The sequence below is a fragment of the Lissotriton vulgaris genome, chromosome 3_2 (assembly GCF_964263255.1).
Source record: "Lissotriton vulgaris chromosome 3_2, aLisVul1.2, whole genome shotgun sequence".
NCBI lineage: Eukaryota > Metazoa > Chordata > Amphibia > Caudata > Salamandridae > Lissotriton > Lissotriton vulgaris.
In genome coordinates, this window is record NC_141690.1 from 189,683,638 (window position 1) to 190,260,353 (window position 576,716).

Here is a 576,716-nt window from a genome sequence, read left to right on the forward strand (position 1 = left end):
TCCTCCCCGAAGATACATTCCAGCCTACTAGCTTCAGTAAACATCCTTCCTCAGCTACAGGGCTAAAGGGCCGACCTGTCTTTATGCAAGTAATTCATAGCCTCTGTTGCCATTTTTCCATGGAAGGCCCCGTGCCCCCACGCTTCTCATACAGACACTCAGGCGCTTATACACGCACTCACAGCAAGTATAGAATAGCTTCTGCTCTAGAGACCTTTCTGCCCAGATAGCTTAGTTCCTAAAACATCAGATATCAGATATGATAGAAGTACAAGTTGATCTGACATGCCAGACTTCTGTCTCTTCCCGTCAGTGTAAATGTCAAGTCCCCTGCACCCCGTCTATCACACGTCATGCAGCTGCGCGCGCATCCAAGCTTCCGATTTCCGCTGACATTGCAACATTCTGTTAGCACCACCCCTTGGTGCCACCCACTTGCGTCACCTATCAGTGACGTTTCTAGCACACACGCCTAGTTTACGCCTCTTGATGATGTACTAGCACCACGTGTATACTGTTATCTTGTCTTCTCTCAGCTGTTACGCCTCTTACATTGAACATTATGATGTAAATCAAGTATATAAGCTATGTATTGTCAATAAACGACGGCGCGCTCATCTATCCCTTCTGACATCCTGTGTGGTGGTCAGAACATGATATCCTGATTCCTTTATGAGGAATAAAACCCTTAGAAACTCTTACACCACGGACTCTGTTTTCCTTCTTTCCGATTGAGTTATTATTGATTAAGTACTTACCTGCATAGAAATTAAGAGAGTAAATTAATTATTTACATCAGGTTATCCATCTTGAATAGTAGTCCACCAGGACCAGTAAGTACCAATCCTGGGGCCCCTTGCCATGGATGGGCCCGGCTATGTCGAAACCTAACTTGTCCCATGGAACATTGGGAACTTCCACCGGTGACAATGGTGCTCGTTTGGTGATTTTAGACTTGTCACTCAGGCTGCATGCGTAGCAGTCCCGCACTTTGTCCTCCATTTCACTGTCCATTGCTGGAAACCAGTAGTCCATATGTAGTCTAGCTTTGCTCAAACTACGGCCCAGGTGTCCTTCGTGCGCTAGTTCCACGATCTGACTCCTTAAAGCTTCCGGAGGGACCAGCTTCCCGGACTTGAGTATAAAGTTCCCTTCAATTGATAGATCTTCCCGCACATTCCAGTACGGTTGAATCTCAGTCTCTAGATCCTTGCATTTCTTTGGCCATCCAGTAAGAATGTGTTTCTTCACTTTCTTCAGTACTCCATCTTGTTCCATCTGGGTTACCCATTCATTCTTCTCCACCGCAGCTAGGCTCACCTCCAGGATTGAGTCACCATTCAACTCTTCAACCTCCTCACCACCGGCTGGTGCTCGCGATAGGAAATCTGCAACTCTATTTTGTTGCCCTGGAATGTAGGTAACTCTGAAATTGTAGGCTTGCAGTCCCACAGCCCATTTAGCTATGCGGGGCGTCATGCTTTCCATGTCCTTCTTAGTAAAAAGTGAGACCCGAAGTTTTTGGTCAGTCTGCACTTCGAAGGGAATTCCCCAGATGAAGAACTTGTAATGTCGGATGGCCCAGTAGACTGCTAGTGCCTCTTTTTCAATGGTTGAATAGTTTGTTTCCGATGAAGTGAGGGTTCTTGATGCAAAAGCCACTACTTTGATTTTGTTCCCCTCTCTTTGCGCCAATGTTGCCCCGATTCCTCTGTTACTGGCATCAGTAGAGACAATGGTGTCTCCATTCGGGTCGAATTTGCCTATAAACGGGGCTTCAATGATCGCCTTCTTTATGCTTTTCATGGACATCTCTTGTTCCTTCCCCCATGCAAAGACACTGACTTTCTTGATCAATTCTCTAAGGGGCTGCCACACCATGGCAAAGTCCTTGATAAATTTAGCCATGTACTCCGCAAGGCCTAAGAACAATAATATGTCCGCTTTGTTATTTGGCGTGGGAGCGTCTTTCACTGCTCTGACCAAGTCGCACTTGGGCTTGATGCCTTCCTCCGATAAGGTGTGTCCAAGGTAGTCCACCAAGCTTATCCCCAGCTTGCACTTGCTTGGTTTGGTGGTGAACCCGACCTCTTTCAACCTCTCTAGCACCTTCCTTGCCATCTCATTGTGTTCTCCCTCACTTCCGCCATAGATCAGAATGTCATCTTGAAAACATATTGTGTTCTTGCAGTCTTTCAGCACATGTTGCATGACTTGTTGGAAGGCCGCGGCCGCAAAACCAAATGGCATACGCTGAAACTTGAAGTTGCCAAATGGGGTGGTGAATGCCGTTAGGATTTGCGAAACTGGATGTAGCTTAATTTGGTAGTATGCAGAGGACAGGTCCAATACACTGAAATACTTGGCCCCCCGGATTGTGCTTAACATTTCACTGATTCGGGGAAGGGGAAACCTGTCTACCAGGATATTGGCATTTAGATCTCTCAGGTCCACACAGAGTCTTATGCTTTGCTGTGATCACAATCGGGGCCAACCATGCTGAACTCTCAATTTCTATAATAACTCCCTGACTAACCAACCTGTGGAGTTCTTGCTGGAGAGGTTCTCTCATTCGCAATGGTATGGATCTAGTCTTGTGTACCACAGGTACTGCCCCCTCCTTAAGAATAATCCTGTGCATATTGTTCTTAAATACACCCAATTTTTCTCTAAATACCTCCTTAAACTCTTCAGTGAGGTCCCCCGCTATCCCTGCAGGGTTGATAAGTAACACCTGTTCCTTGTTGTTCGGGTCTAACTTCATTCCCAACTCCTTCTGATGCTTCCAGCCCAACAGAGTTGAGCCGCTAGTGGATACATACACTTTCCCCACTGTGTGCCTGTCCTTAAATGAAATTCTCATCGTCACCATGCCCTCTAATGAGATTCTTCCCTTGTTGTACCCCTTCGGGCTAATATCAGCTTGCATCATTTTGACAGGATGATTGGCACATTTTTGCTCAAACACACTTTTGTCTACCAATGTGTAGGGTGAACATGAATCAGCATACATACTGAACTTTACACCATCAAGTAAAACATCACATTTAGGATAGATATCATCATTATTTTCATCATTCTCACCCACTTGGAAAATGTAAGATTTCTCCCCTGCCTCTTCCTGGGGAGACTCCTCTATGGCATGTACGGCTTTGCCATGTGTCTTACACACCTTAGAGTAGTGCCCCCACCTGTTACACTTTCTGCATTGTACATTTCTCGCCGGGCACGTCCAATTGTTGGCCAAGTGATTGGGACTACCACATTTAAAACACACCATAGTGCTTGTCTTACTGCGAACTATCTCCTTACTCTTTTCCCCTACTTTGCAAACGGTTTCTCCCTCAGTGTGGGTCTTATTCTCCATCCTCTCTTTGTTTGTTCCCTCCTGTGGTTTCATTTCCCTCATACACCGCGCGGTGTGTTCCAGGCTCTTTGCTATGTTGATAGCTTCCTCTAAGTTTGGGTTCTTGTAGACCTTTTGTCCTCGCTGCAATTCTCTCTCCTTGACTCCCCACTTCTTGTCGTACCATTTTTAGGTTTCGACCTGGCGAGGGGCACGCAGTGCCCCTCCCTGATCGAAAACTTTTGTTTTCAGTAGGGATGTTTGGACCGCCTCTGTTTCCAATTGGCTAGCTCCATAAATGGAGGCTAGCCATTGGAAGAGATTGGCCGTCAATCACGCTTTCCAGAGAAAACGCGATTCGGGGGCGTGTCTGGGTCTTTTTTTAAGCCCCGCCCCTTGGTGCCGTGTGTCCCGGGCCGCGCTGTGATTGGCTGCCGGCCCGGGACACCCCAGTGACGTCATTTCCCGGGCCGTGCTGTGATTGGCTGCCGGCCCGGGACACCCCGTGACGTCAGCCAATCACAGCACGGCCCGGGACCTGACTTAGTGCATTCATTTTATGCATTTAAGTGGCTCTCTTAATTTTGTTTGTCGTTTGAATTCCCATGTCTTAACACAACCTTCCGCTTGACTCGAAACTTCATAACCTCCTCCCATCATTTAAAAAAAATGTGCAGCAAATGAGCACGAAGAAAGCAAACACCGCTGAAACCTCATACTGAGCGGTTAACTAGAGTCGAAAATACGCACAAATATAAGAGGTTGTGAGAGGAAGTACGCAATTAAAGGGGTTAAATAGAGGTTGACTCGGGGGCGAACAAGTAGTTCTTGATTCAATTTTCTCCAAACAGCCCCTACTCGTCTACACAGGTTTCTGCAACTTAAGTTACACCTCTATTGCAAACACTCGTCACAAGAAGACAATGAAACAAAAAAAACGTACTGAAACGTTTCCTCAGTTTCGACCATTCTGCAACAGACCCAATTGCAAGCCTTACTTCCTCGCCGCTAGCATTGTTTTCCCTTCCCCGGGGGAGATGCGTTCAGCAACGTGCTCTCTCCCCGTTAGGACAGCTCCCTAAAGCAGAGATCGCACAGTCAAAGGCAGCTCACCTGCAGCGGCCGAAAGACAGAGGTGTGTGAAGTCTGCGGGGCGGCGGTATTCCAGTATTCTATTAAACCCCCACCAGAAGCGATGGTCTCTGGGCGCGCACCGCTGCAGGCAGAAGGCGGGCAGGATCAGTTTTCAGTACATCATTACAGCCGCGTGTAACGCACCCGGGGGAGCCGCGCGCGCGCGTGCTGCAGCTAGTCTCTGTATACGCACGGTGGCATTTTAAGATGTTTACAGTTCATACACCGTTGGATATTAAGAAGCTTAAAAGGAAGCAGGAATGGAAAAAATGTGTAAGGCTTTCAGAGAGGCTTCCGCTAAGCAGAGCTGAAAGGGGCATGTTCTCCACATTGCTATAATGCAAAGGCAGCCATATTCTGGGAAGTAGAAATTTGAGACAGCAGCACCCGGAAACAAAGGACTGGTGGCTAACAAGAAGCATTTTAACCGCTATACGGTCCTTTTATGGAGATACCCTGGGTGTTTACAAGAAACGTATTCCTGCCAATTACAGCGCTTTGACGTTTCTCAGCTAGTTGCGTGTCTAGCTCATTATACAGTCTTAAGGGCCTGCTGATGCACAAAATCTTTTAACAGTTTCGAAGCTTCTGATTTGGTTTTTTCAGGGGCGCAACCAGACCCGAACTTCAGTGTGTGTGTGTGTGGGGTGAGAGGGTGTGTGTGGGGTGGGGGGGGGGGGGCGTTAAGACTCCCAGGCAGGACTGGCCCTTGTACTGGACTTTCTGAGTTGTTTGTTTGTGATCTTTTTTTTTTTTTTGTTGAGTAGAATCTTTTAGAGCTGTTCTCTGGCCAGTCGGGCCTTTCTACGAGTGTGGTCGGTGTTGTGACAAATGCTGTGAGTGGAATGTTTGCCTGGCAGCGTTTGTTGACATGGTGTTTGCAGCTCCCTCCCTGCTCTGGGGCTCGGTGGAACACAGCCTGTCCTCGCTCGCCTCGTCTCTCCACACTGTCCCTGCCAGCTGAGGAATTTGCATTTTACTGAGGGGATTTTATTTGGTAAAAGGAGGTGCTTTCTCAGGCCTTCCATTGAGAGGGGCTTGGGCTACAGTGGTCTCACGCCATTCACCCAGAGAGGAATGAAAGGGACCGACCTGCCTGCTCCAGTCCCCCTCAGCCCCCTCCTTCTTCAGGGCAGGGCAGTCCTTTTCCTGCTATTGACGGAGGATTTGCTTGCGCTCGGAAAGCACCAATGTTTTTCCAATGCAATGACATTTATTGAAGGGCTGTGGCCAGGCAGTGAAGGTGCATTGATAAAATGAATGGGCCTTATCGAACCATTAGATGCCCCTTAGACATGCACGTCTGGAGCTCTGTGAGGGAGGGAGCTCGGGAGTCCTCTGGGTCTTTGGGGCTTGGGCCACTTAGGGCCTCTGGCACATTAAGGGCCAGTGTGACCCTATATGCAGCAAATGTGGCCGGCCCACTGGACTCAGGCATCCTTTGAAATGACGTTTTGGTTGGGTTGGGGAAAAGCAAGCATTTGTTATCCGTCAGTGCCCTGGAGTGAATCCACACCCTTCAAATATACTTGTTACGTTATTGTCAGGAGAGGAGGCAGTGTAAAGTTACTTACGGCCTCATGCATCATTGCACCCGTTTGCGATTCCTAAATTGCGAAAATTAAGGAATCGCAATTTAGAAATCGCAAACTGCAATGCATTAACAATTCGCATTTATTTTTGCGATTCGGTATTTTTCCTTAATTGCGATTCACAATTTGCGAATCGCAATTAAGGAAAACCCTTCCCATTGATTCCTATGGGCCAAAAGGCCCATAGGAATGAATGGGAAGGCATTCACATTTTGTGAATTTCAAATGACGAATTCGCTAATAAAAAATGATCATGCATTGCATTTAAGAAATCTGAAATTGCGATTTCTTAAATGCAATCGCAATTTTAGAAATCGCAACATGGTTGCGATTCCTAAAATTGCGAAATGCATGATGCATTCCAAATTAGTCAATTGCATTCGCAAACGGCCGAAAATTGCGTTTCGCACCGTTTGCAAATGCAATTGACTTTGATGCATGTGGGCATTAGCCTTTAGCAGCCTACACCATTTCACCTTTCTGATGCCATGTATAGAAAAGTATATCTTCCAAATGGCCCCATGCGTGACATTTCTGCCAATCCTAGTTTTTTTTAGCCAAGAGCATACTGCAATGTCAGAGCTGTAATATAAACTTCAACAGTGGGTAAGTCTGGAATCAGCAAAACTTGCACATAAAGTAAGGTCACTTCTCCAAAGGCGAAACCGTTGCATTGTAAATGCTTGTTTGTATTTCCATTGATTGTTTTCGATCCTCCTCTTGATCTCTTCGGGATCAGTCTCTTCTATTTGCTTTCTTCCCATCCAATTAGGGGTCAGCTTCGTTCCAGCTTTCCTCCCTCTCAGTAGCTCGAATGGGGTGCGTCCAGTAGTGGTCTTTGGCGTAGTGTGATATGCCCATAGCATGTCTCTTATTGCTTCCTCTATGTTCTCTCCAGCTTGATTGGCCAATTGTATGCACTCTTTCAACATGCGGTTCACTCTTTCCACCTTGCCGTTTGCCTTGGGGCAATACAGTGGCGTGCGGACATGAGCTATGGAGCAGTCTTTCAGAAATTCCTTCATCTCTTCAGAGACCAGTTGTACCCCATTGTCCGTAACCAGCGTTAATGGGATGCCTTCTCTCGAGAAGATCTCTTTTAGAAACTCAATGATTGACTTAGTGTTCACATTATGGACGATCTTGCAGGTTATCCATCTTGAATAGTAGTCCACCAGGACCAGTAAGTACCAATCCTGGGGCCCCTTGCCATGGATGGGCCCGGCTATGTCAAAACCTAACTTGTCCCATGGAACATTGGGAACTTCCACTGGTGACAATGGTGCTCGTTTGGTGATTTTAGACTTGTCACTCAGGCTGCATGCGTAGCAGTCCCGCACTTTGTCCTCCATTTCACTGTCCATTGCTGGAAACCAGTAGTCCATATGTAGTCTAGCTTTGCTCAAACTACGGCCCAGGTGTCCTTCGTGCGCTAGTTCCACGATCTGACTCCTTAAAGCTTCCGGAGGGACCAGCTTCCCGGACTTGAGTATAAAGTTCCCTTCAATTGATAGATCTTCCCGCACATTCCAGTACGGTTGAATCTCAGTCTCTAGATCCTTGCATTTCTTTGGCCAGCCAGTAAGAATGTGTTTCTTCACTTTCTTCAGTACTCCATCTTGTTCCATCTGGGTTACCCATTCATTCTTCTCCACCGCAGCTAGGCTCACCTCCAGGATTGAGTCACCATTCAACTCTTCAACCTCCTCACCACCGGCTGGTGCTCTCGATAGGAAATCTGCAACTCTATTTTGTTGCCCTGGAATGTAGGTAACTCTGAAATTGTAGGCTTGCAGTCCAACAGCCCATTTAGCTATGCGGGGCGTCATGCTTTCCATGTCCTTCTTAGTAAAAAGTGAGACCAGAGGTTTATGGTCAGTCTGCACTGCGAAGGGAATTCCCCAGATGAAGAACTTGTAATGTCGGATGGCCCAGTAGACTGCTAGTGCCTCTTTTTCAATGGTTGAATAGTTTGTTTCCGATGAAGTGAGGGTTCTTGATGCAAAATCAGTGAGGCTAGTAACTCCACGAGGGAGCTTTTCTTGCTTTATAAATCTCTCTCGGGTGGGACACCAGCTACTGCCCCTGATGAGTGCTCGGCGGAGTCTTGTGATAAGATCGCGAATTTCTTCGCCGAGAAGGTAACCAAAATCTATTCGTCTTTTCCCAATCATCTTCCATCAGGGACTGAGTTTGTGGAAATCCCGAGGGACTGGGGGAATAGACATAGATTGAACAACTTCGTTACCCCGCCCCCAGAGGATCTCCTAAAGATATGTAAATCTATTAAGTCCGGTTCCCCTCGGGATCCCACTACGCCTAAAAGGCTAGTTGATAGCTTGCCAGTGCTGGAGCCTTACATCAGGCACCTGCTAGACCTGTCATTTAAGACTGGGATAGTGCCTAGAGACTGGAAGCAGGCGGTGGTTCTACCCCTGAGAAAGAAAACCAACATCAGTTTTGACAAATTAGAGAACCTCCGACCTATCTCCCTTCTACCCTACCTGGCCAAAATTGCAGAGAAAGCGATTAATGTACAACTGATGGATTTCGTGGAGAAGGCTGCCCTCCTGCATGACACCCAGTTTGGTTTTCGTCCTTGCCACTCCACGGAATCAGCGCTGCTGATGGCAGTAGAGACCCTTCGCCAGGGCGTGGATGAGGGACAGACCATGGCCCTCATCCTACTGGATCTAAGTGCGGCATTCGACACTGTAGCACATACCACCTTGCTACAGTGTCTGAATAATGGAGGTATATCGGGCACTGCACTCGGATGGTTCCAATCCTTTCTGACGGGGAGAGGCTTTCAGGTCCGCCAGGGCGAATGCTATTCTGGGGAGATCGGTTTGGGACAGGGCGTGCCCCAGGGCTCGTCCCTGAGTCCGACCCTGTTTAATTTATATGTCTCCCCGGTGGCCACTATTGTGGAGGGTCATGGTTTGAAAATAGTATCTTACGCCGACGATACACAGCTGGCGATCTCCCTCTCGCGCGCACCCGGTCTTGCGGCGGACCAATTTAGAACCTGTATGCAGGAGTTGGCAACCTGGATGTCCGCCAATTGCCTTAAATTAAATGGCAATAAAACCGAGGTGCTCGTGGTGGGGGGTGGTCCATCTGTGTGGTCGTCGGCATGGTGGCCCTCTTGTTTAGGCGAGGCTCCAACTCCCTGTCGGGAAGCCAAGAATCTTGGAGTTTGGCTTGATGCTGATTTGTCCTTTGGACCTCAGATAGGCCGTGTGACGGGGGTCTGTTTCAGCGTCCTAAGAGGTCTGCGGAAGATATTAGATCTTCTTCCCATGTCGGCCCGCAGGACGCTGGTGCATGCCCTCGTCACATCGCGCCTGGACTATGGCAACCTACTGTACCTCGGAGCTACCAGCAAGATGTTAAATCGTCTCCAGGTACTGCAAAATGCAGCAGCTCGCCTCATTCTAAAGCTTCCCAAAAGATCGGCCTCCAAAGCAGCCCTTCAGACTCTTCATTGGCTTCCAGTGAAGAGCAGGGTGGAGTTTAAAGCCCTCTGTACCTGCCACCGTATCCTTAATGGGAGGGCACCAGTACCACTCCAGAGTCTGGTCTCCAGATACGAACCTACGCGAGCACTGCGCTCCTCCCATGGGGGCCTATTATACGTACCCAGGACGAGAAAGGCTCGCATGGGAGGCAGATCCTTTCGCTATTTGGTGGCGAAGGGATGGAATGCTCTACCCTTGGACCTCCGTCTTGAAGTGTCTGAAGCCGTCTTCAGGAAGAAGCTAAAAACACACCTTTATGCACGACAAACTTAGCTGACTCGGCGGCCCGTTTATATGAGTTTCTATCTGTCTCAGCGCAGGGACACGCTAGCCAGCGTAACCGCGCGCTTTATAAGACTCCCCCTTATATTATTATAAAAGCCACTACTTTGATTTTGTTCCCCTCTCTTTGCGCCAATGTTGTCCCGATTCCTCTGTTGCTGGCATCAGTCGAGACGATGGTGTCTCCATTCGGGTCGAATTAGCCTATAAACGGGGCTTCAATGATCGCCTTCTTTATGCTTTTCATGGACATCTCTTGTTCCTTCCCCCATGCAAAGACACTATCTTTCTTGATCAATTCTCTAAGGGGTTGCGACACCATGGCAAAGTCCTTGATAAATTTAGCCATGTACTCAGCAAGGCCTAAGAACGATAATATGTCCGTCCTTGTTATTTGGCGTGGGAGCGTCTCTCACTGCTCTGACCAAGTCGCACTTAGGCTTGATGCCTTCCTCCGATAAGGTGTGTCCTAGGTAGTCCACCGAGCTTACCCCCAGCTTGCACTTGCTTGGTTTGGTGGTGAACCCGACCTCTTTCAACCTCTCTAGCACCTTCCTTGCCATCTCATTGTGTTCTCCCTCACTTCCGCCATAGATCAGAATGTCATCTTGAAAACATATTGTGTTCTTGCAGTCTTTCAGCACATGTTGCATGACTCGTTGGAAGGCCGCGGCCACCGACGCCAAACCAAATGGCATACGCTGAAACTTGAAGTTGCCAAATGGGGTGGTGAATGCCGTTAGGATTTGGATATTTGGATATTTGGAAGGGCATTTCTAAAGCGCAGACGGTCGCTCCGGAAGGAGCATCATGGCGCTATAAATCCTGTCACCAGTTCATAGAGTGAAGGGAGGGGGGCTAGATGGCAGCTTTAGACCAGTCGTCGGGAAGATTGAAAATCCATGTTTTGAGGAGCTTCCTAAAAGGCTTCTCGACTGTTTGAAGCCTGAGATGCCTTGGCATGCTGTTCCAGGCTTTAATAGCCAGGGTGCTGAGAGTTTTACCGCCTTTAGATTTGAGATTGAATTTAGTGGGGGTCATGAGGTTATCTTGTGAAGATCTGAGGGAGCGGCAAGGAGTATAATGAGGGAAGCGTCTGGTCAAGTAGGACGGACCGGATTTGTTGAAGGCTCGGAAGGCTACAATGAGAATTTTGAAGAGTATTCTCTTGTGCAAGGGGAGCCAATGTAAGGTTTTAAGGGCTGTGGAGATTGAAGATTTGCGTGGAAGTTTTAAGGCAAGCCGGGCGGCAGTGTGCAGGACACTTTGCAGTTTCAAGAGAGTGGACTTTTTGGTCCCTGCCAGAAGTCCATTGCAGTAGTCCACTCGAGAGAGTATGAGGGCCGCCACAGTTTTTCTGGAGTCAAGCGGGAGGAAATCGAAAAACTTTCTTAAGGACTTTATTATGCCGAAGCATTTACAAGCTATGGTCGAAGCATGGAGATCGAAAGAGAGCTCGGAGTCGAAGAGAACCCCGAGGTTTCTGGCTGATGAGACTGTCTGAGGTGGAGCTGCAGAATTGTCAGGCCACCACAGGGCAGGGCAAAAAGAGGCATTTTTTCCGATGGGAAGGATCTCGGTTTTATTCGAGTTGCAGCGTAGATGGTTAGTGTCCATCCATTGGAAGACTGCTGTGAGGCAGTGTTTCAGATTGAGCTCTGCCGTATTGGAATTGTCGTCAAGGGGGATGATAAGCTGAGTATCGTCGGCATAGGAGGTGACGGTTATGCCGAACGATTCTATAAGGGTAAGAAGAGGGATAAGATAGATATTGAAGAGGAGGGGACTCAGAATGGAACCCTGGGGAACTCCACAGGACACCTTTTTCTCATTAGAATGGAAGGGGCCAAGGGTGACAGTTTGGTACCTGTCACTGAGGAAAGAACTAATCCAAGATAGGGCAGAGTTGGAAACACCGATGTCCATGAGTCTATTAATCAGAATGGAGTGGGAAATGGTGTCGAAAGCTGCCGTGAGGTCAAGAAGGATCAAAATGGCCTTCTTCCTTTGATCTTGAAGGATTTTGATGGTATCGGTCAGTTCGATCAGGGCCGTCTCGGTAGAATGTTTAGACCGGAATCCGGATTGCTGGGGATGAAGAAGGTTATGAGAATCCAGGAAGGTCTTGGGCTCCTTGTGGACCAGCTGTTCAGTTATTTTACCCAGTGCGGGTAGCAGGGTAATAGGGCGGAGGTTGGTCAAGTCTGAAGGGGGTTTGTTAGACTTTTTCATGAGTGGCTTGACCACCCCTTTTTTCCACGAGCGGGGAACAGAACCGGATTTGAGGGATAGGTTGATTATTGCATTGATGGAGGGGTTGACTTCATCAATGATGAGGTGAAGAATCTTAGGTGGACAAGGGTCTGAGGGGGAGCCAGATTTGCAGGAGAGGATCGCTTCTCTGGTCTGAGACAAGGACACCGGAGTAAAGCTTTTAAGACTATTAGCAGTCGGGCAAGATTGGTCTAGGTCCGGGATTGAGTGAACAGGGGGGGGAGGGGGGAAGTTTTTATGGATGGAGGTGATTTTATCATCAAAGTAGTCGGAAATTTTATCACAAAGTTCTTGAGATGGGGGGATTTCCGGTTGAAGAGCTTTAGGTTTGGTAAAGGATTTAACTATTGCAAAGAGGGTTTTTTGCTTTTGGCTGGCATCCTTAATGGCGTTAACATAGTAAGTTTTTTTGGCTGATTTGATGGTTGAAAGATAGATTTTCCTCTGTAGGATGTAATTGCTACGGTCGCCATTATTGTAGGTTCTGCGCCATTTCCGTTCCGCTTTCCTGCAGAGGAGGTGTGCGGCTGTTAGATCAGGCGTATACCAGGGGGCTTTGATTTTAGTTGTCTTCAAAGCACTGTCCTGTTGATTGGGTGGGCAACGTCTTGAAATTTCTTGAGAGAGCCAGTTATTGAGACAAACTGCATCTCTGTCGATGTTACCAGAGGGAGAGGGGGCATTAGTTGAGGAAAAAGGATGAAGGATAAGGTTTTTCTGGACAGTTTTCCAGTTAATAGGATGAACGTGATGGCGCGTGCGTTTTTTGCAGGTAGGAGGGTGGCAGCTGGAGATATGAAAGGGGATCAGACAATGATCCGTCCAAATTTGGGGAATGGGGGACAGGGTGGAGAGGGATGGGAAATTGGAACAAATACCGTCCAAGGTATGGCCAAGGGAGTGGGTAGACAGTTTGACGCTTTGTTGTAAATTAAAGATGTCCAATGACTGCAGGAAGTTTCTGGTGTGAGAGTCGGCTAGGGATTCGAGATGTAAGTTGAAATCTCCCAGGAGGGTAAAATGTGGGTAGCGGAGTAGGAAGTATCCAAGAGCGTCGTTTAGGGAGTCCAGAAATTTCGCCGCATTACCAGGTGGACGATAGATCAGGCCACTGGAGAAGGAAAGAGCTTGGCTAAGTTTGATGCAAAAACCTAGTCCTTCTGCGTCAGTGAGAGGATCAAGGCAGAAGGTGTGGCAACTAAAGGTGTTCCTAAGGATAAATGCAACACCTCCTCCTCTACCTTTCTGTCTATCCTGTCTGTGGAAGGAGTAACCCGGGGGGAGGGCAATGGCTATGTCTGGGTTGCTGTCTTCAGTGAGCCAGGTCTCCGTAATCATAAGACAATCCAGATTTGCGAATCTGGATGTAGCTTAATTTGGTAGTATGCAGAGGACAGGTCCAATACACTGAAATACTTGGCCCCCCGGATTGTGCTTAACATTTCACTGATTCGGGGAAGGGGAAACATGTCTACCAGGATATTGGCATTTAGATCTCTCAGGTCCACACAGAGTCTTATGCTGTTTCCCCCATCCTTTGCCGTGATCACAATCGGGGCCAACCATGCTGAACTCTCAATTTCTATAATAACTCCCTGACTAACCAACCTGTGGAGTTCTTGCCGGAGAGGTTCTCTCATTCGCAATGGTATGGATCTAGTCTTGTGTACCACAGGTACTGCCCCCTCCTTAAGAATAATCCTGTACATATAGTTCTTAAATACATCCAATTTTTCGCTAAATACCTCCTTAAACTCCTCAGTGAGGTCCCCCGCTATCCCTGCAGGATTGATAAGTAACACCTGTTCCTTGTTGTTCGGGTCTAACTTCATTCCCAACTCCTTCTGATGCTTCCAGCCCAACAGAGTCGAGCCGCTAGTGGATACATACACTTTCCCCACTGTGTGCCTGTCCTTAAATGAAATTCTCATCGTCACCATGCCCTCTAATGAGATTCTTCCCTTGTTGTACCCCTTCGGGCTAATATCAGCTTGCATCATTTTGACAGGATGATTGGCAAATTGTTCCTCAAACACACTTTTGTCTACCAATGTGTAGGGTGAACATGAATCAGCATACATACTGAACTTTACACCATCAAGTAAAACATCACATTTAGGATAGATATCATCATTATTTTCATCATTCTCACCCACTTGGAAAATGTAAGGTTTCTCCCCTGCCTCTTCCTGGGGAGACTCCTCTATGGCATGTACAGCTTTGCCAGGTGTCTTACTAAGCATGGGCGAATTTTGCGAATCTCGCGTTCGCGAATTTTGCGGATTTGCGAACTCGCAATCCGCAAAATCCGCGAATTCCCGCGAATTTGCGGATTTTTTTTTTTTTTGTGTTCGCGCGTGTTTCTGCCAGTTCGCGAGGGTTTTTACAATTTTGCAATTTGCGGACTTACCTGTCGGGTCGCAAGTTTTGCGAACTTGTTGTTTCTACGTGTCCAGCCTGTTTGGGACACTCTTCTTCATCACTGCCACTCTCTGTCACCACTGCCACTCTCTGACTACTCATGCCACCCTCTGGCCCACCCATGCCACCCTCTGTTTCATCACCACACCCTCTGGTTGTCCAGTGTACATTATTTTCGGCAAAGCAAAGCACACCTTCCCTGCCTCAAGTGACCTGAATTAATTTGGGGCTGATTAATGTGTCACAGAATATTTTTTTAGCTGGCACCTGCTTCCTTAGTGCTTCCTGATTAGTGATCTTTTGCACTTGCTAAGTGCTTTCATTGTTGCAAAATTAGTTACAACACCTGCCCTGCCCCAACTGACAATAATGAATTAGGGGCTGATTAATGGATTTTAACTTCCAGCCTGGCTCCTGCTTGTCTCCCTTAGCTGTAATTCAGGACCTTTGTGGCATATGTGTAACTATTCTGAGGTTCAGGGCAGGGTCACATAATAGTTGCAACTGGCAACTGAACTCTGGAGGGGCCCCTCAGGAAGCACTACAGGAAATGGCTACTAATGATGAGCCTGAACTTTTGAACCTGGTAAGTAGTTTCAGTTTTGCTGAGATCGTATTTCTGCAATTTAGCACTTACTCGCGGGGTGCGAAGTTGTACTGGCAAGCCGCGAACTCACGCGAACAGTGCGAGCAAGCCATAAAATCCGCTGCTCGCGGATTTGCGGATTTTGCGGGAGATTCGCGGATCTCGCGGATTGCGAATTTACCGAAAATCCGCAAAATCCGCGAGCGAAACGGATTTTCCGCCCATGCTTATGTCTTACACACCTTAGAGTAGTGCCCCCACCTGTTACACTTTCTGCATTGTACATTTCTCCCCGGGCACTTCCAATTGTTGGCCAAGTGATTGGGACTACCACATTTAAAACACACCATAGTGCTTGTCTTACTGCGAACTATCTCCTTACTCTTGTCCCCTACTTTGCAAACGGTTTTTCCCTCAGTGTGGGTCTTGTTCTCCACCCTCTCTTTGTTTGTCCCCTCCTGTGGTTTCATTTCCCTCATACACCGCGCGGTGTGTTCCAGGCTCTTTGCTATGTTGATAGCTTCCTCTAAGTTTGGGTTCTTGGTGATCAATTCCTCTTGAGTCTTTATATTGTTTGTGCATCTCACGAGTTGATCTCTAATCAACGAGTCTGTGAGTTGCCCAAATTCACAGGTGGCTGATAAGGCTCTCAACACTGCTATGTAAGAGCTCACCTTCTCCTCTCTCTTCTGCACCCTCTTAAAAAACGTATGTCTTTCCAGCACCACATTCGTTTTTTCCTTGAAGTGAGACTCCAACTCCCTCAACGTGCACTCATAGACATTGATTCCCTCTACTACTTCCTCTTGATCCTCCTCCACCAACCTCCCTGTAATATCTTCATATATCTTCCTTCCATGTGTGCCTAAATTGTGTAGTAGTATGTGTTGCTTCCGTATGTTTGAATAATTCCTTCCTTCTATGGCAATGAGATAAGATTTAAAAATGCCTTCCCACCTCTTCCAGGGAATAACCGGTTCTCCTAATTCATTCAGGAAGGGAGGAGGCTGACTCATGCCTGCTCCAGCCATTGCCATGTACTGCCCTTAAATTCCCAATTCACTAATGAAAAGATGGGTTCACAGCCCATAGCGCAACAACACTAAAGATGGGTACACAGCCCATAGCGCTAAAAACCAAAGATGGGTTCACTGCCCATAGCGCAACAACACCAAAGATGGGTACACAGCCCATAGCGCTAAAAACCAAAGAGAGATCCCATCCTCGTCGCCATCAAATGTAGTAAAGAGGAAACGATATGGGTTGATAATACTTCAATTTAATGAGTAGAAGTCATAACGATGCCGCCAGCTTGTCAACATGGGGTGCGACTGCTATCTCAACATTCAATAGCAGGCGCCTAGCTGTCAAAACGGTCTGTACCAAAGTGCTGGAGAGGTAGGGGGGGAAATGGGGAAAAGGCGAGAGGAGCATTCTAAGTTACAACACCCAGCCACCGCCAAAACCAACTTCCAGGAAGGGATGAAAGAAGTAGCAGACTGGATGAAGCACAGCCGTCTCAAGCTCAACTCAGACATGACGGAAGTCCTCATCCTCGGACAATCCCCATCTGCCTGGGATAACTCTTGGTAGCCCCCGTCGCTGGGAACCGCATCAACACCCACGGACCATGCACGTAACCTGGGCTTTATCCTGGACTCCTCCCTAACGATGACCAAACAAGTCAACGCCATCTCGTCATCATGCTTCAACACCCTGAGAATGCTTCAGAAGATCTTCCGGTGGATCCCCACAGAAACCAGAAGAACAGTCACCCAGGTCATCGTCATCAGCCGACTGGACTACGGGAATGCCCTATACGCAGGAACCACCGCCAAACTCCAGACTAGGCTCCAGCGCATACAAAACACCGCCGCACGATTCATCCTCGACATCCCTCGCCACAGCCACATAACCACCCACCTAAGAAACCTCCACTGGCTCCCTGTCAACAAAAGGATCAGTTCAGACTGCTCACCCACGCACACAAAGTACTCCACAACATAGGCCCAAACTACCTCAACAGCCGACTCTCGTTCTACACCCCCACCCGCCAGCTTCACTCCACCAGCCTCGCCCTCGCCATCGTCCCATGAATTCGCAGAACCACTTCCGAGGGAAGATCATTCTCCTACCTGGCTGCAAAGACCTGGAACTCCCTCCCCACTCACCTACGACTGACCCAGGGCCATCTCAGCTTCAGGAAGCACCTCAAGACCTGGCTCTTCGAGCAGTAGGAGCACCCCCCCTCCATCCCCCCCCCCCCCCCCCAGCACCTTGAGACCCTCACGGGTGAGTAGCGCGCTCTACAAATGCTTTGATTGATTGATTAATGAAAATCGAGGTCACTTACGCTGCTAGAACGACTGGCGAATGGCAAACTGGAAATATTGACAAAGGTGCTGGAGGCCAGTGCAGCGGATGTGGAGGGGCTCTCAAGGCATAATAACATCCATGGGCTGGAATCCTGGAGGGGGCACTGGCCCCTTATGCTGAGCACTTCTTGAATGACTGGATCCAACAGACGTTGAGACCACAGGATCTCTCTCTATGAAGTTCTCAGTGGAGTGTGTGCATCGGGCACTGGTGGCTGGCTCTCCCCTCCCCGGGTGCTCTACCTAGGGCAATCATTGCCTGCATCTTTTATTATAGAGACAGAAACTGTATCCTGGGATATATGTTGCTGTACCCGTCCTGATTACATGTGATTGCTAATGGAAAAACTAATTTCTTTAATCGGCAAGAGGAGATCTGAACATGGCTTGAACTTTGGGACTTGGTGACTTTGAGACACCTGGAGGGAGGGAGGGGTGCTGTGGACTCTCCGAGGTCAGGGAGGCATGGTGGATTACTGTGTGTCCAGTCGGTCTCGTCCGGAATCAGCACGTACAGGACCTACGCGTCCTGGTGCATAGGGATAACACTATGCCGCATGAGGAGGAGTCATCTTCAATGGAGAGCCTCTGACTCAACTGATGCGGGGGATCGACAGCTGTGACGACGGGCACGGCCTTGAGCATTGGAAAGCTTGGTGGAATGTAGCCCTGAAACTGGTTTGAATAACAACCCAATTTACTTACTGTTTGGACCTTGAAGGGAGCCTACCCTGACTGCTGGTATCGTAGCGCTGAATTGCTTTCACATTGCCTTGTATTTTTCAACTGTTACTTGCAGGCTTAGCGCTTTGCTGGTATCGTAGCGCTGAATTGCTTTCACATTGCCTTGTATTTTTCAACTGTTACTTGCAGGCTTAGCGCTTTGCTGTAGTAGCGCTTGGTGCATTTCTGTGCTGTTTAAATTGTTTAAACGCGTTTTGCCGCTAGCGCTCCGCTGTGCCCCCCCCCCTCCGCCTCCATTTTGTTTGTTGTGCTTGTCCTCGTGTGCCCGCCCCGCCTCCCAGCTGAGACGCCCTCGCCCCTCCCCCTCCACCATCCATATATGACAGGAGTTCCTGCGCGCAGCGTTCACGCGCAGCGACCGCGCCCCTTGCGCGCCGAAGGTGCGCCAAAGGTAAGCCCGTCTACGCCCGTCCGCGCCTGGACCGCGCCCAGCGCCAGACCCCCTGCCCCTCGCGCTGCCCAGCCCGCCCGCATTACCTACGATGCCGCCGCCCTCCTAGCCCTTAACCCCGGTCGCGCCCCCAACTGCGTTCAAGCCGCTCCTGGACGCACCCATGGACCTTTCTCATGCTACTCCTGCAAATTCAGCGGCACCGACAACATCTCCGCTACAACCACACATCAGACTCCCGACCCCAACCACTTACAATGCATCCTGCTCAACACCCGATCGGTCCACAGGCACGCCATTGACCTATGGAATCTACTAGACACCATTTCTCCGGACATCGCCTTCCTTACGGAAACATGGATGAACGCTTCCTCCGCACCAGACATCACCATTGCCATCCCTGAAGACTATAAGATCACTCGCAAAGACCGCACCTGCCACACAGGAGGAGGAATCGCTATCGTCCATAAGAAATCCATCCGCATCTCAACCAGCTCTGACGCCAACCTCGCCAACTCCGAACACCTTCACTTCCAGATCCACATCGACCCCAAGACCACACTCAGAGGCACCCTCCTCTACAGACCACCAGGACCCCGCGCAAAATTCAGTGAAGACATCACGGACTTCATCACTCCACACGCGCTCCCCTCCAAAGAATACATCCTTCTGGGAGACCTCAACTTTCACCTTGAAAATATCTACGACCGCAACACCGCCAACCTCGTGGACAACCTCGCCAACCTCGGACTTAAACAACTAGTCACTTCCCCCACCCACATCGCAGGTCACACACTCGACCCCATCTTCACATCCAGCAATCATGTCTCCTTCAGCCACACCACGGACCTCCTCTGGACTGACCACAGCTGCGTTCACTTCACCTACAACAAACCAAAACCCAACATCCACCTCCAACCTACCCTGCAAAGAAACTGGAACAAAATCACCACGGACCAAATCTCCGCATCGCTCCTTCAAAACTCCCCAGCCCCCTCTTCTAACGCCAACGAAGCCGCCGCTAACCTCACCCTATGGTTATCCAACACTGCCGACACCTTAGCACCACTGAAAAAACGGCAAAGCAAACCTGGCAGCAAGAAGGCCTCATGGTTCAACGATGATCTCAAGAAGTCCAAGAAACTCTGCCGCTCCCTTGAAAAAGCCTGGAAAAAAGACCCAACCACCAGCACCAAGGTCGCCTTCAAAAACGCCACCCGCACTCACCACCAACTGATCCGAAAAGCCAAGAAAACAGCATTCAAGGATCGACTTGACAACAACGCCCACAATAGCAAGGAACTTTTCAACATCGTCAAGGAATTTTCCAATCCCTCGGCCAACTCCAACGACATCACCCCCTCTCAAACCCTCTGCGACTCCCTAGCCTCATTCTTCCACAACAAGATTGCAGACATCCACAACAGCTTTGACAACCAACCCGGAAATCAACCCACCCTACCATTTGCTGATCATCTTCCCCCCGTGAACATTCTCAACGACTGGAACCCAATCTCCGCTGAGGACACCATCCGCCTGATGAATTCAATCCACTCAGGATCCCCCACAGACCCATGCCCTCACCACATGTTCAACAAAGCAGACTCCGTCATAGCTCCGCACCTCAGAGACGTCATCAACTGCTCCTTCAACTCCGCCACCTTCCCGGAAGACTGGAAACACGCTGAACTCACCGCCCTTCTGAAAAAACCAACAGCGGACCCCACCGAACTCAAAAATTACCGCCCCATCTCGCTTCTCCCATTCCCGGCCAAAGTCATCGAGAAAGCTGTCAACAACCAGCTCGCCACCTTCCTCGAAGCCAACAAATCCCTCGACCCCTCACAATCTGGCTTCCGAGCAAAACACAGCACTGAGACCGCCCTCATCGCAGCAACAGACGACATTCGAACGCTACTAGACAATGGAGACACAGTCGCCCTCATCCTCCTCGACCTCTCCGCAGCCTTTGACACAGTCTGCCACAGCACCCTCCTACAACGCCCCTATAACATCGGAATCCAAGGAAAAGCACTTGAATGGATCACCTCGTTCCTCACCGGAAGAACCCAGAGAGTCCGCCTCCCTCCATTCAAGTCCGAGGCCTCTGAAGTCATCTGCGGCGTACCACAAGGATCCTCACTCAGTCCCACCCTCTTCAACGTATATATGAGCCCCCTCGCGGCCATCGCACGCCAACACAACCTCAACATCATCTCTAACGCGGACGACACTCAACTGATCCTCTCCCTCACCAATGACCCCAGCACCGCCAAAACTAACCTACACGAAGGAATGAAAGAAGTTGCCGAATGGATGAAACAAAGCCGTCTGAAACTGAACTCAGACAAAACAGAAGTCCTCATCTTAGGTACATCCCCCTCTGCATGGGACGACTCCTGGTGGCCGGAAGCCCTCGGAAAAGCACCCATCCCGACAGACCACGCACGGAACCTAGGCGTCATCCTGGATTCTTCACTCTCAATGAACAGACAAGTCAGCGCCGTATCCTCTTCCTGCTTCAACATTCTTCGCATGCTCAGAAAAACATTTCGCTGGATCCCCTCCGATACAAGGAAAACAGTCACCCACGCTCTGGTCACGAGCCGACTGGACTACGGAAACACCCTCTACGCGGGCACTACCGCAAAACTCCAGAAGAAACTCCAACGAATCCAAAACGCCTCAGCCAGGCTCATACTAGACCTCCCACGCAACGAACACATCTCTGGTCACCTTAAAGACCTCCACTGGCTACCCGTCAATAAGAGGATCACTTTCCGACTGCTTACCCACGCACACAAATCACTCTACGACATCGGACCAGACTGCCTCAACTCACGACTGTCCTTCTACACCCCCTCCCGCCAACTACGTTCTTCCAACCAAGCCCTCGCCATTGTACCTCGCATCAACAAGACCACCATGGGAGGCAGATCCTTCTCATACCTGGCTGCCAAAACATGGAACTCACTCCCCGCTTACCTTCGCCTTACCCAGAACCACCTAGCATTCAGAAAGCAACTTAAAACGTGGATATTTGACAAGTAATCATCCTCCCCTTCCTAAGCGCCTTGAAACCCTCTGGGTATGTAGTGCGCTATACAAATCCTATGACTTGACTTGACTTGACTACCCTGTGGCCTTGAGGTTGTGAGGGAGAGGTGCAGGAGACCTGAGTAGTGTGCACTGCAAGTAACGCTCTGAAGATTGGGCTGGGAATCAGAGGTTTTGTCCTGGATGGTGAGATGAACAGGGCACCACCTAAACAACGTACCAAACTGGGCATGACTGAAGTTATGGCTAATGCTAGCTTTTAATATGTTTGGTGGGCCATGCACCTAACCTACGGGAACTATTCCTGCTTCTCCCCTACTCACGGCACTTATAGCCAGCTTGACCATATCCTCATTGCTGGGCAAGCATAAAATAGTGTCTATTAAATATCTGGGTAGATTTCTCTCTGACGATGTCCAGCTAATTGTGAGCTGTACCTGGATGGTGGGGAATTATCCTATGCAGACATGGAGACCGCCTACAGACATTTTGACGGATGAGGAGTGCTTGACGAATCTATCGGGGGCAATTGATAACTACATGACGTACATTTGGGGCACGATGGGCACAAGAGCAGATGAGTGGGGGATGCTGAATGCAGTAGTAAGAGGGGTGCATTTGAGCAAAGTATCTGGGGTAAGAAACAACGTCAGCAGGACTTGGCTCACTGAGAAGGAAGGTTAGGTGATGAACAGTGGAGGCAGGAGATTTCTTAGGATGCCCATCAAGAGTTGCTGGAAATACAGCGCCACGCTGGAGAAAATGGGACAGTTTTGATAAACACATGCTTAAATCTGATCCTCATGGAGTGCAACGGGAGGAGGACAAACCCAATCGCCTGCTTGCCTGGCTGCTGTGGAGGGAGGTGGAATGTCCAGACGATACGATTGCAATCACGCAGAAGGCCATAAGATACGTCTTTGCTGAACATCTGTGGGGGTGTACGGGAAGGCGCCTGTTGGCGCACCTGACACCATCCGGAGCTATGTGGTGAGCATGGAGGTCTCTCTCTCATGGAGGGCCGGGAGGCTGATCTCACCTTGGAAGAACTTAGGCAGGCCTTGGATCCGATGCCCAAACACTGGTGAGGTCACCTTCTTGGTGGAATTTATCAAGCCTTTGTGCATCAGCTTACATAGAAGCTCCTGGAGGTGCTTACTGAGGCATAATAGTGGGCTCCCTCCCCCAGCAATACTACAGGGTGTAATCTGTATGATCCAACCAGGGCAGAGAGGCAGTGAACAGGGCCTGCTATAACTATGATCAGTACAGACACAAAGGTCCCTGCTAACGTTTTGGCTTCTAGACTGCAATCGGTGATAGGACAACTGGTGCATGAAGACCAGTGCAGATATATTCCGGGCTGTAGTACTGCCATGAACCTAAAGAGACTCACTCATTTGGTCCTGGACTGTGATGATAAGTTTACCCTGGCCGCGATAGACCTAGAGATGGCATTTGGCACACAGAGTTGGGCTTAATTCATGGAAGTACTACAGATGGGATATGTATCAAACATTTGTGGTTGAGCGCAACTGCTCTATGTAGGACCCATGGTGCGATGCTAATAGGTGGTGGGGTGTCGGGAGTCTGGTCTCTTCGGACGGGCACGAGACAGGGATGTCCATTCTCCCCTCTTATGTTTGCTCTAGCACTTTAACCATTGGCATTTATAATTAGAAGGGACATGTATGACATGTATGACTGGGGGATCAGGGCTCGGGAGTCAACACATTTGGTGCAGATGACGCACTTTTCTATCTTATGGTGTCTCGAACCTCGCTGCTTTGTTTAATGCTCCTGCTGGAGGATTTTGGGGATATCTGGTCTCCAGGTCAATACCCACAACAGTCTTCTTTTTACCCTTGTTGGGGTATGGCTGGGCTGAAGAGAGGAAGACTCCCTGATCCAGGAATATGGTGGGAAGTGGATGCATTCCGATATCTGGGAGTTAAAGCTGCATCAACAGCCGACCGTCAATAGGGCTATAATATTGGAAAGGTCATAGAGGGCGGCATACCTCAGTGCACTTCTGGGGCACTCTTCCATTGTATCAGGGGACGGGTGGCGGTAGCCAAGATGATGCTGCTGCAGCATTGTTTATACCACCTTCAAAACACTCTTTGTCCACTGAAGCTGGAAGTATTTAAGCATCTAATTGCACTGGTGTGTGCTGGTGGGGGGGCTTGGGTGGCGCTGGAAACCCTTCAAATACACCAGAAGCCTAGGTGGCCTGGGGCTACCGAACCTTGAACTGTATTTTTAATGCAATCCACATCCAGCATGCTACTAGGTGGCTAGCGGAAGAGGATAGGGGAGAGGATGTAGTCTAATGGCTAGGACGGTCGATCTCAAATCTGGGGAACCAGGTTCGAGTCTCTGCATTGATGCTCAACATCCTGTGATTCTGGGCAAATCACTTAACCTCCCCGTGCCTAACAAAAATGAATGCGACCTTGTGTAACAGAACTGTCGCTCATGTAAAGCGCTCTGATACCTGATACCTGCGGGTCAAGTTCATGCTATATAAAACTAAGGCAAAAGAAAAAAAATATGAGAAATGATTACTAAGTCTTTGCCAGTGCTGCTGATAAGAGGGGGCAGCCTAGGGTCTGTGGTACCATACATTGGTTGTCCGATGATCCAAATATGTGAGCCGATTGTTAAGAGGGTTGTCAGGTGTCCGCTCTTTGCCAGGGACTTAAATGTCTGGGACTTACAGCCCTTTTGCCGTATTTGTAGTGACATTATGAATGCTGGATGGAGAGAAAGGGAGGCCAACTACTTGGCAACTTATACACCAGATACGCATTTGTCATCTTTCAGGAGGTACAGGACAACTTTGGGGTTGGCCCTGGGCAGTTTCTACATTATGCTAAACTAGCTGAAACAGCAAGGGAAGTGTGGTCGGACTTCCCCAATTCCCCTCCCAAGACACACATTCTGGAAAGTATTGTGCAGATTGGCATGGGCCCCACCAGAGAGCACTAACATGTAGGCACTGAAACCCGATTATCCTGAACATAGGGTGACCAACCGTCCATAAATTTAATGGACCGGCTGTAATTTGGACCTCACGTCCGTTGTCCGTGACAATCCCTCTTACAGAAGCCTTTGTCCATAATTTTGGGCCTTACAGGGAGAGGGCTCACCTCCTTGATGGGTCCGCCTCGCACTTATCCTCTGAGCACAAGAGCAGCTTCACCCCGCCCATTGTCATTCTTTTGCGGCTGATTGTCAAATACAGAATGACAATGGGCCAGTCTGGGCTACTACTGCATGTGGTGGGCCTCCTCCTGCCATGGTCTAGGGCAGGGCATTTTGTTAGATGGAAGTAATGTACAAAAACAACCATGCTGCTATGTGCCAGTTCATCACAAGAAGCCGGGGAAAGAAGTTAAAAAGAAGAGGTTATAGTTCTTTCACTCTCTCATCATTTTAGAGCTGAAGCATTTTAAATTTTATATACAACGTAGCCATAGTTGCTGCTTTTTTATTTATTTTATGCAACTAACACCCATTGACTAAGCCAATAGTCACGCCTTGTTATAGGTCTAATGTTACTGGATGCAATGATAGAAATAGCAAAATACTAATCAGTGGCACATCATGCTCAGAATATTTTTTTAGCTTAGGTGTTTTAAGCCATGCCCTTAATTACATCAGACACGCCCCTTGGAGCCCAGTTTTTTCATCCCACTTAAAGCCGGAAAGAATACCATGTCAGTCACCTCATGTCCTGGCACTGTGCATCGTGTATGACCCATGACTTCCAAGTTTTCAGATTGCCTATGTGCAGGGGCACAGTGAACCCTCTCCACCCCACCCCTTGGTTTAGGAACTACAGTGGGGGTGCAGTTCTTGATTGGCCTCTTCTGTCTGCAACTCAGTAGACAAAGGCTCAGATCATAATTAATGTGAAAAGGTGGGTGAGTGCATAAGTAAAGGAATGGGTAAATGGCTGGATGGATTAGTGAAAGGATGAATGGATGAGTGAAAGGGTGAATGGATGGATAATAAGAGAGGATGGGTGGATGAGTGAGTGGAAGGATGGATGAGGGTAAATAGATGGATACATGGATGGAAGGGTAGATGGATAGGTAAAAGGGTGGATGGATGAGTGAAAGCATGGATGGATGAGTGAAAAGATGGATGGATGAGTGAAAGGGTGGATGATGGGTGAGTGAATGGGTGGATGGATGAGAGAAACAATGGATTGATTGATGAAATGATAAGGCAAAGTGGATGGGTGGATGAGTGAAACAATGGATGTAAGGGTGGACGAGTGAGTGAAAGGGAGGGTAGATGGACAAAAGGGTGGATGGGTGAGAGAAAGGATGGATGGGTTATAGGGTCAATGGATGGATTATTGAGTGGATGGGTGGGTGGATGGGTGAAGGGTGGATAAGTGAAAGGGGAATTGAGAGAGAAAGGGAGGATGGATGGATGAGTGAAAGCAGGGGTTAATGATTGGCAGAATTGATGGGTGAATGGGTGCATGGATGAGCGAAAAGAAGAATGTAAAGATGGATTAGTGAAATAATGCATACACTAGTGAAAGGGAAGGTGGAGAGCTGGAATAAAGGATGGTTAGATGGATGAGTGGAAGGGTAGATGGGTAGACAGATGAGTGACTGGGTGGATGGATGAGTTTTGAAAGGATAGCTGGATGGGTGAAAAGGTAAATGGTTGGATGGATGAGTGGATGGATGGATGGGTGGAAGAGTGGATGGATGAGTGAAAGGATGGATTGGGTGAATGGGTAAAGGAATGGATGGATGGGTGGAAGAGTGGATGGATGAGTGAAAGGATGGATTGGGTGAAAGGGTGGATGGATGGATGATGGATGGATGAGTGAAAGGGTGGATTGAGGAATGGATGAGTGAAATGATGGATGGAAGGATAGATGATGGATAGGTTTGCATATGGTTGAAAAGGTTTGGATATGAATGGGCACACAGATGGAATGACAGAATGAATGGTGAAAGACTGAATGATGAATGGAAGAATTAATAGATGACAGAATGTAAATTTGAAATGGTGGATATCAGGAGTTTGATGGTAGGATGAATGGCTAGATCCTTGGACCAGAGAGCTTTTCTGGGGAGGGTTGTGATGACTTACTTTGCTTCCTTGGTACCATAAAAGCTTTAGTTCATAGTGGGAAGTATTTTAATTGTTTGGCTACTCTCTTGCCTATGTGCTAACATTCTGTATTTGCTGTGTGCTTATGTGTGGGATCTATACGGCATACATATGACATATTGAGTGACACCCAACTGCTACTTGAATGTTACACTAGTAATTGTAAATGTTTGCATGTTTTGTTTTAGGTGTAAGGTTTTAGGGAGAGCCTAATAGTGCCATGAACTGTGCTTGAGATGTATATTGTGTTTGTAGCAATAGGCAAGGCATCACAAATAAACAATGTATAGTGTATCGAAAGTTCCTTCTTTAAGAAAGCTGCAGGGAAAAGCACCTTTGTGACTTCCGTCAGCAAGTGCACCTCTCTGTAAAGCCCCCATTAGAAAAGTCAGATTCCATATTTTAAGTTCCACTTGCTGAATCTCCCATAATGCGTTCCCTATAGTGGGTTCATCACAGCACTCCTCCCTTAGTTCACCTATGCGTGCCACTTACATCTTACAATGGCACTCATATATGAAATACTAGTAACAAAGTCTATCCGATCATATTCCCAACCACTTCTCTCACCAACCATGCCTGCTCTGGACCATGAGTTGTAAACAAAATATTGGATTGGACAACACAGTGCAGTAACCACATAAATATAATATTATCATATGAAATGCCTCATAAAGACCTGCACAGTTGCTCAAAGCTGCTGGCATACCAAAAAACCATGAAGTGCACGATTTTCTCAACCTAATATAAACTTATTTTGTCTAGTACTTAAGTGGTTGCCTATTTACTTACTTATATACTTTCGAGCAAATTTCTCTGAGGTGTCTGTAAAACATACCTTTTGTCCTGAATTTTGACCTTCTGTCCTAAATTTTTGTCATGAATTTTGACAATTTGTCTAGAATTTTTACATTTACCGTCCTGAATTTGCACCCATGCCAGTTGGTCACCCTACCTAAACCTAACTATGATGCCAGATGCACCTGGGATGCCGATCTAGAAGTCCTGTTGACCGATCGGGAATGGGCGAGGACATGTGAGTTGGTGTAGAAAGTATCAGTGAATGTACAGTTAATAAACTTTAATTTTCTTCTTCGCACTTATCTGACCCCAAGTCCATTAGCAAAAATATACACCACTAGGTCTCAGGACTGCCTCTGATGAAGGGTGGAAGAAGCAGCGTTCCTACATATGGTCAGGTCCTGCCGAGATGTTTTAGAATATTGGTACATGGTTGGGGAGGTGGTTCAGGGGGTCTCAGGGATCCTGATGTCATTGCAATACAAATTTCTTGATATGGCCCTGCTACTGACGAAACAATGAATTGCCTTTGGGTGGCTGTGTCAGCAACATCCCAGTATTGAACTATGGTGTGAGACACCATGGAATGGTCTGTGGCAGAAGAAATACATCTCAAAATGACCAGGAATGATGAAAAAGTACAGGATGACTTAGTAGCTTGAAAAGCCACTATAAAGGATTTTGCTGAGAGTGGGGGCACTGAGGAGCAAGGGGATACTCAAGATACACACTGAATATGTAACAGGGGTGGAAAACCTGGGATGGGTTTATATAAAATCTGTACTAAACATTAGATAATGTGGCTACAATGACTGCAACTCCTATGGCTGATGAATTCTAATAGTTGTAGTTATCAATACACTATGGGCCATATGTAGGTAAATGGAGAATTCCGAATCCTTAATACCAAATTTTACCGAATCGGTATTAAGAATCCGGTAAACGCGATGTAGATAATAATTCGTTAAACTTTACCGATTCGTTACAATTCGGTATTAAATACCGAATCTGAACTAATCGGTAAAAAAACAAAAATACCGAAAGCCTAATACCGATTCGGTGTTACAGAATCCATTACCAAATCCGTAAATACCGAATCGGTAATTAAAAAAATCGTAATTTGGTGAATCAGCCAATCCTGATTCACCCAATTACCTCCCAAACAGGAAGTGGCCACACCCAGCCAGGTGCACAGGACCAGGAGCTCACTGTGAGGCAGGCAGGCAGGCAGGAGAGCTGACGAGCCAGCAGCAACACAGCCACAAGCAAGACAGAAAAACAACATAACAAGCATTGAAATGGCAAGCCAGGACAGGGAGAAGGAGGGAGGTGACAGAAAAAGAAAACTCAAGTTCAGTAACAAGGAGCTTGAGGTCCTGATCCAGGATGTCAGCCAAGAGCACCACAAGCTTTTTGGAGTCCAGTCCCACCAAGTGCCAGAGTCACAGAAGGGGCAAATCTGGAGTGGCATTCGGGACAAGATCAATGCCATAGGTGTGACCCTGCGCACCATAGAGGACATCAGGAAGAGGTGGTACGACCTCAGGAAGACTGCAAAACTGAGGATGGCAGAGAGACAGAGGCAGGCTGGCAAAACAGGTGGAGGTAAAAACCAAGCCCCAGCACCAACACCACTGGAACAGATGGTGGTGTCCACCATCCAGCCGGAGAGTGTGAGTGGCGTGGGAGACGCAGATAGCTCCGCCAGAGCAGAAAGAAAACAAGGTAAGAAGCATGCCCAGCATGCTGTGCTACCCCCTCCCAACCCCAATCCCCATAGTGGTAAAAGGGCTCCCACTCCACACCATGTCTTACTGGTTACCTGCAATGCATTATGGGTGATGTAGTCAGTGTGAACTCATGATCAGGACAGTCAGGCCAGCATACACAATAGCATGGTAAATTAGTTGGATAGGTCAGGACAACCACTGTGCTCTGTAGGCATGTAGTTTAATGTAATTCCATTGCTGACAGAGCATTGAGTATATCTACATTTGTGTCATTACAGGCGAGTCATCTCGCAGTGCAGCAGAGGGCAGCAGAGGCAGGTCAGCCAGGCCAGAGGGGAGGCAACATGATGATGACAGCATGCCTGCAGGGACCACCAGCTCTGCGTCATCACAGCCACCCAATCCTCCACCACAGCCATCACCACAGCGCCAAGGAGGGCCGCAATCCCCTCTCACTCAGTCCCCACTGTGGCGATCACCAACACCACCACCACCACCACCACAGTCAGGCAGGAGGCATGCCGTGGTCACCCTCCAGCAGATGGAGGAGTCGGAGGAGGAGGGCAGAGTGGGCGAGCAGAGTCCCATAGGAGATAGATCCAACAGGGAGCGGGCTGGTTCTGCATCTGAGGGAGCCCACATCTCATCAAGACGCCGCAGGGCAAGGCCGGACAGTCCAGAAGCATCCAAGCAGGGTGACAGTGTGTTTGCTGGACTGGAAGGCAACATGCTGAAGGTCCAGCGCCTGCAATGGAGGGAGATGAAGTCAATGCACAGGGAGGTGGCAAACATAAACAGGCATATGCACAGGCTGGAGAAGGGCATCGGTGCTATGGGGGAGAACTTGTGTGCGGGAATGGAGAGAGTAGCTACCTCGGTGGACAACCTCTACAGCCAGCTTGAGCAGGACCGTCTTGGCAGGCGTGGGGAGAGACAGAGGCTCCAGGCCTATACCAAATCGGTGAACCGACTGGCCACTACAACTGATGTGTCGCAGGTCCATTGCCATGCAGGAGGAGATGGCGCATTGCAGCAGGGATGTGGCCAGGGGGATGGTGTCCATGACCTCAGTGCTAGAGCTCATGCAGAATGCTAAGGCGTCCACAATGGAAGGGGGGGGGGGCAGTGAGGAGGCTACCAGCCGTGGTAGCATTACGCCCTCACTCACCGAGTGCAGGAGGCGTAGTGGACGAAACGTGCCAGCACAGGAACAGTCCAACACACCAGACAGTGTCGATGGGGAACGTGCAGGTGCAGCACGTGGACGCAGGAAGTAAAGGACTATGGCTGTGTACATGCATGTGATGGGTGATGTAACCCATGTCCAATTGGACAATGCTCACAATACTGTAGGTGTGCCCAATAAACACCTCAACATGTAACTGTTAATGGCTCAGTGTCATTACTCACTCAGAAATAGTTTGACGTAATCTCTGCCCGTCTCTGTCTCCCATCATGTTCAATTGCAACACCAGCTGCGCAGGGCTCAGGCTGAGGGTTGTCCTCGTCCTCGTCCTCTGACTCAGTTAGTTCCACTGCTGTTCCTTTTTTAGTGGCCAGATTGTGTAGCATTGCACACGTAGCAATTATCTTGCAACATGTGATGGGGCTGTACAGACGTGCACCTCCTGTTTTCTGGAGGCAACGGAATCTGCTTTTGAGCAATCCAAATGTGCGCTCCACCACGTTGCGTGTGCTCCTATGTGCCACATTGTATCTCCTCTCCCTTCGGGTGGTTGGGTTGAGATATGGTGTGAGTAGATCCGGCCGGAGGGCATATGCGCTGTCACCTATGAACAGAAGTAAGTGGCATTGATTTGTGTGATCAACAGCTTGAGCCAGGGTGTACATCAGGGTGTGTCACATTTACTTACCTAGTATGTATCCGTCTCCAAATTCACCAGCAAGCAGACGTGTATGTATGCCACTGTTCCTGAAGATGTACGTGTCGCGGCTACTCCCGCGGAATTTGGCCACAATGTCAGTTAAAATGTATTTGGCATTGCAGGTCACCTGCACATTGATTGAGTGGGTGGATTTGCGGTTTCTGTATATGTATTCACTTGCTGCAGGTGGGCAGATGGGAATATGGGTCCCATCGATGCAGCCAATTACGTGGGGGAAATGGGCAAGTTGGTAGAACTCCAGCTTGGTTCTCTGCAGCTCCGCCTGTGTACTGGGGAAGGAAATGTAATGTTCCATTCTGTCCATCATGGCGTCCAGGAAGGTATGGAAGAAACGGGATAGACAGCTCTGTGACACTCCACCCACTGCAGCTATCACACCCTGGAAACTTCCTGATGCTAGGAGGTGCAGGCAGCAGAGTACCTGGACATAGGTGGGGATAGCGTGGGCCCTTGGTGTCTGATGCTCCAGATAGGGTCTTAGGTCCCGTATTAGGTCCAGGATGGTGTCTGGGTGCAGTCTGTATCTTTCATGTATTTCAGGTTCTGTCAATTGGAACAATGTGATGCGTAATCTGTACACCCTCTCTTCACGTCTCCAGATCCTCACTCCTGCTGCTCTCAAGCGTAGCCGCCTTGCTATGAGGTAGAGGCCTGCCATTGTGTTCACACAGATGCATTTTGGGCCTGTTTTTATGCAATGCACCTGATTACCACATGCTCTTGAAACGTGGTAAATACCGATTTGTTATTACCGATTTTGGTCATATTCGGTAATAACGAGATTTGCTACATTGCATTTTTGGGGGTTTTACCGATTCGTTTATTCCGAATCGGTATTCATTGTTTCGGTATTTACAAATCGGTAAATAATGAATCGGTAATTTTTTACCGATTCGTTATTATCGATTCAATTCGGTATTACGTACATCTCACATGGCTAAATAAATGTCGGTAACACCGAAAACGGCCCATTTTCGGTGTTACCGACCGGTACTGAGTGACATTTAATAGATGAGAGGGAAGCTCGAGTTGGCTGTAATGTTCCTCAGAACCCCAAGGCTTTGAGGAACATTCACAGTTACTGTATCTGTCATTTTATGCTGATAAAGACCACACCCCTAAAATCATCTGCCCCTGCTTCCAACATATATGCAGGATTGTAGGAGAAGAAATGGTAAAAGAAAAACCGGGCTCTTAGGACACCACCATCTGCACATTCTTCCCTCTGCATAAAAGAAATACAAATATCTGGTCTCCTGCCACCCACTCACACCACCCTATGCATATATCCACCGATCACCCCTCTGGTAGCTAGGAACAATAGTAGTCAGACTTAACTTAGAGACACTGTGTTAAAGTATTTATGTAACACACAAACATTAATGAAGAGAAAACACAACTAAAGAAACCTCCCAAATCAATTTAGAAAATTGGGTAAATTTGATTAAATAATTTGATATCTAAATGAATTAAATCCAACCAGTAGAACCTGAGATATGATGTTTTAAGTTTGTAGTAAAAACTAGCACCTAAAAGATTAAACTGACAACAGTGAGTAGCTGGTCGCGCAGGCAGGCAGGTTCAAGGTGCAGGGTTCAAGATTTTGGGAGCTTGTTGCATCCTGTAGCTCAGGACAGAGGCCAGCCAACTAGCCCTTGGAGTCACTCTGGTAGTCCAGGGTTCAAGCAGCAAAACAAGCTTCAAGCAGTAGGTCAGTGCTCTGGTAGCAGCAGGGCAGTCCTCAAGAACATAAGGTAGTCCTTCTGAGTTTCCTAAGCAGGCTCATTCATCATACCCCACTCAGCAAGGATCAAATATTTTGCTATCAGCTATGTATGGGGGATCATTTTGCCCTCCTGCCTAAATGGACCCCAACAAGATCATCTTGGGACCCTCTGCAAAGTTTGAGCCCACTCCAGTATACAAAAAGGTGATGCAGAGAATGCTTGAATTAACCTCATCCACTTGTAATTACTTGAAGCTGCATCTCAATCGGACGTGCAGCGGACGAGCGCAGTGGGTGCGCCGGAGTCGCGCCGAAGTTGCGCCTAAGTTAAGCCCGTCTGCGCCCGTCCGCGACCGCATGGGACCCAGGGCCATATCCCCTGCATTTCAGCCTACAAAGGCAATGTATTACAGCTCGGAAGCCCTCCTTAGTATGAGGACTACAGGAAAAAAAGGCTGTTTGCACTCACTCCTGGCCATAGATCTGCCAGCGGTCTGCCCAGTGTGTAAACAGAGCCTTAAATCTAATCAGCTACACGATGTGAAACAGGACTACAGTATGCTTCTGTTAAATTGCAGATCCCTACCAAAACATAGGACGGAAGTCGCTCTCATGCTAGAAGAGCGCATGCCAGATGCAGCTTTTGTAACAGAAACCTGGCTTTACGCCAGACTCCGATCCTGACATAGTGACAGCCCTTCCCCCAGGCTTCCAAATTACTCGGCAAGACCGCCCTGGAGGGAGAGGAGGAGGCCTGGCAATCATATATAAAGAGCAGTATCGCTGCCGAGCAATCTCTGAATCAATTCCAGAGTGTGAGAGTTTAGCATTTAGCATTGAATTCTCCCCCAATGACTGTTTCTCAGGTACCATTGTATACCGCCCTCCGGGCCCCTCTACACAGTTCCATAAGTCTCTCCCAGCCATTGTAGCCGAACGGGTTACAACCGCCTCGAATTACACACTGTTAGGTGACCTCAATCTTCATTTTGATGCCACCCTCGATCATACCGCCACGGAATTGGCAGTACAGTTAGATCAACGGGTCGAGGCACCCACCCACATTAAAGGTCACCTCCTGGACCCAGTTTTAGTAATTGTACCGAGCTCATGGTCGGGCGACCAATTTGCCTCCCTTGGACTGACCACCTACTTGTTCCCCTCACCTGGACCACACATAAGTCACCCCCTCCTACCCCCACCGTAAGGAACTCCAGAAATTGGGCCAGACTACCAGTCGACTCCTGGTCCTATAGACTTGTGACCTCCTGTCCCTCCCATAACGGGGATCCGTGTGTGGCCAATCAAGAATATGAAGAGTGGATTGTAAAATCCCTCGAGGTCACCCTCCCCCTCTGTAAAGTCACATCGAAACGGCCACAAAAAACTGCCCCCTGGTTCTCGGAGGCCCTCAGGGAAAAGAAACGTCACTGTAGGAAACTAGAAAGACGGTGGCGCATGGACTATTCACTGGATGAGAAGACCCAATATAGAGAGGCAATTAAAGCCTACAAGGGCGAGGTAAAAACCGCCCAGTCAATCTACTTCTCTGGAAAAATCATGCGAGCCAAGTCTAAACCGAAGGAAATCTTCCAAATAGTGAAAAGCCTCACCAAACTTCCCCCTCCTGCTACGTATCCGGGTAAAACCATAGCCCACTGCAACGACCTGGCAGAATTTTTCCATCATAAAGTCAACCAAATCTACACCTCCTTTCCCACCGTAGCACCAGATCCCAGGGTTCAGGGCCAGGCAAACCCGGGGGATGTTCCATCGCAACCCCTGGCAATTTTGGAACTCTTCCCACCTCTAGATCTCGAGTCCCTAGATTCCCTAGCTCGCCAAGTAAAATCTGGGTCACCATGCGACGCAGCACCACCAGAGGTAATGATGTTGGCACCCCAGGCTGTTCTGCCCACCATCATGAACCTCCTGAACGCCTCCATCACCTCTGGCACCATCCCGCCTGCCTTGAAGCGGGCCATGGTCCGTGCTCTGCTTAAAAATCCAAACCTAGACCCCGGTGACTTTAGTAGCTATCGCCCGATCTCCCTGCTCCCCTGGATGAGCAAATTTCTCGAAGAGCACATCAACATCCATCTGATGGACTTTCTCAAGAATAATCAGCTGTTAGATGCCACCCAGACGGGCTTCCGAACTAGACACGGGATGGAGACCGCTTTGTTAGCGGTCACCGAGGAAACCAGAAGGATCTTGGACCAAGGGGGATCAGTGGCAGTGATCCTCCTCGATCTGAGCGCGGCATTCGACACGGTCAGCCATGACACCTTGCTGAGCCGTCTCTCGAATGTCGGAATATCAGGCAGGGCATGGCTGTGGCTCGAATCATTTCTGAGCAACAGGTCCTTCCAGATCTTCGACGGAGACTTGGTCTCCGCGAGCAGGCCACTGAGCTGCGGGGTCACGCAGGGCTCCTCCCTAAGCCCTGCGCTATTTAACATCTATATGAGACCACTGGCTGAGGTTGTCCGTCCGTTTGGTATTAAAATCATCTCTTACGCGAATGACACTCAGCTAGTGGTCTCCTTGGCGCAGGAGGATGGCCTATCAGCACCATCGGGGCTAATGAATTGCCTGGAGGAAGTAAAAGGATGGATGACGACATCCTCCCTTAAACTTAATGGGGATAAAACGGAGCTGATGCTTCTGGGCCCCACAACTCCCATACTTTTTAACTCCCTCTGGCCCCATGCCTAGGCACCCCTCCAGCCCCCAAGGACAACATAAAGAGCTTAGGGGTCTGGCTGGACAAAGCTCTATCTTTTAACACCCAGGCCACTAACCTCTCGGCAACCTGTTTCGGTCTCCTTAGGATGCTGAAAAAAGTTCTCCCACTCCTACCTATGGAGGCCAAACAAGCGGCCGTTCAGGGCCTGATCCAGTCCCGATTGGACTTTAGCAATGTCCTGTATCTCGGTGCCCCTGAATACACATTGCGCAAGCTGCAGATAGTCCAAAACTGCGCGGCCCGCACATTGCTCCAGCTGCCTCGTAGACTGTCAGCCAAACCTGGGCTGAGCAGTCTGCATTGGCTACCGGTACGGCAAAGAATTGCCTTTAAGGCAATGTGCATATCCCATCAGGCCTTTTGGCACACAGGACCGGCAATCAGCCGCGAACTAATAACACAGTACCATCCCAGTAGAAACCTCCGCTCAAACCAGGCCTTCTTGGCCACAGTCCCTAGAATAAAAAAAGCAAGAGCTGGCGGCAGGATGTTTTCTTACAATGCCGCCAAGCTGTGGAACTCACTTCCCCTTCAACTCAGGTCTAACCCTAATCTGTCCTCTTTCCGGAAGCAATTGAAGACTTTCCTTTTTAATGTCCACCACTAATTTCCCAGCGAAATACCTCTGTCAAGCAACCACACCTTCTAATCAGCGCTTGGACGCCTCAGGGCAGCAATTGCCCTTTACAAATATACGTTTCATTTCATTTCATTTCATTTCAATCCATCATTATTTTGCACACCATGACACCTTAGTTTGGAGCCCGCCATACGCACATTTGTTTTGGCCTTGCTCCATTGGGAACAGTCCAGCCTGAACTACCAGACAAGGTCTTCCGTGAATTGGAACACATGCATCTGAGAACTAGTTGTGTCCTTATTAGGGCTCATCAGTTGGGTATAGATTGATTTCAGTGGTACAGTGCACACAGGGCCAACGTTTGGGCATACCACTGCCACTCAGGGTGTCACACTTAAGTATACAAGAAAGGGATGAATGGAATACTAGAATTAATATCAGCCGCTGGTAATTATTCGGGCCACATTGCAATCCATTACTATGCATACCTTACCACCTCAGTTTGGACACAGCATATGTACATCAGTTTTGACCCCACTCTAGTGGGCACAGTCGAGCCCAAACTGCCAGGCAAGGTTATGTTATGTTATGTTGCAATTTATTTGTATAGCGCGCGGCTACTCCAGTGGAGTGTCCCGGCGCTTTAGATTGGCAGCTCATTGAACAGAAAACATAACAACTAAAAGCATCCTAAACAGCAGGGTGACATAAACGAAAGGGTAAAAAGCCAGGTTTTCAATCCCTTCCTAAACAACAGAAGATTAGCAGTACTCCGTAAAGCCAGAGGCAGAGTGTTCCACAGCTGTGGTGCCCTCAAACTAAAGGAGCGCCCCCCAATACGTGCCCTCTTCACTCAGGGAACCACTGCGAGAGCAAGAGATTCAGATCGTAAAGATCTGGCCGGTCGGTAAAAAGCAAGCCTGCGCTGAAGATATTTTGCTCCCAAGCCAAATAGCGCTTTATGAGCCAGGGTCAGCGCCTTAAAAACTATCCGCTTCCGGATAGGCAGCCAGTGGAGCGACTGCAAAAGGCCGGACACTCTGGCTCGCCCGCGAAGGCCAAAAATTGCGCGCGCAGCAGAATTCTGCACGACCTGCAGCCGCTGCACCAGATAGTCCGGAAGGCCCAGATAAAGGACGTTGGCGTAGTCCAACCTGGAGCCAATCAAGGCTTGAACCCTGATCCTCCTATGCTCTTCTGTGAGCAAAGGGAGAAATTTCCGGAGCATCTTGAGAATGCCGAAACATGTGCCCATAAGACCGAAGATCTGAGATCTCAATGTCAGACCGTTATCGATCTTGACTCCCAGATTTTTTGCCAACTGGGATGCCTGTGCTGGGGGGAACATGTCAATCGGCCACCATGCCTGCCAGTCAGGGTCTGAGGGACAGCCAAAGAACAGCACCTCTGACTTGTCAGAGTTGCATTTAAGGCTTTTCCGCTGAAACCAGTTGAAGACAGCCCCGAGACAATCCCGAATGCTCTCACCATCGAAATCCTCACCCCTCCTACACGTGAAGAGGAGCTGGGTGGCATCAGCGTAAGAAACTATCTGGGCCCCAAAAGACTCCACCAGTGCCGCCAAAGGGGTCATAAAGATGTTAAAAAGAGTCGGGCTCAACACAGAGGCCTGTGGAACACCGACTCCCAATGGTGGTATCTCAGCGGAGCTAGCAGGGGCCCAGACCGTATGTCGGCGGCCAGCTAAAAAAGATGTAAACCAGCTGAGCACCGTCCCCCTTAGACCGATGTGATAAAGTCTGGCGAGGAGCCCCTCATGGGGGACGGTGTCAAAGGCCGCCAACAGATCAAGCATGACCAGCATGGCTTTGCCTCCAGAGTCCAGAACCTCCTTGATGGCCTCAGACACCTCCAACAGCGCTGTCTCGGTACTCAAATTAGGGCGGAAGCCCGATTGAGTCGAGTGAAGCAAGTCTTTAGTTTCCAAAAAAACGGAGAGCACGCTATGCACGTGCTTCTCCGTAATCCGCAAGGTCATCCCTGAACCAGAACACAAGTAACCCAAGACTGGTTTCGACCTCATCGGGGCTCATCAGCTGGGTATAGCCTGGTTCTAGTGCACAGAGTGTACAGGACACACGTCTGGGCCTACCCATCCCACTTAGGACATCATACTGAAGTACACAAAAAGTGATGGATGGAATGCTTTAAGTAATCTCAGCCACTAGTAATTACTTGGGGCACATCCCAATCCATTATTTGGCTAGTTTGAGGCCATAGCTCAAATCGTTTGTAGTATCTCCATCCATAAATGAGTGATGTGGTCATAATTACAGAATGTGGGGGAGTGCACCCTCTCCCAGCCCTCCTCAATGTTGAACACTTGATCAAATGCATGATGAGGTGCAGGGCGCAGTACCATTTATAAAGGGTTTTCTTGTTTCCTGCGTGACATGAAGGTACTACCCTCTCAATTAATTGTCCCCATTGACCCTTATCTAAGTGTATTCCTAACTCTATCTTTCAAGCCTCTGCAATAGGAGTTTGATGTTCATCTTGTATTTATTAAGGAGCCTATATATACCCAAAATGATACGTTTTCCCTGAGATGGGATTGCTATTCTTTTTTTTAATGTGGTTAGCTGTCTTGTCCCTCCCTTTTTAACTTCTGCGTTCTGGTCTCAGGGTCTCAGCTGCATGTCCAGAAACACTCACTCTCCCCCAGCCGAGAATCCTGCTTTGCATGCTCAAATGTCCTAATCTGTCCCTTCATGTATAAATATTTCAGGATTATGCATCTGCTATCCAGGTTAAGAATGACCTGCTCTCTATTCTTGGCATACAATGAGGGATGTATGACGTTAAAACGCATACTTTTACATCGCATACCATTACAACGCGACTTTTACAACGCAGGATCCTTTACAACGCATGTCATTACATAGCAGATGCTATTACAACGCATGCCATTACAACATAAGTATAGGTAAGTATTTCTTTTTTTTTAAATTGTAATAAATATTTATTGAGTTTAATTTAATTAATTTAATTTAATTAATGTAATTTAGCCCTGAAACCTAAAAATACCCCTGTACCCCATAACCCAAACCTAGCCCTGAAACCTAAAAATACCCCTGTACCCCAAAACCCAAACCTAGCCCTGACACCTAAAAATACCCCTGTACCCCATAACCCAAACCTAGCACTGAAACCTAAAAATATCCATGTACCCCAAAACCCAAACCTAGCCCTGAAACCTAAAAATACCCCTGTACCCCAAAACCCAAACCCAGCCCTGAAACCTAAAAATACCCCTGTACCCCAAAACCCAAACCTAGCCCTGCAACCTAAAAATACCCCTGTACCCCAAAACCCAAACCTAGCCCTGCAACCTAAAAATACCCCTGTACCCCAAAACCCAAACCTAGCCCTGAAACCTAAAAATACCCCTGTACCCCAAAACCCAAACCTAGCCCTGAAACCTAAAAACACCCCTGTACCCCAAAACCCAAACCTAGCCCTGAAACCTAAAAATACCCTGTACCCCATAACCCAAACCTAGCCCTGAAAGCTAAAAATACCCCTGTACCCTATAACTCAAACCTAGCCCTGAAACCTAAAAATACCCCTGTACCCCATAACCCAAACCTAGCCCTGAAACCTAAAAATACCCCTGTTTCCCAAAACCCAAATTAAATTTACGTTTAAAAAAAGATAAACTTACCAATACTTACATTGTAATGGCATGCGTTGTAATAGCATCTGCTATGTAATGTCATGCGTTGTAAAGGCATGCGTTGTAAAGGATCCTGCGTTGTAGTAGTTGCATTGTAATAGTAGTCTGTTGTAACAGTTGCGTTGTAACTGCTGTTTCTTTACAATGAGTATTACCCCACAGTGGTGTAAATAGTGACAGGAATGTCATCAGACTTCAATGGGAAATCAAATGGTCTAGCACCCACAATGTTGCCTTCGTGATTTAGGAGATGTGTAGCTTAGGGTCCCGCCGAGGCTTAGCAGCCACACAACATACTACAATGACAGTCCGCTTATTGTGTGGCATATCAAGCACCACTCTTTGTCTGCTCCCCGCCAGGTCCAGACGAATAAATAACTATTGTTTGGTGGCATTTCACCCGGCCAGGGGCCCCCACGAGCCCTTCTTTAGGCCTAAGGGTGTATTGTCTGTGTCCTATTCCAGTCCCTTGCCAAATGACCTTCATGAACAGTCCTTGCAAGTTCTCAAGGTACTCTGTCCTGAAGCCCAATGGTATTGTCTGAACACATATAAGATTTTAGTAAGAATGGACATCTTCAGATCTGCTATCTTCCCCACCCAGGACAATGTCCTGTATCTTTAGTTTTCCAGCTTCATCTTAAGCTCTTTCCGTAATATTGTAACATTGGCTGCTAGTGTCTTCCAGTGTGAGTACTAGCAGAATTCTTAGGTACGTGTTGTCCTCTGTGGACCAATGCAAGCAGCGGTTGGCTTGTTGGTATCGATGAAGCCAAAACTCTATTTGCTGGGGCTCACTGCACTTCCAAAGAAGCAACAGTATTCTTTCTCCATCTAGCAGTACACTGCATTGCAATACATTGCCTCCAGCCAGAAAAGTATTTGGCAGAAGGACAGCAAATGACCAAAACAATGACCGGTGGGAGATTTCAAGATTGTGTGACTGGCACATATTGGGAGGGGCACTCCTTTAGCCTCCTGATAACTTGTCACCGTGAGGTAATTCTAAACTCTAGCCAGGAAAGATACACTGCAGCATGCTACTGAGATATCAGAATATACCAAGTAGAAATACATCTTAAGTCATCTCCCTTCCCCAACGTTAACAAGAAAAACATTTTAAATACGACATATGCTAAATGAGTAGTGTTACCTTGTTACCCCATCACACACACATCAGAATATTTAGATCTCCTCTCTGACTGGTCGCTCCTTCTCATTTGATTATTACGCACCGAATCCCCATCCATCTCATTTCTGTTTTCCTAAATTTTATGCAGACTCTGTTCACCTTGCAATACAGTTCTCACATTTCATACCGCTCCAGCATCCACCGTCACTGTGATGGTGTACAGAAAAAGCTGCTTCTCCTTTCCTTGTCGGTATCCTTCGTTTTATTCCTCCCATATTTTCCTGCTCTGAAATACTTTTCTCGTTAAAGCTGTTGATGTAGGAGTAAGGGTGACTGTTTCCTGTAGCCTCTGTGTTGCTTAGCACTTCTGAATATATCACATCTGTTCCTCTAAAAGTTAACTACTTGAGGAAAAAGATAAACTGCATAAAAACCTTCCTATAAGGCTGGAGAAACCCAATGGGAAAATAGCAGAGGCACATGGCATGCACAACCCAGAACAGGAGTGGGTGAAAACCAGATCCAGCAGGAGCAGAAATCCAGGAGCTAATGCTGAAGGATTCTCCTTAAGAGTAACAGAGATGTGGACTACAAGGTCTACTTAGGGAGACTTACTTAACATTTAAAAGGTAGGTTCTTGACTGTCAATAAGGGTTATTGCGACAGGTTTGGCTGCAGAATTCAGGCTACACATGTAGCTCTGAAGCCATGTGTCTTCCTGACAGCCTAAAGAAAGGCAGACTATGTTTTGCAGTCCACAAGTGACATTTAACTTTCCATGACATAGGTGTATTTTCCCGGAGGAATAGTAAAAGATCGTTGGCGTATAGTGTTCTGTTGAGTAAAACTTTATTCGGTCTATTACAACCATCAAAGAAACCAAATAAATAAAACACCTTCTAAACATCATCTAAAAACCGACCATCCTCACATCCTCTCGAAGAACAAAACATTAAAAACTAGCATTAAAAAAAAAAAAATCTAAAACACACAATGGCGTCTAATGACACCGCATGTGTTCTATCTGCAAAGGAGACGCCCCAGCATGCACTCTCCCTGCGAAGACAGTGACAAGGGGTTCCATAGCTACCACGAAGAGCAGGGGTAAGAGGACAACCCTGCTGAGTGCCGCATTCAATTGAGAAAGTTTCATCGATATATCGCCTATCCGGACTTGCAAAATTGCATTTGTGTCTAAAAGCCGGTATAAGCCAAAAGACGTTTGTCTATGCCCACCTACTCAAAGACCCTGAAAAGATAGCTCCAGTCCAACGAGTCAAATGCTTTTTCCAAATCCATGATCAGGCTCTCCGCAAAAGGGAACTGTCCCCGAACCAGGCTCTGAACGTGGAATAGTTGGTGAAGGTGAGGTAATATGAATTTTTATGGTCAATTGTGTCCCCTAACGTAGACCCCAACGGCTCCATGTACGTGCTTCAAGTACATGTATGTTCCCTCCACAACCAGCTATGAAGACGCAAATACATTTGCGTCCAACGTTAACATGTCCTCTTTCAGATCCACCATGAATGGGTCGAAAATTCAGTTCCTAAGTATGCCGTGCCACCGTCATTACATGGTGCACTTTCACGTTTTCCTGGCTCTGGCGAGCTAGGCCCTGATTTCTGCCATCGAGCCCTTTCTGCCTTCTGCCTCTGAAAGCTGCAGCCTGGATCTGCATCCATGACCTTTACCTTACTCCCTGCGCGGCGAGCGGTGCCCGGCTCGGCCTGGTTGCCTGCCAAGACTGTATTTTGCCTTCAAGTTATCTGCTCCGCTCCTCGAAAATACATTCCTGTCTAGTGTTTTAGGTAAACATCTCCCCAGCTGCAGAGCAAAGGGCCCGGCCTTTCTGTCTCCGTGCAAGTAATTCATTGCTCCCATTACCATGGTAGGCCCATGGCCCCTCGCATTACACGTAGACACGTAGTCACATATGCATGCACTATCAGTCAGTATAGAATAGCCTCTGCCCGAGAGACCTTTCCTTCTAGATAATACAGTTCCTCAAACGCAAGATATTAGATATGATTTGGGTTTAGGTTGTTCTGACACGCCAGACTTCTGTCTCCACGTATAGTGCTAAATGTCAAGTCCCCATCACCCTCCAGTTCCACGTCAATCACATGTCATGCTGCTGCGCGCGCATCTCTGCCATATATTTCTGCTGACACTGCAGGATTCCTCTATGGATCCACCCACCTGTGACACTCTCATGTGACGTTTCTAGCACACACCTCCGTGTACGCCCTCGTACACGCCTTTTGTTACGCACATGTGTTCTTATCTCTTTTCTCTCAGCTGTTACGCCTTCTGTATCCATCACCATTGTATGCATTTACTATATATATTGTACTCTGTTAATAAAGCATTGTCTATCCCTTCCTGAACCTTCGTGGTGATGGAACATGATACCTGGTTCGAACCAATTCCATTTTATGGAATAAAACCCTTATAAACTCAGATGCCACGGACTCTGCCTCTCATTTGATTGAGCTATTTTTATTGAACTTTACCGCATAGAAATTCCGCATAGGTAAATCTTTATTTACCACATAATTTGGCGCCCGAATAGGGACCCCTCCCCCACCTTACGCGCCGGCGGTGCGTTGCAGGCCTAGCCCCCTGCCACAGCCGTGACGGACAACTACGCGTACCCGCAGGATTTCCTGTATCTCCCTCAGGCCAACGGAGGTGACTGAGACTGCGATCGACACCCAGACGAGGCGGTGAGGAGTGCGGAGGATCCCGACCAGAGCCCAGCCGAGAGAGCAAGGTCCGAGGTGTTCAGAGGCCCACCAGTTCCGAAGTATCTACGTCACGAGTCGAGTCCAGTCCAGTCCGGTCCAGTCCAGTGTCGAGTTTCCGAGGCCTTCCGTTCCGTGCTTCCCGGTGAGTACCATTGCTGGGGACGCATCTAGATGGGTGCATTAATTTGTGTCCGGTCAAGACGGGTTTGGGTACACAGACCCGGTCTGCACTGTTTTAGCAGTGTATCTGTACTGTTTAGCAGTATATCCAGTATCCAGTTATCAAGTTATCTAGTAAATGTTTTAATGTATTTTAATGTCGTGGTATGAGTGATTGTTTGATCGTCATTCCTGTGTTTATTGTATTAGTTGTGTCCGAGTCCGAGTAAGTATCAAGTATCAAGTATCGAGTTACAGGATGCCTCTATTCTCTAAACTGAGACAGATAGGAACTAGAAAAGGGATACTCGAGGAAGCTGTTCCCATCCCACCCAGGGACACTCCCGGTTATTTTATGTACCACAAGCACGGCCTAGACGCCGTATTATATCTCGACTTGTGGGTGGATTACACTAAGGATTTAGCAGAGAATCAGAGATGGCCCGCTACAGGGACATGGGATGCCGAGTGCATCATGAGAGTAGAGGAAGCATTATGGAAAAAGAAAGCCAGACAGTCACAGAAAGATGCCATTGAACTATGGCGTAAAGAATCACATAGACGGACAGAGAAAGCACTCAGAAAAGCAGAGAAAAGTAGAGAGGATTCTGAAAAAGCCAAAGAAAAGGAACTACTAGAAGAAGGAGAACGAGTTAGAATGGAACAACATGATAGACGGAGTAATGCCATTATGACAGGATTGTATCCAGTCCTGGCCGAGGGCCTGCCCAAAGCGACCCCGGAAATACCGAAAGATCTGCCCCCTCCATTCGTTCCGACTAAATTACGTCACAAGACCGCAGCAGATATCTTCCTTTCTTCCTATTTAGACGACGTGGCTCCCGAATATACCAATGTCCCACCTGCACCTGTACCACCCGCTGATCGTCTGCCCCCAGGTCCGCAACAGCAGACCCCTCCTGCACCACTTCCTGCACCCCCTATTCATCCGCTTAATCCTTTTGGGACTGGCACAGTTCAGGTTCCAACCCAGTTACAGCAGGTACCGACCCTACAGACAGGTCATGCTCAAGCCTCCGCCTCAGGAGGTGCATCAGGGGGTTACCGTACCCCGCCACCAGTACAGCGATTAACTATTAGAGAACTAGCAATGCAACGTACTCCGAAACCAGCCACAATTGAAAAGCTTAAAGAGTATCTTACAGACTGTAGATATGATCCAGTACCAGGCAAAGACGGTTGCATGATATTAGCCTCAATACGTATAAGACGTGCTGCAAACTTTTTAGTTCTATTTCCAGGAATGCCAGATTATCTAGACAGGATATATCGTTTTGTTCAGACTGGGGAGGGTCAGGAATGTATTCACGAGGCCATGGCACATCAGAAAGTAGACACTCAAAGTATGATTTTAAGATTCCTCATAAACTGTTTCATAAGAGAACGAGACCGGCCTGGTGTAAATAAAGAAGAGATGGAGGTACTAACTACATGGGGTCAGAATATTGCAGACGGAAAACATGATAGACAGAAATGTATAGAGGCCATGTACAGAAAAATCCGTAAAGAAATAACAGTATTTCATGAAAGAGAGAAAGCTGAAAGTGAAGCAGATGCTGACAAGAATAAATCCTCAGAGGAGGATGAGCCAGAAGAAGATACAGGTATGGTAGCATATGTAGGAAAGGGTAGACCTTTTAATAAAACGTTACGTCCAGAAAGCAAGGGAATTTTTCACTCTGCTATGTCAAATCCGAAGACTCCTGAACATCTATTTCAGGCTACCGATAAAGTACTTCAAGAACGAATGGGGTACCATGTACTCAATTCCATGGATGAACAAGAATTAGCCAGGTCAGCAGTACAATGGGCTGACAATTCCGATAGATATAATGATGACGCATTAGCGCAAACATTTTTGAATCTTTCCCCAGACGAACAGCGACTAGCTGGTATGTACATGATACAGCACCTCCTTACGTTGTATAAGAACCAACATTCTGATCCAGGTCCCCTACCTGATGTACTAGTAGAGTTACTAATGAATAAATGGAGAGGCCTAGGTACCGATTTAATTAAAGTAATTTTAGAACATCGACACAGATATAGTGCCTTCCTGAATCCACAGTTTGTTTCAGCTCCACCCCCAGAAAGAAAAATGTTCTACATAGACAGACAGAATCCCTTGCGAGAAGTACACCCGATCAGGAAGCCAGATGATTCACTAGAACGTGTATTTGTATACACACCCTTAACTAAAATGGAATTGTTAGAAATGAAGAAAATAGTGCCTAGTCATGATAAAGACCCAGCAGGTTTCCATCGTGAACTAAAAGACATGTTACTCATGGGAGATTATACCTATCCCGACATTATGAAAATATTGAAAGTACTATTGCCTGCCGGTATTTACGAGAAACTCAAGGAAAAAGAATGGGAGGTGGGAGACAAAAAAATTAATTGGGCTTTACTAGAAACAGAAGAAACTGGCCGAACCCCAGGTTTAGGTCTTGGGGACCATACTAAAGCACTACCAGGATTATTAGTACAAGTATTGCCAAGGTTGTTGGCAACTAAAAAGGAGGATTGGGATGCAATCTCAGCCTGCAAACAGAAACCCGACGAAGACACTAGTGATTTTTATTCCCGATTTGAGAAATGTTTCATTATTAATAGTGGCCTGAAAGCGAGTAGCGAGTCATACCCACACCTTTTTGTATCCAAATTAGTCGAGAATTCTCTGCCCCAAGTCAAGAATCGTGTATTGAAAGTCGAGAGCACATGGCAAGCAAACACGCCTTCCCAAATGTTACAGATGTTACAGTACCACCAGAACAGAATAAGGGAAGAACATGATCACGAACAAAGACGTATGAAAGACACGAAAATGAAAATGCTCGTTGCTCAGTCAGTTCCAGCTGACGGTCAGAAAAAGGGCATGACACAGTCCAATAATTCGGCAGCTCCTGTTAAAGGGACATGCAACTATTGTAAACAGCCAGGTCACTATGTAAACGATTGTGCAGTTTTGAAACACAATATATCTACAGGTAAAACTAAAGAGAGACCGCGTCCTCCTAGACAGGACCAGGCCCAACAACACGTTACACAGAACGTACAGCCTATGCATGCTCCACAACAGACAGTACAGACGGTAGCGGTACCACAGCCACAACCGATTGCCGCAACACAACATGCAACGCAGCAGATGTACCAATATGCTCAAACTGATTATCCCGATTACCAGCGATACACATGAAACAGCCTAGAGAGGGAGGTTGGCTTGCCTCTTATTGAGGTTCCTGTAGATCAAGAGGGTCCTTATGTACATAGTCAGGTATTAGGAAAGGATAGAAAGTTTTTGATTAACACAGGGGCAAGCAGGACAACAATCAGTCACGACGAGGTTCCAGGGGCACCCCTCTCAGGCTCACAGAATGTTTCCCTTGGATTTTCAGGAAAGCCTATTGTAAATGAAGTATCGAAACCAGTTCCCCTTTCAGTTGGTCCGTTGTCTCGCACTACAGATTTATTGCTCACGAAATCATGTCCAGAAAACTTATTAGGTATCAAGACACTGAAAGCTCTAGGAGCTGTAATTTGTTGTTCTCCGGAAGGAGTGAGATTGTTTCTGCGTGACTTTAAGGGTCACTATGTGTTGAGAGATATTGATTCCAGATTACAGAATGTTCCTGCACATTTATGGGCACAAGGCCCCACTGATGTAGGTTGTATGCACATTACACCATACCGAGTTACACTGAAACAAGGTGTTGTTTTACCACGAATCCGACAATACAAGTTACCACCAGATGCTGTAGTGGCTTTACTGAAAATCATTGACGAGCTCATTGCACAAGGAGTGGTTGTAGAAACGGACTCCAATGTTTGTAATTCCCCTATCATTCCAATTCTTAAACGCACTGATCCGAATGCCCCTCCAGTTTATCGATTAGTGATCGATTTACGAGAATTGAATAAATGCATTGAACCACAGTACCCTGTGGTTCCGGACATCTCTTCATTATTGACAGCTATTGATTCAGAGGCAACGTTCTTTACTGTAATTGATCTGAAGAACGCCTTCTTTAATGTCCCAATTGATCCGGAAAGCCAATATCTTTTCGGATTCTGTTTAAATGGCCGAAGCTTCAAATATGCACGCGCACCTCAAGGATTCACAGAAAGCCCCAGCATCTATAGCCAAGCATTGAAAAGACAACTTGACAGTATTCACATGCCTGACAACACTGCCCTACTCCAGTACGTCGATGATCTATTGATCACCGCCCGTAGTGAACCAGAATGTGAACAAGCATCACTGACAGTTTTGTATTTCCTGGCTGACAAGGGACACAAGGTGTCTCCTTCGAAGCTGCAATTCTGTGTTCAGCAAGTGGTATACCTTGGGCACTTGCTGTCCAAAGGGGGGAGACAGCTAACACCTGACCGCATCCAGTTAATTGTAAACATGTCACAACCCAAGACACAAAAGGAGGTACGGGCCTTTATAGGCCTCACTTCTTACTGTAGACAATGGATCCCTCAGTATGCATTTCTAGCCAAGCCACTCATACAGTTGACAACTCAGGAGGCAGCGACATCGACTGTCCTCCCTTGGACTCAGGAACATACACAAGCTTTCGACGACTTAAAGAAAGCCTTATGTCAAGCACCTGTTTTAGCGACACCATGTTACAGTAAACCTTTTACACTTTTTGTCACAGAACGCGAAGGTACTGCATTGTCAGTACTCACCCAGGATCAAGCAGGTTCACACAAACCATGTGCTTATTTTTCTAGTACATTAGATCCAGTAGCCCAGGCTCTGCCTGCGTGCTTGAAATCTGTGGCAGCAACAGCTCTAGCAATCAGACAAAGTGATTCCATAGTGTTAGGACACCAATTGACAGTACAAGTTCCACATTCCGTGGAAGTTCTTTTAAACAGGACACAGACTCAGCACTTGACTATAGCACGACTAACAGGTTATGAATTGACATTGTTTCAGCCACACATAGAGATCAGACGCTGCAATACATTGAATCCTGCTACACTTTTGCCATTAAGTGAGACAGACCCTTTGGCACATGATTGTGTTGAAGTCATTACCATTACGACGAAACCCAGACAAGACTTGACAGACATTGCATTACCAGATCCGGACCTGACACTTTATGTGGATGGTTCATGTATGAGAACAAGTACAGGAGAGTTAGTGGCCGCATATGCAGTAACGACAGAAACTGAAGTCATAGAAACGAATCGTATTGACACCCTGTCAGCCCAAGCAGCAGAGCTCATCGCTCTGACTCAAGCCTGTATTCGAGCCAAGAATAAGAAAGTTAACATATACACAGATTCCCGTTATGCCTTCGGAGTTGTACACGACTTCGGTGTACTCTGGCGAGAGAGAGGTTTCTTGACCTCTCACGGTGCCAAGATCCAGCACGGTCCCCTCATCCAAGCTCTGTTAGAAGCAATACATTTGCCTACAGCCATATCCATCATGAAGTGCAAAGCACATACGAAAGTTACAGATACCATTTCCCAGGGTAATGACCTGGCAGACCGAACAGCCAAGCATACAGCTCAGACTCATACTCACACAATTGATATGACAAAGACAATAGTTCCGACACATTGCATGACAGTTAGGGATCCCGCCCTAGAAGTAATTGATATACAGACACATGCTACACCAGACGAAATCAAGAAATGGACTGAACTAGGAGGGATCCAGACAGAACAGGGATGGATGACAAAGGGGAAAGCCACATGGTTTCTCCCCGACTCTATGGTTCAAGTTATCATTAACACAGTACATAGTCCTGCACATTTAGGAGAAAAAGCCATGTTAGACAGTATTCAAAACCTTTGGTTCAATAAGCATTTACGAGCAGCAGCAAAACAGAAAGTGCGTACTTGCATGATCTGTTGTCAGTTCAATCCAGGTAAAGGCATTCCCGTAGAGCAAGGTGGATTTCATCCTCCCGATCACCCTTTTGAAGTCCTCCAGATGGATTATATCCAGATGGAACGTTGTCGAGGATTCAAGTATGTCCTCGTAGTTGTATGTGCTTTTTCCCGTTGGACAGAAGCATATCCAGTCCCAGATTACACTGCTCCGACCACTGCCAAGCAGCTGGTACGTGAATTCTTCCCACGGTATGGTTTGCCCCGTATCGTATACTCAGATAATGGTCAGCCATTCTCGTCCGAGCTCATGAAGCAGGTATCACTCCTGCTAGGTTATCAGTGGAAGTTCCACTGTGTCCGACATCCCGAGGCAGCAGGTCTCGTAGAGAGATATAATCAGACCCTGAAAACACGTCTCGCCAAAATATGTAAAGAGAAAGGCGTTGATTGGATAGTAGCTTTACCAGTTGCACTCTTTTACATGAGAATGGTAGCCCATTCAAGAATAGGGCTATCCCCGTACGAGGTGGTCTTTGGTAGGCCACCGAATATGTGGGGGACGCCTCTGCCTCGTAAAATCACAGATGTTGACTGTAATATGCTGACAGATTACCTTGCCTCCTTGATGTCTGCACTACAATCATGTCGTTCACAGGTAGCTGCAGCCTTTCCCGACAACACCGAGGTGAAGCCGCACGAGATCGTCCCTGGAGATCTGGTGCTTATCCGGAATTTCGACAGGAGGAGTCCGCTGGAGCCCCGTTGGCAGGAGCCGAAGCTTGTGTTATTAACAACAAGGACAGCAGTGAAGGTGGAGGGCCGCAAGGGCTGGCTCCACTCGAGTCATGTAAAAAGACACTATGGACTGCCGCCAAAACCAGACTCCCAGCCCTGCCCCCTTCCAGAGACTGATACTAAACTCCCCCTTCTAGAGAAAACTCCTTCTCAAGAATTTCGTATGAAGTTGAGGTCTAGCAAGTCAGACAGTTTAATTGTTTAAGTCCTCCCCTAGGTGAAGCGGTTAGACAGGTTCCTGACATGTACAAGTTAGACCCCAATAGAGAGAGAGATAGACAGAAACAGATCAAGAAACATGAATATTGTGAATCTCTCCGTAGTCACTGCATTGTGACATTATTGATTATGTTTTTTCTGAGTCTTATGATTATTGCTGCAAGCATTTTGCTACACATGTACTTTCCTATTTTCACACGTGCACATTCTTCTTCAAATGACACTGCCGAGCATACTTTCAGTGAATTGCCCCCGCACGAGTTATCTTACCGACTTGCGCTGCGCAACAATACATTCATTAGTATGTTACATCATTCCCATCAGACCAGCAATGCTACCAATTGTTGGATATGTGGCCGTCTCCCTCCCTATCAGAAGTACAAGGGAGTTCTGCCCCTCTTTCCGTACCCGTTCACACATAATGGTTCCTGTGGTGCATGGTTTAGTTTAATAAATTCTTTAGATTCTGACTCCGTAGTTTACCAGGGCAATTGGGTATGGGGAAATCTGAACACAGTTTTGCATAAAGTATGTTTCCCTGACAAGGAGGGTCTTCCCCAAAGGACAGGGACTGATCTAGAAAACGAAGTATATGGATTAGGTAATTTTACACTTAACCTCATGATTCTGAATGTCCAGTCCGAAGCCGAACCAGTCTTGCCCGCTATGTCAGTATTACCAGTCAAAGGTGAATTATGTGTCAGAAAGAATGGTTCAGTACACCTAGGTCATAGTAAATGTACTACTGTGATCGAATTCAGTGATAAAGGCAAGTCTACATTCAAAGCTTCCCGTCATTCCTATTTCATTTGTGGTCATACAGCATATATACGCTTACCTCTAGATTGGGATGGTACCTGTTACATTGCATTCCTTCTGCCACCTGTTTTCCAAGCCCCTCCTGATTATCATAGGGACTCCCATCTAGTACACAATAGACCCAAGAGAGATCTCCCGATTGTCGACTATACTGAAACAGCATGGGAGCAGTATACAGACTTCAATAAAGGTTTCTTTCCCTATTTAGGTGCTATCTTTAATAGTAAACTGACACGTAAATTAACCAGAACCCTTGAAGCAGTAGTGAATGAAACTACTTCCGCCCTAGGCAACTTAACAGAGGAGCAGTCTGCTATGCGGATTGTTGTTCTTCAGAATGGTCTTGTTCTTGACGTCATCCTGGCCGATAGGGGCGGAGCTTGTAGAGTCATCGGATCGAGTTGCTGTGTTTTCATTCCAGAAAACGCACCATCAGTATATAGAGCCATAACCCGTCTCCACAAGATTGCAAGTCAGATACACCAGAATCCAGGCACCTGGACGTGGTCCGGTTGGTTCTGGAGCGTGTTATCAGCCTGGGGATGGAAGGTCCTATCCTTCCTCGGAATAGCCCTTCTCATAGTATTCAGTTGTTGCCTATGTTTACAATGTGGGCCGGCGATTTGCGGTTTGTGCGCCACATCATGTATTCCCCATCCAAGTTCACGTTCTAAATGCCGCCAGAAAAAGGAAGAGCAAATGATGTTATATGAACAAATTGATGGACTAATGAAGATTGATATATCATGAAGGGTCCGTAGGGGACAAGGAGGGAATGAGGTAATATGAATTTTTATGGTCAATTGTGTCCCCTAACGTAGACCCCAACGGCTCCATGTACGTGCTTCAAGTACATGTATGTTCCCTCCACAACCAGCTATGAAGACGCAAATACATTTGCGTCCAACGTTATCATGTCCTCTTTCAGATCCACCATGAATGGGTCGAAAATTCAGTTCCTAAGTATGCCGTGCCACCGTCTTTACATGGTGCACTTTCACGTTTTCCTGGCTCTGGCGAGCTAGGCCCTGATTTCTGCCATCGAGCCCTTTCTGCCTTCTGCCTCTGAAAGCTGCAGCCTGGATCTGCATCCATGACCTTTACCTTACTCCCTGCGCGGCGAGCGGTGCCCGGCTCGGCCTGCTTGCCTGCCAAGACTGTATTTTGCCTTCAAGTTATCTGCTCCGCTCCTCGAAAATACATTCCTGTCTAGTGTTTTAGGTAAACATCTCCCCAGCTGCAGAGCAAAGGGCCCGGCCTTTCTGTCTCCGTGCAAGTAATTCATTGCTCCCGTTACCATGGTAGGCCCATGGCCCCTCGCATTACACGTAGACACGTAGTCACATATGCATGCACTAGCAGTCAGTATAGAATAGCCTCTGCCCGAGAGACCTTTCCTTCTAGATAATACAGTTCCTCAAACACAAGATATTAGATATGATTTGGGTTTAGGTTGTTCTGACACGCCAGACTTCTGTCTCCACGTATAGTGCTAAATGTCAAGTCCCCTTCACCCTCCAGTTCCACGTCAATCACACGTCATGCTGCTGCGCGTGCATCTCTGCCATATATTTCTGCTGACACTGCAGGATTCCTCTATGGATCCACCCACCTGTGACACTCTCATGTGACGTTTCTAGCACACACCTCCGTGTACGCCCTCGTACACGCCTTCTGTTACGCACATGTGTTCTTATCTCTTTTCTCTCAGCTGTTACGCCTTCTGTATCCATCACCATTGTATGCATTTACTATATATATTGTACTCTGTTAATAAAGCATTGTCTATCCCTTCCTGAACCTTCGTGGTGATGGAACATGATACCTGGTTCGAACCAATTCCATTTTATGGAATAAAACCCTTATAAACTCAGATGCCACGGACTCTGCCTCTCATTTGATTGAGCTATTTTTATTGAACTTTACCGCATAGAAATTCCGCATAGGTAAATCTTTATTTACCACAAAGGTTGTGGGACGTGCTGCGGCTGGGAACAAACCCATTCTGGATGTATGAGTTCAGGTGACAGCTGGGCATACCAGGCAGATAAGATTTTACCCAGGACTTTGTAGTCCATCCTTAATATAGCTATAGGGTGGTAAAAGGTGGCATCAGTAGGATCGCGATCAGGCTTGGGGATGGAGTCTAGAGAATCCATGAGGGAGGCTGGTCGCTCTCCCAGGCAAAGGACTTTATTATATACAGCGGCTAAGCGTGGTGCAAGGATATTAGCATGTGTGCCATAATATTCAATAGAAAGGCCATCAAGACCTTGCGTCGGGTTCCCGGCCAGTTCCACGATTGCCTGCTTAAAACTCGCTGGTGTTATAATGGCATCTAGGGTGTCTGGTTGAGCCGCAGTGATGTGTGACAGAGTAAGGAGTGTGAGGAAAGAGGCAGCGGGTCTCAGCAGGATCAACCGGGTGCCCTATAGATGTGGGACTGCGAGTAGAATCTATAGAACTCCGGGAGAATGTTGTGTTGTGTTCCAATGGAAAAACAACACTGGGCGTGGGCTTCCCACAGCAAGGCCTTTTTTGTGTTGTGTTCCAATGCATGTTCCTGAAGGGGGGTCAACTCGAGAATGGAGCTTCCATTTTGATCCATTGCTAACTAAATGCATTCATTAATCATTCAACACACAACTTTAGCGTTCTAATAAGGCATTGGGTATGGAGTAGTAAACTGTTAAATGGTGAGGTGCTGCACAGTGATTAAATACACTTCTCATATTGTAGACATAAACGCAGGCCATGTTCTGCCATTGGAAGATTTGTCTAACCCTCTCTCACGAACACCTTATTAGGAAAATATAACTCATCCACTGACTTAAGACCTACACTGTAGCATATTTTACAATTTTTAAAACCACAACCTCATCTCAAAATAACTTTACATAGGAATCCATATTCCAGAATAATCTTCAGGATTCATAATGTAATTCTACAATAACCGAATTTGTTTTAAAATCTGCATATCAATGGGGAATTGGGAGATACAGAAACCGCCAAGATGCCTACTCAATCCCTTGAAAATCAATCACAGAGCATGGCTCCACAGGTGGTCGTTGTTACTTCCCTTTACTAGATGACTTCTCTCCCATCCTCCTTTTCACACATACCCTCCAGCATTAGCTCATGCTTCTCACTTCTCTCCAAACACCATACGTGCACACTGTCCACTCGCAACATGTAATGTGCCACATTTTACACCCCTTGGCATAATGTTTAATTTTCCTGTAGCAATATTATTGCACCTGGATGACTGGACAGTTCCCAGGAACCAGAAGATGCTCCCTGCCATCTCTATAAAATTTCAAGCAACTATTTTATGCATTTCACGTTCTACTCGACTTTTCTGAACCCATTTGTTCTTGGCTACAATATTATTACTGTTCTTCGCTGTTCTTTTAATTTCATGTATTCTTGGCCAGGCAACGTTAGTTCATATAACATAAAAAGAATATATGAAAATATGCCCCAGTTGCCTTAAACGTGGCTATACTCCAGCAACACACCAAACTAAAATCATAAAAGTAGACATCACCAACTTCAAGACACCGCAAAGTCACGCTTGGATGTTTACTACTAACATAATAAAATCACAATCATGTTTCTGATTACATTTTAATATGTAAGTAACGAACATCCAAGCGAGCAGTGTATTGAAGTTGGTGATTGCTAGTTTAATTTGTTGTGTTGTTGGAGTATAACAACGTTTAAGAACAATTCTTATAAATCACTATTAGAACCACGGAGGATGCCACAATGTCTTTTCCAAGGTCATCTGTTAAGCTGTGGCATTCGTCTTCACAAACAGATCTACAGAATGCAATATTCTATCCAGCTGTATCAATATGTCAAAATGGGATTCCAAAATATGGATTCTAACACACACATGATTTCTTGAACTCATATCCTGATAGCTCTGCCTCAGTATGTGTTACTGTCGGTGTGGCCTTCGGATCTGAAGTACTAATCATTGTGCCAAGTACATTCACAGGCAAAACCCCTCTTTGATATCCTTTGCACATCACCGAGTCTCCATCAAGTGCAAGCACACTGTTACCCTCAGAAGCACCCCCTGAATGTGCTCTTCCCTTGTCCCCATGGTACCTTACACACTGACACAAAATCTATTGTGCACTCCATAGAGGCTATGACTCACTGTCACCCAAATGCTTAAAGTACCCTCACTGAAATGCACACTAACCAAGATTCATGTGCAGCTGCCCAATATGGATCAACTCACTGGGGCACCACACTGCTAGTTTCAACCCCCTCCACTCTGGACTCAGCGCTAGGATAGCGTGACTGAGCGGAGGAGGCAACAGGTAGGGTGAAATCCTATTGGTAGAGCAAACCCTCTCATCACCTGTGAAATGAACTATGGACTTTCACTTAATACTAAAGTGATGTATTGATAAGCGAACTATGCAGCAAGACCACAATGGTGCAACTGCTACTCCATTGGGCCAAACACAGCAAACGAACCCCAATTCTAAACTCTAACCTTTATTTTATTTTTTACTCATTTTGAAGCTTATAAAGTGCTCGGCTACCCCCGACGGGGGTGTCCCGGCGCTGCAGACAGCAGGCTAGAGAGAGAAGATGGCGGCTAGAGACTGGAAAACAGCCAGGTTTTCAATTTACTCCGGAACAGCGACTCTGATGGAGAAAGCCTAAGATCTAATGGGAGGCGGTTCCAGAGTTTCGCGGTCCCTACAGCAAACGCTCTGCCCCCCATTCTGGACCGGTGAATGAAAACGCGGAGTGACAAGGAGGCAAAGGTTGTTAGATCTGAGAGCTCTAGTCGAGCGGACAGGTTTAAGCCTATTTCTCAGATAAACAGGACCAAGGCCCTTGAGGGCCCTAAATGCAAGAACCAGTGCTTTAAATTGAATATGCCGAGTCACTGGCAGCCAGTGCAGCTTCCTCAGGTATGGAGTGATCGAATGGCGGTAATGGATGTTACCAATCAGCCTAGCAGCCGCATTTGCACGATCTGCAGCCGATTGATCAGGTAGACAGGGGCACCGACATAGAAACTATTTGAATAGTCGAGATGCGAGGTGATTAAGGCATGTATGACGGTCCTGCCTGAATCAAGAGGAAGATAAGGAAAGATTTTCCTGATCATGCGAAGTTTGCCAAAGCAAGCTGCAGTGACTTTGTTGATATGGGTTTTACACGATAAAGTATTGTCAAATTGAAAACCCAAATTGCGAGCAGCTTGAACTGGAACCGGAGGAGGATTTAACTCTGAGGGCCACCATAATGTGGTGGATAATGGGGACTTCTGATTGAAGAACAAGACTTCCGTCTTGTCCGTATTAAGTTTGAGTTTATTAGAAGTCATCAAAGAAGAGATGTTGAAAAGGCAGTGACGAAAATTGGTCAAACTGCCGTCAGAGTGATCTCTAAACGAAAAGACAAGCTTTAATGGTAAAGGGTAGAATGGCACTAAAAGGAACAGGTCATAACAAGGAGAATTAAATCACAAAACAGTAACCCTCTAAGATGATTTACTTCCAGAAAGGCGCTAATCTGCCAACTCAAATGTCCAGTCCTGGAGGTAAGTAGTATATGGGTTGGTGAAGGGTTATTATAGTAATGCTTGGGTTTCCTGGTGTGCCACCCAAAAAGTTAATTTGGAAGTACTTGATTAAGTCTAGAATATTTTTCCACAGTATTAAGGGGTAGAACAAGTTGGCTTGTGTGCATGTCCCAACAAGCTTCTTACGAATAAAACAGTGAGATACTGAGAGATTCTCAGATTTGATTGCGATGGTTCTGCAATCCTTCTGTGATGAATCTTATTCCAATGACCCTTCCTCTCATTTTAGTGCATTTCATGAGACCTTCATAAAGGTACTTTATGTCCTGGTGGCCTATCAGACAGAATGTGTACGTCCTTCCATTTTAAAAATAAGTCGCCCGTGGAGCTTCAAGCTTATAAAGCAAAATGTAAAATCTATGCATCCAGCATCAAAGAAGCCATTAGCACTCAGAACAGCGAGTCAATGTCACCAATGAACCTTTCAGAAGTTACTAAATGACAATGTCAGGTCACTGCACTCCTCTTGTCAACATCAACAATCCTAAGAGCCGCGCCATAATATGTTGGCATTCATTTGGCAGAAATTGGACAACATTCGGACTGCTACTGAGTTAGAAATCAGTCCCTGGCACATAAATTCTTCATCCCTTTCAGTCTCAATCCACCCACTATTACTCCCTTGGAAAGATTCATGCCTACATTAGCCAAATAACTCTGACACATTCAGTTAACATCTAGATGTTTTACATTTCTGAAGGACGCTTGTAAAGTCATGAATAAGAACCCATTGTTTTTAGTTATAATAGCAGGTGGGTGATGAAAAGGGCGCGATTCAAGAATTTTGACCTTGACTGTATTGAGGCATAACACTCAATTTTCCACATGCCACATTGCACTTTCCACAGTTCTTATTGCACTTTTAACAGACCCGGCAAGGAAGCTGGGTTAGAGGATAGGCATTGTAATGGCACATGCATGATAAGATAGCTCTAGTCAGCTCTGTGAACTTTATACTCCCTAAAATGAGGGGTTAATGGATAATTTTGCATACTGCTTTACGGCGTTAGCAATAGCATGAAATGATTTTAATCGGATTGTTTTATTTTATGTCTTATTTTAAGAACCCAGTTTGTAATATCTTACATTTTTATTTACTCTGTTTTTGCCTAATTGTTACAATTTTAAGTAAATATAACAATGTAAAATTCTTTACTTACTTACTTCTTACTTCTGACATTATGGCTATCTAGTAGGTCTTCTGGTTCCTCCATTGGTCTCTTCCAAGTCTATCTAATTAAAGCTGTGAGACAGGTCATTGTAGAGTCTTTGTCATCTAAATTTATCTTTATTTGCCTCTTGTGCTGTACTTTCAGCTTAGAAATCAGCCACTGTAGCATATCTCCTCAGAAAGCAAGACCTCTGACCTCCTGGTCAGGAAAACTCCTCTCCCCTCGTGCAGCTCCGTCCTTTCGCCGCTGCCCCCTGCACTTCCCTGCCTCCCGGTAAGGTGTTCAAGACCCTCCTCCACCGCAGGCTCCTGCCTGTGCCTCATCCCTGGTGGTCCAGTGGGAGAGCCTTGCTCTTCTGCTGGTTCGCCCGGCCAGCCTTTTGTCTGCTTGCCCTGCTTTTGTCTGTCTGTGCCCTGTTTGTCTTTCAGTTTTTGATTTGACTGTGTTGTGCCGTTTTGTGCCTTGTTGTTTTTTGTGCCTTTGTAGCCTGGTTACTTTTGTGCCTCTGTCTCTTGTTGCCTGGTTGCCTTTTTTGCCTTTTTGTCGATTTTTTTAGCTTTATTTGCCCGCCTTTTTTTATTGCTGCTGCTTCGCTCCCTTTGCCTGCCGCTGTTGCCCCTGCAGCCCCTCCCCCTGCCTGTTCCCACTCCCACTTCCCAGCTGCTATCCCTCCCCTGACCCCTACTTAATGGGGCCACACTGGTGGTGCACCAAAGGCAAGCCCATCTGCACCTGTCCACGACCAGCACCAGGGACCCTGGTCCTCCAACTCCCCCACCGCTATGACTCAGCAACCCTCCACGCACTCAACCCCAGAAGAAACAACAACTGCCAGTTCTCCTGCTGACACTGCTACCTCATCTTCAACCACCTCCGGACCCCCACAGCTACCACCAACCCACCGGACGCCAGCGAGCCCAAACCCCTGAGCTGCATCCTCCTTTATGTTCGCTCCCTACACAAACACGCAGTAGAAATCTGGTACCTCCTCAACACCCTCTGGCCCGACGTCGCCTTCCTCACAGAGACCTGGACCAATGTTAGCGCTGCCCCTGATATCGCAACTGCCATCCCCATTGGTTACAAGATCCAGAGGAAAGACCGCCCCAACCACTCTGGAGGTGGACTCCCCATCGCACACAAAAACTCCCTCCAACTCACAACGACAAGCTCAAACGAAGCCTTGCCCCCAGTGGAACACCTCCACTTCCAGATCCAGACCAACCCGAGAACTACTCTACGTGGAACTCTCAGCTACAGACCTCCCGGACCTCATGCACCGTTCGCCACTACCATCGCAGACCTCCTTGTGCCCCACCCCCTCACCTCCATGAACTACGCACTGCTCGGAGACCTGAATTTCCACCTCAACAACTTCAGCGACCCCAACTCCACCACCCTCCTAGACAATCTCGCCAACATCGGACTGCAGCAGCTCGTCACCGCCTCCACCCACAAGGCAGGACACACCCTCGACCCCATCTTTGCAGGAGGAAACAACATCCGCTTCAGCCACACCATGCAACTCCTCCGGACGGACCATCATTGCGTCCACTTCTCTTTCTCGAAACCCCTCATACGAATGTCCACACCACCAGGGCGTGGCTTGACTGCCAATGATGGCGGATGAGTAAGGTGGTGGCTCCGCACCGGCCCAACATTTATCTGGCCCTATCCAGCGTTATTCAAAGCTTGGAAACTTGGAACAGTGTGTGCCGACCTCGGAGGGGGACTGTTGTAGCGACTGTGTGGGCCCAGCAAAGAAAGAAGTCTGAATACCATCCGAGTCCACGGAGGTCGTAAGAGGCTTGGGCCCAGGTCTCAGATGTCCAGCCTGGCAGAGGCGTTGATGAAGATGGAGTTAAAGATATGTTCTGCCTAACCCACGCCTGTGACCATACTTGCCGAGGCATCTGAAGCTGCAGCAGAGCTCAACAGAGGGCTGTCCGAGGCGGGAGCCTGCCGTGCCTGTCACTGGCCTGTTGCGGCGGATGAGCGCTATGAGGCGGGGCTGTCATTGTGCGAGCCAGGCTAAGACCAACAGTGCAGGGGTGCCAGCAACGGATAGAAACGGCTGAGCCCTGAACATCGGACTAGTGCGACAGTGCAGTGGTAAGGACGAGTGGCAGGCCTCTGGGACTTGCTGACAGCGTGCAGCAAAGCATTTGGGCCCCAGCAACAGGAGGGCCTTGCTAAACATACTGGAGTGGGGGCAGTGGGTCCTTGGTGGAGCGGAGCACCCCCACCCCTCCAGACTCGCTAGCCTTGCCAATAAGTGGAGACCGGGGCCGTGAAACTCGGTCCTAAAAAGAGGACTGTCCCGGCTGAGAGAGGGAGGTGTGATCGTGGCTGAGGTGGAGTACTCGGTGGCTGGAGCGGGGCGGTCTTTGCTGTAGTGGGGCCTGGGTAGGACTGGAGGCATTTCTGGACTTGCGGGGAGGCGGCCCGGTGTGGGGATAGGTGTGGAGTGGGCAAGGAGAGGCTCAGACCCCACACCGGGAGGATCCTACTAGCCCTACCAATTGGATGACAAACAAAGGCCCCTTGCGATAGCCTGCCACCCCTGCTGTGGAGCATGAGCATCGACGTTGAGACTGGACTCCTTGTTGGGGGCTGTGGGGCTGACCAGGTGGGGGAATGTGATTGACTGCGGCCTGAATTCTGAAATCCTGGAGCCAACAGAGGGAAGGGGCAAAGTGCATAGGAGAGACCCTCTCCTGTCATGTTGTGAATTAAATGTGGGGGGAAGAAAGCAAACTCCAGCTTTCGATGACCGACCCCCTCCTCTAACAGAGTCCAACCTGCCAGGTTACCTGTCCCAAGGAAAACGTGCGTGCCCGGCTCCCTGCTGGGCCCTCCTCAAAAGCAAAAGGCTACATGAAGAATAGAGACCAGTGCGGTGCTTGAGTCCCGGAGGTGCGTACCCCAGCGGGGAGTGCTTCCCTGAAGCCCTACCCGTATTATAAGGGCTGTGCCCCATTTGGGACATGAGGATGGGTAAGACCCAACTGAAGCAAGCAGGGGCTGCCACAGACTGGAAGAGGAATTACGAGAGCATACCCAAGGCAACCTGCAGGCGCAACAACTGGATGACCCCATACAACAATAACTATCTAAGATCCTAGATGCAATCTAAGCTTGTTATCAGACATGAGCCAAGAGACAAAGTGTCTCTCTGTCTTTTCTACACTCTCTCCTAAGTTGGTCAAACAATACCTCCTGAAAACCTACGCAGACTCAACCTCTGAAGCCTGCCCCCGTTCAGTTCTCCATATGGTGGCCAGTAATATTGCTGGCCCACTCTGTAAGCTGTTAAATAATGTGATCCTATCTAGGTCCTACCCACAGAGTTGGAAGCAGGCTATTATTAGGCCCCTTTCTGGAAAAAACGAATCACAGACTGTAAAAACTATCACCCGATTTCTCTGATTCTGGCACCTGCAAAGGTTTTGGAAATGCATCTCAATATCCAGCTGAAGGAGCCTGCTGAACAACAACACTGGTTCAATGACTCCCAGTTTGGCTTTAGAAAACATCATGGGACAGAAACCGCTTTAATTTCAGCCACGGACAGTATCAGACACTGAGTGGATGAGGGACAGGGGCTGCTGCTAATACGCCCGGATCTATCTGCAGCATTGACACCATTTCTCCCACCCTGCTGCTAGACAGAGTCCAAGGTCTTGGCATCTCATATGAAACCTTAGCCCTCCTGTCCTCCTTCCTCGGGGACCGATCTCAAAAGGTGAAGCTTCAGGGCTTGTACTCTAAAGCCTTCTCCTTGCCCTGTGGAGTAACGCAGGGCTCCTCTTTAAGCCCCACACTTTTTAACCTCTATGTGTCACCCCTAGCGGCCATCACCCATTCCTGTGGAATGGAGGTAGAGTGTTGTATGGAGATGACACTCAGATCATGGTATCAATCCCTAAGAATTCATGCTCGTTCGCAGAGAACGTTCAATGTTGCATGACTAAAGTGGCAGAATGGATGTCAGGTAACATTTTAAAACTGAATGGGGACAAGACGGAAGTAATGATTTTTGGCCCAGGGGCACCAAGATGGAATAGCAGCTGTTGGCGTCATTCTTTCAGAATGTGTCCTACTCCAGGAAAAAATGCCAAGAACCTTGGAGTATTGATGGACCCTGAACTCAATTTCAATGCCCAAACTAATTGCACTATCACCACCTGCACTTGGATTATAAGGATGCTGAAGAAAATCTTTCCACTCATCCAGCAGCCCGCACACAAGCAGCTCGCTCTCACCCTGGTAATGTCCAGACTTGATTACTGCAACTCACTTTACCTAGACTGGAACAAGAGTATTCAGTACAAACTGTAGGTGGTACAGAATGCCCTTGCAAGATTGGTTCTGGACATTCCTAAAAGACATTTGGCTGCCAAGGATCTGGAAACCCTTTTTTTAAGTTCAAAAGAGATTTTATTGGAAAAAATATATCAACAATACAAATAAAATGAAAACATCATATGATAAATATGTGATATATAATATAACAATTGTGTAACCATTGAAACAAGTATGGTTCAAAGTAAGAAACATCATAAGGTATCGTACGGGAATAGAGAAATATCAACATACAAACAAAATTGCATCATGTGAGAAATATACAAGTACAATAAAAAGAATATAATACAAGATAAAATAGAGCATGCAATAATAACTTAGATCAATGTCATGAAGGTTTCGCTACTTCTTGTGATGAAGACAAACACAGAGAGCGACTTGCGCTTATGTCAATAAAGAGCATGACAGGTGACCATAAATGTATATGCTTGGATGCCATGTGTAATGGGTATACAAAAGATGTGTCTAGTCTATGATTATAACAAACTGCATTCCACCATGCCTGGAATGATAGTTTAGTAAAGTCCTTCCAGTTTTTGGTGATTTGCTGAAGAGCCACTGCCAACAGTAAATCTATGATTTTAACATTAGACTCACAATTTTCCCAAATGGGGGATAAACTACCTAAGAAAATATGTGAAGGAGTAAAAGGGTGATTAGTGTTGAAGATGGAGTTTATCTGACCCCATACTTTAGTCCAAAAATCCTGAACAGGATTACATGTGAAAAGCATATGAAAAAGGCCCGCCTGTGGTGTCCAACAGTACCAACATAGATCTGGGATATGAGCATGTCTAGCATGGAGTGTGAGTGGAGAAAGTAAGAGTCTGTTATAAATGTAAAAAAGTGCTTGTATGGTATTAGCCGCCCTCGAAGATTGGCGGATTTTAAGCCAAATTCTACCCCAAAAGTCTATCGGCCAGGAAGTTCCTAAATCAGTTTCCAATGCTAATTCTACTTTAATTTTATCTCTTGGACGACAAGAGGTATGTAAAAACGTGTAAAGAGAGGATGCTCTGGAAGCATTAAGAACAAGAATCCTAAGTTTATCTGTGTGCATGAGCTCATATGTATCAGTTGGTAGAACTAACACACATTTTGAACGGGCATTTTGAATAGCTTCCGACAAGAGGGAAAATTTGGATTTAAAGTAGAGAGGCAAGGTGAACAAAGACCTGGCCCTTTCAAAAGATATGATATGATCTTGATCATATAGTTGATGGACCTATATTATAATCCTCTGCCTCCAGGCTTTCCAGAAGACAGGGTTGTTGTTGATTAAAATGATCTTATTATGCCAAATAGGTGAGGCAGAAAATGAAGTTAAAGTAGTGGGTGGTATTATCTTGGAAGTACGTTTGATTATGGGAGTAGAAATGGATTGTGGTGTACGTGTAAAGGATAAGAATTCTTGAAATTAGAAAGGTGAAAGAAAAGATTTCTCAAGTAAGGCCCATTTATCGAGATATGTAGCAGGGTCAGAAAGCCACTTTGATGCTTGGTGTAAAAGAAATGATTTGTGATAAGTAGGAAGATCAGGAAAATTCACCCCTCCCTCTGATTTTGAGCGAATCAGTCTTGAAACAGACATACATGCTTTTTTGGTACTCCATAGAAAAGGTGACAAAATGGAAGTAAGCTTCTTGAAATATTTGGAAGGAATAGTTAGTGGACTGTTAGAAATCATACATAAGACTATGGGTGAGAGCATCATTTTAATGGTATCCAAACGGCCCCACCAAGATAAATAAAGAGGGTGCCATTTTGACGTAAAAGACGACAATTTTTTTATGCAGTTGTCCATACAACAGGAGATTGTTTCTGAAATGGTCGGGGAGAAGTGCAAACCTAAATATTTAATGTATTGGGGACTCCAAGTGAAACCCGAGGAGACAAAATCAGCACTAAGAGTAAACTTGGTTAGAGGTAAAATCTCACATTTATCTTTATTTAATTTATAACCAGAAACAAATGCAAAGGATTGGACTTCTACCAAAAAAGCAGGAAGAGAAACCTGTGGACGAGATAAAAACATAAGAACATTGTCAGCATATGCTGCCATCTTAACAGTAGTATCCTTGAAGCTGAATCCGTGAATATCGGCGTTTTGGCGAATTCGTAATAAAAAAGGTTCCAAAGCAAGGTTAAAAAGAAAAGAAGAAAGTGGACAACCTGGCCTGACCCCTCTGTGTAATGGAAAATATGAAGAAAGGTCACCATTTGCTGACACAGCTGCTCTAGGATTAGAATATAGAAGAGAGATTAAAGTGATGATCTTCGGGCCAAACCCAAACCAACGTAGGACACGAAAAAGATAGGGCCATTCAACTCTATCAAATGCTTTCTCAGCATCTAACGCTATGGCCGCTAGAGGGTGAGAGGAGTGCGAGGCCTTAGATAAAATATAAAAAAATAAACAGGTATTGTCCGTGATGAGACGTCCTTTGACAAATCCGGATTGTTCTGCCCCTAGCAAATCAGGTAAATGAGGTTCCAATCGCAATGCTAAAGCTTTTGAGAAGATCTTACAGTCAATATTGACTAGGGAAATAGGGCGATAATTTTTACAGTGTTGTGGATCCTTACCTCCTTTAGGGATAAGACAAATAAGGGCATCTGCAAACGAGCCAGAAGATTGACCCGACTGCATGAAATCAGAGAGAAGGATACATAATTTAGGGAGGAGTGAATTTGAAAAGCGAGTGAAGAACTCTACAGTGAACCTATCTGGGCCATGAGCCTTGTCTTTCTTAAGTGTCTGCAAGGCTTTCAAGAGTTCTCTCTGTGAGAGATCGTTTTTTAGTGGCAAGGAATCTAGATTAATAGGAGGGGTATATTGTATTGAAGAGAGAAACTGGGTAATGTCATGGTCGGAAGAAGAAGTTTCAGACGTATAAAAAAACGTATAAAAGTGAAGAAATTCAGTCAGGATCTCTCGATCCTTAAACTTCAATTGGACATCTCGACCAAAAACAGATTCAATGTTGAGTTTATTTTGTTTGACCTTTGAATAATTAGCTAGTAATTTACCTGCTTTATTCCGGCGTCCGTATTATTTGGCACTAGATCTAAGCAGAATATTGGAAGGGTTATTGGTTGTATCCTGATTAAACTGAAATTTGGCTTTAAGAAGGCCATATAAGCAGTCCTTAGATTTGGAGGAATAATAGTGTTCCAATGCTTGAATTTTGCTTAAAATAGCATTGGTGGGGTGTCGTGCTTTTCGACGTTTATTGGAAACATATCTGATAATGAAATCTCTAGCTGAGGCCGTAAATGTATCCCAAACCACAGGAAAAGATATAGTACCTGTGTGATTAAAGAAAAGAAATTGTGAAAAAAAGAGGTAAAAGATTATGTAAAAACTGGATCTAAAAGCAGAGAGTTATTGAAACGCCATTTACGAGTTAATTTAGGTTTGCTTAAGACATCAAGATGCATGGAAACTGGTGCATGGTCAGATATTAAAATGGAGCCTATATCGGCCCTCACAAGTGACTGAGCTACATTATGAGAAACAAAAAAATAATCTAATCTGGACTGGGTGTGGTGCAGTGGGGAGTAGAAGAAATATTCCCTTACTGTAGGATTACAAATTCGCCAATCGTCTATCAGTTTGTGTTGTTTTACTATTTGTGTGAATAGCTTGTGAGATCTATGAGGGATAAAAGAAGATAAGGAATGACGATCAATAAAAGGGTCATAGATTTCATTACAGTCACCTGCAAGAATAAAGTTATCATTGTAGCATTGTGTAATGTGTGAAGCTAGAGATTTCCAAAAGGAGGAATCGCCTGCTGTAGGCGCATATATGTTCAACAAGGAGAGTGGGACATTATCTATCAAAAATTAACAAATACCCATCTACCAATAGGGTCAGAACAATGAGAAAGTACCTTAATGGGAAGGGATTTGCGGAAAAGAATAAGAACACCATTAGGTTTGCCATCCCCTGGAGAAAAGAAGACTTTGTTTACCCAACTTCTCTTTAACTTTGCAGATTCTTAAGATGATAAATGAGACTCTTGTACACACGCAATATCTGCATCCAATTTGGCTAAATGAGTTAAAACCCTTTGTCTCTTAATGGGCGCATGCAAACCCCTGACATTCCATGAAACAATTTTTAAAGGCATATAGGAAAACTGTAACACAATGATGCATACAAGGAAATTCAACATTTTGAACATGTAGACCCATTTTTAGCAATGAACCAATAAAATCTAAAAAGAGATAATGAAAATAAAGGAGAAAAAGGAAGAAGAAAGAGGAAATAATGTAGAAAAATCATGTAATAAGCAATAGGAGAGTAAGAAAAGGTAGTAAAACATGCTGAAATAGATGAGGAAAGAAGCCAAGGAAAGAGAAGAAGTAAAAAAGAAAAGGAGAACAAAATATGCAGAAAGGGAGAAGATGAAAAGACAAGAGACTTACAACAAATCCAGGACATACGAGGGGTGGAGGGATGGAAGGTCACAACGAATGATGAAGCGCTCAGGACCCATGAGGGAGGACGGAGAAGAGAACACACAACCAGCGAGCTGTAAGAACACGAGGGAAAGGACGAAGGACGCTGGAGTGATCTGTGAATAGAAGAGAAAAAATATCAAACAGATACAAAAAACAATAAAAGGAAAAGAAGTTACTGAGCATCTTAAAACGTAATACTCTATGAATTGACTATAACCATAATGCCGATTTTAGGGAAAAAAGAATATGTGAGACAGAGATACAGAAGGAAACAATCATTTGGAATGTGATGACGAAGCCGTTTCCATCGGATGAGCCTAGAACGAGTATAGGCAGCTTTTGAGTTGCATTGGATCTTCATAAGTATTAGTTTTGTTGTTTATGGTCACTTTAAAAAGACAGGGATGGAAAAGACCATAGCGTGCCCCTATCGAACGTTACTGGGGCCGTAGTGACAGGAATTCTTTGCAACGATCAGCCGTTGATTTGGCATAGTCTTGCGTGAAAAATAAGGAGTTACCAGACCAAGTGATTCTGCTTAGTGCTCTAGCTGCAGATAAGACCCTCAACAAATCAGTGTACTCAAGAAAGTATATGATCACTCCTCTTGGTTTCCTGTTAGAAGGTAATGATGGAACAGACATCCTTGAACCTAAACAATGAGCCCTTTGAATATTGAGAGTAGTGCTTTCCAGGAGTTTGAGAAGTTGCGGAAAAAATGACTTAAAAAAAGTGATAGAGTCAGAACCCTCCGTCTTCTCAGGCAGACCGTAAATGCGAAGGTTATTCCTTCTATTTCTATTCTCCAAATTTTCCACTTGCTTATGTAGCATCAGTACTACATAAGCAGAGATAAGGACTCCACTTTGGATGTAGAAGAGAACAAAGAGTCAACGCTTTGTTCCAATGTAGTGACACGCTCTTCCATATAAGACCACTTATCCGTGAGGACCTGAAGCGCTGAGTTAGTCTCTTCAATAAACGGCCATAGAGCTCGGATTTCTTCCAACAGTAAGTCCATAGTGACCAAAGAATTTTGTTTCGTAGGAGACGGAGGATCTTTCTTTAATCTCTTTGAGGATGACTTCGTAATAATAGAAAAAGCAGCATTTGCCGATGTTATTGATGTTGTTGAGGTTTTGGAGGACGTGCTAGCAGAATCATCCATTGCTAGACACTGATAACGTGAACTAGTTTGAAGCAAAAACTTAAGTTGCACAGACTTGGACTGAGATAGAGTCTTTAGCTGCTTTCCCATAAAGAAGGCGAAGTGAGAACCTGAAAGGCAAAAAAAGTTAACAGTAGCAAACGGCTAATGACATGTAGTCCTTGAGTTGCAAAAAACGGAATCTAGGCTATCATTATTAGATTTATAAAGTAGAGAGCATGTACTAGTAAGATAAAGAGCAACCAGTAAATAAGGAAATATGTGTGCATTCAAGCAAGAGTACTAATTAACTGCATAGTTGAAGCAAAATGGAATTGAGACTGAAAGGCATGCAAGGCAAACTATCAAATTCACAAACAAAACACAACACCACAGAATACCACAAAGATATAAACGGTGTCCGTAAAATTTCAATAAAACTTGTGAAAGCTTGTGGCGCAAAAAAGGCTCCGTCCACAATAAAAGAAAGGAGAGGACAAAAATGACACAGTCTCAGCGAAGTTATGATATGTCCTGTTTATGAGAAGAGAAAGTCCTGCAGGCCTTGAAAGTGCTGTTAATATAGAACCGCTTAATGAACATGGAGAGCTCATATGTCAGTCGTGGAAAGGGCAGTATCCATAAGGTGCATCACAATGGAGAAATTATGGCAGCAGACAACAAAAAGAAAAAATTATTGTCGGACCCAATGGTGCAAAAACTTCATGAAAGGCACGTTGTTAAGAATGGTGAGCGTTCATTAATAAGACGTAGAAAAGAACAGATGTACCGCATTGGAGAGAGCCTCTGTCAGCGGTATGAAGAGGAAAAGTCACAGAAGCAAGCTAAAATTCAACAAAATTAAAATGCATTTGGCGCAAAGGTGCGAAATTTTCACATGCCAGAGCAAAACTTCAAGAAAAAGTCCCCTCAATAATCTTTGCAACCAAGAACAGCATTTTGAGGGCAAGCGTCGGATTTAGCCATTTAGATACTGCATTAGAGACAGCTCCGTCAGCGGGCACTGGGAAATGGCGGGCGCACGCTTCATGAAACCGCGACGCTGTTCACAAAGGGGATAAACGTATACTTGCATGTCTGAAAAAGGGCTCCGAAGAGAGGACGTAAAGAACTTGGCGAGTCGCGCACCTCGTTCCTGCTGTGCTCACCGCATAGGCACCAAGAAAAGATCTGCACTGGGGGCAGCATTCCTGTCAGCGGCAGACTCAAAATGGCGGGCACAATCACCGTGACGCCGCACCAGCACTCCTTCGGTGAACAAATGCAATATCAGACCTGGTCAAGGATGAAAAGAAGCTTCCGTTTGGTCCCGGCGAGCTCGCATTCCATATTCTTCAATCTAGAAGTGATGCGGGCATCTAAAACACCACATCAACCTGTCCTCGTCTCCGTCTGCCCCGGAGAGTCACAGAACAGCCGCCATCCTCATCGGGTGCAAGCCACGCCCCCCCCCAAAGATCTGGAAACCCTTCACTGGCTTACAATTAACAAGCGCATCAGCTCCAAATCTCTCTGTATGGTCCATAAGGCTCTCTATCTCCCCTATCCAGCAAGATTAAAATCCATGTTTAGCTGGTACTCCCAGGGCAGATCCCTTCGCTCATCATCTAATCTACAGCTTAACGTACCCATAACCACAAGAAAGAGATGGGGCAACAGAGCATTTTCCACTGCCGCCAGTAAACTCTGGAATACTCTTCCAAAAAACCTGTAGGCCATCTCCCAGCTCATGCCCTTTAGAAAGGCTCTCAAGACTTGGTTATTCTGTGTGTAGCTATGTCCTGAATTAGCTATGGACTCTCTTTTTGTATGGTGATCTACAGCGCCTTGATGCCTGCGGATAACTGTTGCGCTTAATAAACTCAAAATCAAATCAAATCTCAGACACTTAAGTGACATTGCACCAGGATATAAGTAAGGTACGGGTGGGACTGGGACTCATACAAGCAGACCACTAGAAGGTCAATGAAAGGGTAAAAGTGGTGGAATCGAGCCTTGAGTAGCTGTCCCCAGCACAACAAGCACTAACTAAGCAGGTGGCAGAACTCACGGGCAGGGTCCGGATGTTGGAACGTAGGGTAGAAGATGGAAAAGGGCGCAGTCAAAGAAATAATATACGGATCCTTGGCTTACCGGAGGGGGTCGAAAGTGGAGATATGGTAGCCTATCTGGAGCCTTGGCTCCGCACGGGCGTCAGGCCAGAGGGCCTAACGCAGTTCTACAACCTTGAAAGAGCACACCATGTCCCGGCGCGTCCTCAGGCCCTGGGCTGCCCCCTGTAGCCGGTGGTGGCCCAGCTCCTGCATTACAGGGACAGAGACATTCTGTTGCACAGAGCCTGGTCGGATGGTCCTTTTGAAGTGAACAACAGCAAAATTACCATATTCCCCGATTACACTCTGGATGTTCAACGGAAGGGTGCCTCGTTCCTGGAGGTTAAGACAGCCCAAAGACCCTCAAGTGGCGTGGGAATGGCTAGAGGCATACAGAACATAGACTCCCCGGGTGACACAGGGGCAGGCCCCTGCACTCCAGGGCAGATGATCCAGAAAACAGCCCAAAAGGTGTCCTACATGAGGTACGTCGAAGAAACCAAGCCCCTCCCAAACTGAGCAAGAGAGAATGGCGATGCTACAGGTGGCGGCCAAGATAGTACGCAAGGGAGGGGCCCCATTGGAGGCAGGATCGCGCTCTGTGAGGGGAACGGAAGGTTCGGAATCGGATTCTTCCAGAGGAGATAGCTTCAACATGCCCCAGGTGACCTTGAAGACTGCAGATGAGATAACTTAGACATGCTTACTGTTGGAAATAGCTGTGGTCCGGTCCTCTAATCCCTCTGGGAGACGAAACCACCATACTGAGCTAATGCATAACCTTGATTCGTTGGGACAAATACTGAGGCCAACGCATAGCATGTTACTTTGCACCCCAAACACGATTGTGTATCAGTAAGTGAGGCCACGACCCTCTGAAGGACCTCACCGTGGCTGGTTTGGACCTTGATTAGTCTATGATGATGTATGGAGGGTTTGGGCGGGCGGCCGTTCCCATTCTGCTCTTTGATTGGGGAGTTGTTGTATGTTTGAGATTACTTTCCTTTTTCTCTTCTTCTTATGTATAGTTTGGCTTGTTTAAAATGCAGGAGAGGGAATGTTTTTAATTTTACATGGAATAAGAGGTGGGGCGAGGGATGGGAGGGGAGGAGGGTGAATTGACTAGTCTAAGATGCCGACACACAGTAAGACACTGAAATTCCTCATATGGGATGGGGTCCATGTCTAAGCACCGCAATATACATAGCTACCTGAACAGACAGGGAGTACAAATAGCTCTTTTACAAGAGACACATTTGCTTCAAGGGAAGGTGGAAAAATTGCGTAGGCACTGGAGAGGACAGGTGTTTGCTACCTCTTTCTCGGCATATGCCAGAGGGGCACTGATTTGGATAAGACCAGGGGTACCCTTTGCACCAATACGGACTGTAACAGAAAGCAAAGACAGGTATGTGTTCCTCATGGGGAGATTACTGGGACAGGACATCACACTGGGCTCCATATATGGGCCCAACCACGACCAAATGGCCTTTAAGTCAGATTTTTTCCCCCGAATGGCGGGTATGATGGTGGGACAGGTGATACTGGGGGAGGTTTGAAAGGTGTACCGGATGTGATATTATATCACTCCCACCCTCCCCTGCTGGGTGCCCAAGCTCATCGTACGGCTGCTGGACTAAGGGAATTATGATTGACTCACTGGGGCCTGAAAGTCATCTGGAGAGTCCAACATGTGAAAGATCAAGAATACTAATTTTACTCCCCAGTACACCAGCTCCACACACGACTGGACGCTTTCTGGTGCTCGCCTTCCCTCAGTGGTTCCATTACACACATAGAATACCTGGAACGGACCTTCTGTGACCATAGCCCATTACTAATATCATTCTGGGCCCACAGGGACAGACCCCCGATTCCTATGTGGAGACTCAGCCCCCTGTACCAGGAGGACATGCCATTCAGTGAATCATTGCATTACCTGGTCGAAAGGTTTATTGTTGATAACGCACACTCTGCATCCTCTGCGTTGATTGAATGGGAGGTGTTTAAGGTGGTGGTGCTGGGTCACTGCATGGGGCAGACGACAGGTGCACGAACGGAACTCCATCGAAACTTGCTGCTTATAGAGGGGAAGTTGCAAGCATTAGATGGCATACAGGCAGCAGGTGTGCAGGCCAGCATATGCCCCCAAGATATGCATGCACAATACAATGAAGGCCTAGAGAGACTAAGATCTTATGACTACAGGGAGTACATGGACAGAGTACAGGGGGAGGAAGGGAAAGCTGGTTGCCTACTGGCATGGTTAAACTCATGGGTCTCCAATGATGCATATACAGACTGCAACAGGCTCAATTATATATGACCCAGGAGAGATTAATAGTATATTTCAGAGTTACTATGAGACTTTTTATGCCGCCCTCCCCCAGGGGTCCCCTGTGTGGAACTTACTGCCTTTCTAGCCCCATTAAGACTTCACACTCTGGACGACCATGCTAGGGAGGAACTGGGTGGACCTGTGACCCTGCAGGAAGTCCGAGGGGCCATTGCCTCCATGGCCAGTGGGAAAACCCCAGGCCCAGCGGAGGTTTATGTGAAAAATTTATCTGGCCTAGCCCTCAATTAGTGAGTATGTATGCAGAGTCCCTAAGACTGGGCCACCTAATGTAAACCATGCAAAATGCATTAGTGATTCCGCTCCCCAAGATGACAGCTCCAGACATTGGGGTAAAGGAATATAGGCCCCTCTCCATGCTCAATACCGACTTTAAAATACTCAGCAAAATACTGGCGCTTCAGTTACTTCTGTACATGAAGAGCCTAATCCATGTTGACCAAAACGGTTTTATCCCCTCCCATAATACTTCATACAACCTGCATAGGTTGTATTCAGTGCTCTACCACTATTCTGTCAATTGACCTGGAAAAGGCCTTTGACACGGTGAGCTGGGACTACCTGTTTGAGGTCATGGGGTACTTGGGACTGGTGCCCGGGTGGTTAAAATGGGTGTGACTACAATACACGTCCCCTACGGCGAGAGTCAAGACAGGCAAAAATATTTCCTCACTATACAAGATAGCGCGAGGAACCCGTCAAGGTTGCCCACTGTCGCCACTTTTATTTGCTCTAGCAATAGAGCCACTAGCAGTGCTATTTTGCCAGGAAGGGGACGGTGTGGGATTGATGATAGGAGGAAGAACACACACCATCTTTCTTTATGCGGATGATTTACTGGTTTATTTATCCGACACTGAAAGAGGCACCGATACTGCCTTACGGCTCCTAGATGCCTTTGGGAAGCTGTCAGGCCTACGGGTTAATAAACGTAAGACATATTTGTTTCCTGTGGCGGGGCCCTTGCTCAGGCCCCCGGGCCTACCTACAGATCTCAACTGAGCATCTGACGCGTTTAAATACCTCAGTATCCAGGTCTTCCATTCCCTCGACGATTGAGAGAGGGCAACCTAGGTAGGACACTTAGATCACGCCAGTCCAGCCTGACATTCTGGTGCACACTGCAGCTACCCATAATGGCTAAGGTCTCACTGACTAAAATGGTTATGCCCGCTTTCTACTTACCAGTATTAATGCCTGCGGAAGGTTTTGAAAACTAGACTCACTGATGCGAGACCTAATCCTTGATGATGGGAGGCGGAGAGTGTTGCTAAAAACCCTGCAATGCCCATTGGCAGAGAGGGGACTAGGGGTACCACATTTTGAACTTTACTAGCTGGCTGCCCAGCTACAAAGGCTGGCTCAATGGCTGGAAGGAGTGAATACTGAAGGGACCTTTTTGGAGGAACATAACCAATTTCCTTGACTCTTTATGGCTAAGCTCTTAGTTCATACGATGTGGGTTCCTTACGATTCAAAGCTGCAGACTACAGCACTACAGTGCTCAAAATGCTGCATGACAGGCAGGAATCGAGACAGTGGGGGACTGCTACTATGGAACAGTTCCTTACTTACGAGATACTGATGTGGGCGTTCGGGCAGTTGTGGGGCCTGGGTAAAGAAGAGCCAGACACACACGTGGTACGACACTCACTGATCACCCTGGGGACAGCTGGGCACCACGTTAAATGGTTTTACACATCATTACTTGAGGCCTCCCTGACCCTATTACAGATGCTGCGGGGGAAATGGGAGCGGATCCTGGGCAATGAACTTACTGACAGGGAATGGAACAAAGTGCTAGAGTCCCCTAATAAAATATCCCATAATACGCGGTTGAAGCATGTCCAATTTAATTATATACATAGTGCTTACCTGACACTACACCGTCTTTTTGCCACCTTCGGAGGGGAGCCAAGAAGTTGCCTGAGATGTAATCAGGTAGATGCAGATTTCATGCATATGACCTGGCACTGGGAGATATTGGCACCTTTAGGCATGGGGTATTAACTCTGCTCTGGGGCGTACATTAAGTCTCACTGTGGAAGTCTGCCTGCTAGGACTCTTCCCCCGCCCGCCCAAGCGCAAAATGGAAAATAGGTTTATAGATCTGGCTCTAGCACTCGCCAAAAAGCGAACAGCGATGACGTGGAAAATTGCCACTGGGCCCCAACTAGATGTTTGGAGCCAAGAGGTGATTAGGTGGGCTGGCGCTGAGGGAAGAGCGCTGCATAGAGAAGAGCTGAAAGGGATACGACAACACCCAATTGCAGAACAATGGAAAGATACATTACAAATCTGGGAACACCCGAGCCATCACAATAGTGCAAATGATGACAGTGGGGCTTCCACAGGTTAAGACATGGAGACCAGTGGGGACTAAAATCAACTAAACCCGACAGACCTGGTGGGCGGTGGTGGCCCCCTCCCTCCCTACCCCTGTGATGAGTAGAAGTTAGTGCCAGATGGACAGGCCGGGTTCACCTACAGACCATGTCTGTCATGGCGCCGGCTACAAGAGGAACAATCCTCCTGCTACAACAAGTCCCTCCAATACATACCTGCAGGGTACTCCTGCACTAGTTAAGCCACGTAGTTTAGATAAGATTTTTTTTTCTCCATTTTTAAAGCTTCTTATTCTATTTTCTCTATCACATAGTTCATAGATGGCGGTGCAAACATTCTCGTCTAAACGCAATTACCTCAGAGTGAAGGGACAGTGCAGCAAATTGATGGAGGAATTTATATAGAAAGTATAGTTTGTATTACCATTAAAAAAACTGGCTGGAGTGGAAAGTGTATAGTCGAATTGCAGCAGACGCAATATATTCTCTCCCCAACTGTTACCCAATTATTTCAATGCTTGGAACTATCCTTAACTTCCGTACTGCATGTCATAAAAGAGAAGTAATAACGAAATTCATAACAACCATTGCAAAGTATATTCTGCATTAACAAAATGCCAATAAAGATATTTGTTTTAAAAATGACAGAACACCACCAACTCATCAAGTCCACGAAGAGGAACTTCATCCAGGAGAATCCTCTCCAACTCCCGCAAATCCAAGGAGCTCTTCAGCAACATACAAGAATTCACCAAACAGCCCAGCGAAACCTCGGACCACCCTCCCTCCCAGGATCTCTGCAACAAACTCGGCTCCTTTTTCCATCACAAGATCAAGACTCTTTACCACAACTTCAACGAACAGAACCAAGACATAGACACCACAGCAGCCACAGCCCCCAGCTGTCCATCGCAACCTGGACCCCAGTCACCACAGAAGACACCGCAAAGACCATGAGGAGCATTCACTCAGAAGCCCCCACTGACCCCTACCCGCCGCGCATCCTCCACAGAGCCGCCTCCGCCTGAACTACTAGACCACATGGCAGCCTTCAACACTGTCTCCCACTGCACTCTAGCCACCGGACTCCATGACGCCAGCATTCAGGGAACTGACCTAGATTGGATCCACTCCTTCCTCACCGACAGAACTCAAATAGCAAGACTCCCGCCCTTCCTCTCCCAACCCACAGAGATCAGATGCGGAGTATGTGAGAAGGTGGCCTGATATGCAGTGGTCACTATTCTAGTGAACACTATATATCAGTCCAGCAACCCTTATTGATGATTGGTTGTAAGTCAACCTTATAGACCAGCTATCCTAGTAGCGTGGATACGAGCAGTCTAAGGCTAAAGACTCGAGAGGGCGTGTTAAGCCAGCTGTTATACCACACATATACCCCTTGAACACCAAGTGAAAGGACACCACACAAGTGTTATGAAAATAAACAGTTATTTATTAAGAATCACAACAGCCCTGTACTCTTTATGAGGACAGGGTACTAAGCACAAACCAAAACTCTTACAAAAATACTTAAGTTAGCACAGTATATACAAATGCCCGAGGGGCACGGAAAACCATATACTCTGAAAGTGGAATGCGAAATTACTAGCAGGTAAGTACAATACTAATAGGCTTTGGAATCGCTAGGACTTGACTATAGAATTGTTAGATTACTTCTAGGAGACCCAGGGGACTCGGGTGCAGTGTGTGCACTCTCACGCGAGATGCGGGACAAAGTCTATGGTAGCTAGGAATTGCAAAGTTAGTGTTCTCGGGCGAACCCGACCTGGTAGGAAGAAAACGAAAGTAGACTCTGACCCTTGGATACTGAGGCTATGCTAGGGCACCGAAATGCCGAAGTTACCTAGCCCAGGGGCTGCAGCTGCATAGGACTCAAAGGACGTCGGGAATCCTCGTTGACGGACCAGGAGCCTGGAAGAAAGAAGTTGCTGGCAGGCGACCAGTGAAGAAAGTTCGATGGATCCAAGCCTGGATCGATGGAAGATGACACCTGAAAGCGGAGGGGACCAAGTTCGAGACTACTAGCCAGTAGTCAGGGGGCACCAGGAGGGCACCGGATGGTAGCCACCTCGACAAGGCGAGTGGGTGACGCTGTGCTCGAAGATCTCACGGACCAGGAGGCGTTGTCGGCGACCAGGAAGGAGGATCGAGCTGTCCCACGAAGATAGAAGCTGTCGGCGTTGCTGGACCCAGGATTGGGCAACAAAGCCTTGGCAAATTCAAGCCCACGCGGTGGACCTAAAATGGCGTCTGGAGTGGACCAGGAGGGTCCGGGGTGCCTCTCTTAAAGAAGGAAGCAAGGGCCAGTCTGGAGCAACCAGACCAGCAGCAGTGATGTCGTCGGGCGTCGTTCTGAAGGCCACAAGCCAGCCGGCTAGTAGCCAAACAGCGCGGTGCACAGCAAACAGCAGAAGGGCCCCACGCAGATCGTGGAGATGCAGGGAGGCTGATCTTGGGTGCTGGAGCTGCGCAGGGTTGGGGCTTCTCGGACCCCAAAGCACTCACCAGTGGAAGACTCGGTGGGCTTGTTACAAAGAAGTCGTGCAGTCTTGGCGATCGTCGGTCCCTCGAGGTCTCGTCGCACTCACGGTTCTCAGCTTTGCTGTAGAGGTGAGTAGAGGTCAGAGGTGCCAGGGAAGCCGGGTCTCGTCGAGCTGGGTCGTCGGATTCGTGAAGAAGGACTCGCAGCAGACCGCAGTGTTCTTAGGATGGTGCCCGCTTGATGCAGGGTGACTACTCCTTAGCCACAAGGGAGAATCTTGAGGAAGAAATCTTGAAGTCCTTTCGAAGAAAGTCGTGTCTTGATTCCAAAGATGATCTAATTTGAACAGGGGGCCCGCTCCTATCTTTATACTAAAAAAGGGGGCTGACCCGGTGACTAGGTCCTGCCTATGGGTGGGACCAGGAGGGGGGTGGTTACACCCCTCTGCCATGCCGGACTTTCCCCAGGCCAGGGGCTGGTGTGCCCCTGGAACTGGTTCTGACCGGCCTATGCGTAGTGAGCACCGGGGTGCCACTCAGCAGTCACCTTCCTGAAAAGCCCTGCCTACCCAGGATACACAAAACCATGTCTGGGACGGTGCTAGCACCGCCCCTGACAGGAAACCCTTTGTCCAGGCTCCCCTCGCTGGAAGGACTCCCAGCTGCAGGGGGTCAGACTTGTGTCTGTGGTGGCAGCATCCATTTTGTGGAGCTGAGGCTTCAGTTAACTTTAACCGGGGTTCACAGTTACATACATGTGGTGTCCCTCTAGAAGGGTGGAATGCTAACCCCGTCACCAGAATTGGCGAGGGGTTAGTATTCCAATTCGTATGACACCTTACTCGACATGTTTTGATAAAGCAATACCAAAGTTAGCATTTAACCGCGAGGATTATAATGCACTTAAGAGTATATGGTATGCGATATCATGGAACAGCTATTAGGAATTGGTTCCGCAAGCTGCAGACAGGCTCAGCTCATGCCAGAGCACCATCTCACACGATTCCAAGCACTCTGCCTTCCGGATTGTCAAGGCCAGCCATAGGAGTGACTGATAGGAATCTGTGTGTCTATTTTAGGGTTAGGTATAGGTATACTACACCTACAGCAAAGGGTGATTACACGACTTTGCCCCAGCTGTCATGCAGCCAGTTGTGTCAAATTTAGGAGGCCAGCCAGGGGTGGCATAATACATGCTGCAGCCCCTGGCAGCCCTGGGTACACCTATGCCCTGAGTTACAGGGTCTGATAAGGTGGTCCAGTACCAATTCGGAATGTACCTAGGGTACATGGAATCCATTTTAAAGAGAGAGCAGTAGGCCTGGGGTCCTGATTGGCAGGATCCCAGGTCGACTATGTCAAAAACCAGCTAAAACACAGGGCAAAAAGTTGGGGGCAACCATAGTCAGGATGTACCTTCCTACACAACCCCCCCCCCCCCAAACGAAAGGAGATAAGGCTATCCTTGTCCAGGTAAGCCTCTATTACCTAAGTGGCCATATAAGGAAGGACCAGCTCTGGCTTGGTTTCCCCCTGTGTCATGGTCCACTAGGCAACCCCTCACCCTAAGGGTATCTGAGGGTCTCCACCATAGGGAATCTCTGCCTTTGGTGTGTCTTGGGAAAGAAGAAGGCTGATGCTGGGATGGAGTGCTGAAGTGAGGCTCCTCTACCTTTGGGCTCAACTTCCTCCAATCACCATTCATCATGTGTGCCTTTCTTTCTTTAGCTGAGATGCACTGAGCTCTCAGGGTCAGCCTCTGGCTACCTAAAGCTGGAGGCTGAGTCCCTCTGTTTGGCTTACTGGAGGGACAGGTCAGGTCTGGGGTTTTTAGGCCCCATGGTTGGCTGTGCCCAACAGTGTCCAGCTGTGGGAGTTCCCTAACTACTTTTAAGGGGGATCCCTCAGGAGTCTGTTCTATTTTCACTTGGCTAGGTTTACCAGCTTCAGTGATCCTAATCTGCTGATTAAGGGGTTCTTTCGGACAGGGGGCCCTTTTGGGTCCACCACTGGCCTCCCTGATCTCTTCAGCCCTGGGCTGACTGAGGCAGGGTAGAGAGGTGCAGGTTACCTGCTCCAGACTGGGTCCCACCTGGGAAGGGTCCACTGCCATCAGGGGCTCTGCCAGGCTAGGCCTGACTACCTCTGGGGCAGTTCCTTCAACAGGGGTAGAGTCAGTTCCCTGAGGAGGCTGGCTCTCACCTAGTGTCTGGGAGGGGGAAGACTCTTCTTCCTCCTCAATGCTCTCTGTTTGAGTGGAGTGATCCATTGTTTCAGGCTTCACAACCTCACTATCTGTCTGAGTAGAGGCTGAGACCATTTCAACCTTGCCAACCTTTTCAGGAGGGCACTCAGTTTGTGTTTGGGCTGTGACTGTCACAGCCCTCCTATCCTGTTCTGGAAAGTCTGTCTGAGCCTGGGCAGTGGCTACCACTGCCCTTCCAACCTTTTCAGGGAGGAATGGTGCTTGGACTGGGGCTGTAGCTATTACTGCCCCACTAACCTGTCTGGATAGGCCTATCATTCTGGAGTGAGTTTCTTGCTCCACCTCAGCCCATGCTGAGAGTTCCAGGTCATTCCCCAGTAAGCAATCTACAGGTAGGTTATCTGTCACTGCCACTCTCATGGGTCCTGTGACATTACCCCAACTGAGCTTGACTACTGCCATGGGATGCCTTCTCTTCACTCCATGAATGTCTGTCACCTGATAAGTAAAACCAGGGGTCAGTTGAGCAGAGGGGACCAGATAGTCACTCACCATGGTGAGGCTGGCCCCTGTGTCTCTGAATGCCTCAACTTTCTGACCATTCACTAAAACTTCTTGTCTATACTTTCCCAAAATGTGGGGTCCAGTAGTGAAGTTGGCAAACCCCATGCCAGTCTCACAGACAAGAGTGTGGTCAGGGAACCTGGCTAGGCCATAGTCCTCCTGCTGGCCCAAAGTAATGCCCACCACATTCTTGGGGGCACTCCCACCACCTGGGGGATTACCACTAGTGGTAACAGGAGGTTTAGGAGTATTACCTGGGGGTATATTTCCCTTATTACCATTTTTAGGGCAACTGGCATCACTTTTGTAATGGCCCACCTGTTTACAGGTATGGCAATAAGGTTTCTTCTGTTCTGAAGGAGTGTTCTGGGACCCACCACCCTTGTTGGAGTTTTGGGGCCCTTGGGAAGTCTTCTCTGTGGATTTATCCCCACCCTTCTCTTGAGGCTTGGTTGATTCCTTTTTCTGGTCACCACCCTGGTTTTTAGGCCTAACCCTGGTTCTGACCCAATTGTCTGCCCTCTTACCCAATTCCTGTGGAGAGGTCAGATCAGAGTCTACCAGGTGCTGATGTAATAACTGGTTCTGACAATTATTTAAGATTTGCTCCCTCATAATTAGATTATACAATCCTTTAAAATCAGTAACCTTACTACCCAGTAGCCAGCCTTCAAAAGCCTTAGTGGCACAATCAACAAAGTCAGTCCAATCTTGAGACTGAGTTTTCTGGGTGTCTCTGAACAGCATCCTGTATTGTTCAGTGGTTAAACCAAACCCATCAACCAGTGTATTCTTCAAGATTTTGTAATTGTTAGCATCCTCCACCCTTGTGGTGAGGAGCTTATCTCTACCTTTACCATCAAAGGAGAGCCACAAGATAGCTGCCCACTGACTTTGGGGAACACCCTGCACAGTGCAGGCTCTCTCCAAAGCAGTAATCCATTTGTGGATGTCATCCCCTTCTTTAAAGGGGGGCACTATCTTATTCAGGTGCTTTGTATCAAAACTCCTTTCCCTATTGCTAGGTTTATTGCTGCCACCAGTGGGCTGTAGCCCACATAATTCTTGCTCTCTAGCAAGGGCAAGTCTCTCTTTGGCCAGGGCAAGTTCTTCCCTTTCAATCCTCAGTTTGATTGCCCTTTCTTCAGCTTCATACACTCTCCTCTTAGGGGAAGACATCCCTCTGTGAGAAGAGTTGAGAGAGCCATTGGTTCGAAAGGATCTGTTAGAGCCTCTTGATAGAGACCTAACTCGTCCATTCCCAATGTTAAGCTGACCTGAGAGTGGGCCCAGGGGTCCCCTAGTACCAATCTCATGTCTGCTTAAGTTGGACCTGGTTAGTCTGCTGACTTCTACCTGTCCCTTATCTGCCTCATCCCCTGACAACTGGTCCTCATCCTCATCCTCAGCATCATCTGCTTCCTGGAGGGGATGGTCCTGGCTATCAAAGGGTCCCTGTAAGGAGGGCAAACTTCCTTCTGGATTAGAAGGGTCTGGGTTACCAGCCCTACTGGCATCATAAGCCTCTAAGAGACCAATCAGAAAGGAAGTGGTGGGGTTAGACCCCTGTTTTAGTTTCCTGAGAGTACACACTTGTCTCATCTCATGGAAGCTAAGAGCAGCATATTTTGAAGTAAGGACCTGTGGAGGGTCCACTGACACAAGGGGATACTCAGAGTTTCCTCCTTTGTCTGACATGCTGATTCTAGTGTGGTGTAAGTGATGCACCTACCTACACTATGTGTTTACCTACTGATCCCTTGCTAAGAGTTGCAGCCAAGGTGTGCTAAGCCTTGAGGAGCTACAACAGCTGGTTCAGTAGAACTCAGAGTATTCTAAGCTTAGTTATATGTACTAACAGTACTTATGTGATCTTTCAACAAGATATTCTTAGGATACGTGTGGTAAAACAACAGCAAGCTCAAATCCCAACCGCTGCTCACCAATGTGAGAAGGTGGCCTGATATGCAGTGGTCACTATTCTAGTGAACACTATGTATCAGTCCAGCAACCCTTATTGATGATTGGTTGTAAGTCAACCTTATAGACCAGCTATCCTAGTAGCGTGGATACGAGCAGTCTAAGGCTAAAGACTCGAGAGGGCGTGTTAAGCCAGCTGTTATACCACACATATACCCCTTGAACACCAAGTGAAAGGAAACCACACAAGTGTTATGAAAATAAACAGTTATTTATTAAGAATCACAACAGCCCTGTACTCTTTATGAGGACAGGGTACTAAGCACAAACCAAAACTCTTACAAAAATACTTAAGTTAGCACAGTATATACAAATGCCCGAGGGGCACGGAAAACCATATACTCTGAAAGTGGAATGCGAAATTACTAGCAGGAAAGTACAATACTAATAGGCTTTGGAATCGCTAGGACTTGACTATAGAATCGTTAGATTACTTCTAGGAGACCCAGGGGACTCGGGTGCAGTGTGTGCACTCTCACGCGAGATGCGGGACAAAGTCTATGGTAGCTAGGAATTGCAAAGTTAGTGTTCTCGGGCGAACCCGACCTGGTAGGAAGAAAACGAAAGTAGACTCTGACCCTTGGATACTGAGGCTATGCTGGGGCACCGAAATGCCGAAGTTACCTAGCCCAGGGGCTGCAGCTGCATAGGACTCAAAGGACGTCGGGAATCCTCGTTGACGGACCAGGAGCCTGGAAGAAAGAAGTTGCTGGCAGGCGACCAGTGAAGAAAGTTCGATGGATCCAAGCCTGGATCGATGGAAGATGACACCTGAAAGCAGAGGGGACCAAGTTCGAGACTACTAGCCAGTAGTCAGGGGGCACCAGGAGGGCACCGGATGGTAGCCACCTCGACAAGGCGAGTGGGTGACGCTGTGCTCGAAGATCTCACGGACCAGGAGGCGTTGTCGGCGACCAGGAAGGAGGATCGAGCTGTCCCACGAAGATAGAAGCTGTCGGCGTCGCTGGACCCAGGATTGGGCAACAAAGCCTTGGCAAATTCAAGCCCACGCGGTGGACCTAAAATGGCGTCTGGAGTGGACCAGGAGGGTCCGGGGTGCCTCTCTTAAAGAAGGAAGCAAGGGCCAGTCTGGAGCAACCAGACCAGCAGCAGTGATGTCGTCGTGCGTCGTTCTGAAGGCCACAAGCCAGCCGGCTAGTAGCCAAACAGCGCGGTGCACAGCAAACAGCAGAAGGGCCCCACGCAGATCGTGGAGATGCAGGGAGGCTGATCTTGGGTGCTGGAGCTGCGCAGGGTTGGGGCTTCTCGGACCCCAAAGCACTCACCAGTGGAAGACTCAGTGGGCTTGTTACAAAGAAGTCGTGCAGTCTTGGCGATCGTCGGTCCCTCGAGGTCTCGTCGCACTCACGGTTCTCAGCTTTGCTGTAGAGGTGAGTAGAGGTCAGAGGTGCCAGGGAAGCCGGGTCTCGTCGAGCTGGGTCGTCGGATTCGTGAAGAAGGACTCGCAGCAGACCGCAGTGTTCTTAGGATGGTGCCCGCTTGATGCAGGGTGACTACTCCTTAGCCACAAGGGAGAATCTTGAGGAAGAAATCTTGAAGTCCTTTCGAAGAAAGTCGTGTCTTGATTCCAAAGATGATCTAATTTGAACAGGGGGCCCGCTCCTATCTTTATACTAAAAAAGGGGGCTGACCCGGTGACTAGGTCCTGCCTATGGGTGGGACCAGGAGGGGGGTGGTTACACCCCTCTGCCATGCCGGACTTTCCCCAGGCCAGGGGCTGGTGTGCCCCTGGAACTGGTTCTGACCGGCCTATGCGTAGTGAGCACCGGGGTGCCACTCAGCAGTCACCTTCCTGAAAAGCCCTGCCTACCCAGGATACACAAAACCATGTCTGGGACGGTGCTAGCACCGCCCCTGACAGGAAACCCTTTGTCCAGGCTCCCCTCGCTGGAAGGACTCCCAGCTGCAGGGGGTCAGACTCGTGTCTGTGGTGGCAGCATCCATTTTGTGGAGCTGAGGCTTCAGTTAACTTTAACCGGGGTTCACAGTTACATACATGTCGTGTCCCTCTAGAAGGGTGGAATGCTAACCCCGTCGCCAGAATTGGCGAGGGGTTAGTATTCCAATTCGTATGACACCTTACTCGACATGTTTTGATAAAGCAATACCAAAGTTAGCATTTAACCGCGAGGATTATAATGCACTTAAGAGTATATGGTATGCGATATCATGGAACAGCTATTAGGACTTGGTTCCGCAAGCTGCAGACAGGCTCAGCTCATGCCAGAGCACCATCTCACACGATTCCAAGCACTCTGCCTTCCGGATTGTCAAGGCCTGCCATAGGAGTGACTGATAGGAATCTGTGTGTCCATTTTAGGGTTAGGTATAGGTATACTACACCTACAGCAAAGGGTGATTACACGACTTTGCCCCAGCTGTCATGCAGCCAGTTGTGTCAAATTTAGGAGGCCAGCCAGGGGTGGCATAATACATGCTGCAGCCTCTGGCAGCCCTGGGTACACCTATGCCCTGAGTTACAGGGTCTGATAAGGTGGTCCAGTACCAATTGGGAATGTACCTAGGGTACATGGAATCCATTTTAAAGAGAGAGCAGTAGGCCTGGGGTCCTGATTGGCAGGTTCCCAGGTCGACTATGTCAAAAACCAGCTAAAACACAGGGCAAAAAGTTGGGGGCAACCATAGTCAGGATGTACCTTCCTACAGAGTACCCCAAGGCTCCTCGCTCAGTCCCACACTCTTCAACATCTGCATGGCCCCTCCCACAGCCATTGGAAATACGGACTCAGCATAGTATCCTACGCCGACAACACCCAGATCATCCTCTCCTTCACCAAGGAACCCAAAATCCCCAGACACAGCTTCCAGAAAGGAATTAAGGACGTCACATCCTGGATGAGCAGAAAGCTGCCTGAAGCTCAACTCGGAGAAGACAGAATCCTCATCCTCTGAACCACCCTCTATGCGTGGGACAACACCTGGGGGCCACGTGCCCTCTGCAACCCTCCCACACCCACACCCATGGACAACGCCCGCAACCTCTGCATCATACTCGACTATTCCCTCACCATGAACCGACAGATCAACTACGTATCTTCCACATGCTTCAACACCCTCTGCATACTACGCAAGACCTTCAAGTGGTTCCCCCCCCGAAGCCAGGAAGACCGTCACCCTTGCACTCATAACAAGCAGACTGGACTACGGAAACGCCCTCTATGCCAGAATTAACAAATCTCTACTCCACAAACACCAGACCGCCCAGAACGCTGCAGCCAGACTCGCCCTCTGCATCCAACGACAAGACTACATCACCCAGCACCTACGAGACCTCCATTAGCTCCCCGTCAAAAAGAGAGTGACCTTCAAGCTGCTCACTCATGCCTACAAATCCCTCCACAACACCGGACCCCAATACCTCAATGAAAGATTCTCCTTCCACACCCCCAAGAGAAACCTCCGCTCTATCAACCTCACCCTGGTCTCTCGTCTCTGGAGAGCCTGAACAGGAGAAAGAGCCTTCTCCGACATCGCGGCCAAGACGTGGAACTAACTACCCCTCAGCAGCAGGCTAACCCCCACACTGCAAGCATTCAGGAAGAGCCTCAAGACCTGCCCGATATTTGTCCCCAACGCCTTGAGACCCTCACGGGTGAGTAGGGCTCTTCACAAATCCCTGATTGATACCACAAAGATCTGCTCAATTTTACAGGCTTGTCTTTCCAAAATCTTGGACAAGGCAGTGATGATAAGTCTTTACGGTTTTGGAGAGGAAAACATGTATTGGACACTGACCATGCTGGATTCAGAAAAGAAGAACTAATCATCTTTTCAGCTATGAGTAATGTGACATGGAGAGGAAACTCAATGCTGTTTCTCGATCCATCAGCATCTTTCAACATCAATTACCTCTTTTTAGGCAAAAGGCTCCCTGACGTTGACGTCCGTGGGACTGTGCACTGGCCAACATCCTTCATCACAGACCGAACTCAAACAGTTGCATTACCCCATTAGCTTCTTTCTACTATGAGTTATTCCTTTACTGTCTAACATCTACAGGCCTCCTCCTGCAATAACTGTGCCCCAATGGAAACCATTTTCATATGCATGAGGACATCCGGTTGATGTGCACTCTATTCCCTTGGGGATGTTTCATGCGCCTAACAAATAAACACATCAAAGGGAATCTTCCTCCAGCTGCAAACTAGACTGCTCCTTTCACGAGTTGCTTGAAGGTCATGAGCATCACGAAACTTCTGAAAATGTAAGCTGTCAAAAATGTAAGTTGTATTGCTCTGCCCCACTTCCTTCCTTTGATCGACCATCAATTAGTTGCTGTATGTGGAACTAACTCACACCTGCAAAACATGTTGAAATCTGGTCATTCTTCTTGATCAACAAATTTCCTGTGCCCCTGAGGTGGCGTTGGAAGCAAGTTCGTGCTTTTGCCATTCCAGACATCCTCACTGAATCTTGCCCTTCGTGGACTCCAACCTTTGCAGTGACACAAACAGTTTAGGACTCATTAAGGGAATAGCATTTACTATGGGGCACTTGAAGCCACCCTAGCTTGTTTCCAGACCAGGGAGGACCAGGCCTGGCAGTTTGGGCTAGAATATTCCCTTTGGGTGCAAGGTCAAGACTGATTTGCATATGGCTGGGTCCAAACTGGAATGGCATGATGAGCAAAAAAACGATGGATTTAGGCCCAGATCTCTGTACACGGGTGAATGTAAGACATTGTTCTGCATTCTGTCCATCAATTGTTCTTTTTGCATTTGTCACCCGAGTGGGACGGGTATGCCCAGATATGGGTCCTGTGCTCTCCATGCCACTGGAGTCAATCTATCCTGGCTGATGAGGGGTGAAGCCCCCAACCCGGTCCTAGGATGCCTGTTTCCAGTCCGGGGAGGACCAGGCCTGGTAGTTCGGGCTGGACTATTCTCATTGGGTGCAGGGTCAAGACTGATTTGCATATGGCTGGGTCCAAACTGGAATGGCATGGTGAGCTAAAAAAATGGATTTAGGCCCAGATCTCTGTACTGGGTTGAATGTATGACATTGTTCTGCATTCTGTCCATCAATTGTTATTTTTGGGTTTGGTCTTGGGGAACCTCTGAGACATCCTGCGGTGCGCCCGATCGGTGGTGCAAATTGTGGCTAAGTGCAGAAAAAAAGGTGAGGAGTTTGAAGCGGCCGGCATGGGCTGGAACGCATCAGTGTTTCACTGCGTTCGTTGAGAGCGGTTGCGGCCTATCACCTTTGTGCTAATTGCATGTGTCTTCATGCATGGCTGCCATCTTAGAGATTTGGGAGCCTCTACCTTTGCTAGTATTAATTTTGCGGTGTTAGTTACAACGTATCGAGCTAAGTGCCGAGTAGAGCTAGAGCTTCGGTGATTGGCATACTTGTCAGTTTTCATGGTCCTTTCTTCGAGAGGAGAGGCAAACTTTGATCTCCTGCTGTTCACACATTTTACTGATGACCCAACTGATTCTGTGTCACGGTGATTGGCACACCTTCCTTTGATTTTGGGTTTTGCTTCATTTTGTTCTCATTAGTTTTTTTTGTACTTCTCTTTCAAATCTTCAGGTTTACACAATTCTTCTGCGTCAAGGCAGCGAAGTGGTGAGCAATAAAAAAATGTATCTCTTCTTTTTCTCTGCTTATTAATTGACCTTGTATCCGTACGAAGAAAATACTCTCATTTTACCACTCCTAAAATTCAACGAAGGATCTTCAAGGACAGGAGTGCAGTGTTTGGAGCATTTTGTTTTCTCTTTTGGGTTAAAATGCAGAATGTAACTCAACGTCCATTTTTTTTTACCTAACCCAGGTGAACCAACTATTAAGTGGAAGAAGTGGAAAAAGATACTTGTAAATTACGCAAGGGTATTTGGGAAAAACTTAAGTGTTGTGCGTAAGCATTCATTATTGTTTCACTGTTCAGGAGGGGAAGGACAGGAAGTATTAGATAATTTACCAGAACTATGTGCTGCTGACCAGAGGGAATTAAATGAATATGAGATATGTATTTACAATTAGATCATCATTATTTGCCACGATTTAGTACCATCATGGAAAGATAACTATTTTGGGCTGAGAGAACAGATGAAAGATGAGTCTGTAGAAGAACTTGTAACTAGTCTTAGAAAGTTGGCGTCTAGTTGTAAGTTTGGTGGGGCGGTTTAGGAGAGAATAAGGGATCAATTTGTTCTAAAATGTGCTCATGACAAAAGAAAAGGAAGAGCTGTGGTTGAAGGACGAACCACCGTTGGAAGAGGTATTAGCAATTGCCAAAGTGGAGCACATGATGAAATGTGTAGATGAATTAGGTATTGCCAAGAACAAGTTGAAGGAAAGCAATACTATTGTTGAAGAAGTCTGCCAAGTCAAAAGTAAAATTCCCCCATATTTAGAAAATAAAAAAAATGTGCATGTTCTGGAAGGCAATGATGTTCAGGAAATTAGGAATGCATGTTTTCGGTGTGGGAGGCTAGGTCATAGAGTTAATGCAACGGTTTGTCCAGCCTTTCAAGTTATTTGTAATGCATGTGGAAAAAAGGACATGTTGCAAAATATTGTAGAAGTAATCATAGTAGTAGTCATGTTTGACCAGGCAAACAAATGGATAAAAAGACCAAAATTGAAGAGAGACAAACAATTTAAGCTTCCAGCGTTAAAAGGCAGTTATAGAAACACCCAACCACAGCAGACTCATCCACACACATTCTTTGTAATTTACTCACGTTGTCAAGGATCCTAGCCCCGCTCAGACACCGATTAGGGTCCGCATTTCCCAGCTTGTGGAGACTCGGAATTGGGAGTGGCGTGTGTCTTTTATGTGCCAGTGACCTACAGCGTGTACGCATCCGGCTATTGGTAAGACCAAGTCCATGTTGCCGTGTGTAACGTTAGATCATCGTGTAGGATGTTGAACTACAAATATCCCAAAGGTCATGGGAATTGTAGTCCAAATAAACATCTGGTTCTGGTTCTAGTGATTGCTGGGGTATAGGAAAGTATTGGTAGTGCGCTATTCTTTATTACTATCTAATGTCAGGAAGTGACCAATAGTCAAAAGTATATGTGAGCCCAAGTCGAACTACAAGTATCCCAAAAAATATTGGGAATTGTAGTTCAAGATCTCCTACTCGTGTGATTGTTGTTAAAAGTGCCCGCAAATGACGTAAAGTAAAGTTCTAGTGCTTGCTGGGGTATTAGGAAATATTGGTAGTGGACTATTTAGTATTACTATCAGATGTCAGGAAGTGACCAATAGTCAAATATATATGTGAGCCCAATTCATGAAACAGTGTTCCTCATTCTATATACCAAACAGCTCTATCTTGTGACATTGATGTTTGCCTGTTGATCAGACCAAATGATAATCGTGTTATCCCCATGTAAAGTGCTCTGATACCCTCGAGGGTCACGTTCGCGCTATACAAAACCTTCTAAATAAAAATAAATAAAATAAAATAAATGCTGTTAATATGCCCAAAGAGATGTGCGTCCTCAACCACAAGACTCAATCGGCATGCTGCGGGTATGGTGTGGCAGATGTGTTTTATGATAGAATGTTTAAACCGATTAAAAAACATTCTGGCCAAAACTGTCCCCATAGCATGTCGGTGGACCAGGAAAAATTGAATATGTCTCATTTATGTATTAATTGGCACCATGGAATGGAGTAATTGAGGCCTAGTTCATGGGTCTTGAGGCGATACACCCATCTCTGCTCTTTCTCCAAATGTCTCTTAGACAGTCCTGGACTTGAAAAGAAACAAGATGAAGATCCTCCTTCATGGAGCTATAATGACTGAATATTTACATAGAAATACAGCCCCAAAGGGGCTACTGGTGAATAATCTTCCTGGAAGATCTTTATTTTTAGAAAGAATGGTCATTGATTGCGTGGAGTTGCACATGAGACTGGTTAATTTTAATTATCAACACAGCGAACCGCCTTTCAGAAACATCGCTTATTAAGATCGAGACAAGTGCGCACGGCCCTACGTCACGTGAGGTGGGACCGGAAACTTACTCGGCAGATGCCCCTCTGGCATGGGTCCTGGATGCAAGAGGTCTCGTCTTTGCAGGGGTTCCGACGCTGGGACCTCATCTGGATTTCACTGCTCGGAGATATATGGGTGGGGAACCACATCCGATCCTTTGCGGACCTGCAGCAGCACCACGCTCTTCACCACTCCCAATTCTATAAGTACCTACTACTCAGACACGCCCTTCATACACATGTCTCACCCTCTGTCTCCCTTCGGAGTTCAGCCCGCTGGAGGCCCAGGTGATGATGGGGAATCTAGGGAGGGGGGAGTGTCCCGCATATACCAGTCACTGGTGAACAATGGTCCCGCCTCCCTGGACCGGCTCAGGGCTCGATGGGAGGGATAGCTGGGCCCCCTAGAAGAGGCGGATTGGAGGGATGCCCTTATGGCACCCAAAACCCTGACCACATCCTCCTAATTACGCCTGGTCCAACTTTATTACCTTCATGCTGCATACCTCACCCCGACACGTCTTTTCCGGGCCCAGATGAGATCCTCCCCAGTGTGCGCGCGGTGTGACTCCGCCCCAGCTGATTTCTATCACATTGTATGGTGTTGTCCGGCTTTGGAGCCGTTCTGGAGAGGGGTGGAGTGTGAACTCACACAGCCCCTGGGATGGGAGGTTACCCATGACCCGATACGCCTGCTGCTGGGGGTGTTTGGCGGCTTGGATGGCTCTAGGGCGGATAAGCGCTTTTTGGAGACAGCCGTGGCGGTGGCCAAAAGAGACATAGCGGCGCAATGGTCCCAGGCTAAGGCACCTACTGTATGGGGATGGAGGAGGGGAGTGGACTGGTGTGGGATCCAGGAGGAAGCCCTGTTTGAAGCCCGGGGATGCCCTGAATTATTTAGTAAAGAGTGGGGTAAATGCTACCACTATGATGATCTGCCTTCATTTTATTTGATATACAATTGTATTTACTGTATGGACTGCCACGGCCAACCATGATGGGCCGCCCCTTGTCTTGTCAACTGTATACAGTGTTGTGCCTATCTCAGTGATTAATGATCTGCTGCCAATGAATTTCCATGTTGTTACAAATCCAATAAAGTTGATTATCAAAAAAAAGATCAAGACAAGTAAGAATTTATTGAACACCCAGATAAAATATCAGTGTTCAAGAAAAAACTAGAATAGGTAAACAAAGAGATCAGTGAGCAAAAAGATTTCCTGATGCAAAGTAAAATCAATAAATTACAAAAAGATCTTAAAAAGTTCTTGCATGAGAAAGTATACCCATACATCAGAGAGGACTAGAAGAGATAACAAGACTCAGACATCGAATAATCATATAAGAGTAACTCAGGTTCCTCCCATTCAGACATAGATGAATGGGCAAGTGACAACTCATCTAGAAGCTGGAGAGGGAGACCAAGATGCCCAAGAGGCAGGGGATATCACCCCACCTTCCTCCCTCCGCAGATGTTTGGCTGGCCTGGACCATATGGCCCACAACAGTTGACAGACAGACAGACAAGATTACTTTATTCGGTATCCATGAATACCATAAAAAGTATACAGCAAACATGTTTAAAAAACACCGGAGATAAAAACACTCTACAAGGTACTACAATAAAAATAAGATACAGAACTACTAACACATACTACTTAAATAGACTGACAATTATAATTAATGCTATACCTAAAGGGCATTCTGATCAATAGAAAAGATGTCTATAGCAGAGGGCTTGGTGTCGGCTTGGCGGGACAGAGAATTACCCCCAAACAGGACACCTTAAAAACGTCTAGATTTAAAAAGTCCATTCAAGAACCTCATACGGGATAGCCCTGGGAAGAGAAAAGAACGGTCACATGATAAGAGTCAACATCCAGAGTCTATGGTTTTCCTCAGTCTTGCGGTCATCATTAAAAAAATTACTGTACAAAAAAGTGTAAAGGCCTCAGCAGACAGTTTCAGAAATAGTAGCGCCACCCTTGCTTGTTTGAACCTAGCAGACTTTAAAATAAATTCTTTTTAAAAACAACCTCCTGGGGTGGGCATAAAGAGGGCACAATAAAACAAAATGGAGCGTGTCCTGCGAGACTTATAGTCGCAGCCGCAGGGGCCCCTTAACTCAGTCGTTGGAAAAAAAACCCTCTTGGTACCCCAAAATGTGGTAAAGTTGGTTCAACCTAAATCTCGTCATCAGAAATCTGTCCTGGGCATTATAGAAGTAGGCCAAGTATGGTTCCATTCCAGGACTAGATTTAGCAAGTAGGTGGGCTCTTACAGATGGTTTGATCAACTCAGTGTCATGCCTGGGGGAGGCCCTCTGCTTTAAAAATGCCGTCTTGACAGTCTCCTTAGCCTGTGCCGCCAGCGAATTCGGGTTTTCATAATAGTCAGCATGGCTCAAACCAGCCTGAGTTTCCTTTACGTATTTCAGCCAGGGGATGTTATACCCTTGGTCCCTTTTGATGCAATCAGATATAATCTGTCTTCCTAGAGTCGCTTCGGGTTGGACCATGTTTTTATCCAGCAAAAGAGGGGTTTTAATTGGATCTCATCTCTGATATAAGAGAGACCTAGCTTTTCGTGAATGGAGTGAGATGGTGTACTGTGTGGGACTCTCAGTAACCTACGCAGGAATTTATTTTCTTCAACCTGTATCTTTGTAGGGTCGGTGAATCCCCATACCTCACTTCCATTTAGCATTTTTGCCTTGCAAATGGCCCTGTACAGGTTCGTGATTTGGTACAAAAGGGGGTGGTGATGGACGGAGCATCTGAACCAATCAAACACTCACACCCAGTCAAAAGATCTGGGTTTGATCCATCACCGTTCTTTAGTCCACTCTGCCACCCAAGTTCAGACATGGCTATATGCAAATCAGTCTGACCCTGTGCCTCATGGGAACAGTCCAGCCCGAACTGCCAAGCCATGCCTTCCCTGGACCGGAAATAAGCTTCCGAGGACCGGTTTCTGGCATTCCAGCCGTCTTCAGCCCGGCTTGCTTGAATCCAGTGGCAAAGTGAGCAAGGGACTCACGTCTGAGTATACCCTGCCACACTTATGGCGGCCAAAGCGGCACAAAAGGGGGTGGTGATGGATGGAGCATCTGAACCAATCAAACACTCACACCCAGTCAAAAGATCTGGGTTTGATCCATCACCGTTCTTCAGCCCACTCTGCCACCCCAGTTCAGACATGGCTATATGCAAATCAGTCTGACCCTGTGCCTCATGGGAACAGTCCAGCCCGAACTGCCAAGCCATGCCTTCCCTGGACCGGAAACATGCTTCCGAGGACCGGTTTCTGGCATTCCAGCCGTCTTCAGCCCGGCTTGATTGAATCCAGTGGCAAAGTGAGCAAGGGACTCATGTCTGAGCATACCCTGCCACACTTATGGCGGCCAAAGCGGTACAAAAGGTTTGTGATTTGTTCTGGGCCCCAACGTCCCAGCCTTTGTGCAAATTTCATGATTGCCCCCGTAGAACTAGAGAGGGAGCTGCATTTCTCCTCCATCAGTTTGTTAAACATAGTCCGGGGGTCAAACACGATACCTAAATAAGAAAATGCCTGTACTTTTTCTAGAGAGTGGGAGCCAATCTTGAAGTTGAAATTTCTACCTGGTCTTTTCCCCATCACCATGATATAGGATTTGGAAAGATTTGCGGACAATTCCAGATTCTCCATAAAGCTAACAAAACCATCAATCAGACGCTGGAGGCCCCGCGCGGTGCAAGACAACAGCACCGCGTCATCCGCGTACAACAGGACCGGTATTTCTCTATTGCCTATCCTCAGGCAATCTGCCCCTAATTCCCCCAGAGCCTTATCTAGACCATTAATATATAGTGTAAATAAAAAGGGAGCCAGGATACAGCCCTGTCTAACTCCCCTGGAACAGGGGAAGGGATCCGTGGTATCTCCCTCTTCGTTATATCGGACCCGGGCTGATGTATTCTGGTGTAAGGTGCGTAGAATATTCACCAGTCCTGGATCCGCACCCATGGTCCCCAGTAACTCCCACAGTTTTGAGCGATTGACCCGATCGAAGGCTGCTGTCAGGTCCACGAATGCCAAGTACACTGTCTCATTACTGGCAACGGTGTACTTGGCAAAAAGGAGGTAGAGGTTGAGACATTGGTCAGTTGTTGAGCGAATCGGCCTGAAGCCATACTGAATGTCCGAGATGATTTTGTGCTCTTCTGCCCATTCCTTGAGGCGTTTAAGTATTGCTCTCCCCATGACTTTTACTGAGACGTCAATAAGGGAAATAGGTCTGTAGCATTGTGGGTTATCTTTATCGCCCTTTTTGAAAATTGGGACAATTGTTGCAGTGGACCATGAAGGAGGCATGCCTGTCTCCACTGCTGTATTAATTACTCTTGCTAAGATTGGAGCCCACAGGTCTACCTGAGATAGAAGGAGGTCGGGGGGAATCCCATCCGGTCCCGGGGTCTTGTTACGGGTTAAACCCTCTATTCCCGCTTTTATCTCACCCAAGGCAAAGAGGATGTCCAGAGTTGTTCTGTTTTCAACCCCTTCAGATGGAGGTGCAATGCTTGGGCAAACATAGTTATAAAGACCTTTGAAATGCTCCACCCATGCCTCTGGTAGAACGTGGCAGGCAATTTTAGACTTATCCTTATCTTGAAAGAGAGGGATCATTTACAATTTTCCAGAAGGCAGACCTATCCCTCCCTTTAGCTGCCTCCCTCAGATTTTCCCATGCCTCATTTTGCAGTGAATATTTACAATATTTCAGGGCCTGATTATACCTTCCCCTACTCAATTACACACAGAGCTTGTCTCTGGGGACCGACTTTAGTGCTGCTTTAAGGTCTCTAAGGGCACTAGAACATTGCTGGTTGAACCATCTTGGGGTGTCTTCTACTTTTTTTCTCGTTGTGCATCTAAGAAGCTCATCAATACGGCGAGCATATGCAGTAATTAGGCCCGCCCCCTCAATGGCGGTATCCAAGCACAACCATATCTGTTGATTTTCCCCCATCAGTAGAGCCTTACAGAATTTATCACAGTCAATGTTTGCCCATCTTAATTTTCTCCCCTGATCCATTGCTTGAAGAGAGCGTCTGGTCTGTTTGCGCGGGGAATGCTTGACTAGGTCCGGCCCTGTCAGGACCAGCGGGTTGTGATCATTGAATGGGCTTAGTTCAACATTGAAACTCAGTATCCTACAAATTAGAGTGGTGGGTACAAAGATAAAATCTATAATGGAACCCCTTCCTTTGCCTTTAAAAGTCGATGGATGCCCACGGCCCGACTACTCTTATCAGGTCTAATGTGTGTTTTATGGCATGAGTGCCCAAGACCTTGCTAAGCTCCAATCCCTCCCTAGTGTGTTCCATATGTACTCCGGTTTCCCTTGGGCACGATGCCCAAACCCCCTGACTTTAAGTAGGCGGTCGCACAAATGGCAATTAAAATCTTCCATCACTATCAGCTGTGCTTTGCTCCCTCCTAGTGATTCCAGTCTTGTCAACCTATGGTCCAGCTCAACCAGGCTGGCCATGGTCTGTCCTCCTTTAACGGCATTATAGAAATTAATGAAAGTCAATTTCAAGCCCCTAGTCATAAACTGTAACCCTTGAATGCATGCAGAGTCACCATCTGGCTGCCTCCTTCTGGAATGCTCTCCCCCTTTCTATCAGACAGAGCAAGGATCTACTGACGTTCCGAAAATCTTTAAAAACTTGGCTATTCCAACAGGCTTACGCTTAAGAATGGTGTCGTTTGTCTTGACTCTATAGCGCCAAGAAACCCAAGGGTGTACGTGCGCTCAAGAAATGACTATTAAGATAAGATAAGATAAGCTAGGTTCTCCCATTTTCCCCTTAGCCTCAGGTCCACATACGTGATGAAACCTCGCCCAGCCAGAGATCTTTGGGTGGGGACGAAGTACATTTTATACCCTTCCATTACTAAATTGGTCGAATCCACCTCCCATGTTTCCTGCAGGCAAATTATTTTGAAGCTCCTTATATAATTCAGCCAGTTCTGATTTTTTAATTTGCTGGACAGGCCTGCTATATTACAGGAAATTATATTAATAATTCCCTGTCCTTCAGATGAGGAAGGGTTTGGACCCAGGCCAGTCAGCCCCTTGTGGAGTAACGATCCTCCAGGCGGACTAGACTCGGTGCCAAGTTGTCTATATACTGTCCGTGCTGTGGACTGTGTTTGAATGTCCGTCTGAATTCCACCTCCTCCTCCTGTGGCCATGGCTGACTGTACTTCCTCCAGGGCTCCCCCTTGAGCTATAATTGGCGCCTCAGGTAGTCAGTCCAGGTCGCTTAGGGCAGAGACACTTTGTAGGGGGGTGTATCGATTGAACAACGGCACTGATTGCCCCCTGTCCATTTTCCTTACCCTTGGAAACCTTGGACCTTCCCTCTTCTTGGTTTGCACATGATCTCTGTAGAAGAAGCCCAGTGAGAGTAATCTAGCCCTGGAGTTACTAGCGTCCTGATAAATCCCCTTCTTTTGATGGTACAATAGATCTCTTACCATCTCCGGGTGTCTAAAGTTTAATATTACACAGTCTCCCGGGAATCCCTTTATGCTCTTTCCAATCCATGATACTCTTCTGGCCATTAAAATGTGTCTGTGGTTACTTATACTAAAACCTACATTAATAGCCAGCCAGTGGGCTGCTTTATTAATCAAGGAGCGGGTGGTTTCTTCCCAGCTCCCTGTGGACATGGTTGGATCCCTGTCAGAACCACTGTGTAGGGACATACTGCTGGAGGTAGATCTAGTACTGGTAATTCCTGGATATTATTTGTCATGTCCGCCTGTGAGGATACTAGTTCAGTAAGTCTAGCACCTTCCCTCCCCTGATCGCACGATATATTATCCTTATTGGAACGGGCCAATGCCCTCTCCTCCCTTGAATGCCTGTTAACTTTGCTTGGGCTGGAGTCACCCTGAACCTCGCTGCAGGTGCCTCCTTCTTGTGGGTTCTTCCTTAACGCCTCTTGTCTGTCTTTAACCGGGTCCATTACAATGTTATTCACCCCGCTTGTGCCATCAACATTAGGTAGCCCTGACTCGGGGTGTGTACGAATCTCTACATTTCGCCTCCCCATCAGCCGTGGCCGTTTCTCAGTTACGCCCTCTATCATGTCTTTCGTTATTAGTTGCGAGAGTTGCCCTTCTATTACGTTTAGCCTCTTCTCTAGAGGTTCCAAATACGCTAAGAGTAGGGATTCAAATTTAATAATCAGCTCCCTATTGCATCCCTTCGCTGCCACAGCCTCAGAACAATTTGGGCGCCTCATGGGTGTTATCGATGCTTCTTCTTCCGTGGCCCCCCTCCCTCTTGCTACTCCTCTCTGTCCTGTCTTTTTCTGCATATACGGTCCCCCCTTCTTTGTGCTCCTGGCTTGGACTTTGGTCTCTCTTGAATTGTTATTATTAGTGGTAATGCCCTTATCCTGTAAACCCTTTTTTGAGCGTGTGATCACTTCCCCTCTGGGCTCTATGGAAGCTTTTTCCGCTATTTCCTGATTAGGCGTATTTGCTTCCTCATCCCTTCGCCCTAGAAGGTCAGGTGTCAAAGAGATATGATCCTGTGATTCCGCCCCCTCTTGATGGTAAGAATGTGACTGATCTTGGTCATTATCATGTGGGTCAATGATTTGTACAGGTATGGTCACCCCTTCTGTTACTGCGGGAGAATGTATTGTGGCCTTGGTGGTGACCCTGTTTCCCCTTGTGCTTTGCCCGGGACAAGCCCTGTGAGGGGGGATGGGCAACTAGCAACGAGGCCCATGGACGATCTCTTTTGTTCTATAAGCTTATCTAATGAGAGCCTCTTTTCAGTTAACTGTATTTCGTGATTCAGGAGAGACTCAGCCCTCACTATGAAGGCGTCCAGGGTCCCCCTCACACCTCCCCCCTGCACTCTGTTTGTCTCTTACCGGGTACACATGTCCTTAAGATTACGAGTGCCCCCAGAGAGTTTCGCCAGTGATTAATCGCAGTAAATCTTGTTAACAGTACCTTTGGTTAATTGGTGATGCTACGCGAATCTTCTTCACGTCCTCCAGATTACTGCCTCCAGAATGGTTCCAGGAATAAATCCGAGTGACCCTCTCTGGTGCCAGGCCTCCCTGCGATTTCTTCCTGATTCCAGTGAACAAGAGGGATGTTCCGCTACTCACAGATAGAAGAGGAAAAAAGGGGGGTGGCCCAGCCCAGCCTCTGCCGGCCCCTGACGGGCGCGGACAGGCCCGCCCTTGGCCCGGGCTTCGCCCGGGCACGCCCAGCGCGTCCCGCGCTGCGGGAGACCGCGGCCCTTCTTTAGCGCCTCCTGGCGTTTAGGTGATGACGCGCTTCAGGTGCGCTCCCAGTCACTCTGGGAAATGTAGTCCTCCTCCAACGGGCAGCCAGGTGATGCGGGTGAGATGTGGCGTGAAGCGTGGGCCGCGTGCGGTCAGCGGCGGTCCCCCTCCTGTGGTCCTGGTCGGCGGGAGGGTGTGCAGCACTTCAAGGAGTTAGCCAGCAGGTTTGTACTAGCGGAGCGTCCCGCACTGCGGGAGTCCGCTGCCCTTTTTTAGCACCTCCTTGCGCTTAGGTGATGACGCGCTTTAGGTGCGCCCCCAGTCACTCTGGGAGATGTAGTCCCCCTCCGACGGGCAGCCGGATGATGCGGGTGAGATGAGGGGTGATAGCGTGGGCCGCGTGCAGTCAGCGGCGGTCCCTCTCCTGTGGTCCTGGTCGGCCGGAGGGTGTGCAGCACTTCAAGGAGTTAGCCAGCAGGTTTGTACAAGTGGAGCGTCCCGCACTGCGGGAGTCCGCGGCCCTTTTTTAGCGCCTCCTGGCGCTTAGGTGATGACGAGCTTCAGGTGCGCCCCCAGGCACTCTGGGAAATGCAGTCCCCCTCCGACGGGCAGCCGGGTGATGCGGGTAAGATGCGGCGTGATAGCGTGGGCCGCATGCGGTCAGCGGCAGTCCCCCTCCTGTGGTCCTGGTCGGCAGGAGGGTGTGCAGCACTTCAAAGAATTAGCCAGCAGGTTTGTACAAGCGGAGCGTCCCGCGCTGCGGGAGTCCGCGGCCCTTTTTTAGTGCCTCCTGGAGCTTAGGTGATGACGCGCTTCAGGTGCGCCCCCAGTCACTGTGGGAAATGTAGTCCCCCTCTGACGGGCAGCCGGGTGACGTGGGTGAGATGCGGCGTGATAGCGTGGGCCGCATGCGGTCAGCGGCGGTCCCCCTCCTGTGGTCCTGGTCGGCGGGAGGGTGTGCAGCACTTCAAGGAGTTAGCCAGCAGGTTTGTACAAGCGGAGCCCACAACAGTTTCAAGGACACCCTCCTTTCCAGAACTTACCATTCTTCCACTCAAACCAAAATCAGCAGCATTTTTTAGAATGGGGCGAAAGACGAGGAAGGCGGGGCAGACGGAACAACAGACGAGTTCAAAGGGACGATGCCATGGGAGACAGGGTGAACACGAGGAGCCAGACAAAGGATCAACAAGCAGGCACAAGCTCCCTGTAGACCTGGTTGTTAATCTCACAAATGAGATCTTCACCCCAGACGAAATATCAGTCCTTAATAAATGCCTTGGGATTGGTCCCACCACCCAAATTGACAAATTCAAAACACGATGTGAACTAAGTGAGTTCTTCAGGAAAATCTGAATAAAAACATTCTTTGAGGGGAAGCCCCAATTTGAAGTTGACCATGGACACACAAACTTGCGAAGGAAATCCTCCTTCAATCCCTCTTGTTCTACAATGCCCCCAGAGATACTTACATTCGAGGAAGTAGTTATTAATGAGGTAGAACAACTGCAACCTTGGAGAGATGCTTTCAATAATCTCAGCAGAAAAGAATGAGAAGCTTTGAGATCAGCAAGCAACAAGCCCAACACTGTGATTAAACCAGCGGATAAAGGCGAAGCAACTGTTATTCAAGATCTAGACAGTTATAGAGAATCAAGCCTTATCCTACTTTCAGATCAAAGACATTACAAAAAACTTCAAACGGACCCCACCTCACACCTACAGAAAAAGATATCTGAGATCACAAGTAGAGCGCTGGAAAGGGAGTGGCTATCCAAGAATGAAATGGACTTCCTGAATACTACGGACCCAAGGACTCCTCTGTTCTACACTATCCCAAAGACCCACAAGGGTAGGGTCCCCCCGCCCGGAAGACAGATTGTCTCTATTATAGGTTCTGTCTTAGAACCCCTCTCCCAGTACACTGACTGGTTCCTACGACCACTAGTCACACAGATCAGGTTATATGTTAAGGACACTAAAGATCTTCTTAACCTCCTAACTGACTTGGAATATGACCCTACATAAGAAATGATGATGTGTCTTGATGTAGAAGCATTATGTACCAGCATCCCGCAGGAGGAGAGCCTACGTGTTGTTGAGACCGTACTACGTACACAAGAGTGGCCCTGGCAAGCACCTATTGAATGGATAATGACACTCATGCATATGGCTCTGACTTAGAACTTCTTCAGGTTTGAAGGCCAGCTCTACTTGCAGAAGCACGGGACCTCTGTGAGCAGTACTTTTGCCCCCACCATTGATTTATCATCTGTGGGTGTTCCTATCACTGGAACCTAGCTGGAGTTCAAGCATGAATGCACATTTATTGGTTACATAAATGTTTAAAAATACTAGTTTCAAATTCATTTATTTTTAAAACCCCAAATAAATATGGATAAATACAGATAACATTAGCAAAAAATAAATCTGGATAAATACAGACGGAAATGCCCAGAAAATAAATACCATAAAACCTGGAGCCCTATCTTTGATGTGTGAAGAGCTCTGTGTTATGAATGAGATGTTTACTCGTGCTACAATACGGGTACCACAGTTTGGTGTGCACAACAAGTTGCTTGATTTTGCTCATGTTGGTCATCTGGGCATTGTAAAGTCGAAAGAAAGTTTAAGGCAGCAGTTTTGGTGGCCCGGGATGGATAAGGAAGTAGAAAGAGTAGTGAGAGACTGCATGCAGTGTTGTATGAGACAGAATTTTGAAATGCAAACAAATGCCCATGATCTGTAGAGTCTTCCAAAGTATCCATGGGATTAAGTCACTATTGATATAGTTGGACCTTTGCATGGGGAAAGCATCATTCCTTATTTAATAGTAGTTTTGAATTTGTATTCTAAAGGGGTTAAAGTTCCCTGTGTTAGAGATATTTCTTCGACAAATGTGATTACATTTCTGGAAGACATTTTCAAGAGGGAAAGCTATCCAAATTCAATGTTATCTGATAATGGTCCTCAGTTTTGTTCCACAGAAATGCAGAATTTCTTTAAAAATTGTGGTATTACTCATAAAAGAAGCTCAGTTTATCACACAGAGATGAATGGAGCCGTAAATAGGGTGAACAAAACATCGAAAGAAAGCATTCAGTTAGCTAGGGCCAACAACTTAAATTTGAAGTCAATTCTGCAAGACAGAATAACAGCTTATCATATGTCTCCACATTCAACAATAGGAAAATCTCCTTTTGAATTGTTCAAAGGGAGAGCAGCTAATTCTAAGATGTGTCCAGGATGGATTGAATTGAACAAAGGGTTGAAGGGTCATGACATTGGTAAATGAGGAAACAGGGACATCAGATATCAAGAGAAAAGCACTATTTTGACAAAAGGAAATGTGTTGTGAACAATCAAGTGAGAGTGGGGGACTGTGTCAGAATAAGGGTGCCTGTAGGTTGCCAGTCATGGTCGAAATATACTAAAGCAAGGAAGGTTGTTAAATCAGTTAAGAATGCAGTGAAGATAGATGATGGACACATCTGGAACAAAAGTCGGGGTGGTGGTTAAATCTGTTTCTGATTCTGCTCCCATGCAACACACTTGTGCAGTTGATCAGCATCCTGGACAAGGCGGTGATACAAGTCAAACTGGGTCACATTCTTGTTCTGGTTATCTTAGGGATAGGAGCTGGAGAGTGCGGATGAAACCTTTGTATATGGATGATTATATGTGTAATGTTTAGTTTAGCCTATTTCCCTGTTTTCTACTTGCTATGTACTTTGCTACAGTGTCATTTGTAGTTTCCCTCCTTATGTTTTATATTATGCTCTTTTGGAGTTTTTGTTCTTTGCCTAGCTTATTTATTTATTCCTTCTGAGTTGACATGTCAATTTATTTCTGTTCTTAAAAGGAGGAGGAAGGAGTGTGATATGTCACAATTAGAGCCTTCTCGTAATTCTTAGAATGCTATGTGTAAAGATACTGAATATGGCAGTTGACGAGAGCTTGGAGGTGGAGGAGGCGAATAAAGAGCACGTACGGCTTCTATTCAGTGTTATGTTCATTTCTTATGCAGTGAACACCACACCTTATGCTCGCTGAACACTCCAGCTACTGTTCACTCCCAATAACCCAAAAATGGGGACGCCATTACACACCATCTACGAGCGTAGGGACGTCATCACGCTCATTCTTCACAAGGGAACCGTAAGAGATAGGGGTGAAATCTCCCCCCAGATTTTGGAAATCAGTCTCTTTTAAGCCTTGTTACACATCACCCAAGTCTCCCTTAAGCACTGTAACTTGAAGAGAAACTCTGCATGGTCTCTATGACCTCTTTGTTTTGTTAATTATTTAATTGCGCTCATTGAGATGTTGAGCATCTGCTAAAATTGGTTGTTTTGTTAAGCAAGAGGAGCCAGCAGAGGAAGGCAAGGCAGGATACACTATTTTATGGTAATGTTACTTCTGGCTCTGCTGAAATGAGAAAAATAACTGGATTTTAGAGAGCTCATCACCTCAATGGGCCCAATTAAATAATTAACAAAACAAAGAGGTCCTAGAGACCCCAAAGAGTTTGCTACTATAGTATGATCTCTAGTATCCGTGACAACATTCCAAACAGAAAAAAAATATTTTTACTGCGCACATGCATCTTTGTGCCTACAGTGTCAGTTTTAATTAAGGGGTGTGTAGTATCGTCAGGCCGGCTCTGGCGCGTGCTGCTAGGATCAGGCAAGACGGGAAGTAGTGGAAACCAGAAGGGAGGAGCGTGGGGACAGGAAGGGGTATAAACAGAAAGAATTAAAATAAAGTACGGTGTGCACTCAATACCTGGTCCTGGTCGGTCTCGACCTTTGCGCCGAGACATGAAAACTGGCGACGAGGGTGGGATGACAAGGACCCACCGACCTGCTTGCATCGGGCAAACACACTTAACCGCCTGCTGCCCCTGATTGCTGATGAGGTGAATGCCCGCTGTGCATCGGACCAGATTGGAGCTAGGCGTGTGCCGGTTTTCATTATCACGGCACAGCACCTGCAGTCACCATGAGCCTGCATTAACTCCTGGACTCCAGAGCCCAACTTAAATGCAGCATCCTTCCAGGGTAAGCCTCACTACCTAAGCTTGCCTGCAGCCTCGTGCTTGTCTGTCCTCCTCTGCGGCCATATGGAGTTCAGGCCCTACTGAGAAAGACTCTCTAGCACAAATAGGAGCTAAGAGGGAAAATACGGACCGGGCTGCCCTCCACTCAAAAACTAGTCATCAACAAAAACCCTGTCCAGAGGACGTTATTTGTGTCAGTTAGTTATGTAACAGAACAGTCTATAAGTACTGATAACTGTTATCCTCCCCTGTATGCTTTCTTTCTGGTAAGGGGGACGTTTCACTGCACTCTGTCCTAAATTCCTTAAAATTGAAGTAAAAACCAATAGGCCAACACTTCTTAGCAGTTACACAGAACAGACCAAAAACATGTCTGACACCTTTGGTCAGTACCAGATGTCCACCACATCAATGTTAGACTAAGTTATACTTAGAAAAAATGTGAGAGAAACGAATGACACCTCACGGAAACACCACCAACGGGGTAACTGGTATGAAATCTCCAGACAGGACCCCTGTCTCATCATCGGTTGTCATCCGGTTCACAAAGAAAAAGGAAAAGCGTGTCCAAAGCAACAAACCAAACAGTGCATGGAATAGTGGACTGTTCTGTTACATAACTAACTGACACAAATAACGTCCTCTGGACAGGGTTTTTGTTGATGCCTACTGAGAAAGACACTGTCACTACTCCGGCGGCCATCTTGAAACCAGGCAAAGAAAAATATATATATATAATACTTTGTCTACATACAGACATGAGTACAATACCACTTCTGGGCATCACCTTTGCACTTTACACCCTCATACTGCCAGACGCCTGCCCAGAATACCCTGCTGAGTTTTGGGAAGAATATACAAGTTCCATCTGCACGTCATCATGTCAGTGTCCCCAGACACCTCACAGAATGGGCAACCAGGCCTGCACAAAAAGCGCAGCCAGGTCCAGTACTGCTGGGGGTATCTTTTCTATGTCCTCCAAAACCTCTGATTGTGACATCTGGCAGTGGCATGGGCCCTAGATGGCAAAGTTGATTACAAGACTTCGAAGACTACTTACCGAAACTTGGTTAACCCCTCACTCCCTTCCCGATATTCTTGTAGCACTTCCCTCAGAATATTATATTCTGACAGCCTCATCGCACATCCGGGAAGGCGGGAGGCGGTGTAGCAGCTATTATCCTTAAATCCCTCCACTTCAGGGAATTACCCTCTCTGACCCTTCCGGACACAGAGAATCTGGTGATCAAGCTCGATACTGAAAGTGGGGCCCTTATCCTGGTCTTGATATACCGCCCTCCCCAATACATGGCCAACTATCCATCTCTTTTGGCAGAGCAGTTGGCTTCACACGTAGTCAGCTACTCTAAAACTATCTTAATTGGGGACCTAAACTACTGGTTCGACAGCATAGACACAGATACCCAAGCTGCTGAACTAAAAGACCTGCTCACAGACCTTAATCTTACCCAGCACATTCACTCACCTACCCACCATAAAGGTCATAGTCTCGACCAAATCTGGACGCACAACCTACCACTACCTAACCCTGTTATCAGTCCATGTATTTGGTCGGATCACTTCGTCATTCAGTTCACGTTGGAAATACGAGGGAATGTCAAGACCAGATCATGCATGGGCAAAGAATTCCGTAAATGGAAATCTATGGATCTTCCTGGATTCATTGACGTTTTAAGTAAATCTATACCTCTGCCGCATGATGACCTGGACTCTGGCGAGAGATCTCTGTCAAACTGGCTACGCCACGCAGCTGACCTTTCAGCCCCCTTTGTACTGGTCTCCAGTATTAGAGGGAACGACGCCCATAAATGGTTTACCCAAGAATTGAAAAATCTTAAATTAGGGGTACGACAAAAGGAACGGAAGTGGAGAGCAAACTACTCCCCACAAGATAGAGAAGTGTATTGCGCTGCTAGGAAGGAGTTCCAAAAAATTCTGCACCAACACAAAACCAATTACTTCTCCCAAAACATTTTAACCTCTTCCAACAAAACTAAAGATATATTTAACATAGTTAATGAGCTCTGCGACGATGATAGGACAGCCCCATTAATAGTTCCTACTCAGAAGTTGTGTGACTCTCTGAATGAATACTTCAGAGAGAAAATTGTAACAATAAAACGCAACATTGCAAGCTCTCCTACATCATCTCCCTTAGATGATATTTTTAATAATCCCGCCACGTTAGATGCCTTCCCTGCCATAGACTCTAAAACCTTTTCCGCTCTCCTGGCACGTGTCAAGTCTGGTTCACTCGACGACATCTGCCCACCCCACATTTTTACAGAAATAGGGCAATCTATCCCTCAGGGGATCCTTCCTCTGCTAAATGATTCACTTGATCAGGGAAAGGTACCTGTAGGGTTTAAACACGCTCTACTCATTCCCTTGATTAAAAAACCTGGCCTGGACCCCCACGATCCATCAAACTATCGTCCGATATCCTTGCTACCATTCCTTTAAAAAATTCTGGAGGCACATGCTGCTAGCTGTCTCTCTAGCTTTGTTGAATCCACTGGATATCTGGAACCTAATCAAGCTGGGTTTCGACCGGGGCACTCCACCGAGATGGTGACACTGGCCGTCCAGAATGTACTTAGATGCAATGCGGACAAGGATATTCATCAAGCACTAGTACTTCTTGACCTGTCGGCCGCGTTTGACACGGTCGACCACACCAGCTCGGCCTTGAGATGGCTGAAGTCATTTATCTCGGATCGTACCGAGGCAGTGAGACTAGGAACCTTTACAGCCCCATAAATTAAAAATGAATGCGGAGTCCCTCAGGGATCGTCCTTGTCCCCACTTTTATTTAATTTGTATTTACGACCCCTGTTGTTTTCACTAAGAAAGTTTAAAGCTTTAATTTTTAACTATGCTGACGACTTGCAATTGATCTTCCGTCTGGACTCCCCTGGCGCTGCCACCGAATTTCGGGAGGCCATGGTCCACATCCAGAGATGGATGAGTCTAAATCACCTGAAACTCAACCCAGGCAAAACTGAATTGATTTTGCCTGGGAAGAGTGAACTGTACTGGGGGCCACATTTCTGGCCTCCAGAAATGGGAAATCCTCCAGCCAAGTCCCAAACAGTAAAAAGCCTAGGGGTTACTTTTAATGAAGACCTCTCTCTTAAAAGTCAGGTGGGGACGGTGGTATCCTGAAGTTTTTTTCAACTCCGTAAGATCAGGAAGATTGCCCATCTGTTAACCTACTCTGCTCTGATCCAAGTCATCATCGCTCTCGTGCTGTCCCGCCTGGACTACTCCAACAGTTTGTATTTGGGTCTTCCAGCCGGCAGCTCAAGAGACTACAACTGGTTCAAAACCAAGCGGCCAGGTTGATTTGCAAGATACCCAAGTGGCAGCCCATCAGGCCGGGTCTGGCCGGTCTCCACTGGTTGCCAGTAGCACAGAGAGCAACCTTTAAAGCTGGATGCATTATCTTTAGGGCTCTACAAGGCAAGGGCCCTGCATTTATTAGCAGCCTGCTTGTCAGGTACACCCCCTCACGCGCTCTTCGCTCGGGTCACAAGAACTTGTTAGTTGTGCCTCGAATTAGGAAACAACGCCAGGGAGGTGGTTCTTTTCACTTTCTAGCCTCCTCCCTATGGAATTCTCTGCCACTGACACTGAGACTCCATGAAGACCTTTTGGTTTTCAGACAAGCTTTCAAAACTTGGATTTTTAGGCAAGCCTACCCATAGTTAACTTCTGCCTCTTTTTGTTGTTGTGTTATGTCTCTGCAAATCTTCTAATAGCGCCATGAAGCCTACGGGCGTACGTGCGCTCAATAAATTCTATTTAACATAACATAACAAAGGGATCGCGAGTTGCTGACCCTAACCAACAATTCATCGCCTTGCGCAATCTGATGGGCAAAGACGTCGGACAAGTTATCAAAGAACTGCCGCCGGCCCCATCCGACTCTTATCAAGACGTAAGAGAGGCGCTAAACAGAAAATTCCTCCACAACCGAAACCTGGATTATTAAAGATACACCTTCAACTTGGTGTCACAAGAAAAAGAAGAACCGATGGGTGATTTCATTACACGCCTTAAACGCCTAGCTCGCTACTGCGAATTTGACAAATTCACTGTCGAGGATGCACTTTGCCTGAATCTCTATGCCGTCGCCTGCTGAAAAAACACTACTCACTGGACGACATTGAAGAGCTGCCGCGGATATATGACCAAGCTGAAGAACATGCCAAAAAGATGGAAGCAGGCAGATCAGAGTAACATGAATAAGCTTTCTGACTGCACTCTCAAGCAGATCCACAACACCAGTCAGACTACAAAAAGTCTTCGAAACCCACAATCCAAACTTGCAGTGGCAGCAAGAACAGCAATATTCGAAAACAACAATTACAGTCATATCTCTGCGGTCAAGATGGATGTATGTCGTTACAACGCATGCTTTTTCCACGCATGCCTTTACAACGCAGGTTTTACAACGCAAGTCGTTACAACGACTTGCGTTGGTGGGCGCTGGATAGTGAATAGTTTAATTTACTATTCCAACTCCAGTCCCCGTGGATAGTAGGGAAGGTTTTGGATAGTAAATTAAACTATTCCCTATCCTATAGCGCCCTGCAGCGCAAGTCGTTGTAACGACTTGCGTTGTAATTCCTGCGTTGTAAAGGTACTGCGTGGAAAAAGTTTCGTTGTAAAGGATGTTTCCCGTCAATATTACCCTCACACAGGCTCATGTCCTGCCAAGGGACACCGGTGTCATCGCTGTGGGAAAGAAAATCACTTCGAACTGATGTTCCAAATCTCTTGCAAGGAGTCTGCGCTAACAAAATGAAACCCTGGACCTCGTCATCACGCTAGAACAGTACGGGAGAGGAGTGTCAGGCTTGGCGTCGGTTCTCTTCGGGGCTGTGTTGAATATCCAATACCCTCCCCCACACGACTCTCCTAGAGTCTGAAGTATATAACACAGACTACCAAGATAGTCCCGTGAGCGCGGGAAAGGAAGGTGACAGCGGGGAGGGAGATCTGAAATGACAATGACAGAGATTTAGAAAACACCCCCCTAAACCCCACAATGCATGTAATCAATCAGAACTTCACATTCCCACAGCATTGACCTAATTCCCTACCTGAAAGGGAAAATCAAGGGCTTTGTATTTAGGGGAGGAAAGATGGGAGCAGAGATCAGGGACTGTAACCAACTGAAATGACAAATGCATAGAAAACACAATGAGTATATGATTTCACAGGAGGATATGTAAGTCACCCATAACACTACTACATACCACACAAGTCTTGTGTTTCTCTTTAGGTTATACCACTCCCTTTGTCTCTCGTACCCCTGAATCGTCTCCCCTGTATTGTCAAACACAAAGCGTGGTGAAGAAACTATATGTGCAAAAGGATAACACAAAAAACGTCAGGCAAGGTTACAGCACCCTCTTAAATAGTTCCTGTGCAATGGGTGAAGTTCATACAATACGATATTAAGTGATTCCTGATGACACTTCTTGTGTCCGTACTCAAGAGAATTAGTTCCACAAACCACAGGAGTTCTTAATGCTCTTGCTCTCTTCACAGTCCCAAGTACACACACAAGTGCTCCATATGCACGATACACTCTTTTGACTGCTTGAAAAAAGAAGCTTTTCCCCGCAAATCCAAACGCGGGTTTTATCATGACATCCAACAGGGAAAAGCAATGGAGAAAGAGAACCCCTGTTAGTAGTCACAGGAGTTCTCCGTAACTGTACACAGCTTTGTGCACAACGAAAACAGCTACTGGTATCCACCCGACCAGAACGGGGGGAAAGATTCGTATGGAAAACCACGGTTCCTCAAACACAAGCGTACCGCTTACAGCACCTTACCGACCAGTCCATAGTCTGCGGCGAGAATTATCGGCACTGCTGAAGACGACAGGATGTGTTTTATTTCCGGGTGTTTGCGTGACAGGCGCCGCTACGTGACGTCGCCGTCTTGCATCCCTGGAAACGTAGTTCGTTTGTATGCTTGCCATTTATCCCGCATTACGCGGACAGCGTCTCCTCACGGCGATAATCCTGACAGTACATCCCCCTTCACAAGAGACGCTGACCAGCGGCAGGTTCCCCAGGAAACAACTTATGAAAACCTAGCCACCAAACGAGGAGCATGCACCTGACTCGCAGGCTCCCAGGAATTTTCCTCCTGACCATAGCCTTTCCAAGAAATCAGATATTGCAAACGCCCCCTCACCCACCTGGAGTCAAGCACTCTGTGGACTTCATATTCCTGTTCGTGCTGAACCCATAGGGGCAACGGGGCACGCCGAACCGGACAAAGAGAGGGCTTCAATAATGACACATGAAACACAGGGTGGATCTTGAGATGTGCCGGCAAACGCAACCGAACCGCTACAGGGTTCACATGTCCGACTACCCTATAAGGTCCTATGTACCTCGGATTAAACACGCTGTGTTTCGGAAACCTGAGATGCCTGGTAGACAACCACACCAGGTCCCCTTTCCGGTATACGGGGCAAGGCCTGCGGTGTTTGTCAGCCTGCTTCTTGTACCTGTACTTAGCCTGGTCGAGGTTTTTGCTCGTGTCCGTGAGTATCCGGCGTATGCGCAACAACCTGGCCTTGACATCTGGCAATTGTATATTGTCACTCGGAAGCAACATGGGACTGATTCTAGGATGGTGACCATATGAGCAAAAGAACGGGGAATGAAGAGTGGACGAATGCTGTGTGCTGTTGTACGCCACCTCTGCCACCCACAGCCAATCCACCCACGAGTCAGTGTTGGTCTGAACATAGCAACGTACATATTGTTTCAGGGATTGGTTCAGTCTTTCCGTCTGACCATCGGTTTGAGGGTGAAAGCTAGTAGACAAAGAAGAGGAGACCTGTAATGCAGAACACCATGTTTGCCAAAACCGGGCAGTGAATTGGGCCCCTCTGTCCGACACTATCACCCTCGGGAGACCATGTAATCTTACTACATTCACTAACAGGAGGTGTGCCAACTGACTAGCGGTAGGAACCTGGTTACATGCAATAAAATGCCCCATTTATGTCAGATAATCTACCACCACCAAAATAGCTGTCTTGTCTGGATCCTTGGGGAGACCTACAATAAAATCCACTGAAAACCTCTCCCAGGATGTTTCGGGTGTAGGCAAGGGATGTACGAATCCCTGAGGTCTTTGATGATCAGACTTCATCTGGGCGCATTGCATGCACATTTCCCCCATTGCTTCAAGTCCACTCTTATCAATGGCCACCCGAACTGTCTCAGGGCTTTCTCAAGTGTTTTTACCATGCCCATGTGTCCAGCACAAGGAGCTTCATGACACCATGCAAACACAGTTCTTCTTAGTGCCTTTGTGGGTATGAGAACTTGAGATCCCCTCATAGGTACACCGTGTCTTATCTTCCATTTGGGGTGATGTCGAAGCCAGGTTCTCCATACACAGGTTTGTACCCCCCTATGTACGCCCTGCAAAAAATCCCCTGTTTGAGTTACTCCCACTACCTTGGCGGGATCAATGATGGATCTGCTCGGCGTTGTGGCATGCATTGCAGGGTTTTCCTGTCTCGTCAGGGCATCAGCCTTTCTGTTCTCCACACCGGGTCTGAATGTGACAATGAATCGGTACTCCTCGAAGAACAGCATCCAGCGTAGCTGTCTGGGTGTAAGACGATGAGCCGCTCGTAAAAACTGGAGGTTCCTGTGGTCAGTATAGACCGTGACCTGATGTGTAGCACCCAACAACCAATGTCTCCATTCCACAAAGACATCACGTATGGCCATCAGTTCCTTTTCCGCTATCGTATAGTTTTGTTCAGCGGAACTGAGTTTTCTGGACATGAAGGCGATAGGGTGTAACATTCCTGTGGCTTCCTCCCTCTGTGATAACACGGCCCCTAGGGCAACTTCGGAGGCATCGGCTTCCACTACAAAAGGCAAATCCGGATTGGCGTGAGTCAGAACTGGCGCAGTGGAAAAGGCATCTTTCAACCCATCGAAAGCTTCTTGTGCTCTGGTATCCCATGTGAATGAGACATTTTTTCTTGTAAGACAAGTCAGGGGTGATACTAGAGCGGAGAACCCGCAAATAAACCGCCGGTACAAATTGGCAAATCCTAGTAGACACTGTATGTCCTTCACAGTTCGTGGACGAGGCCACTCCTTTACTGCTTTCACTTTCCTCTCTGCCATGACTTGACCAGAGGGCGTGAGCATCACTCCCAGAAATTCTACCGTGGTCACATGAAACTCACATTTCGTAATCTTACAATACAAACGATGATGCTTCAGGGCTTGAAGAACTTGGCTCACGTGTTCTGTATGTTCTTTGGAGGTGTCCGAATACACCAAAATGTTGTCAATGTATACGACAACGAATCGGTCGAGGTATTCTCTCAGAACCTCGTTCAGAAAGAACTGGAAGGCGGCCGGGGCGTTACATAGCCCGAAGGGCATCACCAGATATTCAAAGAGCCCGTACCGCGTCTTAAAGGCTGTCTTCCATTCGTCGCCCTGCCGTATGCGAACCAGATGATACGCTCTCCTCAAATCGAGCTTAGTGTATATAGTGGCGGATCTGACTTGTTCCAACAACACCGGGATCAAAGGCAAGGGATATTGGTTCTTTATTGTTATGCTGTTCAGGGCTCTATAGTCGATACAGCATCTTTTTTCCCCGTTGGCCTTGGGGATAAAGAACAGGGGCGAGGTGGCAGATGATCTAGACGGCCTTATATACCCTATGGCCAAGTATTTGTCCAAATAAGACCGCAAATAATCATTTTTGGGTATTGTGAGGGCATAGAGCCGTCCATTAGGAACCACTGATCCCAGGAGAAGGTCTATACGGAAGTCGTATGTTCTGTGTGGGGGGAGCTCCTCCGCCTGTACATCGCTGAATACTTCCTCGAATCTTCTATAACACGATGGCAATGACGTCTCTTTCCCAGCCGCTGTGGCTATTCCATGTATCAAAGCCAAAGCCCTGGAGGGTCCCACTGTAGCGCGTACACACTGGTTCAGACAGTAATCCGATGTAAATCGTACCGTCTTGGTGGACCAATGAATGAATGGTTCATGTTTTTTCAACCAGGGAAGCCCCAAAATGACTCCATATTGCGGTGCTTGTATTATATTGAAGGAGATCTTTTCGTGATGAATTCCATTATGGATGAGTTCATATTCAGGTGTATTGGATTTGATAGGTCCAGCAATCAATTCACTCCCATCCACAGCGTACACCATTTCGGGCTGTTCTTTTGTAATGAGACAAACCTCCAGTCTTTTTGCTTCAGTATAATCCATGAAACATCCCGTGGCACCCAAATCTACCATGGCCTTGATGTTTTTCTCCTCCATATCCACAATCAATGTCATAGCCAGAAACAAATGGTTGTTTTCTTGGTCACATCCAGGCGTTATTGAAGAGATAACTTTTCTGCTTGATAGGTCCCCCTAATTCGCCTTCAAGCACTGAAGTTTTCCGACTTCTTCTCACCGGTTCCTGCAATCGTTTGCCCTGTCCTGTATTTTCCTGATTTGGGTTTCACCGGACAGTCTCTCAAGTAATGTCCCTTTTTACCACAATATAGACAAAGACCATTTTTTCTGCGATATTCTTTCTCATTAACCGTTAATGCAGCACGTACCGCTCCGATTTCCATGGATTCTGTTGAAGTGCTTGGCTTCTCTCCCACTCCTCCTTTCTCATAGGACAAAACGGGCTGTTCTTGTTTCTTGAGCTCCCCTTTTCTCTCTCTCATTCTATGGTCCAATCTTAGTGTCAGCTCAATGAGAGCCGTGCAGGAGCGATGTTGAGGATCAATGTGGGCCAGCACGTCCTTCATTTCGTCGTTTAAACCTTGATGAAACAAGGCAGACTGTTTTATTTCAGGCCAATCAGTTTCAGCTACTAGACGACGAAAACTGTTCAGGTAAGTCACCAAGTCGTTGTTGCCTTGCTTCAGGACTAGTAGCTCCCTATCGGCAGTGAAGGTTTCCGCTCTACGGTCGAAGATTTTTTCAAACTCTGACCTGAACTCGTCCCAATCGTAGAGAAGGGGATCGTCTCGCCGTACAACAGGAACCGCCCATTGTGCAGCCTCCCCCCCCTAAGTAGGAAACAAGGAAAGCAACCCTAGCCTGGTTGGTGGCAAACATCTTGGGCTTACACATAAAATGTAACAACACCTGCGTCATAAACACCTGCACTTTCTTATTGTCCCCATAGAAACGCTCAGAAGGGGCATGGGGAACTTGTGTGGGCATTTCCACCACTACAGAGGTGGAAGGAGGAGGAGCGGACCCTACATCAAAGGGATTCCCCTGCATACAATCCATTCTGGCTTTTAACTGTGCGTTTTCGGATCTAGAGGCCGCCACCTCTCTGTTGGAGGCTGCCAGCTCCGTCTGCACCAAAACCAAAGCTGCCATTACGTCATCTATAGTAGCCATGATCTCTTCAACACAGCCAAGAAGAGTAAACAATCGTGGGCCGATAATTCTGTCAGGCTTGGCGTCGGTTCTCTTCGGTGCTGTGTTGAATATCCAATACCCTCCCCCACACGACTCTCCTAGAGTCTGAAGTATATAACACAGACTACCAAGATAGTGCCGTGAGCGCGGGAAAGGAAGGGGACAGCGGGGAGGGAGATCTGAAACGACAATGACAGAGATTTAGAAAACACCCCCCTAAACCCCACAATGCACGAAATCAATCAGAACTTCACATTCCTCACAGCATTGACCTAATTCCCTACCTGAAAGGGAAAATCAAAGGCTTTGTATTTAGGGGAGGAAAGATGGGAGCAGAGATCAGGGACTGTAACCAACTGAAATGACAAATGCATAGAAAACACAATGAGTATATGATTTCACGGGAGGATATGTAAGTCACCCATAACACTACTACATACCACACAAGTCTTGTGTTTCTCTTTAGGTTATACCACTCCCTTTGTCTCTCGTACCCCTGAATCGTCTCCCCTGTATTGTCAAACACAAAGCGTGGTGAAGAAACAATATGTGCAAAAGGATAACACAAAAAACGGCAGGCAAGGTTACAGCACCCTCCTAAATAGTTCCTGTGCAATGGGTGAAGTTCAAACAATACGATATTAAGTGATTCCTGATGACACTTCTCCTGTCCGTAATCAAGAGAATTAGTTCCACAAACCACAGGAGTTCTTAATGCTCTTGCTCTCTTCACAGTTCCAAGTACATACACAAGTGCTCCATATGCACGATACACTCTTTAGACTGCTTGAAGAAAGAAGCTTTTCCCCGCAAATCCACACGCGGGTTTTATCATGACATCCAACAGGGAAAAGCAATGGAGAAAGAGAACCCCTGTTAGTAGTCACAGGAGTTCTCCGTAACTGTACACAGCTTTGTGCACAACGGAAACAGCTACTGGTATCCACCCGACCAGAACGGGGTGAAAGATTCGTATGCAAAACCACGGTTCCTCAAACACAAGCGTACCGCTTACAGCACCTTACCGACCAGTCCGTAGTCTGCGGCGAGAATTATCGGCACCGCTGAAGACGACAGGATGTGTTTTATTTCCGGGTGTTTGCGTGACAGACGCCGCTATGTGACGTCGTCGTCTTGCATCCCTGGAAACGTAGTTCGTTTGTATGCTTGTCATTTATCCCGCATTACGCGGACAGCGTCTCCTCACGGGGGATAATCCTGACAAGGAGAGACCAGTCAACTAGCTCATCAAGATCCAGTACATGGTAGCACCTCACATACTGGTCTCGACGATCGTCATCAAGAGAACCCTCGGCGCTCACTCCCATATCGCAAGACCGCAATGAATATGTATGCATGGTTGCAGACCCTGATAGACTAAAGAAATACCCCAGGCGGCACATTCAAATTGGAAATCACCCTGCAAAATTTGTCTTAGACACTGGAGCGTCACTCAACTACATATGCACAACAGAAGTCAAGAAAATGAATCCGAAGCCCAAACTACAGAAGGCCGCTGTGCGTGTCTATACTTGGATGCCTAAAGAACCACTGCTGTGCCTGGGACAATTCAGCACGTCTCTGACATATGAAGACAGGACAGTTCAAGCACAAGTTCATGTCATAGAGGGACTCGAAGCAGTTGACTGTCTTCTCAGCCTGCCCACAGCTGAGAGTCTAAAAGTAGTGGAAATACTATACAAAATAGATGACACACCAGACATTATCAGCAAATTCCCAAAGTTATTCTCCGGACTGGGAAAACTAGCTCACTTCAAAGTCCGACTGCTCATAAAGAACAAGTAATACCTGTAGCTCAGCATCACTGGAAAGTGCCTTTCCATCTCCAGGAAGCAGTGGATGAAGAGATACAATATCTACTGAGAACCGACATTATTGTGAGATCGACTGGACCTACCCCGTGGGTATCCTCAGTAGTAGTAGTGCCCAAACGGGGATCAGAGAACAAAGTGTGCCTTTGCATGGACATGAGGGCCCCAAATACAGCCATAGAACATGAACGACATCCGGGCCCTCATATCAGCAACATATTCCCTCGCTTGAACGGAGCAAAAGTCTTTTCAAAGTTGGACCTAAACAAAGGCTACCACCTACTCGAGCTTAATGAGAAATCCCGCTATATCACCCCCTTCACAATGCACCAAGGCCTTTTCAGATATAAAAGCCTTAACTTCGGAATTTCTTCAGATGCGGAAATATTCCAAGAGGCGGTGAGGCAAGTCATTCATCACATTCCAAATTCGTTCCACTACAGCGATGACATCCTGGTATTTGGTGATACCCGCAAGGAACACGACAAAGCTCTAAATCTGTCAGGTTTCCTCGAGGCGCCTGCCTGAATGAGTAACATTAGACTACGTTTCCCTTGAGCCTACCGGAGTGGAACTACTGCTCCCATGATCCTTCACTGTACCGGATATAGCCCGGCTTGACCGGGGAACCAGCGTAGCTGATTTTGTGCTACGGAGCGAGAGCGGCTGCTCTCGCCTTATCTTCGGTTTCCATCTGTTCCAGTCCTCGGCGCGGGATTCTCCGTCTGGAGCGGGGCCTTTCTCCTTACGGGTACTGTTTGCAGATTTTCGCTCGGAGAGGTGCTCGAGTAGAGCGGCAGGTTCAAATTTGAGTGTGTTTCTCGGCACGCTGATTTTCATTTCGGAGCCGATTCAGGATTCGAATGGCTCTATGTTTCTTTTGTGTTTTGGTTTTGGCAATAGCAATAGCGGGCTACAGTGGCGGAGTGCAGGGGGAATAATCTCTGCATTGCCGTCAAGAAGACGGAGGCTATAAACATATATATACTGTTCATTGGATTACAAATACCAAAGCGTACAGCGGTGGCAAGCTACCACGTCCTACCGTGTTTGGGTTTCAGTAAAGAGACAAAAGTATCTAACGTACTTTAACCTAACAATTGTTGAAGAGGTTATTCTGCTTTGAGTTAGGAATATAAAGAACCTATACTTTGGGGCTAATATTTTTAGTTGCTTGAAACATCTTCTCATATTCTGATATACGACTGATGTTTAAGTTGTCACGAAGGCCCATTTTGGATATAGATACAGACTTTATCTCAGAGTTAGAGGGTATGTATCCAGCAGACGCAGTGCATATGTATTTACAGCTGGATGCTGGAGGTGTCTGATATTATCTATCATTATACTTTGTAGGACTAGAAGGTGTCTGTTGAGAGCTATCTGCAGGGAAGAAGAGATCACAACTAAGGCACAGGTGACCTCATTGTCTTTTAGTGAGAATGCATAGAGAGTAGTTTTACGTGCTGTCTTTAACCAACTGTGTATTTTGTTTTACAGCTTCCCTTTCCCTGTAGCTCCCTTCCTTTCCCTTCCCGGGTTTTTTCCCCTTTTGGGGTTTTTCCCTCGCCGTATCACTTGAACACCCTGTGATATCATTCGGGGTGTTCAAGAGGTCCGGAGGTGGAGCTTGTTCCTGCATACGAATCCTGAAGAGTGGAGTCCTGACAAAATCGAGTGTGCCACGCTCTTCAAGAGGATAATCTTACGCTTAAGAGGGACAAATCCGAGTTTCATAATCTACACTGAAATTCTACGGCCACATCTTCTCCAGCGATGGAATGCGACCTGACCCTGAAAAGGTGTTAGCACTAGCTGACACACCGTGCCCCCGAGATGTTAGTGATGTATTGTCCTTTCTAGGCATGGCCAGCAATTGCGCCCGATCAAGGATTATACCACCATCAGCTATCATCTGCGGGAACTAACAAAACAAGGTCCAATTTTCAGGTGGTGAGCCAAATGTGAGCAAGCGTTCAACCAAATCAAGACAGCAGTAAGTTCTGACATTAACTTGGCATACTTCAACCCTCGCAAGAAAACAGAAATCACGGTTGATGCAAGCGCAGTAGGACTTGGAGCCATCTTAGCCCATTATGACGACGAAGGAGACCAGCTACACATTGTAGCGTACGCCAGTCGAAGTCTTAGCGACACCAAGAAGGCCTACTCACAGCCCGAGAGAGAGCGTAGCGATTGTGTGTGCAAGCAAGCACTTCCATATCTTCATCTACAGGAAGCACTTCACACTGATCTCCGACCATCAAGCTCTCATAACCATATTCGGGAACCCCGAGCAAAGATGCCACCATGGATAGAACGCCATTGAACCATTGTTCACTAGCCGGGGAAGGCAGAGAACCCAGCAGACTACATGTCGTAACATCCCAGGGCCTTAACATAAATAAGACACTCGCTGGCAGAAGAATTAATCCACTTCGTCATCGATCAGGTAAGACCACCCGACGTCCCGTTAGAGGCAATCACAGAAGCCACAGCTAAGGACGCCATGCTCCAAAATATAATGCACTGCAACCACACAAACTCGTGGAGACACCTGGAGGAAACACCAATCGACAAAACTGTCAACACACAAGAACTTGTGTCCTTCCGACAGGTCAAAGAAGATCTCACAATCAGGGACAACAGACTACTACTAAGAGACAGACGAATTGTCATCCCACAACAGCAACGACAAGGGGTTGTCAACTTAGCACATGAGGGACACAGAGGCATAGTGGCATTGAAGAAAGCACTACGGGAGTGATCGGGTCTGTTGACCAGATGGTAGAAACCACACTTCAAGATTGATCTCAGTGCCAACTGGTATGGCGAGAATAACCACATCCCCTGCTTCAAATATCTGACCCCCCCAGACAGTGTATGGCAACAAGTGGCCATTGACTTTTTCTGTCCGTTGAAGTTCGGGAAGTATATTATCATCATTGCAGGACTTATCCTTTTTGGTTAAAGTTCCCTAAACTTTTTGCTTTCCCCCTAGACCGTTTTCCTGACCTAGAGATGCCAATTTAGATGCTTTGGGTACTTTGCCACTGCTGATCAGTGTCAAACTACAGGAGTACCCTATGTAAAATGTAATGGTGTTTGGTTGGCCATGATTGGTATGTTTGTTTTACTAGTAAAAGTCCCTAGTGATTTGCACTGTGTGTGCAAGGGCTAGTAATGTAAGGGCGTGCAGAGAAGGGAACTCAGGCCTTCAGTGTAGGGTCTGCGTGCAGAATGCTAAGTTAGCATGTAGTCCAGACAAGTGAAACCACTTGTCAGGCCTAAATTTCCCTTTTACATACACATGGGGAATATCTGTGGTAGGTACCAGGTAACCCCTGGGCAGGGTGCAGTGTAGGTAAAAGGCAGAACATAAACTGAGGTGTGTGTTATGTTCTGATAGTGAAAAACTCTCCATTTCGCTTTTAACTGCTGAAAGGCCATTCTGCCCATTGGACAGAATCGGGGAGGCTGGATGTTGTGTTTGTTAGCATAGTTTCCTGTCTGTTTATAATGAAGAGGTGAAGTTGGGTATGTGTGGACTCACAGTGGCATAATTCATCTTTCTGTGAAGATGGATTTGTCACTGTATGTTTATAACCACTCTTTTAGAAAGTGGCTGAGTTCTGTGCTCTGAGCATTTATGTGTGTCTCTGAAATGTGGATTGTCTGTCTGGAATTGAAAGGTGAGAAGAGCTTGGAGAGGTCTTGACCCAGGGAGGGGTTGAGATGGCACCAGGCTGCCCTGCATTTGGAGAGTAGGGGGAGGAGAAGTTCAAGAGCTGAAAAGGCCTAGGATGGTGCTATAAACCAATTGACCCATCTCCTGCTGAGTGATTAAGGATCTAGACCTCCAGTATCAAATGGAGAGAGGTGACACTGGGAGGGAGACACCCATAACTGATTTAGGGAGGGGTCGGGGACCCTTGAGCACATACAAACTTCAAAGACATTAAGGGGCATAACTATGAGAGCTAAAGCCCCTGAACGTTGGAATGAAACAGATATGGATTGAGACTGAAAAGGCTTGGACCCATCCTGTGGTCAAGAGGAACCTCTGCTAAAGAAGGAACAACTGAAGAGACCGATGTGGATAGACCAATCCTTGCTTCGTGACCTGGAGCTGGTCTAGTTTGCTGTTCTAACTAAGGAAGGGGCTGTTGGGATTGTGCTTGGAGGTGCTGGGTCCCCTTGCTTGAAGAAGACTGTGCTTTGTGCTGTGTCTTGTAACCCCAAGGGCCCGAGGTGAGCTGGCTCCCTGTTTGGAAATACAGAGTCATAAAAGTTTCAGTGTGCACGTGCTTTTTGCCGCTTGAGACCCTAAGAAGTTGTGCCTTGTGATCGTGGGGGCGCAGGAGTAAGCTAAGTCTCAGACACGCAGAGTGCATGTCGTGGTGGAGGCCAAGGCGTTGGTGAGGAGCATCTGGTCGTGATGTGCATGGGGAGACGAGGCAAGACTCAGACGCACAAGGGTGCGTGTCGTGGTGCAGCCTGGGTATTGGTGAAGAGCGTCTGGGCCTCGTGTGCACCAAAGGAAGAAGCAAGACTTGGACGTGCAGTGTGCGTGTCGTGGTGCAGGCAGGGTGTTGGTGAGGAGCGCCTGGACATCGTGTGCACTAATGGAAGAAGTTAGTCTCTGACACGCAATGGTCCGTGTCGTGGTACAGCTCGGGTGTTGGTGAAGAGCGCCTGGGCCTTGTGTGCACCAAAGGAAGAAGCGAGACTTGGATGTGCAGTGTGCGTGTCGTGGTGCAGCCAGGGCGTTGGTAAGGAGCGCCACGACATCATGTGCACCAATGGAAGAAGTGAGTCTCTGACATGTAATGGTGCGTGTCGTGGTACAGCCCGGGTGTTGGTGAGGAGCGCATGGACATCGTGTGCACCAACGGAAGAAGTGAGTCTCCAAACCGCTGGGTGAGTGTTGTGGTGCAGCCCGGGTGTTGGTGAAGAGCGCCGGGGTCTCGTAGGCACCAAAAGAGGAGGTGAGTCTCCGACGTGCAAGAGTGCGTGTCGTGGTGCAGCAAGGGCATTAGGGAAGAGCGCCTGGACATCGTGTGCACCGGGTGAAGAGGTGAGACTCGGACACGCAAGAGTGCGTGTCATGGTGCAGCCAGGGCATTGGTGAAGAGTGCCTGGACATCGTGTGCACCGGGAGAAGAGGAGAATCTTGTACACGCAGAGTGCGTGTTGGTGCAAGCAGAGCGTTGGTGAAGAGCGCCGGATCATCGTGAGCACCAGAGAAGAGGTGAGTCTCAGATGCGGTGTGTGTGTGTCAAAGTACAACCTGAGGTGCTGGTAAGGAGTGCTTGGTTAGGGTGTGCACCAAAGTGAAGAAAAGTCTCCACAGTGCTGAGGGCGGGTCTTGGTGTGGACTGAGACTGCTGGAGTGAGAGCCTAGTCATTTGGGCCCTCGGAGTCAATCAGCAGTGGCCCGGACTGGCAGCCATGGAAGAGCTGAGCTGCCGGCCCAAGTCCGCCGCAGCCAGGACAGAGTTCTGGATCAAGGCCCAAGTCTCTGACGTCGGGGAGGAGAGTGGGATCGCGCCCCCCCAGGTAACGTGGATCACCACCTGGGGTGAGGTGCGTGCCCGGAGGGACACTCTCTTGGCCTCCTGCTTCAGTCAGCTGCACGAGCCGTTGCTTTGGCTCGTTTCCCGGCCCGTGCTGACCCAAGATGGGGCCGGAGTTGGAAGCAGTACTTTTTGTATCATCATTTGATCCATAACGGGGGCACTGTTAAAGTAGCACGTAAAACTGTCATATTACACTTTACATTATTGCTGCTAACTAACTATTGAACTGTCGTATGACGCCTGACCTCATTTGTGCCTGACGAACTGTATACTGGGTGCGCTACGCACTGCATTATTTCTCCCTTGACTTTTACCTGACTGTAACGCGGTGCATTGCATTATTTCTTCAGTGCACAGTATCTGAGTATAATGTAGCACAGTGTATTATTTCTTCATTGCACCGTACAGGATTGTAGCGTAACACATTGCTTTGTTTCTTCCTGGAACAGGGCATGCTGGTGTGGATTCACATTGCATTATTCCTTCAATTGCAAAGTACATGACTGTGGCGCTACGTATGGCATTGTTTCTCTGTTGCCCAGTATTGGAGAATATTGTTACACATTGCAGTATTGTTTCCTTTTGCAACGTGTGTGATCTAGCAATAAGACTTGCCTAACCTTTTGGGAAGAGATTAGAGGTGAGCTGAACTGTTGGTTAGAAGCAGTGGTTGGGATGAGAACCTACCAACCCACTGGAAAGAATACTACCCATTTTTATATGTTGATTTTGTATTGTGTAGTCGTATCGTATAATTGCTTATATAAAGATTATACTAATTTTATCAATACTCATGTGGAGTCTATTTCTGATGACATCATGGGGTTACTGTGAGCGTGATTGCACATACTGAACCTTCGTGCCTTGGAGATAAGCCTGGCTGCTCATGCCAAGCTACTAAGGGGGTGAGCAGGGCTATCTCACACAGTGTCCTTACTTAGCCTAATGTTGAAGCGAGGGGTCGGGAGGAACGCCTCCAGCATTTGGTGGCGGCGGTAAGCGACAGGGACCTCCACTTCCAACAGTCATCATGGATCAATATTCCAGATTCCCTATCGCGCAACAAGTATCATCAAGAGCAGCCACCATCATACCAGTCCTAGATGACGCATTTGCCGCGTGGGGAATCCCCACAGTAGTGAAAACAGACAATAGCCCACCGTTCAATGGAAATGACTTCACAGAGTTTGCAAGACACCTGAACTTCAAGCACCGGAAAATCACTCCCATGTGGCCTCAAACCAATGGGATGGTCAAGAGGTTCATGGCTACAATAAAGAAAACCATACAACAAGCAGAACTGGCCCAACAAGACATCCAACTCGCACTTAACGTGGTATTACGAGCCTATCGAACCACGCCACACAGCACCACCAACAAATGCCAAGCTACCCTGATGCTGGGAAAAACCCCGCGCACCAGAATTACTGTTGCAGATACTGCTGTACATTCCCGCTCTGTAGTGACCATATTTTTGGCTCTATTTCTGAGTGATGGTGACTTTAAGCTTGCTACCATCCTGAATCTCTATTCTTGCCTTGTGTTGGTCCTTTTCAGGCCTTTTTCCAGACCTAGAAGCATAAACTAGAGGATAGCTGCTTTATATGATGATAGATCCCTTATTCTTGACTCTAATCCATCTATTGCCTATTGGCTTTGACATAATTATGTGTCCTTTCATCATCCTACCTATAGTAGAGGGTGGATCCTGTAGTCCTGACTTTATATTACATATTGGTATGGTTTGTGTATGTACTCCGACAGAGCTAAGTGTTATTTCATCATTCTCAGGCCTACAAGGCCCAGAACTAGAGAGACTCCATTTTGCTTTCTGTCCCTGCAGACTGAGATGCTTGCAGGGTAAAGGTGATGTTTTAGTTATGAGGTGTTGTTTGCCCTTTGCAAACTGGAGAGAACCGGCCAGAGCTGAATCTAATCAGGAAGTGTCTCTGGGCTCAGGTCTCTAGACGAAACAAGCAGCTGGTCACTGTGGGAGCGTCTAGAGCAAGGAGCCTGGTACATGGAATCGTTGGGAGGAGGCTGCTGGCTGGAACTTTCCATGAGGAGAGAGCATTCCATATTAGTGAAGTGCAGAGGCGGAGTGAGTTGAGTTGGAGCAGAGGAGAAAAGACAGACAGACAGTTTGGGTTGAGTTGGAGCCAAGGAGAGAAGAAGAGACAGTCGATGCTTGGAACAGAGAGAAGACAGACAGACAGTCAGTGAGTTGGAACCAGAGAGAGAAGTCAGAAGCAGTTGTGAGCAGATGGTGTTTTGAACAGAGAGAAGTGAGATGATGTTTGGAACTGAAGGAAGCAGTCAGAAGCAGTTACTTATCAGAAGGAGTTGTGATCAGCTGGAGTCTGAAGTGATGCCTTTTGGAAGAGACTGAGGTCATATCGTGGATTAGTCTGTGGGAGCAGCTGGAGTGAATTGGACATTGGAGCTGAGATAATCAGACAGAGTGAAGAAGCTAGTGGAGCGAACGGTTATCAGAGCGGCAGAAACTATTAGGCTGAAGCTGGAAGGTGGAGAGAGTTCGTGGGGGAAAGGAATCCAGTGCAGAGTGATCAGCGCAGATGCGCGTCCAAGAGTGCAGGGGAGGATCTGAGACGAGCTAAGGCACAGATGAGAGAGGAACCCAGATTACAGCTAGAGCAAGACTTCATACTAATAAGGTGATACCTTTCCTGTAATATAGTTTGCTTTACACTTACACCTTAATCTTGTCTTTTATTTCCTAGGCTAAATTCCCCTACTGTATTGCTAATCCTTTTTCTTTCAGCGGTGTGCAGTATAATCCATTCCCTCTTTAGCTATTTACAGTCAATTACATGTGGATGTATTATAGTAATAAAGCTTTACAGAGACCCCGCAGATCTGTGTATGTGTCTATTCTCCTTTTACTCTTCAGGCTATGTGTTATAGTGCAGTATTATATTGTTATTGTTAATAAAGATACCCCAGTTCTAAGTGAACCAGTGTATGCCTTATTCTTATACAGTAAAGGTAACCTTTTCTTCTAGTCAGGTGTCATTGCACGAACGGAAGCGACCCCCGATCAGGTAAGTGATAACTGAATAATTAGGGAGAGAGGAGCCCTTGAGCTAGAGAATAAGTTGTACACCATGTAATTCGGCCTTTATTCATAATATTGTAGTATTGTACCTCTAGTGGATAATGAGAGATTTCCCAATAAGAGCTAAAGGTATTCATAGGAAAGTGATCGTCGTTGTAAGGCGGCGTTAATGAGAGCACCAGGGGGGACACTGGTGTGTAATGAGATTGCCTCTAGGGAAAGTGGCGTTAATGAGAGCACCAGGGAGGGCATTGGTGTGTAATGAGATTGCTGCTAGAGAGAGTGGCATTAGTGAGAGCACTGATTGTGGTCAGTGTGTATACCCACAGGATTGTGGCTTGTGTTTGTATGAAATAGTGAGAGCACTGGGGGGATACAGTGCCTATCTTGAGCGAGCACTGGGTGTAGCCAGTGTGTAATGGTAAGTAATCAGAACTGCCCTAGGGTAGATTAGTCTGGGCCTATATGGTCGCAAGACTATATTGTATGAGTGTGGAATAGGGCATGGACGTCCTTAGTAATCAGTGAGTATTCCTAGTAATCCCTATAGATTTAGTGGTGTTTCTGATGATATGAGCTTGTATATTGCTAATTCCCCATCCTCAGGTAGGTACCCAGGTGCCTGGATAGATGGGTCCTGAGGAGGGAGGTGGTTGCGTTTCGGCTGGGTTGGTGGTGCTCTGGTGAGCTGATTCTATCTGGTCCGAAAATCCGGTCGTTACATTTGGCGTAGTCAGCAGCTTCGCACAAGTTGCATGGGAGGGAGTCCTTGGCATGTATTTGGACTTAAACCCCTTTAAATTTGACATCTGGGAGAAGTCTGTGAATTGCATGGTGAGGTGTAGTCCCTGACCTATGGGCTTGAACAGTTGGAGTGTAAGGAGATTGCAGTACATCATGGCATTTGACTTATGCAGGGTGGAAGAAATGCTTTTCATCTTGGTGTTTGAACTGACAGGCTTGAAGGGTAACAGTACGTGAGGGAGCCAATTACATCTTGGTGATGATGCAGTTGTACATATGTGTGTGAAAAATGCTTGTAAATTGCCCATTAAATGGCTTGCTGCATTTGCTTATGCTGTGCAATGTGAAATGTATTCAGTGTAATATGACTTGTTGAGCTTCTTGTAAATAGCTCCTTGTAAATATGGCTTGTGAAGAGCCTGTTCTCATTTTGACTTGTTGAGTTCCTTGTGAATTGCGCCTTGTAAATATGGCTTGTGAATAGCGCCATGTGAATATGGCTTGTACATAGCATGTTATCATTACGTTAGGCAGGAGAGAGCTGCATCTCTTTCAAGTGCTTGGAGAAAATGTTTTGAAGATGTGCGCACGTGTTATATGAAAACGTGGAGAGATGAGTTCATGACTTTCCCATGTATCTGTAGACATTGGGGAATGATTGTGTTTGAGCTGCCAAAGGGTTAATATCTTAGATTGAGACAGCAGTATTTATTTTAACATGCTGTTTAACATGCATTGTTACAAAAGTTGACGCTAAAAGTCAGTGACTGTTTAGATTAATGATGGTCTGATTTGACTTTTTAATTAGTTGCAGGGTTCGCCTATGTGCTTTGACAGCTAGCTGACAGGATGGTTAACATCTTGCACAGAGAGAAAAAAGCAGTGTTCATTTAACATTCTGTTTGAAATGCGTCCGTGAGTTTGTGTGGGTTTGCCTTTGAACACATGATTTAATGTGTCTGACTCGGAGGTCGGAATGTTATTATTCAACCAGTCGGACTGCGAGGAGGTGTTTTAAAATGAGCATTCAGAGAGGGTGCTTTATCGGTTGTGAAATAAAACAGACCCATCATAGAATGTGCTTTAATCAGTGAAATGCAACCGTGTGCTTTTAAAAGAAAATGTTCTGTAGTGTATTTTGCACATCTAGAAAATATAAGTGATTATTTTCCCTACAAAGCAAGCTGCCCTTTTGTTTAAAGTTCAAATGAAAATGTTTCTGTATTTTGAGCTGATATGCAGTAGACCAGCGTGAAAGTAAACCCACTCAGTTGAAAAAAAAAGAGGCTATCTGAAAAAATAAATCTGGCCCTTTTAATAAGTAGAACAGAAAGGCTTGCGCACCAAATTATGAATTCTTGGTTATGCAGTGCAAAATTCCCCTTGTTTAAATTGATGGTGTTTTCACATGTTATTTTAAGAAATGTGTCGTGATTTCCTATGTTGCTGCATGAAATGTTGTTTTAATATTTTCCTTTTCAGCTCGTAGCAGTACATTATGATATATAGTTTGTTTTAGATTATAAAGAATTATTTTGCTTCTTCCTTGAAAATACCAGCATGTGTCTAGGTTACAAAACAAAATGTCTTTATTAATTCCTGTTTTTAGGATGCTTTTTACCACGTCTAAATCTGCTTAAATTAGTTAGAATTAATGGCGCAGTGTTTCATGCCTGGGAACGAGTATGTTTTAAGTTAGAAGGAATGTGTTTTTTGACCTTGGTAAATATTCAGCAGTTCTCAGCACTCAGAGTTTTGAAAGGGTGGAGGCCCCGTGGGTGACTTATGAGAGCAGAGACACCCAGTTTGTTATTCTTGGCTATGATTCAGTTCTTTCCGCAGAGAAATGTTTATATAAGGGGGGGTCAAGTTGCTCTTCCTTACAGTCGGCCCAGAAAGCTTCATAACTTCAGATAAAGGATGTTTGCAAATGCAGAATAATTGGCAGACGCTTGGCCCTTGGAGTAAGATAAATACAGTAGGCACAGAAAGCTTCTCTGACTAGAGATATGGGATGCTTGAACAGAATAATTGGCAGGAGTTTTGCTCCTGCAATGAGATCAGCATTTGGCAGTGATTCAATATTACATCGCAAGGTAGCCCGGCTCCTGCTTGTTATGGTTGGAGCTGATTCAAAACTCTGAGCGCGGACATCTTTCTGGAGGGAGGGGCTGTTTCTCAAAGGAGTGAGGAGTAGCTAGGCACCAGCCCTTCTGGCTGTGCATGACAAAATTAGATTTTTCCCAAACAAAATTAAAGAATATGGTATAGGTAGAATGTTTAAATCATTCCTTGGATTTAGAAGAGTTCTTTTCATGAATTAGGAGGTTTCTTACGAAAATAAAAAGCACTTGGGGTGCTTTTTGAATGGAAAATGTGTTTTTGCAAGATTGATGATGCGTGTTTCTCGTTTCAGATGGCTGACGTGTGGGGGCTCTGTATGAGTGTGACTTTCTTATTTTGGAGTGATGTGCTTTTGTTATTTTCGGAGTGAGTGCCCCTACCCCCAAAAAACTCCTGAGCATGGACCCAGACCAGAAGCGGACGTACCAGGACCTGATGATTGCTAACCAGACTGGAGGGTGTGCTTCCTTGGAACAGGATACAGATGAAGATGGAGGATCATGGCCTATACAAATGAACTGTTTTCCTAAGGAGAAACCAACTACGGAAGAGAAATTTTTATAGTGACTGAACTTTTCAATTTACATTACAATCTGCAGTTGGCTGCCTCAGCAGTCAGGTTAAAATTCTGAATTCCCTAAAGAAAAATAAATTCTTGACAAAGCCAATAGTTCTATTTTTGAAAAAAAAATGTTTAATTGACCTGAAATGTAATTCCTTGGCCTGCATTCTTGAGTCTTGCATTTTTCCCATGTTTCTATTTCAGATGGACATTATGCCACTTTTTGCAGTTACCATACACAGGCCCCACTTGAAAAAATTCTCAGTCCTGTTCATGGTTTTGATTTTCCAGTTTAAAAGATGCAGTGCCACATTAATGCAATGATGCAAATGATATTATTTGAATGTCATAGGGTGATTAGTAAGCTGCTTTAATAATCTGATACCCTGTGATACATGATATTTTGATTTTAGTATGCTACGCTATTTCATTGTTGATACAGATTGACTTTACACTTGTTTATCTTTTACCTATTTCATAGTTTTACTGTTTTCTATAAAACAGTCTTGCCTATGAAAGAAAAGCAATGTTTTAAATGATGGTGCACACATGTGTTCCACAGATTGATACAGAGGGATTAGGTGCAAACTGTTTTCTGAGTTAGATGATTTCTGACCTTTGCCTATTGACTTTGGCATGGTCTACTATTACTCAATTTCCCAAGTTTATGTCTGAATTATCTTGTAGAAGAATATATACACCACACTTAGATATCTTTCTTTGATTTATTGCTTGATATGCATAGTGCTACACCAGCTATTTTGTAGGAATGGGGTTGTCCTTGTTTTCCTGTTATTACACTTTCACTTTGATCCATCAACTCTTATTTAGAACAGTGGGATTAGTTCCAAGGGTGGTCACCCTAGACTTTAAGTTGTCCTGGGAGGTGTGTCTTTTAGTCAGGTTATGTCCTACATCTATTAGTAATAGTTGCCCAGACCTTGAGGACCCTTTGTCATGTTTATTTGTCAGATTTTACCAAATCTTTTCTTAAGTTGACCGAAGTAGGTAGGCCTCATTTAGGCCCTTTGTGGTTTTCATTTCACAAACATGTCCCTACATCAATAGATTTCATGAGTTATCACTAGAAGTTGAGGCACATTTAGTTCTTATGTTGACCGAAGTAGGTAGGCCTCATTTAGGCCCTTTGTTGTTTTTATTCCACAAACATGTCCCTACATCAATAGATTTCATGAGTTATCACTAGAAGTTGAGGCACATTTAGTTCAAGGGTGCTTTGGTTAGTTTCTGTTGTTATCAGATCAATTTTAGTTACATTTCAACATTCAGGTCAAGGGTGCTTTGACTTGTTTGCAATTGGTTGTCAGATTTATATTCCCTACATTAAGTTTTAGGTGGTATTTCCTTAAGTTGTCATTCATTTTAGGGAGTCTTTTGGTTTTTGGTTTTGTTGATAGATTATGTTGATGTTTGTTTATTTGTTTGTTGTTGTTTACGGATGTTAGCAAGTTAAATTCAAGGGTGGAGTGTAGTGACCATATTTTTGGCTCTATTTCTGAGTGATGGTGACTTTAAGCTTGCTACCATCCTGAATCTCTATTCTTGCCTTGTGTTGGTCCTTTTCAGGCCTTTTTCCAGACCTAGAAGCATAAACTAGAGGATAGCTGCTTTATATGATGATAGATCCCTTATTCTTGACTCTAATCCATCTATTGCCTATTGGCTTTGACATAATTATGTGTCCTTTCATCATTCTACCTATAGTAGAGGGTGGATCCTGTAGTCCTGACTTTATATTACATATTGGTATGGTTTGTGTATGTACTCTGACAGAGCTAAGTGTTATTTCATCTTTCTCAGGCCTACAAGGCCCAGAACTAGAGAGACTCCATTTTGCTTTCTGTCCCTGCAGACTGAGATGCTTGCAGGGTAAAGGTGATGTTTTAGTTATGAGGTGTTGTTCGCCCTTTGCAAACTGTAGAGAACCGGCCAGAGCTGAATCTAATCAGGAAGTGTCTCTGGGCTCAGGTCTCTAGACGAAACAAGCAGCTGGTCACTGTGGGAGCGTCTAGAGCAAGGAGCCTGGTACATGGAATTGGTGGGAGGAGGCTGCTGGCTGGAACTTTCCATGAGGAGAGAGCATTCCATATTAGTGAAGTGCAGAGGCGGAGTGAGTTGAGTTGGAGCAGAGGAGAGAAGACAGACAGACAGTTTGGGTTGAGTTGGAGCCAGGGAGAGAAGAAGAGACAGTCGATGCTTGGAACAGAGTGAAGACAGACATACAGTCAGTGAGTTGGAACCAGAGAGAGAAGTCAGAAGCAGTTGTGAGCAGATGGTGTTTTGAACAGAGAGAAGTGAGATGATGTTTGGAACTGAAGGAAGCAGTCAGAAGCAGTTACTTATCAGAAGGAGTTGTGATCATCTGGAGTCTGAAGTGATGCCTTTTGGAAGAGACTGAGGTCATATCGTGGATTAGTCTGTGGGAGCAGCTGGAGTGAATCGGACATTGGAGCTGAGATAATCAGACAGAGTGAAGAAGCTAGTGGAGCGAACGGTTATCAGAGCGGCAGAAACTATTAGGCTGAAGCTGGAAGGTGGAGAGAGTTCGTGGTGGAGAGGAATCCAGTGCAGAGTGATCAGCGCAGATGCGTGTTCAAGAGTGCAGGGGAGGATCTGAGACGAGCTAAGGCACAGATGAGAGAGGAGCCCAGATTACAGCTAGAGCAAGACTTCATACTAATAAGGTGATACATTTCCTGTAATATAGTTTGCTTTACACTTACACCTTAATCTTGTCTTTTATTTCCTAGGCTAAATTCCCCTACTGTATTGCTAATCCTTTTTCTTTCAGCGGTGTGCAGTATAATCCATTCCCTCTTTAGCTATTTACAGTCAATTACATGTGGATGTATTATAGTAATAAAGCTTTACAGAGACCCCGCAGATCTGTGTATGTGTCTATTCTCCTTTTACTCTTCAGGCTATGTGTTATAGTGCAGTATTATATTGTTATTGTTAATAAAGATACCCCAGTTCTTAGTGAACCAGTGTATGCCTTATTCTTATACAGTAAATGTAACCTTTTCTTCTAGTCAGGTGTCATTGCACGAATGGAAGCGACCCCCGATCAGGTAAGTGATAACTGAATAATTAGGGAGAGAGGAGCCCTTGAGCTAGAGAATAAGTTGTACACCATGTAATTCGGCCTTTATTCATAATATTGTAGTATTGTACCTCTAGTGGATAATGAGAGATTTCCCAATAAGAGCTAAAGGTATTCATAGGAAAGTGATCGTCGTTGTAAGGCAGCGTTAATGAGAGCACCAGGGGGGACACTGGTGTGTAATGAGATCGCCTCTAGGGAAAGTGGCGTCAATGAGAGCACCAGGGAGGACACTGGTGTGTAATGAGATTGCTGCTAGAGAGAGTGGCATTAGTGAGAGCACTGATTGTGGTCAGTGTGTATACCAGGGGTTGCCAACCGGTCGATCGCGAGCTACCGGTAGCTCGCAGGTGCCCTGTCAGTAGCTCGCGGCCGGACTTGCACTTTAGTAGCCTATCATTGTCGTTTTGTTTGTTTTTGGGCCTTTTTCAGTAGCTTGTCTCGCGCCGTAGGAAGCCGCTTCTATTTGAGCCTAACTGGGGCTATGTGAAGTGGTTGATGTCGGCCCTGCCCTCGGAGAACTACTATGCACGCCTTTTGGTCTCCATTCTTTGATCCTGTGACCTGTGCATTTTTGCGGCCGGATCGCCATGCTGAAATAGAGGAGATGCAGTGTCAGCCACCTTAAGCTGAAGCATGTAGATTACAAAGCAGACAGACAGCAGGTATGTGAGCAAGAGGAACTATTTTTTTTTTTGAACAGATGCCTGTGCATGCCGTTATTCGAGTTATCTAAATAAAACATGAGCAGTAGTTTGAACACGTACATTTGGACCAAATTCCATCCAAATGGTTCTGGCTGTTGAAATGATATTGCTCTTGTTGAGCTAGTTTAGAAAGTGTCTTATACGTGTGAAGGGCCTTATTAATTCCCTCCCTCGTGTCGTTACTATGGCGCCCTCTGTGTCTCTACTGGCCATTATGGGTGACTGTTCTCTTTTTAGCAGAAAGGCTAAAAAGGCATCACATTGTATCCCTCTCTCGGTGCAGTGCCTGACGAAAAGAGCGTAACAGTTCTCTTTGCATCGTTTTTTCTACAATTTCTGCCTGAAGAGCCTCAAGTCTAATTTCAGCTTGAGCAGCTTTACCCCGTTGGTGGCCAAAGTTAAAATCAAAAGTGTTTGCCTGCTGTGAACTGCTTTCACTAACTACACCACGCTTTAAATTTGCTTTGTGTTGTAGTCAATAAAAGCAGCTCAGTGCATGCAAGGCCTTTTGATTTTAACATCGGCTGCCACTGTGCTTTATTATATCTTCTTTCAATTTTAAAGCTCAGTGTCTGCCGATGTTGAAATCAAAACGCTTTACCTGCACTGATCCGATCATCCCAAAACAGGCTCTTCACCTCTCTGTCCAGTCCTGTCACTCCAGCCTCTCGTCTCCCACACTCTTCCTTTGTGCAAAGACAGCTCTGCTTATGTGACACGGAGCTGTGTTTTGGTGCACCTCAGCTATGCAAAACAATTTAATTTGTTGAGTACTACGATACTAGTCTGCGTTTAATACAGCAAGCTTCTGCTTACAATTTTAGAGGCTGAGTCTGAGAAGATGCGATTTTTTCTTGCGTGGAATTTTTCTGAGCAACTCTCATTAGTCCTTACCTGATTTTACCCATGCACTTTGATCCCATTGATGTTTTGTCTTTATATGGCTTGGTTTTTGAGGTGTTACTTAGAAAAAAGTTCAACGAAGGACTTGATTGCCCTGATTTAGAAACTCATGGCGTATGTAGGAGGAAAGCAGGCTGGTGAGTGCAATAGGTATCTGCAATAGATATCTGGAGTGTGTAAAATTGTAAAAGTGTGTGTGCATGCATGAGGTGTGATCAGATATAACATTTGTTTTAAGGAACACATTTATGCTCACTTGTTTAGAGCGTTTTCAAAATTTCATGAAGTGTAAGTTTTATTATATTTGTTAATCATGGAACTTTCCGTTTATTGAGGTATGTGCTCAGGGACATTGCCATATGTTTAATGTATTATATTTGTGATCCTATGTGGGAAGTATTTCCTTGTCTTGCCTGATTAACACCAATATGCAGTTATCGTTATCATGTTATAGGACACAGTGCGTAGCAGTGTGGTGAATGAGGTGTGACACAGATATACAGTTATGGTATGCTTTTTCAGTCTGTTGACAGCTTTGAACAGCTCCATAGGTCTATCTATGCATCTTGTTCAAACCACAGTATGGGCGCAAACAAATTAGGCTTAAAGACTATGAATGAGGGTGTGAGAGGTGTCTCCGAAAAATGCGTGAGTTACTTGGCCTTTAGTAGCTCACGACAATTTTCACTCATCAGAAGTAGCTCTCACTACAGTAAAGGTTGGAGACCCCTGGTGTATACCCACAGGATTGTGGCTTGTGTTTGTATGAAATAGTGAGAGCACTGGGGGGATACAGTGCCTATCTTGAGCGAGCACTGGGTGTAGCCAGTGTGTAATGGTAAGTAATCAGAACTGCCCTAGGGTAGATTAGTCTGGGCCTATATGGTCGCAAGACTATATTGTATGAGTGTGGTGTAGGGCATGGACGTCCTTAATAATCAGTGAGTATTCCTAGTAATCCCTATAGATTTAGTGGTGTTTCTGATGATATGAGCTTGTATATTGCTAATTCCCCATCCTCAGGTAGGTACCCATGTGCCTGGATAGATGGGTCCTGAGGAGGGAGGTGGTTGCGTTTCGGCTGGGTTGGTGGTGCTCTGGTGAGCTGATTCTATCTGGTCCGAAAATCCGGTCGTTACACGCTCCCAAGTTCATGATCACGAGACACTAGAGGAACTTGAAAAAATCAAGAAGGCAAAAATGAAGGAGTACGCAGACAATCGCTGAAACGCCAGAAAGTCTAACATCCAGGTAGGAGACTGGGTGCTAGTCAGACAAGAACAGAAGACAAAAACTGACAGTCACTACTGTGATCAACCACCATGAGTGAAGAGTCGGAAAGGAACCATGATCATGGCTGCATCTGAAACCAAGAGAACCACGCAAAATGTGTCACACTTCAAGAAATGCAACCCTGTAGTATACATCAAAGCAGAAGAGTCAGAACACGATACGGATGAATCAGGCTGAGAAACCGAGAACTATGAACGACCTGAAGCTGCAGTGAGCCTAAAAGAGTCGAGAGAAGTGTGCCTCTCATGACGACCAGAGAGAACTATTTCATGTTCACGGACTCGATAATTCTCGCTTCGGTGCCTGACCTAATCATGGGTTCACACTCTGCAACTCTGGGCATTAAGCTTGCTTAATCTCCACAACGGCCCCCCTGCGGCGGGATGCCTGGCTTTCACCTTGGGGATGCCCTGTAGGGGCTATCTCACAGGGAAAAACCAGGATGGGTTCCCAAGGCAAGCGCGGAGATACCCCTTCGGGGGTCGATTCTGGCGCTATATAAGATATGCAATAATAATAACTATCTGGAGACCCACCCGCCTCATTGAAGAACTCTAAGCAAGTAAGCATTAAACACTTAAGAAGGGGGAGATGTAGTATCTTGACTTCACTGTGTGCTCCTCCACGCCCAGGGCTTTATTTACTTTACAATGTATAATTTGCCTAATCACACAGTTTGAGAGCAAATTGGAAGAATTCAGTGTAAAGATGTGCCTAATGCCAGGAACAAAGATTTAGGAGGCACGAGGTAACAGGTGTAAAACTGTATGTTTATTTAATATCGAGCTGGAGAGTGCCGAGAGTCCGCCGATCTCCACCACTTTCGCTTTTATGCGCGCATGTGCAGACGCTCCAATATGGCGTCCTTGCGTGCTACGTCGTGACGTAGTACGGGAGAACTAGAGCGCAACTCTACATATCTCCCTCTTTTTATTAACAACAGAAACATTGTCATTGAAACTCCCTCAGGATACTTAAGTTCCTCCCAGTTCAAAGTCTCGGAAGCGGGTGGGCCTTACCACCACTCTGCCTGCTCGTGTACGTCTTACTGGAGTGGAGATGGCTTCCCCAGCGCCCTTCTCTTCAGGGCTCACCACCTTGCCTCTCAGGATACCCGGCTCTTCTCTCCTCGGGGTCACACTCTCCCCTTCATGTTGTTTCCCCGTCTCAGGCATTCCCTGGTCTCCAAACTCCTCACGGTTTCTTTATGCTTCCGGATCCTCTTTTTCTGCAGGGGTACTTCCCTCATTCTCTCTTTGTCTTTGGTCTCGTTGTGCCCCCCCCCCATTCTCTCCCGGGGACCATTGTAGGATTTTGTTGCATTTGGACATGCGGTCTTGGGACCACACATTCCAATCACTGAGCAGTGCTGCCCTATCGTATACTTCTTTCACTTGCAGCGGTTGACTGTATTTGCTGTCTCCTTTTCTTCTTAGTACCGCTAATTTGACTCTGACCCATTCTCCTCTCTCAAGGGCTGTTTCCTTCACATTTCTCCTCTGGTTGTAGTGCTCGGTGTATATCCTCTGGGCTTTCTCTAGGTTGTGCTGCACCACCGCCGGAGACCACTTGCTAGTGATTGTCTTTTCCCTCCACGCTACATTGTCCTTGGTGAAGGGGTGTCTTCCTCTCAAGATTTGGAAAGGGCTGTACCCCGTGCTGGTGGGGGTGATGCGGTAGGCTCACATCATACTTTGTATTTCTTCCTCCCAGTATTTACCCATTGTGATGGCAGCTTGGATGGACCCCATTATGACTCTATTGAACCGCTCCACCTGTCCATTACTCGAGGGATGGTATATGGAGGTATGCTTGATTTTGATCCCATTCCTCTCTGCATACTTATACCACTTCTCTGAGGTGAATTGCGGTCCATTGTCGCTCAGAATAGATCTCGGAATACCTTCACTGAGGAAGACGGAGGTAAGAAACTTAAGCACTGTCTCAGCGTCCATCTCTTCCTGTATGTGCACTTCCGGCCATTTCGAGTACTTGTCGACGAGGACGCACAGATATACGGGCGTCCCCAAGGTGTCCAGCACGGGTCCCAGAATGTCTACAGCCACTTCTTCCCAGGGGTAACTCGGTTGGGTAAACTTTCCCAAGGCCGGCCTTAAGGGCTTTAGAGTTTTGTCCGCTCTTTGGCATTGATCACACTCTCTCACGTGTCTCTCTACTTGGATGTCCACTCCTGGCCACCAGTACATCTGTTTCGCCCTCATCTTGGTTTTTACGATTCCTAGATGTCCTTCATGCAGTAACGCCAACAAGCGAGGAACCAGCGTTGTCGGGGGGACTACTTTGTCACCTCGGTACAGGAATATTCCATTGTCACCTACTGACAGTTCGTCTCTGACTTCATAGAATTTCCTGAGCACTCCTTGCAATCGTTTCTTCTCTGGCCATCCATGTATTATGCACTATTTGACCTCGTCCATGTCCTTGTCTTCTTCATACGCTTGAGTCCACTCCTGGTTGCTTATCACCCGTTCTGGGTCTTCCATCACTGCTACCATCCCCTCGTTTTCCGCAGTTATGTTGGGAGCCCCTTCCATCGATGAAGCTCTACTGAGGTAGTCTGCCACTTTGTTACGTGTCCCCGGTATGTATTCCACATCATACCTGTACTCTAGCAATTTCAATGTCATCTTGGCAATGCGTGGTGTGGCGCTCGCATGCCCACTCGAGGTGAGCACTTTGACAAACGGCTTGTGGTCTGTCTTAAGTTGGAATCTCGTGCCCCATAGGAATTGGCGGAACTTCCCCATGGCCCACACCACTGCCAGCATCTCCTTTTCTATCACACAAAGTTTTTGTTCTGTGGGCGATGGGGATCTCGAGGCGAAACTGAGGGTCTCCATCGTTCCATCTTTCCTCTCCTGCATGAGGACTGCTCCTAGTCCTTTCTTGCTGGCGTCCGTCGTTAATATCGATTGCCCCATGGGGTCATATCCCTGTAGTGCAGAGGTCTTCAAACTTTTTGATGCCGAGGCCCCCTTGTAAAACCTTTTTAGGCGTAAGGACCCCCTTCCGACAAAAGTTTCTAGAAACTGGTACTCCTCATCATCAACTTTTAACAACCATAAATGCGCCTGTTAGACCTCATCACATCCATTCATCATTCATCCACCGACACTTTCACACATCCATCCATCCTTTTATCCTTCCATCCATCCATCCATCCATCCTTCATCCATCCACCCTTTCATCTTTCCATCCATACATCCATCCTTTACCCATCCACCCACCCACCTTTTCACACACCCATCCATCATTCATCCATGCAACCTTTTATCCATCCATACATCCATCCATCCACCCTTTCATCCATACATCCATCCACCCTTTCATCCATCCATCCACCCATCGTTCATCCACCCACCTTTTCACACATCCATTCATCCATGCATCATTCATCCATGCAACCTTTTATCCATCCATACATCCATCCATCCATCCTTCATCCGTCCACCCTTTCATCCTTACATCCATACATCTATCCTTTATCCATCTATCCTTCACCCATCCACCCTTTCATCCTTCCATCCATACATCCATCCTTCATCCATCCACCCTTCCATCCATCCATCATTCATCCACCCACCTTTTCACATATCCATCCATCATTCATCCATGCAACCTTTTATCCATCCACACATCCATCCACCCTTTCATCCTCCCATCCATTCATATATCCATCATCCATTCACCCTTTCATCCATCCACCCACCCACCCTTTCATCCATCCATCCACCCATCCCCCCACCTTTTCACACATCCATCCATGCATCATTCATCCATGCAACCTTTTATCCATCCATACATCAATCCACCCTTTCATCCTTCCATCCATCTTTTATCCATCCACCCTTTCATCCATCCATCCGTCATCCATCCACCCTTTCATCCGTCCATCCATCCACCCTTTCATCCATTCATCCACCCTTTCATCCATCCATCCATCCTTCATCCGTCCACACTTTCATCCTTACATCCATACATCTAGCCTTCATCCATCTATCCTTCACCCATCCACCCTTTCATCCTTCCATCCATACATCCATCCTTCATCCATCCACCCTTTCATCCATCCATTCACATGAATTGTTAAATTGCCCACTGAAAAGGCCCTTGCACGGCCTTCAGCCTAAACTACAGAGATCTCAAATGTGCCCATTACGAACAGCCACCCAAAGAGTGAATGCATCCAGACACAAGGAGGTGAGTGGCAACGCAGTGCAGAATTAAGACAGATGTTGCTCGAAAAGTAACTACGGAAACGAATACACGTGGGAAATATGCACAAGTGGCATGAAATTAAACAAATAGAATATCCACAGGGATGGCAGTGCCAATCTAGAATTCCTTAAGGGTTCTTGAGCACATTGTGCCGAAACAAATCTTCCCTTCAGTGAAAGTTTGACACGAATGTGAGTCCGCTATGGACATGTGTAATGCCACTTTAAATTTCTATTGGTGCTGAGCAGGAGCAAAGCCCACCACACTTAAGAGCTGCAAGAAATGTGCGTAGGGTGCATATCAGACGTTTGCAAACAGAGAAAGGTGTTAGGATCGTTAATAATAGTACTTGGCGCTATATCAAGAATGCATGATGCGTCAAAATATTTACAAAAGGCACGATATGTGATCCGGGTATATGATTTATTTTTGCTCGAGCACCTTCTTTAAGAATAATAAATATGTAAGTTGAAATTAGGTTCTTTTTATCATGGATTTCCTCACACGCAGGATTCAGTTAATGTCAGCTTTTCCTGTAGGCTTCAATGCGGATGGGGGGGGGGGTGGGGGGGGGGGGGTAGATCGACGCAGGATTTTTTCGTTCTGTTTAAATATTTGTTGACACGTAGTGAGGGGCTGGGAGATAAAGTCTGAGGCTCAGTGTGTAAGAGGCAGCAGTAACGAGTTTACAATGGCATGTTAAATATGCAAATGGTGTCTAAAGACCTGTGAAAAACTTGGAGGTGCCGGAGATGACTTCAGACACTCCCCAGCCGAACCCCCAGCAACTCGAGTTGCTCTGCAGCAGCAGCTGGGCCGAGACACACGATGAGGGAGGAGGGGGGCTAAAGCCCTTGGGCCTAGGCAGAAGTATGACTGTGAAGGCGCGACCCCCTTTGTGTCACTCCACGCCCCCCCTGGGGGTCGCGCCCCACAGTTTGAAGACCCATGCTGTAGTGGTACGGCTTGACTAATGTCAATCTTTAAGGCATCAAATTCATGTTGTGTCTCTTCTGTCCACTTGTACACTGTTTTGTCCCTTATTAGTTGCCTCAAGTGGTGCGTCTTCGTGGCAAAGTGTTGTACAAACTTACTATAATATTCGGCCATCCCTAGGAGGGATCTAACCTCTTCTTTGTTGGTTGGGGCCAAAGCGTCGCAGGTTGCTTTCACATTCGCTAGTTTGGGCTTGATGCCGTGTCCTCCTATCTCATGTCCCAAGTAGGTGACCGACATCATTCCGAGTCGGCACTTCTCCCATTCTGCTGTCAGGCCATTGCTCTCTAGCACTCGAAGCACCTTGTCTAGCTTCTTATCCTGATCCTTCCGGTCTGTCCCCATCACCAGTATATCGTCTTGGAAGTACTGGATGCCTTCGATGTCCTTGAAGAGATGGTGCATAAGTTTCCGAAAACACTGCGGCTGCCGAAGCAAGGCCAAAGGGCATTCTGCGGAATTGATAGCATCCGAAGGGTGTTAGGGCTTTATGAAAGATGTTAGTTTCCGGCCTGATGGATGTAGATCTTTCTGGTATTAGGCGGAGGTGAGGTCAATGGTGGAGAACCACTTTACTCCTTTCGTCTTGGCCAACATTTCTTCTAAGCGAGGTAATGGGAATTTTTCCACAATTAAGCACTTGTTCAGTTCTCGAAGGTCTACACATAGACGGACCTTGCCATTAGGTTTTATTGCCACCACCAGGGGTGCCAACCACTCTGAGCTGTCTATTGGCTCGATGATACCATTGTCTTCCAATCTGCGCAGTTCCTGCTGTAGTGCTTCTCTTACGGCTAGGGGCACATTCCTGACCTTATGGGATACCGGCTTGGAGTTCTCTTTGAGTACGATCCTATGTGTGAACTTCTCCAGCTTGCCGACCTTCCCGCCAAACACTTTCGGGAACTCGCTCTTCATCTACTCCAGGTCCGGCCAGCTCTCTGGGGCTGTCACCAGCACTTGTGTGTCCCCCCTGGGTCCAATTTTGTCCCCAGGTCACCTTGGTCCATCCATCCTAAGACTGATGGGCCCTTCTCAGCTACAAATAATTTGCACTCCGCACTCCTTCCTCTGAACTCGAAAGTTAGAGCTCTGTATCCGACCATTGGAATGGGTTCGCCTGTGTATGACACAGGTCGTATGTCCGGTGGTTCTAATCTTGGGCCCAAGCTGGGTCTGAACTCTTCATATATGCAAATGGTGTCTAAAGACCTGTGAAAAACTTGGAGGTGCCGGAGATGACTTCAGACACTCCCCAGCCGAACCCCCAGCAACTCGAGTTGCTCTGCAGCAGCAGCTGGGCCGAGACACACGATGAGGGAGGAGGGGGGCTAAAGCCCTTGGGCCTAGGCAGAAGTATGACTGTGAAGGCGCGACCCCCTTTGTGTCACTCCACGCCCCCCCTGGGGGTCGCGCCCCACAGTTTGAAGACCCATGCTGTAGTGGTACGGCTTGACTAATGTCAATCTTTAAGGCATCAAATTCATGTTGTGTCTCTTCTGTCCACTTGTACACTGTTTTGTCCCTTATTAGTTGCCTCAAGTGGTGCGTCTTCGTGGCAAAGTGTTGTACAAACTTACTATAATATTCGGCCATCCCTAGGAGGGATCTAACCTCTTCTTTGTTGGTTGGGGCCAAAGCGTCGCAGGTTGCTTTCACATTCGCTAGTTTGGGCTTGATGCCGTGTCCTCCTATCTCATGTCCCAAGTAGGTGACCGACATCATTCCGAGTCGGCACTTCTCCCATTCTGCTGTCAGGCCATTGCTCTCTAGCACTCGAAGCACCTTGTCTAGCTTCTTATCCTGATCCTTCCGGTCTGTCCCCATCACCAGTATATCGTCTTGGAAGTACTGGATGCCTTCGATGTCCTTGAAGAGATGGTGCATAAGTTTCCGAAAACACTGCGGCTGCCGAAGCAAGGCCAAAGGGCATTCTGCGGAATTGATAGCATCCGAAGGGTGTTAGGGCTTTATGAAAGATGTTAGTTTCCGGCCTGATGGATGTAGATCTTTCTGGTATTAGGCGGAGGTGAGGTCAATGGTGGAGAACCACTTTACTCCTTTCGTCTTGGCCAACATTTCTTCTAAGCGAGGTAATGGGAATTTTTCCACAATTAAGCACTTGTTCAGTTCTCGAAGGTCTACACATAGACGGACCTTGCCATTAGGTTTTATTGCCACCACCAGGGGTGCCAACCACTCTGAGCTGTCTATTGGCTCGATGATACCATTGTCTTCCAATCTGCGCAGTTCCTGCTGTAGTGCTTCTCTTACGGCTAGGGGCACATTCCTGACCTTATGGGATACCGGCTTGGAGTTCTCTTTGAGTACGATCCTATGTGTGAACTTCTCCAGCTTGCCGACCTTCCCGCCAAACACTTTCGGGAACTCGCTCTTCATCTACTCCAGGTCCGGCCAGCTCTCTGGGGCTGTCACCAGCACTTGTGTGTCCCCCCTGGGTCCAATTTTGTCCCCAGGTCACCTTGGTCCATCCATCCTAAGACTGATGGGCCCTTCTCAGCTACAAATAATTTGCACTCCGCACTCCTTCCTCTGAACTCGAAAGTTAGAGCTCTGTATCCGACCATTGGAATGGGTTCGCCTGTGTATGACACAGGTCGTATGTCCGGTGGTTCTAATCTTGGGCCCAAGCTGGGTCTGAACTCTTCATTCCACACTGCTCTTTGGACGATGGTGTACGGGGATCCCGAGTCAACTACAATCTTGATTTTCACTCCTCTTATCAGCATGTCGCATTGTGGTTTGCGGGAGCGCTTACAATCGATGCCCAGCATTTGTCCTTCCACACATAGCACATTGTCCTCCTCATTCAGTTCTTCTTCTTCCTCCTGTTGCTCCTGCGACACGTACTTCACTGTGGGTCTCCGCATTTTTCGGTGACATACCTTTTCGTTGTGGCCCACTACGCCGCAGTAAATGCATTTCGCTCTGAACGCCGGACAACGTTTGTCCTGGGCTGCGTGGGCTTGGCTTCCACACCTGTAGCACGTGGTCTTGCTTTCTTTGTTCTGCTTCCACTGTTGTCCTGATTTCCCCGACCACTTGTTTGGCCCTTTTCCGTCCGTTGTCGTGGCTTTACTCCTCCCCGTGATTCTGCGTCGTCCACCTTGTTCACCATGGTCTTCTGGACAGCTTCTCTTTTAGCCGCATCGGCACACCGTTTCGATAACTCTACCTTTTTTACCATGGCTATTACTTCCTTAAGCGATGCTTCTCCATTTACCAACAATTTGTCTTATACCGTCTTGTTGGTGGTGTGCATGACTATCTGGTCTTTTATGAACTCATCATGCAGAGCCCCATACTTGCACGTTACCGCCAGCTTCCTCAACGCCGCAACGTAGTCATCTATGGATTCGCCGGCTTCTTGTTTCCTCTGCTGGAAATTGTAGCGGTCGATAAAAACGCACACTGCGGGACGGTAATGGTTGTTGAGATCTTCTATAGCGTGCTTGAAGACATCATCGTCTGCATTTGATCTGAGCGTGGGCACCAGGTTCTGGAAGACCCTTATACCTTCTGGGCCTAGGTTGTGTAGGAGTATCCTTCTCTTCCTTGCACTGGGGAAGGCCTCCCCGTTTTCGTCTTCCAGGGCTTCAATATAGTTTGTGAAGTACTCTCTCCAATCCTCCCACTTCATCTGAGGTTCTCCAGACTTCGGCAAAAACGGGATCTGCGTCGTGAGTGAAGATGCCTGAGCGCTCATAGTGAACAGAACAGAATTGCTGGCCCTCCTACTTATTTAGTCTCTCCTTAAGTTTATGAGACAACAAACAAAAAACAACGTCTCTTTGTTTGTATGGGTAATTTTATTTAACCCTTTTGTTCATTATTTTTAGTAAGATTTATCTTTTTCATAGGCAAGAAGAACACTTTATATACACCTATATACAAATACAAAACATTTATACATATTTACAACTACTATACAAATATCACATAAACAATGGATCAAACAGTTATCAACAAACTTCTTGTATGAGAAATATATAGCAATTCCGTGTTCACAAATAGTTAATCTTTGCGAAGTAATCAAAAACCGCTACTAGACCCAAAAGGTTGAAAAGAAATGATGCGACAGAAATCAGAAATTAATTCACAGTTAATTCCAACAATAAAGACTGCACCCGTCAAGGGCAGATATTTTGAACTGTCTGTCTGTCGTTTGCCTTGCCAACGCGTTTCGAATCTGTCAAGAATTACAGATTCTCCTCAGGGCTCTCTCAGTGTTTTCAATCTAAACAAAAGAATAAAACGAAGCTTGTTTCAGTGTTTGTGACTTGTTTATAAAGGACCCCCTGAAATAGCTGGACTGTGCTGAACTAGTTACCTTTATACAGAATGCGGTGGGCTCTCGTGATTCAGTTGTACACGAAGGGCTGTGCGCCGCAGAAAATCAGTAAAATAGAAGAATAATTCTGAAAAAAATAATTCAAAGACTTACAACGCCATCTAGAGCAGTGCCAAGCGACTACTACAGACCTAAAACTACACGCTCATACCTTCGTCGAGTGTGGCATTGGATGCTATCTTAGGTCCTCTGTTTGCTCATTCTATCCTTTCCGTGTGACCTGTAAAGCATAAGGGTCACGCTCAGTATTGACATTAGCTGTGGTATAAAGACGCTTGTGAAGTGCTGCGGAACAATGTGAAGCCACCTACCTAGATTTCTGGTAGTGAGCACGGGGCGTCGATCGCCATGCCGTGTGTTCGTTGTCTTAATCTAACTCAGATTCAATAAGTGGCGGGGGCGCGTGTTCCTCACCGTTATTTACAGTTGCGTGGCTCACTCGCGCTGTAAGACATAAAAGGCCCCTTAGTCCCTGGCTTAATACAGTTTGAATGTACTGAAGTCTCACGCATTGGGAGCCTCACCAACACTCACCTTTCTTCCACAGGAGCGAACCAGGAAATGCAAACGCAGGAACAGCCTGGTGGCTGTACAGGGCTCCTACATCATAGTGAGCCTGGAGCTAAGCATTATGGATGTTGTAGTTTCCAAATTTTGGGTACATGAACTTATTACAATCTCGAGATTTCTGAAAGTGTGTTCAACCCCGTTTGGGTACTGTTGAACTTGAGTATCAAATAAGCCTCTTTTTTTAAAAGGATCTGTTCTATATTGATACCCGTTTTTGGTTGATTAATGCTAAATAACACGGTCCAAGTAAAATCATTTTCCCCGTGTTGTTTTTCGGAGAAATGTTGGACGAGGGGCGCAGTTAGCACTTTCTTTTTAATGCGCGACCTATGTTGTGTCATACGTGTGTTGACCTGCTGATTGGTCTTACCAATATAAATTTTGTGGCAGGCGCAAATTATGGCATAGACGACATTTTTTGTTTTACAGTTGGTGAAACTGGTATGAGACCAAGACGTGTTGGAATGTTGAAAGATGGTGCCCTCAATGGTTGTATCGCATGCGATACAATTCCCACACCTATGGTGTCCCTCGATGGGTTTGAGACCCCATTTTGACAACAAATCACTTTTAGGTTTGGCTAATCTGATGTCCGCACGGACTAGTTGTTGGCCAATATTCAGATTTCTTCTGAAAGCGAATATTGGGCGAGGAATAGGTGTCTCTAATTGTTCCAGCAAGTGCAAGTGATCGATTATTACTATTACGTACCATTGCTCTAGATCTTCAAGTATTGGTCCCATAATGTTGATACCGATCCTTTCCCATGGCATGGATGGACATGGTATAGGGAGCAAAGGTGTTCTAAATGTCACTTGTGTTTTGTCTGAGTCCATACACATTTTGCATTCTCTTACTGTTCTTTCTACTGCAAGACTGACACCAGGCCACCAATACATGTTCTAGACTCTGTTTTTTGTTTTGGCGATTCCTAAGTGTCCTTCATGGCATATCTCAAGTATCTTCTTCCTTATGTCTGTAGGTGGTACAATTCTTTCATTCCTTAACAGGAATCCATTTTCTATTGATAATTTGTCTTTTATTTCCCAGAAGTTTTTCAATGGTTCTGTTAGTTTATTCTTGTTTGACCAACCTTTAGTTATATTCTGTATAACCCTACAAAGTACTTTGTCCCTACTTTGCTCCAACAGCCACTCCCCTCTTGTGATTCCACTCGCTTTCTCAAATACATTTGCTATGCATGTTTCTTCTACTTCTTTACTGTCAATGTCGCTTTTGTTTTCTACGGGCATTCTGCTTAAAAAGTCAGCGACAACATTTTTCACTCCTGGAACGTAGTGGACTTTGTATATGTAATCAAATAAGTGTACAGATAATCTGGCGAATCTTGGTGAAGCTGTGAATAAATCCTTCGTGGTGAGGACTTTAGTTAAGGGTTTGTGGTCGGTACACAAGTTGACCATTCTACCCCAGACATATTGTCTGAAGTGTTCTAGGGCCCACACACATGCCATTGCTTCGCGCTCAATCACAGAAAATGTTTCTTCTTCTCGAGTAAGTGAGCGCGATGCAAAGGCTATGGTGTACTCCACACCTTTGGTGTCCTTCTGTGTGAGTACGGCTCCTAGTCCCTTGTTGCTTGCGTCTGTGGTTACATAGTTTTGTAAGGAGGGGTCATATCCTTGAAGTGGCAAAGCTGTACACATGTCGTCTTTTAGATTCTGAAATGCTTTCTCGCATTCTTGAGACCATTCAAATGTGTTCATTTGTTTTAATTGTTGTTGAAGAGTATAGATTTTAAGTGAGAAATTTTTGATAAACTTAGAATAAAATTCCACAAGTCACGAAAAGGATCTTAGTTCATCTTTGTTAGATGGTATAGGTGAGTCTTGTATTGCCTGCATTAGTTATTTTTTGGACTGATTCCTTCTCCTGTTATCTGATGCCCAAGATAATTGACAGAATTACTTGCAAACTTGCATTTAGAATATTCTGCTGTCAATCCTTTATTGTTCAGAATTCCCAGGACCTGTTTAACCCTGCCGTCATGCTCTTCCTTCGATTTTCCCATAATTAAGATGTCATCCTGGAAGAGTAATATTCCTGGGACCCCTTCGAAGATGTTATTCATGAGTCTCTGACAAAAAGAAAAAGTAGGGGGTGCACTGCTCAGTTATTTGACGTTTTTAGGAAAAGTTTTAGCGAGGTTCAGGGTGCTCTCGAGGGTGGTGTTGTCCGTCCAAACACCAAAGGATTATAGAGTAGGTCGTGTATGCTGAAACTGCCAGTACATCCCCTGATGAGGCACTCCGGGGGTGATCAATAATATGATTCACAACATGAGAAAAGGTTTAGTTCATTTATTCTTTGTAAGTTTATCCAATGTCTTTAGACTGATATTAGCAGCATATCAGAAACAGCATAAATCCATGGGGTTAATATATGAACTTTCTCCAATGCATTTCGGGCAGAAATGCCCTTGATCTGGAACTTGACAGCGACCTCACAGCCGCATGGATAGCGGACCTCGCTACGCGTTACTTTGAAGTAAGTTCCCCGCAGTTCCAGATAACTTAAAGCGCACGCTGTTTATTTGTTTACTTTTTTGACTCCACGCGGTAAAATCTCCAGCACTACCCATTTCCTCACGATTAATAACCGAGCACCATTCAATTCACTCGGGTAATTTAACATCCGCACTCCCCCACCGATAGCACGAGTAAGCCCTGACCCCTAACCCACGGCCTCGAACCTCTCCCTTACCTATTCCCTTTTGCCTTCCTCCACAGCACTCCGTGATCAAGGGCATTTCTGCCCGAAATGCATTGGAGAAAGTTCATATATTAACCCCATGGATTTATGCTGCTAATATCAGTCTAAAGACATTGGATAAACTTACAAAGAATAAATGAACTAAACCTTTTCTCATGTTGTGAATTATATTATTGATCACCCCCGGAGTGCCTCATCAGGGGATGTACTGGCAGTTTCTGCATACAGGACCTATTCATGAGTCTCTGAAACATTGCGGCTGCAGATGCTAAACCGAATGGTACTCGAGTAAATTTAAAACATCCAAAAGGAGTAACAAATGTCGTTAGTATCTTACTATCGCGATGCAGGGGTACCTGGTGATAGGCGGATTTTAAATCAATTGTGGAAAACCACTTTACGCCTTTGGTGGTAGTCAACATCTCATTTATTTTGGGCAATGGATATTGTTCCACTATAATGTTTTGGTTCAGATCGCGAAAGTCAACACAGAGCCTTAACTTGCCATTTGGTTGTTTTGCGATAACAAGGGGTGCAACCCATTCAGATGCTTCCACCTTTTCAATTATTCCATCTTTCATCAACTTGTCAAGCTGGGTCTTAACTTCATCTTTAATGGCAAACAGAATATTTCTTGCTTTGTGCACAATGCGAGTGGTAATTTCCTTAAGTCTGATTTTATGTTGGTAACCCTTCAAAACTCCCACATTGCCACTGAAAACCTTGGGATACTTCTTGAGTAAGGATGTTACATAGTCATTGTTATCTGCCAGACTTAATACTGGCTCACTTTTGCTTGGATCAAGGATGATTCCTAGGTTACCTTGGTCCATCCAACCTAGGACTGATGGTCCGACCTTTGATACATAGAGTTTACCAACTGCCTCTCTACCTTTATATATGAGGTCTAGTGTCCTTTAACCGCACACTTCAATTTGCTCTCCTGTAAATGATCTGATAATTATATCAGGTTTTATAAGTTTCTCGCTAACGTGTGGTTGGAATTTTTCTTTCCAGACGTCCTCATTGACAATCGTATAAGGCGAGCAGGAGTCTGCCACAATGTTTATCTCCACTCCTCCAACCGTCATGCAACATCTGGGTTTCTTTGTCTTGGTTTTCATTTCTGTACCACTACTATCATGTGTTTCGCCAACGAGTTCTTCGTCGATGTTTAATATGAACATGTTCATGTTCTCATCATCAGATGCATTCTGAACGTCATCTCCTGCGCATTCAACCATTCTCACACGTTGCGGCTTCCTTCTATTGCACGCTTTGATGAAGTGACCTTTAAGTCCACAATGAGTGCATTTTACTTCGCGTGCAGGACATTTAGGATCATTGGCCATATGAGATGTGCTCAAACACCTGTAACAATGTCCCCAGTTTTTGCTTTCACTTCCTTTATATGTTGTTTTTTAGGTTTTTTTGCATTTCTGCTTATTATTAGTCTTTTTGTCAGTAACTCTACTTATAGTATCACCTTTCTTTTCCTTGTTCTCAGATAGTACAGCCTTGGCACATCTTCCTGTGAGTTCAGCTTGGCGCGCAATGTCTATAATATTCTGCAGTGGGTATTCTCCCTTAGCCCACAAGTTGTCTTGTATGTTAGAATTTGAACGCTGCATCACACTCTGATCCCTAATAAACTCATCGTGAAGTGCGCCAAAATGACAATTAATAGCAAGATTCTTAAGTGCAGAAACGTAATCGTCAATTGATTCTTCCTCACCCTGCTTCCTATTGAAGAATTTGTAACGATCTACACCAACACATACTGTAGGTTTGTAATATGTGTTGAGATCGTCAATGGCATTTGTAAACACGTCTCCTTCATTTTCTGCCCTGATCTTTTTATTTATTGCGTTGTACACCTTAATTCCTCCTGCACCTAAACAATGCATGAGCATTTTGTACTTTTTTTCGGCCTTAACCTCTTCATCTTCCTCTAATGTTGCAATATAGTTGAGGAAATAATCCCTCCATTCTTCCCACTTAAGTGCTGGTTCTCCTCCTGCACATAGGAAAGTCTCTGGTGGTGACAGGTTCCATATGCAACCCGATGCCATCTTATCCTGAAATAACCTTGGTTGGTACAACTGTTATTAATAATGTAGACTATTATCCTGGCAGTAAATTGAGCAATTTTTTACTCAGAGCTTGAATGTGTGACAACTGATACAGTATTATTTGTAGACGTGCGCCGCTGTATAACCATACATTGTTGAAGTATGTGGTAGAACTCAAACTTGCTGCATCACCCCCTTGCCTTATTTAGAAATGCTAGGTACTCGCTTAGAACACGTTCAAATTATAATATTTTTAGTTTGTGGGTAATTGTATTGCTTACTGTATAGTCCGCCTGCTGTTCTCAGATTGCGCCGATAATATGAGTTATCTTCGAGACTATTAAAGCATTTCGCAATGTTATGGAAATCGCGCTGAGTTTTTGCATGTGTTATTTTTTTTCTACACAAGATGGTGCTCACGTCGTGCAGCGGTAACTGAATATCCGATCAGAAATCTGTATCTACTTCCTGGTTGCACAAAATGGTCCCTGCGTCAGTCAGCTGTGTGCGCGATGACGTGGCGCGGTCACTTTCACACAGCTGTTTGGCGGTTGACAGTTGGACTGACAGTTATGCCCTGAAGTGTTTCTCGGTAACTGAAACATAAACAACGTTTTGCCCTTTTTAGTTATAAATTGTACCTTTTCCTTAGTTTTTTTTCGTTAGAAACATGCGAAGGAAATTCTTTGCGCAATGTTGAATGGGTGCGTCTGCCGTTATGCTTTCCCTTGTGATGCACTATTCATTCACTGGTTCCCTGTTCAATAGCTTGTTTTATCGAATCCCTGCAGCACTCTTCTTTCAGTCTATTTCCAAATGATTTCCTACGCTCACCAAGGTCTCAACCGCACGTTATTTTCCTTTTTCTTTTTCTTTTCAGGATGCTCTTTTAAGTAGTTAGAAGTCTATTTGTTCGACCTTAGGCGATTGCTATTCTTGTTTGGAATTAGATGATTTCATTTAAATTCTCGTCTGGAACGACATCAGGGATGACTGACTGATGGTTTCTTCTTGTTTTATTTTTTTCTTAAATCCTGTGGGTTCTGTGTTGGCGCCTCGTCGCCACTTTGTAAAGAACCTCAGCACACTGAATTGGTGAGAATCCAAGCTCTTTATTAAAACGCCAACACTGGCTCCTACAACGAGCGGAGCCTTCGAGATTCCCGTCAGTTGGGTGATCAACTGTCAACTGTCACTTCTGACAGTTCACAGCTGGTGACCTCACCATGGTACGGTGTCCACGCAGGGACACAGCAAAGCAATCACGTGTACGGTGTCCCATAAGGGAACACCACATTAGGTCACAACAGTATGTTTATTTAACCCCTCCCATGCTTGTGACGGAACGGTTCTGTCACGTCCGGCTCGCCGCCCCTGCGCTGACGTTCTGAATAGCGGGCAGGGCCGTGACAGAACCATACCGTCACAAGCACAGCTCACCCGCGGGCCATGACGGAGTGGTTCCGTCACGAGCACGGGACCGCCACGCGGCCCCGCCTCCCCCTTAGCGCTGCGGCGGAATAGCGGCAGCAGCGAAGGGGTTAATATCGAGCGGGAGAGCGCCGAGCTTCCGATGATCTCCACAGCTTTCGCTTTTCAGCGCGCATGCGCAGACGCTCCAATAAGGCGTCTTTGCGCGCTACGTCGTGACAGAGCACGCGAGAACTAGAGCGCAACTCTACATTCAGTACAGGATCTGCACTCTACGAAAATCTCATTCAAAATATAAGTACTATAAAATAATATTGCATCACATGTAATCATGTATGCAATAGAATTAGAGAACATGATAAACTGACTGTGTTTTACTTGTGGCAATGTCTTCAGGGCATGGAGTATTCTTGAAAGTTTAATTTTTTACTTTCAACAATTATCAGTGATATAATCGTGCGTACTTAATTGAGACTGAGAAATATTGAACATATTTTTAAAGATGTCGGCATTATTTTTCGCGACATTTGTTACTTCATTTACATCTGCCGTCGCGCCAAACTGCTCAGCTCTATCCAAAGCTACCCGTGCCCGGTGTCCCCCACACAAAATGGATTATTTTCTCCTACGCCCTTGCGTCGCAGTCTCTGCAAGCCATGACGTCACTGTATTCTGTGTGGCACTGCGTGCCTCTTCGCACGCCACTTCCTGGGTGCTAGTTGCCGGGACACGCCCCTTCTCTAGTTTTGCTTTCTTTTTCTCGGCTCTGAGGAGCCTGCTGGTGCGACAACAAATTGTAGGTTCGATGAGCGTAGAACGTTAACGCAGGGGCCGCTACACTACAACAGGGAAAATAAGAAATTCGTATGACTAAATACGGAAACCCTGTGGTGACGCTAGGTCGGTCAGTGTCTATCTCTCCATTACGACGTAATTGTTCATCTGCGTATTTTGGAGGGTCGTATACCCAAGTATGACTATATGACTTTGTAGAAAGTCGCTAACTGGGAACGCGTATTTATGTAACAATTTAAACCACTTTTTTCGTTTCCTCTTAGTAAGTTCAAGTTCAACACGTCCACACCTCCTCATGCGATAGAGCAGCTCAGCTTCGCTCACGAGTACGGAGTTTCAGATAAAAAAAACACCAGCAATTATACAATCATTAAATCCACCAATTGGTAATCTCCGCCTGTTTAACATGCACAAATCCAGCCATTCAGAAAAAGGAGAGGTGGAGTCACGCGCTCTGTTGCTAAGCTTGGGCCTCTACATCGTTACCATCGCGAGCGACCAATGAGAGTGCGCCTCCCGATCTGTCAACATTCTCCCTCGGAGTCTCGAGTCACAGTGGGCGTAGGACGGACGCCCATATGCGCGTGTAGGCCCGCCTCCGGACAATGCGTGACCTGCGATTGGCCGACGGGTGCGCCTGTCTCTTGGATGCCCTGTCTGTTCCTGATGCTGCCGTTGATAGAGGGGACTTGGAAGTCCCCAGCAGCAGCCGTCGCTGATCCCGTGCAGAACGAAGCTGCCTCTCCAACCGCTCAGAGGGGCGCGGGCACGCTACTCTGTGTTCACGTTACAAATTGGTGCTTCGCGCGGCGGTTTCCCACGGCCTCCCTGGTGAAAGGCATGGAGTTGAACTCCCTGTTAGTTCTCCTGGAAGCAGCGGAGTACCTGGAACGGAGAGACCGAGGTATTCCTGTCCGCAGGGGGTCTGCGGGGACACCTTCCCAGTGAACCCAGCCAGTGCTTGTCCAGGGCTGCAGCTGGGCTCTGTAAACTTCCCACCTCCCGTGCCATCCTGCTGGCCTCTTCACTCTGCCACTGGCCCCCCCACCTAGCCTTATGCCACCTGCACCCCCACTCAACCCTGGCAGTCTGTTCCTTTGCTTTCTTGTTCGTACTGCTACGTACCTCCGAGCTCCCTTTAATGTGTTCCTTCCTCTGCTCTGATACAGAGTTGGAGTACCTACTACCCCTGCCCTCTGTCTCTTCATTCTACCCCTGCCCACCCTCCTGTCGTCTGACTCCAGGGGGCGCATCTCTGCCCCCCCTTCCCCCTCCTGGTATCGTCTCGATGTGTGCCAGGCTATGTTTCCTATGCACTACCTGCATCAGGAGGATGTGCTGCCTACTTGTTTACCTCTCCTGGGCTCGAGCACAGCCTCGCCAAGCGCTCCCCTTTGACCCCTTCTAGATGCACAGCATGCCGCAAGTCATCTCGTTAAGATAAGAGTTGGTGGGTGCATGTCACCCAGGAGACGAGCCCCCTTGATTAGTTTCGGTGCCACCTACAGCCTTGTTCAGCACCTTGGTATGCATCTTCGACAGCGCGATTACTTCGACTAGCAGGTTATTATCGCCCCCGAGCAGTCCAGGATTGCCAAGTTGTAGTGGGCACGATTTCCTGCGAGGCCCCACATTTGAGAACCCGTGTAGTATATCGGGTCTCCACTCTCCAACCTACCTGTCTCGTTTGCTTAAACTTATTCAAACGTGGCTATTATGTTGTCTACTGCTCTGCGTCGCCACAGGAAAAGACAAAATAAAGAATGCAGAATGTTACCTGCGCATGCAGTAGACCGTACGTCATTGTTGCAGATCAGCGTGTGCACGTGACCTTTATGGCAGGTTATGCTCGTGCCCGCTGACTCGCTAAACTGTACAGTACAGTACTCCACCCTGCGGGGAGGAGGGGTGGAGACTAGCCCTTGTGAAAAAAATGTTTTCATAGTATCCCGTTAGAAGTTTAATTGCTCTACCGACCAATATTAAGCGTGGCGTTGTTTGAATTAAAGACCAGGCATTATCGTGCATTTGTGCGAATGTGTAAGAAACGCTGCCACAGATTAGAAATAAACATCTACACAGTCTGCTTGCGTGGGAGGTAAACCAGGGAACATCTGCTGCCAGGCGTGATAAGCATGCTGTTTTTAATCTTGGTGTATTTACTGCTATGGTCTGCACGTAAGCACTAGCCTCGCCAATGGCGTCCACTCTAGACTTGTGCATCAGCACTTGGTGGCATCTCGGTCGGAAAAATGTAGAAGCAGATGCCCCCGTACTGTCCCAAAGGCCCCCGTAGTCTCTGCTTATTACAAGCCAGGAATGTTCCAGGGCAGTGAATGCCGAGGCGAGAAGAGTGCATCAGAGAGTAGGGTAAAACTTCAAAAGTCTGTGGTTGGTGATGGTTGTTCTCTGCTCCTTCCTCTAGAAGCAGAACATGGCTATGCTTCAGTTCTGCCCTTTGACAGCGATTACTCTGGAAAGAAAAACAAAGCGTCTGTGATGGGCAGAAGGTCCCCCAACAACAGGTAAAACAACTTCCTCGAATTTTTGCTTAGGGTGATAGAAGTAAATGTGACTGGTTTACTTGTTGCGTACCAATGTGAAATCCTAGTGGCATTTCAGAGCTCAGATCAGCAATCTTGTAAGGTGGACGTGAGGCTTTTCCTGATATTTCCATCGATATGTGTTCGAGGTGCTTATATAATGCACAAGGTCTGGCTACATCGCATCCAAGCATTTGCATGGCACGCGTGAGACTTTCAGCAGATCCTTGCAGGCAGCACTCTGGATGTTCCGATTTCTGGTTCTCTACCTAGGACCTTTAAACGCACAACAACGTGCCCCACAATGCAGCTATTTGACAGAACAGCCAGGGCTGACGGGTGGTTTCAATGGATTGTGCTGCTAAGTGGCTGTCAAGACATGGGAGTCAGATGGGTGTGAACGCGAGTGCGGGGTCATCAGTTCACAGTGTACTTTTGAGGAAGGTTAACGTAGACATATCAGTCAGCCCCCATCCTCTCCGAAGTTAGTCCCTCCCGGCGGCTGGGGACTTCGGGAAGTCACTGCCAGTGCGTCGGGAGGAAACCCTGCGCCAGCAGTCGCCATCTTCCTCGGCCGCCGATGGGCTTGGCTCTGTTTTGATCTCATATAAACACTGCCACGCGTACAGCGCCCCTCTCCCCGCCCTGCCTCCGTGCAGCCCTCCTTACTCCCGCCCCACTCCCTCCTGCTTGCCTCTCCCTGCAGCCTGTGTGCTGTCATCGGACAGAGCCTCGGTTTTGCCTCCCGAGTCCCCGGTTATTTTCTGTTACAAAGTTTCTGCAGCTCGCTCGGTGCACGGAGTTGCCATTCGCTGCCCCTGCCCTGTGAGTAACCTTGTGCGGTGAGATGCACCCTGCCAGCTACCTTTAAAAATAGCCCCAGCCAGACCACCGGGGACCTGATCTGTGGTTGGGCCAGGGTCACGGCCTCGGAAAGGGAGAGCTCCCAGTGCCTTCTTCGGCTGCGGGCTTGTCAGCTCTGTATCCATTTCATGTCGCACCGAGGATACAGAGCGTGAGACAGACAACTCAGACAATTTTGTTCTGCCAAAAACAAGGAAGCTGCTAACATTTAACACAGAAATGCATGTTTAGCACATCAACCCTCGTATTTAAGAAAAACCCTTCCAGTAAGCTTTTTTTTTAGTTGAAAATGGTCAGGTCGGGATTCCAACGCCCCCAAGCTGCCTGGTTTTATTGTATTTCAAATTTTTCATATATTTAAATAGCACAATTGTTAGCCACACACAGCAAAGTATATATAGCAGTGCCAGTCGTAAATAAGAGGTAGGGGTGCAAATGGAGAATGGGGGTGGTAGGAAGAAAATTGTTCAAATGTAAATAATGCCATGCACCATCGTTCCAGCGTGAACGTGGCCCGGTTGCTATCTTTGCTCTCATTGATTTCGGATGTACCGGGAAAGGTTGCAGGTTTAACGGTAGGTTAGTGCCTGGCACCAGAACTTCAGAAGTCCTGGAGCCCATGTGAACGTGAAGCAACGCCCGTCTCAGCGCAGTGAGCAAGCGGCCATGCCATTAAGTATGATAAACCTGCCCCTGCTTTCCCGCCTGCCTGCTTGCTTTCTGCAGGGTCATACAAGGACAGCGCATAGTTTGCGTAACTCTGTAATTTTTCCATGATTGCCCGTTGTTACTATTGTGCGGGCCACGGGGTTTTCATGTCTCCCGCTGTCTGCCCCTGTGCAGGACAGACAGGGCAGTGACAGTACATTCTCTGCCTCAACATGGTTCATAGCATCCTCCACGCCATTGCACTGAGGGCCACCTGCGCCCGCATCCATGTAATTGGACTGCGAGGGCTCATTGCATGCGAAGGTCTGGCAGCCTGTTGTAGTGTTCCACCTGGTTTCAACTCATAGCCACGGTATGGGGTATAATACAGAAACTGATTTGCAGTGTGTTAGTGCATAGGTCGGAGACCCGGGATTCCCTCCCGGATCTTACAGTCTGCGTTGCACAAACACGAAACGGGCATTATTCTCAGGTTATCTTGCAGTACTTTTATTAGTCTAGGCAGCGTATACAGATAACCTTTCTCGGCCGGCTTTAGTATTTGTATGCTAATTTCGCGGTGTGCGCACAAGAAGAACCAGTGAAGCTGTTTTATTATCGTCAAGCGCTATTGTGTGCGTATTGGACTATAACGTGACAGACAGATCCAAAAAAGAATAGCGCTGCTGCATTGCACAAGGACGTGTCCTGCAGTCTAGGGGAAGCGTTGTCTAAACAAATGCAAATGCAAATAGCTTTATGTTGATGTGTCCTTGTCTGCAGAGTTCAACAGTGTGTAAACTCGGGTTGGGCAGTAAAGTGTCAGTTTTGAAAAAACAGTTTAAACATTGCAAGAGGTAGATTTTAGGAGCCAGCTGTAATAAGAAAGGAAAACAAGCACTGGCAAAGCCAGTCTCACCTTTGGAATCTATTGGCATTGCCATTGGTTTCAGCGTTGCTGCGGAGCATCCCAAATGCCTTGCAACACGCCTTAATATAAAAAGAAAATGGACCTGGCCTCCCGCTTCATTTTGTAGCATGTGCCTACAAAATGATCCATGCATGTCTTTTCTCTTTTAAGTTAGCGATCTGAGCTGGATCAGTAACAAACAGAAAATGTGAGAAAGCATAAAAAAAAGTGGATGCGGAAACAATACATGGTTTGGAGACTCAAGCAAAATGGATGGCGTGTGAGAGGGAGGCTGGTGGAGAGAGGGAAGCAAACGGGCAAGAGAGAGCGCAAAGTTGAGCTGAGAGGGAGAAGCACACAGGCGAAAATGCAATGATGGAATCACATTAGGGCAAATGCATCATGGAGGAGAGTGTGGGTAGAAGAGGATGAACAGAGAAGGAGCAGCACAAGCATGGTTGAGAGGGGAAGTACACAAGGGAGACAACTGAAAAACACACTCTTGTGGAGCGCTTAAACAAAAAGAAGAAAGTAAGCCCTGAAAAAGCAAGCAGTGTAAGGACACAGTAATGCGTTCTTGCTCCATGCGAGGAACCAGGGGCGCAACTAGGTCTTAATTTCGGGGGGGGCTAACATGGCAGATGAAGGGGCGTGGCTAATGTAAATCAATGGGGCGGAGCTAAAATGGCAGATAATCAGGATCGGTTAATGCTCAGGTCAAGCTGAGAAAAAAATGTGGTGAATTCTGCATTTGAAACTGGACAACAATTAAAGCACATATTTTTGTTAGTTTGATGCATGGCCCCCCAAAACCCATACTCACCCTGAATCTTAAAATTACCCCTGCACACCAAAACACATACCCACGCTGAACCCTAAAATTAACCCCCTCACACCCTAAAACCCATACCCGCCCTGAAATCTATAATTACCCCTGGCACCCCAAAACCCATACCCATCCTATCCCTAAAATTATCCCTCCCCGGCACCCCAAAACCCATACCCACCCCACACCCTAAAATTACCCCCTGGCACCCCAAAACCCAGTACCACCCTGAACCCTAAAATCACCCCCCTGGAGCCCCAAAACCCATACCCGCCCTGAACCTTAAATTACCCCTGGCACCCCAGAAACCATACCCATGCTGAACCATAAATTCCCCCTTGCCCCCCAAAATCCAAACCCACCCTGAACCTTAAAATTACCCCAGGCACCCCAAAACCCATACCCATGCTGAACCATAAATTCCCATCTGGCACCCCATAACCCATACCCACGATGAACCCTAAAATAGCCCCCTGACATCCCAAACGCACACCTGCCCTAAACCCTAAAATTACCCCTGGCACTATAAAACACATACCCACGCTGAACCCTAAAATTAATCCCATGGTACCTCAAAGCCCACACCCACCCTGAACCTTAAAATTACCCCTGGCACCCCAAACCCCATACCCATGCTGAACCATAAATGCCCCCCGGCAACCCATAACCCACACCCTCCCTGAACCATAAATTCCCCACTGGCACCCCATAACCCATACCCACCCTGAACCCTAAAATTGCCCCCTGACACCCCAAACCCCACACCTGCCCTCAACCCTAAAATTACCCCTGGCACACCAAAACACATACCCATGCTGAACCCTAAAATGTCCCCTGGCACCCCATAACCCATACCCACCCTGAACCCTAAAGTAGCCCCCTGTCATCCCAAACCCACACCTGCCCTAAACCCTAAAATAAACCCTGGCACTATAAAACACATACCCACGCTGAACCCTAAAATTAATCCCATGGCACCTCAAAGCCCACACCCACCCTGAACCTTAAAATTACCCCTGGCACCCCAAACCCCATACCCATGCAGAACCATAAATGCCCCCCGGCAACCCATAACCCACACCCTCCCTGAACCATAAATTCCCCACTGGCACCCCATAACCCATACCCACCCTTAACCCTAAAATTGCCCCCTGACACCCCAAAACCCACACCTGCCCTGAACCCTAAAATTACCCCTGGCACACCAAAACACATACCCACGCTGAACCCTAAAATGTCCCCTGGCACCCCATAACCCATACCCACCCTGAACCCTAAAGTAGCCCCCTGACATCCCAAACCCACACCTGCCCTAAACCCTAAAATTACCCCTGGCACTATAAAACACATACCCACGCTGAAGCCTAAAATTAATCCCATGGCACCCCAAAACCCACACCCACCCCGTACCTTAAAATTACCCCTGGTACCCCAAACCCCATACCCATGCTGAACCATAATTCCACCCCCCCCCCCACCGGCACCCCAGATCAATGTGGGTCACATGCACAGACAGCAGGGGGAAAGGGATGGCCAGTGCAGGTGAAGCTTTTCCTTTGTAAATTAATTCCTACTGGCGTCATAGCCCAGGGTTTGCTGTCTGTGCACTTGTATGGAATACACATCTATACAAGTGCACAGACAGCACACCCTGGGCTAAGATGCCAGCAGAAATTCCTTTACAAAGGAAAAGCATCACCTTAACTGGCCATGCCTTCCCCCTGCTGTGCACATCTTCACACCCCATGCTCACAACCCATCAAGTGCTTAGGTGAAATCCCTGCCTTCAGGCAAGGATTTCACCTCTGCGCCACTCTAAAGGAAAACAAGAGGTCAGGGCAGGGGGGTTCACTCGCTGAAACTGTTCAGAGGCTGGCTGTCTGGCTCGGGCTGCTGGGCCTCTCAGAAAGCATTAAAAAAATCACATTCTCGGATAGATGCGCAGCCTTCTTGCACCATTTCAGTGGAAATGCCCGGGCAGAGGAGGCGACGGGGGGGGCTGAAGCCCGGTGAGCCCAATGGGTGTTGCGCGCCTGCGAGGAACAATCCTAAGAAGCGAAAAAAATGCCATCACATGCTATTGAGTAAGTAGCAAGCATATAAGAGTGACAATAAAGTCAATTAATGGTAAGCAATAGGACGCTAAAAGTTCACTGTAAGCTAACAATATGTCTTGCAACACATACCTCATGCACTGTCTATTAGGTAAGAACTAAAACAAGCATTTACAATACAATGGTCTCAGCATTATTAAAGGTAGAGCTATTGGCATTGCTCATGACTTTTTTTTTTTTAAATCATAAATAAATGGCATTGTCATTTACACTGCCAATAGCTTAATCGTTAAATAAATGGCATTGTCATTTACAATGCCAATAGCTTAATCGCTCGCATATGCATGACCTATTGCATTTACACCCACACAGAGCCACACACACACACATACAGAGCCACCCACACAGAGTCATTCACATAGAGCCACCCACACACACAGAGCCACCTACACAGAGCCACCCTCACACAGACAGAGCCACCCACACATAGAGCCACCTACAAAACAAGAACAAGCAAGGCTGAGTGGTGCAACGCGAGGGATGGGGCAGACAGAGGGACTTAGACGGGGGTGTATAGGTGCACACAGGAGGATACCGGAGTCCAGGAGGAGTGCATAGGGAGGCACTGAGGTCACACAGCCGGAGGCACATAAGAATGCACACAAGAGAGGCTGAGAGGTGTCACACAGGCCCGGGGAGAAGATTGGCACACACAGAGGGAAGGAGAGAGAGAGATTGAGCACATGGGGACAACTCAAGACAGGGGACGGCCTGCCGCGGGAGGGGAACCTGGGTGCCCCCAATCCAACCAACGAGGACCAGAGAGGCAAGGCGGCAGTGGAACTCCCCTGCTCCCAGGAGGAGTGACTGCTCCCGCTGGAACATATTTTGGGGGTAGTGACGCAGCACTGCGGAGGGCTAGGGGCCCACCTTGACTGGGCGGAGAAGAAACCGTCACGCTAGATTCCTATGGCAGCACTGCACCACCAGCCAAATAAGTGAGGTTGCCCCTGGTGAATACTCTTCCAGTCGGCGTTCCTTTAAGACCACTGGGAATCACTGCGGGCACGGATTGTGCCATATCGGCAGTTAGCACTTGTTTCCCCTGGGCGCCCCAGTGTGCAGTAGGCCATGCGGCAGGAGGGGAGTGGGCACCATCAATGCTGTGAGGTGGCCTGCAGCTACAACAGTCAGACGGTGGCCAGTAGCTGGTCTAGTGTGCCCCAGATCCACTCAGCAGAGCCCGGAGAAGCAAAGAAGCCTCAGAACCCCTGAGGTAACACAGTGATTGTTGCCGCTGGGATGTCTCGGGGGTGTAGCCGCACAGCATTGTGGAGGCCTGGGGTCATACCCTAATTCAATAGAGCAGAGCCAGAACACTCACTTGGGGCAGCTGCGGGACTCTTGCGACAGCGCTGCACCGTCAGCCAAGTAAGGACATCTGCCCCTACTACGTAGCTACCTTTTTAGCCAGCACTCCCCTTGTAGGAAACAGTGAATTGCTGAGGACACTGAGCGGACTGTAGCAGCATATCTGACTTTGTGTTCAACGTGATGCCCCATCGTACTTGGAGCCGCGCAGAAGGAGCAGAAAGAGTGTAAACACTGTAGCGGGCTGCCAGCGCTCTTTACAACCAATCTCTTAAGTGCTCTGACACTGATATCCCCAGCATAACGAGCCGAGACATGTGGAGAGGCCCGCTACTAACCCGCCTCCCTCCTCCGGGTACTCACGACGTGAGCGAAACTGAAACCTTCCGTGGGGCGGGACTTCCGGCTTTAGAAGCCCGTGCACGCGCCCACGGAGAGAAGCAGTGCTTGTGACGCGGGGCTCCCATGCCCGAGGGAGATCCCTGCGGTGGCGGCTGAAGTCCGGAGTGGCGGTAAGTGGGCCGGGGGGGGCGCTCGGTGCACGTGTGTGTGTGTGTGTGTGCGCGTGTGTGTGTATGTGACGGCGGGTTCTCTGTATGTGTGGGTGCGTGCGTGCATGGGCGCTCGTGTGTGTGTGTGTGTCTGTGTATGTGCATGCGTGTGAACACCTTACGATATGGAGCATTTTCGATCATGCCATGAAACACGCTGCTTAAAAGAAACTGAAAGTTACACGTTTAACCGCACTCTAAACGCACATTGCCGCACTCTAAACGCGCATTGCAAGAAACTTGCAACAAAGTCAATTGAGCACTCGTACTTGTGCGCGTGCCAGTTTCAAATCGCCTCCAAGGAGATGCGTGCGGCCAGGATTGTGTCCTGGAAAGCAGACACGCCGACAAAAGGTCTCCGGCGAGAACGGCTTCCGCGCGCTTAGCAGAGACCTAAAAAGCAGGGTCAGTCAGTGCCCTACACATTGCATTATCATGTAATGGTAGACTTCAGAAAAAGATCAAACCTAGAGTCAAGCAAGATTGAATTAATGAATACCCAATTAAGTAATGCTAGGCAATGGTATTAAAACCACAATCTTTGAGGGCTTTAGGATTGTCTAGAAAATCTGAAATATGCTGAAAAAACATATCTATTGCCTGTTGTGAGTCCAAAGGAAAAGCACGTTTTCAGGCTGATATATTCTTGTAAGTTCAGATCCTGGTCCAGTTTCATGTAAAAAATGTCAAATCAATCCATAGCCCATACAAAAAATCCTAGAGTAACCTAGAGCATCTCTCGAAATTTAGAATTCCTCTGAATCTATGTTTGGCTTCTTTGTCATTTGGTTGGCAAAATTGTTCCTGCCCACACTGCTCCTTGTGTTTGTTTAAGTTCTCTGCAAGAAAATTGCCTCTTGGTTATTTATCTGCAACTTAAGTTTGCAAGGGTCTTTCTGTTATAAATCAGTTCGTAATGCATACTCGTTAGTCAAATATGAATTTACCTTGAAAAACAAAAAGCCAAGAGGCATTTGGCAAAACAGGTACAGTTGGTTGAATTAAACACTAAGGCCGGGAGTACAAACATAGCTGAAGTCTGATTCAGAGTGCTGTCGATTTGCAGGGAGGACCTGGCCTGGCAGTTCGGGCTGTACTGTTTCCACTGCCTTTTTGTTCTAATAGGCTTCCCTGCTTTGTTCTGGCTTTTTAATCCTCAGACTGCTACTTTCCCGGCAGCGCCGAGATGCCCCAGGGGGAGTTGAGCGCTTTAGAACATTTTTAACATAACAACATAACATAACACGGGGAGCAGGACCAAGACTGATTTGCATATGGCTGAGTCTAAATTGGGGTCTTGTGGCGAGCAACAAAAAAAAGCCTTAATCCAGATCTGTGATTGGGGGTGAATGCTTGATTTGTTCAGCATTCCGCCCATCATCTTTTCTTTTGTATTTGTCATCCTAAGTTGGAAGGGTATGCCCGACGTGGGACCCGTGCTCTCTGTGCTGCTGGGTTCACGCTAGCCTGGCAGATGAGGGGTGATACCTCGAAACAGGTCCCCGGATGCTTGCTTCTGGTCCTGGGAGGACCTAGCCTGGTCCAGGGAGGACCTAGCCTGGCAATGGGGAGCAGGGTTTGTTAAGACTTATTTGCATATGGCTGAGTCCAATCTGGGATGGCGTGGCGAGGAAAAAAACTATGGATTCTACCCAGATCTGTGACTGGGGGTAAGTACTTGATTTGTTCAGCATTCCGTCCATCATCTGTTCTTTTTGCAATCATACCCAGGCTTATTTTTGAGTTTTGCACTCAAGTGCATTTTCTTTAAAAAAAAAAAAAGAGGTTTACGTCATAGAAGGTCTGCTCTGACTAGACAGCTTTGGAGTTATGTTGCTGTAAGAGAAAGGGGTTGTCCATGTGACTCCCTTTTACATGGGGGTAGTTGGGTAGTTGCTGGTCCCTTACAAGATGTCACCTGGCATTAGTTGGGGGATGTACAGACTTAACAGATGAAAAGATTAACGGAGGAGTTGTTATGGAGCCTAACAAATGTTCTCAGAAGAGCAAACAGGATCCTGTTTGGTGGTCTGAAAATGAGGAATTAATAATTTCCATTGGGGAATTTGAAGCTCTGATAAAGTATACCGTAAATTCAGCCTTGGCTGATCCACAAGATAAAAGGCAACCGCTTGATAATGCAGTGGACTCTAAGGAAGGTCCTATATTACATCATACCTAAAGGGGCCAGTTAGAAGAGGTGGCGGTCCGCATGAGATACATCCTTAAATTACAGGATAAACCTCAATGGGGTAAGGAAGAGTTTTTGTCTCAGCATGTCACGCCACAGTTAGTTACTTTGCCATTCCACGATGTTGTGAAATACGTTGTTTGAAGGATTTGGATAAGTCCTAGTTTCCAAGTTTTTTCCCCAAAAGATAACATTTGGGGCATTTTGATACATCTTTTCCTCAGGTTCTGAAAGTTAACACAGTTCTGGCGAGTATGGTGTCAAACTAATTTTTGACCCTTGAGGAATCTTTTTTTACCTAATGCTGTACAACATAAAATTGAGAGTGCTTTTAAAAGCAGCTATGGGGCTTCCCATTATGCATTGCGTGCTAACACGTTGCAATTTGTGCTTCTCAGGCCATGTTGAAGGTTTTTCAGTTGCTCCCGGACAACCTGAATGAAAATAAAGATCCCATGGATATTTTAGGCAAAATGGGGTATCTTGTTCTGTATTAGGACTGGGCCGAAGAGTGATGACGAAGTGATCCATTTTTTGTGTGCGTTCCCAAAATTACAGGGCATTCCAGCCCTGAAACATCCACTTCTCACCTACATGAGTAGATGGACTCTCCGTTAAATCTTTGCATGAGTAAGTCCATTTTATAACTGAAAAAGCAACTTTTGTGAATTCAAAAAGTGGCTTGTATTTGTCAAAAAAACTGCATGTGCAAATAACTGTGAATCTGGCCTCCAGTGTGCTATGACCTCCTCGTATGAATTTCACAACATCTCTTTGAACTCTTGAGCAGACATAACCAGGTAGCACACTGTAAAGAGAAGGTGATGCCTGCATGCTTTCTAGTACGAAGCTAACAGATGGCTGGATTTGTGTCTACCACCCTGTACATAGAAGGTTGTCTATCATATTTTCACTGTTATCCGTTATTACCAGTAGCACAGTCCCTGGGCAGATTAAAAAAAAAACATTATTTCATTAAGTTTTCAAGGTACATAATGGGCCATTACCCGCAGTAAACATGTTGAACATTGGATAGATCCCAGGTGAATGCCTTTGTGAAAAACTGGAACCCCTGCATAACCTGCAAGCAATACAACATAAACATGAGACAGAGCATTTTAAACTCCACAAAATAGATTAAATTGGGATATATACGACCACCAGTGACAGTATAATAGTGTCTGGACAGTTCAGGGACTGGACTTTTAGGAGGGAGCAATTCTATAAGGGGACTGTGTAAGGTAGAGGTGGTAACTCTATTCCTTGATAAATTGCCCATCTGGAACATATTTTCCTGTGTTTCTGGGGACATTCCGAGCCTGGAAGACTGACATCTCGGGCCCCATGCAACTATCTAGGGCCTTCTTCCATCCGCCAATTGTCAGGGGGGTACCTACCCTTCCACTGCTGTGCAATATCTCGCTTGGCCAGGGTGAGGGCCAGGAAGAGTAAGTGCTGTTTATATCTGTTCCCGCCAAACCCGTCGTTGCTGTGCAATAAAAATAATCTCGGGTCAAATGGGAGGTCCTATGATAGGACCTTATCTAAACAGGACGCCACTCTGCGCCAGAATGACTGTTATGCACTACAATACCATACGGTGTGTATGAAAGTCTGTTCCTCCTTCTCGTAGCAGAGACACACTGGCGACTGAATGGTCCCATCTGCCATATTTGGGATCGAGTGTAATATATACGATGTATATATTTAAATTGGATGAGGCGATAACGTTAGGACACCGCCACGCCCCAGGGGCTGGCCAGGGCCTCTGTCCAGTTATCTTTCATGTCCGGTAAATCTCATAACCATGCCGCCCATGTCTTATATAGAGTGGTGTGGGCGGGAGTGGTCAGCGTCTGATATATCTGACGTATTTTATGTACCCCGATGTCTCCCATGAGCAATCTACTTTTGATGGGGTGAAATTCAGGCAGAGTTTCGAGCAAGTGCAGGAGGCGGTTGAGTGCTTGTTGCAGTTGGAGATACTTATAAAACTGTGTCTTGTGCAAATGGAATTCTATCTGCAGCTGTTGAAAAGATTTGAGAGTGGTGCCCGCATGACATCTCCCAATGTCGATATACCCAACAGATCCCACTTCTGGAACCCCTCCAGCGCTGCAACAGGGCGCAAATCTGTACCAGGCCATAGCTGCGTCATACTCGTCATGCACTCTTGCCACCCTATATGTCGGAACATATATCTCCATATCTGAATTACTACTCTACCGGCAGGTGGCAGCAAATCTACGTTTGCATAGTTATATAGGAGCTGGAGGAGGGGTTTATGCTCCATTGCCATATGCTCAAGTTTATATGCCTGATCCGTTGGACTGGATAGATTTAAGGTAAAAGGCACAGTAGGAAAGACCAAATAAAGCCTCAAGTGGCACGAAAGCACTGTGCTATATGTCAAGGCTGGACATTGTGTACGCATTGTTATCAATTGCTGTTGCCAAACTTGAAAATCAAAAAGGAAAAAAAAAAATAACCTTTATGCACAGCTTACTAGGCCATCTTTGTCTTCCCCTCGACATATTCAGCTTCTGAAGAAACCTAACCGGAACATGGTCGTAAACTCATTTTATCGTCTGGACTGTTTCTCTCCTCCATATACCAATGCCCTTAGGGCCACCAATAAATCTGGAAAGTGACAAAACTGAGAGAGGCTGTTCAACATCTTCAGGCCCAATGGATACTATATAAACAATCTCAGTAACGGAACATCATGCACCTCTACCTCTTTGTGCACCAACAGAATAAACATCATCCAGGATGGAAGCTGATGCAGAGGAGCCCTGGTCAGTTTTCAATGATTTAGTTATGCCCTTAACCTCTGGATTTCTGCTGATAACAATTAGGGCCGGCTCTAATCAGTAGGGCTGAGCCAAATACTATATAACAAAAAGGAAAATGTCAATACTGATAGTTGGTTTACCAAATAAATTCCAGACGTAAAGACCACAGTTCAATACATATGTACGCTACTGAATAGCAATTTATTTGAAAAAGTTTTCTTTGAACACATTTTTAAATTAGTCATGAGGTTCAAAAAGACAACGCAATGTATAAAGGAACTATCAAAAGAAGGACACTAAAGTGGAATAAAACACCTCATACAAACCGTCATTCATAATTTTCAAACATCTCACAGTCATACCTCTCACATTCAAACAATCAAACAAAATATCAACACCCACTGAAGAAAAAATGTAAACCAGTGGGGTGAGAACTAAGTCTGCTTCGTTATAAGTGGCTATTCATATAATTCACAACAGTGCACTTCGATACAGAATTTTTTGTAGTACAGTTCACATTTCAATCAATAAAATTAGAGTGTACAAAAAAAGTCAAGATGCACTAATTCCATTTAACACCAAGACCTAGACAGCAGACCACAAAAAGGCCTACGCGTTTCGAATCCTCACTGTTGGCAGGATTCTCATTAGGGCCAGTAAGCTCAAAATGGTCCTTCAGCCAAAGGTGGAATTCAATAAGTCTAGTTTAGTCACCTAAAGAAGCGATGAATCAGTGATTGATTTGGATGTTGCCAATTTCAATGTTGAAAAGTATAAACCTCGTCCTGGGACTGTTTTCGTTTCCATGGTTCCCTCCTTCCATCTGTATTGTTGTCAAACGTGTTTCCATTTCCCTTTCGTTCGACGACTACTGAATGGACTAAGTGACTTTCGACTACAGGCCCATGTAGGCAATCGGCCTCCTAGGCCTGCTTCCACCCGTCATATATCTCCCACAGTATCCTCATGATGATGGAAAGGGCGCCTTTTTGATACTGTCCTTGCTGTCATGCAAAATATCCTCTGACCGATCTCCTTCCGGTCTGCAACTTGGGTCTCTCTCGGAGGCCCTGGACGTGCTGGCTCCAGCTAGGTCTTGCTATTCAGCCAGGAAAAGACCCTCAGCTCCCTGGTTCTCAGAACAACTTAGGCTTCGTAGACAGGAAGTAAGGAGACAGGAACGCCTATGGCACTCTAGCTGGGCCCCCAAGGATAGAGAAGCTCATAAGGTCTTGCTTAAAAACTACAAATTGGAAGTGATTAAGACCAAGCAAGAATACTTCACGGCCCTCACTTCCTCACTTTCGTCTCCTAGAGAGCTTTTCAGGATCGCTGACTCCCTTACCTCCCTTCAGATCCCAGACCCTGTAGTTGCCTCTCAGGAACTGTGCAACAATATAGCTTCCTTCTTTCAGTCCAAAATTGCGGACATTTACATTGCCCTGGAAGCTCAAAGATCCTCTACTGCTGTGCCTTCGGTGCCCGCTCCCTTGGAGCCTGATGCTGCTGAATCATCCCGACCTCAGGATCTGGAATCCTTTCCTCCTCTCTCTTGTCAGGATCTTGAGATCCTGCTTAACAAAACTAAATCTGGCTCTCCGCTAGATGTCTGTCCGCTAAAGATCCTTAAGCAGTGCAGAGAATCCCCAGCAGTGGAAAAACGCTGTGGTAAAACCTCTGCTCAAGAAGTCCTCTCTTGACCCTGGGGTATTAAAAAACTTTCGCCCCATCTCACTGCTCCCGGCTCCCGCGAAGATGTTAGAAGCCCATCTTAATAAACATCTGGCTGCATTCGTGGAGAGCTCGGGCTGTTTGGATCTTTCCCAGCATGGATTCAGGAGGGAACATAGCACCGAGTCTGCCCTCACCTTAGTGCTCGATAACATCCGCACTAGGGTCAATGGGGGACAGACCTCCCTCCTGATCCTTTTAGATCTCACAGCTGCCTTCGATACCCTATCTCCCTCGGTGTTAACATCTCGACTGAGGGAGATTGAGGTCCGGGGGGTCGGCCCTGGGACTCCTTTCCTCTTTTCTCGATCACAGAGAGCAAAGGGTAATGCTGGGCTCGTTCCTATCTCCATCCCTGTCTGTGCAATATGGGGTCCCTCAAGGGTCAGCACTTAGCCCTACCCTTTTTAACATTTATGTGACCCCCCTTGCCAGACTTATTAGATCTTTCGGGATGGAGGTAGTTTCCTATGCGGATGACACCCAGATCCTCGTCTCTCTCTCCCAGCCAGTTACGTCGACTGCCGCCAATTTTAGATCCTGTATGGAGGCAGTCGGCCAATGGATGATTCACAATTCATTGAAACTGAATGGGGAGAAGACAGAGGTGATGTTATTTGGAGGAAAGGAAGAGATCTGGTCTGCTGAGTGGCGGCCGAACTCACTTGGTGCCTGCCCCGATCCTACCTCCTCTGCAAAAAATCTGGGGGTTATGATTGATCCCACCCTCAGTATGTGCCAACAGGTCAACAGGACTGTTTCGACCTGTTGGGGGATCATCCACATACTAAGAAAAATCAGGCACTATCTGTCCCTCCAGGCAAGAAAGCAACTAGCTGTCGCACTTTTGGGCTCTCGTCTGGACTACTGCAATGCGCTGTATGCTGGACTGAATAAGAGTCAGCTGCAGCGCTTGCAGGTGGTCCAGAACGCGGCAGCGAGATTTGTTCTCGACTTGCCCAAACGTGCCTCTGCCACCGATGTTCGGAAGCAGCTCCACTGGCTTCCCGTCGGGGATCGCATCCTCTTTAAATCCATGTGTATGGTGTACAAAGCCTTAGCTAAAACTAGCCCTACGGGCATTGGATCTATCCTGTCTCAGTACAACCCCGGCAGGAATCTTCGTTCCTCACATAAACTTCTACTTTCTGTGCCTCGTGTCAGGAAGACAAGGTGGGGAGGTAAGGCCTTTTCCAATCTGGCCCCTAAATGGTGGAATGCTCTCCCTCTGGAAGTAAGGTCCCGCCCCACTCTACAAGCCTTTAGATCTGCTTTAAAGACCCACCTCTTCACACGCGCATACCTGTAGTGTTGCTCTGCAAACTTTTTGATCTGTTTTTGATAGGCGCCTTGACACCTTCGGGTTTAGTTTGCGCGATACAAATTGCATAATAAATAAATAAACTACTGCATGCAACGCTTGCCCCGCCTTCCATTTGAAGAAAACTCTACACAACCATCTGTCTTTACATCTCAAGATGTCACAGAGGAGCGGAGATGACACTCGGACCTTTTAGGCCAGAGGACATCAAGGGGGAAACCACCCACAAGCGTCTGCTGCGGACGAAGGGGCCGTCTCCCAAAAACAGCTTTGGCTCCGAGCTGGAAATGGAAGATCCTCCATCAGTGCACAGCTACAAGTACAGCACCCCTCCATCTCGACATCAATCCCATGCTGAACAACCTTTTCCAAAGGATTGTCCAGCTACTCTGGGGCAACATAGACAGACTGCCGGGCCACCACTATCTTTGGGTCATGATCAGCACCTACCAACACATCTTCAGATGTGAAGCCCAGCTCCAGATCAGTGCTGAAGAACCACAGAGACTGATTACTTCTGCACTGACCATATCTGCCTCAGAGCCATGCCGACCTCATAGACGCCAAAAGTGCTGTCAGAGGTGAGTACTTCAGCGCTGACTAGCAGGTCCTGTAACAAACCTGGGACTGTTGAACCGATTCTTCCAGCTGTAAGAAGAGATCGATGCCCACCAGAGGCATCTTGTAATACATCCCCATGCCGGCCGAATACTCACCCGCCCTCGGGATCTGCTGCTCAACTATCCAAACGACATCTGTTCTTCTAAGAAGCCGTAGACATGCCACCTCCACCAAAGCAGCAAAAAAAGTGGACAAGGTTATAAGCCCTTTGCCTTTTTCTACTCCTCCACCACCCTTGCCAACGGCACAATGCTCTCACTCTTCACCCACTTCTCCAGGCATCCCTATTCCATATACATCTCAAGGTCCACCTCATTCAAACTTGAGGGGGGAAGGGGAGGACCCCTGGGACACTTATGACACTGACCCTCCAAAGGACACAGATCCCTTCCCTCCCCTCCTGATGATGCCATCTCCTAACACAACCAAATTGATAGAGCTGCATCCTTCCACAAAGTAGATCAACATACTGAGCCGTTGAAGGAGGATTTCTGTTTTGAGGCCCTTTCCTCAAGATACCACTCCGCACAATATCTCCCCATGCTTAAAAGCATGCTCCGTCACACCCCAGACAGTTTTTCACAACCCAGTACGTGCCAGAGTAATAACACTAAGGGTGGACAAAAAATATAAGGCATCCCCAAATGACCCTCTTTGCATCAGGGACCAGCTTCCACCGTACTCCCTAGTAGTCACTACTTCCTGTAAAAGGGACAACTCTCAAACCACTGGTGATGCTCCTCCGCCAGATAAAGAGAATAAAAGAATAGATGCAGCAGCAAAGAGTGTAGATGTACAATCGGCCAACCATGGGTGGATTGCCAATTCCATTGGGGTGCTTTCCTGGTATGATCGTGCCCACTGGGATGAAATGGAGGAACTTCTTCAATATCTCCCAGAAGAGCACAATAAAAGGGATTTTGAGATCGTTTGAGGGGAAAGAAATCTCCAACACCACCATCCTCTGCGCCTTTGATGTGGCAGACACGACTGCTAGGTGGGTTAATTCTAGTGTCCTGGTACATAGGCATGCATTGCTCCACCTTCAAACCGGACATTCAGCAAAATTTGTTCAACCTCCCAGTCGATGGGCAACATCTCTTCGGACTGCAGTTTGACCAATTATTGGAGAAAACTAAGAAGGACACAGAGATAGCCAAGGCAAGGGGTGCCCTTCAAACTGTTACCCCTCGGAGGTCCTTTCGTTATGCATCCTATTCTGGGATTCCAAAACTAACCCCACCTCCTACCAATGCCCACATGCATAACACACCTCTTCCAGTGGATATTTTCAAGGCTCCTACAGAGTTAGCAACTCCAAATGAAGAAATAAAGGTGGCTCCCCCAAAGGAGCTGCCACCACATCTAAGCCCTGACTTGCCTCTCCTTCCCCATATCACGTAACAGCAGTCAGGGGTCGTCTACAAGGGTTCTTTTTCACCTGGCGAAACAGCACCTGCGACTAGGGGTATTGGATATTGTCCAACATGGTTACTGTCTGGAGATCACTTCCACACCTCCCAACATCCCACCTTGCAAACACAACCTCTTCCCACAACACAAATAGCTGCTTAGGGAAGAGGTACAAGTGCTCCTCAAAAAGGAGCCATAGCCCCCAAACCTCACCTTTAACAGGGCGAGGAAGCGTACTCACTACTTCATAATCTCCAAAAAGGACTGGTCTCTCAAACCAATTCTGGACCTCAGGCCCTTAAACAAATATATTCTCTCATAGCATTATCACATGGTCACTCTTCAGGAATCCATCCTTCTGTTACAGCACAGTGACTTCATGGCCATACTCTATCTCAAGGACAGCTATTTCCACATTCCAATGCATTAGGCTCATCACTGGTACCGCAGATTTGTAGTCAGCAGACAGCATTATCAATTGAAAATGCTCCCCTTCTGAGTCACTACTGCACCCAGAGTTTTTACCAAATGCCTTGCAGTGGTAACTCACCTACGCAGACAAGGCTTCCACGTCTTCCCCTATCTGGACGACTGGCTCGTCATGAGTGGCACTCTTCAAAAATGTCGCGAACACACTCAGGCCACCATCAATTTACTTCATGATCTAGAATTTTACTATCAATGCCTCAAAATCATACCTCCAACCACTCCAGATTCAGCCTGATCTGGGGAAATTCCAAACTCAGAGGTGGGTTGGGCCTACCCATATACCACCAGAAAACAGTCTTTTCAGACACTCATCCCTCTGTCCCAAACTGGCCAACAAGCCACAGTCAAGACATTCATGCATCTCCTCTGCATGATGGCTTCCTTTAACGTATAGTACTCGATGCTAGGTTACACACCTGTTCTTTGCACGACTGCTTAGTGCAGAAATGGTCTGAAGCGGAGGGTCATTGGGACGATCTGGTGATAGTGGGCCGTCAAAATTATCGCTCTCTGCAATGGTTGAACACAATCAACCTGTTAGAGGGACGGCCCTTTCTCGACCCAGTTCTGCAAAGACCCATCACAACTGACGCTCCATTATGGGGTGGGTAGCATTCACAGTACCTGACCAATCAAAGCTTGTGTAACCCATTCGCAATGATTTACACATAAATTAGCAGGATCTACTAGCTGTTCATTTTGCGTTGAAAGCCTTCCTTCCCCACCTCACTGGCAAGGTAGTCCTCATCAAAATAGACAACATGACTGCCATGTATGACCTTCAGAAGCAAGGGGGGCCCAGATCCCCTGAGCTCTTTTACCTAGCCCAGAGCATCTGGAGGTGGGCACTCAGACACAAGATCATCTGTTACAGAATACTTACCAGGAGTGGACAACAACTTTGCCGACCTCCTCAGCAGAATGCAGCAACAAGTTTGCGAGAGAAAACTCCACCCTCAAGTCTTTCTGAAGTAGTCCGGTGCTGTGGACACCCAGACAAAGACCTCTTTGCAACAGACGAAACCGCCAAATGCCCAAACTTAGCCTCAAAGTTTCCACACCTGCAATCCAAGGGAAATGCTCTATAGATGGGTTGGTTAGGGATGTTTGCCTACGCTTTTCCTCCTCCCACTACTTTCATTCGGAGGCAAAGGCAGCCATCTTTCAATCTCAAACTGGTAGCTCCCACATGGGCATGACAACCATGGTTACCCACCCTCATAGAACTCTCATTAGGCACACACAAGAAAAACCCCTCCGTACCATTCCATCTAGAAGCTGTAGATGCATCCTTCAAAACAGGCAACACATTTCTGTCTTCAGAATTCCAGTCGTTAAAGCTTTCATGGAAGGTCTCAAAGATTTATTCCTCCTCCGGTCCCACCAGTCCCAACATGGAATCTTAATATTGTCTTAACAAGACTAACGGGTCCTCAAGTTGAACCCTTCCATTCCTGCCCCCTCCAGATTCTCTCTTGGAAGGTATAATTTCGGCTCGCCATCACTTCGACATGTCCGTGAGCTCCACGCACTAACTTTAGAATAACCTTTCTTCCAAATTCACAAAGATAAGCTTGTACTTCACACCAACCTTAAGTTTCTCCCAAAGGTGATCTTGCAGTTCCACTTCAATCAATCCATTGAGCTTCCTATTTTTTCCATCAACCTGATGCGGTTGCAGAACTAGGTCTCCCTACATTAGATGTTAAATGAATCCTTGTGTAGTATTATGTTGACAAAACTAAAACTTTTAGGAAAACCTAACAACTTTTTGTTGCTTTCTCCAAACCACCAATAGGCAAAGCCCTTTATAAATCGGGCATTGCATGGTGGATTGTTCAATGCATACAAACAATGCTGTGCTAAAGCCAAAAGAACATTAACTATCCCTCTTAGAGCCCACTCCTCTCCGTAGAAAGGAAACATCTAGCTTTCCTTGGGAATATTCCTATAGCTGACATTTGTAAAGCACCTACTTGGTCCACCCATCATACTTTTACAAAACATTATTGTGTGAACAGGCTGGCCCCGACAACAAGCCAATGTTGGCCAGGCAGTTCTAATGACACTTTTTCGAACCACCGCAATTTTCACAGGCTAGCCACCACATTTGTGGGAAGACAGCGTTACAGTCTATGCATAGCTTGTGTAGCTACAGCCACACATGCCTCAAATGTAAAATGTTACTGACCCTGTAAGCATCTGTTTGTGTCATGTTGGCTGTAGCTTCGGATATGCCCTCCCTCCTCCCCGGACACCTTTGCCTATTGCTGTCACCTTTTATATATTTTAATTTCCTATTTCTTTGCATGTTTATCTCTCTATACAACCCTTTGCTTCACATTCCATCCTTGCAGTGCGGGAAAACAATCTTAACAATGGAGTCGATTTACATCACTTTACTAGCAAGAGAAGGAGTCACAATATCTTGTGAATTGAAAGATTTTCTTTGAAGAAAAACCTACGGGCCCATGGCAGGATTATGCACATCATGTGAATCTACAGCTACAGATGCTTACAGGGTAATTAACATTTTCCTTTTTTTGCCAGTCCCGCGCAATGTGTTCCAACAAACCTAGGCCGGTATAGAATACATTGATTAGTTGCCACTTACATGATTTTAAGGAGATTAATACTTTTTCAACAGTTAAAAGATAGAATTCAACAACACAGGTTGATGTATATCTCCCACCCTTGGACATTGATATTTGGGTAAAGAAGGTTGTAGATGTCTGCTGATCCATGAGATAGGTAGCCTTGTGAGAAGGATGTCTGCGACTACAATTCTTGGCACCACCATGCTTTCTGTTTGACCGTTTAAAAGCACCCATGAATACATGCTTGTTTTTTCTCTGCCATATATATACAGTTGAGTTACTGATGTATTTCTCAGTTTTGCAAAGCCTTCTTGAATGGGGTTCATTAGGTTTCTACACCCACTTTTTTGCCAGCTATTTTAGCTCTGGAGACCAGCCCCCCTCAGTCCCGCCAAGGATCTAACTCCTTTGGCTTTCTCAGCTATTTTAGCTCAGCAACAGAATCAATATCTGTCCACTTGCGCATTCTGTAATAGGTTAATCACTTGCAGGCAGCTTTTATTGGTCATTTGGCAGAATTACCACATTTAAAGCCTTATTAAAACTTCAGATTCCATCTAACGGACAATGTTAAATTAAGACCAGTCCTGAGGTGACCATTTTCCTGAATCCCATCCCTGCTTTCCAGTAGAGGTAAGACTTGCGAATTAAAGAGTGATCACATTAATTTAGTACTTTAACAAGCACCGTGGGTACTTTAATTTCACTGTAGCTTAAACCTTCCCAATGATTTGTCAATTCATCTAACTTTCAAGATACAACTCTGGAACTGGTATCACCTGCACTGTTTATACTGCATTGCTCGCCAGTAAAAGAGGAGAGTAGTCCTGTTTAAATCAAAGATGATTGTTTACAGAGCCCTCTACAACAAATCTAGCTTTTTGATATGCAACTGTTAGGGGTATCCCCTCAGGCATGATCTTAAATCTCGCACCAAAGTAGAGGGAGAAGGAGGTTACTACAGACCAGGTCGTCCTCCTAAGAATAATTGCAAGAAATGAAGCCAGTATCTGGGTTCAGGGACCTGTCTTGTGTGTGGGCTATCTACCAGCAGTGTGTGGGTATAGCCGTTCAGAAAGAAAATAATTTTTCTTTCTTGTTTTCCCCTCACTCACCGGAGTTTCCTCACGGTGACATGCTTCATCATCGGGGTCATCCCAGTTCTCTACGAAAAGGGGCGTGCTGCGACTCTCGAGCTACGAAGGAGCACTGTTATGTGAAGGACTATGTGTGGTGAGAGTAAGTGGAGTGGATGTGTGTGTGAGTGTTAAAAATACCGTGCTAGTGGGCCTCAATGTTTTATTCTGCTCCTAGACCGGTATGTTAAAAGTGGGGTTTGTACTGTAGACCAACCTGTGATGTGGGTTGGTTCAGTATCTGGTCAACATGTTTCACGCTACCCCTAGCGTTTCGTCAGGACCATACAGGGACCAGCCCTGTATAATGCCACTCCTAAAAAACCTAGATTTAGGATTCAAAGAATCAATTAGTGCAAAGGAATATTTACAGTGAAAGGCGCTGTTCCAACTTGGTACACGCGTTGGTTTCGTTCAGTGGTGAACCTGAAAAAGATATGAACAAAAAATGTTAACAACTACCTCGCCCCTTTCTCAGCCGATATCGGGGTCTTCTAGTCCTTCAAAACGTGCAATTGTCCATGCACGTTCACTCATGCACGTGGTTGATATGGTGTGAGTCTTGCCATACTGGTACGTGCATGCTTTTAAAGTCTGTTGCCTGCCGTCGATTGACACTGGAAGTGAAACTACCGTGAAAAATCGTGACAGACACATATAAGTGACTATACAGATAACAGTGAATACACAGATCAGACACACAAAAAGAAAATCTTGCCAATAATTACATTTGTTGGTGCAAAATGGCACATCATGGTCTCATAGGGGGGCGGTATCGCCTCGGTGGAAACAATGCTAAAAAATTATTAGGGTTGTAAAAGATAGAGTTAGTATTCTAAAGTTTCTACTCTTCAGAGTACATTTCTCATGTTCCCAAAGAAAAAGTTTTTGTTTTTAGGCCTGGATGGATGGAACTTACTTCCTAATCAGCAATGCCGCATAGTATTACCTAGCTGCTTCCCCTTGGACCGCATCTTGAGAAGTGGTCCGTGGGTCCGGGTTTTATAGGTATTGACTTCCGGTTTTAAGAGACTAGACTGTTATAGCGGCCATCTTTGAAGGATGTAAATAGGCTTTGTTTGGGTCTTTTTACTATTCCTATTCTGCAGTAGGCCTTGTCATTCTGAGTTCAAAAAAGTACATTGTTTACATGGGGATTTTGACGATTGCATCTGAGGTTTCAGAAAGAGTTCTGGTTTGGAGTGAATGGTTTTTGTAATGTCATCTATTCAAGACACCCCATGGTATGTCATCGTTCAGACCCCTGGTATCCGTCTGAAGTTTGATAACCCACCGCTGTTCACGTTCATGGAGGGCTTTCTCAAGGTTTTCCCTGTTTTTTACACATTTCAAGTCGTTTGGGGTGTGATTTCTCTCGATGAAATGGTTGGTCATGCGTGTTGTTGACTTTTTGCAGCGTATATTGCTTCTGTGCTCCACAATCCGGGTGCTTACTTTTCTTGTTGTCATGCCAACATAGTGTAGGTTACACGTGCATGTGATCAGATACACCACCCCACTCGTGTTGCAGTTGGAGAATTCTCTGAGTTGCCATGTGGTGTTGTTGTTAAAGGTGATTTTTTTGGTTACTGAGGTTAGGTGACATACGCTACAGTTGTTACAAAATGTCGTCGATATAACGTTTCCAAAGTTTAATGTGGTCCATGTGAGGGTTGGTGGCAGTTAGGAGGCTAGCTCTCACAGAAAATTTCTTCCGGTTTGAGGAAACCTTATATCGCCAACAACATGGGACAAGCATGGGCAGCACATTTGCGCCGAGCATAGCGGGACTATATGTCCATCAGCTAGAGAAAAAGAAGATCCTAACTGCCACCAACCAGATCCATTCTTAAGATTCACAAACACCATGAGCAGGAGCCATCTGGTATTTCTGGATCTGAATATTTGGGCAAGAGACGGACTTCTGGTAACCACAACACACCACAAACCAACCTCTAGAAATTGCCTCCTCACTTATAACAGCTTCCATCCAAGACACCTGAAACAAAACCTTCCTTTCGGACAATTCCTCCGACTAAGAAGAAATTGCTCCTACAAATCAGATTACCTATCACAAGCGGAGGAATTGAGCACTAAACTACAACAAAGGAACTATCCGAAAAAAATGGTACAAAAAGCTTGCAAAAGAGCAAGCAACAACAACAGAGAGGCTCTCCTGGAACCGAAAGTGGCACAAACTTCAAACGGTGACAGACCTATCTGCATCACAACCTTCGACAAAGTGTCTGATCAAGTGAGCAAGATCGTAAAAAAACACGGGACGATACTGAATAGTGGAGAACTAAACATCCCTAAACCGATGTTCAGTCACAGAAGAGGAAGAAATCTGAAGGACTACCTGGTACATACACGACCAATACCAACAGTCAGCACAAACAGACTACAACCGTTACCAAATGGCCACTACCCGTGTAACAACTGTAGCGTATGTCACCTAACCTCAGTAACCAAAAAAATCACCTTTAACAACAACACCACATGGCAACTCAGAGAATTCTCCAACTGCAACACGAGTGGGGTGGTGTATCTGATCACATGCACTTGAAACCTACACTATGTTGGCATGACAACAAGAAAAGTAAGCACCCGGATTGTGGAGCACAGAAGCAATATACGCTGCAAAAAGTCAACAACACGCATGACCAACCATTTCATCGAGAGAAATCACACCCCAAACGACTTGAAATGTGTAAAAAACAGGGAAAACCTTGAGAAAGCCCTCCATGAACGTGAACAGCGGTGGGTTTTCAAACTTCAGACGGATACCAGGGGTCTGAACGATGACATACCATGGGGTGTCTTGAATAGATGACATTACAAAAACCATTCACTCCAAACCAGAACTCTTTCTGAAACCTCAGATGCAATCGTCAAAATCCCCATGTAAACAATGTACTTTTTTGAACTCAGAATGACAAGGCCTACTGCAGAATAGGAATAGTAAAAAGACCCAAACAAAGCCTATTTACATCCTTCAAAGATGGCCGCTATAACAGTCTAGTCTCTTAAAACCGGAAGTCAATACCTATAAAACCCGGACCCACGGACCACTTCTCAAGATGCGGTCCAAGGGGAAGCAGCTAGGTAATACTATGCGGCATTGCTGATTAGGAAGTAAGTTCCATCCATCCAGGCCTAAAAACAAAAACTTTTTCTTTGGGAACATGAGAAATGTACTCTGAAGAGTAGAAACTTTAGAATACTAACTCTATCTTTTACAACCCTAATAATTTTTTAGCATTGTTTCCACCGAGGCGATACCGCCCCCCTATGAGACCATGATGTGCCATTTTGCACCAACAAATGTAATTATTGGCAAGATTTTCTTTTTGTGTGTCTGATCTGTGTATTCACTGTTATCTGTATAGTCACTTATGTGTGTCTGTCACGATTTTTCACGGTAGTTTCACTTCCAGTGTCAATCGACGGCAGGCAACAGACTTTAAAAGCATGCACGTACCAGTATGGCAAGACTCACACCATATCAACCACGTGCATGAGTGAACGTGCATGGACAATTGCACGTTTTGAAGGACTAGAAGACCCCGATCTCGGCTGAGAAAGGGGCGAGGTAGTTGTTAACATTTTTTGTTCATATCTTTTTCAGGTTCACCACTGAACGAAACCAACGCGTGTACCAAGTTGGAACAGCGCCTTTCACTGTAAATATTCCTTTGCACTAATTGATTCTTTGAATCCTAAATCTAGGTTTTTTAGGAGTGGCATTATACAGGGCTGGTCCCTGTATGGTCCTGACGAAACGCTAGGGGTAGCGTGAAACATGTTGACCAGATACTGAACCAACCCACATCACAGGTTGGTCTACAGTACAAACCCCACTTTTAACATACCGGTCTAGGAGCAGAATAAAACATTGAGGCCCACTAGCACGGTATTTTTAACACTCACACACACATCCACTCCACTTACTCTCACCACACATAGTCCTTCACATAACAGTGCTCCTTCGTAGCTCGAGAGTCGCAGCACGCCCCTTTTCGTAGAGAACTGGGATGACCCCGATGATGAAGCATGTCACCGTGAGGAAACTCCGGTGAGTGAGGGGAAAACAAGAAAGAAAAATTATTTTCTTTCTGAACGGCTATACCCACACACTGCTGGTAGATAGCCCACACACAAGACAGGTCCCTGAACCCAGATACTGGCTTCATTTCTTGCCATGATCTTAAATCTGCCATTGTTTGTATTCTTGCAATTTCGAAAGACATATTGGATAGAGCCTAAGACAGGGCTTCTTTGACTGCAGCAAGATTCTGTAACTCCCTACGACACTCCGGTAGTAAAGAATCTCAACTTCTAAAATGTAGAAAGTCTTCTTAAACTAGTGTGTTCCCTCGGTAGTACCTTGCTGTTTCTAGTTGTTAGTCTTACTTATCGCGTATTACTCAGTAGTACAGTGAAATAGCATTAGATGTTGCACCTAATAAGAAATTCTCAATTAACACTCTGAGAAATAAATGAGGAAACTCCACTGAGTCAGGCCTACCCAGACATATTTCCCCATTGTAGATCCAGTTTAAAACCAATCTCAAACCCACCAGTTCTCTTCCATTGTCCTCCTATTTGATAGTTTAGCCTCCTCTGAGTCCTGAAACGTATATCATTACTTCCTGATGAGTCATCAACTTTTATTATGTTCATCAGTTTTTGTCAGTCTTTCATTATTTTATTTCCTTCAAGATTGTCCTCATAATTTTCACATTTTGGAGCCCACCATTTTTTCCCAACGAGGTATACATGTTTTCATCCACTCTGTTGTCACTTGGTTCATAATCTTCACTCTTAGTTTTTTTTGTGTCCAGTTGATTAATTCATCCCCTAATTCCACACTGCCACCAGGCAGAACAATATTGTCCATATGTGAGAACGTATGACATGTGTGGGTCTCTATAACCCCCACAGATAAGTTTTGGAAAAGAACATATCCTCACAAAACACCTTTTTTATGGTTTTACTTGAATGGCCCTTGACCCTGTCATGGCAAACTTATTGTATTGTATACTTTATGGGCCTTTGGGTGAAAATCCTTCATACATTAGCGGCTTTTGCCCTGGAACACCCAGCCATCAGCTTGAGACATTGTTAATCGCACCTTTTGATGAGCCCACAGGAATATTTCAGTTTTAAAAATGTTCTATTGGCCGACTGGATGAGGGTGTGTTTTACAATGCATCAAGGACTGTTTTGCTTCTGAAATCAATTGCCAAGTGGCTAGGTGGCACTGGAGAGGAAGCATTGACAAAAGCCTCTGTAAAATGAATGCTACTGAAAATTAAGCTGTCATTTTTTTGTAGCATACATTATTCCAATACTTTTGCCTGCGATTTAGTACAATAGATTTGAAGTTTGTATGGCATGCGCATGCCAGATCCGCACACCATATTAACCTCAAACCAATGGGCTTTGGCAGTACTTGTTTAAATTGGCAACTTAGAAATATGCATGAGAATCTTTCATTTCAGATCATCGGTATGAATGCTCAGTAGCATATAGCCAGGTTCTGAACTGGGGTGATGCAGTGAACTAAATAACGGTGATGGATCAAGCCCTGATCTCTTGACTGGGTAAGAGTGGTCTGCTTAATTCAGACACTCTGTTCATCACCACCCCCTTTTTGAATCGTTTTTGGCCACCACAAGTGTGGCAGGGTATACTCAGACATGAGTCCCTTGCTCACTGCACCACCAGGATTCAAGCAAGCCGGGCCGACGACGGCTGAAATGCCAGAAACCGGTCCCCGGAAGCTTGTCTCCTTTCCGGTGAAGAATTGGCTTGGTAGTTTGGTCTGCCCTGTTCCCATGAGGCACTGGGTCAGACTAATTTGTATATAGCCAGGTTCTGAACTGGGGTGATGCAGTGAGCTAAATAACTGTGATGGATCAAGCCCTGATCTCTTGACTGGGTAAGAGTGGTCTGCTTAATTCAGACACTCTGTTCATCACCACCCCCTTTTTGAATTGAATGCTCAGTAGAGCATAGTTTTGTTGAATAGTGTATTGGAATCAAATGTATGCCATGTGAGAACTAAGACGACCTCTTTGTTCTAAATGCCACTGCTAAATATGAAGAAACTGTGGCCATGATCCTCACAGCATTCATAAACAAATACCCGCAATCAGTGGAATTTCTAGGATCACCTTTCCTAAAATAATACTACATGTCCCTATCTCACCCAAAAAAATACCACCCCATCGCATGGCTCCCTTCGATTTGTATTTTAATTATGTATTAGAGGTCCTCTCTCATCTATTGTAAATCTACTTAGAATCCAGCTTTTAGATTCCAATTAAATGGGCTTCTACACGAAACACGGGCATGAACTAACTGCTTCATCAACATCTACAATAATGTACCAGGACGGCTGACCATGAATTGCTCTATTTTCTTATCCTGCTCAATCTGTCCTCCATTTTTGACACAGTGCACTCTCTTGTGCTTCTACACAACTGCAATAAGTAGTTGTCATAATGGCAAATCACAAGGAATGGTTCAAATAATTTTTTCAGGCCCAATTACATGAAGCCGGAGAAGATAAGTTTCTTATTCCTGCATTGCTCAGTGACATGTGGGCCGGCTCGCCCCTGTTCCACACAGGACTTGATTTATCCCCCATACTGGTAAGGGTGCTAGGAGAAGAGTACATGATTGCCCACAGATGACGAAGGATGAAAAACTGGGATGTATAGCACATCTGGAAGGCTGTAGATTGTGTAGGAGTGACACCTGAGTCACTAAACTTGCTCCTCACGTGGACCCCGGTTGCTGCCCGCTTGAAGGGCATGTCCATTCATGCTTGGTTGGTGCGTTTATGACTTCAGTGAACAACACCTGTGCCTGTGGACCACCTGTTCTTCTCCTAGTCCCTGCCCAGGGGTGGATGGTTCTGGCCCTGTTTTGTTTTGTGAGCCACACCGGGCCCCTGGGTACTGTAGGCATTTTGCTGCCCATTTAGCATGGAAGATGGAGCAATTCTGAAACTTTGTTGCCTGCACCAAGCCTCTCTGGCCCTCCTCAGGAGTGACAGGTGCCTCTGAAGGGTCGTTAGGAGTGGGCAGTCCCCACTCTACTTGCCTGTGTCAAGGCAGATCCGCAAGTTTTTCCCTGGTCGCTCTTGCTCATCAGTGTATAAAGTAAACCACTCCCGGATCATCTAAGATTTAAAACTTCTTTTCCACTACTGTGTAAACAATGGACATATATGCATGCAAGCCATAGGTCAAGAAAGCCTTTTTCTAACTTCTAAATTGCCCATAAAGCTATTGAAACCTGAATTCTAAAAAGGATGCAAGACAGAAATTCTGGTTCTAGGTCACCCCACCTTTTACGAAATAGCAGCTCCATTTATATCTCACCAATTTTGTCGTAGTTGACACCTGCATTAATCAAAACCAAGATCAAAAACCTTGGTACCATTTGAGAAGCCAAGTTCAGTCTCAGTCTAGTATTTCATATAGGAATAGTAGGCACACCGATTTTCCAACTAAAATTGCCCAAATAATTCCTCGCATCTCTATGAAGACCACTTGTATGTAGTCCGAACCCTTGTCCTTTCCCACATAGACCATGGCAACTTCCTGTACTGTGGATGACCATTTTAGTAAATAAATCAGCATCATATCCAACATTCTGATTAAGCAGGATTAATTCAGACGAGTCACCAGCAGAAACTCTTCAGCTAACCCCCACAGCGGGCAGAACCTAAAGTATAAACTCCTATCCAATGCCAAATAATGTGAGCTTCAGTTAGCCCACATTAGATAGAGATATGCTAACCAGTGGTGCAAACAGGCCAAAGTAATTACATCTCCTAATCACTTGTGCCTCTGACAGAAGGGGGCCTAGCCCTAAGAATGCAAACCACACAATGTATTTGACTGATGGAGAAGAGCAGAAAGATACGGGAGAGTTAATAAGTGAACATAGATTTTATTGAATTTGGATATTTTGTGGAAAAGTTTATTAGGTCTGATTTAGTGGTGGGCAGTAAGGTAAAATACAATTTTTACTGATGGACATGGTAACTCCACTGGAATGTGGATGTGGAATCAACGCTTACTTGTTATAGTATGGTGGTGGTAATACTTGAGTTAATACACCAGATGGTGAGTTAAATGGATCGCTAGCAGTAAGATTTTACATTACTACACATTTCTGAATCGAGCCTCAGGTTCTAAACATGTATATGTATATTTTGCTGCTGGCAACAGCAATAAAGTGTGTTGCATGCATTATATTTTCCTCTGACTTTACTCAGAGTAAAAAAGTAGTGTGAAAACAAAACATGGTCACTTCCCAGCGAGCATGGTATCTCAGAAAGCCTCCTTTATGTTCCTAACACCCTACATAAAAAGTAGTCTCTGAATTTAAATATCTGATTGTTATTTCTCCATTTATTCTTTAAATAACCATCTCCTTATTTTGAATCCTCAGCATGCCTTTACTCTCTGAGAACAGGCCACTCTAAGTCACTGGTGTTTGACTAATTTTCTACTATGTATTTCTGCAAATTGCACCCACCTGATTTCAAACGTTACAATTGCTCCTTCTTTGAGAGTCATAATCTAAACGTTTACAGTACTTTATTTCCTCTAGCCTGTTTCTTTAATCCCACCGATCATTTGCATGAACTCACATAGCCAGTACTAATAACCTTATGTAACTTCTTTTAAATTAATCTACCACAAAGAAACTGGAGCAAATGCATGAAATTGTTTCATTAGAGAGCACCTGACTAATCCCATTAGTCAGTAAGCAATAACCAACACACCCGGCAAGAACCATTGGCATAGCCAAAAGTTAGGCTAACGCTGTTCTGAGAAAGGCAAGACCTATTGGCTTTGCTAATGCTTGTTTTCTTCAACCGAACACTAGAATGTTTTCTCCTCTGAATTTGGTGAAGAATCTAAACTACAGTTTTTCTGGAAAATCCTTAAGACTGGGCTATTTTTGGCCTACATTCTGTAAGCTCTTCACACCTTTTCTGCCCTCCTCTAGCACAATGCCGCTCTTCCTGGGCAGCAGAGTGCTGTATAAATGCAGTTTATGCTGTAAACTCAATTTAATTAACCCGTTCCGTGCTCCTGTCGGCCGTTGGCCGACGGGAGCACTACCTCGCGGGTGCTGCCGTCGGCCGACGGAGCCCCGCCCACTCAATAGAACGCCCGCACCGGAAAAACCGCCGCGGTTAAGGCGTTAACAAGGTCAGAAACCAACACTACTATGGCGTAGATGTTTCAGCATCTGTTAGACAGTATGTGCTGAAAAGTGTTGACCATTGAAAACAATGGGGTAGACCCAAGAAATCAATAGGACCTGGGTAACTGTATATATATATATATAAAGAAAGTGGTCCTAGATACAAATTTTAAACACAATTAATGATGTGAATATTATTTCTTCACAGTCAACACATAGTCAGACTAAATCTGAACATACAAACACATGGAGATGTATTGTTAGCTTAATTCAGTTCAAGAATACAGGAGACCCAACACAACAGTGTATACAACAATTTCTACTGCAGTTTATTTACAAATTCATAAAATTTCAGCAACAAGAGAAAGGAAAGGAAAAAGAGTTGGTGCTCAAGTGAAGGAAGGTGTAAGTATAGATTTTGAAGTAATTTAGTGCAACAGAGAAATTATTTGTACATTGCACATGTAAAGCCTACCCATTCACAATCTATATACAATATTATACAAGGGGACAGGAAGGGGCAGGTGTAGGCTTTAAGGAAGTAACGGGGGGATCGTCGACGTTTCGACCCTGGCGCAATAAGGGAAAGTCACGACCTCTGCTGCGGGTCTTCTTCAGGACGGTTGTAGGGACAGGGGGCGGGGAAGCACCAAATAAAATTGGAAAGGTGTCGCAATTCCAGATCAGTTGGGCGTTGCACCTCGAGATGAGAATTTCTGCTCAGAGTAGGGAATCAATCCAAAACTAGTTGGTACACAACGGGCAGTCGTAATCGATCGTGCCTAGTCCAGTAACACGATGGACATGGTACCGATGGTCAAAGGCGAGAATGGAACTAATTTAAGTTCAAATGAATCTTAAATTTACAGCGTTATCCCCAAACGTACAGGGACGGGGGGCGGCCAGACCGCAGTTCGCAAGGTAGTTCGAAGTGTATTCAGGCAGCTTTCGCGACCGGCTGGAAACACCTAAAGTAGTGTGTTATTTGGGAACGTGCTGCTACCCAGTACCCGGTTTAGACAGGAGCTTTATGTTAAGGAGAAATGTGGTTTAACACTTGCCATATTTTGTTACATTACATATCTTCATTGCTACAATTTTCATCTTTTAGTCAGAGATGTCCTCTATAGTTAAGCAGTTGAAATCCTGAGACTTCATAGTCAAAACATTTTACAGGCTGTTGATCTTTGTTTCTTCATAAAACTATAAGGCAGCTCTCTTCTTCGTTGTTTTGTAATTTGATATGGTAGCTATATTCTTAAATGTAATCCTTTGACGTTTTGGATGAAGCAAATATATATTTCCAAAAACGCTTTCAAGGGGCTGAGGACATCCACTTTGGTCGAGATTGAACTTTAGACCTTTTAAGCAATGTGGGCTTTGACTGCTTTTCGCCCCCCTCACATTAATAGATGCACCATGCCAACATGCAAACATGGCTTTGCATGACTTTAAAAGTAGTTTTGAAATTCGGCCTAGGTGGACTTCATTTTGCTATGAAATCCATGTGTATGTTCTCTGCCATTGCAAGTCACCGTTTAATCAAAGTTAAATACAATTCCACATACTAGTCCACCACCAAAATTTAGTTGCACGTATCCTTTTAACTAACGTTAAGCATGTGGCAACCTGGTCAATAACCTTTATAACAAGCTCGAGAAGCTTGTTAAAAACCTCATTTGAGAAAACTCTAATCGTCATATTGTGGCTGACAGCGTTGGGAACCCATGTGTTTGGAGCTCATTTAGAATATTCAACAGAGATGCAATTCCAGAGCAATCTTCATGGCTTAGTCTTTAGCACCAGTTAGCTTCCAGAGCTATCTCCATTGCTCTCTCCAAAACACTGTCTAGCTTCTCATAATCACTGTTATACAGGTAATTCACTAAAAATGTAAAATTCCTCCAGAAAGGAAAGATTTACACTATGGGATTATTAACATTTGTAAGCCATCTCTCTTTGTTCCCCTTGACTTTTTGGTTTAAATCTTTTAATTAAATTTTTTTTGACAAACAATTTTATTGGATTTTGAATTTGAATTCGACAACAAGTTCAAGTTCAAGTTCAGGCGCTTGGGGAAGGGGGGGTTCAATTTTTGTCGAATAGCCAGGTTTTAAGTTCTTTTCTGAAGGAGATGTTGTTTTGAGTAAGGCGGAGGTGAGTGGGGAGTGAGTTCCAGGTCTTGGCCGCCAGGAAGGAGAAGGATCTGCCACCCATGGTGGATTTTCGGATGCGCGGGACTGCGGCGAGGGCTTGATTGGACGATCTAAATTGGCGGGTGGGTGTGTAGAAGGACAGTCGAGTGTTGAGGCATTCGGGTCCTAGTTTGTAGAGGGCCTTGTGTGCCTGGGTGAGAAGACGGAATGTAATTCTCTTGTTGACGGGAAGCCAGTGGAGGTCTTTTAGGTGTCCGGTGATGTGATCTTGGCGAGGGATGTCCAATATGAGTCTCGCTGATGCGTTTTGGATGCGTTGGAGTTTTTTCTGTAGTTTTGCTGTGATTCCGGCGTATGGTGTGTTACCATAATCCAGTCGACTCGTGACCAGTGCGTGGGTGACAGTCTTTCTTGTTTCGAGGGGGATCCAGCGGAAGATCTTTTTGAGAATACGAAGTACGTTGAAGCAGGAGGATGAGACTGCGCTGACTTGTCTTGACATCGAGAGAGAGGAGTCTAGGATGAAGCCCAGGTTGCGTGCGTGGTTTGTGGGTGTGGGTGCTGTGCCCAGAGCGGAAGGCCACCAAGAGTCGTCCCAGGCAGAGGGGGAGGATCCTAGGATGAGCACATCCGTTTCGTCTGAGTTGAGTTTTAGGCGGCTATGTTTCATCCATTCGGCTACTTCTTTCATGCCTTCGTGAAGATAGGTTTTGGCGGTGTTAGGTCTTTGGTGAGGGAAAGGATTAACTGGGTGTCGTCGGCGTAGGAGATGATGTTAAGGTTGTGTTGACGCGCGATGGAGGCGAGTGGACTCATGTAAACGTTGAAGAGGGTGGGACTGAGTGATGATCCTTGTGGTACTCCACAGATGACTTCAGTGGCCTCTGAGTTGAATGGGGGAAGTCGGACTCTTGGAGTTCTCCCGGCGAGGAATGAGATGATCCAGTCCAAGGCTTTTCCTTGTATGCTGATGTTGTTGAGGCGTTATATAAGGGTGCTGTGGCAGACTGTGTCGAAGGCGGCGGAGAGGTCGAGTAGGATGAGGGCCACTGTTTCTCCGTTGTCCAGTAGCGTTCGGATGTCGTCTGTAGCTGCGATGAGGGCGGTTTCGGTGCTGTGTTTGGCTCGGAAGCCGGACTGTGAGGGGTCGAGGGAGTTGTTGGATTCAAGGAAGGCGGCGAGTTGGCTGTTGACGGCTTTCTCGATGACTTTGGCGGGGAAGGGGAGGAGGGATATGGGTCGGTAGTTTTTAAGTTCAGAGGGGTCTGCTGTGGGTTATTAAGTGGGCGCTGAGTTCGGCGTGTTTCCAGCTTTCTGGGAAGGGGGCAGAGTTGAACGAACAGTTGATGGCATCACGGAGATGGGGTGCGATGATGGAGTCAGCTTTGTTGAAGATGTGGTGGGGGCAGGGGTCGGTTGGCAAGCCAGAGAGGATTGAGTTCATTAGGCGGATGGTGTCTTCGGTGGTGATTGGGTTCCAGATGCTGAGGTTGTTAGTTGGCGGTGTAGGATCTGAGGGGGTGGGGAGGGTTGTTCGCCGGGAGTATAACGCATCGCAGAGGTCTTGGGAGGGAGTGATGTCGTTAGATGCTTCGGCGGGGTTGGTGAATTCTTTGACGATGTTGAAAAGTTCCTTGATGTTGTGGGCGTTGTTGTCGAGACGATCCTTGAAAGCTGATTTCTTGATGGATCGAATCAGTTGGTGGTGTTTGCGGGTGGCCGCCTTGAGGGTGGCCATGTTGTCGGTGGTTGGGTTTTTTCTCCATGTTTTCTCTAGGGTGCGGCATAGCTTCTTGGATTTTTTAAGGTCATCCTTGAACCAGGGGGCCTTTTTGCTGCCTGAATTGATCTGGTGCTTTTTCACGGGTGCTAATTCGTCAGCGCTGTGGGTGATCCATTGCTTGAGGTTGGTGGCCGCTTGGTTTGGGTCCAATGAGAGGGTGGGAGGGTTATGGTTGAGTGATGTGAGGAGTTGGTCGGAGGTGATTTTGTTCCAGTTTCTTCGAGGAATAGGTTGTGGGCGGTTGTGGGTCAAGGTGGTTTTGTAGCTGAAGTGAACACAGCTGTGGTCCGTCCAATGGAGGGCTGTGGTGCGGTCGAAGGAAATGTGCTTGCTGGAGGTGAAGATAGGGTCGAGCGTGTGTCCGGCTACATGGGTGGGGGTGTACACAAGTTGTTTGAGTCCGAGATTGGCCAGGTTGTCCAGAAGGGAGTTGGTGTTGCTGTCGTGTTTGTTTTCAAGGTGGAAGTTGAGGTTTCCTAATAGAATGTAGTTCTCGGAGGCGAGGGCATGTGGGCTGACGAAGTCAGTGATGTCATCGCTGAATTGAGTACGGGTTCCTGGAGGCCTGTAGATGAGGGTTCCTCTAAGTGTGGTCCTAGGGTCGGTGTGGATCTGGAAGTGGAGATGTTCGGCGTTGGCAAGATTATCGTCGATGCTGGTTGTGATTTTGATGGTGTTCCTATGGACAATGGCGATGCCTCCTCCTGTTTGGTTGGTGCGGTCTTTTCGGGTGATCTTGTAAGCGTCCGGGATGGCTATAGCGATGTCGGGTGCTGATGATGTGTTCATCCAAGTTTCTGTAAGGAAGGCGATGTCCGGTGACAACAAACTGCACCATTCAGAGCTACATAGTACATGAGCAGGATAGGGGACAAACACATCGCAATGACATCAAGATCACAGAAAGAAATCCAAAATAGCATATCCACGTGCACCTGGAGAGAGTACCCCAACCCATTTCCCCCACATGTGCCGGAATTTCTCGGGGCACCATCTGGTTACGTATAGAGGCCACTCCTGAGCAGCACATCAGTCCACCCCCCCGGCGCCAGGTAGTGGGAGGGGCGGTGTCCAGCCAGTGAGCAAACACCAACTCATATTGAGGAAGAGCTTCTCAGCCCTGGAACCGTCCAGACCGTTGGTGACGCCCTGTAGAACACGCATGGGATCAAGGGGCACCTCCCAGCCCAGGACCCCTGTCAGGTCTTGAGTTAACAATTCCCAATACCCCTGAATTGCATTGCAGAGCCTCACCATATGATAAAAGTCAACGCGGGGGTGGGAGCAGCGGGGGCAGTTAGCATCGGGCCAAAGCCCAGCGCCTTGGAGACGCAGAGGTGTAAGGTAGGCGGCGTGCAAAAAATAGACTTGGACCAGGCGCAGTCTTGCTGATACCGCAATCGTCCTAAGGGCAATCCGGGCGTCTCTCCAGTCCTCATCCTCTAGAACCCCAAGCCAGCCCTCCCACTTTTCTTGGAGCAGGGAAAGGGAGTTGGGGGTATTGTTGACGAGTGAGCGGTAGATCTGAGAGACTCTGCCCCTCCCGAGATCTCCGGTCAGGACTTGCGCCTCAGGCGGGCTTTATTCTGGCAGAGACGTGCCATCTGGAATGTGGGAGTGAAGGGCTTGGGCAGCTGTAAGTAGCAAAAGAATTGAGAGGTATGGAGGGAATGCCTAGCCTGTAAGTCTTGAGAGGATCTGATATGGGTACCACTCCAGATGCCACCCAACAAGGATATCCCGATGAGGTCCCATTGCCGGAACCCTGGCAGGGTGGCAACTTTGCGAAGTCTGGTGCCACACCACAAGGGAGTGTAACGAGTCAGCGTACCCACCCATTGAGTATGTCGTAATGATGCATGCCAAGCCAAGAATGCTCTGCGTGTGACCTCTGGAAGAGCATGAGGAGCCGTAGCCCCGTAAAGCATCAACTGGATAGAGGAGAAGCCCAGGATGTGGGGCTCCAAGCGATACGCCGGGTCGGTCCAGCCGCCATTGAACCAATCGTGGATTGTAAGTAGACGAGTCGCTAAGTAGTAGAGGTAGAGGTTCGTCATTCCGAGACCTCCATCAAAAGGTGGGATTCGGTATTGGGCCAGGGCCTGCCTGGACCTCCGACGCCCCCCAAAGGAATTTTGTGGCCATGCCATACATCTCCCGGAACCAAGATCTAGCAAAGGAGAGGTGGGTGTTCTGGAGCATGTACAAAAAACGGGGGAGGATCATCATTTTATATAGGGCGATCCTGCCCAAAGGGTTCAGTGGCAGTGTGCGCCACTTAAGGAGGTCGGCGCGGATCCACTTGACCAGTGGGATGACATTGAGCTCCCATGCGAGGTCAGGAAGAAGGGAGATCCAAATCTCAAAGTACTTGAAAGACAGCGGCCGAAGAGGAATCGACGACTGCCAATAAAAGCACTTGCGTGAAAGATGTAAGGGGACGAGGACGGACTTGGACGGGTTAAGCCGCAGGCCGGAGGCTTGTTCAAAAATGGCCAGTGCCCGAAGGCAGCGAGTTCCCGAGCGAGCAGGGTCAGCCAAAAACAGCAGCATGTCGTCCGCGTATAATGCGATCTTATCCTCTTCCCCTAGGCCGGGCCATCTCCAGCTAGTCAGGGAGTGGTCGCTGCGGACAAGGCAAGTGAACGGCTCCATAGCTAGAGCAAAAAGGATCAGGGAAAGAGGGCAGCCCTGCCGCGTATCCCGTCCAGTGGGGAAGGGGCAGGACAGCCCGCCATTAACGAGGACCTGCGCCCGGGGACGGCGATATAGTAACTGCACCAGATTGCGAAAAGTAGTGCCAAAGCCCATCTGGACCAACACCGCGTCCAAGTAGCTCCAGTCAACAGAGTCGAAAGCCTTCTCAAAGTCAATAAGGAGAAGGGACAAGTAGGGGGTCAGCAGGTGCCGATTCGCAAGGGCAAGGTGAAGGCGTCGGATACAGTGTCTAGTCCCTCAGAGAGGCATAAAGCTGCATTGGTCAGGGTGTACAAGGTTAGTTAAATGTGGGCGTGTGCGATTGGCCAGTAGGGAAGCAAAGATCTTGAGCTCCGTATTGATAAGTGAAATGGGACGGTAGTCCGAGCAGTACTGCAAGGGGGGGCTGGGACTTAGGGATCCTTGCCATGGTAGCGAGGTCCGTCTCCAGCCGAAATGAGCCGCACTCCCGCCTCCTTGTACATGGCTACTAGAGGTGAAAGCAGGGTGTCGCGATAGAACGAATAAAACTCCAGCGGGAGTCCGTCCGGCCCAGGAGTCTTACCAGCCGCAAAGCTCGAAATAGCGTCAGACACCTCCTCAGGGGTGAGTGGGAGATCCAACGCAGCCGCGTCAGAATCGCTAAGACGTGGAAGAGGGGGCTCCTCCCGTTGGAGGAGGTCAGAGAGTGAAGGGCCAGGTGGCCGCACCGAGTATAGAGTAGCGTAGTAAGAGGCAAAGCATTGGGCCACTGTCAACCGCGCACGGTGGAGCGTTCCGCCTATGTCCGCCATTTCAGGTATGATACGGTTGACCATGGGGTAAGTGGCGAGGCAATGGAGGAGCTTCCCATTTTTTTCTCCCCAGCCGTACACTCGAGCTACAGACGAACGCCAAAGAAGCTTTGCAGCTTCCAGGGAGGTCTGCCAAATCTCATCTCGCAGGAACGCCAGTCTCCGCTCCTGGACTTCAGATCTATCCCCGGGGTCCAGCGCCTCAATCGGGGTGGCTTGTGCTTCCAGTTGTGTTAGCTGGGAATCACGTGCCTCGCGGACGAGTATCAGCTGGCCTTTGGCGAACCCCCCCTTGCCTCCCAAAGGGTGCGAGAGGAGGACACAGAGCCCTGGGTTAGTGGCAAAGTAGGCACTGAGTTTAGCACCAATGCTGTCCTTGAACTCCTCATCTTGGAGGAACCAAGCATTGAGTAGCCAGAGCGGCCGGGAGGATGGGGGAAGGGCCCCTACATAAAGTAGCACTGGGGAATGGTCCGACAGGCCCCTCAGGAGGATGGAGATCGCCTGGAGCGCTCAGCAGTCCTGAACCGGCAGGAAAGCATATTCTAGGCTTGCATGAGTGTGGTGAGAGGCAGAAGTGTGGGTGTAGTGCCTAACAGTCGGGTGCCACAGTCTCCAGGCGTCCCCGAGACCCAAACTGTCCGCCCACTAACTTTTTATTACATTTTTATTAATTATGCATTCTGTTGACATCATATTTAGAGACAAGGCAAGAAATTCAGTCTCGTCTGTAGTACATACAAATTATATTGTAAAGTCAACAATTGTAGCCTTCCAACAAATAGCTAGTGTTGAGTGAACAGTCGTCCTATGTTCAACAAATTAGTCATGTGTTACCTAGGAGTCGGTAAAATATTCACCAGTGCTACACATCGTCATTTGTTCCCCTTAATGGTACTATTCGAAAGCTTATATAAGTCATTTGGGCCTCTCCCTCTGGAACATGAGGTACAGTAAAAACCTGTCACGTTATAGAAAATGTATTAGTGATCGGTTAGATTTGAACTTTGTAATTAGTTGTGTAATTTGCAAGTGGTTTTGAGTGTATTATGTCCTATTACCTGGCTGTGAGAAGTAGGAGGAATGTTCGTTAGTTTAGTGAATTAATGCAGAAGAAGATTACTTAAGGGGAACCTGAGCAGTCTGGGAACAGCTTTGTGCCCAAGGTAGGGATAGTGATCGAACTCGAGTTGTTTTCTGGCGTTTGCTGTACTAATTCTTATTTAACAGAACATCTTGATAATGAAGTGGCTGTGATTGCCTTTCAGTTACTGGCTAGAGAAAAAGTGAAAGTGGGGTACAGCTAAACATGACGGCAGAGCAATTTGCAGCACTGAAAGTCTTGGCGGCCAACCACCTGAGAAGCAATATGTCAGACCCAAATGGTGAGCTGTGCACACATACTGAGGGAGAATGTTATTAAAAATGCATCTCTCAATAGTCAGCAATAGGATAATGGACGAAACGTGTTACTATGTGAACATCGAAGAGTCCAGCAGTTCATAGGAAATAAACCTTAAAGTACATACAGCTAAGGCAGAATTAATAATCACAACTGCCCTTAAAAGGGTACATGAGGTTTTGAAACACTTGCAAATCAGAGAGCAACCAAAAAGGCTTTTGGTGCGAAAAGCCTATAGCTCCAATTTCTTGAACACTCGTTATTGCTGGGTGCCATCACTTTTTTAAAACCTTTTTTTGTTGTTAATACATGAACCCATTATTGTAAATAGTTTTAGGTATTTCTTGGATAGTGTCAAGACATGGGAAGAGTTGCAGAGATCATGGCACTATTTACCTACGACTGGTTTTTGATGTTTGTCTGAATGATTAATAGCAGGATATGACCCTGAGAGGAAACACTGCACCATTCTGTGTTAGCCATCACTCAGACCAGAAGAACAGCCCAACATTCAATCACATTTCAGAAGTCTAAGAAATGTCTTATGCGTTTGCTACAGTTACAATGTTAAAAACTGAGGAATAGACCTGTGATCTCTAACGGAGGTTTACTTTGGACTCTGCAAGTAACTCTTATTATACATATTATGTCCAGCGGTCATCCATTTCGATACCATCACAAATAACATCAAATCGAAGACACGTTCACCGAGGACTCAACTATTGACATAATTAACAAGCATTTGCAATGCAATAGGTCTCGCAGTTACATGAGCTATTGGCATTGTAAATGACAATGCCTTTTATTTATGTTCTTGTTTTTAGAGCCTAAGTCTAAGGCTTTGTCATTTACAATGCCAATAGGTTAAACTCTTGGTAATGTGAGACCTATTGCATTCCAAATGCTTTTTTTGTTTAAGAAGTTTTATATAGTACGAAATTGACCCGACGGTATCTGAGCGCTTTATATGAGCATCAGTTGCGTTTCAACCAGACAGATTCATTTGCAAAATGGTAGCTACGCATATAAAGTTGAAAAAAACGTGAAAGTACAAATGTATTGTACTGATGGAAAAAAGAAACGATAAATCGCTACTGGAGGCTTGTAGGTGCAGTTCTGCATGTCAGTCATATCTTTTGTGGTCAGTCTGTGTGCAGTCTGTGTGCTGAACTAAAGTACGCGTGGTGGGGAGAAATAAATCGATGCTGCTTTAGATGCACTCTAGGTGTTGGAAACGGATGATACTACAAACTCTTTTTCGGGCAGAGTCGACGTCTGGTGAAGCAGCGTCGCTGCAGGGCTTTTGATTACCTCTTGGCGCTCCTATGGAAGACTGGGAAGTACTACAACCTCCTGACCAGTGGCACAACTGTCTCTAAAAGTATCACGCAATGAGCGACTATGCTGGTTCTCACAGCCAATCGCAAACCCACACTTTGACTCCGCGTATACTGACCCAATAAACAAAAAACAATTCTGTCCCTAGTTGTAGTTACACAGCCTCTCTACAGTGACCTTGTTTGGCCACACCCAATACATTGTTTCCTTATACCTTACTGTGGCACCTCTACTTCTGGCTTCTGCTGCCGAGTAGTGGGGGCGGGTCAGGGGGTGTCATGTGAGTCCGGGGACGCAGCAGTGTTGGAAGGCACAGAGCGCGTCCGATACAAAGAAAGCGAAAGTACGGTATGCCGCGCTATTACAAAGTATGAAATCAATGTTTGTAAGTTCTTTTCGGTGATGTGCGCATAAGAAAACAAAAGTGCAGCCACCACTTTACATATTTAGCAGGGTGTGCCCGCTATTATTAAAGTGAAAGCAGGCCTGACCCGCTGTCAACGATTAAAAACAATAAACAAAAGAAAATCACGTCCGCCATTATCTCATCTGAGGCGGCTGCTTAAATAAAACCAGAACCTAACAAAAGAAAGTACTGGCACAGACGACAGAACACGGTTGGGACGGGTAGAGTAGAGAGGGTAGTGTATTGTTAGGGTGGGTGGGCTAGGAGCCAGGTGTCCAGAGGGAGGAAACTGGTTATGATTGGACGCAGCGGCTGAGTCTTGTGTGCAAGGAAGGTAAGAGGCTGGAACAGCAAAGCCGAGTGGGTGGAGGGAGTAAAGGGATTGAAACTATGGACGCAAAGAGGTGTGTGTGGGTGGGTGTGGGTGTGTGTGTGTGTGTGTTTGTTGTTGTTTTTTTTTTTTTTCAGGGTAACAGGCATCAGAGCCGGGTATGCACACACTTACTAAGCATCTGGGGCCATACCATGATCCCATTTTGTGTGCTGTGCAGTTCCATAAGGGATATGTGCGGTTCATTCTCCAGTTTACGGCGCATGCATTACCTGAAGCATCTCCAAGTTAATGCATGTGTTGCGAACAGCAGAGCTTCGAAACAGAAAGAGGCCATTACTGGCCTGTGTTTCCAAGCTTTGCTGTATACAGCGCATGTATTAACTGACATGTTTTGAGTTAATGCATTTGTGGTAGAGGGGAAAAAGAAACACAATCCCAGTCTGCACCGGTGCATTGCACAGAGCAGGATTAAAATACGGCTCCAAATGGAGAACCTAGGGTTTCCCTTGATACTCTCATAGAGCACTTGCCACGTTTTTGGGGAGGAAAGTAGTGTACTTGTCTCTTAACCCAGGAGATATTACTTGTGGACCCTTCTTTATTGTTGCAGCACTTGTTAGTCTTATTTTAAACCTATAAGGACTAACAATGAATAATAGTTTACATATGTTGAATGGTATATAAAAGATGGCTCAGATATATGGCACAAGCACAGTATTTTACACACTGAATCCTCACCATGAGACCTCACTGCCTTGTGAGTACTGTTAAGGTTATTAACCCAGTAAGCCTGTGAGTATGTCATCTTTGCTAATCTGGTATCAGGGCGCCTTGAGACCCTCTGGGTGAGTAGTGCGCTATATAAATGCTTTGATTGATTGATTGAGGTTACCAGTATCTACTGCGGTATATTGGCACCCTCGGGGTTGTTCAGTACCTGGAGACCTAATAGGGTTGCATATTTTGCCATATGAATGTCATAGGTAAGTGCATATGACAATCAGGGTAACCAATATTTCCATAATTTCTCTATTTTGTCCCTGATCAACAGCATGATCATCTTCATCACAACTTCTCCCACAGGGAGCTCCAAGCCTGTGTTCAAGCATGTGGCAACATGTGCCGTGGCATCAGTCAGGTGTTACAATGACACAATAAGATATATAGTTTACTGAGCCTACAGTGGCAGGGTGAACTTGTGGCCTTTTAGTTTGGCACAAAATAGCCATGAGACAAGAGTTTTGGTGTTAGAACCTGTTCAGGGGCCATCAGGCAAGGAAGGATTACTAGGCCTCAATCATTGTGGTGGGGGCCTTTTACCTCTGATGCCTCAGGACCTGGCCTTCTGTGGCCCTGCAAACTGGGAACAAAGCACTGTTTTTGCATTTGGCTTAAATGATGTCCCACTATGAAAAGGATTTCTCAGTGCTTCAATGTGTCGAAAAACATGGTTCCCACTTTAGTTTAGTGATAGTGGCACAGTCCGTGATCAAGTTCACTTAGTTTATAGGAAGTATTGGGTGTTTGAAAATCTTGAGCGCGAATCACCCAGGCAACAGCAGCATGAGTTGTCCAGCTTGCAATTTACAGCAGCAGGGTGGGCTATTGACTGTGCTTTCTTTTTCCTTGTGGTGAGCAAGGAATGCGTTCCAGCAAAACAGCAGCTCATACCCAGGTGGTTCCATTGCTTGAATATATCAAGGAACACCCATCTCCATCGGGGGTTACAGATCCTCAGACCACTGTGTCAGCTCCTTGCTGAGTCAGCAAAGTAATTTAGCTCATGCCAGTGGGCTGCAACGTCACAGTTGCACTGATGGTCACCTTCTCAGACTGTTGACAGCACAAATAAATTAAGTTTGTTCTGAAACATCACTGGGAGTCCCACTTATAAATTTGGAGTAACATTGGTTATACTTCCTTGATTTAGTCTCCTCTTCCGAGCTGACCCACGTTCTTGACACACCAGCTTGGGCTTTCCTCCACTGCAATCGACTCCTGCAAGGTCAGGCACTCCCTCCCATGTCTCCGCAAGTCAGGCAGACTCCCAAGCTTACGGCAGACCCACAGCTCTTTCAGCAAAATGGTGCACAGTTCAAGTGATGGTCCCCCACCTCTGGGAGACTGGCTGTGTGGGACACCAAGCCTGAATCTCAGTAGTACTCTGCATTCCCTCCCTCAGTCATGAAGAAACTGGAACCACTCTTGTAGTTTTTTTCCAGAAAAAAAGTGTTGATTCCCCCTGTCATTGTTCTGGAACCAGTTTGAAGTGGTTCTTTTCGATAAGTACCTTCTTCTGCAGATTAGACACAGACTTTTTTTTAAGGTGATGGCTCTCACAGCAGGTATTGACAAGGATGTCTTTAAGCTGGAGCACTGAAAACATAAGCACTTTGAAGGGTGAAGACTCTGCTCCTGGTCGTCATCACACTTTTGGAATAGCACTCTGGGGGCCGAGAAAGGGACAAGCCATGTTAGAAATAGATTTCAGTAGAATAAATAAGAGTCCTCTTCTCACCTACAGCACTCACCATCAGCCAAATGCAAGTTCTAAGGAATAGATTATGCAGATTTGCCAGTGCAGGGTCTGGACATTACATTCAAGAGTAAAAGTACTTGTGTGGGGATAAAGGCACCACACTTCTACTTTTTTTTTTAAACTTTATTTTTGATTATGCAAGGAAAAACATAAACATTCCCCCCAATTGTGGCATCATACAGAACTGTTGCATACAGGACGACAACCTCATCAAGGCACATTAGGGACCAAAACGCCGCTGATCATCGGTTAGGCTTTTGGGCTTGTAAAAGCAACCTTACAGTATGATCATTTCGAGGCAACTGTGAGTTTAAGGCAGCGGCGAGCGCACCAAGACGATCCGAATCTAATCATCCCCAATACCCTCCCCCTCCCCGTCAGTCCCCGATCCCTCAGAGGTAAATAGTTCTGAGCTATTCCCCTCAGAGTCACTCAAGGTCAAACCAGCAGTGCACATCACTCTCCATGCCAACAGGTCTTCCTGCAACTTCTCGTCTCTACGCGTACATTGCATATGAGTCTCTTCCGCCAACGACCACTCCCGGACATCCCGCAGCCATGCAGATATCTCAGGGGCCCTCCGCCCCATCCAGGTAATGGCTACCCTGCGCCGTGCCAGAACCAACATAAGCTGTAATAGTTTATAGGGGACCTTCCTCCTCCGAGGCCGGGGGACCAGAGCTAGCAAACAGTGGAGCGGTGTCAAGGTTATGCTAAGGCCGGTAGCAGTGGCTATCCGTCCTACCACCTCCGTCCAAAAGTCCCGCACCAAGGTGCACTCCCAGGCCAAGTGGAGAAACCCCGCTCCCTCAGCACCGCACCTAGGGCAAGTGTCCTCCCTGTCTGGCGCAATGCGCTGTAAAGAGACCGGTGTAAGTATGTGCGATGCATAAAATTGAAGTGTGTGAGCTTAAACCGTGCGTTACAAGAGACCTTACGTGTGAGACCCCCTACACGCCTGCGCTGCCCGGCATCCAGTGTCTCCCCCAGGTCCGTCTCGCAGGCGGCTCCGAGTCCTGACGGAGTGCGGAGTAAAGCAAGGTAATCAACCTGCGACCCCTACCACAGGTGAGGATGATGTTCAAAGTGTAAGAGGTCTTAGGCTCCTCTGGATACTGGGGCCACATCTCATTCACCACCTCCTGCAGACCGCGGTAATGTAAATATTGTCCTCCCCCTAGGCCAAAGGTCTCCACAGCCTCCTCGTACCTCCAATCTCGAAAGGACATATGTTCCTCCATAGCTACAATAGGCGCCAAAATCCAATCTGACAACTCTCTATGGAAGGGGGCCGCCGCAGAACCCGTTCCAAACATCGCTGCCAGAGTGCAGCCGCATGCCGCACCACGTAAGGAAGAGTCGCGTCCGCTCCCCTCCCCTTCATCAACGCCACCTGTAGCATCTGCCCGGTGGCTGTCCTGGCCAGCAGTTGCATATCCCACCCCTTCGCGTCCGCGAACCACCTCGCTGCCGGCAACAAGTGTGTTGCATAATAGTATAATTCCCCCACACTTTTACTTAAAACGAAAAAAGGCATGCTAAAGTAATATTGATCAGGAAATCGGTATGCTGCCACCACTGCTTAATGTATATGTTCCAGGACTTGAATGGTAGTCACATGTTGACTAGAGAGTGCTCTTGCTACGCACCTCCAGACATCAGAGCCTTTCCCTGGGTCTCATGATCCGTTGAAAGGTCTAGTCAGTGCCCACATCAGATGTTGATGTGTGCTGGGTAAAACAAATTACAGGATACCAGATAACCTACACCTGAGGGTTTCAGGTTTGTACCACTAAGCAGTGGACAAGCCTGTCCCAACAAGGGGTCTGCAGTTATTAATTCGCCTTTCTTGGTAAAATTATCAGGGGGTTTCTACATAAACTGTTACTTTGCTCTGCTTTATATAATGGGATGCACAGACTTTAATATGTTTGATTGACTCACTCTTGCATTAAATCAGCAATGTAATCTGGGAGGAACTCTTTCTTCTGTTATATGTATTTCTTTCCTGTGTTCACATTTCAACCAAAAAAAGCAGTATTCTAGTAGTAAGATGGTATGTAATGCTTGTTTGGCTGGTGATAACTTAACCCCTTCCATGCTGATGACGGAACCGCTCCGTCATCAGCTACAGTTGAGCTGTGCTGATGACGGAGCGGTTCCGTCATGGCCCGGCCGCCGCGCCTGCGCGGCGCTGATTTCGCGCCTGCGCGGGCGTTCTAAAGAGCGGGGCGGGTCATGACGGAACCGCTCCGTCACCAGCACAGCTCAACTGTAGCTGGTGACGGAGCGGTTCTGTCACCAGCATGCGGCGGCCGCGCGGCCGCCCCGCCCCTTTAGCGCTGCGGCGGAATAGCCGCCGCAGCGAAGGGGTTAATGAAAACGAGGCTAGGGGAATCCATGCATTTGGGATTAGTAAGAGGCTCGTACATAAATAACACCAGTAACTCAATTATGTGTTGCGGTGCTTGTCAAAAATTATCACAGGAGTATGTCTGTCACTTTCCATCCCACTACTAATGTAGAGTAGCTTTTATGTTCTTCTTTTGTATACCTAAAGTACTTTTCTAAGATACATACTTTCAATATATCTCACAATGACTGGTTTCTTGTTTCTTGTCACTTCTTGAGGTGGTGGTTTGCCATGACCTATCACTATGGCCATGTGGGCATGCTGTTTCATCTGACATTAGGTTTAAATAATGTATTTAAAGGTCTTTGTTTACACCACACAGCCTTGAAAAAGTCATTTGTAAAGGTTGAAATAAGCTGGCTGTTCTGCTGTATGAAATAGATTTTTAATGCTAAACACACAAACGTTTACAATAAATGATTTGACAATATTGCAACACATTCCTTGCTATACGTTATCCAGGTGTGAACTGTCTTAATTTTCAAGGGTATGTGAAACTGAGATGTGCTACCAATCTGTTTATAAATGTGTAATGAATTGTTCTTTTTGGCAGTACTGTTTACGCTGTAGGTAACATGGTGTATTTGGATGCAACATCACTTTTATATTACTTAGATGCAGTAAATTACTTGAAATAGATGTGCGATTTTTAAATTCCTTCTGCTACCTTTGTAATACTTGTCAGAATTGTTTCTGGCAGATACATTGATTGAGGCATCCTTAATGAAGTGGGGGGCTCTGCATTACTTTTTTAACACCTGAAGAGCATTTCAGTGCAATGGGGCTGAAAGGGTGAACACACAAAAGTGGAATAGTCTGCAGGGGAATAAAAAGGTGGCGAGGAGATGCTGGTCGTGGTGAACATATATTCATATATAGACTGACATTGTAAAGACACAGAGGTGGCAAGTAGTGAATTAACTTTTATACAACAGTGAGAATCTCGGAGCTAATTCTCCTTTGTGTTGACGACAATCCTGCATTTAAGCAGTTTAGTGAGGGGAACCCGGGTATGCATGTGGCAAAAGTAATTCGGTTTTCAAAAGGGGTGAAGGATGCCGCAGCAATTGGATGCGAAGGCTATTGTAATAGTCAAGTCTGTTCAAGATAAGGTAGCTGGTCGCAGGTTTTGCAGAGTAGACCTAGATAGGTGATTTGAGCTGCTGGCGTTAACGATTTTAAATCGAACTCCTAATGTTGGAGGAAGGCATCTAGTCTAATAAAGGTGCCACAGTGAAGGGCAAGGCTCTGAGCTGAGTAAGCCAAAGGGAGTGGCGTGGGTCAGATGGTGGAGAGGAGGGATGGCAAGAGATGGGGAGGAATGCTACTGCATCCACAGTGGATGAACAGAAAAAGATAATTAACGTTTTTGATGGAATAAGCATGAGAAGCTGGAAGGGAACCAGCCAGATCTCAAGATTGAAGTCTGGGGGGAGAGAGTTGATGGACGGGTAGGAGAAGATGAGGTCGGTGCCATTGGCACACAGCTGATATGGTAATCCTAACGTGAAAATCTAGCAAAATGAGCTGTGTAAAGTGACGAGCAGAATACTGGACTTTGTGGAACTCTCACAGGTAATGGAGAGTGATAAGATTTTGAGGAGCACCAGAATATGGAGCATTCTGCGAGATAGCATCTGAACACAGCTAGCGTTGTGCTGGATGTGGCATGGAAAGGAAGAGTTAAAGATGCGTGGGACTCCGTTAATGTTGCAGTAAGATCCAGGAATAGGACAAAGCAGGAAAGTAGCTCTGATGGTAACTTGAGTTACTTTAATGCGTATAGTTTCTTTAGTGTTAAGATAACAAAGTGGTGATTGGAGGGGGTGATGTAGGCTTCGGGTGGAGAGGTATTGTGTTAGGTGTTGAAAAATTAGCCACTCTAGGGTTTATGAGAAGGAGTTTAAGAGTGAAACTGCAAAGCAGTGGAGGATTGCTATTTTGATGTTGAAGATATGTGGTGGTAATGAGTGCCTAGTTAAAGATCAAAATTAGGTAGTTAAGCCTGCTGTGAGTATTGATTAGACAAATATGGTATGGTGATAAGAGAGATTGTAGGATTTTTAAGTATACGCATGGAGGGATCCTATGCGCTGTTGAAAGTTTGCAGATGTCTTTTGGTCTAAGACCATAGCGAATAATGTGAAAGATTTCCTGTAGTATGCCGGCATCCAGTTTTGTGCAATGTATGGCGGCGTAGATGTTATATGGTCATAACGATGCATATGTTTGAGGCAATACAACATTTTGGTCGGAGAATTCAAGTTGAAGGTGCAAAGGGGATAGCATATGTGCGGTGCTGATTGCAGAGCCATTTTGAAAAAGTCTAATGCTTCTGGCAAAGGGAGGAATGGCAGGCAGAGGTAACTTGTTGCTCAGATGACAACTGGAAGAAGGATGGTGATTGGGATGGATAGGGCAAATCATAGAAGGCCGCCTTTCAAGAAACTAGAAACGGTTTGATAAACAGAGAAGAAGAAATGCAACAAGGAAGGAGGCAGTGCTGGAATTAGAATAGCTTCACACCTTTAAAAATCTTAGTGTCTTCTTTATGTAAGTTTCAGCAACACTACGACCATAAAATGTGTGATTTAGAGTCACCGTTACAAATCACTGAGTCAAAGGTTGGAATTTCATGAATTCTGTTACTATCATGGATTATGTGCAGTTGTAAATTTAATTTTAAGAGTGGTCACAAGGGTGTTCTCAGGGACGTGTGGCCATCAGAAGAGTATATAGCATAGAAAAGTAGTTACTTTGTGGATATACACATATATTCCAGTATTTCTGTAGTCCATTGTTTCAGTGGTGAAAAAAACTGGTGCAAGTGTGAAATTTGAGTATGAAATACCAAAACATCCCCATATTTTGAGGTGTCGGGGAGCAATACGTTTTCCAAATAGCAAAATCCTATCAAGTACAGAAAAACAATTTTACATTACACCTCCACCATAACTCTAACTCTATAGAATAGATTGTTCAACGATGACGATCGATATATTGGAGTTAAATCACAGAACGGAAAAACTTCGATTTTTGTACATTTCTCACTGTGGCAAATGGCATTGTTGTGAATTCCAAATAACCTGTAACAGTATTTGAAATCCTGATTTCTTTTTGTCTTTTTTTTGTGTCTCTCAATGGATATAGTGACCAAACTGACGTTGCTATGGTCAAAACTGAAAGCTATCAAATTATAATAAGGCTTATATGTGACGATCTACAATAGCTCACCTCATATTAGCCTAAAAATACATTCATTTAATCTACAATACTTTTTTGTCAAAAACAAAAAAATAACAAGGCCCTGAGCAAAATGTATTTTTTCAAATTTAGTATACAAACAAAAACTATTTTCACAATTTGTATGAAAGTGGTGACTGTAAGCTCTTTTTTAAAAGCATGATTTCATCTTGTCGTTGGCAAACAGTGATGCTTAACCTTAAGTGCGTGTGAAAATAAACGGTCATCACCGTCACTGTTTAAAATTGCATATCCAAAGGGTAGCCTGTTTTCTATTGTATTAGTGTGTAATGTGCTGTGCAGACAAATGTAGCTTTATGGCATTGAATTTTATGATACATTCATACCACAGAACACAAGATTGAGTCTCGTGTTGCAAAAAGTGACAATGGAATTTGGCTGTTAGATGTTGTGGTAAAGTACTCCCCAGCGAGGCGCTTGCACATGGAGAACTCTGCCGCCAAATCTATTGTTTCTAGTTGGTTGCATGGTGATTAGGTAGGAAGTGGCTTACCTTGGACATATAGATGAAAGTAGCCCAGTAAATGGCCTTATAATTCTTCACAGACAAGGCAGAGAGCTTTGAAGTTGTTAATTTTTTTTACAGCCAGTGATAGGTTCATTGCATTTTAAACTAAACAGCAGGCAGGTGGCATGGTTCTGGGTTCATGGTTTTGTAAGGGATTTCTTTAGGTGGCCAGTGTAGATTCTATGGAATTAACGCAGAGACGCAATTACCACTGCCAGAATTAATTAGGACATTGTTTGATGTAGATGGAATAAAAGAAGACCCTTTCTGAGCATACATAAAGATGAAAAGCTGATTTTGCAATACTGAAGTTCCAGAAATGCTCTACTACAGGCAGTGCTTGATTTGAACCGGTGGTTGCATGTGGGGTCCACTGTTTTCATTTTTGGGGACCGGCATTTACTTTTCTTCATCAGACGTTAACCAACTGCAAAAGAGAAAAACACAACATAAGAAGGAAGAGAAAAATGGAAAACCATTGACAAAGCTGGGCTAAATAAGAACCTTCATGGGTGAAATAAAGGGGCAAAGAGTGTGTGGTGATGGAAGAAAGAGGCATAAGGTGGATTCAAGAGTACACAGCCTTGGTATTCCACAATCCTGGCATTTGTCAGCGTTGGCTTTTGGCGTCTTGGGAAAAACTTTAGCACTTGCATTTATTGTTTTACAAATCTAGTAAGGGTTGTAGGTGAAGGTTGTCCCAGTTACAGTCCAGTCTCTGTGTCGAGCAGATGACTGGTATACTGTGCAGGATATCGTTTTTGTCCCATTGAAGCACAGCCAGTTGTTACACATTCAATAGTTAGCCTGTGAATGATGGGCAAGTAATATTTGTAAGATACGCAGAGAGACTTTTTGTTGCTTAAGATGGATATAAGTATCATCTGTGAGCATTTGGTGGTAGTTTTTTAGGTGTCAAAGTGGCTGAGCGAGCCCGTGTAGGATTGAATTGAACCATATTGGTGATATGGGGTCTGATATTGGGAATTATTGAGGTGTAGTGTTCAGGTTGTTATAGGCTTATAAGTTTTCGGGGTTATTTTGTGTGAAAGCCCCATCACATGTTAAGTATTCTATTGCTTAGCGCTCTGAATGGCGAACTGGCACATTTATTCTAGTACTGTACTAGACCTTTGGGATAACTTAAGAGGTTGCAAGTGGACGTTAACAACGATTAGTTCATGTAATCTGACCATATAACATAAGTTCAAATACTCATTTTAGGGAGAACCATTCGGTGCGCCATTTGACTGAACATTTTTCCTTGGATAACTGAGGTTGAATAGTAAAGAAGGCATAAGTGGTAAAGCCAGGAATGGCGGCAGATCCTTTCATGCCTTGTCCCTGCTCTGTGGCATTCGCTCCTATTGTAGTTACGTATGGAAACCAATCACAGACAATTTCGTAAAACTCTAAAAACCTGGCTGTTCTAATCTTTCCTTCTTGCTGGCACTCTCTGTTCTTTTTCCTTCTCGTATTAGGATTTAGGCAAGTGCTTTGAGACCCCGGGTGATATGTGCTTTCAACAAAATCCTAGGACTATGACCATTTACAGGTCTTGAAAAAACCATAAACGGGGAAATCTAGAATTCATCCATTACTAATTTGATCTGAACAGTTATGCATATACAGTTGTGAGCCGTTTGAATGGTAGCATAAATCGTGGTCATTGTTGTGTTCGACCAAAAAGTGTATATAGACATCGAAAAAGACAAACTGAGGTTGTTACAGCTACAGACCACAGAAGCGACCCTGCTTCCATGCTTATACGAATCCGGACGACAGTTGTACCCGACTGCTCCCGCCATACTTTATCCTGCCGAAGCCCAGCACACGGATTATTATTTTTCCGTCGTACTCCACTACTCGATCTTCACAGTTGATGACCCCGTCACGCCAATCCAGCCCTGATGAGTCACAGGCTTCGTCCTGTTTGATGAAACACGTGTCGGCTGGCGTCCATACTTTATAAAGAGAACCTGATAAAGCTTTCTTCAAATCAACAGCTTCATCTTCTTTTGTCCTGCAAAATAAGTTTATATAATTGTTCATTTGACGTGTGCACAGTTCTTGTCTGTGAGGTTGTTACAATAGTGTGACAAAAAAGAAAGGTAATTGGGTAGCAAAAATGCACAAAATAGTGTTTCTTCTCCAACACTCCGGCAGGCGAAGTGGACGGGGATTGGGTGAAATATGCAAAAGGGATCTAAAAAGCAGCAAGTGTAAGAGCTCTAGGATGGTTATAATATTAAAGAAAACATTTGAGGAGCAGGTTAGGCCTGAATATGGTAGATCAGCACAGATTTAGAAATGCACTGTGGTAGTCTGCTTTAACACATATGGCAATAATATTGTGTCAGTACATTATTTTCAATATTGATACATCTACAGCAGTAACATCCTCCAGGTCAATCCCTCTCTAGCCATGCTTTTACCAAACTGGAGTCTATACTTCTAAGGATGAAAGAAACGGTAAACTGTAGCTGTTTTTTCCAAATTTGTGAAAGACTGTAGAAAGTTCTGCATTGAGCTGTGACAGACTGGGGTTTTCTAGATCAAGGACAAGTTTTATAAGACAGAAACTACTAATGATGACTAGAGACTGTCTGGAGCTAAGCTATTCATGAAGGATTAGTTTAAATAAAGCCTTGATGTAGTAGTATATTTTATTTGCGTACTTTAAGAAGTAATTACGTCATTAGGTGAGTCCGTAAGAGACTTCATTAAGGATTTTCCTGGTTATGTATTATGGCAAACTACGTTATCAGTCAACGGCGCTTTTAGTATGTACGACACATTTTTACAGTGAAATGTTCGTACTTAAATTGGCTTTCACTATGCATTAAGGAATTGTTTTTAATAAAATCTAGGATGGCTATATGTTGGAATATTGTGAACAAATATATTGCACTATTGGCCAGATGTCGGAAGCCTAATACCGGTCTGTAGCGGCCGAAATTACCAAATTGCGGCAGTTACCAACCGGTATTAGGCTTTTCAGATGTAGGGGCCTAATTTACCGAATCGGTAATTTAAGGAAACGGTAAATTACCAAATTCTTAAATACCGATTCGGTAAATTGAAGAATCCTTAATGTAGGAAGCACTCAAGTGAGTGCTTTTCACTTGTAAGGATTTGTTATTTCCCACCAACTACAAGTTGGTGGTAAATAACGAAAACCGTTAAAGAAATATTGTGCTTTTTTAACAGTGCTATGTGGCACATGTGCACCCATGCACTATTCAGGGGTGCAACAGGGTGTCAAAGTGACACCCTGCCACCCTTGAATGTGTTCCCCATTTTACCGAATCGGTATTTACCGATTCTGTAATTCCCATTTATTCCTATGGGACTGGAGGCCCATAGGGATGAATGGGAAATACCGATTCAATATTTACCGAATCTTACCGATTCAGTAAAGTTTACCGACTCATTAGCTACATATCATTTACTGATTCTAAAATATCGAATCAGTAAAATTGGAAAGGAAGCAGTAGGGATGATAATACAACAGTAGAAATCCACAACACCTAGTAAGGGAGCAAGTGGCACCCCAAAGGAGACTTTGAGTAAACTATCTTAAAGCTGGCAGTCTATTGGGACTAAAAAGAAGGACACCGCTGAAATAATCAAGTTTACTTACTAAAATCATTTCACTGTATATGAAACTGCTGGAAAATATTGATATGTAAATATAGATAAATGTGTTGCAGGCAAGAGAAAAGCTACTGAGTTGGTACAGGGCCTGCATCAGGAATGTTAGGGAGCAAGTGAAGACTCAATGCACACGAAGGGCTTGCACAGAACATTCTTTATTTAAGTTCTATTTTAAATTTTTCAAAACATACCATGCAGCCTTACATAGCTGTGACACTAGAGATGCATCTATGCACGCAAACATTGCAGTGCTGATACCTCGTTTACATACTATAGATCATTTCACACATGAGTATAATCAGTAAGTGCAAATACAGTTGTATTTGGTGGCCCATTACATTGGTGCGAATCACATATCTTCATGCCAAACTGAACAAAACCTATTTTTATACAACCACATTCTTAGCTCAGCAAGTAAGAACATAACGGTTCCCAGAAGTCTTTTGGAGGCCAGCAGGGTAAGTGATGTCAGCATATTTAGTCATCCATTCTTCGCAATACAATACATTGTATTTCTAATTTCCTGCTTAAAGCTCATCCAATGCATTGCCATCTTCCTCTTAGCTAATGAGAGTGACATGGAAACAATGTATGGTTTCTGTGTGTCCTAGGACTGCTAGAATAGGTATTGGGCTTATAGGGCTCTTATTCATTTCCCTTTTTGTTTCAGATACTGTATAGCCAGTATCCTAATACTTTCGGACATTATCGCTCTATCTTTCTTACATTGAACAAATTCCCCTGGGATAAACGTTGCCATACTTGCTGGCATATAATATAGTCAATTAATAAACTTAAACTGTATCAACTTATGTTTACAATTAAAGGACACTTATTTAGCCTGTGCACAAAAGCATTTCCAGCAGCTACCAGACAGCGACTGTCCCAGTTCGCTCTTCTAGACTTACCTAGTTAAATAATCTGGCATCACTCCACAAGTTGTCATTTCAGGGTACATGAAAGAGATGTTTAGGTTTCGCCTATTCTCTTTCGCTTGCGAATGTAATAGGCGAAAATTCAAGTGCTCGATCGACTGGTCAAACCACTGCGGTTTTTCCACAGTGCATGTGAGTCACGTGACCACAAAAGCGGGTCACGTGACCACACAAGCATGCGCATCTCCCTAATCCGCAAACAGCATTCATTCAAAAACACAGAACCCCCCGCCCCCATCCGGCTTCCCTCCTCGCATCTGCCTGCCACACTTCTCCTCCCCTCGCTCGCATTCCCGCCCCCCCCCACCAGGCTCTCCCGCCCCCATCCGGCTTCCCTTGTACCCGTGTAGTGAAAATGAGTGGTAATCGGTAATGGTCGCAGAGTCGTGCCGCCGAGCAAACTCGGTGACTTTATTTGTGATTAACTATTTAACCATTCATTGTTGTTCCTTAAGGAAGAAGATGCGTTGTGATTGCATTCTACCATTCTGTCCCCTTTCACTCTCCGTACCCTCCCCATCACCAGCTGAGCATTCTGAAATGTTGACAGACGCCAGCTGCTGACCTGCCATTTCAGACGCTCCTCCAGCCTTCTCCCCCTGACCTCATGCTGTGTTGGTTTTCCACTTAATAAACAAGTGAATACTGCAACCTCTTCTCCGTTAGTTCTTTACAATCCGCTCAGAGCGTCGCTGCGAGGCCTCCATGTCAAGTTCCCTGCAGCCCCCCCCACATTTGTAGTGCTGGAGGAAATGCTTACTGACCCCTCCCCCTACAAGCTCATCACGCACATCTATGCTGGTATGCAGCTGACTGCACCTATCCGCTCTCCCTCTGCCCAACAGACCTGGTCGGACGACCTCAATGTAATGATCAGCGATGAACAATGGATGTATTGCTGCTCCCAGTCCAAGGCCTTATCAACGAGCTACAGGCTGCACCTGATACACTTTAAATACTTACACAGAACCTAATGGCACACCAGCGCGGCTGTTGAACATGTGACTTGTAATGCAATATGTTCGACAATTGCCATTCCTTGCAGACCACACAAAACCTGTAATCCACAGTGGCACGAATTGCAATGAGAAAAGCAGACAACCTTTGGTACGTTTGTGTTTACTTTGGAACTCTGCCTCCTTCACCCAGTCTTCCGAAGTATTTTATTTTGTGCAACTAATCTTCACGCAGCTGTTAACACTTCATAGACTGGCCCTGTTATTCATTTTGTAATTCATGTCCTTCCAATCAGGAAGGGCGAAGATGGTGTCGCTGATAAGTTTTGGACCAGGTATGCTAACTCTATTAATGCTCTGTTTATACTTTGGATGCACATACTTATTTCCACACAACTATAATTTAATGTTCCCCTTTTTTTATTCTATTCCTCACAATTGGTCCATCTTTTTCTCTGTGTTTCTATCTTTTTTGCGCCCTTTCTCTGCCACTTTCTCTTTCCCACCTTTCTCTCTCTAAATGCTTTGTTTATCCCCTCATAACCAAGGCCAGTGGAATTTATGCAATTTATGCAATTCTCCGGTCCTAGCCGTTTCCGCATAAAGATGGATTTGCTGCACAACCCATCATCTGTTGAATAATCTGCAGATTTTAGCACAAAAAATGTTTTTTACCACAAACAGATCAACAGATAATAAAAGGATGGCGACATGTGCTCCTGCGCAGTTGAAAGCATTTTCAAAGGTTGACTAGTCATCTTTCAGTCATTTAATGCTGCATTATAGATTTAAACTGGTAAAAACCACATGAAATATCTTTGTGGAGAGTTACGATGTATAAAAATGACAAAATAAAGTAATACTATTACAAAATGTGCCGTTTTACGCCACTTAATTTGCATCTTATTGATGTATAATTGAATCAACCCTGCCACATAATTTGACCTTCCACTGTTGAATAACTCCAATGGCAGCAATTATGATAGTGTAGTATATAGCGTGTTTATGTGTGCCTTCTGTCTGCCTTTGCTCCTGTGATTTATCTGCGAATGCAGAATATTGCCTTTAGGTCTGTTTTTAAACGGTGTGTGTGCCTATTGGTCAAAGATATAACTTCAATGTGCTAGCATGTAGACACATGTAAGCACACAGGCTGTTTCCTTTTGTTACCTAATTAAATTCCAACCTATCCCCTATGCAAAATGCTTGATTTTTATTTGCTGATAATGCACATCATCGGCAACTAAAACAAGCACTGGCGTTGCCAATAGGTTTCGCATTTGGAAAGTTGGAGCTATTGGTTTTTAAATGACATTTTATATTTATATATTGTTATTGACAATGCCAATAACGATATATATACCAATAGCTCCAACTTTCCAAATGCGAAACCTATTGGCAACGCCAGTGCTTGTTTTCTATGTCTCCTTGCTGATTCACATTGGTAAGTAAGGTCAGGGAAAATTTGAACATAAAGGTTTAGCTGTCGTTCACAACCTGTAGTAACGCATCGCGACCAAGGGTGACCCGACTCGCTTTATTCTGAACCCATGCAAGACCATGAATATACAGTTGGGGAAAATTCGCCCACTGTTTTAATACCCATGTCCTTCAAAATGCCTCTAGAGGATTTTTTAAAAGTGGGTGTCACCAGAGGATTGCACACTACGGGCAAAAGAAATAAATTTGGTACCTCAGCTTCAGCTTGCTTGGCTAGTTCCGACTAGGCCCCTCTAGTCATCCCCACCATATCTACCGCTTCGCTTAAAAAAAAAAAAAAAAAGGCTTTTTGTATCTTAACTATGTAGACGAGTTGGGTCCGCCATCCTATGTTCAAGCCTCATATGCATAAGAAAGGCTTGCTCAGTATAACAATATTTAGTATCTTCTGCCTGAGCTACAAAATAGTATAAAAATCGGGTCAGGTTCTACCAGTTTAACCTTAGTCATTGGTTGTGTAAGCACTACCCATCGTACTCCCAGTTGCTTGCCGCCTCAAATCAACCTCAATAGCACCTGCCTTAATTGTTTGAAAAATGTGTTAGTTATATGGATGTAGACATTCGGTAAGAGGTACATAAATCTGAGCATCACTACCATCTTAATTAGCAGTACTTGTCCCATTAGCGAAATGAGTAGTACTGTCCAAGGCACTACCTGTATTTTCAGTTGTTCAAAGGTTCTCCCAAAGTTCCTTCTAAGGAACTCCATTGTATTTGTAGATCAATATACTCACAGGTATTTCACTTGGTCATATTCATTTGAGAGGGTAGTCTCCTGCAAATATTGGTGTGCGAGCTGTAAGCGGTGATATGTCTGACTTACTCCAGTTCATTAATATAAACCAAAGTAATCTCCAAATTCTGAGTATAGGAGGCATTTTATGTTCCGGGTTCAGAATATAGCGTATATCACCAAATAGTAAGATCAATAACCATTTTCCCCATACATACATTCACCACAGTGAGGATGAGTTTCGTATTATAGGCATGCAAAGGGTTTGATGGCCAAAGCAAATATCAGAGGTGATAGAGACATCCTTAGCTAGTACCTCTACCAATGCACACCACATCAGAACAAGAGTCCTAATTCCTTTTATTGATTGTAACGACCAGACAGTTACAGGGCATTATGCAGTATCTTGAAAAGGAATATCCCCAACAAAAAGGCTAGAAAAATAATTTTAGGGATCGACAAAGAAGCTTTTGAATAGTCACATACTTCGGGCAGCATTAACAGAGCATCTCCGACACCTAACATATGCCTTAGTTTACCTCTTTGACTAGCAACAGCTCTGTAAACAGATTTTTTCAATGTGATACAGAAATCAACCCCTTTAAGATTGTTAATTCTAAAATGTGCTACATGTTCCACATATAACAGGTTTATCAAATGTAAAAGAAATTCACTAAGCCCCTTGCATTAAAAAACCTCCTTCATTAATGGGTACTCCAAAGCACTGAACGTTTTTTTCAGTATCTAGCAGGGTCACCACCCCAAGTAAATCCTGGTCCACCCTGTGTAGAACAGCCATCAATGTGCACGTTAATAGCTGTGGACCTCTGAGATATAAAGCCTGGTTTCTCAGGAAGCATCAGTAGCTCCATCAGGGGCTGTAGCCACTGTGCCAGTATTTTGGTCAGTATATTATTAGTGTTTATAGATCAGAACTGGTCTATTATGACCATTTATGAGGGTTGCTCCCTGGCTTAAGGGGAGAACCATTATTATTGCTTCCAGCATAGATGGAGCCAATCTAGCTTTGGTAAGAGTCCCAATATATAATTCCAATAATGGAGTTTGTAAGATATCTGTGTATTCTTTGTAAAATTTCACCAGGAAGACTTATTTAAGTGCTTTAGGGTGGGAAAATGTTAAAGTTAGGATATTATGTTAAAGAATTTTTGGGGATAGATGATTATTTAATCATCAAAGCTTTATTTCGGTCATACAACCTTAAAAGTACGCTGTACAGTACAGCTCATACTTAAAAGATAAAAAATTAAGACAAGACAACATGACTTGCATAGCGAGGCCATGAAAGTGCAATGTGCAATTCAGCTCATACATAAGAGATTAAGAATGAGTTAAAACATACATTTCATAGCAGGAGCTTGAACCATGGGCGACTAGAGCCAGGTTTGTAGTTCGCGTGCTAAACAACCTTCTATCTAGTACAAACGAGACAGTAAGAACAAAAACCTCAAAGGAGCCATAATCTTCGAACAGGGTCTGCTATGTTGCCTTTGTTCGTCTGACCTGCGACCAATTTAGACCTTGGATTAATCCACAATAAAATGCTATACTGCTGATGCTTTAAAAACAATTAAAATACAGAATTTACCTCATCCTACTTACAACAGCTTCCTCCTAATGCCCCACATGTGACCCGAGGACTTTCCAACCGGTCTTGGGTTCGATCTAAGTATTCGCAGAGCCCTAGCATGATTGCGTGTCTCCAACTGCTTGCATACAGGTGTAAGCCACTTAGCTTTCGGACGTAAATAGGCTGGGCAAGCAAATAGTACATGCTCTGGTGTTTCTGTTATAGCACTGCAAATGGAGCAGGGGTATTGGGCCAGGAGCTAGTGAAGGCATTGAGGGGAAGCGTGCCAAACCTAAACTTTATATATCATTTCCTGTCAGTGGGTGCCTGAATTATGTCTAAATAAGATTAAAAATCAGTGACTTCTGAGGTTTGCCGGCCCCTATTAAAGTTAACGACTGCGGACTGAACTACCCAGCCCCTGTACTGCGCTTTGATGGGATCTTTGGTAGGGAGTGATGTCGGGCTCCTATTATCCCAGTGTCCGTCAAGCCCCTTGTTGGCTAATAGGCGTATCACGTTCCTTAGCCAACCTATCTTATTCTGTTTATCTAGGGAGATAACTTCCTCGAGGGCCTTGGTGTATGAGCGTAACTCAGTGGTGGACCTGATCTGCTGCCAAAACAGCAGTGGACGTAGCTTAGCCTTGTCTTCAATTGATTTCCTGCCCCTCCATCCCTTAAGGCTAGACTTCTAGCCTTAAGGGATGGAGGGGCGTATTCTGAGGTAACAGGACTATTTCCCTCAAAAATGTATTCTCGGCTCTGGAAAGATTGTCCACTGTTTCAAAGCCCCACTCCTCTGCCCCATAAAGGGCCAAGCTCACTGCTTGAGATTTGTAAATCTGCAGTGCCGATGCCACTGGATTGCTGTAAGTAATATGCTCTTTACTCGGGGCCCGCTATTTGCGTGAGCTTCAAAGTCGATTTGGCCACCTGGGGCTTCCAGGGCATATCTTCGGCCAGTTATTCAAAGGTGCTAACTCTCTCAGACTTGGTATCTCTCAGAGTTGGTCTGCCCCTATAAGATTTGTGGGTATTAATCTGCAAACATTTAGTTTTTGAAGTATTAATCTCTAGAATACGCAAGCTACAAAAATTATTGAATCGATTTAGCAGTAACTGTAGCCCCCGTGAAGGTTTTGACACTAGCAGGGTGTTGTCTTCTAACAGGAGCTTCACAATATTTTCTCTCCCCAGCACAGGTGCATCAGCTGCCCCCTGCTGTGGATACTGTACAACGTTGTGCATATAGAGCGAAAAGAGTGTGGGAGCCAAAACGCACCCTTGGTGGACGCCCCTGCTTACGCCAATTGGATCAATGAACTTGCCTTGGTCACCCCAGTGGGCTGTGGCAAAATTTGCATCATGGAGGTGGATAACTAGAGATAAAATCTCCAGCGGCAGCCCCATATATCTGTTATGACTAGTTTCTGTCTGGGGACAAGGTCAAAGGTAGTTTTTAGATCGATGAAAGCCACATATAAACTCCCCCGGCCAATGATCACAGTCTTCCAGAAAAGGAAGAGAAAGCGGAAGGCCTGGTCTATTGTTCCCGTCTTGTCTCTGAAACCGGCAAGAAAGGTAGTTAATATGTTGTTCTCACCAATTCAATCCTGTATCTTGACCAGGAGTGCTCGACCGACCACTTTTTGAATAGAGTCGATAAGGCTAATGGGTCTGTAATTTGTAGCTAGGGATCACCTCTGCTCCCTTCCATTACTGAGGAAGTGGGGCACCCCCTGCAATGGCATTAGCCAAGATCAAGATATAATTTGACCAATTTTCACTGTCATAGAGGAACAAATTGTCAGGAATGCCATCAGGGCCTGGAGCCTTAGCTTAAACGATTGAGTTGATGCAGGACTGTATTTTGGTTTTCGTTAAGAACTCCTTAGAATTGATCATTGATTGTTTAATTCTATTCTGTAATTTTTTCAACTGTACACTTTTTGATTTATGAATTACTTAATTTGTATGCGATTTTGAAGTTTTGTCTGTGAAATTTTTGTAATTTATCTTTGTTTGTTTAAATATTTAAATATTTTTTTAAAATGTATTTTAAAATATTGTGATATCTTTGTACATAGGTAAGTTAATATTATTTTAAGTAATTCTATTTTTTGGTTTCTTACAATTATGATATATATATATTTAAAAAAATATTTTTCTTAATTACTAATAGCATTAATATTTTCTATGTACTATAATTTATGTTTTATTTTATATGAAAATAGTTTTAATAAGTGATTTGAACTTTTATTGTTCTATGTAATTCTTTCAAAATCCAACACTTTCTCTAATGTTAGACCGGAGTGGGGATAGATAGTTAATCTTACCGTTCTTAAGCATAGGAATAGTGTGTGTATATATATATATATATACATATATATATATTCACCAAGATGCCTCTAGCTTTTACCAAAGCACTCGACATTGCTCTGCCAACCAGCCTTCATTTCACAAACATGCTTGTCTGCTTCACATCATTTGGTTCGCCTGACGCGTTTCAGGGTCAAAGACCCCGTCTTCAGAGGCTGCAGAAATGCCACTCGGAGATCTCTTTATTATTCGTTTCCGGCGCTTTAATTAACAAGCCCCCCAGTGGGAGTTGACTCAGTGCATCGTCACTCTGGTGATTGATGGGACTTGTAGGCCATAAAGAGAAGTGTTCAATGTTTCTTTAAGTAAGTCTGAGTGCACATTTAATATTGGGCAACTTTGGTGGAAAGATTATACGCGGCGGCCCCGCCGTGAAGAGGAGCACCGTCACCAGCTGAGATGGAAATCCCTGCCAGCTGGGGGAAGCCGGTTCTGAACTACTCGGGATCTTAATGACGCAACACTCTAAAATGCGTAATGAGGCAGCTTTTACGAACATCGCCTACTAAGGGTTTTAAAATATGCATCACTTAATTCAGCACATTGAAACCTACGAAAGGTAAAAAACGAAATTCGCATTGATAACTCCATGCCCCATAATACATTAGGAACTCTGCATGAAGTTACGCCCACTATGGACTTTGCATGAAGGCACGCCTATTGGGGGTCATGGAAATAAATAAAGTCAGCCAAAGACAAATGTGAACTTTTAATGTGATAAATTGCACCCCTAGAAGAAGAGGCTTTATGCCTTGAAACGCGTCGGCGAAAGAATGAGTAATGGTGTTTGGAAAAGGCTGTCTGCATATGAAAGCCGGATGGCAGGGTGTTTCAGAGTTACCTCCTTTTGTAGAGGGCAACTTTGGTGGCAAAAAAAAATAAAAATATATATATGTATATATATATATATATATATATATATATATATATATATATATATATATATATATATATATATATATATATTCTATACTACTATTATAAAGAGAGAACCCAAACTTTGAGCCAGGTAATCTAAAAAAATACAGCACCAATCACTACACCCAATACACCATTCTAAAGGGGACATGCAGCAGATGGACATAGGCTATATATATATATATGGACACCATATACATTAAAAAGGGGAAACGATATCAGTGGAAAAGTAGTCCCTTGTGGGCGTCGCGAAATTCACCTGGGCGTTTCCGTTGACGGGGGCGTTCACACTGCCTCAGAGGCTCACATAAAAAAAAAAAGGGCGCGGTTTTCTGGATTAAACAAAGGGCCGCCTATCAAGCGACGCAACATTTAGCTGAGGCTTAACCGTTGCCAGAGGGGACGACGCTGACATCATGGAAGGTGCGCGCCTTGTAAGCATCATTAACGCGCGATTTTCACAAACTCCTCCTTCATTCGCGTACGGGGCCCCGCTTACACTAAGGGGAGCGCCTTTCACTGCCTCCCAATCACGCCACATAACTCTTAACTGTGACAGTACTTGCGGCCAAACTTTAAAGAAATTGTTAACCATTTGTCAAGCTCGCACGTTCTCACAGGGGGATGACCACAATGAAAAGAGGCAAGGCTTTGGCACCGAACGAAAACAACGCTTTTCACATTTCAATAACGTTTCATTACTTCACAAAGTCAGCGTTCATCACTACGGTATCAGAGGGATCTGCACTGGACACAAGGCAAGGCACTTTACCAAGCAAGGATTACACTCCACAACATCAGATTTAACACTCTAACACTCGCAAGACTTGCTGCACAAACATAAAAATAACCTTTCACAATTTTTAAAACAACAACGTGCTCACAGGGGGAACAACTCCAAACAAGGAAACACGATTAACATTTACTCCATGGTACTTCAGCAGTACACACTTTCAAACGCTGCAGCAAACAACACTTTACAACACAAGCACACATTTCAGCAAACACAGAAGGTAGGACACAATTCCTTCGGGTACTTTTTTCATCCCCAGACAACGTCGGGACGGGCTGCTAGTGTGTATATATATATATATATATGTCCCATAGTACAGGACCTCAGCTGCAAGCAGTAATCGACGGAGCACGTCGCATTCCAGCCAATGGGAATGCCGTGGCATCTTCAAAGAGGGGAGCGATTAACACCCAGTGGATTCAGGCATCTGAGGAAGGCTCACGCCGAAATGCATAATGCCTGCCACGGTGAATAAATGGCTGCCAATCAGTATCCCGCTGGGTCTTCTGGTCTTTCTTTTGATGGACGTTTCTGGATATATATGTATATATATATATATATATATATATTTATATTTATATTTATATATATATTTATATTTATTTATATATATATATATATATATATATATTGTTTTAATTTTGTATTTATATTATTTTTAAAAAGTTGTAAAACTTAACATATTAAATAATAAATGTTAAATTGGTCTTGTATTGACATTTAGTGTACAGTATGAGTACAAAAAACAATATTTTAGGTTAAGTTTTTTTACTGGTTTTATACATGGTGGTTAATTGTATATATATTTAATGTTAATATTGAAAGTTGATATTTGTTTATTGGTGAAGTTGTTTTTAATGTAGGTGTGTGTGTGTGTGTGTGTGTATATATATATATATATATATATATAAAGATGCACATACATTTATAATATGTAAGTAAAATGATCAAATAAGCATTATATTACACATAAACAATCAAATGTTTTAAATACACTGCTTTAAAGAGAATATTTTTGTCTGCTTTTGGCGATATTCTTGTAAACTATATTTTTGGCACTATTTTTTTAATTTGCGTTATGAGTATAGAACCACAACTACACTTTTGACATATTTTTGTAAGTCGATATTTATAAGCACGATATTCTGTCAGTGATGCTGTTTTCGACCGCAGGCACCAGCCCTTTGTTTAGAACCCAGTATTCTAGTATACTGGCTTTCAGGTCTGAATACTGGGCCCAACAGTTCTGTCCCCCTCCGCCTCGAATATCTGACCCTCTTAGATGGGGTGAGGTCACTCAATGTGAGCATGATTGACAAGTGGTCTGACATTGTTACTCCTTGGCCAAATATATATATATTGCAATCATGTTCTATAAGGGAAGTCTATGCGGGAGCTGATGTAATGAACTGTTGGGTAATATGTATACTCCAACATTGGATGATACATCACCCTGCATGCATCAATCAAATTATATAGGTGCATAATATGGGACACTCCAAGACTCACTTTGCTAGGCAATCTGCCAGAACTGGAAGATCTTGCTGTTGTGTCCGTATTGAATTAAAATCCCCTCCCCACAACATCAGGAGATCTGAGAATGTACAACATAGAAGCATAACCTGGGCAGAGAATTCAGGGTGGTCCACATTTGGGCCAATAGCATTCCATCTGTATTTCCCACCATTATTATAACCTGTCCCTGAGCATCCTCCAGACATTCCAGTAGTGTAAAATTAACTGACCCAAGTATAAACATTGCCACACCACTGGAGTAAGTGTAAAACATTGAGAAATATCTTTGCCAACCCCATGCCTTGGCAGAGGTGGAACACACTGTTGGCGATATGTGTATCTTCTAAAGTAATGCTATAATTGACCTTTTGGTGATCAATATAAGTTAAAAAGTGGAGAGCCTTACAAGAATTATTAATCCAACAATGTTCCACATAATCCAGCCAATGTCACCTCAGTATTGACGCAAGGAATATTGAAAATAAAATGTCCCAAACCTTTCCTCGCCAACCCATCCTCAACGAACATCCCATTCAACAAAACCAATTCAACATGATAAACATGATGTCCCACATCTCCACTTCAATGGACCACTACGCGCGGCAGAGCCTAAGAGTAAGAGTCAGGCCCAGGACTGAAGGCCCACACATAATTAACTTAAAATCACAAGACCGAACCATTCGATATTCCAGCAGTTTACAAATAATCTACCCAACCCCTTGGGTGGACAAGTCATCACCAAAGGGTAGCCAAACGCGACTAATATCAACATTATCTTTGTACGCAGCTATGGTTAACTGTCATATCAAACCATTAAATGATCAACATAATGTAGTAGATACTGGCTGCATTCTAACTAAACTGTCCACAAGTAAACATGATGGTGCAGCTACCATCCATACGTCAGTCATTGTCACTCATAACCGCATTGCCTGCATTTCGTTTATTTTGAGTGATGCCCGGGCTGCCAAATCTCCATCTTTCTATAGGACATGGGGACATTTTTAATAAACTCTAGCACCTTTTCCAGTTGGCTAAAGAAGTGCACTTTCCTTTCATACTCCATCCTTAGCTTAGCATGGTACGTCGTTGAGTAATAATCAACATCTCCCTCAATAATCTTTTAACCTCCAGAAATGATCTTCTGAGTTCTTGCACTGCTAGTGTAAAGTCCAGATAGAAAGCCGGTGGGTGAACCAGTATGTTGAAGGTCTGGATTGACCCTGTTCAGACACAAGATTGTTCCCCTGTCTATGTAATTGAGCAAGTGCGCAATAATAGTGCCTTTTGAGCCAGGCACGTTCTGGCTGCCAAGGATCTATGAGCCTGATTTAGATCTCGGTAAACTGGTTACTCTGTCACAACTTTGATGGATATCCTGTTCGCCGAAATGTAAATCCCATGGGATATAATGGTATTTATATTTTGGTGGACGGGATATCCATCTCTGTTGTGACGGAGTAACCTGTCAACCGAGATCGAAATAAGTCCCTATATGTCCTTTCCGCTATGAACACAAATGGAAATGTGCACATTCCAAACAGTGATTTTAGCAGTTGCTTCAGAAATGTTTCCATGTTACTTGTGCCTTCTGCAACTCCACAGATACGGATATTAATACAGCATGATGGCCCCTACTTGTGCTATTACTTCATTTTGTATCAGATTGGTTTTATGGCATCTAGGGCAGTTTAATTTAATCTGTTGAATCCCCCATATCCGATATTCACATTTCAGCCATAAATATTTGATTGCCTTGCTTTTCAATTTTCTCTTTCATTTGATCCAGTCTAACAGTCAGGCTATCAATTTTCCCATCAATAGTCTTGTTTTGCTTTGTTTAATTGAGAAAGAAGGTTACTCTGTCATCATGTGCTGCAGTATGCACCTAAAGCTGTTCCTCTGCCTGGCTGGTGCCTTGTATTCCAGCAAAATGCAACTTGACTTGATTTTGATCCATTTTGCCCATTAAGCCTATCAAGTGGGAGCTCTTGACTAGGGGTGGGCGGAATTTGCGTAGTCACGCTACACAAAGCCCTGCAAAACAGTAAAAAAATCCCCACAAGCACGTGGAGAGTTCCGCAAACACGCGGAATTGCTTGTTCCGCCCGTTCGCGATGCTTTTTTCCTGTTTGCGAACGCTGTTTGCATTCTGGCGGGGAAATATCTTGCAAACGCGCATTTTGAAATTGCGAACAAGCTAAAAATTCTGCGAACCACGGTTCGCGGAAATGTTGGCAATTCTGCATTCTCTGCGGAACGCGAAAATACCCAAATTCCGCAAATTTTGCGAGCGGAACGGAATTTACCGCCCAGGCCTACTCTTGACCACTGGTAAGAACCATAGGCTTTCGCATGAACAACACAGCAGCAGGACAGCAAACAGAAAAACTTTCTCCAAAGCTTTCTGTTTCTTAAACAGATCAGTTTACTCGGGTTTAATCATCACTAGATATTGGCCGGTGAAGGATCAACTCAAGACCCTGACACAACTCCACTTGGAGTAACTGTGGAACTGTAATTCTGCAAGTAACATACAGCAAGTGCCAGCTCATTTTACTGGGGGAAGGCATCTATCATTCAGTGCTCCTCCTGTCACAACGTTTTGGACATATATTTTTGCCCCTGCAGTCGTAGGTCCAAGCTGTGGTGCTCCTTCACAACTTCCTGCCAGACAGTAGCCAAAGGCCTTGACCGAACGCTGTTTTGTTACGGTAGCACGGGCTCAGCTCCTAAATACATAGTGCCAGCACCTGCTCCTCAGCCCAAGCTCCCTAGCCTGCGGCTTCCAGGAAGGCTGACCCCGGCCGGGTGCAGCTCCACACGGCCCAGAAAGACGCAGTCTTCTGCTAAAGGCCACCTGTGGTGCACACCAGCCAGGACACACCCAGTTTCGGCTCATTACCATGCTCATGCCCATCTAGGTGACTATTTCTTTTTTTTTTTATTCCTTTTTTTTAGTTGATTTTATGTCATTGCATAAAACAAAGACAACTGTAAAAATCTGTCACAGTGAGCGTACATATGTCACAAGGAACATTCCTGCTGCAGGTGTACATAGGCACAGGCCAATACAATGAAAGGATGACATTAAACCCAGGACGCCCCTAACCGACGTGTTCGGAGAGGTCAGGCGATGATGCAGGGTAACTATGTATTAACTAAATACAGGGTATGACCCAGTGACGAACAATCGCAGCCTTATATCTAGACGGCATTGGGGAGCACAGCTCTGAGGCAGAGATCATTGTTGCATCATTTGTGACCCATAAGGTATCCCCACGGGGAGAGGAGGGAGCACATTCCTCAAACCCCCAATTTACTCCTTACTCACTTGATAATCCTGATACAGGCTCCAGAAGTTCTTGGGTAGAAGGGAGCAATTCACTAAATTACTCAGATTGTGTATTACATAATAACATGTCACTGACCATTGCACTATAATGGGGTGAGGACCTCCGGCCCAATGTATTGCTACCACCCGCTTTGTAATCAAGAATCCCATCTCTACGAGGCACCTAACGCCCTTGCGTATATGTTTAGAAAAACCCAGTAGAGCCAACTATGGGTTCGGACTCAGGGGCACCCTGGTGAATTCACATAGTTTCTGGAAGACATCAATTTCAAAATTGGCTACGTTGAGACATAGCCATGCCATGTGGAGAAACCCTGCCAGTTCCACACCACATCTCTCGTATTTCGCCGTGTCTTGAAGGCCAATCCTATGCAATTGAATCGGGGTGTAGTAAACTCTATTAATAAATTTAAAATGAATAAGCCGATGCTGTCCATTCAAGGTAACTCGACAGGACACCCATGGACCTTTCTCTTGCTACTCCTGCAAATTCAGCGGCACCGACAACATCTCCGCTACGACCACACCACAGATCCCCGACCCCAACCACCTACAATGCATCCTTCTCAACACCCGTTCGGTCCACAGGCACGCCATTGACCTATGGAATCTACTAGACACCATTTCTCCGGACATCGCCTTCCTTACGGAAACATGGATGAATGCTTCCTCCGCCCCAGACATCACCATTGCCATCCCTGAAGACTATAAGATCACCCGCAAAGACCGTACCAGCCACACAGGAGGAGGAATCGCTATCGTCCATAAGAAATCTATCCGCATCTCAACAAGCTCTGACGCCAACCTCGCCAACTCCGAACACCTTCACTTCCAGATCCACATCGACCCCAAGACCACACTCAGAGGCACCCTCCTCTACAGACCACCAGGACCCCGCGCAAAATTCAGTGAAGACATCACGGACTTCATCTCTCCACACGCGCTCCCCTCCAAAGACTATATTCTTCTGGGAGACCTCAACTTTCACCTTGAAAAGATAAACGACCACAACACCGCCACCCTCGTGGACAAGCTCGCCAACCTCTGACTTAAACAACTAGTCACTTCCCCCACCCACATCGCAGGTCACACACTCGACCCCATCTTCACATCCAGCAACCATGTCTCCTTCAGCCACACTACAGATCTCCTCTGGACTGACCACAGCTGCGTTCACTTCACCTACAACAAGCCGAAACCCATCAACCACTCCCAACCTACCCTGCAAAGAAACTGGAACAAAATCACCACGGACCAAATCTCCGCATCGCTCCTTCGAAACTCCCCAGCCCTCTCTTCTAACGCCAACGAAGCCGCCACCAACCTCACCCTATGGTTATCCAACACCGCCGACACCTTAGCTCCACTGAAAAAACGTCAAAGCAAACCTGGCAGCAAGAAAGCCTCATGGTTCAACGATGATCTCAAGAAGTCCAAGAAACTCTGCCGCTCCCTTGAAAAGGCCTGGAAAAAAGACCCAACCACCAGCACCAAGGACGCCTTCAAAAGCGCCACCCGCACTCACCACCAACTGATCCGAAAAGCCAAGAAAACAACATTCAAGGATCGACTTGACAACAACGCCCACAACAGCAAGGAACTTTTCAACATCGTCAAGGAATTTTCCAATCCATCGGCCAACTCCAACGACATCACCCCCTCTCAAACCCTCTGCGACTCCCTAGCCTCTTTTTTCCACAACAAGATTGCAGACATCCACAACAGCTTTGACAACCAACCCACCCTACCATCTGCTGACCATCTTCCCCCCGTGAACACCCTTAACGCCTGGAACCCAATCTCCACTGAGGACACCATCCGCCTGATGAATTCCATCCACTCAGGATCCCCCACAGACCCATGCCCTCACCACATCTTCAACAAAGCAGACTCCGTCATAGCACCGCACCTCCGAGACGTCATCAACTGCTCCTTCAACTCCGCTACCTTCCCAGAAGACTGGAAACACGCTGAACTCACCGCCCTTCTGAAAAAACCAACAGCGGACCCCACCGAACTCAAAAATTACCGCCCCATCTCGCTTCTTCCATTCCCGGCCAAAGTCATCGAGAAAGCCGTCAACAACCAGCTCGCCGCCTTCCTCGAAGCCAACAAATCCCTCGACCCCTCACAATCTGGCTTCCGAGCAAAACACAGCACTGAGACCGCCCTCATCGCAGCAACAGACGACATTCGAACTCTACTGGACAATGGAGACACAGTCGCCCTCATCCTCCTCGACCTCTCTGCAGCATTCGATACAGTCTGCCACAGCACCCTTCTACAACGCCTCAATAACATCGGAATCCAAGGAAAAGCACTTGAATGGATCACCTCGTTCCTCACCGGAAGAACCCAGAGAGTCCGCCTTCCTCCATTCAAGTCCGAGGCCTCTGAAGTCATCTGCGGCGTACCCCAAGGATCCTCACTCAGTCCCACCCTCTTCAACGTATACATGAGCCCCCTCGCGGCCATCGCACGCCAACACAACCTCAACATCATCTCTTACGCAGACGACACTCAACTGATCCTCTCTCTCACCAATGACCCCAGCACCGCCAAAACTAACCTACACGAAGGAATGAAAGAAGTTGCCGAATGGATGAAACACAGCCGTCTGAAACTGAACTCAGACAAAACTGAAGTCCTCATCTTAGGTACATCCCCCTCTGCATGGGACGACTCCTGGTGGCCGGAAGCCCTCGGAAAAGCACCCATCCCGACAGACCACGCACGGAACCTTGGCGTCATCCTGGATTCTTCACTCTCAATGAACAGACAAGTCAGCGCCGTATCCTCCTCCTGCTTCAACATTCTTCGCATGCTCAGAAAAACATTTCGCTGGATCCCCTCCGAAACAAGGAAAACAGTCACCCACGCTCTGGTCACGAGCCGACTAGACTACGGAAACACCCTCTACGCGGGTACTACCGCAAAACTCCAGAAGAAACTCCAACGAATCCAAAACGCCTCAGCCAGGCTCTTATTAGACATCCCACGCAACGAACACGTCTCTGGTCACCTTAAAGACCTCCACTGGCTACCCGTCAATAAGAGGATCACTTTCCGACTGCTTACCCTGGAGTTCTGGACTTTTTGGTTCCGTCCAGAGGTGTCAGGGAACAACACCCAAAGACCCCGGAGTTCCACCTGCCTTGGTGCACAAATGAACAGAAACACGGGCTTCTCGATGGTGGCGTCAAAGACCAAAGGTTTATTACTGCAGGGACACAGAAGTCACAGATACTACACATGGGCAGTAACTAGGAGCCTGTTCAATTTGTACAAAGCGGGTTGCTCCTTATATACTAGTTTTTGGCCTTCAGGCGAATTCTTCACATGTTGGTACATTCCCAAAACCTTTGTGTCATAGACAATAAATATTTGGCGTTACACAGGAACCGTTGATAATATCTGAGGCCAAACATTGCGAAAAGAGGGGTTCCCACTAGTTTGTCACAATTCCTTGTCAATATTGCATTCAGGACCCGGACCGCCTCATCGTAAAGTTCGTTACCTCCCCCTAATAAAGATTCAGAAAGAAAGAAACAGAGCCAGGTGTGGAAGATAGGAAAGCGGGATAAGAGATGCTTGTGGGTTGTAAATGGGCAAGGCTACCGGCTTCGGCCGCCTAATCATGATCAGGTACAATGGACACGAAGACCAGTTTGGCAGGGCTGGCCTCGGGCAGAGGAGGCAGCCTTTGTCGAGTCATGCAGCTACAGCGTGATCTGGTTTAAGGTGCACGTGTCATGAAAGAGGTGAATCTCCGGCTAAGGCTATGTGTCCTTAATCAAAGTGGAATGATCAGAGGTTATTGCGTATGTGAGGGCAAGAATCACAAAATGGCGGCCATGATCTAAGATGGATGCCGTGGGTAGATCAGAAATATGTTAATAGAAGGAGTGCTCTTGCTCGTAGCGTAGCGAAAACACCAGGATATACTAAATGGATCATTTACGGTTCGCTGATACCAATATTATGTATTTCCGACAAACTTGAAAACACGGGTTCAAATCGTCACGGAACCTCAGACCCTCCTTTTGCCCTTACATAGGCAATTACTCAGTCTATGTCAGAGTCTAATTCTATGCTCATCAGGTCAGTGACATGCTGTTGTATCATCATCCTTTCTCGTGTCTTTTCTCCAAACGCAGGTGGTTTTCTAAAACAAGTTGCAGCACAAAGACTACACAGAGCAGGACCACACTGGATAATCAGACAACATGAGAATAGGAATATTAAGATGACACCAATGACCATTAGAACCTTCCATCCCCACGCTGATATCAGAGTCCAAAACCACTCCATGAAGGACCAGTTTCCCTTGTCTACATGTATGGAGTCTGAAATCTTGTGTAACTTAGAGATCGCCTCGTAGACTGTTGGAGCATTATTAGGAATAAAGACACAGCAGCTCGATTGGATCATTCTGCATACCCCACCTCGATCTGCAAGTATAACGTCTAGAACCATACGATTCTGCAACGTCATGAGCCTATCCGCCTGAAGCTCAGCTGTCAAATTGCTAAGGGCACCAGCAGTTTCGGTAATAGTAGATTCAACTACCCGTGTTAGCTGACGTATGTTTCTACTATTGGCCATAGGCCCCCAGAACGGAAGGAAGCCTTTGAAGAAGTCTCCAGCTTCCTGACCAGCGGTATCTTCCTTGCTGAAGACACCTCTCGCTACTCTGGTTCTGTGGTAATCAGGTGAAGCAGTGTATGTCGGAGGCAGTAATCGAGCAATATAACATGATCCTGAAAAGTCGGCAGGCAACCATGTATAAGCTCTGTCTCGACAAATGAAGTAGGTACCCCTAGCAGTAAGAAAGGCAGGGGAAGAGTTAGCCGGAAACACATAAGTCTCTACGCACTCACTCCTCCCTAGCTGAGCTCTCGGATTTCTCCCATTACCTTGCAAACAGACCTGACCTCGGTGAGGTACGACCCAGATTGGAGTTGAGCTTTTGCGCTTGCTTTCTCCTAAACTAAGGCGATACTCTGAAGTATTCCAACTTAAATATACTCGCAATTCGTCTCTAGGGTAAGATGGAGTATTATTGACGTCCTTGACCATGTCAATAATTCCCTGGACTAAGGCTTTGTTGGCAGAGTTATATTTAGTGGAACGTGGTGGACGTGGAGGATAGGTTTCAAGGGCATAAGCAAAGATGGTTTGGAAGGCCTGAAATGATCCATTATAGCTGTAAGGCAAAACCAGATAGGGAATACCTTTATCCATAGTGTGGGGTATCAAGCCACACACCCAGCAGTTTGTAGTGTTAACTACCAGTTGGTGTTGGTGCAAGAGCTGTACAAAAGTGTTGTTGGTAAATTCTGAGCGTCGGGCTTGCTCATGTTCTGGAAACGAGTGAAAAGAGTGTATAGAAGAAACAGTAGAAATAGCAGGATCAAGGGGAGGTACTGTAGTAACTGGCACAAAAATCAAATTTATACTAAATACGATTCCACCCACCAATGTTGCTAAAACAATCAAAAATATAATGGCACATTGCATCAGAAAGCATTTGCTATGAAGAATTCTATTGAGTCTGTTTCTGCGAACATAAATCACATTTTCTCGTTGCAGCGCAGGAAGCTCCATCTTCTACAATCCGCTCGCGACCACTGATGATGTGTACGTAGATGAAAATGCCTCTATCAGCCCTGGGAGTTCCCAGAACCAACAGAAAGATCGACCTTGTGTCAGACCCCTGCAAATTCAAACTAGGCACACAGCCACGACCCTACGGCTACCCAGACGGCAAGGCAATTTTTAAAAACAATAAACAATAGCAAACTTCCTGGCTGAAGGCAAAAGTTCAATATATCAAAATCACAATATGCAGTTGCCTGCTTTATTTGTCCATTTTACGGCTTCTTAGGTTGTATCTCTGCTTCGCTGGTACTGTCTGATCGGAAAATAGTGTATCACTAGCAGCTGTTGCAGAGTTTAAGTTCGCAGATAGCAAAGTTTCTTCTGATGCTGGAGACAAATGTTCAGTGTTCAAAGGAGTCTTTTCAGGAGGAGAGTCAGGTTTTGAAGTGTCAGTAATCAATTCGGCATCGCTGAAAGAGATGAACTTCGGTGTGCTTTCAGATTCGGAGGCACCAATTCCCTTTTTCACCCAGTCGTCGTAAGGGAGCGGCAAAGGAACACGCTTAACATGAGAAGCGTGAATCCAGTGCTTGCGGCCAGCTACACGAACTGCTGTCCTCGTTGCCAGTAAGATCTGGAAAGGTCCCACAAATCTCGGCTGAAGGTTCTTCGTCCTCGCGAAGTTCTTGATTACGACCAGATCTCCTGGTTTCAGCTGATGCCCTGGACTCTCCGGAGGTTTTGGCAAAGCATCGAAAACCTGTTGATGAATAAGACTCAATTTAGCAGTCAAGTCGTAAAGGTAGTCTATCAACATAGGATATTCAATGGAGCAAAATTCTTTAGGCCTTGGCACACCCCAGATATTTGCCGGGCGACCAAAGACTATCTCGTACGGACTAAGCCCTATTCTAGAATGTACTGTTGCTCTCGTTGATAACAAGGCCAAAGGAAGTGCGTCTGGCCAGGCTAAACCTGTGGATGCTTGTATTTTGGCTATTTTCAGCTTGAGGGTGCCATTGTAACCCTCGACTAAACCAGCAGACTGGGGATGGTTTGCACTGTGAAATTTCTGTTTCAATCCTAAGCCGGCACACACACTCTGCATAACTTTCCCTATAAACTCACTTCCGTTATCTGACCATACAATCCGTGGCATTCCAAATCTAGGGAAAAATTCTTTGAGAAGAATTTTGGCAGTAGATAGGGCAGTGTTGTCCTTTAGTGGGTATGCTTCTATCCACCTGGAAAAAGCACAAACTACCACCAGGACATACTTCAAATTGTTGCAGCGTTCCATGTGAATGAAGTCTAACTGAATTACTTCAAAGGGACAGGAAGGAGGAGCGAAATGACCAGCTGGAGTTGGAGTTCCCTTGCCAGGATTATGCATCAAGCACACCATACAATTTTTCACCACTCTCTCTGCACACTTACTGATTCCCTCATTCTTCCAGACCGGAGCCAACATCTTACATATCCCTTTAGAACTTATATGCGCTACTCCATGCGCCATTGTCACTACTGCAAGCACATATGCATCGGGCAACATCCAACGCTGCTGTTCTGTCAAATCAATCCAACATCCATTCGAGTCCAACTTGCCCGTACTTTCTCTCCATACACGTTTCTCTTCTTCAGTTGCTTCTTTCTGAATCTCTTTCACACTTTCCATAGTGTCTTCACACATTCCGGACTCAGCAATCCATCTTGCAGATGTAGCAACATACATTCTGCTCATCGTGTCTCTAGCTGTCTGTTTAGCAATTTCATCAGCAAAAGCATTCCCACGACCAACATCATCCGTGATTGCTTTATGAGCACTGCACTTCACAATCGCAACTTCAGTCGGCAAGGTTAGAGATTCCAACAAGTCGTTAACTAGCTGACCATGTTGGATCTTAGTCCCATGGGACGTAATGAAACCTCTTTCTCTCCACAACCGGCCAAAACTATGGGCCACACCAAATGCGTACTGACTATCTGTAAACACATTCACTCTCTTTCCCTCAGCTAAAACACACGCTCTCGTTAGAGCTATTAATTCTGCGGCTTGGGCAGAATTCTGACTCACTCTTGCAGTCTCCACAATCGTCTTCAAAGTCGTTACCGCGTAAGCAGCAGTCACATCACCATTCTCCAATTTAAAACATGACCCGTCCACATACAGCGTACCATCCGGATCTGATAACGGAGTATCTTTCAAGTCAATGCGTCCTTTTGTCTCTTCCTCCGTTTTAAAACAGCAATCATGTGGCTCGGAATCACTCGACTCTTGATCAGTCGGCAACAGTGTTGCTGGATTCAATACATTGCATCTTTTGATCTGAATATGACTCGCTAGTAATGTCAGCTCGTAACCAGATAATCTCGCACTAGTGAGGTGTTGTGTCTTCGTTCGGTTCATGAGTGTATCCACTGCATGAGGAACCATGACCACTAGCATATTGTTCATCACCAAACCAGCAGATTGTCGAATGGAAGCTGCAGCTGCCGCTGTAGCTCTCAAACAACTAGGCAACGCTCTGGCTACCGGATCTAATGTTGATGAGAAATACGCACAAGGGCGTTGTTTATCACCAAACTTCTGTGTCAGAACACTCAACGCGCAACCTTCTCTTTCGTGAACGTAGAGCGTGAATGGCTTACTGTAATCAGGTGTACCCAATACAGGAGCTGAACACAATGCTTTTCGTAATTCAATAAAACTCTCTTGACATTCATCAGACCATGGCACCGGACTCGGAACATTTTTCCCAGTCAAAGCTACCAATGGTTTCGCTAACAGAGAAAAATTTGGGATCCACTGCCTACAGTAAGAGGTAATACCTAGAAAGGCACGTACTTCTCTCTGTGTGCGTGGAACACTCATCTGTGTAATTGCTTTTATTCTTTCTGGGGTCAACTTCCTTCCCTCCTTTGACAAGAGATGACCTAGGTAGGTCACTTCTTGGCAGCAGTATTGCATTTTCGAAGGAGACACCTTGTGATTCAAATTAGACAAATGATGCAATAGGGAAATTGTAGCTGCTTTGCAAGTTTCCTTGTCATCGGCAGCCACTAAAAGATCGTCTACATACTGTACTAGGGCAGAACCTGGAGGAAGGACAAAAGAATCTAACTGGCTTTTTAATGCTTGACTATAAATTGATGGACTCTCACAATAGCCTTGTGGAGCGCGTTTAAATCTGAAACTGCGACCTCCTAGACAGAAGCCGAAAATATCCCTACTTTCTTCGGCTATCGGAATGCTGAAAAAGGCATTCTTTAGGTCAATAACTGAGAACCATGTGGCTGTAGCAGGAATCAATGTTAGCAAGGCAGTGATGTCTGGCACTACAGGAAACTGCGGGATTACAATCTTATTAACTTCTCTAAGGTCTATGACAAACCTGTACACTGGAGGTTTTGTAGGATCAGTTCGTTTCAGAATCGGCAATACAGGACTGTTACAGACATTTCCTCTAGTTTCTTCAACCACACCTTTCTTAATCAAATCTTGCACAATCAATAAAAGTGCACGCTCTCCTTCACTAGATATTTTATATTGGGGAATTCTTGGAAATTTTACATTCGCTTTCAAAGTTACCACATACGGTGGAATTTCTAGGAGACCTACATCATTAGGACCAGTCGCCCAAAGAGAATCAGGGAGTGAACGTAGCTCCGGCGGGAGTGCGTCCATTGACAAGTACATCGGAGAGGTGATATTTTTACCCAATGTAAGCTGTACTCCTTCCGGGGAACAGTACAATGTCGCATATAGTCGTTTTAACAAATCTAAACCAAGCAGGTTTTCATTACAACCTGTCGTCAAAATCAGGGGTGCTTTCAATTGGCACGGTCCAACAGAAATAGACAAAGGACCAGATATCGGGTTGTAAACAGGGGCGCCTGAAAAACCTACGGAAACATTTGTTGAGCCAGACAAAGGTGCGCCAGGGAGTTTCGCATGAATGATAGAACTTTTTGCGGCACCAGTATCCAACAGAAACGGTTCGACTACACCTGATGTTGCTACTGCGACATAAGGCCCACTCTGATCCACTGGAACTGATACTACTCCCTCTCTTTGTCCATGGCTGTCCTAGTACCCATTTTGTTGGAAACCCTCATCTACTTCATTATAGTCCTCGACAAGATATTGTTGAGATCTATTTTGCTGAGTAGATTGTCCATTTCGTTGATCAAAGTGATTGGAGGGACGATCATTCGTTTGTGGAGGCATAGCACCTCGTCCTCGACCTCTAGAATTCTGCACAAAACCACCACGACCTCTCTGAGCTGCTGCTGCATTATTTTGCGCTAAAATCGGACATTCATTTTTATAGTGACCCTCTTTCTTACAATACGCACACTGATTCCACTGATATTGAGGTCTTGATGAACCATAATCTGTCCTTTGGTATGAACCTTGCTGCGTATTAGTTTGATTCGTGCGAGGCGGATACGCCTGCTGCAAAAGAACTTTAGTTTTTAAATCTTTTGTTTTCTTCTCTGATTTTTCCTTTTCCTCTTTATCCCTATTTTCGTAGTACTGTGCAGTCGCAAGTATTTGCGCTGTCGTAGATACAGCCCACGCACTTTCTGAGTCTTTTAATTTATTGCATAATTCAGGTAACAAATTATGCACAAATTTATCGACAAACAATCTCTGTCCTCCTTCTGTACTCATGTCCTGACCACTATGATCTACAAAAGTCTCTTCAAACCTCGTGAAGAAGTCGGAGACACTTTCGTCTTTCTTCTGCCTGCATGCTGACAACTTGTCCCAATTAACACGCAATGCTGGCATCAGAGTCTTCATTAGATCAATTATTCTACCTGGCAGATTAGAAATTAGAGGTTCGGGTTTCGCACCACCTATTTGCTGACCATCTGCTGCAGTGATAGCTGCCCAATCACCACCTAAAGCAGCTTGATGATCCTCTCTACGAATTTTAGCCCACACTGGTTGCGGAACTACGTTACCAAACAACATATCGATGTCGGCTAAGTTCATTATACAAGCCTCAACTGTCTGTGTTAATTCCTTGTAATATCCGGCTGGATTCTTACGTGGATCTGGCAAGGCCTGTTTCACCGCTAGCACTTCTGCTCGCTTCCATGGAATGTGTATCCACACTCGTTGGAACTGTGCTGGAGCAGCTGCAATACCTGCATTATCATCACGTTGTATTGCTTCGCGCCAAATTGGAGGAACCTCCCTCATAGGATATTGGCGACTTAGCTTCACTTTACCTTTTTCTAAATCTCTCGGTGAACGAAGAGATGGATCATTCCTAAAACTTAAAATAAGTTCCATCGCTTCTTTTATATTCTCGCCCACTATCATTCCAGCAGCAAACTCTTTTTGAACTCTAATTAAATCTTCCAAATCTGATTCGACATCGTCTTCTTCTATTTCTTCACGTAACAACGAGCACATCTCATCAAAGACGTACCGTTGCGTTGGTTCATTCCACTGCATAAATGTGTCTAACACATCTCTCGTACTATACCTTCTACTCTTCGAAATCCATCTGAGAGCCGTGGAATCTAAAATTCCCCGTTCCTCAGTACTTGGTAGCTGACTACGTCTCTGAACTGAATCAGGAGTAGGAGTCTTAATCAAAGTTTTATATATAGGAGACAGTATATTAGTAACAGAATCAGTGATTCTTCGACGAACAGAAAGTGGAGTTAGTACACTCGCAGACGTAGAGAATGCAGTAGAGGTAGGAATAGATAACGGAACAGTAGGAGTATCGAGGAAAATAGTTTGAGGAACAGTAGGTACGGATGTAGGTATAGAGGCTGGCAGTGTAGGAAGAGGAGGAGCTGTAGGAACATTCACATTCATCACAGGAGGTACAGGAACTTGATTCTGAAGGACAGGAGCAGGAACACCAGGTTGTCCAGCAACCGGCAATTGAACATTCGGGACGAGTGGAGCCGTAGCACCTTGTGCATACGGTGGAGGTGACCGTAACAGATAAGATAACAGAGGATCGTTTTCGGAATCCTCCAGTATCTTAGCCATTTTCGATGGCAAGGCGGGATAGCACTTGTCAATCGCTAAGTTATGCTCTCTAATTGCTATATCTATGGCCTTCTCACACTCGTTAGTTTGCAACTGTTTAGTCGCTTGTTCTAGAGTTAACTCTTCTTGTTCTTTCTGTTCTTTCTTCAACCTTTTCATTTCTCTCTGTTTGGATTCTTTTCGCCAATAACGGAAAGAATCAAACATTGCCGGCCGGGCTTTCTTCTTAAACAATTTCGCTTCTAAGTTGTCGAGAATCTCTGGTTCAAAACTACCATGCAGTGGCCAACTAAGGACACCATCCTTCTTACAGTAACGGACCCATACCTCATTATAAGCTATAGGACCCACGCCATGTTTACAATATAAATCATATAGGGGAGTCCCAATCGGAGGAACCAGACAAGAGTCCTCCAATCGTGAGTCACTGTTGCAACTAAAACAACACAACATTTTCCGACTTACCATTTTCAGTCCGGAACACAACACAAACAAACACGGAACAAATATGTGCACTCGAACCAAGAACTTAGGCCTACCAAAACGAACTGATGTATCGATACCCAAACTAAACCAAAATAGATTATCGTAACTAGAACAACCAGTGATAATCTTATAAGACTAGACCAAACCAAGAACCAATCAAGGATTTTAACAATCCTCACAAAAGTAACCAGCTAGCTATCACTAAATACTTAACTGAGTCACTGAAGACGTCACCAAGGAGAAACCCGTCACGTTTCGCCGTACTAAGGACTGCACCACGGGTCCAAGACAGGGCGACGGTCAAGGCAACGGCCCACTGCAGCCGTCCTGAACGGGAAACCCTCGTGGAAGAGAACTTCGGGCCACTTTTGCGATATGCCGGGATCGATGAAGTGGGGCGCCTCCCTCAGGAATCTTCACACGAAGCTTCTCGAACTCTTCAGGCTTTTGGACCGGTACCGAATGACGTCGCCCCACGTTGGGCGCCAATTGGAGTTCTGGACTTTTTGGTTCCGTCCAGAGGTGTCAGGGAACAACACCCAAAGACCCCGGAGTTCCACCTGCCTTGGTGCACAAATGAACAGAAACACGGGCTTCTCGATGGTGGCGTCAAAGACCAAAGGTTTATTACTGCAGGGACACAGAAGTCACAGATACTACACACGGGCAGTAACTAGGAGCCTGTTCAATTTGTACAAAGCGGGTTGCTCCTTGTATACTAGTTTTTGGCCTTCAGGCGAATTCTTCACATGTTGGTACATTCCCAAAACCTTTGTGTCATAGACAATAAATATTTGGCGTTACACAGGAACCGTTGATAATATCTGAGGCCAAACATTGCGAAAAGAGGGGTTCCCACTAGTTTGTCACAATTCCTTGTCAATATTGCATTCAGGACCCGGACCGCCTCATCGTAAAGTTCGTTACCTCCCCCTAATAAAGATTCAGAAAGAAAGAAACAGAGCCAGGTGTGGAAGATAGGAAAGCGGGATAAGAGATGCTTGTGGGTTGTAAATGGGCAAGGCTACCGGCTTCGGCCGCCTAATCATGATCAGGTACAATGGACACGAAGACCAGTTTGGCAGGGCTGGCCTCGGGCAGAGGAGGCAGCCTTTGTCGAGTCATGCAGCTACAGCGTGATCTGGTTTAAGGTGCACGTGTCATGAAAGAGGTGAATCTCCGGCTAAGGCTATGTGTCCTTAATCAAAGTGGAATGATCAGAGGTTATTGCGTATGTGAGGGCAAGAATCACAAAATGGCGGCCATGATCTAAGATGGATGCCGTGGGTAGATCAGAAATATGTTAATAGAAGGAGTGCTCTTGCTCGTAGCGTAGCGAAAACACCAGGATATACTAAATGGATCATTTGCGGTTCGCTGATACCAATATTATGTATTTCCGACAAACTTGAAAACACGGGTTCAAATCGTCACGGAACCTCAACCCACGCACACAAATCACTCTACGACATCGGACCAGATTGCCTCAACTCTCGACTGTCCTTCTACACCCCCTCCCGCCAACTACGTTCTTCCAGCCAAGCCCTCGCCACTGTATCTCGAATCAACAAGACCACCATGGGAGGCAGATCCTTTTCATACCTGGCTGCTAAAACATGGAACTCACTCCCCGCTTACCTTCGCCTCACCCAGAACCACCTAACGTTCAGAAAGCAGCTTAAAACGTGGATATTTGACAAATAATCCTCCTCCCCTTCCTAAGCGCCTTGAAACCCTCTGGGTATGTAGTGCGCTATACAAATTTTATGACTTGACTTGACTTGACAACAATATCACCAGGTGTCATCGTCTATTGCTGTGCCTAACTCAGTTTGTCAATCAAGCCTGGCCTTAGTGTAGGGGTTCCTCCTATAGTCCTGCACCAGATTATAAATGTGCGAGACTAACTTCCGGGCGGACTTTTCCAGCAGCAGAAGGGAGAAGGGGGAACCTCTGGCGGTTCAGTCAGTTCGTCTCCCAGCACATCACGAAAGGCATGACGAACTCTATAATAATGGAACATAACCAAAGGTGAGATCACTCGCCTGTCCGAGACTAGATCGTCCCAACCTCATCCTGCGCCATCTTCAAAGAGGTCACCTATATTGGAAATGTTAAGAGTCGAAAGTGCTCGCTGCACCTCAGGTTCTGTTAACACAGGCAACCAATAACACATGTCAACCGGAGTAAGTGGAGAGTATAAGATGGAGGCCGCCTGCCGCTTTAGAATATTATACCATGCATGTACGGCGGCATTTATAGAGTCAAGTATACCAGTGCAGCCTGCAGGGAGGGCGCAGCATCGACCCTCTCTATGTGCAGGTGAGGAGGGGGGCTTTGTTGATGTAACAATGAAAAGCAGGCAAACATTGTGCCGCGTAATAATAGAGTTCCATGTCCGGGGCACTAAGTCCACCCATTGAGTATGGGAGCGTAAGAACGTCCCAGCGGACACAAGGCTGTTTACCGGCCCAGGGTAAATGGATCAACAAAGATCTAAGACGCTTAAAGAGGGGAGCTGGGAGGACCATTGGTATATTACAAAATAAGAACAAAAATCGTGGCCGGACCACCGTTTTTATCAAGGCTATGCTCCCCAAGAGGGATAGTGGCATTTGCACCCATCTATCGACATCGCCTTCCAGTTTCACCAGCTCTTTGCCATAGTTCTCAGTTAACACTACTTCAGATTTGGTGTGTACCTGGAAGCCCAAGTATCGCACAGTCAGTCATCCACTGAAGTGGAAAAACGAGTTCAATGGGCCCCATCGCCGACATGAGTGGGAAAATTGCAGATTTGGTCCAATTAATGCGTAGACCAGAAAACACACTGTAGCGCACCATCTCCCTTTACGTTCTGATCTACAAATCATTGTCTTAGGCATGTTCTTTTTTTCCTCCAAAACTTGGTGTTGTTGTGAGAAATTTTATCAGGATTGGCTACCCAGGCTCCTACGTTTTTCACGATTTCAACGATAGAAAGGCACTAGTAGAGAAGCAGCCTTCTATTTCCAGAACATAATCAAAGTTTTCATTGAAGATATTGTCCCAGACACAAACTCTGCTTTACTCTCTTCAATGACCACAGGTCTTTCGTTATTCCATCAAACAGAACTGAATTTCCGTTGTGGGAGTAGCAGACACTCCTCCAGTCATAAAAAGTGGTCTTTCATCATCAAACACCAGTACACTCTGATTATACTCTTAGAAGGCCTTGTTATAAACCCTTTTTAAGAGTCATGCCCTTCACTGCATCTCTTTAAAAATATTCTAGATTTGCAAAACTCTACACTTATCCTTTTGTTAGCCATCAAGGTGGCTAAAAAAAGAGGAGGGTGTGAGGTGTGCCACAGCTACTTCATAGTCTCCAAAATGACTGCACTATCTGACCTGCCTTAGATCTGTAGGTCGTGAAATAACTTATCATAGTGGCAAAAGTCACATGGTCATGCTAACAAATGGTGGTATTGTATCAAGCAAAGTTGTGGTTTAGTATTTCCTATTCCCCTCCAAATGGAGCAACAAAGTTCCCCAGATTTTCCATGGGGGAAGGGGAGTTTGACCTCTTCTCTGTTCCTCAGCTGTTCACAAAGGTGCTGTCTGTAGTGGCACCCCCTACTTTACTTGCATAGTGTGGACTTACATGGTAACATAACTAACCAGACTATTAAAGCAGTGTCCAGAGGGCAATAACCAAAATCTGCGTTCTTGTGCAACACTCTTCACAACTTACAATTTTCTTTCGTTAAGGTATCTTAATTAGCTCCTTACTAAAGATGTCAACTTGTGTATCTGGGGGATGACATTTCCTCCTTCAATCTGTAAAGACACTGAGGAAAATTATTACCCCATTGAGATTGAGATCTCACAGACTGACATTGTTTTTGTAGAGGCTACTAAGCATCAGTCTTGTATTTATGTGGCTCTTCTACTTGTCTGGAAATGAGAACCTTGCGGCACGTATCAACTAGTACATCATTGGGGCCAACTGCAAAAGCCACAGTAAAAGATAATCTTATCAGGAAAAATTTTGGACTCTAGTCTGGTTGCTCCTTGGCTCCAACTTCCACAAAAAAACTGCACCTTTTAGTCACCACTTTTGCTAGTTACAGTGAAAAAACTGTGTGGAGCTCACTGCTAGGAGCTGCACTAACAGTAACTACTACCAGAGCAGAAGCTAATACTGCATGTAATGACCTGCTCTGAAAGTGATATTTCTTGGCCTGGAATAAATCCTTCCTCTTCTCTAAGAGAAAGTTTAAATTCATTCCAAAAGAACACACAGGAGCAGTGTTTAATTTAAATATGCAGGTTTAGGCCTAGTTGTATTAACTGTGTTAGTTAAGGTTTTCCTGTGGAACTAAGTTATTCAAACATCTTCCCATTGCCTTTATAATGGAGGAGAAAAAATTCTGCACTGTGAGTAAGTTGTATCATGTTCCTAACAAGCAGTAGATACATATTTCAGTCTTGATTGGATGTGAAACTGGTATCCTGAGTTTTATTTTGACCCTGGTGTTATGTTAACCTAGCATGTATGCAGATGAGGAGGCATGTTCTTGGTGGTGCACTTTCAGTGGTGCACCAAGCGTGCTCTCAAATTAGGAAATGGACTGTTATTCCTGCCTTATGTATAGCACTTTAAGTAGTGATAGCAGCATACATTAGTTTGTTAATTTATTGTATGAAAGGACATTTTTCTCTTTGGTTAGTGAGAGCATGGTCTACTGACCTCTCTTCTGAAAATGTCCACTGTTATTGGAAACCCAGGAAAAAGGAGAGAGATAGGTGTGGGACATGTGTGGTACTAGAGCTCTGTTTGGTATGTGTGAGTAATGGGGCCAGTGGAATCCATGTAGGATGCACCTGATACATGTGACATAGCACATGGTGGAGAGCTATGATATCTTCCCCAGAAAGTGGAAGTATCTGCATTCCTGTGGCTGGAGGGTGGGGACCCAGACACTGAAGTGAAGGTGAGACAGGGCAATCTTAAGAAATTCAGTAGGGACCTTGCAAAGGGCATCTGATTTCTTCTGCCAATGGTGAAACTGCATTTTCTGTTGTTCAAGATAAGAACATTTCTAGGCATGGGCTGCACTTTTGTCTGTGTCTCATTACTGCCAATTATGGCATCCAGGTGCAGATAATGCTACTGCTACACACTATGAAAACTGTCATTTTGTACAATGACTGAGTCTGGAAACCAGCCTGAAAAGTACATTTGGGGACTCGCACATTATACGGCTACCAGTATTTCATTGGATCCTATAGAAGTTGTACAACACTGTAATTGAGTCATCTTTCAATTATGTTGTATTTAGTAATGTTTTTTTTTCTTTTTCAAACAGTGGTCCCTCTCACGCAAAACAATACATTTAAATAAATATAGCCACAATCGTTTCTATATTGGGGTGACATGTCCAGCCGTACAGAGGTCCAATCTTTACTATTGAAAGATATGTGAGAAAGATTCTTCAACAATTCAGCAAAGTGGGGCACAAGCCTGTGCCCTACTCAAACAAACACATGGGAAATACAATAGACAACGTGAAACAAAAAGGTCTTTTTAGGCAAAAGCTTGTGGTTTCTTCAATTTACAAAATTCAAATAAAAGAACAGAAATCTCAGCATGCACCTTTACATGTTAAATGACGCATAGTACATAAATGTATAAGGTGCGTATTTAGAGTCAATGGAGTTTCGATCCCACTATTTAATCATGGGGATCCTCATCAGGACATTTTTTTAATGCCTAAATAATGCAAGCCTTTCCTGCCGTGAGAGACACCGAGGGCGCTCTATTAACGGTGATGAATGCAGTGCACGTACGAATGAAGGTATCCAGAATCGGGTACCAAATTGAAGCGTCAAGGAGGTTAACGATCGCTTTAAGTTTTGCAAAGTAGCCGGGGGTACTGGAGCACAATGGAGTGACTGACTGACACTGGAGTAGTGTTAGTCAGTCACGACGGAGTGACTGACTGACACTGCTCCAGTACCGCCGGCTACTTTGCAAAACTTGAAGCAATCGTTAAACAAATGTTCTGATGGTGATCCCCATGATTAAATAGTGGGATAGAAACACCGTCGACTCTAAATTCGCACCTTGTACATTTATGTACTATATGTCATTTAACATGTAAAGGTGCATTCTGTTCTTTTATTTGAATTTTGTAAATTGAAGAAACCACAAGCTTTTGCCTAAAAAGCACTTTTTGTTTCACGTTGTCTATTGTATTTCCCGTGTTTGTTTGAGTAGGGCACAGGCTTGTGCCCCACTTTGTTGAATTGTTGAAGAATCTTTCTCACATATCTTTCAATAGTAAAGATTGGACCTCTGTCCGGCTGGACATGTCACCCCAATATAGAAACGATTGTTGCTATATTTATTGAACTGTATTGTTTTGCTTGTGAGGGACCACTGTTGTTTGAAAAAGAATTGATTCCCAAGGTCCCTTGCTGACTTGATTGGGTGCCCTTGTTGTTTTCAGATATATGTATTTAGTAATGTTGCATGATTCACGTTCTTTCTTTTACTTAAAAGACTAACACTGGCCTGGGCAATACTTACCCGTGTCTGTTGGTTGACTGAGTTCTGAGCCCTTGCCCCACACTACCTTCCTAAAAATCTAGTGACTGCTCGCCCTCGCTAACCTGAGAGTCAAGTGCAGAAAGTGCCGTACTTGGCACAGTTTAATAGGACGGACCCCAGGACATCCGTGGCACCTGACCTTACTCATAGTGGTTGGGGCCCTGTAGCCCGTTTGTGACCTGTGATCCCCTCCACCCTCCCCAATTGGTGTCGGACATGGATTTTATTAGATATTGATTTACAGCAGCGGACAGTCACCAGTATTTTCCATTAGTCTGTCGATTCAGGCCAAGAAATGGTTCTCTTTGGGATGCTCACTTGACTATGCCGGTTGGGAAAATAACAATTTTTTTCTGTCAACTAGCCCCATTCACAAGACTCTCCGGAAGGATTAGACTTCAAACAACTGAAATTATTGTCTTAGCACCAATGTGGCTAAGACCGCTTGGCTTTTGGAACTGCTTCTGCTTTCACAATTGATTTGCTTTCTACAGTGTATTTCACAGCTTCATGTAGTTTATCCAGATTATGGATCTCATTTCTCCGCAACTAGTTTTCCACTGTATCCTACCATTTAGGAACCATGCCTGTTTCCTGATAAACTAGTAGAGGCATTGTTAGATGTGTCAGAATGAAGCTTTGTGGACTTGTATGACAAAGAAAAGCTTTTCTATGTGTCAATATGAGATCAAAAACATTTGCCTTTGCCTTATGCTTCTTTAAAATCTATTTGTTTCTTTAAAATCATCTGGATTGTTTATGGGCCTCTATAGAGTTCCTTAACATTCAATTCACATCAAGGAGTCTCCTAAAGGAGATCCTGCTGAACAGTGAGGTAGGAGGATTGGTGAGCTTCTTTTTGAAGATCTATATTTGGTTTTACAGGCATAAGAAAGTTATGAGGACTATATCCTAGGATTTTTGTCAATATTCATCATAACTATGAAATGATACCTTCTGTCTTTCAAATAGATCGCAGACTGCTTTGATAAAGGAAACTCTACACTGCCTGAATGTTTTCAGGGATCTTAAATTCTACTTGGAAAGAATAATGATAAACTAATTGACCTACGGTGGTCATCACCAGACAACAATGTGACAAAAACTAGTTTTGCCAGGTCTATAGTGTATTGCATGCTGGTGAAATCAACTACCCACCCATATGAGCTGGAAGCAGAGCAGGATAAGCACGAACATTTCCTTCAAGATGGTTCTGGTACTCTTAGTCCTTGCTCTTGCTCCTCCTCCTTCACAACACCCATCCAGACGTCCACATGTTAATTTATACCATGCTTCAAAGGTACAAGGCACAAACGCGTGGGAAAGTGACTGGGATGTTGGTGATACACATGTAAGTGGCGTGGCCTGTGCATTGGTAAAATACACTCACACTGAACACCCGAATTGATGTCGGAAGATTTATTGCAGTCTTCTCTGTGTGCAGGCATTACCAACCCCTTGGGAAGGAGGGAGAGCAAGGAGTAAGAGTAGCAGAATCACAATGCCAGTAATGTTTCCTATCTGTTAGACTGTCGGCCTAGAACCTAATTGGTTTAGATTTATGTGATCTAATAAACTGAGTGTGATTAGCGTGTTGCATTAGACAGAGGAATGGGTAGACTTAATGGACCTCAATGACCTTCTATGCTACTATTATCTATGCACGTAGGTTCTGGGAGTAAAACAAAGATGCTGTATTGATTGTTGCCCCACAAGTTTCAAGAAGAATATGCAGTGTGGTGTAAGGATTTATTGTCCAAAGTGGGTACTAAAATGCATGGGCTTTACAACTGCTTCCTTATGATTGCCAGTATACTTGATGTGTTTCACTGGCAATGGTTTACCTACCATATTCTGTCTTCAACATCCCAGTTTCATGCATATTCCCTTTCAGACGAGCTCGGGGAATAATCTTTCCAGTGGCATCGGGCGAACATGAGGGTCCAGTGGATGAAAGGGATTTCAGGTGCAGTGAGTCCTCATCAGACCTGCCGCCTCTTTCTTTGGCAGTCAATTCCAGGTATGCTTGTATTAATGAATTTTTATGTGGGTCCATCCGAACCAGTCTATTTAATTGTAATCTTAAAATTGCTCCATATCTGTTGAATGCCTCTAATTCCCAAATTTTTCCTGTTCGTGGTAAAGTTCCATTGACTGTTAACTAGATAACAACTCGAAGAAGGAGAAATTATTCTAATATTTTTTGACCTTTTCTCTATTCATGTGGGTCAAGCACCCTCAGGCTAGTTCTCAGGCTATCGACCGTATTAACACTGAAAATGACGGAACCCACGACTTGAAAGGACATACTTTCTTACATAGTTTGAGAAATAACCCGTGGAACGTATTAAGGTCCCGCAGACAAGACAAGACGTCACAGTGAAGAGTTGCCCCGCCGGTTTTGAGTGCTCATTCCCCTTGTGACTCCACAAAAGTGTTTGACCAGAATTATATCTCTTTGTTACAGCCCTTGCACCTTGAGAAAAACCCCAGGCCTGTGCACCGAGAGGGGGCAAAACACGTGTTGGCTCTCTTTTAATTTCTTTTCGACTTTGATAGAATTTTTGGGGCCCCAAGAAAAATAAATGTAACAAAACAACCAACCTATGGCGATTTTTGATTTTCATACCCATTTAGAATTACTACAGCAGACGATTTGGTTATCCAGCTCTGTCTTTCTCACAAGTTACGATTTGCAAGCTTCTTTGGAACTTGGAGGCAACAATGCAATCCTCGTGACAAGTATTGTTATTGTCACTGGACCCACAGAAACGAAATTAGGGACTCATTATGGGTAAATCCCTCTCTTTAGACTTGGACATTCATAGGGTAGTGCGGTCGACCAGTCAATGCTTACTTCTGAAAGTTGAACACAACATCGGATATTGTGGGAAGGGAGTGAGGCTTCTGGCAACTGATACTCGCACAATTAGTTATCGGCTTTCTGTTCACCTCACTGGTTTGTTCAGTTAGCAGACTTGGGCATTCTTTGCAACAGTCCCCGTTCTACGATCTGCATAGCATTGTATTGCACAAAGTTTCCTGAAGACACCCTATGGACTGGCTGGAGCAGTGGGCTCAGATAAAGGTGGTCCTGTGCTTTTTAAATACTCAAGCTTCTTTCCCCATTACTATTTGCTGTCGATGTTAGGCATTTTCTTTGGGCTGGGAGTAATCCCTACTCCTTTAGGAGAGGTACCCTGCCATTAGTCTAATCATTTCTCTGCAAAGGTATACACCGCTTCTTGAAGGTCATCTTACTGAAAGCTGCAGCTAGATCATAACCAACTATCTGCTCAGGAATCAGTCATTCAAAATGTTTCTTGTAGGTTATGTTTAGTACCATGGTAACTAGGTGCAAAAGGGGCTTGACTGTAGATCAGCTACTATTATCATTAGTTACCCATAAGCCTATCCATGTCTCCCAGTGCTTAATTTGAGCTTCCGGTTTCCGGTGCTTGACACCAGCACTCCATTGTCAACGCCAGCTCTTATAACATCGTGTCACATGATGGCGCTGTTGTCTCATTTTGGGAGGAGCTCAAAAACAGTTTAATTTTCGGAGGATCCCAACAACAGTTTATAAATAAATAAATAAATATACATTTAAATCCTTAATACCTGCCCCCAAAGCTATACCAATAGTTTGGGCGTCATGTATTATTATTATTAATATATATTTAAAGTCTGAATTGTCACTCTTGTATGATTGTGATGGTTAGTTGTGATGGTACTGTCATTGGCAGTACTAGTGGAGGCAATGGGGGCGCAAGCTGTAGTGGCCTTCTGACAAGGGCCCTGACTCTTATATTTGTTTACAGATTAAGTATTGATGTCTATCACTCTGCTGGTGAGGAGGGCAACATCTCAAAACACATAGAGCACCTGGCTGAGGTTCCATGATACGAGTCTAAGCAGGATAACATAATGGAGCAACCATATTGCTTGAGCCTTTGAGCTGTCTTTCATTGTTGTCAAATGTTGAAGAGGGGAAGGCACACAAGGGTTAGCTGAGCATTCAGAGAGCTGACAGAATGGAGCAGAATTGTTGGGAGCCACAAACAGTCATAATTGTGTGTTCTTTCAGTGATGTGGTGCCTCTCATATTGTAGTGGCAAAGGCAAGACAGGGTAATTTGTTTTGTCTACAGGCTTGTTGTACAATTTTTACTTAAGATCACTTTTATATTTTAACTACCAAGCGCATGTAAAACATATTGCCTCTTAAAGTAAAGCCATGTCTTTGAGCCACTTACAGCAGTTTGTCCCTCTATTCTTACCCTTCAAGCCGAACCACCATGGTACTATAAAATGCTTTACAATTTGTATCACATTTGTGACCTAAGGAGTTTGGTGCAGGGTTAGGTTTCTTTGTAGCACAAGGACGCCTTATCTTCTAATCCATAGTTAGGTTTTCAAGAAGTCCTCAATATAGGTTCTTCGAGCACCTAAGAGTTAAATGGATCATGCCACCTGCTATCATATCAATCAATCAATCATTGACACTTATAAAGCGCGCTACATACCCGTAGGGTCTCAAGGCGCTGGGGGGCGGGGGGGGGGGGGGGGGGTGCCGCTACTGCTCGAACAGCCAGGTCTTCAGCTTCTTCCTGAAGGAGAGGTGGTCTTGGGTCAGGCGCAGGTCGGTCGGGAGGGAGTTCCAGGTCTTGGCGGCCAGGTAGGAGAAGGACCTTCCTCCTGTAGTCGCTCTTCGGATGCGGGGGACGGCGGCGAGGGCGTGGTTGGCTGATCGGAGGTGGCGTTTGGGAGCGTAGAAGTTGACTCGGCTGTTGAGGTAGCTCGGGCCTTGGTCGTGTAGGGCTTTGTGTGCGTGGGTGAGGAGGCGGAAGGTGATTCTTTTGTTGACGGGGAGCCAGTGAAGGTCTCTCAGATGTTCGGAGATGTGACTGGTTCGTGGGATGTCGAGGATGAGTCTGGCTGAGGCGTTCTGGATCCGCTGGAGTCTCTTCTGGAGCTTGGCGGTGGTACCGGCGTAGAGGGCGTTGCCGTAGTCCAGTCGGCTGGTGACGAGGGCCTGGGTGACGGTCTTTCTGGTCTCGGTGGGGATCCACCAGAAGATCTTCCTTAGCATGCGTAGGATGTTGAAGCACGCCGAGGAGACGTTGTTGACCTGCCTGGTCATGGAGAGGGAGGAGTCCAGGATGACGCCCAGGTTTCGTGCATGGTCTGTCGGTTTGGGTGCGGTGCCCAGGGCGGGAGGCCACCAGGAGTCGTCCCAGGCGGAGGGTAAGGAGCCCAGGATGAGGACCTCCGTCTTGTCCGAGTTCAGTTTCAGGCGGCTGGTCGTCATCCACTCGGCTACCTCTTTCATCCCTTCGTGCAGGTTGGCTCTGGCGGCGGCGGGGTCGTTGGTCAGGGAGAGGATCAGCTGGGTGTCGTCGGCGTAGGAGATTATGCTGAGGTTGTGTTTGCGTACGATGGCCGCGAGGGGGCTCATGTAGACGTTGAAGAGGGTGGGGCTCAGAGATGATCCTTGGGGGACGCCGCAGATGACTTCGGAGGCCTCTGACTTGTACGGTGGTAGGCGGACTCTCTGTGTTCTTCCGTCGAGGAAGGAGACGATCCATTCCAGCGCCTTGTCCTGGATGCCGATGTTGCTGAGGCGCCGTACTAGGGTGCGGTGGCAGACCGTGTCGAATGCCGCGGAGAGGTCTAGGAGGATGAGGGCCGCTGTTTCTCCATTGTCCATCAGGGCTCGGATGTCATCGGTGGCGGCGATGAGGGCGGTCTCGGTGCTGTGGTTGGCTCGGAAGCCGGACTGTGAGGGGTCGAGGGATCCGTTCATCTCGAGGAAGGCGGCCATCTGCTTGTTGACGGTCTTCTCGATGACTTTGGCTGGAAACGGGAGGAGCGAGATGGGGCGGTAATTCTTGAGTTCGGTGGGGTCCGCTGTGGGTTTTTTGAGAAGAGCGCTGAGTTCGGCGTGCTTCCAGCTCTCGGGGAAGGTGGCGGTGTCGAAGGATGTGTTGATGATGTCTCGCAGGTGGGGTGCGATGACAGCGTCGGCCTTGTTGAAGACGTGGTGAGGGCAGGGGTCGGTCGGTGATCCGGAGTGGATGGAGTTCATCGTGCGGATGGTGTCTTCGGTGCTGATCGGGGTCCAGGCGTGGAGGGTGGTGGTGGGGGGTGGTTGTTCGGTCATGGTGTGCGTTGGTTGGTTGTTGAAGCTGTTGTGTATGTCCGCGATCTTGTTGTGGAAGTATGAAGCGAGGGAGTTGCAGAGGTCTTGCGATGGGGTGATGTCGTTGTTTCCTGCGCTGGGGTTGGAAAGCTCTTTCACGATGTTGAAGAGTTCCTTGCAGTTGTGTGCGTTGTTGTCCAACCGGTCCTTGAAAGCTGTTTTCTTGGCGGCGCGGATCAGCTGGTGGTGTTTCCGGGTGGCAAGTTTGAAGGAGGTCCTGTTGTCCGGTGTCGGTTCCCTTTTCCAGACTTTCTCGAGGGCTCGGCAGTTCTTCTTGGAGCTCTTGAGTTCGACGGTGAACCATGGGGCCTTCTTGCTGCCGGGTCTGCTAGGCGGGGTCCTCAGTGGGGCGAGTTCGTCCGCGCAGTTGCTGATCCACTTCGTGAGGTTGTCTGCGGCCTGGCTGGGGTTCGCTGAGCTGGCAGGAGGGTGCTGGCTCAGGGAGGTGGCGAGCTGGTCTGCTGTGATCTTGTTCCAGCTTCTGCGGGCGGCCTGTTTCTGGTGGTGGTGGGTCGTCGTTCTCTTGAAGGTGAAGTGGACGCAGCTGTGGTCCGTCCATTGAAGCTCTGTGGCGTGGCTGAAGTCGATGTCTGTGCTGGAAGAGAAGACTGCGTCGAGTGTGTGTCCGGCGAGGTGGGTGGGGGTGGACACCAGTTGCTTGAGTCCCAGGTTGGCGAGGTTGTCGAGCAGGGTGCTGGTGTTGCGGTCGTTGTTGTTCTCCAGGTGAAAGTTGAGGTCTCCCAGGAGGATGTAGTCCGCAGAGGGGAGGGCGTGCGGGCTGACGAAGTCGGCGATGTCCTCGCTGAATTGCGTGCGTGGTCCAGGGGGTCGGTAGATCAGGGTGCCTCTGAGGGTGGTGTTCGGGTTGGTGTGGATCTGGAAATGCAGGTGTTCGGCGCTGGTCAGGGTGTTGTCGGTGCTGGTCGTGAGACGGATGGTGCTCCTGTGGACGATGGCGATGCCTCCTCCCATCTGGTTGGCGTTTCGGTCCCTCCGAACGATCTTGTAGCCCTCTGGGATAGCGATGGCGATGTCGGGAGCTGAAGAGGCGTTCATCCAGGTCTCCGTGAGGAAGGCAACGTCAGGGGCTGTGGCGTCTAGGAGGTTCCAGAGTTCGATGGCGTGTCTGTGGACGGAGCGGGTGTTGAGCAGGATGCACTTGAGGTGGGTGCTGCTGGTGTTCGACTTGGCGGGTGCTGGTGCGAGGCTGGTCCGGGTGCAGGAGAACTTGCAGGTGTGGCAGCTGAAAGGTCCGTGGGTACCTCGTGGAGCGGCTAGGTGGCATTCTGGGAGTCGGCCGGTGTTGAGTGCGTTGAGGGTGGCGGCGGAGTACGTCAGGCGGGTAGGTCGGGGTCTTCGGGGGCCAGGGGTCCTGGCGCTGGTCATATAAGTATGTTGTAGTTACATGTTGGGTACATGTTCTCTTTAGGTAGATGCAGCACCTCATGCCAGGATTGTTCATGGTCTCCATGGTGAGATGTTCTGTGTGGAGTCCGTTGGAAACTGGGAGCTGACTGGCAAGCTGCTATCGTTGGTGGCGTCTACTTAATCTAAAGACCACTTAAAGGATGCCATGTGTAGCGTCTTAACAATGTGCATGTTAAAACTGCATGACTTCTGTATTTTGACTGATGGCAGGCGAAAATCAGATGTCAAAAATGAACTGGATAATGTAGATAACCTTAGGTTTACTTAACTGATAGCTGTCACTGTTCATAATGCCGACCATAATCTTAAATTCTCTTAGACTTTTAACATCTCCTTTCTCTTAAGAACCACATTAAGGGGTTTGCACCAGTCTTCTCGTCGGTTTCGATAATAAAACAGCCCTGCCTAGACTTTAAGCCACACAGTTTTTTTCTCTCACTATTCCCTGTGCTGACGAACCCACTTTGGTTCTGACGCTGACAACCATCATGGAAGACATGAAAAGTCTATGGGTCGCACACTTCTGACCTCACCAGCGGGTGTAACCCTCGAGCATTATGGTAAATGCAGTCTTTAGGCGTGTGCGCCTTTCGTAGCACTGGACGTGTGACAGGCAAAGTTGCAGCACCAACTCTGTACACCGGTGTTTCGGAATTGTTGTTCCTCATCATGGAAGACATCATGACTAAGTCATTGAAGTAGCTAAAGCCTTCAGTAATCCGACTGGGGAAAAAAGGAATGGAGCCACCATCGAGATAGTTATATTCCACTGTTTTATTCCATGTACAACTCATCCAGTTCCTTAAGTGCAAAGAGATTACTACTTAAGGAACCCAATGCAGACCTGGAGAACTTGGTAAACTGCCAACTGATATGTGGTCTTCCATCCTTGGCCAAGTTCCTCATAATCACAGTACCTGCTCATCTCTCAGAAAAATTGGTTGATAATTTCCATTTCAGTGATTTTCTAGTCTTATGTATGTTCTCGTTCTCTCTCTCTCTCTCTCTCTCTCTCTCTCTCTCTCTCTCTCTCTCTCTCATATCTCCCTTGATACTCTCTCTTATATCTCCCTTGATACTCTCTCTTATATCTCCCTTGATACTCTCTCATTCTTCCAGTGATGTAGCACTGACTCTACCTGAGGGACACTTGTTACCTTCTAAAGACAAGGATCACGCCTATGTATTGACCCTTCTTGATCTCTCCACAGCATTTAAAATAGTTGGTCACAGAACTGTGTTCGGATGACTTGAAAGACTGCAGAGTACAAACAACAGCCCTCTGTTAGTGAGGTCCTTTCTTTCATTCTGAGTTGAGTTGGGCTCTTTTGTGTTGGTGTCTTCCATAACATACTGTGGCCCTTGACTCTGCCTCATCCCAGATTCTCTTCAATTCTACATGATTTATGTACACATGTTCTTGACAACCTTAATGTAAGTACACTGACAGCCATTTGCCTAATCAAAATCTTGATGATCCTGAGAATTGCTGGTATTTAAAGTTGTTGGATCTTATCACTCTGGCCCTGCAGCCGCGCTAACTGCTGTCATCAAACAATACCAAAATGAAACCCATTGCCTTGTGCACAGTGTCAAGCACATCTGCGCTCCTAAACTTTTGTCCGGGCTAATTGTCCTCTACCAATACATAGAAAAGACTGTGTCTCCATGTAGTTCAATATATACATTTTGCTGGAAAGTAGTTACACTGTCAAGGCTCCTACAATGAACAACCTCGCATTCATTCGTTCACCTTAAAACATGGTTTGTCAAGTCCAAGAAGGTGGCTGAAACCCCACCTTAGCCATCAATAATAGTTTCTAGCCCATACATAATGGATGTGGTTTTGTTTCCTGTACCTTACTGTCCCCCAGCTTCAGTTGTCTTTTACCGAACCTTTGACCTTATTCCTTTGTGTGGATACGCAACTTATTGGTCACTTGTAATACCCTTTCAACATACAGCCAGAGCACATTTTCATTAAATATCTGAATTGATTAACAGTCCGTAATACCCACAGGTCTCACTCAACACAATATTAATTCCAGACTCTCTTTATGTTGTCCTTCAGTTCCAAACCCATATACAACAAAGTCTTAAGGGACAGCTAGAAAACGCTAAATAAAAGCAAAATCTGTGTGGGAAATATATTTCTGTATGTGTTTCTATTTTATCCTTTTCAGGACCACAGTGATTTTAATGTCCATTAAAGACTGGGGTGGCGGAGTGAGCTAAAGAACGGTGATGGATTAAACCCAGATCAGTTGACTGGGGGTGAGTGTTTGTATTGTCAACGCTCCGTCCATCATCCCCTTTGGTTTTTCTTTGTTCGCCCTAAGTTGGCAGGGTATGCTCAGACGTGAGTCCCTTGCTCACTTTGCCACTGGATTCAAGCATGCACGGCTGAAGACGGCTGTAATGCCAGAAACCGGTCCTGGGAAGCTTGATTCCTGTCCAGGGAAGACATGGCTTGGCAGTTCAGGCTGGACTGTTCCCATGAGGCACAGGGTCAGACTGATTTGCATATGGCCATGTCTGAACTGGGGTGGTGGAGTGAGCTAAAGAACGGTGATGGATTAAACCCAGATCAGTTGACTGGGGGTGAGTGTTTGTATTGTCAACGCTCCGTCCATCATCCCCTTTGGTTTTTCATTGAAGACTTGAGGCATTGGGGTAAAAGGAAATCGGAAAGATAGGATATTTTTAGAAAATCTTTACATTTGCCAACACAATTGCCTGTACTTTCATTGTAGCGGTCTGCCTTAATTAATTTTTAATGATTTTATAATATAGTTTGTCCTGATCTAAGAAAGCAGTATCAAGACAGAAGATGAGAAAAACAGGTTTCTACAATATAGAATATAATTCACAGTCCGCATAGGTTTATTTTGGGCACCTGTCATAAATGACACTCAGTTTGCCTATTTTTACATGTTTTTTATCAATAAAAAGAGAAGTTTGTAGTGTAGTTTCGGTTAAACTGTAAGAGGTGCATAGACAGATTAAAAAGTATTGCTTATTCCACGTGGCCATATTTTGTGGATGTGGATCTTTGCAAGTGGCGTATTTTTACCAATTAAAATTAGACATTTTTCCTTGTATAATATTTGATTAGTTTTCACAAGCGCCAGGGACTTCATTGCATTAAATACACTGCAGATGAGGAGAGGGTTTCGTGGTAAAACAAGTACACCACCCTTTCAAGACCTTAAGACAAGACTTCAAGTTGCTAAGTTGGAACAGCAGAAACATCACAGCTCCATCAAGATGTCCCACCCCTGGCAAGCCATCTATCTTAACGCTTTTATACAGAAACTAGGTGTTGTTTATCAGATTTTCTTTAGCTTTTTTGCTGCCATAACTTGGTTTTCTGGCAGGTCTCCTTGCGTTCAGAGTCTGCTGACTTACGGTCTGTACACATTTTCACTGCACACCCTTTGTCTGACAGTCAAAAGTACATTCTAGAACTCCAAAATAGTGCCTCCCATGATTTTTCTATAAGAGACATTGCATTTTATGCTCCCAGGAAGCTCCTTCCAAAATTAGAATAGAAAAACATTGATGGGAATAACAGCAGGAAACGAATGATACCTACAAAGACTTGGGTGGCACCTGATTGTCTTTGTTACTGGTTGCGGGGCTTCTTTACTCTCCTATCCTATCCTCCTTTCCATCTGCACCAATCATTGTGTAACAGACATTTTCCTAAATGTAGGATTCCCAGTCAGATCGAATTCTACACACAGTATGGGTACTTGGTTCCTAGTAAGTAGTCATTTGATGTACCAACATCAAATTTCTTTTTTTAGGTTAAAGTTGCCTTTTGCCATATACAACTCTTCTCTCTTTCATATTGCTCCTCGCTCTTTTTTCCTGTAGTAAATGTTATATAGTGGCTATTCAGCTGGGAATCTGTAAAAAAAACAGTGAACAAATATAAGATGTATTTTTAAGAACGCAGTATTTTACCTCCTACCATAGCTCGGTTGATGAAAGACTTTGCATTCTGCTTCTATGGAAACTGCTACTTCTTGCTTACCTAATGGAAAAGAATAAGAAGTGATAAGCTGTTCCTAGTTATCGCTGCAGCAGTTGAGGTAATCCCAGTCCAAACACTGGGAGCACTTTCTGGAGGCGGTGCTGGGAAACCATTCACTTAGCCGCCCATTTGTTTTCGGTCTCAGTGCCCCTACCCCCAGATTACTAAAATAACATGTATCTGCTAATTTCTTCAATTCCCAAACATCTTGATCGGATTCTCTGTATCAAAAACTGCAAAACTAACAGGGTCAATAATTTCTCAGATTAGCTCAGTCCCTTCATTTCTCAATAAAGTTCAAGGGAGCTTCTGCTTTACTAGTTGTACACCACAAACATCCCTTCCACATTCTTCTCCCTTGTCCTTTGGCATGAGGTGGCCTGCTTTGCTGGCATCCACTTCCAATGCTTAGCGTATCTTTGTAATCCTCCTCTGGACTCATTAAGGACACCATACCACATAAGGATTTTTGGTTATAACTATGAACTTGGGGCAGAATCTGTCTGTTCAAGAAAGACTTAAAGCTGTTGTAATTTTATTGTCTCCTCTCCTGCAAACGTACGGTGGGCCATTCACACTTGAAGCAGATATCCGGACACATTTTCCAATGGTGGCACTCTGTGGAGTAGAATTTCAGTATTGGAGGACATTTCTGAGGGGATGGGCTTGTGGCTGTTTCTAGCTCATCTAGAGAAGGGGTTCCCTATTTTAACTCCAGAGACAGTGGTCCTGACCACAGACCTCAAGTTATGGATGGGATGCAACTTCTATGAAGCTCAGGCTCTCTGGGGGAAGAGAGCAAGTTTCAGTTCTCCAGTTGAAAGGAGCTGTCCATTGTTCTTTAAGCCCTCATCAAAGAGCACAACATCCGCTTTAGAAAAAAACACAGCACAGAAACCGCCCTCCTCGCCACAACAGACAACATCCGGGGACAGAGGGGAAACAGTAGCCCTCATCCTCCTCGATCTCTCAGCGGCGTTCAACACAGACTCACACCGCACCCTAATACGCAGACTCCACGACATAGGGATCTGGGACCAGGCCTTCGACTGGATCCACATCTTCCTTGTTATGTTATGTTAAGAGGTATTTGTAGAGCGCGCAGCTAATCTGGGAGTATCTCGGCTCTGTCTCAAAAACCCTTGGCAAAGCATTGCAGACAGATGACCGTAAAGTTCTGGATGGAGTATAGGGCTGAATTTTATTACTGATGAAGGGAGCTCCTGTCTTGTGGAGAACCTTAAAGGCTAGCACCAGGGCTTTAAACTTGACCCTGTTTTTCACTGAGAGCTAGTGCAAGGACCTCCGGCAATGAGCCATATGTGTCCTGGAGCCAACTTCAAGTACGGCCCTAGCTGCCGCATTTTGAACCACCTGTAGACGGCCAAGTAGGTATTCAGGGAGGCCCGGGTATAACACGTTAACATAGTGCAGCTGTGACGTGATCAAGGCTTGAAACCCGGTTTTCTTGTGCAAGATAGGGAGCAGTGGGAGGAAGTTTCTCATCGTTTTTAGCATCCCAAAACAGATGCAGGCCACAGATTGGACCTGGGACTTCATAGAAATGTCTGCGTCCAGTTTCACCCCAAGGTTTTTCACGGTGGTCCCAGGGCTTATGGGGGACAGATTCTGGGGCCACCATTGGCACCATTCATCCCCAGGAGTGTGTCCTAAAAAGATAATCTCAGACTTATCTGAGTTACATAGCAGTTGGTTGTGTTTGAACCAGGCAAACACCTTGGTCAAACACATGCTTATTTCGTTTCCTCTTTCCATCTTTCTCACATGTGAACAACAGTTCTGTGTCATTGGCGTAAGAGGTAACTTTTGCTCCATGCTGTTCAGCAAGAAGTGCGAGGGGGCCATATAAATGTTAAACAGGCCCTTTTCATGGGTGGGGGATGAAACATAAGAAGTCAGGTTAAATATGTTGAGCGATTCACATAACTTCATGGAATCAGAGTCCCTCGATTGATGTAAATGTATGTTAAAATCTCCAAGGACTAGACACTGACTGTACTTAGCTGCAATTGGGGAGAGGACATGGCCAAAGGACTCTAAAAACCATCCTGCGTGCCCACGTGGACGGTATATTACCGCCCCAGCAATAAACTGGTGAGCCGAGACCGTCAAATGGAATCCAAGGCTCTCTGCCCCCTCAAGCTCTTCCATCGGTAATGGCTGGCATGGGAGGTCATTTTTATGAATGATCGCCACACCGCCGCCCCTGCCGCCGGGTCTATCCTGCCTAATTATCTTATAACCCTCGGGGATGGCAGCAGCGATCATTGGGTTTGACCCCTCATTGAGCCATGTCTCAGTGACAAACATAATGTCAGGTTTGGTTTCACTGAGGAGATCAGAGAGCTGCAATTCATGTTTTAAATTTTTTTTATGGACCTGGAATTCAGAAAGACTGCCTTCAGGTGGTTCCCTGTCACCTTACACTGAGAGTCAATAGTGTCTTCAGCAGCATTGCTGCCGTGTGGCATACCTCTCGAGTCAGGTTGAGGTGGGTGGGTGTTCCAGTTCCAGTTATTGCAATAGAGTTTGTATCTACCGAAGGAGTGAAATGGGAGCTGCTGCTCGTATTCTTATCCATCGCTAGCAGGCTGTCTCTACTGTAACTTACTGGATGGTTTTGCTGGTAGGTATTACCTGACATGACACCGGCAGCATTCCTGGCTCCGGTCGCCTCCGGAACGCGGACGGGCGCAGATGAGCTTGCCTTAGGTACTCATCATGGGCCCAAAGCCTGATGGCCCCCCGCCATCGGAAGCCCACCCACCACCACAGACAGCACACGCAACCTTGGAATCATCCTGGACTCCGAGCTCAAAATGGACCGCCAGATCAACCCCATCGCATCCTACTGCTTCCAAACCTCTGCCTCCTACGTAAGACCTTCAAATGGATCCCCCTCGAGCACAGAAAGACCGTCACCCACGCCCTCATCACCAGCTGACTAGACTACGTCAAAGCACTTTACGCCGGAATAAACAAAAACCTTACCAGCAAACTACAAAACATCCAAAATGCCCCCGCAAGACTGGTCCTCAACCTGCCAAGACACTGCCACATCTCCCAGCACCTACGCACATGCCACTGGTTCCCCGTCAAGGCTAGAATTACCTTCAAGATTCTCACCCTTGCACACAAGGCCCTCCACAACACCGGACCAGCATACTTGAACAACCGACTCAAATTCATCACACCCCAAAGGACCCTAACGATCAGCCCAGTTCTCCTACCCCTTTGCCCCTGCACCAGAAAGACAAGATCAGGATACCACTCCTTCTCCTTCCTAGTGGCCAGAGCCTGGAACGCCCTTCCGCTCCACCGCAGACGGACAACATCGCTCCCCATCTTCACGAGAAACCTCAAAACCTTGCTCTTTCACAGACCCCCTCCTTGATGTACTGGAACCTGCAAACCCCCTCACCCCCCCACCCCCCAGGCCTTTGAGACCCTTACGGGTGAGTAGTCGCGCTTAACAAACACCTGATTGATTGATTGATGGACTAAGCCCTCGAATGAGAAATCTGTGACAACATTATCAATTTGCATTCTGATGTTCTCCATCAATTAGTCAAAGTTGAAATCCTTTAATGGTGTGCAGCCATGTAAAACTCCCTAAAGACTACGAGCACTACTCAGAATGTGGAAAGCACACCCTAGGGGAAGGGTTTGTTGCATTTCGCACAGCTTATACAGTATACCCTGTCTCTGGGCTTAGTTAGTTAACCAGGTTAGGAACTGTGATTTTCGTACAAGTATTTGTACTAATCTAAATTTCTGTTCAAGAATCTCACTTCATGAGATGTTTTCATATATTCAGTTATGCCTTTATTTGTACCTTGATGGTGTCTAGGCTCTAAATGGGGGGACAGGGGAGGGATTTGGTTTTCAATACAAATCTTTCCTGAAATGTATACAGAACGTAATGTGTAAGTACCTCCCTAAGTAAACAATCTAGTCTTGGAGAAGATTAAGTGGGGCATTCCATATTTTAGATCAGACCTAAGAAGCAATACCAGAAAAGCAATGGATAGACAAGGAATTGCATATATCTACATCGATAACAGTGGGGGGAAAAGGGCAACTTTGCCCATTACTGCATGCATGACATTGGCCAATAAACCTGGCCAGTTGTTAAAGGCTGCAGAAAGTAATGTAATGGCTGATGGTCAATGGGGATGGCCAAGGCTGGACTGCTGAAAGCAGGTATTGGGTGTGCAACAATTACAATAATGGATTTGACAGTTGGGATGTGGCAGAAAAGCATGATTGTAGACCCCAACCATGGAGCTACCTGTCATAATGAAGAACCATTGAGTCACAACCACAGTGGATACATGAGTAGACAACAGGAATGAAAAAACTACTTGTAAGAGTAGTGGATGGGCATGAAATGTGAAAATATGCACAAGTACGGTGCTTGATGGTGAAGGACAGGCGCGGTGCAACAGGAGAACAAGAAGCTAGCTCATACCTTGATGTTGCATATGTGAACGTACAAAGAGTCGTCGGAGGTCAGAGCTGATGTACTCTGTGTGGCTTTATAAAGTGGAAAAGCAAAGCAAAACTTAGGATTGCAATTTTAAAATGGTCTGCAGTCAACTTCACAATAGAGTGCCTACAGTGAAGGGTTGGGGGAGCAGGTGCAGTGGCGCTCTAGCAGGTAGCTGGTAGCGATAACTTGATTACAGCAATTAGTAAGTGTGAGGTGCCTCCAGGACAGGGGAAGACTCAAACCCCCTGAATGAGTGAGGAGCTAGAAGCCCATCCCTCAGTATGAGCAAACAGAATCCTGGGCACACAGATAACTATCAACAGTTGATACAGTAATTAGTAGATGAATGATGTCGACACCGGTAGTTCCCTTTGAAGGTTTTTTAATACATGCAGATGTTCTTTGGTAAAAACAACAACGCCAGCCGACACGTGTTTCGTCAACAGGTCAATGCCTGTGACTCTTCAGGGCTGAGAAGGCGTAGTGAAGGTATCGAGGTTCCGGTGAAAATTCCAACCCGGAGTGCAGGTATAACAGGTGATGAACGCTACGTTAGCAAAGATAGTTGTCCAAAGGCGGTTGCGTCCTGGACAATGGAAGAGCCTGGTAAAGCAGAACTCTCACAGTGCTCGTCTCGTCGGAAGAGTGAATCCGAGCTTCACAATAGAGGCTGGTCAAGCAAGGCAAGAGTATCTAGCAGAGTAATACAAACCGTGTTGGACGGTATCAGCATGGGAATATACAATGGCATTTTGGAGGAGTGAAGCTGATTGAAATATAGAACAAATGGTGCAGGGAGGGGAAAACTGATACAGAAAAGACAGATCAGGGTTTATACAAAGGTAAACCGGGAGAAAGGGAAAGAAAAACCACTCAGAATGCTGGAAATGGTAATACACTCCCCGCCTTATTGTATGCAGACGATGCGGTTCTAATGAGCCGCACCTCAAACGCACTACACACTTTAGTCAGGGGTTTTGTTGATTTTATGGCTTGCCTAGATTTTATGGCTTGCCTAGACCTTTGTACTAATTTTAAGAAATCTTTCATAATGTGTTGCGGTCCCAAAAAATGTTATCCACTCAATTACTGTAGGGTCTGAATGTCTTGTATGCACTCGCACTTTTCCATACTTGGGACTAATGTTTTCAGACATTGGTTCATGGGCAGCCCATCTGGCCCATAGTAGGAGTAATTTTTTAAGGGCTGTTCACTCAATCCTATGTCTTCCACAGCCAAAAAGAACTGAGGTAGTGCTAGCAATAATTAAAATCTCTAAATCACAGTGCATACCTACAGCAACCTATGGTGCTGAAGTCTGGGGCTACACAAAAAGTAGAAGTATTCAGGGAGAGAGGCCTGTTGTTTCGCCTTAGGGCAGGCACTTTAAAATACATATTGTGCTTCCCCTTAGGCTTCAACACTAACCTTGGTCGGTCGATTTGCCCTTGTGGCAATCAGAGTAATCAATCGATGCTACACTTTTTATTCTTTTGTAATTTGTATTCATTATATACTAAACAGTTTCTGATTCCTTTTTTCAAGGCTACTGCCACCACTTATTTCAGATTAGCTTACTTGGAAATTATCCATCTTAAAAATTCTGATTTAATATTTAGAGTAATTTCTTTCCTGAAGGCGGCAGTTCGCTCACGCGCATCAATGAGCACCTCTTAAAAAACATCATATTTTACTTGTTCACATTGAACCTGCTGAGAATCATAACTTTTAATGTTTGAGGGCACCATTTAGAGACTGTTGTCGAGCATACTATGGTTTCTTAAAAACAGTTTATATCAATATGCACTTTAATATAGTAAGCTCCTATCTTTGTACTGTTTTTTATTATAATGTAATGAGCTGATATTTGCTATATGTAATGTAATGTAAATTCCATTTGTAAAGCGCACAGCTACCTCCAACGGAGGTGTCCCGGTGCTGTCCGTATACCGCTTAGGAACCCTTCCTGGCTTTTCCCCTGTGGAATGTCCACTCCTGGGCACCCCCAAGGTGAAGCCAGGCATCCCAGCGCTGTTGGGGCTGTTGTGGAGATTAAGCAAGCTATTGCCCAGAGTTGCATAGTGGGACCCATGATTAGAATAGGTACCGAGTCGAGAATTATCTGGTTCGAGGAAATTGAGCCCAAGACCCGCCGAGGCAGGTATTGAACCCTGGTCCCAGACCAGACCTCTGCATCAGGGTCTGCCGCTCTAACCATTTGAGCCACACTTCTCCACTCCAATATCTGATTGCCCTCATATCAATTAGCTTGCTTATGTTAATTGCATTTTTACAATTATATTATGCTGCTACTGACATGAATTATTACACAATTCAAAGGAGTGGTTGTTTTACATACCTGACCCTTTTTATAATATGATCATTTTTAATGTCACATATGTAAGTTCTTGTTATCTGTTGTAATTAATGTCTTTTTCCTGAAAAGTATTCTTGAGTTATCATTTTATGCTGCTGTTTTTCTGAACTGTGCTTTTATGGATATTGCTTATCCGAATAAAGATTATTTGACTGATTTTACTTGCTGGAAATGCCAAAAAAGTGGCAGGATAAAAATACACAACCATACCAAAGGTGGAAATGGAAAGAGACTAAGCAAGATGAAAAAAACATGACACCCGCTAATATTTAATAGACCTTCATGGTGTACTCTTGGAAGATTTATGAATCAAGTAAGTGTCACTATAACGCAATGTGAATATACACATTTCCAGTAAAATGTTTGAAAAAGTGGCATAATGATAGCAGAAAACTGTAACGTTAGAGAAACTGGAAACATAAATGAACATAAGCATACACTAAAAAATGCCTTTATAGTGTATCACAGAATCACAACATCTTAATTTTATTCTTTAATCAGTTGGCCTGTCTTTTAAAGAATTGTCAGAACAAGACAGCACAATCACTCAATCCTTCTAAATCCAAGTCCCGATGTATGCAGACAATCGGTCCTAAAATCACTGACATCTTTGAGAATATGGGGCTAGATGTAGGTAAATAGGTTTTACCGATTCTTAAATACCGAATTTTACCGATTCGGTATTTAAGAATCGGTAAAACCTATGTAGGTAAAAAAATCGGTAAATACCAATTCGGTAAGAATCGGTATTTACCGAATCGGTATTTACCGAATCGGTATTTACTGAATCGGTAATTACCGATTCGGTAATTACCGAATCGGTAAATTGGTCGAATTGACAGGGGGAACAGGGTGTCACTTTGACACCCTGTTGCACCCCTGTTTCAGGCTTGTGTGCCATGTGACACACATACATGCCCTTAGGGCATGTCTGTGTGCCACGTGGCACAGGTGTACATGCACAGATGTGCATGTACACAGGAATTCGTTATTTACCATGTAATAGTATTACATGGTAAATACCGAATCCTGAATGGCCTGTAGCACTGTTAACAGTGCTACCTACATAGCAAATTACAGATTCGGTAATTTTACCGAATCGGTAAAATGTACAGAATCGGTAAATTTACCGATTCTGTAATTTTACCGATTTGGTAACATTACCGATTCGGTAAAATTACCGAATCTGTAAGTTTTTCAAACCCCTACATACCAATGTCCAAATACCGGTCGGAAACGGCCGAAAATCGGTATTTTCGGCCGTTTCCGACCGGTATTTGGACACCAACATCTGGCTCATGGTGTATAAAGACCTTTGTACATATAATACTAAACAAGATCGCATGCTATCTCAGTATGAAAGAAAAGACCGTACTTAAAAAAAGTCATAAATGTCAGTGATGACACTTTAAAAACAAGCACTGGCGTTGCCAATAGGTCTCGCAGTAGGAAAGTTTGAGCTATTGGTTGTGTAAATGACAAAGCCCTTTATGTATTCAAAATGATAACAACAGTGAAAGGCATTGTTATTTGCCATTGTAATAGTTCCACCTGTCGTACTGCGCGATCTATTGGCAAGGTGAGTGTTTTTCGTGTGTGAGTGGCGTTGTGTGTGTGAGTGGCGTTGCGTGTGTGAGTGGCGTTGCGTGTGTGAGTGGCGTTGCGTGTGTGAGTGGCGTTGCGTGTGTGAGTGGCGTTGCGTGTGTGAGTGGCGTTGCCTGTGTGAGAGGCGTTGCCTGTGTGAGAGGTGTTGCCTGTGTGTGAGGCGTTGGCTGTGTGATTTGTGTTGCCTGTGTGAGTGGCGTTGCCTGTGTGAGTGGCGTTGCCTGTGTGAGTGTGGTTGGCAGTGTGAGTGGCGTTGCATGTGTGAGTGGCGTTGCATGTGGCAGTGGCATTGCATGTGTGCGTAGTTGAGTGGCGTTGCGTTGTTGAGTGGCGTTGCATGTGTGAGTGGCGTTGCATGTGTGAGTGGCATTGCATGTGTGAGTGTTGTTGCGTAGTTGAGTGGCATTGCGTAGTTGAGTGGCATTGCGTAGTTGAGTGGCGTTGCGTAGTTAAGTGGCTTTTAGTAGATGAGTGGCGTTGCGTCGATGAGTGGTGTTGCGTAGGTATGTGGCGTTGCGTAGGTGAGTGGTGTTGCGTAGGTGAGTGGCGTTGCGTAGTTGAGTGGGCAGCGTTGCGTAGTTGAGTGGCATTGCGTATGTGAGTGCCGTTGCGTACTTGAGTGGCGTTGTGTAGTTGAGTGGCGTTGCGTAGTTGAGTGGCGTTGCGTAGTTGAGTAGTGTTGCGTCTTTTCGTGGCATTGCGTAGTTGTGTTGAGTAGTAGCGTTGCGTAGTTGACAGTGGCGTTGGAAATGCAATATGTCTCGCAGCATTAGAGTTAGTGCTGTTAGAATTGTTTATGAGTTTTTTTTGTAAATCTTTAGCTTTTTTGTTCTCTGTAGCCAATGCTAAAGAATTACAAATAAAAAAAGCCATAAACAATTCTAAAAGCTCTAACTCAAATGGTCCGAGACCTATTGCACTGTGTGAGGGTGAGGGGTTGAGGGTGAGGGTGTGTGAGGGTGTGTGAGGGTGAGTGAGGGTGAGTGAGGGTGAGTGAGGGTGAGTGAGGTGTTGAGGGTGAGTGAGGGGTTGAGGGTGAGTGAGAGTGAGGGTGAGTGAGGGTGAGGGTGTGTGAGGGTGAGTGTGAGTTAGGGTGAGTGTTTGAGGGTGTGTGAGGGTGAGGGTGAGGGGGTGAGGATGAGTGAGGGTGAGTGAGGGGTTGAGGGTGAGTGAGGAGTTGAGTGCGAGGGGTTGAGGGTGAGGGGTTGAGGGTGAGTGAGGGTGAGGGTGAGTGAGGATGAGGTGTTGAGGGTGGGTGATGGTGAGTGAGGGTGAGTGAGGGTGAGGGTGAGTGAGGGTGAGGGGTTGAGGGTGAGTGAGGCTGAGTGTTTGAGGGTGAGTGAGGGTGAGAGTTTGAGGGTGGGTGAGGGGGGTGAGGGTGTGGGTGAGTGGTGTTATTGTTAAGGGTGTTGTGGATGAGGGGTGTTAGTATGAGGGAGTTGAGGGTGAGGGTGAGTGTGAGGGGAGGGGAGGCAGAGTGAGGGAGGTTGAGGGGGTGAGGGAGTGTAAGGGAGAGTGAGGGTGAGGCTGAGCGGGTGTGAGAGAGTCAGTGAGGGAGTGCGTCAGAGGGTGAGTGAGGGGGTGTGTGATGTGGTGTGTGAGAGCGTGAGTGATGGGGTGTGTGAGGGGTGTGTGAGAGGGTGAGGGTGTGTTAGGGTGAATGAGGGTGAATGAGGGGGTGTGAGGGGGGTGAGGGTGGGGTGTTGAGGGAGTGAGTGTGAGGGTGTGAGGGGTGAGGTTGAGGGGGTGAGTGTAAGGGGGTGGGAGCGTTAGGGTGTGTTATTTTTAGGGTGTGTGAGGGTGAGGGTGAGTGAGGGTGTGTGACTTTTCTGGTGTGTGACGGTGCTGAGTGATGCTGTTATGGTGCTGAGTGGTGTGGTGGTGTCCCTGAGTGGTGTGGTGGTGTCCCTGAGTGGTGTGGTGGTGTCCCTGAGTGATGTGGTGGTGTCCCTGATTGATTTTGTGGTGTACATCAGTGATGTGGTGGTGTCCCTGAGTGCTGTGTTGGTGTCCCTGAGTGCCGTGTTGGTGTCCCTGAGTGCCGTGTTGGTGTCCCTGAGGGCTGTGGTGGTGTCCCTCAGTGCTGTGGTGGTGTCCCTCAGTGCTGTGGTGTGGATGTTTATACAAGTGCATTTAAGTTGTGGCAGGTAAAAAACAATGCATTTTCATGCGTCATCAATTTAAAGGATGATGTGAACATTGTGATAGGCCATGGGCGGACCCAAAACATGAATGAAAACCGATTGAGCCAATGCCTGAAGGGGACTGTCGGAAACAAGACAATGGCTGAAGGGGGCTGACCAAAAGCCTCTTACTGTATGTATGCAAGTGTGGTGTGGTGTAGTGTAATGTGCCAACATAAGGTTTTGCTAAACAGCTAAAGCAGTCTATATTGAGGCCTAAAACCCCCGAACAGAAAATGAAGTTCTATTACAGGTCTCTGCACTGCAGGACTCTCCCATGAGCCCTCCTCCCTGTGCTCACCGCACATACTACTACAAAAAGAAAATTAAAAGTTGAAACCTGCAAAACGAAAGTAACGCTGCCCAAGTAAAAAACAAGCTATCCCAGCCTGCTATGCGCTTTTAATGGTGCTGTACCGTATTGCTATGATGTGAAAATAATGCATTTAAACGATGCAGTATTTTCGTTTACACTCTGCAAAGGATCTTCGAAGTGCGCAGTCCAGAGTGGGGGCAGAGACGCAGACATACGAGAGAGCGCAATACGGAGGAACAGGAGAGAAGCACACAAGGGAGACATCAGGCAAGCACATGCACTCTCGTGGACTTCTTAGTCAAAAATAAAGACAAGTACGGGAAATGCAAGCGGCGGGGGGGGGGGGGTTGGGTTCACAAGGGAGAGAAGAACAGGAGTGGTGGGGGAAAACCACGAGGGAGACAGCAACACAGGAAGAAGTACACGCTGTGCTGGGGGAGGGCCATTAGGAACAGGAACAGATGGCCATGAAAGTGTATGGGCCAAATGCCAGCAACACAGGAAGAAGTACACGAAGGAGCCAGCAACACAGGGAGTGCCCAAAATTCAGACATGGCAGACAGCAACAGTCAAGAGAACATCACAGCGTAGGGGAGAGAAGCATTTGGTTGTGAAGGAGAGAATGGGGGCAGAGACGCAGACATACGAGAGAGCGCAATACGGAGGAACAGGAGAGATGCACACAAGGGAGATATCAGGCAAGCACATGCACTCTCGTGGACTTCTTAGTCAAAAATAAAAACAAGTACGGGAAATGCAAGCGGCGGGGGGGGGGTGGGTTGGGTTCACAAGGGAGAGAGCAACACGAGTGGTGGGGGAAAAGCACGAGGGAGACAGCAACACAGGAAGAAGTACACGCTGTGCTGGGGGAGGGGGGAGGGCCATTAGGAACAGGAACAGATGGCCATGAAAGTGTATGGGCCAAATGCGCGTGCCTGTACGTGCACTCGAAGAAAACGCCACGGAAAAAAGCGGTGGTTTGACTATCCGATGGAGCACATGAATTCTCCCCCATTTCTTCATTGTTTTGCCCTTAAAGGAAAGGTATGAAAAAAGGCATTGGCAAACTCAGCAAGTGTAGTAGGCGCCTGCTCAAATATTAAGCAAGGCACCCCTGTTGCAGTGGAAAGTAACACTGAAAAATACGATAAAGAGTGATGTGGGTCACAGGAGTCCCACATGTTCAATTGCCGCAGGGAGGACGAGGAGCTGATGCTTCTGGGGCCTGGACAAATCCAGCATGGAAAGGGGGGAAGAGGGCGGGGTGAAAGTACAGCAGCTGCTGAACGCAAGCCAGGATTTAAAGGAGCAGGCATCATTAATTTGATTAAATACCAGACGCATACGAAAACAAATATATTAAATAAATAACAAAAATACAACCTAATGTGTATAAAATTGCATGATGACGGGCGCCGTGCTGATTATGTAAAACTAACAGCGTAGCACTCGTGAGAGCTCCGTGCAGGGTCACAGGAGTCCCACATGTTCAATTGCCGCAGGGAGGACGAGGAGCCGGATGGGGGCGGGAAAGCCTGGTGGGAGGCGTGAACGCCGGATGGGGGCGGGAAAGCCTGGTGGGAGGCGTGAATGCGCGAGGGGAGGCAGGCGGGAGGCAGGCGGATTGGGAGAGAAGCCTGATGGGGGCGGGAGAGCCTGGTGGGTGGGCGTGAATGAGGGGAGGACTGGGCTGGGCTTGCATGCGATGCGCGTGCATGTACACGGGCACTGCATGAAAACCGCGGGGCTGAAAGCCCTTTGGTTTGAAGATGTTTTCGCCACATGAATTCTCGCTACGCTCGATGCGCTTGCGCGCATCGATAGGTCGCGAGACCTAATCACGAATAAGGGTGGGGTAACTGTTGCTATACGCACTGTATTCTACCATCAGAAAGCCTGTTGCTATATGCACTATATTCTACCATCAGAAAGCTTTAGAACATGTAACTAATGTCACCACCTACCTGAAACTAGAGAAAAATTCAACTATTGAGTTCACTGAGAACTACTAATTACTATAGTGGATTAACCTGGGTGCTTCATTAAAACTACCAATAAATACTTTCTTCCCGAAGATCTGGGAAGTCCTCCGATTCATTTTTAACCCACAGTACATAACAAGAAAGCCACTATTCATACCTATAGTCACCAGCTTTAGTTTGCTTCATGCTAAAATGTACTACAAGCACATTTTACAAATAACTGCACAGAAGCAACCCTCATACTTGAAAGATACTCTTGTTTTCTCAATCCTAATATTATATTATCAAATTAACAAACAACCATGCTGTGTATTTAAGATTTTAAAGCTTTGTATATTTCCATACCACATAATGCGGGACAGGAAGAAAAAGCCATAGAATGGTCTTTATTGAGGGACACCAACTCGAAAGCAAGTAAAGTGTTTTTGCAACACATCTTCACTTCACTTCACTTTGTGCTATAGTTGTTTGTATCTGTATTTTTAAATTACCTACAACAGAAAAGTAGTTCCATGGGCTCTTCAGCAGCCCCTTGTTATGCAAATAAATATATGGCCAATTACTACACAATCTACAACAGTATTCTGGTCTACGATTACACTAATAACTTTCTGATGGCGTTTTCATTCTGTGGATCATGGATGTTTCAAGATATAGAGTGGTTAGAAAACAACATCAGGGAACTACAGATGATCAAACCAAGAATATAGTTTTCATCTGATATATAAGCACAACGCATTCCGTTTTTAGATGTACTTATTATGATTGATTAAAACAAACTAACCACAAATCTGTTCACCAAACCCACGGATCTCAATAACCTTCTGCACTAACTCAAAATTCAGCCCATGGCATGGCACTCAGGAACTGCTTAACCTGTGAGTCGACTAGTAGGAGTGAACAGAATAATCAGTAATATGCAAAATTATGAAAAACAATCCTCACAAATGATCTATATATTTCAGGAGAGAGGATACCCTGACAAAATTCTGCAGAAAACATAGGAAGGGCAGACAACACATCCAGATAAAAACTACTGCGGTCCAAAATGAAAACAAAAATAGAATGATATTTGTATCTAATGGTAGTTTCAAAATCAGAAAGGTAATTAACAAAAACCCACTGTTTGCATATATGAGACTTCATATATAGCTGCCAAGGTTTCAGATTGCTATGTGTGACATTTTCAGAATTTCAGTGGAATTATGAGTGACATTTCAATAATTATGAGTGACACTATTTCTGTCACCTGACCCTCACCAAGTTTTCAGTACGCAACTTATCTTCTCCTTTGAAGGTAAGGATGCTGTCTCTATAGAGACCTTTCACCGCTGTATGCTAGCCACCGCGGACTGGTTGAGACAAAACTCCCTCCAGTTCAATGAATCAAAGACTGAGGTGTTGCATTGCTCATTAGATAAAATTCCTTGCACTCTGCCTGTTGACTTCTGGCCTCCCACAACCTCGGTCATTGTGGAATCAGCGGATGCTGCCCGCAATCTGGGTGTTATTTTTGGCCCACATCTACAGTTGGATGCCTTTGTGAATAAGACCATTGGCACCTGTATGATGCTACTACGAATGCTGCGTAAGATCCTCCACATGTTACCTGCAGCGTCCAGACCTGAGGTAGTGCTTAGTATGATACTCAGCAGACTTGACTATTGCAACGCACTGCTTCTAGGTGGCCCTAGTTCCCTGATTAGACAATTACAGAGGATCCAGAATATGGCAGCCAAGTTGGCCCTCTCTCGGGTGCGTTCAGCTTCGTCATCTTTGGCACTCAGAGACCTTCATTGGCTGCCTATACATCAGCGGATCTGCTTCAGGGTATCTTGCATTGTCTTCAGGGCACTTCATGGGCTGGGGCCCAGGGCACTCCAGAATCTATTTAAATGGTACTCGGCAGCTAGACTCCTATGCTCCTCCTCTGCTTATTTGGTGGCAGTTCCCCGAATCCTGAGGACACGGATGGGTGGCCGTTCCTTCAGCTTCACTGCTGCTAAACTCTGGAATTCCCTTCCACTTTCTTTTATTTATTTATTTATTTATTTATGGTTTTTGTAGAGCGCGTAGTCACCCGTGAGTATCCCAGCGCTAGACCTCGAACTCCTAAACGGGGGGGTAACGGAAGATGGAAGAAGGATCAGGGGAAGAGGAGGGTTTTGAGGGACTTTCTAAATCGAAGGAGGTTTGGTTCGGCTCTGATGTTTGAGGGTAGCGCGTTCCATTTTCTGGCCGTGTTCACTGAGAATCTGCGGCCGCCTATGCGGGTTTTCTTCACCCTGGGGACAACAATGAGGTGTTCCTGTTCGGACCGGAGCGCTCTCGACGGTCTGTAAGGAATGATCCAGGAGCTCAGAATGGGGGGACCCGCGTTGTTCAGGACCTTGTGTGCCAGACAGAGGGCCTTGAAAACGACTCTTTCCCTCACGGGGAGCCAGTGAAGTTTTTTCAGGGCAGGCTTGGCCGAGGTTCTCGCTGGGGTGTTTGTGAGCAAGCGGGCTGAGGCATTTTGGGTTTTTTGTAGTGTTTGCAAGGTGGCTTCTGGCGCCCCGAGATAGATGGCGTTACTGTAATCCAACCTTGCTAGCACTAGCCCTTGAATTAGCAGGAGACGGGACTGGAATGGCAGTAGGGGGAGCACTTTCCTACAAGATCTCAGGAGCCCATAGCAGATGCCTGCTGTTTTCCTGGCCTGTGTCCGGAAAGTGAGGTCTGTCTCCAGCCACACTCCCAGACTCTTAACCTCTGTCTTAGGGGAGGGGGGGGCACCCATACATGCGGGCCAGATGTTGGGAGGAAGACTCGGGGTTTTGTGTCCGAGCAGCAGGATCTCTGTCTTTGACCCGTTCAGCTTTAGGTCAGAATCGCCCATCCATTGATGGACGGTGGACAGGCAGTCTTGCAGGTTGGAGGGCTGTAGCTTAGGGTGGGAGAGGGTCACCACCAGCTGGGTGTCGTCAGCGTAGCTGACGATCGTGACTCCGAAAGGGGCGACCAGTTCCTCCAGCGGGGCCATATATACGTTAAAAAGTGTGGGGCTCAGTGAGGAGCCCTGAGGTACTCCACACTGGAGGGGGATTGAGGAAGACCGGCTTTCTCCTTCCCAGACTTGGAAGGAGCGTCGGGAGAGAAAGGATGTGAGCCATCTCAGCGCACTGTCTTGTACGCCAGTGCTCTTCAGGCGCTGGACTAGGACCTGATGGCTGACGGTGTCGAAAGCTGCGCTGAGGTCTAGGAGGACCACTGCCACTGATCCTCCTGTATCCATGATTTCCCTCGCCTTTTCTACTGCTGCCAGGAGGGCGGTGTCTGTGCCCTGGCCAGGTCTGAAACCTGTTTGGGAGTTCTTTAGGCAGTGGTTTGTTTCCAGGAAGTGGGACAATTTTTTGTTAGCGAGCTTCTCTGCGACCTTACCTATCCAGGGGAGGAGCGAGATGGGTCGATAATTGGATAAGTCCGTTGGGTCTAATGACGGTTTCTTCAGCAGACCTTTAACCACGGCCTCCTTCCAGCTTTGTGGGACTGTTCCTTGGGAAAAGGAGGTGTTAATAAGGGCCGTGAGTCTAGCTGTGATGGTTCGTGCTATACTTTTCGTGAACCGTACGGGGACTGAGTCACTGGGGGCTCCGCTTTTCGTGGTTGCTAGGGTGGATGCCACTTCTTCTTCTGAGACTGGCCCGAAAGCGGTTAAACAAGGCGATTCAGGTTTGTCCATAAGATTGTCAGAGGCGAGGATATACTTCTTAGCGATTCCAGGGGTGTCCTGGTTAGTAGCAGGTAGGGAGGATAGGATTTTCTTGATTTTGCTATCAAAGAAATTGGCCAGGTTCACACATTTCTCCTCGGCTGCTTTGGGGTCTAAGGGTGTCTGCGGGGGGGCTGGGACATGGAGAAGTTCTTTAAGTATGGAAAAAGTCTCTTTGGCAGAGCACGAGGAATTCTGTATTCTCACCTCGAAGAACGAGCTTTTAGCGCTATGGAGGGCTTGTTTATACGCCTTCATGGCAGATTGATAGGCGTTTTTATCCGTCGCTGTTTTATTTTTTCTCCATGTTCGTTCCGTCTTTTTGCACTCTTTCCTCAGAATGTTCAGGGCCGGGGTGTACCAGGGAGCGTGATTAGTCCTCTTCACGTGTTTAAGAGAGCATGTTAATGGAATGAGGTTGTCTAGGGGGTTGGTGAGCCAGCTGTTGAATTCCCTATCAGCGGTGTTAGGGTCAGCTGAGAGGGGGCCATCAGAATCCCTGAGCTGCGCTTCCCATTTTTCTGTATTTAACTTGCGCCAACGTCGGGTTAAGATCTTAGTTTTCTGTTTGGGGACCGAGGCGGGTTGATAGGCCCAGTGCATTGGGACCAGGAAGTGGTCGGTCCATGGGAGGGGAGTGGGGGCTTGGGTTTGGAGGTTCATGATGTTGGTGAAGACTGGGTCTAGGAGATGCCCTTTCTCGTGAGTAGGTTTCGAGTTCAGGAGCTGGAGGTCAGCTGACGCGAGGTCTGCTAGAAGATTTGCGGCAGTGTGGTCTGCCGGATCTAGGAAGTGTAAGTTCAAATCCCCTAGGAGAAGAAAGTTGGGCGTTGCTATAGTTTTTAGCGGGATGAGATCCATCAAGGTGTTTGAGAAATCACCTATTGAGCCTGGTGGTCGATATACCAGGAGACCCGATAGAGAAGTGGTAGGCGAGATCTGAAGGGAGAAATTACAATTTTCGCAGTCCTTGACCGTACCGTCGGTGATCCTGCAGCTAAAATGGTCTTTATAGAGGATGGCGAGCCCGCCACCTCTTCCAACTGGTCTATTAAGGCAGCAGATTTGGTAGCCTGGGGGGGTTGCGTTTACCAAATCTGAGCCGTTGTTGGGGGTCAGCCACGTTTCGGTCAGGAATAGGGCGTCTAGCGAAAGGGTTAGGGTGAGAAGGTTTACCTCGTGTGAGTGCTTTACTAGCGACCTGCAGTTCAATAGGCCCAGTCGGAGCAAGTTGCTGGTTTCCGGGGTGTCACATAGGGGGCATCCTGTGAACGGGGTGTCATCCTTTAGGATGTATTTACACTGTGGGTTTTTCTTTGTGTTCTTGTGTTGTGTTCTTTAAGGAGTTTGAACGAACTGTCTCTCTTCAAAAAGGGGCTGAAGTCCCATCTTTTTCCTAGGGCTGTGTTGTGTGATCCCTCTCTGCTTGTGATGTATGCTGAGTCAAAGCGCCAGGATACCGTTTGGGTGACAGTATGCGCTATATAAGTATGTTTTACATTACATTACATTACATTACATTACATGAGTGACATTTCTATGTTTTCAAGTCACCTATGAGTGGTATTCACGTCTCATTTGCGGCACATTAAGTGGCACTTTATAACTGGCAGTGGATTAAGAAAATCCATGGTACAAAATTAAAATCTTGTTTTAAGTAAAGACCATGGGGTACTTTGAGATTTGTGAAGTTGCCCTGCGCCCTTTCTAACTGTACCATACCTACCTGTAATATTTTTAAGTGCCATTAAATGAAATGCAGCTGGTAATCTATACAAATAACTGCCTATTTGAGGGTCGGCCTGCATATACACTTTGAACTGTAAGTTATGAAATTAATTTTGGAGTATAAAAATGTTACAATACATTAGTTTGGTATTTCAGTGTTGCAATTGATCCGCATTACCCAAATGAATGACTGCAGTTTTCCGATCTCTAATGAACTTACCTAGCTGCCACCAGCCAGTGCTCAGCACATTTAATCACCACTCGCTGGGCTGTGGAATGGCTAAAGCCTGGGCTTGAGTTGCAGGTCAAGGTCGCGCTTAAACACCTGTGTGGTCTGCCTACCGAAAAAGGCCCGGAATAAGGAGAAGGGACAAACGCTTTGCCCCCGTTCCTGAAATCACGGGTGATCTGAGGGCATCTGACTTTATTTACAACAATCTGTGGGAATATGTGGCCAGACTGATTGGGAGATTAGGAGGGCAAGGGCCCAGCAGGCTGCAAACAAACACCCTGCACCATTACCCTTCCCACATCACTGTAAGGGGTCGGACGGCACAGAAAGAACGACTTACTTGTTTTGCTGACGGCGGGCCCCGAAAACACTAAGAAACTGCCGCCCACCATTGTGTCGAACTGAGGCCAATCTGCAAAGTGCGTGGTGCTGTTGGCCATCAAAGGAGCGGTGCCTTTGCAGGAAAATTGCAGACCAGGGGATCACCCATGCCCAGAGTAGACTGGAGGCAGGTCAGGCAGGGCACTGCTGATTGATTTGTAAACGTCTGGCCTCCCTGTGTTTCAATTCAGCTAAATGCTCAATACGGTTAATGATTATTTCAGGTCCGACTGTCATTGAAAAGAAAATACTTTTACTTAGCTCAGCCACTCAGCATTACAGTCGAGCAGGAGGCTTGACGGCGAGTGAGTCATCCGCCCAGTAATACTTGGTTAGTACAGTCTCAAATGTGACACTTACTTAGTAGCGAGGCAAGCCATTCTGTCTACGAGGCCATTGACTCCTCAGTCACCTTGCCTCTCCAATGTCTCACTGCATTCCCTCGGCAAACATGCACGGGCGGTGCGCTGCCTCCGCCCGGGCATGATCAGACGGCCATATGCTCAGAAGGCGCAGCAGCTGCTGTACAGTGGGCTCCAGCACAGCCATGATTTGCCACAGCCTCAGACTTGCTGAAAGAGGGCAGGGACCGACGCCACGCTGCATGGGTCCGACAAAACAGCACAAGAACTCCTCGAGTCCCCGGCCAGTCGCTTCTGACCAGGACCTCACTCCACTTCCTTTCTGTTAGGGCGTGAGGTCACATCACCCCACGGCGCCAGGCCAAGTCTGCCTGTAAGATTGTAACATTGAAGCAGAGCACAATGATTTTTAACTGTTTCTGAGACTGCTGGCAGCAGTAAGTGAAGTCTGCTGGGGCCCGGGCGGGGCGCAAGGCATACAGTGTCAGAGGTGCCGGCTCGCGCGCTAGCACCAGGCTGGCATAGCCAGCCAGTTTCAGTCAGTGGCAAAATGTGTGACAATGCATTTCAGTGTGGTGTTGCGGAAACACCACACTGAAATGCGTTAGCGTCACGCCTGATGTGTGACACTTGGCAGGCCTTCATAATGTCAAAGAAATCAAATGCAAAAACAAAGTGAACCCCCAGCAAATCTAGTCAAAAATAGTTTACAGTAAAAATATTGTTGGAAAAAAAGTAGACAGAAAAAGTGGTCAAAATGTTGCCTACTGAAAAAATGGGTTGGAAATACGTTGTGGCAGAAAAAATACTGTGCCTTACTGGGCTGAGGTAAGTATAATGGGAACAGGAGCAAGGGGCATCTTCCTGCTAAAGAACAAAAGAGCAGTTACTATGAGGTGGAAAAGGAGCGGTGAACCAGGGGTTGGGTTCATGGATCAGTAGTGTTAAGGGATAGTTATTGGCTTTTAAGGCTCAGGGAAGGGTTATATTAATGGATAATAGTTTTTTTAGGGTTCCAAGAAGGGTAGCATTAAGGGGCTATTCAAGATTTTTAGGTTTGAAGGATGAGTGGTGTGAAAGGGCATAAGAGGGTTTTAGGGTTCAGTAAAGGATTGTTTTAAGAGGTTGTTAATGGTTTTGTAGCTTTTTCGGTAAGGATAGTAAGGGTGTATGAAGTACAGGGAAGGGTAGTTTTAAAGGATATGAGGGTATTTTTAGGGTTCTGGGAAAAGTAGCATTAAGGGGGTAGGTCAGAAATTTTAATCTTCAGGGTTTGATAGCATAAAAAAGTAGTAAGGGATTTTTAGGGTACTGGTAACAGAAGCAATATGGAGTAGTAAGCAGCTTTTAGGTTCAGTAAAGGAAAGTATTATAGGGTATTACAGGGGTTTTAGGGTTCAGGGAAGGGTAGACTTAAGTGGGTAATTATGCACTTTTAGGGTTCGGGGAATGGCCCATAAAGGGGTAATAAGTGTTTCTAGGTCATAATAAAGGTACCGTTAAGGGGTTGGTGGGTGTCAGGGAGAGGGAGCAGTAAGGGGTATTAAGGGGTGTTGCAAAGTCATCCTTTGCACTGGGCAACCCCCAACTTTTTGCTGACTGGATCTGGTGGTAACTGACTGACTGACCCTGGGCTCTGTTTAACCAGGCCCAGTGCCAGTGCGAAGCTAAAAGGAACACATTAGAATACAGTTAAAACACCCAACATATACTAGGGTACACTATGGTATGGTGGGCTACCCCTGTAATTGGCATGACCTACCCCATAAGCCCTTAGTATGTAATAGGGCAGGGTATTGAAACTACCTAGAAGTCTCCAGTATCCTGGGGCATGGCAGTTTAGAGGCCAGCAGATTTTCTTCACCAACATGTGTGCAGTGCTGAAGCCTGAGGTCAGTTTAAAAGCCACACTGGTTGCCAGGACAGCTTTTAAACCTTAAATTGTGCCCAAACTCGGCTTTGGGGGTAGGAGCCCTTAAAAATGAAAACCCTATCATGTTTTTGCATACTAGGGACCCCAGGGTCCCTCCTCTATTCGTTCAAAGTCAGTCATTGTACTACAAGCCCCATAATTCACCATAATAGATGTACATAACGTAAAAACATTCATTAGTTAGATTACCCCGCCCGTAAACATCCGTGCCGTTATTTTAAAACGATGTGCATTTGTAAAATCACGTTCCAGGAAGCTATAAGGTTAACAGGTGATTGAAAGTGATTAGACGCTCAGTAGACCTAGGAAACAGGTGAATACATGCGAGATAGGTAAGAGGGGAGTGTATACGATGTTGGGATACCTTATAACTTACAAACTTAAAATAAGGGAACAAAAGTTTAACGATTCCTTTTTTAATCTATGCTTGATAAGAAGGAGGGACAGTCACTTTACTTGGTTCCATTATAATCATGATCAGTTAGAGGGAAAACGTCGTTCTTTAAAAATGTCATCGTATAAACGAATGTTTTGTAAATTGTTTTACTTGTGGGTTGTATACATATTGAGTTTAATGCTCCCGTTTACATTTATAGTGAATCCCTGACGAAGGGCAACAAAACAGGCCCGAAATGCATTGGAGACTTAACACTATTGAGGATGAATTATGTATATATTCCTGCTTTAGAAAATGAAAGTCCTAATGGACACGTCTACCGCATTAGAATTATAAATACATAAAATGGTGGTTCCATGTGACAAAAGAAAGTGAAGAAGAAGTAAGAAAATACTTGAATAGAATGTGAATAAAAGAAACACAACGCAGTTTAAGTGTGATACTTTATTGCAACAGGCATAACTCCCGCAGTGCTTCTGGAAAGGGAGCTGAACTATGCTCCCAGTACTCAGTGTTGTATAATTACCCCATGTGGTGGAAGGGCGTACCACAAATCCAGGATGCACGCAAGAACCAAATTTAAACTAGCTCACTGGATTTTGAATGGATTTAAAACGGAGTGCACCCGAATTTCTATCTTTGGTTTAGTGGCCTTATTGCCAGTGGCAGACCTACTTTTGCCACTACCAATAACCCACTTTCCAACAAGGGGCTTTTAAGATTCAGGGAAGGGTAGCGTTAAGGTGTAGTAAAGGTTTTTTTTAAGGTTCAGAGAAGGTTTTTTATTAAGGTGTAGTTTATGTTCTTAAGAGTTCAGGTAAGGGAAGCAGTAGGGGTTGTTAGGATACAATTAGGTTAAAGAATGCCTGTAATACAAATTAGTTTTAAAAGTTGAATTTTTTTAAATTGCCATAGGTAATAACGAAGGACACAACATTATTACTGCAACAGTTTCAGCTCGACCTTAATATAGTTGACATTTTAAAAGTCGGCCTTATTACATACAGCCTAAAAAAAACAGGAGGGTTGATACCATGTTACAAGCATTCTGTCTGCAGTGCAGCTTTCAGAGGAAACACTGTCCATCGTTTCTTTACAAGTCAAATATACAACGTCTGAAACACTTGCACATGCAGTACTAGCAATTCATTTGTGCCATGGTCTACGTTAGTGAAACCAAATAAAAGATTAAAATACGTTTATAGGAACATAAAATTATCATCAATAAAAAGCCATTTGTATCCAGACATTTCCATTAATTTGAACAAAATATATGCAAAATGAGATTATGGCTGATTAAAAATCATGGAAAACCTGATGCCAGAAACAATGATAGGATGCTATTGCAGAGAGAAGACTGCCCAGTTTGCAACTCCAAATTTTAGATGCTATAATTAGGATGTTGTGTTTTTTTAGTTACACCATTAAATTGTTTATCCAGCTGATCCTCACAGGTATCTTTGAGTGGATTTTTATGTTCTTTATGTGTCCCATTCTCTTATCTTTCTTTTTTCCGAATATTTAAGCTTTTCAGCTGTCACATTAGAAATATGTGTATTTCGATTGTGTTAGTATTGTGATACTTACTTGATTAATAGATCCTTCGAGTTTCCTCCATTGACATTCATAGATCTGCCTAATTTCCACCACTGATATGTTTTGTAATGTTAACCTTGCCACTCTAATGGCATTCCCAGAATTTTGAGTGGTGATTTTCTTGTCATCTCATCCCAATTACCTTTGTATTTTACTAATGCAGTTTTCTCTGCATCAGTCCCCCTTCCCACCCTTTCTTCTAAGTTTTAACTTTACTACCCTAAAATTACTTTGTATATTTCCATGCATAGTCTGGCTTCACACAGTTAGATGCTCTGTCCTTGATTGAATGACTTCTGCGGTCATTTGACTCCGGTCCACTCCGGTCCACTTTAAAACTGCCACCACTGGTCTCATTTTGATTTTCAGCCACTAGATGACTTCAGATGACTTCGGATGCTCTTGTCTCTCTGCACTTTTCACACACACAACTTACATTTTTGCTGTTGATCTGCGTTTGTCCTTCTTTGTTAAACCTCTCACTTGCACATCATGTCACATTTCATGCCCATTCACTTTCCTTCACTGTGCATTTTGTTTTTAATTTCCGCACTCTACCTGACAACATTTGTTTGCTGAAATCAAATCACAGTATACTGTTCCGAAAAGATTCAGCCCCAGAGATCCTGGGCTACATCTATGAAGCCTTCTCAGATTCGACCAAAAAAATCGACCAAAAAAGGCCTTTTGTTATGTATGAAAGGCTTTGTATTCGAAATTTGCTTATCCCTAATGCACATGTAAGAAGCCTTTCCTAAATGGGAACTGTGCATTATGGAAACACTAATTACCATCAACTTTAAGTTGATGGTAACCATGTGCGAATTTTGAAAAATGCACAACAATGCATTTTTCAAAGTGCCATGTAGCGCACACATGCCGCAATTGAAATTTGGTGGTGCTTCAGGGGGTCCATATGCCCCTGGGTACCCTTGGCTTTGGTAATGCATAACCATTCGCACCTCGGCCCTTAGGAACAAATGGAGTCATATTAGCTAATAGCGATTCGCTACTAACCAAATCGCTATTAGGTAATATTTAGGATATCGCTAAATCTTTGGCGATTCCTACATGCATATCCATTCCCAAATAGCGATTCAGTAAAAATCACGATTTGAGAATCTCAAAAAGCTCTTTTGATACATCTGGTCCCCTATCCCTAACTGAATGCAGGTACTCTGAGAAGCATGTGCCTTTGAGAATAGTTGTCCTCACTCACCCGAAGGTGACAAGCTTGATCATTGGGCTATGCTCCTAACTAGGCCGTCACTGCAGCGCCTGGCAGGCCCCGCAGCGCCTGGCGGGCCCCGCAAGAAGGCACACTACCGGAGAGCTTTTAGTAAATTTGCCGGATGAGCACAGTGGGATAGGGAATGTTGTGTCCTACAAGGTGAGGCAATAGGTGAAAGATTGGAGATAAAATCAACTGTCAACTCGATGCCACAAAATATTTTAATATGATCTTTCTGGTTGATGTTGAGCTTAAAAAGGTGGCAGAGAAACTTGGGAAATAATGGTCCCTGTCTCTGTAACTGAGAGGGTGTATCGGTCAGCTATAGACCTACTAATAAGCTATGGCCTATGCTATAGGTCAACATGTTTCAGGTAGTCGTGGAGCAATCTGGTGGCATTTTGTCAGGACCAAAGAATTGTGAAAACGGGTAGATATGACCTAATGTCCGCAGAGTGAGGCGCCCAATAACTCTAAGCCCCACACCGTACATAAGTGATAAGGTGCTGGCTGATATCTTACCGCCATTGGGGAGCGTTCCTCAAGGCTCCTCGCTCAGTCCAACCCTCTTCAACGTCTACATGAGCCCCCTCGCAGACATCGCACACCAGCACAATCTCAACATCATCTCCTACGCTGACGACACCCAGCTGATCCTCTCCCTTACCGACGACCCCGCCACCGCCAGAGCCAACCTTCACGAAGGGATGAAAGAGGTAGCCGAATGGATGAAGAACAGCCGCCTGAAACTGAACTCGGACAAGACGGAAGTCCTCATCCTGGGACCCTCACCCGCCGCTTGGGACGACTCCTGGTGGCCCCCCGCCCTAGGCAGTGCACCCAAACCAACAGACCACGCACGCAACCTGGGCTTCATCCTGGACTCCTCCCTCTCCATGACCAGACAAGTCAACGCCGTCTCCTCGTCGTGCTTCAACATCCTGCGCATGCTACGTAAGATCTTCCGGTGGATCCCCACCGAGACCAGGAAGATGGTCACCCAGGCCCTCGTCACCAGCCGCCTGGACTACGGCAACTCCCTCTACGCCGGAACCACCGCCAAACTCCAGAAGAGACTCCAGCGGATCCAGAACGCCTGAGCACGACTCATCCTGGACATCCCCCGTCGCAGCCACATCTCCGGACACCTGAGAGACCTGCACTGGCTCCCGGTCAACAAGAGAACCACCTTCCGTCTCCTCACCCACGCACACAAAGCCCTACACAACCAAGGCCCAGGATACCTCAACAGCCGCCTCAACTTCTACGCTCCCAAACGCCAGCTTCGATCGACCAGCCACGCCCTCGCCGCCGTCCCCCGCATCCGAAGAGCCACCACAGGGGGACGGTCCTTCTCCTACCTCGCCGCCAAGACATGGAACTCCCTCCCCACCCACCTCCGCCTGACCCAGAACCACCTCGCCTTCAGGAAGCAACTCAAGACCTGGCTGTTCGAGCAGTAGCGGACCCCCTCCCCCAGCGCCTTGAGACCCTCTGGGTGAGTAGTGCGCTATATAAATGCGATGATTGATTGATTGATTGAAGCTTACCAGGAGATTGCAAGTTGTGCAGAACGATGCGGCCAGGCTCATTTCTAGACTTCCTAGAAAGACACACTACCTCTCTGTTACATAAACTACACTGGCTCCCTATCAAACAGAGAATGCAGTTTAAGGGACTATGTATTGCCCACAAGGCAATCTACGGTCAGGCACCCAAGTATATGAAAAATCGCCTGGAGAAATATGTTCATGGCCGGACTCTGCGATCATCTGAGACCTGCAGGTTAGCTTCCCCCAGGTACTTCTCTAAATCTAAAGGGGGCAGAGCGTTCTCTGTTTTTCTCCTGCAGATCTGGAATGATCTGCTAGAGTACCTTCGCAGGGAACCGGCTTTGCTCACCTTTAGGAAGCTTTTATAAACTTTCTTATTTAGAGAGGCGTTAACAACCGCGTAATCTTTGCACCACTGCTGCCCTTCTATTTCTGCCCTAGTGACTTGCTCACTCTTCTCTAGAAGCGCTTAGAGACCTGAAGGTGATTTGCGCTATGTATTAGTCACATAACATAACTTCTAGTTCTGATTCTAGACATAGTTTATTATATCAGACTATAAGAGTGCATTGCGCAGTTTAAGAAATGGTCTGCATATTCATACCTAATTTCGCTCATCAGTGTAAGGAATTTGTGTTTTTAACTCCTGTTTGTTATGCCAGCTCTATCCTCAGTTCAACTAGTATGCACTCAATAATAGACTGGATGATTGCCCCCCACCTGACAAGATTTGCTTATATGCTTTTCAACTTGTTTACTTGAAAACCATAAATCCCAAAGCTTCCTGGCTGCCCCTCCCCTTCACCACCCGCCTTCCTTCTACTCTCCCTTGCCTGTTCCCCCTTATTGCACTCTTTTTTTTGTAACCGCCTAACTTGTTAGTTAGCAGGTGACGGGTAGGCATTAATGATTGCTTGATTTTGCTTCCTTTTAGGCCTCTTGCTCACTTGAACGCCTTGTTATCGGCTGTAACAGCTCCTGCATTAGGATCTTCCTGCAGAGCTTTTACATAGACATGGCCTAGCATCAGGTACATTCACAGTGGATGTCAGTGGGACTAGACTTGTGTGTTTTTGGATCACTCAGGTCAGTGCACCGTGGCCCATTGCTGGGATGCTGCAGGACATCAACCCCTGATTGAGTACAAGAAGCTGTATCAGATTTCCTGTGTGCTGCCATAAAAAAAAGTTCATTCACAGGTATATAACTGGATTTTTCTATCCGTTTCTTAACTCTCCCTCTCTCACATCAAATCGGAATGCAACAATCCTTTATTGCATTCTAATTTTGTTATTGCAGTTAACTAGTTTCAATGCAAAGCAAGTCATTTATCGAGCTATTCTTGGATATTTCCAACCCTAGACCTTTATTCCATCTTATCATGACTGCATGACATGACACCCTCCCCTTCATCATGAAAAGATTCAGATTCTACATAAAACTAGTCTAAAAAACATAATAAGCGCTTTAACAACCCAACCAAAGTGAAATTATCTAAAAACATGGCAATTGGAAAAGTTATACCAAAGAAAAAAAACATTAAAATCAATTTATAAAACCAATGGCTGAATTAAAAAAAGTCTCCGGAGGCTCCTAAAATGTCATCCATTCTTCCAGTGTCAAGAGAACCCAAGAAGGATTCGTCATCCGCAGATGATAATTTCCCAATGGCCACGTTTTCCTGTGTGCTTCCATATCACACAAAAACACAGTTATAGACCTGGACTCTTCTATCCGTTTCTTAACTCTCCCTCTCTCACATCAAATCGGAATGCAACAATTGGGTTTGTCATCCGCAAATGATATTTCCACAATGGGCGCGCTTTCCTGTGTGCTTCCATATCTCACAAAAACACAGTTATAGAACTGGACTCTTCTGTTTCGTAACTCTCCCTCTCTCACATCAAATCGGAATGCAACAATTCTTATTGCATTACATTTTTTTTATTCCAGTTAACTAGTTTCAACGTAAAGCAAGTAATTTATCGAGCTAGTCTTGGACATTTCCAACCATAGACCTTTATTCCATCTTATCATGTCTGCATGACACCCTCCCCTTCACCATGGAAAGATTCAGATTCTAAATAAAACTAGTCTAAAAAACATAATAAACGCTTTAACAACCCAAGCAAAGTAAAATTATCTAAAAATATGGCAATTAGAAAAGTTATAACAAAAGAAAAAAACATTAAAATCAATTTATACAACCAATACCTGAATTGAAAAAAAGCATCTCAGGAGGCTCCCAAAATGTCATCCATTCTTCCAGTATCAAGAGAATCCAAGAAGGATTCGTCATCCGTAGACGATATTTCCACAATGGCCGCGTAAATTGGTTACAGAGAACACGTGGTCTGCACCCCCGGTCACCACTGAAGGCACATTATCATGTAGTGCACCCGTATTAAAAGAGATGGGATCCATATCAAAAGAAAAATGGTCATAGAAAGCTTCTCGAAGAATGGCCAACTCAGAAAATGGGTCCTCATCGTACTCACCAGTAGATTTATGTCCATAGATGGTACCAATTGCATTGCAAGGCAGATATTGAGTGCACACTCGAAAGAGCACCACAGGCAGTGGAAGACTGGTTGCACGCAGATAAACCACATGCCTCGAAATGTTAGGAAACAGTCACAGTTCAGTTCTTAAAGCACAAACACTCCAAAAAACTATATGATGTATTCACAACACAGTTGGATTTGTAGTTAATCCATCAGCAGTTGTCCTTGAGGTGGAACATTGTGGATCAGCAAAAATGGAACCAAAAGACCACAGATCAGGAGTAACAAAAGTGCTAAGCCTTCAAAAGTACTAGAAAATATTGAATGCATGAAGGACGGAATCACTTAAAAAAATGGTGTAAAACATGCTGACACAGCCAGACCCAACCTCTTTAAACATATATATCACAACAAAATGGAGAGGCAATGTTGTGCCCAGTAGCGATTGTATTTCGGAGTACGACCTTGCTACTTGTAAATCAATGGTTTCTTGGATAGAGGTCAGTGCTGTGTCCTTCTGAAACAGTAAGGCTTGTAGTCTGCTCAGTTTGTCAAAGTTAACCTTCAAGATTTGAATGGACAGCATAAGCTTATTCCCCAAAACATGTGCATTGGTGGGAATAGTATAATCAAAAACAAGAGGACCCCCCCCTAAGACTAAATCTATTAAATGGTGAACACTCTAGTCCATAATAGACATCATTGTAGTCCCACACAAAGAGTATTAATTTGAAAAACATATATATCTATTTATTATTATTTTCCGAAGTTTTCATTTATAGGTCATACAATAATAAAGGCACACATGTATATACAAAATCTATTTACATATCAAAATGTATGCGGCACATACCCTCTCACATCTTCAAACTAACCACCAATCACACCCATACAAACCATCATCAGTCATACCAATCAGCAATATATACAAAAAGTACAAACACTTTACAAAAAAATGTACATCATTAGAAACAAACATACACAACTGAAACAAAGCAAAACAGAAAAAGAAGAAAAGCGCCGACGAGCGTTTCGGAACAGGACCGATATTCACCAATCCTTCGTCAGGGCGCAAACAATTACAGGTATTCTCTTCTGTGTGATTTCAAAAACAGTTCCATAGGTTTAAAGTTTACATCAATAGTTATAAACAGTAGTATGTAGAGAGCTAGACTCAGGGCTGCCGCTTCATATGACAATATTCAGTCATTAGACAATATCTGCAGGGACAATAAAACACACCATAAATATGGCCATTCGTTATAATACATGTTGCTGGAAAGGAGTACCCGAGAAATAGAGAAAAAATGAATAAAGAAGAGATACGTCACCTGGAAAAGAAATATAGGAGAGTATACATAGACAGTGTCCAAGACAATAGGGGAAGGAGTGCATATAGATTTGTGTGCAAAATGGAAAGAATAAGGCATACCGTCGAGTAGCCAATTATAACCCCAAGTCAAGTTGAATTCAAGCCACTTTCGCACAGTGCATCAAAGGAAAGTGATAGACCAACACCATACCGTCAAGAATGGAATACATAGCTGGAAATAGAGCTCATGCTACTCTCGCACCATGCTTCTATAAGGAAAATATTCGCACATACCCCTGTCCACAAACATGGGATTGCGTGGAAATATAAACAAGAGGTCAAAATACTTCACAACAAACTGAGAAAGAATCTGGGAAACAAAAGAAGTGATTAGTTTACCATTGTCCTGTTTGGAAAAGTCCAAACAAAAACGATCTAATTATTCTACAACACCCATAGAAAACCATAGGGGCAATTGTGACCATCTCTCTCCACTAAGGAAAGGTGAGGAAAAACTAAGTCTCTTTCTTAACAAAGGGCACGGCAGAGATATCACAAAAGAAAGCAGCTGCACCCTGAGCGAATATCGGACCTACCGCAATACGAGTGATGAAAGGAAACAGCTTGGGTCCGGTTCTAACACATGGAGGGGTCTCCTCCCGATATCAGGAAACCACTCTTCCCCTCTCAAATGCTATTTCCGGTAGAAAACCCTCGCAATCTAAGGGGGACAGAATGAAAAGATGAAGGGCCACCCCTACCGCGCTCGGGCTGAGCTCAAAAGTGAAAGGCAGAGGTAAATACCTACCGAGCGGGGCACCGTTTCCCGGGCAGGCTTCTACGCACAGGGGCACTAATAAATCAAAAAGGGCCTGAGTTCCGACACGATCGTGTGGGCTGGAAAGAAACAGGCACAAAAATAGAAGAATTACGGAATCAAATCGGGAAAGGGCTCTAACGCCTAGAAAGCTAATTTGCGGAGTCTAAGGGGCAGAGCCTTACCGGCAGAGAGTCGCACGTCCCTCAAATGAAAAGTCGTGGCAAGGCGTCCATCGGTGAGGCCGGGACCTTCCAGAAACCACACAAATAGAAAGTCGTTTAAATACCCAATGCGCACGCCCGGAGGGAATTCCTGACACCTGGAGCCCCAACCCCGGGCCCGCGCGATCATGGCAATAGAGAGGGGACTGTAGGCAAGCTATCTGGGCAACCAGAGGGGCTACACTTCACGGCAAGAAAAAATAAACAAAATACTCCACGGCGTTTATAAAAAAGACAGGATCTGAATAGAAAACAGAGATGACACAAGTAAATATTCAAAAAGTGAAATAACTAAATAACAAAGGGGGGCATAGGACGAACAGGGACTTCTTTTCTAGAACGAAGGGTAATAGCCTAAGAATAATAGATACTGCTGTGCCGAGCAGAATTTAGACTGAATTCAGAACCTAAGCACAGGTCATTCAAGGTCACTACGCAGGTCATCAAGTCAGGGCATTCTGCCACGGAATGGATTCATTCAATCCAATTTCCGTAGTACGCAGAGTGTAAATCCAAAACACCTCTCTCTTGGCTCTATAGCAAAACATGTGCATTGGTGGGAATAGCACAGAATTGCAATATGTGACTATCTGAGAGACCAAAACCGCATATGGGACATCTGCTCTTATCCCACAGTAATTTTGATCTCTCAACATCAAATAAGTTCAGTTCTAAAGTAACCTAATGACTGGACAAATTGAAGAAGCTGATACTTCCTTTAAGTAACTCTCCAAAGCGGTATCAAAATATTACATGCTCTTTAAAGTGTCATCCCTTTACAAATGGGTGAGTGGCCGAGAGAAGAGTAACTTTCATTGTAATCAAAGGGCAATGACCACACTTTGTGGGTAAAACTCTCTTCTAAAGACTCATATCTACCTAGTAGAAAATGTTTCATGCAAGATGTAAAGTGAAACATAGATATTGATAAGGAGATCACCCCATTTATTAACCATACTTTTGATGTTTTCTCGACAACTGTGAAAGGCAACAGTTCTAATTTCTCGATGTTTAACATTGTGTCTGTTGCCTCTTTCTTAGCCATTAATTGTTGCCTACGTTTTAAATTAAAAGGCAGCAATTGCTCTATTGAGTTCAAGTATCTCCAAGGCACGCCTTGAGATTTTAAGACCTGAAGTGTCCATCTCAATTGCATAATTGTCTTAGGCTGACTCTGCCCATGGTAGAAAGGAGGCATGTCATTTTGTACATTACAACGTCAATAGCAGAAAATACTGTTATTCAAATTCTGAATATGAGTTGACAACATATTCGTGCTATTATCAACAACAGCAAGTGCTTTCTCAAGATGGTGTTGATTAATTTGCCTTCAACGCACAGCAGCTTCCATTTGTGGCACCTTACATATCTCATTATAGGTAGCATAAATAAATCTTTAAGAATGCAGGGACTTGGGGACCTATGCAAAAACAACAATGGCGGGAAATATTGCAAATCCATGTACCCCGAAAGGAGAGAAAGATGTTCTTTTACTGCAGACAAAGTGAAATGTTACAGCCATTGCTGGCACAATTTTCCTACTGTGGTAGGTACCGACCTCTGAGTGTTGGGACTGAATGTAACAAGGGACTGGTCTGTTAGCCTGAAATCCCTTTGTAGAGTTAAAAAACAGTGCATAACAACCATTTGTGTCCACTGGCCACAGTAAGCACCAGCCAGGACCTGCAAGTCTTGAGTTGCTTGTACCATTTTGCACCATACTATTGAGCTATTCCTCAGTGTGATTTAATAAGTGTTATCAATTATCAAAGCGGGCAATTGAAGGAATACGGGCAAGTTAATTTTTTTCATTTTGGCTAAACCCAAGCAAGCGGCTTGCTGCACAGTCTTCTTAGGGAAATCAAGCAGGCTCTGAACAAGGTGTTTCTTACCGGCACTTGCCAGTTTTTAGTACCCCAAACTGATCTCAAATTAATTGTACCTTTTTTAATGTTCATAGACTTTAAGGGCCAGTTGGAAAATAAATAAATCAGTTTCGTCTCGGTGAGCATATTTTTCTTTGCTTGTGAAGGGCTCAGTTAACAAAAAAAAAAACTGGATCTAAAGCATTGTGTCCAGAATAACATGCAAATCTGTCCTTTATATGTTTTGAAACTATCCATCGGGGGGAATAAGACAATGTTCCAATTGTGGATATTTTTTCAACTGTACGTAGAACACTAGCTCTGTGTATGGCCAGGTGATGATAACAATACATTTCTCTGTAACTAGCAAAGCGTTACAAATCCCCACTTTCAAATACAGTATAATATTCAAGCTCTGAGAGCATTGAGTTAACTGTTCTTACATTCCAATCATCAGAGTAAAACCTACGGGTGATAACATCATCCATTGCAACCTTAATCACGTACGGTATCTGCAGTGTCTCGGTAGGACCAAACATATAATTTGGGACCTTACCCCAAACAATTCCTTCAAGCCCTTGAAAACCTGAAATGTTCTGTTCGCACTTTGTTTGAAGACAAATGAGGTTTCAGTACCTCCACTACCAGTTCTGCAGGTGAACGTTCTTAGAGATAGTGTCCATTTATTAGCAAGAAGAAAACAGTCACAAATACAGTCCAAAGAAGCAAGAAAAGTATTGAAATGTCAATTCAAATATAACGCAATGGAGGGATCAGATAAGTGCGTTTCAACCAAAAAAGAAAGTCACGTGCATCATGTAGTGAAGCATGAGAAGAGTCAGAATGGAAGCCATCAACATCGAAAAAGTAACCAGAAGCAGTCTGTTGAAAAACAGGAGCTGTAGGAACAGGAACTGGTATACCTGTCCAAAGGTGGTTCAACATAAACAACTGTGTTGTTAGAAGTAGCAGAATGGAACATATGGAAACGTTAATGTAATTATACAGCCTAAAGGACGAAGGGAGAGAATGGTTAAAAGATATAATCTAATTACTATGTAATTGATCAAGGAACAACATATTTACCACAACCAAATCCATACATTTGGTCAACGACGGTTAAACCACTTCCTTAAGCCTGGTGGCTCAGTGGACTAATGCATCTACTGAAGGGCCTGTGTTTGACCTCATGGTCACAGGTTCAAATCCTGGCGTCAGCCTTTCATCCATCTGAGGTCAATAAAATGAGTAACGTTGGGTAACAACAAGCATCTGTTATTCAGTGCCAAGATACCCGTAGTGGTGAACGTGCACTTTACAAATACACGTTATGTTATGTTTATGTTATGTTCTCACTTGGACTCAGACCGAGGACAGTGCCCAACCGGATGAGGATCCCTCCAGATCTCATGCCCCGAAGTCACTCCTGAGGAATACTTACTTTTCAAGTCCATACCTTGCAACATATCTCCCCACGACCCCCCTGCCCCACATGTGGTCTTATTGTTAACTCCAACTTTTTACCCTCCGCTCAGTCAACAGACTCCCTCCGTTTGACGCCGGGTAGGCACATCCCCCAAAGCATTTGTTATCCCCACACTGGATCGTATCAGTCCCTGAATCTACAATGGTCCACGTTCCTCCAGCAGACTGGTGAGCCCTATCAACTGATTTCTACCCAGACAGTTTTTTGACTTCTCATGCATTGCACCGATCTTGCCTCCTTCATTGGCCCTCCACCAACCCATGCTTCCGCTTTCCCCCTCCCACAGATATATTAGCTCACTACAGTACCCCGGATGGTGGTACTCCTTGACTATCCACCTTGGTCCCTCCTCCTTCCCAGGAATTTGTATCCCTAGATCCACATCGAGCTCAAGTATATTCTCACTTCCCCAACTTCAATACTTCAATTCTTTTGACCTTTTACTATGTCCCACTTCCTGCTTATCTCAATCCTTGCCTTTATGTGCAGCACGAAAAATAACGAGTTACGGTCATCTTCAGGACCAGGTTACTGTTAAAGGGCAAAACGCTGTTGACCTTCCAGCGCAATCCATGGCACAAATCTATTGTTCACAAAATTGTCTATTCCTTGTAAAACAATTCTTGTTAAAATTAATCGTGAATCAGAAAGTACCCTGTATATATTGTGAATTGTATTTACTCTGGGTCATTCCTTGCTGTGCCACTTGTCACTTGCGCCGCTCACCGTTTGTCCCATGAGCAGTCATGTGCATACGTTTTTTCGGGTTACGCCACATTTATTGTAAACAGTGCAGATACTGTTCTCTTTCTTTTAATTTGTCCTTAATACAGATTAGATTGCTCCTTGCACCTCTTACCTACCCTGGAGTCTCTCTTTTCTTTCTTTGCAACTTGATGTGCATGTTTTATTGAACGGTCTTCTAAACATTACCTTTTTTGTTATACACTATTACCATCCAGGGCTCAACTGGGTATACAGATGATCTCCTGTTGGTTGATTCCAGTTCTAAATACAAGCAGCATGTGCGGTGTTACTTTGAATCATACTGTGGAAATCAAATATTTAAACGATAACCGGGCTAAAACAATGTCTGCCAAAATGTGTTAAATGTCAAACTAAAAGGAGAACCAAGGTGGGTATACGAGGGCCTCGCCACACTTACCTTGGTCCAAAATAGCTGGAAATCTACAATGCCACATTGCAACTTTCTCTGCTTTAGATAAGCAACTGATCTATTGTTGAAATTAAGTTCAGATGCAATAGTATGCCTGCAGACTCCACCGAGTACACAGTTACGTATCCAACTGATTCTCCGGTCAACAAAAGAGTTAATCCTAATTACTGTAGAAGAGGTTTTGCAGCTCAAAGAGCCATGCAGTTGTGCTGTTTAACCAAACAATAGTGCTGGATATTTAGTTTGTCATTGTATGACCCTCAGAATGCATGTGTGTATATTAACAGAATCTGAGAAATGTATTTTGTTTCCACACATTTGAAACGTTTGCCAAGGTCTTGTTTATTTGCTTTAGCCCGACAGGTGCAGTCTTTTACAAGGCCCTGTGCTCTGAGCACTTAGAACAGGATGAAGGTGTCAGCAATGTCATACAAATACTACACATGGGTACATATTCAAATAAAACATTAGTTTGAAGGAAATTCTTGTGTATTAATTGATTTGCGTGACCTTAAAATGATATTGAGAATACTGTAATATTAGTATTTTACTGATTTCTTTAATGGCGATGTAAATCCTCTTTTCCGAGTCTTCTGTTATGTTAAATAATTTTTTAAGCTCATATTTACTGTGAGATGGTTTACCAGCAGTACAAGAGACTTCATTCAAAGCCAGGTGTCTAAGGGATGGGCTATGGTGTGATAGTATGTAGCATATTTAGCATATCTAATGTGTCATGACATGCTGTGATAGTGTAGGTTAAATCTCGTGACCTAAATGTGTTTCTTTTTTATTTAAACAGGTCGTCACACAATGAACTTGAAAAACATAGGTAAGTGTGTATTTAAGCAGCCCTGTTTGTGCACTGTCTGTAAAAGTGCTTTAGAACAAGATGTGTGGTGGAATCTTAAAAATGCTCCCGTCTCCGATCTGTCAGGCAATCAGCACCATCAAGAAAACCCTCTGCCCTGGAACCAGTGAAGGCGCGCGACTTTCTGCACGCACGAGCCCGAACCTTATCTGTCACTGCTTTGCGCACATTTTGCAGTTAGCTTCACAGCAGTCAAACTGGGTGGCGGATAATGTGACATGTTAGGACTTGTTTTGAGCTGGCTTTCATGGACTTCTTTTGTGTTAGTTCAAGAGATCTGATATCGCCTGCTTCAGCTCTTAGCATCGCCTTCTGCAGAACCGTGGGGAAGTTCTCAATCTCTGTGCCCACAATGCTTTTTTAGAAGACAAGAGGATACCTTCATATTCAGAGCGTTACTACCTGCATGTCTGATTTCTCATGTAAATTGTTTAAAAACTCATTTTTTTGCGTGCAGATTAAAATGATAGTCTAATGACGTTTCTTATGTACGTAACACCTTTTTGCAGATTGTTGGTCGGAATTGATTAGGTGGTACTGAAATATATAACGATGCAAAGTATCTGTTTTTGGATCTGTATTGCTTCGTATTAGAAATGATCTTTCATGGCTATTAAATGAGCTGCAGAGCAATGCCATGAAACTATTGACTGCCAATGTTGACAACTAATCTTTCAGGGCATTCGCTGATGCCATACTGGAAACCAATGGTGCACAAACAAATGATTTACGGAGTGCCGAACAAATCAAAGATTCACCACCAATGTCAAAAGATCGGGGTTAAATCCATCATTCTTTTGCTCATCGTTCTACCCGAGCTTGGATCAGTCTTGACCCTGCTCCTCATGGGAACAGTCCAGCCCGAACTGCCAAGCCAGGTCCCCCCTGGATCGGAAACACATATGGCTGGGTCCAAACTGGGGTAGTGTGGTGAGTAAAAAATACAATGGATTAAACCCAGATCTGTGACTGTGGGGGAATGTTTGCACTGTTCATTATTCCGTCTATCATCTGTTCTTCCTACTGGAAACGAAGGCACTGAAATTAGGAATTACACTGTAGTCCTTTTAGAGAGAGTGGAAATGCCTGTGTTCCTTGGAATTCTATGCTGGCCATGCCAGCTGAGCTTTTTTGCCTCGAAGGCTACATTCAGAGGAAACAAAACCACTTGCAGGACTGCTTGCCTACTGAGGGCTTCTTGTTTATTTTTTATAGTCGGCTTGTTAAATCATGAGGAATAAGGCTGGTGCAAGTCTTGGATGGATTCGCCTTTTATTCCCCAAATGGTTACTTCCAAATTTAGGTTTTTCTTTTTAGCAAAACACCTACTGATATATCCCTACACCCAACTAGAAACACTACCAGAACACCAAGCATGTATTGAACACTGTGGATAAATACCATATAGGTTGGTGTCATTACACTCACAGCTGTACTCACAAATCAATTCAAACCCTCAAAATAACACATATGACAGAACTTCACACTCATCCAACACAGTTTAGATATTTCTTTCTTGTTGGGTATTAGTGAGCTCCCAACAGCCCGCATGACAAACAACGCCCTCAGTTTAGCACACCTCCTGGAGTTGCACTGGAAAGTTCAGAGTTGAGTGGGTGTGACCGGTACTCGAAGTCGCTTTGCACAAAGCAATATGTTGCATTAAAAAAAAAAAACATATAACAGAAAACTAATGACACATTCAGCACAACTTTTTACCTATAGTTATGGATAACCAAGTTGACTACAGTACCAACCAAAATTACAATCAGTTACAATGTCTTAACAAAACACATTAGCCAAAACAATATACTGTTACCCAACACAGCTCAGAAGCACCATATATTTGAACCGTGCTAAGCTCACAACACACAACTCTTTTTTTAAACAATAGTCGTTTCTTAGACCACACATAATACACTAAACCAACATCTAACAAACACCTCACAATGCACAGATTTAAAAGAATACTGTGGAGACTAATAAAAACACCAACCTCACAAACATACTCAAAGCTGCACATACCAATCCCTCAGATTGGATTTAACACAAACCATTACAACACTTTTTTAATCATTTACACACAATATTAACTACATCCACCCTACTGATGATCCTACTTACTCGTGTTTGTTACAGAATGCTCAAGACCAAAGCCTAAAGTTACCTGAACCTGACAGAGCCATACTAATAGCAACACAGCAATATAGAACTCTGCATTATCAAGCCATGTCTTTTACTATGCTTCCTCATCTTAAGGTACATCCCTTTATCTGGGGATTTTGCCTCAAAACCAAGTGGGTTTGGAAGTTGTCACGGAGTACGCATGCTTTGTAGAGTGACTGGTCAAGTCAATGCATAGACCAATGTCATATTCTATAGGCAGTACTGTTGTGTATTCTGTTTCATTGCTTGCTTCATCAGAGAGGGAAGTTGTATAATGATGTGGGTGAGGTTCCAGGAGGCAGGAGCGAGGGTTGCCAGGGGTCGTTTTGTTATGTTGGTGACAATAAATTACATCTTCTGTCACCCTTTTGGAGAATCTGTACTTTGTAAAAGTGGCAATGAGAATGGTCTGCTTGATGTATTTAAGTGGTGGACAGCTTTCCACCCCTCCCAGCTATCTACTGTCAGGAGGTAACAGTCACGAGAGAGAAGCGGCGGCCAGTGTAACTGAACTTTGCATCATTATCGGATGTGTGAAACAAAGGTGGTTTTGGTGTAATTTGCAAGCCACACTGGACGGAGGGAGTTTTGTCCATTATGTTAGTCATTTCAGGGAATATGTGTTATAACTGCTTAGTAGGAACATTGGTCGTCAGACAGCTTAATAATTGCAGCCACACAAACTGTGCGCATTGCTGCTAAGCATTGTTGAGAAGGATTGAAATGTTAGGGTCGTGAGACAGTACTGAGCAATTGCAGCCGGGCAAACTATGTGTGTGGCTGCGAGACAATACTGAGGAGAGTCATGGGAAGTCTTGATGGTATTGTAGAGCGATGTGATGAAGGCAGTGTTCCCATTTTCTTGTCTGTTTACCTTACATGTTGGAGATAAATGGAGAGCCTATTCAGGGGATGCGCTATGCCGTGTGATGTTCCTTATTTGGTGCCTGTGAAGTCGAACGCCGTAGACTTCAGTGTGTGAAGGTAGAAGAAGGACATGAGGAGCCATGTTTTTACTGTTGATGGTGATATGAGAGGACTGGAATTAAAGAACAAGATAATATTGGAGGACAACGGTTACAACTTAATTTAAATTTGTTGTTTTGAACTGTGACTTAATAGATGGAAGGGATTACTTTTCTTATTTTAGTCTTTTTTTTAAATTGTATGCTATGTAAACTCAAAACATAACAGTTCCACCAGTGTTTTATCAGGATACTGGTTCTCCCATCCTGGGAGGATTGGAGAGAAGCTTTCGAGACTTATCTCAGGGCTATTGATGGGAATGTATTTGTGACAAAGAGGAAGTTAACTTTGTTCAAGCATTGTTTAGGTGTGGAAGGTAGGAAAGTGTTAAAAACATCACCCGTGTGTAGAGGGGAAGATGAGGGCGAAGCAGGACCAGATGCAGATGAGCTTTCTGGGGATGAGCATTTAAGTTCAATGAAAGCCTCGGAGGAAAAGTTTAGAAAGAAAGTGAGTGCGGTGGTGGAGAGACACAGGTGTTTTCCACATGATCAATTGCCTGGAAAAACAATTTTAAGCAATATGTAGTGGTGTTGAGAACATGAGCTGCTACATGCAAGGGAGCCTACTCTGCCCTTTGTATTGTTCATGCGTACTGTAGAAACGCTGAGCGGCATTTTATTCTGTACATGCGCTGCACATTTAGCATAGCTACAAAAATGTAAAGTTTGAAATGTTGCACTAGTTGTATTGCCTAAATAACATAAATGCCAATAAACAGATTTGACAAAATGAGCTGCTACATGCAATTTTAGAAATTTACAAGAGGAAATCATCAGATGAGCGATAGATTGTGTAATGTGAAGATAGAAGAAAAGTTGTCAGGGTTGAAGGATCCGTTGTTAGAGAAATCAATTTGTGTAACACGACGGCTGGAAAATACATCTCTCTATGTAAAGGAGTTGAGCAAGTGTACGATAGGAGTAACAGAAAAGCAGTCTAAAACTTTTGTAGTTAATGCTAAGTTTAAGTAGGTTAAAAAAAAGCTACACCTGGAACACATGTTGATATAAAGAATTTTTGTTTTTTTACAGATGTTGGAGTGTAAGACATTTGGCAGAATCAAGTGCATGTCCGACTGTCAGGGCTAGATGTTTTAAATGCAAAAAGTTTGGTCATTTTTCATGTGTTTGCAGAATGGAATTTGGTGAGAAACGCAGTGTGAACTTGGTAGGGGGCCAGGGAATGGCAAAACAAAAGGGAAAATGTTTATCCACTAAAATGTGTTTTTAAGGTAAATGGTTGTGAAGTAAATATGTGAGCAGATTCATGTTCATCTTTTACTTTGATAGATAATGCAACATGGCAACATTTGAAAAACTATGTGTTATTTCCTCACTGATGTAGAACCGTTTGGATACTGCGGACAAAACTGACCTGTTATGGGTTATTTTAATGTGACTTTAGAGAATTGTGGCAGGACAGATGAGGGGAAGGTTTATGTGGTGGAGTGTGGCAGAATGTTGTTGTAGTGGGAAGAGCAACAGGCTTTCTGTATTATTCTTGATCCAAATCACCTGGACAGGTACTCCTTACATGTGATGAAGTTGTTAATAAGTGGAGTGCGAAATGTCTAAAGGTGTTTTATGACATGTTAGGTTTTTTGCGCAAGTTTAGATATCGTATTGTGTTGAAGAGAGGCACAATACCTAAAGTATACAAAGTGTGTAAAGTGTCTTTAGCTTTACAGGAACAATTGAAGGGGTAGTTGTAGAGATTATGTGATTCTGGAGTCGTTGAGCCTATTCTTCAGAGTGGCTTAGTCCCATAGTTTTGGCCTAAAAATGTAACGGCAAATTGAGAATGTGTGTGGTTCTAAGAGAACTCAATGACTGTATTTGGGTGGATAGGCATCCTCTACCATGAATTGATGGGGTTTTAATGAGTGTAAATGGTGTCAAGTTTTTAACTACCTTGGATTTGTCAAGTGCATACAACCAGGTTCCTTTACAACATGAGTCAAAGCATCTGACATCTTTTGTGACTCCAGAAGGGACATATCAATTCATCTGCATGCCGTTTGATTTAGTTTCGGTACAAAAGGGGGTGGTAATGGACCGAACATCTGAACCAATCAAACACTCACACCCAGTCAAAAGAGTTTAATCCATCACCGTTCTTTAGCCCACTCTGCCACCCCAGTTCAGACATGGCTATATGCAAATCAGTCTGACCCTGTGCCTCATGGGAACAGTCCAGTCCGAACTGCCAAGCCATGCCTTCCCTGGACCGGAAACAAGCTTCCGAGGACCGGTTTCTGGCATTCCAGCCGTCTTCAGCCCGGCTTGCTTGAATCCAGTGGCAAAGTGAGCAAGGGACTCACGTCCCTTGTTTCCGGTCCAGGGAAGACATGGCTTGGCAGTTCGGGCTGGACTGTTCCCATGAGGCACAGGGTCAGACTGATTTGCATATAGCCATGACTGAACTGGGGTAGCAGAGTGGGCTAAAGAACGGTGATGGAATAAACCCAGATCTTTTGACTGGGTGTGAGTGTTTGATTGATCCAGATGCTCCGTCCATCACCACCCCCTTTTGTACCGCGTTTGATTTAGTTTCAGCATCAGCGGTTTTTCAGAGGGTCATGTAAGGAGTTCTAAGTGGATGGTGTATTGTTTTAGTTTTTCAAGATGATGTGTTAATTTGGGGTGCCAACAAAAACAACAAAATTAAGTTTTAGTGTAGGTATAAAATATACTAGAGTATGTGGGATTGACAATCGGTTTTGAGAAATGTGAATTTGAAGTACATGAGGTAGAGTATCCTGGACACACGTTGTTGAGTGCGGTTGTGAAACGAAAGGTGAAATTATTGGAAGCCATAGTGAAGACACCTTTACTGGTGAATAGCGATCAGTTCCAATTTTTTAGGCCTTCCACAGTATTACTCAAAATTTGTGGAATGTTTTGCTGAGAAGGTGCACACATTACATGCTCTGGTGAAGAGTGGGCTATCACCGAGGTGTGTCAACGAGCTTTTGAAGAGGTGAAAAAAGCCATCAGTTAGGAGGTTGCATTAAGGCCATTTGACCCAATATAAGATTATCATAGTCACCAATGTCAATAAATATGGTTTGGGGTAAGGTAAATGCAGGCGAAAAATGGTAATAAGAGGGTAGTGGCATTTGCCTCACGGGCACTTAAAGGCGCCGAGGATATGTACTCCACTGTTGAGAAGGAGGCATTAGTGTTTTAGTGGAATGTACATCATTTTAAGAACGTTGTGTGGGGAAAACAATTTGAGTTACGCACAGATCATAAGCTGCTTATTAATTTGTTCTCCACAAAATGTGCTGGGAGAGTAACACCACTTATTGCCAAATGGCTATCATTTGCAAAAATCTTCTTTTTCCATTAAATACTTACCTGTATTAAATTTTTCAATGCAGATTTTCTTTCACATCTGCCACTAGATGGGGATGATTATGAGGATGATGGTGAGGTGCGCTTGCTCACCGGCGCATTTTAAAATTGCGAACTTGCTTTTTTAATTATTTATTGATGCTATTGTGGGTATTTTAGTTTATTGGGGCCAACTGATCTGCTATTAATCTGTCACCTACCTGGGAAGTATAATCTTGCCTGTCTCCTGTGCTTTTTCGAGATGCCCCGGTCCACCGCAGCCATTCTGGCTGATTGTTGTGGAGGGCGCCCCGAACGTTTACTGGGAAGTACTCACTTCCGGTTTCCCGGTTAGCCGCCATCTTGGTCGGCGGTCTAGCTGATTGGACTCACCCTGATCACTGAGTATATATTCTGGCTCATGACTGGGACAAGGTTGATACTTGTGAGGTACGCCTGCTCACCGGCGCATTTTAAAATTGCGAACTTGCATTTTTAATTGATAATTGATGCTATTGTGGTTATTTTAGTTTATTGGGGCCAACTGATCTGCTATTAATCTGTCACCTACCTGGGAAGCATAATCTTGCCTGTATCCTGTGCTTTTTTGAGACGCCCCGATCCACCGCAGCCATTCTGACTGATTGTTGTGGAGGGCGCCCCGAACGTTTACTGGGAAGTACTCACATCCGGTTTCCCGGCTAGCCACCATCTTGGTCGGCGGTCTAGCTGATTGGACTCACCCTGATTACTGAGTATATATTCTGGCTCGTGACTGGGACAAGGTTGATACTGGTGAGATGCGCCTGCTCACCGGCGCATTTTAAAATTGCGAACTTGCGTTTTTAATTGTTTATTGATGCTATTGTGGGTGTTTTCGTTTATTTGGGCCAACTGATCTGCTATTAATCTGTCACCTACCTGCGAAGTATAATCTTGCCTGTCTCCTGTGCTTTTTCGAGACGCCCCGGTCCACCGCAGCCATTCTGGCTGATTGTTGTGAAGGGCGCCCCGAACGTTTACTGGGAAGTACTCACTTCCGGTTTCCCGGCTAACCGCCATCTTGGTCGGCGGTCTAGCTGATTGGACACGGGCACCGGGAGTATTTAAGTGGTCTATGGCGCGGGAGCGCAGCGGACGTGTGCGGCGGGCGCGCCAAAGGCAAGCCCGTCTGTGCCCGCCCGGGAACAGGTGCTACGCATCATGGCCAATCTATTGCCTACTCTTCCGGGGAGCTTCGATCTTTAATACATACCTGCCCTCCCTGCCTGGATTCGGAAATACTTGGCCGCTTAGGGGCTCACAGCATTCTCCATCAACAGGTGGGCTCTGCTCCCCCTCCCATTCCTGAACCCTGTCTTCCCTTTAGCGAACCAGCCTCAGTGACTAAGGATTCCACTCTTCGTTGTCTTAACCTGAACACCCATTCTCTGGTAAAACATCAACTGGATATTTTTTTGCTTCTTGCTTCGATAAACCTGATGTTCTTCTCATTTCTGAAACGTGGCTTACTCCTGATTCTTTGCCGGATATTCTTGCAGCCCTCCCCTCTGATTATTACATACTGTCAGTTAACTGGTCTTCTGGGAAGCCGGGGGGTGGTGTTGCAGCCATTATTCATAAGTAACATACATTTACCACTCTGTCCTCCCTGGATCTGCTTGAGGTCGGGAACTTAGTCGTAAAACTTGACACAGATGTTGGGACTCTAGTGTTGGTACTTATCTACCGTCCCCCTTATGCTATGCCCACCTTTCCGATTCTTCTCAGCGAGCAAATGGCCGCTCTAGTGGTCAATTATGCCAAGGTATTACTCGTGGGAGACCTGAACTAATGGTTCGACGATCCTGCAGCTGGGACTTTCTGAGCTCCTCTGTAACCTGATTCTCACTCAGCACGTTCGGACTTCCACCCGTGATGAAGGACACATTTTGGACCAAATATGGACCAATAATGTCTCCTCTCTACACCACTGACATCTCCGTGTATTTGGTCAGATCATTACCTAATACAGTTCTTGCTCACTATCCATGGCCAGTTAAAAACCTCCATCCCAGTGGGAGGTTTGACTAGGAAGTGGAGATCATTAAATAACCAGGACTTTATTAGTACCCTGGCCAAATCGGTACCCATCCCTAGCCACAATGTAAACTCTATGGAAGAGAAGCTATCAGAATGGCTTCTGGCAGCACATGACGAACATGTGCCACTTAAGTTCTCACGTGCTCGTCGATCAGATGCTCATAGATGGTTCTCTCTTGATCTTAAAAAACAAAAACTTGAATTGCGTCAATACGAGAGGAAATGGAGACATGGCTACCCCGCTGAAGGCAGGGAGCTATTTAAGATGGCTCGCAGGAAACATAAAACTGCTATTTTGGAAACCAAAACAGCTTATTTTTCTGAGAGAATTTTAAATGCTCAAAATAAATCGAAGGAAATCTTTAAGGTTGTGGACGACTTGTGCAATGATGACAGAACAGCCTCAGATCAAACACCCACTCAAGAGCTCTGTAACTCCTTAAAAGATTTCCTTCTGGATAAGATAGCTACCATTAAAAAGAGCATATCAAAAAGAACCAGCCTGGATTCCTTGGAAGACATCCCTAACAATCTTTCCATATTAGATTTTATCCCTCCCATTGACGTATCCATGTTAGCCGAACTTATGACCTGGGTCAAATAGGGTTCACCCAACGACTGTTGTCCTCCTTATGTTTTAAAAACATTTTTTCGGCTCTAACCCATAGTGCACTCCCCCTTTTTAACGAGTCACTTGAGCAGGGTAAGGTCCCCGCCGCTTTCAAAAACGCAATGGTGGTCCTCCTTATTAAAAAATTAGGGGCTGATCCCTCCAATCTTTCCAATTACCGGCCTATATCTCTATTACCTTTATGGCGCCAAAATCCTGGAAGCACACGTGGCTAGGTGCCTCCAACTTCACAGAATCTACAGATTATCTGAAACCTAACCAAGCCGGCTTTTGTCCGGCACATTCAACTGAGACCGTTATCCTAGCAGTTTTGGACACCATAAGATCCAACGCTGATAGAGGTATACATCAGGCCCTGGTGCTCCTGGACTTGTCGGCGGTGTTCGACATGGTAGACCATAACATCTTACTTCACCGTGTCGAACAGGCCGGCATGCGGGGGTCTGCTCTCAGTTGGATCAAATCTTTCCTGACTGACCATACTCAGGCGGTTAGGTTTGGGAACCTCGCGGCCCCCAAGCGTGTCCTTACTTGCGGGGTTCCTCAAGGTTCTTCCCTGTCTCCGCTTCTGTTTAATTTATATCTCAAACCCCTATTACATTCTCTCAAAAACAGAAAGGTCGTAATCTTTAATTATGCTGACGATCTGCAATTAATATTCCGATTGGACTCCCCGGACTCTGTCTTTGAATTTCAGGCCACCATGCTGCATATTCAGCGGTGGATGGATGAGAACCACCTGAAACTCAACCCGGGAAAGACAGAGCTGGTGCTTCTAGGGAAAAACGAGGTTAGTTGGGGCCCGCACTTCTGGCCAACGGAACTGGGGCCTCCTCCCTCGCCCTCTCCCTCGGTGAAAAGTCTTGGGCTTATTATCAACTCAGATTTCTCACTCAGATGACAGGTGGGAGCTGTGATCTCCTCTTGCTTCCATCAAATGCGCAGAATCAAAAAAATTGCCCACCTGTTGATCCACTCGGCTCTCATACAGGTGGTGCCTACATTGGTCCTCTCTCGGCTGGACTTTTCAAATTCCATCTACCTGGGATTACTACAGGATTAATAAGGCGCTTGCAGGTTGTCCAGAATCAAGCGGCCCGACTCATTTATAAACAGCCTGAATGGCGTTCGGCAAGACCACTGCTGGCCGACCTCCATTGGCTTCCTATTGCCCAACAGGTTATATTTAAGGTTGGCTGTGTGACTTTCAAAGCCCTTCATGCGAAAAGCCCCAGGTTTATTAACAGCATGATTGTGAAGTATGAGCCTACCCGAAATCTCCGATCAGCCCATCTTTATCTACTTACCATTCCCTCTTTTAAACGGAAGCGACAAGGGGGTTGCCATTTCGCTCATCTTGCCCCAAAAGCCTGGAATGCCCTTCCTTTGACAATCCGAAGCTGTGATACTTTCATGGTGTTCAGGAACGCTTTAAAAACCTGGCTGTTTGGGCAAGCATCTGTATAGGTTATTCACCAGCAATTACCCTCACTAATAACGCCATGAAACCCTTGGGTGCCCGTGAAAACATAACATAACATGGTTGGATGGTAGCTCACATAAAAGAATCTTGTGGAGGGCTGCAGTGTTGGAAGATCAAACCTTGCAACTTTTGATAAATACTTTACCTTGAGATTCTAGAACCAAGGTGAATGACAATTTTAAAGGCTTTAAGGACGTGTGAAAGAAATTATAAGTTGTGAATGGAATTGTAAGGAGAAATGGAAGGTTGATGGTGCTCATTTCTGTTCGTATAAGTTTGTTCAATTTACTGCATAAAGGGCATGGAGGTATGTCAGCCATGAAAAGAAGAGCACATACTAATTTTTGATGGTTTGGCATGGATTATTTATCTATTTATTTATTATAGAGAGGCGTGTCAGAAACTGTGTGCTTGCATTTGTAGTGATAAGCTGCATATGGTGTCAGATACACCTATTGGACCTGTAAAGTTTCCTATGAGACCATGGCTAAAGGTTCCCATTGATATGTGTGAGCCGTATGCATGTCTGTCTATAGACAGTTGGTATGCCATTGTGATGATAGATTATTTTTACAAATGACCAGAAATAACGTTTTTAACAGAAATGCAAACTTCACAGGTCATTAGTATTTGTGAAAAGGTGTTTAGACGAGAAGGCTGCCCAGGCGTCATTTTTACAGACAATGGCCCACAGTTTCTGTTGGTAAAATTGATATTTTTCTCAAAAAACAGGGCATCAAACACCATAGGACTGCTGAGTATCATCCCAGAGAAAATGGTTTGGTGGAACGCTTCAACAGAGAAGAAGGATAATGTATTGAAGGGTAGAGTGCTGTGTACTACAGTTGTTCCAGCCAGGCTGGAAAGAACAACACATTCGGAGTTGGAGAAATACTGGTTGAGAGAGGGAGAGAGTCAATAATTATCAAGTACGATATGCACAAAGACATAATGTTAGAGTGATAAGATGGAGTAAGGTGGCAAAGAAGGGTGATCAGGTCCGAGTAAGACGTGGCACATGGAGGAAAGGCTGTTTTTTTCCAATTAAAATTTCAGCATATATAACAGGAAAGTAACAATGTTCTATCAATTCTTTCATATCTAAAGCATACAGTGCAGTTATAACATATTAATAATATTTCCAGTACGGTAATTGCTGTTCCCTCACCATCCGACCACACCTCCATTACATACAGTATGTTAAATCATGTCAGGTTTTGACAGTAGATGAGCTGTAAGGGGTGCCCAAATGTTTCTGGGACGTGATGGCATCGGTAGTTCCTATGCAAAGGTGTCTAATTGGTCTTTACAACAAATAATGTCCAGTAGCCATTATTTTTGTTTAGGTGCAAGGTGTTTATCCCAGTGTATGGCCATTCCTCGTTTTGCTAAAAAAAAAAACAGCACCACCATAGACCTGTGGTTTAAGTGTTGAAGCTTCTTGAACAGGCCCAGCAGACACATCTGGGGGTGCACTCCACAGAGTCCAGTGTCATGCACTTCAGGTTCCGCACCACCTGTATCCAAAACTGTTGGACTAGGGTGCCATCTCATGGTAGGTGCATAATGTCTGCATCTGATGTCCCGCACCTCATGCATCATGCATTGCCCCGCAACTCATACATGAAAAGCCTAGCAGGGGTATAGTATATTTGTTGCAAATATTTGAATTGGTTTATTCACAAAATGCAGTTGGATGTGAAAATCTCCAGTTTTCCAATGTTAGTGGTGCTTCTAGGGCAGTCTTCCAGTAGTCTAGCGTACAGTTTAGGGTGGACAGCCGATCTTCCTGAGCCACATTGTATAGTCTAGTATCTAGGTGTCGGCGTGTGGGGCTGAGTGTGCAGGGTTCTGTGGGGAACGAGGGAAATAGTTCCCTGATAGCACATCTAAGGCGATAGTATGTTAATGTAATTAGTGGTGACTTTCTCTGTGTGGCTGCCAGGTCTGTGAGACTAATGAATTGCCCTTTGGGGTTAACATCACTCATCGTCTCCAACACCGCTTTCTTGAGAAGTGCAAGTGCTCCTACTTCCTGAGTGGCTGATAGTGCTCAGTGATGACACAAGGGAAGTGCAGGAGCATAAAGAGGTAGCTTATGGTCCCTCGCCCCAAGTGCCTACCAGGTGGACGTTGTGCAGTGTATTGTATTAATTTTGGTGCGTGGTACATCTGTATGCCTATACGGCAGAATAGGCCTGAACGGGGTGGGGTGCGCATCCCGTTCCTCAACTGCCAGGTAACATGGGGGTTCGTACTGGATGCTAGAGGGATAGTCACCGGTTTTGCCCAGTTGATGCCCAAACCAGAGCACCGTTCAAAACCGATATATTCCCGTAGGAGTGGCAAGAAGTATAACGTGATTGCAAACAGATAGGACCATATCATCCGCGTAGAGATACATGCCATTCTGCCTCATTTGAAATCGCGGTGCAGATTCAGCGTGTCTCTGGCAGACTACATGCTAGAGGATCAGGGGATAGTGTCAAAAGAATAGGGGGTAGGAAGCATCCCTGTATCGTGCCCCAGTGTATAGGCATATAGATAGGTGAAAGTGGCTACAAGGGATTTAATTAAAAAACTAAATAAGCACCAATTAACTAGATAAGTCTGTTGTCGGGCCCCTAAAAGGTGGCTGACTAATAAACAATCAATATTCAATTTCGCTTATTTATATAAATCAAAAATGAACAGTTTTAACCTATTTAATTCAAGCAAACAAAGAGCGTACAAAGCAATATAACAACAAACAATGACCAGGGTAAATTAATAATATACACAAGTGAACACCTCAAGGGCAAATGTGTGAACATCTATTCCAAAATATCATAATGATGGAAAATGTGTCTGAAACAACAGAAAACAGTTTCAAAGAAAATAAATCACTGTGGAAGTAGATTAGCTGGTCGACGTTACGTTCTTGATGGCATAAATGTCAGTTAGACCATCTTCAAGACGATAATTATAAAGTTATAATTGACCCTTAACTCTGGTCAAAATAATAAGGTTGTTGAACCAGTTGAATCACAGGTATTAAAACTTCCAGGTAGCTAACTCCGGAATAATGACTTAACCTAATTGAGTAGTAAGACCAACGCAATCCGTAAAGATTTGCTGAGGGTGACGCTCGCTACAGGCAAGCGATATTCAAAGGGCGTTCCTCCTCTCACGAACCACTGTCACTGCAGACGGCGTGCTTTTCTCCAATGTATAGGCAGCAGCTCTGATGTGTGCCGGTTAATACGTACTCTAGCCACCAGAGTCGTATACAATAGACGCATACACTTCAAAAACATTTCAGGTATCCCTATACGGCTCAGGATAATGAACATATAAGTCCACACGATGGAATCGAAGGCTTTAGCGGCATCTAACAATTCCACCGCCGCCTCCAGGTTGGGATCTAGTTGGTGTAGCAGTGCAAATATCATGTACAGTTTGTGTGCTGTAGAATGAGTTGGGACAAAACCAGATTGGTCTTGGAGAACCAGGTTTGTCAGCAGTGGCTGAAGCCTACTGATTAGCATTGTTGCTAAGATTTTAGCGTCTAACTATAATAATGAGCATGAGAGGACGATAGGATTCACAGTATTCAGGCTGCTTCTTAAGCTTTTAGAGCATAACTATAAGGGCCTTTCGAAGAGTTGGGGGAAGTATCTGCTTGGTGTAAGCCTTCTCATTTAGCGCCTGTAGGTGAGATGCAGTCAGATCTACAAACTCTTTATAAAATTTACTTTTTCGGCCATCTTGATCAGGCGCCTTGCCATTAGGGAGTATCCGAATATCCTCTTGCCCCTCCTCCACCGCTATAGGTTGAGGTAAATATTCTTGTGCCAGTGACAGCCACACCAGAGTTATGTCATTGAGGTACGTAGCTATCTCATACATATTTTCAGTTTATCATGGCCACTCACCACACCCGATTACTTCAGATGCCCAGTTGGACGCTGGGTCAGCCACAACTTCACCTCACATGCCTACTGTTGAGGAAAAAGTCTTGGGAAAATAACAATCTCAAGGTCTGTTTTGTGTGCATACAGTTCTCCCATCGTCGTCTTCATGATCAGGCTGTTCACATCTGCATGGGGACAGTTTGGTTATGAATTCCATCGCTGCTATGGGTGTAGCAAACATCTTCGTTTTACCCCGGTTTTCTATTTGCAGGCAGGCAGGGTACAGCATCGCTTATGGAATCTACTCTTTTTGCAAATTCTTTTTGACAGGTATGAATTCTTTCTCGTCAGCTTGCACATTTGCCCTGAAATCCAGGAAAAACATCATGCTGTTTCCTTGGTAATTAATGTCTTTTGTCTCTTACGCTAGCCTGAGCTCCACATCACGAGTGCGATAATTAAGAGTTTGGCAATTATTGCTTTTGGAGGGGTTCCTGGGGACAGTCTTGCTGCCCTCCACCATTCGTGATTGGGACAGTTGCTCAGGCCAAAGATATCTATGAGCATTGTTTCCACATATACATCTATATTTCTGGTGTTCGCCGACTCCAGTACCCCTGTTATTTACAGATTATTTCGGCGGGAGCGTGCTACCAAAATCAAGTACCTTCTCCATGTGGACACATCTAGCAGTCATTGATTGCAGTTCGTCTTCAATTGTGGAAATACGTTGATCTCGCCATTTTCTCTCTAGTTTGGCAGTTAGAGGGCCCATATGTAGATTTGGACTGTCTATTTTGCTGTCTATAGACTGCAGGCTTTGCCTTATCTCAAGAAGGGTATTTTCTAGCACCGTGCACCTTGGCTTGGGTGGTCCATTTCTTGCTCTACAGTAGCATCTGATGGGGCCCTGAGGCTTCTTAGTGCCTCAGATGTGAGACACGGTTGTGTCTTGTCCGTTTTCCCCATTTGAGTTATTAAATGTGGTGCTGGTGGTATGATAGGAGGTCTCGACCATGCCCAGCGCACTGGGAGGTCTCGACCATGCCCAGCGCACTGGGAACGTTTGGGCTAGTAGGCGCTGTATCCTTGCAAGTGCAGGCTGTGGCTTTTTAAAAAAAAAATTATTTTAGCAAAGCAAAGTCTCAAACGTCACATGAGTGAAAACTTGTCACAGAGGTGGCTAGGACCTTCAAATTTATTAGGGGAAGAGAGCTCTTCGCAGCAGTCACATTACAGAGGCAGTGCGCCGTGGGCGCTAATACAGAATTAATGTCCATCGCACTATTGGGATCTAGATCAGGCCAGTGGTGGTTTTATTTATTGTATTCCTTTGTTTGTACCTTTTGGGTGTTGAATCCCTAAGCTGGTCTTGCTCGGACAGCCCTTACAGGATTCCTTTTAGGTTTTGCCTGCAAGTGCGCACGTAGTGTGCATGCGCAAAAAAACCTTATGAGTATGATGTGGGATTGATGACCCGCCCCGGCTCCCATTGGCTAGCTCCATAAATGGAGGCTAGCCATTGGAAGCCGGATCTGTCCGTCAAGGCCGGACCAGATTCGGGGGCGTTCCCGCGTTTTCTTCCCTGGGCGTGGCGTTCGTCTTGTTTACTCTTGTGATAGAAAACTGTTGTAACATCGTGCGCCACTTGTCTCGCAAATTAGTGAGTAATGCTCCTTAATATGAACTTTCACTCATTCCTCGATGTGCCTTTATACATGCACACCTTCCGAGTGATTCGTTCCTCAGCAAACAGACACCGGGTACTCTTCCTTTAATTTTACACGTGTTTGTATTATAATTTACACGTTTTATTTATTATTTGCTCTTACAGCATTCCTTGTACTAATTATTTAACTCTCATGCGATGGTCAGCTCCCTGTTTGCGCAGCATAGAACGTTGCCATATTTAAACCACGCTGGCCGTATATTAAACAAATGAAAGTTTATTTCACAGTGCTGTTGCCTTATTTTACTTCGTTTAGTTTTATTTCCCTTGACCGTATTACTTCCAGCTTTATTTTCATTCATGTGATAGTTTCACCGTGCCATTGCGCTTTCATCTGACAGTCCCCTTATCTGCGCAGTATAGAACGTTGATAGATTTAAACGACGCTCGGTGTTATCTTCGTATAATTAACAAGATAACCTTTAATCTTTACAGCTGGCTGGCTTTTAGATGAATTTGCCACACACCACTTTTCCTGTCGATTATAATTCAGTATGTTACTTCGCACAGTGGTATCTGCGTACGATTTCTTTTTTGCTTATGGAGCTTCCCTTTTAATCTTCAACTTCTATCTTCCTTTACGAGTAAAATACAAATTACTCACGGTGCTGTCGCTGAAACTCTCTTATGTTCCACTTGAGTTTTATTGACAATTCATGTCTGCACACGCTTCGGTTCGTTTTCTGTGTTCCGAGTTGATCTATCTCCTCCTGCTGTCTCCGCCTGTCGCCAAAAATGTTGTAATATAACACACAGAATCAAAGCTTATCTTGGTTTAACTTTAATTCCAGGAGAAACCCAGAACCACCCTACCAGACGCAGCTGGTTAAACTGTCACTACAACACTCGACAGTGAGCTCAGAGATAGAACCCCAATAAATCATAGATTACATAACCCAGCCTCACATATTACATTCTAGTACAATATAACAAAAACACCCCGGAAGCATGGTTTTTCCCTCTCGGCCACTTTAAGGAGTATCCACCTTGTAGGCGGTAGTCCTTTTTCAGTTACCGGTCTTGTTGGGGCAGATCATGTGATCCGGAAGGAACGATCACGTGGGACGCTGAGCAACGTACTAGTTGGGAGCTCGCTCCCGCGTTAGATGTGAGCTGAATCTGATAGAGCATAGAGATCTTACGTGGTAAACTTTGGAACGCACAGGTACGTGATCATTGTGTGTATGGTTACTTTGGGAAGACAGTGAATTGATAGTAGGATATAGTGCCGTGGGAGGGCGACCGATAGTGTTTACTTTAATATTGGTGCCCTTTGTTTACAGAGTTGGCGGACAACGCTAGAACGATTTAAGAGGACGGTGGGCCACCGTGTTAGGGACCAGCAGCGAGTGTTTACTAAGGAATGTCTATGTTTTACCGGGTAAGAGAGTGGACTCGATGTTTAAACAAATAGGCTTGGTTTAGTACATCGTTTATGTTTTGCCTTTCTTGTTTATTAGAGCTACGGACTGAGTAATTCCTTCCACTGTATTTTGCTTGATCCTTATAGGAGGTTATCTAGTCCCCATATTGTTATCTGGAGACCACGCTTCAGGTGAAGAGTAGGAAGTTACTGGCCCTCCCCTGTCTCTCTGGGTGCTGGTACTTTTATGCTGTTTATGAATAGCCTGGATGCAATCCACTTGTGATGATTTTATTGGGCGACAGTTGAGTAGTTTGTTCCATCATAATCAATCTATGACCTTCAACAGGTGCTTTACTTCAGGTATTGCAATGAGCTTTTTTCCCCCTTATGTGGATTTGTGTGACGACTAGGTGGTATTTGGTGAAGTGCTATTGTAAAGGTATCGCTTGCACTTTTTTGTGTTTTGTGCCGTTTTGCCCTCTGTTACAATCATCCCCCCCTCGTTTTTGTGTCCTTCTGCCCTCTGTCTGCCTCGTGATTTGTGCCGTTCTGCCCTCCGTTAGAATCATCCCCCCCTCATTTGTGTCCTTCTTCCCTCTGTCTGCCTAGTTTTTTGTGCCAATCTGCCCTCAGTTATAATTGTTTCCCCTTGTTTTTGTGTCCTTCTGCCCTCTGTCTGCCTGGTGTTTTGTGCCGTTCCTCCACCTGAACTGAGCCCTTTAAAATAAGGCCATGCTCCAAAAAGTACCGCAGCCCCCTGCCCTGAACCATAAAAAACTGCCCCCTACCTCCGTGAAGTACTCTGACTCTGCTCCCTATCCTCCCATGGCGCCTAAAACTGTCCCCTGCCATGCACCCTACAAAGCCTCGACTTAGTAAACTGTCCCTTCTCTGTGTGCTTCGAGGCCGTAAAATGTAAGCCTAGGCACAAATGTAAGCCTAGGCACAAATGGATGGTTGGATTTGTGGGGTAAAGTTTTATTTCATGTGATATTATGTAGCGCAAACTTTACCCGAAGGTGTAAGAGCGCTTTACATAGGAACCCAGTTGCCAAACCTAAGGACTTTGATTTACATGCGTTAAGTAAAAGATACAAACAGGAAAACAATTGAAATGTACTAGATGTAGTCACACAAAGAAGAGACTGTTGATTCTCGTTATATTTCTATATACATATGGAAGGGATATGAATAGATGTACTGCAAGAGTCACATAGGAATGTTAGAGTAGAAAGGTCTACTGCATATACTAGTGAATACAGTCATCTCTATATACAGAAAAAATGAGTTATATTTAGAGGGGTCGGAGTGGGACGCAGTGGGTGGATGGATGCATGATGGATGGATGTATGCATGATGTATGGGTGGATGCATGGATGGGTTGTTGATTGGATGGGTTGGTGGATTGCATAAATTGTTGAGGGATTGGCTGTATATATGCATCTATTCATCCACCCATCCATGCATCTATCCATACACCCATCCATGCATGCACCCATCCATGCATCCACCAACTCATCCATGCAAGCATTACAACAACAGCCCGCAGCTCTCCTTCGTCTCTCCTCGCCCCCCTTCCCTGAGCCCCCAGCTCTCCTTAGTCTCTCCTCGCCCCCCCTTCCCTGAGCCCGCAGCTCTCCTTAGTCTCTCCTCGTCCCCCCTTCCCTGTGCCCTGCTATTGTAAATGACAATGCCATTTATTTATGTTAAAAAAAACATAAATAAAAATAATGTCAAGAGCAATGCCAATAGCTCTAACTTTAACAAAGGCAAAACCATTGCATTGTAAATGCGTGTTGTACTTGCAGCCACAGTCAAACCATTCTCAAGATGGCCCCCACAGAGATGTTATCATAGGCCCTGGGCCTCCATACAGCCACGCAACCGCATGCAGCCGATCTCTTCCCCAGCGCTGCCTCACATTTACATTGAATCTCAAAGTCTCGCCTGGGCAGCAGAATGCTTAGCAGTCATCCATCTCCTCCCACGTTGCAGGCCCGCTCCCTGTGTACTCACTAAGCTCATCAGGCCCATCCTGCATCAAGCCCCTGTCATCTTACACAACTTAGCACTGGGGGTCTTGTGGTCAGCGCACTCTGAAGCCTCTCCCCGGTAAGTGTTTAATCACTGCAGCGGCCTCCGGATTGCCGTCGGTCGGCCGCACTGGATGTTATTGCTTCAGGCTGCCGGCAGCCCTCAAGTTAATTCGCCGGTAGTGCTCGTGTACCTGCCCTATACCGAATGTTTCTGCTGCTTGTGGGCAGCGGTCACAGCACTTGGTAGCAGTCCTACCTTCACCGCTATTGCCGCTGTCATTGCATAGCCGCGCCATCCGGCACCCCCAGTGGGTACCTCCAACAAATTTAGTATTAGGAAGCAATGCAGGCTATTGTCTGACAGCGCCTGAACAGCAGCTCCGCTATAGTGTACCTGCCGACAGGTCTCCTTCGTGTGGCTCGGGCGGTTACCTCTAGGTGTCAAAATCCCGTCATCTTGTTCATTGTGTCCAAGGTGCTGCTTCTCAGCAGTGCGATAGTTCTGTGCTCTGCTCCGCTAATCAGTCCAATTTTGACATCTAGATATGGGCACATACTTCTCAACACAGATTGCTCAGTGTGACAGGTCTATTTCAACCGTATTGTAGGATGTTGAATAGATTGTGGCTCACGGCCAGAGGAGCTGCTCGAAGGTGCGGCCATTGCGCTGTGCGCTCTCTAGCACCCCCAGAGGAAAGGCAGTTCAAAGTGATCGCATCTCATGGAAGTATGCAAGGCGAAAGGTAACATGAGATGTCTTTCGGATGGCGAGTGATGGAAAAAGTATCTGAGTATAATGATTTGGAACGTGACTTTAGAAAAGCAGACAAACTCCCCAAAGTGACCAAAGCCCAGTCTGAGTTGGAAAGGAAGAGCAATGATCAAGACAACGGTCGGCTCAGTTTTAAACCTAGGTGGATGGAAGACTGTGTGTCATAAGAATTTTCCATTCTCTCATATTGTATGTAAAGAACTTATGCATGTACTTAACTGTGACTGTAGTATCGTACTGTATGTATGGGTTAATTTATGTTTTGTATTTATAGCTCACTGTAGAAGCATCTTAATGTGTATCTACTAGGATAATGCTTTTATTATGATTTTTTTTATTTGTTTTGTATTTTGAAAGGAGAGATTTGTTGGATCCTTGTTTGCTTCATCAGAGAGGAAAGTTCTATGATTATGCAGGTGAAGTTTCAGGAGGGACAGTTGGAGGAGGAGTGGCAGCAGGGGCGTAACACAGGCCCCCACATCCCCTGCGGTGCGGGGGGCCCGAGCTCCAGGGGGCCCCCTCAGCACAGTACTCGGGCCTGAGCCCTCCGGATTAAATCCGGAGCGGAGGCCCCTCCGTGTACATTGCAGGGGGTCCCTTAAGCTTTTGTTACGCCACTGAGTGGCGGCTGCCAGGTGTCGTCGTGTTATGCTGATGACAATAAAACAACTTCTGTCTCCCTTTTGAAGACTCTCTACTTTGTTAAAAGTGCCACTTTAAATCTGACTTTGTCGGAGGAAGATGTTGAACAAACTTCTAGAGGTGTAATAATCTTGACCTTCATAGAGGTGACGTAGTTGCCATTCTTGAAGAGTAAGACAGCTTCATGGGTGATTAATTCAAGCCAATAATAATGGTATTTTGAGTAGTAATATGGAAAAACTGTCAACTGTAAGGTGCAATAGCGGTTTGCGGGTTGCATGCCGGGTATGGCTACGGAGAACCATGCCTCAGAGTAGCCACAAGTGGCGTAGCCCTGCCCCCTGCAATGGAGTTTTGGTGTCGGTGCTTGAGTGATCACGTCACGGAAATCATGGAGCTCTGTGTTGGTTTACGGAGTGCCTAATGGTGGCCCCCTTGATGCCCTTTGATGTTCGGCTGATGCGTTGATACGCAGCGTTGTGTCCGAATCTCACCACTGGCTGTTCTTTCATTGGACCGGCATCCTAACAGCTGGAGGTGCTGGTGAGGTACCGGCAATTGAAGTCCAAACGGCGCATTGAAACCGCCTGGAGTGAAGCTACCGGGAAAACTGCCTGGAGTTTTCACAGAGGTTGCAGACTGCAGAAGTCGGAGAGGCAAGAGGTAAAGGGGTGGAGACCTGAGGCTGGAGCCAGGAGGTAGGAGGAACGGACTAAGCTGATTTTTTTTATCAGATGAAACTAGCCTTAATGCCTAATTGGTGCACAGGAATTTCTTTGAGATCAAGGAGTACCTTTTTTGTTGTTGTGGAGCAGACTGCTTAGGAAGGCACTCAGGCATATTGTGTACTGTGCTTGGGAAATCAGAGGAGGAGACTGGAAGACATCTCAAGCACTCGAATGCTGTAGCTAAGGTGGATTCAGCAGCCGTGCTGAAAGCTAAAACCTGCTTAGCTCAGGCAAAAGCTACTGCGCTAGTAGCTACAACTGAACACAGCACAAATCTCACTGCTCTAAATTCCAGCTTCAAAAGCTAAGAAGTAGAACAACACTTGTCTCCAGTGCAGCTTTATGGGTAGTCAGTTGAGATACAAAGTTCCTCGGGGATCACACCTTCGTCAGTAAGGGAATAACAAGATGTTCCAATAAATGGGTGCCACAAGAAAGAACTGAAAGGCGTTAGGATTTTCCTCTTTTTTTCCAAAAAAAAAAGCATTTTTATTGGCCCCTTCTAACCTCTTAACAAAACCTCAAGAGGTATCAGGTGAATTGCTAAGTGGTGCGCCGCTGGCCCTGGTATCCCCACCATGAGCCAAAATGTCTGGACAGGCTCCACTTTCCCCCTTAAAGGGGAGTATGGAAGTGCAAAACCAGGATCAAGCAACATCCTCAGCTTTAACAGCATGTACGGCGCAGAATCAGACACAGCTATCATTGTTGGGGCCTGAAGGAATTAGAATGTCATTAGTGGAGGCGTAAAACAACCTTCAGCTGCAGGCTCTACTTCAGCCGCAAACACACGGGGAGCAGCCAGGTGATACTTGTCTGGAGATGGAGGGTCTACTAACTTGGAATCAAAAGCCTGGAAGAGATAGAGGAGATGAAAAAATCACAATAATCTGAGATTGCCCCCCTTCACCTTTGCTTTGGTAAAATTGAAGAAGCGGTGGCCCGCTTACCAGCAAAATTACAGGAAGCAGAAACAAGAATCGCACTGCTAGAAGACCAGATGACCGACATGTGTTTGAAGAATACTGAAGCAGTGAAAAGCAAACCTTTTCTAGAGAATAAATTTGAGGAACTTGAGAATCACTCCATAAGGTTGAATCTTCGAACAGTGGGGGTCCCCGAAGGGATCGAGGGGGTTCAAACTCTCCCAGTTGTCAATGGAAATGTAACAATTACAAGGGCACACAGAGTTCCCGCTCACCCTCTGCCAAATTCAAAGTTACCACGAACAATTTTGTTGAATTTTTCTGACTTTCGTTTTAAAGAGAGAATTTTGGCACAGGCGATACAGCAAAGACAATTCTCTATGAGACCATTAAATGTAGCATATTTTCTGATATGTCAGCAGCCGCTGTGCGTAGGCAAAAGGAATTTGAAAAGATGCTATATCTGTTTAAAGCTCAGGGTGCCCAAGCCTCAATAGCACAACAATCAAAGCTCCGTGTTCTGGTGAAAGGTGAAAGGGAAGTTTCATCTTTTCTCAAATTTAGAAGATGCCCAAGGCTTACTGAAAGAAATTTCTTCTAAAAACTAAAAGACAGAGGGAAGGAAGGGAAGGGAAAGGAAAGGAAGGAAGGAGAAAAGGAAAAAAAGGAAAAGGATTTTGTTGTATTGCTAGGGGGAGCAAGGGGTGGCAAGGACACTAAGGGTGTAATTCATTGGCGTATTTTCCATCAGCTAATTAAGCAGCACGTGGGGTGGGAATCCTCCTATCAAATACATTAGATTGGCAGGTTGAGGAGGTTCTGCGTGATGGAAAAGGTAGATGGTTATGGATGAAGGTTAAACTGGAGGGGATTGGGCTAAATTTAGTTGATTCTTACGGTCCTGTTTAAGATGATATTTTGGCACTTGAGCAGATTCATCAAATTGCCGCAACTGCAGAAGGTATACTGATTTTGGGGGGAGACTTTAATTATATACAGAATTTGGCACTAGACACCTCAAATAAGACAAAACAGTTAAAACACAAGACTGCAAAGTTAATAAAAAGTCTGTTAACGGATTTCGCATTAACGGACCCCTGGAGGCCGGGACAAAAAAAAGATTAAAATTATTAAAAATGATTTTTTTTTTAAACCTGCAAGGTGCAGTAGAAAAGATCAATTCCATGATCGTCTGTGCAGCCCTTACTCCGGGCACCTCTGTGAGGGATCAAATATCCTGCAGAAGCTATTGGCACCTTAATTCTCACTGGGGAAAAAGATGCTTTAAGCTTCATTGAATTGAGGAAAGCCATGCAAAAGTGAGGCATTTATTGTGATCTAGCATGGGAAAGATCAGTTCTCAATGATCATCTAAAAACGAAAGCCTCTTATTAAAATAATGTGTTTGGGACCTTCTATAAACCTCTTCCTTTGTATTTGTTCATTTCACTGTCTTGGACCTGAATTAGGGTTATGTAATTCCCAGATGTCACCTAAGAGAATCACTAGACGCTTTCTACTTTAGGTCAGTACTGCGAATTCCACTTCAAGGTCACTACCCAACACTGGAAATACAGCATTGCAAAATGTGACTGTTATTTCATTGTTATTTGACATTTGAAACCTGCTGTTAGTGTGGCATTGGAACAGTCGTTTGGAATGATATTCCAGCAGTTTCAAGGTTTCCCAAACAGACCCGAGTCGAATTCAGTTTTTGAAGATGAGCACTCAGTTGAATGAAAAATAATGGCTACTACGGGATTTGGAAATAGAGAAAATATGTTTCAATATTTGAGTGTGTTCTTAGTAGTTTTGCACAGTGCATACGATTTGGAGGGTAACTGTAGTTGGAAGAGATTTCTTCTTCGGAAAGGTAACTTCATTCTCTACAGAACACAATGTGTGCTTGCCCTTTCTGCTACAACCATATGTCCCCAAACCATTGAAGCTGAGCTTCCTGGATTTTAGTTTCACTCCTGATCCTCTTGGTTGAATGAGCAAATGTCTTGCACCTAAGAACATGCTGTTTGCACACCAGTCATTTCAGACCTACCTGTCTATATGTTAACAAGCCTAGAATGCTTCCACCCGTGCTCTCCATGCCACTGGAGTCAAACTATCCTAGCTGATGAGGGCTGAAAGCCCGAAACCGGTCCTAGGATGCTTGTTTCCAGTCCAGGGAGGACCTGGCTTGGCAGTTCGGGCTGGACTGTTCCCATTGGGTGAAGGGTCAAGATTGATTTGCATATGGCTGGGTCCAAACTGGAATGGCATGGTGGGCAAAAAAACGATGGATTTAGGCCCAGATCTCTGTGCATGGGGTGCATGTATGACATTGTTCTCCATTCTGTCCACCAATTGTTCTTTTTGCATTAAAATGATTCCACCTGCCTGGCTGGAGAGGTGCTTCAGTGTTGAAGGGAAGAGTACTTTAATGAAACCTGAAAGACAGTTGAACACACCTCAAAGCACAACTGCAACAAGCATAGCTGAAAGGGTGCTGAGCTTCTCTGAGTATAAAGGTTTTTGAGACCTCCCTTCATGGTCCCTGCAGGGCAGCATGCAGAGCTGAAGAGATGCTCAGCTCCTCGTAATAAGAAGGTTTCGGAGAACTCCCTTCACTGTACACTTAGGACAGCAGGCAGGGTTGAATAAGTGCTCAGCTCTTCATAGTGTGAAGGTTTCTGAAAGCTACCTTCTCTCTGTCCCTGGCAGGGGAGCAAGCAGGGCTGAAGATGTTCTCAGCTCCTGAGTGTGAAGGTTTCTGAGTGTTCTCTTCTCTCACCCTAGCAGGACAGCAAGTAAATTTGAAGGGGGTGCACAGCTCCTCCGAGTATGAAGGTTTCTGAGAGTGCCCTTCTCTTTCCCTGGCAGTACATCAATTAGGGCTGAAGAGATGTTCAGCTTCTCATAGCATGAAGGTTTCTGAGAGCTCCCTTCTCTGTCCCTGGCTGGGCAGCAAGCAGAGCTGAAGCGTTGTTTAGATCCTGAGTATGAAAATTTCTGAAATCTCCCTTCTCCGTCCCTGACAGGGCAGCAAGCAGAGCTGAAGAGGTGTTCAGCTCCTGAGTGTGAAGGTTTCTGAGAGTTCCCTTCTCTGTCCCTTCCAGTGCAGCACGCAGAGCTGAAGAGGTGTTCAGCTCCTGAGTGTGAAAGTTTCTAGCGTGCTCATCTCTCTCCCTGGTAGGGCAGCAAGCAGAGCTGGAGATGACCTCAGCTCCTGAGTATGAAGGTTTCTGAGAGCTCCCTTCTCTGTCCCTGGCAGGGCAGCAAGCAGAGCTGAAGAGGTGTTCAGCTCCTGAGTGTGAAGGTTTCAGAGAGTTCCCTTCTCTGTCCCTTCCAGTGCAGCACGCAGAGCGAAGAGGTGTTCAGCTCCTGAGTGTGAAGGTTTCTGAGAGTTCCCTTCTCAGTCACTTCCAGTGCAGCAAGCAAAGCTGAAGAGGTTTTCAGCTCCTGAGTGTGAAGGTTTCTGAGAGCTCCCTTCTCTGTTGCAGGAAGGGCAGCAAGCAGAGCTGAAGAGGTGTTCAGCTCCTTAGTGTGAAGGTTTCTGCGAGTTCCCTTCCATGTCCCTGGCAGGGCAGCAAGCAGAGCTGAAGGGCTGCTCAGCTCTTAAATTTGAAGGTTTCTGAGAGCTCCCTTCCATGTCCCTGGCAGGACAGCAAGCAGAGCTGAAGGAGTGCTGAGCTCCCCAGAGTATGAAGGTTTCTGAGAGCTCCCTTCCCTATCCCTTCCAGGGCAGCAAGCAGAGCTGAAGGGGTGTTCAGCTCCTGAGTGGGAAGTTTTCTGAGCGCTCCCTTCTCTTTCGCGGGCAGGGCAGCACACAGAGCTGAAGAGGTGTTCAGCTCCTGAGTGTGAAGGTTTCTGAGAGTTCCCTTCTCTGTCCCTTCCAGTGCAGCACGCAGAGCTGAAGAGGTGTTCAGCTCCTGAGTGTGAAGGTTTCTGAGAGTTCCCTTCTCTGTCACTTTCAGTGCAGCACGCAGAGCTGAAGAGGTGTTCAGCTCCTGAGTGTGAAGGTTTCTGAGAGCTCCCTTCTCTGTCCCTGGCAGGGCAATAAGCAGAGCTGAAGAGGTGCTCAGCTCCTGAGTGCGAAGGTTTCTGAGAGCTCCCTTCTCTGTCCCTTCCAGTGCAGCACGCAGAGCGAAGAGGTGTTCAGCTCCTGAGTGTGAAGGTTTCAGAGAGTTCCCTTCTCTGTCCCTTCCAGTGCAGCGCGCAGAGCGAAGAGGTGTTCAGCTCCTGAGTGTGAAGGTTTCTGAGAGTTCCCTTCTCAGTCACTTCCAGTGCAGCAAGCAAAGCTGAAGAGGTGTTCAGCTCCTGAGTGTGAAGGTTTCTGAGAGCTCCCTTCTCTGTTGCAGGAAGGGCAGCAAGCAGAGCTGAAGAGGTGTTCAGCTCCTTAGTGTGAAGGTTTCTGAGAGTTCCCTTCCATGTCCCTGGCAGGGCAGCAAGCAGAGCTGAAGGGCTGCTCAGCTCTTAAATTTGAAGGTTTCTGAGAGCTCCCTTCCATGTCCCTGGCAGGACAGCAAGCAGAGCTGAAGGAGTGCTGAGCTCCCCGGAGTATGAAGGTTTCTGAGAGCTCCCTTCCCTATCCCTGCCAGGGCAGCAAGCAGAGCTGAAGGGGTGTTCAGCTCCTGAGTGGGAAGTTTTCTGAGCGCTCCCTTCTCTTTCGCGGGCAGGGCAGCACACAGAGCTGAAGAGGTGTTCAGCTCCTGAGTGTGAAGGTTTCTGAGAGTTCCCTTCTCTGTCCCTTCCAGTGCAGCACGCAGAGCTGAAGAGGTGTTCAGCTCCTGAGTGTCAAGGTTTCTGAGAGTTCCCTTCTCTGTCACTTTCAGTGCAGCAAGCAGAGCTGAAGAGGTGTTCAGCTCCTGAGTGTGAAGGTTTCTGAGAGTTCCCTTCTCTCTCCCTGGTAGGGCAGCAAGCAGAGCTGGAGATGACCTCAGCTCCTGAGTATGAAGGTTTCTGAGTGCGAAGGTTTCTGAGAGCTCCCTTCTCTGTCGCAGGCAGGGCAGCAAGGTGTATCCACAACCCTCCATGAAGCCACATTAGGCCAATGCGTGTTCTCTCTCGCTTCATGAAGGACATTTCTGTTGCATAGGCATGACTGGGCGCGTTTGAACAATAACAAAATTCTTTTCGTGCAGCAGTTGTTACGGCTTTACCGGTTTGCGGCGCTGTAAATAACCGGCGTTGCTGTTACCCCCGTTCAATGAGATTTTTAGATGGTCCCTCTGGAATTCAAACCTGTGAAAAGCACTTCACGCATAGATTGCTGCAGCTGATGATCTGACTATTGAGCTGTGTCTTTTATTCAAAGTATATAGAGTTGAACGCCCCCTTAAAAAAAGAAAAAAATCCTTTATTTACGTCAGTGGAAGCCCATATTATTATTTATTTCTGAAGTAGGCCCTACGACTTGAGAAATTAAATTGTGGTACAGATGTACGAGCTTTTCATGCAGTTGCCTTGTTTTTTTTATCTCTTGGTGTTTTTTAGAGGTAGGTCAGCCTGAAGCCTGGCTCTGCTTGAGGTCCAGCCTGTCTGCGCACTCCCTACCTCTCCCCTCCATGGAATGCATGGTTGTGCTCCATCAGAATAGCGAGGGCCTACCCATGCCGCTGCAGCCAGCTCTGTGGGTTCTGGTTCTAGCAGCATTTTGTACAGCTTGTGCTGGCAGAAGTGATACTGCGTTAGTAGGTAGAGCTTCTACACCAGTCTTCACAAACCCTACTATGACTCGAGGATGAAGGTGCACTCCGTCGGTCACTTCATACCCGATCATTCCTGCTGTCTCGGATGAAAATCTCCTGTGTGTAATGATTGGGGCCGGCAAAAGACCTTGATGTTTTTATTGTTTATCGGGCTGTACCACGTCCTTTTGCATCGCTCTACTGCTCTGCTTCATGTAGCCTTCCATGAATCATTACCCCACTTTGTTTTTTTTTCTAAATGGTTACAGTTCACTTTGAGGCGCATAGGCCAGTGCAATCTAGTATTTTTTCAACTCGATCCCAATGTTTATCTTTTACTGTTAAGCTATTAAAAGCAAGTAGTAGGCTGGACATGAAAGGAGAAGATGACTGCTTAAAAACGGCTTCACATTGCGTTTTTAGGTCTCGGCCTGCGAAAGACTGCGCACATGCACAGTCGAGCTGGCGAGATTTAATGATATAGAGGGATTTTCACTAGCGAGGTTAAGCCCCGCCCCTCTTTTCCATTGGCTGGCGTCACCGTTGATGCAAAACGGTGGCCAGCCATTGGAGAAGAGGTCCTAGTGACGTTCTTCTTTCTCTCTAAGCCGCGTCCTTTTCAGACTGGCTTACTTGACTTCCTGCTGGTGTAAAAGCTTTCTTATCGTCTTTATGGGTCCAACAGATTGCCCCATAAAGAAGATAAGAAAGCTTTTACGCCAGCAGGAAGTAAAGAGAGAAAAGTGTACGTCATGGCGTCTGCTACGTAAATACTTGTGTTGTTTGCAACCGTCCAGTCGCATTCCTTTCCATCTGGGGAATGCAGCAGCGACGATTATCCTAACACCTAATTTACACAGAGTGGTCTTTTTTCCATATATATATATATATATATATATATATATGTGTATACTATCTCATCAGAGTTGGAATGAAGATTATTTACTTATGACATTGGACATTTGTTCTCTGTACACGTCTATCAGGCACATAGACGGCTTGAAGGCAACACAATTCTTTCTGGATAAACGCCCCATATATAACACACAGCACAACAAGATGCTTATGGGGATGCTGAATATATGTCTACAACAGAACTTCTTTACGTTTGGGGGCCAGGCCTATCAACAATTAAGAGGGGTGGCCATGGGGTCTTACTTCTCCCCCAGCTTCGCGTGTTTACACATGGGGCTGTGGGAGGAGCAGACTTTGATGGGACAGCACAGAACAACAATGGAACAACATGCAATATTGTACCTCAGGTATATTGATGATTTGTTTTTTATCTGGAGGGGTTCTATGAGAAGTGCTGCTGATTTAGTTGATAGGTTAAATGTTAACGATTTAAACCTTCAATTCACCTCGACGATTAGCAATGTCTCAGTTAATTTTCTGGATGTAGAAGTATATGTTAAGAACAGCAAAATAGAAACCAAATTACACAGTAAGGTTACCGCTGGTAACACAGTGTTACACGCCTCTAGCAGCCACCCTCGCCATCTTATTCATAGCATCACCTACGGGGAGATGTTACGAATAAAACGTATTTGTAGCACTGAGGAAGAATGTAAAACAGCTCAACTTCAGTGTAAAATGCGTTTTCTGGAAAGAGTTTACAGCCACAAAATGATAGATGAGGCCATTAAGAAAACAACGAAACTAAGAAGGGAACAGTTACTAGGAGTTTGTCCTGTCCCTACTACTACAATTGAAATCAAAACCACACCAAAAGAGAAAATACAGTGTAGGGCCATTGTCACATATAGTCAACAACATGCTGAGATTCGCAGGATTTTTTCTAAAAACTGGAATCTTGTACAAGGAGATCCAGTTATTGGTGATCTAGTGAAAAGCAGACCAGAGATCACATTTAGGAAATCTTCCTCGTTAGGCAGTGCTATTGTGAGTAACACCTTAGACGTTCCCAAGAAGTGGTGGGAACGTATTACAGGTTTCAAAAAATGTCAAGTCTGTAAAGCCTGTAAGCACGCCATCAACAAAACCCATTATACAAATCCTTTTCATGATAAACCTATTGCTATTAGACAGAAGCTGGGGTGCAAGACGGAATTTGTGGTATATATATTAGTATGCCCTTGTGGTCTACAACATGTAGGGAGTACACGCCTTCCCGCCCACAAGCGCATCCTACAGCACCTAAGAGCTATCTCTGGGAAGGACCAAGCCTATCCAGTAGTGAGACATTTCGAGAAATGCCATCAAAGCAACCCAGATTTGCTACAATATTATCTGGTGGACTCCGTTCTACCTTTGAGGAGGGGGGGGGAGACAGAGATAGCAAATTGCGTCTACAGGAAACCCGGTACATCCTCGAATTAAACAGCAAACAACCTGGGGGGCTGAATAGCACGGAGGATCTTTATACATGTTTATGATCATGTGATAAGATCCATGGTGTCTCTTACTGGCACTCACACAGTTGATGAAGTATTTTAAGACCTATATGATTGTGTTCGGCAGCCTGCACTTTAAATAAGAATCTTATAACATTAGTTTTAATTTTAGTTGCACAGTCACTTTAATTTTAGTTTGCACTAACGACCCTCAGGGAAGTAACTAGCAAGGTATATATACATTATATATTTCGGATAGTTAACACTAGGTATCATCTTTACCCACTTGGGTACTATTCATTTAAACACTGTCATAAGTCACTAATTTCCCGTAATATTACACCACATATGATGGAACATTTGGAGTCCTATCGAATGCAAACAGCATAAACAAAATAATAGATCTTGTCTAGGACTCATGAGGCTTGAATAATGGATTTTTTATCATGATAACCACTGTAAATAATTGTATATTTATTGTACATTATGTAAATATATGAATTCAGAAATTATTTAATAATTAATAGTTTTTTAAAAACAAATGTTTTTAGAATTTTTCTAAACTGACATTTATGAATTTTCGCCTCTTTTTGCACATCAACTTCACAATTATGGCATTGATTGTTTACACATAATGTGAATGTAGAATGATTTCATTGACTTCTTTTGGGATGTGACTGTGGTGTTAATAGAACTAAGTACACAGATTGCCAGCCACACACTTATTTAAATCCTCTATTTTTGAGGGAACAAACCATAAGAGACTTCCTAGTTCGTACGGGTATATCACTCAAACCCTTTTATTATTTATTTGTTTTTTGTCTTTTTTTAAAGTATTGATGTATGAAAGGGACACCTTATCGTTTTGTACACCTTATATACAATTATTTACAATTCGCGATTATTTACAACACAAACACATACACATAACTAGTTGTATTATACAAAGTGAATTGCTCTGATATATATACACTCAAATATTCATACTACGAAGAAAAAAATCATGTGTGAGTGGGGGAGAGGGCATGGCTATGTCCGTGAGAGGTGCCGGGCACGCAGTGCTTCCAGGGAATCAACCCATGTAGTGTATGGGCAGATCCAGCTGTGCACATCCAGGCATCTTCAGCGGTGCAGTCACGTACTTCAACTTTGTAATGCAGCAAGGCATTCCACTGTGCAGTGCAGCCCGGGAATATAGTGCTTCGAAGCAGTTCTGCACGGACTCCAGTGCGCTCTGGGGGCATTGTGTTGTTGGAGAATCCAGTTGTGCAACTTAGACAGGGAACCCAAGCAGCCAGTGGCTCTTTATAGACTGAAGGGATCCAGCTGTGCAGTGCAAGCAGGGAATCCAGTGTTGGTGTCTGTGGGATCCAGTGCAGTCAGTGGATATGTATACCCTGTTTGGGGAATCCAGATGTGCAACTCAGACGGGAAACCAAGGTAGTCAGGGAGCTTCATAGTATGAAGGGATCCAGCTGTGCAGTATGGAATCCAGTGTTCGTTTCAGTGAGATCCAGTGCAGTCAGGGATATGTACAGCTAGTGAGGGAATCTTGCTTTACAGTGTGAACAGGAGATCTTTATAAAATGAGTAAATCCAGTGTGCCCAGGGGGTTGATCTTCGTAGTGCAGTGTGGTGATCTATCCGTGCAGCGCAGACCAGGACTCAATAGCAGTCAGTGGATCTTTAAAGCATAAGAGCTTGAGGGGATGGATACAGCTGCGCGGTGCAGTCAGGGAATCCAGTGTGACAGTGGAATCCAGTGTAGTTGGGATATGTATGGTATAGCGAGGGAATCCGGCTGTTGATGCAGGCAAGGAAAACAGGGCGCGCGGTTGTTTTATCTCTGGAACGAGGCAATCCAGATGTGCAAAGTAATTCATACAGGTTTGCAGCGCAACGAGAGAGCCGAGCCGTGCAGTGCAGTTAGGAGACCCAGTGCTGTTCGATCACCTACCTGGCGGTAATTAAGCGAAGGCACTTTGCAGTGTATCTCGGGAAGCCAGCCTTGCAGTGTAGCAGGAAATCCGACTGTGCAGTACAGCCAAAGGATACAGATGTGCGCTGCAGCCAGAATACTCCGACATTGCAGGTGGGGGCGCAGCCATGCCTTGAAAACTAAGAGATCCGTCCGTGCAGTGCTCTCGCCTGGGAGCCCAGCCTAGCCAATGGATCCAGCAGTGCAGCTGAGAATCCAGGTGCGCACTGCAGGCCCGAGGTTGCAGAGGTGTTATGCAATCAGAGAATCACGCGGGGCAGGAACGCGCAACCAGGGGTCGCAGTTTCCAGGAATCCAGGTGTGCAGTGCCGGAAGTGGCTCTTTATAATGCAGCCAAGCATTTCATCTTTGTGGTGTGGCCTTGGAGAGCAGCCAAGCAGTGCAGCATCCAGAGGGTCCTAGCTGCCTACACAATGCATTCACTTTTTGCAGTGCTTCTGAGAGTGAGCTCTTCACTGCAAGCACAATGCACGAAGGTGTACACGGAGTTAGTGGCGATCGCGCCTGCCCTCCATCTCTCGCCTCCCCTGGACTGTGCTGCCTCCGCGCTGGAGCCGGGGCAGGCCTGCTCAACGAGCCGTGTCTGAAGCCTCTACGAGTGCTCAGTGGAAGGCACGGCGTGCCCGCGAAAAGTGGCTGCTGCTGTCTGTGATCTTGCACTGCGCAGCCGGAGGCTGACATTCCCCTCCCGACACGACACCGCCACTCTTATTTTATTAGGGTTACTACTCAATCAATCAATCAATCAATCAATCAATTTGTAGAGCGCGCTGCTCACCCGCTAGGGTCTCAAGGCGCTGGCAGGGGGTGCTGCTACTGCTCGAAGAGCCAGGTCTTGAGTTGCTTCCTGAAGGAGAGATGGTCCTGGGTCAGCCGTAGGTGGGTGGGGAGGGAGTTCCATGTCTTGGCCGCTAGGTAGGAAAAGGATCTTCCCCCGGTGGTGGTTCTGCGAATCCGTGGGACAGTGGCGAGGGCGAGGCTGGCGGATCAGAGCTGGCGGGTGGGTATGTAGATCGTGAGGCGGTTGTTGAGGTATTTGGGGCCCATCTCGTGGAGGGCTTTGTGTGCGTGGGTGAGGAGCCTGAACGTGATCCTCTTGCTGACGGGGAGCCAGTGCAGGTCTCTTAGATGGGCGGAGATGTGGCTGTGGCGGGGGACGTCCAGGATGAGTCGTGCAGAGGTGTTCTGTATGCGCTGGAGTCTTATCTGTAGTTTGGCTGTGGTTCCTGCGTAGAGGGCGTTCCCGTAGTCCAGTCGGCTGGTGACGAGGGCCTGGGTGACCGTTTTTCTGGTTTCGGTGGGGATTTTTCGGAGCATGCGCAGGGTGTTGAAGCAGGATGATGAGACGGCGTTGACTTGCTTGGTCATCGTGAGGGAGGAGTCCAGGATGACGCCCAGGTTGCGTGCGTGGTCCGTGGGCTTGGGGGCGGTGCCCAGAACAGGGGGCCACCAAGAGTCGTTCCAGGCGGAGGGGGATGGGCCGAAGATGAGGACTTCCGTCTTGTCCGAGTTCAGTTTCAGACGGCTGAGCTCCATCCATCCCGCGACGTCTTTCATTCCTTCCTGGAGGCTGGCTCTGGCGGTGGCGGGGTCGTTTGTGAGGGAGAGAATCAGCTGGGTGTCGTCAGCGTAGGAGATGATGTTGAGGTTGTGTTGGTGTGCGATGGCTGCGAGGGGGCTCATGTAGACGTTGAAGAGGTAGGGGCTGAGCGAGGAGCCTTGAGGAACGCCGCAGATGATCTTGGTGGCTGCTGAGTGGAAGGGAGGAAGGCGGACTCACTGGGATCTGTCGGCGAGGAAGGAGGGGATCCATTTCAGGGCTTTTTTCCTGGATGCCGGCGTGGTGGAGGCGTGTAGTTAGGGTGCGGTGGCAGACAGTGTCGAAGGCGGCCGAGAGGTCGAGGAGGATGAGGGCAGCCGTTTCCCCGTTGTTGAGCATGGACCTGATGTCGTCGGTAGCTGCGATGAGGGCGGTCTCGGTGCTGTGGTTTGCTCGGAAACCTGACTGTGATGGGTCGAGGGAGTCATTTGTCTCAAGGAAGGCGGTTGGTTGTTTGTTGACGATCTTCTTGATGACTTTGGCGGGGAACGGGAGGAGCGAGATGGGGCGGAAGTTCTTGAGGTCCGTGGGGTCCGCGGTGGACTTCTTCAGGAGGGCGCTGATCTCCGCATGTTTCCAGCTTTCTGGGATGGTGGCGGATGCGAAGGAGGAGTTAATTATGTTCCGGAGTTGGGGTGTGATAATGGAGTCGGCTTTTTTGTAGATGTGGTGTGGACAGGGGTCGACTGGGGAGCCAGAGTGGATGGTGTTCATCACGTGGGTGGTGTCGTCAGTGCTGACGGGGGTCCAGGTGCGGAAGGTGGTGGTAGGGGGTGTTGGTTCGGTGGATGGGAGCGTGGTGTGGGCGCCGAAGCTGTTGTTTATGTCGGCTATCTTGCGGTGGAAGAATGAGGCGAGTGAGTCGCAGAGGTCTTGCGAGGGCGTGATGTCGTTGTTGCTGGCTCTTGGGTTGGAGAGTTCTTTAACAATGCTGAAGAGTTCCTTGCTGTTGTGGGTGTTGTTATCCAGCCGTTCCTTAAATGCCGTCTTTTTGGTGGTGCGGATCAGCTGGTGGTGTTTGCGGGTGGCGTTCATGAGGGCTGTCATGTTTTCTGCTGATTGGTTGTTGCGCCAGGCTTTCTCGAGGGTACGGCAGGATTTCTTGGAGATTTTGAGTTCGTTGGTGAACCACAAGGCTTTGTTGCTGCCTGGTCTGCTGGGGCATTCTTCATTGGTGCAAGGGCATCGGCACAGTTGGTGAGCCACTGTGTGAGGTTGCGGGCTGCTTCGTTGGAGTCCGTTGTGATGCTGGGGGGGTTCTGGATCAGGGAGGTGGTGAGCTGGTTGGTGGTGATCTTGCCCAAGCATCTTCGGGAGGCCTGATGCGGGTGGTGGTTGGTTATGGTTTTCCTGAAGCTGAAGTGGACGCAGTTGTGGTCTGTCCAGTGTAGTCTGGTTGTGTGGCTGTAGGAGATGTGGTTGCTGGAGGAGAAGACTGGGTCAAGTGTGTGGCCGGCGTAGTGGGCGGGGGTGTTCACCAGTTGCTTGAGTCCGAGGTTGGCGAGGTTGTCCAGTAGGGTGGTGGTGGTGTTGTCATTGTTGTTTTCCAGGTGGAAGTTGAGGTCCCCTAGGAGGATGTAGTCTGAGGAGGTGAGGGCAGGCGGGCTGATGAAGTCTGCGATGGCTTCGCTGAATTGTGTGCGTGGTCCCGGGGGTCTGTAGATGAGGGCGCCTCTGAGGGTGGTCTTGTGGTCGGTGTGTATCTGGAAGTGAAGGTGCTCGGCGGCGGTGAGGGTGTCGTCGTAGTTGGTCGTGATGCGGATGGTGTTTTTGTGGACGATGGCGATGCCTCCTCCGGTTTGGTTGGTGCGATCCCTCAGGAATGGCTCTGGCGATGTCGGGGGCTGAGGAGGCGTTCATCCAGGTTTCTGTGAGGAAGGCGACGTCCGTTGAGGAGGATGCACTTGAGGTGGTTGTTGTTGATGCTTGGTCCGGCGGGTGGGGGGGAGGTGCGGAGGCAGGTGAATTTGCAGGCTTGGCAGGTGAAGGGTCCTTGGGTGCGTTTCGGGGTTGCTCGGTGGCAGGCGGGGGTCCGGTCAGTGTTGAGTGCGTGAAGGGTAGTGGCATCATAGATCCGTCTGGTGGGCTGTCCTCGACGGGGGCCAGGGGTTCTGGCGCTGGGCGCGGTCCAGGCGCCGACAGGCGCAGACGGGCTTACCTTTGGCGTGACGGCGGCGCGCAAACTGCACGTGGCCGCTGTGCGGCCTCCATAAGAGGGAGGGAGGAGCAGCTGGGAGGCGGGAGCGAGGCGGCCAATGGGAAGCGGGCGGCGGGGCCGCAGGGAGCGTGAGCGGCGGGAAGCAGGTGATACAGACGGCAAGAGGGGGCTGGGGGGAGAGGGCACAGTGGAGAAGGCAAAAAAACACACTGAGGAGTCACAAAAATGAATTAGCAGTGCAGGCAGGCAGAGAAGGGGCACACAGGGACACACAAGGAGCTAAAAACGAAGGGAAAAGGAATGAATCACAAACGAAATAACAGTGCAGGCAGGCAGAGAAGGGGCACACAGGGGCACACAAGGAGCGAAAAACGAAGGGAAAAGGAATGAGTCACAAACGAAATAACAGTGCAGGTAGGCAGAGAAGGGGCACACAGGGGCACACAAGGAGCGAAAACGAAGGGAAAAAATGAGTCACAAACGAAATAGCAGTGAGCAACCAAGGGCACACAGGGAGCAACGAGGCAGTCAGGAGAAGCAGCGGCGCACAGGGGGTCTGTGCGGTGGCAGAGGGAGCGACCTGCCTGAACACAGGGTCAAAGGTCACCCTCTACTACTCTCTCTCTACTACTCTCTACTCACTATCCACTACTCTCTACTCACTCTACCGACTCTACTACTCTAATTCTCTTTACTACGCACTCTTTACTACTCACTCTTTACTACTCTCTACTTCTCTCTACTCACTCCACTACTCTCAACTACGCTCTACTCACTCTACTACTCTCTACTATCCACTCCCTACTATCTACTAGTCACTCTCTACTACACCCCCTCTACTACTCTACTACTTACTCGCTACTAACTCTCTACTACTCACTACTCACTTTGTACTACTCTAATACTCTCTACTACTCACTCTACTACTCACTCTCTACTACTCTACCTCTCACTACCTCTACGTGCACCATATGCACATATATATATATGTATATATATTTAAATGCGTATGCATTTATATATATATATATATGTAAGTGCCACCTTTTATTTATGTTTTGGTTTTTGAAACAAAACGTATTGTTATTTGCAATGTCAATAGCTCAAACTTGCGTAAATACGTGACCTATTGCATTGCAAATGCGATAGGTCTCACATTTGCGAGAGATTAAGCTATTGGCATTGTAAATGACAATGCCATTTATTTATCTGTTTTCAAAACCAACACATAAATAAAAATGTTGTCATTTACAATGCCAATAGCTCTAACATTTGCAAAGGCGAGACCGTTGCAGTGTAAATGCTTGTTTGTCAAAGGCAGAGATTTTGTGTATGTTTTATTAACCACTCCTGGACACCTCAGCAAACAGGCCAGTCCGCGCAGTGATGGCGTCAGCAGGGGGGAAATGTTGTTTTACCCAAGAGAACCGGAAGGCAGCAAAACAGGAAACTAAAATACGGTGTTACAGGCCCGCTTTTTCCTTTGTAAGCCACCAGCAAATTCACTCCTGCTGGAGATGAGGTTCAAAGCAACACCTCTGACCATTCGTTTGTTCACTAAGGTTTTGAGAACCCACGTGGTGTATGTAGCCACAGTGTCATGGTCCATAATGCAGGCATCTCCCGCTATTGCTGTGTAGTAAAGCTTCCATATTTGAGGGCGCAGAGGTGCGCTTTAAAACAAAACTGTGGCCTTGGTGCCACTGCACCTGCTGCACAATCGATGCCTACACCCCTGAAGAGCACTGTAGCATCACACACCAGCAAGGTTAGTAAACCTTAACATCATCCTAGCTGCTGTATATTTTATGTTACAACGCATCTACATAGCATAGACAGCTGCTATGAATGTTATTTAGCTGCTGTTTGTTATGTCACGTTGCTGTTGTCTATATCATTATATTATGTTGCTGTTGACCTTGTTCTGTAGCTGATGTCCGTTGTGCTATTTGATGTTATGATATGTAATATATAGCTGCTGTGTGTTATAGTGTGCAGCTGCTGTCTGTTATGGTGCTTACCTCTTTGCTGTGTTGCGGTTATTTAGTGTATGCTATGTAGTCGCTGTCTGTCATGCTATGGTATATAATATGAGGTAGCTGATTACTATATTACCCTTCGCTTTGTAAGATGTACTGCTGTCTGTTATATTACATTTCTGCTGCCTTTTACGCTACTACTGTCTGAGTTACATTATGTTTCTACTGTCTCTGTTTGACATATTTGTACATCTGTTTAGCGCAAGATGCACAGTTTCTCTGACTTAAAACAATTTTGAATTTACATAACATTTTATTTGTGGGCTCTGCTTGTGTGGTGGCCTGGAGCCAAACCAAACTCCCGGTTCGGCCCTTGCCTTAATTTTTTGACTTGCCCACCACTTTATAGACAAAGATGCCAGCACCACAATTTGCAGCCTGTAAATGTTAAATGCAATTTGTAGGGATTCGGCTTTTTTTCTGAACCAGAATTAACATGGCAGTCAATGCTTTAAATGACGCAGCGGTGTTTTTTAATGATTGGTACTTTTGCGCATAGGAACAGGCATTAATTCATAGATGCTGACAGGCTGGAGCTTCCATGTATATACAGACTTGATGTTTGGCCTCCTAAGTGTTGCATCCTGTGCCAACCGTTATTGTATTGAGTTCTTGTTAAAGGCCCTCTGCCTTGAGAACCTACCCGTCTCCTCAAGAAAATGTGATTTCTCCCGTGCACCAATTTACATGGTTTTGAACTTAGTGCATTCAACTAATTTAGTGCCTTTGAAACCATCTCCCTTCTGACAGGTCGATTACATGATGTAGGTTAAATAGGCAAAGCATTAAAATTGGTAAATCCTTCCTACTGGAAAGTGCTCAGACTGGGACCCTCAACGAATCAAAAGTCCGATTCTTTCGCCCTGTCATGTTGGGTCCCTCCGGGATCTTCCCTGAGCCTAACCTGATTCAATCTATAGGTTTCCCGACTAGGCTAACTGATTCGGACTTTCAGTATGCAGCACTTTCATACGCTGATGACACACAAATAATCGTGTCTTTTTTAAATTGGGACAACAAGGCCATATCTGCCATCTTCAAGAACTGCATGAAGGCAGTGGCTAATTGGATGAGAAATAACTGTGTAAAACTAAATGGAGGCAAGACAGAGGTCTTAATTTTTGGCAATCACCCATCTATATGGAACAACAGCTGGTGAGTAGAGATGCTTGGATTACTGCCTATCCCCACCGATTCGGCAACAAATCTGGGAGTGATTGTGGACAAAAATCTGGCGTTTGACCTACAGTTCCATCGCACAGTTTCGATCTGCTTTTTTCATTTTTAGGATTCTTCGAAAGGACACTTCGAAAAGTTTTCCCCTTTATCCCAGTACCTGTGCGCAAACAAGTGGTTCTGGCACTAATATCTTCCCGACTTGATTACTGCAGTACATTCTATCTTGACATCAACAAGTCGGCCTTAACCAAGCTGTAAACTGTACAAAATGCAGCAGCGAAACTGATATTAGACAGTCCCAAATACCATTCGGTCTCAGCAGGACTAAACAAGCTACACTGGTCACCTGTGAAAAAGCGTATTATCTTTAAAGCTTTGTGTATTGCTCACAGGGCCCTAAATAGATCAGGGCCTGGAGCAATTAGAACAACATTCCAGTGGTATGTACCTACCAGACAGCTTTGCTCGGCAAATCAAAATTTGGTAGTGGTCCCCAAATTTCGGAAAGCAAGATGGGTAAGTAGAGCCTTCTGGGTGGTCACGCCCAAACTAGGGAACTCCCTTCCCCGGCATGTATCGTACGCCCTTTAGGACTGGCTTGTAACCCAGGCTCATTACTTTATAAACTGAGGTCGCGCAGATGCCCAGGATAGAGATCTTGGTAGGTCTTTTCGCTCGTCTGAACTAACTAGTTTTTAGCGCCTTGATTCTTTTAGGTGTCTGTGCGCTCTTACAAATCTATCTAATTTCATTTCAAAGTGCCCAAGCCTCACAGAAAATAAAGTGTAAGAAATGATGTGGTGCTCGTAATCGGGCAGAGACCTTCCCAAGTCATGAGCCCGGGTCACTTTCGGAAGTGGACTGCAGTGCCCGATGACTCTGTGACAGTGGCGCCCTCTGGGTTGCCCACTGGGGCTAGAACGGGATATGTTGGTGCAGAGGGTGTGCTGTGAGCCACGAAACATACACTCCATGCTGCCGTGGTAAAATTCTAACCATTACCGCCAGTCTTGGAGTTTAGGAATCTTTAGACACCCTGACATGATTAAGAGGGGAATAGCCCAGTTGCCACACCCTCTTGTGCTTTCCTTTTTTGACTCGAGTAATACATCTATTTTAATGTAGGATGCATTAACCCCTTCCACGCTGATGACGAGCTGGGCTCGTCATGGTGTAGCCTCCTCGCACGCTGATGACGAGCCCAGCTCGTCACGTAACATGCGTTTCCGCAAAACTCAGCGTGCGAGCGGAATTCCGCTAGCGCGCATGGTGTTAAAGTACGCAGTGACCCAACAGCATCTGCACCTTCGAAGCAGATTCTGAGTGCGTCTGATTGGGAACGGACCGAAGTAGCCCTCATCCGCATCATAAATTAGGCCTAATCGCTCTGTTGACACGAAATGGAAGGTGCTTGTGGACAGAGCTGCTGCTCCTGTCCATTCAGTCTGGTACAGAAGTCTGGATAGTTAAACACATATTTACTCTCCTAATCCATTCGACGAGCACTGGAATTGATTAGATGTCTGGCTGATTAGTGTAGAGCACAGACTGCATTTTTCCCTTATTTATTTGCAGATTTCGTTGTGAGAGAGAGGGTGGAGGGCGGGTAGATCAGATAAGAGGCGAATAAAGATGAGGAGTGTGCAGGAGAGAACGGGAGGCATACAGATGGAGAGAGGGAGAGGAAAAGGCTGGGCCTGGATATGAATACCCGACGCCGTGCAGGAGACTCACAAGGACTCCTGGTCGAATCAACATACTTGTTTAGCTTCTCTGCTTAGAATTTGTTAACTGTTGGCTTCAAAAAGAAGCTACCTTGATTACTTCTCTCTTTCCGGACAAATCATTGAATGTGTCAATTACTTGCATGGCACTAAACGGTGATTGGGATGCAAGACTCAAAGGCAACAATAGAACTCAATGTAATTTAGCAATTATGCAGAAGAAGATACACTGTGCCATTCGGGGGCATCAATAGCTAGCATGGAGTGATGGCCAAACTGCCTTGTTGCCCCCGTCTCGCCTCGTGTGTCATTTGGTGCAGCCGGTGTGGGCTTTCAGGAGGTCTGCCCCGCAGCTTCTGAGCTGCACCTTTTTTTGCGTTAGAATAAAACTGAGCGGCTTCAGCACAACCTGTATAGGTGCTCCAGGATTGATTCACAGCCCGACTTGTGCCTTTTGCCTCAGAACTACTTTCTAGACATCTACGTTATGCAGTTGATTTTACTCTGAAAAAAGTTAAGGACTATTCAGCAAAGTATCTGCCAATTCAGAATAATTATAAGACGGTTCTCAAATTATTATTTATGAATCCTATTTTTAGCTGTACAAGCCTACTGTCTCTCCCAAAGTTGACCCTCGTGCTGTTGATTGTGTAAGAAAGATTATGAATTGCTTCTTCTTGTGACTGACATAAGAATTATTTTATTGCCATAGGTGATTTATATTTTACAGCTGGAATAAGCTACACCGAGGCTGAACAGCGTTATTCAGTTTGTGACATAGCAAGCTTAGAAGCTTCCAAGCTATTCTAGTCACCATTTGTCGTAGCCCTGCCTATTTGACCATTCTTGCAGTTTCAAAGAACTCTGACAAACCTTTCAGCGTGGAAAGTCCAATTTTTTTCTAGACATTAGCAAGGCCATATCAATTTGCACAATATGGTTAGTGAAATCTTGGTCTAACCTGATAGAATCAATCTTGGCAGAAAGCATCAGACCAGAACTATGTGACAAACTACCAGGCTTGCGCTTGGAAGGTAAATTGTTTTTATGATCTGCTCTTAATTAAAATAAAAGTCACAGAAGTCATGCTGATCGAAACAATTGTCTCATGTTCACTACGTAATTTTCTGGGAACAAAAAAGTTCCTTAACAATAAGTTGAGCAGTTTGATAAACAGCGTTTTTAAGCGTGCCCATTAGCAGTCCATGCTAAACTGTTTATTAAGACCACAACACCCAGAAGGTGCATCTAACCGTATTTATTTATTTAGGACACTTGTTCTTGTTTTCGGCAGCTGAAATCCATTACTTGAAATGTTTGGATTTTTTTTAGCAGTTGGTACGGTATATTTTGTCCATTTGACTCGAGGTGGAATTTGCAGCAGCAGAGGGTGAAAATGAATTGGGAATCCGGTGATGTAGTTCTAGTTTTCTGTAGGAGTAAATGTAAGTGCTAAATGCTTTCGGCTATTATTGTTTGCATAAGAAAAAACATAAACTTGAGCACATTGCAGAAAGCAGATATTTCAAGAAACTGTTGAACAAATACGCATTGTGTAGGGAAACCGTGATATTAGTTGTGCAGGATTTGAGGCCTCCGCAAGTAATAGGTCCACAATTACCCCCTCCCTGGGTACCAAGCACCCCAGTGTAGAGCTTGACTCGCTCATGGTAGTGAAGTTGAACAGCCCAGGGCCTACTCGGGAGGTGGTGTGGGCTAGTAACCACTATTTACTGACATGCAGCAAAAACACTCAATAAATGATTGTCCAGTCTGTTTTTGGGAAAATGAAAAGTACATTTATTACACACACGATTCAATAATACACAGTCATTTACAAATGCCTGTGCCGACATGCCGACATGTTCCCTCCCACACAGTCCTCTAAGTGGGCTAAGAACCTGGGAGTTAAAATCGACAACGAGCTCTCGCTCAAATCCCAGGTTTCCACTCTTACGGGAACTTGTTTTGGGATACTCAGAATGTTGCGCAAGTTTTTTCCCCTTCTTTCGGAGCAACATCGGAGGATCACTGTTCAGGCCCTTATAGGGTCCAGATTGGACTATGCCAATGTCCTATATCTGGGCTTGCCGGAATATCTCCTCCAACGTCTGCAGATCACCCAGAACGCTGCTGCGCGTGCCATTTTTGGCCTTCATCGTCGCACTAGCGCCTCTAATCTCCTTGTATCCCTCCACTGGCTTCCGGTGCGGAAGAGGATACTGTTTAAGGCCATGACTCTTGCCCATAAGGCCTTACATGGCAATGGTGCCAAGTATCTTCAGAGGAGGCTGGACTTCTATCGACCTGCACGATCCCTCAGGTCAGAAGCCTTGGCTTTGGCTCGGGTACCACGCATTAAAAAGGCTCGGCTAGGCGGCCGGTCTTTTAGCTTCCTCGCTCCTCAGCTATGGAACTCGTTACCGTTGTCCCTGCGAAACACCTCAAATCTGCTTGTCTTCAGGAAAGACTTGAAAACCTGGTTGTTTGCTGGATAATTTTTCCCCTCCTTTGGGCCCCTTTCTGTTATTGTTATGTTTCTTGCTCTTCTCCATGGTCTGGAGCTCAAAGCGCCGGGACACTCCTTTGGAGTAGCCGTTGCGTATAAAAGTCCCATTTTAACATAACATAACATAACATAACAAATATATACATAAAGTTGGTGGAGATACCTTTGACGTTTGGCATAACGGGGCATGAGTGACCCCAAAAATCACAGAAATCCCCCCAATACCAGATAGAACTTTACTATATAGGAGAGTGGCACTTTAAATAAAGCAGGCCTAGGCTTTGTCAAGGTTACCACAACACACCAAAAATCACGTTATAAACCATTTATCACAGACATCACAATCATTATCATTAAATCATTGCAATATTTATAAAAAATCCCTGTCATTAAAACTTTTTTAGGTCTCTACTATTATATCCCGCAGGGATTAATAGGCGAGTGTATAGTAGTTGAAACAAACTATTTGGCCAAGCGGATTCTAAGCGGATTACGTGCAGTTCATGTGACCCAGTCGTGTGAGACGCGCGTCCACGTCAAAGCCATAAGCCTCGCAGCACCAGACTTCAATGGAATGCCTCCCAAGCTGCTCCCCTGCCAGTGACGCTTCGCCAGCCCTCGCTTGGCCTCACTCACACCCCATATGCTCGTTCCCTCCCACTCGCTCGCTCCCCTGCTCCCCCGCCCCCATGCCCCGATCCACCTCGCACACCACCATGCTCCTTCCCTCCCACTCGCTCGCTCCCCCCCTCAACTCCATCTAAGCGTCCGCCCCCATCCGACTTGTATTACAATGAGTTTCGCTCTGGGCAAGCTGCGGCAATCAGCGGATTCTGACAGGAGCCCCTCTCTCTTGTTCCCCAGTACATACATGCAGTATTTCTGCTGCTCCCAGGCGGGATTTATAGAATAGCCCGCGGCTAGGTGCTACCAGAATACTTTAGGAAGTGACAAAACCTGCTCCAATGCCCCCCCAACCCCATCCGCCTCGCATACCACCATGCCATGCTCCTTCCCTCCCACTCGCTCACTCCCCCGCCCCCCGCCTCCCGCTCCCCCCAGTCTGTGCCTCGCATCATCGCATCAGGCCCCATTCATTGCAGTCAATACGTGATAACATAACATAGACATCTATGACTCATGGGATGTACTTCTCCGTTCACTTAGCTGTGATTTCCAATACTTGACAGGGGGCAGCGATGAAAGGGGAGTGATACGTTTCAGGGTGTAGAGTTCTTTGTCACATACCAAATGGTGCATCTTATTTGCTAATTTAGCCTGGTAAGTTAATGTGAGGATTCTTTAGTTCGTAGCCACAGATAACTGAACTATTTTTACATTCCAACTGGGTCAGTTTAATCAAAGCTGCTCAACAACACGGACACATTTATTTCAGTACCATGAAATTACTTAATAGTAATTATTCACGCAGACAACTGATCAACATTTTGAAAATTACTTGCACTAAAACCAATATGAACTATTTCTTAAATATCCGTACATAAATAATTGACACTCCACTGACTTTGAAAGTCTTCGGTATTATACATTGAAACCACATAAACTGTATGATATTCATATTTGCAAGGAATATTTTGGCTTCCCAAAATGCAAAAATACATTAGTCGCCCAACGGCTGCTTTGCAAGGATGCCAAATACTAGAATCACCTGGTCATCAACAAAAGTTAAGACCGTGATTATCCTTATTAGGGGCTTGCTTATAAACGTACATATAATTGTTTAAATGTTATGTTACAGACATGATGAGCCTCCCAAGCTGCCCGACCGGCCGCTTTGAGTCCATTTGCCCCCATCCACTTCACGCGGTCCGCAGGTCATAAACAGGACCATCTGCTCGTGAATCGGGATGCTGGCATGGTTGTCCAGCCCCCCTCCCAGCGCTGCCTTTCCTCTGCCGGCTTGTTTTACAGTGGCATTTTGCATGCTAGGATATGTAGGTCCACAGTTTATAACGTGAAAATAGAACTTCAAATGCCAACATTCTGCGTTTTGTTGACTGTAAAGTTGAGGCTGGATTATTGTGTCTCACACGAAATAAGACCCCTTGGCAGAAGCTAGTACTTGTAGCTGGTAATTGACCTAAATAAAAAAAAGCTATGTTTTTACTTGCACTTCAGTTAAGATTGCATGGCGTATATAGCAACTTCTTGTGAATAGGCATGCAATGCTGCAGGTAATGTGGATGGAAACAGACTGCAGTCTGTTACGCGTTTTGTTGGGCAACATTTATTTAATGATTTAAATACTAATGTACTCCGTTTTATTTGTTAAAAGATCTTTTTATTGCACAGCAAACAAAGAAAAACTCTGAGACAGTAGCTTGCTGTGCAATGTTAAAACACAAGCATACATTGCCAAATTTCCATCTGATCCCTGAAGCCCCCCTCACCCATCCCCCTCCGCAACCATTCACAAATTAGTAACAAAGTCCAGATGTCGTTGGCCCTGAGCATCACTGTCAGTATCAGACATAGGTGCACATAACTCTCCCCGATACGCGTTCCATTTCCCCTATATTTTAGTCCATTTGTTCGGACAACTCTCACTCTTATAGATTACCACGCCACAGCATCATTCAGCGCCACAGCATCACTCAGCACCACTGAATGCCACAGCACCCCTCAACGCCACATCACCACTCAATGCCACAGCACCACTCAATGCCACAGCACCACTCAACGCCACAGCATCACTCAGCACCACTCAACGCCACAGCACCACTCAACGCCACAGCACCACTCAACGCCACAGCACCACTCAACGCCACAGCACCACTCAACGCCACAGCATCACTCAGCGCCACAGAATCACTCGGCGCCACTGAATGCCACAGCACCCCTCAACGCCACAGCACCACTCAATGTCACAACACCACTCAATGTCACAACACCACTCAACGCAACAGCACCACTCAGCGCACAGCATCCCTCAATGCCACAGCATCACTCATTGCCACAGCACCACTCAATGCCACTCAGCGCACAGCATTACTCAACGCCACAGCATTACTCAACGCCACAGCATTACTCAACGCCACGGCATTACTCAACGCCACAGCATCACTCAGCGCCACAGCATCACTCAGCGCCACAGCATCACTCAGCACCACAGCATCACTCAGCACCACTCAACACCACAGCGCCACTGAACGCAACAGCATCACTCAGCACCACTGAATGCCACAGCATTACTCAGCACCACTGAATGCCACAGCATCACTCAGCACCACTGAACTCCACAGCATCACTCAGCACCACTGAAGGCCACTTTATCACTCAGCCCCACTGAACGCCACAGCATCACTCTGTGCAACCGTTCAACAACAACTGGTTCTAATATGTTCTCTCAATGTTTGAAGCTTTATTACAAATGTCACAAAAAAATGTTAATATTTCACTTCTATTCTTGGATTTTCATCACAATAAAATACACTGAACATAATCTTCCCAAAAGTTATTTACAAAAGTTAAAGCTATTGCCATTATAAATTACAATAACTTTTATTTAAGTATTAATTATTACAAAAAATAAAAGCCATTGTTATTTGTAATATTAATACATCTAAGTCATGTAAATACAACAAATATTGTATTACAAATGCTATAGGTGTCACGTTTGCGACAGTTAAAACTATTGGCATTGTAAATGACAAAGCTATTAATTTTGCTATTTTCAAAACCAGAACATAAATAAAAAATGTGTTATTTACAATACCAATAGCTCAAACTTTCCTAATGCGAGACCTATTGCATTGCAAATGCTTGTTTAAATAAAGTGTTGTCAAACCCATAACGTGTCTGTGTCTTAACCCTCTCGCTGCATCGGACGGCCAGGAGCCGTCCACGCACCAGTGCTCATGAGCGTCGGACGGCTCCCAGCCGTCCATGCTCATGGCACAGGAAATCCCTCTGGTGCGGGCACCTGAGGGATTTCCTTTTTGTCAAAACACCCTTGGGAGTTAAGAAGAGTTCTGACTTCATTTTGGAGAAACTGAAACTCAATTTCAGTTTCACTGCCTCTGTGAACATGGGACTAACTCAGACACCTTAGCACTGAGGCAGATTGGAGAAATATCATTGGAAAGGGGAGAATCTCCTCTTTCCAATGGTACCGCTTGGGGATCGCCTCAGGAGGGCGATCCCTAAGCAGGTATCCACCCACCAGGCACCAGGGAGGGGGGAGAGGCCCCTTGGGCAAGGGCTTTTGCTCCATCCATTATTTAGGCCACAGACCGTCTTTCTGCTCCACCCTGGGAGGCACATGGGGAAATAGCCCCCAATCTGACCCCTGGGAGGGCAGAAAGCACAATAGTCACCAGGGTTTTTTTCTATTTACACCTGTAGGGGTGGGGCTGCCCAAAATCGACATGCCAATGCCCCCCCCCAATTCCAAAGTCTTTCTGCCCCCCTACACCCCCCCCCTCGGAGGCAGATGGGGGTAATAGCCCCAATCTGTGCCCCCAGGGGGGCAGAAAGCACAATAGGCACCAGAGATTCAGTTTGCTTTTTACGCCAGTAGGGTGGTAGCTGCCCAAAATGGGCATGACAATGCTCCCCCTTCACCACCCTCCAAATTCCAGTCTTGGCAGTGCCCCCCTTGCAAAACCACATAGTTTTGTGATAATCATTTTGATGTCTCCTCAGTACATGTTTTGGGCCCTTGCCTGTCACGGATATTTGGCCCATCATGCGAGTAAGGTGCCATTTTTATCAGGAGACCTGGGGAACGCTGGGTGGTAGGAAATTTTGTGCCGGCATGGTGATCTCACACAAAAATATGTGGAAAATGTTATTTATTTTAGCTAAATTTGAGGTCTGCAGGGGATTCTGGATAGGAAAACGTTGGGGGGTCCGCACAGCCATACCTTCCTGGTCTTCCCCGGGTGTCTAGTTTTCAGAAATGTGTGGGTTTGGTAGGTTTCCTTAGAAGGCCGCCGAGCTCGGGCCAAAAACCCAGGTGACCCCCTTACAAAACCAGGTAATTTTGTGGTAGGTAATTCTGATGTCCTCGCAATATGTTTTGGGCTCTTGCTTGTCTCGGGTACTTGGCCCACCCATGCGAGGAAGGTACCATTTTTATCGGGAGACCTAGGGAAATGCTGGGTGGTAGGAAATTTGAGTCAGCCCGGTGATCCCATACTTTTCTCGCTCAGAAAGTTGTGAAAAAGTAGATTTTTTTTCCAGCTAAATTTGAGGTTTGCAGGCGATTCTGGGTAGGAAAATGTTGGGGGGGGGGGTGGGAGGGTCCACACAAGCCATACCTCCCTGGAGTCCCCCAGGTGTCTAGTTTTCAGAAATGTGTGGGTTTGATAGGTTTCCCTAGATGGCCGCCGAGCGCGGAGCCAAAAACCCCCGTGCCCCCACCCTGCAAAACCAGGTAATTTTGAGATAGGTAATTTTGATGTCTCCACAATACGTTTTGGACTCTTCCCTGCCACGGGGACTTGGCCCACCCAGACAACTGAGGTACCATTTTGGTCATACCCTGCCAACTTAGGGCGAACAAAGCAAACACAAGGAGATGATGGACGGGGTGCTTGCAGTTCGGGCTGGACTGTTTCCATTGAGCGCAGGGTCAAGGCTGATTTGCATATGGCTGGGTCCAAACTGGAATGACATGGTGAGCAAAAAAAGATGGATTTAGGCCCGGATCTCTGTAATGGGCCGAGTATATGACATTGTTCTGCATTCTATCCATCAATTGTTCTTTTTGTATTTGTCACCTTGAGTGGGACGGGGATGCCCAGATGTGGGTCCCGTGCGCTCCATGCCACTGGAGTCAAGCTATCCTAGCTGATGAGGGCTGAAAGTCCGAAACCGGTCCTAGGATGCTTGTTTCCAGTCCAGGGAGGACCTGGCGTGGCAGGTCGGGCTGGACATGATTCCCCTCATAAATATGGCGAATTGGGCCCTAAGCTTAGACTACTAATGGAAAAAATAGCCAAAAAGTCTCTAGCGAATTAGTGGGTAGTGCTATGTGCAAGTGCTCCGAATCTGGTTGTATCTTAGCTCTGCACTCCATTGCGCAGTTTCTGTATGCTTATGCACTTTATTCATAAGGCATTTATCATTAAGAATTAATGTATTTTACGGACAAAATGCTTGCAAATTCAAAATTTGCGCATGTTTTTCTAAAGATTCAATAGTGTATGTTTATGAAACAAAACAGAGATTCTAAAACCTGGATTTACCGTTAATATTGCTCTTTGCACTTTGAGTAAACGTGTTTAGTAATCAATATTTCTAAGTAGTACCTTTGTATTTTAATTGCCAATTGCACATGTTTCTCCAAAGATTGTATCAGTGTTTGTTTCTGGAGTAGAACAGATGTTTGAAACCAGACTTCACCGATAACATCGCACTTTGCACTTTGCATATTGATTGCACTGTGTACTGTCCTAAGCCAATAATGAGAATTTGTATATACATCATCGCTAATCGATTTGGCTCCGATTGGAATGAATGGGAATAGATTATTTTCTCTCTCTTTTTGTCTCATTTTATGTAACTACTCTATGTATTTCTTTTTCTTTTTGCTCAATAAAAATATTTACGTACAAAAAAGTTGTTTCAAATTGGCCTCTCTAATTCAAATGCATATAATATTTTTTATGAAAGATAGCTCCTTATTTGGATTCCTCAAACCCACATGTCTTGTCACTAAAAGGAGGATGTATCGCTGGTAATAAACTATGTGGTAGCAAGATAGCAACATTGTGTAAAATCTGTTTTGCGACGGAAAATTGAGTCTTGTCACTGAAAATGTTATGATGATTAGGGAATGCATCGAGAGAGAATACCGCTGTCCTTGTTTAAGTGTCCAGATGTAAATCTAAAAGAAGTGATGTCTGCGGAAACATATGGAAGCTATTTTTTCTGGAATAGAAAGTCTTGTTTATTACTGGTTATGATATTGAGGGTTTCCACAGCAGGTTAGTTGCAAGAGATAGCTAGGTTAAGCCAGGACATGTGGGAAGGGCAATACATTTACAGATAAGGTCAAACATGCACTCCTGTTTCTTCCGGTTTTGTCTCCCAACCTTTGGTAAAAGTGTGATTTTTGACTGGGTATGGATGTTGGTTGTTGTAGTTGGCTGATATCTGTTCATCACATGTTGAGGATGTTGTGGAACTACTAAGGGCATAAAGCACAGTTCGAAAGCGTAAAGCAGAGGCCTGGTTGTTAAATTTGCCTGTGTCAGATTGCAATTCCATCGACTGCGCCATGCGCTAGCACGCAACGCCCTGTGGCACATTATTGTCTAAGTGCAAAGTTGAAGGGGGGTTGGGATCGAGATAATATAAAGATATTCAAGTTCCAAATCTAAAGCTAAATGAATGTCATAGCCAAAGGATAGGCCACATAATTAGCCAAAAGCCACATGCTAAATTATGGATCTTCTGAGAGCTGCATCTCTGCTGTTGATTGGCGCACAGCTACACCCTGTGTTTGCTCATTCGGTCAAGGTCTGTAGAGTGATGAGTAACCCCGTGCTGTAGGCATGTCAAGGCTTGCCTTGAACACGTCGCAGGGCTCCGAGAGGTGGGAGTGGCTTCACAGGCTCGGCGAGACTGCATTTCACACGAAAACGCCACGGTTTGTCCGGGGATGACGAATTATGTTCGTCCCAAAAACTGCACGCTTGAGATATCTCTTCTCTCGTTGCTCTTACCTGATATGAAGGAAAATTGTACAGTGCCGGGGAACTACTGATTTACTACCGACATGGAAGCGAATATCACATTTTTATGGCGACTTTTTGCAGGCTTCAGGCAGGCCAGCGGTATAAAAGTAAAACGTGGTGTCACCCATCGAACAGTAACTGCAGTCGCCTCCAGCAGCTATTTATGGCACTTTATTTGAGACACTTTCAAAAGTATGAGTCCAAGTTGGGAAAACAGCGAGGTTTTGAAGGGCAGCCGCACACTGTGCAGACCCCGTTGCTGAGGGGGAGGGGAGATGTCTGTCTGTCTGTCTGTCCACCCGCTGCTTTAAAGCTCATTCTGGGACTCGCGCCAGCTCCCTTCCCCAGCGACCGAGACAAGTTCTGCTCTCCAAGTCGTAAACAACTCCCTTGCTGCACAGCGCCTGTGCATTGCAGTGACAAATGCCGAAATATTTAAGTGGCCAGGGTGGAAACTGCCAGGATAAACCTGAAATTTACACCAAAAGTTGACTTTAAAAAAGTTTATATTGCATCAACAATGCACCACAAAATATGCAAGTATATTAATGGCTTTGGAAGGGTGAAGAACAACCTGTGTTTGCTTGACACGAGTAACGCTGCAGACTATAGCCCTGAGAGTAAAGACCAAGCAGGACATTGAAATACTGCAGGGGCCTGGCCGTTTTTAGCAGTCATCATTGTCAATGTCCGTGACCAATCAACTTTACGGCCACGTATATGTTTCTTTAACCATATTCAACCTTTGTTTCACTGAGTCATAGGTACTATTTTTTATCTATAGATAACATACGATGAAACTTAAAAAAAAACATTTTTATTATTGTTGAATAAAGCACAGTATGACTTGACATCAAAGCATACCAGTAGAAGGAGCAACGAAGCCATCTACATCAGTAAGGGAAAAGTGGCAAGGCAGTCAAGCACACCAACCGATCTAGATCCCTTACCACAATCTAACAATGATGCAAAAGTAACCCACGATCTGAACTGCAACAACGAAATGTACACCTCACTGCTCTCCAGATGATTCATGAGTCACTGTAGCAACGAGATGGCTGCTGCAGCATAGCACTTGGCAGAGATACCATGCAACATGAGCAAACCTATTCCCAGTCATTCAGAATGGCTTCTAGCATCTCCACAACTTCAAAGTTCAAGGAAGGAATCATGGGAAGTATACTTATGATTGTTGCCTTCACGTATGGCGTTCTTCAGTGATGCGAAGCCTTCGCCAAGCGCATGGCAGACATTCTGTGAACCTGTCCAGCCATCCCTTTCTTGAAATTAGCTCAGTGCATACACGTTTGAAGTTGGGCGAGCCATGAATCCTGCCACTTAAAAAGGAAGGTGGAAGAGAAGCCGACACTAGAGGAGGCAAAGCAGGGTTTGGAGGCAGTGTCCTGAATTGGTTTAGGTCTTTTCTCCTAGACCGTAGTCGATCAGTTCTTCTTGATAGCATATGTGTGCATACACGTTTAAAATGCCCAACTAAGTGTGACCCTCACAGGGCTCAACCATCATCCGTACTATATTCTAGAGCTAGGAAATGTGTCTCTTTAACTGTTCAACTGCAGTAAAACGGGTGTATTGATAATGTAACATTGACTGGATTACGGAAACTTGCTGTATGTTGGGCTACCCAAATGCCAGCTTGTTAAACTCAAAATGATGCACAACATGGCTGCAAGATGTATCCTGGCTTTTATAAGGGAAGATTCTGTTTCCTATTATGTGACAAGCCATTACTGGTTATCAATACTGAAATGAAACTGGTTTAAATGCCTGTGTGTTGCACATAAAGCATTTACCGAACAAGGACCTATTTAGCAACAAAACTATTTTAAAAATGTCTCCCTTCCTGCTTACAGAAATCAAATTTGTCTATAATTCAAAAAATTCCAAGAGTTCAGGAGATGTGTACAAGCATCAATGATGTAACCGTAATAGGCAAGTATCAATTTCAATTTATTTATTTATGATTTTGGAACTCAGAAGAGATCCACATAAAAACGAAAACCAAGATAAAACATACAATCTCGAACCATAGAACAAGATATACAAATACACAAAATATTATAATTTATCCAATAAAATCCATGTTAATAATCGTAACGACCATATAAAATTAATACATGTCTAAAAACATTTAAAAAAGTTAAAAATCCTATGACAGAACATTTCATTAGGTGGATTATAGATAGCGTCTGTAAATGCGGAGGCAGACAGAATAGATAGTTGTAAGCAAATCGGCCTCATCCACTTACGTCGATGAGATAGGAGAGCGGGACATATAAAAAGCACGTGGGTAACATCCTGAATAGAGTTATTACACAAATTACAGACCGGTGAGGACCCGTACCATTTAAACAATATATCATTTAGTGGGAGAGTACCCTGCCTCAGTAAAAACCAAAAGCGGCACACTCCATGCGGGAGCCTCCAAATAATGTAAGATTGCGCCTTATTTATCAGACAGGAGTCAATAACCGGAAGAACGCCCCTCTTTAGAATGCGTGCTTCCCTGTCCATAGTGAAACTTAGTTTCGAGGTTGCCTGTTTCAACAAAGCTTTTAGCTGATATGAAGATAAATTAAAAAGTACAGATTCGTCCAATTGAAGTAAGTCAACCGCAGTTCTAAAATTCTTTACAATTAATGATTGCTCTTTTAGGGTTCCTAATAATTCTTTCCTGATAAAAGAACGTAATGTACCAAGTTCACCCGTTAAAAGGTTTGAGACCCATCGCACTATCCCTGCAAGACCCTGTACCCAGCTACTTCGCAAACCAAATTCTAACCTAAGAGCGGCAACAGGGCAAGCAGAATTAACCGTGGCTAAGGAGCGCAAAATGTTGCCTTCTGTTGTATGTAAAAAGACCCATTTGCTTAAGTCAAGTAATTCAATACCATACAACAGGGATGGGGGAATTTTGGCACGGAAAACCTCTAATAGGAGTGCAAAATGTCTTCTCCCTGTGGATCTATAAAGGGAGATTAAGCTTTTCCCTTGTGCTAACGCTTTACGATTAATGTTTTCTATGTGAGCCTTGTCACTTAACTTTCCGCACACTGTTTTTCCTAGGAAGACATATGATTTGACCAATTCCAAATTTTGTCCACCTACAGACCAAACAAAGTTCCCGTACTTCAACTTTTTCCTTCCCTGCATGTACATTACTTTACTTTTAGACACGTTTATCTTTAGGTGATGGGCCACTGTATATTCATGTAATTCCTGCAAACGCCTATTTAGACCCCTTGGTGTTAGGTCCAATATTAGAATGTCGTCAGCATAAAGCAAACAGACAATCGATTTTCCCCCCAGTAAAGGGGCGATTCCATCACTCAAAGACAAGGCATAGGGGAGGTCAGATATATATAATGAAAATAATAAAGGGGCCAACAAGCAACCTTGTTTTAGGCCGTTTGTTGTAGGAATAATTTGGGATAAACCTCTTTCCCCTCCCATCAGAACTCTACACCAAGTGTCCGAATAAAGGGCTCGGACTAACTCCAGGAGAATGGCCGGCATGCCGAGGTCCGACAGTTTTCTCCACAGCAAAGGACGATCTACTTTGTCAAATGCTGTGGAGAAATCTATGAAAGCTGCATACACCTTCCCTCCTCGGCCTTTAACATATTTGTCGGTTATCACCTGCAATGCCTTTAGGTTATCCATGGTTCCATGCTTTCGCCTAAATCCAGTTTGTTCAAAGGGTACAATTTTTCCCAAGTCCACCCAGTCCTCGGAAGCTTGTTTCCGATCAAGGGAAGACATGGCTTGGCAGTTCGGGCTGGACTGTTCCCATGAGGCACAGGGTCAGACTGATTTGCATATAGCCATGTCTGAACTGGGGTGGCAGAGTGGGCTAAAGAACGGTGATGGATTAAACCCAGATCTTTTGAGTGGGTGTGAGTGTTTGATTGATTCAGATGCTCCGTCCATCACCACCCCCTTTTGTACCGCTTTTGGCCGCCATAAGTGTGGCAGGGTATGCTCAGACGTGAGTCCTTTGCTCACTTTGCCACTGGATTCAAGCAAGCCGGGCTGAAGACGGCTGGAATGCCAGAAACCGGTCCTCGGAAGCTTGTTTCCGGTCCAGGGAAGACATGGCTTGGCAGTTCGGGCTGGACTGTTCCCATGAGGCACAGGGTCAGACTGATTTGCATATAGCCATGTCTGAACTGGGGTGACAGAGTGGGCTAAAGAACGGTGATGGATTAAACCCAGATCTTTTGACTGGGTGTGAGTGTTTGATTCATTCAGATGCTCCGACCAACACCACCCCCTTTTGTACCGTTTTTGGCCGCCATAAGTGTGGCAGGGTATGCTCAGACGTGAGTCCCTTGCTCACTTTGCCACTGGATTCAAGCAAGCCGGGCTGAAGACGGCTGGAATGCCAGAAACCGGTCCTCGGAAGCTTGTTTCCGGTCCAGGGATGACATGGCTTGGTAGTTCGGGCTGGACTGTTCCCATGAGGCACAGGGTCAGACTGATTTGCATATAGCCATGTCTGAACTGGGGTGGCAGAGTGGGCTAAAGAACGGTGATGGATTAAACCCAGATCTTTTGACTGGGTGTGAGTGTTTGATTGATTCAGATGCTCCGTCCATCACCACCCCCTTTTGTACCGCTTTTGGCCGCCATAAGTGTGGCAGGGTACGCTCAGACGTGAGTCCCTTGCTCACTTTGCTACTGGATTTAAGCAAGCCGGGCTGAAGACGGCTGGAATGCCAGAAACCGATCCTCAGAAGCTTGTTTCCGGTCCAGGGATGACATGGCTTGGCAGTTCGGGCTGGACTGTTCCCATGAGGCACAGGGTCAGACTGATTTGCATATAGCCATGTCTGAACTGGGGTGGCAGAGTGGGCTAAAGAACGGTGATGGATTAAACCCAGATCTTTTGACTAGGTGTGAGTGTTTGATTGATTCAGATGCTCCGTCCATCACCACCCCCTTTTGTACCGCTTATGGAATAATTCCCAGCACACAAGATATACAGATACACACAGCCATCCCGGTATCTGGTACGGAGCAAACTTTATTGACTGTTCTGACGGAACTGCATAATGAAAACAACCATGTGGAAACTGACCTCCTGTCCCCTAGTGCCTTTAGCCAACCATTGACCAACACTAACCTCAAAACAAAAACTACTCCTTTTAAAAAGAAATCAAAATTCAATCCTATAATGCTACGGGATGGTATTGACATCTTTAATGAGCATGTAATAGATGAAATTAAGAAGTTCAGCTACAGAACCTGTGAAACAAAAAGAAAAATTTCGAACAAAAACAGGCAATACTACCATCTGATCAACAAACTACAATAAAAGGATGATGTGATCGATAGGAACTCAGACAAAGGAGGAAACATGGTTCTTTGGTCCAAAAAAGAATATATGTGCGAAGCACTAGACCAACTCAATGACCGGTCCTGTTACAGACTAAGCAGTGCAGCGGCCATCAAAGAGACTGCCAATGTATTTTACATCAAATTGGTCGCCTGGAAAAGTACTCGGTTAATAACAATGGATGAATATCAATTCATAAGGAATGACCATCCGATCATCCCTAACATTTACTTTGTACCTAAAGTACATAAAAACGCCATCAAACCGCCAGGAAGACCGATTATATCGGCTAAATCAAGTCTATTGGAAAATGCTTCAAGATACATTGATTTCTATTTGCAAGAATGGGTCATGGAATTACCATCATACCTAAGAGACACGAGTGACTTTTTATGCAAAATTAAAGATTTTGAATGGGGAATCAATTTCCATCTTTTGACCTTAGATGTGTCCTCATTGTATACTTGTATTGATCACGGGGATGGTCTACGTGCTCTGGAATATTTTTTAAATAAGAAAAAAACAATCTGCCCCCAGCATGACAATATGTTGTTAGACATGGTCAGTTTTTGTCTTAACAACATGTTTTTGTTCCATCAAAAGTTTTACCAACAAATGCGGGGTGTGGCATTGGGGGCTAGCTTCTCCCCCAGCTACATCTGTTTATTTATGGGCTGGTGGGAGGAGCTGGTCCTCAAAAGCACGCACAAGAAATTGTTTGATGACCATGTAAAACTGTACTACAGATACATTGACAACCTGTTTTGGGTGTGGGATGGGACAATTGACGAAGCCATGAATTTTGTGGAGTACATTAATGCCAATAATGCCAACTTGCACTTTACATCCACCATCAGTTGCATTAAAATCAACTTTTTTAGATGTAGAGGTATATGTGGCAGACAAAAAGCTGGAAACTAAACTCTATAGAAAGGAGACTGCGGGTAACTCCATTTTACATTTTTCGAGTTTCCACCCAAGGCATTTGGTGAATAGCATCCCCTACGGGGAGATGCTACGTATCAAAAGAATCTGCAGTAATCCGGCAGATCTTGTAGAAGCCCAACAACAATGCAGGGACAGGTTCCTCGCCAGAGGATATCCTCTCAAAACCATCCAAACTGCAATTAAAAAAACCTTAGGGTTGGACAGGGAAAAGCTCCTCATTCCTAAAAAAAATCAGAGAGGAGACTACAATGGAGGTAGCCTGCACTGAACCAGTAAGACTAATAATCCCTTTCAGCGCCGAAGAAAAAGCCATCACTAGGATTGTGAATAAGAACTGGGCCTTGATTACAAGTGACCCAGTAATAGGCGCAGAGATGCCCATTAGACCCAGCATTACCTTCAGGAGAGCACCTTCCATGCATAGCGAGTTAGTTTCCAGTAGTCCCGAAACATCACCATCCCCTAATTGGCTAATGGCAACAAACGGGTTTACTAAGTGCAGATCCTGCAAAGCGTGTCAGTATGGCATGAATAAAAAAAGCTATTGCACCGCTTTTAGTGACAAGGAGATTAAAATCAACAAGCCCCTCCACTGCAAGACTGAATATGCAATCTACATCTTAGAATGCACATGCCCTTTAAAGTACGTCGGCAGCACTAAATTGACGGCTAATAAAAGGATCCTGCAACACATTCGGGCAATCAATAACCATGACCCGACATACCCAGTTGCAAGACACTTCAGAGAGGTACATAACAACAACCTCCATGATCTCTCGTATTATGCCATAGATGCCATCCCCAAGACCAAGAAGGGTGGCGATAGGGAGCACAAGATGCGCAAACTGGAAACTCGCTATATCCTTAATCTCAATAGCAAAACCCCGGGGGGTCTTAACAACACAGAGGATTTGCACACATGTCTGAAACACACAATTTGTAGCACCCATGTGCCCTTCGCAGCTTTCTGAAGCCCCGCAAATCCTTCTCCCATACAGCCTTCTTTGCACATAATATTACATCTACCTCTTTGCTAACCTTATGAGATATATTTCAAGTTCTTACAATCTACAAAGTATTGTTAATATAGCTGCTGAGACTTCTCTTAACCAATGATCATTTTGGTTTTTTAACACACTTTTTCACCTCATGTACTTTTTTTCACACTACACATATTTGCCTTTTAGATATTTATGATATGCTTTTTCGAAACATTCTTTAGGGCACCCAGTAATTGCCATTAGACCCACGGGGGCGCTCATCACGATAAAAATATAAATTGCATTTATGCATTAATTTTAATATGAGCAGCCCATGACTTGTTTTGAGGTTGAATTGATATGTTTGTGCAGCTCAGAGAAAATAATTGTACATGTTCCCAAGGTTCCACTAATTTAGAATGAAATTATGGTGACTTAACAATAACCTTGACCTAATCATTGCTGATTTTAAGGTTTTTAGGCATTAGTATATATTTTTGGTACTTTTGTATTGTATTTTTATGCTCATATAAAAAAAGTTTAAAAACATGGAACATTGCAATGTTTTTAGATAAATTAGCCTACATGTACATAATTTATTATATATATTCTCTATCAGAGCCGTGTAAATATCGTATCTTTTATTTCTGATTTGCAAGCTGGTCAAGTGTCCGTACAAACTGAATGTTTCTTCTATGTTCAATTTACAAAAGTTATCACGTGCATAGGTGTAGCATTATAATAGGTCTGGTACCGTTTTCAGCGTTGTCATTTGATCAAGCCACTTGAGTGGTGAAACGCGGAATGGCCGACAAATAAACTTGGGAGTCGAGCACTAAAACGGGCCCGTGTCTGCTTGGTGAGAAACAACCGTGTGAAGCAGCTTTGAAGCAGGTTTGTGTGTGTATATATATATATATATATATATATATATATACTTAAAAAACCATAGGTTTCAGGCCTTCTATAGTTAGGAATTAGCATTTAAAAAACCATTGAAATTGCTCCTATATAGTTAGTTGTACTAACTATATTTCGCGCACCCGCAATCCACTGCTGATGATGTCACATATTACATCATTCATGACATGGTCAGTGACATCACTTATGACATCTCAAATGACATCCCCCCGAAACTTTCACGGAAGGAGCGAAGCGGAGCGAGGCAAATTTAAGGAAAATTACAAACAGATCCCTTAATCGGCGCCAAAGTTATTCCCAATAGAATGTTCGGAAATTCCTATGGCAACTAGGTCCCAACTATATATACCTACTGGCGACCGCCAGTAGGTGATATATATATATATATATTGTCACTCCAGGTTGTCCACCTCTTGAGTAGCACACGAGCAGCAGCTTAATTTATGTGTAGGTGAGGACGGGGATCCGCTTGTAGATGCCGCTCCGTAATGGATCTGCCCGACGCGTTTCGAAGCTCCATCTGCTTCTCTTCAGGGGCTTTAACGGAAGCGGTGTGCGCACCCGCTGACACACTTCTCCAATTTCCATATGACACACCCGCCGATGGGATATATATATATATATATATATATATATATATATTAATCTGCAAATGCATTTCGGTATTTCACCTTCATCAATGCTAAAAAAATCAGTCCTTCATATCACACAGCGACGCACCCAGTTCACCTCATTGGCGGGGCTCACACTTATCAGAAAACAGTAGTAGTCTACTCGCGTTGGCATCTATACTTGATTGAGACGGGCCTCGATGTCCCACAAGCAACTCATTAGTTGAAAGTTTTAGCCGCGGCCACCACTCCACTTGCACTTTGCCGTTTTCTAGCGTTGCCACTATTTTCTCTCGTTGTCTGGTTGTGAATCTCTCCCACGCTACCGCTGACAAGAGTCCTGCTGGTGTCCCTCACATGGTTAGGGCACCACAGACTTGAATAGTCCGCGTCCCTCTAGGACATCAGGTTCCGGCAGCGGCGTTTCTGGTCTGTCAATTTCATCCCAAACACCGTTCCACCTAGGCAGCCGAACTCCCAGCGGGTGCATCCTCGGTCGACAGGCGGATTTGTCTTGTTACACAACAACTACAGAGATCGGAGCACTCTTGGGGTTTTGAAAACTGATTTAATCTGCAAATGCATTTCGGGATTTCATCTTCATCAGTGCTGAAAAAAAAATACATAAATAAAATCAGTCCTTCATATCGCACAGCCACGCACCCTTTTAAACATTAGTTCACCTCATTGGCAGGGCTCACACCTATCAGAAAACGGCAGTAGTCTATTCGCGTTGGCATCTGTACTTGATTGAGACTGGCCTTGATGTCCCACAATGCAACTCATTAGTTGAAATCTTCTGCTGCGGCCACCACTCCACTTGTATTTTGCCGTTTTCTAGTGTAGCCACTATTTTCTCTCGTGGTCTGGTTTTGCCTCCCCCACACTACCGCTGACAAGAGTCCTGCTGGTGTCCCTCTTATGGTTGGGTCACCACAGACTTGAATAGTCCGCGTCCTCCTAGCAGGGGTCTTCAAACTGTGAGGTGCGACCCCCAGGGGGGCCGTGGAGTGATGTGAAGGGGTCGCGTATTCACAGTCACACTTCTGCCCTGGCCTACAGGTTTTCAGCTTCCCTGCTCCCCCATCCTGTGTCTCAGCCCGGGCTGCTGCAGTGCAGCTCGCGCTGCTGGGGGCTTGGCTGGGCAGTGTCTGGAGTCTTATCTCGAGCACGCCTGAGTTTTTCACCGGTCATTAAAGACCATTAGCATATTTACATGCCTTTGTTAAATGGTTACCAAGGCTTAGTTTTTTTATGGTTTCAGTAACCCCTGGGCCCCTGGGCCCCCACTCTGCCTATTCTTTGCATTCGTATTTTTACACTTACTGCTGTAGTGTGAGAATGCATTTAATGAAAAGGAATATATAGTTGGGTTGTCAAAAGAAACATGCCTGCTGTGTGTTGTTTAAAGAGCCTGCAGAGACCTGCTCTTGACACTAAATAGAGTTGTAAATAAAAAAGTATGTATTAATTAGTTATGTGACTTTTCTGTCTTTGTTCTCTTTAATTATCAGTCATGGATCATTGAGGCATCCCTAGAACACAATTAAAAGTGCTTTCTATGTATATTTGCTGTTCTAAGTATTCACAGATAAGTGCTAAAAATACAGCTTTAGGTGACTGCTTATTTCTGGGCCATCAAAATAATGAGCTGGTAACCCTAATCATAAGACTGGAAGTTTGTTGCAGGATCAACACATTATTTATTTCCTCCACCCTCGATCCCTGATTAATGCCATTATAGCAATAGTTTAACTTATATCTGAAACCCTACGCTTCAAGTTTCTGGGAATGCACCCTGCTTTCAGACAACTCACTTCTTATTCTCGCCTTCACTTTCACGCTCACCCTGCACTCCCAGCGATCACAATGCACTCAAACTGCTCACCATGCACTCATAGCAATCAAAATGCACTCACAGTAATCGCCATGCACTTACAGTGATCGCCATGCACTCACACTGATCACAATGCACTCACACTGATCACAATGCACTCACACTGATCGCAATGCACTCACACTGATCACCATGCACTCACAGCAATCACAATGCACTCACACTGATCACCATGCACTCACACTATTCACCCGCTCACCCTGCACTCACACTGATCACCTTGCACTCACAACATTCACCCGCTCACCCTGCACTCCGTGATCATAATGCACTCACACTGATCACAATGCACTCACACTGATCACCTTGCACTCACAACATTCACCCGCTCACCCTGCTCTCACAGTGATCACTCTGCACTAAAAATGCGCTTGCATTGTTCACTCTGTACCCCACCCTGCAGTCGCACAAGCACACTTCTCACCCTGCACTCATGTGACACTTTACTCACCTGTCCCCCTCACTGCTCAATCTGTAGCTCACTCAAACAAGACCATCACTAACCATGCACTAATTCGTCCCACTCTGCACTTACAGCCGAACCTAAATTCATATGGTCACCTCACTCACCCTGTAGTCACTCCTTTTACCCTACTCTCACACTGTTGCATTGCTCACCGTGCAGTCACATGAGCACTCTTGTTATCCACACAGTGCAGAAGGTTAAAGTGCCCTGGTACAAAGAAGATATACCATGCACATCACAGAACCGAGTGTGAGTGAACTATGAGTAGCGCTATAAAAAAATGAAATGTTTGTCAGACAGGTGCTATAGAGAGGAGGGGCATTGTTGGTGAGTGGTAGTGAGGGAATTCATGGAGAAGGTGGAAAGACTTGCACCATGTGCGACCAGTGCTAGGGCCAGCTCTGGCTGGGAGTGTTAACCCACCCCGAAGTTCCGGTCTAATGGATCCCCTGCTTCTGCCTATTATTATTTACATTTGTAGTGTGCTACTGTTACCAAAAGGTGTCCTGGGGCTGATAACCATCTGCCTGCAAGGTGAGAGAGGGATCCGGGGTTGGAAGAGGAGAGAAGAGAGGGATGGAAGGAAGGGGGTGAGAGGAAAGGGGCATGGGTAAACTGCTTAACTCTGCACAAGACCGCCAGGGTTTGAAGGAACCCTTGCTGCTCCCGGCCATGGCCAGGTGAGCTTCTAATGTGGCAGTGCGTATTCCTGCGGAGTGGGAGGCCCTTCACAAAGGTTGACTAGACATCTTTCTTATGTTAATTGCTGTATTTTAGTTATAAACTGGTACTGATGGGATGAAATCTTTCCCAAAATACGCAGCATCACAGAACATTATTTACATTTTCTACTCACACAATTTAGTCAAGCCTGTCGCATAATTTGGTACTCACCTGCCTCATAATTCCAGTAGCCTTGCCTAGAGGTTTAGAAATTTTTGTCAGGAGGGGGTCCTTAAGCCTGAAAATGTTGACAGGGGGGTCTCGACATCCAAAAGTTTGAAGACCTCTGCTTTAGGACATCAGGTTCCGGCAGCAGCAGTTCTGGTCTGCCAATTTCATCCCAAACACAGTTCCAACCGAGGCAGCTGAACTCCCAGCGGGTGCATCCGTGGACGACAGGCGGATTCGTCTTGTTACACAACAACTACAGAGATCGGAGCACTCTCGGGGTTTTGCAAACTGATTTAATCTGTAAATGCATTTCAGTATTTCACCTTCATCAGTATATATACACACACACTCACACACACACAAACTGATACAGTGATGTTTTGAATGATTTAATTTGTGATATAATCAGTGGTGTCATGAGTGATGTAATATGTGAATTCATAAGCAGTGTATGGCAGGGTGCAAGTGACAGTAAGATCTATAAGCTATAACTGGTGAATTACAAAGATTGCTTTTTTTTCAAACTTTAGTTTTGAAATTATTTCGAAATCTGAGTAGAACCTCAGATTATGTGTATATATTTTTATATATATATATATATATATATATATATATATACACACACACACTGACATACTGATACAGTGATGTCATTAATGATTTCATTTGCAATGTGATCAGTGATGTCATTTAAGATGTCACGACTAATGTAGAATGTGAGATCATAAGTAGTGCATGGCAGGACCACACCTTATAGTTAGATCAATAAACTATAGCTGGTGAATTTCAGAGGTCTTTTGTTTTTCAACATTAGTGTTGGAAACAACCCTCTTTTGCACAGTGTATCCTCGGATGTTTGCCTTGACTGTTTTTGCTGAGGGTAGAACTCTGTGCACTTAACTCCTACTCACCAGTAGTAAAATACCTTCGCTCCCCCTTTCGACAAGATGAAATTGGTATCCCCCTGAGTGCCATATTTTACTTACTTATATTCCTTAGAATGTGGCACTAAGGTATACCCAGGGCCTGTAATTAAAATGTTAGAAATGGACTGCAGTCCCCACTGTGCCCTCCACTACAGAGACAATGTAACCATAACTGTAGGCTTGCCACTAGTAGTCTGGCTATGCAGGATTTCACTGCAGATTTGACCTGTCAGATTAACCATTTTAAATGTTTCTAAGTCACCCCAGAATAGGGTTTATTGCCCACAAAGGCAGGGTGCATCGTATAAGTAAGAAACCTAAAAGTTTAATCTTATACTGACTTACAGGGAAAATGACCTCAAACCTTTTTACACAGTGGCTGCTTTGGCTGTCCCATATGAAATCCATGGGATACAGTATTAAATGTAATATTTGCATTCTCAGCTTAGGAAGCAGCTACAGAGTTCATATTTTTTCAGTGTTTACTACAAACTATTTTTAAACAGGTACTTTTAAAAAGTTGCCTGCTACCTTCCTAAAGCCTCTAGTAGCTCATTTGCACTAGTTTCCAACTGTCACCCAAACTGGATGGCCCTCTTAATGAGGAGTGAATTTGCTGCTAGAGCTATGACAAAGGCCTTGCGAGTGGTGAGGTGCTTTGTTTCTCTCGCAGGCTACCCATCTGGGGTGTGCCCTGGACCTTTATTACCTTCAGAGGGGCCTACCTTGTCACAAGAAGATGTAGCCAACACCTGGGCCTGCCCCTATCCTTTGCCCCCCAAGCCAGTCAGGAGTCAGCTTTTAAGTGACCAAAGAGGAGGGGTTGCTCATTTGCCTTAACACACCTCCAGGATGTCCACAGGAGCGCTACACAGAAGAAAATCAAAGGTTCTCCAATGTTGACTTTGGGCAGAGAGGGGCACTGCGGGATTGTTTAGAGTGAAACACACAGGCAGTGCTACAAACGTGGATAGGGTCTCTCCTGAGAACTTTTACACCATTGGTTTGGGAGTGGTCAGGAGATTTCCACCCACAGGCTGGCACTGGGCAAAAATGTGGCACCCACAGCACCCTCCTCATATTACTTATGGACCTGTGGAATAACAGAAGAGGACTGTACCCGATGCCTGTGACCCCAGAAGAGCCTAGAAGACTGGACCTGCTCTCTTTCTTGTACCCAGGACTAAGAAGTGGACTCCAAGCGTCATAATACTGGCTTTTGTTTTGGCTACAGGGACACAGAAAGCTTCAAGAGTCCTTCTCCTGCATTTCCAGCTTATTAGTTACATTTGGACCTGCCCTGGGCCCTGCTGCGCCCCTCTGCTGAAGTGAGTCTTGACCGCAAAGTAAAGTGCCGTCTCTAATTTCCTGTGCCCTTGGCTTTTGTCAAAGTTTACTCACAATTTGTTTGCTCAGATAACCGAAGGGAGAATGGGCCTGACCTCCCAAGTCAATGAAATGAATGTTCATTGCCGCTAGGTCAAACATTCAGGTTACTCCAGCTATGTCCTTCTCCGCAGCAGCAAATCCAAGTCCACTGGACCTCTTGAAGAAGGTATCTGGCCTCGCAGAGCCCTCCACATCTACAGCCTTACCTGCTGCAAGAATCTGGGCTCTAAAAAAGTGACTAAGGACCAGATGTACATAGACTTCCGTTTGCGATTTCCTAATAGTTCTTCGATTTGCTATTAGGAAATCGCAAACAGCTACGTACAACAGTGTGTTTTACACTGTTTGCAATGCCCAACAGGTCAAAAGGGACCTGCTTCATTAATATAAATGAGACAGGTCGCAATTTGCGACCCATTGGGAATAACCAGTACTTACGGGGATGGTGGCCTGCTGTGGTCAGCACACCACCATATCTATGACTGCTTTTCAATTAAAGCAGTTTTTTATTTTGAAATGCATTCAAAAAGGAAAAATGAAACATTTCCTTTTCATTTTTTAGGAGCAAGCAGTGGTCCCTGGGACCACTGCCTGCTCTTAAAAAATGTTGGCGCCCGCATTCACTAATGGGAAGGGGTCCTTTTAGGACCCCTTCCCGTTTGCAAATGAGTTACCACCTCCTTCATGGAGTCAGTAAAGTATGAATGTTTTGCTACCACATTCTGGTTGCAAAACATTCATACATGTCCCAGAAACTTGTTATTAGGAAAGGACACCCTTGGCATCCCCCTACCTAATTGCGACTTGCAAACCCAATTTGAAATTCGGTAATAATTTACTGAATCACAAATAGGGCTTTGTACATTTAAAAAGGCTTTTTTCATGTCGCAAGCAACCTGATTCAAGCTTTGTATATCTGGCTCTAAGTCTGAATATAAAAATCTTCACCGGGCAACTGTGTGAAATATTTCCGTCCAGAGAGGGGCCTTCTCTAGGCAAGAAATTCAAATGTCTTCCAGTGCTTGGTAACGTCGGAGGATACTGGACACGCTACGATTGCGCGGAACACAGGTGGTCGTGAAACTAGAAGGAACTGAAATTTTGATAGCCGCAAATAGAATCTTGAGAAGATAACGACCCTGTGCTGAATATATTATTGTAAGACCGTGGCGTAGTGGATAAGTGAAGCCTAAGATATAATTTTGTTGAACACACCAGATAATAGAAACTGGTGGAAGCAGATAGATGAGTGGAGAATTGAACGCTGTATGCTAGTGCTGGATTGGATTAGATGAGAACACTAAGAATGATGATTGATTTATGCTGGGAGGACCGTAATGTAGTGATTGATAACTGTTAAATTCAGAGCCCTGAAGAAGTCGAGGTATTATTAAGTACACGACGAAACACGTGTTGGCTGGTGTAATCAACATTGAATATTCTATGAAATAAACTACAAGGACTTTTCACATTGGAAGTTTGACTCTTTTGACATTGACTTTGTAAATTATACTTATTAATTCGACTCCTGAGGATTGGAGTTACTTGCCAAATATACATTCGAATTATACAAGTGAACTGTGGGTGTGTGCTCAGAGGTTATTGTATATATTGCCGCTTCTTTTGGAGCCAGTGGTGTAGGATACGCATCATTTCTCTAGAGGCACCATCTTATGATTGTAAATTGTGTATAAATTTGTACCCTGATATTAGGTTAGTGCGCCCATAATTGGTTGGTATCCCCCACTTTTTGTATCAAATGTCTTCCACTCTGAGTCAGTGGCTTCAACGAGACCTCGTTCAGCAGCTATCAATGTTGTGGCACCCTCTTGGGCCACAGCCTGCTGACTAGCACTGCTGAGGTTTATGACTTCCATTCCAGAGACTAAGTTCGAAGACAAAACTCTTCACCGGAACAAACCTGATCCTTGTATGTAAACTGCATTAAACCATGTCCCAGTCAAGCGTAACCAGATGACCGCGGTTGGCGCTTAATGTTTTTTGGCTCTATTTTGAATCTTAACTTTTAAGAACTCATGACTCCAGTTCTACTTAATGGATGTTTGTTGCTGTAATTTCATTTTACTTTTGAAAACGTACTCCAAATTTATAAATTGGTTTGGGATTTCCTTGTTTTGTGTTTTTACTGTATTACTGTTTGATAACTGTACACATACTTTACACATTGCCTCTAAGTTAAGCTGCCTGCTTTGTGCTATTTCTACTAGGGGGTTGAGCTCAGGTTAATTTAGTGACTATGTTTGCCCTTACATGGGTTGTGGTTACTATTTGAGGTGGGTATTCACCCCCCTCAACTAATACCCTAATCCCACTAGTTAGTTTTTACTTTATTTCAACACTTAACTATAATGTCACTTTAACCTTTGGTTATACACTCACACTGAAACCTACGGCTACACAAATGCTATTTGACCAAATTGAGTCAGAGACGCTGAACATTAAAATTGACACAATTTATTCCTGTCTTCAATACAGCGGGCAGACTAAGAGAGACAAATTCCAAGGCCGTCTTATCAACTGCTTCTAGTCCATAGTGGAAGGTAAACATGGATGATGATACCCTACTGTGAAGCGCTCTGATATCTGTTAAGATCTTGTTCGCGCTATATAAAACTTTGAATAAATAAATAAATAAATACCCTGGTTGCTTCCCTGCAAATCTCTGTGACCCAAGGAAACACCACTGTACACTAAGGTGTTTCAATTCTGCCAAATCATAGACCAAGACAGTAATTGACACAACAAAGTAGCTTAATGTTTCTGTGGAAATTTTAAGGTCCTGTCCAACTCAACCAACATTTATGAACTGTGTTAAATGGAGATAAACGGTTTGTCTCACACAAGCACCCACCACTCCGAACATTTAGGGTTTGTAAATTATTCTGTTGGCAAACAGCCCGGTGTTCCTCTAATGAAATTGGATTGGATGATAGCAAACTATTTATCTGTTCCTTGTGGCATGAGAAAGATGCCTGAGGAGCAAATCCTAGATCATACTTCAGAATTAGCCTCTGCGAAAGCCTTTGAAAACAGAGGTCTTAGTACCAAGGACCCTAACATCTTCTAGTGGCCTAGCTATTGCAGTATCTGTACACAAAAGGATAAGCAGTTCCTGGGGGGTGGGGAGGAGAGTGACAGGGAGTGGATGGGAGGAAAGGTGGACGAACAGCGGGAGAAGGAACAAATCAAGGGAGGGGGAGTGTTCCGGTAGGAGCAAGGGCCCTCACACACCTCGAGAGGTGTCTTGCTTCATCATAGGGCAGCTCCTCATCTGGCCGGTGCTGCAATGCCCAACGGGTCCCGCGGGGTTGCTCTTTGCCAGAGATCTTTAATGATGTAAAACTGTATGGCCCTATTCAGGTGAAGTAGTGGGACACAAAGAAAAGGTGAGTAGAGTGGTGTAGTGGTGTTTTAAAAGGAGCTACAAGTGTCCAAAATGTCCTTTATTCGCTGGATACTGGTGCCATGGTTAAAAACAGACTTCAAGAGTCAAGACTGGCAAGAGAATTAAACCTGCTACAGCTCGAATGTGGATTGTGAAACGATAGTGTGTGGTTAAAAGGTCGACATGTTTCATGCCTTGTTTCTCCTAATGGATGAGTGGCGTTTCTTCAGGGTAGAGAGGTACCTAATCTACTCTCTAATTCATTGAGGCAGTCATGATGTTCCTAAGTGTACTGCTCCTAAAATGCCGGATTCCAAAGTAACTTGTGTAGGGGATATAAATATCAAGTAGAGTGGGAAACGTCCTTCTCATGGACCTATTGGTTCCAGAGTAGGTGCAGCAGACTGTGCGTCTACACCAACCACAACAAAGACCGAAAGTAGAGGTCTCTAGTGCGTAGCACCTCAATGTGGGACCTACCCACGTCTGGATGCCAGGGATGCTAACCAGCAACAGGAATATTTTGAGCAAGTTGGACAGCCAAGTGGTCTCCCAGGGGGAATTGTTGGGTCCAAAGTCCGTACTTCCATTTTCTCAGCATTGAATTTTAGACAGTAGGTGTGCATCCAGGTGGCGACTTCCGTCATTCAGCATTTGAAGTTGTTTTTGGTGTTGATGGAGTCTTCTGAGAGGGGCAGAATGAGCTGTGTGTCATCGGCGTACGATATGATGCTGAGTCTATGGGAGTGGGGGATCTTCGCATGGGGTGCTAGGTAAATGTTGAAGAGGGTGGGGCTGAGGGATGACCCCCATTGGTCTCAGCAGATTACTTATTTGAGTTTGGATGTGAAAGAAGGCAGCCTGACCACGTTGTGTTCTTCCGGACAGGAAGGAGAGCATCCATTGGAGGGCTGGTCCTTGAATTTCTGCGTCATGGGGACTGTTGATAAGTTAGTGGTGGGAGACCATGTTGAAAGCGGCGTGGAGGTCAAGCAGAATAAGGGCTGTGGAGTATCCCTGGTCCATGATGACGCGAGTGTCATCTGTTGTTCATTGAGTACTTGCTTGGCTTGCTTGTACTAAAAATGTCATAAATAAAGGTTTAAAGAAACACAAACGGGGTAGGTTAAATTTTCCTTCCAAAACCATCATCTGTTTTTTAATGACGCTGTGGATACCATTTCCCACAGCATAAACACCAATTTCCAGCTCCGCCGCCACGCATGGCTAAGACTCTCAAAGTTCATACTGAGACTCCAGCAACACCTCCTCAACATCTTATTCAATGGGTAACATCTCTTTGGTCCCCAAGTGGACGGGATGTTAGAATAAATCAAGAACGATACCAAGATCGCAAAGTCTACGGGTGTCCTGCAGTAGGCTACTCTGAGGGTCACCTTTAGTAGACAGCAGTCCAGGGGCAGGACAAGGCCACACCCTGCGGCCACCCACAAAATCAGGCCAAATAAGGAACCCAGATACCAAGCAGTTCAACTTAGTGATCTGGTACCTGAGGTTTTAGAGATTGGCTACCTAAACTTCCCCGAGGCTCTCCATGCCACTGGAGTCAAGCTATCCTGGCTGATGAGGGCTGAAAGCCCGAAACCGGTCCTAGGCTGCTTGTTTCCAGTCCAGGGAGGACCTGGCCTGGCAGTTCGGACTGGACTATTCCCATTGGGCACAGGGTCAAGACTGATTTGCATATGGCTGGGTCCAAACTGGAATTGCATGGTAAGCAAAAAAACAACGGATTTAGGCCCAGATCTTTGTACTGGGGTGAATGTATGACATTGTTCTGCATTCTGTCCATCAATTGTTCTTTTTGCATTTCTCATACCTTTGGGTCACAGTACCACTACAAATGATGTATTAATGACATCTAAGCCAAAATGTATGCTTCTTAAACAGGTTACCTGAAATGGTTAAGTATTCCCAAGTGCATTCTTAGTGTTATTTTCCTATGTAAATTAACACGTACATCTTGCAATCTTCTTATTTCCACTGTTCTGTATATCTCTTGTGGATAGACTATTTCACAATTTGCATGCATTATCCTCATACTAAGAACTGAAGTTCATAGAAAGTCTACGAAAGTGATTTTCAGAACATCTTTACATAAATTAATTAGAGATATAGTAATAAAGTAATTGATTTCTACATTCATTGCTCACCATATCGTTTCATATGTTAAACTAGCAATATACAGACCGAGCGGGCATCCAAGCTCATACAGTAAGAATAAAAGCAAAGCTACAGTTATCGACATCAGGTGTGAAGATATATTTTACAGGACATTTTAGAAAAACATTTTCATATAGGAGTTTTGCATCTTTCCACACTTAGGTTTGACTGGTAGCGGAGTTAATTCAGAATAGCATTACATTCCCAGTTTCCCACATAACATCCCGAAAAAGGATGTGATGCGTATTTTTAAAGTGAACTGTCACCCGGGAGGGTATCATGGTTCAGAGCAAGTGTGAGTCTAACCTCGCTTTCTATTCAGAGGGCCAGATCTTCAGTTTCTTGTGGAAGTCAAGAAGAGAGGCGAAGGCTCCGATGTGTAGTCGGAGGTCATTCCACGCTTTTGGAGCGATGTACGAGAGGGTCCAGCCTACGATTCTAAGTCTGTGTATGCATGGGATGTGTGTGAGTAGGAGTTTGGCTGAGGCGAGGTGTCTGGAAGGATTGTGAAAAGAGATGCAACTGTTGAGGTATCCTGAGTGTATGTTGTGCAGTGCTTGGTGTGAGTGAGGCGTTTGAACTCTGAGCGTTTGTGTATTTAGAACCAGAGAAGCTCCTTGAGGTGTGGTATGATGTGAGTGCTACGTTTTGTTTTTTTACATATTTTATTAGATTTTTTAATTAAGTGCTACGTTTTTCTTTTATTTAACATATTTTATTAGATTTTTGAATAAAGAGCCCTCTGTATACAAGAACATTATATACAGGGTATATTGCAATCAGTTATCAAACAATCTAAACCCACCCTCCTCCATGGCAATAACACCTTACCAATTCTCCCTCCCTCCCCACCAGACTCTTTGTAACGGTAGTAATAGCTAATACTATCAACCAAGATAGTGTGCAAGTCATATATTTCCATAATTTATTTCACAACACTTATAGAAATGACCCATTAGGGTTATTACTGGCGCTAGTTGTTTAACGGGGTGGGGGGGGGGGGGGGGGGGGAGGGGGAGATATCAGCAACCGATCCAATATAGTTATCTTTTAATGCAATGATTGTTTAGCAGATATAAATTGTTCCAACAGTGCGTCCCATTCCATGGAAATTAGGGGTTTCCTAAGTCCTCTATTTTCTTCTCTCCGTATTTCCATACTTTCGGCCTTTCCCCAGCGCACTACTTCCTCATGCCATGATAGCACCGTCGGGGGTTGTGCAGACTTCCAGCGCATTGCGATTGCTCTTTTTGCCAGCATTAATAATAAATTAGTAAATGTAGCTAGGGTGTTCTGTGACTTCTTGGGATTACTGACTCCTAGTATACAGTATTCTACATTGTCCTTCCCCACCCCTTGTGCTACTTCATTGACAAGTTTAGGAACTGTCTCCCAAAAGGGTCCAATTTGTCAGCTTGTGTATCGGCGTTGGTTGGGGGTATACAGTCCTGGTCAGAGTCACTATTTGTCTCCTCCTGTTCCGCGTGGTCCTGCTTTCCTGAGGTCTGCAGTTCCGTTGGTTTCCCCCTGGTGCGGCCCATTGTAGAACAGCAATATTACGTATTGTGCACCGGATGGTATGTAGTACTTTTAGACAAGTGAAGTAATAATTGCACTTCCTAGTTCAACTGCACGCTATAAACTGCAGAGTTAAGGTGAGTTCAGGAAAATGCCATGTGTTTCACAGTCTTTAACTGTATATCAGCCTTTCCAATTAATCCAGTATCCAATCAGACCCAAAGCAACAGGTTGAGGTAACAGGGTAGCAGTAATAATAAAATTCAAGGTTATTTTCAGTATTTTGTCTGAGACAACCGCATTAGGTGGGAGCTCCCAGCAGTCTCTGTGTTTATTTTCTCTCAGTTCAGCATAATGTTGGTACGCAATCCTGCACAGATCCACCATTCCTGTTTCAACAACCAGGCGGGGGAAGCACTGAAATAGGGGAGTAGACCCCTAGTGGGGGCTGTCAGAGTATGGCAACGTTATGCGTTGTATCGGACTTCCACACGTAGTAAGGCTCCCATGAACTCCGGATTGCCTCCGCGATCCTGGTATCTGTAATGGAGTAGGCCTGGGTCCCCACATTGCAATACAGAAGTTGTTGGTGCGCTGTAGCCCTCGGGTTAGTGTTTAATTGTGTCGGCCTGATGGCACAGCTCTTAAGGGTAAAAGCTATCTCTGAAGCTCACTTTATTTATACCCTGCATAGTGCGACTGCCGCCATGTTATGTTCTGTGCACCCCGTCAGGAAACACCGCCATCGCATCGGGCCGCGCCGCCAATCCGCAGTTGACTGCTCACTTGCTTCCCACAACGCCAGAGAGCACCTCCGGTCCGGCTAACCACTCTGATTTCAGTGCCCAGGTGGAGGGAAGCACCAGGGTATGTGTACAGATCTCCAGGGAAGTGTCTGTACCTGCTTCGATTGTATTTTGTGGCATTTAGCGCAGGTATAAAAAAGGCTCCTGCGAGCACCAGCCCATCTCAGCGATCACGGGGTCACCAATGCACCGGATATGGGCTCCCTCCCTTCAATGTAAGGAAACTGTGGGTCTTTGTAGCTTCTCGTTGGGATCAAAGTGCCCAGCAGATCCAACACGGCCACTCAGTACAGTAACTGCCTCCACAGCCCCTTCTCATTAGTTATTGAGTAACGTGGTAGCTGCCATGACGCGCAGAGCATACCTCATCAGTGGGGGGCTCCGCTGTCGTTCCGAACTGTGGTGTCTTCGCATAGTGGTCACAGCGGTATTTCCAGTTGGTCACAATCTTAGTGGCCTGGTTCTGCTGGGCCCCCAGCACACCTCCGATGTTCCGTCTGCTAGGATTCCGTCTCTGCGCTGCGTAGTGTGGCCTCCGTCCAACTTTCAGTACAGGTTGCGACGCTGGGAAAAGCTGTCCGTGTCCGCAGCGTCCAATCAGGAGCAGCTTGCCGTTTTTCTTGGTCTTCGGTGGGGTGTCTCCTCAGATCACCCAGGAGCAACTTTTTAGGGTCTAGTGACGCCCGGTTTGCATGTATTAGTCAGGATAGATATAGGGCCCCGGTCCAGAGCTCCGCTAGGACACGTCGCCATGCTTGTTGGTTGGCCACATCCCCCATGAGAGTGCTACGTGAGAGGTTGAGAGTCATTCTGGCTGCCAAATCCTGGATGATTTGTAGTTTTCTGCTGAGTTGCTTGCTGATTCCAAATTAGAGGGTGTTTCTGTAATTCAGTTTGCTATTGACGAAGACGTGTGTAATGTTTTTTTGTTTGTTGTACAGTATCCATTTGAAGATTTTTCTCCGCATCTTCCCGGTGTGAAAACACGATGCTGTAATGACATTCACTTGCGTGACCATGATGATCCTGAAGTTCTGAGCATGGGTGGATGTTAATCCTAGTTCTGTTAGCAAACAGACGGAGTCCCATAGCAAGATGTTACTGCCAAAGATCACGTCTTCGGTCTTGTAGGTGTTAAGTATGAAATAGTTGGCTTTTATCCAGGTGGTGATATCGGACATGCAGACGGGTAAACCTGGTCTTTGTGTTGGGAGTCTTATCGGAAAAGAAGAGGAAGAGTATGAGTTGCATGTCTTCGGTATAGGAGAGGATGTCAATGTCGTGGACATGAATGGCACTGGCCAGAGAGATCACATATGTGTTGAAGAGGATCCGGCTGAGGGATGAACCTTGCCGAACTCCACAGATGAGGTTGTGGGCATTCACAGAGTAAGGGGCCAAGCTGACTGCTTGTGTTCTGCCAGTGAGGAAAGAGCAAATGCAAAAGAGAGCAGGATCTTTTATTCCAATCTACGGTAGGCGTTGGTTGAGAAGGGTGTGGGAGACTGTGTCAGATGCAGTGTATAAGTCTAGGAGGTGCAATGTCCCCTCTGTCCAGGATCATGCGAATGTCGGTTGTAGATGCATTGATGGCTGTTTCTATGCTGTGATGGGGTCTGAAGCCGAACTGTCTAGCGTGAAAGAGTTGGTAGTTGCTGAGGTGGTCAGTGAGAGGGATGACACTCAGCTATGCTGAATGTGCTTGGTTAACAGTCAGTAGCCTTGCTGTCTAATTCGCTTGACATCATAGCCTACAGAGCAATGCATTTGGCACTCTCTGAGGTATTGCCTTATTGCCTGTGGGCACAGAAAGGCTTTTAGCCGCACCATGGTCAATACCACCATCACCTCACTATGCTGTGAACACAGCCTGATGACCTTCAGCCAATCCAATCCAATCCAAAAATTCTTTATTTCGGCCATTTAGGCCATAAAAGATACATATAAAAGCATACATCATAAAACGTCCACATATATATTAAAACATTATATTAAAACATTACTTTGAAAGAGGAAAAAGGGAAAAAATAATCAGTTCCCTTTGGTGATCAGGAGGCGGATCGGCATTACAGTTATATAAGAGTTCCATCCTTTGGTAGTCAGGCTTTTAATAATTTTCTCCTGATGTGCCACATGGCCATTAAAAATTTGGCAACTGCAAATACTATATGAGGGGAAGTGTTTGTTTTCAGTATTCTGATGACCTTCAGCATTGCCCTGTGCCAAACTCCACTGTACACAGCTCCTGCAGGGAACAACACTTAGCAGCTTGCCACACTATGTTCGAAGTACCCCGCCCCACAGTACCTAATGGTAACCGGTTTTACCATTTTCACTTTCGATGGATTTTCCGTCGGAATTTCATTGGAGAATGCACCTTTAGTGGGCATCCATTAAATTTATGTATGTATATGGTACTTCTATAGCGTGAACCTGGCCAAAAAGCAGTGTAGCATTGTACATGTTCAAAGACCAGCGTAAAGTCAACGAGTGATACAGCTGGTTTGTGGATTGTCAGTTCTTTGTGATGTATTCTTTAATACGATGAATCTTCAACTTATTTCAAAATTGGAACAATGCTGGGGCGGTGCTGATGGATGCAACAATGTTGTTCCAGATTCTGGGTGCATAGATGAAAAGGCCTACCTCCTTGTTTTTCCTTTTTAGGTCGAGCCTGAGCCAGCGCTCAAGGGCTGCTCTGGAGCGATCTGTTGTATGTAGAGTACGTAGGAGAAGCCCCCCCATATTTCTCATTGGCTTGTGTCTTTGTCCTTTGTAAATGCTGCCTTTGTATTCGTTAATAGGCTTGTTAGTCCCTCCTTAGTACGGCCATGTCATCATTTGTATACTCCCATGGCGACTGGCCCCTTTACTTGGTTGTTACACAGTACAAGTACTTTTTTTTTTTTAGACTGTGGCAGCTGCTTGTTTGCAGTGCCATAGGGTTTGAATGACATTGGTTAGATGCCGCTTGATTACCGGGCCAGTAGGTCGCTTCATGTTGTGGGTGGAATCGCTTCAATAAATTTAGTTTCTGCGCAGCGCTATTGGACCCTTGTGCTTATTACAGTGCGTTATCTTTTAGCATAGTAAATATGGGCTTTAATAGTCCCAGCTTGCACAAAGCTGATGGCTAAAAAGCCATGACTGACTGAACGAACTACTTGTGACCGTTGGGCACTTTGCTGCTCCTGTGTGAGGTGGCAGTGTTTAGCATTAAGCAATATTGAGCTCGCAAATCCACTTCAGCAATCAATCATCAAAGATTATGCCTGTCACTATGGATATCGCTGGTTTTTGTACTTCCTCCACCCCAACGACCCTCCTCCACGCTCCTTTGATGGCGAGAGGAGGCGGTGGAAGGAACACTCGTACAAAGATCCTTTCAGGACACGACTGGCTAGACCGGGATGGACCTGAGTGAAAACAAAGAGTGAAACGCATATGCCCCCTCAGCGCCAGTATTTCTCGTTCTTTTCTGCATTGTTGATGGTGTCTGTAGATCATGTTGCTGCGCCTCAGTGCCTCTTGGGGCGAGGCGGTCCTCTAGTCCGTTCGGCTCACACCTTCGCCCTGTTCTCAGCAGTAGCCTCCCTCCCACTCCTATTGTCAGTTTATTGTAAATTGGAGACTCATCTGGCATGGACGTCACTTCCGTCCGTCTTGGAGGAGCAGGCGGGAGGCCGCTGGCTGGTGGTGCAAAGGAGAGTAAGACCACTACCAGGCAGGTGAGGAACGAGGGCGTGTTAGGGCCGGGGTAGAGAGCGACACTGGTTTTCGGAGACTGGTCACTGGACCCCTTGCCTGGGTGGTAGAGAGTTATAACCGGAGTTCTTGCCACCCTTTAGAGCCGTAACGCTACCTCATACTCACTCCAATGCAAAAGAACACTTCCCACTGTAAAAGAACACTTCCTGCCCTGCGAATCTGGATCATCCACATGCAGAGAGAGTTGAGCTGCCACAATTGCCTGCCCAGCAGCAACTGCCCTTGGTGCATCCCTTGTTTACCCCCTGCAACTTTCAACCTACGTACTGTACGCACTAGTCCCATATTTTATACATACCAGCACAAATCTTCAGCCATACATGTATAATAATATGCAATTAACTGCAATAGCTCCACGTTTCTATTACTGTTGTCCACAGAACCACTGCCCTGCTTACTTCCCTTTCCTCAAACTGTCACTCATGCAAACCTGAAACAGGAAGGCACCCTGTCTTATGTGACCTCCCTTTCACTGGTCTCTTAGCGAAAATGACCAGCCCTAACCTTGCTTGTGAGTGTGCCTGTCGTGCTGCTCCACAACATAGCTTAAAGACATTGGCGAAACCAATAGCTCTGGATAAGCACTTATAAGGTTCCAAAGACGAGACTTATTGGCTATGCCAATCCTTGTTTTTACAATTCTTAGTCTGCAGTCTGATGTCCTTGCTGTGGGTGTGCCAAGAACCACCAGGGATGGTGAGTTTGTCTGTAAAACATGTAGGGTTGCTGGTCATGATGGCTTCGTAATGCAGCTGGAACAGGAGGGGTTTTCAAAGATTGGGTATCAAAAGGCATAAGGAAAGGAAGAAGCTGGAGTATAATTGGACCATAGTGACTGGACTGTAATAAGCTTTGTAGCACGATCGGGTTTTGCCTGTTTGCTAACCTCACATATCATCCATTTCGTACCCTAATGGGGTTCAAGATCCTTACCATGCTTATCTTTGACCCTACATCAGTTTAGTGTCTTTATTTCTAGAACATATGATTTAGTTCTTTGGAGGCTTAAGAGGCAGTATGGGTCCTGGAGTAAGGCAATTAATTAGTTTTAAGCGAATTGTAGACTGAGTCTTCTACTAAGACTACAAAACAAGTCACAGTTTGATGTAATGGAAGAGCTCAGTTGCTTCCCAAAATAGATAATGCACAAAAACAATGTTTTGATTGTGAATATAATCAGAATTTGAAACATTACAAATAAATATCAAACTTCAGTCCCTTTTTTAAATAAATTCTTGCATATTAGTTTTGGGAGTTTATTTTCTCTTTGTATGTGTTTTTTATTGTAAAGTCTTTTCAATTTCATTGTTACAGACGAGCGAAGCTCCGGCTGTATCTGGAGCAGTTGAAGCAGCTTGTGCCACTTGGACCAGATAGCACTAGACATACCACTTTAAGTCTCTTGAAAAGAGCAAAAATGCACATTAAGGTAAGATTATTTACTGCCTGCTTATTAAGTTTTAAAGTGTGTCCTGCAAAAGGAAGATATTTCAGAGCAGTTTTCTTATTATTCGTGATTGTAAAGCTGTTGTAACTCACAGAGAACACAACATAGTTCCAAGCTGTTATTTCTGATTGAACATTACTACTGGCCAAGAAGTTGACTTTTAGTTTCTATTCTGTATGCTGTGAGCATAGTCAGTATGTTATGTCAAGAACATAAAGCGGCCCAGACCCGGAATGACATTTCAGTGGTAGAACTGAAGAAAGACTAGATGGTTTAGGAAAAGTTAAAAAATTACAAGTTGGAGGAGGTTTAATTGAACATTGGACACAAAGGAGGTGGGAGAGGGGCATATTCAGGATAGGGACTATTTAGACGTATAGTTGACGGGTTGAACAAAGGGAGCATTAGAAAAGCTGTTGGAGTTTTGCAAAAAAGACAGATGGAGAGCTTTCTGTGTAGTGTATGGTCAAAGACATACGGGAAGAATGATCTGACACGTGAGCATTGTACAGAGGACTTGAGTTAACAGAGCTGCTGACTAAAGTACGGTGGCCCAGTTGGAACAACTACAAAAGAAACATAGCACATTATAATGTACATTGTAGTGCGATTCTCGCAATTGCATCCAAAGGATCGGATGGACATAGGTTTCGATCACATGCCAACCCTTGTTTTGTATCATTGCAGGAATCCTATAACCCTATCCGCATAATTTATTGTGCAATGTGTTCTTTACGTATAATAACATTAACCTTTTTGTTGATGCTAAGGTAATTTACACATTTTAGAGTTATGAAAAATACCTGAGCTCAAGTCATTGAATCGTGTGCTGTTTCCAAGGCCATCTTTAGGTCTCTATAGATATATCTATATATATATATATATATATATATATATAGATATATAAATATATATATATATCTATCTATATATATATATATATATATATATATATATATATATATATATATATATATATATATATATATATATATATATATATATATATATATATATATATATATATATATATATATATATATATATATATATATATATATATCTTAAAATGACAGTGGTGTTTGCATAGGGTTAGCACAGCTCCCACCAAAACCTGGGAATTAACCAGAGTTCTCCTTTGCGTGGATGTCACTGTGCTAATCCTATGCTTAAAAACGTTGCTAGACAAGCAGACATTTAAGATGATCAGATTCAGTATATCTGTGGTGTTGTAGGAGCTGCTGTCCACCACAGCTGACTTCCCTGCTTCCATCTTTGCATAATTTATGCATCACTCTCGACTTAAAGGGTATTGTCTTGGTATATAAATAAAGTTTATTAAAGATCTTACAAAGAAAAGATTTAGAAGTAAAGGTCAGTAAACATGGCATTTCATTTTTATCCACTTAGCTGCCTCATCAAAAGTATTTTTGTTGATTTTATTTCCATGTATGTGCCAGGAAAGAAATATTTGATTCTTGATCAGAATGTATTAATCCGCGTGTTTAGTATTTAAAATGCTTATGTTTGCTCGTCTTCTTCAAGAATTCAACCCCATACAAGAGTTTAATATTGAAATTTTTTCAGAAATAGGTTAGGCTTTTACAAAATCTGAAACCTCCTCTAACACCTTTACTTTACAAAACAGGTGCCAAAGCAAAGCTGTATGAAGAGTAGATCCTACTTTTGATTCTCAAAATACTTTAGAATGAAATTCTGTGCCTATGTTCTTAGATTAGGTGATGAGGGCAAGACTGGATCAATAATAATATTTCGAAGTTTAATCTCCTCTGCTCTGATTGAGACTTCTACTAAGACCAGAAATGAAGTCACAGATTCAAGTATTGGAACGAATTTGATTTGTGCTCCTACGATGTACAAGTTTGAGGCTGTTAATTGAAATTATGGTGGAGCCTAGTCCCTATCTCCTCCATAGATTCTTATGCTTTAAACGTCTTGCTTACCTAACACTTGGGCACTTTAACACTAATAACTAAGCATATGAATGTGTTATATTTTGCTAAATAGGCCCTACTGCCCCAGGAAGAGTCAACTCCCCACCCCCCTCCCATTATAGGTGGGGCCTCTCATTATGATTTTTTTTCTGCTACATGAGGATTTCACAGCACTGCTTTCCATGGCTGTATTTTCAAACCCGTCTATTACACTCGCACTGTATGTAAATCATTAAAAAAAATCAAAGATAAGGCAAAACATTTACAAAAAGGTAACGGTAATCAGCAATCCATTACACAGGGCCTGATTTTGATATTGTCTGGACTCTGTTCTATCCTGGTGGGGGTTCCAAGTACTATATCAATCTGACCGCAGTCCACCCTCCGTATTTAGATGCTGCGGCAAGAGATAGTTGACCGTGGCGGTCTTCTCTACTGGCTAACAGTACGCTGTCTCCATTATGCTAGCAGGTTTGTGTCAATCACATTTAGATGTTACCAATGTGCTGGTGGTGTTCTGGTGGCAGAGTCCTGACGCCTTGGTGATGTGGAGACCGATAAGTACTACTCTTACTACGCATATATGTTTTGAATGTCTCATAATGTATATATCGGTAACATGTCATGTCCTTTTGTTACATACAAAAAGAACAATTGATTGACAGAATGCAGAACACTGTCATACATTCACCCCTGTAGAGAGATCTGGGCCTTAATCTATTGTTTTGTTGCTCACCATGCCATAACAGTTTGAACCCAGCCGTATGCAAATCAGTCTTGACCCTGTGTCCAATGGGAACAGTCCAGCCTGAACTGCCAGGCCAGGTCCTCCCTGAACTGTAAACAAGCATCCTAGGACCGGTTTCGGGGTTTCAGCCCTCATCAACCAGGATAGCTTGACTCCAGCGGCATGGAGAGCACAGGACCAACATCTGACAGCCGCTTCTGCCGACGCTGTCCACCAACCCCTTAATGCAGCAGGCTGAGAGCCAGCGGGCGGGAAGATCGCCGAAAAGGCGATGGCGGGAGCTGATCTGTCAATATGTAAATCAGACCCTTAGTTAGTAGAAACTGGAACATTACAAACTATGTGCAAAAGGAGAGAATCGGGTGTCTAAAAAAAAATATGTCTTTAGCTGTTTATGAGAAATTATTACAAAATTTACAAAGATGAGCACAAATTTATGCGAAATGACAATTCTTCAATTAACATGCAGAGAGAATCTTGATTTCATTAAAGACAGCGGATGCTTTCTTTGTTGAGCATAATTTCTTTTGGTCAAGAAATTTGGCTTGGAGCTTCTCCTGAAATCTTTTACTGTCTCCAGAACCCAAGGGTCATTTGTCCCTACTAATCACTTGTGTGCAAACAGCTTTACCCTTCCGCCCACCTTTACTTGAGATGAACCAATACAAACCTTGGTACTCACCTTCATGTCCTGTACTTTAAGACTGTGATCTTCCTCCTCTGGGTCTAGATCTTCTTCTCGTGGATAGAATCCGGTTGAGGACTGGAAATTCCTCCTATATCCTTTTAAATTCTAGGAGTAAAAGTGGGAGATTCTGATACCTCGCCCTGCAGCCAGTCCGCTCTGTCAGCCCTTCTAAAAATGTGTGTTCCAAAAATACGCCTCATATTAAATTGATCTTTACTCAAGGCTGTAAATGTGGACACATACTTCCCTAATGACTTAATAAAGTCATGACGTAAAAGGAGTCCTTCAAGATCTCCTACCGTCTCGTTATTGGCCAGTTAGGCAAGTTTGGATTTATGCTCAATGAGGATGGCTTTTTTCCTCTGAGTTATCAGACCTGTTGTGGCATTACTCAGCATAGAAATTGCCCTTTGGCTTCAACACCTCAAGAGCTCAATAACATAGCTGTGTCTTTTAAATGTGCCTCCTATGCGATATCTAAGATGTATTTCAGAGGGCCCAGGATGTCTAGTAATCTGCCCTGGAATTGTTTTAGACATCGTTCAAAGCCTTTTCTCGGGTCTTTACCTGATTTGAACAGGAAGGTAGTCTGCTCAGGGTCCAGATTGGGGGTGGGTGACATACCTTATTATCTATATATGGTCTGGTATGTTCGGCTCGCATCAGGTTATGATGCTGGCTCTCCTGTGGTTTACTCACTCACTGTTTAATACATTTGGCCATATGTAACAAGGGCCACCATTCTGAACTGCGTGGATGTCATTTGAAATCTTAGCAAAACATATCCTCTCCTGGAGGATCCTTAACTGATTTGGAGGTTGAGGGGCATTGTAAGTCATCATGCAGACTTTCAAAAGCTTCTAACCCTTCATCAGGATCGAAAATGAACTCATCAAATCCCATATTACCATTGGCATCATAATTATCATCCAGGCTGAAGAAATCCTCGTTACCTCTTGTGTCGCTTAGGACACCACTTGTTTTTGTACCGAAATAGACACCATCATTTTTCGGAGTGCTAAAGCTACCCCAATCTTTCGTAGATGATAGGATTCTACCCTTATTGTTCCTGAACCAGAAGAAGTATTTGAGTTTCTTGTCAGATGCCTTGTTTTTTTTGTAGGGCCTTTGGCCCCATTTTTTGTAGGTAATTCTTCATCAGAAACCTGAGAGATTCTCCTCCTCTGAAGCAATACTTTTCTTGCATTTAAAACTGCCTAGAGACACAAATCACTCAGCTAATGAATGATAATGAGTAGTTTCTAAAAGAAAATGGCACCTCCAGCTGTAAAAAAAACACTGTATGGTACATTCAGTTTGTGTATCAACTGACAGATAACTACAAAGTAATGGTGTTGTCGTGGTTACAAATATCCATTTTATAACCAATCCAAAATGGTGGCTGACTTTAGTCTGTCCTCTTTCTATGCTAACATTTTTTAAACTTTTTTTAGGTCTCGGCTAAGGTAGGCTGCGCACAAGCGCAGTCTCGCTGGCGAGATTTTATGTTTTCAGAGTACTTTCACTAGCGAGGGTCCGGCCCGCCCCTCTTTTCCATTGGCTGGCGTCACCGTTCATGCTAAACGGTGGCCAGCCATTGGAAAAGAGGTATTAGTGACGTACTCTTTTCTCTTTTGAAGCCGTCCCACTTGGACTGGCTTCCTTGACTTACATGTGTAGTAAAAGGATTGTTATCTTCTTTATGGGGCGTAAAGAAGATAATAAACCTTTTACGCCAGCTGTCCAAGTGGATGGCTCTAAAAGAGAAAACTCGGCGTCGTGGCGAGCGCACTTTGGGTATAATCCCGGCACCCGCGCTTTACTTTTCACATTAAAAGTAAAGAGTGGGTGCCGCGATTATACCAAAAGTAAAGAAATAGATGCTTGTTCTATTTCTTACTTTTGGTATAATCGCGGCACCCGCGCTTTACTTTTAATGTTAAAAGTAAAGCGCGGGTGCCGAGATTATACCAAAAGTAAAGAAACAGAAAAAACATCTATTTCTTTACTTTCAGTATAATCGCGTCACTTGCTCTTTACTTTTTTACGCAGTGTGTCCTAGAACACGTAGCTAGTTCAAAATGGAATCTGAAAAGCGAAGTTGAACTCTGCAGACAAGTAAGAAAGAAGCTACTAGCCAGCGTGAGCAAAGGTTAGCCCGGAAAACCCAACAACCACTGAATATATATCAGGCTATTTAGCAACAGTTGGTAAAAAAAATATAAAGCTGTTTATTGCCATATCATTGGCTACAATATAACCCTGCTTTTGTGACGGCTAATTCTGAAATCTCTATTGGTCATCGGTGTGACTGTTCTGTACTGTCATTCGCTAAAAGCATAATTTGTAGGCTTTCTTGCTCATTTGATCCAATCAGAATGCGGAGAAAACGTTGTGCTGCACAATGCGAGTCTAATGCTCAGCTATCCAATCATAATAGGGAATTGTTCAGCATGGTTAAGTCAATGAATGACAGTATCTTGCCAAAAGGCAGGTTTTGTCTGTGTCCTGTAGCCAATGGCAATTAGCTGTGATAGCTGTTTGATCGAATGGGGATACAAGGTCTACTCCTGCCAACGAATGGGATGGAAGCTTTATTCCGGGGACGAGAATTGCTCGTGAGTTCTGCAGCATGAGCAATGGAGGGTCCCGTGAAGGTGGTGGGCAGGTAAGACTAGCGGAATGAGTGAAAGCTATGGAAAATAAGGGTAAAATGAAGGGACAGGTGAGAAGCTGGGAACGTGGGAGAAATGGCTGCCAAGGACAAGTTGGTATGGAACAGGAAGAGATGTATGGAGCTGCTGAGTAGGGCCCATAGGGCGGGGGGAGCAGCGTGCTGGAAAATGAGCCAAGAGAGCCAAAAAAATAAGACATAGGTTTGGGTGACACCTGGGAGAGTGAAAGCCTGGATTATGCAATCCCTCACTCTATCCCACAGGTGAGTGTGAAATTATGTAATATGAACCCTCCTACAGTTTCCATTCCAAACCCTGCATATTGTCTTGTTTTCCTCTCATTCCGTTTTATTTCCTTCCGAGTTTCGTTTTCTCCCTTCCCCTTTCTTTTCTTCCTTTATTCCCAACACAGTTCAAGCTTGAACTTCTCCTCCCCCTTCCTCTTTCTTAAATTAAGCATCATTTGGTCAACCCTGTCCTCCTTGCCCCACATATTTTTTCCTTTCCTCTTTTTTCTTTACTCTACAGCTTTCTTCCTGCTCCTCAATATAATTTCCTACATCTAACATTCCTTTTTTCCTTCAGTCCTTGATTTATTTGCTCTCCTATTCTTTTTCTATCTTTGCTTCTTTTCATTGTCTCACTCCTCAATTCACTGCCTCATGGTTCCCTCAGTTTCTTTCTTCCTTCACTGCCTCATAGTTCCCTCAGTTTCTCTCTTCCCCCGAGCTTTTTACTCGGCAATTCATCCCAATAGATCATACCTATAGCTGTAGGTATTTAGGCTATTACACTGGCGAAATTGGTAAAATTCTCAAATGTTCGAAGTAGAAATTCTTGAAATTTTGCATTGCGTAGTTTTGTGTTACTTTTCTAAGTCCGAATGTGCGCTTCGCAAAGAAATGTCTTGTGGAATACCCGTTGGAAACTGGTTTGCACAGGATTTGTCTTGCTTAAAGACCGATTCTTTTCGAAATAGTCTTCTGCCCGTAGCTAGCAAGATTTTTTTACACAGGGTAATGGAGGGGGGAGAGATAAAAAAATGGACTCTGGATACCGGCAAATCACATTTCACTGAAAAGTCTGCAACGTTTTCATGCGATTTAATGAAAATTCGCAAGAGAAAAGGATGCAGTTTTGAACAACCCCAGTTTGAATGGGATATTAATCTTTCCCTTTTACATGTTCTGCTTAAATAAACCAACACGCAACATGGCATGCAAAAATAATTGTATAACATCATATAAATGTTAATAATAAATATAAAAATAAATAAAAAGTTTGTCATTTACAATGCCAATAGCTCTAACTTTTTCGTAGGCGAGACCTATTGCATTGTAAATGCTTGTTTATTCAGAGCAACTGCTCTATAATCAGCAGCTGAAAGCAAACACCCAAAATCACCACCACTGGCAACTCTGGGGTCGTATGGATATTTCTGCTCAGCGGATGCAGTGCACATGAGTTTGCAGCCGCCTCCCAACACCCAGCCTTCGCTTCCGAGCTGTTTTGCTGGGCACTCTAATGCATCAGAAGTACGTGAAGCACTTATCTCTTAGTCGCGGCCCGTTCATCGACTATACAACAAGGTGTGGTAGCGTGAGGCTAGGATGCCCTGAAGCTGTGACTGTGCTTCAGAGGACTGGCAGGATTTGTCTCACGAGCATTGCGCTCGCTGCACAGTCATGAAATTTAAAAAAAAACACAAATAGCTAGTGAGCCTCTTGCTGAAATACATATAAAGTATTCAGAAAAAGCTCCTGAAAAACAGTCTATTTTTATAGGGCATGATCTTATTTTAATTTTGCCAATTGTAACTCCTTGCTAAAGGTGTGTTGTAAGTAAATGTAAGTTTTTTTTTAATTTAAGTTTTTTTTTAAACTTCTCCCAATCTGCCTTATCAAAACGTACTGAGTAGAAATAACCAAGCCATCTTTACTAATTACTTCTTAAATAAGAAACAGATTGTATAACTTTTTATCATTTACTCCATAGACTGGAATAACCTGTCTAACATTAAACCATGTAAGGTTAGCGACCAGCTATATGGTATAATATGTCATGTTTTGTTAATTTGTTTTGTCAAGTGCAGCCTATACCCGGAGGTGTCTTGGGGTTGCTTCGGTTAGAGGGGTCTAACTTTCCATACCAAATAAATCTTATACTGGGTTATTAGTTAAATAACCATGGTTTTAATGTCTTCCTGAAAGAAAAGAGATCTGATATACCTTCATTATGTAGAGGGAGAATATTCCTTAGTTTAGAGGCATTAGCTACAAAGCTTCTTCCTCCCGAAAAAGATAGTCTGAAAGTTGGAACAAAAAATGTTTGGCCCAGAGAGAGCGTAAATGCCTGGTAGTACAGTACTATTTAAAACTGTTGATCAAATATACAGAGCCTTTGTTATGAAGTGCTTTATGGGTTATAGACAGGCTTTGAAACCAATTATTTATTTAACGGGAAGGTAATGAAGCTTTCGCAATGCATGTTTAACCGTTTGATGTTTAGGAATGCAAGCAGCATACTTGCTACTGCTATTTGGAGAACTTGCAGCTTGTGTAGGAATTGCTATTGTGCATTCAGGTGTAGTCCATAACAATACTCGAGTTTAGACAAAATTATGACTGTCACAACTGTCTTTTGTAAGGCCTCGGGAATATAGTTAAGTATTTTCTTTACGTTTTTATGGTGTAGAAGATAGAAGAAATGGTAGAATAAATTTGGTCTCCATATGTATATTTGCGGTCTACTAGGACTCCTAGGTTTTTCACTTTCATAGCCAGTGTAGGAAGATCTCCAAACTCTTGAGTCCACCACGAAGGGGACCAAAAAAGGTTTATTTAACAAACAAAATGACCTCTGTCTTTCCTGAATTTAATTTCAGGCAGTTCCTGCTCATCAATTTGCTAACTGCCAGCATACAATTGCTAAATCTATTATTTATTTATTTATTTATTTATTTATTTCGGCCAGTTTGGCAATAAAAGACACATATATATAAAAAACAGACAGTTATAATAGCATACATACAACAACATTTAAAAACAGTAAGTTTAAAAATGTAGTACAAGTTACTTTTCATCTCCTCGATTTAAACACATTTCATTTTGGCAACAGATTTTTATCGGCATATATAAAGGTTCTACTCAGAGTATCTGACCAAGTTTCCTGCGAGTAATATACACTGAATAAAGGAACCTACTTATGCTAAATACAATAAACTGAGTTGTATTGCTTTTTATAATCCTATATGCTGTAGAGCAGGATCTGGTTCCTAGGAGAGTGCACATGGGTTTTAGCCATTTCTTTCGAGCCTTCAAGTAGGCACTACATATAAACAACATGTGGACCTCATTCTCCTTGCAGGGGTTTAAACACATAGAACAACACCCACTTTTGTCATTCGAGCCTCCCAGTCTTTTCTGTGACCAACGTTCTGTATTATAGCTCAACATGAGGATCCCATATCTAAACTTCAGATAAAGGGACTTTGCAATAGGTGGCTCTATTTCATCTAAAAAAGATTCGAAGCGGGGTTCGTCTTTAAAGGATAAAAAATCTTGGATTAGAGATCCAACTCTGCTTTCATGTATGAGCCTGTCACTCATGTAAGACCAAAAGACTCGTTTTACAATAGATTTGGAAAAAGCCGGTAAATTGTCAGGATTCTCCCACATTGAGTACAGGCCCAGAAGCGTGAACCATTTTTTAATGTGCACAAGCCACTGAATAGAGTTAAAAGAATCAAGGATCAACAATTCTTGAAGGCCATTTCTGTATTCGAGCAGTTCTGGGGTAGACCACAACCTAACCCAAAACATTAATGGTCTTATAATGGCAAAGTAATCTGTTCTTTTAAAATTCAAGTCAAGCTGGAGGGGTATTAAGGGTGTACTATTCGGGACCCTTACAATAGCTCTCATGAATTTATTGTCCAAACCCTGAAAGCTATCTCTGGCCCAAGGTCCCCATATCTCTGCTCCGTACAACACAGCAGATTGAATTTTAAATTTAAAAAGCTCTAAGACAGGGGTTACACTCTTGCTTGTGCTAGCGCTTAATCTACATATAATTGGTTTGACGTTGTGGGCATATGATACCTTACTTTTCTCAATTTGGGCCTTCCAACTTAGTTTGGAATCAAGTGTAACGCCCAGATAGGAAAAGTTTTCCACTGTTCCTAATTTCTGGCCATTCAAAGTCAAAAACCCTCTATCCGGTTTGCTGGGGTTTAGTGCCATACATTTCGTTTTATCAGCATTTATTTCCAGCCCCTTGGTCATGCAATAGCAGCTAAAGGAGTTTAAGAGTGCCTGGAGTCCTTTCTTGGTCTGGGATATAAGAATGGTATCATCCGCAAAGAGCAACGCAGGCACCCTCTCTCCGTTAAGCTGCGGGTAATCATTAGTACAACCATTCAAATGATTGGGGGCATCATTAACAAACAAGGAAAATAAGGTAGGGGCCAAGACACACCCTTGGCGAACCCCACGTTCAATGGGGATGTTGCGCGTCAGTTCGCCATTTGGACCCCACCTGATGTTTGCATAATTTCCAGCATGCAACTCAACTATTTGGGCCAAAAGACACACTGGCAAGCCTACCTCACTTAAGGTCCTCCAGAGCAAGTTGCGAGGGACAAGGTCAAATGCGGCTTTCAGATCTACGAAAGCTACATACAAATGACCTTTCCTGATATGCACGTACTTCCAGATCAAACAACAGAATCTGAATATTTGATCTATGGTACTAGTCTTGCTCCTAAAGCCAGCTTGGAATTTGGAGATTATTTTTGAGTCCTCCAGCCAGTCATTAATCCGAAATAGTAAGTGTTTGGAATAGAGTTTTTGCAGGATATCCATTAGACTAATTGGTTTATAGTTTGAAGGTACCAATCTATTCCCCTTTTTAAAAATTAACACAACTTCCGCTGCACGCCAACTATCTGGAAAACAACAACTTGCAGACAGAACATTAAACAAACGATTTACATAAGGAGCCCATACTTCAATGTCATGTTTGTATACATCCCCCGGTATTTTATCAGGGCCTGGTGCTTTGCAGTTTTTTAGTTCATTAATCGCCCTTATTGTTTCCTCCAGCGTGAAGTCAAGGGGTTCGATAGGCGGAGGGAACCATGGTATCTTGTTATCATCACCATCATATTGTTTATAAAGGGATGTGAAGTGGGTCACCCATGTCATTTCATCCAAAAACGTGTCTTTTACAGCTCTGCCTGCATGCCCCTCGTTTGCCACCAGCCTCCAAAAGCCAACATTGTCATTAGTCTTTGCAGCAACTAGCATTTCTGACCAGATTGACTCTTCCCATAGTTTTTTCGATGTTTTTTGGGCACACTTGTATACCTCCCTTGCAAGTTTGACTCCTTCCTTTGATTTGCTTTTGATAGCAAGCAGGAGATTTCTCTTGGCCAGCCTGCATGAATGATCATACCATAGTTTTCCGTGACTCCCCACTCTTTTATTTTGTTGCTTTTTCCTTGGCATTTTTGACAAGCAGGTTTTTAGTTCACTGAAGAAAACATTGTGCAGTTCGATAAAGTGATCAAAGTGGACAGGTAGAAAAGATTGACCAGCTATGGGACCGAACATTTCCCCAAAGAGAGAGTACACCGATGCTAGAGCCTTGCCATCAGACAAAATATAAGGCCATTTTACTGCACGCTTATTATTATTTATGTGTACATCCTCACATATTTTGCCATTGGTGGTCTCAGATGATGGAATAGCTAGGTTGGCAGTAATATCACTAAACATTTGCACATCAATGTAAAGTTCTAAAGGGTAGTGATCACTTTCCTCCCTACTTGCCACTTTCAAGTCAATCAAATAATGCCAAAGACTAAGGGAAACAAGTATGAAATCTAGATTGCTATTGGATTTCGCAAAAGTAGGATGTTTTGACAAATCCGAAGGGAGGCGGCCGTTACATGCTCTAAGACCATGATCTGCAGTTAGCCTTAGCAATTGAACGGCCAAAGTGGAGCACTTAACAGAGTTTGAGGTTTCAAGCTGGGGGATTTTGTACACCTGGTCCTCGTCCTCAAAAACGTCATTAATACCAGAAACCGGTTCGAAGTTGCAGTTTAGGTCGCCTCCCAGAATTACCGGAGTATCTCCAACCACCTTATTCAAAAAGAGATCCAGTGTTTCCAGAGTTGGTGAGACCTTGGAATGGGCAAATGGTCTATTGTAGACGTTGACGATGTAACATTCATTTCCATTTGAGGGTCCAATTTTTAAGGCCAGAATATCGGGTGTTCCTGTATCTATGATTTCAACCCTCATAACCAAGGGGATTTTAAGCCATATAATCAACCCCCCTGACGGTCTCCCCCTATCAGACTGGACTGCCTCAGTGCCATAGGTTTTGTATCCGACTCTGTGCGGGATGCCTATAGCCCATGTTTCTTGCAATAAACAAAGGTCACTAGTATCAACATAATCAGCCCATTCAGGATCCTTAAGATTTTTACCAACACCAGCAATGTTCCAGGACAAGATGAGCAAACGTGGGGTTAATCTATTACTGAGACAGGTTTGATCATCAAAAGCCGGCATAAATACCGGCTGATGATGTACACTACCTAACTGTATATAGGCACTTTGGTTCTCTGTCTCAGTGACCACATGTCTTTCTATAGTATTGGTTCCCCCATCTAAACAACCCACATCCAGATCGTGACATACTTTATCAGCTGCTAGAAACCTTTTCTTATTCTGGTGATGAAAAGACTTATTACACATTGTACAGTAAGTATCATATAACCTTGGAATACAATCTGGCATAGTCCCAAGTCAATCGACGGCGTCTAAACAACTGTACCTGTTGAAGGTGGGAATACCAGACCACATATTTCGATCTGCCTGTCTAGCCAAGTTGGGTACATAACCGTGATACTGTTTGACAGTGTTCCAATTAGGCCCATATTGTATAGGTCTAGGTGGGGGGTAAAAAAACGATAGAGGCCTAGCTTCAATGGGTGGTGTATCACCATATGATTTCCATTTACAAATCTGTTCAGCACTATGGGGTTCCTCAAAAGAAATGACTATATAGTCACCCATGATTGATTTAGCCATGGGTCCTACCCACGGCACCCTACGAACCATAAGGATTTTACTTTTCATGTGGTTCGGAATGGGTTTGTTCGAATTTAACCAATAGATCACTTTATTTTTTAAGGATTGAAAGTTCTCCTCATATTGGTTTTCTAATTCAGGTACCCCTGTGAGAACAATTACAAATGGGCTTGCGTCAGGTGGCAAGTCTATATACCCTCCTTTAAAGTTGTTAAAAGAATGGCCAGATTGGTAGTTTGGCTTGTTAGAAACATTGACAAGAGATCTATCAGTCAAGGGTTTATTACTGGCAAGGGTAGTATGAGGATTGGCAGGTGGATTAGATGTGGGTTTCTGTGGAGCGGGGGTGTTGGGGATAGGAGAATGGGTAGCAGCAACATTTAGCAGTTGAGGCGTTTTGCTTTGAACATGACCCTTCAGCAAAGGTTTATTAGAGGTATTTGCAGATGACGAGGTCGAGGGTATTGGATTTGGTATGGCTGGTGTTTTTGTTATCGATTTTATATTTGTGCTTTTTACTACTCCCTCTTTTTGCTGCTGTATGTTAGTTGAGTTTTTATTCAGAGGTATCACAGGAGCAGTAGCTGATGCTTGCATAGACACTATGGGTACATCAGTACAGTTAAGACTTAAGCTAGATAGTGTAATAACACTTTTTTCTACCTCAAGCAACTGATTCTCAATGCCAGTTAACCTGACTTCTAATGGCCTGAGTAGTTTCTTAAGCGTCTCCCATACCAGTTTTAAAAACTCTTCCCTTCCCCCTTCCTGTTCTACCATATTCAAAGAATTTCTCTGGCCCTCATTGCCAGAGTGGTCAGCCATCATGACCGAGTTTTGCTCATCTGTACTATCATTGATACTTTGGACATTTGGAGGCGCTTGATCAGACATATTGTTGGCAATCGTTACATTGGGTGTTTGCGGGGCCCCCCCTATGATATTTTGACTAAAAGCTACCTTCGCCTTTTTCCTAGCATACGCAGATATATGTTTCCTCTTTCTCTTATGTTTTAGTGATATCTTAACAGGCACCTGACTTTTGTTTGGGTCTGTTTCCACCGATACCTTTGGCTTCTCACCATTTTTAATTCCCTCGATATTCCCTATCAGTGGATCCGAAGATGGAAGACTTTCAGATGTAACACTGACAGAGGGACCCGGGGGAACAAAGTCTTGATTAATAGAGGGAGTTGTTTCCTCAGCAGTAGAGTGAACCTCGATCAGGGTGATAATTGGTGTGGGGCCAGTAGTGCGCTCAGGAGTTTTTGAGGAGGCAATACTACCTAGGGAGGATTTTTTCCTTAGTGCTAGTTCGGTGGAGAGCCTCCTTGCAGACTCCAGTTCCAAGGATACTCTGTGCTGGAGTTTAGTGATCTCATTATCAATTGAAAGGCTTGCCCTTGTAATAAAATCGTCCAGGGTACCTGTAGCCTTTTTAGTGGATTTGGTAGACTTGCTCCTGGTTTCACGGACAGACATTATTTAAATTATAGGTGGTTTAAGGTTAACACAAAAGCGCAACTAGTTAACTCACATGAGAAACCAAGAGGGATGGCCCGGTCCGGTCTTAATCGGTCTATAACGGCCTAAAACGGCCCTGTCTTTGCCCAGTCTTCGCCCCGGCCTTTGCCCCGCGCGCGTCCCGCGTGCACGTTACCAACACAAGTTATCAAGGAAGAGGTCAAGAAAAGGGGGCGGGAAGAGGACCAGCTGCGGCCGATCAGCGCCGCTCAGCACGCTGGTCCTCGCAGTCCCGCCTCTAGCCTTGGTGTCCAGATGGTGATTTGCAGAAAGCGCGTTGGTGCTCCAATGCACGTGAAAGAACCCAGGGACTGAATCCCCAACAAAGTCTTTAGCCTGCGAGCGGCTCCCGCGAAGCGGGGGCCGCGAGTCGTGGTGAAAATGGCCAAAGAACGGACAGCAAACAGGAACAGCACTCCCAGCAAGGTCAGTAAGGAACCCAAGCTGCTCTCACTCCGCGGTGGTTTTAGCGGGTGGAGGGGGCGGGAAGAGGACCAGCTGCGGCCGATCAGCGCCGCTCAGCACGCTGGTCCTCACAGTCCCGCCTCTAGCATTGGTGTCCAGATGGTGATTTGCAGAAAGCGCGTTGGTGCTCCAATGCACGTGAAAGAACCCAGGGACTGAATCCCCAACAAAGTCTTTAGCCTGCGAGCGGCTCCCGCGAAGCGGGGGCCGCGACGCGTGGTGAAAATGGCCAAAGAACGGACAGCAAACAGGAACAGCACTCCCAGCAAGGTCAGTAAGGAACCCAAGCTGCTCTCACTCCGCGGTGGTTTTAGCGGGTGGAGGGGGCGGGAAGAGGACCAGCTGCGGCCGATCAGCGCCGCTCAGCACGCTGGTCCTCGCAGTCCCGCCTCTAGCCTTGGTGTCCAGATGGTGATTTGCAGAAAGCGCGTTGGTGCTCCAATGCACGTGAAAGAACCCAGGGACTGAATCCCCAACAAAGTCTTTAGCCTGCGAGCGGCCCCCGCGAAGCGGGGGCCGCGAGGTGTGGTGAAAATGGCCAAAGAACGGACAGCAAACAGGAACAGCACTCCCAGCAAGGTCAGTAAGGAACCCAAGCTGCTCTCACTCCGCGGTGGTTTTAGCGGGTGGAGGGGGCGGGAAGAGGACCAGGTGCGGCCGATCAGCGCCGCTCAGCACGCTGGTCCTCGCAGTCCCGCCTCTAGCCTTGGTGTCCAGATGGTGATTTGCAGAAAGCGCGTTGGTGCTCCAATGCACGTGAAAGAACCCAGGGACTGAATCCCCAACAAAGTCTTTAGCCTGCGAGCGGCTCCCGCGAAGCGGGGGCCGCGAGGCGTGGTGAAAATGGCCAAAGAACGGACAGCAAACAGGAACAGCACTCCCAGCAAGGTCAGTAAGGAATCTATTATTAGTGTTCCCGTTGTTGCTGGCTAAGGATACAACAATCTGCGTGTCATCTGCATAAGATGTAAGGAGAAACTTAAAGATTTGATCAGAATAGCAAGTAATGTCCTATATACGTTAAATAATGTAGAGTACAGCCCCTATCCCTGAGGGTCTACGCTGGGTAGTGAGAAATCTTCTGATTCAGACTCCTGAGATGACATAGTTCCTTTCTTGATGAGAGAGAACAAAGGAGGACAAGAGCTGCCCCTCTAATTCCAATCTTAGAGAGACGGTCAATCAGCAGTCCATGATTGACTGTATCAAATTCTGCCGACAGGTCAAGCAGGATTAGCTCTGCTTTTCCCCGTTTATCAAGGGTTGCTCTTATCTCCTCGGTTCCTACTATCGAGGCTGTTTCCGTGCTTTGGCCGTCCCTGAGACCAAATTGTGTAGTATCAAGAGCTGATGGTTTTGTATGAAAGTGGCCAACTGTTGGCTCATTGTTTTTTCCACAATTTAAGCAGGGAATGGGAGCCTTGAAATCGCATGGTAGTTATTTGGGTCCTTGGGATTAAGATTGTTTTTTTCAATAGTGGAAACATCCATAAATTTTTTCCATTTCTTCAGGGATTATCCTGTTGTAAACATCATGTTGACAATTCCTGTGAGTTGATTTGCAGTTATGTCAGGAGCCAATTGAACAAGGAAAGGGTATAATGATCTAATGGAGAGCTAGATTTAATTGATTTGATTAGCTCTATAACTTGTTCTTTTTTTTAGAGGAGTAAATTCAGTGAGCGTAACATTCTCTAGTTTTAAGGACAAACTGTTGTCTTTTCAGGTCAGGCTTAATGTTAGAAGAAAATGTATTAAATATAACTTCCACTTTGTTTAGGAAGAAGATAGCAAACATGTTGGAAAATAATTGGCTATTCCTTATTGTATTAGTGCAAGGTACATTAGAAAGCGTATTAACTGCCAAAAACAGTTCTTTTACTGAATTGTTTGGCAATTCAGTTTTGGTCGTCCTTAAGTAAGGGTTTCAATGAACGCTAACTAGATGTTCAGTAAGCCCAATATTTATTTCCACAAAAGACTTTGCGGTACGCCAAACAGAAGGATATAGCCTCCCTTTCATGATCAGCCACAGTCCTGGGTGGCATTCATTAAAGGGGAAATAGGAGGGCCTTCACATAATAAAGAGATGTTTTACATTTCGCCGACAAGCTATTATATAGAAGACTTGGGAATCTGTGAGATAGGTGCAAGAAGAGAGGAGGAACAAGAATTCCTGAAGCGAGAAATACTAAATTCAAAGAAACCCAGCACGATCCTGCATAGTCCTAAAGAAGGTCTGGAAAACTTTTTCAGATGGAGCAACGGCCAAATTCAAAGAGTGCCATGAGGCATTAAGGTGCACCATCACAGGCTTTGCACAAAGACTGAAGTCTGACCTAGAAGACATCGTCCTAGACAAAAGTAACTGTATTCAAATGTGTGCAGCGTTAGGCAATGGTCCATTTTGTCCTGCTTCTCATTCTCAAATAATAGAAATACAGCACTTCCACATGGAGGCACGCACACGGTAAAGCAAGAAAACACATGAAAAGTGGTTTCACTCTCATAAAATGAGGCACATCAAAAAATGTTTTCAGAATAAAGTGTGGGGTTTTATTTGTGCAACACTCTCTAACAGAAAGGTTTTCTCAAATATCAAATAATGAAACACTATGCAAATGTATATATCTATATCCAGTATTATGGGTATCTTTCATAGATTCACATGCCTGAATCATTCCCCATCGTCGGGGTGGGAGTCCCCGGTATATAAAATAGTAATGTCCTAAAGACATATATATATACTAATAGGCCATAGGCCTCACATTAGTAACTAATCTGAGTCCTTTTGTGAAAAGGACCAAACTTTGGCCAGGAGCCAATCAGCTACTACCACCCTCTAGAACCTTCCTAGAAGGAGCCCTAGTCCCTCAGATTTGCTACCGCACGTCGTGCTAAGGGAGTCTCCACTGAGCTCTGCTCAGGTTTCTGTTTTTTTACTGGACTTTATCCATATTTTTCTCTTGCTGTTTACTCTTGTGAAGGAGGGCTAGAGTCTACTATGTCTACCACTGCTAAAAAAGGGCTTTTTAGACCTTGCGCCTCGTGTAAGAAGCCGAGACTGCATGTAGACGACAAACATGAAGACTGCCTCTACTGTCTCTGCCCTGACCATTCTGCCAAGGACTGTAAGGTCTGTCGCACTTTCTCTGTCAAGACTCTTAAGGACAGAGAGGGACGCCTGCTTCTGTGGCTTCAGAGACTGAAGGACCAGGATCAAGCAGTCTCTTCAGGTGAGAGCGAGTGTTCCTTTAGGAGCTCACACTCCTTTTCTAAAAGGCCGAGACAGACTTCTCCAGGTCCGTCTAATAGGCCTCCTCAAAAGAAGACGCCTAAGTCTTCAGAGGGCTGTCCAAAGACCATGGCAGTGAAGACTTCTCTTCAGGAAACTACATTCAAAAAGCATGTGCTAGTGTCTTCTGCCATGCCAGTGCCAGCGTCGACAGTCACCATCTCTACGTCGACAGCGTCTGCCTTCACCGCCTTGACGACATCTACTTCAACTTCGTCGTCGTCTGGTAGGTCTATACCATCCGTTATTCCTGTCAAAAGACCGTCGACGACAGCACCTTCGTCGACGAAACTGAAGCCTTCGTCGTCGACGAAAGTCCCTTCGACGTCGACGTCCACCTCGTCGACGAGGCCATTGACGACGAAGCCATCGACGTCGACACCAGTGTCGACGAAGCCGTCGACACCAGCGTCGACGAAGCCGTCGACACCAGCGTCGACGAAGCCGTCGACGACAAGACCGTCGACTAAGCCGTCGACGACAGTACCGTCGACGAAGGCGTCGACGACAGTACTGTTGACAAAGACGCCAACACTGCCGTCGACGAAGAAAACACCGTCGATGCCGATACTGTCTCTGACATCGTCGTCGGAGAAGACGTCGACGACCACCCCGTCGACGGGCCCGTCGACGGAAGGCTCTCCCAAGATAAAGTGTATTTATACACACTTCAAAATGACAACGCATACGCTGATGCCAGAAGCGACGTCTCCTAGCAGAGTCCAACCACTGCCGCCGGCCAATCTACTGGAGACTGAGGACTATGACGATGGAGCCCTGTTCCCAGTGGCAACAAGCCCGTCTCAATTACTTGTTAAGATACATGACAGTTCAGACAACGAGGACATGGATCAGGAAGACATTCCTTATCAAGAGGAATATCATTCGCTTCCTCCTTCACAGCCTATGGTGAGCCTCCCGGCTTCAATTGTCACGGACCTCCAATTCCTTATAGCGGACTACAAACAGCGGTTCCCACCTGCTCCGCCACCTCCAGTGGTGCCACCTCAAGCATTATCATCTGCCCCTCCTCCTCGCCATAAACCACCTCCACTGGTTATTACCCCAGATCCTGTGTCCCTGCTTCCACAGCAATCTTCGGACGAAGAGGAAGCAGTGGAAGAGGAAGAGGAGGGTTAACAAGAAGAGGGAGAAATACAAGAGGACGAGTGGGACGAATATGTCATCTCACATCCAGCTTCCCCAGATCAGGCACAGGCGGACTCCCCTCTGGAGGAGATCGGGGGGCTTCACAATATCATAGAACGTGCAGCAGCGAGGTTCAAAATAGAAATGACCACACAACCTCAGGACTGCTTCTTATACGACTTTAAGGAGCCATTCAAAAAGAAGGTCTGGTCAATCCCGATTATTGAACACATCTGGGATCAGGGATTAAAGATTATGCAAAACCCCTCATCTCTGCTTCCAGTGCCGGCCAGACTTGATAGGAAATACAAGGCCCCGGACAAGGCACCGGCATGTCTACAGGCCATACTAAACCGGACTCTGTGATCACACAGGCCGCGCAGCGGAAATCCAACAATCCGGCTGCCGCACTGACTGCACCTCCGGACAAGGAAGGCCGTAAACTCGATAACATCGGGATGAGGTTCTCCTCGATGTCGGCCATTACCGTCAGAGCAGCGAACTCACTTGCGCTCCTGGGACGTTACAATCGCCAGATGTGGGTAGATGTAGCACCATACCTAGGCTCTCTGCCAGAGGAGCAGAAAGAAGTCAAGAAAATCCTCCTTGAAGGAGAGCGGTCCGCATCGGAGTTTATTGATGTGGCGATGGACATCGCCTCAACAGGATTTCGCCAGCTGGCGGGGGCGGCTGTCCTTAGGCGCCAAGGCTGGGTGAAAGCTACATCATTCCGACCGGAAGTTCAAGCCAAAGTACTGGATATGCCGTTCGATGGCGAGCTTCTCTTCGGGAAGCATATCGACGAGATGCTCCAGGGTATCAAGAAAGATACCGAGACTGCAAGATCCCTGGGAACACTACAGTACAAGAATACTTCCATTCGAGGCTCCAGAGGAAGAGGCCAACAAACAAGAGGAGGATACCATGGGTACAAATCCACCTACGGTTCGTCCCAGCAATACAAGCCTCAATACCAACAGAGGCAACAACAAGGCCAGTCCTCTTACAACAAGTCCTCCTTTCGAGGGAGAGGAGGAAAGAAAGATCCCCCCAGAAGACAGTGACTTCTTTCTCAAACAGGCCTCCGCTTCTTCTCCATGTTACGTAGTTGGAGGAAAAATTTCCAACTTCCTCCACAATTGGCAAAAAATAACTACGGATCGTTGGGTTCTCCAACTGGTTCGGTTCGGGCATACTCTGGAGTTTGTGGACACTCCTCCTTCGAACCTTCCATGTCCCATGCCACACAAGAATCTTCATCTTCTTCAAGCGGAACTCTCACTAATGCTTCAAAAAGGAGCTGTAGAGAGAGTTCCCAGAGGTCAGAGGGGGAAAGGATTCTACTCACGGTTCTTTGTGATACGGAAAAAGGAGAAGAAATGGAGACCTATACTGGATCTAAGGAACCTAAACACATACCTCAAAAAACAATCCTTACGGATGGTATCCATTCAAGAGGTGTTACAACTCCTCAATTCCAGGGATTTCATGGTGTCCTTAGACCTCCAGGATGCCTATTTCCACATACTCATCCACAAAAGTCACCGACAATTCTTAAGGTTCACTGTGGCGGGCAGACATTACTAGTTCAGAGTGTTGCCTTCCGGCCTAAAGTCAAGGCCACGCATTTTTACAAAATGCCTATCTCCAGTGGCAGCCTACCTTCGCCAACAGCATCACCAGGTATACCCCTACCTGGACGACTGGCTCATCAAGTCTCCTACTCTAGAAGGTGTGAGCAGGTCTTCCAACGCCTGTCTTCAGCTCTTCGAGAGACTAGGACTTACACTCAATCAGGAAAAGTCAGTACTACAGCCCTCTCAACGGCTCACTTTCCTGGGAGCGATTCTGGACACACATCAAGAGAAGGCCTTTCCATCTCAGGAATGTCAGGCCAAACTGAGGTCGCTGGCAGCAAACATTCAGCTCAAAAAGACCATCAAGGTGCGACTTTTCAAGTCACTGCTAGGAATGATGTCCTCCAACATCCTCCTGATTCCACACTGCCGCCTTCGTATGCGTCCCTTACAGGAGACACTGTCAGCCCAGTGGATTGAAAGTACGGGATCCTTCGACGATCGACTCAGAATCCCCGTTCATGGTGAATGCCCTACACTGGTGGCTTCAAATAAAAAACCTGAACCAAGGCCTACCATTCCTGCTTCCGGTCTCCCCACACGTGATAACAACAGATGCATCGTTGGAAGGATGGGGTGCGTTCCTGCAGGAACTTCAAATACATGGTCAGTGGTTGCCAGCAGAGAAACTGCTCCACATCAACCTGTTAGAACTGAGGGCAGTATACCTGGCTCTTCGAGCTTTCCTGCCCAGAATCAGGAACTCACCAGTGCTTGTGAGGACGGACAACACCACCACAATGCACTACTTAAACAAGCAAGGGGGAACTCGATCCATGACACTGTCTCAAGAATCGCAGCAAATTTGGAAGTGGCTACTCCAACACAACATCTCGCTGAGGGCGGAGTACGTCCCAGGAGCAGACAACACCCTGGCGGACTCTCTAAGCAGGCAACGCTCCATCTGCCACGAGTGGGAGCTAGACCAACATGCCCTCGACGCAGTGTTCTCCAGATGGGGCAGGCCTCCCCTGGATCTGTTTGCGACAAAGATCAACGCAAGATGCCAACATTACGCAAGCAGGTTTCCCCAGAAAGGGTCTCTCGGGGATGCATTTTCGATGACATGGTGCAACGTCTTTGCCTACGCTTTTCCACCATTTCCCCTGATCCCCAGGGTCCTTCGGAAACTGAAAGCAGAGCATTGCACTTTGATCCTGGTAGCCCCAGCGTGGCCACGCCAACACTGGTTTACAGAACTCCACCTTCTATCGCGGGAGCCTCCGATTCCTTTCAGGCCTTACCCGCATCTCCTCACCATGAACCAGGGGCAAGTCCAGCATCCAGATCTGACATCTCTCAGATTATCGGCTTGGCTCCTGAGTTCAGAGAGTTCCAGGACCTAGATATCCCTCAGGACTGCAGAGTTGTCCTAGCCTGGGCCCCGGCTGACAGTACCAATAGGACATATTCCCTTAAGTGGAAGAGATTCTGTTTATGGTGTAAAGCTAACAATCTGCACCCGTTCTCGTCATCTCCGGCACAACTGCTGCCCTACCTGCTTCACCTAGCCAACTCGGGACTGGCCCATGCCTCAATCAAGGTCTATCTGGCAGCCATATCTCGATTCAGACGCTCTTCGTCTGGTGCTTCTCTATGGTCCAATAGACTGATCAAGCAGTTTCTAAAAGGCTTATTCAGGACTTATCCTCCAGTGAGGCCTTTACCACCTACATGGCAGCTCAATCTTGTCCTGGCACAGTTGATGAAGCACCCCTTTGAGCCGATACATAAAGCCGATCTCAAATACTTGTCATGGAAAACAGCTCTCTTGCTGGCTCTCACGTCAGTAAGGAGTGAGCTACAGGCCTTCTGTATTCAGGACCCGTTCCTTCAGTTTAAACAGGACAGAGTCATTCTACGGACTAACCCCAAATTCATTCCTAAGGTTCCGTCTGCTTTTCATCTGAATGAACCTATTGTCCTGAGATCTTTCTTCCCTAATCCATCCTCTCCAGCAGAAAGATCTCTACATTCCTTAGATCTGAAGAGATGTCTGAAATTCTACCTTCATAGGACAGAGCAATTTCGCAAATCCAACCAATTGTTCATTGCCTTCAGCAGGCCCAGGAAGGGCCTACCATTGACAAAGCAGAGCATTTCAAGATGAATCTCTGCAACTATCGCCTTCTGCCACCAACAGGCGGGTCATCCTCTGCCGGCCAAGGTTCAGGCTCATTCCACTAGAGCGGTTTCCACCTCCTTGGCGCTCTTTTCTGGGGTGCCCATTGTCGACATTTGCAGAGCGGCGACATGGAAAACTCCACATACGTTCACCAAGCACTACTGCTTGGATTCTGAACTTATGAAGGATGCAGCAGTGGGACAGGCGGTGCTCCGCCATCTATTCCATTAGAGGTGAGCCTTCTTCCTTTCATCCCACCTTTCCAATTTTAGTGATTGCACATTTCTTATCTTGCTACTGTTTGCAGTTTCTTTTGTCGCACTATTGATAAGTTATTATCAGGTGTCTTACATACTATATTATGCGAAATGTGCTGCCTACTACTTGCTACTCTGATTCAGGCATGTGAATCTATGAAAGATACCCATAATACTGGATAAGAAATGCGTTACTTACCTGTAACTGCAGTTATCCAGTATTGGTATCTTTCATAGATTCACATGTAACCCACCCGCCTCCCCTGGAAGGGCTCACCTTGGTTCTCTCAGTAGGTACTACTTAGCACGGTGCTTACGAAAATCTGAGGGACTAGGGCTCCTTCCAGGAAGGTTCTAGAGGGTGGTAGTAGCTGATTGGCTCCTGGCCAAAGTTTGGTCCTTTTCACAAAAGGACTCAGATAGGTTACTAATGTGAGGCCTCTGGCCTATTAGTATATATATATGTCTTTAGGACATTACTATTTTATATACCGGGACTCCCACCCCGACGACGGGGAATGATTCAGGCATGTGAATCTATGAAAGATACCAATACTTGATAACTGCAGTTACAGGTAAGTAACGCATTTCATATCTATCTATCTATCTATCTATCTATCTATCTATCTATCTATCTATCTATCTATCTATCTATCTATCTATCTATCTATATATATATATATATATATACACATCTGCTTTCCACAATCCCTACAGACTATGGAAACTCTGCATATCTCGACCTTCTCAAGAAATAGCTTCAGCATTTTTTAAATAATCTAGTAAGATGTATCTTCTATTTGAACACATTTGTGTCTGATTAGTTGTGATAAATCTATTGGTTACCTGAAGCAAAATATTTATAGGTCAACTGTAATATGTACCTGATATTCTCCAGCTCAGCTCCAATATTCAAATGTAACAAGTCAAGGAAACATATTGTTTGATAATCCCTCCAACAAATATGTGAAATGGGGAGCAGGAGCTTTCAGAGTCCAAAGAGCTCCATTATGGAACAGCCTACCTCCAGAAATATGCAGTGAGAATCACCCTCTCTTATTTCATTTAGAAAAGCCTAAAAACCTATTTTCATTGTAATCCTTCACTTGATTCACATTCTGTCTATTCTCTCAAAAGTGCCAAAAGACTCCTTTTGGAGTGAAGGTTGTGCTCCGCAACATCCCCAAAATAAACAAATCCATTTTTGTGCCAAGGTTTATCTGCTGTCACCTTACAAAAAAACAATGTTTAATTCCATAATAGAACATTTCAACGCTCATAATGCTGACTACAGGTGGTGGTCATCCATTCTGTCTGATTTTCACCTGGCAGAGCCAACTATTATCTATGGAGGAAACCATAAAAATACTTTAGATAATTCGCGGATACGCAAGTTGATGAGGGATCTCAGGAGGATGACAAACAACCAAAGCCATGGAGGAAAAGGGTAAAGGTGGTCTGGCTTGTACCCAATGCTTAATTTCAGTTAGTAGTTGTAGTGGGGATGACAGGCACTCACCTTGAATATATTACGGGCTGAGTTACACCAAATTCATTAGAGGTGCACACAGCCAGGAAAAGAGCAAATTTGTAAGGCACAGGAGATTGGCCTCCTACCGCAAAGGAGAGTAAAACATATGATGCCTCAGGCAAGCGCATAGCAGCACAGGCAGTCAGGCACATGCACATTGCAAATTCTGTAATGCTACTCTCCAAATATAATAGTGGCACATGGGGTGAAATGCAGGAACTACTGCATTACCACTCTGATCATTACCAATAACGTGGTATGCAGCTGTTAAAAGAGGGCAGGCTTATCTCTAATGCCATTATACAGTGTACCCTGACTCTGCGGACACAAGCACCCGCAAGGTCAACACAAGTTTTCTTATTAGACGCCACGCATGGCTCAGGGTCTCCACCTTCATGTTAAAAGTATTTTATTAAGGCACAAAAACACGGGGAGGGGAGCAGGAGGTCAAGCAAACATACAGTACAAGAAGCGGAACGTTGCAGCGAGTCAGAAGAAAAGCAGGGAGGCAGGAAGCCCCAGAGGGTAACAAGGCAAATACATAAGGCAATAAGGCATTGTGAACGACCCCCTTGTAGACCCCCACTCCCTAAGCAAGGCCAAGCCCGAATAGCACCCGCAACACAGTAAAGGAGAAGCATACCGTACCACCAACCCCCCGACCCCAGAAAGGAAGAAGAAAGGAGAGCAAAGGAGGAAAAGAAAGAAAACAATACCCCAACATCCCCGTCCGAAAGTCAGCATTAGAAGCATATAACCCCTCTTCCCGCCCCCAACCCCCGGCCCCCAATCCGCACAGTCACTCCGCCGCAGCTGCCGGCGGCGTCAGCCTAAGGAGGCGCAAATACCGTGGACACGTGAGCTCGTGAAATTCCGTGGACAGCAATGCCAAAAAGGGGTGCCAGAGCTCCTCAAACTGGTCAACATTCCCAGCCACCGTTAGCGACATCTTCTCCATGCCCAGTACCTGCCAGAGTCTATGCAGCCAACCAGTGATAGAGGGGGCAGTAGGGGTGCGCCAGAGTATCAGTATGTTCTGAACGGCTGAACCTAGCGCAATCGCAATCTGCCTGCCCCTGCGGGATTTCAGCGGGTACATCAAGTCATTGGGGAGGCCTAGCAGGACATACGCGGGGAAGCGCGGAAGCTCGATCTCAAAATGCCTATCCACCTCATCTAAGACTTCCTTCCAATAGGCAGACAGCACCGGGCACTCCCAGAGAATGTGCGTGAGGGTGCCTTCCTGTCCGCAGCCGCGCCAGCAACCTTTATCGCCTATTTTGCGCATCTCATAGAGCCGCTCCGGGGTGTAGTACCAATAGGTGGACACTTTAGTGAAGGTTTCCGTCAGCCCAGTGTGGTACGCAGAGTGCCTCGCCCGATACGCAATCCTGTCCCACTCCTTGTGACTCAGGGTCCTGCCCAGTTCCCTGTGCCAGCGCTCCCTCCCTGGGTTATGGTAATGAAACGGCGGGGGTTGGAGAAATTTATACAAATCAGTGATGAGCTTGGCGTCCGAGGTCCGGGTTACCAACCATCGCTCGTAGGGCGTAATTGAACGGGCAGCGACGTCACGCACTGGGGGTTGAAGAGCCCAGTGGCGGACTTGCATGTAACGCAGCCTGTCCCCCTCCGTCAGGCCAAACTCCTGTCGGAGCTGCTGGAAGGGGAGCACGCCCTCCGGCCCGTAGATCTGGAAAAGCGCCCTGCAACCCGCGCTCACCCAGTGGGAAAAAGCTCCCGGCTCCAAACCCGGGGTAAAGTCCGGATTGCCAGCAATGGGAGTGAACGGCGATGGAAAGGTGGTGAGCTCACGCAGCTCACACACCGCGTCCCACACTCTTAGCGGGACCCGGGTGATAAAAGAGGCGTAGAGATTAGACGGGCGGTGAGCGCGCCGCAGGAACGGGACCTCCTGGAGGGTACGGCCTGCAACTGCCTGGTCCTGAAAGAGCCAGTGTTTATCCGATTCCCACCGGCTCCACTCCACCAAATACCGAAGCTGCGCCGCCTGAAAGTATCTCCGGAGGTCCGGGACTCCGAGACCCCCCGCCTCCGGGGCTAGCATGGAGAGGACCCGCTTCATCCGAGGCTTACGGCCCTGCCACACAAAGCGGGATATGTCTGCCTGCGCCTGCCGTATCCAACCCACGGGGGGCTGGAGGGGCAGAGCGCGGAAGAGATACAGGATCTGAGGCAGTATCGTCATCTTCACCGCTGCGATACGGCCCAACCACGAGAGTAGGCCCTTGTTCCATCGGCCGAGTTCCTCTTTAATCTTATTGCCCAGAGAGGAGTAGTTAGCTGCGACCATGGCAGGCAGGGAGGGAGCAAGCAAAATTCCTAGGTAAGGCACCGTGGAGGAGGACCACTGCAGAGGAAAGAGACTCTGAAGGTCCCGCCTGGTGTCAGCAGAGAGCGACACATCCAGTGCAGCCGACTTAGTCATGTTCATTTTAAAACCCGCCACACGGGCAAAAGCGTCCAGTTCCTGGACGCAGGCAGGGAGCGACCGCTTGGGGTCATCCAGGGTCAGCAAGACATCGTCCGCGTATAAGCTGACAGTGTGCGTGTATTGCCCCATCTTCACCCCAATAGCGTCCGGGTTATCACGAATCCTCTGTGCAAACGGCTCCATATAGAGGGCAAAGAGGAGCGGCGAGAGGGGGCAACCCTGTCTCGTGCCGCGCTCAATGGCAAAGCAGTTGGAGCTGTGTCCATTGACACGCACTGACGCTGATGGTCTCCTGTAGCAGTTAAAGACCATAGTGCGGAACTTCTCGCCGATCCCCAGTTTCCCAAGGACCAGCTCGAGATATGGCCAATGAACCCTATCAAAGGCCTTCTCCGCGTCGACTGATAGCAGCATCCGCTCCCCCGGGATGCGTGAGGCCTTTTCCAGCACGTGCGTCACCCTCTTTGTGTTGTCGACCGTCTGCCTACCGGGTACAAAACCGGCCTGGTCCGCCTCCACCAAACCTGGTAAGTGTAAACCCAATCTGGCCGCCAAGATTCCGGTGTAAAGCTTGAGGTCCACATTTAGGAGCGAGATGGGCCGGTACGAGCCGCACAGGGTCCGGTCCTTCCCCGGCTTGGGGATAACCGACACCGTCGCTGAGAGAAGGTCCGGCGGGATGGCTCCCGGCTCGGAGAAGGAGTTGAACAAGTGAGCCAGTAGAGGCGCGACAGTGGGACAGAAGGTCTTGTAAAACAAGGCCGTATAGCCATCCGGGCCCGGGGCTTTGCCATGCTTTAGCCGCGCAATCGCGGAGATGACCTCCTCCACGTGAATGTCCCTCTCTAGGTGGTCCGCCTGGGAGGGGTCCAGGGCCGGGAGGGTCACTGACTCCAAATAGGCCTCAGCCTCTCCCGGTGGGGAAGGCTCCGCAGCGTACAGTGCCTCGTAAAAGGAACGAAAGGTATCTGCCACCTCCGCGTCACCGGAAACCGGGATCCCATCCACTCCCACCAGCTCCTTCACCACATTGCGTTGCTGCGCAGCCCTGAGCCTATGGGCCAGGAGCTTACCGCACCTGTCTCCGCCGGTGTAAAAGGCATACTTCAGGCGCAGCGCAGCATACTCCGCCCGATCTAGATCCAACGCAGAGAGGAGTTTCCGTGCCGCCTTCAGCTGCTTCCAGACACGAGGAGCCCCCGTCCGGCGGTGAACCTGCTCAAGCTCCCGAACCTGCGCTGTCAGTTCCTCCCTCTTGCGTTGGCGTTCCCTGTTTTCCGCCGAGGAAATGGAGATAAACTCCCCTCTGACGACCGCTTTCAAAGCCGCCCACTGCGTCGCCAGGGACGTGGCAGAGTTGTTATTGTGGGTCAGGTAGTCCTGGATGACCTCCTCCACTCGCTTTACGACCGATTTCTTATGGAGAAGCGTGTCCCGGAGCCGCCACATCCCCCTAGAGGGGGGGGCCGCCGGCCAAGCAAAGATTCCGGAAACCGGTGCGTGGTCGGACAGGGACAAAACCCCGATGTCCGCCGCTGTGGCGGCCGAACGAAGCGGTCCGCTCACCAAGAGGTAATCCAACCGTGAATACGTGCGGTGCGCGTGGGAGAAATAGGAGTAGTCCCTATCGGTGGGGTGCAGGACGCGCCAGAGGTCATGCAGGTCCATTTCCGCAAGCTGGTCCTGCACCGCCCTAGAAAGCTCCCCTGTCTGCGGAAAGCGTTGGGCAGACCTATCCAGGGTGGAGTCGAAGACCGTATTCAGGTCTCCCCCCAAGATGATATGGCGATCGGGCGAGGCAGTAACGTCCACCAACACTGATTCCAGGAAGCGATCCTGGTGGTCATTCGGGCTGTATGCCGAACCAACCGTAAAGGTAACACCTCCCAAACGCATGCGATACACTAGAAGCCTCCCTTTCTGCTCAGCATGTTTATGTAACACCTCCCCCCTGAAGGAGCTGGCTAAAAGAATGGCCACCCCAGCAGTCTTAGTCGCAGCAGAGGAAAAGAGTTGCGTGGGGAACTTGGCAGAGCGCAACCTATGGCAATCTTTGGAAAGCAAATGGGTTTCCTGCAGGAGGCAAATATCCGCCTGCGACCCCTCCAACAGGGAAAGGATCGCCCTACGCTTCATGGGGTTATTCAGACCCTTAACATTAAGGGTCACTACCTTCAGGGGCGGCATCGCCTCCAGGGAAACAACGCGCTATGCAGCGAGCAAGGGATCAGCGGAGGGGGCGCGCGGGGCAGGGGCGCAGGGAAGGCCAGAGGCAACATCGCACATGTTCGGACCACTTCGGACGGGACCCCCCCCACACCAAACCAACAGTCAAACCCCCCCAGAACCAACCCATGGCAACCAACCAAAGTAAAAAAAAACAGGAAACAACACCCCATAGTCTCAGTCTAGCCCTAATGGGCGAGTCTGCAGAAAAAAAGTCAAGTGGACGTCCAGCCACACACCCCCCCACCCCCCCGCCCCCTCCAGCCCCAGCTCAGCATCGTCAAAGCTAAGAGTCTCTCCCCCTGGAAAAAAGTTAGGCCGTTAGGGCCACACCAGTAGCTTCAGGCAAGTTCCTGGCCGCATTCCTCAGGGCCTCCGCCATTTCTGCTCTGATGGTGGGCGAGTCTGGACGACTCGCCGTCGCTGACGATTGGCGCCTCCTCGACCTCCGTCGGCCCCGCCGCTCGGGGCGCCGCCATGCGGGTGTAGCCCCTTCCTCCTCCGTAGCAGTAAGGCCCAATACTCCACAGACATCTTGTAAAGAGCGCAGCTGATGCAGCACCCCATTCCATCGAAAGATAAGACGGAAGGGGTGACCCCAGGAATAGGGTGTCTCATGCTCTCGCAGAAAGTCCGTCGCGATGCGGAAAGACCTGCGCTTCTGCAGTGTGATGGCGGACAGGTCCTGATAGAGCGCTACAGGTCTTTCTCGGAAGGTCAGCGGCTGCTTCCTGCGGGCCTCCGTCATGATGCGCTCTTTTAGGGGGAAATCCGGCAGGAAAGCCAGGATATCAGGCGGGGGAGCCGATGACTGGCGCTGGCGGCCCACCCTATGCGCTCTGTCAATGCGGATCGGGAAGTCCGCTTCTTCCTCCAAGATGTCGCGGAACAAGTCCTGCAGATAGGCCACCAGGTCCGCACCCTCATCCGCGGACGGAACACCTCGCACCCGAATGTTATTCCGCCTGGACCTGTTCTCGAGGTCTTCCGAATGGGCCTGGAGCTCAACACATTGCTCCCGGAGGCGGAGGACGTCCTGCTGGAGATGAGTTATCTCTTCATCGCGACGCTGGGCCGTCGTCTCCACAGCATCGACCCGCTCGCCCAGGCCCTCGACCTCCCTGCGCACCTCCCGGACCTCTCCAGCCACCTCGGTCTTAAGAGTTTGAAATTCCTCCTTGAGGGAGCTGAATAAGTCCTCCATGAAGGACCTCGTGACTGGTGGCTCGCCCACGGCTGCGTCCGTCGATGTCCGGGAGGCCCCTGGGGACGGCTGTGTCCTGTCGCGTAGTTGCTGGGACCTGCCGAGCATTTCCGGCAAAGTGCGATCCCCTCGTGCCGCGCCACGTCTCCCAGTCATCTTGGCCCCCGGTGAAGCCCAGGGTCAGTCGCTGTAGGCGAGCGCCACCGCTCGCGGGCACCAGATGTGAGGCCCTCGTCGGGGACAAGGGTAGTGCGTCACAGGCGACAAAATGGCGGCCCGGTCCTGGGCAAGACGACCCCCGGGTCAGCGGGGCAGGCAGCAACGTCCAAAGTGGAGGCCTCCAGCCTCGTATTCCCAGAGAGGGCAGTAGATGAGTCGGTGCCAGGACAAATCGAGGCTCTCGTAGAAGAAGGGTGCGGGCGAGGGCCACTGGGCACAGCTACACAAAGACAAGATGGCGGGAGGGCGGGACCCAAGGAGGCAGCCCGGGCCAGCAAGTCCATGGGCGACCCTCAAACAGCAACGGGTCCGGAAAGGGCGAAACCGACGTCTCCCCTCGCCACTAGTTAATTCGCCCGGCACGGGCACAGCTCGAACTCCGCCATCCAGCGCCTCCGGGCGCGGAGTTCGCAAGGCGTCACCCCTCGAAGCCCAAGGCAGGGGGAAGGTCGCCGGCGCAGGGGTGAGGTCCGTCGCCCACCAATGGTGTTCGCCACCAGGGCACCGGTCAGGAAGCCCCGGCACTCCGCGGAGTCCGTCTATTCCGCTCCCTCGGGATCTTCGGCTTTCAGCTGTTCAGCACTCGGCCTAGCCGAGGCGCGCCGACAGCGCCGCCGTATGCTCCGCCTCCAGGCTCTTCTCCTCGGGACGACCCGGGCTCCGCTCCTCGGAGCGATCTTCGAATAAACTTTTCGGGGACTTCCCTCGGGGCCACAAAAGTCAAAGTGGCATCAAAATGTGCCCCAGGAATTCCGGCACAGTTCTCTCGCCCGCCGTGCAGCCGCGGGGGAGAGAAGCGCGGCGATCAGGGCTCGGGCTGAGCCGGGCCGGAGGAGCTAAGGGAGGAAGCGTCCGCTCACCCCGCCATCTTGGCCACGCCCCGGTCTCCACCTTCAAACCACTCGTGCAACACCTGCTCAATTTACCATTTGATGTACAAATTCTCTTTGATCCACAGATGTTGACATTTTGGAAAAGTAAAAAAGGACACAAACACCACTAAAGCAATGGGGGTACTACAAACACTGTAGTTCCTTTCATATGGGCCAATATAGGGATGCAGTCAGAAGGGTTTGTCCACTGACTCCGGCACTGGCCATAAACAACAGGACTCGCATCAAAGTCACTTTATCAGAGGCTCCTCCCATAGAGATAGAGGCTGTGAAACCACTACCAAAACGGCCACCTCTCCAAAACAGTGACCACCTACATCTCCAACCATCACATATAACACCAATTGGGGGAAAGGTACAAGATTTTTATCCACACTGGCAGAGCATCACCACAGACTAATGGGTCCTACCAATAATCAGCTCAAGGTGACACCACCGACAGGACATCAGGGACACAAAGAATACTCCCTCTAGTTTCTCATCCCCAAAAACGACAAAACGTTAAGATCAATCCTAGATCTCAGGCCAGTTACATCTCCTCAGAACACTTCCACATGGTCACACTACAAGAGGAGATACCACTGCTACAGCAAGGAGATTTCATGATGGCATTAGACCTCAGAGACGCATACTTCCATATTCCCATACAACCAGTCCACTGCCGTTATTTACGTTTTCAACTTAACAGCCAACACTACCAATTCAAAGTGCTACCCTTCGGTGTCTCTACAGCTTCAAGGGTTTTCACCAAATGCCTTGCAGTAGTGGTGGCTCACCTCAGGAGGGAAGGAATACATATTTTTCCCTATCTTGACAACTGCTTCATCATGAGCCCAAAATACCAGCAGTGTTTTCAGGACACTAAACCGGTTATCAACCTTCTGCTCGAACTGAGGTACACCCTCAAATACTAAAGTCTCATCTGCAACTGCTACAGATTCATCCCTTCTTAGATGCATCACTCAATTCAGTCACAGTCAAAGCCTATCCCAGTCCAGAATCCGTGCAAAGATTCACACCGACATTGCATCTTTTTCAAGCACGAGCTTAACTCACTGTAAAGGTAGTGATGAGTTGTTTAGGTATAATGTCTTCCTGCATAGTCCTAGTACCACACGCTTGTCTATATATGTGCTCCCTTCAGGGCATTCTGCAACCTCAATGGTCTCAAGCAGAGGGGCATCTACAAGATCTAGTGTTGGTAGGGCCAGCGACCCATCGCGCTCTGCAGTGGTGGAACAGCAACAACTTATTGCAGGGTCGGCCCTTCGAGGCCCCAATTCCGCAAGTCACCTTTACCGCAAATGCATACCTTCTGGGGTGGGAAGCACATATGCAAGATCTCACAGTTCACTGTCTATGTACAGTATATCAGAGACATCTATACATCATTCATCTAGAGCAGGGGTCTCCGGCCTTTTCTGTAGTGAGAGCGACTTCTAATCAGTGAAAATAATCGCAAGCTACTAAAGGCTAAGCAACTCGTGCATTGTTACCAAATGCCCCCAAACCAAGCTTAATTGACTTTAAGCCTTATGTCCATAGAGCCAGATGTTATGGTTTGAACAAAATATTTTCACTGAGAGCGTGGTGTAGGGGATGTATGAATAGGTGTGCATATGAATGGAATATAAGTGCACAGGGAGACTGTGTTGTATGTACATTTGGCACAGGATATACCTAGAGAAATTGTAAGTGCAGAAAAATGTTTTACAAAAATGTTTTGAATATGGAAACATTTTCTCCACTTTAAATTTCTCCAACGTAAAATAATGGCTATATTTTTCATTTATAAATATGGCGCTGTATAGAGAGAATTAAAGCTGAAGAGTTAATTTTTAATTATAGAGATTCCATAAAACTTATCATTTACATTTTCAAGTGTCAAATTTACAATCACCAAGCATCTTGCACCCAGTGGCCAGTACACATGGTGCGATATTTATAACAAAAACAATACATTTGTTTAAACAGGAGGAATTTTAAGTGACTAAACATGCTTTAATAAACCATTAAGATATTTAGCTTAATTGAAAGTGGAGAAGGACATTAATATCTGATGTTTCATAGAAACCGTTTTCTCTCATTTGAAAAAAATTACTATTTTTCAGCTACTGGCCACTAGAAGCAAATAGCCTGCTGCTTATAAATGTGACTCTTTGAAATGGGAGAAAATTAAAATGAAGAGTTAATCATAAAGGTAACTTTTCATTTAATGTTCTCCTATTTACCAGCATTCAGAAACATAATTTTGTTCTCACGCTTCAATATTGAGTCGACAAGGACTTTGTTCTTCTTCAAAAAAACTTTATTAGCATTTTCATATGAGCAATTGGTACAAGGATGAGAAATGTCAAGGAGAGCCATGTTCCCCCACCTCACCCCTGCCCCAAAACCACAGATATGCCATTTACAGCCACAGCAACTATTTTGGGTGCATCCCCCTACAGTTCTGTGCAATGATTTCTATGCCAACTAAACAGCATTAACTCACCCCTTCCCCCTCCGTGTCATGTTCCCATTTTCTTGGCGACGAGGTGAGAAAAGGATCTGCCGCTGGCGGTCATTCTTCGGATGTCTCAGGTCTGCTACCATAGCTGCCCATGCTCCGGTGTCATCCTTGTGCTTTTCATTCCTCCAGACTTGTTTCATATGGATTGATTCCGCGGTCACGCACTCACACATGTCTCACAGCCACGCATCATCCCCTGGGGGTCCAGTGCTTAGTCATGCTATTGCAATACGTCTCTTCGCTAGAACTAACCCCAAAAGGACAAACCATCTACTCAATTTCTTAGTTTTGGGAGTAGGCAACAGTCCCAGCAGCACTGATTGAATCTCCCTGGGAATTGTCCATCCTGTAGCTTTTTGCAAACTTGCAAGTGTAGTTCCCAAATATTGAGTTAGGACTAAGCATGTCCACATCATTTGTAGAAAGGTTGCCTCTGTCTCTCCGCATCAGGGATAACCCTGGGCACTGAACTTCACTCCGCTGGCGGAGTTTGTGGAATTTTACATATTCCATGTTCCGCGGAGAATGCAAAGTTCCTGCAAAACCTCTGACTCTGCAGCGGAGCGGAGTTCAGCCCTGGACCCTACTGCCTCCCACCCCGCAATAAATAGTTTTAAAATAAATTGTACAATTGAAGTAAAATAAAAGCGCGCTTCCCTTATCGCGGCATCCCGGGGTGCCCTCCTCGTCCTCGCCGTAATCCCCTACATCAGACATACGTCATGGTCACCATGACCTATGGGATTATTTTAATTGTACATGTTATTTAAAAAATATTTATCGCAGGGGTGGGAGGCGCGGTGCAGAGCTCCACTGAGTTTTTGGCCAACTCCGTAGAGCTCTGCGTAGAGCAACTCCGCCTCCTCCACCTGGCCTTAATCAGGGACACACACCTGAGCGATCCAGGTAGATTTTGCCTAAGGAGTGCAGGGTGAGATAAACCTGATGAACGGTATTGTGCCGTATGAGCTTGAATCGTTCATTAGAACTCAACTCCCAAACCGTCTCATGAATTCTCGACCAGTCTCGCTCCGAGAGGAGCTCCCCTACCGCTTCCTCCCACAGCATCTGCCCCAGGAGTGTCCCCCCAGGGAGGTCATCACGAAGCGCCTTTTAAATGTGGGATATCAAACGCCGTCCCCGTGCCATATATAGCATCACTGTTGATATTTATTTTATTTTATTTTAAAGGTTTTATATAGCGCTGGCTAGACCCGGAGGTATCGGAGCGATTTACATGAGCATCAGATCATAGTTACAGGTTACATTGTTACAAAGGTTACACAGTTATTAGAGCATGGCAACATAGTTACTTGTAAGGTCGAGAAAAACAATAAGCACAAATACGTAAAGGGAAAAGCAGGCAAGGGGGAAAGATTCAGGGGAAGTGGGGTAGGAGCTGGGGAAGTAGACAGGTAATGAAGGCGGGAAAGAGATGGGGAGGGTGAAGGACACTGCATGGAAAGAGGAGGGAAGGGCGACGGGGACACAAACCAGTAGACGAGTTAAAGCAACGTCCAAATTCCAGTAAGCTGTGCTCCCAGGGGAAGTGGTATCACTTCTCTATCTCTGTTGCGCGAGGCTTCCTTTACGCAGTGGACTCTCTCAGAGGGGTCTCTGAGACTCCAAGGCCTACATACTGGACCCTTCCCCAAAAAGGGGAGAAGGAGTGCTTTGGTAAGGGGTGCCATATCATACCTCAGTTGTGAGTGGCTCCCTTGGCGCAGTGGACTCTCAGCAGGTTTGCTGAGACTCCAGAGTATAAATATTGGATCTTTCCCCAACAAGGGGAGAAAGAGTGCTTAGTTAAAGGGCACAAAGGGCAGGGGGGGCTAGGCAGACTAGCAGGCAAGGTGAGAGATTCAAGGGAGAGGGGATAGGAGCTAGGGAAGTAGACAAAGAGAGAAAGAGTACTAAATGGGAACATATTTAATTAATGAGTTATTATATAGCACTGGCTACTCCCGAAGGAAACAGAGCGCTTTACATGAGGAACAATACTGTTGCCATTTACATCAGTTAAAAGTTACATACGTATCAAGAAAAGCATTTAAAGAACATAGGGGACAAGGTGAATGGCGCAAGGAAGGGTAAGGGGATAGGGTAAAGGGGTAGGAGGAAGATAGGATGTAGAGACGAGGGAGAAATCTGCCCAAGGTCCGGCTGGGTAGGTGATGGCAGGGGGTTGGGGGGGGGGGTGGGGGGGGTAGTCAACAACCCATCTCCTCTTTAGCTATATGGTAGCTCCACCGGGCACCAGCCAAATCGCTTGGTCTCTACATTCTGGGGTAAGTTCCGCAGATGTGTAAGCAGGTTAGGGGATAGGTTCAAGGTCTTGTCAATGTCCAATTGTTGTCCCAGGGAAGTAAAACAACGTGGAGAGGACCACTATGGAAGCCATCTTGGGGTCAGGCAGGGGACTGTACTGTACACTGGTACACTAATGGCCATCCTAAGGTCAGGCATCTGGCAATTAGAGTCAATATCCAGGACAGTGGCAGCCAGAGATTAACAAATCCAGCGTGCACACACCATCACATGCACAGACCTATATGAGCACACATATGCAAACACACAATCACATATACAGAAACATCCAAAAACACAAGCACACATAAAATCCCATGCTTTAGTACAAAAACACCGAAGTACATGCACACGCAAACACCATCACATGCACAAGCACAGATTGTCTCTGACCCTTTACAGTGGAGGTCCGCACACGTTGGTCTGTTAGATGGCAGGGATATGGAAGTTCAAGGGGTGTTGTTCAGGCTGCTATTGCTTGGAGAATTTGGCAAGACAGGGGCTGTTGCCTATTCCACCGGCTCCCCCGGGCTCATGGGGTGTTCTTCCAGAGGTTCGCACTCCCCTCAAAATGTGTGGGTGCTGTGCCCGGACGTCAGCAGTGTGCTCGCTTGGGAAGACTGAAGGTGTTCTGTTGGGCTTCTTTTCTTCTGCGCCTCATGTAGGGCTCACAACTTGATCTCCTTCTAGCCAGTAGTCCTCTATGCGTTGTGGGTTCTTCGCTCCAACACCTCCCTTAATTGTATTATGCCGCTTCCCAGAGGCCGAGGGGGACATGCCTCATCTGCTGGTACAGTAACTGTTCCCTCCTGCCACAACTTAGACTCGCGGAAGGCGCCCGCCACTGCAGACCTCATTCTCTCGGGGATTCGCCTGTTCTAAGTGGCTTTTTCCCCCTCTGCTGTGATGAATTCCTCCTCACCTTTTTAGGTCTCGCCTATTCTATCCCGTAGGGATTGAATAGGCGAGATTATAGTAAGCGGTCCGAAAAGTCTACCTAGCTGCGGATCGCGTACAGTTCATGTGAGCCAGGCGCGTACACATCATCGCCAACCACATCCCACACCATGCCTCGGCATCACGCTTAAAAGGAAGCCGCTCACACACCACCATTTGTCTGAGCCTCGGCATCCGACTTCAAAGGAATCAGCTCCCAAGCCGCTCCCACGCCCCCCCCCATCCTCCTTCAGCCTCACCCCTTGGCCCAGACCTCCTCCACCACCCCAGTCACTCCATCGCACCCTCTGCCCCTCTCCCTAGCCAGCTCCCCCCCCTCAGTCTTACCAACCCGCCCCCATGCCCCGTTCTTCCATCACCGCTGCAGTCATAGGCATCTGCCTCGCGCTCTCTCCATTTCCGGAAACCCTTCCCTCCAGCTCCGCTTTTCTACATTCTTGCCACCCTACCACCTGGGCCGGATATCTATCGCCGTCTTCTCCTCCTCTCCCCCAACCCGCTCCCCATGGCACTCTCTCACCCCTTCCACAGGCTACGAGACCTTTACAAATGGGCTGCCCAAATGCACAAAACATAACATAGCGTGACATAACGTAACGTAGCAGAACATACCATATCATAGCGTAACGTAGTGCACCGCAACATAGCATAGCGTGACGACACAGCTCACCACAACACAACACAACAAAGCATAGCATAGCGTAGCGTAACATAAAACCTAACTGTTAGAACGTCTGAGTTGTCCGTCCTTCAATTCCTACTTATTATCCTTCAAATTAAGCCCTTTCTCACCCTCCTATGCTGCCCGTTGCCAGGCGGTGCTTCTTTCAACGCCCCCCCTACCCCCACCCCCCAGCTGATTACTGGGTTTGGAATCTGTGGTGTATGAAAACCTCAGTTGTCTCTTCTTCACGCCCCTACTTGTGGCCCCGGCGATGAGGGGTCCTAAACGCTGAGAGATTAGACAGCCCCCCCCCAAACGCCCCCGGCACCTCCATAAACACAATTTTGCTACCTCTTGTTTTTTGGACGCTGCCTCAGCACAGGTGCCATTATGACAACAGGGTACCTCTTCCAGCGGGTGTGGGGGTTGCAAGTCTACCCCCCGCCCCCTGGCCACGTGCCTTTTAAACTAACGCAGCCCTCACAGAGAGCACCACGTCCTGCAGACGGAGATTGATGTGCCTTGCTGCGCACCCAGTAAACGCGTATCTCCGGTTTCTCCTTACCTTCACTTCAACCCCCTCCCCTCTCCTTGGTGCCCCTTTGTTGTTCGCTGTCTCCCTCGCCCAAGCACCCTTTTCTCTCTTGCTTTCCCACCGACTCTGTAGTTGCGTTCTTTCTATGCCCTTTTAATATTCTGCTTGCATTATTTCCCATTTTTCAATTCATTGCCATTCCCTTCTTTTCTTTTTCCCTCTCTAACCGTGTCTCCGCTTTCTCTTCCGATGCCCTTCCTCTTTCACTCCATCTTGTGCTCAGCATTCTGTTCTTTCTCTCCTTTCTCTTTCCGTAACTTCCCCTCACATCACCCCTTCTCTACTTCTCTCAATTCACATCTTTCACGTTCTGCTTTCTCTTCCTTTCACCATTATCGTCGATCTCTTTCTCTCCTCGCCTTTATCTTCATATTACTTTCCCTCACACTCGTCCCATTCTTTGCATTCTATTGACTCTACCTTATATTAAAGTTAATCCCCACTTTCCCGTGTCTTAGCCCCTCTCATCCCTTTCACTCTTCTCTCGCCAGTTTCACCTATTCTTTTCTTTTACCAGTCTCTTTCCTTCGCTTTCGACTTTTTTTCCCTCTCTTTTGCCTTTTCTCTTTTTGTGAATTTCCCTATTCTCTTCATATCATCATTTCCTGTCCTGTCTGTGAGAAGTTGGCCCGATATGCAACGTTCGCTATTCTAGCGACCGCTATGTATCGTTCCAACGACCCTTATGGTGTTTGGTTGTAAGTCAACCTATAGACCAGCTATCCTAGTAGCGTGGATACGAGCAGTCTAAGGCTAAAGACTCGAGAGGGCGCGTTAAGCCAGCTGTTTACCACACATGTACCCCTTGAACACCCAGTGAAAGGACACCACACAAGTGTTATGAAAATAAACAGTATATTTATTAAGAATCACAACAGCCCTGTACTCTTTATGAGGACAGGGTACTAAGCACAAACCAAATCTCTTTAGCAAATACTTCAAGTGCACAATTAAAACAAGTGTCCGAGGACACGGAAAGATTAAGGTCTCGGGCGGACCCGATAAGGCAAGTCGGAAGCGAGGGACTCAGGACCCTAGAGTAAGGAGGCTATGCAGGCACCGAAATGCCGAGTTACCTAGCCACGAGGGCTGCGGCTGCACAAGTCTTACAGGCGTCGGGGTCTTCGCTGACGAGCCAGGAGCCGGAAGAAAAGGAGTTGCTGGCCGGCGACCAGTGCTGAATAGTTCGTAGAGATCCAAGCCTGGATCGGAGATTGATGAAACCTGAAAGCAGAGGGGACCAAGTTCGTACTACTATCCAGTAGTCAGAGGGTACCAGGAAGGCACCGGTTGGCCGTCACCTCGACCAGGTGAGTGGGCGATGCTAGGCTCTGCAGTCTCACGGACCAGGAGGCGTTGTCGGCGACCACGGCGGAGGTGCGAGCTGTCCCACGAAGGATGATGCTGTCGGCGTCGCTGGGCCCAGGATGGGGCAACAAGCCTTGGCAGATCTCAGGGCCACGTGGTGGGCCTAAGATGGCGTCTTGAGTGGACCAGGAGGGTCCGGGGTGCTTCTCACAAAGATGGAAGCAAGGGCCAGTCTGGAGCAACCAGACCAGCAGTGATGATTCTCGGATGTCGTCACAGAAGGGCACAAGCCAGCGGCTAGTGACCAGACAACGTGCTGAGCAGCGAGCAGAAGGGCCCCACGCAGATCGTGGAGATGCTGGGAGACTGCACTTCGGTGCTGGAGCGGCTCAGGGTCGGGGCTTCTCGGACCCCAGAGCACTCACCAGAGAGTTACCTCGATGGTCGTGCTGGCTTTAAGAGCGTGCAGGTTCTGATGATGGCCGGTCCCTCGAGGTCTCGTCGCACCCACAGATCACAGCTGAGCTGATGACGTGGGTAGAGGTCAGAGGTGCCAGGGAAGCCGGTTCTCGTCGAGCTGGGCCGTCGGATTCCTTGAGGAAGGACTTACAGCAAACCGCAGAGTTCTTAGTTGGTGCCCGCTGATGCAGGGTGACTACTCCTTAGTCACAAGGGAGAAATCTTGAGAAGAGTCTCGAATGTCCTTTCGTAGAAAGTAGTTCTTGAATCAAAGATGATCTAATTTGGAAGGGTCCCCGCTCCGGTCTTTATTCTAAAGAAAGGGGTGGGTACATGACTAGGTCCTGCCCTAAGGGTGGGACCAGGAAGGGGGGTAGTTACACCCCTCTCCCCTGCCGGACTTTCCCCAGGCCAGGGCTGTCGCCCCTGGAACTGGTTCTAACCGGCAGATGCGTAGTGAGCACCGGGGTGCCACTCCGCAGTCACCTTCTCGCCAAAGCCCTACCTACCCAGAATACACAAACCCTGTCTGGGACGGTGCGAACACCGCCCTTGACAGGAAACCCTTTGTCCAAGTGCTCCTCGCTGGAAGGACTCCCAGCAGCAGGAGGTCAGACTCGTGTCTGTGGTGGCAGCATCCATTTTGTGGAGCTGAGGCTTCAGTTAACTTTAACCGGGGTTCACAGTTACGTACATGTTGTGTCCCTCTAGAAGGGTGGGATGCGAACCTCATCGCCAGAATTGGTGAGAGGGCAGCACCCCGATTCGTATGTCACCTTACTCGACATGCCTTGATAACGCGACACCGGAGTTACCGATATGGTACGCGTTATCATGGAACAGCTATTGGGTCTTGATTCCGCAAGCTGCAACCGGGCTCGGCTCGGGCCTGAACCTAGCTCACACGAGCCCACGCACTCTGCCTTCAGGATCGTTAAGGCCTGCCATAGGAGTGACTGATAGGAACTCGGGTGTCCATTGTATGGTTAGATATAGAGCTACTATACCTAAAGCGAAGGGTGGTTACACGTCTTCGCCCCAGCTGTCGTGCAGCCAGTTGTGTCAAATTTAGGAGGCCAGCCAGGGGTGGCATAATACATGCTTCAGCCCCTGGCGGCCCTGGGTACACCTATGCCCTGCGTTACGGGGTCTGATAAGGTGGCCCAGTACCAATTGGTAAATGCACCTAGGGTACATATCGTAATTTAGAAAGAGAACAGCCAGGCTGTGGGTCTGATTAGCAGGCCCACAGCCAGAGAAAGTCGTAAACCAGTGAAACAAAAGCAAAAAATCTGGGTGATCATAGGATTGCAGACCCTACTCTCCTACATGACCCCCCCCCCCAAACGTCGGAACAATAAGCTAACCTTGACCAGGTGAGTCTTCTTGTTCTAAGTGGAAATATCTGGAGAGCCCATCGGCATTGCCATGATCAGTACCAGGTCTATGTTCCACTGTAAAGTCCATCCCCTGTAGGGAAATGGACCACCTAAGCAGTTTGGGGTTTTCACCCTTCATCTGATTTAGCCACAAGAGGGGCTTATGGTCGGTCTGAATCTTGAAGTGAGTGCCAAACAAGTATGGCCTCAGCTTCTTCAGGGCCCAAACCACAGCAAAGGCCTCCCTCTCAATAGCTGACCAATTCTTCTCTCTAGGGGTCAGCCTTCTGCTTATAAAAGCAATGGGCTGGTCTTGACCATCAAAATTCAGTTGAGAAAGAACAGCTCCCACACCCAACTCAGAAGCATCTGTTTGGACAATGAATGGTTTGGAGTAGTCCGGACTCTTGAGGATAGGCGCCGTGCACATGGCCTGCTTTAGGTCATCGAATGCTTTTTGACAGCTCGCTGTCCACTGAACCTTTTTTGGCATTTTCTTACTTGTCAGTTCGTTTAATGGTGTCACAATGGAACCATAGTTCCTGACAAACTTCCTATAGTAACCAGTCAGGCCCAAGAAAGCTCGAACCTGAGTCTGGGTGGTTGGAGGAGCCCAGTCCCTGATTGACTGTATCTTGCTCTCCAGTGGCTGAACCTGACCTCCACCTACAAGGTGGCCCAGGTATACAACCTGTGTCTGCCCTATCTGGCACTTGGTGGCCTTGATAGTGAGACCTGCTGCTTGCAGTGCCTCTAACGTCTTCCGCAGGTGGACCAGGTGATCCTCCCAGGTGGAGCTAAAGACAGCGATATCGTCAAGATACGCCGCACAGAAGTCATCCAGCCCAGTAAGGACTTGATTCACCAACCGTTGGAAGGTGGCAGGTGCATTTTTCAGACCAAAGGGCATTACCACGAACTGATAATGCCCACCAGGGGTTGAAAATGCGGTTTTAGGCTTGGCGTCCTCAGCTAACCTGATTTGCCAATACCCAGCTGTCAGGTCAAACGTACTTAAGTAGTTGGCCGAAGCCAATCTGTCGATAAGCTCGTCTGCCTTTGGTATTGGGTGGGCGTCAGTCTTAGTGACTGCATTGAGACCCCTGTAGTCTACGCAAAACCTCATCTCTCTCTTACCACCCTGGGTGTGAGGTTTCGGCACTAGAACTACGGGACTAGCCCAAGGGCTATCCGAGGGTTCAATGACTCCCAGCTCCAACATTTTCTGCACTTCACTCTTGATGCAGTCTCTAACGTGATCAGGCTGCCTGTAGATTTTACTCTTGACGGGCAAGCTGTCACCAGTGTCAACCTCATGGGTACACCAATCGGTCTGACTGGGTGTTAGAGAAAACATATGTCTGAACGACTGAAGAACCTGTTTACAGTCGCTCTGTTGATGTTCGGAGAGGCTGCCACAAAAGACAACACCATCTACCGAGCCATCGTCAGGATTCTGAGTGAGCAGGTCGGGGAGAGGGTCACTCTCCTCTTCCTGTCCCTCATCTAGGGCCATGAGCAAACTCATGTCCTTCCTGTCGACATATGCTTTTAGCCTGTTGACATGAAGCACCCTGTGGGGGCTCCGGGGAGTTCCCAGGTCGACCAGGTAGGTGACCTCTCCCTTTTTCTCCAGGATGGTGTAGGGCCCGGACCATTTGTCCTTGAGTGCTGCTGGGGCCACTGGCTCCAACACCCACACCTTCTGTCCGGGCTGGTAAACAGTCAAGACAGCCTTTTGGTCATGCCAAGCTTTTTGGAGTTCTTGGCTGGCCTTAAGGTTTTCAGATGCCTTTTCCATGTATTCAGCCATCCGCGAGCGGAGGCCAAGCACATAGTCCACTATGTTGGCTGCAGGCTTTTTGAGAGGTCTCTCCCATCCTTCCTTCACCAAACACAGGGGTCCCCTTACAGGATGCCCGTACAAAAGTTCAAAAGGGCTGTAGCCAACCCCCTTCTGCGGGACTTCTCTGTAGGCGAACAAGAGGCAGGGGATCTGGACGTCCCATCTACGCCGAAGCTTTTCCGGTAGTCCATGAATCATCCCTTTTAGGGTCCTGTTGAATCTCTCAACAAGCCCATTGCATTGTGGATGATAGGGTGTAGTGAACTTGTAGTTAACACCACATTCCTTCCACATAGCAGTTAAGTAGCTCGACATAAAGTTTGCACCTCTGTCGGAGACGACCTCCTTAGGGAAGCCCACTCTGGAGAACACTCCAACTAGGGCTCTTGCCACAACAGGTGCTGTAGTGGTCCTAAGGGGAATAGCTTCAGGATACCTGGTGGCATGATCCACTACCACCAGTATAAACTTGTGCCCTGATGCTGTAGGTGGTTCCATGGGACCGACGATGTCGATCCCCACCCGTTCAAAGGGCACCCCCACCACAGGCATTGGTATAAGGGGGGCCTTTGTCGTGCCACCTGACTTACCACTGGCTTGGCAAGTGACACAGGAGCAGCAAAACTCCTTGGTATCTTCGTTCATGTGAGGCCAGTGAAAGTGTGAGACAAGCCTGTCCCACGTTTTCGTCTGGCCTAAGTGACCTGCTAAGGGAATCTCGTGGGCCAAGGTAAGTAGGAAACCACGCTGAGACAAGGGTACAACCAGCCTCCTGGTCATGCCAGGCTTGGGGTCTCTTGACTCAGTGTACAGGAGTCCATCTTCCCAGTATACCTTGTGGGTACCTGTGGCGTTCCCAGCAGCCTCAGCAGCAGCCTGCTGTCTGAGGGGTTCAAGAGAAGGGCAGTCTAACTGGTCCTTCCCCAGGTCTTCCCTTGAGGGTCCCCCTGAACCCAAGAATTCAACTTGATCAAGTTCGAATTCCCTAGGCTCAGTTTCCCTCAATTCCTGTAGGTCAGCCTCCTCTGAGACTTGATCCTCGACCTGGGGCAAGGGGGAAGGCGCAGCCTTAACCCTACTGCTCTTTTTCTTGGGAGGTGTCTGGTCCGTTGTTCCAGGATCCAGCACCTGTTCAGTGGGGCATTTCCTGACCTGTGACCTAGTCACAGCGAACACATGTGCTGGCAAACCTAACATTTCCATGTGAGTCCGGTGCTCCACTTCTGACCATTGTGACGACTCCAAATCATTGCCCAACAAACAATCCACTGGGAGGTCTGGACTAACTACAACCTTCTTTTGGCCAGTTACCCCTCCCCAGGAGAAAGCTACAATTGCCATACTGTGATTGGTAGTGACATTGCTTGCATTGGTCACCAGATATTCTGTACCTGGCATGATCTGTCCAGGGTCCACAAAGTTAGGCGTCACCATGGTGACGCTGGCACAAGTGTCCCTATAGGCCTGAGCCATCTTTCCATTTATGAAAGGCGTCTGTCGGTATTTGCCCAAAGTATTGGGGCTTACGTCAGGGGATACGTCCGCGTCCCCTGTACTGACAAGGACAGCCTGAGTGAGTGTGCCAACTAAGTTGTCACGCCCCTCAGAACCCAGGGTTAACCCTACTAAACCCTTGGGAGGCGCACTACCACTGCTGACTGTACTAGGGGGCACAGGTGCCTTAGGGGCGGCAGTGGCAGGAGTCTGCCCTCCTCCTTTCTTGGTGCACTCACTAAACCAGTGAGATTTACTTTTACAGTACTGGCACCATCTTTTGGATTGGCCTTCTTTCTTCTTTTGGGGAGCCTGACCCCCACCCTCTTTGGGTTGTTGGGGACCTGTCGAAGACTTCTGGTCATTTTGTTCCCCTTTAGAATCTTTACCCTTCTGGTCTGCTTTCTTCTGACCACCTTGATTCTGGCCCTGGTTCTGTTTAACTCTTGTACGAACCCATCTGTCTGCCTTCTTTCCCAATTCTTGGGGAGAGGTCAGATCCGAGTCGACAAGATGCTGATGCAACAACTGGTTCTGACAATTGTTTAAAATTTGTTCTCTCATCATCAAATTATACAATCCTTGATAATCAGTAACCTTACTGCCCAGCAACCAGCCCTCAAAAGCCTTAGTGGCACAATCGACAAAATCAGACCAATCTTGAGACTGCGTTTTCTGGGTATCCCTGAACAGCACCCTGTACTGCTCAGTGGTTAGGCCGAACCCTTCAACGAGTGTATTTTTCAAGATTTGGTAATTGTTAGCATCCTCCACCCTTGTGGTGAGGAGCTTGTCTCTTCCTTTTCCTTCAAAGGAGAGCCACAAGATAGCTGCCCACTGACTCTGGGGAACACCCTGCACAGTGCAGGCCCTCTCCAAAGCAGTAATCCATTTGTGGATGTCGTCCCCTTGCTTAAAGGGGGGCACTATCTTACCAAGGTGTTTCGTATCGAAACTCTTTTCCCTATTACTAGGTACATTGCTGCCACCAGTGGGGACTGCCCCACTTAACTGTTGCTCTCTAGCAAAGGCAAGCCTTTCTTTGGCCAGGGCAAGTTCTTCCCTTTCAATCCTTAGATTGGCTGCCCTTTCCTTAGCTTCGTACACTCTCCTCTGAGGGGACGTCATCCCTCTCTGAGAAGAGTTGTGAGAGCCATTGGTTTGAAGGGATCTGCCAGAGTCTCTTGACAGAGATCGGGCTCGTCCATTCCCAATGTTAAGCTGACCTGATAGTGGCCCCAGGGGTCCCCCAGTACCGCTATCATGTTTGCTTAAGTTGGACCTGCTTAGTCTGACGACTTCTACCTGTCCCTTATCTGCCTCATCCCCAGAGAGATCCTCATCCTCATCCTCCTCCACATCTTCGTTCTCAGTTGCGAGGTGGATGAGGTCAGGATCGTCTCGGGTTCCCTCGAGGGGAGGCATGTCTCCTTCTGGATTAGAAGAGCTACGAAGTTTCTCAGCTCTTCTGGCATCATAAGTCTCCAAGAGACCAATCAGAAAGGACGTTGTGGGGTTAGACCCCTGCTGAATCTTCCTGGAGTGACACAGTCGTCTTAACTCCTTGAAGCTCAGCACAGTATATCCTGAAGAGATGACCTGTGGAGGGTCAACTGACACAAGGGGAGACCCAGAGTTTCCTCCTTTGTCCGACATACTGTTTCTAGTGTGGTGTAAGTGATGCACCTACCTACACTACGTGTTTACCTACTGTACCCTTGCTAAGAGTTGTAGCCAAGGTGTGCTAAGCCTTGAGGAGCTACAACAGCTGGTTCAGTAGAACTCAGAGTATTCTAAGCTTTTAGTTATATGTACTAACAGTACTTGTGCGATCTTTCAACAAGATATTCTTAGGATACGTGTGGTAAAACAACAGCAAGCTCAAATCCCAACCGCTGCTCACCAATGTGAGAAGTTGGCCCGATATGCAACGTTCGCTATTCTAGCGACCGCTATGTATCGTTCCAACGACCCTTATGGTGTTTGGTTGTAAGTCAACCTATAGACCAGCTATCCTAGTAGCGTGGATACGAGCAGTCTAAGGCTAAAGACTCGAGAGGGCGCGTTAAGCCAGCTGTTTACCACACATGTACCCCTTGAACACCCAGTGAAAGGACACCACACAAGTGTTATGAAAATAAACAGTATATTTATTAAGAATCACAACAGCCCTGTACTCTTTATGAGGACAGGGTACTAAGCACAAACCAAATCTCTTTAGCAAATACTTCAAGTGCACAATTAAAACAAGTGTCCGAGGACACGGAAAGATTAAGGTCTCTGGCGGACCCGATAAGGCAAGTCGGAAGCGAGGGACTCAGGACCCTAGAGTAAGGAGGCTATGCAGGCACCGAAATGCCGAGTTACCTAGCCACGAGGGCTGCGGCTGCACAAGTCTTACAGGCGTCGGGGTCTTCGCTGACGAGCCAGGAGCCGGAAGAAAAGGAGTTGCTGGCCGGCGACCAGTGCTGAATAGTTCGTAGAGATCCAAGCCTGGATCGGAGATTGATGAAACCTGAAAGCAGAGGGGACCAAGTTCGTACTACTATCCAGTAGTCAGAGGGTACCAGGAAGGCACCGGTTGGCCGTCACCTCGACCAGGTGAGTGGGCGATGCTAGGCTCTGCAGTCTCACGGACCAAGAGGCGTTGTCGGCGACCACGGCGGAGGTGCGAGCTGTCCCACGAAGGATGATGCTGTCGGCGTCGCTGGGCCCAGGATGGGGCAACAAGCCTTGGCAGATCTCAGGGCCACGTGGTGGGCCTAAGATGGCGTCTTGAGTGGACCAGGAGGGTCCGGGGTGCTTCTCACAAAGATGGAAGCAAGGGCCAGTCTGGAGCAACCAGACCAGCAGTGATGATTCTCGGATGTCGTCACAGAAGGGCACAAGCCAGCGGCTAGTGACCAGACAACGTGCTGAGCAGCGAGCAGAAGGGCCCCACGCAGATCGTGGAGATGCTGGGAGACTGCACTTCGGTGCTGGAGCGGCTCAGGGTCGGGGCTTCTCGGACCCCAGAGCACTCACCAGAGAGTTACCTCGATGGTCGTGCTGGCTTTAAGAGCGTGCAGGTTCTGATGATGGCCGGTCCCTCGAGGTCTCGTCGCACCCACAGATCACAGCTGAGCTGATGACGTGGGTAGAGGTCAGAGGTGCCAGGGAAGCCGGTTCTCGTCGAGCTGGGCCGTCGGATTCCTTGAGGAAGGACTTACAGCAAACCGCAGAGTTCTTAGTTGGTGCCCGCTGATGCAGGGTGACTACTCCTTAGTCACAAGGGAGAAATCTTGAGAAGAGTCTCGAATGTCCTTTCGTAGAAAGTAGTTCTTGAATCAAAGATGATCTTATTTGGAAGGGTCCCCGCTCCGGTCTTTATTCTAAAGAAAGGGGTGGGTACATGACTAGGTCCTGCCCTAAGGGTGGGACCAGGAAGGGGGGTAGTTACACCCCTCTCCCCTGCCGGACTTTCCCCAGGCCAGGGCTGTCGCCCCTGGAACTGGTTCTAACCGGCAGATGCGTAGTGAGCACCGGGGTGCCACTCCGCAGTCACCTTCTCGCCAAAGCCCTACCTACCCAGAATACACAAACCCTGTCTGGGACGGTGCGAACACCGCCCTTGACAGGAAACCCTTTGTCCAAGTGCTCCTCGCTGGAAGGACTCCCAGCAGCAGGAGGTCAGACTCGTGTCTGTGGTGGCAGCATCCATTTTGTGGAGCTGAGGCTTCAGTTAACTTTAACCGGGGTTCACAGTTACGTACATGTCGTGTCCCTCTAGAAGGGTGGGATGCGAACCTCATCGCCAGAATTGGTGAGAGGGCAGCACCCCGATTCGTATGACACCTTACTCGACATGCCTTGATAACGCGACACCGGAGTTACCGATATGGTACGCGTTATCATGGAACAGCTATTGGGTCTTGATTCCGCAAGCTGCAACCGGGCTCGGCTCGGGCCTGAACCTAGCTCACACGAGCCCACGCACTCTGCCTTCAGGATCGTTAAGGCCTGCCATAGGAGTGACTGATAGGAACTCGGGTGTCCATTGTATGGTTAGATATAGAGCTACTATACCTAAAGCGAAGGGTGGTTACACGTCTTCGCCCCAGCTGTCGTGCAGCCAGTTGTGTCAAATTTAGGAGGCCAGCCAGGGGTGGCATAATACATGCTTCAGCCCCTGGCGGCCCTGGGTACACCTATGCCCTGCGTTACGGGGTCTGATAAGGTGGCCCAGTACCAATTGGTAAATGCACCTAGGGTACATATCGTAATTTAGAAAGAGAACAGCCAGGCTGTGGGTCTGATTAGCAGGCCCACAGCCAGAGAAAGTCGTAAACCAGTGAAACAAAAGCAAAAAATCTGGGTGATCATAGGATTGCAGACCCTACTCTCCTACACTGTCTTCGTCTCTCTTCATTTTATCCCTATACTAGCAGCCCGTCCCGACAATGTCCAGGTATGAATTGCTGCCGGCCAGTAGTATATTGTTTTGTAGGATTTTGTTTAGATAGCATTTCTTATCTGTGATAGGCCTGTGAAACGCTCCGATTCACAGTGCACTGCTGATGCACTTAAGAGTGCGCGTTCAGTAGTGTGTGAACTCGAGTTTCCCTACTTTATTTTTCCTTGCAATATTATATAGCGCGAACTCAACAACATGGCATGAGCACAATTTACATTACAGAAGAACACATTCATTTGTGGTAGGCACGGGGAGACCAAGCGATTTGCCTGGAATCACAGGATGTTGAGCTGATGCCGAGATTCGAACGTAGCTCCCCAGCTCTAAAGTTCGCAATTCTAGAACTTGTGGCGGGAGGTGTGTCTAAAAGTGTATGTCGGTGCTGGCCATCAATGAGAGAGACCTGAGCATTTTTCAAATGGGTGGTGAAAAGTTATGAGTATGTTGCTGGAGATGTGGCCCGCCGTGCCACCAATGTACTTACCGGGGGAGGGTAAACACCCATTATTCCGCAACTTTCTTTCCGCATACCATCACTCCTCATACTTTCATTACGAAAGTACCATGACTCCGCAATGCCATTATAACGCATGCCATTACATTTGATATGCTTTTACCACGCTTACATTTACAACAAAATTTGTTGTAAATGCGTTAATGGTAAAAGCATGTTTTTTAAAAATGTTTGGATAAGGTAAGTATGGGTATAGGGGTATATGTTTTGGGGTACTGAGGTATATGTTTTGGGGTGTTTGGGTATTTTAAGGGTTCAGATATAGTTTTGGGTTATGGGGTACAGGGCTAGTTTTAGGGTTTAGGGATAGGCATGGGTTTTGGGGTACTGGGGTATTTTTAGGGTTCAGGGCTAGGTTTGGGTTTTGGGGTATAGGGGTATTTTTAGGGTTCAGGGGTAGGTTTGGGTTTGGGGTACAGGGGTATTTTAAGGGTTCAGGGCTAGGTTTGGGGGTACAGGGGTATTTTTTTAGGGTTCAGGACTAGGTTTGGGTTTTGGGGTACAGGGGTATTTTAGGGTTCAGGGGTAGGTTTGGGTTTGGGGGTACAGGGTTTTTTTAGGGTTCAGGGCTAGGTTTGGGGTACAGTGGTATTTTTAGGGTTCAGGGCTAGGTTTGGGGTACAGGGGTATTTTTAGGGTTCAGGGCTAGGTTTGGGTTTTGAGGTACAGGGGTATTTATAGGGTTCATGGCTAGGTTTGGTTTTGGGGTACAGGGGTATTTTTAGGGTTTAGAGATAGATTTGGGTTTTGGGGTACAGGGTATATTTATTGGGTTAAGATGGGTTAGTGTTTAAGGGTGTTGTGGTATTTTAAGGAGTAAGAGTGTGTTATGATTATGGGGTGCAGGGGTATTTAAAGGGAGCAGGGTGGGATTAGCACACAATATGAGACATGGCATGAAGGGCGGAACGTACCTCACACCCCCAGCGTTTGTCACGTCCCCAGCACAACGCAGACACGCCCACAAGGGACTACTTTGCTGGCACGGTTATTTTACCTTTTAAATGTATATGGTGGGCATCTGCATAGCCTATGTCCTTCTGCTGCAACTGCCCTTTCCAATGCTGTATTGGGTGTTGTGATTGGTGCTGTGGTTCCTGAGATTACCTGCCTCAAAGGTTTGGGCTCTCTCTTTATTATATTAGTATGGATGATTATCCTGCACTTTTTTCCACTTTCACATTTCTCTATCACATTTGACTGAATTTAACCACTTCTTTCCTTTTCGACATCCGTCTTTTCACACTTCCTCGTTCTTTTCCATTCACTTTTCCTTTAGTCTCTTTCCTATTTTGTAATTTATTCCTCTCTCTCTTCCTCCCCCTTCACATCTCTAACTTCGCTGTACTTTCTGACATTCTCTTGCAGCACCTTTCCTCCTTGTCTCATTTTGAGACCTTTTCGCCTCGCTTCCCTTTTCAGCTCCTACTTATCCCCCTATTTCTTCCTTCTGCTCTCGGTGTCTTGTCTTCCGCGCTACATTCTCTGGTTACCACTCTGTGACTCACTTCTCCTCCCTTCCCTTATATTTTCGTATTTTATCTGCCCTTCTCATTTTCTTTTTTCTCGGGACTTCAAATCTACCCTTCTTGTCATTTATCATTTTGTTCCGCTTTCTTTCTCTTTAGGTCTCGCTTGCGTTCTCAGCGAGTTGTAAAAGTGCATTCAAAAATGCTACCAAGCAGGCGGATTGCCTACAGTGCATGTGTGAAGGCGCATGCACATCGAACAGCAGCCTGCGAGCCTCTCTCCACACTCACACTTCAAAGGAATTCTCACACTTCAAAGGAATTCTCACACTTCAAAGGAATTCGCTCCCCCGCCCCCATCCTCGCAATGCCAAGAGCTTGTTGTTTACACACAACACCCCAGCTGCTTTTGATCCGGAATAAACTTAACATCTGTATTAAGAGCGAACAGGCCACTGATCTGTTTACACTTGTTGCAAGCACATACTTTAAGACGTTTTCAATGTATGGTAATGTGAAGATATATTCTCGCATTTTCTTGGTGAATTAAGGAAGTGTAATGAATAAATCATTTTCGATAAAGGACCTCCTTAACTCTCTCTACACCTCTCTCTTTACACCCTCCTCTCTCTACACCCCCTCTCTCACTCCCCTCTCTCTCTACACCCCCCTCTCTCTACACCCCCCTCTCTCTACACCCCCCTCTCTCTACACCCCTCTCTCTCTACACCCCCCTCTCTACACCCCCCTTCCCTACACTCCTCTCTCTCTCTACACCCCTCTCTCTCTCTCTACACCCCTCTCTCTCTCTACACCCCTCTCTCTCTACACCCCCCTCTCTCTACACCCCCCTCTCTCTACACCCCCCTCTCTACACCCCCCTCTATACACCCCCTCTCTCTACACCCCCCTCTCTACACCCCTCTCTCTACACCCCTCTCTCTACACCGGTCTCTCTACACTCCCTCCCTACAATCCCCTCTCTACCCCCCTCTATCTACATCCCTCTCTTTACACCCCCTCACTCTCTACCCCACTCTCTATACACCCCCCTCTCTCTACACCCCTCTCTCTACACCCCTCTCTCTACACCCCTCTCTCTACACCCCTCTCTCTACACCCCTCTCTCTCTACACCCCCTCGCTCTCTACCCCACTCTCTCTACACCCCCCTCTCTCTACACCCCTCTCTCTACACCCCTCTCTATACACCCCTCTCTCTACAACCCTCTCTACACCCCTCTCTCTCCACACCCCTCTCTCTCCACACCCCCTGTCTCTACACACCCCTCTCTACACCCCCCTCCCTCCACCCCCCTCTCTACACCCCCCTCTCTACACCCCCTCTCTACACCCCCCCTCTCTATACCCCCCTCTCTACACCCCCCTCTCTACACCCCCCTCTCTACACCCCCCTCTCTACACCCCCTTCTCTACACCCCCTTCTCTACACCCCCTTCTCTACACCCCCTTCTCTACACCCCCCTCTCTACACCCCCCTCTCTACACCCCCCTCTCTACACCCCTCTCTAAACACCCCTCTCTCTCTACACCCCTCTCTCTCTACACCCCTCTCTCTCTACACCCTCTCTCTTTACACATCCCTCTCTCTACACCCCTCTCTCTACACCCCTCTCTCTACACCCCTCTCTCTACACCCCTCTCTCTACACCCCTCTCTCTACACCCCTCTCTCTACACACCTCTCTCTACACCACCTCTCTCTACACCACCTCTCTCTACACCACCTCTCTCTACACCACCTCTCTCTACACCACCTCTCTCTACACCCCCTCTCTCTACACCCCCTCTCTCTACACCCCCTCTCTCTACAACCCCCTCTCTCTACAACCCCCTCTCTCTACAACCCCCTCTCTCTACACCCCCCACACTCTACACCCCCCTCGCTCTACACCACCCTCGCTCTACACCACCCTCCTTCTACACCCCACTCGCTCTACACCCCACTCGCTTTACACCCCACTCACTCTACAACAACCCTCTCTCTCTACACCCCTGTCTCTACACCTCCATCTATCTATCGCCCTCACTCTATCTATCTATCGCCCTCTCTATCTGTCTATCGCCCTCACTTTATCTATCTGTGTATCTATCTTTCGCCCTCACTCTGTCTATCGCCCTCACTCTATCTGTCTATATATCTATCGCCCTCCCTCCCTCACTCTATCGCCCTTCCTCTATCTATCGCCCTTCCTATATCTATCGCCCTCTCTCTATCTAGCGCCCTCCCTCTATCTAGCGCCCTCCCATTATCTATCGCCCTCCCTCTATCTATCTATCGCCCTCACTCTATCTATCGCATCACCACAGCATCACTCAGCACCACCACAACATCACTATGCGCTACCACAGCATCACTGAACTCCACAGCATCACTCGTCGCCACCACAACATCACTCAGCGCCACCACAGCATCAATCTGTGCAACCATTCAACAACAACTGGTTCAAATATGTTCTCTCAATGTTTCAAGCTTTATTACAAATGTCACAAAAAGATGTTACTATTTCACTTCTGTTCTTGGATTTTCGTCACAATAAAATACATCATCTTCACAAAAGTCATTTACAAAAGTTTAAGCTATTGCCATTATAAATTACAATAACTTTCATTTAAGTATTAATTATTTAAAAAAACTAAAAGCCATGGTTATTTGTAATATCAATACATCTAAGTCACGTAAATACAACACGTATTGCAGTACAAATGCTATAAGTGTCACATTTGCGAAAGTTAAAACTATTGGCATTGTCAATGACAAAGCTATTAATTTCGCTATTTTCAAAACCAACTAAAAATATTTTCATTTACAATCCCAATAGCTCAAACTTTCCTAATGCGAGACATATTGCATTGCAAATGCTTGTTTGTTATAGGCACTCCCGAAGCTCCGGTCCAAGCTCCCGGATTGCCGCGGGCTCCCCGGCCACTCTCAGAGCCTCAGGAGCGCCGCGTGTGCGGCCGGTTTCTCGAGCGCAGCACCGGCCATGCAGGTCGCATGTATGCCATAGTTTCCGGGCAACCCTTGATATCTTCCCATATTTCAGGAATAGCCCTTTTCCCAGATCAAAGACAGTCTCAGCTGCTTTCCGTGTAAGGGGCTGCCGCTGCTATGACAGTCGGAAATAAGGCAGGGCATTACAAGTGATTACCTTTGTCATGTGGGAAGCCACGATTCATAAAAACCCTGCCATTCTCCCCACCATGCACCCTCTGTCTTTCACTTCCCCCTCAACCACTCGGATTGCTTTTGCATCATAACCATGAGAACCAGAAATGGAAACAGTAAGACCACTCCAAACCATTTCAAAATACAAATGTTATCTGCTATCCCAGAAATCTCCCTCTCCTTGGGCAGTCCGATAAGTCCCTTCCCCCCCTTCCGGTGAAGAATAAAGGCTTGCACATGCCACCCCACAGCCCAACCAATCCCTAAACAGGAAATAACAAAAACCTACATCACCATTATTCCGATTGTATTCACGTCTTCTATGCCATTCTTAGGTGTATGGCTGCATAGTCCCCCAATATTAGTGCTGCGTCAGTGGCCGGGAAATCGGCAGGGTGCGAGGCCAAAACCTCCAGCTCCCCACATGGGCTCCCACCTCTGAGGGGGGAAGCTCGCTGTCCATAGCAGCTCTTCTTATGTAAAGAAGTAAATCACCTATGTGTATATCAATTGTATCCTCCCCCCACAAAGCCTATAATCCCTCTTTCCCATCAGGAGTAAGAGCAACATTTGACTTATCTGTACCACCCTTGCTTGAGCCTGCATCACTGTGGTCAGACCGTAGCGTCCTCTGACATGCTTGGGTCTCCTGTAACTGTCTCATTCAGTCCCGGCAGGTCTGCCCACCGCCACCGACCTGAATGATCCTGTTGAGGGCACCAGACAGGCCCACGGCCACCCATTATAGTCTAGCCTATCGCTTGCCTCTGACAAAAAGAAACAGGGGTTTTTCCATCACTCTCAACACGTAACTTAGCTGGGAAAAGAAGGCTGTATTTCATGTTAAGATCTCGCAGACGGCGCTTAAGTGCAAGGAAGCCTTCCTCTGGTCTTGGACCCATTGTGTGCAATCAGGATAAAATTGGGTAGGAGTGGCCCTCAAATAGCAATGGTCCCTTAATGCGTGTGGCTTGCAGGATAGCTTCTCTGTCAAGGTAATGAAAGAAACGGGCGATGATAGCTCTCGGTTGTGCGCCAGGCCGAGGCAGGGGGACCAACGCTCTATGTGCTCTTTCAACATAAAAAACTTGGAGAGTCTCCTAGGGGCCAGGACCTTGACAATCTAGTCCTCCCAGAAACTGTAAATTGTTCCTTTGGGACTTTTCTTCAGAGTCCTCCACCCGATCATCAAGTTTGACCACCTGTTTCTGGAGTTCAATGACAGTGGCTCTGAGGGAGTGGACCTCCGTCTACAAAGCGTTTACATTCTGCTCAGTTTAGGACACCTTGCACAAGTCACAGCCCAGCAGGTTAACATCAGTGGTCAATGCATCGATTCTATATACCATGTCATCCTGGGTGGACTTGATCATCCGCCAGGGAAGGGGCCTCCCCCGTTCCGTGCGACATCTCTTTACCATATCTGGTCATATTCGGCTCCCATGTTTTGGGGCCCTGGGAGAGGGGCTGCGCATAATTCAGTATTTTATTGGTTTGCTCTTGGGACCCTTGCCCCTCACCATGATCTTGCGGTGCACGGACACCAACCGTTCATGCGACTTGCTTGTGTGTCCCATTGAAAAATGTCCAATTACCATTCTGCCAGTATACACCTGAGGTGGACAGTCAGCAACAGGTCCCCCAAGTGTCTCCCGTTTGCTGCACTTTCGATCTCCCACCAGGTCAGGGACCTTCTCCACAAGGGTCTCCTGTCCATCTCTTGTAGCAAAGACCATCCAGTCTGGAGCACAGGGGCGCTCTTCTCCCCCAAAACGGGCCTACTCTGAGGCATCCACTCGCAGTGTTTCGCCTTTAGTCCCCTCTCTCCCGGAATACTGCTGTCCAGTGACCGGGGCTTTTCAAAGTGTTTCCTCCATCTTGTATACTCTGGAAGTGCATTCATCTGATGAGGGGTGCAATGCCCGGTCTCTGAGCCGCTCCCCTTCAAGCCCCCCCAGCATCGCGTCCGCCTCACCGCCTGTGCTATCTAGGCAGCATTGTCATGGGCCCGGCAGCTGGAATCCCCCAGGCACTCCAGGACCAAGGCATCCATCCCAGAAGGCTCATGGGCTGTCCTACACCTAGAGAAGTGCTGGTTCTCACAACAGGCTGCCAGCCGCAGCCCGAATGCACCACTGGGCTACCAATCGGTCTCTCTGCTTCAGCTGGCTCCTGCGGGTCCCAGCGTCCATGCTTCCCTGGCCGCTCATCTTCAAAAAAGTCCTCCGCCTCTCGGTCTACTGGATCAACAGCGTGGCACCTCTCGTCGGCCGTCACCTAGTATCTAGAATGGGCTCTGCATGCTGCCAGGCCCGCCTAAGCTGGACTCCCTTCTCTGCAGTTACCCCAGGGGCCAGGGAAGGTCCTCTCCTCCACCCGGCAGTAACATGATCTCTGAAGGCCACTCCATTGCCTCTCGCAGGTGCTCAGGTCTCCTCAACGCCTCCAGCAGCTCTCCTTCGGCCGGCCTTGGACTGCTGAAGATCCCTTGAGCAGAGGCTTGAAGCAGAGTACTCCACGGCTATGCTTACCACCGTTATCTATTCGCCCCCCCCACTGCAGCTTCCTTCTAGTGTCGCAGTGCGGCCCTCCATCGACGACCTCTCTTAGGTAAGCAGAGGATCACTTCCCCACAAGGCCGTCACCTCTAATCTGCCATACAGCAAAGAAAATGGCGCCATCTGCTTGTCTGGTTGCCACCTCTGGGAGGCCGAGTACGCCCTCCAGGTGGTCATTCTCGGTGTTCAGATACCGCCAGGAGAGAGCAAGTAATCCTTAACGATAATTCATATGGTCAGAACAGGTAGAATAGTACAGGATGCTGCTGGATTTCACTGCCATCACCTGGAGCGCCTGTCGAAACGTCTACTCGGCCATCTTAGCAGGCCACGCCTCCTCGACAAGGACTTTTATTTAAGAGTTAAATACTTCAGTTCTTCACCTCTGTGACCCAGCCTGGCCCATAAATCTGACTGAGCACTGCTCATTTAACAAGCACTGCTATCTGCAGACTGATGGTAGTAATGTAAAGTTGACACAGCCATCCCTTAACATTAAAAGAAAGAAAAAGTACCCTGCGCTTATTTTAAAATGAACTCCAGGCTGCAAGGTACTTTTAAGGTGTCTTTGAGCTACTAGTAGCTCACGAACGACTGGTTAGAGACACCTGATCTATAGCTTCTAGCAATTCAATTAGCCCTCAAAGCTTTTCGCAGTCACCTACACCAGAAGGTAATACTAATACACACAGATAATATGACTACAATCAATTATGTAAAAGAAACAGGGGGGGGCACACTCCTCACAGCTATCCCTCCTATCAGAGCGCACCTGGGACTGAGCAATCTCTCACAAAATCCACCTCCTAGCAGAATACCTACCTGAGGTGGACAACGTCTTCGCAGATTTGCTCAGCAGATACATGAGTGAGAGATCAACCTACCACTACTCCACTCTTACTTCAAAAGACTTGTTTGTCACTCACCTCAACGCCAAATGCCAAAGCTTTGCTTCGCCTCCAAGTTTCCTCACTCTCAGTCCAAGGGAAATGCCCTATGGATTAATTAATCAGGAGTATTTGCCTACGCTTTTCCTCCTCTCCCACTCATTCCATATGTGCTACAGAAGCTAACACAATTGTCTCTAACACTAATCCTAATAGCCCCAACATGGGCACAGCAGGCATGGTTCACAACCCTACTGCAACTATCTGTAGTGGCACACAAGAAAATACCTCTTTGACCACATCTGCTGACGCAAGATCAAGGAAAGGTTATTCGTCCCAAACCCAGGCAGATAGCGATTTGACTCCTGAAATCCTAGAATTTGGGCACTGAAATTACCACAAGAATGTGTGGACATCCTTAACCTCATGGGCGCGATAGTAATTACGGCCGTATGCTGAGATTTTAAAAAACCCAGCTGGGCTCGTCATGAGCGTGCGAGGAGGCTACACCATGACGAGCCCAGCTCGTCATGAGCGTGGAAGGGGTTAAATGAGCTCGTAGGACTGCAACTAGAGCATATTACACTGCAAAATGGAAACGCTTTGTACATTACTGTACAAATAAACAAATCCAACCTTTAGCACCCACAGTACAAGATCGTATGGGTTATCTCTTCCATCTGCATCAAGGAGGGCTCACTTACACATCTATCAGATTACACTTAGCAGCCCTAGCTGCCTACATGCAGAACAGGCAACATATGTCCCTGTTTAAAATACCAGTAATTAAAGCATTCATGGAAGGACTCAAATGAGTTACCCACCTTCGACTTCACCAGCTTCACCAGCCTGGAACCTAAGCATTGTCCTGACAAGGCTTAACGGCCACGATTCGAAGCACTTCATTCATGTCAACTCCAATTTCTAACATGGAAATATGCTTTCCTAGTGGCAATCGCTTCTCTCAGAAGGATAAGTGAACTACAAGAGCTATCATGTTCTGCATTGGTAGAACAAAACCCTTTAGGAAAACACAACAACTTTTTGTCACCTTTACCAAGCCTCACCAGGGGTACCCATATTGAAGGCAGGAATTGCTTGATGGATAGTTTATTGCATTCAAATCTGTTACCATAAAACCAAAATGGTACTTAGAGCACCACCACGGGCTCATTCCAAATGTAAACAGGGAGCCACTATGGCTTTCCTAGGAAATATCCCTATAGAGGATATTTGCAGAGCAGCAACATGAAATAAACCACATCCATTCACAAAATACTACTGTGTTGATGTCTTTACAGATCAGCCTAGCAAGAGTGGATCAAGTTGTACTTAAACACCATTCGCTAGCCACCTCAAAGGGGAGCACTGCTTTACATTCAATGCTAAGCATATCTATGGCTAACACATGCCACAAATGGAATATGTTACTTACCCTGTAAGCATCCATTGGTAGCGTGTAGTGCTATAGATTTATATGCACCCACCCTACTTCCCAGGAAGCTTTTGGTTGAAGTATTTGCTATTACATTTAGCACAGTAAATTCCACACTCACACTTCTACGCATGTTTCTCTATTCGGTCACTATACTGCTCCTTTTCAAACACTCTCCCGATAAGCCAAAAGCAGTCTACATGTGTAACACACAACCGGAGGAGGAGTCACTATACTTCGTAACTTAATACTTCTTCGAAGAAAAAGAGCTTGTAATCGTCTAGCCCAACACTAGATGGCAGTATAATGCTAAGCATATTAATTTACAGCACTACACGCTATAAATAGATGCTTTCAGGGTAAGTAACGTATTCTTTCCAGGGGCTGTTCGTTATACAACACTGAAACTGGGGTCTATTTTCAGAGTTTTGTGAATATGTTCAACTGTCTAGAAATAGCTCAAACAGCACACAGACTATGATGGTTATACATATATCACTGTAATGGGTGGGTTGTATTTGTTTTGGGCTCCAACTCGGAGGCAATTGAGGTTGTGCTGTGTGACCACGTGTTCCTGCTCCCAGACCAGATTCCATTGCCATGGATCCAGTAGAGGTGGGGGCTTAATGTAAAAATGTACCTCTAAAAAGTTTAGGGTAAGCATTGAGTTTAAAGAAAGGCGAGTGGAGGGAGGGTTCCTGCTAAAGTATTGTCTCTTTTCCAGTGAGTGATGGGAAAGGGTAAGTGATACCATTGGAGGGATTTGACAATGGATGAGGTGAACAGTGACAGGAGACCTAGGCAGTAATGGGAGAGATAAGCCCTGGCAGGAGAGGTGAGAGCAGATGAGTAGGCAATGATGGAAGATACTACCGGCAGGTGGGAACAGGAGAGAGGTGAACAATAACTGGGGAGAGGTGGGCACTGATGGGGGGGTGGGACAGTGGAGGAAGTGTAAAGGGGAGCAAAACCAATTCGTTTACAGCTAAGCAGCATGGAACAATTAATTTAGGCTTGGAAAGGACCACTGACTCCGAATTCAAATTTAAGGGTTTATTACAAAGCCAAAAATAATTGAACATACAAGCACCTCATGACGAGATTAAAGAAATACATGGGCATTAATACAAAGTTCATCCTACGCACCAATCTGATCCGGTGTAGCATAAAAAGAATGAGTAACTCCAAAAATACTAAACCGCCAACGACTGCTAAAACATCTAAATCGGTCTTCATTAGTGGCTGCAAAAGAAATCTGTTAATCTGTCCCTACTCTATCACTAAAGTGGCATCACTACTTAGCATCTCACAGGCAAGATCAATAAAAGGTGTCAGCTCGTGACGACTTCCTAAGAAGTACACTCACATTGTAAGGGTCAGTAGCCAAAGCTAAGTCTTCCTTCTAAGAATCAATCTCTTCTTCTACCCTCCTAACGAATCTCTGCAAACTCATTCCTCGGGGCATCCCTAATACAAATTGAACTCTTAACAGAACACACCCCTGAAACACCTCCTTTGGCAGGGCATCTATCGTAGCTAACTTTCCACCGAATCTTATACTCAGTCCAGCTACCGTTGGTGTGTCATTGGGTCTCAGGCTTCTTCCAATTATCGGCATTCCAGGCTACTTTGTTGCAGGTCTCCTCCATACCTAACTCCTAAAACAAAAGGCATCAGTCTATTTAACGAGAACGGTGTCCTTGCACCTGCAACAGAAGCATGAGAACGAACAACCTTGCATGTACATGAATTTCGCTGACTGCCTTCAAATGAGAGCTTTGAGCACATTTCGGCCTACACAGTTCAGATAACATAAGAAATTACAAATTGGCCTTTCATAGCAAAACGTCAACCTTCAGTTTAGGCCTTTACACAATAAGATTTACACACATTAATAAATGTTGCGTCTGCAAGCACTACTCTTCCACACGTTCAAGCACAGTTAATCGTTCCTACATGATCAACTTCAATATAGTGCACGTTTAAATCTAAGGTATTACATTACTCGTGAACTACTTCAATAAACATTTGTAATCAATATCAAGGATTAGATGAGTACATTCAAATGTCATTTTACCTTCTCGACTGACATGAACTAATTTTCTATCATTACTCTTACACATTTCGTTATTACCCCACATGTCTAACGATCCTCATTTAGTATAACACAAGAATATATGCGGGTGTGGACTATCCATGATTATGATGCACCAATACAATTTTTCAGATTATCATGACGCTATATCAAAGATCTCTGTCTTAAATTGTACAGGATTAGAATATGTGTTGTTTTTGCTGCACGAGTCTCCTAAAGCTTCACCTGATATGCATATATCCCGCCATCTAGTGGTTGTAGTCGGAAAGTGATACTTGTTTTTGTCAAAGCAAAACATTTTATCCAACCCCTCGAGAATAGGCCACTAAAGCCCCCTTTGTGCGGGCTTCAGATTATTAATATTATTTGTGTTAGAAAATCAATAGTGATCATGCTTTTAATACAGTCCCGGGTTTGATATCTGCCTCAGAGTGAAAAGGTGCACTTTAAACTATGATTCTGACAGTTTAATGGTCTCTGCTAATATTACTTAATTGAATATGCACACTAGGAAAAGCACAGATATAAGTTGTTGTCAAATTCCAGACATTCTTTCCAACATTTCCTTGGTTAGCATGCTGGGCTTTTTACTTGTCCATTTGAGAAATGCAACAAAATATTGAGCATCCTTGTTAAAAATATCTCCACACTTTTCATTGTTTCTTCAGGCTGCAGTCAGATAAATACCAATGGTTGTTTGCAGCAATAGGTAGCCCTGAATGTGCTGAAAATAAAACTAGCTTGTAAGAGTCCACAGAGAGAGAGCAAAGACATACATTTGTTTGAAAAACTATTTTTTTTCAACGCTACAGCATGGAGGTATGCAAACAGCCAGCACTGAAAGGGTTCACCATAGGATTGAAAACTATTGTGCCATCATTATTGTGTCTGGGGAATGCTTATACATCCGGAACCCAAGTTAATAAACTTAGAAGTCTTGCTCCAGAGATCTTAAGATTTGATTATTCTCCTTTAACACAGTGATTACTGGTCAACCTCAGGAGAGGACGAGGTTTTTCATATTATGTTTTGATAAACAATTGAGTCCAAGATATTGTACATTTTCTATTTTATTTTGTCAATTGTACAGGGGATATACACACCCAGGGGTGGAGAGGAAGGGAATGGAAGGTTTAGAGCTATTGAAAGGTTTTAACATTAGTTACTGAAGAATCAAGCTTGAGAGGAAAAGTAGCAAATATTTTTTAACTTTTCTCCTGAAAGATAACAATTCTGGATTTTATGGAGGAGTCTGGTGGTTCAATCATTGCTGGAATTCGAGGATGCTTGCATAAGGAATTCTCCGATTGGAACCTCAAACTACACAGAAAAAAACGAACCACGTGTCTGTGTTGGCTTGGGGGGGGGATGTGTGTGGGTGTGTGTGTGTGTATACATACATACATATATCAAATACACAAATTATAGAATATTTCCTTTTATTCATAACTAAACAAAATATGCAGGTATCGACATTTTAGATTTAATGGGCAGGTTAAATCTTTTCAAGATTTCTTTTTCTTTCTAGAAAACAGAACAATATCACTTTGTCCTTCTTAATCCTAATAAAAACTTTCCTTTTGTCAATGCATACAAGTGCTTTGATTGAGGTATTCCCCTATAAAGATAAGGGTGTCAAAATGTTGTAGTCCCCGATTTCAAATTTCTTTACATTTACAGAGTGTTTTAACATTTTCAGTCTTGCTTTTTCAATCATATATACTTTGTTAAGCTGCTAATCTTAGTTAATTCAGAAGTTGTGAATGCTTTAGTAGGCTTCACTGTCCCACCCCCACACTACCCTTCCCCTCCCTCCCAGGGGTCTTCGGACAACAGTTTAAGAACCTAGTATTTAGGCAAAACAGGAAATGCATACCCATCCACCTTAGTCATGTGAGCCCTACGTTCTGTGGGGTATATTTTGATGAGTGCACATCTGTAGCTGGAAGGTGGTTTTCTTCAAGACCCTTACCCATAGATGAATCAATGAATTAATCACATGGCTTTGACTACAACTGGGTTTTAGTAGAGAGTCCGTGATATTGAAGATGTTTGACACTAAAGTGAATTTAGAGGTTTGTATCAGCAGTACTTCCAGCTGTATTCTGAATTAGGTGAACGTGTGACAGTTCTACATTGGTCAGCCGCAAATAAAGTGAATTGCCTTAGTTTAGCTTGGAACCAGTTATTGCTGCTGTAGTGGTCCGCAGTGGCGAGGGCAGTTAAGAGGAGTAAGATTTCAGGGAGTCAAGGAAAGTTTGCTGTAGCATAGTTTTCCCGGGTTTTGCTTTTTTTTTGACTAGGGTGTAGGATGCCCTTAAAGCTAACTAGGTAAAAGTCCCCTGTAGTCCTGAGCACGTGATCCTTTCTTGCTACGGGAACATAACTGGGTTTCTCAAGTATTGGGGTGTCTTTCATAGATTCACATGCTTGAATATTCCCCGTACTCGGAGTGGGAGTCCCACGGTACATAAAATAGTAGTAAAAAAAAATCACATATATAAAAAATATATGTCATAGTAATAATAATAATAATAATAATAATAAAATAGAATTGAACAATAATAATAGAATGCTTGAAAGTACCATAGAACATTATTAACACATAAGGAAGTATTGAGGGAGAATCACTTTACTGGCATATCCGGGTCGTTATGATAGTCCAAATTCCAGCCAATCAGGCTGTCACACCCTCTAGAACCTTCTTCTCAGAAGCTCAGACCCTCAGATTTCCTACTGCACGTCGTGTGAAGGGAGTCTCCCTGAGCTCTGCTCAGTTTTTTCTTCAAAATTTCTACAATCTGCAAGTATTTTTACTTTTCTTCAAAGAAGTCTTTATTTTTAACTCTGCTCCGCCTGTGGAAAGCTTCGCCCTTTTTCTAAGGACCCTCTCTTTATAGTCCTGTCTTTTTTCTGAACTTCAGGTGAGGAGTCGCAGGTTCTGTGGAACCCTTTTCTCAAAGGACCTTTGAGAGCGGAGAGGCCCGTCTCCTTCTGTGGCTACAGGAGTTGTAGACTTTATGTCACCCCTGTCTCTGACATGGTGAGTGTTTGTTCTGGGCATGCTAAGTCCTCTCTAACCGTGGGTGTGGAACTGTGATTCCTTCTTCTTGGCCTCCAAGGATGAAGTAGGATCCGCTGGATATTGTTCCCCCACGGAGTCTGCTGGCCTCCACGGCTACAGGACCTGGTCTCTGGCGTTTTCAGACTCTTACTGCCACTTTTACACTTCGAAAGGTGCCAGGTCGACGATGAAAGACAAGTCTAAAGGCCATTTTCTACTTCTAAGTTTCCGTCGTCGACCACCTCGTTGTCGGCCTCGTCGTCGACGGTGGCCTCGTCGTCGACGGTGGCTCCGTCGAAGACTGTGAGGACAGTGCCCTCTCGTCTACGGTAGGCTTGTCGACGGTGGCCTCGTCGTCGACGGTGGTCTCGTCGTAGACGGTGGCTTCATCGTAGACGGTGGCTCCATCGACGACAGGGTTAAATGCCTCATCGACGATAAGGCTCGTCGACAGTAAGGCTCGTCGACGGTTGGCTCGTCCACGGTGGCCTCGTCGTAGACGGTGGCTTCGTCGTAGACGGTGGCTCCATCAACGACCGTGAAATCAGCCTCGTCGACGATAAGGCTCGTCGACGGTTGGCCCGTCGACGGTTGTCCTCGTCGACGGTTGGCCCATTGGCGACAGTCAGCTTCGTCGACAGTGGGCTCGTCGGAGGTAGCTCGTCGACGGTAAACTTTGTCGACGGTGCCCTTCATCAATCGTTGGCTTCGTCCACGATTGGCTTCATTGACGACAGAGCTGCGTCGATGGTGGGCTCGTCGACGGTGGCCTCGTCGACGGTCAGCTCCGTAGACGTTACAATTCAGCAATTACTTCATCAACTTTGTTCAACAATTGACATTGTCGACGGCGGAAAGCTTCGTCGACGGTTGGCTTCGTCGAGGGTTGGCGTTGTTGCCAGTTAGCTGGGTTAATGCAGATGGCCTCGTTTATGGTTGGCCTCATCGACGGTTGACCCAGTCAACGGTTGGATTCGTCAACGGTTAACCTAGTTGCCTGTTGGCTATATGCACGGTGCTTTTGTAGACTATTTATTAGCCATACACTGCTTTTCCGCTACATCAATGTGATGGCGTGATGGCTCCTTACTCAACGCCATAATTTCTTGGACTGGCAAAAAACTTTGCCAGACTCTCAGCCTCTGGTTCCTTAAGACTTATGTGACGACAAGGCTTCCATGTCCTGTTCCATGGTGAAATTATACCCTCTCTTACACCTGAATCTCCATTACATTACCCTCTGGTGCATAGTGGAGGATCAAACCTCCTCATGGGTAGAACGGCGGCTCGCTTTCATCTTCCCCTCGTCACGAAGAAAGAAGCAGACCGTTTTTCTCTTTGATTTTACAATTAACTACGGACACAAGTTCGTTCAGTTCCTCTGATACATTTTATTTGACAGGAGGTCTTTGGCTCTTCCTGAGCCCAAGATCTGGGCTGGCGGTTCTTTCACGCCTCGAACACAATATTTAAAACGCCAGACAATTCACCTGCTTGTCTTATCTCTCCCCTACTACCTGACAATGGCTGCAACCACAGTTTCAGCAGGCAACTCTTTAGCCATTTTGAGCAGGTACCGCTGCCTGGGGTAGTCTGGCATGTTTACGCAGATAGCCCTTATTCCCGAATCCTCCTCGGCTAACGCTTCGAGGATCCTGCGGAAGAATGGGAGGAGTGCATCAGAAACCATAAACCGTGCAGTGCACATTGCGTCTCCGAGTTTTTAGACAGCTTGCAGCAGCGGCAGTATTGCATAGACAAGGTTGGCAGAACGCTCTGTTTTTTCGCCCAGAGGTTCAGACTAAAATAATGGACGTACCTTTTATGGGTAATCCCTCTTTGGCCAACATGTTGAGCAGACACTGCATACACTACCAGTGCCTTCGGTTCTCTCCAGTACAGAAAGCAGCCCTTTCGTGGTGCCCGAGGTTGCAGCTCCACATCATCTTTTCCTAGGAGCTCCACCCAGTATCACTCCTACAATCAGAACCAATTGCATTATTCGGCTCCAACTCGTATACAGGAGGTAATTCTTCCAGGAAACAACAACTTGCCTAAGGACCCACCCTTAATCCATCCCAAAAAGGCTGACGGTGGAATTTCTCTCTCTCTTTTATTCCATTTGGGCCACAATGCCATTTGTCTGTTAGGGGTTCTAAATGTTGTGTCGAAAGGGCACGCTCTAGAATTTGGCAAATTCCCTCTTGCTACACCTTCAAAGGGGGACTTCTACCTCCTCATTTACGCGAGTCCTTTGCACAAGTGTCTATATTGTTACACACAGGGACCGTCGGAGCGGTTCCGAATCTCCAACAACAGAGTTAGGGTTTACTCTCAGTTCCTCATTTTTTTTTTTTTTAATATATTTTATTTGGTTTTCTGTCTATTTCGGCACATACAATCAGCACTTACAGGTACGTTAGGCAAATGCTCAAAAATAAGTATTTCGCATAGTCCACATTGTAATGCAGTAACAGTTTAAAGCAAGAACAATTCAGCATGATACCACCAGTGTGTCGCACTGTTTTTTCATGCAAGTTGGCAGCTTGGTGTGTATGGATATGTGAGTCGTGTTAAGCATAACAACGCTCAGTACCGGTTGTGGTGCAGGTTAGGACCTAAGAATGCATTGTGGCGCACAGCGGCATGTTCTCGTCAGGGCACATATGTCTCTGGCCTTCTCTGACGTCTGATGTGCGATGTATCGTGTTATATTTCTGTGTGGTAGGAGTGCTGAATGCTAGAGCAGTAGTAATAACCAACTCAATACACGCAAACTTAAAACAGTCATGCCAGTGCTGAAAATTCCCTGGCTTCGTAGCGTAACTGTAACAGAAACGGGGGAGTGATACAAAACAGGGAAAGAGTGGGAGAAAGGTAGAGATAAGCCTTTGCAGTGCCACCTGTAGGCGGAAGGAATTAGGGTAGAGAATAAGGGTCACGAGGTAAGTAAGACAAGGGTGTGGTGTCTGTGAGGTCCGAGGGGTGTCGACACGCAGTCGCGGGGGCAAGCGCCCCAGGTCGTGGCGAGGGAGTTGTTCAGTGGCCGTCATGTGTGGCGGGAGGGTGAGTCCTTTCCCAGAGGTGGGGAAGGTGATGTTGCTGTGTCTATCATTTGTCCGAGCATCGGTAGTAGGGGCAAACTCTCAGTTCCTCATCAACAAGCAAGTCAGGAAGGAGGTGCCTAAATTTTGATCTTTGCGCAAACTTTTCAAATGTTGAACCTCCAGAAGGTCCTGAAGTACTACTGCCAGAACGACTTTATAATTATACTCGTCTTCCAGGATGTCTATTTTCATGTGTCAATCCTTCCATAGCACAGGAAGTGGCTACACTTTACAATACGTACAAACCTTTTCAATTCAAGGGTCTACCTTCGGTCCGCTCCACGTGTCTTTACGTGGATCCTGGCACCAGTGGCAGCCTGTCTACGTCTGCAAAGCATACTAATGTATCATTACTTAGACGACTGTATCATAAGGGCTCGCTCTTGTCAACAGGCAGTCCAGCACACCCAGACTTTTCAGTCACTGTTTCAAAACCTAATTTTCAAAAAATCATGACAAGTCCCAACTAGTCCTAGCTCTGATATGAACATTTCTCAGAGCATCAATCAATACAAGCCTAGCAAAGGTGTTTGTCTCACACGAACGACAGACCTGCATCTCCCACATGGTGGTTCTTCTACGTACAATAAAGGTCCGTTTCATTAGATCCTCAAAGTCATTCCTGGCCACGGCCTCCACCTGCATCCAGTTGGTTCCCAACTGCAGATTACACATGAGAAAATGCTAGAGGAGCTAGCCAAGCAGTGGTGACAGCTATCTGGCTCATTCAACGACATGTAATTTTACTTTCCAATGAGGACACCGCTGGCTGGTTGGCCCACACTCCCAGTGTCGCAGCAGGCCGCTCCCTCCTCGGACGCTCAACCACTCACCCGTACCAACGATGCCTCTCCGGAAGGTTAGGGAGCGCACCTTCGGGGTTTTTTCCATCAAAGGCCGATGGATGCCTTTCCAACGTACGTCACACGCTAACCGCTTGGAGCTGTTATCCAGTTTCCTGGCTCTGAAAGCCTTCCGCTTCCTAGTGCGAAAGGAATCAGTGCTAGCGTGTACAGACAATACTATCACTATACACTATCTCAACAAGCAAGGAGGTACGTGATCACTGTCGCCCAAACAAGCACAACACATTTGCGAATAGGCTATTCACCATCGCATTGATATTTCTGCAATACATGTTCCAAGGGTCTCGAACGTCATGACGGACTCCCTCAACGGATCCTCCTAGGACAATCACAGGTGGGATCTCCACCAACGGACCCTGGACCACATCTTATGCCTGGGGGACAACCAGCCCTGGATCTGTTTGCAACGCCTCTCAACCGCAAATGCCTATACTATGCAATCTGCCTTCCCCACAAAAGATCGTGCGGAACTGCATTCGATGAACTCGTCAACAGTATTTGCATTTGCTTTTCCGCCGATTCTGTTTGTGCCTTGTCTCCAGCGGAAAAGGAGGTTCTAACCATGTCACATCCCACTCTTTGTGCTCAGACGGCCTTGCCGACCGTGGTGCATGGTTCTCCTCCTACTACCTTGCTGCGAACCTATCACGCTTCGCCCTCTGCCGCACCTTCTGGCAGTACAGTACGGACGGATTCACCATCCACATTCCTCAGGCCTCCAGCTTGTGGTTTCAACCTGTGCAATCTGAATTTGCTCTCTTGTGCATTGCCGCAGACTGAAGGGAGGTTTCTCGCGAACGCAAGAGCCCTTCAAGTACTTAGAAATATAAACTAAATTGTAAACGCTTTGGTATCTGGTGCAAGTCTGTCTGCATCAATTCTGTGCATGCTACACCAGAGCAAACCCTACCTGTTGTTCTCCTTATGGCAAAGTCAGCCCTTTTCTCATTTCGTCTTGAAAAGTACTGGCTGCACTTCTCGTTTTTGCCATGATGAATTCAGGTCTCTCTATTCCTCCCGGATTATTTGCAAGTTCTTTTGGGGCCTCTACAGGATGTGTCTGCCCATGGTGCGTTCCCCCCCTCTCGGCGCCTGAACGTCGTATTAGCCCAGCTTCTCTAAGCTTCTTTTGAACCAATCCATTTTCGGATTCGACATTTCTAACAGGGAAAGTTTCCCTCCTACTCGCTCTCACGTCTTCTCGACGTGTGAGTCCTATTCAAGCTTTTAGCATCAAATATATTTAACTTCAACTTCCAAGTGACTCTCTGGTGCTGCGCACCAATCCATTATTTATACCACAGGTTCTATCTGACTTTCACCTTTATGAACCAGTCATCCTATGAAACTTTCTTTCCAAACCCTCAGTCTTCAGCTGAGCGCACTCTACATTCTTTAGATTTTGAACGATGTATTAAATTCTACATACAACGGACAGCTGCCTTCGCAAGCTAGACCACCTTTCTTGTGTGTGCGTTTAGTGCATCCAGTGACCAAACAAACCATTGCCCCTTGGTTTCACATCAGATATCTCTTTTTGTCATACAAAGATGGGCAAGCCCTTAACTACTCCGGTGAGGGCCCACTCGACAAGGGCAGTTTTCATACTCTACTGCCCTATTCGCTTGAGTGCCTCTCCATCAGATCTGCTGAGTGGCAACGTGGTCCAGCAGACGTATGTTTCACAGGGCACTACTGTCTGGAGGTAATTGACAGCGCAGTCACTGCTGTGGGTCAAGCAGTGCTTCTGAATTTTTTCAAGTAAGGTGAGCCTCTTTTGCTTCCCTCCTCCTGCCATAAAAGGTTTTTGCATTTTCGAATTAGTGTACCATTAATAGTGTTTGTTTAAATATGCGATATGTTCATGCATTACGGTTGTAACCTTTTAAGGATATATTGGCTATTGCTTGCTATTCTATTCAAGCATGTGAATCTATGAAAGATACCCCAATACTGGAGAAGAACAAAAGTTACTTACCTGTAAACTGTGGTTCTCCAGTATTGGTGTCTTTCATAGATTCACATGAGACCCACCCTTCCTCCCCTCAGAGGCTCTCTTCTCCTCATCCACTCTTTTGTCACTCTTGTGCTACGAAAATCTGAGGGCCTGAGCTTCTGAGGAGAAGGTTCTAGAAGGTGCGACAGCCTAATTGGCTGGAATTTGGACTATCATAACGTCATGGATATGCCAGTAAAGTGATTCTCCCTCAATGCTTCCTTATGTGTTAATATAACATTTTTCGTCCTGTCGTAGGCGTCGTCGACGAGGCCGTTGTCGGTATAGACGTCGTTGACGAGGAATCATCGGTGATTGTAATAGACATAGACGCTGCCGTCGACGAGGGACTTCTCGTCGTCGAGGCGTGCTTCGACGGGATGGTCGTTGGCAGTACACTCTTCGTTGACGACGGTGTACTCGCATCGACGCTGCCGTCGTCGTCGACTTCTTGATCTTGATCGTCGACGACAAAGGGGTACGTGCCGTCGACGAAAGAAACGCCGACGAGACTGACAGTGTTGAACTCGTCGTTGTCGACAAAGTCACTCCAACAGCAATCTGTGGAGATTTTGGCGGCATCTGTGCCATCGACGGCGAGGTGGTCATCGACGGGGCTGATGTAGGCTTTTTAAAAAAGTGTGCTTCACCCTCGATGATGGAGTCAGAGGGTCTGGAGCCGGTTTCTTTGACTCATTTGGCACATCCTTATATTTTGGAACCTCTGAAGACTGCTTTTGCGTCTTCTTTTGATGTTGCTGCATAGAAGGTCCTGGAGAAGCTTCTCTGGGCCTTTTCTGAGGAGTTTTTGATGAAGATTTCGATGATGTTTCACTCCCCTCAGAGGACAGGGGGTCCTCTTAGTCCTCAAGTGTTTGCAGCCAAGTTTAAAGTTTTCGTAGAAAAAGTCCGACATACCTTGCAGTCTTTAGCAGAATGATCTAGATAAAGACAGTATAGGCAGTCCTTGTGCTGGTCATCGACGTGCTGTCTCTTCTTTTTGCAAGTCTCACAGGGCCAAAAAAGGCCTTTTTTAGGGGTATCCGACATTAAGACAGTGTAGACTTCACTCAGCCATTGAAAGAATTGAAGAAAATACCTCAAATCCAAAGATACTGAAAGAACCTGAGCAGAGCTCAGTGGAGACTCCCTTAGCACGACGTGCGGTAGAAAATCTGAGGTACTAGAGCTCCTTCCAGGAAGGTTCCAGCGGGTGGTGGCAGCTGATTGGTTGCTCTCTAGTGTGTGGTCCTTATTACAAAAGGACTTGGATATGTTACTAATGTGAGGCCTTTGGCCTATTACTCTGTATGTCTAATGGGACATTACTTTATTTATGTACCGGGGACTCCCATCCCGACGACTGGGAATGATTCAGGCATGTGAATCTAGGAAAGATACCCTAATACTGGATAAAGATACTTTTCCAGTATGAAGATGTGGATGAAGACATTCATGGTCAGTAAATCATTATGAAAGGCATGTGGGGGTAAATGCCTGTCACCTTGGCTTCGATCTATATACACCAAACCAGGATCGGTCAGAGTTTATGATCAGCATGTTCAACCAACTAGAAAGAATAGCAGAGAGCACGTTGACAGTCATAGGGTTGGAAGGGGGTGATACCAATGTGGTTATTGTAGAGAAATAAAGGTCCTGGAAGGGAAAACACAGAGGGCAGGAGTCATATCCAGGAAAGCGAAGTAGAGACTGGAGGGGATGGGGCTTTGGAGATCAGTACACCTTATACAACAAGGGACTACTCATTCTACTCGCACATCAGAAGTACCTATTCTCCCGTAGACCAGATTCTAAATTCTGCTGATATTGCCCATGTGATAAAAGGAGCAGTGATCAGAAGAATCTCTCTCTCTGATCATTCTCCGGTGAGGTGCAAGGTAGATTGTGGAGGTAGTGGAAGACGTGTGAGAAACTGGAGTTTCAGTGATATATGCCTTTTGCAGAGATCGAGCAGCTGTACCTGAATTATGTGAAGAGATTAAATCATATTTTAAGACTAATGACAATGGGACAGTCCGGATAGTGATGGGATGGGATGCCTGGAAGGCTGTGTTTTGGGGTAGGGCTACAGTGATATTGACAGAGATAAAGGATAAGTGACTTTACCACTCACACCCTGTTAGCAATTATCAAACCCTGCACCTACCGCCACCCCCTCAGAGGAAAACACCTTTAACACAACATCTTTGACTATATTGAACCTCAGATCCTGGCCGGGCATGTTAGGTCTCTGAAGTCCTTAGATATACCAGGTGAATGGACTTCATTTATCTGTAAGCAGATATTGTGTGTTCCAGAGTTCATAGGTTATTTTTGCCAATGGCAATCTGATCCATACCCTCTTAAGCCAAAGATATTTCCTGGCGGGCTCATCCCGCATAGGTTAGTCACCACTAATTTAGCCACCATTGTAACAACGAACATTAAGAATTATTCTTTGGAGTCAATGTTGGGTGTTGGCTATATTGACTTCTGATCATTTCTTTATCTTAGAATAATAAAAACGAATGTCACCTTCCTTGAATCCAAATCTATGATGTTAAAACTACTTATTTCTCTACAGTAGGTGGATTCATTGACAGCGATATGATTTTCTAAATTTGTCGCAAATGCACTGTTCCAGTTCATCTGCTGCAAACTCTGATTGATATTTTCCTTTTTTGTGAGTAAAATTGTGCCATTGATATGTGTGAAGGGCGCTCATGCCTCCTCAAATTCAGCACTTTCTGGGATGTTGGGGGTGATTTGATTTAACTATATAATTCTATGGGAACAAGTCATAATTGGAGAAACTACAATCAATAAAACAAGCCAATCATATCTATTTCATGTATTGGATCTCTCTTCTTGCACTTAGAAATTGGAAGAACAGGATCGAAAAGCTTTAAATGTTAAAGAACAACTTCAGCGGGAACACCGATACCTCAAGCGCCGACTGGAACAGCTATCTGTACATGGTATAGAGCGTCTACGCACTGATAGCATGGGATCAACAATATCTACTGATTCTGAGCAAGGTAACTTTTAAGTTAAAAGCCTACACATGGATCCAAAATAATTATTGTCTTAGGCAATTTTACGTACTACTTGTGCAAAAACACCACTTCTTCGTGTACACTTTGAGAACCTCCTCTGGTATACATGTTGATGACTTTTTAATTAGCACCAATGAAAAGTCCAAGTTAGTGTGGCCCATTCATACCATTCCCTTACCCCTGAATCTGCACGCTTGGGCCCCTCCTTAGTCCCTTCTGTCCTCTCTTCAGGACAAGGCATGCAGTTTGTTAGTCCGTGGCTTATGGAACCTGTATTTCTTTTCTTCCAAATTGCCATTTATTTGTTTTGCATTTTGGGTAGAAGACCATGTTGTCTGGCAGCTTTGCTCCTCCTTATTTTCTCTTATGCCACGTACTCCTGATATCAAACTATGTGGCTCTTGTTCATTAGGCATTTCCTTAGGCGACCCCATATATAGAGGTATGAATCAGAAATTACATGAATGATTGATATAAGCATTACACATAAATGTACTAAAGCAAAAATGTGTATATTTACCTTTCTATATTACTTTATATGTGTTCCAACCCTAACCATGTGCTTTTCTCTAAGGGCAACCCAGTAGCACCAAAGAACAAAGCAGAAACTAGTCATGTTTACATGTCTGCATATCATTTTAGTAACATGACACTGGTAGCCTAACTCTCCCAAGCAAGAACTTTAAAATATGAGTTTAATGCAGCTGTCAAATCATGACAAGTGACTCTTCGTTGAAGGGAATTCAGCACTAGTCTCACTCAGAGTATTATTATGCTACACCATATTTCACTGTCCATTCACATTAAAAGATATAAGGCATCATGCAGCAAGATGTACATTCATACCTATTTACAAGGTGTTGAAACAAAATTCTTTGCATGGCTCCGTGCACCTTGTGAACCCTGACCTTGAACAATTTCTAGAGAGTCCTGTTTTTTCCCAGCTATCTTGAAATCATTTAAGGCCACAAAAGGGTCTCTATTTTACTGCTTTAATCAACATCAGAGAATAGCTTTAATGTCAAAGGGGCACCAAGGGAAACAACCTTTACAACACAACTTTTACACCGCACAACCATTACAACGAAACTTTTACAACGCAACATCCATTACAACGCAACCATTACAACGCATGACACTACAACGCACACCACTACAACGCATGCCATTACAACGCAGTCATTACAACACATACCATTACAACTCATAGCATTACAACACATAGTACCCTTACACTATCCAACACTTACCCTACTGTTGCTCCCCCTGGAGTTAGAATTGTAATTTTAACCCCTACACTATCCAACACTTACCCTACTGTTGCACCCCCTGGAGTTAGAATAGTAATTTTAACCCCTACACTATCCAACACTTACCTTACATGCAATGTAATGTTATGCGTTGTAATGGTATGCGTTGTAAAGGTAGTATGCGTTGTAGTGGAATGCGTTGTAAAGGTAGTTTCAAAGAATTCGTTGTAATGCCAAGCGTTGTAATGGATGTTGCGGTGTAAAAATTGCGTTGTAAAGGTAGGCGTTGTAAAAGTATCCGTTGTAGCGTCATACATCCGGGCACCAAATTTGTATCTCTTTCAAAGTGAGAGTGGTCACTGTCCACTCAATCCAGGCTATGTCGTGACCACAAGGTGTGGTAATGTGCGTCTATTCAGGGGCACACGCCTTTCTAGGACTCCCTGTAAGGTTGGCTGAAAACTGGCTCCCCTCTCTTGAAGACCAGTTCAGTCCCTTTTAACTTTATGACCTGTCCTTCATGTCTAGCGCATGGTTGTAGGATCCCAGTGTTATGTGAAGTGTGTGAGCATATATTGGCTGGTGGGTGCTGGAGTCAGCTGAACCCCACCTGTGTGAGCTGCACATGATGGATGTCTCCTTTGTTCTGCGCGTTTTGGATGACCTACACTGAGGGCTTGGTGTCCCGACCGCTTCCGGACACCACCACAGGATATGTCAGCCGTTAAACCAGCTGGCTCTACAATGCCACTACCACCCCCCTATATCTTACATTGGTGTAGGTAGTTTCTGGCAACCACTGAACATGACGACCCTAATTCCTCAGGGATCGTGGAAAACGGTGCAGTAGGTTTCGCTCAGACACTCCTGCTTGTGTATGCTCAGAAAATACACCGGTTGGAGATTAGGAAGTTTCGATAAGTATTCATTGGTCCAGCTACAGCCTTGTGTAAAACATATGTGCTGCGACAATCAGGAGACAGAAGCATATAAAAGAGATTGCTAGTGCCATTATAGTGAAAAGTATATACATATCTACCATAGTTCTAATAAAATAACATAAGCAGTTCAGATAGAAACAGTAGCACTTGCATATTCCTAAAAATTGCACCCTAAGTAATTTGCCTAAATGCACCTAGCCTAGATCTGTATGTGTGCATGTATATGCGTGTAGCTATGGGTATCGCGAGCCAAGAAACCCCTAGGGGAGAACTAGCCCCCTCGCCTGATGGTTGAGAACGAAGGACCCCGTCTCTGTTTCGGGGATCAATCAATCAATCAAATAATTTGTAGAGCACACCACATACCCGCAAGGGTTCCAAGGTGCTGAGGGAGGGGAAGGGGGCGGTGCTGTTGCTACTGGTCGAACAGTATTTTACGTTAACCTTTGTCTCTTCCCAGAGCATAAAGAGGAAGACTGCGATGTGTGTAGGTTGTTCCATCGAAAAAGACCCACAGAGACCGTCGCGCTTGACGCAGAGACATGTAGCGACAGTTTATTAAAGAAACTCCAGATATCTTCGGCAAAGAGGCCGAACAAGAAGAGATGGAGGCGTCGGCGGTAGAAGACTCTGATTCGGAGTTGGAGAGCGAACTCCAGTCTCACGACGTTCCACCTGGACAGGGTGCTGTGAATACCAAAGCACCTTTGTCCACAAAACCCACTCCAATCAAGCAAAGGCTTCTTGGCCACCACTGCCATCAGGCCATGGTCGGCACCAAGATTCCAACGCCCGCCTTCCGGCTCGGCACCAAAACAGAAAGTCAAGCCTTTCCGAAAGGGATCGAACCGAGATGGTATCCCCTCAGTGCCGAAAAATTCAGCATCGAAAGATAAAAGAGGAAATAATCCAGCTCTGCACCAAAAATATCGGCACTGAAATACAAAGATGCTCCTGAAGCCACTAGAGCCGATTCTGGAGAAAATGCAGCACAGCTGGATCCTTATCAGAAAATGTCACATTAACCCTAAAACTGGACACATTACCACTACACCAGTGATAACACCTCCAAAAAGGAAGATAGACACTGATTATAGAATACATCTGAAGAAGAAAAAGGACATAGCCTCTAGTCCTATTAATATACCTCCAGCTACTCCACCCTTTCCATCACTACCTCTCATACCACCATCAGACCCATTGCTCCTTACACCTCTACAGTCTCCAGACATAGATCCAGATATAGCTGATAATTAAGATGATGATGATCAGCTACCCGACCCATGGGCTGACTATAATATTGATTCACTAGGAGACACAGATACTGATCTGTATCCAGCCAAACCTTCCCCTCCTGATGATAATAACACATATCAAGAGTTAATTGCCTTATCATGGGGGCACTTTACAGAAAGAACACCTAGACAAAGGAGGAGTATCACCATAGGGAATCGTAGATTCTTAATGGGATGTATGTTAGAAAAAGGAAAGAATTTATCCTTTTATTAGAAACCCCTCACTCACCAGCTTAGTGGTGACATCGGGGTCCACCCTGATGATCAGGGTGTGCTACAACACCTGGAATACAGTGGAGCTGGTTTGTGAGTGTTAAGTGCAAAAAAGTGTGTTAAAAATTGTCCTGGTTTGACTCAAAAAATAGATTTTAATCGTAAGTAACTGTACAATGTTAAAAGAAATGTGGAGATACTTTGAGGGTAATTATGACCAAGAGTATCTCTGTAAGTGGTCTGGTCTACATGTTTCAACCTTTAAGTGGAATGTGCCAGGTTTTCTTCAGGACCAAAGTGCAAGAAAATGGACGGTCTACACCCCCTAAAAGGCGTACCCAATCCTAAATTCTTGTAGCCAAAAGAGCAAAAAAGTTTGCTTGTGGCGTAAGCTCCAGCCAAAATGTGCAAGCTAATGGTAAAAAGACCTGTGGGAAAAGAAGAAACACAAAGACGGATGTAAATATTTAGATTATGTGCCTGTAACGTTGTGCTGGTTCTTTTGTGTCCACATGCAACATGCCAATCCCATTATTGTATAGCCGGTTGGAAATCCCGGGGGCTAGCTTGTACGTATATCTGTTTGTAGTGCAGCTAAGTAGATGCTTAGAGACTGGGGTCCATCATACACACTGATCAATATGTGCGTGTGTGGTGGCGGATCATTCTAGTTTATTTTAAACACACGCGCATTCAACCTATAGTGGCGTGATAATCCATCCTCCCAATACTATGCGTGAGGACGGGGTTTAAAAACGTGCAAATATACCAGTATTTAAAAGACACGAAGAAAACACACATACGATTAACATAGAGAGGTAATTCGGCCAGTCTTACTCCTATTAGGTATCTTAAGGCCTCGGGGGCTGGGGGAGGATAGTCCTCAGCTAGAACATATTCTATGGATGGTAGGAAGGCAAAAGGTGGCGATTAGCGCTTTAGTAGAGCAGCCGTGTGAAAAAACGGCTGCAGATGCAAAGTCCGAGCTCCATTGTGGTGGAGTGTGTCGGAGCTGTGAAAGGAAGAATTACTTACAGTTCTGCTGTGCTTTGGACGGCTAATAACCTAACTGCCATGCCCGCTGCCCCGCTACAATGGCCGGTGCTCCCAGTGTCTGTTAAGACCGGAGCTGGTTTCCGGGGTGGGCGTGGCTTAGTTGCGATCACGTGGCGGTTGTCTTAGTGATCGCTATCTGAGCCGACTACGGTGTCCTAAAGGGCTCTAAAGGCGGCTGTGTAGAATGCGCTTGACTGAGAAATTTCGTACAAGCGTTGAATAAAGTTCACAATAACAGTAAAAAGGAAACTCTTTACACCAGGAAGCACTTTGTACATTTTTCCTATGGAAATAGCGTAAAGAGTATGTGACAGGTCTCCGCATGATTCTGAATAGGTTGTAGAACTCTAACGTCGTCAGTATGGAAAGGACCTGTCTCGAAATGTCAGCATGAATGTTTGCAATAGAATGACATAACAGTAGGAGCAGATAGAGTAATTATCTCTTTTAAAGAAGGGGCATTTGATACATCGCTCTGACGGGAGGAGTTCATAGACGTAAACTATGTGGGTTGTCTCAGAATGATTCCTGATAGTCTGATGAGCTCTAAGGGCGACTATAAGCCTTGCAAGGATAAGTGCCAGGCTCGACTATGACTAGTTGTGCTAGGATTGCCCAAGGCTCAATTTAGGACCAATGATAATATCATGGTGGATCACTGTATGAGGAAACGAAAGCGTTTCTTTAGGGATATAGACACAGTATGAGAGTAGTGAATGCAGGTGACTGAAAATTTAGGCTATCAAGATTATTTAGCAAGTTCATTTTTGGATTAAGGCGCAAGGAATGTTATCATTTAATCCAATCTTATGTGTTGATAATCTATAGATCCAGCGTTGTTCTTTCTCATAGAGACGATTTTGCATGTTGGGTCCCGCTTTGACCTGCTCAATTATTCTCCATCTCATGTCATTGGGGGTATGGTGTGCTGCCAGGAAATGTTCTGTCAGTCTTGTTGCACTCTTCTTGCAGCGTATGGTGCTGCGGTGCTCATTGATGTGCTTTTTGACTTTCCGTGTCGTCATACGAATGTATGGTTTTCCACACGTGCATTTGATGAGGTATATTACATTACTGCTGTTGCAGTTTGTGTGGGATCGTTGTTGCCAGATTTTGCCATCTTCTAGATTAAGCGTTTTTGTGTTATCAGTTAAGTGGCAGACACTGCAGTCACCGCATCGGAAGTGTCCTATTATATTTGGAAGGCCCCATGCCTGTGTGATACTTTGAACTATGGTTGGTACTGAGTCTTTTGATCTCATATTCACCAAAGTGTCTTTTAGGCTTTGTGACCTCTTGTGAGAGAACAATGGTTTTTCCCATTGGAGGTTACCCGTATTCAGTATTGACCAATGCTTGTTGATACTTCTGGTCATTTGATTGGTGATTGCATTGTACGTGGTAACACATGTGAGTGGGATTGTTTCGCTGGTGGTTGTTTTGTTTTCCAGTAGTGCTTCCCTCGGTTGATTCCTAGCCCTTTTCTGGCATTTTTCAACAATTCTTGCGGGGTACCCACGTTGTCTAAGTTTGGTGGTAAGGTCTTTAGCTTGATCTTTGAAGTCAGAGAGTTGGGTACAATTCCGGCGAAGCCTTAAGTATTGGCCATACGGGAGGTTTTCTCTCAGCGGGCGAGGGTGGATACTCTCATATCTCAAGAGGTTATTCTTGGCAGTGGGCTTGAAATGGGTTTTTGTCATCAGTCGTTCATTCTCTTTGCTGATCTCAATGTCTAGGAAGATAATTTTCTTTTTGTCAAAACAGTGGCTAAACCTCAGGTTAGGGTCGCATGTGTTGATCCAGGCGATGAATTCTTTCAGGGTGTCTAGCGGCCCGTGCCAAATAGCCAAGATGTCGTCTATGTATCTCTTCCAGAATTTTATGTGATTCATATAGGGAATTCTGGTTGTTCAAGATATATTGCTGTTCAAAGTCAAACACGTATAGCCCCGCCCGCTGGGGGCAAAAACGCTGCCCATGGAAGTGCCGCCTGTCTGTAAGTACAGAGATCCTTCGAATTCGAAATAGTTCCTTTTTAGGGCGAGGGTGACACATTCCAATATGAACGTCTTGGGGGTGTTGTAAGTCCAAGTGCAGTTGTCAAGGGTTTTCTTTAGTACAGCTATTGTTGCATCCTGTGGTATGCTCGTCTACAGGCTTTCGATATCGAGACTTAGAAGGATGGTTTCTTCATCCACACTGATGACTTCTAGGAGAACCAGCAAGCTTTTTGTGTCCTGCAGGTATGTGGTGGTAGACTGGACTAATGTTTTTAAGAATAAATCGCAGAATCTGGATAATGGTTCTAAAAGTGAACCGATCCCAGATACGATAGGCCTTCCTGGAGGGGGAATTTTTCTTTTGTGCATTTTCGGTAAAATGTAGAAGTTCAGGGTTCTGCCTTCTGTTTTACATAGATAGTCAGCTTCTTGTTTGGATATCTTTCCTGCTGTTTCCGCCGTCTCCACTAGCTGTAACATTCCAGCCCGAAGTTCTTCCGTAGGGTCTGAATGTAGGGGTCGATAATTTCTTACATCGCCCAAGAGTCTCATGCATTCTGCATTGTATGTCGATTTATCCATTACCACTAGGCCCCCACCCTTGTCTGCCGGTTTTATTATGATAGTATCATCATTTTTTAGCTCCAATATAGCATTGCTCTTCGCTCTGCTAGTGTTCTGGAATTGAGTGGTGACTGTCATCGCCTCTACGTCATTGTAGACTGCTTGTTCAAATGTACTGATCTCCACAGGAATAGTATGAGATGGTGGTGTGAAGGTGGACTTTAGTCTAAGACCGGTTTCATTGGTGACCTCGTCTGTGGTAATTGCCTCCTGCTTTTTGAAAAATGCCTTCAGTCTAAGTTTCCTAAAGAAGGCTGCTAATTCACAATGTAGTTTGAATTTGTCCAGGCGGGCCGTGGGGACAACCTAATCCCTTGTTGAGTACCGTTGTTTCGATCTGAGAAAGTGGTCTGGATGACAAATTTGTCACTAGGTCTTCGCATTGCTTGTGCCTGCTTTGCCCCTGGTGTTGCTGCCCATTGGTTCGTCTTCCTCCCATTGGACATTGTTCATTGGTTTTTTCCTTCCTCTTCCACGCCTGCCCCTGGCTAAAAAAGGGGGGCAAAATTGATTTTGCTGGAATGGATGGGGTTGGAAAGGTGGTTGCCAGCCGTATATCGGATATTGTTGTTGTGGATTGAATGGGCCATGAAAAGGTATTGGCTGTATTGTGGCCATTGCTGGTGGCCTCTGAAGCCCCCTCTTTGTCTCTGCCTGGGATTTCCAGTACTGGATCCTCCGCTGCTATGTGAGGTGTTACTAGAGGCATCGGAGTCTGGGTCAGGTGAAGCAGGTGCCTTGTAGTCAGCGTCCGAGTACGGATATGCCTTCACAAAAGAGAATCGTTTGAGGTCTTTGTGAAATTTTTGGACTTTCTGGTGCGTTAAATTATCCCTGTACTCGTTAATTTCCTTGTTCAGGTCATCCAATTTCTTTTTGCAGCCTGTTATGCTAGCCTTGATTTGAGCTTCAGTGATTTGTATCTCTATCATGATTTTGTCTGATAGGCGTAGTGCAGTTGTTAATATGAGCATGATCCAGTCATGCGTGCAGTGCCATGCAATGAGGGCCCAGTCTTTTCTAAACTCTGGGTCATCCAAAAAAATGCGTGGGGCATTTGTGACTAGCAAGCCCTTAGGTGCCATATTGTTAGTCAGATATTCCTTTAGTATAGTGCCATGTAATATTGTCCTTATTCTGTTGCGTTTCATTTCTGAAAGTTTTTCCTAGTCTATGGTCTGAGAAATGGTATTGGAGATGTTTGCATCAGCAAACAATGTGAGGTTGCTCATGATAGATTCTACTTACTCTGCCGAGTAGGATAGGCCTTGGTTTTCTGACATGGTTGGTGTGGGTGTCGTATCAAAGACTGGTAGTGTTACAATGTATAGACCCTCGCAGCTGTGCGCTGCCTGAACATGTAACAACACAAAGGAGAGTAAGGGATTTTATTCACCAGATGTGAAAAGGAGATTACTCCTATTCCCCTGGGTAGGTATACAATTAACAAAGGAGGAGTATCGCCATAGGGAATCGTAGATTCTTAATGGGATGTATGTTAGAAAAAGGAAATAATTTATCCTTTTATTAGAACCCCTCACTCACCAGTCTAGTGGTGACATGCTTCATCATCGGGGTCCAACCTGATGACCGAGTGCCATCAGGGTGTGCTACAACACCTGGAATACAGTGGAGCTGGTTTGTGAGTGTTAAGTGCAAAAAAGTGTGTTAAAAATTGTCCTGGTTTGACTCAAAAAAATAGATATTATTCGTAAGTAACTGGACAATGTTAAAAGAAATGTGGAGATACTTTGAGGGTAATTATGACCAAGAGTATCTCTGTAAGTGGTCTGGTCTACATGTTTCAACCTTTAAGTGGAATGTGCCAGGTTTTCTTCAGGACCAAAGTGCAAGAAAATGGACGGTCTACACCCTCTAAAAGGCGTACCCAATCCTAAATTCTTGTAGCCAAAAGAGCAAAAAAGTTTGCTTGTGGCGTAAGCTCCAGCCAAAATGGGCGAGCTAGTGGTAAAAAGACCTGTGGGAAAAGAAGAAACACAAAGACGGATGTACATATTTAGATTACGTGCCTGTAACGTTGTGCTGGTTCTTTTGTGTCCACATGCAACATGCCAATCCCATTATTGTATAGCCGGTTGAAAATCCCATGGGCTAGCTTGTACGTATATCCGTTTGTAGTGCAGCTAAGTAGATGCTTGGAGACTGGGGTCCATCATACACACTGATCAGTATGTGCGTGGGTGGTGGCGGATAATTCTAGTTTATTTTAAACACACGCGCATTCATTAATAGTGGCGTGATAATCGATCCTCTCAATACTACGCGTGAGGACGGGGTTTAAAAACGTGCAAATATACCAGTATTTAAAAGACACACACAGACCAACACACGAAGAAAACACACATACGATTAACAGAGAGAGGTAATTCGGCCAGTCTTACTCCTATTAGGTATCTTAAGGCATCGGGGGGCTGGGGGAGGATAGTCCTCAGCTAGAACATATTCTATGGATGGTAGGAAGGCAAAAGGTGGCGATTAGCGCTTTAGTAGAGCAGCCGTGTGGAAAAACGGCTGCAGATGCAAAGTCCGAGCTCCAGGTGTTGTAGCACACCCTGATGGCACTCGGTCATCAGGGTGGACCCCGGTGATGAAGCATGTCACCACTAGGCTGGTGAGTGAGGGGTTTCTAATAAAAGGATAAATTCTTTCCTTTTTCTAACATACATCCCATTAAGAATCTACGATTCCCTATGGCGATACTCCTCCTTTGTTAATTGTATACCTACCCAGGGGAATAGGAGTAATCTCCTTTTCACATCTGGTGAATAAAATCCCTTACTCTCCTTTTTGTTGTTACACACCCTGTACCTCACCCTGCAGTCACACAAGCACACTGCTCACCCTGCACTCATAGGACACTTCACAAACCTGTCCCTCTCACTGCTCACTGTGCAATCTCACTCAAACAAGCCCATTACTAACCATACATTAATTCATCCCACTCTGCACTCACATCCGCACTCAAATTCATATGGTCACCTCACTCACCCTGCTGTCACTCCTCTCACCCTACTCTCACACTATCGCTTAGCTCACCATGCACTCCTGTCACCCACACAGTGCAGAGGGATAAAGTGCTTGCTACAAAAAAACGTGCACCATGCAGATCACAGAACTGAGTGTGAGCAAACTACGAGTAGCCCTACAAAAAGTGAAATGTTTGTCAGAAAGGGGCTATAGAGAGATGTAGTGCATTGTTGGCGAGTGGTAGTGAGGGAATACATGGAGAAGGAGGAAATGAGGGAGGGGCGCCAAAAAAAGACGTGCACTGTGCACAACCAGTGGTAGGACCAGGCCTGGCTGGGAGTCTTAGCCCCCCCTCCCCGAAATTCAGGTCTAGTTGTGCCCCTGGTTTGGAGTAACAACTGCACCCGGAGCGCTCACAAAATGCCTAACATTAGTAGCATCACATCTGAGCAGGCAACAAATACATGTCTTCCCATACGTAGACGATTAGCTCATAAAAGCCAATGCGCATCTCAAATGTGTGTTTCACACTCAGATTACCTTAAATCTTCTACATCAGTTCGGATTCACAGTCAATATACAGATATCCCATATTTAACCAATTCAGACGCAACCATATCTCGGAGCCATTCTAGACACACACATGGCTGTAGCATATTCTAATGCAGCCAGGATTCAGAATTTACAAACACTGTTACAACAGTTTCAAGTCAAGCAGTACCTTTCAGCCAGAACATTCATGCAGTTACTAGGGATGATGGCATTATGCATCTCGATTCATCACAAAATCCATCAACTAGTAGAGCTCCTTCCAGGCACAAACAACATTTTTGCAGATCTCCTCAGCAGAAATAAACAACAAATGCACAAATGGGAACGTCACCCACAAGTTCTCCTTCTGTACTTTCAAAAATGGGGTTTTCCACAATAGACCTCTTTGCCACAGCACAAAACTCAAAATGCCCATACTTTGCCTCCAGTTTGCCACACCCTCTATCCTAAGGGAATGCTCTATGGATGAATTGGTCAGGGATATTTGCATACGCTTTTCCGCCTCTCCCCTTCCCTCCATTTCTAGTTCAGAAACTCAGGCAGACATCTCTCACACTGACCCACATGGGCTCGTCAACCATGGTTCACCACACTGTTGGAATTGTCAGTCGTTCCACATCAGGTGCTTCACATAACCTCAAATTTTCTCACACAGTACCGTGGAGAAATCAGACATCCAGATCCTAAAGACCTCAACCTTGCGATTTGGCTCCTGAAGTCAAAGAGTTTGGTTGCTTATACCTCCCACCAGACTATATGACAATCCTCAAAGAAGCAAGAAGACCTACCACTAGAGCATGTTATGCAGCAGAGTAGATAAGATTTGTCATATAGTGTAATAATAATTCAATTGATCCTCTAGATGCATCTATAAAAAACATTATTTGCTATCTTTTGCATTCACACACGCAGGTTTAGCCCACACATTTATTCGAGTACACCTTGCAGCAGTAGTGCATATCTTCGGACAGGCAACATTTATCTTTATTTAAGTACCTGTGATCAAAGCTTTTATGGAAGGCCTTAAAAGAATACTACCACCCAAAGTACCATCTGAACCTGTCCGGAACCTTAACATTCTTCTTACAAGACTTATGAGCCCACCATTTGAACCATTACACAATTGTTCACTTCAATATCTTTCATGGAAAGTGGCCTTCTTAATAGCTATTACTTCGCTAAGACTAGTTAGTGAGTTACAGGCATTAACCTTAGAAGAACCCTTCTTTCAGCTCTACAAAGATAGGATTGTTCGTCGGACAAAACCAATTTTTTTTCCAAAAGTTGTCTCTGCTTTTTACATCAACCAATCTGTTGAGTTATCTGTATTCTTTCATCAACTTGATTCCAAAGCAGAGAGAGCTCTACACGCACTGGATGTCAAAAGAACATTATTGTACTACATTGATAGGACAAAAGATGCTTGCAAAACAAAACAACTTTTTGTTCCTTTTGCTCCACTTCATAAAGGCAAACCCATCTCAAAATCTGACATTTTTAGATGGATTTTCAAATGTATTCAAACTTGCTATATTAAAGCTAAAAGAACTTTAACAGTACCTCCTAGAGCACATTCTACTTGCAAAATAGGAGCATCTATCACCTTTTTTAGGTAACATTCCCATAGCTGACATATGTAAGGTAGCTACATGGTATACACCACACACATTTACAAAACATTTTTGTATAGATGTGTTAGCATGTCAACAGGCTAATGTCGGACAGGCAGTGCGAAAGACACTCTTCCAAACAACTGCAACATCCACTGGTTAGCCACCGATTTTGGAGGGTACTGCTATACAATCTATGCAAAGTATGTGTATCTGCAGCACACATGCCCCGAAAGGATTATATTACTAACCCTGTAAGCGCCTGTTTTGGCATGTAGAGTTGTAGATTCACATGCGCCCTCCCACCTCCCCGGCACCTGTAGTTGTTGCAGTTTCTCATCATTACATTACATACACATGGATATCTCTGTACTACACTCACTTTCTCCAGTCTCACCCTCTTGCGGGAAAACAATCTAACAATGGAGTTGATGGCCATCCTCACTATCACCGAAAGGAGGAGTCACTTTACCTTGTGACTTGGAAATACTTCTTCGAAGAAAAACAACTTGCAAACATCCAAACCCAACACTAGATGTCAAGATTATGCAAAACATGCCAAGAACAGATGCTTACAGGGTAACATAATCCTTTTCGCAGAAAACGTCTAGCTTTTTATCAGCACATGATCCTGACACAGAGGAGGGGACCCTGACGCCCCTTTCTAGGGGACTGAGGATATTCTTTTGTTGGAACTTCACAGTGGCATGCACTCCAGTGACAGTAAAATAGACTCCTGTTCTAGTCGGATTGAGAAACTTGCAGAGAGGATGTACAGACAGGCGGCGCATTTCGACAGTGCAGAGCACCAGATCTCTGACCTGAAAGACGACAACACTGCTCATGCCATTCGTTTGAACAAAATGGATAAGCAGCTGTCCCAGGTAATGCTAAGAATGAGGATTTAGAAGCCCGATCCCACTGAAACAATATATGAATTTCTGGGATTGCTGAAACCACGGCCATGGATCGTCCAGATAAGGTGGTTGAGCAACTGCTAGTGGGCCTGTTTGGTGCCTCAGAATTTTTCTCTGCATTTTTGGAAGAACTTGGCCATAGATCTCTCAGAAAAACCCATCAGCTGGGGCTCCATCCCATCTTACCATAGCCCGGTTATTGAACTACTGTGATTGGGACATGCCACTCTGCCTGGCGAGGGATAACGGTCTGTTCCAGTACAAGGGGTCAGCAGTATCCATCTCCCAGATTTCAAACAGATGGTGCAGGATGCCAGCAGAAAATTCACTGATGACTGTTATGCAGCAAGGAGACCCGGTATGGCATGTTGTACCTGACATGACTGCAGATCAGCGTGAATGGCAAAACACATCTTTAGTATCCCTTCGGATGAAAGCTTATTCTAATACATATTGAGAAGAAAAGCTCAAACGCCTGCTAGGAAACTGCTCCGGGATCTTACCCCGGGGTGGACTGTGGAGATTGAGCTAACACTAGACGCCCAACCCTTCTAACCTGTTGCATCGGAACTGCCTTCCCAAAGGTGCTATGGGGTCGGAACTCCAACAGAGCCTTATTCGTGTTGTTATCACATGCTATTGTTTGTTTTGAATTTTTAATGTTTATGTTAATCTGCCTGGCAGGAATGATTCTACGGAGAGTTGCCTTTGCTCATGGTGTATATCACCTCTTAATAATGTGGGCTATTAACAGGGAATCATCACTGAAAGATGGGGATGTCGGTGTGGGGGTGGAAACTTAGAATGTATTGTTGTTTTCTTACTATGGATAGTTTTGCAACAAGGTCACGCAAAACATAATCTATTCATGCAGTGCATGGTTCAGTCTAATCGGATTGTTCAGGACTCACTTTTCCCTAAGACATGAATACCAATGCGGCTAGACATCTAGCACTGTTGTCCTGGAACATTCGCCGTACAAATAACTCAAGCAAAGGGTAGTTAATAATGTCATATTTGGAGCACCATTGAATATATGCTGCTTTCTTATAATAAATGCACCTTTCGCCTGGAAGAACATCTTTGTTCGCTGCCAAATAGGGGACTCATTAATTTTACTCCCCATAATACTTCTGCGTGCAGTGTCAGCATCCTTATACACAAGCGTAACAAGTTTGTCATGCACAAAGTACACACGGCCCTAAGTATACTGCACTGTACACCACTACACTCTATGCCACTCTACTCTGCATCACTCTCCTCTACGCCAATCCACTCTAAGCCACTCTAATCTACTCTGCACCACTGCACTCTATGCCAATGCACTGTAGTCTAAAATAATCTACTCTACGCCAATGCACTCAATGCCACTCTGTTCCACTCTGCTCTTTTCCACTGCGTTATTCCACTCTTCGCCACTCCACTGCAATCTACCCAGCACCACTCTATGCCACTGCAATCAACACCAATGCACTCTATAATCAAAACCAAAACACTCTAAGCAAATCTACTCTGCATCACTGCACTGTATGCCACTATACTCTACACCATTTCACTCTACGTCATGTTACTCTGCATCACTCCATGCCACTGCACTCCACACCAATACACTCTACGCCACTATACTCTACACCACTGTACTCTACAACACTCTACTCTGCAACACTGGACTCGCTGCCACTGAACTTTGTGTCACTCTACAGCAGCCTACGCCAATGTACTCTATGCCACTACACTCTGCACCACTCTAATCGACTGTGCACCATTTTACTACTCTATAGTTCTACCTTCTATGCCATTCTTCTTAATTCTGCACCACCCTACTCTATGCCAGTGCACTATACCCCACTCTACTATGCACCACTTCACTCTTCACCGCTCAATTCTAGGCCTCTTCACTCTACTTCGCACCACGCCACTCTACGCCACTCCAATCTGTGTGACTCTGCTCTGCAACAATGCACTCTGTGCCAATGCTCAATACCACTGCACTCTACCCTGCACCCTACCATGCACCAGTCAATGCCACTTAACTCTACTCTGAAAGAATTGATTCTATGCCACTGCGCTCTACGCAATTACTCTATGCCGCTGCACTCTACCCTGCACCACTCCACTGTATGCTACTTCACTCTACTCTGAGACAATCTACTCTATGCCAATCCACTCTATGCCACTGTACTCTATGCCACTTTTCTCCACTGTACTCCACTGCACTCCACGCCACTGCACTGTAAGCTGCTCCACTCTACTCTATGCCACTGCCCTCTATGCCACTGCACTCTGGGCCACTCTGTTCTACTCTGTACCACTGTACTCTACACCACTATTATGCGCAACTCCACTCTACGACACTCTTCTCCATTCTACGCCACTGCACTCTATGCTGCTCCACTCTCTCCTACTCTGCACCACTCTACTCCACTTCCCTCTTTGCCACTCTACTCTAAACCACTGCATGCTGCACCACTGCATTTTAGGCCACCTTATTCTACTCTGGACGACTGTACCGTACACCATGGCTCTCAGCACCACTCCACTCTACGCCACTGCACTCTACAACACTCTACTCTGCAAGATTGCCTTCTCCGCCACTGAACTTAACACCACTCTACTCTATGCCACTGCACACTACGCCACTCAACACCATTGCGCTGTCACTGCATTCTACGCCACTATCTTCTACTCTGCGCCACTATATGCCACTCTACTCTGAGCCACTCTACTCTGCGCTACTGCACTCTCCGTCACTGAACTGAATGTCACGCTACTCCACTGCACTCTACGCCACTCTACACAATTGCGATCTGTCACTGCATTCTATGCCACTCTATTCTACTCTGCACCATTGTACTCTATGCCCCTGCTCTCTGCACCACTCTACTCTGCAACACTCCACGCCACTCCCCTCTTTGCCACTCTACTCTGCAACACTGCACTATATGCCACTGCACTCTGTCAATGCATTCTATGCCATTACTCAATGCCACTTAACTCTACTCTGAAAGAATCGACTCTTCTACTTCACTCTTTGCAAATCTACTCCACTTTGCACCACACCACACTATGCCACTGCACTGCACGCCACTCTACTCGGCCCCACTCTACGCCACTGCACTCCACACAACTACTCTATACCACTGTCCTCTGCCCTGCTCCACTCCACTGTACTTCACTTAATTCTACTGTGAAACAAGCCACTCTATGCCACTGTACTCTAGGCCACTCTTCTCCACTGTACGCCACTGCACTGTAAGCCTCACCACTCTACTCTACGCCACTGAGCTCTGCAAAACTGCACTCTGCGTCACTGAACGGAATGCCACTCTACACCATTCTACTCATTGCGCTTTGTCACTGCATTGTACCACACCACTACACTCTGTACTGCATCACTCTCCTCTGCACCACTCTACCCCACTGCCCTGTACACCACTGCATTCTATGCCACTCTGCACCAATGTAATCAACACCACGGCTCTCTGCACCACTCCACTCTACAACACTTTACTCTTCAAGACTGTACTCTCCAGTACTGAACTTAACACCGCTCTACTCTATGCCACTGCATACCATTGAGCTCTGTCACTGTATTCTATGCCACTCCGTTCTACTCTGTGCCACTGCACTCTATGCTGCTGAACTCTACAAGACTGCACTCTCCGCCACTGAACTCAGTGCCACTCTACTCCACTGCACTTTATGCTAGTGCACACTACGCCACTCTACACCATTGCGCTCTGTCACTGAGATCTATGCCACTCTATTTTACTCTGCACCACTGGACCCTAAGCCACTGCTCTCTACATTACTCTACTCTGCACCTCTCTAGTCTATGCCAATGCACTCTATGCCACTACACTCTATGCCACTGCACTCTACACTGCACCACTGAACTCCTCGCCACTTTACTGCATTATGTGCCACTACACCCTGCCTCAATTCATGCCACTCTAATCTATACTGCACTCTACACCACTCTGCTGTACGTCACTGCACTCTATGCCACTCTACTCTATACCTCTGCACTCCACCCTGCACCACTCCAGTCTACCCTGAACCACTCCACTCTGAAAAAATCTACTTTATGCCACTTTATTCTACGCCATTGCAATCTATTCTGCACCACTCTACTCTATCCCACTGCACTCTGCGACACTCTACTCTGCAAGACTGCACTCTCTTCCACTGAACTTAACACCACTCAACTGTATGTGCCACTGTACGCTACGCCCCTCTATACTATTGCCCTCTGTCACTGCATTCTACACCACCAGCTTCCACTCTGTGCCACTCTACTCTAAGCCACTCTACTCTGCGCTACTGCACTCTAAGCTACTGAGCTCTGCAAGACTGCACTGTTCATCACTGAACTCAATGTCACTCTACCCCACTGCACTTTACGCCACTCTATACCATTGTGCTCTGTCCCTGCACTCTATGCCACTCTATTCTACTCTGCACCATTGTACTCAGCGCCACTGCTCTCTGCACCACTCTACTCTGCATCTTTCTAGTCTGGGCCAATGCACTCCACTACACTACACTACACTCTACACCACTGCACTCTACTCTGCCCCGCTCAACTCTTCACCATTCTGCTGCATTCTACGGCATTACACACTGCCTCACTCGATGCCACTCTAATCTGTTCTGCACCAATGCCACTTCACTCCACTCTGAAACAGCGTACTCTACACCACTGCATTCTATGCCACTGTAATCTACTTTGCACCACTCTGTCCTTGATTTTTTCAAAGAATCAGGTCTTTCTGATTCTCAATAAGTAACTTTCTTGGTGTGCACCTTCTCACTGGGCGTTATTATTCTTTAAACTACACAGTCCAAAATGTATCTCATAAAAGCATCCTAATGAACTTTTTAACATCACATGCAACTAAATTATCAAATGTAATTTCCTTTGCATAGTTATTTCACTTTACCTCATTCCCTCATTTCTGTTCTTTGAAGACAGTTGTTTCTATTTTTTAGAATGAACTTCCTGGGACAATTAGTAATGTTGGTTAGGCTGATAATCGTTCTCTTTTCTGTTTCTTTTAGAAGTAGACATTGAAGGAATGGAATTTACACCAGGTGAAATGGACAGTGTTGGAAGTGTTAGTGATATGGACGATCACTACAGCTTGCAAAGCGGTTCCAGTGACGGTGGCTACATACATTCCCGCAGACTGAATGACAGACTCTCCTAATGCCTGAGCCACTGGAACAACTCACACCATCTAACTGAAAGGCACTTGTACAAAGAGTTTAACGTGTCAACTGCCACTCTTCCGGGAACTCCCAAATGCAGTACTCTGAAATGAATGAGGTTTCTTATCCATGATCCCCTGCACTGTAACCACATCGCCCGCTATTGCAAATGTGGTTTTATTGCAAAGATCTGTGGTCAGGTACAGTTGTGACTTAAAGGTAGCGTGAAGTAGCCAGATTTACAATCATATCATTCCATTGCAAAAGTATTAAACTATATGGTGGTTTTATTTAGTGGTGAAAGAGGTTTGATAAGAAACTCTATTATTTTGATTACCAGAAAACATTTTAGAATGTAAGAGTATAAAGTGATTCTAAATAGTTTCATCAAGGTCTCAACAATGTATTTTTAATGAGATATTCAAAATGCTTAAGAACAGGCTGAATGTATGTAGCATTGATTATATCAGCTGTTTCGTTGGCTAGAATTACAACCCTTATTTACTGTGCATCACCACGTGGTCTTCAGATCATTAGCAGAGGAAAAGTCACTACTGTATGTGAAAACGAGGAAAGCCAGCTCTAATGACGGAATTGTACGAAATGATCTAAGCTTCCTTTTAGTTTCGTCCTCCGCCTCACTAAGTGAGAAGTATTTCAGCATTTTTCTTGCCAATGATGCAATCTTGCATCCATACATTTACTAAATTTTACTTGCAAGGAAGTTAAATTCCTATTTGCATCTTTCTTATGTTTTAAATCGCATTTTAAGGCAGGTATGGCTTAAAGTTATGGTATCCAGCCAAAGCATAGCTCATTGTTTTTCTTCTGCTCCACTCTACAATTACATGTTGTTTTCATAAGGTGCATCAAAAACGTTATGCTGTGAAACAGCGCACTTTATTTAGTGTACATGAACCAGTTCAGAACTTATTTACACAAATTGTAGCAATACTACAAAGATGTATTTTTTATACAACCTCAGCTTCTTGAAGTCATTAGAGCATGGCTTGCCGGGTATGTAAAATAGACCAGCCCTTGCATTATTTGTCAAGGAAGGTCTTTTTAATAAAATAAAAGGAAAAAAAGCTATACACACTTACGATAAGTGATTTAGCAAGTGTAGTCTATATTTCCTGTAAGAGATTTTGTATTATATTTTCTTAAATGTTCTCATTTACTTGTATAGGGAGGGAATGGTACAGAGCCAGTCCAGAGTCCCAGGGTTCTTCACCATTGTCAAGTTGTGCCTTGGTGACTGACAATTAATGTGCTCCTCCCCTGTTCCAATATTTAAAGAATTCAGCTTTCTTTACTAAGTGGTCTGATGTACAAATCTTCCCACCATGTGTAGGTTTGTTCTTTTGTCCCAATGCTTTAGGAGCGATGTTTAGCAGGGCCAATGAGCAATGTCCTTTAGTTAAACAGTTTTTAAGCGAGGGTTGGCTATTATGGAGAAATCAAAGACTTGAGAATAGTTGCAAGGCTGGGAACCTACAACCAATTCTTTTTGGCAATGGTACTTTACAAACCTACCCTTTCAAGCGCATGTGGTTTGTGAGGTTCAACTCGAAAAATCACTAACAAAAATCTGGAAGAGATTCAGACCATTTTAGAAGAGCTGTGCCATTACCTGGAGACTCACAATTTGTAACGCACTGATTTACCCCTATGTTTCGAACATAGGTGCAGTTTTTGTTCTACATTTCACTTGCTGTGTGTATTCTTTCGTTAATTTGCAAACCACAATGAAAAGAAATATGAATTGCGTTTTTGTGGCAGCTTAAAGTCCTTGTTCGCAGCCTGGCATACCACTTGGAAATTGCCAACAAGGAACATTTACTTTTTAAGTTACTTTGACTAATTTTAGACCCGCCCACATGGTGCCAATGAGGAAAGGTCCATGGTTAAACTTTGGCAGCTCAATAAGAAAACAACCTTTTCTGTGATGCGGGGGTTTGGTTATGTCCGATATACCTTGCATCTTACAAAATCCTTGTATAAGAGGAAAATACGGCAATATTTGTTTTGTGTGTAGCTCACAAGCATCATGTATTGTTTTTAGCAGACAAGCAACTACAATTGCTATTATTTTTTGTTTAGAAATGACGAATTTTCAAATCATGAAAGATTAATTTCCATCAAGCAAAACATGACTGTTAAGAAGAAACATGTCTAATATATTGTTGCTGTTCTTTGATGATATGAAAAACACACTGATGATTTGTAAAGTGTTTCCTTTCATGAAAAACAACTCTGCACAGAACCTTCTATTCTAAGAAACGTACAGCTTTCCTGAAGGACAGCAGAGATGTCCATGTTACCATTATCAAATTTAGAGTAAAGGGGTTTTCTATAAAGAGCATTCCTTAAATGCTACATTCTTATTAACAAAAAAGTATTGCGCAAGTAGTGCAGTTTGGCATGTTGTTTAATTCATTGTAAACAAGTTGCTTAAAAAGAGAAGCTGAATTTGTTAAGAGAAATGAAAAAGATTGCATTGTTCAAAAACTATCGTTATCATCTCGACAGCAGCATATCTGAAAGTGTGCGTAAGAAGATACAGGACTTGCAGGATAGTGGAGTTTTCCATCTGACAAATACTTGGGAACTGTAAGTCTCTGCTTAGTTCTCGGGTGTAAAATGTAACCCCCTCCTAAAGCCAGCCGTCCAGCTGTTGAGGTGTTTCGGGTGCAAACCAATTAAAATCACTACCTGCAAGGCCAATTACAATGCATTAGCTTATACAAGCATGAATGTTTAATAGTAAATAACACAATACAATTAATGAATGTTTCGTAGGCTTTGAGCCTATGGTGCTTTGTCAGATCTTATCTGTGATACACTCACCTGTTCGTTTGTCGATTAGTAGCTCTTGCCTCTTCTGTAGAGGTTGATAGTAGTTCCTTCTGTCATTGATCACTGAACGGAGATATACAAAGAGAACAGATAGTCAGCTTTTTCTGTAATGATATTGAACAAACCACCGCTATATGAATTATATTCATCTGCAATATACGCTGCTGATTCTTTCATAGCGGACCTTGTTTTTTGAGCAGGTAGATCCCACACCACCAACTGAGTAACAAATACAAAACATACTTTGTTGTATGTCATGTAAGCAGATTAAAATCACTTTTTGGTTTCCAACAAAATGCTGGTCTATATAATAATCTGCATTTACGCACACTTTCATGATAAGTCTTTGAATTTGCTTACCTGGTCGAAATTCGCTTCGTAAAAGCAAACTAAATGGTGCTAGTGTCACATACGCTCTTTGAAAATTGTTATTCAGGAGCAGTGCAATCAAAATCGGCTTTTAATGGTAACACATCTCTCTTGTCCTCAGCAAGGGTACGTTTCTTTTCTTTGTTGTTTTCACAAATGAAGAGTTGTCAGATTGTAAGGTATGATTCAATAGGGGCTGAATGCAATTGCTGGCTAGAATGTTATACATCCATGTATGAACAGCTAGATCACAATATAGCACACAAATATATATTTTTGCAGTTGAATAGCCTATATTCTATGTATGATTCAAGACGAAACTAGATTGTAGCCTCAACACGAAAATGGAAATATGCAGTGGACCCCGACATGAATCTCTTGTTTCAGAAACAGATGCAGTTCTCCAGCAAAGGATCATCAAAAGATTTACACGCTGGGAATGTTTGCTGCTGTTTGGCGGAAATCTGTGATCCATGTACAGTATTTTGTTTTTTCTGTCCACGCCATTCGGGGTGGCCATTCTGTTGGAAGTTATGGCATCAAAATCCTATGCATTTGCCCGGCTCTTTAAACCCCGTGATTTGTTACTTTCTTTTCCACGAGCTCCCGTAAAAAGAGCTATTTAATACTGCCATTTGCTTCAGTAGTCTTCGTCCTTCTGAGGGATGTCTTTCATAGATCACAGTTTGTCTCTGTCAGTTCGTATTTCGGTGGTAAATTCTGTTTTGGCAGACTTCCTTATTACAAAATCACTTCTTTATTTTTCTATGGAAATGTGCATTGAGTTAGGTACCTTGATCAATCACGGGCTGTCTCATCTCATGCCTTTGTCAACATTTGCCATGGGTCGACTGTTTTCTATTCTTTGCGGCCCCCTACAGGAAAAGTAAGAGAAAGGGACCTGTGGAAATTAAGGACTCTTCCTTTCCTACTGTATGTATAAACTTGCAAACACATTGCATTTTTTTTTTTAAACGTGAAGTTTAGGATCAAGACTTGTGCTCGAAACAGGATTTCAAATTTAGAGCAAAATCGACGTGACTGGAGTTTTTATCCGTTTTGTATAGCAGGAGAAACGTGCCACAAATCGTCAGAGCTAATTGCACTCCCTGAAAATGGTGAAATTGTGCACAAATTGCATTTGAGTCCCTATTCCTGAATGCGTAAAGTGCAATCGGGCACAGATTGCACACCTGCTCATTTGCATACCCAATGCTAAAAGAAAATAGCTGGTGTGTACTTTGCACTTCATTTTGTGCTCCTTTCGTGATAAAGCTTCCATAAAGCACAGAGGATATGGGTAACAGACACAATATTTGATCTAGTAACCTCCATAGCAGTCTGTATCAGTCTGATTTAATTCACTAAGAGGAGGCCGGCCTGTTGAATATCTTTTTTCGTAGCAAACCATGGGTTTGCATGACCACCTGTCAGTGAGGTCATTTACATGTATCCCTTTTCCTGTCCCCAGACCTTTAGAGTTCTACATCTGCTCTCCAGATTTACAACACTCCATTAGTGTTAATGGGGCTTTGTGATAACATGTGGATATGCTGCTCCATATAGACAGGTAAAGCCTTGTCTATGGTAGATCATTTCTAGTATCACTTTTACTGGGTACTTTAAAAAAAAAAAGCTTTTAATATAAAAAGTGAGGCTGTAACGGAGGCATTCTTGACTAATATCCCCTTGTTTACTAAGCACTTGAAAAGAATTGTTATAGGTTATTAACTTTTAGTTATTTGGCATCAACGCTTACTATAACATTAGAATTATTAAAAATTTATAGGTAGGATGAGGCTGTGGACTGAGCCTTTAAAAACATGGGTTTCAGGACAGATTGGCCAATCTGCCCCAAAGTAGTAGTGGAAACTAAATAATATGCTCCTTATTCGTCCCACCTTTCCACATTCTACAGATTCATGTCATAATCTCTTAAAATGAGCTTTTTAAATCTTTAGATACCACAGTTTCCCAAAATGCCCTTAGTGGAGTGGATAACATTGAAATAAGTGGTTTGCGCTTTTTGCCCGGCAGCAACCGACCTTCTAAGCTTCTCGAGCTAGCGATAACAACAATGTAAAACTACTGGTAAATACCCCTTTCCTATTCTGAAAGTACAGAAATTATTATTGTAGGTTTTATTGTAATTTTTTCCTGCATAATTTGCTCTGTGCGGCCTGGATGAATAGTATATTTAAGTGCTCAAAAAATGAAATGTATCCTTCTGATTCATTTCTTTTCAGTACTGCTATTTGGAGTTGTATTGTTTAAGTGTTTTCGCACCAAATCATTGTTTCATATATATAAATATATTTTTAATTAATCATTTCTGACATGGAATAGTAATCCGAAATGTTGCAGAAGATCCATGTTTAAAACAGAAAAAAGAAATCCCAGACTGTGATGTCCACTTTTCTGGACACAGGATTCTTTTTTACTGCATTGAAGGTTTTCAAGGACCGCGCGTATTTCCTAAGTCTCCTAATTTTTCATGCAGGCATGTAAAATACGGGGAGATACTTCTCAGCGTGCCTTCAATTTTAATGTTTACTTTTCTTTTGAGTAAGAACCATCTTTCTCGTTGATTTAAGTGAGCTTCCCAGTTACAACCATGTATTTTTGCAATATCCGTTAGTAAACACATTTAAAAGAAAACATCTACACCTCAGCAGGAGAAAAAGCTTCACTGAAATAGTTCAAAATACATTCTTTGCCTACAAAAGAGCATTTTTTTGCATCCACAAGATAACACAGTTAATATCCACTATTGCGTGATTAGTTTTGGATTTCCCTGATTCAGTGCAACATAACACATTCCACTAAATGAAATATTGTTCCTGGTGGTGTGTGCTGCATCACAAGAATGGTCATCTTAGCTATGTAACGCTCCTGTTCAGGCTATGAAATGTTTAACTCGCTGTATTAGATAAATGCTATTTGATGTTTTTCCTAAATTCAGAAGATGTTATTTCAAAATACATTTTATGGCACATTTTTTTGTGGACAAACAATTTTGAAAATGTCTTATATTCGGAATAGTACCATTCTTGATGAACTTATGATTCCAAAATTCAATTTCAATTTGTGGTAGTCAGTGGTGTAGTAATGGACATGCCTTTGACATTCCTTCGGCCCATTGTCGATAATATAAGAAAGCCGCCTTCTGTGGAGGTTACGTAATTAAACTTGGTGAAATTCTACAGGTGCACTGGGCAGGTTCTGTGCCAGAGATATTTGAATATATATATGAAATGAAACGCTTTATGGCTTTGTAGATGTATATTATTGTAAAGTTTCCTTTGTACACACGTACTGTTCAGTACAGTACATGGTGCTTGCTAAATAAAGCCTGTAGCACACTGAAAGTATCGTGCTGTAACATTCTTTCATTGTAATATAAATACAGATTTTTATACCTCCGGTTTCATTGTCTTTTTGAGTTTGATTTTCTGTGTCTGTTTGAACGTCTGCAAGCTATTCCTGTTTCGATAAATCTTTACAAGCCAGGTCACAGCCTGTACCTTACCTGTTGAAGTACAGTATATGGAACATATCCGTTAATAGACGGGGACATTTAAAATGTACTTAAACATTACTTGCCCTCTCCTTTTGTAACATAGCACACCATCTTGCAAAGAAGAAACTCCATGATGGAGCTAGCTGCACATCGAACTTCTTTAAAATTATATGTTCGAGGCATGTGGGCTGCTGAATTCATATCTGTGCATAGATCGCCGCCTAGTGTTGGGTCCGGATGATTGCACTTTGTTGTCCTGGAAGAGTCTTCGAAGTATCACGAGATAGGTGACTCCTCCCCTGGACTACAGTGCGCATGGGCATCCTCTCCATCCTCAGATTGTTTTTTTCCGCCATTGGGTTCGGATGTTATTCCTACACTCCAACTTCGGAATTGAAACAACACTTTTATAAAGGCCAAAAGGCCTTCGAATTCGACGGTATTGTTCTCGCTCGGTACCTCTTGACTCGATAAAGCTTTCCATCTCGAATCGGTGGTCGACGTGGGCCGTTGGGCCTTTTCGACGCCACGTGGGCCTGCTGTCGATGGAAAGGAGCCCGTTTAAAAGATGCCCACAATGCCACTCCAAGTTCCCGCATACTGACAAGCATCAAGTATGCAACAAGTGCCTTTCTCCAGACCATAAGGAAGAAACCTGCCCAGCTGGCGCCCAGTTTCGGTCGAAGAAAACCATACGGAATCGACGGGCCGCTAGGCAAGAGATGCAGCGACAGGCACTGGAACCGGACAACATCTTCGATGATGACCAAGAACTTCAAGAAGCTCCAGATTCGGACCTAGAGATCGTCACCGTCGAGGACTACTCTGACTCCGATGACGAGATCCCACCGGGGCAAATCGTGAGTACACTGCCCTCAACACCGATTACCCTGTTACCAAAGGCTCCGGTCGAGGCATCGCCAAAAGGCCTTAGCCAAGATCCCAAAAAACATTCACCAGCCCCGCCATCCGGCTTGGCTCCGAAACCTTCAGAGACACCAGGGCCAAGTACCGCAATCCCAAAGAAGGTTCCAGAGCCTAAAAAGGTCGTCGACCCGAAGGCCGTCGACCCCCAAGAAAAACGTACAGCCTAAAGTCGTCGACCCGAAGAAGGCCGTGCAGCCTAAAGGCGTCGACCCCAAGAAAACCGTCGACCCGAAAAAGGGCGCCGACCTGAAACAGGCCTTTGAGCCCAAAAAGGACGCCAAGCCGAAGGGCGCTGACACAAAAAAGGACGTCGACCCGAAAAGGCCGGCTGTGCCAAAAGTCGCCGAACCTAAGAAGGTCGCCGACGGGAAGGGTGCTGTATCTAAGCCTATAATCCGGCTGGAGAAGGCTATCGACCCGAAAACCAGTGCTCCAAAAACACCAGTCGATCCTAAAAAGAACATCGACTCGGGAAAGGACAGTCAACCAAAAAAGCCTATCGAGCACAAGAAACGAGTCAAACCGAAAGACCCGGTGGACCCAAAAACACTCCCCGACCCGAAAAAAGGGCACGAGCCGAAGAAAAGCACTAAGGCACCAAAAGTCGTCGAAGTAGAAGGTGTTGTCGACCCAAAAAAGTCACAACCAGGAACAGTGGAGGAAGAACTCTTCCATCCCGATAAAGCAGACGACCAGGCAAAAATAAATATCAATCCAGAGACTGGTAAAGTGACAATCCTGCAGAGGAAGAAGAGGCCACTGGACACTGACTCTGATTCCCCTATTCCACTAAAAAATAAGGACTTTGGGACTTCTCCATCTAGACCCTACAGTCCATTTTATCCTAATATGCCTACTACTCCTTTTCCTCCTTACTCTCCTTTTCACTATGGGGACAATGAGGGGAACACAGGGGAGGATCCTCAGCCTGATTATGATTATCCACAGGACCCTGAGCCACAAATTGAACCATGGGAGGAGCCAACTGACCCTTATAACACCCATCCCATCCCTGATGTCTCCTCTTATCCAACTAAGCCTTCAACTACTGATGACACCATTGTCTTCAACCAATTAATAGACAGGGCAGCACAGTACCACAATGTAGATATGCATAATGACCCTGTAGAGGAAGACTTCTTATTTGACACCTTCCCTACTTCAGAAAAAAGTGTCAGAACACTTCCTATGCTAAAGGGAGTGTTAAAACACGCACCTGACATATTTAAGGATACAGCCAGGGCACAGGTAATCAATCCCAGGATTGAGAAAAAGTATAGAGCAGCCCCTACAGACCCTACCTACATCAGAGGGCAATTACCATTAGACTCACTAGTGGTGGCTAATGCACGAAAAAGGGCTAACTCGCAGACAACGGGGAAGCCCCTCCCCCCGATAAGGAATCAAAAATACTAGAAGCCTCGGGTAAAAGGGTAGCAGAACAGGCCTCCAATTCATGGAGGATTGCCAATACTCAAGCTCTGCTAGCTCGTTACGACAGGGCACACTACGACCAGCTTGAAAGCTTAATACAACACCTACCTGAGCCTTTTAAAGCCCAAGCTGATGACCTCATACAGGAGGGAAAGTTCATCACAAACGCATCCATCAAATGTGCGCTTGATGCAGCAGACACCGCAGCCAGGTCTATTAACACTAGTGTTTTACTAAGGCGACATGCATGGCTGCGTATTTCAGGCTTTAAAAACGAGGTGCAGTCCACCATCCTTAATCAGCCAGACAACCAAGACTTCCTTTTTGGCCCTGCTGTCGACAACATTTTGGATAAAATGAAAAAGAACACAAAAACCGCAAAGTCAATGGGAGCATTGCAGTTTCAGCATCACAGAAGTTCCTTTCGACGCTCCTCATACAGGGCAGCTACACGAGGCAATACTTCCCAAACGTCATCATCATACAAAGGCAACACACAAAGTTCCTTTACCAAAAACTCCAACAGAGGAGGTTATCGGGGAAACAATAATAAGGGAAGAGGGCGTGGAGGCAATAACAGCAGAGCCTCCACTGCCACAAAACAGTGACTTCATCACGCTACCTCCGGACCAGCTAACACCGGTCGGAGGCAGACTCAAACAATTCCTACCTGTCTGGAACGCAATTACCACGGACAGGTGGGTGAGACAAATTATCCAGTATGGTTATTGCCTGGAACACACTTCTACCCCCCCAAACACCGTCCTATGTCCAAAGAACACATCACCCTGCTACAACAAGAGGTGAAATGCATGCTGGAAAAGGGGGCCATAGAGCCAGTCCCTTTCCAACATCAAGGGACAGGAGTATATTCACTATACTTCCTTATTCCCAAGAAGGACGGTTCCCTCAGACCAATATTGGACCTCAGACCCCTAAATCAATACATACTGTCGGAGCACTTCCATATGATCACACTACAGCAAGTGCTCCCACTACTACAGCAAGGAGACTTCCTAGCAACAGTGGACCTCAAGGATGCGTATTTTCACATACCCATCTATCCAGCTCACAGAAAATATCTCAGGTTCACAATAGAGGGTCAACACCACCAATTCAATGTCTTGCCCTTCGGGGTAACCACAGCTCTAAGAGTGTTTACAAAATGCTTGGCTACAGTAGCGGGCACCTCTCAGGAGACAACACATTCATGTGTTCCCATATCTGGACGATTGGCTAATACAAGCAAAATCATACCAACAATGTGCAGAAAACACGTCCCAAACACTCCAGCTGCTACACAACCTAGGCTTCTCGATAAACTACCCAAAATCGCACCTGCAACCGTCCCTCATACAACAATATCTGGGAGCCACTATAGATACCTCAGTGGCAAAGACATACCCAAATTCAGCGAGGATAGCCAGCATGCAGATGCTCATTTGCAAATTTCAGCCACAACACTCTCTGCCAGCTCGAGTCTTCATGCAGCTCATAGGCATGATGGTCTCCTGCATATTCATTGTCCCCCATGCCAGACTTCAAATGCGTCCATTGCAGGAATGCCTAGCACGGCAATGGAACCAGGCTCAAGGACAACTAAAAGACCTAGTGTTGGTGGACAGTCGCGCTCACAACTCTCTGCAGTGGTGGAACCAACAAAACCTTTCCAAGGGGCGACTGTTCCAAGAGCCGGTTCCACAACTAGTACTAACAGCGGAGGCATCACTGACAGGCTGGGGAGCCCACCTCCTTCACTACACAGTACAAGGGCTCTGGACAACCAAGCAAAAGAAACTGCATATCAACCAACTAGAGTTGTTAGCGATATTCCTAGCCCTGAAAGCATTCCAGAAATACTTGTACAGCAAGACTGTGTTGATCCGGACGGACAACATGACCGCAATGTACTATATCCAGAAACCGGGAGGAACACACTCTCCACAGCTGTCCCACTTGGCACAGAGCATATGGAAGTGGGCAATTCCAAAAGACATCTTTCTCCTAGCAGAACACCTTCCAGGGAAAGACAATCAGATAGCAGACCTGCTCAGCAGGCACAGCCAACAACTACACGAATGGGAGATTCACCCACAAGTTCTCCAGCCATTCTTCAAACAGTGGGGTCACCCAGAAATAGACCTGTTTGCCACAAAAGAAAACTCGAAATGCCAGTACTTTGCCGCCAGGTTCCCACATCCATTGTCACAGGGAAATGCGATATGGATAAACTGGTCAGGCAGATTTGTGTACGCTTTTCCCCCAGCACTGTTGATTCCGCTGGTGGCACGCAAACTGCGGCAACAGTCACTCACGCTAATCCTAGTTGCTCCCACATGGCTGAGACAACCATGGTACACAACGGTACTGGAGCTTTCAGTAGTTCCTCATCAAAGGCTGTGCCTCGCACCCCATCTTCTAACTCAGAACCATGGAGAAATCAGGCACCCAGATCCCAATCAGATGAACCTAGCGATCTGGCTTCTGAAGTCTTAGAGTTCGGATACCTTAACTTGCCTCCTGATTGCAAGAACATTATTAAGGAGGCAAGACGGCCAACTACTAGAGCATGCTATGCAGCTAAATGGAAAAGATTTGTTATTTGCTGCAGCAATAACCAAATCAACCCATTAGATGCTTCCATACAAAACATTATATGTTACCTGCTGCATCTTCAAAGATGCAACCTAGCATACTCTTCAATAAGGCTACACCTAGCTGCTATAGCAGCATACCTTCAAAACAGGCAACACCTTTCACTGTTTAGAGTACTAGCAATCAAGGCTTTTATGGAGGGTCTTAAAAGGGTGATCCCTCCAAGACACCCTCCTTCCCCAGTCTGGAATTTAAATATAGTACTTACAGACTTATGGTACCTCCTTTCGAACCTCTACACTCATGCGAACTGCAATTTCTAACGTGGAAGGTGGCTTTCTTGATTGCCATTACCTCACTCAGGCGAGTTAGCAAATTATAAGCACTAACAATTCAAGAACCTTTCATGCAAGTAGATGCTAACAGGGTAGTTCTTAGAACAAACCCTAAGTTTATGCCAAAAGTCGTATCAAATTTCCATATTAATCAATCGATAGAACTGCCAGTGTTCTTACAAAATCCACAGTCAGTAGCTGAAAGAGCCCTACACGCACTGGATGTAAAAAGAGCTCTGCTTTACTATGTAGACAGAACGAAATCATTTAGAAAGAAAAAGCAATTATTTGTTGCTTTTTCACCACAACATAAAGGAAATCCAATATCAAAGTCAGGAATAGCCAGATGGCTAGTTAAATGCATTCAAATATGCTATCAAAAAGCCAAACGCACTTCAACCGCCCCCCCCCCCAAGAGCACACTCTACAAGAAAAATGGGGGCATCCATGGCTTTCCTAGGGAATATTCCTCTTGAAGTCATATGTAGGGCAGCCACATGAACTACTATACACACTTTCACAAAACACTACTGTGTAGACATGCAAGCAAAGCAGCAAGCTGCTGTATGCCAAGCTGTCCTAAAAACTCTTTTTCAAACTGCTGCAGCTGGCACAGGCAACCACCTCTAGAGGAGATACTGCTATACAGTCTATGCACAGATATGAATTCAGCAACCCACATGCCTCGAACGGAATATGCTACTTACCAGTATGCATCTGTACTTGGCATGTAGGGCTTCTGACATTCATATCGCCCGCCCTCCTCCCCGGTGCCTGTCGCAGCTGCAGCATTATCTTTTGCATGGCCATCTCTTACTTTACTATCTCCATCTCTGCCACAATGGCGAAAAACAATCTGAGGATGGAGAGGATGCCCATGCGCACTGTAGTCCAGGGGAGGAGTCACCTATCTAGTGATATTTCGAAGACTCTTCCAGGACAACAAAGTGCAATCATCCGGACCCAACACTAGGCGGCGATCTATGCACAGATATGAATGTCAGCAGCCCTGCATGCCAAGAACAGATGCATACTGGTAAGTAGCATATTCCTTCTGTAAAATGTTCTTGAAGTTATTGGCATCCCCATTCAGAAACCATTGCTTTCACCTTGCAAGGCAGGGACTCAAACAGAAGGCCACAATTCCTGTGTGGGCTTTGCTATCCAAACCATATCTTGACCAGTACACCTTTTCAGATATTTTGTTAATGTTTTTATTAGTCAATATGACTATATGAGGAATTTATTGAGTGCCAACATGCCTTCATAATACTTTCAGTGATCTGTAACAAGATGCAGAGAATGCTTGGAAACTTATGGGAAGGCCGGTCCCAGTTTGCATATTCAAGCAGATCATCTCAGAACAAAATCAAATGACAAAAAAGAAATTCAGGTACAAAAAAGAAAATAGATGTTAGGCCAGCTAGAAGTTTTGTGCTTTGTAAAGAATCAGTTCAGTAACGAAGTATGGGTCATTTTGAAAAACAGGTTACATACACAAGCTATTAGATTAGTGGACTGGTCCCAAGAATGACAGTCAGCAGTGACAGTATCTTAAAGAGACTCGTTACCCCAATATTTGCATCTTTTTATCTATATCCAGATTAATCCAATTCCCCCCCTTCCTGTCCAGTAAGTAACTTCAGAAAATGGGTTGCTGATTTCCTGCTAAGATGGTGGCATGGAAACACCAGCTCTGTGATGTTGCATGCCCTGCCGCCTCTCCAGACTGCATGGGATTCGAAGGAGCATCTGGAGTCACAACCAAGAGATTGGAGGAATAATAGCTGAAGAAGGAGCAAGGTGGCTAAAATGGCTATGACTGTCTGGTGTACGCCAACACCGTGTAGCACAATGGGTGCCAGGTTGTTGAATTGAGTGAGCTGACAAAAGAAAAGAGCGGTGACCCGAGGGACAGCCCTTGGTAAAAATTCTAGGCAGCTTGTTCTGAAACTGCTATTATGTGTATTTATATTGCTCATGACTCACCAGGAAGGGTATCCTGGCAGTGAAGCAAGAGCTGTATGTACCAAAACAAGACCTGGGATAGAAATTGGTCCGGGTGTTTGGCGTCTTGTCAGAAAGAGAGAGAGAGCGTTTGATCTGGGTGTCATTAGTATAGGACATGATGCTCGATTCTATGGACGAAGATAATGTTGGTGAGTCGGGTCATGTAGGCATTGAACTGGGTGGTGCTGAGAGAGGATGTTTATGGAACTTCGCAGATTAATTTAACGGTGTATCAGGTGAAGGGGGCCATGCTGACAGACTGGGTCAGCCTGTCAGGGAGCAGTAAATCCAGTGAAGCCTGTCCCCTTGGATGCCGGATTTCTGCAGTAGTCGGATAAGGATGGGTGGAAGATGGTGTCGAAGGATGCTGAAAGGTCCAGTAAAATGAGGGCCACAGCTGTCTTTCCGGTGAGTGGATAGGCATTTGTCATCTTTTCCATGACCATTGCTGGGTAGTATAGCAGGGCTATAGACCAGTATTTGGCTAGAGTCTTTGGGACTGCTGAGAGTTTCTGAAGGGGAGGAAGTACAGTGGTGTGTTTTACGGTATCTGGGTAGGAGTCTGTGAGAATTGAGTAATTCAGGATCGGGATGAAGGCTGCACTGGTGGGGTCCAGTTCTTTGATGAAGATGTGGTGAGGTTGGGTCCGAGGGTGCTCCGGAGCATATGGACTGAATGATTGTTGTGATATCACTAGTGGTGATCGTGAACTAGGTGATTAGGGTGGTCCTTCGGGTGTTAGTTGAGATGGGCAGGAGGGCTGCAAGGATGGAAGGGTCCGGTTGGGGCTTGAAGTTGAAATAGATGCTGGTGATCTTGTTGCTGAAAAATAGGGACACCTGGGTGCAAATGTGCTCAGAGGGGTTTGCGTTGGTAGGGCTTATTGCTGGAGGAAGTGAAGACTTGTAGGTGCTCTTGTCGGTGTTGTCCTGATGTTGCATCTATCTGCATTCAAGTTGCTTGCAGTGGAGTATGATGAGTCTGAGCTCTTCCATCTACCAGCTTGCTTGTAGGCTGGTTCTTGTGGCTTTGGGAAGAGCCAGGGTTCCTGTGAAGGTGATGATCCAGGCATTGAAGTTTGAGATAGATTTGGGAGAGGTTATTGGTACGCCAAGGCTGGTGGTGTAGGAGTTCAGAAGACCAGCATGCTTCTGAGATCTTATTCCAGTCCCGTCATGTAGATTTGGCAATGGTTTTTATGCTGTGGTGTGGGATGAGTATGCTGAAGTTGACAGGTTGTGGTCGGTCCAGATGATCGGTGTGAACTTGTCTACTATGATGAAGCGAAAACTGCTGAAGATCGGGTTCCAGTAGATGTGCCATAGCCTGTGTAGGGTGAGTCAGTATGAGGCTGGACAGGTTCTCAAGGACTTTGATCATGTTTGGATCAGTGAGGTCCTCCCAATGGTAGTTGTGGTTGCTGAGGAAGACGAAGACGCTGAAGTCGAGGATCAGGGGAGCAACAAAGTCTGCAATGGTACTGCTGAAGTTGATGTGAGGTCTGGTGGGTGGTAGACAAGAATGCTGTGGACAAGAATGCCGCTAAAGGTGTATTTGACAGTGATGAGTTGAAAGAGAAAACGTTCCATGTTGCTAGGATGGGCACAGAATAGTTTGACTTTGGCGCCTGCTGTGGGTGCACCATTAAGTAAAGACCATTTAGGTGGGAAACCAGTGATGTCACTTACTGTGCAGATGGATGATGGTAAACAAGTCTGCTGCTTGGCTTCTTTTAAAGCAAGCTTATGAGTCAAAAGCTTGCAGCTAGGAGAGGGAGTCATGGGGAACAGCATTCGTCGCTGCAGGATGCTCGAAGGTCTGCCCAGCAAGAAATAAGGAGAGCCAACGTAACAAGTAAGGGGAACCCAATTGTGTGGCAGACTATTTAGGTCACCCCCTTCAGAAATTAGGCCTGTAGATGCAAGTGGGGAATGTGAGTACCCTCCTTAGAGAAGCTAATTCGTTTGACATCCCATGAAATCTGACTTTTTTGGCAGACTGGAAAGACCCTAGGGGAGCAGGGTTCAAGAGAAGGCTTGTGTCCTGCTCCTCAGTATGTCACAAACCCCCTAGAGACCTACATTGGATACAATTGAGCACTTTTCAGAATACCAATATTGACACAGGCAAGCTTATTAACACTATTGTGGCAAAACATCCTGAAACCGATGAAGGAAGACCTGAAGATTTGACTCATGGAGTACAATAGTAGAAAGTCTACTCTCTGCGAGCGATGAAGCAAAATAATTCCTTTACACCACAGTAGCTCACCTTGAGATTCAAATAAAAGCCTTTTTACAGAATTGTGAGTATTTAGAAAACAGGACCAGGAGAAACAGTATTCATATATGCAATCCAAAAGAATGCCCATCACCCTACTTACATCATCAAACACAGCTTACAGAGTGATAACAATCACATCAGTTTTGGTCGGAAAAGATAATTATAAGAAACTCACACATTTTCTGTTGCTGGAGGCAGAAAATCTGTGATTTTCCAGGAGAGAAAGTGAGAGACGGGATTATGGCAAGCTGCATATCCATTAAGAAGCAATTAGAATGTTATGGTTGGAGATTGTGATTCTTAAAGGTTAACTGATTAAAGAATCAAGAGTTTATTAAAGACAAATTAGCTAGCATTATGCATACATTTTTGATTCACTCCTTCTGAAGCAGCAGCTTTAAAACTTTCCAACACAGAACTTTGAAACATCACAATGAACTAGAACTTTCAGACCCACAAATACAGCTCGTCCTCCACATTCTTCCTCTTATGTGTGATTCTCCCAGATATTTTTTATCCAACTTAGGTATCTGCAAAATAAACCAAAAAAAACATGTACCCATGCCTACTTACACTTTTCTTCGCCTAGGTAAATCTAAACAATTACTAACCTCAAATTATTAAAAATTTCCAAACACTCTTATTTATCCAGTTTCCCATCCCACCAGAAACGCTCTCTTATATAGGAATGGTGGGTGGGATAATGCTAGCCTCCTTTGTCTTTAATAAAATCTTTATTCTTTATTCAGCTAAACTTTAAAAATGGCAATTTTATGTCAAAACAGATGGCTAGCATTTTGTATGTTCAAAGCTTTTCAAGGCACAACTTGAAATATGTTGTATAGCTTTAAATTAGAATTTTCAAAAAGTATGCGTTAGACCAATTTACTGCCTTTAATACTTCCTGCAATTGTCCCCTTACATAAATACCTTCATCTGCACATCTTTTGTCTAACGTTCTACACTCATATTCTTTTAAACGCCACGCACAGCTTCGGAATATTGTCAAAACATGGGTAAAATATTAAGACAAACATAGTCGTAACCTTTGCCCATATTTCCAAAATTACTCCTTATGGTTGGTAAAACCTTCTAGATACTTCTACAGTTCTAATTTCAGATAGAAAGAAATGAAACCTAGTAAGGAAGTTACTTTCCAAGTCAATTCCCGTACACGCAAGAACTTGTTTCCTGACCAATTTAACTCTTAACTCCTTTCATTACTCTGCATACCTAAGGGTGTCTCCCAATAGAAATCTCTTGAATTAAAAAATGTCCTGCCACTATTGTCGACCTATAGCAATTAACAGCCTTGGATTATAACCCTTTATCAAATCAATCTGCTACCAAATTAGCCACTTCTATTTCATCTGCCTGTATGGGATCCAAATTTCTTTCCATGCACCAAATTAGTCATCCTGTCATGCCCCTTGGTATCTCTCCCTAGTACCAGGGCCCCAGGACTCGTTTACTAAATCTGTAGCTGCTCCTGAAAGGCCTTGAAATCTTCCTGAATTCCTGATATTTTCCATACTAGAATGTCGAGTAAACCTGGTAAAACTAAAGGGTGTTCTTCCTGCTCTACTCCCTTTAAAAGTCCTTTACACTGCTGAATTAAATATGGAGTGACCTCCATCTCTAACAATGTTGGAAATGAAGCCTGAATTTTCCAATACGGGTTCAATGGTACTATTTTGTATCTCTGTCTCCTCACATGAACTAGTACCCTATGTATTATTGAGAGAAAGAGGGGAGCATAACCCTTCATATGCCTCCAGTGTGCCTTGTCCTGAGCAAAAAGCTCCCCATCCTACAATGCTTGCATCTTATTCCAGAATGAAATCTGGTTTCACTCCAAATATCGCCCTTTCATCCCGTGCCTCCAAATTCTCTTTGCATTATTGCAATTCTACCTTTGTCTCCTGATTCAGGCTTACCCTGTCTCCATACCACAGACCTCTGGACTGACCCAACGTTTTCAACCGTTGTAGTGTTCGGTAATGTAATGGTACCGAAAAGATCGCCTCTATCGATGACAATAACAGACCAATCACTCTAATCAACTCTTTCAACTGCACCTACTCTTTCTTCGACAAGGCATTTACCTCCTGTCTTATCTTTTTTACTTTTTTCTCTTGGTAATTGTAATTGACAAACCATCTTATCTACTATAAACCCTAGAAATTCCAAATGTTGGGTTAGTGTAAAAAACTGATGTTTTCATGTGCACTATGAAACCCATATATTCCAACAAGTCCTTCACTAGAACCAATGTTCTTTCAAGTCCTCCATATTCTGATCCATCAACAGAATATCGTCTAAGTAGATATGTTGTCATCCCAAAGCCTCTTTCCTTTAGAAATGTCACACGCGCTTTAAAACGTTTCTAAAACACCAAGGGGTTGCGGATAGCCCGAACGGTAGACACTTAAACTGATATAAGATTCCTTTCCATCTGAATTGTAAATATTTCTGAACTTCCTCCCCTGTTGGAATTGTGAAATACATACCTTTGAGATCATTTTCACCATTGTACTCTTGAAGCATGTCTCGTAATAGATGGATTCCTTCCATCTTGAAATGTCTTTAAGATACCAGTTAGTCTAAACATCTTAAATTTATTACCGGACTCCATCCCTTGCCTTTTTTCTCTACAAGAAAAAGTGTACTAACAAAACCCTTTTTTCTTTTTTTGTTTAATCTGTTTTTATTGACTTTTAACTTTACATATTCATGAAAGGCAACAAGTTTTGAGAGCCATCTATACATTGGATTACCTATCAATAATGGAAGCATACTGCTGTTACATGAGCATAAGCATTTCAAGTATACATATGGTGACCACTACTCAGGAGCAGGCTTGACTCTAGTACTGTTAATTTCACAAGTGATAGAGGTTACAGTGCAATGATAGCTTGGTTCCATTAGTCCGTTGCTTAACGTCTATCAGACCGGTCAGTATGGACTTCTGAACAGATGTCATGTAGGTAAAACAATCAAAACCAACAACCACAACAGTTACCAGTGCTAACGTAAATATACCCACCTCCCATCACCCGCCCCCTCGTTCCCACCATTGCATCACATTTTGTCCACCTGACAGTTGCCCCCTTTCATTGCCTTCGGCTGTGTCCACCCTTAGGGGGTCATTATGATGGCGGACAGACCTGTTAGGGTTTGTGCACAGCAAAGAGCATGTCCCCTCTCATTGCACTGGTGGTCTCTGTAATAGCTCTCTTTAAACATACTACTGAAAGCCTTTCTTGTTATCTCAGCCCCTTCCTAAGACTTCTGTGTATGTTGCTCAATGTATTCACAAGTTTGGACATTGCTGTCTTGTTTGCACATTGGACCTTGCTTTTACCAAGGCTTATTTAGAAAACTCCTCCCTAGGCCATGTGTTACTTCATCTCATTAGCATAATAACTGAAGCTCTGCATACCTGCTTGTGAGAACCACACCCAGTTCTTCGAACCACACCCAGCCCTGTCTAGAAAAGGCAGCCCCTGAGCCTCACCCAGTGCTTGTGCTCGTCTACCTCCCACTTACCTGAGAACAGATCCTTCGGCTCTGGCATTCCTGCTCTCTCCAGACCTTCATTGACTTCAACGGGTGCGGCTTCTGGCTCTTCCTTCTTCTGGCTTCCGGCTACTTCTTGCCTCAGCCCCTCTTCTGTTCACTGCGATCGACCTGCAAAAGAGAAAGAGGTCAAGGTTAGACTGATCAGTATCCCTTTTCAGAAACAAGTAAGTGCAAAACCTTTTATTACCTGAAAGAACTTTATCGGCGATTTCTGGATTCATGTAAAGACAATTTGGAACAAGATATCTCCCACAAACTTTGTGGTTCAAACCCTTCGTTACAAGAATACTTTGTGGACTTTGTGAAATAAACATTGTTTTACATGGAACTTTTTTAAGAATCGAACAGAGGAAACCATTGACAGCAAGGCAAACAGTAAATCAAGGACTTGCACAAATTACCTGCTGTATTTTGATGTAAAAGTACAGTATTTGTTTTATAAAATGTCTGGAAATGTGTGAAAAGTGAGTTTGCTATTAAGAATTTAGGCTTTAGTTATATTAAGGTGAATGTTAGACGTTGGTAATTCTGATAATGATATTCGTTTGATTTTACAGAAGTTTTACTTTTACAGTAATAGAAAGCACATCCCAGAACAGTAACACATTCCAAACCTGGAAGCTTGAGACCAGGATCCAAGAGGTACTTTTAGAAGAGAATTTCTAATAAGATTAAGGTTTAGTCAGGAACACATTTAGGGATAGGTTGCACGTATCTGTTCTTGGTTTATGTTTCATTAGGCACCAGTTTCTACAGAAGTCAGAGAGGGCCGCAGATTTTAGCAGCTCTTCTACAGTGGAAACGCAAGAACGGTGTTGCCTCTCTTTTTTTATTTTATCCACTTCCCCCCTTCCCTTGAGCTTCTGGTTCTTAGTGCACGGTTTTAAAACTAGTGTGCTGGAACAAGCAGTTTCAGGGTGGGGTCGGACTGTCTTCAACCTCCATCAGAACTGAACAGAAACTCAGGTGAGCTGGGCTTTGACAGAAGCACAAGCCTTTAAAATATTCAGTTCTGTTGGACGGTGAATGCCGGGGAAGAAACAGAGGGCATTGACGCCACGGATATGGCGCAGGCCCTAAACGAGGACTTGGCCCATAATGAATCAGTGTCTGGCATCTTGCAACATATGCAAGAGGAAATAGAGAAATTAAAGTTGGAAAGCACCTTTTTAAAACAGGATTTAAGCAGGTATAAACCTAGGGAATCTCAGTGGAACACAGCTTTTAGGCCTTTGTTCAAAACCTCCTCAGAGACAGGGGCGTGAGCAAAACATGCAACTCCCCCCCCCCCCCCCCCCCCCCCCAAGTTGAGGTTACTGTTAAGGTTCCTAATGCTGTGCCTTTAGCAGCACCTGAACGTTTTCATGGAGATAGTAACAAATTCCATGTTTTTATCAATCAATGTCAATTACACTTCGTTTGTAAACCACAACAGTTCCCTACTGATGGTACGAAAGTGGCATTCGTCTTGTCTTATTTGGGCGGTACAGCAGCCAATAGGTCAATTCCTTTCGTGGATAGAGATGATCCCATCCTCCATAATTGGAATCAATTGAAACGTACTATGACCAGCCTTTTTGCAAAACACACTTTTATGCAGGCAAGCGATAATGAGCTTTTAAATCATTAACAAGGATTTATTGACCTATCTCACTAGTTTTAATCGTTTACTCACCGAGACACGTTGGCCAGAAGAAAAGCGTGTCTCCCTTTTTTATAAAGGTTTGAGAGACGAGTTAAAAGGCGCGCTGGCTCATATAGTTGATTTGCCAGAAGACTATTCTGACTTTGTAAATTTAGTCGTGAAATTGGAACACAGACTAGGAGAAAGAAAGGGAGATAAATCCAAACTGGAATCGCAGTTAACTTTTATTAGGCATGAGAAGAAAGACACAGATAAAAAACTCCCTGAGCCTGAGCATATGCAAATAGGGACACTCAGAGGTCCACTCATGTCAGAGGAAAAAGAAAGAAGGAGAAAGTTTAAATTATGTTTATATTGTGGCAAGGCAGGACATTTTCCAGAGAATGTCCAGTAAAACCTAAAACTTCACGAAAGGGTACTGTTTCCTCTATCTCCTCAACTGAGTCGGGAAACGATTAAGCTCGACAAGGGGGGAGGTTACTTGTTCGAGAAAACATCTTAATCAAACCTCTAAGTCTGCAGCCTTCATGGTACCGCACATACCTAGACATTTCATAATTCAGATCTTTTTAATTGTTACTACCCAAGTTAGACATTATCTCCCTGTCCTACTGGACCCAGGAGCAACAGGAAATTTTGTGGATAATAAGTTAGCTAACACATTAGGTCTTCCTATTTGCCTAAAGCCTTGTCCAGAAGCAGTATGTGCAGTGGATGGGTCAGAATTGACCTCTGGATTAATTACAAAACAAACAAGTCTCCTTGTCATGGTCTGTCAAAACGGGCACACAGAGATGATTAGCTTTGATCCGATAGATACCCCTAATTTTGGCTTGATTCTCGGGGTACCCTGGTTAACAACTCATAACCCAAAATTGATTGGGTGAACAGAACAGTTACTTTGCATTCCTCATTCTGTAGAACCAATTGCTATCAAGAAGCAGGTACAGAACAGAGCTCAGTAATACACTGTGCTAGTGTTACACAAGACGAACCAAGTCTCCCTCCTGAATATTCTGACTTTAAAGACGTTTTTGATCCAGTGAAGGCGAGTGTGTTACCCCTACATCGGTCATATGACTGCCGTATAGATCTCATCCCAGGGGCCCCTTTACCTAATAACAGAGTATATGCTTTGACTGACGAAGAGACCAAATATTTAAGAACCTACCTGGGCCCCCTACTACAGTCTTGGTTCATCCGACATTCCACATCTCCGGTGTCATCTCCACTTTTTTTTTAACCCGAAGCCGGATAAATCTCTGCATGCCTGTATCGACTATAGAGGACTAAATAAGGCTACAATAAAAAATAAATATCTTCCTCCTCTAATACCTGTGTTGTTGGATCAATTAAGACATTCTACTGTATACACTAAACTAGATCTGCGGGGAGCTTACCACCTGGTCCGAATAAAAGAGGGGGATGAGTGGAAGACAGCTTTCAAGACAAAGTTTGGTCTATTTGAGTACACAGTAATGCCCTTTGGGTTGTGTAATGCCCCTGCGGCCTTTCAATTCTTTATAAATGAGGTCCTACACGAATTCCTGGACGTTTGTGTCATAGTATACATAGACAACATCCTCATTTACTCTAAGAACCCGGAAGAACATACCCAACATGTTTGTGCAGTATTATCAAAGTTAAAAGAAAATCTTCTCTTTGCTAAATTAGAAAAATGCACTTTTAATGTCGGCAAACTGGACTTTTTAGGATACTGCCTGTCACCTCAAGGAATAATTATGGATGAAAAGAAAATTAGTGCTATTACTGATTGGCCAGAACCATCATCTGTGAAGGATGTTCAGAAATTTCTGGTTTTCGGCAATTTTTATAGGAGGTTTATTTCTCATTTTGCAGACATTGCGGCCCCAATAACCACCTTGTTGCGGAAAGGGCAACGATTTCTTTGGTCTGATGAGGCGGCTCACGCCTTTCAACTCCTGAAACAAAAGTTCACTTCAGCCCCAATTCTGAAACATTCTGATCCTGACTTGCCATTTTTTGTCGAAGTGGATGCTTCACAAGTAGCTTTAGGAGGAGTTCTCTCTCAACGAGATGCAATAGATGGCCAATTACATCCTATAGCCTTCTATTCCAAAAAGTTATTACCAGCTGAACAAAATTACACTGTGGCTGAAAGAGAACTGTTAGCTATCAAAGTAGCCTTTTCTGAATGGAGGCACCATTTAATGGGAGCCAAGTACCCTGTTACCATCTTTTCTGACCATAAGAACCTACAGTTCTTTGGATCACTAAAAGCATTAACTCCACGTCAGATGCGCTGGTTAAATTTTTTTAGTACATTTGACTTCGTTATAACCTATAGACCAGGTGCACAACAAATTCAATCTGATGTTTTATCTAGATATGGACATACCTCAGACATGAAACAAGACAAAATAGGGGAACCCATTATTCCTCCCCAAAAACTTACTTTTGGCACCAGTACAACAGAAGGATTTCATCACAGATCTATATAATGCACACATGCAAATGGCACCTCAAGATTGGTTAAAGGATTCCCATAACTCAATACAACGAGGTTTATTGTATCACGACAACATGCTGTTAGTGCCCACCACAGAATTACAAACACAGGTGATAATTTGGCCTCACTGTTGGCAGGTCATCCTGGCTGGGTAAAAACCCTGGAAAATGTGCGAAAACACTTTTGGTGGGACAATATGAGTAAGGACATTAAGCAATTTGTCACTACCTGTCCAGTTTGTGCAAGACATAAATCTTCTCATAAGGCCCCTGACGGTTCGTTAATACCAATGCCATCACCCAAACAACCTTGGCACACTGTGAGTGTAGACTTTATTGTAGGTTTACCACCAGTAAAATCCTTCACAACAGTATTAGTGATAGTGGATTTTTTGTCTAAAATGGCACATTTTGTACCATTACGGAAATTGCCAACTGCGGCAGAATTTGCAGATATTTTTATAAGAGAAATTGTGCGTTTACATGGTTTGCCAAGTAAAGTGGTGTCAGACCGAGGTAGCCAGTTCAACTCTAGATTTTGGAAAAAATTATGCGAAAAACTGAAAATAGATGTGGCATTATCCACTGCTTTCCATCTAGAAACAGATGGACAAACTGAATGACTGAACCAAACCTTACTTCAAACGCTACGTTGTTTATTGGCTGATTATTCTAGTGAATGGTTGGAAGCTCTCCTGTAGCGGAGTTTGTTTATAATAATACTGAGCATGCAGCTCTACTTTGCTCACCATTCTATTTCATGCAGGGGTATCATCCGAGAGCTATACCCATTTTATTAGAAGATTCCCTGTTGCCTACAGTAACAGATAGACTAACGAGATTAGGTGACATACAAGACAAGGCCAGGAAACATTTATTAAAGTACAAAGAAAGCATGAAAAGACAAGCAGACAAACACAGATCTGAGGCCCCAATGTATAAAATCGGTGACATAGTATGGCTATCCACAAAGAACCTAAATATAGAGGGATCCCGAAAGCTGCAACCACGTTTCATTGGACCCTTTAGTATAACTGCCAAAGTAAACCCGGTAACAGTAAAATTGGACTTACCAAAAGAATACCCAGTACATGCTACATTCCATGTGTCCTTGCTTAAGCCGTACAACCCAAATACCCAACCCGAACCACCCCCTCCACCCATACCAATTAAGGGAAATCTAGAATATGAAGTGAAAAGCATAAAAGACGCAAACAGAATTCATGGACGTCTGTTTTATTTAGTAGAATGGAAAGGATATGACGAAACGGGGAATTCATGGGAACCATCGTCCTATGTACATGCCCCACGGTTGATTAGACAGTTTTATCTGAAAAATCCAGGGAAACCCCATCCAGTAGGAGGGCCTTTGAGGGGGCGACTGTTAGGGTTTGTGCACAGCAAAGAGCATGTCCCCTCTCATTGCACTAGTGGTCTCTGTAATAGCTCTCTTTAAACATACTACTGAAAGCCTTTCTTGTTATCTCAGCCCCTCCCTAAGACTTCTGTGTATGTTGCTCAATGTATTCACAAGTTTGGACATTGCTGTCTTGTTTGCACATTGGACCTTGCTTTTACCAAGGCTTATTTAGAAAACTCCTCCCTAGGCCATGTGTTACTTCAACTCATTAGCATAATAACAGAAGCTCTGCACACCTGCTTGTGAGAACCACACCCAGTTCTTCGAACCACACCCAGCCCTATCTATAAAAGGCAGCCCCTGAGCCTCACCCAGTGCTTGTGCTCGTCTACCTCCCACTTACCTGAGAACAGATCCTTCGGCGCTGGCATTCCTGCTCTCTCCAGACCTTCATTGACTTCAACGGGCGTGGCTTCTGGCTCTTCCTTCTTCTGGTTTCCGGCTACTTCTTGCCTCAGCCCCTCTTCTGTCCACTGCAATCGACCTGCAAAAGAGAAAGAGGTCAAGGTTAGACTGATCAGTATCCCTTTTCAGCAACAAGTAAGTGCAAAACCTTTTATTACCTGAAAGAACTTTATCGGCGATTTCTGGATTCATGTAAAGACAATTTGGAACAAGATATCTCCCACGAACTTTGTGGTTCAAAGCCTTTGTTACAAAAATACTTTGTGGAACTTTGTGAAATAAACATTGTTTTACATGGATCTTTTTTAAGAATCGAACAGAGGAAACCATTGACAGCAAGGCAAACAGTAAATCAAGGACTTGCACAAATTACCTGCTGTATTTTGATGTAAGGGTGTGTTTGGGGTGGTGGCAGCTCCCTGTTACTCCCGCTTTGCTTGTGGCCATATCAGTCAGAACAGCGGTGATTTTAAGACTGTTTGTTCGTTTTTAGGATAAAAATCGTATCTCTTTTATTTACATTTTTAAACCTGCCTAACCATCTTTTGTTGTACAGGTGCATCGCGGGCGAGCTCTGACTCACCCGTTTATCTTGGCAAGCCTCTCCTGGCCCCTTTCACCGCAGCTGTTTTTACGGTGGTGGTGAGGGCGGGCGGCCATCTTGAGAGTAGTCCCTCTCCCCAGCAGAACTGGTGGCAGCGTTCTAGCTGGGGGAGAGAGGGCACGGCATAAATTCAGCCGAGGCCGATAGTCTTTGCGGTGTGTTTGGGGTGGTGGCAGCTCCCTGTTACTCCCGCTTTGCTTGTGGCCATATCAGTCAGAACAGCGGTGATTTTAAGACTGTTTGTTCGTTTTTAGGATAAAAATCGTATCTCTTTTATTTACATTTTTAAACCTGCCTAACCATCTTTTGTTGTACAGGTGCATCGCGGGCGAGCTCTGACTCACCCGTTTATCTTGGCAAGCCTCTCCTGGCCCCTTTCACCGCGGCTGTTGTTACGGTGGTGGTGAGGGGGGGCGGCCATCTTGAGAGTAGTCCCTCTCCCCAGCAGAACTGGTGGCAGCGTTCTAGCTGGGGGAGAGAGGACACGGCATAAAATTAGCATGCCTGCACCAACGCGCAGAGGTCGCGCATGGTGGGCGCGCCTTAGGCGCGCCGAAGGTAAGCCAAAGGTCAGCCGGTCTGCGCCCGTCCGCGCCTCGGACGTGGCGGACGCTGGGCGGGCGGACATGCGGGCACAGACCACGACTTTAACCAATATTAGTTACACACGGGCGTCTCTGATGTCCTTACGCCCATTATTAGATAAAAGTAAATCTTGTGTTACTATTGACCCGGTAAGGCTTAGCTCTTGCTCGGCTTGTGGTTTTGCATGTTGTGTTAATAATGCCACTTCATCTAATTCCATCTGTGATGAAGCTCCTATTTCAGCAGCCCTAATAAATGCGCGATCAATGTGCAAACATACTTCAGAGATTTTTTCTTTGTTAGAAGATGGTACCTTAGACCTGCTATTTATTACGGAGACTTGGTTGGACGGGTCAAGTGCTCCTGACATCGAATTAGCTATTCCCAGAGGGTTTAAAATCCGAAGGAAGGATAAGGCTAGTGGTAGAGGTGGAGGGTTAGCTACTATTTTTAGAGATTCGTGGGTGCTTAATGTGGAAGATTCAGATAATCTCGCGGATGGCGAGATTATGAATTTTTCGTTAATTCTGTCCCCACATTTCACAGTGGGTGGCTCCCTCATATATCGACCCCCGGGCCCCTCGGGACGGTTTCTTAAAGCTCTTCTGGAAACTCTTGTTCCCAGAGCAGTAAGGTTTTCTCGTTTTCTACTGCTCGGAGATTTAAATATTCATGTAGACTGTCAGGAACGTCAGGAAAGTAAGCTTCTATCTGACTCCTTTGACCTGGCCTCTCTAACACAATGGGTCTCCTCCCCCACGCACACAGGCGGCCATATTTTAGATGTTGTTTGCTCTAACTTTCCGCTGAAGGTTGAGGCTCCCCAAATATTAACTTGTACGGATCATCAGCTTATCAGATTTTCATGGTCGGCTATGAAAGACTCATCTAAGGCCTCCATGATTATGCGCCCCCAAAAGATTAATGTAGGTAAATTTTCTGCCTGGCTTGATCAGAATAGGACCTTTTTGGGAGAAGACTTAGATTCCGCTGTGCAGGTCTTTGATAGGTGGATCCAAGCAGCCTTGTCTGTCTCATCGAAGGTGACTGATCCTGGTAGAATTAGGACGACCCCTTCCCAACCTTGGTATTCACCCCATCTACGCACCAGTAAACTAGTTTGCAAAAAACTGGAACGTGCATGGAGGGTGGATTACTGCCCACAAGCAAAGGCAGCTTATCGCTCTGCTCAGCGAGAATACTATGCTAACATCAAACTGGCTAAAACTGATTATTTTGCCAGAAGAATTGAGAGGGCGAATAACAACAGCCGCGAAATTTTTTCCATAGTTAAAAGTTTCCTTTCTCCCAGTGCCGAACAAATGTCAATGAAACCCTCTACTGAATGGTGCGAAAGTCTCTCCTCCTTTTTCCTGACTAAAATAGCGAAAATCCAGCAAAGTCTTAGAGCAATTGGTGGAGGGTGTTTGATGGCTGCCAATGTTGGATCTATGGTTGAACCTACTCTCTCCATGGAGAGCTTTGCTCCACCTTCTGTGGATGACACCTTAGTGGCAATTAAATCGTTAAAATCTGGTGCCCCTGACGATATTTGCCCGGCCAGGGTGTTGGCCGAAGTGGCAGAAGTAGTGGCACCTGAGATTTCTCAAATAATGGGCTATCTTTTACAACAGCTAGGATTCCTAACGAATGGAAACAGGCTAAGCTGCTTCCTCTGTTAAAGAAGACAGGTGCAGATCCAACTGTGCCTAGTAACTACAGACCCATATCTCTACTCCCAGCTATGGCTAAAATCGGGGAGAAACTTGCATTTGCTCAGCTGAATGCCTTTGTAGAATCCTCAGAGGTCTTACATCCTGCTCAGTCTGGCTTCCGGACAGCTTATAGCACGGAGTCAGCTCTGGTGGAGATTACTGAGGCAATCAGGGAGTGTTTGGACAGGGCCGGCAGAGCGGCTCTGATTTTGTTAGACCTCTCTGCCGCGTTTGATACTGTCCCACACTCACTCCTTCTGACTCGCTTGGCTGAGATTGGTGTACTGGGTTCAGCATTGGAATGGGTGAAGTCTTTTTTATCGGACAGGTCTCAGCAGATCTGGATCCCTCCTTTTTCATCTTCAATCAGGCCACTCACCACTGGAGTTCCTCAGGGTTCCACTTTGAGTCCCCTGCTTTTTAATATATACCTTACTCCTCTTATTGTGTTGGCCGAACAAATGGGAGCAAAAATCATAGCGTATGCAGATGATACGCAGCTTCTATTTACCTGGCAGGATTCAGCAACTAATACAGAGACTGACGGTTCGTGCCTTTCTGCTGTGTTTAACTGGTTAGCAGTGGCACAGCTGAAGTGCAACGAAGACAAGACTGAAATTTTACTGTATGGCCAATTCCCGCCCAATTTTAGAGAACTCCTGTGGCCGCCGGATTTTCCCCAGCCAGGCTCAGTTACTATCTCGGCAAAGAATTTGGGAGTCTGGTTCGGAGAGGATCTGAGATTCGAGGCACACATAAAAAAAACTCACAGGGGTGTGCTTCGGATCTCTTAAAGCCATGAGAAAGTTCTTTCCTTATTTGCAATCCTCTGCAAGAGTGTCAGTTGCGAGGGCTTTAATTTTATCCCGGCTCGACTACGCCAACTCTCTTTTTAGCGGTACTCCAGCCTTCCTAGTGGCCCGACTGCAGATTATCCAAAATGCGACGGCACGTTTGTTGTGCAATATTCCAAGTAGAGAAAGCGTGCGAGCACATTTGAAGGAACTTCATTGGTTGCCGATCGCGCAACGGATAACTTTTAAAATCCTTACCTTAGCCTTCAAAGCAGTCAATGACATGGGGCCTGCTTATCTGAGAAAAAGATTTGGCCGCTATGTACCCACTCGGGCGTTGCGCTCATCGGATTGTAATTTCCTGAGGATGCCCCGCTTTCAGCGAGTACGCCTGGGAGGCTACTCGCTTGCGGTTGTTGCAGCTCGGACATGGAACACTTTACCCCTTCCTTTGAGATCAATTGAAAATTTCGTCTCTTTTAAGAAAGCATTAAAAACTTATCTTTTTAGAATTGCCTATTAGTTTCTCTCTTTTGCTTCTGATGGCCACTTGCTTGTTTTTCTTTCTCGCGCCAGGATACTCTGGTAGTAATAGAGCGCGTTATAAAACAGCTAAAATAAAATAAAATAAAAAATAAATAAAAGTACAGTATTTGTTTTACAAAAAAGACTGGAAATGTGTGAAAAGTGAGTTTGCTATTAAGAATTTAGGCTTTAGTTATATTAAGGTGAATGTTAGACGTTGGTAATTCTGATAATGATATTCGTTTGATTTTACAGAAGTTTTACAGTAATAGAAAGCACATCCCAGAACAGTAACACATTCCAAACCTGGAAGCTTGAGACCAGGATCCAAGAGGTACTTTTAGAAGAGAATTTCTAATAAGATTAAGGTTTAGTCAGGAACACATTTAGGGATAGGTTGCACTTATCTGTTCTTTGTTTATGTTTCATTAGGCACCAGTTTCTACAGAAGTCAGAGAGGGCCGCAGATTTTAGCAGCTCTTCTACAGTGGAAACGCAAGAACGGTGTTGTCTCTCTTTTTTTATTTTATCCACTTCCCCCCTTCCCTTGAGCTTCTGGTTCTTAGTGCACTGTTTTAAAACTAGTGTGCTGGAAAAAGCAGTTTCAGGGTGGGGTCGGACTGTCTTCAACCTCCATCAGAACTGAACAGAAACTCGGGTGAGCTGGGCTTTGACAGGACCTGCGTCCGTCCGCCACCCCTGAGGTGGATGCCCGTCTGCAGGGGCAGCGGCGGTCCCTCCGTGCGAATTAGGATGTGACCGCCACCCTCGCTGTCATATCCTGTATTTTTAACATTGCGGCGGGTGCTGCTTGAAGCAGCACCCGTCCCAATGCTAAAAAAACATGCAGTGCATTTGCATGGACAAAGCGGCAGGCACCGCGCGGTGCCTGCCGCTATGTGCAAGCAAATGCAGGGGGGTACCATTGGTACCCCCCATGTGCACCTCCCACCCCCTGACACCCTGGGGGCCCGCAACGGGCCCCCAAACAGAAAAGACCACATGCTTTTCCACGGCGGAAAAGCCGCAGTGGAAAAGCATATTTCCCCATGCATCCTAATATGGCTGGCGGTGTCTGATAGACACCGCCACCATATTAGAGCTTTTCCGCCATGGGACCGTGGCGGAAAAGCTGCGGACGGTCTTCCTGACCCCCCTGCCATCCTAATCTGGCAGGGGTTCTTTTCTATCACCGCAGCGGTGAATCCGCATCCTGCGTGCCGGCGGTGGCTTCCGCCGGCCCGGAGGATGCAGATTCACCGCAATCCTAATCAGCCCCTTAGTGTCAATCAACATAGGCGTATACATGGAACATTACGGTTGCCCACAGACAGGGTCCTCAACACCCACTACGAGCTCGCATCTCTGCCCTTCAGGTTGTCCCCTGGGGTCTATTTCTCAGTTTGCTGTAAGGCTTTGAACAGTCCCTCCCACTGAGTGGCTATGGACTCCTTCCTCAACCCCAGCGACGACTCCTGCCGGATGGAAATTCCCTCTGCTCTGGCCCATGCGGTGAGTGAGTGCCTCCAAGCTCGTGTATGTGGCGGGTCCCGCGCCTTCCACTTCTTTGTAAGAAGCCTCTTGGCTACCACCTAGGTCAAGAAACCAGGATGTTACTTCTGTGGCTGGGGTTCTACGGAAGTGATGCAGCAAGTAAACAGTCCATTCAAAGGGTATGTCGCGACCTGTGCATGCGCGCAGTTACTCGCTGATTGTGTGTCAATATGCATGTAGTCTGTGGCAGCTCCACAGCATGTGTATTAGCCCAGCCCCGGGTTCAGCACATCTAGGGGATACTGCATCCGTGCGATGGAAATACCTGTTGATCGCCTCAGGTGTCAGGTATGCCCTGTGTACAATGAACAATTGTTTTTGTCAGAATCTCATGTTTCTGGGTATATGTACTGGGCTCTTCAATACCTTTTCCCACTCCCTGTCCTCTAGCTGTCTCCCTAGGTCTACTTCCCATATGTGGTGAATGGGATCCACATTAATCACTGCATGTGTACGGAGTGACGCCGTAAACCAACGGATCAGGTGTCTACCTCACCCCATGACATGGAGGTACTGTATGGTAAGGTGTTGACTTGGTTCTGTGGACATGTCCCCCCGTTTAGCGGTCAGGGTCACAATCAGCGAACAATACATTAGGAATTGCCCCGGCGGTAGTCCCTCATCTTCAACCAGAGACTCATACAAGATAAGTGTGCCATCACGATATAGATCTCTCATGGTCTGTATGTCTGCTTCTCACCAGCCTGTGAGCCCAAGAGATGTGAGCGCCCCAGTCCCACTAGGGGAACCCTCCAAAGGTATTGCCGGTGCATAGGGGATCAGAGCCCTGGTGAGATACAGGCTCCTGCGGTAGCATTTGTACGGCACCGCCAGTAGAAGAGATGCTGGCGTTGCAACTTTGGTGGCTGGGTGGAAGAGTTTAATTATCTGTCCTCCCAACCCTTGTCCGCAAGCCAGCGGGCTATCCACTGCAGTTGTGCAGCTAAGTAGTAGGGCTCAAAACAAGGCGCAGCCAGCCCTCCCTGGTCGGTAAGGAGGTAGTTTCGTTAGTGTCGATCTGTGTCGGTTGTTCCCCCAGAGAAAGCCCCTGAGCAGTTTAGTGAGAGTCACAAAGAAGACTGCAGGAACATATATAGAGAAGTTAGCAAAGTAATACAGGAGCCTGGGGAGGATCACCATCTTGGATAGGGCTACCCTGCCAGTGACCGTTAGCGGAAGCGTGGTCCCAACGTGTACTTGTGACTTGATGGCCATGAAGGCCCTTCCCAGGTTACCGTCAAATAGGTCTGCCGGTTGGCGGTATATCTGAATTCCCAGGTACCGGACGGTGTCCCCTCCACTGTACCCTTGTACTATTCAGGGAGCATCCTGGATCCTGCCTCCCCTCCCTGAACTCATAAAGACAGGACTTGCTGGCATTCACCCAAAGTCCCGAGATGGTGGTGAAGTCTTGCAGAGTTCGAGACAGCTGAGCCAGTATGTCATTTATGTCTCTCACGTAGACCAGTATGTTGTCTGCATATAGCGACACTTGGTGCACTGCATCTCCTAGAGGTATTCCATCTCCCAATGTTGCACGCAATGCCGCCGATAGGGGCTCGATTGCCAACGCAAACAGGAGTGGCAATAACGGGCATCCCTGTCTGGTACCCCTGCATATTGGTATGGCGTCAGATATGTATGGGCCCAACCTCACCTGAAGCACGGGATTCTTGTATAAGAGGTTAACCATTTGCAGAAATCCCAGTCCCAGCTCATATTGCTGCAACAACGCTGACAGGTAACTCCACTCCAAGCAATCAAATGTTTTTTCCAGGTCTAACATTAGGCATCCCGCCCTGGGCCACTCTTGCACACTGTCGGACGCCACCCTGAAAAACCTACGCAAGTTCAGTAACGTGCTCCGCTTGGGCACAAATCCATTTTGGTCACTGTGGACCAATTCAGGGACCACTGGCGCCAAACGTTCCGCTAGCACTTTAGCAAGTATCTTATAATCCACGTTAAGGAGCGCCAGAGGCTTATAAGATCCCAAGGCTGTGGGGTCACTGTCTGGTTTTAGCAGAGACAGCAGGTATGCCTCGCGCATTGAGGGGGGCAATGTGCACTCCTCCAGTGCTGTTGTGTAAAGTGTGTGTAAATGTTGCACCAAAGACTCCCGGTAAGTCTTGTAGAATCCGGTAGGGAGGCCGTTCGGACCCGGTGTTTTCCCAGATGCCATAAATCCAATCACCTCTCCGATCTCTTCCAAGGTGAGGGGACTATTAAGTGCCTACTGATGCATTGCCGAGGCTATGGGCAGCTGGACCGGCTCTACAAATCTCTCCAGGTCTTGACCTGAACAGTGGACCCTTGATTGGTGCAATTGTGTGTAGTGATCTATCATGACCTTATGGATCTCACGCTGTGTATACACTAGGGTTCCCTCTGGTGTGCGTATAGCTCCAATCGGGGCGTGGTTACTTTCTTGTTTTAGTAGGCCCACCCTATCTGCTGTGGCATGTGTGTGAGCTGTGTAATTATGACACCGCAAGCGCTCCAAGAGTTCTGCATGCTGCGTCTGAAGCGTTTCCAGGCGGCTCGAATGTCTGCCTCCTCCCTCCCCTTATCGCTCATATTTCAGCAGCTGGGTTTCAAGGCGGGTTATCAATTATGCTAGCTGCTTCTGTATGTTCCATGTGGCTCCTAAACAATGACCCCTAAGCTCTGTTTTGAGGGCGTCCCAATCCACAAGTGGATTGCTTGCTGTACCTTCGTTGAGGTCGAAATATGTAAGGATAGCTGTCCCTAATGGCGAGCAGAATTCTGAGTCTTCCAGCGCAGATGGTTGAAGACGCCATGTGGATGTGGGGGACCAATCAGCTTTCCAGCTGAGCTCAAACAACAGGGGATTATGATCGGAGTGTGTCTGCCATAGGTATTCCGATTTCCCAACTAGTAGTAGTAGAGATTGGGATCCCACCACTCTGTCCAACCGTACATGCAAGTCATGCACTGCCAAATAATAGGAATAAATACGTTCATTGGGATGGAGGACACGCCACATGTCTAACAATGCCCAATTGTTGCCAGTCTGTGACATAGCTAATGTCTTACGGAGAGGAGGGAAGGATCTGTCTACGTGTACATCAAGTACTGAATAGAAATCCCCACCCAGCAACCAGGGGAGCTCAGTGTAAGGGGCCATCACCCGCGACAACTGTGTTAGGAATGATGCCTGGTCTATATTCGGAGCATAAATCGAGGCCAGCAATATGGATTGACCATTAAGTGTCCCATGCACTAGAGTGTATCTACCTTCGAGGTCTGTTACCTCATCTGCACAGACGAACGGGGCGCCCGCTCTCACCCATATGAGCGTGCCCCTCGAATGTGCCGAATATACAGTGCTGTTTACGTGTTCTCTCCAGCGCTTGCACAGTCTGTCTAGTTCCGGCTGTGTCATGTGTATTTCCTGCAATAGGGTAATTCCACTGAGTGTCTCTGGAGATAAGCGATTATAGAATAGCGCCGGGTGGGTGTGTGCATGCCGCATATGTTCCATGTGAGTAAATTAGCTTGTGTCATTACTTGTGCGTTTAGAAGTCGGGGGTGCTCGCGGCAGGGCATGTTTTGGCAAGTGCGGAATACGGGTGGGCATTAGTGCACCGGTCTGTTGCAACAAAAATGATGATTGAAGTGTGAACAACATAACGTCTGGGGCGAACTTCTCATGAATGTCCGTCCAAATTCTGTAACCATGCAGAGGTATAAACTAGGTCAATGTGTTACCAGATGGGGTGTGTGCACAGGTAGCATTTTGCTGTGACCGTCCCCTCATTACCACTACGTATGTGGTGTGTCATCGAAAGATTCCGCTAGTTTAGTCTACGAGGCCAGTAGGATTCAGGGTTAAGTGTAGTCTTGTGCATGCTAACTGCCTGTGAAAAGATTCATGAGGTATCAAGCCATAAGTCTATTGGTCTCCCAGTTAACGCCTAATGGGCATGTATGGTTGTTAATACTGCTGACCTGTCCTTGCCCCCAGAACAGGATTAGTGTACATATATTGACAAACAATGTACTACTTGCGTGGGTTGCCTGCTACAGAGTTCAGCACAATAGTGTTCTCATCCCAGGATACCATCAGCAGTCTGCAGGGTGACCACCGGCAGGCACAAGTCCTCAGATATTTCACTTGATGGTGACGACGAGCCACTCACCACCACCGTGGACTGCGCATGGGGGTTCCAGGCTTTCCTTAATACGCAGAGTTCCAAGTGTTGTGACCGCTTCCAGAACATTCTGCCGCTCCATTCGCATTTTCTCTGGGCTCGGGCTGCAATTCCTGTCTTCTCCCCACGCGATGTCCTTTGTCTTCCACGCTGTCTATTCCTCCTGCCTGCTGAGGCGTCTCCATCCGAATCTGGCGGTCTTGCTCCCATCCACAATCCCGACTCTTCCAACCAGTCCCATGCCTTCGCAGGAGAGTCAAAGAATCGGGTCCTTCCCTTCACCACCACTCTCAACCTGGCAGGAAATAACGAGTATGGTAGTTCTAGTTCCTGTAGTTGGCGTTTCACCGCCATATAGTTACTTCTGCGGCTCTGTACAAGAGGGGTGTAGTCGGGAAGAGCATAACTCGGCTGCCATTCACTGTGAGGCTGCCCAGTTTCCGTGTTTCGCGCAGCACCGCATCTCTATCCCTGTAGTTGAGGAGTTATAAAAGGAATGGGCATGGTCTGGCCAGAGCTTCTGTGCTGGCACCCGATGGGCTCTTTCCACTGCAAACTGTTTCGACAGTGTTCCCTGGGCCATCAGGTCTCGCAGCCAGCACTCTATATATTGTGTCTGGGTCCTACCCTCCTCTCCCTCTGGCATGCCCACCGCGCAAATATTGTTGCGCCGGGAGCGGCCTTCTGCATCTTCTGCTCTGTTCTCCAGGGCATGTATCTGTTCCATCATGTCTTGCAGCGCGGCAGCATGACTGTGGGTGACCGGTTGGAGTTCCTTGAGCGTTTGACCTTGGGCAGTAACTTTTTCGGGCAGTTTTTGGTGATCCGCATGCAGGAGCGTGAAGTCCGAGGTGACCTTATCAATCTTGGATGCTCTGGTTTGCTCTAGTGCGGCGCCTATTTTCTCCACTGCTGCTAATACAGAGTCCATTTTGGCCGCCAGCGCTGTGGACGTTGGCTCCATTTCTTCTTCGTCTCTCATGTGTGGGGGATGGAGGCTGCCTGCTCGTAGCAGCCCTTGCTGCACCTTAGCACCTTAGCACGCATACGGCCCATCACAAGTTGTTGCACCGTGGGCATTCGCAGCTAGTGCCTGGTGAGGCTGGTACTTGTGCGATACAGCGACGTTTGGCGCTCAGGCCAGATGTCGAACTGCCCCCTAGTCGCGGGCTACTCAAACGATGTGCTCAGGCTGAGGCATTAATTATGGTCCCATCATGTGTGGCTATTTGGGCGCTAGGGCGAATGCCACATCCTGTGGGATCAGCCTCCCAGCAATACTGGATATCAGGGCCTCCAACGGGTGACAGCCGGCAGCAACCCTCAGCACTAGGGCCCCCGATCGCGTCAGCACTGCCGGAAGCCGTGAGAATCCCACCAGTGGCAAGCCCAGTGTGATGCGCCTGTCTCTACTCTCACTTCCCGTAGCGTGTTGTCATCCTCATACAGTCCTTCTAGTGTGATGGAGGCAGTGATGTCAGTCGTAAGTACCACTAATGTTTCCTTCCCCACTTTTTCCCTGCTCCAGTTGAGGCACCTTCAGTAGCGTGCCCACGCCTGCCGTCTCCCAGCTTACTCAGTGCGTGGTGTGGTTAAAGTCCGCTGCCACCTGGTGGTTGTAGTAAACACATCCGGTATGGAGGCTCTGTTCACAGGTTGGGGGTCAAAATTTGCGCAGGGTATCAGAGGCGGCGCATCATATAGTACAGCAGCTCATCCCTAAGGGTATGTTTGTGCCGTAGCGGCACTCCTTCTGCGGGTCGGCAATGGGACTGCTCAAGTGCGCAGTAAGAGGTCAGCCTGTGGCTTCTCTCAGTGGCAGGGAGTTACTTCAATGAAGAGTGACCTCATTGTCTGCAGCCTGTGGGTCGCAATGTCTCCACAGATGGGCTCCCCGCGGTGCTTCGCAATCACCACTACAGCGCGGTTGCCTGTGCGAGGTCAGCGCCGCCTAGGCCGCAAAGTCTTTTACTGTCCTGATCGCAAAGCCCGCCTCTATCCACAGCCACTGTTAGAGCAACCGCCGTGTCACTGGCTGTAGCTGTCCACCCTACCGGTGTTATGGCGCCAGGCATCTCAGGCTCCGGCACGGGGCACCCACTCACCAGCTTGCTGCCACCATGTCACACTCCCAGTGGAAGGCCCCCACAGCTACAGGCTGCTTCCACTCACGGCAGGCATCTTGGCTCCATCCAGACCTCCTCAACGTGCGCCGTTTCTCTGCACTGCAAATTCACCCCCGGCCCTCAGTCTGCTGCTCCCGCAGCGGGCCCCCATCTCTTTCCCTCGCTGCAGCCTACTCTGCCGTGTCGCATTCACCGGGAACCTCGATTCGCGAGGACAGTATGCCTCCAGTGCTGGCCGCACTTTCCTCAGGTACGCCAGGTGCTGTGCAGCAGCTCCAATTCACATTCACTGGAGCCGCGTAACTTCTCCCGCCGGCCCCCCACATTACTCACTGGGGAGAGCACTACGGGGCACAGCTTGGCAAGGTTCCAGGGCCTTCCCCGCCTATTTTTATGTCCACGTCTAAGAAAGATATCCTTGAAGTACTGATGTTGTGAGTAAATTGTATCCTGTCATTGATTGTGTTGAGTTGGCATATGGCTGAAACTAATTGTTCTTCAGTGCTTTTCCAGATTAGGAAAATGTTGTCGATGTATCGAAAGTATAATTCAAGATAGTCTTGCCAGTGTGGAACGGTGAGTATGTGTTCAGTCTCGTAATCATGCATGAACAAATTGGCATAAGATGGAGCCGCACAATTGCCCATTGCGACACCTGACAATTGGATGTAAAATGTATCTCCGTATTTGAAGTAGCTGTGTAGTAGTGTGAATTGAATCAATTCCATTAAAAATAGTTGTAGGTCCGGCGGTTTCTGCGTCTTCAGTAAAGCGGCTTCAATGGCTTGGATGCCCAAATAGTGGGGGATGGATGTGTATAAGGAATTTACATTGATCGTGCATAACAGTATAGGTGCAGTTGGGTCGATGGTAATGTCCTTGATTTTTGTCAAAAAGTCTGTGGTATCTTGTAGGTAACTGGGCATCTGTTTGACTAAAGATTGAAGGTGTCTGTCTATGTAAGTTCCAATAGGCTCATGGATAGAGTTGCATGTGCTGACGATAGGTCTGAATGGGGGTTTCAAAGGATGTTTATTAATTTTTGGGACTATATATAGGTACGGGGTTTGTGGATGCAGTTTCACCAAGTATCTTCTATCTTTGTCTGTAATGGTTCCAAGAGTAACTGCTTTATCAATGAGAGACTGGAGAGCAGTGGTATATTCAATATTGGGATCCGTGTCTATTTCCATATAAGTGTTGGTGTCTTGTAAATGCGTGTTTACACTGTCCTGGTAAAATTGGGTGTCCAATATCACTAGGGTGCCGCCCTTATCTGCTTTACAGATGGTAATGTCATTGTTAGTAGTCAATTGGGTTAGGGCTTGTTCCTCTTTCTTAGATGGTGTGTACAATTTTCTTATTAATGACTTGAAGATCTTTTTGCACGAGTGCCTCGAATAGGTCAAGAGTCTTATGGCTCACAGGAGCCAAAAAATAACTTTTGGGTCGTAGGTCCATTAGAGTGTTGTCGTCCTCCGTGGGTGGTGGCACACAAATGTTGGTAAAAAAGTGTTTTAGTCTAAGTGTCCGCACGAATTTATAGAAACTCATTTGGGTTTCTAGGTCACCTTGCTCACTTTGCCACTGGATTCAAGCTAGCCTAGCTGATGATGGCTGATTAGCCAGAAACCGGTCAGGGTCAGACTGATTTGCATATGACCATGTCTAAACTGGGGTGGTGGATTGAGCTAAAGAATGATGATGGATTAAACCCACATCAGTTGACTGGGGGTGAGTGTTTGATTTGCTCTAGCGCTCCGTCCATCATCCCCTTTGGTATCGCATCAGTTCCAGAGTTAGGAGTTTCGGGGATCAGTTGTAGAATTCGGAGTTAAGACAGGCATGTCAATTCCCGAAATTCCATAGAAAGAATATGGATAAAAGGGGCCCGCAACTCTGAATAAGAGGAGTCCCCAGTAGTAACCGCCAAGGACAGCTTCTTCATTCCCAAAAGGGACCATGATTGATGCAACCAGGCAGTACGGTCTGGTGCTTAATCTGTGTCCCAGAGTGAAAGTATTAACCTATGAGCTGCATTCAGCGCGAGGGCCATTTGTCTCCCTTTAAGGGAGCGCAGGGGGGACGTCTTCACATTCAGCAGCCCCAAGAAAGTGTATGCTGGAACTCCTGGAATTTTTGTTTTGAAGGCCAGGTCAATGCCATCTAATACCCCCTCCCAATATCTCGAAAGTTTTGGACAATGCCATAAAAGGTGAGGCAAGGTTCCAGCATTCCCACAGTGGTGTATGTCCTCCCCGTCCTTATCTGAAAAGGATCTACCCATCTCAGCGTCCCATCTTCTCTGACCCGGAGTTTGGTGACGAGGCCCATTCCTACCCAAGTAAGCATATATCTCCAAGACCAGTCTCTTGTCGTCTGCCTTAAGGAACACCCATTTTTCAAATGTGGTCATCGGTTGGCCCACCTCCTGTCATGTGCTAGGACCCAACACTCAGTGACGTAGTTGTAGGAACGGGAAAAAGTCTGCCTCCGTCAGGGAGTAGCCAAGTTTGAGTTGGCCGAACGGAAGGAGACCATTCAAATCAAACAAGCAGCCTAGGTGCTTACAGCCCTCTCTACCCATCTGCGAAAGCCACTCAGTTCCATCCCAGGGGGAAAGTCAGAATTGGCAGTAAGAGGTGTCATGGGCCAGGGGAAGCTTTAACTGCCATTGCGTCCCATACCTTCAAGGCCGAGTTTGTCACAGATGAGGGTTATAGTCCCCAAGGTCAGTACTGACGGGGAAGCCACATTTCCTTCCAAATCTGAGTGCCAGCCATCGCCTGATCCATAAAGACCCAGTGTTTCTCCGAAAGAGATCTATTCCACTCGATGAGGTAGCGGAGCTGAGAGTCTTGATAGTAGCACAATAGTAAGGGCACCGCCAGCCCGCCCTCCACCTGGTACATTAGGTGTTACTGCAGTTGAGGCTTCTTACCACCCCATATACAGTTGTTAATGTCAAGTTATAGAGAGCGAACTGTACCCGGAGGCGGGGTCAGTGGTAAAGTTTGGAAGATGTAGGGGATACAGGGAAGGATGGTCATCTTAACCGCCGCAAAAGAGCAGGCGGTTCCATATTGCAAGGTCTATACAAAACTATGTGGCCAAAGACGCATAGTTTGCCGCTACAGTCATCGAGAGCATTCGTGCCAAATAGAGGCCGAGGAACGAAAGGCCCTCGGTCACCCACTCAAAGTAAATTGTGCTTTCAAAACGTGCTCAGTCTCCGGTGTAACCGTAAGGTTTAAAATCTGTGATTTCTGCATGTTAACCTGTAGCCCCGAGATCGAACCAAATGCTTGGAGGTCTGCAACCTTAGCTGGTAGGGAAGTCAATGGTGCTATGATCGATAAGATAATATCGTCGGCGATTAAACTGATCAGATGGTGGCCTGGGCCAAACGGGATGCCTGAGGCAGTGGGGTTGTCTCACAGCTTTTTCAAAAATGGCTCCATGTATAATGCAAAATAGAGAGGAGAGAGCAGGCAGCCCTAGCGAGTGCTCCGAAAGATGTGGAAGTAGTGGGACCAGATTCCATTAACCCTCACCGCTGCTCCGGGAGCGCTATAAATGCACTGAATCCACTTCCTGAATCTTTCACCAACGCCAAACCGCTTCAAGGTCTCGAACAGATAAGGCCAGTGCAGCCAGTCAAATGGTTTCTCCACATCAAAAGATAGCAGTAATGCCTCTTCACGTGACCAGTGCACCCCGCAAATATGTTTGGTATTAGCTCTGCATTGTTGCAAAGGAATAAAGACTGACTGATCCGGATCAATGAGTCCCGGCATAAGAGGATTGAGACAATGAGCTAGGACACTTGCATCCATGTTCAGCAAAGAGATTCATTTAAGGCCTGGTCTTTGCCTGACTTGGGGATCACTGAGATGGAGGCCTTCATTTATAGACTCCTTCAGGGTGCCCGAATCAGAGAAGTTCAAAAGACGCCTGAGCAGAGGCGCTAGACCAGAGCAAAATGATTTGTAGTCCAAGGAGCTAAACCCGCCTGGGCTAGGAACTTTGAAGAGTTTCAGCCAGGGAGTAACCGAGATCACTTCTTCAACGCAAATGGGCCGGTCTAGAACATTTGCCTAAGTAGCTGGTAGGGGAGTAAGAGAAAAACCTTCAAGGTAATCCAGGCAGTCAGCATTCGGCCTCTTCGCCGCGGAGTACAATGAGGCATAAAATGCCTTAAAGGCAGCTGCGATACCCTCGGGATCCCTAACTACTCCTTTGGAATCCATAGCTATGGCCTGGAACGAACTAGCATACTGCTTGCTGCAAAGTCGGTGCACTAACATGCAGCCTTTCCGATTGTTACCCAGATAGAATCTATGTCTGAGGTGCAGCTTAGCATATTCATCCCGGTCAAGGTCCAGCCGACGTAGCTGCAAGCATTCCTTCTCCACTTCTTTCCATACCCTGGGGGAACCCGACTGTAGTGCTTGAGACATTCCGATGGTTTGAAACCGCTTGAGGACCTTTGACTACCATCATTTTAATTGACTTTAGTGTTTTACATCACCCTAGCCTGAATGTACGTCCTGCATATGCCTTTTTCCCTCGAAGATTTTGTCCTTGTAATCTTGCAGTCTTAAAGTGGGAGCGGTCACAGAGTAGAACAGCCTTGCCAGGAACAGAACATGTGGGATGTGCATTTGAAAGCATAAGAGAGAGAGGTGTGGAATGTACTTTTTGGTTTCAAAGTGCAGTATTATGAGCAGTGGTGCACTAATGTGCATTGTGTTGTACATTGGTAGATGAAGTATGTGATGCTATAGGCAGTGGTGCACAAATGTACATTGTGTTGTACATTGGGAAGTATTATGAAGTTCTTACTATTGGCTTTGACATGCTTTTATCTCATCTTGAATCCTGTCTCTGTCTTGCTAGAGCTTTCTGCGCATACAGGCAGGCTTCCAGAGTACTCCGATGTTTGCCTTATTCACGTTCAAGGTTGTTTTGTTTTCTGCTGGATGCAGGCTTTTATAAGCTTTGCTGGGATAATGTGTGGGAAGTTTGCTTGGTGCCTTTCAAAGCAGGGATTGTTGTTGCCAGAGAAATATGTGGAATGTACAGATCTGTCTCAGAGTCAAAATACAAGGGCCTGGCCAGCTTCTGTCTTGACCTTGACACAGACCAGTACGGTCAGCTCAGTTTTTCGTAACAGAAGGAAGGGGTCTAAGTTTCTAGAGCCTTCGGCTTAGGTTGAGTAAAATGTATTAAAGGCGGTGGATCTTGGCAGCCAGTGGGAGCTCAGTTGTAGGGCAGACGTGTCATCACAAGAAACTTGGGATTTGGGTCCCAGTTGCAAATCCTGCCTGGCTGTCAAAGGGCTCTTCCAGCCTGATTTTGCAAGGATGTCGAGTGAATGACCAGTGAGGTGTTTTCTTTGAGTATGGACCTTGTGATGTGTGTGATTGACTTTGTATGCACATCCAAGTCTCCAGTGATTATAATCATCTGAGGTGTTTTAATTGTGATGTGGGTGCCTGTGTGCACATTCAAGTCTCTCTTCAGTGGTTGTAATCATCTGATGTATTTAGTGTATATATCTTTCCGATTTCTTGCAGAACTTCAAGTATAACTTGCTTATTCTTGTGTTTTTTATTATCTATGAATTTAACAGTTGCATTTGCCAAGTGTGTTATTATTGCTTGCATATATATATCTATATACATTTGAATGTTGTTCATTTGACATCTGGGATAAAGACTTTCTGTTAGAGAGCATTGCATAAATAAAACCATAGGCCTTATTCTGAAAAGAGAGTCTTTGATGTGCTTCATTTTATACAGTCAAATCCCTCTCCAGGGGGTGTGGTGTTGTGTCTATTGCTTCCTCGTGTTTGAGCCACCGTGTGGTATTCTGTATTATCTGGGAATGCGAAGCAAAACACCGACCTCTTATGAATAGTCTCTAGCTTGGAGACTCTCCTATTTAGGTCTCCCCGCTTGGCACGTCATATAAGATTCTCAGCCGCAGCAAGAGCAATAAGCTCTCAGCGAACAACCAACTTTAGGGCTTACCACACCAACGGTGGTGGCGTCCCTCCCTTATTATTAGGTGCCATATAGTCTTTAAACACTGCTTGAATGGCATTTACCGTTGTGGGAGATTGGAGCATAGCGAGCCTAAGTCACCGGCCCGAAGTCCGAGATGGGGAGGAAGGCAGCTGGAGCATTAGAGTTATAGGTGAGTGGTCTGAGAGGGAGTGGAGCCCAATAGTGGTCCCTGCTAGCCGGTTAAATAAAGCTGGGGGTAGCTAAGAAGTGATCAATTTGGGTGTACCTCTTGTGAGCACCAGAGAAAAAGGTATAGTCCCTATCCCTGGGGTGCAACCAATACCACAGATCGTGTAGCGCACAGTCTGCGAGTCAGCGAAGGCCCTTAGGTGAGAAAGCTCCGGTCTGTACAGATCTCTGACCAGAACAATCCAATCCCAAATCCATCACCAAATTCAGATCCCCCCGATGACCACAGACATGGCTGGAGGCTGGCGAACCCCAGCCAGAGAGTGTATCAGGAAGCTCTCCCCTTACTCGTTAGGTACGTAAACATTGGCAAGGGTAAAGTGATAGTGGGCCAACCATATATGTAAGGACAAAAGACGACCCTTAACCTCTACTATCGTATCTAATACCTCCCACATGAACACATGAAATGCTTCGAAAAGAGTATGGCGGCCCCTCCCATCTTATTGGGTATAGAGGACCAATATTGCTGCGGTAATCGCCTGGAATGCTTCCTGTGAAAATCCTTAGACATCAGGTGTGTCTATTGAAGGAGACAGATGTCCCCACCTATGTGTTCAAAGAGTGATAGGACAGCTGTTCGTTTAGTGGGGTTGTTTAAGCCGCAGACATTGAGGCTTAGCAATTTAAGCTCCATAGAGTTGGTGGGGGCAGTCATCACTCTGGGCAGGCCACTCCCCAGGGCAAATCAGGCAGTGAGAATCAATGAGCAGACTCCTAAAACGAAGCCAGGGATCACTGAACAAGGCATTTCCCATGGATATGTGCATGAGAAAGGGAAGGAAGGAACCCTAAAAAACTGTAATAACAGTAGCAAGAGGGTGGCATCGGCAGGAGCGTCCATTAGCATATCCTAAGTAGGCCTTATCGCCTACCCCTGCCCTCTGAATCCTACCCGCCGGAATCTGACTGACCATCCACCCTGTCTGTGTCAGGGCCCAGCAATGTCCGGCCCATCCCCTGGAAGGGAACGCAAAACAGCTGCACGCTCCTGTGCTATAGTATTCAAATCAGGACGGAGGCCCTCAGGAGTTGATCTGTGGTGGGTCTTGCGTCCTCCACATGCAGCGAGATGGTCCTGGGGGGCAGGATGTGACCCTTGCTGTGATTTATCAATGCCAAGGACCTTGCAAGCCTCAGACAGTGACCGGAGCTGATAGGTCTTACCCTCCAAGTGAAAGATTAATCGGAAGGGATGTCCCCAGGAGTAGGGAATTCCAGCGTTCTATAGGTCTGCAGGTACAGGCTGAAAATCCCATCTTTTTTGCAGGGTGATCATTGCTAAGTCCTGATTGAGCTGGGGAGTCTGGCCCCAGAATTGCAGTGGCTGGACATTGTGTGCCTTGCACAGAATGACCTCCTTAATTTTTAAATCATGGACACCAGGATCTCAGCTGGTGGTTGCTTCATTGCTCTTGGTGGCACCTGTCAAGCTTTATCTCCTCTTCCTCCGGGGAGTCCAGGACCAAGTGAAACAGCGATTGGACATATTCATCAAGATCAGACCCCTCAGAGGCAGTCGGTACCCCCGTATGCTGATATTATTCCTCCTGGACCTGTTTTCCAGGTCTTCCGCATGATATTGTAGGCCATTCTGCTGCTCCTGGAGGTGGAGTACTTCCTGCTGTAAGCTCTCGATTTCTTCATCACTCGCTGTGGAGGCATTCTCCAGGCAAGCCACACGTTCTTCCACCTGATCCATGTCTCTGCATACCTCCCTCAGGTCAGATGAGAGGTCCTTCTTCACCGCCTGGAGGTCTTTGCGGACTGGAGCAAAAAAGGACTCCAAGAATTCAGGGGTAATATAGCTCTCAGAGGCCGTGCCACCACTGTTAGAGCCTGACTTCTCCCACGAAGGCTCCCCAGGGGCTTTAGCAAACATGTCCAGTAGTGTGCAGTCCTTTTCGGTCTTAGTGGAGGCCACACCTCTGAGTTCTGCTGTGGGGGTCCACTAAGAGACAGATATTGCAACCGGTACCTCCAGCCTAGACTCCTTAGGAGCGCCGGCTCACAGCAGTCAGCTTCTTGCCAGACCTAACCTCTCTGTGGCAGCAAGTTCTCCACAGCGAATGCAGGAGAGCCCAGAGACTCAAAGCGTTTCACTGTCTCTGGAGTCCTGCTGGGCCAGTCACTGCTCCTGGCCTAGGTATGAAATCCACTGCTCTAGAGAGAAGAGGTGGCCCTTATTGCTGGTCACACCTCCACAGCTCGGGTCCGTGCCTCAGGACGGCCAGAGAATCTCATTATGGCTTGTGGTTCGGATTTCTGATTCTCCGTAGTAGGGGCGCTGTTCCTCCAGCACTGCAGGCCAGGAACCCCCAAAAGCTCTGCTCAGGGTGCTCAAAGAGCCGGGCAGCCACCAACACACCAGGACCCCACCAAAGACCAGCCATCAGGTGGTGCTCTGCACCTCTCCACACTGTCCAGTCAAGGGGCCAAGATCCCGGTTGCTGAATGTAAGCTACGCACCAGAGGACCAGGGCACCGGGCGGGGGAGGCTCTGCTGTACTAAAGGGTCCCGGGGGCCAACACCAAGTGGGCACAAAGCTCCGATCGCAAGCCCCACAAGGGCCGGGGATCTCACGGCTACAGCCCTGAAGGGACTCCTCTCCAACAACCACAGGCCTCGGGTCTAGGCCCCAAAGGCTCAGGCTCCTGAGGAGGCACCCAGTCATGCACTAAGCCCGCCGGGCCGCAATCTTAACTCCTTAATCCGGAGAGGCAGGAAACAGCAGGTCGCCCAAGCGCTGCCGGCCCCAATAAACCACTGGTGTGCCAGCCACGTTCCATCCTGGGCAGCTCCACCTGGCAGCGGGATCCTTCACTCTGCCTCCATCGGGCCCATGCCTCTTCTCTGCGACTGATCGGCCCACCCGTGGGCCCATGCTACTCCCAGATTGAGGGTCTTGGCGAGTGGAGCCCCCAGGAAAAACCACACTGTAGAGCCCCACTGTTTAGGGGTATCTGTGGCCTGGGCCGCCCAGGCCGAGAGTCCTGGCGTGCAGGCAGTCCTGGCGGGCGAGGCCGCATCATGAGGTTCTGTCTGCTACGTGAGTGGGCTACCGATGTGCTCTGTCTCCACTAGAGCATCCGATCATCCAGCCCAGTCCCACTGTGTCCCGCAGGTCGCCTCCGCTGCTGGTCTAGACCATCTGTAGGTACAGGGTGTTCCCCGACTGAGAACTCCGGTGGGTGGGCCCTGGAAGTAATGCAGTAGTAGCGGTGAGGACAGAGCAACACAAAAGCATATTGACTCAAGCCACAATCTTGGCCATGCCCGGCTCTTTTACTTTTTAAGGTTTGAGTTGTCAACTCTGTTGATTATCTTTTACTGGGTTTTTTATAAAACCCAAACATCCTTTGCAATCGGTTTCCAATGATCTTAGAACAATTTTAGTTCTTTCTCTCACCTTTAATGGGTTAAAACCAGTAATTGTCCTCCTACTCACCATCTCCTGAACTGGATGGTTTGCCTGTTTGAAAGGTTGTCCTCTCTTTCCAGCCCAGTCCAGAAAAATTATTTCCATTAAAGACTCTATTCATATTGAATTGGGCTTTATAAGCTAGTAAAAAACCCTTTGTGGGTATCTGTGCGCATTATAAGTGCAAAAAATAAATAAATAAATAAAATAAATACCTTGTCAGGGGCCCAAATCAAATTGTGGCAATAACCTGCTCTGGATTGCTGATAATAATAATATAGCACTTACCGACAATTGTAGAGCGAGGAAATCTTCTACAGAACTTTGCAAGGCAAGAAAGAGGAAATCAAAAATATAAATAAATCAAAGGTTAATAACAGTACAGATAATACCAGAAAAATAGATAATTAACAAGAAGAGAAGATAAGACAAGATACAAGCAGTCTATATAAAAGTAAGGGAGATACATAGGAATATATAAGTACATAAGTTAAGGTTAGGTAAAAACTAATGGACATTTTGTGTTTTAGAAGCTGAAGTGTTATATACAAGAACTTAGAAAAGGAATATCGGAAAAGAAAAGAAAGAGATAGCAATAGCACGCCTAATTAGTGAAGTAAGTAAAGGCATAAAGAAATAATAACTAGGAAATTAGTTAAATAAGAGGCACTAGATAAATAGGTTAATCTTGTGATTTCAGGTTCAACTAAATTGGACGTAGACTGTTAGCTAAGAATATAACAGGAAAAGCAGAAGAGAGGCACAGATCTTGGAAGATAAGGGTAGGTGAAAATAAGTGAAAATCATTAAAAGAAAGAGTAGGAAAAGGATAGACTAGAACTGGTAGTTAATTGTGCATTCCTTTCCTCAGGTTCCATAGATGAATAGAAGCCTGCAGGACTGACTAAAGACTAAAGGAACCAGTCCAGGACCAGTCTCTTCTTTGTTTGTTATTTTATCCATTCCCCCTTCCACCGTGGGAATAGTCTGGAGGCTCAGTATAAGTCGACCTCTGGAGTATTTCTGAGAGGGATTCGGGACCTAGCATCTCTGTTCCCGTGCAAGTTCATGGTAAGAAATTGTATAGTCATTAGACAAGATTGTAAGTCTGACATAGGTACTTTCCTAAGGATTTCACCATGCCCTTCTAAAAAAAATAGGCCTTTGGCATCGCCACTCAATTCTTTTGTTGCCAATTCACCCAATTTTGGGGTTTATGCCCATTAATATTGATTTACAGCTCTCTACCAGGAGACCCAAGTTGGCATTGCCCAGAAAAACATATTGCGCATTGGTACCAGACCCTGAGGTAATTATTATTCAGATTGTTTCCTATAAGGTATGCATCTTGCACTAAAGTGAACATGCTTGAACACTTGAACATCTGAAAGCCTTTCTTGGCATTGTTTGAGAAACCTTTCTAGGATCTTGCCCCATTTTAAATGAGTCAGTGATCAGCTCAGGATACAGATTTGGAATCATCGTCACTTTGTCATTGATTATTGACATAATATTATGCTTGTCTTTTTCTACTGGTTCCCTCAACCAATTTCCAAATGTAATTGAATACATGGCCTAAATGCCACCGTTCTTTCCCCTAGAGTGTCATATATCACATGTGTCAAAGAGAATTTCCCCATTGGATCTGTCACTTTCTTTTTCTTTTTGTTTCCTTATTAGTCATTTCCGCAAATTCATCGTCAATATAGTCATTGTAATCCAGATTAAGTATGTATTTATACAAATTGGATGTTCTTCCTCTTAATTCCATCTTATCAGATCGTATATCACTTGCAGTGCTTGACTGCCTTTTCTGCATACCACTTCGGACACCTTATCCCTCTGAGCCACCTAGGACTCCTTTCCTGTTTGGTGTAACCTTCATATGTTTTCCCTATTTTACACATTTTCCTCCTGGGCCTCTTTGCCCTTCATCGTCATCTGCGATAGAGAAATATGTCTCATCATCTAAACAGACTGTCTCTTTTTAAAACAAAAAAATCATTAAAATTTGTTTTCTAGGGCCAGATGTAGGTGAGGGACATTTACCCCTTCTAAAATACCGAATTTTACCGATTCGGTATTTTAGAATCGGTAAATGCTATGTAGAGAAAAAATCGGTAAGTATCACCGAATCGTTAAGATTCGGTATTTACCGAATCGATATTTACCGATTCGGTATTCCCCATTCATTCCTATGGCCTGGAGGCCTATAGGAATGAATGGGAATTACTTAATCGGTAAATACCGATTCGGTAAAAGGGGGAAAACATTGAAGGGTGGCAGGGTGTCACTTTGACCCCCTGTTGCACCCCTCAATTGTGTATGGGTGCACATGTGGCACACATACATTCCCTAAGGGCATGTATTTCTCCCAAATGGCACTGAAATAATTTGCATGAAATTGCTTTTTTGGGGGGTTTCGTTATTTATCACCAACTTGTAGTTGGTGGTAAATAACGAATCCTAACATGGGAAAAGCACTCATTTAAGTGCTCCCTACATTAGGAATTCGGTAATTTACCGAATCGGTATTTACGAATTCAGTAATTTACCGATTCCTTAAATTACAGATTCAGTAAATTACAGAATCCTTAGATTACATGTTACACCTGTCAGCTTTTTGGATGGTCTCCCCTAATTTTTGTCCTTTTCTGCCTCCCATTATTTTTTCCACCAATCCTTTTTGTGTGGCTTTAGGTCTCCGGGTGCCCCACCACTGCCAACCAGTGCTGAGGTACAAGTGCGCCTTCCTAAAATGGTGGATGGGTTCCTAAGATGGATGCCTGCTAGAGTTATGTTCATCAAAATTGGAGGGATGAGGAAAAATAGTGTCCGTTTCTTTCCCCTAAGTATTAGACGAGGTTAATCAGAAGTGAAAAAGGACACTTGTTACACCTTCTAACCTTCGGTTTAAAGGATGAAGAGTACCCTCATAAACTCAATGCAATCGTAGGTGCGGTATATATGTTTCATCCGCCCCGCATTGTAGTTGTGGCAGTTATCATCGGGTTATCTTCTGTGTGTAAACTGCCAGCCTCACCCGAGGCACCTCTGGGTTATTTGGTGCAGTGTCCAGAGATATGAGGGTTTCCCCACTATACACAGTGCAAAAAGAAAAAAAGAAAAAAGTGATGTGCAAAAATTGGTTTAAAAAGGGGAAATAGCCCCGGAGATTTATTAAGGGGTGTATTTCCACTGTTTTTTTAAAAAAGAACTGTACTTTATGTAGACCGAGTTACTAGGTCTCTAAGTATTTATTGAAAAAACGTCGACATGTTTCAGCTCCTTGGGCCCTAGGGGTCTATGGAGCCTTCGTCAGGACTTATACAAACAAAAAACATAGAGATTATACTCACACTATTTGTGCAGTATCAATTTATCGTTTTTCGATTTCTGAAAAAGAGTTACATGTTAGTATACAGATACATACTTGTAGTTACAGTACAATTTCTTCGCATTGGGGGGAACGTAAATAAACATTGTCCTATTGTGGAACAAGTTTAAGTCATGCTCTACTTTCAATGATTCAGAAAAGGGGGTGGTGATGAACAGAGTGTCTGAATTAAGCAGACCACTCTTACCCAGTCCAAAGATCAGGGCTTGATCCATCACCGTTTTTTAGCTCACTGCACCATCCCAGCTCAGAACTTGGCTATATGCAAATTAGTCTGACCCTGGCCCAGTGCATCATGGGAACAGGGCAGACCAAACTACCAAGCCAATTCTTATACTGGGAAGGAAAAAAGCTACCGGGGACCGGTTTCTGGCATTTCAGCCGTCTTCGGCCTGGCTTGCTTGAATCCTGATGGTGCAATGAGCTAGGGACTCACATCTGAGTATACCCCTCCACGCATATGGTGGACCAAAAATGATTCAGAAAAGGGGGTGGTGATGAACAGAGTGTCTGGATTAAGCAGACCACTCTTACCCAGTCCAAAGATCAGGGCTTGATCCATCACCGTTTTTTAGCTCACTGCACCATCCCAGCTCAGAACTTGGCTATATGCAAATTAGTCTGACCCTGGCCTGGCATCATGGGAACAGGGCAGACCAAACTACCAAGCCAATTCTTATACTGGGAAGGAAACAAGCTACCGGGGACCGGTTTCTGGCATTTCAGCCGTCTTCGGCCCGGCTTGCTTGAATACTGATGGTGCAATGAGCTAGGGACTCACATCTGAGTATACCCCTCCACGCATATGGTGGACCAAAAATGATTCAGAAAAGGGGGTGGTGATGAACAGAGTGTCTGAATTAAGCAGACCACTCTTACCCAGTCCAAAGATCAGGGCTTGATCCATCACCGTTTTTTAGCTCACTGCACCATCCCAGCTCAGAACTTGGCTATATGCAAATTAGTCTGACCCTGGCCCAGTGCATCATGGGAACAGGGCAGACCAAACTACCAAGTCAATTCTTATACTGGGAAGGAAACAAGCTACCGGGGACCGGTTTCTGGCATTTCAGCCGTCTTCGGCCCGGCTTGCTTGAATCCTGATGGTGCAATGAGCTAGGGACTCACATCTGAGTATACCCTTCCACGCTTATGGTGGACCAAAAATGATTCAGAAAAGGGGGTGGTGATGAACAGAGTGTCTGAATTAAGCAGACCACTCTTACCCAGTCCAAAGATCAGGGCTTGATCCATCACCGTTTTTTAGCTCACTGCACCATCCCAGCTCAGAACTTGGCTATATGCAAATTAGTCTGACCCTGGCCCAGTGCATCATGGGAACAGGGCAGACCAAACTACCAAGCCAATTCTTATACTGGGAAGGAAACAAGCTACCGGGGACCTGTTTCTGGCATTTCAGCCGTCTTTGGCCCGGCTTGCTTGAATCCTGATGGTGCAATGAGCTAGGGACTCACATCTGAGTATACCCTTCCACGCTTATGGTGGACCAAAAATGATTCAGAAAAGGGGGTGGTGATGAACAGAGTGTCTGAAGCAGACCACTCTTACCCAGTCCAAAGATCAGGGCTTGATCCATCACCGTTTTTTAGCTCACTGCACCATCCCAGCTCAGAACTTGGCTATATGCAAATTAGTCTGACCCTGGCCCAGTGCATCATGGGAACAGGGCAGACCAAACTACCAAGCCAATTCTTATACTGGGAAGGAAACAAGCTACCGGGGACCGGTTTCTGGCATTTCAGCCGTCTTCGGCCCGGCTTGCTTGAATCCTGATGGTGCAATGAGCTAGGGACTCACATCTGAGTATACCCTTCCACGCTTATGGTGGACCAAAAAAGATTCAGAAAAGGGGGTGGTGATGAACAGAGTGTCTGAATTAAGCAGACCACTCTTACCCAGTCCAAAGATCAGGGCTTGATCCATCACCGTTTTTTAGCTCACTGCACCATCCCAGCTCAGAACTTGGCTATATGCAAATTAGTCTGACCCTGGCCCAGTGCATCATGGGAACAGGGCAGACCAAACTACCAAGCCAATTCTTATACTGGGAAGGAAACAAGCTACCGGGGACCAGTTTCTAGCATTTCAGCCGTCTTCGGCCCGGCTTGCTTGAATCCTGATGGTGCAATGAGCTAGGGACTCACATCTGAGTATACCCTTCCACGCTTATGGTGGACCAAAAATGATTCAGAAAAGGGGGTGGTGATGAACAGAGTGTCTGAATTAAGCGGACCACTCTTACCCAGTCCAAAGATCAGGGCTTGATCCATCACCGTTTTTTAGCTCACTGCACCATCCCAGCTCAGAACTTGGCTATTTGCAAATTAGTCTGACCCTGGCCCAGTGCATCATGAGAACAGGGCAGACCAAACTACCAAGCCAATTCTTATACTGGGAAGGAAACAAGCTACCGGGGACCGGTTTCTGTCATTTCAGCCGTCTTCGGCCCGGCTTGCTTGAATCCTGATGGTGCAATGAGCTAGGGACTCACATCTGAGTATACCCTTCCACGCTTATGGTGGACCAAAAATGATTCAGAAAAGGGGGTGGTGATGAACAGAGTGTCTGAATTAAGCAGACCACTCTTACCCAGTCCAAAGATCAGGGCTTGATCCATCACCGTTTTTTAGCTCACTGCACCATCCCAGCTCAGAACTTGGCTATATGCAAATTAGTCTGACCCTGGCCCAGTGCATCATGGGAACAGGGCAGACCAAACTACCAAGCCAATTCTTATACTGGGAAGGAAACAAGCTACCGGGGACCGGTTTCTGGCATTTCAGCCGTCTTCGGCCCGGCTTGCTTGAATCCTGATGGTGCAATGAGCTAGGGACTCACATCTGAGTATACCCCTCCACGCATATGGTGGACCAAAAATGATTCAGAAAAGGGGGTGGTGATGAACAGAGTGTCTGAATTAGGCAGACCACTCTTACCCAGTCCAAAGATCAGGGCTTGATCCATCACCGTTTTTTTAGCTCACTGCACCATCCCAGCTCAGAACTTGGCTATATGCAAATTAGTCTGACCCTGGCCCAGTGCATCATGGGAACAGGGCAGACCAAACTACCAAGCCAATTCTTATAGTGGGAAGGAAACAAGCTACCGGGGACCGGTTTCTGGCATTTCAGCCGTCTTCGGCCCGGCTTGCTTGAATCCTGATGGTGCAATGAGCTAGGGACTCACATCTGAGTATACCCTTCCACGCTTATGGTGGACCAAAAATGATTCAGAAAAGGGAGTGGTGATGAACAGAGTGTCTGAATTAAGCAGACCACTCTTACCCAGTCCAAAGATCAGGGCTTGATCCATCACCGTTTTTTAGCTCACTGCACCATCCCAGCTCAGAACTTGGCTATATGCAAATTAGTCTGACCCTGGCCCAGTGCATCATGGGAACAGGGCAGACCAAACTACCAAGCCAATTCTTATACTGGGAAGGAAACAAGCTACCGGGGACCGGTTTCTGGCATTTCAGCCGTCTTCGGCCCGGCTTGCTTGAATCCTGATGGTGCAATGAGCTAGGGACTCACATCTGAGTATACCCTTCCACGCATATGGTGGACCAAAAATGATTCAGAAAAGGGGGTGGTGATGAACAGAGTGTCTGAATTAAGCAGACCACTCTTACCCAGTCCAAAGATCAGGGCTTGATCCATCACCGTTTTTTAGCTCACTGCACCATCCCAGCTCAGAACTTGGCTATATGCAAATTAGTCTGACCCTGGCCCAGTGCATCATGGGAACAGGGCAGACCAAACTACCAAGCCAATTCTTATACTGGGAAGGAAACAAGCTACCGGGGACCGGTTTCTGGCATTTCAGCCGTCTTCGGCCCGGCTTGCTTGAATCCTGATGGTGCAATGAGCTAGGGACTCACATCTGAATATACCCTTCCACGCTTATGGTGGACCAAAAATGATTCAGAAAAGGGGGTGGTGATGAACAGAGTGTCTGAATTAAGCAGACCACTCTTACCCAGTCCAAAGATCAGGGCTTGATCCATCACCGTTTTTTAGCTCACTGCACCATCCCAGCTCAGAACTTGGCTATATGCAAATTAGACTGACCCTGGCCCAGTGCATCATGGGAACAGGGCAGACCAAACTACCAAGCCAATTCTTATACTGGGAAGGAAACAAGCTACCGGGGACCGGTTTCTGGCATTTCAGCCGTCTTCGGCCCAGCTTGCTTGAATCCTGATGGTGCAATGAGCTAGGGACTCACATCTGAGTATACCCTTCCACGCTTATGGTGGACCAAAAATGATTCAGAAAAGGGGGTGGTGATGAACAGAGTGTCAGAATAAAGCAGACCACTCTTACCCAGTCCAAAGATCAGGGCTTGATCCATCACCGTTTTTTAGCTCACTGCACCATCCCAGCTCAGAACTTGGCTATATGCAAATTAGTCTGACCCTGGCCCAGTGCATCATGGGAACAGGGCAGACCAAACTACCAAGCCAATTCTAATACTGGGAAGGAAACAAGCTACCGGGGACCGGTTTCTGGCATTTCAGCCGTCTTCGGCCCGGCTTGCTTGAATCCTGATGGTGCAATGAGCTAGGGACTCACATCTGAGTATACCCTTCCACGCTTATGGTGGACCAAAAATGATTCAGAAAAGGGGGTGGTGATGAACAGAGTGTCTGAATTAAGCAGACCACTCTTACCCAGTCCAAAGATCAGGGCTTGATCCATCACCGTTTTTTAGCTCACTGCACCATCCCAGCTCAGAACTTGGCTTTATGCAAATTAGTCTGACCCTGGCCCAGTGCATCATGGGAACAGGGCAGACCAAACTACCAAGCCAATTCTTATACTGGGAAGGAAACAAGCTACGGGGGACCGGTTTCTGGCATTTCAGCCGTCTTCGGCCCGGCTTGCTTGAATCCTGATGGTGCAATGAGCTAGGGACTCACATCTGAGTATACCCTTCCACGCTTATGGTGGACCAAAACTGATTCAGAAAAGGGGGTGGTGATGAACAGAGTGTCTGAATTAAGCAGACCACTCTTACCCAGTCCAAAGATCAGGGCTTGATCCATCACCGTTTTTTAGCTCACTGCACCATCCCAGCTCAGAACTTGGCTATATGCAAATTAGTCTGACCCTGGCCCAGTGCATCATAGGAACAGGGCAGACCAAACTACCAAGCCAATTCTTATACTGGGAAGGAAACAAGCTACCGGGGACCGGTTTCTGGCATTTCAGCCGTCTTCGGCCCGGCTTGCTTGAATCCTGATGGTGCAATGAGCTAGGGACTCACATCTGAGTATACCCTTCCACGCTTATGGTGGACCAAAAATGATTCAGGAAACAAGCTACCGGGTAGTGTAGTTTGGTTTGCCCTGTTCCTATCATGCACTGGGACAGGAACAGACTAATTTGCATACAGCCAGGTTCCGAAACTGGGATGGTGCAGTGAGCTAAAAAACGGTGTTGGATCTAGCCCTGATCTCTTGACTGGGTGAGAGTTTTCTGCTTAATTCAGAGACTCTGTCCCTCACCACCCCTTGTTGTAAATATTTTTGTCCACCCTAAGCGTGGAAGGGTATACTCAGACATGAGTCCCTTGCTCATTGCACCATCAGGATTCAAGCAAACCGGGCCGAAGACGGCTGTAATGCCAGAAACCGGTCCCTGGGAGCTTGTTTCCTTCCCAGTGTAAGAATTGGCTTTTGTAGTTTGGTTTGCCCTGTTCCCATCATGCACTGGGACAGGAACAGGCTAATTTGCATACAGCCAGGTTCTGAAACTGGGATGGTGCAGTGAGCTAAAAAACGGTGTTGGATCTAGCCCTGATCTCTTGACTGGGTGAGAGTTTTCTGCTTAATTCAGAGACTCTGTCCCTCACCACCCCTTGTTGTAAATATTTTTGTCCACCCTAAGCGTGGAAGGGTATACTCAGACATGAGTCCCTTGCTCATTGCACCATCAGGATTCAAGCAAACCGGGCCGAAGACGGCTGTAATGCCAGAAACCGGTCCCCGGGAGCTTGTTTCCTTCCCAGTGTATGAATTGGCTTTTGTAGTTTGGTTTGCCCTGTTCCCATCATGCACTGGGACAGGAACAGACTCATTTGCATACAGCCAGGTTCTGAAACTGGGATGGTGCAGTGAGCTAAAAAACGGTGTTGGATCTAGCCCTGATCTCTTGACTGGGTGAGAGTTTTCTGCTTAATTCAGAGACTCTGTCCCTCACCACCCCTTGTTGTAAATATTTTTGTCCACCCTAAGCGTGGAAGGGTATACTCAGACATGAGTCCCTTGCTCATTGCACCATCAGGATTCAAGCAAACCGGGCCGAAGACGGCTGTAATGCCAGAAACCGGTCCCCGGGAGCTTGTTTCCTTCCCAGTGTATGAATTGGCTTTTGTAGTTTGGTTTGCCCTGTTCCCATCATGCACTGGGACAGGAACAGACTCATTTGCATACAGCCAGGTTCTGAAACTGGGATGGTGCAGTGAGCTAAAAAACGGTGTTGGATCTAGCCCTGATCTCTTGACTGGGTGAGAGTTTTCTGCTTAATTCAGAGACTCTGTCCCTCACCACCCCTTGTTGTAAATATTTGTGTCCACCCTAAGCGTGGAAGGGTATACTCAGACATGAGTCCCTTGCTCATTGCCCCATCAGGATTCAAGCAAACCGGGCCGAAGACGGCTGTAATGCCAAAAACCGGTCCCCGGGAGCTTGTTTCCTTCCCAGTGTAAGAATTGGCTTTTGTAGTTTGGTTTGCCCTGTTCCCATCATGCACTGGGACAGGAACAGACTAATTTGCATAAAGCCAGGTTCTGAAACTGGGATGGTGCAGTGAGCTAAAAAACGGTGTTGGATCTAGCCCTGATCTCTTGACTGGGTGAGAGTTTTCTGCTTAATTCAGAGACTCTGTCCCTCACCACCCCTTGTTGTAAATATTTTTGTCCACCCTAAGCGTGGAAGGGTATACTCAGACATGAGTCCCTTGCTCATTGCACCATCAGGATTCAAGCAAACCGGGCCGAAGACGGCTGTAATGCCAGAAACCGGTCCCCGGGAGCTTGTTTCCTTCCCAGTGTAAGAATTGGCTTTTGTAGTTTGGTTTGCCCTGTTCCCGTCATGCACTGGGACAGGAACAGACTAATTTGCATACAGCCAGGTTCTGAAACTGGGATGGTGCAGTGAGCTAAAAAACGGTGTTGGATCTAGTCCTGATCTCTTGACTGGGTGAGAGTTTTCTGTTTAATTCAGAGACTCTGTCCCTCACCACCCCTTGTTGTAAATATTTTTGTCCACCCTAAGCGTGGAAGGGTATACTCAGACATGAGTCCCTTGCTCATTGCACCATCAGGATTCAAGCAAACCGGGCCGAAGACGGCTGTAATGCCAGAAACCGGTCCCCGGGAGCTTGTTTCCTTCCCAGTGTAAGAATTGGCTTTTGTAGTTTGGTTTGCCCTGTTCCCATCATGCACTGGGACAGGAACAGACTAATTTGCATACAGCCAGGTTCTGAAACTGGGATGGTGCAGTGAGCTAAAAAACGGTGTTGGATCTAGCCCTGATCTCTTGACTGGGTGAGAGTTTTCTGCTTAATTCAGAGACTCTGTCCCTCACCACCCCTTGTTGTAAATATTTTTGTCCACCCTAAGCGTGGAAGGGTATACTCAGACATGAGTCCCTTGCTCATTGCACCATCAGGATTCAAGCAAACCGGGCCGAAGACGGCTGTAATGCCAGAAACCGGTCCCCGGGAGCTTGTTTCCTTCCCAGTGTAAGAATTGGCTTTTGTAGTTTGGTTTGCCCTGTTTCCATCATGCACTGGGACAGGAACAGACTAATTTGCATACAGCCAGGTTCTGAAACTAGGATGGTGCAGTGAGCTAAAAAACGGTGTTGGATCTAGCCCTGATCTCTTGACTGGGTGAGAGTTTTCTGCTTAATTCAGAGACTCTGTCCCTCACCACCCCTTGTTGTAAATATTTTTGTCCACCCTAAGCGTGGAAGGGTATACTCAGACATGAGTCCCTTGCTCATTGCACCATCAGGATTCAAGCAAACCGGGCCGAAGACGGCTGTAATGCCAGAAACCGGTCCCCGGGGAGCTTGTTTCCTTCCCAGTGTAAGAATTGGCTTTTGTAGTTTGGTTTGCCCTGTTCCCATCATGCACTGTGACAGGAACAGACTAATTTGCATACAGCCAGGTTCTGAAACTGGGATGGTGCAGTGAGCTAAAAAACGGTGTTGGATCTAGCCCTGATCTCTTGACTGGGTGAGAGTTTTCTGCTCAATTCAGAGACTCTGTCCCTCACCACCCCTTGTTGTAAATATTTTTGTCCACCCTAAGCGTGGAAGGGTATACTCAGACATGAGTCCCTTGCTCATTGCACCATCAGGATTCAAGCAAACCGGGCCGAAGACGGCTGTAATGCCAGAAACCGGTACCCGGGAGCTTGTTTCCTTCCCAGTGTAAGAATTGGCTTTTGTAGTTTGGTTTTCCCTGTTCCCATCATGCACTGGGACAGGAACAGACTAATTTGCATACAGCCAGGTTCTGAAACTGGGATGGTGCAGTGAGCTAAAAAACGGTGTTGGATCTAGCCCTGATCTCTTGACTGGGTGAGAGTTTTCTGCTTAATTCAGAGACTCTGTCCCTCACCACCCCTTGTTGTAAATATTTTTGTCCACCCTAAGCGTGGAAGGGTATACTCAGACATGAGTCCCTTGCTCATTGCACCATCAGGATTCAAGCAAACCGGGCCAAAGACGGCTGTAATGCCAGAAACCGGTCCCCGGGGAGCTTGTTTCCTTCCCAGTGTAAGAATTGGCTTTTGTAGTTTGGTTTGCCCTGTTCCCATCATGCACTGGGACAGGAACAGACTAATTTGCATACAGCCAGGTTCTGAAACTGGGATGGTGCAGTGAGCTAAAAAACGGTGTTGGATCTAGCCCTGATCTCTTGACTGGGTGAGAGTTTTCTGCTTAATTCAGAGACTCTGTCCCTCACCACCCCTTGTTGTAAATATTTTTGTCCACCCTAAGCGTGGAAGGGTATACTCAGACATGAGTCCCTTGCTCATTGCACCATCAGGATTCAAGCAAACCGGGCCGAAGACGGCTGTAATGCCAGAAACCGGTCCCCGGGAGCTTGTTTCCTTCCCAGTGTAAGAATTGGCTTTTGTAGTTTGGTTTGCCCTGTTCCCATCATGCACTGGGACAGGAACAGACTAATTTGCATACAGCCAGGTTCTGAAACTGGGATGGTGCAGTGAGCTAAAAAACGGTGTTGGATCTAGCCCTGATCTCTTGACTGGGTGAGAGTTTTCTGCTTAATTCAGAGACTCTGTCCCTCACCACCCCTTGTTGTAAATATTTTTGTCCACCCTAAGCGTGGAAGGGTATACTCAGACATGAGTCCCTTGCTCATTGCACCATCAGGATTCAAGCAAACCGGGCCGAAGACGGCTGTAATGCCAGAAACCGGTCCCCGGGGAGCTTGTTCCCTTCCCAGTGTAAGAATTGGCTTTTGTAGTTTGGTTTGCCCTGTTCCCATCATGCACTGGGACAGGAACAGACTAATTTGCATACAGCCAGGTTCTGAAACTGGGATGGTGCAGTGAGCTAAAAAACGGTGTTGGATCTAGCCCTGATCTCTTGACTGGGTGAGAGTTTTCTGCTTAATTCAGAGACTCTGTCCCTCACCACCCCTTGTTGTAAATATTTTTGTCCACCCTAAGCGTGGAAGGGTATACTCAGACATGAGTCCCTTGTTCATTGTACCATCAGGATTCAAGCAAACCGGGCCGAAGACGGCTGTAATGCCAGAAACCGGTCCCCGGAAGCTTGTTTCCTTCCCAGTGTAAGAATTGGCTTTTGTAGTTTGGTTTGCCCTGTTCCCATCATGCACTGGGACAGGAACAGACTAATTTGCATACAGCCAGGTTCTGAAACTGGGATGGTGCAGTGAGCTAAAAAACGGTGTTGGATCTAGCCCTGATCTCTTGACTGGGTGAGAGTTTTCTGCTTAATTCAGAGACTCTGTCCCTCACCACCCCTTGTTGTAAATATTTATGCTCTACTTTCAAGGCAAGGTAGCAAGGGGGAGGGGTTCAGTTGTTGCTAATGGCAGGGAGATTTTGAATTACTAGGCAGGTGTTATGAGTAGGTATATTTTAGGTTAATGCATCAGACCAACGGATACGTTTGTAACAAACCATGGCTGTGGGACGCAAAGAGAACATATTGCGTAGTATTTTAACATACAAGGCATTAAACAATAAGCAATATGCGAGGCGCGGAAATTAGTTATTGGAAGCAAGCGTCCTGTATAGATTAGTAGAGCGCTTTTTCCATATACTGAGAAAATACTGCGTGGTGTTTTTAGGCGTGTTCAGCAAAGTGCTGAGTGATGGACATTATACATAACAAGCGTCCTACCTTAGTTATTCGAGCGCTTTGCCACTTCAGGGGAATTTGCTTATTAAAGCCCAGAGCTGTTAAAAAGAAAGGGATAAGTACTTTGAAGGAACGCGGCTTAAAAAGTATCTTACCGATATAGCAGGTGGTTATCCCTCAGTTGCCATTACCCGTGTGTATGGAGTATCCTGACTTGTGCTGGCTCTGCCCCAGGATACCGTTGGTGTTCCGGTAGCTCTGTTTTTAAAGGAGCAATGTTACAGATTGTAAATTATTTAAAGGGGCCTCATTATTTTTGGAAAGGTACGCTGTATCGTTTCTGAAAATACGGAAAGATTGTGTATTCGTGAAAGTGGCCTCATTATTTACAGAAAAGTGCGCCGTCTGGTTTCTGGAGTTACGGATATGCTTGTGTACTCGTGAGAGGAATGAGCATTAACATTTGTTACGTTGGGCACATGGTAAATGACAGAATTGTGTGTACATATATTTCTAGGTGGTTGATTTGACGTAGGATCTACCGTGCAAAATGGTGCCATGCGATGTCATCATTTAGACCATGCTCGCAAGTACGTAATCGATCAACCCACCGCTGCTCTTTTTCATATAGCACCTTTTCTGCATTGTTTGACTTGTCGGTCAACATCTCGATTACTGTCCAGTGTATGTCATCACAGGAATGATTCATTTCTATGAAGTGTGAACACAATTTGGTGGTATTTTTCTTCAGCCTGATGTTACTTTTGTGTTCGCTGATTCTTGTTTTAATTTTGCGGCATGTCATCCCTATATACTGTTTTTTACAGGGGCAACTCACCATGTATATAACATGGGAAGAATTGCATGTAGTGTGTTGTTTTTGTGTCCATATGAGACTTTCAGATAGCTGTAGTGTTTTGGAGGCAGACGTTGTCTTGCAGGCTGCACAACTCCCACAAGGATAATGTCCTGTTACTGGCATCATTGTGGCATCTCTTGTTTCTGTTGATAATTTTGGTTTTTGGGGGCGTGTGCGCACCAGAGTATCCTTTAAGTTCTTTGATCTGCGGTTTGCAAACCTGGGTCTTGGCCAATCAAATTTACCTGTGTTCATAATATGCCAATTTTTATTTACAAGTTTCTGTATTGCATATGTTGCTGGATTAAAGGTTGTCACACAGGTTGTAAGGTCTGGTATTGGTTCTTTTTGGTGAGTTTGTAGGAGACACTCTCTGGGTTGGTTGCCAGCTCTTTTCTTGCATTTCCTGATTGTTTTTTCAGTATAGTCTCTGTCTCTCAATTTTAAGCTGAGCGCCTCTGATTGAATTTTATAATCCTCACTTTTACTGCAATTTCTTTTAAGCCTTAAAAATTGGCTATACGGTAAATTGTCCCTAAGGGGTTTAGGGTGAAAGCTTTTATACGATAATAGGCTATTTTTAGCCGTTGGTTTCGTACAGGTCTTGGTTTGCAGTGTGTTGTTTTCGGTGAAGATAGTGAGATCCAGGAAATCCAGTTTTTGATTATTGCAGGTATAGGTGAAGTTGAGCCAAGGATCCAAGCTGTTGAGCCAAATTATGAAGTTGGGCAGGTCTTTTTTGATGTCCCAAATCAAAAAAATATCGTCTATGTATCTCTTCCAGTATAAAATACTGGAAGAGAATGGGTTGGTTTCATTCAGGACATGTTGGGATTCAAATTGGCTAACATACAAACCGGCCACCGAGGGCGCAAAAGCGCTGCCCATGGAAGTTCCATGGACTTGCATGTACAGATCGCCATCATATTCAAAAAAAATTCTCTTTTAAAGCCATTTTGCAACATTGTAGGATGAAGTGTCTTGGTGTGTTGTAGTGCCATTCCTCCATGTAGAGTACATCGTCCAGCATCTGTAAAGTTTCGTCCTGTGGTAGACTTGTGAATAATGACTCGACGTCTAGTCCAACCATAGTCATAGTGTTCGGATCAAAAGGAATATCCATGATCTGCACTAAAAGGTCCCTGGTATCCTTTATGTAGGTTTCTGTTTTTTGTACCAGTGGTTTGAGGAATTCATCGGCAAATTTAGATAGGGGCTCTAGGACCGAACCTATCCCGGAAACAAGAGGTCGACCAGGGGGTGGTGACCTATTTTTATGAGTTTTTGGAAGAGAATAAAAATATGGAATTTTAGGTTCTTTTTGTGTTAGGAATTCTGCTTCCTTTTTTGAAATCCACATTTTTATCTCTGCCTCGTACACCATGATGGAGATGGCGATTTGTAGTCTTTCTGTGGGATCGGTGTTTATCTTTACATAGAACCTGGTATCTGACAAAAGGGCTAGGCACTGTTGGTTGTAATCAGTTTTATTGAGGATTACTGTGCCTCCGCCCTTATCGGCAGGTTTAATCACGATGCTGTCGTTATTCCTTAATGTCTCTAGAGCCATGCGTTCTTTCTTTGTAAGATTCTGATAAGTTCTTTTTTCATTTTTGGTTATTGTGTCTACACCTTTGAGTAGGGCTTGTTCGAAAGTGTGAAGTTCTGGAGGTACGCTCCCTGTCGGTGGATTAAAGGTGGATTTCCTCCTAAGTTGAGTATCTCCGTCATTGGGAGGTTTTTCTTTTCCCGAGAAGAAGGCTTTTAGTTTGAGAGTTCTGCAAAACTCTGATAACTCACATTTGAGTTTAAAGGTGTCTGTATTGGGGGTCGGTACAAATCCCAGACCCTTATTCAGGACAGCATTCTGTTCCTCCGTTAATTCAATATCTGAAAGGTTCACAATTAGGGATTGGTCTTGCTGGTTAATGGTTGGGCAGCTGCCATGCTCCGTGTCTGCACATTTCTCTGTTGGTCGCGCCAGGTTAATGACTTTCTTTTTCCTCTGGTTTGGTTGTGGCCCCTGGATAAAAAAGGCTGTTCTTGTTGGTGTGTACCTTGTTGACCTGTCATGAGGTGAACTCCAGTATGCTGCATCTGCTGCATCCCTTGGTTGTAAGGGTCCATCCATCCACCATATTGTGGGATGAATGGTGTATAATATGGTATGTTATAGTTCTGGCGGTATGGTCGTTGCCATCTATTACCCCTTCTAGGTCGTTGATATCTAAAGTTGTTTCGTCCTCTTTTATTAGTGTTATCATCTGAGCTGTGGGATGAATTTATAGAGGAGTTCTTGCCAATGGATTCATCATCTGAGGTCTGGTCTTGAGGGTTATAATCATCCTTGGTGTAGGGATGCATCTTCTCCTTACTAAACTTTTTGAGATCTTTTCCCAATTTTTGAAGTTTACTTTGCATGATGAATTCTTTCGTTTCATCTAGTTCTTTATTGATTTCATCCAACCTTTTCTTGAATACTGATGTGTTTATTCCATTCTTTACCTTGTTTTCACATTCTTGGATTTCTGCTAAAAGTGCTTCTGAGAGGCGTTTGGCTGTCTTGATTATTAGCACAAGGTAATCTAAAGTGCATTTCCAAGAAATGGAGGACCAATCCTTGCGGAATACCAAGTCATGGAGGAAAATTTGCGGTGCATTGCTTACCCATAGCCCCTTTGGTGCAGTTTTAGCTCTCAGATACTCAGTCATAATTATACCGTGTATGGCGGTTCTTATTTGCTCTCGTTTCTTTTCTGTCAGTGATTCCCAATCGTCTGTTTTTGCCAATGCTTCAGCAAGGTCCGTATTCTGTAGAAGGGGTTGTCCTGCCAAAATTTCATCTATGTCACTTGCGTCAAAACTGAGTCCCGTATTACCCTCCATGATATCTTGATCGCTTGGAAAGTTGAAATTAATATATAAGATCCCGCAGCTGTGCGCTGCTTATGTATATGTTCATCAAAATTGGAGGGATGAGGAAAAATAGTGTCCGTTTCTTTCCCCTAAGTTTTAGACGAGGTTAATCAGAAGTGAAAAAGGACACTTGTTACACCTTCTAACCTTCGGTTTAAAGGATGAAGAGTACCCTCAAAAACTCAATGCAATCGTAGGTGCGGTATATATGTTTCATCCGCCCCGCATTGTAGTTGTGGCAGTTATCATCGGGTTATCTTCTGTGTGTTAACTGCCAGCCTCACCCGAGGCACCTCTGGGTTATTTGGTGCAGTGTCCAGAGATATGAGGGTTTCCCCACTATACACAGTGCAAAAAGAAAAAAAGAAAAAAGTGATGTGCAAAAATTGGTTTAAAAAGGGGAAATAGCCCCGGAGATTTATTAAGGGGTGTATTTCCACTGTTTTTTTAAAAAAAAGAACTGTACTTTATGTAGACCGAGTTACTAGGTCTCTAAGTATTTATTGAAAAAACGTCGACATGTTTCAGCTCCTTGGGCCCTAGGGGTCTATGGAGCCTTCGTCAGGACTTATACAAACAAAAAACATAGAGATTATACTCACACTATTTGTGCAGTATCAATTTATCGTTTTTCGATTTCTGAAAAAGAGTTACATGTTAGTATACAGATACATACTTGTAGTCACAGTACAATTTCTTCGCATTGGGGGGAACGTAAATAAACATTGTCCTATTGTGGAACAAGTTTAAGTCATGCTCTACTTTCAAGGCAAGGTAGCAAGGGGGAGGGGTTCAGTTGTTGCTAATGGCAGGGAGATTTTGAATTACTAGGCAGGTGTTATGAGTAGGTATATTTTAGGTTAATGCATCAGACCAATGGATACGTTTGTAACAAACCATGGCTGTGGGACGCAAAGAGAACATATTGCGTAGTATTTTAACATACAAGGCATCTAACGATAAGCAATATGCGAGGCGCGGAAATTAGTTATTGGAAGCAAGCGTCCTGTCTTGATTAGTAGAGCGCTTTTTCCATATACTGAGAAAATACTGCGTGGTGTTTTTAGGCGTGTTCAGCAAAGTGCTGAGTGATGGACATTATACATAACAAGCGTCCTACCTTAGTTATTCGAGCGCTTTGCCACTTCAGGGGAATTCGCTTATTAAAGCCCAGAGCTGTTAAAAAGAAAGGGATAAGTACTTTGAAGGAACGCGGCTTAAAAAGTATCTTACCGATATAGCGGGTGGTTATCCCTCAGTTGCCATTACCGGTGTATGGAGTATCCTGACTTGTGCTGGCTCTGCCCCCGGATACCGTTGGTGTTCCGGTAGCTCTGTTTTTAAAGGAGCAATGTTACAGATTGTAAATTATTTAAAGGGGCCTCATTATTTTCGGAAAGGTACGCCGTATCGTTTCTGGAAATACGGAAAAGCTTGTGTATTCGTGAAAGTGGCCTCATTATTTACAGAAAAGTGCGCCGTCTGGTTTCTGGAGTTACGGATATGCTTGTGTACTCGTGAGAGGAATGAGCATTAACATTTGTTACATTGGGCACATGGTAAATGACAGAATTGTGTGTACATATATTTCTAGGTGGTTGATTTGACGTAGGATCTACCGTGCAAAATGGTGCCATGCGATGTCATCATTTAGACCATGCTCGCAAGTACGTAATCGATCAACCCACCGCTGCTCTTTTTCATATAGCACCTTTTCTGCATTGTTTGACTTGTCGGTCAACATCTCGATCACTGTCCAGTGTATGTCATCACAGGAATGATTCATTTCTATGAAGTGTGAACACAATTTGGTGGTATTTTTCTTCAGCCTGATGTTACTTTTGTGTTCGCTGATTCTTGTTTTAATTTTGCGGCATGTCATCCCTATATACTGTTTTTTACAGGGGCAACTCACCATGTATATAACATGGGAAGAATTGCATGTAGTGTGTTGTTTTTGTGTCCATATGAGACTTTCAGATAGCTGTAGTGTTTTGGAGGCAGACGCTGTCTTGCAGGCTGCACAACTCCCACAAGGATAATGTCCTGTTACTGGCATCATTGTGGCATCTCTTGTTTCTGTTGATAATTTTGGTTTTTGGGGGCGTGTGTGCACCAGAGTATCCTTTAAGTTCTTTGATCTGCGGTTTGCAAACCTGGGTCTTGGCCAATCAAATTTACCTGTGTTCACAATATGCCAATTTTTATTTACAAGTTTCTGTATTGCATATGTTGCTGGATTAAAGGTTGTCAAACACTTTGTAAGGTCTGGTATTGGTTCTTTTTGGTGAGTTTGTAGGAGACACTCTCTGGGTTGATTGCCAGCTCTTTTCTTGCATTTCCTGATTGTTTTTTCAGTATAGTCTCTGTCTCTCAATTTTAAGCTGAGCGCCTCTGATTGAATTTTATAATCCTCACTTTTACTGCAATTTCTTTTAAGCCTTAAAAATTGGCTATACGGTAAATTGTCCCTAAGGGTTTAGGGTGAAAGCTTTTATACGATAATAGGCTATTTTTAGCCGTTGGTTTCGTATAGGTCTTGGTTTGCAGTGTGTTGTTTTCGGTGAAGATAGTGAGATCCAGGAAATCCAGTTTTTGATTATTGCAGGTATAGGTGAAGTTGAGCCAAGGATTCAAGCTGTTGAGCCAAATTATGAAGTTGGGCAGGTCTTTTTTGATGTCCCAAATCAAAAAAATATCGTCTATGTATCTCTTCCAGTATAAAATACTGGAAGAGAATGGGTTGGTTTCATTCAGGACATGTTGGGATTCAAATTGGCTAACATACAAACCGGCCACCGAGGGCGCAAAAGCGCTGCCCATGGAAGTTCCATGGACTTGCATGTACAGATCGCCATCATATTCAAAAAAATTCTCTTTTAAAGCCATTTTGCAACATTGTAGGATGAAGTGTCTTGGAGTGTCTACGCAATATGTTCTCTTTGCGTCCCACAGCCATGGTTTGTTACAAACGTATCCGTTGGTCTGATGCATTAACCTAAAATATACCTACTCATAACACCTGCCTAGTAATTCAAAATCTCCCTGCCATTAGCAACAACTGAACCCCTCCTCCTTGCTACCTTGCCTTGAAAGTAGTACATGACGTAAACTTGTTCCACAATAGGACAATGTTTATTTACGTTCCCCCCAATGCGAAGAAATTGTACTGTGACTACAAGTATGTATCTGTATACTAACATGTAACTCTTTTTCAGAAATCGAAAAACGATAAATTGATACTGCACAAATAGTGTGAGTAAAATCTCTATGTTTTTTGTTTGTATAAGTCCTGACGAAGGCTCCATAGACCCCTAGGGCCCAAGGAGCTGAAACATGTCGAAGTTTTTTCAATAAATACTTAGAGACCTAGTAACTCGGTCTACATAAAGTACAGTTCTTTTTTTAAAAAAACAGTGGAAATACACCCCTTAATAAATCTCCGGGGCTATTTCCCCTTTTTAAACCAATTTTTGCACATCACTTTTTTCTTTTTTTCTTTTTGCACTGTGTATAGTGGGGAAACCCTCATATCTCTGGACACTGCACCAAATAACCCAGAGGTGCCTCGGGTGAGGCTGGCAGTTTACACACAGAAGATAACCCGATGATAACTGCCACAACTACAATGCGGGGCGGATGAAACATATATACCGCACCTACGATTGCATTGAGTTTTTGAGGGTACTCTTCATCCTTTAAACCGAAGGTTAGAAGGTGTAACAAGTGTCCTTTTTCACTTCTGATTAACCTTGCCTGCTAGAGTTACCTCAGAGCTCTGGCCCATAGGATATCAGTAGGGGGTTCCAGAACCTTCCAGTCCATTCTAGTGACCTGGGCCTAGGCTATATAAGGAAGGACAGTGGGCGGCCATTTTGTTCATGTCTGGGCTGGCTGGAGTGTAGACTACAGAGTAGGGGGATTGTGACTCAGGCTGACTTGATTTCTCTTAGGGGCTGCTAGTTAGTATTGGGGGCTGCCCTCCTTCCTGCTGATCTGACCCTGCTTGAGGAGAAGGAGAGAGTACCATTCCTGGATGTCCACCAGATAAAAAGGACTAAACTACATACCTAACCAGTGAGAGTGATCTGGCTTTACCTTAGGGACCTTGGGGGGTGGTGCTGCTGGATGATTTGACAATCGGAAGCAGGAACCTTGATTAATACCCCTGGAATAGCCTGGAGTCATAAAACTTGCTCTGACTGGCCGATTTGCCTTATTGGTGTGATGCTGTACTGCCTGATGTTACAGATCGCCAGCTCTGACCCAGTGTCTTTGATAGAGCTCTTGTATTTGCCCCTCTCTTCATGCCCTTCCTAAGCTTTTGTGTCGCCGAGATAGCGTGATCGAGTGATTCCCGCTCAAGGCGTGAGGTGAGGTGGAGCAGCACCAGCCAGGGAGAGACGCTGGGCGGGGTCGCTTAGCAACCGGACTCCCGTCCAGCGCATTGCCTCTCCTTGTCAAGACGGAGCTCCTCTGAGGCGGAAGTAGGGCGGTTTGTCAGCGGTGCCAGGTTGTCCCGCGGCTGACTCCCTGGCGGATCGGGGGAGTGCGCGGGGTGTTGCCTGACCGCTGCGAGGCCCAGCTGTCCAGTCACAGTCTCTGCTCCGCTTCGGGTAGAGTGTTAAGACCCGAGCGGGGAAGTAGGAGGAAGACCGGGCCGCCGACTCGATCCCCGGTAAATTGAAGATGGCGCCGGTCGGGTGCAGAGGTATATCGGGAACCCCACAGCGAAGAGTGGAGAAGGAAAAAGTGAAACTGTGCAGGGAGAGAGGTCTTCCAAGGAGTGGAGGATGTGAGAGGAACCAGGCCCAGAGGAATTCACTCGATGAACTTAAAGTGACTAACTAGATTTGTGGGAGTGGATCATAAACCTCAGACTCCCCCGGAGTTAGATCAGCTTAAGCATATTTCTTGCCCAGGGGTAAAGAGACAGTGCACTCTAACTCAACCTATTGGTGACTCTAGAATAAATGTCTTCTCCAGATTAATTCAGAATGAGAAGAAAGGATGAAATGGAATGTCATTAATCTTTTATGCTTAACAGTTGCACATATTTGTTATGCTATTAGTCAATGTACCTTCTTGATCAGAAAAATGACAACCAGTTACAGTTAAACCATTCAGAAAATATTGTCTACTGTAGCTCAAACTGAATGTATTTAAGATTTGGGCATTTGGTCTTCCATAAGTGATATGATGTACTGACCAGATACTGTATTTAACTTTTGATAGGAATGACCAAGAACAATTTTCTGAATATTGAAATCCTCATTCGTCCTTCACAATATAAAGAGATAAAGCCTCAATATTTTCTAAACAACTCGGATGGTGTGGGGTAATTTTTGGTGGGTTTGCACTGGGGTGTTGTAAGGAGTAATACGCAAGCACGACAATTGCCTTTTGGATTGAATGTCTTCGCTCTGTGCCGTGCTACCCTAGATGGGCCGGTAGCCCCGGTTTAAACATATTGGTGCTCAGCGGTGGGATAGGATTTGAGCTTGCATACACCCTACAGCAACTTAGTGTGCACCATGCACCTTACACCTAATTGTTCTTTCTCTGTCTAGCAATCTTGTTTTCCATAGAGTTGTTCTCTTCAATTGGCATTTTTGGTTTTTCCAAAATCTTTCCTTGAGGTGGTGGTTGTAAGTAGCTCCTATTTGACACCTTTCTATCAAGTATCCCATACAAATGTCTGAGGGCCCGTCTGGCAAGATGGAGTTCGAGCTGGCTGAGTTAGAAACTTACTCAGTGGCGCAGCTTAAGGAATTTTGCCAGGAGAAAGGGGTGTTCTTTAGGTGTGGTGCGAAGAAAGCAGAACTTCAAACCAGCTTGAGAGCATGGTAGCAGCTCACCCGGATGGGGGGAGGGATGAGGAAGGAATGGAGCCTGACACCATCGCAGAATTAGAGCTGCTGTACCAAACCGAAGATGGCAACCTGTTACCAGGTCCTGGGACACCTTCGAGGGCGGGCAGTAGTGTGTCTGGAAGGAGCCTGTCCTCAGCAGAATTAGCGGACAGGAGGGAGAAGAGACAACTAAAATTGGAGCTAGCCCGATTGGAGAAGGAGCGGGAGGAAAGGAGGTTTATCCATGAGCTTACTTTAAGGGAACTGGATCTTAAAGCCCTACAGATAGGGACCCCCAGTAATCCAATTGGTGGCAGCGTACCTAAAGAAGTTACCAGGGAGCCTAGACTATACCTGCCCAAAGATGTAGTCGCTAGTTTTAGCGCAGGGGACGACATTGGTAAGTGGTTGGCTGCCTATGAGGTCTCATTGAGAGCCCATGGGGTTCCTGAAAGTCACTGGGGGGTGGCCTGTATAAGTACATGCCTCCTGAGGGGAGGGATGCCCTTCTAGCTTTAGAACAGGAGGAACAGACCAATTACCCCACCATGAAGATTGCCTTAGTCAGGAAGTTTGGGCTGACCCCTGAAAAATACCGGCAGAAGTTCCGGAATAGCCACAAGCTCCCCACGCAAAACTGGGTAGATTTTTTTGGTCTACGCTAGAAAGGCATTAGAGGGCTGGGTTCAGGGCAGTGAGGTTACTGATTACGAGGGGTTGTATAATCTGTTCCTAAAGGAGCACCTCCTCGAGAAATGTTTTCCGGAGCTGCGCCAACACCTGGTGGACAGCAAGCTGACTAACCCTAGGAAGCTTGCAGAGGAGGCAGACACCTGGGCTAGTGCCAGAGTGTCTACTAAGGGATCTGGGGGGGACTCCCAAAGAGTTGGACAGGGGTCTTCCCAGAGGAAAGAGGGGGGAGATAAAAAGAAGGAGTTCTATAAAGGCCCCCAAAATAGTTCACAAGGGAAGGAGTCAAGTTCCCCAGCCAAACCTGGCCAAAAAAAACACTTATCCTGACCGAAGTCAGCAGCCCAGAATTGTCCGATGCTACGAATGCGGCGAGGTTGGACACTATGAAGGAGACCCCAAGTGTCCAAAGAGAGCGCACCCTCCCACTGGAGGAAAAACCCCAGGGGTGGCGAGTGTAGTGCTCGGGGTGAGTGGGCATGGCTAACCCTAGTGTCCCTGGGAGACAGCTAGATTGTTCCTAAGGTCCATGTCCCTCCAAATACCACAAAGTATAGGCAATGGGTCACCATCAACGGCCAGAGAGGGGAGGCTCTGAGGGACACAGGTGCCAGTATGACTATGGTAAGGAGACAGCTGGTGTCCCCAGAGCAGGTGATTCCTAACGTACTCCACCCAGTTGTGATGGCTGATGGCAGAATGGGTCACTATCCCGTAGCTGAAGTTCCCTTTGAGTGGGGAGGGGTCACAGGCCTCCTACGAGTTGCGGTGAGCCCTGCTGTGCCAGTCGATTGTCTATTGGGAAACGACCTTGAGCACAATGCTTGGAAAGAGGTAGAGTTCCAGACACATACAGAAATGCTGGGATCACCTGATTGGACCTGTGCAAGCACGCAGTCCGCGACTACCCGGAGGGGGAGTTCGCAAGTGCTGGAGCCTGGAACAAAGGCACAGCCAGCTGCCAACAAGGGGAAGATCTGGGGACGTGGAAAACCTGCCTCGGCGTCCACACCCCGTGAGATGGATGGGGCACCTGAGGTGGCGGTCCCGGAGTCCACGTGGGAGGGATTGTCTCCCTGGAGGACTTGCCTATCCCTGCGGAGTGGCAAGTGGAGGGAGGACCTACCAGGGAGGAGTTTTGTCAAGGGCAGAAGGAGTGCCCTACCCTTGAGGGTCTGAGGTGACCCGCCGAAGCCCAGGCAGCAGGTAATATTTCAGGGAACTTTCACATCTACTGGGAGGATGGCCTCCTCTACTGTGAGCCCAAGGCTCCGGTGCACGGTTCCTCCCGGGCCTTAGTAGTTCCCCGAGAGTTACCGAGCTTTTCTTTTGGAGTTGGCTCACAAAATTCCTTTGGCAGGACACCTGGGCCAGGACAAGACCTTTTCCCGGCTTGTCCCCCATTTCTATTGGCCTCAGATGAGGGTTGCGTCCGACACTTTTTGTAGGACGTGTGTGTCCTGTTAAGCCAGTGGGAAAACAGGGGTTAAGCTGAAGGCTCCCCTGGAACCACTACCCGTCATTAGCACCCCCTTTGAAAGGGTGGGCATCAACATTGTTGGGCCATTAGATCCACTCACTACAGCTGGTCACAGGTTTATTCTGGTACTGGTGGATCATGCCACCCGGTACCCAGAGGCTATTCCTCTGAGGACCATTACTGCACCTGCGGTGGCCCGGGCCCTGATGGGGATTTTTACCCTAGTGGGTTTCCCCAAGGAAGTTGTGTCTGACAGGGGGGCCAATTTCATGTCAGCATTCATTCGGGCTATGTGGAAGGAATGTGGAGTCACTTACAGGTTCTCCACTCCTTACCACCCCCTGACCAATGGTCTGGTGGAAAGGTTTAACAAAACCCTGAAGGGCATGATCAGGAGTCTGCCTGAGAGCCTGCGGAGGAAATGGGACATCCTCCTACCCTGTTTGTTGTTCTCATACAGGGAAGTGCCAAGGAAGGGAGTGGGCTTCAGCCCCTTTGAGCTTCTGTATGGGCACCCTGTTAGAGGACCTCTCAGCCTGGTGAAAGATGGATGGGAAAAGACTCCCAGGAGGCTTCCCCAGGATGTGGTGAGTTACATGCTGGCTTTCCGTAGCGAAGTGGCTAAGTTGTGGAAGCAAGCTTCTGACAACCTTGAGGCCAGCCAGGCAGTCACGAAAGAGTGGTACGATCACAATGCTCACCCCGTGGAGCTGGAGCCTGGACAGAAGGTGTGGGTCATGGAGCCTGGAGAGCTTAGTGCCCTCCAGGATCACTGGACAGGCCCCTTTGAAGTGGTTGAAATGAAGGGCAAGGTCACCTATTTGGTGGATCTTAAGACATCGAGGCAGCCCCATCGGGTGCTCCATGTCAACCGCCTCAAGCCCCACCATGAGAGGTCCGAGGTCACCTTGATGATGATGACCGATGGGGCAGATGGGGAGGAAAGTGAGCCTCTCCCTGACCTATTTGCGTCCCAGGCAGGGCTGGACTGGGAACCCAAAGCAGCCCTGGCAATTTTCTTGGACCAGCCCCTGATGAAGCACTGCCTGGCCCCCGAAGAGTGGAAATGCTTGCTTGCTACTTTTGTTACAGGGGGCCATTATTGCAGCACTGTTACAAACCCGACCCCCAGTAGCAAAACTCGCCCTCACACTGCAAAACCGGCCCCCACCCTTTCAGCCTCCTAGCTAAACACCTGATGCCCGCCTATGGCCAGTCCAGCAATGGCTGCATAAATACTTTACACATTACCTCTAAGTTAACCCTGGTTGCTTTTGTGCCAAACTACCAGAGAGTTAAGCACAGATTAATTTAGTGACTTTTGTAGTTCATCCTAACAATCATCCTGAGAAGGATTTTGGTTGTTGCCTGAGTTACCCAATTTCTTACAGTTTCTAATATGATATGGTGCCAGTATGAAAAAGAATTGCAGATGCTACAATGAGCAGGACCACTTATATAAGAACCTCACAGTTATGTGAATCTCAAATTCTATAGAAAAAGACGAAAATGTGTTAAAAAGTTTTGAAGATTTATAGAACTTTGGTTACAATTATTTTTAAAGTTCTCAAATAATTGTTTTCTAAATACACTACGCCCAATGTTTTAAAATATGTGTATATAAGTACAAACTGAACTCTATCAAGGAAGTGGATGGGGCACACTGCAGTGTATCACGCACAGCATCATTGAGCAAAAATATTGTCATGCCTAAACATTGGAAACAGAAGCAGTTAATGGATTTCTAGCCTTTCGAATGAAAAAGCATGCAATTCATTTTTTTTATAATGTTTCTGAAACTCATGCTGGGAAGAAGGATACCCAGGCTGGGGGGTGATTGCCTCTCTCAGGCACCCCTAGCTATACTAAATCCACACTCCAATAATGAAAGTAAGGCCTCGATACAAAAAGGAGACAACATCACAATAAAGGGAAGCATGGGCATGGCTAAAATGAAGCTATACAGCTAAATACAAGGGGAAACTCCTAAAAATGCACAATAGGAGAGGAGCATTAAATCAGACAAAAGGCACTGGAACCCCTTAAAAAGACCAAATGGTGGTGGTGGTGCCCTAAAACGTTCACAAACTAGAAAGTAGGAGGGAACCCCATTAAGAAAATGATTTTAAAATGCCATATCTCCTTTACTCCGTCACTCATCTGGCCCATTCTCACCCAAGTAGCATAAACCCATGAGAATCACAGTATCTTGATGTGGCCCTGTTCAGACTTTTAGGAGTAGGTGGGCAAGGCGACTTACAGATTGACCCCTTGCTTTAAGTCATTACAGCTGATACTGGTTGGTTTAGAGCCATCTCTCTGCATATGACTGCATGTAGATCCATCTAACCTCGGGAGCTCCAAACAACGAACTATGTAACAATGTTCTGAAACAATGTCCTACCTTATGTAAAGCGCTTTGATACCTCTGGGTCTAGCCAGCGCTATATAACATTTTTCAAATAAATAAATAAATAAGCATGACTCAAAATAAAACTGCTGCTAAGGGCAAATTGTGCATGACATCATGTTGCTGCACCTCCCTATCGCTGTGAGGATTAGAATACGTTGTGTTTTTTTGAGCATTTCCTACCAGCCATAGGTCTGCAGCCTCTAAGTGCTGTAAATAGCAGAAAGTTGGACCTCGGAAGATGGAAAACAGAGTTCTCCTGAGATTTAAACTTGTGACCTGCCTGTCCTGCAAGGGGACCTCTGCTCACCTTTCTTAGTCTCTATTTCTCTTGATTTTTGTTCCTGTTCTTTCTCCTCCCTCTAGCCACTTCCTCCCGCCCCACAATCTTCCAGGGCAGAAAATTCATTCAGCATACAGCACGCTAGTACTGTAAAATAGCTCAGTTTGATGGTCTGGCCTTAATTTTTAGTTTAAAAAAGCACTTACTGAACTTTATAAACATGTATGTACAAGTAAATGCTTGGTTTTGTGTTTTTTAATCCTAGAGGGCAGGATGTCGTTTGGCATGGCTTCAAGTCAACTGTGAACTTAAGCTGGGGCACTCACTGCCTCTGGTGGTCTTCTCCAGCTAGTGAGCCAGGTTTGACTGTGCCAGTTTAGACAGGATGCCTGATACTGAGTGCAGGATCGCTCATCGGAACAAGTCACGGCCTTGAATAAGCCAGTGGGTGGATGAATAGATGTATGAGTGCAAATATGGGTAGCAATGCTTGATGACTTATTGAATGCCTAAACTCATCAATGACTGAAGAGGCACTTTCAGTTAAAAGTCAGACCTACTGGCGTTGTCAGTGCTTATAATATAAGTGTTGAGCCAGGTCGGTGTCTTATGGTGTGCTGTTGTGCATGTGTCATTTTAAGCTAATATTATCTGTGTGCTTTGACAGTGCTGTGGCACTGGCCATGCTTTGGCCGCTCCATGGCTTTTGTGTTATGTTGTCTTCATGGTGGTGAGGGGTTTCTGTTTGGCATGTGCTTTTTAAACTGTTGGCTGTTGTAGGTGCGGTTGAAATAACATTGTCTGGCTTCCTGATTGGCTGCATAGTCCTATTGGAAGTCTGATGAGAGCCCATGTGTGGTCATCGGTGGTCTATTGGGTGCAATGAGGTTTATGGTTGTCCATGCCTTGCAATGTCTCCAAAATATGAGCATAAATTGCTACACATGCCCACTACTACTATACTAGGTATAACATCTTCAAGAATGTACATTAAAATAATCAAAGTAGCTAATAATGCAGTTTCATACTATCATTTTACCTTGGTCCTTAAAAAAATATATATTTTTTGTTTGGATAAACGCTTTTGCTTTGCCTGGGAAGTGCACACTTTGAGTTTATTTTCATAAAGTGCCGTTTCCATTACACTAACAGGTACATTTTGTTCCTTTTCGAAACCTGTCATTAACCCTCCCTTTCACAGATGCTGCCTCACTTCACACCTTCTGCGCAGTTTCTAACCAACCCCTGCCTTAATGCACAACAAACAACGACGTTTTCAGCTCATGTTTCTTGTGAAGTGGCCATCTTTATGCCACAAAAATACAAACTAAATTTGTTTGACTTCGTTTTTGGTTACTCATCGAGCAGTTCTGTTCCACTGGATACTAGAAGACGCTTTTGGTTGGAGAGAAGACTGGAATCGAAATAACTATATGATCGTGTGCATGAGAACACCATAACATTTGAGGTGCGTGCGAGATTTACAAATGAACGCAGCGAATTTCCTACGCGGCCTAGAAGATAGGCAGGCTGCTGAATGCCGTTTTAAATACTGTGACGCACAATTTTTTTCATTTCATGATACAGCTTGAACTCAGTGTAAAATACTGTGACGCACAATTTTTTTCATTTCATGATACAGCTTGAACTCAGGGTAAACCTTTTACACTGAGTTCAAGCTGTATCATGAAATGAAAAAAAATGTGTGTCACAGTATTTACAAATAGCCGCATGCTGAATATTTCCCTGGCTGCACTCCTGCTAAAAATGTCATTTTAGCACAGAAGTGCTGTGCCGCCCACCACCCATAAATCAGATCTGGCCACCACTGGAAACGAACAAATAGCACTCACCTGCGCTGCGGGTGGCAGACAAGAGAGATTAAATTACGGGTGCGGATCTCTTTCCTGGCTGGCCTGTCCTGCTGTTGACTCCCTCTCTGGCCTCTGAATTCCTGCCTCGACTTCGCCTCAGTCACTCGGTCTTCCCAATGCGCATTAGCATAACTGCAGACCCTACCCTAAAAGAAAAACGGCGGCGCAGCGGAGAGGGTGACATATGCGCGCTGCGCACGTCTTCAAAAATGAAATAATTTATTTGAAATTGGCGCGGCTCCGCATCTCACACCAGGCCTCTCAGACTTCCAGGCGGCCTGATTGTGCTTAATGTACTGCTGTAAGCACGGTGTCCTGTTGTTGGGGCTGATTTGGACCGGTCAACAGAACCGGCCCCCTGTCACAAAACCGGCCCCCACCCCATCCAGCCTACCGGGGGATTGCCCGGTGCCCGGATTGACCAGTCCGGCCCTGGTCCCAAGAGAAGGACGGTTCAGTGGAAGGAGTGGTCTTCTCACCATCTCTGACCCTCGAGCAGCAGAGGGACTGCCGCCAAATTTTGGAGCAGTACTCCTCGCTGTTCTCCCTTTTCCCGGGGAGGACCCACCTGTGTACCCACGATGTGGACACAGGGGACAGCCCACCTGTGAAGTCCAAGTCCTACTGGCTGTCAGATAAGGTGAAGGCCAACATCCATAGTGAGGTCACCAAGATGCTGGACAGGGCCGGACTGGGAACTGAAAGCAGCCCTGGCAAATTTTGCCAGACCAGCCCCCGTCCGTCGCGTAGCGAGCGGGCGAACCCGACCACCACTAGAGGAGGTTTGGGGGAGGGTCCTCTCCCCAAGAATTTTTTTGGAAAAGACAGACCAAAATGGTGAGTTTTATAGCACATTTTTCATTACATATTGAATTGTACCATTTTCAAAGCATTGTAAATAGTAGATGATGACCTTAAAGAGCACCAGACATTCTTTGAGAGAGCACCAAAAATAGACAGGAGTAGTGAATCAAAGAGAGGGGGAGATAGTGAAAGAGGGATAGGGAGGGAGAGAGGGGGATAGAGAGAGAGAGGGGAGTGAGGGAGACAGAGAGAGAGGAAGAGAAATACACGGATAGAAAAGAGGGAGGGAGGAAGGGAGGGAGAGAGAGGGAGAGAGAGAGAAAAGGATGGAGTGAGAGAGGAAGCGAGAGAGATATGGGGATAGATAGAGAGAGGGAGAGAGGTGGGATCGAGAGAGGGAGAGAGAGAGAGGGATAGGTATAGAGAGATTGAGAGCGAGAGAGGGATAAATAGAGAGCAGGTGAGAGGGAGCGAGAGAGAGAGGGATAGAGAAATAGAGAGGGAGAGGGATAGAGAGAGGGAGGGAGAGAAAAAGGGTGAGAGAAGGAAAGGGAGGGAGAGAGGGGGGAGAGAGAGAATGGGAGAGCGTGAGAGGGATAGAGAACGAGAGGGGGAGAGATGGAAGGAAAGAGGAAGAGAGAGAGATGGAGAGAGAGAGAGAGAGGGGAGAGATGGAAGGAGAAAGACGGAGAGAGAGGACAGAGGGGTATATACATATAGATGAGAGAGAGAGAAAGAAAGGGGAGAGATGGAAGGAGAGGGAGAGAGATAGAGGTAGAGAGAGAGAGAGGGAGAGAGAGAAAGAGGTATATATATATATATATAGAGAGAGAGAGAAATGAGAGAGAGGGAAGGAGAGAGAGGTAGAGAGAGAAGGAGCGAGAGAAGGGGAGAGAGGTATAGAGAGAGAGAGAGAAAGAGAAAGAGAGAGAGAGATTTCCATCATTTCTCTACAGAACATACCACTAATTTACTTATAATTTTACCATCACTACACCAAAGCGCCATCATTGTTCCACATAATGCAATATTGTTTCACTACAGAACAAGGGAATAGTTGAACTAGATAATGTAGATCTTATTGTATAACAAAACGGGTATCAACATACTGAATAACGTCATTACGGTACAGCAGTATATGCCCATTAATGTAGAACATAATGTCCTGTTCAGAATGTCCCCTTGACTGTACTTCCGAATGTAGCCATCTTTGTACAGAATATGACCATCTCTGTGCTTCTGTACTACAATATATGCACTGATTGTAGTATAGATTACGCAATAAGTGTATTATAGAATGTCATTGCTACCTTACCAAATGATGCTATTGTACTACAGAATAGGTCATAATTTCACTAAAGAACAAGGCTATTATTGCACTGTAGAATGGGCATTAATGTAATGATGTTTCGTACTAAGGTATATGTTCATTATTGTACTACAGAATGGTCCCATGACTTTACTACAGAATATGGTATCATTGTATTACTAATGCAATCACTCTCCTACAGGAATGAGCTCACAACTGTACTAGAGACTATGTCATCATTTCACTACATAGAATGGCTATTATTGCCCTACAGAATAGGCATTAATGCACCGCAAAACATGCTGTTATCCTACTGTAGTAAATTTGCATTATTGTACCACATAATATTCCCATGGCTGTACTGAAGAATGTGGTTATACCTGTATAGAACATGAGTATCAACAAATACTATCAATCAAATATTCTTTATCTATACTCTCATCCCACTCAAATGTCCTTAAACAATCAGAGACAGCAGCACCAGACAGATACACAAAAATAACCACACTCGCAGAAAGGCAAATAAGAGACAATCAGACATTTAATTACACATGGAAACTCTGTTAGACAAGCATTTAGACACTGACACAAGGGCAGACACAGTCATAGTGGCATTTTAGCACACAATGTAGCTAGACAAAAAGATCCAGATGGATGCAATCACACAGAGACAGACAGTGTAAACACTCTTAATTACTGATCTATTTTGAAATATGTATACAGCACATTTACAATTATTTAAATTGTGTGTATTTTTAGGAGTGCTGCAGGAACAGAACCCCTCTCCCCCATACTTCCAGCGCCTATGTTTACACTGTCACATGAATAATATGGTCTACAAAGACCTCGAATAGAGGAAGGAGGATGAAACGGACCAAACGATCATTGCATAAAGTCTCCACAGTTCACTCCGAGACAAGAAAGGATAGACAATAGAACATACACGTAGATGTAATAAAAGGTACTATGCAGAGGATAACTTCACACGTGCGTGCCTGCGTGTGTGTACATATTGATTTCTGCACATGTTTAGATTCATTTAATTAAATATTTTGTCCTTGCACGAGTACAGAGTGTACATATCAGCATCTGAAATATTTGAAATATTGGAGTGCAATAGAGGAGCCAATCCCTCTGCAAAAACGAGATTTGCGGAACCTGCCCATAGCAACAAAGCCTTTGTAACAAGCGTGCACGCAAACTTTAACCATGTTTGCTGATAAGCTTATTGGAGTGAAAGTGCTTGCTCCGTCGGTTTGGGGGTAACTATATCACAACTGCAAACAGAATTATGTTGCAGAAGATTTGCTGTGCACTATAGTTACCATTGCCACATATTTACTATTATCGGTTTAGTCGCATGGTCCCATCCTTGTGAAGTAGATTCCAATTGGCCGGTGCTGCAGGCCCGGAGTTCGCACATTCGCCTTGGCTTAATCCCCTCGATCAATCTGGACTGAAAAACGAACAATCGTCCAAGAGCAAAACTATATTTAGAGAAGAAAGCCAGCCCAGCCCCCCTTCAATGCCTGTGAAATGCAGAGGTCATGGAGATGATGCATTGTGGGGCGTGGCTAAGGCGCCGATGTAGGTGGAAGCGGGACTCCGGAGCTCCTCCGTGCCCGCCTCGCACCACCGCATATCCTGAACCCCGGCTCGCACCCAGACCCCCCAAAAGTACATAGGAGGGCAACGGGGGCACGCAGGGTGAGTTTGGTGGACTGGGGGCCCCTGTGTACACCCCCCCTGGACTTAAGGATCCGAGCGCGGCTCCCGGAGAGGAGAGCGCCCAAAATGGCGGCCGCCGTCCTGACCTGAAGTGCCTGGCGGCTGGTTCCAGGAGGCGAGGAAGGACCCCCTGACGCGGGGACGACTGACCGCTGGCCGGCGGACAACCCCCAGAGACCGGACAAAGGTGAGGGGACCTGGCTGGCACACTCGCGGGCGACGCTGAAGGACGAGAGTCGGCGGACTTGCCTGACCCTAAGATGGCGCCGGCGGAGACCGAGTGACCGCGTTGGCGGCCGGCGACAGAGCTCCTGGTGCTGCGTGGACCGCTGGACCAGCGCACAACACACGACCCGACCTCCTGGTGGTGGCGTTGGGGAGAGCGGAGTTTGAGGGACTGACTGCCCTTCCCCCCCCCTGTCACGAGGCGCCTACCTGAGCTGGGTGACTGTCTGCGGGGCTGTAGGGGCCGAGTGGAGGCCTGGACCTACGAGGGGCACCTGTCCTGTTATCCCGGTGACGGCCTTACCAGGGAGCCAGTGCCACTGTGGATTGGCTGCACGCGCACACCGGGGGCGAAGAGGGGAACAGGAGGCGAGGTGCCGACTCCCCACCCCCATGAATCCCTGAAGCTCCGGGCGGAAAGAGGTGCCTGCCTGACCGGGGGCGTCCGAGCACAGCGGACCAGGTTCTCGTCGGTGCCTACCCTGCCTTAGCCTTCTAGGTGCCCGGACCAGGGGCACTGGTGCCACACGACGCCGGCGGAGACTGGCCCTTGAACTGGACCCCACGAGACGCAGGCCCAGTGGTCGGAAGGCACGGCGGACCGGAGGCGGACCAAGGACGGAGTGAGGGAGAGCATCGGTGGCCCCCGCAGGGGCGCTTGACGATCACCGACCGCCAGGATGGTGCGGGGCAACAGCAGGAAGAAAGGCTTCGAGGCCCTGAGGCGGGATGACCCGGGGCACCTCGCCGAGGACGACCCGCCGGGGGAAGGGGCCGGGAGCTCGACCCGCCCACGGGATCCCTCTCTGGGGGACATAATGCAGGCGATTGTGGCGTCGCGGGAGGCACTTGAGAAGCGCATGGACACCATAGGGTCGGACCTAAGCCTGTTGAAGGACGACCACAGGAAACTGAAGGAGCGGGTGACGACCTCAGAGGTGGCCCTGAAAACCTTGCCAGGGGACGTGGCGGAGCTCAAAACGTCATTGGCGGTAATGGCCCAGAAGGTGCGGGTTCTGGAGCTCCGAGCAGAGGACAGTGAAGGACGCTCTCGGCGCAATAACCTCCGCCTGGTGGGAGTCCCTGAGAACGCAGAGGGGCGGGATGCGGTCACCTACCTGGAGGGCTGGCTACGATCCGAGGTGGCCCCGGAGGGACTCTCGCCGTTCTTTGCCATTGAGCGCGCACACAGGGTCCCTGCGCGTCCCCCCAAACCGGGGGTGCCTCCGCGCCCGATTGTGCTGCGGCTGCTGCACTTCAGAGACAGAGACCACATACTGCGGAGGGTGAGGGAAATCCCGGACCTGAGAATAGAGAACAGCAGGGTCATGGTCTTTCCGGACTTCACCAGAGATGTGCAGAAGCAGCGTGCCTCCTTCCTGGCGCTCAAACGAAAATTGAGATCACTGCACCTGCCCTACGCTATGCTGTTCCCGGCGCGGCTGCGGGTGGTCGATGGGGAGCGCACTCACTTTTTCCTGACGCCGCAGGAAGCTTGGAGTTGGCTGGACGCGAGAGGGGATCCGGGCGCGGGCCCCACGCCGCAGACCCCCCCCAGGAGACACTCCGCCGAAGGGACACCGACGCGACGATCTGGCTCCCCAACGGGCTGGCAGCAGGAGCGAGTCAAGGCGGTGCAAGCGGTGGCGGCCATCAGCCAGGGGGACGCCAGCCCCTCCAGCAGCGCATCTGAGCAGTCGAAGGACAGCACTCTCAGCCCTGGCTCCAGCAGTGGGCACGAACATTCTGAGACGGACCTGCCGGTGGTGACCCCCCAGACAGCGGAAGGTATCCTTGGCTGAGGAGGAGCGTGAGACCTAGGCCGCACAAGTAAGATAATGGGACATGCAGGTGGGGGGGGGGGACCGCTTCTGGACGCTCTGCAGTGGGATGCGGATGCCCCCCCCGGGACTTCGCACTGGCACCGTGGGGGACGGGGTGAGTCGGGGGGCCTCTCCTGATTGTTGTTAGGGGTAGTGGGGCGGGGGCGGGGGGCTTCGGACCTGTCTGGAGCCGGTATCGCTGCCACTCCAGCCCTACTATGTAGTGATACGCTTTTTGATTCTTGAGTTTGGATGGGGTTTCCACGTTGGTTGTCTGTCCGGGGGTGTGGGAGTTGGGGTAGTTTGATTGTGCAGGTTGGGGGGGGAACGGGGGGGGGACCTAGGCGTGCTGGGGGGGTTGCCGGGAGAGTGAATGGAGTGGATGGGGCTTGGCAGACTTCGCCATGGGATCCGACTTAGGCTATAGATGTCTCACATGGAACGTAAGGGGGATGCACTCGATGCACAGGCGTCATAAGATCCACTCATACCTGGTCAGGCGGGGCATACACATTGCCTTCCTTCAGGAAACCCATCTGCTGGACAAAGAAGGGAGGGCACTGCAGCGGCGCTGGAGGGGGCAGGTCTTTCACACCGGCTACTCCGCTTATGCTAGGGGGGTGGCCATCTGGGTGCGGGCGGGGATTCCCTACCAATGCACACGACAGGTGATTGACCCAGAGGGGAGGTACATAATGGTGCGCGGCAAGCTGGACGGGAGGGACCTTAACCTGGGTTGCATATACGCCCCAAATGTGGACCAACCTGCATTCCTCGCACAACTGTCCAATAAACTAGCTCAGTTTCTGGTGGAACCCTTGCTCCTGGGTGGCGACTTTAACAGCGTGGCAGACGTTAACCTGGATAGATCCCACCCTCCCCTTCCGAATGCACCAGCTGGTAAACTTGCACTCGCGCGCTCGGCCTGGCAGCGCCGGTGGGGACTGGTTGACTCCTGGAGGGCTAACCATCCGTCGGACAGGGACTACTCCTTCTTCTCCGCTCTCCACGAACTACATGTCCGCATTGACGCCTTACTATGCTCGCAGGACGTGCACGCGGAGGTGTGCCACAGTGAGTATCTCACGCGCTCGATCTCGGACCACAACCCGCTCCTCATGCGGCTGCGCTGGTCGCAGCTCCGCCCGAGGATCCCGGCTTGGAAGCTCCGCCCTGAGGCGCTGGACGATCAGCTCTTCCGTGCCACGATTGCCTCGGGCATTGAGGCATATTTCCAGGAGAACGCGGGTACGGCGGGGTCGGCCGCGACGGAATGGGACGCCTTCAAATCGGTACTTCGGGGCCAGTGCATTGCATCGGCTTCGGGAGTGCGGAGAACGCTGCTGGAAGACATCGAGAGAGAGGACGAGACCCTGCGGAGACTAGAGAGGGCGAGACCTGAGCGGCCGGACACTCACGAGGCCCTGCTAGGGGCGCGAGAGGCGGTGGCGGCGACAGTGGAGCGTCTCCGATGCTTTGACTACAAGGCCTACCTCACGCGAGCGCACTCGGAACGCGACAAATCGGGGGCTCTCCTGGCCTGGCTGGCCAACCCGTCCCGCCGAAGCTCGGTCATTCTTGAGCTCCGAGACCAGGCGGGGGCAGCGAGGTTCGATCAACAGGGAATTAACGCATTGTTTTATGACTACTACACAGAGCTCTACCGCAGCAGGGTCCTCCCGTCGGCGGAGGAGTTTAGGGCCTTTCTGGAGGGTCTTGACCTACCGGAGCTGGAGGAGGGGATCGCAAAGCGACTTGGGGACAAGATTGAGGAGAGGGAGGTACGGGTTGCCATCAAAAGCATGGCAAGAAATAAGACGCCGGGCACCGATGGATTCCCGACGGAATTCTACCTCACCTACGCGGATCTCCTAGCGCCCCGGCTGACGTGGGTTTACAACGAGTCGAGGCGGCTAGGCTGCCTCCCGGCGTCCACGAGAGAGGCGCTGATAGTCCCCCTACTGAAGCCGGGTAAGCAGCCATGGGACAGGTCGGCGTATCGCCCACTGTCCATGCTCAACCTGGACTATAAGATTCTGAGCAAGATCTTGGCGACGCGTTTGCTCCCTCACATGCCCATGCTGGTACATGCGGACCAATCGGGCTTCATCCCGGCCCGCAATACAGCGCTTAACGTGCGGCGACTCCTGCACATACTAGAGGCCGACACTTACGACGGGGATGAGGCAGTGGTGTTTGCTGTCGACATGGAGAAGGCCTTCGACAGCCTGGAATGGCCGTATCTCTTCCATGTGTTGCGAGCGCTGGGCCTGGGCGAAGGCTTCGTAGATTGGACGAGGCTGCTCTATACGAACGCGACGGCAAGGGTCAGGACGGGGAGGATCATCTCTGAGATGTGCGGAGTGGGCAGGGGCACCCGTCAGGGTTGCCCTCTTTCCCCCCTGCTGTTTGCCTTGGCTGTTGAGCCGCTGGCGGCTCGGGCCCGGCTGGGGCAGGCGTATCGGGGCCTGGACGTCTATGGTCAAGACCACCACATCGCACTATACGCAGATGATCTGCTAATGTTCCTGGCGGATTCGACGGACTCCCTGCGAGGAGCTAAGGCCCTCCTGCAATCGCTGGGTAGAATCTCGGGCCTCCGAGTGAACTGGGAGAAGTCCCACCTATTCCCGGCCCGCCCACGGAGGGCATGCCCGCAAACTACAGAGGGAGTGACCTGGGAAGAGAGGAGCCTGCGATACCTTGGCACCTCGATCTTCCATGACAGAGCCGATATCCTTGAGGGCAATATCGGTACGGCGATACGGCACACTAGAGAGAATTTCGACTTTTGGGGCACGCTCCCACTGTCACTTATGGGCAGGGTGGCGTTGCTCAAGATGGTAACCCTCCCGCGACTGCTTTACTTCTTCGGGACCCTCCCGATCTGGATCCCGGCGAGCTACTTTCGGCGGCTGCGATCGATGGTCATCGGCTTCCTGTGGGGGTCGGGAAGACGCAGGGTGGCCCATGCCACGCTTCTCCGCCCTAGAGCGGAAGGAGGTCTAGCGGTGCCGGACTACGAGCTCTACTACTTAGCGGCGCAGCTGCAATGGCTGACACAGTGGGTGGCTCGGGCCAGGAGGGGGGAGGATGGAGCAGGAGAACCGGCGGGTCCGGTCCAGGTGTTGTCCCGGATTGTCCTGGGACTGCCGATGGGGGACTTCCACCTCACCCAGGAGTTTGCGACGGCCCGGAAATGCTGGAACAGATATCGCCGGAGATGCGGTGTTACGGTTCCTTACGCACCAGAGATCCCGCTTAGACTCTGCGGGGCGCTTCCGCATGGAGGCTCGTGGCGCGGGCTGAGCGGCTGGGACCAGCAGGGGCTGTCATCCATAGGCGACCTGTACGAAAATGGAGTGATGTTGCCCTTCGACCTCCTGCAGGACCGCTTCGAACTGGCGGGTGGGGACTTCCTTCTTCATGCGGCTTTAACGGCGGCGATCCGCAAACACTGGGGGGCGGGCATTTCGGAGCCACCATTGTCCCTGGGATGTCAGTACGTCGTAATGATGGCGGGGACGGTCAAAGCGGTCACGTGCCTGACTCGACGCATGGTCTCGGAATCCACCGCTCCGCTGCGGACCCTGAAGACGAAATGGGAGGCCGATCTGGCGACTGAGATCCCCGAAGAGGCCTGGAATGGTATACTGGAGGGGGCCCGGAACGGCACGCGCAACGCAAGGTTCCAGCTGGTGCACTTTTATGTCCTACATAGGGCGTATCTGACCCCTGATAAATTACATAAGTACTTCCCGGCTCACTCAGCGTCCTGCCCGCGCTGCCCGGCGGATCCCGCAGATTTCCGACACATGTTCTGGTCCTGTCCCGAGCTGGGGCCCTTCTGGGGGGAGGTGGTGGAGGTCCTGAGGGAGGTGACGGAGAGGGACCTGCAACTCACCATGGCACATTGCATACTACATTGGTTCCCACACACATCAAAGAACAAAGTCACTAGCAAGTTCCTGGACTTGGGGCTTCTCCTGGCGAAGCGGGCCATTACGTCCCAGTGGAAGGCGACCCGGGGCCCCGTGGTAGAGCGCTGGAAGGCTGAACTGCTTAAATGGGCTAGATGTGAGGGTGAGCTTCGCCTGCGAGCTGCGCTCAGGATAGACAATGACTTGGCACTGGAGAGGGCCAGGGCGTGGGAGGGGCTGGTCCTAGATCTCACGCTCCTGGACGAGGAGGAGGAGGAATCCCCGGTACATAGCCCGGCCCCGGAGGGACGCCCGCCTGACGGGGGGGCGGCATAGACCCGCTCGGCTATTGCACTGCCCTTGCGTTCCATCGAGATGTTGTACGGATGATTGCAGACGGATCCTGGTACCATGCTTCGGGTCTGATCTTGGTGACAAGGTTGAGAGTTCAATTAGGTGATACTCTGGCACGCCTGGGGGGGTGGGGGGGCTGGGTAGGGGGCAGGGAAAGTTGGGGGGGGGAATCCTGGACGGGGATGGCGGGGTAGGAAAAGTTGAGGGAGTTTAGGGGAAGGGGAGGGGGGTATGTTCAAGGGAGTTGCACAGGAACTCTTGGCCTCAACTGGACTTGGGATAGAGGAGAGGGAGTGTTAGGTCCGAAAAGCAGCGTTGCCGTTTCCCATCCACTTGTTGGCTGTAGCCACGCACAGAATGTTCTAACGCAGTTTCCTAGGTACCTACGACTTCGCCGCTCGACCTCCGGGGTGCGAGCTGAATGGCTGTGTGATACTGGGGAGTGGGAGCGGAACTCACACTGAACATCAAGGGGAATGGCATAAATTGTACTGTGTAATTATCCATCATTGCTGCAATAAAAAGATATTTACAAAAAAAAAAATGGAGATGATGCATTGTGCCCGCCTGCTGTACTCTTCTTCTCAGGCACTAATCTGATGTTGGCAGCGATGGCATATCCCTTTCCAGTGCCCAGGTCAACATTAAAGCTATCGGATGACGATTTATGACGGGGGTCCTGTCAAATCCTTAGTGGTGCTGTAACTTCATATAGAAATTCAATTTTGGTGATGGGTAAACAATCACATATCGTTTGCGGTGCCACACAATAAAATAAGATTGCAAAGATTCTTAAGACTAGTAGCTGAATTACTGTCGCAAGAGCCGACCAGCTAGAATTCATACTACCATTTTTCCCAAAGCACGTTACTGCATTTTGAAATTCAAATTCGACAGAGCACCAAAACCAATGCAATTCCAAGTCTCCCGCCACCTCGTGTGCATTCTACAATTGCACCTGTGTCTATCAGAGAGCTCTTTACCAGACAGAAAGGCCTTTTAAAGATTGACAGAGTGGGTGCTACGCCATAAATTGGGTGCGGCTCCTGCCCCATCAAACTCACAGGCCACCCACCATAGGGCCGGGGTGGCGATTTCCAGCAGTGGAGTCACAGCTGACTGCCAGTTGAAAACTGATGGGCGAGAGACAGGATGGAATGTTTGGATGAGTTCCCTCAGTGGCACGTTGGTGACTCACTTGCAACCACAATCAAATTAAATAGAATCCAATCCACCACTGCACACGGCGCCCACCCAGTGCCAACTGTGCCATCACTGCCCACTATGAATCATTAATTGCCAAAGAATGAAGTGGAGGGAAAAACTCACCTGCTGCTTTTTTTAAATTATGACCGCCAGCACTGTCAAGCCTGCGCCCGCCCCGGGGCCTCTGTCTCAGTCGTCACTCTGGGATCATGATGCAGGCAGTCACACGCACTTCTAATTGTGTGTGGCCCAATGCGCATGCGGCATTACCCCATCTGCCCCACCCAAGGGTGAATGCTGAAGAGTGCCGCGCAGACGCGGCAGAGGAGGAGACAATGCATCTGCGCGCTGCGCACATGGACTTCCTCCTGATGATTGTACTGCACCGGGTTAATGCAAGTGGGCTGTTTCTGTTTTTCCTGCAGGCTGTGCCTGCGCCGTGAGAGACACGGCGGACGGAGAGAGAAGGAGTAGTAGTCTTAGTCTGTCAGACTAGACTTCTCTCTGAAGTGACTAACGTGACATTACTCACTGACCGAAAATCGGCCCCCCAGCCACAAAACCGGCCCCCTGTCAGGAAACCGGCCCCCACCCCATCCAGCCGACCGGGGGATTGCCCGGTGCCCGGAAGTGCCAGTCCGGGCCTGATGCTGGAGCTGGGAGTGATTGAACCTTCTGACAGCTCCTGGTCCAGTCCGGTGGTACTGGTACCAAAAGCTGCCCCACCAGGCACCACACCGGAACTCAGGTTCTGTGTGGATTACAGGGGACTGAACTCAGTGGGGAAGACTGACGCTCATCTCATCCCAAGGGCGGATGAGCTCATTGACCGGCTGGGAGCTGCCCAATACCTGAGTACCTTTGACCTTACGTCAGGGTACTGGTAGATCTCCCTGACAGATGGGGCGAAGGAGAGGTCTTCCTTTTCCACCTCTGTGGAACATTACCAGTTCCGAGTGATGCCCTTTGGGCTCAAGAACGCCCCTGCTACCTTTCAGCGGCTGGTGAACCAGTTCCTCTCCGGTATGGAGACCTTTTCTGCTGCCTAACTGGATGACATCGCTGTCTTCAGCAGCAGCTGGGAGGACCATCTGTGTCACCTCCGGAAAGTACTTCAGGCCCTGCAGCAGGCTGGCCTGTCGATCAAGGCCAGCAAATGCCAGATCGGGCAGGGGTCGGTGGTGTACCTAGGTCACTTGGTGGGTTGGGGGAAGGTGCAGCCCCTCCAGGCCAAGATTGAAACCATCATGGCCTGCGAACCCCCCAAGACACAGACTGAGGTCCGAGCTTATCTGGGCCTCACCAGCTACTACCGCCAATTTGTCAAGGGATACGGTACCATTGTGGCTCCCTTGACTGAGCTTACATCCAAGAAACACCCTCGACAGGTAATTTGGACTGATGCGTGCCAACATGCTTTTGACACTTTAAAGCAAACTATGTGTACGGCACCTGTGCTCAGGGCACCAGATTTTTCAAAAGAATTCATCGTCCAAACAGACGCGTCCGAACATGGCATTGGGGCATTGTTATCGCAGCTCAATGAAGAAGGTCTGGACAAACCTGTGGTTTTCCTTTCTAGGAGACTGCTCCCCCGGGAACAGAGGTGGAGTGTGATAGAGCGGGAGGCCTTTGCGGTGGTTTGGGCCCTGAAGAAATTGCAGCCATACCTGTTTGGTTCGCTCTTCCTTGTTCAGACCGACCACCGGCCCCTCCGGTGGCTTATGCAGATGAGGGGTGAGAATCCCAAGTTGCTAAGGTGGGACATCTCCCTACAGGGAATGGACTTTAGGGTCAAATCCCAAACCATCTCTGGGTACTGTACAGGTGACAATTGTGGTCTCATTTTCATTAAACTTTTGACTGAATCAGCACATTCTTCACACTCCCTCACAACTCTCTCCACTTCTATGTCTACACCTGGCCACCAATACAAACTTTTAACCCTCTTCTTTGTCCTCACAATACCAAAATGCCCTTCATGACACAGATCTACTATTCATTTCCTCAAACTCTTTGGTGGTATCATTTTTCCTCCCCTTAACACAAATCCTGAATCTACACTCAACTCACTTCTCACTTCCCAAAAACTCCTCTCTTCTGTTGCATCCGGTTTCCTTTCATCCCAACCGTTTAACACTCTGTCCTAGATCTTTTCCATCAATTCATCCTTTCCATAATGTAAAAGCCACTCCTTCTTATCAATTGATTCAAATGTTTCTTCCTCTACAACAGCAATTTGATAGTCATCCTACTCAGTTTTAGTCGTCTCTTTAACTGGTAAGGGCATCCTACTTAAACAATCTGCAATTTTATTTGGCACACCCGAAACATATTTGATTCTGTAATTATAATCCTGTAATCTCATTAAAAATCTTGCTATTCTTGCTGAAGCTCTTATCATACTACCAGTAGTCAATAAATTCACCAAAAGTTTACGATCAGTTTTCACATCAAACTCACTTCCCCACAAATACGCTTAGAATGCTCCATGCCCCACACACAACCCAAAGTCTCTCTTTCTATCAGAGAATAGAGTTCTTTCGCTGGTGTTAAACTCCTTGACGCAAATCCGATGACTACTTCCTTTCCACCTTCCTCATTCTGTGTCAACACTGCCCCCAAACCTTTCCCGCTTGCATCCACTGTTAAAAACACTTCTCAAATTAGGATCGAACCCTTCAATGGGTGCAGCATTGCACACTTCTTTCTTCAAAATTTCAAAACACTCCTTACATTTTTCACTCCAAATAAATTTACTCTTTTGCTTCAACAATTGCCTCAAATCATAAGATTTCTATAAAGAATTCCTCACAAATTTGGAGTACTACTCCGTCAAACGTAAAAATAAATGGAGTTCATCCTTATTTCCTGGCTCTGGTGCTTTCCTCACTGCCTCCAACAACTCCTCCTTTGGGGATATACCATCAACACCAATATTATGTCCTAAATAGGCTACTTTTTGTTTCGCAAACTTGCATTTTTCATACGCAGCTGTTAGTCCTCTTTCCCTCAAAACATTGAACACTTTACTCACTCTTTTATCATGTGACTTCCTGTTCTCCCCATGATCAATATATCATCTTGGAAAAATAACACAACTTTAATTCCCCTTAACACCTCACTCATAATTCTTTGGAATACAGCTGCCGCAGAGGCTAACCCGAACGGCATCCTCACATACTGAAAACATCCAAATGGTGTGATAAATGATGTTATTTTCCTGCTTTCTTTATGTAGCTCAACCTGATGGTACGCTGATGACAAATCAACCGTTGAAAACCATCTCATACCTTTCGTTCTTGCCAACAACTCATTAATCTTTGGTAAAGGGTATTTATCCACCTGAATTTCCCTGTTCACACCCCTTAAATCAACACACAACCTAATCTTACCATTCGATTTCCTGGCCACAACAATCGGAGACATCCACACAGACGACTCAATCCTCTCACTTATACCTGATGTTTCCAACCTGTTCAACTCTTTTTCCAATTCACTCCTCACTGCAAACGGAACATTCCTGACTTTATAGTTCACAGGAACTGCATTATCTTTCAACTTAATTTCATGTTTGAATCCTTTAAGTACACAAATTTTGCTTGAAAATACATCACCATTCTCTTCTTTAATTTCATTTTTTAAATCCTCACTCTCACCAATTACCATAACTTGTTCTCTCGCATTCGGATTTAGTATTATATCCAAACTTGCCTGGTCCTTCCATCCTAAAACACTCGGCCCATATTCAGCAACATACATTCTTCCCTTCGCTACTCTCCCTTTGAATTCAAATCTCACATCTCTACACCCCACCATCGGAATGCTTTGCCCAGTGTAACTTCTTGGATTTATATCACATTCCATTAATTCAACTCCAATTTTATTCTCAAATTTCTCCTTCCACATGTCTAAATTCACAATGGTATACGGTGATCCAGAATCGGCTACCAATATCACCTTTACACCTGAAACATCAATCTCACATTTCGGTTTACTCCTTCCTTTACACTTGACATCCAAAATGAAGTCTCTTATCATAAAAACATCATCTTCCTCTGAATCTTCTTCTTCTTCTCTTCTAATTTCCTCTCTGCTTTCTTCTGTCACGCATTTTATCCTTGTGATTCTTTCTTTCCTGTACCAAACTCTTGCATAATGTCCAATCAATCCACATACCGTGCACTTCTGATCTCTTGCCCTACAAGCCTTACTGTCAGCTAAATGTGTGTAGCTACCACATCTGTAACATGCCAATTAGTCTGACTTCCTCTCCTCTGGTCACTTCTAATTGGCTGGTAATTCTTCTTCTCCATCCTCTTTTCATTACTCTTGTCTCTTTTCTCTGCACCAACACTATTTGCTCTCATGGTCTTCCTTACAACGCATACTTCTTCTTTACTTTTCCCGCTTTCATCGTCCAACGCTTCTTTCGCACACCTGACAGATACTTCCGCTTTCCTTACTACCGCCAGTACTTTATTCAATGTTCCATCTCCCATAGTCCATAATCTTTCTTGCACTCTTTTGTTGTTAGTAAGCATGATGACCTATTCTCTTATCAGTTCCTCTTCAATTTGCCCAAATTTACACTTCTCCGCCATTTTCTTTAGTGCACTTAAATACTCATCTATTTTCTCATTCTGTTCTTGTTTCCTCCTGAAAAATTTGTATCTATCAATTGCTACACATACTGTTGGTGCGTAGTATCTTTCCAAATCATCCAATGCATTTTTATACTCATTTGTTTCATCTTCTCTTCTTTCTTTCTTTTGCATTTGTTCATACTGTCTAATCCCCTCTGGTCCCAAAGAATGTAGCAAAATTCCTTTTTTTTATTTCTGGTGTCATATCATCATTCTTTATGGTAAACATGTAGTTCTTAAAATACACTTTCCATTCCTGCCATCTAATCTTCGGTTCTCCAGGTTCTGCTAGGAATGGTATTGGTGGTGTTAACGTGAAAGTTTGCGCTGCACACATCTTCTTTTAATTCTTCTTCAAATTCATAATTAATAAAAAATATATATATTTTTTATTCTTAAAATATCTAATTTTACGAATATTCCTAAATATTATGTGTTTGTTCCTTAAATACGAATTCCTGCTTCCTTTTACACACTTGCCGTGTTTTTTCCTTCTTAACAGTCTTCTCTTTGATCACAAAGCGTTTCTTCAGCCTTGTTTCCCATTGAAATGCATAACAACTTCCCAATCTCTTGAAATGGCCGCCGAGCGTGATGACGTCACACGCTACACCTCTCGCGTAGTCCTCTTCTTCACGTGATGCCTTATTATGCTGATCTCGCGCTTGCGCGCGACAATTGCTCCTGCATTCTATCGGCACTGACAGCGCACGAGACAGCTTCACGAGACAGTGAGACAGCTTCACGAGACAGTTTTTAAATTATGCTCTACGCGCCAGCATTCTTCCAGGTTTCCTCCACTCATGCCACTCAATTCCGCTTCTATACATTAAACGCTGTATGCGCTCCCGTCCTCCTCATCATTATTTCTTTATTTGCTCAATTTTGGTTATTCCTTCGTGAAACTCCTCTTCCTTTCCTCAGTGGGTCCGCGCAGAGTTGCCTTCCTCAGTCGCCAATTTATAAAGAAGGACTCCTACTCAAAATAGTATCAACCTTTTTTATTAGCAACTCTGCTCCCAGATCAACATTACAGCGTAACACTGCTTCAACCCTCTTCAAACTGTCCTTACAGAATCCCCTCCGCATTCTTTATTCTACAATGATGTTGTTGCATTCCAAACATACCGGTGATTCGCACACCTTTTTCTTTATTTTTAAGTTTGTAGATCTTTTGGAGTTCTTAAAGGAAATATTCAATTATTTTGAGTGTTTACTGAATATTGTATTATTTAAGTTAAAATGTCAGCGGTCAGGGAGGTCACTCAACCTCCTCCTTTTCTGGAGAAACCGGGAAAACCTTCTTTGTTATGGTCTGAGTGGTTTGGTTTGTTTGAAAACCATATTATAGCTATTGATGCTGCTGACTATTCTCCTCCAAGGAAGTTTGCTTTGTTATTTGGCAGTTTGGGTATGGCTGCCCAACGTATTTTTAACAGTTTAGTGCCTATTCCTCCTCCTTCAGGACAATCTGGGGATAGACAATGGAATGTATATGTGGAAGCAATTGCGAGACTTAAAAAACTGTTTGAGAAGTCACCTAATATTATGTTGGAGAGCCATAAGTTTTATAAAAAGGAAACAAAAGGAAGATGAAAAAATTGATGAGTATATTTCTGCGTTAAGAGTTTTAGCAATTACTTGTGATTTCGGTCCCCTGCTTGATAACTATATACGTGACCAAATTGTTTTTAATTGTGCTTCCCCTAAGGTTAAGGAGAGGATTCTCAGTTGTAAGAATCTGTCTTTGTCTAAAGTTGTAGATCTAAGTCTTAGTATTGAGAGATCTATAATTTCTACAAAGGCAATGATGGTAGACTCCTCTCCTAAAGTGAATTTCGTATATGAAGAAATGGGGGAGGAGGGTCTGTATGCTGTTGGTGGAAAAGAAAAATGGGTGAAGAAGCCAAATCGAAACCAAACCAAACAAAACCTCTGTTTTAGATGTGGATCTAAATTTCACATTGGGAATTTTAAAGGTTGTCCAGCCATTAATAAACACTGCACCATTTGTAAGAAGGTTGGCCATTTTCAAAAGGTCTGTAGGTTTCAAAAGAAACCAGTTAAGGTTAACTATGTCGACATGGAAGATTGTTGTGAGAATTTTGACAACCTTTTATTAATGGTGGAAGCTGATGAAGGTGCAGTTTTTTATTAAGGGTCTTTTATGCGATGCTTCTATTGATGACATTGATGTGCATATAATGGTGGATTCTGGGTCGCCTATCACGATCCTTCGGGATACTACCTTTTATGAGAAGTGGGGTAGAAATATGAAATTGACACAAACGGATGTGAACCCAAAAGATTTCGGGGAGAAAGATATCGATATGTTGGGCTTTTTCATGGGAAATTTACAAGTTCTAGGAAGGTCAATTGTTACTAAGATATACGTGGCAATAAAAGGGAAAGATATTGTGGGGTGGAAGGACCTGGCTAAGATGGGCTTGTATCTTGTTCCAGGTGATGAGAATCCTATTAAGGTGCGTGAGTTTCCAATTTGTTTTGTTGAAGGTGGGAAAATAGATCGCTTGGATCTGTTAAATGAATTTAAGAATGTTTTCAGCAATAGAATTGGTTTGGTGAAAGGTGCTGAACACAAGATTAGATTAATTCCGGGGGCAACTCCAGTTTTTCATAAGGTACGCCCAGTTCCTTTGAGTGTCAGGGCGGAGCTAAAAAAAATGCTTGAGGATTTATGTAAGGATAAAATTATCGAGCCCTCAGAGTCCACTCAATGGGTCGCTCCCATCGTCGTAGCCCGAAAAAAGAATAATGAGATCAGATTATGTGCGGATCTCAGGGGTCCTAACAAAAATATAAAGGTGGACTGTCATCCCCTTCCAAAGATCCATGAATTGTTGGCGAATCTAGGTGGGGCCAAATGGTTTTCACTTTTGGATCTAAAGTCCGCTTTCCATCAGGTCCCCTTGTCAAAGGAATCGCAAGAACTGACTACCTTCGTTACCCCATTCGGCGCTTTAAAATTTTTGAGGCGTCCGTTTGGGTTAGCGTCGGCAGCCAGTGTCTTTCAAAGATTGATGGACTCTTTGTTTAAAGATCTGGTGGGGGTCCAAGCGTATTTGGACGGTATTTTAATTTTTGCTAAAACACTGGATGAACATAACATTTTATTGAGGAAAGTTTTGTCCATTCTAGGAGGAAGAGGAATGACTGTGAGGGAGGACAAGTGTAAGTTTGGGGTGTCAGAATTGGAGTACTTGGGCCATATGATTTCTGAGTCTGGTATCAAACCAAAATTCTCTGTGGTAAGAGCTCTTAAAGAAGCCAAACCTCCAGGGGATAAAGATTCTTTGCGCTCTTTTTTAGGGCTGGCAGAGTACTATACTAGGTTTGTGGGAAATTATGCTCAAGTAGTGGAACCTCTTCGTTTGTTGCTTAAAAAAGGACAGAAATTCATTTGGACCAAAGATTTAGATGAATCCTTTGTTAAGGTTAAGGAGTTGATTGTTTCGGCTCAGGCTCTACATGCGTTTAGAGATGACTGTACTTGTATTATCTCGGTGGATGCGAGTATGAAAGGTTTGGGTGCAGTGTTAAGTCAGCAAGTAGATGGTAAGGAGCAAACTGTGGCTTTTGCTTCAAGATCTTTGAAAGAATTTGAGAAGCACTATAGTACAATCGAGAGAGAGGCGTTGGCCTGCGTGTGGGTGGCTCAGAAATTTAAAATGTACATCTGGGGTCGTAGATTTGTAATGTTATCGGACCACAAACCTCTTTCTTTTATTTTTTGCAAGGTGACTGGGTCCAATAGTCTGTCTCCGAGGTTGACCAGACTAGTGTCTAAACTTCACGAGTTTAATTTGGAATTGAGACATATTGCCGGTGGTATAAATTTCAGGGCAGATTGTTCATCCAGGATGTTGATGGATAAAGACGACGAAGATGATTTGGTGGAGGAGGATGTGGAATGTGTGTCCGTGGTGGATGCCATTGAGGAATGGAATTCTGCTATTTCAGAAGAGGACTGGAAGGAAGCTTGTTTGAAGGATGTCATTTTGTCTCAAGCTTTGGAGTTTTCTTCTAAGGTATGGCCTGATATGAGGAATTTATCGGGTGATTTGAAGAATTTTGCTCAAGTAGCTGAGGAACTTTCTGTGAAGGATGGCATTTTGTTAAGAGGAGATAAATTTGTTCCACCAAGAGGATTGAGGAACGTAATTGTTAAGCTAGCTCACAAGGGTCACTTGGGTGTGACAAAAACGTGCATGAGAATTAAATCTCATTACTGGTGGCCTGGCATTGATGCTCAGGTGAGGGCTTTAGTGAACAGCTGTGAGGAGTGCTTATTGTCTGATAAACATTGGAAAACGCATGATTCTCCATTACAACCTACTCAATTTCCTGGGGTTTCTTGGGAGAAAGTAGGTCTGGATTTTTCAGGTCCGTATAATGTGCTGCCTGAAGGGAAAGGGTATCTTATTTTGGCCATAGACTACTTTTCGAAGTGGATGTATTACAGATTCGTGGAGGCGCCGAATTCAGATAATGCTATTTCTTTTTTGGAAAGGGTGTTTTTGCTGGAAGGGGCGCCTCAGGTTTTGGTAACGAATAATGGGACACATTTTGTGTCGGACAAAATGCGCACGTTTTTGGATGTGCATGATATCAAACAGTTTAAAGTGGCGCTTTATTCCCCATCTTCCAATGGTTTGGTAGAACGTGGGAACAAGATTTTGAAAGAAGGTATCCAAACTGCGTTAGCTTCAGGTTTAGCTGTGTTTAAGTTTCTAGAAAGGAAAATTTGGAATTATAACACCTCGCCACATTGCACAACTCAGGTTTCTCTCTTTGAATTGTTGATGGGCAGGAAGTTACATTCTTCTTTATTTCCTTCTTGGCTTTGTAAGAAGGATTCTAATCTAAGTTAAGCGGGTCATGATGATCTTAGTACTACAGTTAGACAAAAGCAGACGGTGATGAAGGAAAATTTTGATAGAGTCAAAAATGTGAAGGATGTTCAAATGGCTGTGGGGGACTGGGTTATGATTAAAAAACCCTTCAGGGTTGCTAAAGGGAATTCAATTTTTACGAGCCCTGTTCAGGGTGTTAAAGTTAGTAAAAATGCTGTTTTTTGGGAGAGAAGGGTTGGTGAAATGACAGGCAAATGGTGAAATTGACTGTGGATCAAGCTGCTCTGTAAGAAGAAAAGTATGTTAACTCAGGATGGGTGTGATTGGATGCATTGGTTACAACAGGATGTTAGGTTGGATCCTCACACTCCGACAAATGGTGTTTCTTCTTCTTCTTCTTCCTTGTGCAGTGCTGAGAGGGCTGCCATCCCTTCTTGCAGTCGTAGTGGCAGGATCAGGAAAGTTCCGACAAGATACAATGAGTTTATTTCTTATTGAGTTTTATGTTTTCTTTGTTTGTTTCTGTGAAAGGGGGAAGGTGATGTAGTGATAATGTAATCTGTGTTGTTTAGAATGTACTTACATCGTCATGCACAGAATGTATTGCTTTGATTGAATGTACTTACTTCATCATGCATAGAATGTATTGCTTTGATTGTTTGGAGCCTTCTGAAGTCAGGGGTTCGATGGGCATGGTCAGTTGCTTGTCGGACTCCGGGCTGATGAGGCGCTCCTCCTGTGGTTGAAACCTTGGAATAAACTTTCCTGTTTTATCTACACTGAATTCCTTGGATTATTAAGACTATTCAGTCTTCTACAACCGGCCTGGAGTGGACCATGCCAATGCTGACAGTCTCTCGAGGTTTTTCCGCCTTAGCGATGAGAACTCCCAAGGGATTGGGTAGCTCTCCCCGCTTTCAGCTAGGGGGACGCATGTGAGACCTGTCATCTTTTTGGATGAGCTCCCCATATTTTTGTCCTTTTCAGCCTCCCATTATTTTTTCCACCAATCCTTTTTGTGTGGCTTTAGGTCTCCGGGTGCCCCACCACTGCTAACCAGTGCTGAGGTACAGGTGTGCCTTCCTAAAATGGTGGATGGGTTCCTAGGATGGATGCCGGCTAGAGTTACCTCAGAGCTCTGGCCCATAGGATAACATTAGGAGGTTTTAGAACCTTACAGTCCACTCTAGTGACCTGGGCCTAGGCTATATAAGGGTGGACACTGGGCAGCCATTTTGTTCATGTCTGGGCTGACTGGAGTGTAGACTACAGAGTAGGGGGATTGTGACTCAGGCTGACGTGATTGCTCTTAGGGGCTACTAGTTAGTAGTGGGGGCTGCCCTCCTTCCTGCTGATCTGACCCTGCTGGAGGAGAAGGAGAGAGTACCATGCCTGGATGTCCACCAGATAAAAAGGACTAAACTACATAACTAACCGGTGAGAGTGATCTGGCTCTACCTTAGGGACCTTTGAGGGTGGTGCTGCTGGATGATTTGACAAGCGTAAGCAGGAACCTTGATTAATACCCCTGGAATAGCCTAGAGTCATAAAACTTGCTCTGACTGGCCGATTTGCCTTATTGGTGTGGTGCTGTACTGCCTGATGTTACAGATTGCCAGCTCTGACCCCAGTGTCTTTGATAGAGCTCTTGTATTTGCCCCTCTCTTCATGCCCTTCCTAAGCTTTTGTGTCACAGAGATAGCGTGATCGAGTGATTCCCGCTCAAGGCGTGAGGTGAGGTGGAGCAGCGCCAGCCGGGGAGAGACGCTGGGCGGGGTCGCTTAGCAACCGGACTCCCGCCCAGTGCATTGCCTCTCCTTGTCAAGACGGAGCTCTTCTGAGGCGGAAGTAGGGCGGTTTGTCAGCGGTGCCAGGTTGTCCCGCGGCTGACTCCCCGGCGGATCGGGGGTGTGCGCGGGGTGTGGCCTGACAGCTGCGAGGCCCAGGAAGAGTTACAACGCGGTCCAGTCACAGTCTTTGCTCCGCTTCGGGTAGAGTGTTAAGACCCGAGCGGGGAAGTAGGAGGAAGACCGGGCCGCCGACTCGATCCCAGGTAAATTGAAGAAGGCGCCGGTCGGGCGCAGAGGTAAATCGGGAACCCCACAGCGAACGGTGGAGAAGGAAAAGTGAAACTGTGCAGGGAGGGGGGTCTGCCAAGGAGTGGGGGATGTGACAGGGACCAGGCCCAGAGGAATTCACTCGATAAACTTAAAGTGACTAACTTGATTTGTGGGAGTGGATCATAAACCTCAGACTCCCCCAGAGTTAGATCCAGCTTAAGCATATTTCTTGCCCAGGGGTAAAGAGACAGTGCACTCTAACTCAACCTATTGGTGACTCTAGAATAAATGTCTTCTCCAGATTAATTCAGAATGAGAAGAAAGGAAAACCCTGATGAAATGGAATATATATTGGAATGGAATGTATAGAAAGCATCTTGGAATGATCATGGAATTAATCTTTTATGCTTAACAGTTGCACATATTTGTTATGCTATTAGTCAATGTACCTTCTTGATCAGAAAAATGACAACCTGTTACAGTTAAACCATTCAGAGAATATTGTCTACTGTAACTCAAACTGAATGTATTTAAGATTTGGGCGCTTGGTCTGCCATAAGTGATATGATGTACTGACCAGATACTGTATTTAACTTTTGATAGGAATGACCAAGAACAATTTGCTGAATATTGAAATCCTCATTCGTCCTTGTAGTAAGCTTGTAGCAGAAATAAGAGATGTGATCCAAGAAGTAGATTTACCATAAGTGGTTTATTGATAAGAGTAAATCAACCCACGACCAGTAAAGATGAGTAACAGGCTAGCAATGGTCATGACATATCAAACATGGCATTCTAAGAACACAGAATAAGAACTCATGTTTATTTATTTATTTATTTATTTATTTATTTATTTACGCAACTTTTATAGCGCGACAAATACCCGAAGGTGTCTCGGCGCTGTGGAGCAACAAAGGTTCATCATCCTACCGTCTTCTCACTGGTTAAACAACCATGTTTTCAGAAGCCTACGGAAACTAATCAGATTCGGAGCGGCTTTTATGGCAGTTGGCAGGAGATTCCAAAGTTTTGGAGTGGCCACGAGAAAGCGCCTATCGCCCCAGGTGACTGATCTTGTACGTGGCACCGGCAGAAGACTGGTATTGGCCGATCTTAGTTGCCTTCTGGGGGTATAGAGCTGAAAAGCTTCGATCAAGAATCTGGGTCCTGTGCCATGTATGGCCTTATAAGCAATGCAGAGGGCCTTGAATTTAACGCGGCTCTCAACTCTCAGCCAGTGAAGCTGACGAATACCAGAGGTGGTAGATTTGCGGCGAGGGATGTTGAGGAGAATCCTAGCAGCCGCGTTCTGAATAGATTGCAGCTTCATGATGACACGCTTCTGAGTGTGGAGGAAGAGAGCGTTCCCATAATCTATTTTTGAGAAGACTAAGGTAGAGACCAGAGTCTTCCCAGCTGACGGAGGGAGATAAGGTAGCAGCTTCTTGATCTTTTTCAAGATGTAGAATGAAGATGACACAACCTTATTGACATGGAGGTCAAAGACCAGCTTGTTGTCGAAAATCACTCCCAGGTTTCTGGCTTTTTCCACTGGGACAGGAGGATGGCCGAGCTTATCTGGCCACCAACCGAGGGACCATTCAGGGGAGAGTTTTCCGAAGGTCATGATCTCGGTCTTGTCCGAGTTGAGCCTGAGGCAATTCAAGGCCATCCAAGTACTGACCTCGAGCATAGCTTTCTGGAAGTTGGCTGCTACAGTAAGGCCATCCTTATGGATACCCAGCACCAGCTGGGTATCATCTGCATACGATGTTAACTGTATCCCATAGGCCTTTATTATCCTCGCTAAGTCCGCTACATAGATGTTGAAGAGCATGGGACTTAGCGAGGAGCCTTGTGGGACTCCACAAGGGAGTGCAGAGATGGGAGAATAAAAGTCTCCGAGCCTTACTGTCTGGGTACGGTTTGCCAGGAAGGATGAAATAAGATCCTTAGCCCGACCATTTATCCCCAGAGTTGTGACACGGTCGACAAGAGTGACATGGTCGACCGTGTCAAAGGCTGCTGACAAATCCAAAAGGATAAGAACAGCCGCCCCTCCCTGATCCATGATCGTCCTGATCTCATCAGAGGCCTTTATCAAGGCAGTCTCTGTTCCATGCCCTCTCCTGAATCCAAACTGCGTTTCGTCGAGAAGTTGGTGAGTCTCGACGAACTCTGAGAGCTGCTGATTCATCAGATATTCGCATACTTTGGCAGGAAAGGGCAGGCACGCAATCGGTCTATAACTTGCGACAGCAGTAGGATCTAAGGACGTTTTTTTTAGGAGGGGTTTAATAACAGCCTTCCATATACTAGGAAATTGGCCTGTTAGGAATATGTTATTGCAGATTTCCATCAATGGGAGTGAGATCACTTCTGTGAGTTTCTGCATCACGGACGGGGGACAGGGGTCCAAGGGAGAGCCTGATTTAATGGTGGAGATAATTTTGATCACATCCTGATGTGAAACAGGTGAAAAACAAGAGAAGGAGTCGGGATTAGGGTGTGACAGTGTTTCTTTCCTGTTGTCACCTCTATGTTCAGTTCTGATGTCATTTCCAAATGAAGCGTAAATATCTGCAACCTTAGTAGTAAAGAAGATGGCCAGTTCATTGCAGAAAGTCTGTGAGGGCTCCATTCCAGGTCCAGTGGAGGGGGTGGACAGGGTGGTGACGACGGCGAAAAGTTCTCTGGCAGAGTTAGCAGCAGTCTCAATTTGTGCTGAGTAAAAGACTGTTTTTCGGGCCAGGATCGCCTTTTTATAAATGATAAGAGCGTCTTTATAAGTTTGTCTAGCTGTGGCACAGTAAGCTTTCCTCCAGCGCCTTTCTAAATTCCTACAATGTTGGCGATGTAGACGGAGATCTTCATTATACCAGGGGGCCGAAGGAGATACTCTATTTGGTTGCATAACTTTCTCTGGGGCCACTAGATCAGCGGCACTTCTGATCCAGTCCTGGAACTCTGAAGCTGATGGTGACAAGCTATTTCCTCCCTGAGGACAGGAGGAGGCCAGGGAATGCAACATCTGAGGGAGATCTGCAGTTTTCCAGGCCCGGGTACCTATCTTGATGCGAGGTCTGGGGTGCGGAAAGGCAGAGAGTCGTGTATCTAATTGAAAAATAATAGCCCTATGGTCTGACCATGAAATTGGAATAATGTCTGATACAGTAATGTCAGGATCATTAGTAAATAGCCCGTCCAAGGAGTGTCCGGCTTGATGTGTAGTACCCTTGACTAGTTGGTGCAGTCCAAGATTGGCAAAATCAGTCGTAAGTTGGGCAGTGTCTGGGTTTTCTTGATCTTCCAAATAGAAGTTAAAATCTCCCAATATAGTGAATTTATCGGAGCAGATGACATTGTCACTCAGGTCAGATAGGGTAGAGAGAAAAGAGTTACGGGGGCCAGGGGGTCGATAAAGTATTATACCCTTTAGTGCCCGCTTGGGATTAATACTGATAGCAAAAACCGCTGATTCACAGTTAACCGAGTTTATAGGATCGAGTGTGGTGCGATATTTGTCCTTGTAAATAATTGCAAGGCCCCCACCTCGTCCTATAGGCCTGTCAAGTCTAGCGACACTATATCCAGCCGGAGTAGCGTTGCAGAAATCCGGGCCTGACCCGGCATCTGCCCAGGTCTCGGTAACAAATAATAAGTGCAAGTCATGGGTGACTATAAACTCACTAATGTAGAAACTGTGACATGGGAGCGAGCGCGCATTGATAAGCGCAGCTCGGCAACCATGTGGAGTTACATTCTCTCTAACATATGGTGTGCCGTGGATTGGATCAGAGTGGGCTGATAGACAAGTTGTAGTAAACTGATAGCTACAGCCTGGACATATGAAAGGGCGAGTGGGTATCGCAGCGGTCAGGACAGCACTAGTACAGGCCTGACATGGCTTACCGGGATTTAGCTCTAGTAGGTGCCGGGGAGAGTACAGCAGTCGGGAACCAGGGGTTGTGGCCCTGGGCCGGGTCCGGCCGCGGACGGACGCAGATGGGCTTGGCTTTGGCGCGGCTTCGGCGCGCGCCCGCTGCGCCAGCCCGCTGCGCCGTCTGGCCATGGTTCCAATATATGGGGCGTGAGGAGGGTGGGAGGCCGGCGCGACTGGAGCGCAGCCCCAGACCACACCCAAGATGGCGCCCGCCGCCGCCTTTCACACAAACAAGCAGCTAGGCGAGGCAGGAAGAAAGTAGGTCGAGCGTGAAAGGTGTCAGTGTGCCTAACCTCAATTCCCGCTACAGAACAAACTAATTAGAAGCCCCCAAGGAATTTTCAGAACATAAAAATTTTACACGTTTAAAATCGGTATTTCAAATTGTTAAAACAAGCGGAGATGATGGCTGAACACAGTTTGCTCGCAGCCCTAGTACTCCCGACTAGGGAGAGCTCTAAATGTATAACATTCCTTAAAGATCAAGTATAATAAATGCAATACATACTACACATCCTTCCCCTAATAAATAAAGCTGAATTACAGATAAAAATACAGTAAAGGTAAAATACACATACATAAGAAAAGAAAAAAAAAAACATTAATTCAAAACATAATCATGGAGTCTCACAGGAACAGATCTGATTCTGCGACTGAGATCCCTACCATCCCCCGCACCAATGGTATTGGAAACAGGTTGTAAAGCGGGAAGAGGCGTAAGATTATTTGAATCACCATATGCTAATAATGAAGAATCAGGAACAACATTTGCAGAACGATTGACAGGAACAGATGGAACAGATGGAAACATTGAGGATTCTCCAACACCAAGCCAATCAGTACTAAGATCATCGGATAAATCCGAGGTCTGCTTGTTGGAGGAAATAATCCTTGCTTGTTGATCAGAAATCTTAATGAGAGCATTCTTGTTCCACCAACCTCTTTCAAATAAAAGAGCTGCAGAACGAGAGACTTTTAAGACTTTGACAGGAGCAGAAAATTTGGATTGCCCCTTAGTGATTTTAACAGGTTTCTTAATGATGACCCAATCACCAGAAACAAGAGGCTTTTCTGTGACATGCATGCGTTTGTCGTAATTACCTTTGTAACTCTCCTGTTTGGTCTTAACATGTTCACGAATCTTAGCTAAATCCACATTGACAAGAGAACTCTTCATCAACCAAGAAGGATTCAATCTAGAAGTAGGAATCCTACCCCGAAGTAAGACAAAAGGGGATACTCCTGTGGTACTGTGCGGGGTACAATTATAGTTCCAGATTTTCTCGCAAAGAAATTCAGAAATATCAAGTTTATTAGCACAAGCTGTTTGAACAGCTTCCTTCAATAAACGGTTTGCTCTCTCTACAAGACCATTAGATGCTGGACTGTAAAGAGGAACTAAAATATGCTTGACATCTAAATTATCTAAAAACATATTCATCTCTTGTGAAACAAAGTGCGAACCGTTATCGGAAACAATTTCATGAGGAGTACCATCGATGACAAACAAACTCTTTAAAAATGAAATCACAGCAACAGAATTTGGATTCCTAACAAAAGAAAAATAGATCCATTTAGAAAAGTAATCAATGGCCACGATTAAGAATTTGAGGTTATCATTAAAAACAGAAAATGGGCCAGAAAAATCTATGGCAATTTTCTGCCAAGGAGCCTCAGGCCATTCTACTGGAACGAGTGGTGAATTGGATAACTTCCAATGTTTATCAGAGCATAAACACTGTGGACATTGGTTGACAAATAATCTTACCTGATTATCAGTACCAGGCCACCAATAAGTGGTTTTAATTTTATTTGTGGTACCAGTGATCCCGGGATTAGTTTCATGTGCCACAGAAATAATAGATTGTCTGATGCCAACAGGTGGGACAAATTTGTCTTGCCTAAACAAAATGTCACCCGACACAGACAATTCAGATGCAACTTGTGCATAATGTTTCTCCTCCATTGACATACTTCTATCCCTGGGCCAACCTTTAATCAAAAATCTCTTAAAATTCAGTAGGCAAGAATCGTTTTCCATGCCATTTAACCAATCTTGTTTAGTGATCTTAGTACCTTGAAGAGCATCATCAACGGCAAAAACACACTCTAAGTCAGAATTAACTGACATACATGTGGATAAAGGAATGCGTGATAAACAATCCGCACGAATGTTTTTGCCACCAGGTAAATATTTTATCTCAAAATTGAATTCTTGGAGACGTGCCAATAATCTAATTAAACGAGAAGAAGCTCTATTGGAGGAACTTTCGCCAAGCATATAAATTAAAGGCTTGTGGTCTGTGTATAAAAGAAACCTGGTTCCCCAAATATACATTTTAAATTTTTCGACAGACCATGAACAAGCTAAAGCTTCTCGCTCTATAGTACTGTAATTGACTTCAGCCGAAGTCAAAGAACGAGAAGCAAATGCAATGGTGCATTCTTCACCATTAATCATTTGACTAAGGATAGCTCCTAGACCACGGGAGCTAGCATCGACAGTAATAATGCTTTGAACACCATGGGAAAAGGGCTTGATGGCAGGAGCAGAGAGAATCATATTTTTGATGGAGTCAAAAGCAGATTGAGATTCAGTGGACCAAATGTATTTTGCGTGTTTTTTTAACAGATCTCTAAGTGGTTGGACTACAAGTGCATAGCTCCTGACAAAACGAGCGTAATATTCACTTAATCCCAAGAATGCTCTCAACGAGTCTTTATCTAAAGGAGAGGGAGCATTTTTAATAGCTTCCAACAGGGAAGATTTGGGTTTAATGCCATCTTTTGAGAGGTTGTGGCCTAAATAATCAACTTCATTAGCTAAGAATTTACATTTCTTCTTGTTGATGGTAAGACCATGACTTTGTAATGACTTTAAAACATACTCCATCATACTCCATCAATATGTAATGTTGATCCAGAGATTCAGAATGAACCAAAATGTCATCTTGGAACGCTTGAATTCCTGGACAATTATAAAAAATGGAGTCCATTAATCTTTGAAATATACTGGCTGCAGAAGCAAGCCCGAATGGTAGCCTTTTATACATATACACACCAAAAGGTGTAACAAACGTTGTAAGAGGTTGAGATTCTTTAGATAATGGAATTTGATGGTACGCTGAGCGCAAATCAATAGTGGAAAAATATTTGCTACTACCGATATTGGCCAGCATATCATGGATTTTTGGCAAAGGATGTACATCAATGACAATGTTGCGATTGAGCACCCGCAGGTCTGCACATAAACGAATTTCCCCAGAAGGTTTTCGTGCTACGACGGCAGCAGAAACCCATTCTGAAGATTCAATTGGACAAATAATGTCTTGAGCAATAAGGGATTCAATGTGCTTTCTTAAATCTTCTCTAACAGATAGAGGAACTGGACGTACCTTCTGGATAACAGTCCACTAGTAATTTCCCAGTTGACCGGGGGGTGCGGCAGGGATGTGCCATGGCGCCCCTGCTGTTCTCGTTGTTCATTAATGGTATAGTGGATAGGATGTTGGAAGCAAGGGTAGACGCACCTTCGCTAGCGGGCATCAGGGTCCCGATCCTGATGTTCGCTGACGACACCCTGATTGTGTCCAAAACCCCGGCAGGACTGCAGCGAGCCTTGAACATATTTGATATGTTCTGTAAAGAACAAGGCCTCGAAGTTAATGTAACAAAAACAAAGCTGATGGTTTTTGGACAAAGGCGCCAATCCCATCCAAGGGTATCCCTGAACAACACCAAATTAGAGGTAGTAAATGTTTTTACATACCTAGGGGTGGAGATAACGAGCAAAGTTGGTTGGTCGAGACAGATAGAGAAAGCTGTATTAAAACACCAACAGATTTCTGGAGCACTCCGGGCTGAACAAGTAAAATCTAAAACTAGGCCCATAAAACCGGTCCTTATGGTCTATGAGGCAAAAGCCTTGGGTGCAGCCCTCTACGGGGCTGAAGTTTGGGGTTTTGAGAGCCTTAACACCCTCCAAAGATCTGAGAATAGGTTTCTGAGAGGAATAACAAGTCTCCCCCAAAGCACCCTATTAATACCACTCGGTCTGGATCTAGGAAGGAGGTTGGTTAGTGATCGTGCCCGACTAAGGCCTATCCTCTATTGGAGACGGCTATGGACGACCTCAGAAATTAGACATTATGCAGAGGGGTTTCTAGCCTTAGTAAAACTAGATGTTTTCAACAAAATCACATGGCTGAAGATGCTTAGGAATGTCCTTGCTGAGCTTGGACTCTCCAAGCTCTGGGAAAATCCGCTAGGTGAAGTATTCCCTAGTAAAAATACCATAAAGGCTATATACTGGGATCACATCGAGCAGAGGCTCTGGAGGAGTGCAAACTCAGAATCTATGGGGGGGTAGATTTATGAAAACTAAAACGAGACCTGCACTAGAACAGTATTGGGACATCATAACTGTTCCATTAGATAGGAAACTATTTTTCCAGTTAAGGGCAGGCTCCATCCCCCTAAGGTCACTGACGTCCGGCTGGAGAACTAGTAATAGCTCATGTTGCCCGACATGTGGTGCCACAAACGAAAGTATCGCACATTTTCTATTCTTGTGTAAGGCCTATGAAACACCGAGAAAAATCTGGTTGGCACCTGTCTGTAGAAACCTTGGTGCTCTAAGTGGTGTTGAGGGGTTGAGAATTATTTGTACCTCCACCGAAATGTCCATCGTAGTAGGAACAGCAAAATACTTGGGGTGGGCATGGTCCATAAGGCGAAGGGCTCTATCTCCCGACACGCATTGAGTTCCACCACTCCACGTGAAAGCTTGCATTGTTAAACTGTTAAATATCTTATGTATGTGAATTGTGAATTTTAAATCGCAATATGTTGCTAAATGTATGCAAAGAGTACCGTCTGTATGGATTTTGGGCGTGATCCGTAAGGCAGAGGGCTCCAACTGCCATCATATATTGTGCCTTCGCATTTTTGAGAAAGCTTGTTCTAATCATCATTGTTAAATATTTTATCTATGAAATTATGAATTTTAATTGTAATATGTTATTTTGTGCATGTAAAGTGTTTTTTAATGTATAAATAAGATGTTTGTGCTTTTATGAGTGAATAACTCGAATAAAGCTTTTTCAATCAATCAATCAACAGGACAAGCGTTGTCTTTTAATTTAATATTATGCTCAAAATGTTTTACCAAACCAATCCTGTCTTCAAATACAACTTTGTATTTTTCTAAAACATTGCAGAGAATGGAATCATTACAATAATCAAAAACGGATAGTATAGGTAGATCACCCAAAGCAACAGGTTCAGGATGACCAGGCTTTAAAATAATGCCAAGCCTGGCTTGATCTTGCCAACCTAAAATATCCCTGCCATTCAGTGCAACGTAAATTTTTGTATAAATCACACGCCCTTTAAAATCAATGTTATCAGGAAAATATCCACGCATGGTTATGTCAAAACCCCCAAAGGCTTTGGGATTAACATCAGTAGCAAGTAATTCTTTGTTATTCCAAGAACATTGAAAAGTAGTTTCATCCAAAATGGTAATGGGAGATCCTGAGTCAGCCATAACTTGTATAGTCTGAATACCAATTGAAATTTTACAAATAGGACCTTTAATACTGAAATCACATAGAGCATTAATCTGAATGAAGGAAATGGAAGAAAGATTTAACGCATCGCAAATTTCTTCTTCAGAATAAACCATATTGACTTTAGTCTTATCTTTAGGTAAACGACATGATGCAGCAAAATGACCTATACGTTTACAATTTGAACACCTTTTACCTTGTGCTGGACACTTAGGGTTGTTTCCTACATGAAATTTTGAACCGCACCTGTAACAAAATACATTAGATTTTGGTTCATAAACTTTTTTGCCAGTATTGCGGTTAGAAACAACATTAACATTACAATTATCACCAGATGCCTGTGAAACATTACAAACACTTGAAGAAGAGGCATGCTCAGCTAAAATTTTTGAGGAAACAACAGAACACTCAATGCTTTTCGCAATAACAATAACTTCATCCAATGTTGGATTTTTACATGTCAAAATCCGCTCCTGGATTTTTTTGTTGAAGCAATTAAAGACTAACTGATCACGTAGAGCAGTTTCTAAATAGGTACCAAATTCGCATTTTGATGCAAGAACACGTAGAGTTGCCACATAGTCTTCTATAGACTCTTCTTGTAACTGTTTCCTTTTGAAGAACATATGTCTCTCAACCATGACTGATGGATCATCTTCAAACTGTTTGCCCAGACGCGTTAATGCCTCAGTATAAACATTCCATGAGTCATCATCAGCTGGAGCTTGAACAACTGCTAAATTGTCAAATAATTGTTGGCCAGCATCTCCTAAATGATTGAAAAGAATAGCTCTTTTTCTGGATGCAGGATAATCTAAAGCATCTATAGCTTCCAAATAGTTTGTGAATACTCGTAACCATTTGTGCCATGGTGTTGGAGGCTTGCCAGGAACAATTAAAAATGAAGGAGGTGCCACAATCCCATTGTTGTTATTTCCTGAAGCTGCCATACTAAACTAAAAAAAAAAATGATTTTAAGGAAATTCTTACTTGTCAGCCTTTGAGTGAATTGTCCGGTAACACGATCTTTTTGTCCAGACAAGAACCGACTATAATCTTAATAGTCGCGTAGCGTTGACAAGAAATTCAATAGAAAATGGCCGTCGACGTGTTTGTCGAGTTGACGCTGCGCGCTAAAAGCGTAAGCAATGCAGGTTGCTAAGGAGCGCATTCAGATTGCCAATGGGCGCATTCAAGAGTGACGTCGTATTAGTCGACGTGCTGCGCGTGTGCCAGCGGCGCGTGAAGAAACAACAAGTCTACTTGGTTCGTGAGAGTAGAACGCTTCTCGCATTTGAATAAACGGTACGAACAGGCCAAAGTTTTCAAGATCGCTTTCAGGTAAATTTTGACGAAGATAAAATAACTCACAGATTTAGTTGTTGTAGTCCCATAGAATGAGAACGATGTTTCGAAGACAAAATCCAATTTGCTTGAAACGGTAGAGCCAGTGACTTTAAAGTTCACAAGTCGATCTGCTCACGTCGGTGGGTTTGACTCTTACAAGCTTCAAATCGTCGCCTATAAATGTAGTAAGCTTGTAGCAGAAATAAGAGATGTGATCCAAGAAGTAGATTTACCATAAGTGGTTTATTGATAAGAGTAAATCAACCCACGACCAGTAAAGATGAGTAACAGGCTAGCAATGGTCATGACATATCAAACATGGCATTCTAAGAACACAGAATAAGAACTCATGTATAACATTCCTTAAAGAGCAAGTATAATAAATGCAATACATACTACAGTCCTTCACAATATAAAGAGATAAAGCTTCAATATTTTCTAAACAACTCGGATGGTGTGGTGTAATTTTTGGTGGGTTTGCACTGGGGTGTTGTAAGGAGTAATACGCAAGCACGACAATTGCCTTTTGGATTGAATGTCTTCGCTCTGTGACGTGCTACCCTAGATGGGCCGGTAGCCCCGGTTCCAACTGGCACCTACATCAGAAAAGCCTAATACTGGTCGGTAACAGACGAAATTCAGTCATTTCGGCCATTACCCACCGGTATTAGGCTTCCTACATCAGGCCCATAGTGTCTTGTACACTAGTACCTTACTCCTGGGAAATTATCTTTTTTATTAAGCTCTCTTGGCTATTCTCTACTTTTCCTTGTTTGTAAAAATGTAGTTATTTATTGTAAATGAGACACTTCAATCCTTTACCACTACTCACACTCTCCTGAGAGCTGCGTTGCTAAGCAAAGCGTTTCACACGCCTAGTTCCTTGAGAAAAAAGGCAAAATGCTATGAAACATGCTCTACCCCATGTAAATACTTTGTATTAACAGACGTTGCTAGGCAACGCTTGTCCCAATACACTTGCAATGCTTGCAAGGGAGTCTATTGGCTTGTAATTGACCTTGGCGATGTGTCGCTCCCACTCAATATGGTGGTGATGCATCATGAAGGCCCCTCTAGCTTTTATTTTTTTAATCTCCAAGAACAAAGCCTAACCGTTCTGGGACCCCCGTGCTAGGCTCAACTGAAACAGTAAGCTGAAATAATCTGTTCCTCACACAGCTTCCCATGCGTGGCTTAACCGAAACAGGAATGTATATATTTTTGAAACTGTAATTCTTATGAACTAAATATTAAAGCATGAATCGCCAAGCATAAGACAGTGCTATATTTAGTTACCATTTAAATCATACCAACAATTACAATTTGTTTGAAACTTAACGAAAATAAAAAAAATCCACTAGCAATAAGCTCACAAACCCATTAATTGGGTTAATACCAACACATATAGCACATACAAACCACAATTTAAATCATTTCTATCTAATATGTTAAGTAAGTTTAACAACATATTCAAGAGTAATAATTATCTGCTCAGAAGCAGCAACCAAAAGCGAAGTGGATGGAGGACAAGCTGTATTTGTGAGACTGAAAGTTCCAGTTCATTGTGATGTTTCAAAGTTCTATGTTGGAAGCTTTTTAAAGGTGCTGCTTAGAAGGAGTGAATAAAAGTTTTATGCATAATGCTAGTCTCCTGTCTTGACATAAAATCCAATGGCCTCTCCATACAAAGAGGCAGTAGGCAGAGGTGCCCACCATTCCCTTTGCAATTTGTACTAGAGGTTAAGCCCCCTGCCATTAAACTCCTAGAGCATAGTGACGTTACAGGGATTCCGTTGACAGGGGCAGCAACATGCTTTGTCTCTTTGCTAAAAATGCCCTTCTCTCCCTGACATTCTGAAACATCGCTGTTCAAGGTGCATGGGGAAATGAGCAGGTTTAAGAAAGAGTCAGGTTTCAGCGTTAACACGCTAAAATCTATGGCTCTTAGTCAGTCCTACCAGAAATAGTGAACTATCAGGGATGCTTGCAAGGACTGGTGGCAGGGTAGACAAAGGAAGCTGAATATTGGGCACAGAGCTGCCCACGATCACACACAGAGTCAGAGGAGAAAAGTGATCCAAAGGGCAAGTGAGCAAGAGAGTTAAGGCCCAGAAAGAACAGGCACTCAATAGGCAATTTGACATTTACACCGATACAAGATGGAAACAAGCATTTACAATGCAATGGTTTCGCCTTTGGAAAAGTTAGAGCTATTGCCATTGTAAATGACAAAATTTGTATTTATGTGTTGGTTTTTAAAACAGATAAATAAATGGCATTGTCATTTACATTGCCATTTGCTTAATCTCTCACAAATGTGAGACCTATTGTACCCTACGGACGAGCTCAGCAGACAGCAATTACTACCACACACACACACACCCAGAGCCAGCCACACACACACCCAGAGCGCCACACACACACCCAGAGCCACACACACACACACACACCCCCAGAGCCACACACACACACACACCCAGAGCCACACCCAGAGCCACACACACACCCCCAGAGCCACACACACACACTCCCAGAGCCACACACACACACACCCCCAGAGCCCCACACACACACACACACACCCAGAGCCACACACACACCCAGAGCCACACACACGCCCCCAGAGCCACACACACACACACCCAGAGCCACACACACACCTTCAGAGCCACACAGCCCCCCAGAGCCACACACACACACACACACACACACACACACACACACACCCAGAGCCACACACACACACACCCCCAGAGCCACACACACACACACACACACACACACTCCCAGAGCCACACACACACACCCAGAGCCACACATACACACACAGCCACACAGAGCCACACACACACACACACACAGAACCCCCCCCCCACACACACAGAGCCACACACACACACACACAGAGCCACACATACATACACAGAGAGCCACACATACATACACAGAGAGCCACACACACAGCCACACACAGCCATACACACAGCCACAGAGAGCCACACACACACACACAAAGAGCCACACACACACACACACAGAGGCACACACACACACAAACACACAGCCACAAAGAGCCACACACACACACACACAGAGCCTTGCAGCCCCGCAGTACAGTGTGGTAAATATTTTA

The 576,716-nt window shown here is 45.9% G+C and overlaps 1 protein-coding gene across 2 annotated transcripts; it reads left to right on the top strand.

Annotated features, from left to right (window-relative positions):
- Positions 1-152,291: 152,291 nt before the first annotated feature.
- On the top strand, positions 152,292-468,638 carry MXD4 (MAX dimerization protein 4). 2 transcript variants are annotated; one of them, XM_086964200.1, is made up of 7 exons: positions 152,292-152,560; positions 154,082-154,181; positions 243,523-243,648; positions 289,624-289,653; positions 368,841-368,955; positions 443,154-443,313; positions 461,839-468,638. In XM_086964200.1, the coding sequence occupies exons 1-7, from the start codon at positions 152,305-152,307 to the stop codon at positions 461,985-461,987; spliced, it is 936 nt and encodes a 311-aa protein (XP_086820326.1). In that variant the 5' UTR covers positions 152,292-152,304; the 3' UTR covers positions 461,988-468,638. The 2 variants fall into 2 exon arrangements, with proteins under 2 accessions (XP_086820326.1, XP_086820327.1); XM_086964201.1 differs by lacking the exon at positions 243,523-243,648 and having other exon boundaries at positions 152,315-152,560.
- The last annotated feature ends 108,078 nt before the right edge of the window (positions 468,639-576,716 follow it).

Coding starts and splice junctions, on each gene's coding strand:
- MXD4 (XM_086964200.1), top strand. CDS start 152,305: ATGCCCTGTCTGTTCCTGATGCTGCCGTTGATAGAGGGGACTTGGAAG. Junction 152,561..154,081: donor CCTGGAACGGAGAGACCGAG/GTATTCCTGTCC, acceptor TCCTTCCTCTAG/AAGCAGAACATGGCTATGCT. Junction 368,956..443,153: donor GAGCAAAAATGCACATTAAG/GTAAGATTATTT, acceptor TCTTGCACTTAG/AAATTGGAAGAACAGGATCG.